This window comes from Sphaeramia orbicularis, chromosome 24 (assembly GCF_902148855.1).
Source record: "Sphaeramia orbicularis chromosome 24, fSphaOr1.1, whole genome shotgun sequence".
NCBI lineage: Eukaryota > Metazoa > Chordata > Actinopteri > Kurtiformes > Apogonidae > Sphaeramia > Sphaeramia orbicularis.
Genome location: NC_043979.1, coordinates 36,152,957 through 36,696,159, shown reverse-complemented (window position 1 = coordinate 36,696,159; position 543,203 = coordinate 36,152,957). Strand labels below are relative to the sequence as shown.

Genomic DNA, 543,203 nt, shown 5'->3' with positions numbered 1-543,203 from the left:
CAATGGTTATGCGATCAAGTACTAAATCTTGAGTGAATCACGTGACTAAAACAGACAGAAAAGCACTGTTTTTGTCAGCACAATGCCATAGATATTGATGTAAGAACTGAAGTGATTTTGGTTATTATCAAGAAAATCATGGAAAATGGATAGATATCAGCTCTGAAATTAAACTATTATGAGCTATTCTTATTGTTATCATTATATTTGTCCAAACAAATATACCTTTAGTTGTATCAGGCATTGAAATGAACAAGAAATTGACAAAAACAAGGGTTGTCTAATATTTTTTTTCCCACAACTGTATTAACCTGCTATAAATTATGCCAACTCCAAACTTTTCGCTTATTTTTCAGAATGAAAAAGTAAAAATACATTATGAAAATGTTTACACATACAAACAGTCCTGCAGAGAAACCTGATGAATATAAATAACCATGAACAACCTGAAATTTCTTTCAAGAAAAATAAACACAATTTCAACAATATTATACTTCATCATCTCATTTACATAAATACATTACAACTTATAGATCAAAGTCTATAAAAGACCGGCCTATTGTTATAATGGCTCTTACTTCTTTTAATGCATTTCAGGTTGTTCATATTTGTGCAAGTTATTCATATTTTTGCGAAAAGTTAGTTTGCAAATGTAGGCCTAATTTTACTTTTTACTCTTAAACAAAGAAAAAAATTGGAGTGTACATTATTTCTAGTTTATCATGATAGTATTTTACTGGTCTGATCCACCTGAGATCGAATTAGGCTGTATGTGACCCCTGAACTAAAATGATTTTGACACCCTTGACGGTTAATATCTTCAGTGTAAATTTTGCATTTCACAAATTCATCCCACAAACTGCATTGGACCTTTAAGATGGTCGTATGTTTGACAGCCCTGATCCAAATGGTTGCCACACACCTCTTGGTTTATGTAAAATGTTGAAACTGTAATCTTTGGGTTAGGGTTAGGTCCATTTAAGTAGCTGCATTTATGTCACTACTACTACTAGCACATTACTCTTTCTTTGTGCATCTGCCTTTATGCGTCTCCATATCAGATCATCTGCTTCCACCTGACCCTGTCTCTTGCATCTTCGACCTGCATGTACCTCTTCACCATTTCCATAAATCTCCTTTTTGCCTTCTAGCATTTCTGATATCCATTTTCTGCACATGTTCAAACCATCTTACTCTGACCTCTCTCACTTCGTCTCCAGAACGTTCAACCTGAGCTGTCCCTTCCATGCTTGTCACTTCCCGCTTCATTGTTCTATTTGTATTTATTAATGATATTTTTTTTGTTGTTGTTACTTTTGCATGGACTACAGATGTAAATTATCATTTTTGGTATAATTCGGTGTATTTGGATGCTGTCTTCTCAATCCAGATGCTCATTAATGTGCAATGTCCCCACCTAATTAACAAATAAATAAATAAGAATAAAAATATACTTAATGTGTGAGCTTTAAATAACTGAATAAATACTGACAAACGTGTAAAACATCCTCATTTCATGGTCTTATATACATAGACGTTTCATCAATCCATCTTTATTCCCACTAACCTTCCTGCTTTATGTATCAATAGTTGATTGCCCCTTTAATCCCAGAGCCAGATTGTCAATCACGGCTGTCAGAGCGAATAGGCCACGCCCCCTCCGCGCCTCTGTCCAAAATGACGTCATCCCGTTTATTAGCCACAGATAAGGAGAGAAATCCTAGATGGTCCACAACCCACATGTACACCTCCTCCACATCCTCTTCCTCCTCCTCCTCCTCCAGCTTGAGTGGATCAAAACATCCTCGTCCACGTCTTCTTTGTTCACCGAGACCCGGGTACCTTGCGAGGTGTGCGTGTGGGTGCGCGTGCTCGTGGGTCGTGTGCAGGAATGCGCGTTCACGGCAAAACACAACCGACCATCACTTCAATATTACTCACTATATCTGCTGTGGTATTCGATGACACAATCCAATGATATATAGGAATGATCAATTATGTAATATATATTTTGTGATGATATGGGAATTGTAATTCTGGTGAACAAATACTCACTAAAATATCAAAAATGAGGCTTTTAATATATATATGTATTAAATAGATTAATATTGCCCCTGTATTCTTTCTGGGATTTTCTATTCCTATGTTTAAATATTAGAAAGATGGTGCTTAAAAATAAGTTGATTTCTGTTATTTCACTGATGCTCATTGAATGAGGTGGATTGGAGCAGCAGACATTTTGGATTTGGAGTCTGTACTGTACAGGATTACAGGAGATAGTCAGTCTACACATAACACACATTGTGTGATGGTTTTTGTTCCCTTCACATCAAAGAGAATACCTGATGCAGCAGTTTACAGAGAGCTATAGAGTTAAAGGGATGTAAAGAGAGGTTAGGGTGTCTGGGTGTGTGTTTGTACGTGCAGAAATACTGTACATGGTGACACAAAAAGACAGTGATAATGCTTTTTAAGGTACTTAAATGATGGAAATCATATGGTTTTGCTTTTTCATTCGGATATATATACACATCATGCACTTGTTTTCTAAATACTATGCTAATATTTTGTCTTTTGGGTTATACTTATAAGTGGCATGAGTCTCCCTCAAATATCTCGCTGTAGTTTTGGCTGTGGTCCAGTTCATTCTGCACTAAGATGAGCAGCCTCACTCCACATACTTGAGTGCTGTGATAATATTGAATAGACACACAAACAAGCAAACACAGGAGCCCAAACCATTACTATGAGAATATCTTTTATTTCAAACAGCCACAAGTAAACACTTCATTATCTCTCTTCAGATGGAGCCTCCTGAAAAGAGGCCTTGATTACACAATGGTACAATTTAAGCATACCTCATCTGCCTGGTATTGTCTGAGTACAATGCATGGTTTCTGTCATGTTTACCAGATCCGATAGGAAAACGAGAGAATGAAAAGTGAACAGTCTTTCCTCCTCTACCAGTTCGCAGGGGGCATCGAGCCTGCAGTCCAGAGAGGATCGAGACCAAGACCACCCCTCTAAGGCAGCGTGAATCATCCAATTAAGACAATCACAAAGCATGGCAGCCATCTCTGTTTGTGTCTGATGTTTCCCCCAAACAACGTAATGCTCTGATTGGATTAAAGGCCTCAGAAAAGGCCCTGATGGATTTTTATTTAATTGACAGATACTGTGGGATAGACTTGCGGCCTACTCATGCACTTTTTAATGATACACATCACATGCATGCACACACCCACACACCTGCACATAGAGACTGGTCACTCAGACATTTTCTGTCTGTTGAGTCTAATTAGATTATCCATTTACTCTCGTTTCATGGTTCTGGCTGCTTGGACACTTGTTACATAAGCAGCATCTTACATAAAGCTCTTGGTTTAGATGCAGTAGGTGCTGCTTGCTGTTCCAACAGTCGGTGTGGGTTGGGCCATGCTGGGTAAGTCCAGGTTTCTGCGGTGCACTAGGATGACCTCATCCTTAGATGGATGTAATAACAAACCACGCACCAATAAATTGCCTTCTGCTGCCCCCCACAGGCCAATAAGGAGAGTTTCAAGAACCACACTATTGTAAAAAAAAATCTTTTAACAGTAACAGCATCTCAAATAATTGTATAATGCACAACATTTCTTGCATGGCTCCAGTGCTGACCTACATTGTTACATTTCCCACTGCTTTCACTAAAATAAACCAAATTCCTAAACTTCCAAAACTAAGTAGCATTTGAAGTGAAACCATAGCATTCATTGTAGGAAGAATTAGTATTTGTGGTGTAGAATCCACACCACAAATATAATGATATTAAGTAAATACTGTGCATAAATCACATGTGCATTGCAGGATGGTTGCACTGGTGAAAGCCTCAGACAAACTCTACAGCTTTTTTGTCCTTTTTATGTGAGTACCAGAAGGCTAATAACAGGTGTTTCAATGTTCAAAAGCCACTGGCTTTTGTCCAAATGAAAAATGAGATTGAAATGAATTTAATTTAATCTAAAGATACCCATAATAACCCTGAAAACTTAACTCTAACCTCATTAAAAAAAAACAACAGTATAATATCAGTCAGTATTTCATATTCACACCAGCGTTTGTAGACTTGAGGTTTAATTCGAAACTTCGTACAGTCTATTAAACATAAACGCCTTCAGATTATTTTACCCTTTTTACATTCACCCACTAGAGGGCGATAAATAACTGCTGTGGAAGACACACTCCTGTCTGTCTTTAAAGGGAGCACCTGCTGGGTCTGTGCTTCATACTGTGAAAAGCTTTGCATATACTTTTAAATCATTAAGACCACAAGGGGGAGAGAGTGGACCTCACAGGAGAAGACAAAACAGGCTGAAAGAGGAGGAAGGTATAAAACACACACATTATATGAACAAATGCCAGATCCAAAGGAAAGTATCAGCCATCAGAAGTTTCTAATTGTTCCGTTTATCATATGATCTGGGCTAAACTTTTGCTTTTTCTTCAACTTTTACATTACAAGTATTGTTCCCATGTGTACAAAGTAAGAGATTCCTCTCATATTAGCAGCTGTTGAGGTACTTAGTCGTGTGGAGTGGAGGTAAATGTTCATCTGCTTAATTGCAGATGTTTATTAAGTGTTCATGTCTTCCCTGCTACGATTGCGGTTTCCCTCAGTCCAGTACTCCTCAGTTTGCATCTCCATCAGCCTGGAGACGGTCCTCTGGAAGGCAAAGATCTCCTCTTCTGCTGTGAACAGAGTCAGACGCTCCGCTGCCTCCTGAAAAGTGGAGCCGATAAAAGCAGGGTTAGCAGATCTAATGTACACAATGGACAGAAAAAACACCCCACTGGTGTGTATTGGAGTAAAACTTGTGTCACATTTTAAAAATATTTTAGCAGTTCCATAGTATGCCTAGAGTTTTTTGCATGACGTGATATCTATTTAGATTTGTGGCTTATTCTACTGTCAGGTGTACATGTTCATATCAATCATTTGTAATAAAGGATTTGTTTAATACAGGGTTTGGTTGACCCAGATAAATGACTACAGTAAAAACAGGGATTACAAATAAACAAGCCAATTTTTTTAAACACTGCTTCCTTTTTTAAAAATAAAATTCTAACTGTAAGAGCCATAACATGACAGTAATAGGTTCGAACAAACATGTGATGTGACGTGCACTCCAGTCATACAGAGAGTTCACCAGGCAATGGGAGGATACAGTTTTTCTACTATGTCAATCAATACAATTAAGACCTTTTTCTGTTCATTAAAAATTCTTAGATCACGTGACATCTCCTGTCATTCGTGTCAAAATTACATTACCCTGCACACAGTTCACATGTTTTTTTTCAGATGAACAGAAGGAAGGCCAATACAGACTATTAGTTGTTGTGTTTTAAAGTTATAAACATTAGTAAGATGGGGGTCGACAGTTAATAGGGTTCCACTCATACTTCACACAGACCTCAATAGCTTTTCCAGTGGTGAGGAATATTATATCATTTGTTGCTTATTGAAGTGTTGCAGCTATTGTTTCAGTAACACTACAGGACGGTGCATGATGGAGGATATCAAATTCACGTATATGGTATAGTGTATTTTCTTGTATTAGAGGTTGCCTGTCTAATAATGATGATTTCTAATAAGGAAAACTGATACCTGATCAATCCCCAGTCAGAAATATATTGTTTTGGACTTTGTTAGAAATGCGATACAGTGAAATTAATATATACAGTCGCGGTTTGTGTGTTTTGTTAAAAGGACATGTCTGCTACTCCCTAAAGGACAAAGTAGGCTTATTTTATTCAACATGGCAACCGTTCATTGACTATTATATCAAAAATAACCCATCATAAATAGGTAAAAAAAAACAAAAACAAAAAACAGAGCATATGACATCCTTTGTGCATTTTTTTTTTTTCTCTCTCCTGTTGTTACCTTGTTTTGTCTTGTCTGGTTTGGTGCATTTGTTATGTGTGTATTTATTTATTCACTCATCTTACATTTCCCCTTTCAGGAACTTACAGTATATACATATGCATCTCATTGTACCTTGTTTAAAATGTACTTGTATTTGGAAGAAACCCTAATAAAAAAAAAAAAAAGGACAGATCTGCTATACAATAAGCTTCGTTACATAGAACATCATGTTGAGTTCATATGTGACGTGATCTCACCCCTCTGAGGCCCAGATCGTCCAGCAGCTGTCGGTCCCTCTCATCTTCACCCCCAGAGTGGACAAATAGCCGGTGTAAAGGGGCAGCGGCTGACAGGACCACTCTCACCTGGACATGGAAATGTGTGGTTTGTTTTGAGAACTTTTATCAAGTCTGTCTGTAGACACTGAAACGTACATGTTTATTACATGTTCAAGGTGCATTACTGCATGCGTGAGATGATTTCATTTGTGTGCTGTCAAATTTCTTGTTTGACACAATAAATAGGGAAAAAATAAAATAAAATTAGAGCACAGTGAGCTGTTGCAATGAAGTCAATGCTGAGTTGTAACAATATCAGAAACTTCATATAACATCTTTCATATAAGAATTGCTGAGCTCATCCAACCCCCACCCCCATCCCTCCTTAAAAAAGGGATAAAATGTCATAATTAGTCTAGCTTAAAATTCATAATAAAAGCTGTTTCCTAGGACAAAATCAAGACAAATTAGAAAATAAGATTTTAGGATACAAGACCTCATGTCAAAATGGACACAAATTTACCACCAATCTTGATAACACAGAGTAGTTCATTGTAGAAACCTGTTGCAGCATTTCTTCAACTTAGATTTGGTACAAAAATGCTTTAAAATACCAAGAGCTGCTGTAATTAATATGACCAAAATTAACATTGTTGTCAACTGGACCAAAGACACTGAGTTTCTTAAAGAATCTTAATCAAACTTTAGGGGCTGGTCATGGGAAGGGTAACATCTGGATCAAAAAATGAATTTAAAATCACCTTTTGAAGACATATATTTTGAAAGTACATTACTTCTAGTGTTCAGCACAAGTTAAATTTTTTAGAAAAATGTTTTAAAAATACTTAGATGGCATTATATTTAGCATAAATTTATATTTGCATTCTTTGTCCGTCAGTGCAATTCAAAGCATAACTTTGATCCTCTTCTATTGGACATATATTATACTTATGATAAGTTGGAAGGTCAATTTAAGAATCTTTTGCTACTATTTTTGGCGTGGTAACAAATATCTAATAAACTGAGCTAAATATATGTTTTAATGTATTTAATTAGTTTATTAAGGTATTTGACTTTATAGATATCATATATGCAATGTATAAACTAATAAATATGCTGAAAAAAACATTGAAACTTATAATTATTTTCCCTTGTCCATCCGTTACCCAAACACTTACCAAAACCAAAAGTTTTATGCACTTATATATTGGAAAAATACAAACTGTTTACTGTTTTGCAAAATAGACACCCTAGAGGATCAACAGTAAAGATTTTACAGTCTGATGAAAATTGGAACTACACTTTAATCCAGGTTTTATAAAATGGTCAAAAAACAGATGTTAATTTTCTGTCCATCCGTTACCAAGGTTTTTTTTTTTTTTAACTGTTTGTAAGCAAAAAAAATAGGTTAAAACATTTTTTTCAATCACAAATCTGAAAGTGCTCATTATTCACTGCAAAATGAGGTACCATTCATCTTTCTGCTATAAATAGTTGTGAAAGGCCAAACAAAAATGTAGTAAGGCTGTCCATCCGTTACCACTTGGCCGGCCCCTTTGGCAGTTTGTGGTCATTACAGTTCTAATACACCTACATACACAGATAAATAGCTCACAGTGCTGTTGTCATTTTGCACTTTTTGTCCATTGTATGAGTTTGTTTGTCCTTGTTGTTGTGTCTGTTTTCAATTGAATGAACAGTTTTTGAGAAAAGAGCATTTTGTTTATTTTTTTCCCCTTGTATTATCATCTTTTTTTCTTTGTTTTTCATTTTTAATTCATGGTGATAACTTTGATTATGAAAATTTCTTTATGAACTTGAGCAATCTATTATTTTCTTTACTTTGTTCTCAATGAAACATGAGCGTCAGAGGCGTATACACCCTTCTGACCTTTTGCACAGTGATAACAGCACCTTGAATCAGTCAACAACATAAATATAAACAAGACAGATGGACAGATAGGATGGCAAAAGACACCATTTATAAACCAGGGGTGCCAAACATCTGGCCTGAGGGCCAAAACCAGCTCGTCAAAGGGTCCAGTTCTGATCTCAAGTGGATCAGACCAGTAAAATACTATACTAATAATAACTTATAAATAATGACAATTTTTTCACTGTTTTTGTGTAAAAATAAAAAATTGCATAAAAATGTTCACATTTACAAACTATCCTTTCACAAAAAAATGTGAATAGCATGAAAAAATACAAATAGTCTGAAATGTCTTTGAGAAGTAAGTGCAATTATAATAACATTCTGCCTGTTACTAAATGTTTTGTGAATTTGTAGAGCCACTGTAAGTCTGTAAGTTGTAGTGTGTAAATTTTAAGCTGAGGCATACTACTGTTCAAATTTCACTTACTTTTCTTAAGAAATTTCAGGTTATTCGTGATTATGTTATGTCCTATTATTCACATTTTTTGAAAGGAGACTTTGTAGATGGGTACCAGCTTTTTAGACACAATAATAAAAGAGAAATTTAGACATACTTCCCCCCAGGATGTACCTAATGATGACCTCAGATAAATGCAAAAAAATCATACTCTTGCTCTGAGCCATCCCAAAATTAATGAATTTTTAATAAAATACTCGGGTCAAAAATAGGACCAAAATAAGGACTGGAAAAGCTGAAATGGTCTTATATATCACTATAAATAAAGACACTATGTTAAATTTTATGATCCTAGTGGTTTTTCTAATCCAGACATGTGGGTTTTTCATGAATCAGCAGTCTCATTCCAGGTTTCGTGCATAACCCATCGTGTCCACTGGTGTTACATGTGGAACCTGCCCATTTAAACACAAATAAATCATAAGTGATTTTGCAACAGCTGTCATTTTTGTGAAACACCCTCCCTTGTATAATTAGTTCAATTCCCAAAATGTACCTGTGAGAGAATAAAAAGACATTAAAAAAAAAAGTAGCACATAATTTTCGTGTCCTTTTTTATCGTGTTACATGCAGATCTTTGTATAAAAATAATATAAATATAATATAAAAAATGTGTTTTATCTGAAAAACAGTTTCTCTTTTATCTCAGTAAATATTTATCTTTTAAAACTCACCCAAAGTGCTTCCAAACTTGCTTCACAACATTAGTCTACATCTTTTTTTGAATTTTTAGCCCCTCTGTCCTCCTTTCAGGTGCCATTTTAATAGAAACATCCATATGTAAATATTTTCATAGTGTAATACTTTTTTCACTGATATCATTGTACAAGTCTGGCTCAGCTGAGATCATATTGGACTGTTTGTGGCTCTTGAACTAAATTTGAGTTTGACAAACTAAAGTAATTTTCAGGTAATGCTGCAGAAACAAAATTATTACTGTGTTCTAATTCCCTCTTATAAGTCACAAGTTGCTAAATAGCAGGAGGCACCACTTAAACACATTTGTCATGAAAAAATACTGAATAATTTTCCAGTTATGCTCTGGAAACAAAAAGATAAGGGACAGACAAATGGATAGCTGGAGGAAATAAAAAAACCATTGATCACCAAGAAATGGATAATTTGTAAATAAAAGAGCAAGGAGCAAGAAATAAATAATGAGTAAGAAGTTGGTAAGAAGCTCATTTCTGGTTTGTCTACTACATACCTTGTTGTCGTAGAAGTTGTCTATGAGGGTTATGAAGCGCCTGGCCTCGTTCTTCAGGGCCAGTGTCAGCATGGGAACATGGCGGATGAAGACAGTGTCAAATACCTGTGCCATCTCCAGGTAGTCCACGGCACCCATTGGCTGCAACAACACGGGAGATTACACACTGGAATAAAGTTATACACCAACTTCACTGAAGCACTGAACTTCTAAATTAAAACAGCACAAACCAATAAGTAAAACAGCTTCATTGTGGCAGGTGTGCACATCTGCCAAACAAAGATGTAAACATATGCAGTGTGCAAACTGTATTCTGTGCGTTTGTGCTGAAAAATGAAAACTGTACAATAAAGGCATCTTGCGTAAAAAAGCTCAGGCGGATGTCATTTTACTCTCTGTCCTTGGTTTGATGCCATTCAGGATTATTGCTCTCAAAATTAATGTGACTGTACCAACATACATCAAATGGAAGAAGAAGCCTTGAAGCTCAGATGCCTGCAAAAGCTCACTGCTGTCCATCAGGCTGGAGACTTTACACACACACACACACACACACACACGCACACGCACACGCACACGCACACGCACACACACACACACACACACACACACACACACACACACACACACACAGTCTCTAGATTACTGTACCAAGGTGCTTTATTTGAGGCACAACAAGCACAACTATTCACAAAATTGTCAATAGACTTGCTTTTTGACATTGAGCAGAAAATAGGACTGAGATGGAGGGACGGTGATTCAGTTTGAGAGCAAAGACTTGAACAATAAGTACATAGAGGAGGGAAGAAACAGACCACAGAGGCAATAAAGAGGCAAGAGAAGTGCTTCGAATTTGAGCATTTTTTGATTAGTGCTGAGTGGATTCTGTACGTAGGAGTGTATCTGTGTAAAGACCTATCTATGAGTGTCCTGGTTCTGAGGTGGTCTTAACTGAGATATCTGTGGTTTCATTCCTGCCTGAAGTCATTATCTGTATTTTTGTTGGTCTACTCTATGGGATCCATTAAAACAAAATGCTAGTAAATAATCCAAAGAACAGAGTCACTGGTGGTGGAGTTAAAACAGCTCAAAGCAAAGATGAGTGTAATTTAGCTGAAGAAAATTACAGTTATCTACTGTTGAAATCAATCATTAGCATTAGGAATGTGTATTTATTCATTTGTAACTCTTTGTAAAATGTGTACCATTCTTTAATGGTTACATGACTACTATCTAATTTAAATGGGATTCAAAGTAAACAACAAAGCATCTAAAAAAGTACAATCATTATAGAGAAAAATGGAAAACATTTCACAAATTTTACCATGGTATGTAAACTTGTAAGCACAATTTTAAGTCTTCCATTGGGCACTTATTATTGACTGATATCTCTGAGTTCCCCATAATTCATGAAATAAAAATAACTTCTAAACTAACAGATACCTGCTTGTAGCCAAGATTTAGATCATCCAGACAGTCCTGCTTTACTTCTATGTAGCATATTCTTTTGTATGTGTTTAGATATTTTAATGTTTTATATTCCACCACAAGTAACACTGGGTCTTTATGGGTTAATTGTCAGATGTAAGATTAAGCATCAAACTTACAAAACGTACAAAAACAGCAACAGACCATTCAGCTTTGCTCCTGGTACAATGGCAGTGCAAAGGTAATGTATTATGAGAGGATAGTCCCTATTTGTCTTTTATATTTATTGTTTTGTGCTACTGTAGAAACATGACAGTGGAACCCTGTGACCTGCTCTAAATAAAATCCAAACCCACCCTTTAAGCTGAGTTTACATACTTACTCTGCTACACAGCTCATCAAATGTACAGTCAGCGATGGAGCCACAGGTCTTTTCCAGAGTCACATCTCTGCCCAGCACTGTGAGCACCCGAGGACCTGTCACTATGGAAACACAACATTTTAAGCCAAAACTCAGGTCTGGTTGACGCCGTGATATGACATCCATTTACAGTATATTATGATATTAATCTTATTAGATCTTACATCACTTCTACAGCTGGCAGTTTTGAGATTTGACATTTTTGTGGGAAATTTTTTAACAACAGTGTTTTATGGAGGAAGTGAGCTGAATTAGGGAGCACCTTCACTGAAGATAATTACAAAATTAATTTATTTTACAGAAACAAAAGAACAACCTTCATTGGAAATGAGTGCAGCAGAACTTCACAAGCGTATGGAAAATGCCTCATAATTACTCGATATTGAGCTGATTATTACAGTAGATGAGCAGGATTTGGGCGACTTGCAAAGGTTAAATGTAACAGGTTACAAGTTATCCCATTAAATCTAATGTACCTATTTTAGCATTCATATTCATTTTTAGTTTACCATTCTGTGTTCCTTTTCATTTATTTACTTATTTATCATATTTACCTTATCAGTTATTTTAGTTACTTCTGTCTAACTGCTTGTGCTTTCCATTGATTCTATTAGTTTTTAGGTCCCTCCCTCCTTTTATTATTGCATTTTGTAATGTGTGACCACTTTAAATGGTTTTGTGATATGATGTCGTCTCTTTATATTTTAGTGCACTTTTCTTAAAACTGTGCATATATGTGTTGCCTAAAAGAATTTGGGATAATTTGGATCTAACCTGTTTTGTCATCATTAATATTTGTTGACCCCGCCCCCCCAAAGGGGAGGCAAAGCTGTTTTGTTTTTGGTTCTGTTGGCTTGTTTGTTAACACTCTAGCAGCAAAACTATTGGTTGAATTCATACCAAATTTGGTTTATAGATTGCCAGTGACCAAGAACATATCTGATTACATTTTGGGATCAGTAGGTCAAAGTTAAATTTTTTTAATGAATTTTTAAAAACTTTTTTTTTCCCCATTTACTCATAATGGGCAAAATTTCAAATGTCTGTAGCAACAAAACTACTGGATGAATTCATACCAAATTTGGTTTATAGATTCCCAGTGACCAAGAATATTTGTCATTACATTACATTCTTCCCCCCCTTTTACTTTTAAGGGCAATATTTCAAATGTATATAAAAACATCAATTTTGTTTAAATTTACTTCAAACTTGGCACATATATAGAGGCAACTGATATACAAGCATACACATGATGACATTAGCTGTATCAATACCAAAATAAGTTACAATATGTGCGAGGGGCGGGGTTTGTTGTACCTGGCACCACTTGTTAGTTATTGTAACTAATTATAAGCATACTTAAGCCCTATTTGCATAGCATTACCTGTCTCTAATAATTTTAGAGATCATCTGTGGATCCTAATTGCTTCAAAAAGCTGTCAAGAAAAACTATTTCAGCAAACACAGATGTCCTGTGATAATATTAGTTGATAATAAGAGCCATTGCAACATTTTTTGTTTCTATTGCAAATTTATTCAGCCTGTTTTAGAAGGGTTCTGGATGGAATACAGGATGAATATTCACTGAAACAGTAAACTTCAATTCTTCAGATGATGATGAGATGGATAGCAGTTACAGTAAGGAACATTTTTCTATCTTTGAATAGTAACCTGGATATCAGAAATGGGGAATGGTGTCAGTATTTTTGAGTAAAAACACTTTGTTTATCCCATGTGAATGTGTTGCAAGAAATAGAAATGTGCAAGGATTAATAAATTTACAATCACCACATGTAACACCAGTTCTAGGCAAATATGGTTTTATTTTCATTTAATTACATAACTCTGTACTAACCACCGCTTTTTCCATGCTATAAATCAACAATGTCCTAATGCTGTGCCTGAGTTATTTTCTTACTGTCTTCTTTTTGGGAGTCTTATTTAACAACCCAGTCTGTGTGCACACATCTTAAAAAGTGGTATTTTCCATTAACTTCCTTACCACTTCTTTGTTGTGAGGCCAGTTCGTCAAACAGTGCATCTAAGGCGGCCTCTGCACCAAGTTCCCCTGTGCTGCACAAGACACAGACATCCAGAGAGGCAATGAAATAGAGAATAAATGAAAGGATATGAAATTAATAAAGCTGAAGTGGCTACATCAAACGGTGGCGGCAAAGGGTGCATGAGAGGGAGGTGCTTAGCTTTTCACTCCATCAGTAAAAAACAGGATGTTAGGCTCTAAACACAAGCATTAGCCCATGAATGCACGTCAAAATGAGATTGTAAAGTGTGTGTTTGTGTCTGTACGTGTGCTTGTGTTTTAACTCCAGGTAAAAGGGTGTGATGCACTCTATTTACATACAGTGAAAAGACGAAAGCACTTGAAAGCTCCAATACAGCAATGAGCAACAGCAGTGTCATTCACACACTGTTGGTGCGTGTGTGTTGTGTGTGTGTTTCTAATAGCTTATATGTAATGAGGAAAATAGAAAACTAGCTTTTAAAGCTCTGCCATTTTCTCATATTCTATTGATTCCTCTTTCGCTTTTTTCATGTATCTCTCAAGGTAATGTAGGCCTTTGTAAATCTTCCACTCTGCTTCTCCCCATTTATCCATCTGTTTGCCTTCTCTTTCTGCCCTTTTAAAAAAACAGTGTAGCTGATGTGCACAAACATTTCCTGAGTGTGTGTATGTTTGCGAGTGTGTTGCGGGTGCAGGTTAATGTCTACTCTTTACCAGACCTCTGGACAACCACTAAGCTGAGTTGGACAACAAACAGAGGATCCAAATGTGTTCAGTACTGTGGTGTGTGTGATCTGGGCAGTTATTACATTATGGGGATGCAAATTTATTACAACATGCATATCATACACATGTATACATAATTTATTATAACATAAATATTAATATAGCAACAGTATTAATATTAACATAGTATGCAACAGTGCTTTACTTATTTTTCTTAATGTATCTTCAGTGTATCTCAAGTCATATTACTCCTCTTTTATACTACATATAGAGATTTGTGTTTATTTTTCTATTTTTTTATGACTTGTATTTTTTATTTCTTTTTTCCAAACATATCACATCATCACACATCAAATATTAACAATAGAGCATTGGTAAATTACCCACCTGTACCCAGAAGGGGTCTTCATATCGATATAGTGGCTTTTTATCCCGCACACAACTTTGAGTATCCACGTATATAATATATACATACACCATAAATATCAACACAGAGGTGTTCAGTCATAATATACACACATACGCACATAAGTGTGTATGTGATCATTGTCTTTTCAATGTGAATCCTCTTAGCCTTTAGTCTTTGAAATCTAAAGATTCCAGGTATTTGTTCCATTTCAAAAGATATTTTTCTGTCTTTCCTGCATCCTATGACATTCTTTCATATGCCTCTACTTTTCCCATTTATGTCATCCACTCCTGGAATGGATTTTTCTATTTTTTAATATCTCTTATCTCTGCTGTGGAATTCATAAAAGACTTTCTACAAAATCTCCATAGTGTAAGTTAATAATTATGAGGATTAAGACTCATTTTAATGCAGAGAACTGTATGTAATTTATGCCACTATAGGTTGGTCAAAACAATAAGAAAATACATAGTAGTCAATCATGTCTTGTAGTGGCATGGGAGTTTTTTGCCAGTGCTGATAAAAATCTATCTGACATGAGTCATGCAGAAATCATGTTTCCAAAGAAGGTCATGTATTTAAGTGCTATTCATATTAGAGGATGTATAAGTTGCAGTATAAATTATACACAGTTGCACATGAAGCTGAAATAAAATATTTTTACCTCTTCTCATGAAGTGATTGTGATAATGTGATTTATTCTTGACAGATAAAGTGGAACTGGGACTGTAACTGTGTATGTAATCATTGCATCTGGTCAAAGGTGATTACTGATATGTATAAATGGGGACAAAAAGTGCAAAATTATTCCAGCTTTATGGGCAACAGTGTATGATGCCATTAATAGGTAACCACACAACATATTTATATTGAATAAAATTAGAGATTTGTCTGAATTTTAACATTGGCAGAGACATTTGCTACAATCTAAGTACACAAAGCAACAACATACATAGACTCAGGCCCATAAGTATTTTTGTAGTTTTACCTCTGTGCACCACCACAGTGGATCTGAAATGAAGCACTCTAGATGTGACTGAAGTGTGGATTTACAGCTTTAATTCAAGGTGTTTAACAAAAATACTGCATTACTTTTTAAGGACTTAAAACCATAGGCCTAGTGATTTATACACATTTTAATATGGAAATGTTATATATCATATCTTAGGCATGTTGTTATGGGTAAGTCTTCAAGAAATTAATAAAAGTCAGTGTGACCTAAGACTTGGAATATGGCTGTATGTGTGTTCTCTTACAGGTAGTAGAGTTTCCCCGCTGCAGCCTTGTCCAACGTCCTGTAGTCAATCCCAGAGTCGAAGCAGATGGTGTGGCAGTATTCCTGTACATATGCAAGGACACACAAACACAAATATACAAAAAAATGTGAAAATAGTATACACACTGTTGCCCATAAAGTTAAAATAAAATATTTATACCTGTTCTCATGAAAGGATTGTGATTTACTATTGATAAAGTGTAACTGGGATTCAATATAAAATTACTGCACCTGGTCAAAGGTAATTACTGATGTGTATAAACAGGAATAAAAAGGAAATATGTCTTTAAACTAAATTATATATTAGCAATTAGAATTATAACACATATAAATATTACATATTCATACCCTGATGGAGAGTCTTCAGAGTTTGATTATGCAGAATTATTCAGAATTTTCATAATTAATAAACTGTGCATATGCCAGACTTTATTTATTTATTTTTTAATTTTGGAAAAGCAGTTTATGTTACAGAGCATAACATGTATAATATCAAGAGCAGTTTTGGACCCACTGCCATGCACGTACTGTATTTTATAAATTTCAGTAACTGTATACAAATTGAGAGAGAAAACATGTACAAATTGACAAAAAAAAGATCAGGGAGAAGGGATACGCCAGACTTCTAACCAACTTTCATTCTGATTTAATCAACCAGTCACTGTGCTATTAAAACTACGCCTGAGAACAAAGCTGATGAAACAGTCAGTCGTTATTGTCTGTATTTCTAATATTTCATAAACCATCAACATTTCATCTTCTAAAAATTTCCCAGATTCCACATTTCAGATTAGAACAGCGAAATGTGACTTAAAATGGGCAAAAGGAGCAGCATGAATGCATCAACTAAGAGCAGAAATGTTTAAGTTCATTCAAAAATTAATTATATGCAGGATTAAAGAGCAAGAAGGTTCAAGGTTCATTTATTGTCATTCATTCAATGTAGCACATGAAAAAACGAAATGTGTACTCAGGTCCCAAGAAAAGAGCTCCTAAAAGGTGCCATAGACAACATTCTCATTCTCTTTGAAACGGTTGAGTGGGCCTCCCTAATCCGAATGACAAATGGCATGGAATAACGAATGACCCAACCCTAACCCTAACCCTAACCCTAACCCTAGTGGTCATTCGTTATTCCATGCCATTTGTCATTCGGATTAGGGAAACCCCGGTTGAGTTGTTGAGGAGGACTTTGCTGTGTTTTTGACATGCTGCGTATGTGTCGTCATTATAAAACTGTTTCTGTTGATCTGGTTTTCTCTACCTTTCATGCTAAATTAAAAATGCACAATAAGAGCTTTGTGTCACTGCTTCGTTCACTGTATAAACAATAAAAAGGCCAGAGAGCAAATAAGAACAACGGGCCAACGCAGAAGGCAGCAGACATCTTACTCTCCTCTGACAGTTTGATGATTTTATGTCACTACTTCATGGTCTATTGCGCTGATCTATTGTTCCCGCAGCTATTCAAGTGTGTTACAGCAGGGGTGAACTTCTGATGCAGAGTTCAAACTTTTCCAGATAGTGTAAAACATCAACAGGATTCATGTCAGGGAGTACAGCACAAACTATAATCATCATCTCCACCATTCTATCAAAGAAAAGAAAGGAATTGCATATCATCCTATCCAAGCCATCGCTGGCTGACTGAGTATTCAACGACAGCTCTGGTAAATTATGAAATCAGTGAATTTCTGCTACTGGCCTCCTTAAGCTGCCGGATAATTAGTAATCATCACAAAGCAAGGGGACGGAAATACTCTATTCTTCTCCGCTGTCAACTTTTTATCTCCGTGTCCGCTCACACAAACGGGGTTCCCACTCTGAGCCAATTGGCTGAATCAGACTTAATAACAACCTGACAAACTCTCCCTCCCCCACGCACAAAAGGGAGGTGTCATTTCATCAACCTAGTGTGACCCCACCAACGGGTAAATAGTCCCTCCAAAATGGGAAAAAAAAAAGAAAAAAAAAACTTGTCACTATTGCGGGCGCATCATTAGAATCTTAGTCTGAGTCTTTTCTCCTGCCATCTTTTACTCCCTCCCTTTATGAACCGTCTCTACCTAACGTACAGACGTCTGAGCGTTTCTTGACGGAGGAGCGAGGTACAAATAAAAAAGAAGAAAGAGGGAGGAATGGAAACACAATCAGTGATGATGATTCCATTGGTTATTTATAATCAGATGAGGCTGAGGCCTTGCGGGTCATTACTTGATTATCCATCTTGAGGGGATTGTCAAGTTCTCACTCCTCCGAGATTTCATCCGCCTACACATTGTGGTCTTGTCTTACCCCCCCCACCCCCCCACCCTCCAACCCCCGCTCTTCTCACAGACTCCAGTCCTAGCCAGCCTACTTTGTAACTTACAGTCTCATCTCCTTGTCCTTCTTGCTTTTTCTTTGTAAGGTTGTATTATTCAGCTGTACAACAATCCAGCCTACAGTCAGACACACATTGCAGACCAGAAACATCTGTGCATTACATTTTTCAGGTACAGTCTTCAAATTATTGACTTCACATCCACTGATAAATTAATCAGTTTCTTTATAATGCATTAATGGCTGCAAACAAATCTTTAAGTTTGTCTGTTACACACTCACCTTTTCATGTTATAGACTAAATTATTGATGCATCCCTTACTTGTCACTGCTTTCCTTTAGTTTCTCCATTAATTTGTCAAAGATTTTAATAACTTCCACCACAACCAGTACAAGTTAAACCACAGATGGATTTGCAATGTTTCTATCTGACACCATCCTCTCCATGATATTGATATTATTATTACTTTTATTATTTTGGTCTTTTTTAATAAACCTTTCCTTTGCACTACTATAGCTGGAATCTTTATTATGTATAGATTTTTAGTTGTTCACTATGGACAAAGTCATACATAGGAATTTAGTCCTTATTGTGACAAATGCAATGTTACAGAATCCACCCTCATCCATGTTCCAGCCTTACAAATGATTGGACAGAGGTCTTTATTACCCTATCAGTGTTTGAAAGGTCAGACTGGAACCGAGTCCCTTGACTGCATTGTCTGGTGTGACTCAGGAGGAGGTACATCTAACTTTGGAAAAGCGTCAAATTGGGGCGTTTCCCTTCCTCTTGGCTCAGACAGGCTATTCTGCTCAGCTGGAGCAGAGGATACTGCCCCGCCCACTCACACACACTAGTTAATAGACATTATGTCTTATTTAAAACTTGAGAAAATAAGACACACCCATCAACATTCAAGAAGGAAGCTCCTGAAAATACAAGGCCATTTTTTGAAGCATATTCCAGAATTCTTAAAGGCAACATCTCTAACACAAGTTACAAAACATAAACCTCTATTATGGCAGATACTGCTTTTTTCCTTTTCCCTTTTCTGCCTTCTTGTCTTCCATTTTATCTCTTTCATTATCTCTGTTAGTGTTTATGTTATGCCTGAATATTCACATTTCACTATGGAAATGTTTAGATGAAAATTGCTGTTGATCTGAAGCCCAAGAGTTTTTTTTAATCTGTGTGAATTAAATTGTGTTGAATTTTATGGATACACCAATAGCAAAATTCTTACCTACACTGATGATATTTGGACTGATACTTATGATAATTTCTGCTTTTTTACTTGGTTTTTGCTGTTAGTTATCCCTCCCTTAACAAAGAAATTTTAATTAATAGCATAAAAACAGTATTTTACATTCTTTTAGTCATTCATCACAATATCTTTGAATGCACATTGATTCACCTTAAACATAATGCTACACATAAATAGCTTCCATTGCCATCAGTGAAAAGATATTTTAGATATTTTATATGTGTCTGTCCAATTTATCGGTGCACCTTTACTGTATATAATCGCTGGTGTGTAACTTCTCATTACAGTATTTAGTGCTGAAATTGTTAGGTAATAAATAATAAATAATCAAATGTAAGAACTCAGCACTTTATTTTACATAATTCAATAAAACAATCAATATGCAATGCATTGTTAATGTAACATTCTCCCTTTTTTCTGCTCCTAAAAATCACTATCTTCTCTTACCATGAGGATCATGGTACAATATAAGTTATTTGCTCTAGTCACATGTGTAGCTGACTCAAATTAAGAGTTTCACTACATGCACAGAAGCATTCAACAACTCACAGATACAAGACAAGGGTGGACAGACAGAAGAGAGATGACAGACATGAGAATCAGTGTCTCTTTAGAAGAAAGTCATCCAAACACATGTAGCTCCAATCATGTCATTGTCCGAGCTGTCCCCTGCTCTCTCTCTGGACAGCTGTTTAGCATAAAAATGGAGTGGTTTTTTTTTTGTCGCTGCCTTTACGCCATATCTTTCTCTATCCTTTGCTCCTCAAAAAGTTGCTTTTGAGTTTTTCAAAGAACGCGGTGCCATTGAGCTGCAACAAAAGCCAAGGATAGCTGACTATTGGGCCCTGATGAGGTCCACTCCCTCATTACCCAGCAGCAGAAAACATTTGATGCTTTTTTTGTTTGGCCCGGAGAATTGACCAGGCCTCAAAGAAATGCGGGGTGGGAAGGCTGAAAAAGAGACGAAGGGGGGAGAGAGGGGGAGAGAGAGCGTGCGAGGGAGGGGAGGAGGGGAAAGGTTGTCGTTCATTCAACCATGTGTGTCTTACAGCCTTGTGTGGAGGGAGAGAAGAAAAGAGAGAGGGAGGGATAGAGGGGTCGAGAGAGAGACGGAGAGAAAAGAGAGAAAGCTTAAAACACTGCCTTTATGCTGGCAAGTTCTGGACGACTCTTCTGACATCAAAGTGTTTTCACTAACTGGGGAGCTGCTGTGTGTGAGAGTGAGTTAGATGGGGGGTGTATCTGGTGATTTTATTCATTCTTGGGCAGCCAGGGGGGTACGTGACAATGTGAACACCCTAATTACACCTAATGATCTATTCCCTTAAAGTGTGACCGCCTTGGGCCAGCCGTGGTTTGTTCTGAGGGGTCGTTCTCACAACCTCCCCCTGCCTCGGCTGCTCCTCTTAGGGAAACATCTTTTGAGTTGGGGGCCCCACCTATCGTGATCCAGGACCCTACTGGACCCCCCACCCTCAACCCCTCTTGAGCACCAGTGAGACTCAAAACTGATCCAATCTGAAAATCAGGAGAAGATGAGCTACCTGCACCTGAGCTACAGAGGCTGCACTGCATTGTGGGTAGGAAGAGACTCAACACTCAAATCTCTGCAGTGATGTGCAGCGGGTCCTTGTCTAACAACGACTTTAAAGGTGAAATGTGTAACAAAATATACATGTATTTATACTTTTTTAAAATTTCTGTGTGGACTGTAATACACCTTAAAAAGTGACCAACTTCCTGACTACAGTGGTGGAAAAAAGTTTTTGAACACACCATGTATTTGTGATATATTGCATTAAGAATCACTCTTACAACAATAAACTCTGGCAAATATTGTTCCATTCTCAACACCCACATTGCTCCCTTCTGCATGTGCACTGTTCCATCCAAGTCAAAACTGGATGCTTCAGCAAAATAATGCCCCTTGAACCACATCCAGGGAATGACATAAAACTGTCAAGAATTTATAGTCATGGAAAAAATTATTAGACCACCCTTGTTTTCTTCAATTTCTTGTTCATTTTAATGCCTGGTACAAATAAAGATACATTTGTTTGGACAAATATAATGATAACAACAAAAATAGCTCATAAGAGTTTAATTTCAGAGCTGATATCTATCCATTTTCCATGGTTTTCTTGATAATAACCAACAAGACTTAAGTTCTTACATCAATAGCTATGGCATTGTACTGCTAAAACAGTGCTTTTAGGCATTCCATGTTTTCTTTTCTGTCTGTTTTAGTCACATGATACACATGGGAGTTAGTACTTGATTGCATAACCACTGTTTTTAATGACTTTTGATGGTCTAATAATCTTTTCCGCGACTGTAGTTTTAATATATATCATTAATGCATGGGGTGTCCAAAAACTTTTTTCCACCACTGTAGAACCAGCTGTGGTACATAGAGTACTGGAAGTATCACACCCCTGACTCTGATCACAAACAAGTTCACATGTATATAGGAAACAACAAGCCAAGGAAAATGGATCAACTGCAAGTCAGCTGACAAATATGGAGTTAAAAGTTCAGGATCAAAGGGGAAAAAAACTGCTATGTTGTTTTACTTGCTGGGTCGCTCAGAGGATAGACAGACCCTGATATGGGAGTTGTGAGATATGCCCTCGAGGCATACAATAAGTGCCCTGCCGTTAAATGCTCCAGAAGAAAATGACGGTCATCAAATATCAGCTTCTATTGGGTTTGCGCTGGCAGGCTGCCTGCTCTTCACAGGAAGCCCTTCTCACCAAGGTCTTCACTGGAGGACCACATCCCTCTCATTCCCTATTTTTTTCTTTCTCTACCATCATGTTTTTATTTTTATATTTCTCTTTCTACTCTCACTAACTGCACAGCACACAGCAATTATGAACAATGCCACAAAAAAAAAAGAAAAGGAGAAACGATCAAGAGAAGGGTCAAAACAGCTGGAAGCCCAGAGGTACTCCAGTTGCCTCAGGGTTGTTGTCATGCCCTCCTCTCCTCACAGCATTGTAGGCAACTGAAATCGAACAAGCGGAGTGAAAATAAAGTCACTATTCTACTACAAAAATACAGAGAGCTAACCTTGGGTGAGTAAAGCTAGTGAGTAGATCGGGACAGTGATAGAAGAAAGAGCGTGGACTGGCGGGTAGAGAGAGGATAGATGATGGAAAGTGGAGTGGCGAGAGAAAGTAGCTGGAACATCGGTGACTGGAAAGCTCTTAAACTCTCTATTGAATATGCCATAGTACAAAAAAGAAGGACATGGTGATGGAATCAGAGGGTATACTGTACATACTTACAGAGTATGGATGGTATGTAGTATTTCTACTTTCAAATATTAGAAAAATTTCTATAAATGTCATTGTTGTGATAGTATTGTGAACAAAGGACCCTTAAGATGCCAATAAATTGGATTGTTGAGATATGGACTCATATGCATTCATACCCTTGGTCTGATGACCACTAGAGGGAGTAGTGAGTCACTCTTCTGGTCTCCTATTTGACCAAAGCATCGGAAAGTAACCAGATGGGATGAGAACCACATATAAACAACTTTTAGAGTCAATGAAAGTGATAAAAGCTAGAAGCACTGTTGTTTTCACCACTGAGTACAGCTCTAAATGAAAAGAATGGAAGTTTTATGCCAAAATCACAGCATTTCTTCTTTGATTATGAGGCTTATGAAAGTATAAAGTTATTATGGGATGTTATTGTCTTTGCTAAGTTGTCATTTGTTGATCTTGGGCCAGGACTCCCTTGAAAAAGAGGTTCTTAACCTCAATGGGAACTTTTTCCTGGTTAAATAAAGGTTAAATAAAAAAAAAAAATAAAAAAAATCTACGGTTCAGACTAAACTGTGAGAGTTCTGAGCCTTTTCACGATTCCAAACAGATCTTTATTGCAGCTGTTGACAACACAAACTATACAGAAAACAGAGAAGATTTGTGGTCTAAAAACAGAGCTAAGCTAATAGAGCTACGATGTAAACTATCAGCTGATGCAACATGTGGAGATAATAAGACATAGTGTTATTTTGACTGATTGTCTCTGAGTTTTAGTTTGAAGAAGAAAACTTGATACTAGAAACAGATGTGTGTAAACAATGAGCTTTATATTTTATTCAGTGAGTGATACGTCTGTGGACACATTGCGTTGATTCATTAGTGGTTTTGGTAGTACTAAGTGTGTTCTAGTACCAGACTTGCTCCAGCTATTGAGAGTTTGGAATGTAAATACTACATAAACACATACCTCCCACTCGATTCATTTTCTGATTTGTAAAGTACTTCTAATGTGTAGTACTCTTGAACTCCTCCAGCCCATAGATCTTCTGCTGGGGATGTAAAAGTGTTTCACCACCGATAAACTTTTTTGTCATCAATCCATTTGTGCTGGAAATTTCAACCAAATTTTCAAAATACCAGCAGAATAAAATTTAACTTTATGCACATTGCAAAAATTAAGAGCTGGTTCATCATCATCATCATCATCACATTTTAAACTTTTTCAAGATATTGTAGTATTTTTACACCATACCTTTCAGTCCTCATATAGCTTTTGAGAGCTTTTAACATTTATTGTTTGTTTCTGATCTGTTTCTTCTCTCCCCTGTACTCACTGACTGCAGGAAATGAAGGGATAAAAGCTGAAATCCAGGGGCTCACTACTGAGTTGAGTGTTACTCTTTTGTTACTTTCACCAGGGCTCCCACAGAGACTTCCTTGTTTTGTTGAAATATTTTTCACACTGCAATTTGGTGTCGGCATCAGATGTGTTATGGTCTCTTTGAGCCTCTAGTTTGAGAATGTAACAAGTATATCATACAATAACATACTGCTTGAGCTGTCAACAGAGGAACTGTCGGATGTAAGAGGTATTTGGACAAAACACTTGAAGCTGAACTAAATCACTGGTCTTGATTATATAATGATTTCAATGGTTCCTCAAAGGCTTTGCTTATCATTGGTTTCATACATGTTGGTGTTTCATTTCTGATCTCCACTTCGTATACCATTTCTGATTGATTGTTGCGTTAAACAAAGGATTGTCATCGTCTCCTTATTGGTCCAAACTTAATTACACTGAAGGTTAAGGTTAAGTCACTTAAAGGGGGAACTGAAATTGGAACCTTCTAGCTGTGAGGTGGAAATGCTAACAATGATGCCATTACCCATATGCATTTCCTTGTAGCTGTAGCTCCTTTTTCTGTTAATGAGAAACACTATCACAATAAAAATCTTTGCGAGTCATTACCAATAAATATTACAATAAACATCAGATCAACATTTAATAATAATAATAAGTTTAAATCCTGACTGTCTGAATTTTCACGTTCAGAATGTGACAAATTTTTCAGGAATCTAGGAGTGTTTATTCTATAATAATAAAAAAAATAACTTTGAGTAAAATTAAATAAAACCAAACTCTAAAGCATTTTAGATAATATAAACAAAATTAACCCTACACTTTTGTCCATATCTAGCATGCTTCCATTGCACTTATTCACATTTACCTTCTATTGATGTGACTTTTTCACTTAAATGTAAAAAAAGAAATGTTTTTGAGATGTTCAAACATTTCTCAGATTTTCTGCTTCCATACAAATTTTCTATGCAAACCTAAAACGTGAATATAACTAGCTCAATGGAGAAGTGCCTATATTCAAGCAAGATACTGCTGTATAGGGGCTTGTAGCAGGAGACGTACCATATAAAAACACACTGAATTGGATTTCATGGGGACTTTAAGATTAAAACTTAGGTAATGATCAGGGGGATGGGATCCTACAGAAAAGGGGGTTCCATCTAATCAGAAGTCAATGGTTAAATAAAGACGTCAACCCGGGCGGACAGAGGGGATGGATTAACCTCCACTCCAGCTCAGGTGATAGGGAGGAGAGGTCAGAGGCTATTTTTACTTTTTAACATAGTCATTCACCCCCGTCAGCAGCTATAGAAACACACTGAGGCTTGTACTCACAAGGCAGAGCTGCATCAGGGAGGAGGACCCACACTGCTGCTCCCTGCAAGCATTAATTCAATCGATTAAGGGTCAGCTAGTTAGCAGCGTGACCCCGCTAAAACACGCTTTGACTTTACAGAAGGGGCTGCTATAGAGAATGCCTTGCACCCCCCAATAAAACCCCCGACCCTGAAAACCAGATGTCCTCACAAAGGGGAACATGGGACCCTGAAAGAGAGGAGGTAGTGCAAGGCAGACAGGGACAACAGGCATTCAAGACCGTGATGGGAGTGGATTAAAGAGGGCAAGGGTGCTGCTGGGAGAACGGCTGGGGAGCAGGGTGAGTCCAAGGCCTCCCTGATGGTGGAAGGACCACAAGTGTGGTACCATGTGTGGGTATTTGAGGATACAGTGGAGTTCCGATGATCCCGCTGCTACCTGTGGCCTCAAGACAATGATGTTATGGAGTCATATTCTAGAGTCATATTCTGATTTGCTATTGCATTTCTCTTACATTTTTTTGATGTAATGCGATCATTGTAATCTTAAAACAAAAGATAGACTTCATAATACATAGCTATATTATTAAAAGATTATTTAGAATCATTCATAACAAAATATAAGGCAAAAAAGATCATAAAACAAATCAGTTTACAGAATAAAACATTAATTGAAATTAGTTGTGGGTGATATGGACAAAAAACTTGGTAATATATAACATACATATCAATATTTTTTTAATGGGGTAATTTTCAGATGTAAAAATACAGACATAAGAGTGAGAGTGAATGTGTTAAACTGTGAAGAGTACCTCAGTGCTCTTAGATGGCATGATTCTAAAATATTTGTGACTATTATAAAGTGTTGAAAAACACTGAAAAGGACAGTATATCACCTCATCTAAGGTTAGCATTAGGTTAACACTAAAACATGTCTTCTTTATTAAATGTCCACTTCACTTCTTAGTGCTTCATTTTTCTTTCTTACCACTTGAACAAACTGCAGCTGTGAAGAACACGCAAACCAGGTGAAATTGGCTTTCTGTTATTATTTGGACTGAATACCAATAAAAGATGCAAGAATGCTGCCCTCCTCTGTTGCAAAATGCATGACAACAAATTATTATGCAATTATTTACGATCATGATCACTCCAAACGCATCAATGATCATCTGAGATGCAGGCAGGATAATGGTGCTACCTGCTTAAATTGCAAAGTAGATCTTTTTTTTTTGCTGCAAATGCTAACAGCCGCATCAGTCGTGTCCTCCATCACTCCTCCCCCCTTTACTTTTGAAATGCAAGCAGTCTGCTTCAGTCACTCAGCTCAGCCACACATCTCCCATTCATGTTACTTGTGCTCACTCACGCTCTTTCCATCTCTCCCTACCGTTCTCTCTCTGTGAGTCTTTTCACCACGCCCTTGTATGATCAAAGACAGCTTTGTGACACTGTGCGAGGCATCCAGGAAGCAGAAAACATCAAACCACCAAAGAGCAAGTTACAAACAGACAGACAGGGACAGAGGCGCACATGCAGCACAGTGTATGTGTGTATAAACAAATGAATAAATTAACAAAACAAAAGAGAGGGATGACTTTGTCTCTACCTTCAGCATGTCGATGAAAGGTAGGAAGGTGTCCCTCTGAAGTCCGTTTTTGTACAGATCTGAAAGAGGAGGGGAGGGCCTGTATTAGAGCTGCTGTTTAGCCTCCTAATAATGTCATTCCCCCGCCACAGATTGGCAGATAAAGTGCCTATTGATGAACTGAAGGATGGGTGGGGAGGCTTGACAAAAGGACTGGGACCAGGGGAGAAAAATGGATTTCTCTACCGGCAGCGGCAGCAACATAAAATTCATTACATTCCCAAACAATGGTGGCGAGAGAAAGGACTGTCCCCTTTTCAGCACGGACAATGTCCACGGCAGCTCGCTGAATAGAGGTTTCAATTAGCTCGGCTGGAACAAATTACATCTGAAGTAGCATCTCTGATAGACAGATAAAACAGATAGGGATTCACACACAAACACGGGACAAAGACACACAAATGCGCACAAACACACCAAGGCTTAAGCTTTCTCCAGCTGCGAATGCAAACAAGTGGTCATTGTTGATGTTTCAGCTTAAGCTGACTACAGTAGGACCTGACACACAACAACACTCACCTGATAACTTTTCTTTGCTAAAGGACTGGTCTGTGTAAAAGTTGCAACTGTTGGCAATGTTAAGGCAAGAAGACCACAGACTGAGGTGACTGATTTTGATCTTAAACAGCCCACTGCCATATGAACTAAAGAAAACATATTAAATGTATCTGAGTTAATCAAGGTAATAACTTTAAAATAAAGGATGGGATCACTTTTCTAAATCCTAAATGACGTTACATCAGTGTGAGTCACACAAATCAATCAAACAGCTTCTAAAGCCAAGTCTTTTTGGTACAAAATTCCTTCCTTTTGTTTCCATGGTCCCCGCTGAGCTTTAGACAAGGAACAGTAACGAAAAAAGAGGGAATTTTGTGCTAAAAGGATAACTTTGGAAGATAACCACTTGATATCTGTGAATTTCATCCCCCATCACTTAGATGGGAAGCACATTAGCAAGGGATCCCTCAACAGCTAATGTGAACATGAGGAGTTACTTCAAGTAAAAAGCCCTCATATGAGTACTTCATCACTGTTTAAAAACAGACTGCAAAACCTGTAGACCTGCCTTCAATGTAAGCACATGACCCAGTTTACATAAGTCGTTATTGTGCAAAAATAAACCACTCATCCTTCCTACCTCCATCAATCTCATTAAAATCCATCAGTATATAAAAACAACAAAACAGTACTTTAGCTGTATCTATAAATTTCCTCCGTTAGCACATCTCCACATCAATAAATATGCAAAATGTATGCCTTTCATGTCCAGTTGTCTCTTATGGCTTTCACGATTCCATTAACCATGTAATTAATACTAAGTAGGCTCTCTATCAAGTTTGCATGGCTTGGGGCTTTGTTCTTAAAAGCTAGTAAATATCAGAGACGTGTGTCTTTGTCCATGAGAACCATCTTTCTGCCATCCACTCTGTGCCCACTTGAGGCTTTGAGACTTCAACATCTTCACTGAGAAAGAAAGACATCAGATAGCACATCATGCATTTATCTCCACCTTGATCACATCTTACTCTCTTTTTTCCCTATGGCCTTGCTCTGCTGGCAGTAAATGCAACATCAAAGCTTGCTTAAAGCTTCTTGTCATGTCTTGAAAAGTGAAAAGTGTATCAAATGTTCTTCACCTTTTCTTAAATTAATTGCTGTCGGTGTGCTAGTGTAGGGCCTCATTTATCATTGGTGGGAACATACTTGTCTTAGAAAGCGCTTTTGGATAAAAGCATCCAGCATATAATGTAGGTGTATGTAAATGTACTGACACATGCTGACGTCACTCATGTCCACGCACAAGAAGCAAACAAAACACTATGATCAAGGAGTATTATTAGTCATATTGGTGCACTGCTGGCTGAAACTTTGAATGAACCTGTTGACATAAACCACTTTTTCAGCTATGTTAATTAGTCCCCCAGTGTTAATAGCTCAAATACTTGTTATTTAAGAGGGTAACAAAGGAATCATTTCAGCTTATCAAACAATCAAAATAAGTTAGTGGACCTAGGTGAATGTTATTCCCAGATGTGAAAATGGCCTTAGTGGTGCACATTTTCCACTACTGCAAAGCAATATTTTTGATTTGTTCTACTTTTTAATGACATTATTAATCAAATTGTCTAATTTAGCTCAAACATTTTTAGTGACTTTTCATCAGCTAATAATAGTATCTAATAGTTTTGTTGTTTTAATGCTTTCCTTTGTTTTGAACTTGACTTAATGTCATAATAAAAGAAGGTCCCCCTCACTGATCTATCAAGAATAACAAAGGTTTATTGATTATAGTTTGGATAAGGATAGTATTTTCTACTATGGAAAACAGTTGCCGCTTTAATAGTAGATCTTGTGTAAATTAAGCTTGATGAAGTTAAACTTGTCAGACTCCCTGCTTTAAAGCATTTTATTAAAAAAAGTCCAAAGATCATGTTTATTTCACTAGCTAATTTACACAGAACTTCCTATGCCTCTATTGAACATTGTGAGTCATATGTTTATGTTTACGCATTTGGCAGACGCTTTTTTCCAAAGCGACTTACAGGGGAAAACCATATATACCCATGGACTGGTTACAAATGAGAAGGAAAGATGTTGGTTCACTGTAAGTCACCAGCAACTTCAGTGAGTCTTTGCACTGGTTGTTTTCATTCTGGCCAAGATTTTAGGAGTTTCAGAATAAAGTTCTAGAATAAAGATTGTGTTTGTACCAGTGATTCAGCAGTTCCAACATTTGACTAGCAATTAGTTGAAGGTTATTGTGCAACAGTTGCTTTTTAGGTTTATTATCAATGAAGTATCAATAAAGTAAACATCCACTGGGGAATAGAAACTGTTCCTCCAAAATTAATGTCATTTGGTGTTTTGATGATGATTGTGAAGATGTATCAGTCTGATGTCTCCCATAGGTGTTCAGTTTGGTAGAGAGCTGGTGACTCTGAAGGCCATGACTCACATCTTTTTCATATTCATAAAATTTGTCACACTTCACGGATCATTTCATTACAATTCTGGTAGAGACTTCCATCGCAATCAGGGTTTTCCATTAATTTGTCACCTGTTTGTCATTAGCAAGCAGTTCCTAAAAATAAAACAGTCTTACCGTCAGGGGGTCTGTTTGAGGTAGCCACCACCACCACTCCAGTCTTGAACAATGTCTCAAACAGCTGTTTCAGAATCATGGCATCAGCGATGTCGGTCACCTGACAGAATCAGAGAAGAAGGACAAGAAGAAGAAGAAGAAGACGAAGAAAAGGAAGAAGAAGAAGAAGAAGAAGAAGAAGAAGAAGAAGAAGAAGAAGGAGAAGAAGAAGAAGAAGAAGAAGAAGAAGAAGAAGAAGAAAACACACACTCAGATACTGTATGATTCACCTTTCCCTGCTTCACCGTATGTGTGTCTGAGGTCAAACTATGCCATCAACACTCCATGTTGATTAGCGTCATTCAGGTGTGCTCATTCAATCCTTTGTGTCTGGTCATGGCCATTCACGCTCACACACATACACACACACCAAAAACCACTTGAACTGACTGCAAATGGTCACGAAACTGCTTTCTGCTGAGGACAAGTAGCGGTGGCAAGGCAGCGAATCCGACCTAATCAACAGAGCAGACGTGAGAATGACCGAGCGAGCCAGAAAACAAGAGGAATAAAAGAATAATGAAAATAAAGCACTGTGGATCCAGACTGGGGTCACAATGGCAGATCCTGCACACGATGGCCATATAAAGGCATATAAAAGGGCATGTGTGTCTTCTATGAACTAGAAACAAAGAAACAAGGTTATAATACATAAATATAATTCAACTGTTTGCTGCCTTTTTCATCCACATCATTTCCATGAGTCCACAATAAACAAAGGTCGATGACAACGTTGAAACAAGGACGTTTATGAGTCGCTGGCTGTTAAATGAAGAGCTCTGACCTTTATGTTAGTAATGCGGTGCTCTCACTTTTGTTCTTATTCTCTCATCTCTCTTTCACCTCTGTTGTTCTTTGAACATCCAGGAAGGGAGAAAGCCTCCTATCCTGTAATGAACTGTAGTCAAAGCAGCATGCATATGACATGAGTTATGTGTGTTAGACAGAAACCAAATTATTTCAAGCTTTCATACAAAGTCACATAAACAGTTTTTGAGTTCAGTAAAGTTTTCTTTATCTTGACTGAGTACGAATCATTTAAAAAAAGAAAACCCTTTTCTTACAAAATATTGTTATAAAGGAGGTGCAACGTTTCTATAATCAAAGTAGGATATATGTATTAGCAAGAGTTTGATGATATGGCATGAATCATGATACGGAGGTTATGATTTAATATAATGCAATGTAGTGTGATAAACAAGATAATATTATGAAATCTTTTTATTTAAAATATGCTATTTTTATTTATTTATTACAATTTACTAATTGTATGAAAAGGTTACTTTAATGGTGAGGGGTTCAAACATAATTCAAAAAAATTAACCACTATCTCCCACAATTCTTTGCATGTCAATCATTAAAAATATATCCACGTTTTTGTTTTTTTTTGTTTTTTTAAGAATCAGTACAGTATCATGTTTTATTACTCCCCTATTATGACAATATCTATGACTACTTTTTTGTTTTAGTAATAAAAGAGTTTGAGTCACTTTTTACATTTGGAAAAATAAGGTGACATTTGGGACCTTAAGGACTATGTCATCTTGAATACGAACCCGCCCAGCCCCCACCCCCTCCTCTTACTCCCTCTTACCTACTTTCTTGTACATAACAGCCACTTCTGATGGCCATACCCCCAGCATATGCCTCTTTTTATATTCTGGAGAGTCTTCTGCTTTTGCATATTAGCCCCACTGCCCTTGCCAATACTTGATTAACATTTGTGTTAAAGCCTTGATTTTGCTAAGGAGAGGTGACTAGGGGCATCAAATTAGGGCGAGTGTGTGAGTGTGTGTGATTGTGTGTGAACGTAATGAGAATCAACAGAAAGCCAAGGCTCTGCGTCTCTCTGAAGGGGCCCCCATTTCCTGCAACCACAGGATTTTATTTTCATTTCAAAAGAATCATTTAAAAATGACCTTTTATACAACCTGGTTTTGTTTATTCATGTGCCCTCAACATGGGCATAGTATGAGGGGCAATATTGATTGCTGAATGAGTAGGGGCATAGGAAAAGAGAATGGGTACCCAGAGAATGAGAAAGGTGGAGGGGACTGATGCAGCACTTGTGGAAGACAAAAATAATGGCGCAATCTCGGTCAGCCAATGCCGATATTTAAATGAGCATCCAATTACTCAAGCTGCTGTCAGTTTACAGCGAAGAGCACGGGTGCCAAATTAAACCTCTTTTGATGTTACACCTCTTTATGTACACAACCTATGAGCAATTTCACAGAGGCTGCACAGTCACTGAGGCCCTGAGACAATGACGCTCAAGCGTTTTCTTCTCACTCGTCTTCTTCCCTTCTCGCTCTTTTCCCATCTTTCCATCTCGGACCTCTCAATGGCGAGTATTCATTAGAGGAGCCGGGTGGGGGCCATAAAAGGAAGGAGGGGGGCTACAAATTACTGATAATGGCATGGCGCTAATGAAGAGAATGGAGAAATGTCATTAGCATTTAAGAGGATAAGATCCATCTGACCCGCCGCCGCCGCCAGTCGCTTTCTAGCTCCACTCACTTAAGGAAGCAGGAGAGTGCGACTGATACCCAGAGCCTCATTTACATGGCTGAGTGGAGGAGGATGCTGATTGGTATAGACCCCCTTCACCCCCAACTCCCCCTACCTCACAACCTCTTGTTTATGCATCACAAACAACGCGCACATGTCTGCTTGTTTCGACTCTATTCAGCAGTAGCAACAGTCGACAAGTGAAAACAGCAAAGCAGGCGACAGCAAACAAAACAAATCAATGAGAATGCACAAACAGCGCCGCAGTTTAAAATGTGAAAGACACACGGATGAAAGGAGCATCTCTTGATCCTTGCAGATGCATAGAGAGTGATTAGAGAGAGCAACTGCGCCTTCTGTGACCTTTGACCTGCTGGCATTAACAGTAATGATATCAATAAAAGGAACAACATTGTGCCACAACCAGATGTGCCTGTTTGACTAATGATAAAGACACAAGCACACATCCTTCACTGTAATGACTAACTACCTTACAGAGAATAGAAAGAGCCTCAATAGTGCCACTCTCCTTTGATACCAGAAGGAAAATGGTGTGAATTTCGGCAGCGTTAATGGCTCAAAGTGCCTTTCAGTTGTCTTTATACAGTGTGCAGTTAATAAGCACCTAAACCATTACAAACAAGGTATAAGGACTATGTGGGTGAAAAAAGAAGTGAAGGAGCAGATCACTGACTAAGACAGTATAGCACATGGAAAAAGTTTTATCTTAAAAAGACCAAATGTGAAATGTAACAGATTTGTACAAAGTTTAATGCACCAAGTCCTACTGGAAGTTTTTTTTCTGAGTGGTGCTATATTTCCAAATGGCCACTAGGTGTCCCCAGCCCTGTTTTTGTCATGACATCTAGTTGTCCAGAGAAGACTCTTAATTATAACTGCTGATACTGAAATAAGAATACTACAAAGCCTAATATTTAAAACTATCCCTTAATACTTATCAGGAAAAAAGCCATTACCTAATGCACTCTTCACAAATAAAATATTGTAAAATATAACTGTGTTTGTTTTCACCACTGAGATTTCAGGATCACTGCACTATGAGACACTAGATAATCAAATCTTTATGTCAGATAGATTTGGGCTGCTGTTGTCTTTACGTGTTTACACTCTTTACATGTCTTCTGTAATAAATACATACTGCATGCTGTCTCATGCCCTTGCGTCGTGAGCATTTTGGCCACAAACGAAAATGCATGCAGACTGGTTAAAATAATTACTCACATATATAAAGCATCCTGGAATGCTAAGAATGTAAGTTATGCATTTTTGCCAATATGCACCATTTTGTTATTGTTAATATCCCTTAAAAATGACGCAGATTATTATTATTATATTTTGTCCGGTAAAGATTGGTTCAGTATGACTGATTTATATGACTGTCTATACCAATTAAAAAAGTATTCATCTTCAAATATTATTCAGTGCTAAAGTAAATGAGCTCAAAACTATAAAACACATAACTGTAACCACAATTCTTACTGTTTGTGTTTTGACTAATATCCAGACAGAATTATGAACATGCAATCACATCCATTCCACACACAGCTTGTAACAGACTTGCTCACCTGAAACTCGTCAAAACATAAGAGGCAGGTTTCATTGCTGATCTCCATGGCAACCGGTGATATGGGGTCATAGGTGAACATTTTCCCTAGCCCCCGTTTTGGCAGGCTTTGTTTTCGCCGATGGATCCCTTTAAGCAGTAGACAAACGTCAGGCACATCTTAAAGCACACCTGCGTCGCTAACCAAAACCCACTGACAATACTGAATAAAGCACTAATTTCACCTGTATGCATAATGGTAGACAATTATCAGCAAGGCTTCAGGACCAACACTGAGATAAATATAGGATCTGCAGCGCATTACAAGTCAGAAACTTCCACAAAGTCACACACGCCAACCGTCTGCAGTTAATGCTGTGGGAGGAGGATACTCACTTTTGTGGATGTCCAACATAAACCCATTGAAGTGCACTCTCTTTTTATTTGTATTTTGCACATGGGAGAAAAACAAATCCATGAGCATAGTTTTTCCTGTACCTGTAAAAAACAGACATAGAAATCAACCTCCCAACTTATTTTCTTCTGCTCTTTTCAGTGCTAAAAGAAACTCCATATCAAAAGACTGAAAGTTAGAAAAATTATATTTAAGATCATAAAAAAAAAAAAACACTTTTTATATCATATCTTACCAACATCTCCATATATGTAGAAGCCTTTGGGTGGTGGTGGCGGTGGTGGAGGAGAAGCAGGTTCATCCTTTAGAGGCAAAAGAATGACATGAAAATGATTTTACAGTGACATATTTGTTTAATATCAAATCCTTTCTCAGTTGTTTGTCATCACAACAAACGATGACCATAAATAACCACACACCAGTCTGTTTTTCTGAAAATTTGCATAGATTAATTCCTTATTTAATATTGCAAGACGTTATAGCTGTTGACCTAAATAAACTTAGTTGTATTCATTATCATATAACACTGAATCATCGTTTGATAAACAAAGTATGCTGAGGCATTAAGCCACCACTACAGTGTGAAGTTTCACATTCTCCAGACTAGCCCACTGCAGGGGAGGAAGACAAAGGGGATCTAATCAACAAGACAAGCCAGGGTTCCCACGAAAGAAAAGCATCATCAGTGGAACAATGGGGGGATTTGTCAGACAAAACGGAGAGGACTGGATGAGGCTCCATACGAGATGGAGTGGACTTGTCTGTGCAGCCTGTTTAGCGCTGCTAATTGTGATACGGTACTGTTGCATTGAGGTGCTGCTGGAAGTCATTGTGCTGCCTGCCTCCTATCATCAAAAGGTCCTTGCTTCAAAAAAACGCCTTGTGTGTGACCAAGCTGAGAATAGCAAGTAAAGCCAAATATCTCTAAAGAGGGCCCAAACTGTGTAAACACATGCATCATTAGTTTCAGCATGACATGTACTGATAACTTGAAGCATATCTGTGGAGAAAAATTTAATTTCACTTGTTCTTTGCAGACTTTCAGTAATATGATCGAGGTTTATCCGTATAATATAACCGGGAAACATCAGATAGTTTTGTAATGAACTCAGTATTATATTTAAAGGACTGTCCTCTTCAAAATTGTATTGAGTAACTATTTCATGGAGGTAGCACTCAGCGTCCACAGCACTTAGTTTCTACTGCACAAGGAGCACTTGACTCTGGTAAATGCAGACAATGGTCGATTGAAAACTAAATGAAAAACAAACTTGTTACCCATCCTCTCTCTGTGCCCTCTCCCTGGTCCTCCACCCTGCTCACCCCCTTTCCCCCTCCATCTCTGCCTGTCCTGAGTTGGAGTGAAATACTGGAAGAGCAACAAGCCTTTCCCGTCTGCTCTGGCATAACAGTGTGTGACTTCTCCCTGACTTCCCAAGCTGCCCTATGGCATGGTGGGGTAATTGTCAGTGGTGGCTAGCAGCCATTTTGCCACGGCAGAGTGGAGAAGGACAAGGCTGTCCCTCAGCCACTCTGTCTAGCTGAGCTCTGTGGCCTTGTCTCACCTCCTGGTAGAGGATATAGACTGGCACATGAGTGGAAAGTTCACATGCAGGACATAGCCACTTTGGCTTTGAAATTACTGCTTTGGGACAAATGCACCTACAGCCAAAACTGCCACGTCGCTCATCAGCCTCGTTAATAGAGTCAGTAATCAAAGTTAGATTGAACTGGTACAACTGGAAACCTGCAGAGTGAAGGGAGACTCAATGATGCAGGTCTGACTTGAAGAGGGCGGCTCCCACCAAACAATGGACCATTGTTAGCCGACCATCCGCAAAACCACGCCACATTGGGTCAATATTAAGTCAAGTGTACCCTCCTCACAGACTTGGTCAGTTATTGAGGACAATGGCGGCACTTTCACAGAGAGAACAGACACCGAAAGGACAGTGTTGTGACCTGATTCAAACCAGAATAATTGCATAAGTTCTCAGTCAGTGTGTATGTGTATGTGAGAGACAGAGCAAGAAATAAGGTGCACAAAGAGGAGGGGGGTGGCGGTGTTGATAGCCTAACACCAAAGTATTTGTCAGAGTCCCGAATCAAAAGCAAAAAGAACAAGAATGGCACAGACAATAGGGATCCCCTCATTACTGCATGGGGACGGTGAGAGAGTGAGAGGGGTGCCGGGACGGGCCCAGCGGGAGGTCTGCCCTGCTGCCTTCCAAAATCTCTTCCTAACCCTATGTGTCTGTGCCAGCTAACCAACAAAAAAACTCCCACCATGACATGCTAGACAGTCAGCTCCCCTGACCTAAAAACAACAACAGCCCCCTGCATTACGCTGTTCCAAAACTCACATGCACAATACACTTCCCAGACCCCTACCCTCCCTTTGACCTGAGCCCCATGGTCACCAGCATTGATACAACTGGAGTACAGTGCAATGGACTCTGAAGCCCCTCCATATGCTAGACGTCAACAGGGCTTTATAATTGAATGAGTCCAGATGCTTTACTGTAAAAGGGCTTTAAAGAAATCCACGCCACTATGAAATTTTTGAACTGCATCTCTGACATCTCCCTTTTTTATTTTATTTTACCAGTACTTCATTTCTACCATTTGATATAAATTGATACCTTGAATTACAAAAATGATCACTATGATCACTACACTGTAATTCTCCTTTATTAAAACAATATGACAGAATAAGTTTGAATCAAATGGGTTACTCCGTATAATGCAAACTATTAAGGTTTTATAATATGGAGGAAAAAGGATGTATACATGAGGGAGTCATTTATAGAGACAGATGACATGGACAAACATCTGTCCAGGATGACAATATCACCAATGCCTCTTTTCTGAATGATGCTCCATCTTTTGTTCCGAGATTGTAGATTGAATGTCAAGAAGCACTGAAGCTGTTCTGGTGGTCCAATGACTCACAACATGTTGGTTTCTCCATTCAAGTGTCACTGATGTGTAGCTACAAAACACAGTACTTAAAGAGATAACCTTGGTGAAGGGAAACTTAAGATTGCTTTCTAAGTGAACTTAAACATTGAGTCTCTCACTAGCTTCAGGAACTAAACACTACATTTTAAAGGCTTTCTAGAATTAGCCTGAAGATGCATGGAACCTGGTTTAGGATTATGCGGTGACTATGTTTACACTGTAGGTCTTAATGCTCAATTATATATATATATATATATATATATATATATATATATATATATATATATATATATTTTATTTTTTTTTATTTTATTTTTTGGCTGAAATCCAATTTTTTTGCGTAGTTGTTCACATTATCATTTAAATGTGCCTGCCATCAGACTCATATATGAACAGTCTACAGCAGGGGTGTCCAGTCCTGGTCCTCGAGCGCCGCTATCTTGCACGCTTTAGATGTTTCCCTCTTCCAACACACCTGAAGGTCACAATCAAGCTTCTGTAGAGCTTGATCATGGGCTTATCATTTGAATCAGGTGTGTTGGAAGAGGGACACATTTAAAACATGAAGGATAGCAGCCCTTGAGGACCGGATCTGGACACCTTTGGTCTACGGTCTTGAAGTGACCTGTGTTTACAGTAGTAAATATAGATCTTACTGGATCCCTCCTCCTCCTGTCGTATTTCAATGATGTAAAAGTTTGATGAAATGTGACATGACTGTTCAAACTGAAGTCATGCTGCAAAAAATCTGATATGTATCTGATTCAGGCCCACATATGAAAGTGGCCTCGGTATGATTTCAAGAAAAACAAATGTATTTGTGCTGTTCAGACTAGATATGGGTAACATATGGGCAAAAAGTTGGATTTGGGCGACTGTTACCTGTAGTATGAATATAGCATTAGACACTGTATGTTGCTTTTTCCTTTTATTTGACACCCATCTGTCCATGCATACAAGTATAAATATGACAGATTATAAAGGCTAGGTAAGCTTTAGGTAATCATGTTGGGTGCAATTTTAATATGCATGTAAAATTCACTAATTGCCTTTACCTTGTCAAGAGCATCATTGTCATTGGGTTCAGCAGCTCTGGTAACTTTTTCTCTTTGAGGCTGTTTTTTACTCTCATGTGAGTGTAAAGGTGCTGGAGGTGACTTGAGGTAAATGCTGTTACTGTAGTTCTTCAGATTGTGCTGCAACAGGGCCAGATGTTGGAGAACATGCCTCTGCTGAGCGTCTCTCTGCAGGGAGCCGCACTGAACGAGACGGTCATAGTGTTTAATGGTTTCACTGGACTCACAAACCCATGATGCTGATGGTGAATCGGAGGATCCGGGAGAAGCAGATAAGCTCTCTGCCCTCCAGCTGATGTAACCTTGAATAAGAATATAAAAAGTCGTGCGCAGGTCATTCGTTTTCCAGTGTTTCATACAATGAACGCTTTCTTTTAACGTCAACAAGACTGTAATGTTAAGGAAAGAGATCACACACACCGTTCTGCATCACAGTTACTCAAAAACATGTTGTATGGAGCAAGATTATCCAAATTATACAGACTGTAGTGAAGGGAGCAGCTATTAATGTATTATAACGTACTGTAATATACTCTATAGCCGCGTCCGTTACATGACAAATAAACACTTACCTTTTAGAGTATTACTCGATGGAACACAACAGATTTGATTAGAATAGAGAGCGGTGCCTTTCAATAAAACATTCACTGAGGATCTGACAGCGGCAGGTATCGTGTAAGCCGCCATGATGATTCAAAATGCCAAAGCTTTATTGACAGTCACTGGAACATAGGTCGAATGTGAATATTGAGGTGCTGGGATACGTTTAAGCAAATTTTGTCTCTAAGAAGTATGTATTACTTAAAAAAAAGTGTTAGTTTTTATATAAATGGCGTGTTTTTTTAAATTCTTATGCAAAAATACAAAGGGTAATTTACTGATGTTAACTTTCATTAGGACAGTTTCACATCTTTAAAATAAAAATGTCTATATCAAACCCCATTTGAAGTTGTTTTGTAACTTAAAGTGAATATTTATTAAGTCTTTTAAATATTAACAAAACTATATAGGTTTTATAAATTAGAACTTGACATTGACGTACAGATGTTTGGCTGAGGAAGTCTGTCTCATTCCTTTGTTTATGTCAAATGAACATGCATGATTGAGCATTTGTACATTCTTTCTAACAATCTAAAGTAAGAAAAAAACTTACATCACAGTTTTCATCACACATCTTAAACATATGTATTGACGAATTATAATCACACGGAGGCCTATTGAAACTTGTTTTTTTATGCGATATATTTGTTTTTTTATCATATGTAATACTCCAATTGAACATTTGCAAACAGAGTTTCCATAGATAACATCATTTTAGGACCAAAATACAAGTCGTATCAGTTTGTTGAACACTGCAGCACATGAACATCTGATGCTTTTCACTGTGTAATTGATTATATACCGTCAAATAAGTGAATAAAAATCATGTAATCGGTCCAAAGACAGGGCAAGACCACCGACCCCGCTGGCGGATTGTAAACAAACCGAGCAGCAGGTGGTCGACGAGCGTCAGCTGAACCTCAGCTGATCGGAAGTGCCGTTCTCTTGGCATTTAAGGTAGCGACAGTGACAGAAAGAACAATACCAGAAGTTAGGTGACATGCCTTCAAAATAAAAAAATACAATGTATATTTTCTATATTGCTGGTTACTAGGCCATTCTTATAATCTAAAAAGAATTTAAGTATTAATAGTATGAATAAATATATGTAAAATATGGACAAAGTTTTGCATTATCTGGAGAAAACGTTTACCATATAATTTATTTTGAAAGACTATACCGGAACGTACATATTTGTTTGCTCTGAACTTGACAACTAATCGCTGCTACAAGGACAGGGGAGAAATGGCTAATACCATAGCTGATACAAGAAGGCTGTTCACCAAGCCCCAAAACCTAAATGACGCGTATGGGCCGCCGAGTAATTTCCTAGAGATTGATGTCAGCAACCCTGAAACAGTCGGGGTTGGCAGGGGCAGATACACCACCTATGAAGTCAGACTGAAGGTGAGCCTACATGAATAAATGCTAATGACGTTAGCTTTTAAGCTAGCAGTCTTGCAACGTCTTTAATGTGATCGAAGAAAGTTATTACGTCCTGACATCAGGGTGGTCACGGATGCCATTATATTCACAGAGCCGATATTTGAATACGTCAGTGACTGTCTGTTTACAGTAATTTGCTTTTTGGGAAACAAGATAACAAGCGCTACCAAGCTAGCATGCTATTAGCCGTTCGGAGAACAAACGTTACCTGACATCAAACTTATGTCGTACTGATTGTGCGGTTGAGTTGATGCTTATTGTCCCTAAATAAATAAATGACTGAACTGTATCATCTAGGGCTTTGATAGCATCACTACCATGACATCAGTGATTTTGGCATCAGTGATAGCAGACGTGTTGTAATCTCTTAGAGAGGGAAATTTGTTTACATCAACATCAAATGTTTTTTCCACTGTGGCTCGATAAGAAAGCTGTTTTTCCGTTTCACTCTAGAGTCGTATTTACTCATGAGCTGGCGTTACATAATCAAATACAATGTGGAAAAAAGATGGGGAACAAATAATCCCTCCAAAATAAGTTAAAGCCTTCTGGACAGTTAGGAGCTGAACTCCAGCCACACCCCACTTTCTGACCACAAATAGATAACAGCATTAGTTATACATACGGATAAACCTATCAGTTTGACAGGGAAGTATGGTTCCACATTCATTCATCCTCTGCTATGCACGTAAACACTATTCGTGCTTGGGTTAGAGCTGTGTTGATCTGACAGTTTGTAACTTTGCTGATATGACTAAACCAATATTCATACTCCAGTACCATACCAAAGGGGAACAAAACTAAGCAAGTCAGCTACCGTGGAAAAGCAGACAGGATGCAGCATGGTGCCTGATCCACCCCCGACAGCACATTTCCTTCCTCCTACTCAACAAAGGAAATAAAGTGATTTTTCTTTCAGAGATGTTCTTGTCAGTTACTGAATAAAACACTGTCTGTTATCCAAATGCTTAATGCATATAAACATCCAGATTTTTACCCTGTCTGGAGTGTGATATTTTAGCCCAATAGTTTATGCTCTATCAAAGCTTGACTTCATGAAGTGATCACTTAGGCGATGGAAAAAATGTTAGAGCAGCTCTTCCTGTTGATAATCGTGTGTGTTTGTAATAGCAGGCTTCTGTGCATTATTGCCTTTACACAAGATAATGATGGCTGTCACTTGTTTTGAGCTTTCAACATGGTCTTTACCGGATAGCTTTTGCTTTGTTGCTGTATTGTCTAATCCAAACCTATTCAGCTCAAGGCTGTAAAAATAAATTTAATATGTTGTGCCTTTTACTCAGGAAAATGTAATCTGTAAACTCAAAAACATCTGCTGATACAACAAACCCTCAAGTTAATTGTTTCAGTGATTTGAGGCTGTAAGTCTGTTATTCAGCCAACATTCCATATCAGCTTTTAAACCAATATGAATGATAGGATAGGTGTTCAGAATAATGAAGAATGCTAGGTTAAGAAAGGAATTTAAAATAAATCAGTATACTGTATATACATCTTTCAGATGTCTTTCCAATATGTTCATTGAATCAAAAGATAGTTTAAGTGAAGACGCCAAATACAAGTAGATTAAACAGGCTTAAACTGAGGTTTCTTTTTATTACTTACAACTTTTGGATCTGATAAATTGTTTTGTTAAAAGGGTTTTATTTTTATCATTGGTGTCTCCTCACAATTTTGCATGAATTGAATCATTTAAAGACTAAATTATATGCATTTTTAATCTACTGTTTCAGCAAAGTCTAACTGCAATTAGATTCATCTGATTGCCCTGTCACTTATTTCTCAATTGTCATTTCAATTGACTGACACCCCTGTAGTTAGTGGCCAGGGGTATTTGGATAGGTTATCAGCCCTTTAGTATTTATAGTTTTCCTATACCTTAAAGAAATGGGTTAGGGAAGAGAAGCCGTCTCCAGGCATTAGCGTTGAATATAAGGCTACTGTACTTGATTAGCGTGTAATAATTAGCATATGCGTGTAATCAGCATTATTGTGCACCTCATAGCCTTGTGTGACCCTGCTTTGCATAAGACCACAGAAGAAGCGGTGCATCCCTCACTTCTCAACAAATGTGGTGTCAACTTTGCTTTGCTTCTCTTCTCCTTTCTTTAGGTTTCTTTAGAAGCATTTTACTCCATCTCCAGCATGTTAAGAGCATTAGCCACAATGCCTGGGTCTGGAATAGAGAACATTTGGATCGTTGTGTTTGTTTTCCATATGCATATATTATTTTAGAATTAATTAAATTTCATTTAGCTAATTATGGAATACAGTTTCTGATTAGAACTCTTTGCCTTGTCTTCTGTTGTAACTGCTGTCCTGCACTAGAATCCACCTAAAATCAAGAGAGCCCTTGTGGCTGCACTGAGAGAGTCTGCTTAATCCCTTCATTGAGAGAAGAATGAAACAGGCCAGGGTGTGGGGGAGCTGGAGGTTATTCCCGCTTCTTACCCCCCACCCCCACCCATGGGAGGGCAGAAAGCCACCCCCTCACCAGCCTTCATCCTCTTGCCCACTTGTCCTGTTTCATTGCAGGCTATGTGCCCATCAGTTGCTTAGTTCATAGTGTAGTTTCCGTAGTCTCTCTATGTATATAGGCCTCCTAGTTTACTGTTTAGAGTAAACATTAGCACAAGAGCTTATTCCTCCTATGAAACTGCATAATGTTTGCCCCGACTCTCTTTAAATGCATGTATTCACTTGGCTTGTGACTCATCGGTAGTGTCTGAATGAGTGTTCGCAAAGTTAGCGGTGTCACAAATTGTACAAGGGTTGGATTATCATGTGAGAAGCTAACTGTTTGCACTGGCAGCGAGACAGGTTGCGCAGTCAATTGTTGACAGCCAGGCCTACATTTTGTATTTTGAATCAATGGGATCAATCTTCCCTCTTTCAGCCTGTGTTTTTTTAAGAGGTGGAAGTTCATAGTGAAAGGAGGCGGATATCTCATATTGCCTGAGCAGACTTGTAATGTTCACTGTCGTTTTGAAACAATAGATATTTGTTCTCATCAAAATAATTTGCACTGAGAATGATGGACACTGCTAGATTTTCTGCTAGACTTGTTTTTTGCTGCACTAATGGACAGACTTACTCAGCAGAGTCCTATCATGTCACCTTAATGTTTTTTTTGCTTGTTGTCGGTTTGAAATCAACCCCCCTCTTGCACACACACAAGTCTGGTATATTTGTTTGGACCATGGCAAACTGGATGTTGGAGTTGGGGGGGTGGTGGAGGGTATTATCAGAATTTCTTGTCTTTAGCTAGTTCCCATCTCATCCAGAGAGCACATTCAGGGAAGCGAACTTTGGGATCTCACTTTGTTTATGGATAGGAGTACATAAAAGGCCTCTTATAGCTCTGTCTCTCACTCAGTCTACTACCCCTCCTCTTCTCTACTCCCATAGCTTCTCCCTCTCTCTTTCTTTCTCCTTTCCATTTGGGCATTGGGGCGGGGGCCTTTGGTCATTAATAAAATGGGGAGAGATGGGGAGTGGGTGTGTATGTGGGGGGGCGCTTGTCAGACACAGTCAAGTGTAATCCAAAGTCTACAGCATCCTCTTCGACAACTATTTTAATGGAAATAGGGAACATATTGTATCAAGGCTACCATATCCTACTTGAAATGACAGTATCAAAAGTGGGAGTTGATACTATGGCAACAAAGCAGCTTTTTGCCAGCTAGGCGAGTCGGAGAGAGGGTAGGCTGTCAGGCCGCAGGGGCCGGCAAGCGAGGGAACGAGTGAGAGAGTACATGGAGAGGCGAGAGCAAAAGACCCGTAGCCCTAAAGCTTTTGTTCCCAGTCATTTTTACCCCATTTTGGAATATGATGCAATGAGATGGTATTATGTTGCCATTTTTAATGCTATTATTCTGAAAGGAGAGTATATGGGAGGGGTAAGAAGGGGCCATGGGGGAGGTTTAGGATGCACACTCTCAAACTTGACTTAATCCATCCTGCTAAAAGCTAATGCATGGTGGCCTTGAACTACTCTCTCAGGAGATGAGTGATCTTTGTCCCCTCTCCCATTTTTTTCCTGTCTCGCTGTTTTTAAGGGTTCTGCCTCTTTTCAACCCATTTTCAATGAGCCAAAGGTATTGTGTCCCACACATTATGAATCGAATGCTCTTCCTATAGAGTGTAGATTGCATCTCGTACATGTATAATGGAAAGTGAAAGTAGAATGTCTGCTACTAGAAAGACACATCTAGCTTTATGCACCTTTTAAAGATATAGCATCCTCTATTACTGGAAAAAAGGCCATACACCTGTTGAATGTTTCCCCCCATCTTCTCCATGGTTGATCATAATCTACAAATGTGAACTCAGAGTGCCCATGAAGGCAGTTGAGTGAGATGACGGCAGGACCTCAGACCAAAGTAAAGTCTTGATGTTTATCTCTTTTGTGTGAGCACTCATAAAAATGAGTCAGATGTTCTTTCTGGTTTATGTTAGACATGGTTTGTATTTTCCTAAGAGTAAATTTTGCAAGGTTGTTTTGCAGCTCTAAATAAATTATACACATATGTATAATTTTTATTTTGGTTTTCTCAGAGTTCTGAAAATGTGTTTTATTGTTTTTGTGAGCTTGGGTCTCCAGTCTGAGAGAGGCAAAGTGTGCCTTTTATATAATTAATGAAATGCTAAGACCAGGCCGAGTGTGGGCTGGTCCCATGTCCTAAACACTGCAAAGGGCCAGTAAGTTGAGAAACCTAGGTTCTAACCTCTAACCAGCCATAAAGAGAACAGAGGCCAGGGAAACCTGATCTTTGACTCGAGGAGCTCTCACGCACCGCCTCTCTCAGTCTGTGTGTTATAGAGTGAGAGAGAGCGAGTGAGTGAGAACTCTCATTTTTCACTTCTGTCGTTTGTGTTCCTCCCCTTGTCCTGCAAGGCCAATCTCTTAATCATAGGGTTTGAGAGTGAGAGAGGATTGAAAGACCAGGTGACTTTCTTTTTCTTACACTCTCTAGCAGCTCTATTGTCTGCAGAGGAGTGGTCTGAGTTCGACTGTGTGTGTACTAACAGGCTTGAATGCTGTGGGCTATTATGTTTACTTGTTAACGGTGTGACTGGTCAAACCTTTATACTAAATACCTGCGCTTGCATACTTCATCTTCATAAGTATGTGCTTGTGTGCGGTTAAATTCTATGTGCACATGATGGGATTAGAGTCACGGCGGTGGCAGATTACCTGTAACTGTGATCTGTTGTTGTGGGGATTAACTTTTGCGGCACTCCATGCTGTGAGGTAACATGAAGCAGCGGGGACAGACCATGGTGAGAGGAGAGTGGAGTTAATGCTAGAGCACTGGGGTGATAAAGCTAAGATAATCCACTTCTTCTGTGACCTGAGAAAGAGGAGGAGTGAGGGGCACGTTGACAACTTCACCTGGAGAGAACTTTCAATAAGTGGGATGGAGAAGTATTTTTAGAGGGTGTGTGTGGGAAGTCAACTAGAAACTGACAAATGCACTCAGTTCTTTATAATAAGAGTAAGGAAATACTCTTGAATTGAAGATAGGGATTTTTCTGGTCTGGTCAAGGTTAAATCTGACTAGATCCAACAGTACTTTATTATAAAATGTCATTTCCATACAGTGACTCTTATTTCTGTCCACGTGTTGATTTGGTGCAGGCACCACAAGGACCAGAATAAAAAAGGTATATAAATGTTCTTTGGTGAGAAAAAAGGGCAAATGGCATGGTTTTAGAGTGATGTAGCTTTCATTTTATAAGGGACACTGGGAATACATACTCATTTCACTAAAACAGAATATTCTGCAAAAACGTAGCTGTAGGGGAGTCATAGAAGTTGAGACCCAGTTCTAAATTCTCAGATCATTTGCCTGCATACTTATCCACCTCTTAGATTTATTCTTGCATATTTTCCTGACAGTTGCACATTGCAAAACAATGACGTCAAATTTGCATTACTCACCCACACTTTTGGGAACTTGTACCAAGGACATTATAAAGAAGAGGGTACAGTTTTATTTCACAAAGAAAAATGACAGCATTGTAATGTCTGCAAAATGATCTGTTAAATGAATGGTCACAACAACAGTTATATGTGAAAATGTATTTCTATGCCATACAGACTTAAATCTGAAGAGTGCCACTTTTTTTTCATTTTTAAAAGTTTGTTTTCCACAAAAAAAAAAAAAAAAAAATTTGGAATCAACAAGAGACTTGATAGAGAACTGGGCTGATCAGCAGAATCGACAGAGGCATTTGTATCAGTTGATTCCTTTCCTTCCATCATTGTAACTCATATTACAGTGTAGGAAACCACACACGGCCTCTGTCCAATATCATCACACATATGCAGCCAGCGCTTATGCTGTAATTGGCAACAACAGCCTTCAGTTTATGCAGCTTTTGCTACATGTGCATCTAACTTCCCCAGTATTTGATGGGTTGTTTCTCTACTTTTTTCCTCCTTGCAGTTAATATCTCTCATGTCATATGCCAGGTTCAAATACTTGCAAGATAAATTAGATTGAAATCTTGTCAAGTGACCCAGGAACGACAGGGCACAAAGCACAAAAAAATGGCACGTACAAAGAACTTAATAAATTCACATTTCTGAAATGGTAACATTCAGGAGAGGGAGTCACTGAGTGTTTTGGAACCATTATTATTAACCCACTGATAGTCAAATGTCATATTGTCAACTCTTTCTTCATTTAAAAAAGATCACTGTAAAATTTTGCTATATCCCATTAAATCTCAGCTAGAGAATGGCATTTGTTTCCTCTGAGAGGAACACATGCCTGTGTTTTCTCCAAGGAACAACCACACGAGGAGTCTCAAGGGCAGAAAATCTGACTTATTATCACATACTAAAGGAAATAAAGAGAAAGGAGACTGAAAGAGAGACCATGAGCACTAAAAGACGGCTCCTGTCCTCCCTCATCCTCAGATAGTCTTACATAGACCAGATGAAGCTTTCAGCCTCTCCACTGTTGTTCTGCTCTTCCTTTATGACCACATACACCCCCTGATTTTGCTTTTATTCAGATATTTACTCAGCCTTCTAGTTAACTTCCTTTATTGCACACAGTCACATTCGTCTGCTCATCGATCAATCTGCTGCTCACACTGTATTCATGCTGCATCTACTTGCTCAATTGCTGTGCTCTTGTGATTCCTTCTTCCATGAATTCTGACCTTCTCTGAATGTTGCCTGCCAATGAAATGCTCATTCACTCTCTTGTTTGTACATTGTCATGACATGGCCATGTGCTGTCAGGACAAGTGAAGAGCTTTGGCATTGTGCTGTAATGTGCTGTTTGCTTCAATGTTCTTTGTCAATGTCGAAACATCTTCCAGTTTTAATATGACATTCACTCTCAAGTGCTTGTCAACAGCAACTTGGAATTATGCACACATCTGTGCCTTGGTGCACATGAGCACACAAAAAATGGTGAAACATTTTTAGAGCAACAGACCTTGGTGAGCAAAACGTAAGTGAACTTTTAACCGGAGGCCAGTTTCAATTTTTCTATTCAGTTTAGTTCAATTAAAAGGAGTCTTTGTTTTCCCCTCTTTTTTTCCTTTTAATGAAGTCAGAGTACTAACACAAGGCTATGTACAAAATCTGCTGCAAAAAGGCTTTCACTCTCTTTTTGTTCAAGTTGGCACAGCCACTCCCTGCTGCTTCACTAATAAATGTGTTATTTACACTATTGCCAGAGGAAATGCTTTACTCTAATGGTTTGGTGGTTTTTCTGTTAAAAATGTATATTGTGACTTGTCAAGGGTTTAATTATTGCTTTAAATCTTTTAGGTTATGTTCATTTCTTTGAATTAGAAGAAATAAATGTTGCCTAAATTAAATAAAAACAGACAGGATTACCTCATTGAACATTATTAACATAAAAAGCCAACATGTATCACAAATAACATGCACTAATGTGCAACAAACCGTAAATACAGTGCTTGAAGTAAAGTAACAGAACTGAAACTGAGATTTTCTATTCCCGTATTTTAGGTACCCTAAGGAGGTAGTATAATGATGCACATCTGTCACTCTATCAGCAGGATGGTGCAAAATTTACTGCATTGATTTTCATGAAACTTATTGAATGGGTATTATACAGGCCATGGACGAACCCAGTACATTGTGGAGCAGATCAATAAAAAGGGGCTGGGGCTTGAGATTTTTTTTATTGTCTGTTTAGTTTTTGATTGAATTTCAGGACTGTGGGGCTGGTTTAGTTCTAGTGTAACAGATTTTTTTGACTAAGAGAAGTAAGCACTGTATAACTGTGGATTCACAGGATGTTATTTAAGCTGTTTCTACCCATTTTCCTTCCACTGCAAATGATTCCTGCGTGTAGTAACTGTAATGGTTTATAGACTGTTTCCATGTAAAACAAGATATTTGACCAATGGCAGCTTTACATTTATGTATGTATTTTATGTTCGCAGACAAACCTTCCCATCTTCAAACTGAAGGAGTCGTGTGTACGGAGGCGATACAGTGACTTTGAGTGGCTCAGAGCAGAGCTGGAGAGGGAGAGCAAGGTGAGTTTATTGAAATAAGGTAAATATCTCGGCTGGATTGAAGAAAGTTATTGAAATATCCATATTTTTATTCCTTGCCGTTGCTACAAAGAGATCACCTTGTGTGTTTATTTGTCCTGCTCTTAGTAGTTTTAATCAGAAACTGTCAGAAATTGCACATGAAATGTTTTATATTCTGTATTATTACAAAACAATTATTTCTGTTGTTTTTGTGTTTTTATATTCTAAAAGCATCAGCGCTTTAACCTGTGTCTTGTTTTATGGTTTTCTTTGGTTTCTGCATTTTTTCAGGTGGTTGTTCCACCTCTCCCAGGAAAAGCTTTTTTCCGGCAGCTTCCTTTCCGAGGGGATGACGGGATATTTGATGAAAATTTCATTGAAGAGAGGAGACAAGGTCTGGAGCAATTTCTCAACAAGTAAGGCTGTCTGCAGTTTCCCCGTCTTCTAGTGTTCTCCCGCTACTTAGTCAGGAGGTTAAAATGATTTATTCTTTCCAATTGTTTTTCATTGTAGCCTCAATCATATGCAGCTTCTGCCTTAGCAAGCTATTATTTTAACTCTCCTGAACAATGAAACACTTGTGTGCAGTAAGTAGATTCAACTTTTTCACTTCTCTTCACATTGTTAACAAGCTGAACTCACAGAGATGGTCAGGTCTTTTTCTCACTATCCTCCTTAATTCTCTTTTATAATTACCTTGCAAAGGACAAGAACAACCAAGAGGACTCAAGTGTGCACCCCCACAACATAATTTTTTCCACATTTGTTTTATTGTTGATGTGTAATTTATGATAATTGCAGCTCAAATTACAGCGCGTGGTTCCATGGGATGGTGTGTGCACCTCTGCTTATTTTTGATCCAGCATGTCCTCATTTTCAGCTGCAGAACAATAAAAGTTACAGTGTGATTGTAATTATTTGCTTTGATTGCAGACTTGCCCATTATCTTTGTTTCATGTGCAAATGCATCAATGTTTCCTGTTGGAATATTAAGTGCGCAAAGACAGTTGAGAAAATTAAAAACCATAAATATGTTTTTTAAAGAAGATGAGAATGTGTTGGCAATTAAGATTTTTTTTTCTCTTGCTTCCTATGAATGAAACACTGCTGTTGATCATGTCATTGTTCAGACTTAATACTGGGCGACGTGGCTAGCAGGATTGTTTAATCTGTGATTGAGAGCATTGTGAAGAGGAAATCTTTTCGAATGGTAAACATGATTGTCATCACAAAACAAGTGAGAAGGAGGAGAGGAGATAACATCAGTTTTTGATTAGGCTAGTTAACCATAATTCAGGCTTCAAATAAGAAAGAAGGTCTTACATTCTCACCTTCGTCTCGACTCAGAAAGCAAGCCAGGCCTTGAGATTTCATCGTACTTCTGCTGCGAAGTTGCTTTAGATATCCAAATTTTATGATTTTGCAAAGGGGTGCTTTTGATCTTTGCAGGTATTTCAATGGTATTTGACCTGTGAAGCCTTTCTGAGGCTGCTTAATTTGTCTGAAATATTTTTCATTAAGGCTTAAGGTAGGTGCATATGTACAATGTCATCACATTGTCATGTTCTAGGGAAAAAAATCATGTTTGAGAAATGTAATGTTCAAGGGTCTCAGGTGCACTGGCTGCTTCTCGTTAAGCTTTTCTGCGTCATCTCAGAGGACATTTGGAGAAGCCTAATGTCAAAGTGGCTTTAACAGAAGAAAACACAGCCCAAATGTATTTTCTACTTCTTCTGTTTGGATAACTAGTAATAGAGGTGATTGGGAAGTAGACTTTCCACCATACCAATTAGAACTGAGTAAAACATTTCAATACTTCTATGGCACTGAACAAATTGAGTAGTAAACATTTATCAAAAAATGTGTTCTTGCTAAGGGAGTAAAACTCATTTGCACTCATGAATGCAGCCCATACGTTGAGTTTTTATACATTTTTAAAGTTCAACTTGTGCTAAATAGATTCTTTTATTTATATTATTAAAGTGCTTTACATTGAAAATATTAGGCTGTGTAAAAATACATTTAAAAAGTTGAAATGGACAACTTAAGTTAAACCACAAATAAATAGTTGTATTTATTGAAGAATTGAGCAATAAAACTTGGATTCATTTTAAAATGTACACTCACAATGTGTAATGTCATTTTCTTTTTTTTTGGCATTAATGCTAGGGTATCAGGATTTGTACTCTTGTGCAACAAAACACAGAGACCAAACTTCACTATGGTACCCCAACTCATTTTCTACCCCTTTAACAGAACTCCCCAACCTGTGGCAAAAAGGTGTCATCTAATGTGCAGTCGCAGAAAAAATTATTAGACCATCAAAAGTCATCAGAAGCAGTGGTTATGCAATCAAGTACTAACTCCTGTGTGTATCATGTGACTAAAACAGACAGAAAAGAAAACATGGAATGCCTAAAAGCACTGTTTTTGGCAGCACAATGCCATAGCTATTGATGTAAGAACTGAAGTGATTTTGGTTATCAAGAAAACCATGGAAAATGGTTACATATCAGCTCTGAAATTAAACTATTATGGGCTATTTTTGTTATCATATTTGTCCAAACAAATGTGCCTTATAAAATATTACTGTACAGTCGTGGAAATAATTATTAGACCACCCTTGTTTTCTTCAGTTTCTTGTTCATTTTAATGCCTGGTACAATTAGAAGAAAACAAGGGTGGTCTAATAATTTTTTCCACGACTGTATAGTAATCTTTTCTATTTAGTGCTTATCCTTTGTGTCTGTTTTACTGTGTCTGAGTAACATCAGGCCTTGTCTTTGTGAAGTCACTCAGGTTTCATCCCTGCCTTTTGCGCTTGTACTCTGCAGAGTGGCTGGTCACCCTTTGGCCCAGAACGAGCGATGCCTGCACATGTTTCTACAGGAGGAGTCTGTGGACAAGAACTACACCCCATCCAAAGTCAGACAAGCCTGATAGAAGAAATTGGCTCTGCTTGGCCTGGCCTGGCCCGGCCCTGCTCAGCCCAGTTGGGCCCACATCCCAAAGCTCTCTTCACTGCTCCAGGTTTCTCTCAGACAATAAACGTTTCAATGACAACCCCCACCCCCCCATGCCCCAAAATAATATCATTCACTGCCTCTTTTTGTTTAATTAGTCACCCTGATCGGTGTTTGTTTTCACTTTCTAATTGGAGTCAAGAATGTTCGACACATAACTGTGGTTGAAAGTAATTTATAGTAATTTCTCTTTATGTCTGGAAATGCCACTAACATGGATATATTATGTATTTATCATTTAGCTATGTCATGAATATATTCATTTATATAGTAACATTAAATGAGAGTTCTATGTATGCTAAGCTCTTGTAAAGCTCCACAGTGTTTCCCATTGTATATCCTATATTGGCATGTTGCTCACCATACTAGCAACTGAACACACATTTAACGGACCTCAAGTCATCCTTAGTTGGTCCTATTTAAACGGAAGCATGTGTGTAAATCAACCAGCACCTGCCCAGTTACCACAATGATTTTCTAGTAAGGAACAAGTACTATACACAGAGGGAACTGCAGTATTTCTACTGGCTATATGCATTTTGAGATTTGTATACTGCTGTGCCATTTTTGTTTATTTTGAAAATTTTCCAATAAAATAGGTGAAATGTCCTCACGCTCAAGTACATTGTAGTTTTTTTTTTATTGCTATTGTGCGTTTTGCATATGATTGGCAGCAAGGTAATGCATCCACTTAACATCATAAATATATATATATATATATATATATATATATATATATATATATATATATATATATATATATATATATATAAACAAGTAAAAATATCTCGTGAGGAAATGTTAATTAATTTAATCAACAAATTAGAGTTGAGGAAAACATTCTCATTATTTGGAATGGTATGTAAAAGTAATTTTCTATCCGGACTATGTGGATACAGTTTAGTTCAGTGTTTTTTATTCCTTGGTTACAACTCTAAATAGTTATAATTCCAAGTAATCACAGCAAAATTAAAAAAAAAAAAAAAACATCACAGGCAACAAACACAGTTCCAAGTGCTGAATATTGTTTTATCCAGTGTTAGTGTCTAACTTTACAAAGTCGACCTAAACTTTTTTTTTTTTTTTTTGCTGTGCCTCAAACAGGACACACCAACACAAACAGGACGTTAACCACTTAAATACAAACACCATCAGATGAATGTAGTTGTACAGTCAGGAGGCAGTTCAGTCTCATCCTTTAAAAGTCTGTTTTTTCTTTTCGCCCCAATTATTCATAAAGTTGCACTTCTTCGTTTGCCCCGTGCGTTTGGTTTCAGCACCACATCGAGGGACAGCGACTCACTTCCCCCATTACGCATGCGTCTTCTTTTTGGTTTCCTCCATTGAGATTGAATACAGCAATAAAGATTGAATTGATCAAGATCATTGGTCTCACAGACACTCGAAAAATTTAATATATAACATTTCTTTGTCAAACATAGTCGGCGGGAGCCCTACAGAGTCTTTAGGCTATATTTAACATTGCAGGCTGTCTGCGCCTACATCAGAGATTGCATTTTTTTCAGTATCGTACAAGCAATTCTATACTGAAAGTTACAAGCTAATCTTCACTAGAGCGACTGTTAACAGGCTACTCGGTGAATTACAGCCGTCTTGCAGTCGTTTTTTCAATAGACCCTAAATAGGCTGTTTCCTTTAACCTTTAACGTAGCCTAAGAGATTCTGTGCTTAGCAAAATAAACCCACCCCAGCGGTCCAACTGCTATGATCTGACACTGTCCCCTGCAGGATGGGGTGGGGTGTCCGGGTCTCTTCAGCTCAAGTCTTTTTTCATTGGCTCAGGAAATGGCCAGGATTCATATATCGCTGGACTTGTACATGTCAGAGAGGAGTCTGGTGATGGGAACGTTGCCGATGGTCTTTTTGAAGAACACCTCCTCTATGGTGGACGGGGTGACGGAGCGGAGCGCCGGCAGGAGCAGGAGCAGCTTCCCGAAGCGACAGGGCTGGGTGGGGTACCTGGAACGCATCATTACAGTCAGTCTGTGTCCCCGACGCAAAGTAATATGCGTCTGAGTCACTCCAATTTACGCACACCTGGCATGAATAGCTGTTAATTAAAAGCCAAGTTCATCTATTGCACCTGTGCGGATCACAGAAGGCCCCGATGGCACATGGCTTCATTAACTTAATCAACTGTACTACCATCATTTGACGTTTAAGGCCATATATTCTAAGATTTTCCTCCATTTAACCCCCACTGTTAGAGGATGAAAATATGCGCCTATAGCTTGCATCACCTAATAGAAGCCAAGGTATGTAGGCATGTTTTACTGCTAAATCTTTTATTCTGTTTATGTATAAATCCTTCATGGTTTTCCAAGAAACCAAACATACCGTTGATACAAAAATAGAACAAGATTGGAGTCTCTTTCTTCCCCACTTCCATTAGACTCCTATACTTACCCGTTTCCATTTTCACATGCAGAGAATTGCACCATTACATTGCATTGTGTATTTTTTTACACTATTTTTTAAATCTATCTTGATCTATTTTTAATCTTTTTTTGTATCTTTTATCGATTTATATATATATATATATATATGTATATATATATATATATATATACATACATATATATATATATATATATATATATATATATATATATATACACATATATATATATATATATATATATATATATATATATATATATATTTGACATTCAATGAACAGCAAAGTATGACTTTCGTTAGGGAACATGTTTCCTCACTGTACATGACAACAACAAATCTTTAAATCTTGAATTTCTTTTTAGATTTGGTCTTCACTTTCAAGCTTGAAAAACAATTTCCTACCGAAAGATTGCCTTCCTGAAGCGCAGTGTAAGTTGATTTTTTCATTATCATACAGTCAGAGAAATTATAAGAAGTGGAGGACATTTTAGCAAAAAAAAAAAAACAAAACAAAAAACAAAAACCTAATGTCCTCCTCCTCCTCAAAAAAAAAAAAAAAAAAAAAAAAAAAAAAGTCTTTTTGGAGCGGCCCTAAAGGGGCCTTAATGTATCTGAACGGAACTTTGAGCATTTTGATTCTATTCTAAGACTAAGTCTCACCTTGTGTGTATGTAACTGTTGAGAGTCAGCTGCGCCTCGTCTTGTAGCGCAGCTATGGCGCTTGCGTTGCGGAAACTTCTTAACTCAGAGCCTCCATGCGTGGGAACTGTAAGACATTAGCAGGATTTAATAAGAGGAAACTAATTTATAAAAACACCTGATTAGTCAGCTAGCCGGTCCAGCTACAGTTTGCTTAGGGCCATTATGGTAGAAATCACACCCTTGTATTACCCAGTAAGACCAGAAAATACTAACCAGCCTTGAATGTCACGATGCATTTCAAACAGGCGAACTCTGTTGCGTCAAGACGCATCTGCCTGAATCGGGTGACCACCTCTTGCAGAGCTTGTATCTCTGACATGATCTTATTCATTCGCTGACTCTCTGTGTTTTCAGTGTTCATCCCTGTTAGGAAATGTTGGATTTAAAAATCGGAAAGCAGGACAACATTTTCCATTATAAATCAGTAGTTTATGAGGCCTGAGCTGGCCTTTATTCAGATACACCTACCAGAAACCGCCAGCAGTGTAGTGGAGTCCACAGGGATGGCCCACTGCGCAATGCCCAGAACAAAGAGTTCCCTCCAAGCGTCCTCCAACAGAATCAGCTGCAAGAAAGAATTAATTCGGTTACCTTGACATGGATCAAATCGGAGTTAGTAGCATGGTAATTGGTAAAACTGGAAGGATATAGTTTTTGTTTTCTATGTGCACATGACAAGGCGTTAAAAATAGCAATAGCAATAGCAATACCAATACCAATTCAGTCGTCTTCGTCACCTTTTCAACGAATGTCTTGAATTGATCTCGAAGGTGCACTGTTTAAACATTACATTTAATTTATTTGGTGTCCTCAGACAGCTTTTGAAGCCTAATGCCTCCAAATTCTTGGCTGCTTTTCTCAATAAAGCGGCTCGTACAAAATAACATTTGGACTCCCACAAAGCTTTTAACCTTGTTTATAACTCTCGTTGCCCACGTGTAAAGAATTCCCGCAGCCCTTCAGTCAAAAGTACCTGGTCAGATAAGGGGAGTGTGGAGAATGCGGGCACACTTTTTGCCCACTTGATGCTCATGAATAGGAGGCGCGCAGCTGACTCGCACACAGACTCCGTGGCGACCTCGTACAGGTACATGGGGGTGCCGCTGACCTCATGAGGATACTAGAGGACAAAGTTTAAGATGAAGGTTGTCGTCATTGTCATTTTATAATGAAACACATTTCATAGAGTGGTGCACAGAAGGTCAAATTCCAAGCCCCGGCACCTGGTTTTATAATTATTAGGCTTTGCTAGTGGTGGATTTACAGAGAGAAATCTAATTGGCGGATTTGTGGCTCTTATAGGATGTTAAATCGGGACAAGAATTTCAACTTCTAACCCTGACTGAAAAAATGTAATCCTCTAATAACATTTAGAATGCTACAAAAAATACAAATATAAGCGTGGAAATATCAGGCACAGAAAACCAACAAATACACCTATAAACATCGAAATCAGTTGTTCAATGCACTCCACAATAAACAACTTTACCTTAGGTGTGGGCTGTGCCAGACCCACTATGGCCTGTCTCTCTGGTGTCGTGGCCACGGTGCCCATCTCCAGGTTGTGTGGCTCCAGTTGCGTGACCGTGGTGAAAAAGGGCGGGCCAGGCAGAGAGGATCCCGGGAAATGGGTTGATGATCCATTCACCTCTTTGTGGCCTCGGAAATATAGGGCGACCTGTTTGCGGATGGTGGACGTCCGGGGCCCCCTCTCGTGCTGAACGGCTGTGAAACGTTACAGAGGTGACACGGAGTGAAGAGTGGTCTATGCTCGCGTGGGTGCCTGCTTTATGAAATGTGTTAATTGCGTTTTTGTGAAGCTTTGAGGTGATTCTTCTGATCACGACAGTAAAATATTCATAGAAGACAAATACAAAGTGAAAAGATAAAGCAACTGTAATGTGTCTGTTTTAGTCTGTTATCCATCAAAACAATTCAAATCTGCCGACTTTTTTGATACTTAATTAAAAAGCCTGTCCTTTCCAAATGCCCTCCCCTTAATTATTTGGTTACAACCCAGTAGATAATTCATTTAAGCTCATTTACCGTCTTTATTCATGTTCACTTCCAGACACTTTTTCAAACGACACGCTCGACACTGGTTTCTGTGAGTTTTGTCTACGGGACAGCCACCCTGTACAGAAGAGAAAAAAAAAGAGATAAAATGTTACAGGCTTCAATTAGATTTCTCTCCGCCTGCACAACACAATGCTTATGTTATTATCTTCCCGGGAGGCCAATCTCCAGGTGAAAGATCGTGCTATTATTGTGTAGTTATCGACCTGCTCCCCTGCAGCTCCAGTGCGGCCTCATCCCTGAGGATAAGAACTCTATCCCGCCCTCTGCTGCCTAAATCCTCGCCTTCCAGTCATCACATTAGATTGGATTACACCTGATATTTTACAGCAGCACGGTGTTTAGCTCGATACTTAATGGTGCAGGCATAACACAATTAGAGTCATCAAGAGAGACTTAACACAGCAGCTGAAGGGGAATATAAACAGAGGCTGTGCGTAAAATGCGCACTCTCTGCGTAAACTGTCATTTATTTAGCTTCAAAACAATTAAATTACTTTAATCCTGATTATTTGGGGAAAAAAAATCTTATAGTAAGCCAGATATAGTAGTTGCACAAATGTGATAAAGTATTGAGAATTATAATAAACAAACAAACAAACAAACAAACAAACAAACAAACAAATAAATAAATAAATAAATAAATAAATAATAACGTAACTGAAAAGGCTCCCAACTGTTGTGAGTGTAAAGCAGAAAAATAAAGGGGAAGAACTAAACATATGGCACCCAGGCCTCACCTGAGAGCCAGATTTACAGACGTAGGTTCTGTTTCTCCGGATGCTCCTTTTGAAGAATCCGGAGCAGCCGTCACAAGCGTAAACACCATAGTGCTTCCCTGAGCTGCGGTCCCCGCACACTTTGCAGGGGATGTCCAGAATCCGACCTATGAGAGGCCCACAATTCAGTTAGATAGCCTATTGAAACATCAGCAATTAAGAAAAGTCTGGGTTAAAGTCTGTGTTAAATTCTGAAAAGTCAATGGTCAGTTGTGATGTATGGCCTGAGCGAAGAACACTTGGTAAAGCTGACATAAAAGTTGAGAGAATTGTGTTTTAATTGCTATTAATGGCTTTGGTGGTGTCTGATCTAATCCAGTAAAGTGAGTTCACACTTATATGAACCTATAAGATTAAAATTATGATGTACCAAAAATGAATCATTTAGATATACTGAGGATATGTGGACAAATCAGTCATTAAATCACTTGTTTTGTCCTACAACCTCACAACACACACACACACACACACACACACACACACACACACACACACACACACACACACACACACACACACACACACACTGGACAGCGCCTCGTCCGACCATGGGAATTCACTGCGCACATTTGAAGAATAAAGTCCGGTGGGAAGCGTCATATCTGAGCTCTCTAAGACAATGACCCGAGGGCGCACAATGGAGACATTAGGGGAAAGTGTTAACTTAATGATTTTCCCCCATTGAACCTCGTCTGACTGCCTGGATCTCGACAAGCTGCCAACTCCCTTTCATAATGGGACTCGACAGCTGCTTTATCCCGCAGGTCTATAGGCCCCAGGATTAGGGAGTGACACTGCACCATGAGAATAATGCGCACCAACTCGTTTCACCAACTCAAATGAAGTGTATGTAAATCGACCCCGGTGTAGATGAAAAAATGTGATTTTTTTTGTGAAGATGTTGTATTCAAATCGATGAAAAAGAAGTATATTTGTATGCATATGAGGGAGTCTTTTTTATTCTGGAGGGAAAAGCCGTCTATGTAATTACACTGACGTTTTGCCACCTGCTCATTGATTCACCAGTGACCCGTCAAAAAGGGTAGCATGGGAATAACTACTCAGCAGCAAAAACAATGACTTCAGGAGAGAGTTAGAGCGCTTCAATTGGCAGATTATTAAGAATCAGAAGGCCCATGTAGGCTATTTAATTGTAGACTACAGCCGTGTAATTGCCAAAAGATAGGAAGAGTCAACTTTATATGTAGAGTGAATGTCTCTAAAGTTTCTTTATATGCATGGACTGGTCATCTTTTCATGAGAGTAATCTAAGATTTCCACCCACTGTATATTTAGTGATTGGTATATTAAAAGATGTCAAAAAATTAAGTGAAATATACGTAGTTCAAATAAAAATTCAAATAATTACTATTCTAATCAGAACCATGACTCGGTAAATGTTAAACCTTAAAATACGCAAGTCAAGTTCAACTGCGCACTGTTAGATTTTACGCAAAATTAAATTACACAGTAACAAAAGCGCACAGAATCTGACCAAGAAACCCCCGGACAAAATCAAAACTGTAGATTGTTGAGAGTCAATTAAATAAAATGACGTACAATTTTGTTGTGAATGGAGGAAATGTATTTAACTTCCCGCTGTAGGGGTCCAATTTGTCTCTATTGTGTGCAGTAATTGCTTGAAGATATATGGCATATTCTATTAACGTAATCACCATCAAGGCAAAAACCTGCTAAAAGAACTGGAAATTAAGTTTTACTGAATAGAGGGAAGGTTTTAGTGACCACCCATAAGGTGACTGCAGTGTTTGTAACGTGTGATTTTTATGAATGCGTTACACAATTTAAATATATTTGTATATCACATGAGGATAAAGAACAATCCAGTGTTTTGACCTAAATTAAAGGAACACACAGGAAAAGACTAATTTAACAGATATTTTCCTTTTTTTTTTTTGAGGCAGAACAATACCATACTTTAGGCCTGTACTTTATGATTTAAGTGTGATTTCAACTCAATGAATCCAGAAATAATTTGTATGTTACAAAAAATATGCCTTTTTAATTTAATCTAAAATAATGAGTAAAAATGAAATCTTCGGCCCTGCAAGAATCCAAGCCAATATAAAATCACTGAAAAAAATATGATTAGTCAAATGAATAATTTTGACATTATTTTACTGTTTGGAAACGACGCACGGACACATATTTACGCATTTTAAAACGATAAAATATTTGGCCACAATGACACGAGAATCTCTTGCATGTATTGTATTAACAATACATATACACATGTATATTATCGGATATCAAACATATTCGTTGGTTAATAGTTGTTCTAAAATTTTTCCGAATGAAATAATAGGCAACAAGTGGCATCTAAGTGAGAACAAATGGACAACTCTAAGAGGAACACACCAAACAAATGTGTAGTTTTCTTTACGCATCTATTTCGCAAAAATAAAAATACAAATCTAAAATACAAACTTTTCTGAAGATTTTTTTTTTATTTCCAATCAGGCGTAAACATGTTAAAGTATAATTCATGGAAGGACGTTTGGTCAAATACAGCACTCGGGAAAAGAAACGGACGAGGGAAACTGCCAACGATCACATTTTAGTGAAACCATGAAGGATGAAGTAACTTATTGCGGTAAAGTTCTGGTGACACAAGTAATGTCAGTAATCTCTGTCAGACTGTACAGAGGATTTGTGTTGATTTTTTAAAGACTAGAATACTTTTTCTGACACCTCTGGACTCTTTAGAGGCACTGGGAAAAAAGAAAAGCGACACTTACTGGATTTGACATTCAGAATATCCAAACAGCCACTTGTTGATCCTGCTGGTTTGCTCATCATGGATAGTCGACTTAATAATACAGTACAGAATCAAACAAAATCCCGTCTCTTCTGGCTCTTTCCCGCAAATCAACACAATTCGGGAAACGGCACCACTCTTCTTGATTTTTCACCAACAGCTTTGAGATCGACAAGTCAGCGTCCCGCGTTGCACACTTTGACAGCCTTCCCCGATCGACGACCACGAATCAAGACGCACGGTGATACATTATACAGAATAAACTTTTTCCTTCAGGACAGACGCAGGTTGAGTCCTGGTGCAGAGAGCAGGACCACAGCCCCGGGACACTGGGGACACAAACCGCTTAACGGCTCCAGCAGCCCTCCTGCTCGGGGCGCAACAGCCGGTGCATAAAGTTGGAGTTGGTGAAACGCAGCTGAGAGCGCATCCGATGGTGCCAAAGCAGTGAAGGAAAAGAAAAAGTCAAATTTCGGAAACGAAGACTGGTGAAAGCTTGTTAAAACCAGGACACGATGTGACTTTCTGGTGCGAGTTCCCCAAATAAGCCTTGGTAATATTTATGAGAAGTGTCAGGGGGAGGCTGGAGGGTGGAGATCTCCACTTCCTTCATCCACTTGGCTTTCTACTCCAAACTCCAGCCTGACGTCACTGGCTGTGTGTGTGTATGCGTGTGTGTGTGTGTGTGTGTGTAAAGTGATGTAAAGTGCCTTGCTCATGGATCCCGAAGCACCCCAAACAACTAACACGTGTGATATGTACCTTTATGCATATTTATGCAGATTTTTCAATAACTCTGCATTCGTTTACTTGATATGTTTTTATTATACTATATTAATTGCATCACCAGCTTAGAATTTGCTACAATATCATATAAATTCGGAGAGCTCTTTCCAGGAATAAAACCGCGAAAATAAAACAAAACAAAATAAAAGGAACATGACCTTTTTTGGCACTTATTTCAGGCTAAAGAGAAGCTCAGACAGTTGCTTTTGTCACACGTGAAGTGGGAAGAAATAAAAACAGAGTATAGAGAGGCTTTTGATGGTGCACATTTAGCCATGCTGAAACCTGAAATGTGAATTAAAAACGCACATTTTTGATGTTACCGGGTAGTAGCAGCTTTTTTACTTTAGCTGTGTGACATTTTAGATAGATAGATAGATAGATAGATAGATAGATAGATAGATAGATAGATAGATAGATAGATAGATAGATAGATAGATAGATAGATAGATAGATAGATAGATATTCCAAAAACATATAAAAAATGGGCTGTTATTGTATTTTTACATAAAGTTAGTATTTTTTTCCAAGCTTTAGATTCCCAGCTGTTGTCTCCAAAATAGCAAACAATAAAACAAGACATAAAAACATAGAAAAATATCAAAACAGGAAATGTTAAATATGCATTCTACTTTACCATTACGCATAATATATAATATAATACATAGGCCCTACATAATTCCACTGTTACTCCTTATAATAGCTTATAATAATAGTAACAACACCTTATTAACTCTCCTAAACAGGTGGGTAAACCTATTAGTGGTTTTTCCATCCTGTAGAACTGTACTCCCCACAGACCAGACCCTTTATAGTCCGTGATCCCACTCTGACACCGGGGTGCAAACCGGTTTGTCCGTGGGGTCGGGGTCGGGTTCCAGGGCCCGCTCACTGACACCCTGACCTTGACAGCTTGCTGTGCTTTCGCCGGGTAACTCCAGAAATCCATATTCTGTTTTTAATTGTGTTCATTCCCACGGTACACTGCGGGCCATATGGGCGCACAAAGTGTCGATTTAAGCGGACAGGGGCGAGGCGGAGAGGCGTAGTTAATTGCAATTAGCCATTGTTGTGTCTTTCAACCTGCCCTTTAGCTGAACGGATAAGGCTGGGGACTAACAAGCCAGAGGAGGAATCTCTATAATATTCCTTTGATTTTCCTGGAGGGACCCACAGAAAGCCCTCCTGTCCACAATAGAAAGTTTGTAGCCCCATATTGTGTTTTTCTTCTATAAATAGACTGCAATAAAACCAGTACACAGACTTCCATTGAACCTTTTAAGTGTTTTTTTTTAAATAACTGAAACAACTTAATGACCTTTTTTTTTTAATTTCTGTCAGTTTACTTATGCTAATGAAAAAGCAAAAGCATACACTGTGTAAAATTAACAGTGATTAATTTCGTGTTGCCACTCCCAGATATCAAATCTTGAGTTCTTTCTAAGTGTGTGTGGTGTGTGTGTGCATGTGTGTGGGTGGCTGGGGTGGGTGAATGGTGAATGTGTGACATAATCTCCTTAACTCGTCCTAATCCTCGTCATTCACTGATAGCCTTTACACAAATATAACCAACATCATGGTTGCCGGGGTTGCCTTCTTTCACTTTTTGTATTAGTGACTCTCTTCTCCTCTAACAGTCAATGAAATGACGTTAACAAAGGGGGCAGTGGATTGTGTATCTGTTTTTTAGGAGCTCAGCATCAGTATGCAACTACTTGACATACTAGGCCAGACTTTAACAACGAGGATTGAGGAAGAGTCCGACAAAAGTCACGACAAAAAGATATAGAGGAGCTGCTAGTGTGTGCAGAGTGTATTGACATGTATGTTTTCCAAAGCAAAGAGCAGTGAAGATACATGGGAGATATGCGGTTGAGTTTATACACCTGTTGATTTTCAGACATATTTCTAGATATTTTACTGATGAAATGAGAGTAACAACACTCCTTAAATGCAGCATACAGATGAGAATAAGTGTTTGCATTTACACTGTATTTGTGACTGTTTGTCTCTGAGTGGAGGCCGTCTTTTATCCATCTTTTTATTTACTGCTGCCATCGCTCTGCGCAGGCCCCTAACCGACCATGCGTAAACCAATTGGCTTTAAGAAGAAGTCACTAAGCTCCAGAGAACAAATAAAAGAGAAAGGCCCGTGCAGCTCCGCATCCTTTAAAACTGGCCGAAGAGATTATGGTCAGTTAACTTACCCACAGAGACTATTAGTCCTGGAGATGATGAGCTCAGCTGTGAAGAAGCGTCCCCTCACCTGAGAATTAAAAACCCAACCTAAATGGACTGACTGTAAATGAAAACGTAATGTAAATGACATTTGAAGCACATTTTTCGGACATCCTCTAGGTCTCAATATGTCATGATATAATTAAACATGATAAATAAGCTCGTAATGTGCATCCTGTTTTCAGCACCACGGACAGTTCAACAACAGGACGCAGGTTACCTGTCCTCCTGCCTTTCCAAAGGCCTTTAAGAGGCCCAATCCAGGCTTTATTTTACACTTTTTGAGGCAGATGCTTCTGTTTCAGGATGTGAGATGGATTTGGTTTAAGTCTACAGTTGCTTCACCATTCAGTTCAGTTATTTCTCATGTACAGCTTTACACGGTCTGACTCCATCAACCTGACAGTGATTTTTTAAATCCAGGAACTGATCTGATTTTGACAAACACAATAGGGGGAAATAGGATCTAATGTAGCCCACAAAGACTCTATAATCAGCTAAATATTACATGTACCTCTAACTGAATCTTATTTTATTGGTGCTACTTCCTCCTTCCTTGAATATTGAATATGTTTAATGGTGGAGTGGGTCTCTTTGCACACAAGACCAACTGAATGGATTTAATTCACTGATAGTCATCATAATTTAAGCAATTACATCTATATGATGCATCTATTAGTTGACTCATTGGGAGAACTTTATTCTCAAGTCTAAACAATTCAAATGCTTCATGTTGTGTCAAACCCATGGGAGGCAAACACCAGTCTGATCATCTGACAAGTTAATGTGTGAGCAATTACACGCTTCTTTTAATGAAAAGCAATTATCTGAAGCCAAGAAGTGACTCTACTACACCGGTGACACCAGTGTGTTAATTGGTTCATGTCTTCTAAGTACAATACCATCAGATATGTCATTTCTCTGTTACAGTTCCCACAATGCTTGATTCCATCATCACTGCCACACAAGTGTCTTCATTCGCTGTGTGAGTACAGTCTGATCATCTCCTCCACACGTAGGTAATCTGCATATAGACACACCTCTTCCTGCACACATGTGAGTCCGTCCAGCCTTACACGCATTTACACACACACCAAAGTGTCTCCATGGAAAAGTCCCCCAAAGACAGACCCAGGACCCACCAAACCCAGAAACACACAAGTCGGTGCAGTGCAGTTGGACGCTCTGACAAATCTATTTGGGGCAAATTGTCAGTGAGAAACTTCCGCTCGAACTGCCTTGGACAAAACTGGCTGTTGGGGAGAGCAAATCCCGCTGCATGAGGGTGGGGGACAATGGGGGGCGAATGTGTTGATGTGCGGCCGGTGGCTGGGGAGGGACAATGGACGGATTAGTCAGTCCCCTGGCTGACTGATTTGAGATGGCTCCTCTCAGCCTCTCACAGTGGGGAGTCCCATTGTCCCGTTTCTGATTCCCACTTCTCACAAACTCCAAACAAAAGTCAATCTCTTTCTCAAGGGGGGGAAAAATATCGACCCGTGTTTCAGCTGGGGAAAGTGACTCAAAAACTTATTTGCAAGAGATGGCTGACTCTCTAACTCCCCTTCCACTTTTAATGTCTTTTTTCTCCCCTCTGCCTTCATCCTCTTCATTTGCGGTCTTTATTGCTCAGTGGTTTGTGGATAGTGGGATGTTGAATGATCCCGGTTTTTCAGACTTGAGTGGGCTGGGGCACCTGTTGGAGGCTTAGAGGCGGCTTTGCGGCTGAGGTCATTAATATTAAAATATACAGAGATGCCATCACGGGCTGGTCTGAAATCGGTCTGATGTCGCCCCTGGGTTCCCTCTCTGGATGGACCTTTGCTTTCAGTCACTCGTGAAGAGCCTTCTTTTCTTTTTTCTGTCTTCTCTTTTTCTTTTTTCCCCCCTGAAAGGACTCGTTAACAAATTATGACAGCTGAGTAGAGGAGCTTAGTCTGTTCACACTGCAAAGACAAACATGTGAGAACCAAAGAGCCTGCAATGTGATCAATGTATCTACAGTTCATTTAATATTCCGCCGGTGGTGTGTGAAAGTATCTGGACTTGCCAGGGATGAAAAAAGGTTTTGAGTTAGACTAGAGGGCGACCAGACATGTAGACTACGTTTGAGAATGAAAAACATGCAAATAAGAGTTTGCAACACATCCACTAATACTCTTTATGCTTTTTCCTGTTACCAGATTTGGCAATATTATACAACAACATCAACTTTCCCAATTGGACTCGTCATTTTGTTCCATGTAATTCCTTTTCTTCCTACCATTGTTTCCTGTCTCCTCTTCACTTTGCCCTTACACAAAATAACCCAAAAAACAGCGAGTAGTCCAGCCACTGAATTAATTCAATGATTGTAACTCTGGCATTCAACCATACATTATGTTATTTGAATGTTTTTCTTATCTTATAACCTTGATTCGTTTGATAGGGATACATACAGTCACAGAAAAAATTATTAGACCATCAAAAGTCATCAAAAACAATGGTTATGCAATCAAGTACTAACTCCTGTGTGTATCATGTGACTAAAATAGACAGAAAAGAAAACATGGAGTGCCTAAAAGCACTATTTTGGGCAGTACAATGCCATAGATATTGATTTAAGAACTCAAGCGATTTTGGCTATTATCAAGAAAACCATGGAAAATGGATAGATATCAGCACTTAAATTAAACTCTTATGAGCTACTTTTGTTGTTATCATTATATTTGTCCAAAAAAATGTACCTTTAGTTTTACCAGGCATTAAACTGAACAAGAAATTGAAGAAAACAAGCGGTTGTCTAATAATTTTTTCCAAGACTGTATGAAGATTGTTGCATCTAAAAAGAATTTTGCCAAAACAGCATATACAGACCTCTATTGTAACTGACTGCAGACTTTATCCCAGGTCAGGATTTTAACAGTCAACATTAATACAATGAATGAGTCTAACAGTATTACAAACAGGCCTAAAGATTCATCATTAACAATCACACACTTTGACACAAACAAATAACCGATAGTGCAGGATAACAGCACATTAAACAACTAATACAAACTGCTGCACACAAAACTGAATAACAGTGAGGAACAATGACAGTGTTCAAATATTTGTGTGTGTTTTTAATATTTAATTTTGCACTGAACCATTTAAATGAGTCACTGATACTTATTTCTGATGGTAATCTAAATTTGTGGATCTTTATCTGTAAAAGAGGACTAATAGCAGTCTCCACTAGCTCCTTTACCATTATATTTTAAATTTGTCAAAATGTTCCTGATGTAAAAGCATTCTCAAACTTAAAGATCTATTCCATGATTGAGAAAATTTCTGCAAAGTTCCAACTGCATTAGATTTTACTATTTCTAAACTCATAATAATGTAATTTTCTTGGCTTCTGAACCAGTATTCTTAAAGTTTGTTTATTATTGGTTTAATTTCTGATCGGGTTGAACTCATTCACGTTTCCTCATTCTTTTTGATCAATAATTATAGTGAAGGCCTTACACTTTGTAAGTAAGTAAACTTTATTAGAGTTGTGGTTTGTGACTTATCTGGAAGCACAGCAGGATTTTTACTGACTAATTCCTTTTTCAGCTCCTCTGTAGCCTGTTTTTGTTCATACCTAAATAATAGTGGCATCAGTGTACATCTGTCACCCAACCTTTTAGCAACTCTGTGGTAGCTCCTTAATATATGAGGAAAAGAACAGAGCCTTGTGTTATGTCCATTTTGCAAACCAGATGTTACACTTTTAACCCACAAAGAAACATCCACCACCGCCCAAAATTATTTACTGATCTGAAATGTTTAATAATTGTTGAGCCACTAATTCTATCAATTCATGTAAATAACTGGTGTAAAATCCAGTTTTTCATCTTGATATGACCCATTTGGACGTTCAGAGGCTCTGTAGTTACCATGGAAACACCATCATCTTCTACAACATTGATTCACCAGTAAAACCCATGGAGTTTGATCAATGACGGTGGATGGAAACACTTGTTTTTACATTCAGTTATTGATATATTTTGCTGAAAAAGTAACTTTTTCTTCAATTTTTTTTGTTTCTGATATAAGAACCTCCAACTTTAATCTGAACTTTCATGAACATCTACATAAGCAGTGAATTAAATATGGGAAAATACCAGACTTTCACTGGAAAATAACATAAAAGACAGAGGATAATGTTATAATAAATGGTGATAAATCACTTTAGAATGGTTAAATACAGAGAAAAATTAATTTGGGAACTGACACAAAAGTAGTACTGGGTCTTTATGGGTTAATTTTAGCACAAGAATTCTTCTCCCACTGGTATCTTCATGTACTGATGTCTTAATAATTTTCAGACTGTAGCGTGTGGATGAAGACGCTTGTTTTTTTCAGTTTTTCTGCCACTAATCCAAATAACTTTTGAGAATTTATGAAGAACTGATTCATCCTTGTTTAAATATTTCAAGAAATTCCTCAGTGTTCATCAATAAATATATCCTACTGGGTCAAAACGCAGTAATGTCCCATCAGAGAGCAAACTTTAATTGATTGCCATTCCAACATTTATTTCAATATGAAGTAGCTCCTTGTTTTGGATAATCCCTTATGGTCCAACTACAGCAAAGTGAATTTAAAAGTAAAAATGTGGGTCATTTAGGAACACTAACCTGTTAAATTGTCTCCAAAATGTTCCATCAGAGAGATTTTGAATATCCTGTTTCGACCCTATTGCATGTTGTTAAAGGTCTCATCAGTATCAACATGTTTTCTTCTATCTGTTTATGGGTTTTTACCCCCCACAGTTTTTGCGATAATGTTTTCATGCTGTTTTGCATCTGGGTTCTCACCAGTTTTAGTCAGAATCTGTATGATTATTACGTTTGAGTAGTTTACATGTACTGTTTTGCTGCTAATCAAGAGTGTTTAATGTGACATCCATGCAGAAAAACAGTGTCGTAACAGTCTTTAAAAAGCAGCAGTGTGAACAGTGGTCGCGGCCGTCAGACAGATTAAGCACAGAATAGCAGTCATCGGCTCCTTCCACGGCACCAGTTCACCTGGAGTCACTCTGACAGTCATTCTGCTGTTTATCCAGCGCCGTTCAGCAGTCACTCTCGGTTCTGCCCTGCTTTTCCTGATGTTATCCTGCTGGCTCCACAGGTCAGGTTCAGCGGTCACGGTCTGAGGTCACAGTATCCACTCGTCATTAACCCCCAGGAGACCCCGTGGCACAGGCGCTGTCATCAGGACCCTCACACTCACCTCATGGGTCTTAATACACACCCAGATACACACACACAACTGGTGGTTCATTGATAGAAAGAGGGCATGTGACCTTTTCTGAATTTAGACTTGAACAAGAGGGTTCTGTCTTTTGATGTTGGATGTTTACTTGAACAATTAATTATATTTATAATATCCTGCATGTTGATTAGCAAAAATATTTTTAGGGAAACAGTCATGACCCAGTCCATACCATAAGAGCTAATTTGTCCATATCACCTTTTCTGACCAATTCTATTTTTGCCACATCACCTTGTAATATTATCTTGAACAGCTATACCTGCCATTTGGAAGACATATGCATTTAACTCAAAACATAACTATTAAATACTTACTCTACTCTCTTAATATCATTATTCAGGTCAAGCTGCAACTATGTGAATGATTTGTTTTACTTTCAACTGTGAAGGCATGATACCAATAATATAGCAAAAAAAACGAACCAAAAAAAAAGCATATATATATATATATATATATATATATATATATATATATATATATATATATATATATATATATATATATATATATATATACACACACATACACACACACATACATATATATGTATGTGTGTGTGTGTGTGTATATATATATATATATATATATATATATATATATATATATATATATATGTGTGTGTGTGTGTGTGTGTGTATATATATATATATATATATATATAAAATCAGATCAGATCATAGTTATTATCCAGATTCTACCCAGATCTTTTTATACTTAGAATTTATAATGTATAGTGTTTGCTCTTATGTTATATTTCTCTTTACTCATGTTTGCTGTGGTTTTACATTCTTATTGAATGTGTGTCATGCTGCTGCTACACTGTAATTAATAAAGCACATCTATCTATCAATCTATCTATCTATCAATCTATCAATCTATCTATCTATCTATCTATCTATCTATCTATCTATCTATCTATCTATCTATCTATCTATCTATCTATCTATCTATCTATCTATCTATCTATCTATCTATCTATCTATCTATCTATCTATCTATCTATCTATCTATCTATCTATCTATCTATCTATCTATCTATCTATCTATCTATCTATCTCATCTCATCTCATCTCATCTCATCTCATCTCATCTAATCTATCCTGGTGTCTTGTTTTGGCAGAACTTGTTTCATTTCACCTATTTTTAAGGTTTTAAGAGGATTTTTTCGTAATTCTCTCCATGCTGCTGTTGAAATTTAGATCTGAGTCTGTAATTACATGTCAGTTACAGCTTGATCTGCAGATTTCAGTCTCATAAATTCAAGGTACATTAATGTTTTTTGTTTGGGATCTGACACAGTTAGCGCTTTTACTTTTTCTGTGCTTCCTTGTTGTGTATACTGTACATGTTGATTTGGTAAAACCCTTAACGCATTTATTTTGTAGCTGCAAGGTTTATATCACTCACAGATCTTCCTCAAATTTACAATACGATACATAGCAATAGCAAAGACCTCTGTTCAGGAAAAATTATGCAGAAGTTTGTGGGAAAAGAGTAGGGACCTTGACTTGTTTTGTCTCGGATTATGAAGATATTTGTGTTCAGACCTCTGTATTATGGTAGTCACTTGCTGTTGTTTTTGTCTTTTTCACCGAATGAAATTTAAGACTTTGAGAAAATAGTGGTGTCTAATAATTTCAGAATTGTAAGAGAATCATTTTAAAGTTATTCATATGTTTAAACGTGGTTAAAAATGGATTTGTGTCGAGCTTTAAGGAACAATATAGAAATGTCAGTGGCAGACTGAAGACATTTTAAGGACCTTTTTTTAGCTTTGAAAGATAAAGATGAGGAGTGATGAAAGCAGTTGGGGGACATGGGGTCCTTTAGAAACACCAAAACAATGACAAGGGCACAGAAGAACTTATTTTTTTCTCATATTCACCACATTTTCGCAATCACCCTCCCCACCACCCGGCATTTCAGTGCTTTCCCATCCTCAAAATTCCCTCAAAGTTTCAGATGCTCACAATTCCACAATGCCCAGATGCTGCCCTTTACCCCCCTCAACCCAGAGCTATCATTCATAACCTTTCTGTGGAGCTGGGAGTGAAAGAGGTAGGATAAGCGAGAGAGAGGGGGAGCGGAGAGCAACATGGCAGCTTATTTAGAAGACTTCCTTTATTGGAACATGTGCAAGCAGTTCACTCACAAAGGACTTAAATAGGATATTTTCTGTTCCCTATAGTTGCTTTCCCCTTTTAAGTGCCGAGGCAAAAAAAGTAAGTTTACAACTCCCTCCTCAATGGGGGCTCTTCACTCTCAGGTTGCGGGGACCTGAGTGACCTAGGAAAGTTAATTAGGAGGCGAACAAAGAGCGAGCTGGAGCAGAATGCCTCGCCTCTCCTCCAGCCAAAGATGTCATCCATTAATTAGGAAAATCTTTAAGGTGGCCTTATTGAATTTACAGAAAGCCCTGTGGTTGGCGGGCAACAGTTTTTTGATCAAGCCCTGACTCAAACAATGCCTTTCTGGGGGTTAAAAAAGAAGAAGAAGGGAGGAGATTGGTAGTAGGAGAAGAGAGGGAGCAGGGGGGAGAAAAAGAAACGTATGGGTTTGCAGAGCAGTACAGTTTAATGGGGGGGAGCTGCCGATTGTGACAGCTCAGATTCACATGGGTATGGGGGGCATAGTTTGGGGATGATGTCATGCAAAGGCAACCTGGAGGCTTGGGAAGTAGCGAGGAGGGGGTACTGAGCTTGAGCCACAGGGGCCACTCAAAGTTAACATCGCTGCCTGCATCTGGGCCAAATCCTTTTCTTCTGGCCCAGGAGAGGCTTTCCTGAACGCCAAGCCCTCCAACACTCCTCCCATTCCCTCGTTCACAAATCAGGGCTTGCTTTAAAGCTAACTCCTTTGCTAACTGTCTAGCTCACTGTCTTTTCTTCCCACTCTAACTGCCTATTCATCCCTGGTCCGCTATGAATAATATGGACAAATAACATCAATGGGTAATGCTACTTCTAAGCATTTATTACTGGTGGGGAGAGTAACTGTATTAAAAACATGTGAACTTTTGACCAGATAACCATGCCATTAAATGCTTTAACTGTCCTAAAGCCTGTTCAGATACTTTTCTACTTTTTGTAGCTTTTCAATTTCTTCTTTATAAAACTAACAAACTTATCAGTAACGGTGGATTTGGTCATTTAACGACTAGTTACCACAAATATCTTTTTAATCACTAATCCTATCAATAAATTTAAACAGTTCAGGTAAAAAGCACTTCCTCAGCCTTTGAACAACATTAGATGTGTTTTATTTAACATCCATATATATAGTTTTTTTTTTTTTTTTTTACCATTTTGTGCAAACAGGCAAGGATGCTGATATTACAGTTTACAAAACACATAATTGCTACAATGTATTTAAGTATTAGCACTTATATTTAACAACATCCCAAGGCCGAATTATAAATTTATTGGATTTAATTTACAATATATGGTATTTGTTCATCATGGCCACCAACTGGCTGTAGACATGAGTCTTTTATATATACATTTCTACTTTTTGTGGCTTTTAAATTTCTTCTTTATAAAACTAAAAAAACTTATCAGTGATGGTGGATTTGATCATTTAACCCCCAGTTACCACAAATATCTTTTTAACCACTAATCCTATGCATACATCAATACAAAACACTTATATTTAACAAAATCCTAAGGGGAATTATACATTTATTGGATTTAATTTACAATATATGATATTTATTCATCACAGTCACCAACTGACTGTAGACATGAGCCTTTTATATATACATTTCTACTTTTTGTGGCTTTTATTGTTCTTGGCACTTCTTTATGAAACTAAAAAAACATATCAAAGACTAAATATTTTAACCATTAAAGACCTCCTCAGCACCATCAGATTCGTCTCATTTGGACATTCAGAGGCTCCACCTTGCATGTAGAAACACTGTCATTTTCTGCAACACTGATTTAATACCAGGCTAAACCTGTATGAGCCAGGAAACAAAAACAGTGTAAGTTAGATGGTTAAGGTCACACACATGGTCATGCATGTATGTCGGCATGCTGTCCTGTCCATGCATCTCCTGGGACATGAACCCCTCACCCCACCTCCTCCCGAGGGACTAATTTGAGGGGAGGGACGATGTGTTTTGTTGCTTGTCAGAAACAATCACTCCCGGCCCATTACATTTACAGCACGTCGTGCTTTCATTGCTGTAACGCGTCAAGCTCTGAGAGGGGGGAAGGTGGCTCTGAGAGGGCCAAAAAGTGGAAAAAGTGTTTACTCATCAGTAAAAATGCTGAAAATGCAAGTGTTTGTAAAAGAGGCAGAGTCCATCAAAGTGAAGTGTTGGGTGGCAAAGCTGGCTCAATGGAACTAGACAAACTGGTTTTCAAGTTTAGTTCCCTTGGTGTTTCTTCTTTCTGGATGTAAGATTTAAGTGAATAACAACTTTATTTAGTCTGCACTGTGCTGCCCCCACCCCTCTCTTGTTCTCTGTCCCAGCCCACCCGTCCTCTCTCTGTTCTGTTTGGGCACTGGAGGTTGTCAGTCGGGGTTTATGTCCAGTTCACTGGAGCTGAAAGAAGTCAGTTTCGTGTCTTGTTATGGAACAAGACGTCTCTGCCTCTCAGGAGTGATGAGAAGTGGTCTGGGTGAGTAGGGTGAGCAGGGAGTGGGACCATCCCCTAGAGGCGACCAGCAGTGAGGAAGTCAAAGCAGCTTTTGTGTTGCTACTGTCGGCTGCGTGTTTGGTAATTATCCCCTCTATATGAGCACAGACTGGGCTTTCCAGGAGAGATCCATCCCAACTGGCCCATGGAAGAGTGCACAACACACCGTCAACAAAGATTAACTCCTCGCTGCGCCACGGAGACGCCTGATTGGAGGAGACACGGGAAATACATAAAACCCTCTGTTGTGTGACGTGTCAGTGATGAGCAGAGTCAGACTGTTTTAAAGTGTTGAAATGCTCAGATAGTGACACCTGTAGACATGCATCAGTCAGCACCTTCATCCCTGTTTTCCTCTTATTTTCACTTTTATCATGTCAATTACTGCACAATTAGTTTTGCACAAAAGACATATTAATATCCCACTAGTAAAATGTAGCAATGTACTTTTACTTAGTTACATATTAGAGGTATTTGTATTTATATACCTGTTATTTTCATTCAAAATTCATAGTCCTGGTTAACACAGTCCAACGTTAGTGTTTTTATACCAAATGTGGACAGTGGAATGGAATCATGATGTATTTTTTCCTCTATATTTGTACATTAATATCTACATTTTATGCAGCTTTATACTTCTACTCCACTATATCCCAGAGGCAAATATTATACTTTTTACTCCACTACATTTATCTGAAATATCACAGATTGTCATTCCTTTCCCATCCAGTAAAAAACACATCTCCAAAAGGGTTGATTTTGAGTGTTTGTGATAAACTCTAGGCTTAAGTGTGTCATTATAGATTGAGAAAATTATCTTATACTTAGACTAAATACAGTTTAAGATGATAAAGTGATTAAAACTCAACTTTCATATCTACAGCAGCAAAATGCAGCATAAACATTAATGTGGCAGTAAAACAAATCCTGAAACATCAAATATAATCACACAACTCTGACAGGAATCATTTTACAGCACACTGACTTCTTTTCATTTTCATAAACTAAGCACATTTTTCCCAGAACACTTAACAGTACATAGTATGGAACTGTCCTTGCATTGAAATATTTTCACATTGTGGAATTGGTACTTTTTAAAAACTGATTTGATTACTTCTTCCATCACTAACTATTAAATGAAAATATACAAATATGTGCATACATATGTAAAATCCACAACCTAAACTGTAAATTACCAACAATATTAGATACACAGCGTTGACCACAAAGTTGGAATATTTTTTGTTTTTGAACACATTCCTCTTTTTATTCTTATTTAAACACATACATTATCATCTTTGACTGGGTGCAAAGTTTACACACTGAGTCCCAGTTGGACTTTACCTAAGAATAAATCACAGTGTCGCAATTATTTCATGAGAAGAGGAAAACACATTTAATTCCAACTATATGCCCTACAGTGTACTAAATAACTTTGACTCACATGACTGATATACAATGGATTTTGAGCCATTTTCATTTTATTTATTATTATTTTAACAACATCAGTTATTTAATAAATTGACCATTTACAGTATTATTTATATAGGATTATTATAAACTGAAAAAGCTGTTTCTAATCTAATCTTCACCATCTTCATCATCATCATCATCATCATCATATTCCTGATTCTTCTCATTTATCATCACCATCATTATCTTTTTTTTTTTCTTTTCTGGTCATGTGTCCACTTCATCTCAGCTCTGGTGATTTTAATCTATACCTTTAACCTTTTCTGCATCATCACTGCATGCCACTATCATACTATCACCATCATCATCATCTTTCTAAACCTAAGAACCCGATAATTTTCATCATCTTCTTCTGGATCAAACAGTCCATACTTATCACCTTTACCCTCACCCATGACACGATCAGCGGTCCTCTGTCCTGACATCATCATCATCACCACCATCATCATCATCATCATCATCAAGTTCACATGTGAGTGAAAATCTAGTGGAAATCTAATGTTTTTTATGTTAATTTTTTTGGTCAACACTATCTTCCCACAAACCCCCCAAAAACTGTAATCTAAAATTAACCAATTAATCTGTGGGAATCAAACTGAAGAGCATCCGTTTCTTCAATTAAAGCTCCTTCATTTAAGCTCCAACAGGCTTTTCAAAGGTACCGAATAGGCCTGCCTTGATCTGCATCAATTGTCATCCCGGGGCTCAGGGGCACTTCGGCGGCCAGTATAGCGGGCGAAGTCAGGGCTAATCCCTGGAAAAGAGGAGAATCACGGGAGAGGAGAAAAGCAACAATAACCAAGTCAAGCGTATAAAATGAAAGCGAAATCTCTATTATCACTCCCCGCAATTCCCAGCAAAGTGGTGAAAATCAGGGTTAGTTTGTGATTCGAGTCAGACGCGGAGGGAAGAATATGGGGGTCCCTGCGGGTTGGGAGACTCACACGACGAAAAGGGCAATATTCTGGAGAAAAGGGTAAGAAGAAAGCCCCTCTCCCATCCCGACATAACCATTAAATGCAGTCTGACTTTATGTTGTATAGAGAGGGGGGGACAAGAAAGGAGGCACAGTTCTCCGATGAAAGAATGAGGTTTTTGGCGGATTAGGGACGGCCCGAAGGATGAAGAATAACTTCTGCATAACTTTACAGCTATTTTCTCTCCCCACGCCAAGAGCCAAGTTTAAGACCGGACCGGTTTGAGTTAACCCCTTTGTGATTTGTCCAGTCGGAGGTTTTCACAGGGAGCGCGTAAAGTTAACCCGATGGTGCTTTTTACGCATTGGAGAAATACGCCTATAATGTGAGGAATTGTCAAATATTCAGGTGTTTATTCCTGGGGCCCACAGTCTGTCCTTTTTTCCCACAGTTTTTTTTTTTCCTTTTCATGGTTATATATCGTGCTTCAAATCAAGAGGATTTCCTTGGTCTGAGTATTGTCACTGCTCCTGAAGGGCTCTCATCATCACCATCATCTAATTTATGGGTCTAATTAGTGATTGGTTTCTCTAGGCTATCTATCACATGCTAATGAAGGCATTTTTCTGCCATGTGACTATAACGGTCATCTCAAATAATGATATGCCGATTTTTACTTGGTGCTTTGCTGATTAGCCCGCAAAGAAAGACGTCCAAAACTTAGTGAACAATCAGCTTCTTGCGCGCACTGTCTCAGACGCATGCATTAAATCATAACAACAACAACAACAATAATAATACTAAAACTAAAACTAAACTAATAATAATAATAATAATAATAATAATAATAATAATAATAAGCGTGACTTTCTTATTTAGCCTATAAGAAATGTAAAAATATGAGGACGATAAAAATTGCATAAAGTGGCAAAAAAAAACCCATAAAGGATGCATGTGTTGTAATCATTTCTTTTTTCTGACAGTCACACTAGAAAATGATAAAGGAATGGAGAACATCTGAACAATTAAGTGAACTCTGGTCAGGAGAAGAAGAGTTAATGAGCTGCCGGTGCCATGTGCTGGGAGAGAGGCATTAGGGGCCAGAATCCATATTTACCAGTGCGGAGGCATTAGAATAGGCTGCTAATGCTGCTCGCCCTCTCTCCCCCCTTATTTTCATTAGGCTCTGATGACTGCGGAATTGATGCGGCCTGCAAGTTATCAAGAGCCACTAATTTCACATTAAAGACCATTGACTGCGGTTGCTTGATTCGAGGGGGTTTTTGACAATTATCACAATCAGGATTGGAGCCCAAATCGTTTACCTTGACTCCGTGATTATTTGCTCTGAGCCGAGCGCACATTGCAAAATTGTATGGTGTCAAAAACCCCCGTAAATAATGAGGAGACCAGGCAGAACAGCTATCTCTTTCCCATGCGCACACGCACTTACACACTTACACACTTAACCCCCCCCCCCCACACACACACACAATAAGTGGTAGGCACTGACCTACACTTCAGAAAAATGACTAATACGTCTTTTGTACAAGATAGATAGATAGATAGATAGATAGATAGATAGATAGATAGATAGATAGCATAACATCACAGTTGTATTTCTGCAGAAAGTAATTATTTTTTCCAAGCTGTATATTTACTGCTGTTGTCTCCCGGATAATAATATGGTTCTATCTAACTAATATCACTGTAAACAATATGTAATAATATGCTTTTCTTATATTCACAAATGATCAAAATGTTATTCCATCTATAGTCATTTTAACCTGTACATTAAAATTTTTGCAATAGTAAATAAAATGAGCTTAGTGATAAGAGTGATTTTAAAGTAACAATCAAGACAGAATATTAAAGAAATTCTATAAATACGTACATATAGGCCTACACACACACACACACACACACACACACACACACACACACACACACACACACACACACACACACACACACACACACACACAGGTTTCACATTGTTGAGTCTGACTGTAATACTGAACTGACGCCGGAGATGCCAGTTCTCGCGAGATTCCCAGCTGTCACATGATCACGTTGGGAGAAAATAAGGAAATCACAGGTTGTTTGGAGTAAAAGAAGAAGTCGAGCGATTCAGTCTCCTTTTTCAAGAATGTTTCTCCACCAAAACGTCGCGTTTTTTGCTTTGTTATTCATGAGTGCATATATATTTGTGTCAGGCGACGTGGTAAACCTAACAGCTTCAGATTTAATCGACAAATCGGGACTAGTCCGGACTTCTAGCTCTGCTGCTGCTGCTGTGGTCAACTCGCCTGTGTTAAAGCCTGCTCCGGACCTTTTATTTTCCCTTAACCTGCTGTCTAATTTTCCTGAAGATTTGGAAATTAGCGAATACTGCAACGAGTTGCTTCACATATTTGGACAACGATATGTCACCTATGTGAACTGCTTGGTTCCTGCTGCACGTCCTGTCAAAGTGTGCCAGAACTGTTTCTCCAGTTTCGAAAGCCTCAATGACACCTATGAGAACATCTCATCAAATGACGTAAGTGTGAAATACAACCACTTTATCTTTTATTTGGTTTACAGGAAATGCACTGCAGTTTATTCTCAGGCCCAGAAGACAGGCCTTGTTCGTACGCCATCATCACATCAGTCACGAGTCTTGTGATGTGACTAACTGGTAGTAGCAAATTTGAGGAAACAACCCTTTATCTGCAGCATGACTGGGCTCACAGGGACAGGCTTGTTTCTCATTTGCACGCAGCCCATCATGGCTCAGAAATGCACGCAATCCATGCATAGGTAGAAAGCTATTGAGTGCGCTGTAATCTGTATCTGTGTGTCCTCAGGTGGGTCCAGGTAATGTGAGCTGCAGGGACAGCCTCCTGAGAAGTGACCGCCTGATGCTGGTGTTTCTGCTGTTCAACAACCTCAAAGACATATGGACCAAATCCAACTGTGATTGTAGGTCCTCTACTGGAGTTGAGACACATCTCTGCACTGGTCATTCCATTTTATGCAACTTTATGTTCTGACTTCATCACATCTTTTTTACTGCACTGCTGCACTACTGCACTGTCTGACAGATGTAGTTACTTTTCAGACTGATATCTTTCACACCCTTCCTGTTTGGTGAAAAACATCTATCTCAAAATGTGCTAATTTTCAATATTTGTGATAAACAAAAAGATTAAGTGCTCCTTAGGTGGAAAATGCATTGTCATAAAATAGGGTTTTTCTGAGCTTGCAAAAGTTGACTTTTTAGAGCTGTATGGTACTCACAACAGAGCAGACACTACAAACATATGATAATTTTATAGAATATGACACGTTGCTGATGAAATTACTAAGCATATATAAAGTCACTTAAACATCTGCAACAGTAAAAGGCAACATAAACATTAAGGAAGCAGTAAAATGAATCTCCATATATAATAGTGAAACACTGACAGTACATTTTGCTGATAACGCATACATACTTTTACCTAAGCCAAGTAATTTTATGTTGGAAAAATAATGTTCTTGAGTACTTTAATGATATGAGTACATCTACCGCTACAAGAAGGAAATCTTGTTTCTGATGTTTTTTGACAAATTTCTCTTGTGCATCTGATCTCATTGAATGATCTCATCGACACTTAACTGATGAAATTTTCACGTTTTGTTTACAGCTTGTATCATAAAGGTACCACACTTCAACTTAACCAGTGACACACTGTATTTCCTGGCCACTCTGAACCGTACTCTCAGCTGCTTTGAGAAGTATCAACAGGTAGGAGATTAAACAAGGTGATTCGGATATCTGTCGATCTTTTCATAGACATATACTGTAATAAATTTTCCCTAATTTTCCACTCAGGGCAACAGAACAGAGTTGTGCACAAACTGTAAGACTGCTTATAAAGGCCTGAATGATCTGTACAGTGGCATGGAGAAGAATCAAACTCTGTGCATCGACATAGAAGATGCGGTAAGTATGTCAGGAAGAACAGCTATTTATAGAAAACTCCCTCTTTGTGGTTGGAAGTGAGAAGTCTGCACCCTCTAGAGGAATCTGTAGATATTAGAAAAGATGCACGGACAGGTCTTAATAATGACTTTGAACTGTAATAATGTGTGCAATCTGAACTTCTGTTTGTCATGGCCATGTTAAAGTTTTGCAAAGTTATTGAATAAATGAATAAATAAATTCTAAACAAAAAAAATAAATGTATCAAACACAGGAAGTATGATGATCCCATCACATTCTTTACCATTATCTTTATTTTGAAACTGAATGTCCTTTTATTCCAGAGGATACAGTAATAAAAAGATAAGTAATAAAACTGAGGAAGAAAAATGGAATTCTGGTCTTGCTGCTTGATTCTGCAGAATGAACCAAAAATGTATGGAATTTAATTCAGCTTGGCACTAAATCTGATCTGTTTTTTGAAATTGCAAGATGTCGCTCCTTGCCAATCTGCAAATTATAAACTTTAATAATACCAAATGATCTTGTGCACAGTAACAAAGACTGTTGTATAAACTAAAGTTTATGTTCTGAACCTTTTTTTTTATTTTTTCAGATGAACATGACACGCAGACTGTGGAGTAAGAATTTCAATTGTTCCTCCCCCCGTGAGGAGACGGTGGCTGTCATCGCTGTGTCCAGCTTCATGCTCTTTCTGCCCATCATCTTCTACTTGAGCAGCTTCCTTCACTCGGAACAAAAGAAACGCAAGCTCATACACCGTGAGTAACCAGCTTAATTCGCCTATTGTCACACAGAGAGATTTTTTGACAGGGTTTTGAGGGGTTTGGGTCTTTGTAAAGGGGGGGCCTGACTGACTGTGATATTGGCGAGGAGGGTGTTTTAGGTTTTTCTAAAGCATAGTGGGGTTGCCTTCTGCAAACCTCTGGATCATAGACCAAGTTGAAGGATTTTGTTTTGTGTTGGTGGATGCCTTGAATGCGGAGAGGGTGTTTCCCAGGACAAAACATTTTTTTAATGGATTGTACAACAAATGGCTTGAAACGCTGAAGAACACTGATTTGGGTTTGATCCTTTTCGGATAACAGCAGCTTAAACTTTTTCCTCAAGATTAGCATCTGGGCTTTTCACTGACTCACAATAAGTGTACTTGAAAAAAAACTTATAAACATGCTCAAACTTAGAAAAAGTTGACAAATTGTATTTTTGTTGAAGTCTGTCAGTGACATGCACAGTAACATGAGTTCTCTCTCTCTCTCTCTTTTTTTTTTTTTTTTTAACAGCCAAGCGAGCAAAGTCGTACACCAGTTTGATGAACATTCAGGACAAAATGAGCTGAAGGACAAACAAGTGATGTGTAATAGGGAAAGAAGGTTTGGACACGTTTCCCTTATATTATTTAAAGTTTCAACCTGAGGGAAGAGTTGACGTCTGATTGTCTTTGACTGGCCTTCATGAATGCAGAGGACCTGACAACAGAAGCATTGCCTGTTGTTTTCTGCAGACTGTGATACTGATTAGTATTTAAAGGATTTAAACTGAAAATGCACTGCAATTGGCTCAAAACTGAGTCTGAGAAAACCCTAAAAGTTTGCTTTCATATCCTTGAAAATCTCCTACCACTGGTTTTTAAGCTTGCTCGTGTTTTGTCAGATTTGTCCAAGTTTATTTGCACTCTTTGTATCTGTCAGACAGGATCTGTGATAGAATCAAATTATAACTCAATACCAGCTAATGAGAGGGTTAATCATGTAACTGGGCTGCAGATCCTGGCCTTCCTTTCAGCCTCTTAACCATCTTCAGGTTGTTCAGCATCTTGACAACAGCTGTCACTAAAAAGAATGACTGATTTGAATGATGTGTGTGTCTGTAACTGAACTAATGTGTGTATGTGCTCTACTTATGGGTTGAGAAATGGGCTTTCTGTCTCTAATGTATGTCCAGAAGAGAACTGCAGAAAGGAACCACTTGATGTCCATTAGTGGTAACATGTATCTGCTGTGAGGAGGGGGGCACACATGAAGGAGCGGGGGGTTTGGGGAGTAAATAAAGACATTACACATATTGTTGAGAGCACTCCAAAGTACCGCACTGTGACGCTACCTGTTTTCCAGTCAGTCTTTTCTGTGGTCCATGAAGCTTTTTATGTGCTTAGCTGTTGTTTTTCACTGATGTTTAACTTAGTTTGTTAAGGGTTTCTGACAGAGAAGGCTCCTTTATTACTCATTTATGTAAAATTCCCAAATTTTGCCATTAGAGATGCATTAAAAAGCTGTGAAGACATGCAAATCTGAATTTTCAATGCATAAGCCAAATAAATGCTTTTGTCAGATACAACCACTAGATGCATGTGCTGTCATTCAACCCCAGTGCAGTGCCTCACAGGACATGTTTTATTGTGTTCCGGGCTGTGTCTTAGCACAGACCTGACCTCTGTTCTCAGGTTACGTGGCCTTGTGTTTCTTGCAATGAGGCTTTTTCTCCGTCATTAGCAGCTAATCTAAATGTGGGATAAAGATACTTGGCCGAATAATCGCAGCAACACATCCGTTAAACTCCTTTGGCTTTTTGGTCTTATGGAGCGCAGCCACTGCTGGCCATCAGCAGGTCTAAGAGCATTACACATATGCGCAGTCATATGATCCGGTTGCGGCCAGCAGAGCGGCTCAAAACACGGGCTTTTGTAAGTTGCGCTCCCGCACAGTGAAGTGTGTTGAGCGGCTCGTGTGCGGCGCAGTCCGGAGCTCAAGAATGACAGCTTTGATTCCAGTTAAGCCCCGTTGCTTTTCTCAGGCACACCGGGTCCTTAAGCGGGGCTGAAAGTCAAGATAAACTCCCGAGCTGCCCGCGGGGCCAAAGTGGACCAAGGGCCGACACGTGACGGAAAGGACCGACGGTAAATCTGACAAATCTATTTCTACGGAATTCAGTGATTCATTTCTCCCAGTCCCATCTCTGAACCTGACATCACGTTTCACTGCAATGGCCTCCAAGCCCTCAACACCTAGAGCTATTACTAACAAAATTAGAGATTTATGACCATTTATCATTTTAAATGTTTCAGGAGTCTTTTTTATAAATTATTATTTTTTTTATTTTTTTATTTAGACAGGGACAATGCACAATATACACTAACCTGAACCCTTTCATGTATATTGGTCAGTCCAGTGGACAGCTTTTCTACAGCTGTTCTCTTGTATATTCATGGATTTTGTTTTGTTTTGTTTTTTTTTTTGCACATATTTTTATTAAAGTTTTAACACATTACATATCTTTTCTGACATGGATTGGTAACATTGTGTAGATCTCCCCTGAGCGTAATAGTTATAGTTTTCACACAATTTCTCAGTAAATACATGTTTCTTTGCATCAAAAATTAAACGTGCAGTGTCCAGCTGTTGTGGACATTTTTGCAACTTCATGAAAAATAGGTTCATAAGAATTTTTTTTTTTTTTAATGTATTTTTAAACTTTTTTTTTTGTTTTTGTTTTTTATTTGTTTTATTTATTTTTCAAAAGAAAATTTTTAGTCACATTGTTTTTTTCATGCCTAAAGAGGAGTGAAAACACTCAGGAAAATATCTTGATTAAGGTTATCATAATTTGTGCATGAAAGGGTTAAAAAAGAGAGATGTAGTGTGCCAGGTTCTAGCACTAGTGCTAATTTCCACCAGTAGTCCCTGGGCCAGCTGATGTTATTAAAAAAACAGACAATTAAAACTAAAACAGTAAAAAAAAAAGAAGCATATTTATAACTCCATCTGCATATCATTAAAAAACAGACATTAATAAAAACTAAAACATTAAAGAACAGTAAAAATGCATATTTATAACTCCATCTATGTAAAATATTCATTCCCATCCAACCATTCACTCTTATGTCCCACTGCAGTCTGCCACACACACTCTAAACATGTTTACATCACATTACATTATATCTTATATTATATATTATATATTACATTATATATTATTATATCTACAGGTTTGGTTTGACAGTAGATGTTAAATATGTCTTCCTATATTTAACCCAGTGCTTCTTCTGTGGTAGCTCTTTCTATCTATTTAATCATTGTTATTTGATTTTTCGTCATTTATTATAGTATTATCCTCTGTATTTTGTGCTTTTTCGATGTAAATTGTGTATTTTCTGATCATGTAGATCACATGTGTCAAACATGTGGCCCGGGGGCCAAAACCAGCCCGCCAAAGGGTCTGATCCGGCCCCTGGGATGAATTTATGAAATGCACAAATTACACTGACGATATTGACAGTCAAGGATGTTAGAATCATTTTAGGTCAATTCAATCTCAAGTGGGTCAGACCAGTACAATACTGTCATAATAACTTAGAAATAATGAAAACTACAAATTTTTCTTTGTTAAAGTAAAATTACACAAAAATATTTACATTTACAGACTAGCCTTTTACAAAAAATGTGAATAACCTGAAATGTCTTAAGAGAAGTATGTAGAATTGTACCAATATTCTGCCTGTTACTGAATGTTGTGTGTATTTGTAGATCCACTGTGATCTGTAAGTTGTGATGCATATGTATAAATGATAAACTAAGGCATAATGTTCAAATTGCACTTCTGTTTCTTAAGAATTTTCAGGTTCATATTTGTTCATGTTATGTTCTAGTATGGTTCATAGATGTAAACATTTTCATTACAGAATTTGACTTTTTTTCACTCAAAAAAAGAGAAAAAAACTTTGGAGTTGACATTTATAAGTTCTTATCCTATTAATTATATTATTTTACTGGTCCAGCCCACTTTAGATCATATTAGGCTGAATGTGGCCCCTGAACTAAAATGAGTTTGACACCCCTGATGTAGATGTTCATAACAGCTCATATTAAAGGTGTGTTTTAATATCAAAAACAGATAAAACAAACAAACAAAAAAAAGACTTTTTCAGCAAAGTATATTTTTAATTGAACATAAAACAAGTGTCTCCATCCACTGTCATTAATCCAGCTCCATGGGTTTTACAGGATGATGGTGTTTCCACATTCGCTATGGAACCTCTGAACGTCCACATGGGTCATATCTGATGACCATGAATAGATGACAAACTATATTTTATACCAGTTATTTACCCGTATTGATAGGATTACTGGATCAACAGGTATTAAACTTTATAGATCAGTAGATGGTTTTGGTCGCCAGGGGATGTTTGGGTCTTTATAGGTTAATTTGTTGATTATCTAGATAAGGAATGTTAAACACGACCAGCCAACCAAATAGTCCAATTTGACCCATGGGATGAATTTATGAAATGCAAAAATTACACTGAGAATATAAGAGTCAAAGGAGTCAAACCCATTTAATTTCAGGGGCCACATACATACCAATGTGATCTCAAGTGGATCAGACAAGTCATATACTATCATAGTAGCCTTTAAATAATGACAATTCCAAAATATTCTCTTTTTTAGATTTAGGGTGAAAAAAGAAAAAAACAATATTGCATTTGTACTTTTTTTGCTCTGAAACTAAGAGAAAATTTTGGAGTTATTATGTATAGGTTTATTTGGAATTTGCCCTTGTGGGACTAATAAAGGTTTATCTTATCTTATCTTATCTTATCTTATGGAGTTATTATGTATAGGTTTATTTGGAATTTGCCCTTGTGGGACTAATAAAGGTTTATCTTATCTTATCTTATCTTATCTTATCTTATCTTATCTTATCTTATCTTATCTTATCTTATCTTATCTTATCTTATCTTATCTTATCTTATCTTATCTTATCTTATGCTATTACTTTACTGATCCCACTTGAGATCATATTGGACTGGATGTGGCCCCTGAAGTAACATGAGTTTGACACCCCTGATGTTCATAAAAACAGAGACTAGACAAAAACTTCTTCCAAACAAGTGTCTTCAACCACTGTCATTTGTCACCCTACAGGTGTTCTGTTGGTGACTCAATGTTCCATCATCATGTAAATGTTAAGAAAATCTGAATAAATTCAAGTGTTATTAAATCAGAACATAGAAATCTGAGGGCAAAAATTTTTTTTTTTTCAGCAAAATAATTAACTGAACATAAAAACAAGCATCTACAACCACCACCAGTTTCCTATTTTTGATAAACCTCAAAAATGGCATTGAATCGTGCACTGGCAGCATAAACAATGTAGGTGTTTTTCCTAAGATACAGGAGGCAGCTGCTGTGCCTTCTCAAGGAACAGACTGCAGTACAGTTAAATGAATAAATGTCATTCATGATTATTATACACCTAATCCACTCACAATGAGCTTTGGGAAAAAAATGACTGAGAATAAATCTATAATAAGTGTAACAATTTATGCGGCAGAAATTAATATGCTTTTGTAAAATGACTCATATCTTGATCTCTGCTGCTTGCCCCAGTTCTCTGCTGGATTAATGTGAAGAAAATATACTGAGGCCTGGGGTAAAGCCATGAAAAAAGTTATTACAAGATGACATAAGTGTGAAAAGAAAAAGAAAACAATGTATGTGTTATAGCTTTGTCTTCCTGCTAAAATAAAACAGTGTTTGGATTATAGTCACATAAAGGTGCCTTGTTTCAACTTCTTCTGTGAAAGACTTGAATAGTATAATTCTACCTTTATTAAAAGTAAATTTGTTCACATTTTAAGATGGTGCTGATTAAGATTTTACTTCAGTGACTAAATCTGCGCTTTGAATCCACTTTCCGCACCCATACAAAATTTTACTCTAAAGATTGTATTAAATCAAGAGACGGTCTCCATTTTTCTTTTGATAGTTCATTTATGATTTTATAAAATGAAACATTTTGTGCAAATATGTTTCCTAAGGTTCTGAATAATGTGTGAACATGTTAGATGACTTTTTGGAGATGAAATAAAGCAAAAATGTTGGAGTAGGAAGGTTAAATCTGAACTAAAAACGGTTGATATTGGAGTGGTTAAATAAGGGCACAGACCTTTTGACGACAGTCAATCTGTCATAAGTGGCCTCCACTGCTCAGACCTTGAGATGATTTTATTTATTTACAACAGTTACATAGCCAATTTATGAATAGCCCCCCTCATTCATCTATTCTCTTTCTTTGAAGATTTACATCTCCATGTGATTGCCAGTGTCCCTCACTCTCTCTTAGTATTTAAAGGTAAAAAAATGTGCAGCTGAAGATTTGGGGGTACAGGGTTACACTGAAAACTGGGCTTGTTTGCAATAGATGCCCTGGCAGATGACAAAAACAGAATTCTCTTTGTATAAGTTACCTTGAAACAAGGCCAGTACTTTATATAGTTGATAGGAGCAGATTTTCATCTGCCCTTCCCTTTCTGTTTATTAAATTTTTCTTAAGTGACCATTTTGCTGTTATTTGACAAGGTTACAAGTTTCTCTACACTAAATGCCTTTCCAATATGATTTATTTTCTGCTCATCTGTTTTGTGTACAGCACCCTCAATGTTATGAAGCAGTGGATTTCTCTTCCGTTATGCTGATATTAAGAAACTGTTAGGTCTTATTTTGTTATGCAACCCCCACCAAACCAACACTCTAAGCTGTCAGTTAGTTAACTGACTGAAGGTCAGTCTTAGATTATGCACCTCTCAACCCCTCAGCAATGAATATGATGCTTTGTTGAAAAGGGAGTAAACATATGCCCCTGGGGGCAGGAATTATCAGACACACACACACACACACACACACACACACACACACACATGGTCTCCATCTCACAGAGCATATGCAGAATGAATGGAGCTTATTATACACCTGCAAGTGGGGTCAAAGTCTGTCAATCCCTAGCTTATGGTATTATGATAGATTATAGAATCACTCTCTAATGGCAGTCATTCAGTTTGTAATCTCAGCAGCTTGATGCAGAAACACTCAACGTTCCAGCTAAGGGTTCATTGAAAATAAGGCCTTCTCCTTATTCATCCCTTACTGCCCCCCTTTCACAAAGGTCTTATGACAAGTCAGCTGTTGGTGACATCACAGACGCTGGATCATATGTCAAAAACCTTTGTGAGCTAACTTACATCCCTTGTGGCAAAGTGGCAAAGGAGGACACTTAAGGCCAAAAGAGCGACAGAGAGCCCCGGGAGGTGAGCCCCAGGTTGAAGGCTGCCAACAGGCTGAATGGTTGGGGGGCACTCTTTAGGGCAGGAACATCTGACCCTCTGTCAGTCTGTTATGTGTGCCCATCTTGCCATCAGCTTGAGAAGACATTTATCATTTCTGTGGGGTGTGTGAGACAGAAAAGCACAGGATTTACATTATAATGCATTTATCTGTTTGATTTGATGCTTGTCATTATTAGTTTGTGCAGCTGCAGAATTCAGTTTCAGGGGCCTGTAGCACCATCTAGAGTTGTGCACACTTCCAGTAACATACTGTAAATGGCACGGTTCAGAAGCATATGACCATTTTCACTCATAGGAATGACTGTGTGAAGATACAAACTCATATGGTAGTGGCCAGAAGAGCTTTTCAGGTTTCATTAATTATGACTTGATTCAATAAAGTGGAATCGGTAAAATATTATCAGTATTTTGATAAGGTTTTTCTAAACTAAGCAAACATTTTTTGCCAGAAAATGTTTACTTAGTTTATTAAACCATCTGTATTTTTTGTTAAGCCCACTATTTAAAACCCCTCTCCTGTAGATATTTAAAATTTGCTGTTTATTTTACATGTGTAAGTATTTGATGCAAAGACTCTCTCAATACAAAATAGGAATGTGCGTCATTGTACTGCCACTAGAGGGCAGCACTAAGCCATGTACAGTAAGACAAGGCCACATTATCAGCTTTGCAGCCTGCTCTTTTCATTAGAATCTGCAATGTAAGTCATTTTCATGTAAAAAAACAAAACAAAACAAAACAAAAACAAACAAACAAACAAACAAACAAAAAACCGAACACATTTTTCACATCTGTTAGACATATTTGTACTACGCCAAACCATATTTTATCATTAACATTTTGATGATTATGCAAATGCTAATTTTTCTTTGGATTTCTTTGTTGGTCATGTTTTGACTGAGAGATTAATGATCACCTGCGTTAAAATAAATCGGTTTTTATTTTTTCTTACTTTTTTTTTTTTTTTTTTTTTTTAACCCTTTCATGCATGAATTATGAGAACCTTAATCATGATTGTTTTTTTTCCTGAGTGTTTTTATTCCTCTTTAGGCATGAAAAAAAAGTGATTGAATTTTTTATTAACTTATTTTTCATGGAGTTACAAAAATGTCCACTCAGCTGGACATCATGCATTTAATTTTAGAAGCAAAGTAACATGAATTTGTTGACATACTGTGTGTGAACTATGAAATAAAAACATTTTTAGTGCTGCTAATCTGATGTTTTCTCACATTTTAACATACTCTAATACTAGTTATGACTCACTTCATGGAGATGATATGCAAAACCCCCCAAAAACTTAAAAAAACAAAAACAACCCATCAGCCATCGATAAGTACGATATATTGTACGTTATTTCATAATTTGTTAAAACTTTTGCAAATTTGAATACATTTTGTAAAAGTTTCAAAATAACTTTTTTCCCCACTTCGTCATTATGTAGTATTGTGTGTAGAATTTTAAAAAATAAAATGAATTTGTTTTTGAAAAGGCTGTAACACAAAAATATGAAAAAAAGTGTAATGCACTGTAAATTAGTTGCTTAGTAGATTTAAAATTGAACATGTAAATATTCACCAAAGCAGAATTTTTAGCTTGTCCCGTTTTTCGGTTATTACCACAGACTATTTATTTTTTATTTTTATTTTTATTTTTTTTTTACTTTGGATCATCAAACTTACGAGGGTCCTTAAAGGCATCACTCGCCTGTTTTCTGACTCTGTTTCCATAGCAACGTTTACCAAACAGACCGTGGGTATACCAAGCGGACACTCTGTTTACCTTATTTCCTATATTATTTACCTATTACTTAATATTCAAGTAAAAATACTTGTTATTACTCATACACCACTTATTCCCAAAATGGAAGAAGCTCATATGGATCCGGAAGGAGCCACTGAACCTTCAGATCTGACCGAAAATCATGAGGCAAAAGAAGGGTAACTCAGCTAAGCTAGTTTACAAGCATGCCAAGTATATTGGAAAAAAAATACAAACCAATAAATTTTACACTTTTCTTTCTGAAATAAATATATTATTGCTTAAATATCATTTACAATAATAATGATTTGTATGTATTTATGAGGATACACATTATAACTTTTATTTACGTTACACAGTAATAAGATTTGACTGATTTCAATATGAATTGCAAGTGCTGATCATACTTTGCACCTTTAGTGTCTCCACTCCAGAGGAAGAGCCCAGAGTTGAGGTCCCTGAGGGGTTTCAAGTGGAGGAGTGGGAAGAAGATTACAAGGTTGGTTAGCTTTCAAATTTTCTGTCAATTTATCCATATTTTATTGAAATTCTTCCTGAAAATAATCTCTTTAACCACTATGTTTAGATTATTTCTCCAAGCAAATGAGTCACAGTACATGTCAGTGACAGCTGATGATGTTCCGCAGTTCAAAACAGATGTACCATGTTTGGATCAAACATTTGTATTATGCCTTTATTAAATGTTTTCATTTGTCTGTCAGGCCAGTTGACCTAAGACAGCAGTGTGACTCATGCTAAAATAAAACAAATTCAATTAATGAAGTGAACAACTGTCTCTCTTATGTTAGATGGTTACACCTCAGAAAATAATAGACCTACGGAGAGATCACACAGCATTAGTGACAAACGTCCTAACTGCAGCTGAGGCCAAAGAGTCGATGCGAAGATCAAAGTTGGAAGAAGATCGCAGAAATAGGTAAAATTTAAGTGTATCAGTTTTTTTTCTGTGGTGCAGTGGATAGCACTCGTGCCTCACAGCAAGAAGGTCCTGGGTTCAATTCCAACATCAAGGACTTTTCTGTGTGGAGTTTGTATGTTCTCTCCGGGTACTCCAGCTTCCTCCCACCATCCAAACACATGCACTGATAGGCTAATCCAGTGGTTCTCAACCTTTTTTGGCTCATGACCCCATTTTAACTTCACAAATCTCTGGTGACCCCAGACATTTAAAACGGAGACTTTTTTTTTTGGCTAAAATTAATTTGTTTTTGATCATGTAATAGTTTGCTATACAATGTTGCAAATAAACATTAATTTTAGACAACATTTAATCTATATAATGTATATTATTTTGGACAGAGGCAGAAAAGCCAGGTGTAGATTACTGCACAAAGTGAGAATTTAATTTTCCTTGGTCAGAATATCTACAGTCAGTCCAACTTGGATTTACAAAGCTGACAATTAATACTGAACAAACAAGAACTCAGACTATGAATTATGAAAGAGCTGCAGCATCTGAAACTGACCACAATGAACATTTGAAAGATAAACAGTACCACAGTGCTTCAGTTTCAGCTTCAGAGTTTGTCATGTCTTTTACGTATTGGGATTGTCTCTGTCAACTCACCATACATTTTTTATTAGTAAGTTTTGTTTTTGTTTTTTTTTTTTTTTTAATAAATTACTAGAAATTTCAGATGACCCCATTTGAATTCCAGGTGACCCCATGTGGGGTCCTGACCCCAAGGTTGAAAAACACTGGGTTAATGGATTAATCTGAATTGCCCATGTGAGAGTGATTGGTTGTTTGTCTCTGTATGTCAGCCCAGCAATGAACTGGTGACATGTCCAGGGTGTACCCCACCTTCGCCCGTAAGTAGCTGGGATAGGCTCCAGTGACCCTAATGAGGATAAACAGGTTCAGATAATGAATGTTTTCTTCTGTCTGTGCCACTATAATTTGACTATACTGTAGAGGGCTTAGATTATTATTGTTATAACAGTGTTTAACCTCTTTAGACCCAGGAAAGTGAACATTTTTAGCATTTTTACATTGAACAATTGTCTTGACTGGAAAGTGCATAATGCAACAGTTTTTTCAGATACATTTTTAAAAAATTTTTCTTATTTATTTATTTATTTATTTAATTAATGGAATGTCCTTTGCAATGGACAGCATTTTTTAAGTAAAACTGTCGAACTTTTGTCCCCTACAGAGGACAAAAATGCATTGCTGGGTCTCAGGAGGATAACAGAGTTTATTCATTACTAAATAATCTCCTAACCGTTATTAGCCCTTTTTCTCTCATCCATTTCTGTTTGCCAACATGTTTGTCTTTGTTGTCCCAGACTGGAACGGCTAGAGAATAATGTGAAATCCAGCAAGGAAAAATTTGAGGAGATCACTAAAGGGTGGGAGACAGCTAATCTGAAGGTGGTTCCTCAGGAGCTGCAGAAAGCTGTGAACAGCCAGCAACAGTTATGTGCTGTGGTCATAGGAGAGAAGAAAAAACTCATAAGTGACCTGAAACAGGTACATCCTTATTTATGTTTCCATCTATCTTAACCCATAAGGACCCACTGAGACTTTTGTGACATTTTTCTCTCTATTTAACCTTTCCTAAGTGATTTATCACCATCTATTTTAATATTATCCTCTGAATTTAGCATTTTTTCCAGTGAAAATTATCTATTTTCCCATGTTTCACTGACTGATCATGTAGATGTTCATAAAAGCTCAGAGTAAAGTCAGAGGTTATTTTATCACAATAGAAAAAAAAAACTGAAGAAAAAGTGACTTTTTCCGTAAAATGTATCATTAACTGAACATAAACCCAGTGTCTTCATCCACTGTCATTGATCCAACTCCATGGGTTTTACTGGTGAATCAGTGTTGTAGAAGATAATGGTGTTTCCATGGTAACTACAGAGCCTCTGAATGTCCAAATGGGTCATATCTGATGACCATGAAAAGATGACAAACTGTATTTTACACCAATTATTGACATGAATTGATAGGATTAGTGGATCAACAGTTTAGATCAGTAGATGCTTTTGGTCAATGGTGGATGTTTGGGTCTATATGGGTTAATCTAATCTTTGTGTTGTCGCAACAGGAACTGAAGTTAAGTGATGAATACTATGTTAAAGACTTGAGAAAACAAGCAGAAGAGATCGACCTGATGATAGAAAGAATGGAGGACCAGATCCAAACACTGATAAAAGCCTACAGAGAGGAGCTGGCTGAGATTGAGGTAGAACCAGAAGCAGCTTTTAGGAGTCATAAATTGGTAGAGGGCATTTAACACATCACTATAAATAAGTGTTTTTGTTGTGACACTTTTGTTGTTCCTGCTAATGGTTGTGCTGGTGTTGGTAGAACGTTTATCAGCAGGAACACGAAGCCCTACTTACAAGTGACAAGACTGTATGGGAACGATGTATGAAGGAGCTTTTGGACAAAAACGTCAGTATGATTACAAAACCCCCCCCCAAAATCATCTTATTTTTGCAGGTAATTTACTCCAGCTCTGTATCTAATTATTTGTAGGTGGAGAGGCTGACATACAGAATGCAGAAAGTGGAGGAGTATGAAGCCACAATTCACAATCTCATGTTTGAAGTTAGTGACATTCACTATGCCATCAAGATGGAAGAGGATGCAAAGTTTCAGGTTTGCACAAACACCAGGAAACATCTCAGTTGTTTATTGGTTTTTCTGCTGTGCATCCTTTTATGTCCTCCTGAGACCGAGTTAACAAAAGTTTAGGCTTTAACACATTAAATAATTATTAAAAGTAAAGTTGTGAAACTCTCCTAGGACAATTGCTGGATTTCTGGAGGGTATAAAAGTATCTATAAACAACAACAGCAATTTATATTTTAATAATAATGAACAGGCTAAGAAACAATACAGTGTACAATACAGAATATAGTGGAAGTTATTGTAATCATGATTCTGTGAAAAAAACAGAATGACATGTAAACAAGTGGTGCCAGGCACAACAAACCCTGCCCCTCACACATATTTCACCCATTATAAGTAAATAAGAAGAGTTTTAAAATTCATAAAAAATTTGAACTTTTACCTACTGTTCCCAAAATGTAATGAGATCCATTCGGGGTCACTGACAATCTATAAACTTAATATGGAATGAATTCAACCAATAGTTTTGCTGCTACAGACATGTGAGATTTTGCCCTATTATAAATAAATGGGGAAAAAAATAATTTAAAAATTCATAAAAATTTGAAACTGTGACCTACTTTTCCCAAAATGTATTGGCATCTATTCTGGGTCACTGGTGATCTATAAATCAAATTTGGTATGAATTTAACCAAGAGTTTTGCTGCTAGAGTGTTGAGCCACAAACAATACCCCTTGTCTCCCCTTTGGGGGGGCAAAACATACCAATGTTGATGGACTCTCTTGTTCTTGCTTCTGTAGGCTCTGGAGGTGGAAGCTCAACAAATACAGGGTGAAAGCCTGTTTCTTAAAGAAAGAATAAAAAAGGAGCAGATATACCAACATGCACTTAATATTAATTTTACCCAGACAAAGAACAGGCTGTCAAGGTAATGCAGACAGAGTTTAACATAGACTGTTTATATTTACTGTGCTCACTCTTTGTCACTTGAATGAATTTGTGTCTCAGTTTGCAGGATGAGCTGAAAACCCTGATCAGCAGAGGAAAGATTCAACAACCACAGTTGGATAAGAAGAGGGAGAAGTTGTATCAGGACTACAAACGCAGCTTCCAACAATATAAACACATGCAGATGAAAATTAAGTGAGTCCTAATTTTATTATACATTGTACACTTAATATCTGATTTCTGAATATTTTTGCAGTTTCTTTTTTTTCTTTTCACCATCAACCCTCCTACACTCAACGCAGGAACTTTGCTGTTGCTGATGCCCAGAAATTTGAGAAAATGTGGATAACACTTGAAGAGGAGGTCAAGCAACTGCAAGAGAGGGCTTTGGTCATCGACTCAATGATCCACAAGCATATTCTAGATGTGCCCTGGGAGCAGCCTTCTCTGCCTTCCACTGAGCCTCAGAAACAGACCAAGATGGAGGCCGTCTCTCAGGCTTCACCGTACACCGACGACCTCAACCACAGGCACGACACCTCAGCCGGGTCAAAGTCCGGGACGAGCACAGACATGGAAATGTACCGGGTAGGGACAACGGTGCAAAGCGAGAGTGGAGCAGAGGTGACGAGGGAGCAGAGTAGAGCAGAGGGGGACAGGAAGGTGTCGGCCAACACGATGAAGAAACTGATGGAGCTGATGTATGATGAGATGGTGAGTAAAGTGGTTTAGACAGTCACAGATGGGCATGGGAAAGCGAGTAATGGACTGTGCAGCAATACTAATCATTCCATATCTGCTTTTAAAAATTAATTTAGCAGCAACCGTAGTCGCGCAAATTGTACGTCTAGGCAAGTACTTGAACATGCCATAAGGAATAATAACCAGATATTTAATAAAAACATTAATTTATCATCATTGACGAAGTAATGAAGCGAGGAAAAATATACAGCAGTTATTCAAGGTTTGGAAAAAATGCAAGAAAGTGCTGTTCCTCAAGGAAAGTGCAAATATTTAGCATACCACCCTTTTCTTAATATATGAGAATAGATTATATTAAAAGAAGAAACTGATATCATTTTAATTTTATTTTGAAAAGACATTAATTCATGGTAACAGAGTAAGAATCCAAAAAAGTAATGGAGTAAGGTGTTTGTTCAGTGTGATGCACCAGAATAATCAAAGATTTTATTAAGATACTGATAAAATTATCAGTCTTTAGCGACATAGTTTTCATTACTATATTTAATACACATCTTTCTGCTGTCTTTTATAATAAATAACATTCAAAATCATTATAGGATTTGATTATTATAAAATATAAGATTAGATACAGGCATATGTTTTGAAAATTTATTTACACATTGGTACTTACATTCTGAATTTATGCTATATACATTCATTGACAACCTTTAGTGTTCTTAATTTACACTGTATTCTCATATATTTTCTTATATTTCCAGTTGTAATTCCAGTACAAATTAACCCATAAACACCCAGTGCGACTTTTGTGGCAGTTCCCAGGTGAATTTTTCTCAAGATTTCGCCTTTCTAAACTGATTTATTACCATTTATTATAATATTATCCACTGTATTTTTTGCATTTTTTCAGTTTAAATAATGTATTTTCCTATATTTAATTTACTGATCATGTAGAGGTCTATAAAAGAGAGTAAAGTTGATGGTCATTATATCAAAAACAGAGAAACTGAAGAAAAAGTGACTTTTTTCAGCAAAATATATCATTAACTGAACATAAAAACAAGTGCGTCCATCTACTGTCATTGATCCAAGTCCATGGGTTTTACTGGTGAATCAGTGTTGTAGAAGATGGCGGTGTTTCCACGGTAACCACGAAGCCTTAGAGCGTTCAAATGGGTCATATCTGATGACCATGAAAAGACAACAAACTGTATTTTACACCAATTATTTACATGTATTAATAGAATTAGTAGATCAACAGGTATTAAACATTTCAGATCAGTAGATGGTTTTGGTCTCCAGTGGCTGTTTGGGTCTTTATGGGTTAAATAAGCACAGTTTTAGAAACTAGAGATATATGTCTTTCTCGCTGAGTAATCCAAAATATTGTTTAAGAGAAAAAAGAAATTGACCCTGATGTTCACTTTCACTTGGCCAGGCCCAGATACACTGTGAGAATATATTTGTCTTGTTGACACATTACACTGACTTGTAGATGTTTGTTTTTACACACTATATTTGTGCTAACTTGCCTTTAAATCAGTGGTATCCAACATACGGCCCACAGGTCAAAACTGTCCCGTCAAACAGTCCAATTCGGCCCATGGGATGAATTTGTGAAATGTAAAAATTACAGGGAGATATGACCAATCAAGGGTGTTAAAATCCTATTAGTTCAGGGGTCACAAACAGACCAATTTGATCTCAAGTGGTTCAGATCAGTAAAATACTATCATAACCTATAAATAATGACAACTCCAAATTTTCTTTTTGTTTCAGTATAAAAAAATTCAAATTGCATGACGTGTTTACGTTTACAAACTCAAACTATCTTTTCACAAAAACTGTGAATAACCTGAACAAATAATAACGTAGAATGTCTTTAGAGAAGCTACTGAATGAGGAATAAAACATATCCTTTGAAATAAGTTTATAAATGGATTTTTAAATTTAATCTACAGAAATCAGCCAATCATGCCACTATGGAGTGACAGAACCACTTTCCAAACTTCTCTGTGGAGCTGGAGACTAGAGCAGTGCAGTCACATGACACCAGTCCTTACATACAGCTTTGGATCTGTATTTAACGCTCCCTCTGTAAACACCTGTGAAATAGAAGCCTCGTTTTCTTTTATGCTACAGCTATTACAGTATATCGAACTGTAATTGACAGACAAAAATAATATGGGGCACTGAAGCTTTAAGTGTGTTGTTTTGTTTTTATTCATATGTTAATCTATTCCAATCACATGTGGTCATTTATAATTATGAAATGCATAGTTTTCTTGGCTTTCATCTCAGGGCTTCTTCAAGGAGGATAACATCGTAAAGTTGCTGGGTCCCCAGAGGAAGGATGGACAGACGTTTGTGAAGATAGAGTCTCTCCTCTTGGTGAGTTAATGTAATGTCAACATTTTCTTCTACAGCAATAATCTTTGTGTCACAGATGAGACAAAACCAAAACAAATCCTCAAAGACATCTGCATATCTTATGATAGGAAATGTCATTAGTGAATTCTTTGTTTTGTCTTCAGGCTCTTGGCATTGATGAAGACGACATGTACAAGTTGGTGGATTTTGTACTGAAATACAAACAGCAGGAGAATGAGCAGAGTGAGGTGAGGGAAGGTCTAAAACAAATAAGGTGATGGTTTATTAGACACTAACCGCTGTGTGTTTGGTTCTAGTTTCAGAAGGATGAGGCTGATGAACTGGAGGCCAGCTCTACAACTAAACTGCCCCATGACTTCATTCATCCCAATGACGCTCTGCCTGCTCTCAAATGCTTTGTTGAGAAACAAATGCAGCACAGGTAAGAAAATACTGAAAAATTTTGTCCTTATGTGTTCTTTATTCATTTTTGTACAATGAATTTCTCACCATTACGAAGAAAACCTGAAACAAGTGGTGCCAGGCACAACAAACCCCACCCCTCACATGTATTGTAGCTTATTTTGGCATCGATCCAGCTGATGTCATGATGTCTATGCGTGTGCTGATGTCAGCATATCAATAGCCTCTACATACAGGGTGGGGAAGCAAAATTTACTATGAACCTTTAGTTGTTTTTTCTCAGCAGGCACTACGTCAATTGTTTTGAAACCAAACATATATTGATGTCATAATGATACCTAACACTATTATCCATACCTTTTCAGAAACTTTTGCCCATATGAGTAATCAGGAAAGCAAACGTCAAAGAGTGTGTGATTTGCTGAATGCACTCGTCACCCCGAAGGAGATTTCAAAAATAGTTGGAGTGTCCATAAAGACTGTTTATAATGGAAAGAAGAGAATGACTATGAGCAAAACTATTACGAGAAAGTCTGGAAGATACTATTAAAGAAGAATGGGAGAAGTTGTCACCCGAATATTTGAGGAACACTTGCGCAAGTTTCAGGAAGCGTGTGAAGGCAGTTATTGAGAAAGGAGGAGGACACATAGAATAAAAACATTTTCTATTGTGTCAGTTTTCTTGTGGCAAATAAATTCTCATGACTTTCAATAAACCAATTGGTCATACACTGTCTTTCAATCCCTGCCTCAAAATATTGTAAATTTTGCTTCCCCACCCTGTATGTGCCAAGTCTGAAGTAAATTGAAACAAAATGGATGTTTTTTATCGACATTTGAAATTTTGCCCATTATAAGTAAATGAGAGAAAAAAAATTAACTTTGACCTACTTTTCCCAGAATGTAACCACATCTATTCTAGGTCACTGACATTCTATAAACCCAATTTAGCATGAATTCAACCATTTTTTGTGCTGCTACAGACATTTGAAATTTTGCCCATTATGAGTAAATGGGGAAAAAACGATTTTAAAAATAAATTTTTTTTTTTAACTTTGACCTACTTTTCCCAAAATGTAATGAGATCTATTTTGGGTCACTGGCAATATATAAACCCAATCTGGTATGAATTCAACCAACAGTTTTGCTGCTAGAGTGTGAAAAAACAATCAAAGAAACAAACAAACCGAACCAAAAACGATACCCCTTGAGTCCCTTTCGGGGGGGCGGGGTAATAACCTTTTGCTGAGCTGTTTGTACTTTTTCATCCCAACAAATGCAAGAGTATATTTGTTACTTTGGCTGTCACCTGAAGTGGCCATCATGGAATAGAAAAATTGAGATCACTCTATGTGGATAACTGACACAATGTCTCTGTTTATCTCTAAGGGAGAGTTTAGCTGCTGAAAGCGCAAAAGTCCGTGATGTATCAAAGGACGCAGCCTACTGGGAGAGTATGGGGAACATCATATCTGCAGACAAACGCCAAATCTGGGAAATGGCAGAGATCATTTTGAGGCAGTACATGTGAGTAATGCATACCTGTAAAGCACACACCCATGTAGACGGTTGAACTAGTGTTTAGTGCAGTGGTGTCAAACTCAGTTTAGTTCAGGTGCCACTAACAGCCCAGTTTGATGTGAAGTGGATGGTTCCAGTAAAATACTTTAAGAATAACTTGAGAATAATGACAACTCCAAATCTTTTTTTTTTTAACTGAAAGTAAAATTTAATTAAAATATTTACACATACAAACTCTCCTAAGTTGAATAACCTAAAATGTATTCAGGAAAACTAGAAAAGCATTCAGAGAGCACAGATCTCTATCAAGGCAGATCAGCCCCCCCCCCCCCCCCCCCCCCCCCCCCCCCCCCCACACACACACACACACACACACACCAAAATTTAATCATTTGTTCCTTGTGCCAGTATTAACATTTCCAGAAAATTTCATCAAAATCTGTAATAAGTGCAATTTTAACATTATGCAACTATTTTAAAATCCTCTCTTAATCCTATCTGTTCTTGTCTTTGGCTTTTAACTTTGTTTTTTATGGTTATAATATCATTTATTTATTTATTTGTTTGTTTTTACTGTTTTGCTTTAGTTTTGCATTTGGTTTTATGTATTTTACTTGTGTACAGCGCTTTGGCCAACTTTAAAGCGCTTCTCCAAAATGTTATTATGCCTATTATCTTATTATTTTATCGGTCCAGTCCACTTGAAATCACATTGGGATGTATGTGGCTGCTGAACTAAAATGACTTTGACATCCCAGACCGTTAATGTCTTCAGTGTAATTTTTGCACTTTTCAAACTCATCCTGGTCCAGATTGGACCTTTTGGTGGGCAGGTTTTGGCCCGCAGGCCACGTTTGCCACCCCTGGTTTAGTGAGCGTTTTTTCTGTCCAGTCCGGTTCTTACAGACATCTCAGAAATCCTCCCTGAGGTACAGAGTCTGGAACAGCAGAACACAGAGCTGAGGATGCTGCTGCAAAAATCTCTTAACACAAGGGTAAGTGTCTTATGTGTCATTTTATTCAGATATCGATTTGAACGTTGATTCTTTATGTAATAATTTAGTAAATTAAAAATTGAGTGTGTAATATTTTTGGATTCTGGTTATGAAGTTGTAGATTGCAACCAGTTGAATATTGACGGACTTCTTGAAAAGCTCGTGATGAAAATGCAACAAACTTTAATCCATATGTAGTTTGTAACGTTGTCCACCAGAGGGCGCACTTCCCAATTTGTGCCATGTGAAGTAAAGGCAGACATAGTAATTCCACACTAACATTTTCGGTTATTCCTATACAATAAAAGTTAAATAACGTCGTAAAATCTCATCTTCATATAAATATTACTCAGATTCTTCTTATTATCATCCAGGATATGCGCTGTCTTGTTTGTCTACAACCACAGGACAAGCAGGCCCATTTACTTTCTTTAATCAAATCTGAAATATACATAATAATAAAAAAAAACAGTTTATAAAAATAACTTCCAACTGTTAACAATTAAAAACTGGTACAGAACTTACACTCCATACCCAGACTGTAGGTATAAACCTGCCAATGCAAACTTGATCGGGTGGTTAAACAGTATTGAAAGTTATGATTATTTGCATACCTAACATATACTAGTAGTTTTTAGAATTCCTTACATTTCTTTATCAGGATAAATCTGACCACTTTAATTTTGTCACAGGTCAGCACAGAGCTGGAAATACCATAATCTACAACCAACAGACCTGGACCAGCCTGCATCTGGAATAAATGTCTGTGAAAGGCTTTATGTATTCAATATTTAAGGTATGTACAAATAAAGCTTCCATTAAAACCATGCAGGGTGGTTTATATTTATGCAGCTCTAAAAGAAAATAACAGCAGGACAATAAACTGCAACATCAATAACGACCCATAGAGATGATTTAACACATAGTGGTTTTTGTGGATACAGAGTGTGTGTGGGGGGGGCGTCATCAGTGGTTTATCCAGCTATGTTAAAGAGCTTGTGATTGAGCTCAGAGGGCAGAGAGAAGAAGAGCAGAGCCAGGAACAGTAGACCCAGCACAGCAACCAGCAGCACAGCACAGTGCAGCTTGTAATGCCTCCAGGCCAGGATACACACTGTCCTCAGCGGGTTCAGCAGCCACGACATGCTGGCACTGGGACGACTGCAAGACAAGTGAATTCAGTTTAAATAATTAACAAATACATCCAGATGAAAAGTTCTGACTTTCTAATCACAGGGTTCCTACAGGTTACATTTAAGACCTTTTAAGACAACTTACAATGGAATAATGCCCATTTCACCAACATATTGGCAAAAAATTTGTGACTCCTAGAATTGAGAAAAATGTATTTATTTACTCCAGTGCTTTGATTCCCACAGTTCCAAGTTATTTCTCACCAAGGGCTGCAGAGTTAGTGATAACTGGCTACTAGTTTAAATATAAATTGTCGGGTTGGAACAGGTGGAACTGAGTTGACTAATGTTACTTTCTTTGCAATTTGGACATTTAACAGACACATTTAAACACACAGTGAACTAGTTTATGGCAACAACTTAGGACCTACCATATCAAATTTAATACTTTTTCAAGACTTCTAAGACTTTTAAGACCCCGTGGGAACCCTGAATCAACGACACTCCTAGCTGCTCTCAAACATGTAATCCATGGAATTCAGTTTATTTCAAATGGTCAAAACAGACAAAACAAATATTGCACACATTTCAACAGATATATAAATACAGAAATTCATTGTAAAAACAGGCAAGTTTAGTGCAACCGCTGTAATCGGTGAAACACAATCACAACAAAGACTGCAACACAAATGAACAACAGGTCAAGCTCAGGCATTTAAAAAAAAAACAAAACAGGGGGGTAATGGACACTGCAAACAATGCCATCCGATATGAAGATACTGCAGGATCCTGTTTACTGAGCCAACCCAGCGCCTTTTTAACATAACACACAGCTCAAGTGCACTTTAATCATATTTCCATGAGTTAATTGTACATTATTTCCATTGTTAAAGACAACAAAGGTAGTGATTTGGTTTGTGTTGAGTTGGAAAGACAGTCATGCCAACACACATGACCTCTGTGGTCAGTTATCACAATGATGCATGCATATTGACATTTTAGCCTTATTTTTTTGCACAGACAGTAATAACAGTGAAGAATTTCTCACTTTTAAGTCAGACCTGGTCAAATTATGTTTGCAAACAATCTGTTTAAAGGCTGTGACAAGGCAATGAGGACCATTTTACACAATAAAACCATAATGGGATAGTAATTAAGCTTTAACTGTCAAGAAATCCTGATAGTCTGTACTTTACAAGAACAGTGATTACAACAGGGGGTAAAACATACGCCAGCATTATTTGCAAATACAGTTTGATACAAGTCAGGATTGGGAGTTTTGAGAAGTTTAAACATTGAACATAAAAGTGACTTAGGACGCTTGCTGCTGGAAGGGCAGAAAAAGAAAAACAGATTAATATCTAATGTAAGTTTATTATTATATTTTTCATGTTATAACCACATATTTTTTACTTTATAATGGAATGATTTCAAAGTAGATTTTCATAATTATACTGTTTATATTTCTACTTAATATATTTCTAACAAAGGGTTGCGTATTGTAAAAGATCAGTTAAATCTGCGTCTGCTATAACATAACTGTATGTTGTAATAAGGTTAAATATGTGGTAATAACACAAATCTTGTAAGAAATCAACCCTTTTTGTACTTTTTCTGGCTTAACAGCATCATGCTTCCGTAGTTACTAAACCCTGCAGAAAGCATATTTAATATTTACTTATTATTTTAAAGTCGTCTTGTTCTATCTCTCTTTGAATCCCTTTAGGAAAATAGTCATCTTCATTTCAGTGTATTCATCATTATTCTTTAAGTGTGCAAAGGCTGCAAGAGCAATAATTGTTAAAAATACTGTTCATTTGTTCCCTCTTAACCCAGTCGCAGACATATTATCTGTAATGGATGTTTTGCATCTTTACTTGGCATCTTTGAAATGAATATCCATGCAATCATCTGACGAACCCCAGCGCTTGGACTTGAATTAGCTTGATAAATATTTAAAAAGATGCAGAAACGGGTAAATAAAAGTGTGTTGTCATGTTACAGGTGTTTGGGGTCAGATCTGGGGTTACTCTCAGGCATTTGATTGCTGTGCAGTCAGTTCAAGGATGTCTGTTTGGTTGGACATCAGATACTGAGATTTGTTAGGTTTGCTGCGAATCGATAGAGAATTAGACAGTGTTTCTTGTGACTTAAGGAAAAGTCGTTTCGGCTGGTTTGTGCGCCTCTCCTCAGGGCTAAGGCGGAAGGTGGCGAGCTGTATAGATCAGAATGGATTACAGAGGAGAAAAGTGCAACCAGACATCCAGTGCTTGTTTTCCTCCCTCCTTACAGGGGAGGCACCAGGATTCCTTGCAATCTCTTTTTTGAGATGAGCCAGCTCCCACCTTCAACCCTCTGTAGCACCCACCCCCACAACCCCTTATCCATCCACTGATCAATCTGGCTTGCCACCACCCTCCCTGTCCTCCCAGCAGACGCTCAGGCCCCCAGCAGTTTCTTAACCAGGTAGCCCGGCATGCTGTAGAGGAAGAGGCCCAGCATGATGAGCAGCAGCAGGGCCAGCACGATCTTGATGATCAGCCACTTGTAGCGGTTGCAGATCAGGTAGCGGATGGCTTTCAGTGGGCTCAGGAACCACAGGAAGGTGGTGTCTGGGCGACTGTATGGATGTTTTACGAGAGAGAGAGGGAGAGAGAGAGAGAGAGAGAGTGGTAGAATTGGTTTCAGAAGGATAGATGGATGGGTGGTGAGAATGATGATGGAGAGAGAAAGATGAAACATGGGGAGGGTAAAGGAGAAGAAAGAGAAAGCCCGCATTAGTGGTTAGTAAGCGTTTGTGAGTAATGTCTAATTATTGTTCAAAGGTTCAGTGTGTAACATTTAGTGGCATCTAGCAGTGAAGTTGAAGAACGTAAACATATGAATATCTGTCATCTTCCACTATAGCATGTGCAAAAAAAATGCAACAAGCCCTCATTAAGGCTAGCATGTCTTTAGTCCATTTTGGGCTTTTAATGTAAGAGAATATTAACTATGGTCTGCACTTACACACAGTGACAGTAATGTATCTTAACACTGGGTGACTCCTGTCATAAAATGGAAACTGACAGATGGTTTACTCTGAGGATTATGTAAAGGTGGTTGCTTCCTCTGCAGATACAAAAGGCTAATTCAGTCATTTTTGTGATATAGAATATTGTAAACATTTATTAACACTGAAGTTCCTCCTAAATCCCACTAAATCCTACACACTGGACTTTTAAGACAACACACAAAGAGCATGTCTGACAACTTACAGACAGAAAATTCACACTGCAGAGTAAAAGCTTAACAATTAAAAACATATGCACAATGAATTTAGCGATAAAATGGATGAATGGATGACTGACCAACTTCTCTAAACAGTGACGTAGTTTCATAGTGCACAATTAGTTACTTGTGAGATGTGTCATGGCACTTGGTGGCAGATGGAGGTAAGATGTACATGATACAGACGAGACTATTGTACCGCTAAGACAGCAGAGGAGACAGGAGAGGAAGAGCCAGAACACGAACAAACTGAGTTTGTGTCACAGAGGAGGTGTTACAGTTAGGACAGGAGAAACCAGGAGACAAGGGGGCTAAAAAGCCAAAGACAGCAGAAGAAGAGGCGCAGAGGCTACCGGCGCATCAGGCCCCCAGCATCTTCTTGACCAGGTAGCCAGGGATTGAGTAGAGGAAGAGGCCCAGCATGAGGAGCAGCAGTATCAGCCCCAGGGCCTTGAGGATCAGCCAGCGGTAGTTGTGCCAGATGAAGTAACGAATGGACTTCAGAGGGCTCAGAAACCACACAAGACTGGTGTCCGGACGACTTCACAGAAGGAAGGGAAGAGGAGGGAATGTAGATGGAGGCAAAAACAGGGAGAAGGATAAGGAGGAAGAGTCACATACACAGAAAAGGGAAGGGGAGAGACAGAGGGAGACAGTTGAAGAGATGGTAGGAGGAGAAACGAGTGCGAAAGTGTAACAGTGGCTTTTTCATACTGCAAAAAGCAGCGCTCAGGCCAAATCTCATTTGTTCAGTTTTATTCACTGCTTTTTGCATTTGTGGGAATGATTTTCCTGATGAGGAAACTTAAAGGGACACCTGCTCCTTTTTGTGCTTTTTTTCTGCTCCAAACAACCTTCCTCAAATTTGAATGGTACAAAAAAGAACTGTGCAGCTTTATGAATGTTTGTGAGTCTACACATACTCTGAAAAACACATAACACAGGAGCACTTTGGTCACTTACTTTGGTTTTTCCAGTGGATCAGGCTCATTTCGTCCCAGTCCAACAGGACTTTTCTCAGCCTCTTCTGCCGTCACCAGATGAAGCTCAGCTTCAACTTTACCCTAGAATAACAATGTGGTCAACTGGTTATCCACAGTTCCTGTTGACAGTAATTAGTCAAATAATTAATGACAGACATGTTTCTATTGTTAACACTGAATTTATTTTTGATCCAGTACAACAGAAAAAATGTCAGTGTTTTAGGATAAAGCTTGGGGACTTCCTTCTGCTCCATATTATGAACACTTTGTCTCATTAAACATAGGACACCTGAACATTCCTGTCAGTCACATCACTCCTCTCTATTTAAGGTATCGATTTATAAACATATCACATGACAAATTAAGTGCACTTCCCATACAGTTCCCAAATCTTTATAGAAAATTAGGTTTAAACTTAGAAAGTGAAAATTATTGAAAATGTAAATCTTATTAAAATACATGCATTTCTGCATAAATTTGAGTATTGAAATACTTACAGGATGTACAAACAAAATCCTTTGAAAAATAAATGTCATCTTCCTCTACTTTATCTTAATGGTTTTTAACTTTATAATATCCTGTACTTGTCTTGTACTTTAAGGCTTTTACTTTACTCATATTCTTCTTTGTGCTGCTAACTATGGGTTACTTTGTGATATACTTGGATTCAGTATTTCTTGGCCATCTTACCGTGAGCTCCATTTCATCATTCTCATCACGGGCTACAAATGGCCACCAGCCCTTCACTCTCTTCTGTTTGAAGATGGAAATGGTAGGCAGCTCCTGCTCATTTCGGATCATGTCGAGGGAGCACTGTTTGGCCGTCTTAGCGCCGCGTGGGAATCGATTTAGGTCCAGCTCAATTGCACCTGGGGGTGGAATACGTAAAAACAGTTTGGCACTATTATTTCCATTTTCTGTGAGGAAACAGATGGGTATTTCTACTACAATCATAGTTTTTAGTCGACATTTAAGTTCAACTATTTATTCTTTTGAAGTCTGTTTTTTTTTCAACTTGGTTAATTGGGATAAATAGACTGTCCTCCTTCAGGTTCATTGGCTCAACAAAAGAAACACTGTGTACAGTAGATATATTATTATATGTTGAGCACCAAAGGCTTCTGGATGTTATTTTAAGAGTAATATATTATTCTTAAGATGAAAGCATTCTATTGTATTCTATCAATTGTCACTGTACTAGCTGCACAACCATAAAACCAATAAACACATAAAAAAGTACAAAATGTTACCAGTTTACAGTACTTGTACCACAATAATGTAATAAACCATTTATACATTTTAATTCCAATGCATTACGTTGCAAACACTTCATAATTCTTTAGCTTATGCCATCATGCTAGTGACCTATTGCTGTACTTTTACCATTAAGCTTCAGACCTCAGTTTCCCTCGTTTGTCTTTTTTAACCATTAGCTTAGAAATTTATAGTATTTTTTAATAAGTTATCAACGCATCTCAAAAATGCACATCAAATTAAGTGGTTCATACACTATGGTTTTAATGCTAACATTAAATGTATCTCAAGGCTCATTTTACCAGTTGTAACAGGTAGTAAACAGTCTGACTTGCTGACTGATATAGGACCAATGCAACTCAACGGAATAGATTAAATAAAAAGGGCAGCAGTAACTTGATTAATTGCAAATAGTGTATTTAGTGTTCTAGCGAATAATGTAATATTGAATTATTGATTAATACTTGTAACAGCCCACTTAATAACCTAATGAACATTTAGAATGGTAGTTAAATGAAGCTAAATGAGGCCTCACCCAGGAAGTCATCAGCAGAGAAGTGGTCGGCGTCCCAGACCTGCAAAGTGAGCCGAGGAGGGATCTTGTATTCAGTCTCGTCCCATGAGAACATGGACTCTTTCTTGGAGATGACGATCTTCTCTTCAGCCATGAGGTAATCGAAGGGGTAGACGAAGCGCCAGTTAAAGTTGCCCTCGCCGGTGAGGGAGTGGTAGTGAACGTCTGTGTCCTGCTTGTCCTCCTGCTGCCCTTTCAGCCACCTGAGAGGTGGAGAAGGAGAAGGTAAGATCAGCTGTAAGATCACACTACACCTGTTATTTTCTGACATGGAAAATTTCATTGTTGTCATGCACTTCTCGGTTAGAGCAGTGTTGGTTACTTTAGGTTAATTTAGTTGTGGCTGATTTTAGGAGTGTAGGACATGTTAAATGTATCAGTCTGCTAACAAGAGAGATGATGCTAAAAAGGTCAGTCAGAACACGTAATATGGCTCACCAAGATCAAATCAGAGCAGTGTATGGGTGTCTGGTGTCGTTAAAATGTTCTTGGATGACTCGATAGATCTGATTTCATCTTGGAGAGTCACTATTTCCAAAGCCATGCAGACACAAAGTCTTACATAATACTGATATTTAACCAAAACCTCTTTGTCCTGTGTCAGAATGCAGTGTGATATTTACAGGCAGAAGGTAAAAGTCTAAGTGGTAAATCTGTGCCGACTGGAGCTCTTCTACTAACAGCTGATCCAGGCTGGTTTCAGTAGTAGGGAGAGTAGAGTAGGAGGAATGATGTGCAGTATGTATCGATTAGGCAGTGTTGGGAAGGCGTAAGAGGGAACAGATCACTAGTTATGTCTATAGGTTTAAGCCTCATAACACTGTTAAAGCTTTACTAAAAGCTCTTCAGTGTGACTTGAACTCAGGCTGGAATTGTTTAACCTCCTGAGACCTTGTGTCTGCAGATGAGGATGCTTCATTTTGGGATTTCTGCACCTAATTCTTTATTCTTATTAACTGAAACATGTCCTCATTACACTGATCAGAGTAAAAATGGAGTCAAACTCAGACTAATTACTCTTTTTTTTTTTTTTTTTAGTATTGCAAAAATTTTGACATGTTTTAGTAGTAAAATAAAGGATAGAGTCAATTGGGAAGATCTGGCTTGAGGACAGTGGGTCTTAAATCGTTGGGAACATAGAATGAATATAGATATATACTTATCAGGCCCTATTGGTCCAAAATGCAAAGAAAAGTACGCTCAAAATACATATTCTTATCTTAGGTCTTAGGAGGTTAATATTAAATTGTTAAACAAATCTTAAGTACATAATAATTACAAACAGGCTCTGACTGAGTGTAGTAAACCGATCAACCATTACATTGTGACCACTGACAGTAGAAGTGGTAATATTGACTATTTCATTCCAACTGTACCTTTCACTGGGTTGAATATATTAAGCAGCAATTGAACATTTAGTCCTTGAGGGTGAATGTGTTGGAAGCAGCAAAATAAGCAACGTAAGGAACTGAGTGACTTTGCCTAGGTCCATATTGTCACGGTGATGACTGGGTCAGAGCACCTCCATAAGTGCAGGTAAATCTAATAAAATTTTATTTATATAGTGCCAAATCATAACTAAAATTATCTCATGACACTTTATATTTAGAGCTGGTCAAGGTCAGACTCTTAATACCTCCAGGACTTCAGGGATCTGCTGCTAACATCTTAGTCCAGATACCACAGCACACTTCCAGAGATCTGGTGGAGTCTAGGCCTTGGGTCAGAGCTGTTTTTGTGGAAAAAGGGGAACCTAAACAATATTAGACGGGTGGTAGAAATGCTCTGTTCCAATTGGTGCTCAACTGGTGGAGATCTGGTTGTTGTTTTTTTTTTTTTTTAGATACTTTTGGTACGTACCAACCACTTTACATTGGGAACAAACAAACAAGATCTGGAGGTGCTCTGACCCAGTGATTTGACCATCAAAATGTCTCTCGTCACAGTTGCTCAGGTCCCTACTCTTGCCATTTCTAACACATCAGCTTCTAGGTGTATACATTCACTTACTGCCTCATTTATCCCACCTACTAACAAGTCCCATTGAAATGAGATAATTCAAATTAATACCATTTTGCCTGTTGATGTTTCATAATGATATGTCTGATCGGTGTACATTTATATTCAGTATTACTGAAAATAATATATTTGGATCATGGCCTTTTGATTGACATTTTGATTAGTAACTGTATTTTCTTATTAACCATTTATTTTTTTTTTAAGTTTAGTTACTTAATGCCGTTACTCCCCAACACTGCTTTATGTGACCTGTAAGTTCTGTATCACAGCACTGGATCCATCTGAAACAGCCCTGTGTTTAATCTTCATATCTAACAGCTGACTTTAGGTGTTTTTTTTAGTTAATCAGCATAGACTAAAAGTATTAAAGTATTAAAAGTACTTCTCCTATAGTTATTTTAGGGTTGTTTTAGGATGGTGTCCTGCTTGTTACAGTAAACTCCTGAGGTGGCACATCCACAGGTGACACCAAGTCAGCAGTAACGGTGCAGGGAAAAGCAGTTACGGTCAAAAGATGCAAGAGTGAGGAGACTCCACAAAACACTGACAACAGTAACTTTAAGTAGGAATAAAACACCTGAAAGAGGAAGAACCTTCTTCACATCAGACATTTTGACAGCACAAAATTCGCACATGTAAATTTAATTAGAATTATGAATGCAACTCAGGACCTATTTCTGGTGTCGAGCCACTACCAGATATGGCTGAACTTAATACTCACCTTTAAATGAGTGTAAGAAACTATTTTAATTTACTATTTCTAGAAGTAGCTATTTTTTTTTTGAGAAGACATCCATAGACCACACTGTGATCCATTCACTAAATCTGTGCTGATTGGTTCTGTGTTACATTTTTTAGTTTTTCTGCAGCCTGATCAAAACAATTTCTTAAGTAATATTAATGTCCAAGTATCTTTTAAGACCTGTTATTAGACCTTCTAATGAAATGCATAAAGCCAATATTACACATGTTCTTTTGAAAATAATTAGTCAAAATGCCTGCTGTGTAAAACCACAGGACCTCCGTTGTACCAGCATGCATATTCTTTGCTTACAGTGTACATGTCCATGCAAGGGGCTTCAAATAACTTGGAAAATATTATGATAATTAATGTTTTGTAAAACAGATCCATTAACTGCTTCAGTATAAAACCAAACCATGGACTAAACTGTGCACCAAAAAATCCCTACAACTCTAGAATGATATAAAAGTTTATTCAGAAAGAGGAAAAGAGCTCTAAAGATTGATGGTGCATTCAAAACAATGTTTTTAATGTAAATTTACTGTGATGTATCTTGTCTGAATTTGATTTTCTGAACACAGCAAAAGCAAATTTTTGTATTTTAAAAGCAAAAAGTGGATAAATTATTTTTCAATAATTTTTTTCCCTATACATTTTGGTCTGTTTTATCTGAAGCTGTCTAAACAAACTCTAAAACAGCAGCTGCTCCAGAGTTTTTAATCATCCTTTCTCTATAGATGGAGTTACCCAGAAATGTAGAACTGTTCTTAAGGAATTTCCAGTCATCTAAGATTGAACTGGTTTTATGCCTTTTCCTCTGGGTAAGTGAACTGACATGGTTTGGTCCTTACTGGGTGCTGTTTTTTTCTTTGCATTACAGCGTGCTAAATAGAAGTTGTAAAAGGCAAGCGAGGCTGCGTGCTGAGTGGAGAGTGGAAATTGGAAGCAAAAAAGTGGCTAAAGGAATGAGATCAGGGCTTCAGGAGGAGGGGAGTTGTACGAGCCATGCGATGGGATCGTGTGTTTACCCCCTGACATAGATGTCAGACATCTTCTCTCCTGTCATGAAAGCATCGTCCTCTAGAATAACGTCATCAGTGTTCCAAATAATAACACGAAGCTCAAAGCTAGACATCAGCAGAGCATTGACCAGAGAAGAGAGAGAAGACGACAGACAGGAGACACACCACAAACACAAACAACACAAACACGCACACAGGAAAAATGGAAACAAAAACAAAAAAAAATGGTTAACTGCAAAAAAAAATCCACACACAGCTCACACCCACGGGATGAGGCTTGGTCACCGCACCCCGCCGTACCTACCCCCTGACAAATATGTCACTGGACTTTTCCCCAGTGAAGTAATCATCGTCCTCCAGTATTACTTCGTCTGTATTCCAAATAATCACCCTGAGCTCATATCTGGTAAGGGGGGGAGGAAGGAACACACAGTTGGACTTCTATTTGACATTAAATAAAGAACTAGCCAATTAGAAAGACTCACCATCATATAAACCTGTGGATAAAACTACAAAATCTGTGGATAAAATCTGTAACTTTAGACACTTTTTAATCCAGCCATCTTCCCCGTAACGTTTGTAGTCGATTTACATTTTCTTCATATTCTGAAACTAAATACATATTCATATCTATCTCATTCGCTCCCTCTTGGGTCTACCTTTTTGGTTTCCGTGGTGATATGTCAATCGCAGGCCCTGGAGCAGGCATATCCATAGGAAACATATCCACCCACATCTCAATACGGCCCTAAGGACAAACAAAGACTGTTAAAAGCTGTCAAAACAATTCAACTAGGACAAACTAGAATGAGGAGAAAAGGTTTTCGTTAGATGTATGTTTGTTTATCATGAACTTAAGGAGTAGAGTTTGGTGGTTCTCAGCAGGAAGATCACCACGGGAAGTGACTGTAGGAAGTGGGCGTTACAGTTATGGAGAGAAGTTCCTGGAGCCTGGACACTAGTGGTGGGATGAAGAGGGATGGAGTTGACGATGTGATGCCTTTTCAACATGAACAGTAAAACTACAGCCAGATACAGAACCGAGGTGGTGGAGGAGGTTTACAAAACAGAAATGACAGCGAGGGAACAGTTTGATAGCTCACAAATCAATTGTTAACAGAAAGTATGTCAGGTTATGACTAGATGAAGCATAGGGTGCATCTAAACTGCCATTTTTGTTAAGGAAGGTTTGTGATGGAGTGAAATAACTTGAAAGTGTCAATGTCAGCCATGATAAGAACTCTCTATATTCACTAAATGCAAAGGAAAGGAGCTTCGGTGCTTCCTTTAGCATAGGATACACTGGACCATCTTTTACCAAAGGAGATGAGAGTATCATCCCACAACTGGCAACAATGCTGTTTTCGGTTGCAAAAAATTACCATCCAGAGGTGTTTCAACCATTATTCTAATGGTCATCACAGCCTCCCAGTGGTCAAGTGGTAAGGTTATACTATACACTGCAAAAATGGCAATTTGGGAAAAGTGCCCAAATTAGCTAAAAAAAAAAAATGTTCCAGGTCATTGAAAATGGCTGTCCACAGGTGTTTCATGATTTTTTAATAATTATCAGCACCCCCCTGTGGTAAAGAGGTAAGGTTATACAACGTACTTCAAAAAATCATAATTTCAGAAAATACAATTTATTACAAAAGTAAACTGTAAATAGTGAACTGAAGTGGATCTTCAGCAGGAAGAGAAATGTAGTGAATCAGGTGGGCACAAGTTAATTTAAGAAAGAAAGATGTTACGTTGATTTACAACAGTGGTAAGATCGTGCTGATTCAAGGATCTACACTGACAAATAAGAATGAGGATCCATCAAAGTCAAGGAAAAGTAGTTAGGAAATGTATAATGTAAGTAGTTTATTGGCCTGTTCTGATGCACCCTTTTGAGTTGGTGACAGAAATTTCACTGAGCTTCATTTTAGTTCAAGTGTCCAGATAAGTGTGTGTTGTTCTTACTTGTTCAATGCCGGGTTTGTCAGGGTTGAGCAGCGGTCTGGTTTCCACGTGTTCAGGAACAAGTTTGCAGCCAACTCTGGGGATCTCCTCCCAGTGGTTCAGGACTGTCAGAGCCAAATGCTCCTCAGTTTGCTTCTTCAGGCCTGGAAGAACCACAAAAGATGAGAGAAGATGATAATGAAATCCTGACCAGATACTGACACTGTTGTATAGTTTGTTCCTTATTCTGTTAGGAAAATTAAAAAAGCTTCATTATTAAAATAACAGAACTGTCTAAAAGTCAATCAGCCCTTTATTCATTATCACATTATCTCTGAATGAGCACAAAACCTGATATTATTTTATCAACCTGAGTTTATATAACATTTAGTATTAAACAGTAGATAATAAAACAGTACATTTGCCAATAACAGATGACAGTAAACAACAAAAACTACAATATTAGACTATCTTTGAGACAAAAATGCTGCTGTAAGTAATAGCAACTGATAAGAATATGACTAATACAGCACACAGATTACTGATCATCATATATACTAATTGTACACAAAATAAGTTGATCTAATATATGAATCATTGTGGTTTTACTGTCTATTAAACATCCATTATAACAGGTCTTCAAACACTGTGATGGTGATTCATACCATTTTCATCTTCAATATCTGTTGGTCCCTGGAAGATTCGATTTGCCACTTTGACTTTGCCTCCTGGTCCATAATGAGGTCCATCAATCTTTCCGTCCTTGCACAGCTTAGTCAAGATCTGAGTGGGCTTCAGAGGGTCCCGCCAAACATTGTATCCATGGCTGATATTTGGGAAAACAAAAAGATTATTAAATCTCTCAAAATTTGTGATACATTATTCTCTAAAGACTTAAGATACAGAGGAAATGACCAGGGGTACTGCCAAAACAACACTAATGTGTAGGAAAAAATGTATTTATTAGTGCTTTGTGAAGCAAACCTCCTTTTATAGTGATAGGTCAACAATTTTTGTAAAAAACTGAGTAATGTTCACCGTTTCCTTGAGCCAGTGTCAGTCATGGGCCCTTCTGTCCCCTTTATAGTGTCCCTGGAAATGACAAACATTTACTTACAGTGAGTAGTTGGAAGAAATGCCACACGTCGCTCTGTATTTGCTGTAGAAACGATTCTCCAAGTCAATCTTTGTTTCTCCGATCAGGTCGTCGGTGCCAACCAAGTCCCAGTCATACACGGACACTGTCAGCATGGACTCCATGGGAAAAGTGGCCTCAATGTCAAAAGATCTGAGCACAAAGAAGTAGAAGGTTAACTTCTATTTATGTGTCTACTTTTAGTTCAATAAAGTTATTTCTTCCTTGTTAACTGACAGGTTATGTTCTTTAAGGCTAATGTAATGAATTGTTTTCTGTTTTAAATTTACACAAATGTTTTTTCTAGCTGACAATTGTGTTAGAGACATTTCTCCTGCACGGCAACATAAATACAACGAAGTGAAATAAACCCCTAAAAACAGGTGGAATATTCTTCTTCACTCACTTGCCAAAAACCGGATTAAGCTGTTTGGAGATGTAGTTCTCTTTGTCTTTGACCTCTGACTTGCCCAGTTTAATCACAACATAAGGATCAGCCTTCCCATTGATATCTGCAGGATGAAGATCAGTAGCCTGGGGTGGAATAAACAGACCAGGTCAGACAACATCATATTCATTCTTTTTTTTTTTAAACAAACTTTAACTCATAAAGATCCAAACATCCACTGCTGACAAAAAACATCTACTGATCTAAAATGTTCAACGTTAGAACCACTAATCCTGCAGTTTTTTGGCTTTTCATGGTCATCAGATATGACCCATTTGTACGTTTAGGGCCTCCTTTAGTGATTGTGGAAAGGCCGTCATCTTCTGCAACATTGATTCATCAATAAAACACATTTATAGTTTTACAAATGACAGTAGTTTTACATGCTAATTTTTCTATTCAGTTAATGATATATTTTGTTGAAAAAGTCACCTTTTCTCTGCTTTGATCTAATTCATTCATTCATCTTTGGAACCCTCTTTATCCTCACTAGGGTCGTGGGGAGTGCTGGAGCCTATCCCAGCTACCTATGGGCAAAGGTGAGGTACACCCTGGACGAGCTGCCAGTACATCGCAGGGCCGACATATAGAGATGAACAACCAATCACTCTCACATTCACACCTATGGGCAATTTTAGGTTAACCAATTAACCTATCAGTGCATGTCTTTGGATGGTGGGAGAAAGCTGGAGTACCCAGAGAGCACCCACACAAACACAGGGAGAACATGCAAACTCTACATAGAAAGATCCCTAGTTGGATGTTTTGATCTTTATGTTGATGTTTTGGCCTTTGTATTTACTCTGAGCTTTTATGAACATCTACATGATCATTGAGTTAAATATAGGAAAATACCAGATTTTCACTGAAACATGCAAAATGCAGAGGATAATATTATAATAAATGGTGGGAAAGAAAAAAAAAATAATTTGGAAGCTGTGACAAAAATAGTTGTGGGTCTTAAAGGCTTAATGTTGCACAACTAGCCCACAGATGACTCACCCTGACCACATAGACACGGACGAGGACGTTGATTGGATCGTTGTGTGGAATGCTCTGGAACATGCCCATATTAGGATCAAATCCCGCCTCTCTTGTGATCTCTTCAGACAGAGGTAGCTTGTACATACATAAGGATCCCTGCATCACAGAAGAACAGCATGTAACAAACAACATACTTGAATCTGTAAAACATGTACAAATAAAAAACTCGCTGCTGCACCTTGAATCTGCCAACGATTCTGTCATCATCCAGAGCATGCTCGTCATCGTCCCCGGCTTTTCCTCTGTAGAGGTTGAATGTATGAAGCCAGTCTTCAAACTTGCCATACTCACCCTCCAGCTCCTTGTTGTAGACCTGCATCAATGACCAGTCACATGTCTGAATGTACATGTATTACGCACAGACTCATGTCATTAGTGTGTAAACATATGAAGGTAATACACACCACCAGTTCATCCACTTTAGGTTTAACCGGCTGCTTCTCAGAGCCGTCGACAGCATGGCCTTTCTTCTTGTCCTTGGAGCTCTTCTTCTCTTTGCCCTTTTCCTTCATCTTTGACCCTTTTAGGAGAAGGTCATCTGGTTTGATGTCTGATCAGAGGGGTGAGTGGAGGTGGAGGTGGATAAAGACGGGCTGGAGTCATGAAGGTAGGGATGCACACAACGCTCCACATTTTGCTCAACATGAAAGCTGACAGGTGTTGTATTTACAGAAAACTGAAGTTGTTTCAAATGTTGTCAAATATTCTGGAAATAAACTCCAGGACATTGCAAAACACATTACAAGTTCAACAATTTGACTTATGGGGTAACACAAAATATGCTGTTAGTCATTAGTGTGTGGGTTGAATATGCTATTTTAGAACGGGAAACTTGATTTAGTGAGATATGTTTGATTAATTCAGTGAGCTTGTATCAGGCAACTTTCATGTCAGTGCAGAAAGTGGGGACTCATGCTGATGTATGAAATGGTCATGAATATGATAATGTTTTACAATATTCATGCACCGATGACGAAGAAACACAAATGACGCCTCTGTGCTTTGATCTAATTCCCAAAGAACACAGTTAAACTAAAGATAGTGCAGTTAGAATTGAATTCTTTATCAAAATCAACAACCTTTAAATAAATCTTACAATGGTGCTATATGAAGCATTAGTTAAAATGTAGTAAGACTTTACACTGAATATGTCCAAGGCCTATCCAGTACTTAAAAGGGTCTTATCATCCTGTAACTATAATGCTTATTACAAACATCTTAATACAAAATGCTATCAATTTTATCTACTCTAGGTCTACATAATGTTGGAAAAAATGACAACTATCTACAATACTGTGCAGTAATCTTATTGTTTTTACACGGTTGTAATGAGCATATCTATTTCTTAGTCTCCTTATTAAAATACAGTAATATAAATATTGTGCACAGCATTAAAGTCACAAAAAAAAGTACATGACCTCCACTTAGTGTGATCTCTGCTCCCATGACAAAAATTAGCCAAAAAAAGAACAAACACTGGACGTGTTGAATGAAACCTGCTGTAAAACACTAAATGATTAGTTCAGTAAATTTCGTAACGTCTGTGGAGAGGTACATGTTAAGTACAAAGGAAGATCACATTAAATACTGGATAATCCAGTCTTGTTTTTTTTCCTGAAATTCTTTTTTTTTTTTTCCATACTGTCCCATATTTTTCAGAAATGCATATATTTAAATTGATGTGTATGCACACTATACCATTATATTATTACACTCTTGCTTAAAACAACAAGCCTACTTGTGGCCTAAGTCTTTTGCACAGTGCTGTATATTATGAATTTATTAAACCTACTAGAATGATTGGGGTGATTTTGTAGTGAAGTGCATCTGTTCTGAATATAAAAATCATTTTTACTGTGAATATTGTATATATTTTGGAAGGTGTTTAGTCTAACACACCAGCTGTTTCATTATGAAGACACTAGACAAAGTATCTGTTTCATCCATTCTGTAGCTAAAATAAATCCATGCAATTGATGTTACTTTTCTTTTGCAACCATAACTTACTTTTCAGTTTTTCAGTGTTATTCTCCTGTAGCTTGCTCATTTTCAGTTTGTGGTTGAGTTCATTTGCCTTATTTGGCAGTTTATGTCACTGTGATGTGACTGATGTTAATGCATGCACTGCAGTTACGATGCTGCAACAACATATTGCGCAGCCTTTCTGCAGAATAACATCTTAAAACTCAATACCTGTGACATCTTCCTTTAAAGGAAATCAAAGCGAGTGGTTTCTGGGTGTGCTGGCAGGCAGCCCGGCTGATTTGTTGGAGTTCAATACCTGCAGTTTCTGCTGCTATCTCCAGGTCCTCCCTCTCCTCTGCCTCTGCTTGAGCTGCCTCCTGAGCCCTGAGGGTCTGGAAAATAAAGGGAAAAGAAAAGTTGGCCTAGTTTTTGGAGTGTGAGGGTAAAGCAGGATACACTGTAGACAAGACAAGAACAGTAGAAACAAACCTCCTTCAGCGTCTCTATCGAAGCAAAATACTTTGACCACCAGTCGAGCACACTCTCGTCTGTCTCTTCCTCCTCTTCCACTCCTCCTTTCTTTTTCTTCTTCTTCTTCTTTTTCTCTTTGTCACTTTCATCTTCATTCTGTTGAAACAGTTTAATATCTAAAATCATTCTCAGTAGCTTAATTTATTGCTCATTTTGCTCATGCACCGGTAAAGTGAAGCGGACATATTTTCATTGTAAAATTTCTACTGGAACAATTACTTACCATGTCAACTTTTACAACAGCATCAGATGTCTATTTTAGGGGGCGTCACATAAAACAACACAAGGATTAATACAAACAGTGGATGATGCAAGCAGGAGCGGCACATACAGCATACAAACTAAAGGCATGTCAAAAGGACTGGACTTAAAGCAGTGCTTATACACGCTCGCATTTCGCAGATGTAAACACACACAATATACTCCAGAATACTGTGAAAAAAACCACAAGGAAACCTTACAGCGTCTAACTTCACTATTGTGTCCATTTTTCGAATCCCCTCCGAGTCCATGTTGACCAGGACGTCACCTGCGGGGCGAGAGAAAGTGCGGGAGGAAAGGCTGGGTGAGGAGCGAGGCTGGGAGCCGCCATTGGCAAGGACCATGTAGCCATTCATTAGCTTAGCTGAGGTGAGGCCGAAGGGCAAAGACAGCAGGCGACAGGAGAGGCCGGCAGTGGATGAGGACAGGACAGCCAAGAACATGCAAAAGAGAGAGAAGAAAACAGATGGAGGGAGGACAGAGGCAGATGGTGAAGCCACAAAGCAAGCAGAGGTCACCAAAATTAGAGTGGATTTTTACTCTTTAGGGAGCGATAGGGAAGAATTAAAATTGAAACGGAACTTCCAAGTTTAACCTTTTTTGACTTGTGACTGTTTAAGTTTTCCAGAAATCTAGCAACAGATGGTACTGAAAAACAAGTTAAAACACAAAACTTTTTTTTTTTTTTTAAACAATCTCTTGAAATGAATAGAGATGTAATTCTGAAATAAGAAATCCAAGAAGTGGAAAAGAAATGAATGAAATACACACAGTTCATACAATACAACACTACAACATATGGAGAATACAAGTGTGGTATGTAAGAGAAAAATCCAAAAAGCCATATGGGTCCAATTCAATACAACTAAAAGTCTTGCACTGAAAACTTCAAAATGGACTCTAAGTATGAAAATAAAAAGTAGTTATGGTGCAAATAGTCCCTTCTGGTGTTTTACATATGATGTTTTTGGATTCATCAGTTTGTATTATGTTTTCCTGGTGTAGATATTTAAGTCTGAACTCAACTATTTAACATACTGTTATATAGTTTAATCTGTACCAATGCATCATATTCTGTGAGATCACCACATGTTGTCAGATGTCTTTAAAAGCTTTCATGAACTCAAAAACAGTCACGTTTCCATCTTTTGACAATACAGGTTGAAGGTACTTAGCCTTATCTTTCATTTTGTCATAATCATTCAGAATCAACACATTTGCATAGTTTTCACTGGATATGAAAGAGATGAAAAGCTGGAATCTGTACAGTAGCCAAAGGTGTTGGGGAAGTTGCATAAAATGAAAATACAGCACCTACAATCAGTCCTTCAGTGCAAAACCGAAATGCTAAAAACTAGATTCTTCGCTACTTAAACCACCTGGTCTGACTTTTATCAGTTACAACAGTTAAAAATGCAACAGGTCCCTCATTTATTACTGAATATAGGCACTCAGAGGACTGTAAGCACCTGCAGTGGCCCAGTTGTTCGAGGTTTTGTCTGGAGCACTGTAGATGAAGCGCCTCAGGCTGGAGACGGCATGAGACCCAACCAGGATGTAGCGGCCAAATGCACGGCAGTCAACTACTCGGATGTTGAGTGGAGGGTGGAGGAGCTCATTTTCTGGCAGGTCCTGAAGTTAAAAAACAACAGAGTTAATGAAATTAGTCAAAGTTCTGTATCAAACATCTGTTTCCTGTCACAGCACTGACTTCAGATTTTAATCAAAAAAAGTCAGACTAATTCATCTTTGCAGGGCACTGATAAGGATTCTGAATATACATTGGAGCTTTTAACAGTAAGAAACGTCGGACTGACTTACCACCTCAAACCATTTAACCAGGGTGCTGAAGTTGGGGTTCTTCTTATAATTTTGGATGAGAGCAGATTGCACTCCTTTACCCGCACACTCAATATCCACACGGGGTCGATCCACCTGGGCTAGGTTTACCCTCTTCAAGTCCCTTAATCCCCAAAACAAAACCTGAAGAAATAAAGAACAAAACAAACCAAAATACAGTAATTTACAGCGCAGAAACCACACCCCTTTGAATCGTCTTCTAAGACATTGACTGAGATCAAGGTGGGATTTCTGCAAAAAAAAACATTTTGGACCTTGTGACTGTTACTTGGTTTATATTAAAAACGGTTGATTACGCAAATCTGATTGTGTATGAGGTGACTAAAAAAAAGTGTATATGAATGGTTTGTATGGATGTTTTGTATGGAATTATATTTGTGCCAGTTTCGTGAGCGAGCAATGATAGATTCTGAGCACACAATTAGAGATTTTGAGCACATAAAAATATATTTTGCAAGCACATTAATTATATTTCAAAAAGAAATTATGCTTGAGCAAACAAAAATCGATATTGTGCTCCATAAATGCGTTTGCATGTTAGTTTTACTCATAACGTTCTCTCACAAATTCTTTCCACGGCGCACAAACAGACTGCTGCGCTCGCTCACTTTCCCCTTCCCTCTCTCGCTCAACCTCCCTCTCCCTGCGCGCTCAGGTTGTGTCCGCACGCTCAACTTGACACACACGTTACAATTGTGCCACAAAACCAACCAATCGGAGCTTACGGAAGTACACTCTGAGTGGCTGTTCACTCTCCAATTAGCTTGCTAGTTACATTTACCCGAAAAAAAAGCGCTCGATGAGACAGACACAGATCGGAAGAGGAGGAATTGATTCTACACAAACTTCGGTCAGTATTTATTATTATTATGATTGTATGGAGCACAATATTGATTTTTGTTTGCTCAAGCATAATTTCTTTTTGAAATATAATTGATGTGCTTGCAAAATATATTTTTATGTGCTCAAAATCTCTAATTGTGTGCTCAGAATCTATCATTGCTCGCTCAAGAAACTGGCACAAATATAATTCCATAGTTTTGTGCTATTGTAAAAAATATACAGAGGAAAATGTGTCAACAAAGCAAAGGATGCGGATCTAGTTTGATTATTAGTTTGTAAAAAGGGGAGGGAGTCAATAAGTTATACTTCTTCCCACTTCTTTTCGAGTGCAAAAAAATTGTATTTATTTATTTGTTTTGGCCATGTTGTATGATTCTTTATCTGATGATTCTATGTGCTCGAAATAAACTACTACTACTACTACTACTAAATTAATTTTGACTGACATTCTGCAGCTCATCCATTCATATGCCTCTAGCGTGGCTTCAACTAGTTGATCATAAAAGCTGAACTTTTTTGCAGCCCTTGCACAAATTACTGCCAAGCTGTTAAATTTTTAGAGCTGAGCTTTGAGAGGAATACAAGATCACAAGTGAGTTCTCCAATCTGGGGTCGAAAGAAAATTCCAAGTGTCAGCTTTGCATGACTTTGAACTGCACTAAAATTTTCTATCAGGTATCGAAAGTCATCTGGATTTTGATCACACAATTTATAGAAAGAAAACAAAGGCATGACATGCTGCTAATGATTATATATCGACTTTTGCACAAATCAAAATCCTGGAGTGCTGGAGGGAGTCGTTTCAGTTATGAAATCTCCTGGTACAAAAATCATTGTTAACCAGAATATGTACAGTCGCGGAAAAAATTATTAGACCATCAAATGTCATCAAAAACAATGGTCATGCAATCAAGGACTAACACCTGTATGTATCATGTGACTAAAACAGACAGAGAAGAAAACACAGAATGCCTAAAGCACTGTTTTTGGTGATACAATACCATAGCTATTGATGTAAGACCTGAAGTGATTTTGGTTACTGTCAAGAAAACCATGGAAAATGGCTAGATATCAGCTCTTAAATTAAACTCTTAGGAGCTATTTTTGTTGTTATCATTATATTTATTCAAACAAATGTACCTTTAGTTGTACTAGGCATTAAAATGAACAAGACACTGATGAAAACAAGGGTGGTCTAATAATTCTTTCCACAACTGTATCTTCTCCTGCATGGTCACTGTTATCTTTAAGTGTGCAAATATTGTTGATTTTCAAAGTTTTTCTACTGGCTTTTAGATGTATAGTGTTTCAATCAAAGTCTTCAAACACATTTGTAAACATCATATACTGCAATACACTATTGTCCTTGTATACTAGACTATTGGTTTTTATACTTGCATTATTGTTCTGTTTACTGTTTGGTCTCACACTGTTTGTACACTTTTATGAAAAATTTTAATTCATTCTATATCTTTTTATACATATATTTACTCTACAATGCATGAAAGCTAAGGCTAAGCCGGAGTCAAATTCCTTGCTTGTGTGCACAAACATGGCAAAAAAAAAGCTGAGTCTGTCTGAGACCGTATTAGATCATGGTTTGCTCTAAAATCCTTAAAACCCCTCAAATTCTGACTACTGGTGTGTACGGAGAGATTTTCTACTTTCAGCAGATCAATGATGGAAAAACAAGATGGTAATTTTGCAGAGAAAAAGTCAAACATTGCACTGAACAAACCCTGAAAGAGAATAGAAAAATATTTTTTAATCTCACCTCTATTCGGTAGCGACTGAGAACAGGCCTGATACCTAATGGCACAGGCAGAATGGGCCCTCGCTCGGAGTCTGTCGGCCCTTCGAGAGGAGGAAGTTCAGCTCGCCCTCCTTGACCGATCTATTTATAGAGAAAGAGGGCGTAAGTGTAAGAGTACCAACAGAGCTGCCACACTTCTGCGATATTTGTTTTGTGATACAGTGCAAGCACTATAGTAGGCTTCTTTCTAGCAGTCTAATATTTATATCAAATCCTGTTTTGGTTAATGTCATGTCAGACGAGAATAAAGACAGTTATTGCAATACAAACACTGATGAGTAAGACAAAGATGGGATGAAAAGAGAATGAAAAGAGCACCTTTATTTGAGGAACAGCAAAGTTATGGACAGCAATCAGAGCTCTCCTAATCTCCTCTGCATCATAAGGTATCTGGATTCGGCCCAGAGAGGCACAGAACGGAGACGCAGGAAAGAGCAAGAGACATAGGAAATGGATATTTCAACAGACAAAGAAGGAACAGTGATTGTTTAGCAGATGATTGTTTAGAAGATGGAATTTGTAGAGGAAATGAGAACGGGAGCGATGGGAGGGTGGAGGAGTAGAAGCCAAGTTGAAAATGTATTCAGTATAAATTATGTAAAGCGAAAAAATGAAATTGCAAAGAGGAGGGGATGGCATACAGGAATGTCAATAAGAAGACGGAGAAAGAGAAATAACTCATTTTTGGCAGTGACGGAGAGGTGGAATTCTAAAATGAGAAAACTAAGAAGTGGAAAGCACACAATGCACAGATCATATAAAAGGACACCGTTTCATGTTAAAGCAGATGAAATGAAATGTGAAATAAGAGAAAGAGAGGAGTCTTATATACATATGGGTGCTTCTATGAAACAGGGTTCATTTTGGTACCTGGTACTTTGCCAAGTTTTTTAGACCCAATAATAAAAGAGAAATTTAGATACATTTCCCTCCAGGATGTACCTAATGATGACCTCAGATAAATGCAAAAAAATTATACTCTTGCTCTGAGCCATCCCAAAATTAATAAATTTTTAGTAAAATATTGGGGCCAAAAATAGGACCAAAATTGGGACATGAAAAGCTATCTAGGCATCAGTGCATTTGATCTGGAAAAAATCACCTGAAGTAGTCTTATGTAGCACTATAAATAAAGACACTGTGTGTGGGTTTTTCATGAATCTCAGTCTCATTCCAGGTTTCGCGTGTAACCCATCGTGTCCTCACGTGTTACATGTGGAACCTGCCCATTTAAACACAAATAAATCGGGAGTGATTTTGCAACAGCTGTCATTTTTGTGAAACACTCTGCCTTGCATAATTAGTTTGATTCCCAAAATGTACCAGTAAGAGAATAAAAAGATATTTGAAAAAATAGTAGCGCAAAATTTTCGTGTCCTTTTTACCGTGTTACATGTACATTTTTGTATAAAAATAATATAAAAACGTGTTTTATCTGAAAAATAGTTTCTCTTTTATCTCAATAAATATTTATTTTTGAAATAGACCCAAAGTTCTTCCAAACTTACCTCATAACATTAGTCTACATCTGGTTTGAATTTTTAGCCCCTCTGTCCTGTTTTTGGGGACCAGTTTCATAGAAGCACCCAGATGTATACGAGGGCTGTTCAATAAGTTCATGGCCTCACCCAGAAATACTGGTTGTTATAATACAGGATGTTACATTCTTTCGTGATGGGATAGTGATGCTTGAACATCGATGGACCAAGTGCATTGCTGTAAATGGAGATTATGTTGAAAAATAAAATATAAATTATCAGTCTGTGTTGTTCTGTTCTGGGTGAGGCCATGAACTTATTGAACGGCCCTCGTAAATGTTGCAATGAGGGGAAGAAAAACTAACAATGAGCTCAATATGACTTTATCTGTGGTACAACTGTCATCTTCTGTGAATGTTTCTTTTAAATTCAACAGAATGACAGACTCTATGTTCGGTGGTGGCATGTTTGTGCATGCATATGTGAAATCATTCATTCATCTGCATGTTTATTTGTGTGCTCTTGCATATATTACCTGCAGCAGTTCAAAAGCAGCCAGCAGCTCTCCGGCAGTGCAGTTTCCTCTGTAAATCTGGTAATACTCCAGCTGAGGGGGGAACCTCGGGGGTCCGTAGTGCTCATCACACATTTTGATGGTGGGCTTAGCAAATGTCCGACCTATGAACTCTGCCTTACCCTGAACATCACATCATGGTAGCAGGCAGGGGTGTGAGTTAGACACAGGTGTGGGAGGTACATTTTCCACATCAGCCACTTGGTGTCAGTATTGAACAAAGTGGTTAAAGGGTAAAAAATGTGGGATTTACGGAGGCAGAGCTTGAGAACCAGCAAAAACACACTCTTACCATCACACTTTGTGACTTGAACTAAATTTACATGCAGTTTTTCTCTAGAGGAGCTTCATTAAACAAGGGATTCATGCTGCATTGATGATTATTAGCTTTAAGAACACATAAGCTGACATAGTTTGTGTACTCTATTAGGCAAGACAACAGGAGTAAGGCCAGTGTTCATGGACAGGAGTGAGACAAGAGAAAACAGACAGTAAAGGATGGAAAAACAAAACATCTTTAGTTTAGTGAGCACAAATTAAATCCTGTTAAACTAGTTTTGATGAGTATCAGTAAATTATTCATCTTGTGTTTTATCTGTATGTAGAGAATGATCATACCACAGTGTCCTGGTCATAAATTTCAACCACGATGATTGGTGGGTCGTCTCGCAGCTCGCTGGCCTCACCAAACAGCTCCACATTGTCAAACACCAGCAGCTGATCCCATGTAGGACACAGCGTCTCACTTAGGACCTGGAGCACATACACATCATTAGTACATCTCAAGAAAGCATTACAGCGTAGCACAGCACAGTCTGTCTAGTAGAACATAGACTATATTTTGTACTTTTTGCATTGTGCTCTGACATCATTACAGTCTATTCCATAAGCAGATATGTAACTTTAATGCAAACAGTGAGCACAGATCTATCTATAATAATAATAATGGATTACAGTAGATTTATATAACGCTTTTCATTTCATTTTCATTCACACTCACCTATCTATCTATCTATCTATCTATCTATCTATCTATCTATCTATCTATCTATCTATCTATCTATCTATCTATCTATCTATCTATCTATCTATCTATCCATCCATCCATCCATCCATCCATCCATCCATCCATCCATCCATCCATCCATCCATCCATCCATCCATCCATCCATCCATCCATCCATCCATCCATCCATCCATCCCTTTGTTCTGTTTCCCTGCATGCAAATATTCCAACACTTTTTGCAAAGGTGCCATTTCTCCCTAATTATTTTAATGCCAAAAATATGGTTGTGAAGGTCTCAAAGAAATATATAACTGTAGCTTTTTACCCTTGTTCCAAAATGATAATGTGTTCAGCCAGACTGATTTCCAGCTGTGGCAGTGCTAACACAGTGTGGAGATAACAGCCAAGTCAAACATTCATGTTTTTACCTCAGTGACCTGGCTGTGTGAGGAGAAAAAGACTCGTGCAAAGGGATCAGAAAGGCCACTGCTGTCAGCAGCAAACAGACTTCGGGCCTGGTACATGTGTGCTCTGAGCTGAAAAACCTGTTTCACTGGAGGACAGACACAGAAAAACATGTCGCTTTACATTAGCTGACCATCGATTCCTGTTGAGATCAATCTTCTACTGAATTTAGAGAAGTGAAACGAGAAAAAAGTGATCGATAAAAGTCAAAAGCTTGAATGAGTTTATCTGATTTTGATTTCAAACATCGTAAATTAACGGGAATTCTGATGTGAAACTTGATGGTGAGTCAAAAAATAGTTTTAACATTTGAAGTGAATAAGTGTTGACTGCTGCTGTTACTCTGTAGCCAAAGTGTTAAATTGTCATTTCTAGTGTGCACTCACTGTTATAGACGAGGCTAACAGGGGGAACAGACTGAAGACCAGGGCCCGTTTTAGCAGCTTTGATCTCTTCAAACCCATTAGGGAGACCACTGAGGAAATCCTTCCTCTGCTTGTTGAGGCCCAGCCACAGATAGAGCTCCAGCTTTGCCTGAACTGTCCAGCCTGCAGGACCAAAGCCCTTCTTACCAGGAAGCTGTGGACACAGATTACAGCCGAAATGAAATGAATAATTAAGAGTTTCATTTAACATTCCCAACACTGAGAGAAAGCTCAGCAGTATGCTCAGTGTGTATACTCTATTTGGTACTAACACTGTCAGTCATTACCTATTATTCAAACTATGTTGCAACTTGATCTAGTCAATGACTATTAAATAGCTGCCAATTGATTCCCTCTCTATAAGCAGTTTACATGCCAATTCACCATAAAAATTCATTACTGTATTGTGATTCCAAACTGATTATTTCACACAACATTTAGCAGCAACTTCACATTACAACATTCCTGGTTTCAATTTTAACCAGTGATGACAAGATACTGTGGATCTAAAATGCCTCATGCAGTTACTCAGTTTAAACATCATGGGAAAAATTACAGTTGATTAAAAATCAGCAAAGTGTCTATTAATGTGAAAATAACAAATCAAGAGTCAGTACAGAAATGAAGATGATCATACTTTGAGAAAGACAGCTTTGACTTTGCCACAGTCTTTTCCAGTTTCTTCATCGACTATCGAGAACAAAATGTCTTTAGAAGGAACTCGGGCGTATGCGATGCGTTTGTTGTTGCTCATCATCCAAATAAAAACATCTGGGATGCTGTGTTGTGGCTAGAGAAACAGAAACAATTGACAAGGAGCCAGTTAATCTCATTATTCTACGTAGCTATACAGTAAATCCTGCATTAACATAATGTAATTCACAATTCATACACTACAAACGTTCTAGGTCATTTCCTCCACAGTAGCAGAGTTATGAATAAAGTAACACAAAGCTAAAGTTGTACCTCGTCAGCAAGGAAACGAAGCCTCTGTAAGAAGTTCTGCACCAGCTTAAGTTTGTCTCTGACTGTGTTTTTCTTTACTTGAGTGCGAATCTGTTTAGCCTGTTGTCCCATGCTGTCCTGCAGGAGGAGAGGTGATAAAAGGTATGTATATACACATACTGGTATATGGGTCTATTTAATGCAACAAGTTATTCAAAATATAAAGCAATTTACAATCCAAATGACATCTTTATGCATACATTAGTTATACAAGGTGTACATTAGTTGCTAAATAAATAATGACCATTTCATAAGTGGTTCATTTATTATATGAGCATTTTTTTTCACTTTTTACAGCTGTCTTCTTCTGCCAGACATTTGCATTTCACTGCAATAAGATTTGAATTACCCCACAAACACTGCTTAGTTAGATACCAGCAAAACAAATACATTCAATATTATCACTATAACCCTAACAGATTTATTGCATAGCATTAATTTCCAACAGAACATTCAATACAAACATTGACTTAGAGCAGAATGTAAGCCAAACACAAGAAATATAGCAAATGTATGCAAATGTATTGCAGAGACATTATTATAAGATGAATGAAACAGCATTTCAGGAATTAATTTCCTTACTTGGACCCTCTCTGTTTATTTTCAGTGAAGCTGAGATAGTGACTAAATATAAGTTAAATTAATGTCATTTCTTACAGCTTTATCTTTATCAGTATCTGTCTTTATTTCTACCATGAGGAAAAATCATACCATCTCTCTCATACAGGACTTGAGGCGTTCTCGATCCAGTTTGGTTCTGCCTGCTTGGTTCACATCCTTATTTGCCAGAGTCACAAACCGACTAGAAATAAACAAAGTACAGTGGATAAATACAGAAGAAAATCACATATATTGTACAGTCAAGTCCATATGTACTGGGATAGTGACAGAGTATTTGCAATTTCATGAAAATGAAGCAACCAAGATGAGATTGAAGTGTGGACTTTCAGCTTTAATTTGAGGGGTTTGACAAAAATATTGGAGAATTACATACTGTGCATAAATTCCAACCATTTAATTTCAGTCCTTCCATTTTCAGAGGCTCAAAAGTACTTGAACAAACTAATATTGCTATAAATATGAGGATCATTTTTGACTCATGAATGAAATGCTTTGCCATCAATAACTGCCTGAAGTCTGAGCCCATGGACATCACCAAATGCTACGTTTCCTCCTGGGGATGTTTTACCAGGTCTTTACTACAGCTGCCTGCTGCTGCTTGTTTGTGGGTCTTCGTGTCTCCAGATTAGTCTTCAGTAACTGAGAAGCTGCTTTATTGCCTTGAAATCGGGTAATTGACTTGGCCAAGAACATTTGGAGGAACATCTCATTTCTTTACCATCAAAACCTCTTACGGTGTTTTGCAGTATATTTTGGGTGATTAAAATTTGTGCCACAGTCCAAATACTTGACTGTATACATACAGTTGCGGAAAAAAAATGATTAGACCACCCCTCGTTTTCATCAGTTTCTTGTTCATTTTAATGCCTGGTACAACTAAAGGTACATTTGTTTGGACTAATATAATGATAACAACAAAAATAGCTCATAAGAGTTTAATTTCAGAGCTGATATCTATCCATTTTCCATGGTTTTCTTGATAACCAAAATCACTTAAGTTTTTACATTAATATCTATGGCATTGTACTGACAAGAACAGTGCTTTTAGGCATTCCATGTTTTCTGTTCTGTCTGTTTTAGTCACATGATACACACAGGAGTTAGTACTTGATTGCGTAACCATTGTTTTTGATGACTTTTGATGGTCTAATAATTTTTTCCAACTGCAGAGTAAGTACACTGTATATATTGTAGTTTAAGTCTTTTGTAATATTCTTTTGTGAACTAAAGACATTTGCAATGAGTTGCAGTCACTAGAAGTGTTGCAAGAAATAAAGAAAACTACTGATTTCTGTTGCCATAACAACCATAGTGACTGGGTTTGTAATGATGGTTTAGGGCGGAACGGCTGTTGGCCTTGAGGATGGAGGAGGGCAGCACAAGACACTCTTACAATCTGTGTCAAAAAAATTAGTCTTAAAGTGCCCACATTGTTTTAGCTCCTCCAGTAGTTTTACATGTACAATAGAGTAGAAACAGGGGAATGAGAATCCAGTGTCAGCAGTGTGTAACGATGCCATAAAATGAGTATTCTTATGTATCTTGCCTGCAGCCAACGCTGAGCTCCTCCAGAACTCCCCGGAGTCTGCGCTCGGGAAAAGCCTTCTCTGTCTTAATGATCTCCTGAACATCATTCACACCCTCTTCCTGTTGGAAAAAAAACCCAGAACATACTGTGGTTTAGCACAAAGCACACTATTAGTAAACCATTACAAATGTCGGCAGGGTCTTTTTAGCACAAATAAGAAACAAATGGATCATAACTTTACTGTGGGTGATAATGATGATCAGTGTGATTAAAGATAACTGGTATCATCTTATTCCTACTTTCTAAACATTATTTGTGGAGCCCAAACCTTAATTTTCCACATTTTGACTTGTATTCGTATATGATTTACATTCTCAAGTCCAGTCATTCATTGAAGCTTCATTTCCATAACAAAAATTATATTCCCTTTGAGTTTCTGTAAAGGAATGTCTAAGATTCTTTAAGTTTATGTGATTCATTTCTTTGTCTTTCCTAGCGAACATGAGAAAAATGTACCAGCATCATTTCCCCTTATTTATCCCCTTAAGTAAATAAAATATTAAACATGAACAAATCATCAAAAAGTAATATCTATACACTTTATCTACCTAAATTTATTTTTTATGTTTTACATATTTTAACACGATAATGTGGGTCTTTCATTGGTATTGCTTAGTCCTTTAACAGATTTTTTCTTAATTTGCTGCTCCAGTGGTTCAGACTGTAAACCCATGAGCCTGTTGAACATAAACACTGGAAAGAAAAGCACACACTGACCAGTTTGTCAGCGATTTTATCCATCATGTTGGAGTTGTAGAGTCGTCTTCTCTGGTCCTGCCACCAGCTCTTGATGTAGACACATGGCTTCTTTTCAAAGTAGGGAAGATGGAAGTAGTTTCTGTAAATGGCAAAATCCAAAAAATGACTTCAGGCCTTAATCCTCGGAAGGTTTAAAGAAAAGGTTGATGGTGTAAAGCAGGGGTGTCAAATATATGGGATGAATTTGTGAAATACAAAAATTAGAGCAATATTAACAAAGGTGTCAAAATCATTTTAGTTCAGGGGCCACATACAGCCCAGTTCAATCTCAAGTGGGTCAGACCAGCAAAATACTATCAAAATAACCTATAAGTAATGATAACTCTAAATATTTCTTTGATTTTGTGTTAAGAAGTAGAATTACATGAGAATGTTTGCATGTACAAACTATCTTTTCACAAAAAATGGAATAACCTGAACAAATATGAACAACATGAAATGTCTTAAGAGAGGGAAGAGCAATTTAAACAACATGCCTGTTACTAAATGTTTTGTGCCTTTGTAGATTCGCTGTATCTGTAAATTGTAATACATATGTGTAAATGATATGCTGAGGCATAATATTGTTAAAATTACACCTAATTTTCTTAAGACATTTCAGGTTGTTCATAGATGTTCAAGTTTTTCAAAAAATTTTTAAGTATAGTTTGTAGATATGTACATTTTCATTATATAATTTTACTTTTTTCACTTTACAACATAAAGAAAAGTCTGGAATTGAGATTATTTATAGGTGGGCTGTATGGGGCCCCTGAACTAAGATTAATTTGACACCCTTACTGAAAAGGTTAATGTTTCTACTTTATTACTGCAGTTTAGCATTGGTAGTAGTACCCCCTTTGCTAATCTTTACATAATTCTAAACCACTGTAACAGAGGGCTGGATAGAGGTAGTTCAGGTTTTCATTCAGCTGCAGGCTAATCACTCCCTGACCCTTGACCCCTGACCTGTCCGTGATAACAGGCTTCATCAGCGGAGTCGAGGACACAGACACCAGGTCTCCCTCCTCATCAGCCTCGTCTTCACTGGAGTTCTGGATCAGCTCGTTCTCCTCCTCTTCATTCTCTCCATCCTTTTTCTTCTTCTTTGACGACGCTGTCCTGCTTACACCATCTATTTGGTTGCCATAGTTACCTGTCACAGGGGAGACATTGCAGGTTGTTGCAAAGTGCTCAAGGTTACAGCAGCTTTTGATTTGTGCATATTCACACTCCTCTGTTTTATGAGCAAGTTTTATGTGGCAGTTTTATTATATTTTATTTCATTCATTACCTTTGACTGTTGAATGTTAAATACTGGTAAGATGAAGTATGTGACCCCTTGAAAATGCATACTTTTCTACATAAATTGGTCAAAGGTAAAAAGGTAAAAAGTGAGCTGATTTATATCTGAATCACAAGCAGAAACAAACATTATATTCTTAATCTAATTCCAAACAAACATTTATTATTATTTTTGAGCACAGCTATTAAACACTCAGAGTGCTGCTGGAAAAAGTAAGCGAACCATGAGGCTACTGACTTGAAAATGAGCTAATCTGAGTCAAGAGTTTGCAAACCTGAAGTCAATCAATGTTATGAGATTTGATCCAGATGTGGAGCTGCTCTGACTTACAAAAAAACATTCAAAACCACCCAAAAAAACCCCCAAAACAATCCCTTAAGGTCTCTGAACTCTAAATGTGTGATGTAGATGCAGATAATATCACACTGCATGACCAATTCATGTAGGACTACAAGGAAAAGGTTCACATAGTTTTTTGTGCCACTGCAGATTAATAAAACAGTTTACTCACCTATTGTGATTTCAAATGTGATTGGTTTGTCGCCAATTTTCCTGTCAATCATGGTGGCCTCCAGAAACGAACCAAAGAGGAAGAACTCCTCTACTTTCCCGGTGGCGCTCTGCAAAAAAACAAGAAAACAAAAAAAAGACACCTTATTGGGCTTAAGTGTCTTCATTTTACTGCTGATTCTGTGGAAGAAATATTGCACGTCCTTCTTTATAATCCTCCATGCACACATAATATACCTGTCTTCTCTCTGCATTACTGCACTACTCATCTTATATGTTACATTTGTAAGAACATGAATCCACCATCTTCACCCTCCTGCACTCTGCCTGACATGTGATGTATTTTATTCATTACCTGTCTTGTCAGCATAAATTATTAATTGTCCATCGTAATTTTATTTGTAGCAGTTCATTACATTTCTTCTTAAGTAGCCAACACAGCTTTGGCCAAATAGCTGCACACAGCCAGTACATCTGGTTGTCTTAGTCTTACCAGACAAGATGTGAAAGACACACCAGCATGGTTGAGCCAATAAAGTGCCCTAAACATGATGCAAATGCTGTGTTATTGGCATTGATCCTCACCACATATCAGATTAGGGTCCCTGTCCAGAATCTAGACAAACTTGGCAACCATATGTGAACTGTAGGCATCTCATATCTGTGTAAATTGACACTCACTCATTTACTTAGGGCTTGACTGACACCATTATTCTCATCTGCATATTAAAAATATCTCTCCTCTTAATCACCACAGTATTCAATGTACTCACTTTACAAATAATGATTAAAATCTATGCCGTGTCTTCTTTTAAGCACACTATTTGATGACTGGCACAGGGTCGAGACATGATATTTGGCAAACACGAAGTAAACGAACACATCCGATGTGTCTGATTTCCCTGATGAGCAGTTAAGTACCCACAAGTCAATACAGTGATAGATGGAGGCATCATGCTGTTTATTGTGAGGTCAGGGGGTCAGCAGCAGTGACAAAGGTTATTGTTCTCCATATAACATCTTTTCTTTGGTTGTTTTGTCATAATTTTTAGTAGGGGGGTAAAAAGTTTATTTGTTGAAATTAGGATTAGCAATTAGTGCTTCATTGGTACTGCTGAAAGTGGAACATGATTGCAATTGCTTCTTCAGCTGTAGTGCAGTTTTAATTTTTAATTAACTGTTTTGTGGTGTTTTTGTTTGAGCTGATTCATTTCATGAACATTTTAACTGCATCAGTTATTCTTAAGGGTTTCATTGTCTTCATCATTTTTGGTGAGTTCTATAGTTTTCCATGAGTCTTTCGGTTTATTGCCTATAAATGTTTTTTTTTTTTTTTTGTTTTTGTTTTTTTTTACTGTTTTTACAACCACTGTATCTTATCATTCTGTTATTCTGTAAAGCAGGCCTCTGCTTCACTATATTACATGATTAAGGATCTACCCAACTACCTTTAACTACACAGTTCAACAAGAAATTCTAAGTCTCTTTTTCCATGTATTTTTCCTATATTTCTCATTACTTCACTTCCATGTTTTTCAAGAAATATAGAAGTGAAGGTGTTTCATTATTAGTGGGGGTCTTTTGCTTTCCTCTGTTTTTGGATAGGTTTATGAGTAAGTAAATGTAAATGGTTGTAATTTCTAAATCACATTATGTTTCATTTCAGATTGACTGTGTGTGTGACTGTGTGTACATAGGCAAAACTACAAAATTTCTGTCACTGTCCAAATATATATATATATATATATATGTGCCTGACTGTAAGTATATTACACAAACATGAAACTATGTCTTATCAGTCATCCTTTCTCACCTCAGAGATGTTAGAGACTGACTCCATTTGAACCTCAGTGGAGCTTATGATCTCAGGGGACGTTGTGTCCAGGATCTCCACAGCTATGGAGAGCAGGAGGCGGGCTCTGAAGGACACGCCTTCCCCAAGTCCATCGTTCAGGTCCTGGTGCTCGTCCATCAAAGTGTACTGACGAGTGGAACCGTACATGTTGACCCAGGCTGGACCAAAGATGGGCAAGAACCCTGAATGAGGATAAAAAGAGGAGAGCGATGAGGTGGGACTGCACAAGAATCAGGTTTTGTTTTAGTACTTGTTATCAGTACTCATTGTTGACCTGCAGTAAGACCAGGGTTAATGAAGTTCATATGAAAACTAAGACTAAGATTAAAACTAGTGGTGGAAAGTATAATTTTGTTGACCAAAAATGCCAAAATGATATATTATGAGGAACAGAATAGAAAATGTTTTCCTGCATTGTGGTTTAGGACACTTTTTTCATGAAAAGCATCAAAAAGACAATGGCATGGTAATGGATTATTCTGCAGAATATAGGACCCTTAATTAACAACAGTTTGTAAATAATATTACAGCCACATATGCTACATACTTTCATTCTCTATAAATCAAGGCATTCCACATAATATCTGAAATGATAGAAGCAGCTCTACTGACTAAGTAATATCTACACTAAAACCAGTTAATTCATTAAACTAAAATGACTACTTATTGCCTAAAACTAACAAAAACTAAAATGAAATTAAAAACAACTATAAAAAATTAAGCTCTATTTCCATTCACGTCTTTTTTAGTAAAGCTACTCAGTATTTCATTTCGGCTGAGATAAAGTGAACTTCTATGTATTTATTCCAAATTGGCAATGACATCTTTATTTCCATATAACCATTTTTAACTAAGAGGTGTGAGAAAATGATTAGTTTTTTTTATCTGATTCTTTTGCTATCAAGTGTCTTTAATCCTTTCTTATTATGCAACCCATTTGACAAATTCTTCATGATTAATCTGTAATGTGTAGTTCAATACATGCTAATTTATGTGCAGACAGACAGCCAATTAAGATGCCACACATTAAATTTACACAATTTTCACCACAGGGTCAAGAGGGTCATGTAGTTTGATCTACAAGGCAGCACAAATAATCACAGTATACATACTGGTCAGAGCAGGATAATTAAGGTAACAGACGGATAATCAATGCACTGAAATAAACTGCTCATCTACTGCTGTGCGCTCGTTCGTACCTTTATCGCCATCATTGGATATTTTGCGAAGATCAACGAAGTGCGTTCCTATGGCAACGTCGTTGACCTTATCAGAGTCCCTAATCTGGACCTTCATCCGCTTGCAGAGTGGAGGAAACAACTCTGTGAAGACAACTTGTTCGTTCCAGATGGGTTCATAGCTGCTCTTCTGGACTGAGGTCTTCCCCTAAATCACAGAGACATTTATAAGGATTGTGTTTTAATCTCACACAGTAAATCAAATAGTTTGGGTGCTGAGTGGCTAAAAAATATGAAACATGAATTAAATCCTGCTCTGGTTTTCCACACAGTTTCAATAATCTTTACTTCAGTTCCTCTAAACAGGGCTGTTGGCGAGCTTGGCTTAAATTAATAAGACACTGGCTCCCCTAAAAACATGATTTATAAGATTTTGGGTGTTCTTTAGAATATTGACTGTGTGCTATTTCTGCCCTGCTTTTCTATTTTTTTTTTACATTCATCATCATCATCCATGGATGAAATTAGCCTACTATTGATGTCCGATTCAAGTGCGAGGGTGATTCATCTGTATTTCACCTCAATAGACACTAGTTCATTGTTTCTAATAAGAGTTATAATACACCGTTGGCCATAAAGTTGGAATAATTCTGTTTTCAGAGAGACTCCACTTTAACTTTACTTTTTTGCTATTTATACACATCAGTAATCACCTTTAAACAAGTGATGATTACATACTGAGTCCCAGCTATAGTTTATCTATTAAGAATGAACCACATTGTCACTGTCATTTTATGAGAGGACGTAAAAGTATTGTATTCCAACTTTGTGGGCAACAGTGTAAATAACAGCTAAATCCAGGTATTTATGTGTGTATCTGTTGTTTCTGACTATACTTTCAAAAACATAAATTTGAGGATAAAACAAAACAGTCACTCCATTTTTATTCCAGCACCTGTTAAAAATGATATTTTTTGTGTTCCAGTTCAGAAAGGACAGATACACTGTTTCAAAAGATATATATTTTCCTTCTTTATTACAGAAATAAAAAAAAAAAACCTCCGCTCAAGGTTTCTGTGGAGGTTACAGGTGCACAGCAGCAGGTACTTTTCAACTGCTTTCTTATTTTTTTATTCACCCTCATATACTAATGGGAATGGCATACAAGCTCAATCAATAGATGTATCTTTCCTTTCTGACCATGAAAAACTGTAAAAAAAAAAAAAAAAAAAAAAAACTTCCATAAATGCTGTGGTATTGTTTGCACACTACTAAAAGCCTTATAGATCCATAATACAGAAAACTGTAGTTCTAATCTACAGAAATAGGAAGAGACAAAGTAAAATACAAGACATTTAGGGTGTGGAGGGAATTACTTTCTGCCCAGCAAACTGCACTTGAACATAGGGGTCCACCAAGTCCCTGTTCTCTCCTATGAAAGCCTTCTTCACATTTGCCATGATGCTGGTGTTCATTTTTGGAAGGCCCTCGGCTCGATAAATCTTCACATAAAACCTGGCCCACTGCCTCTCGGCTGGGATGCCCTCAGGAAGCAGGAGGTTTCTGTAACACAAACAATCAAAGACAGCACACAAAAAGAGTTTAAACTGTGTAAAAGAAGCCAAATACGGTGCATGTATTCCCCGATTATGTTACAAAAACAGGCATTCTACTTGACAGGATCTGAAATCATTATTACCCCTCTATTTCATCTTCATCAGTCTCATTGGCCTTGTGTGGGGTCTTGATGTTGTCGCCTTTTCCGACCACAGCGATGTCACACTTTACGTATCCTTTGCACCCGGCTGTGATATCATCAGGATCAGACAGTATGGCCCACTTGTGATAAAACTGGTGTTCTGGGGCAGGAAATGATTCATTAAACCAACTGACCAACATATGTAGAATATATGCATAGGTCTTACTAAGAGCTAATATACAACATGTAGTCTATATTTTACCAGGTTGAGAGTAAACAGTCCCGACGTCCATCTTGAAGGTTCCAACCAAGGTTCCACTCCGAAGAAGGTTTTTAGAGTGAATGACCTAATCAGACAAAATCAAAAATTAGGTTCAAAAAACATTACAGATTTGGTGGAATAATTCTGGTTCCATGTATCTTGACATGCTCAGTGTTTCACATCACTGGTGGTACTTTTATAATTTTATTTTTTCATGTGGGAAAATACTTTACAACAGAGTAAAGCAAAAAAAAAAAAAAAGCAAAACAAAACAACTAAGCACATTTGTATGACATGTCTGAAAAATCAACAATGTTAAAACATGAAATTTAACACAAACACATTCAATATAAGTTCTCTGTTTAGAAAAAACAAAAACAACTCTTCTTAAAATAAGTCTTCCTTTTCTTGTGTTACATTTTGTTAAATAACATACATTAGAACAAAAAGATGTCACATTTTCCCCCTTATTTTCACTATTGTTATTTCAAAATCCACACGAGTTTGAACTCCATTACATTCAACCAGTACAAATATAACTTGTCATTTCCAGTTAACTTAAATGTGGCCTCAATGGGGTAATATATACAGTCCATTTTGACCACATTTCCACAAATTTGTGGTGGTACGTTCAAATAACTCCTGATGCAAAACTCCAGCAGCTTGGCTTTGTTTCATAGTTTATGACCATCCACCTCCTTCTTGATCCCAGTTCAGAGGTTCAGATCTGAAACTTAACTCTCTCCAGAACTTTCATCTTTTTTAGCTGCAAGGTGCCTCAGGTGTTAATTCCTAACATTGTGTAGTGCAGCGTTGAAGGATGGTGAGTCACACTGCACCAGTTTGTTCAACACTACTGCAGGATGTAACTTTTGTGAGTAGAGATTACTCACGGAAAGTTTGATGATCTTGTCAAACATGACGTCAGGAGGGACGTGGAAGTCAAAGACAAAATACTGCAGAGAATGAAGAAAGAGCTCATTAATTAAAATGCACTGACTTACTCAGTGGGATTGTAGTTGGAATATGATTCGGAGGATAATTTTACACTGCGACACCCAAACACAACAGCGGCTCTGTATAAACTTAATTGTAATGTGAACATAAGCAGGGCACGTCTCTGCTAAGCTTCTTCAGACACAAACAGTACTGATAACCAGAACACTCAAAAATACACCAAGGAGTCAAAGCAATTAACTCAAGTAAACTGTGGGTTTATCGGTTATTTCTAACCCAAACAAAAGAATCTTCGCGTTTTACTCCATCCTTGACAATAATAGCAGTCCTCTATCGACCACAGAAGATCATATCTCTGCACAATGGTCAATTTCAGATTATTCTTCACACTTCTTATTCACATTGAACAAACTAGATCCAAAAGGGTCTGGACACAAGGACAGAAAGCTTAAAGAACTATTATCTCTGTCGGGCTAGTATCCAATTTATCTATTCACAAGAGATTTTCACACAGAGAGAATCAATAGCACACTAACTGTCACTTCCACTCACTGCAGGACAAAACCCACAGACTGAGCTCTGCATGATCCTCCCCACAGTGGACTTAGACTTCAGACCGTGAGGGATGATGTGCTGTTCAGGAACACTAACAACTGACAAGAAGTCTCTAGTTACTAAGGCTGAGTTATGCGTTTTATTATTACATCAGTAAATCAACTTGACATCCAATCATCAGTAAGGACTGACAGATTCTTTGCTTTGGATTTTACTACATTCACTTCATTTTCCTAGATGTGTCTGTAGTATAAAAAGAAATGAGGCCATTAGTTTGAGAAATGCACAAAAATTATACAAATATCATGTACGTATACTTACTGCATAACATCTGATATATAACTCATTATATGTACACATGCTGGAGGCTAGATGCTAGGATTTATTTTTAGTATCTAATACATTAATGATTATAACACTACCAAATGCATGCAGAGAGCATCAATACAGTATATAATATTTAATAGCAGCAGTGATCATTTCTAGATGTGTTATGGATGTCTTGGGTCAATTAAATCATATACAACTTAATATTTTACATAATCCATTTTTTGACAAACATACACCCTTAATGAAGGGTTGCATCAATATATTTTAAGGACTGATATCAACTAGTAGTAATCAAACAGAGTCTGAAAAAAGTAAATCTTCATGTTAGCTTTTGGAAAAACTCCAACACATGAAGTTGATGTAATACCTTTCAACTCTTCTCAAATGATGAACATTTATTTTACCATGTCACCTACACCTGGAAGGATTATACATAGTGCGAGTAATAAATTAATAAATGAAAGCAAAAAATATATATAAAATATAATGAATTGTAGTAATAAAGTGCAGTTACAAGTAAAAAAGCCTTCCATAAAAATGCTTTCACCATCATCTTACATTGTGAACGTTTGAAGCTAACGATGGGAACTCACCTCATTGTAGTAAGGGCAGTTGGTGGATTCTTTCATCGATGTGTACTTCCTATCATCCCCGATCTCCACACAAACCACCGGGTCCATGTTGAGGCCTATCAGCTGCCGGGCCTCAATGATTGTGATACTAATCTGAAGGGAGACAGTTACACATCAGATCTAAAATGTCTGTCTTAAAACAAGCCGAGTCTGCTCCAATAGAGTGAGTTAGTCTGCAGATACACCATTAGCATCAACCATGCAAGCACAGATTAATTACCCCGCAGACAATTCAAAGGAAAACAACCTGAATCGATCTTTCTATTCATCTATAATGATCCTGATTTCACCCAGCGAGGACTTCTGCCAGATTTAAGAGTGAGATTTTTATCTTGACGTCTCCCCAGGCCAAAGTAAAGTTGCATTTGACTGGATCCAACACCAATACCCCTCTGGTTTAATTAGTTTTTCAAAAAAAAAAAAGAGGACCACAGGAAGGAAATTAGCAAAAGAGAATAGAGGGTGAGTGTGCAAACATTAATAACAACTTCTCATTTGGGTGTATGAATGTATTCATGTTCTTAAAGTAAATAGGCCATATAAATAGGCCACTAGTCAGCATTGGAGAGTTTCTCTTATTTGTTTTCGTTGATGCTGCAACTAAACTCAGCTCTGCAGTCATGGTCAAATCCAACAATAAAGGGCATCCTCAAATCATTAGTGTCATATTGACATTGTTATATAGTTTTAGTTCTTATATTTCTGTTTTGTTAAACATACAAGGTATAATTTATTAACCACAGCAGGCTATGTGTTTACTCTGTTGCCTCTAGTGTTCGTACTGAATTCAGCCATTTGTCTCCTGGCTCCACAGTAGCTCCTCCAGCACAAACACATTCAGTACGTACACACACCTGATAATCCACCGGTCGCCCAGAGCTCGGCTCCATCTTGATGTCTGGCTTTGACCTAAAGGAAATCCAACACAGTCATAACTTTTTATGATAGAGTTTGTTTGTGGGTAAAATATGTGTCCATCCAAAGTTAATGTCCTAAATTTTACATCCTCTCATTTTTCAGTTGAATAACTTTATATTGGTTTTTTTTTTTTTTTTTTTATCAATATATGGCTCTGCAGTCAGATTTAAGTTATCCTATAGATTCAGCAAATTGAGATGCAACCTTCAAAGCTCCATGCTTTAACCTGTGAAAATTGAGTCCTCCCCTCTACATGTCTAGAGTATGTAGTGTTGGGAAGATTACTTTGAAACCTAATAGGTCAACATTACTTGTCACCACATTAAATATTTGAATTACAGTGTAGTGCAGCTATTTAAATAGGATTGCTTTTTCATGATCACAAGAAAGCTGAATAGTCCTAAAAACACTCAACAGTGATGTTAGACCCCTTTTCTGCTCAATTACATGGTCATCTACCTTACTGTGGTCAGGTGTTATTCAACAGTGCTTGGCCAAAATAAAAGTCACCACCTGGATTTAACTAAGCAAATAGTTTAGGTTCTTCCATTGGATAATCATTGCAGTGATTAATATGTTTCAGCTACAACAAGTTTTTTAACCCTAACTGATGCGGCGAGTAACTTCTCATTTCTTAAACAAACATCAGTTTATAGAGAGCATAATGTCTGGACTGTGTTTCAATGGAAAAAGGTCATGTGATGGACACATCAGGCAGAGGAAAGAGGCAGATGAAGTGATTACCCATCATGCCTTGCGGCTAGAGTACAAGACTGTGGGGGCAGTGTTATGATCTGAGGTTGTTTCAGTTGGTCAGGTTCAGTAAAATTATGTGTCCATTAAATGACTTTATCAGATTACATGAATATACTGAATGACTAGGTCTTGATATCAGTGGATTTTTTCTTTGCAGATGACACTGGTATATTCAAGCATGACAAAACCAGTATTCATCAGGCTCAGATTGTGAAAGAGTGACCATGAGGTATCAAATTTTCACACACAGATTGGCCACCAGAGTCCAATCCTGAACCACGTTTAGAATCTTTGGGATTTGCTGGAGAACATTTTACACAGCGGTCCAATTCTCCATCATCAATACAAGATTTTGGTGAAAACATTGTAACATTGGTGTCAAACCATCATTGTGATTATTAAGTGTAATTTACCTATATACTTTTTTGTCTCTCAGTAAGCAATTGATTATTAATCCATTTCCATTTATCTTGGAATTTCATGATGCAGTGTTGTTACATACATATATGGAGCTATGGGTGTAATTGGTTTAATTAAAACTGGCTACATCCCATTTAGCTGTCTTAGGTTCAGACATTGGAATTATGTGTCGTGAATCACTAGAATGATCTCCCAGGGCAATAAAACAGAACAGAGCCATCATTAATGTAATCAGTATATTGCCTGATTTTACAAGCCAAATTATCTGTTGTGAAAAGGGTCTGTTATGTCTAAACAAATGTAGACCTCTTATTGGAGACATTGGTGGTGACAGCGGTGACAGAGGCCAGAGAGATGGTGTCTGGGTCGAGGGTTCCTGCAATATGCATCGCTTTTCTGTCCAGGTCCTCCATGTCCAGGACTGCTGGCTCATCTGAAAGATATTTGTGAGTTTTTTAATGTAAGTTTTAAATTTAATTTATGAAAAAACACAATGCCCTGTGCTTTATTTCTCCACAAATGCACATTTATTCAGCTGTCCTTGTCCACACAGTCAGACTACACTACATATGAATAATAAAAGACATGTCTTACTTTTAATGTACTATAATAAAACATGTCAACAGGAGGTTAACTGCTCCATTTTTGGCCAAAAGCCATGTTGTGCTTAATGTGTTTTTGGTTGTTTACCTCCTTTCTTGTGGTCATCTTTCGAGCTCTTGATCTTGCTGAGCTTCATGGCTGAGAAAACTCCCTTCCCCGCTCTGGTGGAGAAGAAAGACAGCTGATTGGAGAAAGGAGAATTGATGTCATGGAAGAGGACATGCGTCTGATTAAATGCTGATCCGCTCTGCTCCGCACTTGTGTTAGTACGTTCACTTTTCAGGCTTATACTTTCAGAAGATAAGACACCGCTGCAGAAAACCCCATCGCTGAACTCATAGGCTTAATCAAAATGCAATCCAACACCATAACGTCCGCTATGTACCCCAGCTAGTCATTTAATTCCAGTTGATTTAGTCCCCCTCCCATCACCATATATTCTGGAGACCCTCAATCACAAAACAAAAGTATCCAGTTTCTTCACATTGATATTATCTGTATCAAATATCACCACGCCAACAAAGAGCTCATGATGTCAGCAGCAGGGCGACAAATGAGCAGCCTTAATAATTAAAAATGAGTGTGACCGTCCAATTTGCTGCGGATATAGATACATGTCAGGAAATTAATGAATAGGAGGTTTTCCTTTTGTTTACTGAAGCGTTCAGGGTGTATCGGAGTTCAGTTTCTCTGATCTTTCCCCAAGGGCAACATTCAACCCCGTTTCATGGATTATAAAAAAAAAACAAAAAACTGCATGGACTTTTTTTCTCTTTAAAAAGAAATGTACATGTCTTGAAGCACCTCATTTGATAGATGTGGGGGTGAACGCCAAGGGCTTTGGAGAAAGTAAAAGCATGATACCATTTGAAGAGGAATAAAAGTCAAGAAAGGCTCAAGAGCTGTTCATCCAACTGTCAAATTAAATCAAGGCCATTCACACAATACACTCATTGGATTTTCATCTCCATCTTGTCTGCAACCTGTTCATTTCATTGAACTGGTTAATTACTTATGTTAACCATCTGCGTACTCAAGGATCTGTACATGAATGCACTAAGACAAACCAGTTGATAAAATATCAACTAATTCTATGCTAAATAACATTGATTTGATCTGAAACAAGTATAAATATAATACTCAGTGGTAGTAGTTAGTTTTCTTAAAGTTTCTTATTCATTTGGCTATTCAAACATTTCTTTTCCTTTTGATGTATTATAAAACTATGAATTTAAAAAAGATACAAAATTAAAACGATATCCACCTTAATTCCATCGATTCAGGTCTCTCTCAACAAGTTACCACGAGTAAAAAACAAAACTGCTGTTTGTGAAAGAAAAAATGTTTTTCCATACATACCACATAAAACACCTCTGGTTCAACCCAGTTCAAGCAGCAGGTTGGATTAATATAAAACCACCCCAACAAGAAACTGCCCCGAGTTTCCTCCTATATTCCCATAGCTGTCAAGTACTGGCACTCCAGACAGATAATAGTTGGACAGATCAGCAGGTGATGCCAGGTTGAGAGGAAGGGAGAGAGGAAGAGGAGGACCATTTGCACAAAGAGGAGGAGTGAGGAGAGACAGAGAAGGCTGAGCTTCATACAAGACCAGAGAGCACTAGTCCAAACCTGTCCACACAGCCCCCAATTCACAACAAACTGACAAACTTCCCATAATACTGATATTTGGTAAGTATTTGACAAACAAAATATATTGATTGGGTAAAACATATAAAACTGCCATTTAAACACTGGACTGACCTTTAAATCCAATCAGCTGGGAACAAATCCTCTTAAAAACACATTGTTGCAGTGCTGAGCTTTTTATAATGAGTCACCTTTATGTTTAAAGGAGTTATATTTATATATAGTATTTGTCTAAAAGTATCACAAGAGTGTTTAGAAAAAAGAGCCCTTAAGTTATGCCAAAGTCACCAATATATTGGATTATGGAGATATGAACATACTGTATACACACCAATGGTCTGACAGATTTATGTGACCACTAGAGAGGGTAGTGAGTCACTATGCCTGTCTCCCATGGCATGTCTCCATCTTCTTACAACATGATTTCTACTCTGGTGGGTAGTCTTATGTTTTCTATTATTACCTCCATCAAGGAGGTTATGTTTTTGCCGGTGTTGGTTTGTCTGTCTGTCCGTGTGCAAGATAACTCAAAAAGTTATGGACGGATTTGGATGAAAATTTCAGGAAATGTTGATACTGGCACAAGGAGCAAATGATTAAATTTTGGTGGTGATTGGGGTGGGGCACTGATCTGCCTTGGTGGAGGTCTGCGCTCTCCGAGTGCTTTTCTAGTTATTATACTATACAGTATCTTCACTATTTTAAAACTATCTACAAAGGTTTGCTTGCATCTGTTCAACTTACATGTGCTTTAACTGCAATGAATTCTCACTGTACAAACTAATGTTCATATGAAAAGTGAAGCACATGCTGTCGGGGGCCAACAGCAAGGGTATATCCCCGAAATCCCCCCAATCCTCTGCTCCCCCAGCTGTGTCAAAATATGACATCATGTAAACTCAAGGTAGTGGCATGAAGAAAGATAATTATTAGACAATCGATATGAACTCAATTTGAGCTACATCGCCCTAATAGTGCCAGAATAATGGTCAGAGAACCAATTTTTACCCAAAAAACTCCACATAGTGAATAAAAATGAGACCATATGAACATTCGACGTTTACTATGAACGAAATTTTATCTCAATCGGCCCATTATTGCTTGATTTATGCCCAAAAAAAAAAGATTTTCAAATAAAGGACTCCCATTTGGATGACTTGTAATACTCATAGAGAAGCTGAAATGACAGGGTTCTTCCACTAGGGATCCCCTATGTTGCTTATCAAGGGATAAGAAATCCAACCAAATCTGTCCTAGTTATCATGTTCACACAAAGGATATCCAGCGGCGACAAACGATCTGGCAATGGCAGTCGGGGTAAAACCGTTATATCTCCGCAACTTGATTTCAGGGATATAAAAATGAGGAAGGAGGAAAAAATATAGCAATAGCAAGCAAGAGCTTAATGATATACAGTGTGCAGTCTGCCCTACGGCTCTGCTGAATAGATACTGTACCTCATACACCTCTGAACTGGTTGGAATGTGAGCCAAAAAAAACTGGAGATAAGTTCTCAGTAAATCAGCAGCCTGTGTCCTGAAACATGCCCAAAAACAGCCTTTCACTGTGATTGAACACAGAAAAGATACCAATGTTGAATTCAACACATTTTTAGGCTCCACACTACCCCAAGTAAAATTAATATTTTCAAAACAGTTAAACATTTCATGCATTTAGCTCTTCAACTCAAAAAACAGAGTTAAACCAACTCTAAAGGATTAGACAAATAACATTGCTCCGAGTTGTTTTGTTGTGTGTGTGTTGTTTTTTTTTAATATTTAAATGGTGTTAGTTTCACTCCCAAAATTGTTATGATTGTTCCACTAAAAAAAGTCTAAAGATTAATTAACAACAAAGACATTTATTTATGGCTTTCACCACTGAATTAAAACATATTGAATAAAGGTATAATGTACAAAATTTCATCTGAAGCAATGAATGAACTCTGAATATCAAACGGTGTATGAAATTTGAGAAAAGTTTGAAAAGTTCATCAGATGCCCCAATGGAGCAGTTTGCCTGGCATGGAATTAGATATTTATCCATGGTGATGTAGAATCTGTCCATCTTGGTCCTCAGAAACATCACAGTGAGGAGATATGGCTGCTGACCCTGCTGGCTACAGAGATGGTCCTCCAAACTGCAGAATGACAAGGGCTGTGATAAGAAAACTTGACATTAGACACAAGAATAATGTACAGATTTTTAACAATGTTCACTTTTTAACAATTCTCATTTACATGTGACCAGAATAAAGTAGCTAGATAAGTTATAATCAACTTGATATGCAATTACCTTGTGAATGACTTCAAGTCTCTCAACTACATCACAGCCACTAATTTTTAGAGACTTCAGAAAAATTTGTAAACTAATTTCATGTAATGGCAATGCAGTCATTTGGCACAAATAAAAAACACCCATGATTATCAGTCTTGTGAACCACCAGTACGTTAACCATGTGTCTTCTTATGGCATTAGAGTTTCTGTTGTTTGGTACTCCGACAAAACAATGTTGATAAGTTCACTCTATTAGGAAGTCGAGCGCTTGACATGGCTTAGCATCTCTCTGTTATCTGTGGAAATTGTAAACACTACATTGCCTTGTTTAACAAGGTCACTGAATATGTCTGCATCAACTTCATCTTTGAATATAACCTTTGTATCAGGTGGCAGGCAAAACCTCTCAATGACTGGGAATTCAATGATATTTTGGAAAAATAATAATTTAAAAAATACATTTGAGGTCAGCTCTGTTGCTTGCCTCACAGTGAAGGACAAATACATTTTTCTCCCATACTGATCATCATTTAATCCCACAAGTCCACATATTTAAGTATTAATGTGTCACAAGTCACACATTGTGAAGTTGAAAATGTTCAACAATCTACCCCATTAGTCACATACCGTTTATTGCATGTAATGTAAAACCAGCATTTCGAGCTTGCAGAATGATATTTGAAAAATTATGGGTGTCATTTTACAAAATTACATTACCTGCCTTGTTCATGTAATTGCACATAGTGGACTGCCCTTCAATCTCATTTAATTTTATGTACTTCTGCTGTCAATTGTTTCACATCAGCAACAGCATTTTACTGAGACATGGGAGAAAGTTTTGGTCATATAAAATAACATTTAAAGAAACTGCAGAAAAAAATACAGACAAGTTGTGGTCACATGGACAAGTGAAACAGCCAATCCGCATGTATGCATGTGGGTAGCTGCCATTTTGAAGTTCACATTACATACATATATATATATATATATATATATATATATATATATATATATATATATATATATATGTATATATATATATATATATATATATATATATATATATATATATATATACATACATACATACACACACACACACACATACATATATATATATATATATATATATATATATATATATATATATATATATATATATATATATTTATATATATATACACACACACACATATATATATATATATATATATATACACACACATATATATATATATATATATATATATATATATATATATATATATACACACACACACATATACAGTACAGGCCAAAAGTTTGGACACACCTTCTCATTCTTCGCATTTTCTTTATTTTCATTACTATTTTCATTGTAGATCCTCACTGAAGGCATCAAAACTATGAATGAACACATGCAGAATTATGTACTTAACAAAAAAGTGTGAAATAACTGAAAACATATCTTATATTCTAGTTTCTTCAAAGTAGCCACCCTTAGCTCTGATGACTGCTTTGCACACTCTTGGCATTCTCTTGATGAGCTTCCAGAGGTCGTCACCTGAAATGGTTTTCACTTCACAGGTGTGCCTTGTCAGGGTTACTTAGTGGACTTTCTTGCCTTATTCATGGGGTTGGGACCATCAGTTGTGTTGTGCAGAAGTCAGGTTGATGCAGAGCTGACAGCCCTACTGGACAACTTTTAGAATACATATTATGGCGAGAACCAATCAGCTAAGTAAAGAGAAACGAGTGGCCATCATTACTTTAAGAAATGAAGGTCAGTCAGTCTGGAAAATTGCAAAAACGTTGAATGTGTCCCCAAGTGCAGTCGCAAAAACCATCAAGCGCTCCAACGAAACTGGCTCACATGAGGACCGCCCCAGGAAAGGAAGACCAAGAGTCACCTCTGATGCTGAAGATAAGTTCATGCGAGTCACCAGCCTCAGAAATCGCAAATTAACAGCAGCTCAGATTAAAGACCAGATGAATGCCACACAGAGCTCTAGCAGCAGACACATCTCTACAACAACTGTTAAGAGGAGACTGCGCCAATCAGGCCTTCATGGTCAAATAGCTGCTAGGAAACCACTGCTAAGGAGAGGCAACAAACACAAGAGATTTATTTGGGCCAAGAAACACAAGGAATGGACATTAGACCAGTGGAAATCTGTGCTTTGGTCTGATGAGTCCAAATTTCAGATCTTTGGATCCAACCGCTGTGTCTTTGTGCGATGCAGAAAAGGTGAACGGATGGATGCTACATGCCTGGTTCCCACCATGAAGCATGGAGGAGGAGGTGTGATGGTGTGGGGGTGCTTTGCTGGTGACACTGTTGGGGATTTATTCAAGATTGAAGGCAACCTGAAGCAGCATGGCTACCACAGCATCCTGTAGCGACATGCCATTCCATCCGGTCTGCGTTTAGTTGGACCATCTTTTTTTTTTTCAACAGGACAGTGACCCCAAACACACCTCCAGGCTGTGTAAGGGATATCTGACCAAGAAGGAGAGTGATGGAGTGCTGCACCAGATGACCTGGCCTCCACAGTCACCGGACCTGAACCCAATCGAGATGGTTTGGGGTGAGCTGGACCGCAGAGTGAAGGCAAACGGACCAACAAGTGCTCTCTGGGAACTTCTTCAAGACTGTTGGGAAACCATTTCAGGTGACTACCTCTGGAAGTTCATCAAGAGAATGCCAAGAGTGTGCAAAGCAGTCATCAGAGCTAAGGGTGGCTACTTCGAAGAAACTAGAATATAAGATATGTTTTCAGTTATTTCACACTTTTTTGTTAAGTACATCATTCCACGTGTTCATTCATAGTTTTGATGCCTTCAGTGAGAATCTACAATGAAAATAGTCATGAAAATAAAGAAAATGTGAAGAATGAGAAGGTGTGTCCAAACTTTTGGCCTGTACTGTATATATATATATATATATATATATATATATATATAAATTATACATCTAGTTTCAAATGCCATTTTAAACAGTAAGAAGCATAAGGGGGCATTTTTATTGGTGGATCCTTGCAAATGACTAGGTGAATTGTAATTAATTCATTGTGAACTAAGTTTTACTCCATTAGCTAGCTACCAGTTAGCTAGGTACTACATACTGCTAGCTAGCTGACCTGTACAAATGTACTGTTCAGCACCGATAATAAACAGGGCTTAGAAAAGCACAAACTCTCTTTAAGTGTGAATGTATACCGCTGTTAGCCGCATAACTGTGTAAGTGTTTTAAGTACGCTTGAATGAAGGCCAATTGCACTTACCATGTAGGGGTCTGACTCCTCTGGAAACAGCCTGGAGTCCAATGAGGTGAAGAAAATCCTGGACCAATAGTCAAGGAAGATGGTCCCCAACCTCCTGCTAGTTTGTCCTCAAGTGGAGCTGAGTGTTCCTCCAGAAGCAGGAAGACCCACACCATGTCAAAGAAAAGTGTCATTCAACTGAACTGTGCTAAAATAAAATAAATAATATTAAAAAAAAAAAAATGCACAGGACTTGCTCCTTAGAAGTACATGGTCCACATTTAGCCTACTGTATATTCTACAGGGTGGGGAAGCAAAATTTACAGTGAACATTTAGTTGTTTTTTCTCAGCAGGCACTACGTCAATTGTTTTGAAACCAAACATATATTGATGTCATAATCATACCTAACACTATTATCCATACCTTTTCAGACACTTTTGCCCATATGAGTAATCAGGAAAGCAAACGTCAAAGAGTGTGTGATTTGCTGAATGCACTCGTCACACCAAAGGAGATTTCAAAAATAGTTGGAGTGTCCATAAAGACTGTTTATAATGCAAAGAAGAGAATGACTATGAGCAAAACTATTACGAGAAAGTCTGGAAGATACTATTAAAGAAGAATGGGAGAAGTTGTCATCCGAATATTTGAGGAACACTTGCGCAAGTTTCAGGAAGCGTGTGAAGGCAGTTATTGAGAAAGAAGGAGGACACATAGAATAAAAACATTTTCTATTATGTAAATTTTCTTGTGGCAAATAAATTCTCATGACTTTCAATAAACTAATTGGTCATACACTGTCTTTCAATCCCTGCCTCAAAATATTGTAAATTTTGCTTCCCCACCCTGTATAGTACTCATCATTTGGAAAAATCTAATGCTAAATGTGTCATGCACTGTGTGAAAATAAAATAAAAATACACGCAACTTACTTCTTAGTAGTACATGATTCAAATTTTACTGCATACTCTATAACCGCACATTCTCAGCTTGCCTCTTAAGCTTGGCTCATGAACAAACTAGAAGCACTCGGAGAGCGCAGACCTCCGCCAAGGCTGATCAGTGGCCCCCCCCGTGGGCCCCCCCACGCCAAGGAGGTTATGTTTTTGCCAGGGTTTGTTTGTCTGTTTGTTTGTTTGTCTGTCCGTTAGTGTGCAACATAACTCAAAAATTTATGGACAGATTTTGATGAAATTTTCTGGTCTGCGCCCCCCCCCCGTGGGCCCCCCCACCCCCGATCACCACCAAAATTTAATCATTTCTTCCTTATCCCATTTCCAACAAACCCTGAAAATTTCATCAAATCTGTCCATAACTTTTTGAGTTATGTTGCACACTAACGGACAGACAAACAAACAAACAGACAAACAAACCCTGGCAAAAACATAACCTCCTTGGCGGAGGTAAAAATAACATGTAACACAATAAGAAATGAACAGAAAATGAATAAAACTGAATGCAAAATGACTGTGGTTAACAAAATTAACATAAAATAATCAACAAATAAATAAAAGGGAATCAAAATATTTCTGCATTGACAAAAAAGATAATCTACTAAAAAATGAACAAAATGCACAAAAGATGAAGAAAAAAATCCACAAAATGATAAACATTAATACAAAATGCAGCACAATACAAAAACTCTGAATAAAATGATGAAAAAATATCATCATCATCATAACATTGCTGACCCTGGTGTTTACTGAGATTGTCTAAACACCAAACTGCAGAATGACTGTGGTTAAAATTATACGTTGGGGGATGAAATCAACTCTGAAATGTTTAACCTCAACATTTCAACATTGCAGTTTTTGCTGTGCAGTGATACCACTACTTTATATAACCGGAACATCTACAACAGAACATGCATATTATTTATTCCAGTCATAGGGAATTTACTCTTGACTGCTTTTGTGCAGACGCTTAAGTTTCCTAAGACTCATTGATTCAGTAATTGATACTCTTTTCCTGTGATCTCACCAGTGTTTGTACATAACTTCATCCTCATTAGTGTCACATACTTAGAATTCACATAGTTAGAAGCCTTTGCAAGTTTAATGACCTGTGTGTGTGGGTGCATTTATCTTTAGACTGAAAACACTTCACAGATTCACGAAAAATGAGCACAATCACCAACATTACACCACAATCTATTGTTTTTTCTATTAAATTCCTTTACTCTTTAAATTTTAATCCTACAACTCCAAATAGAACTCTTGCATTTTTTACCGTGCTATTGCATCAACTGGGATAGAAATAAAAACGCTTTCAGGCTGCCTTTCAGACTGAGACAGAATGTCCCATCACTGCAGCTCCAGACATTTTCTTTTATGTAATCACGACTATTATTATCTGTAATGAGAAGGTCACCTCCTCTAAATCATATCAGTAGTAATGTACAACTTCTAGGAGACAATACTGATGCTGAGACTGGGATTGTACCCCAAGAGGCATGTCTTCATATCATCATCATCTGCTCCCATATCAGGGCTTGAAACAGAGGAACAAAAAAAGTCAAATTCACACACTCTCATATCACACTACTGGGGAAAGCAGCACTGCAATACACAGCAAATATCAGATCAACACAACGCAATCCCAGGAGAGAATAGCACTACACAAGATGGAACAAAGAACTGAAAAGAAGGCGTCTGTGTCTGCAGAAGAAAAAAAGCAAAAGAAATAATACCTCCTTGAAATCATTTAAAACCACAAAAAAAAGAATGTTTTTTTTTGTTAGATTGTATCTTTAATAAAAAAAAAATCTTGCAAAATTTCTGTTTAAGGTGCTTAGTTCCACAGACCTGAAATGGGTTCTGTAAAGTCTTATCTGTGGTAGTGGTGTCAGCAATGTCTTGGTTCAGTGATCTTTGACTGATTTTTCATTTGCTGACAAGGACTTACTGCAAACAGGCTGACAGCTGGAAACATTGTACAGTAAATGTGCCTCCCAAGTATTTAATTTCTACAGTAACAACTTACCAGTAAAGTGACAAATGCTTAATTTGATGCCATCTATTTCAACCATCCATACACATGTTCCTATGGCCATAAAATGTATATTTATAATGTCCCATTCTGCTGTGCTACACTGTGAATGACATGTTTCTGTTGCAAAAAACATCTCTGTTGTTGTGAATATTTCAACAGGAGAGAGTACTGCAGTCTGCTGCCAGCGCAGTCCAGACCAGTCACATAAAAAAAACATTAACACCTTGTGGTACGATAATCCTCAACATGGGACCTGAACTGCCCATGAAGACAAAACTGCATTATAAAATATAATAAATCAGCATTTGCTTGTGTAAATTATCCTGTCAGCAACGACTTTATCCATGTTGGACTGTCTCCTGTGAGCGTAAATGTGATGTTCTGCAAATGGATAATGCATATTTAGATGGTCAGAATAAACATAATAACTGTTTAAAGCAATTTGTTTCAGGAGACTAATGAGGATTTATTTCCAAAGGGGGATATACACCCCGCTAGCCCTTTGCATATGTGTAATGCATGATTACTCCAAGGTTCAACATCATTTCAGCTCATCGTTTCATCTTCTACTTTATTTGATGTCTGCAGATCAAATAACAGCTGGAGCCTTAAATCCTTTCTCTTCATGTCCAGCCTATGCATGTGGTCGTCTGCATGCACTATTCAGCAGATCTGCTTCACTGGCAGTAAAATGATGCAGGAGGTGATTTATTTATTAGGAATAACAAAACCCCTGCAAAGCTGGCTTATTGTGCTGTTGCAGATAGCACAAACTGCTTTATGGGTGCAGCTATAAATCATCCTGCAGAGCCACAGAAGAGAAGGTACGGTCTGTTGCAAGAAGAGGAAGGAAGGAGAGGATGGAAGCAGAGGGATGGTCAACTTTGGATCCAATTATATTTGATTATGGGAAAAGAGAGAGACCAGTACGACTTAACAAGCCACCTACACTTCATTTCTGGTTCTGCTGCACAGTTATAATGAAATTGTGTGCCCACTGGCAACTGCCACGAGGGCAAACTTCCTTACAAACAGCATCCGCGACCTTTTGTCAAGGTGATATAACAGAAAGAGACAGAACCCTGCAGTGACTTGTAAGAGATTTCTTCTGTTTGTTCATCCAGTCCATCTGTGAATCATGTGTAAAGTCAGTTCTTGTATAATTTATGAGAAAAGTTTGTGTTTGCATTGCTCTTAAGTGCCTTGGAGATAAAAATACATAACATTTTCACAAAGTTTTTAGATAAGAGACTCAGAAAAACCTTTGGGATTTGAAGGCAATCCTCCACAAGTTCAAAGTTTTGGAAAATAATGTCTTGGAGGGACATGTAACTCAAGGGAAAAACTAAGAAATCACTTTTGTCACAGTAAAGTAATATGAGCATTTCCTCAAATTATTCAGACAATATTAATTAATGAATCAAAATAACAAACTAGAAGGGCAGTCAGGGGGCACAGATGTCTGCAAAGGCCAATAGTCCACTCTTCTTCCATAATATTGTTAAGCCAAAAAAAAAACAAAACAAAACATAAAATAAAATAAAAATAGACAAAAAAATAACCTTTTGTCATTTTTTTTTTTTAGAAATGACCTGTCACAGAGATTAACAATTTACTGTTAGATTAAGTAATATACAGCCATTTAGTTTAACTGATTATTGTCCCATTCCCTTGTTGTTAATGGTGTCCAGTAGCATCAAATACACTGGGACGAATCCTACTGACACTGCATGTCTGTCATTCAAGGTGTACATCAGATAATGTCAGGCATTCTTTTCAGAACTGCAGAGTTAACGTAAAGCAGAAGATGAACCTGTGAAGGTCACAGGTATAGCTCTTTCACAGTCTCTGCAGGAGTCAGTCACTGTTCACAGGCTTGTAGCTGCATCTGCTGCTCTAAGCACATGAAACACATCCGCTACTTGAATCCAGACAAATTCCCTGTGAAGCTGTGTTGTGTCTGTTTCTCGTCACACAGCTTTATTGTGAAAACAGTATAAAACAGCTGTTTACTTGTGACATAAAGACTGCGTGTTAGTAGTCATTTATAGACAATGATAAAAATAAATAACTGTCCTCTACCTCTAACATCAATCTTCAAATAAAAATCAATATGTGGTGGAATTACCCTGATTTTCATTCACGCTTTCAAACACCTTAGCGTGCTGTCCATCAGTCTTCCACATTGCTGTTGGCTGCTTTATGCCACTCCTGGCAGATAAATGCAGCAGCTTGTCTTTGTGTAATAGCTTGTAACCATCCATCTTCCTTTTGATCACATTCCAGGGATTTTCAATGGGGTTCAGATCTGAAATTTGGAGTGGTCTCATCATTTTTTTCAGAGCTGTATATCCCTCCTCAGCATTATCAAGTTTGACGGGAGGAAAACAATAGATTGAAATACTACATTTGCATACTACACAGAACCAGGAAGAACAGACACATAATAATGCACCAAAATGTTGAAAAATGTAAATGAGAAGAAAACAGCAAGCAGCAAGAAATGTACCTGGAGGCTAAACTGTTTAGGACATTTTCTCCCTCTTTATCCTCCTTATCCCTAGATGAACCAGACAGTCATTCCAGGTTATTGTGTCCTGTACATTCACTTTATTATCAGTGTAAGGACAATAACCACTGGCCATAGTGCATCACAATTCATGGCAGACTGAAAGATTTTCTGAAAGTTTTAATCCCAAAAACCTCTCAACCAGACACAAACTGAGCTGCAGGTAATTCAGGATATAAGAGGTATGGATGAGAAGTGGCAAGGCTATTAAAATTTTCCACAGACCCATCAGTCTGGCCAGCACTGGTGTGAGGAGGATTAGAGCTCCATGTGCTGTCGAGGCTCAGGTTTATTGGTATTTTCTAGGCAAGCCATTCACTTTTTTCCAGGACAAAGCCCCAAGGCAGATTTTCCCCAGTTTGACTGACAGCTCTAGACAGCAACTAGGTACCCTCATCAAACTGCAAGGACACGGGCTTTTCACCAGCACCAAGGTGAAGAAATGTAAATGAATATGGTAGGGATGCAATGTAATGCAACAGAGGGTAACCACTTTGAGCCATAGACTGTATATAAATAAGGTTGTTATTATTATAGCTTCTCAAAAGTTATGCCAAGACCTTTTAATCTCCCTCCGGTGGCTGGCTGCAGTATAGCTCATAAATCCCATCCATGTTTTCAATAGGCCAACTAAAATAACTACAAACTCAAACTATTCTCTAAAAAAATAGTCAGGGTTAGTGAGCAAAGCTTAAAATCAAGTCTCTTCACTTAGATATACATACATTTTGATTAAACATTTTCTTTTTAGCTCAACAATGTTAATTCATTAAGTTACTGCAACTATTTTTACAGCCATCTTTCCAAACCTTAACCTGTTGTAGTTGTATCTATTAGGTCTGTGATGTTATACACCATGAGTAAAGTACTTGGTAGTGTGGATGATGACCACCGTGCTGCCAACAAATAGTTCTGTGCAAAAATCTTAGCCTGCGTTCACCATGTTATAATAACCATTCTCAGTCTCCGTAATAAAGACAAAAGTTTAAGGAAAAATAGATCTTCCACTTTCTAAAGAGTGTTTAACTCTTCAACAGTAACTTAGCTTTACCTTTATAGAATAGAATAGAATAGAATAGAATAGAATAGAATAGAATCCATATTATAAAAGCCAAGTGGCCTCTTTGTGCGTGTGTGTGTGTGTCTCTGGATTCACACAAAATCCAGAAAGAGCTGACTGCTACAGTTTGGCATACTTAAGTATTTTTGGTCAAGGAACAGACTAGTGAAAACGACAAGTTGATAGGACCAATATTTCGGGAGACATTAGTAATTCTGGAATTCAATAGCCTTACAATCATGTTGCCATGGCCAGAATGTTTTGGCGCTGACTGCAGGGCAAATGCAGTACAGCATGTATGAATACATAACAGCATAAAAACTACTACATCTAGAACCCTTGGATCCCCACAGGTCAACGCGCTAGTAGAATAGAATAGAATAGAATAGAATAGAATAGATAGCAATTTATTGTCATTGTATGTACAATGAAATTAGGAGTGCTACTTGAGTCAGTGCAATACTATTAAAAAAAAAAAAACAACAAAAAAAAAACAATACTTAAGAAAATAAGAATAGAGTGAATACAAAATTACAAAAAGGAAAAATAAGCTAAGAAAATAGAATATGAAATTTTTACAAAAGTAAAATAAGAACATAGCTAAAAGTAAAGTAAAAAAGTTGAAATAGATATGAATAAACACAACATTAACAGTATGTAACATTATGTATATCTATGAAACCAGTATCTATAGCTCCCTGTTGATGGAGAGTGAAATCATCTCTATGTCACACTGTATTGTAGAATGCAAGAAGAAAATAAGGCTGTCCTGAATGCTCTACTGGAATTTCAGTGATCAACAGAGAGAGAATATTACCCCATAGCTTTGGCATTAGCATTATATACTACACCTTGAATTGCCTTGTTGCTGAAATGTGCTATACAAATAAACTTGCCTTGCCTTGCCTACAATATTCAGTTAATCAAACTATCAAAGTCTTGCCACAATTGCTTAATAATGGCTGAATTGGAATTAAAAAAAAAAAGATGATTTTGAACTGTTTAGCTATAGCCTATGTCAGGTAGACTTGGGTTGAAATCACCATTTTTCTGAACAGTGTGTTTTCAACAAGTTATCTGAGGCTACAAAAACAGGTGATTGACAGTTGGAATGGCCAATTATAGTCCTGAATCTGTCAGACACACTGTTGAAAACTAATCAGGTAACAGCTCCACGTCTGTTCTGTACAGACTGAGGCTCCTAAGGTCTTTCTCTTCATCGAGGATCCTTCCTGGGTTGTCACTTCATTCCAAGTCAGGTTGTTCATAGACCTTGCAAGACTCTCTGCTACTGATCAATACATCAATGAATGGAACAGTTTAGTGAATGTGCAGGTCGTTGAAAAGATCCCACCCTTATTTCCAGGGTTCAGTAACACGTATATTTGACACAATGATAAATGGATCAAATGGATGTGGTAAAAAACAAGCCCATTCATCCAGTCTACCTCACAAAGTGAAACTGACATGCCATTATGACAGTACTATTTTGTAGCTTACAGATAAAAACATTTTACAAGGACAATAATAAAGGTGAAGTGACAGTTATTTGTTCTGCTGCAAAGAATGGGGAACACTTATCTTAGATTTGCTGCATACACAGACATCGTTGTATCCAGGTTGGAAACATTTATCTTGTAATATACTAATGACTGAAATTAGAACTTACATTTTATTCTTAAATACTGTAAGTTGCAGTTTATTGAGATTGCAAGGTTTTATTTCTGTTACAAAATTCTGGAGTTCTGCATTTTTATTAATCACTATAATACTATAATAATTCTTAACTTATTACACTTTTATGTACACTATTTTATTTCCTTAATATTCATTTTATTATATAATGATCACAACTGCTGGATGATCCCTTTACTTATGCATAAACACACTGAATTGCACAATTAAATGTGCTCTAAACATGACTAATAAGTCTCCATGTGTTTAATGCATTTTTCTCAAGCAAAATGGTCAGCTCTTTTATATTCAGCGGCATTTTTAGAAGACTTGTGCATATGTTTGTGGGTGTTTAAGCAGCTTTGAGGATCCACAGAAACATCTTTGATAATCCTCTGAAAGACTGGTCTCTGTTGGTGGACCCTGTAACAGCCTTTGGGCAAAATCTGATGAACTAACCTCGTGTAAATGAAGCATTCATTGATCCTGCACTGACTTTGAGAAACACATCAAATACCATCACACAAGCAACATGGTATTCGTTTTTACACAGCAGGACAGGAGCAAACGGTACTTTAGGCTGTATCTCTATAAATGGGTCTATGCTTTCACCCCACCTTTTCCCGAACACTTTGATATTTTTCCTTCCCAGCAGTACTTGGATTTTTTCCTTTGTCAACCAAATATGAATACTGTATCTGTTATGTAAAACCCGTGGGATGCTCTAAAACTTACATTAGTCAACTTTCCTTGTTTACCTCAGGATGCCTCAGGTCTCATAACAGCAGACCCTGAAGATTTTTTAATTTTTTGACATAAAACAGTGTAGCTAAAAGATTCAGTGTGAACAAACAAAAACAAAAAAAAGTACATAAAGGCATTTAAGAATACACATACACAGTTTTTCACACACTGATACAATATGCAGCATAATGATGGATTCAGAGCTCTGGCTGTGCAGATAAGGAAATCAATTCCACCCACAGATTATTTCTCATAAAATTCAGCAAACACAGAAGAAGACCAACTTCGCATGCTAAGTGTAGACTGAAGGGGCATAAGTTCTGACAGTGTTTTATACTGAACTAAGACAAACCGAGTCTAAAGTTTAATAAAGTCTACTTCTATATCTATATTATTCTATATAACTTCTTTTTGTCATCATTCAGATGCAATTTTCAATGCAGTCTTTTTCTTTAGTTTACAAGAACTAGATTTAATTCAATACCAGACATCAAATATGTAAAGTATCCTTAATTTATTGTTAAATTACTATTGCTATTACTTATATATATATAGTATATGATTTTACTCATGCATTAATAATAGCTGCATTTCCATCACACACAAGGAGGTACATTGATTCAGTTTTTGGCTTCAGTTTGAACCTTTTTCAAACTTAAAATCATGACTGGCATTAGTGTCATCACATAAGAATAATCTTCATAATCCTCTCTCACATGTCACACATGTACAAACTGCAAGATTTGACAATAATGGACCACAGCATAAATTATTGAATATTATGAAGATTATTTTTGGCTCATTAACTATGTAATCTCACACACCCAGAGAGAAACAAAAGCTTGCAGTAATTATGTTTTACAGTAGAAAAAGAAGACTGAACGAGTCTGAGTCAGAAAAACACAGACACATTCTTCCAGACTCTCCATTTCAGTATCTGTCAAAAGTAGTATGCTAGCGATTATGCGCCTGTTTAGCCCCAGGTCCTGTTTGCTGTCTCACATGGTCATGTGGTTCTACTCAAAATGCAGTGACAGAATCATCCAGATTTGACCTCCTACACACCAAACTTAGGGCTGGGTGATCTGGACATAAAATAATGATGATCTATCGAGGTAGAAAATTGATCCACGATCTGAATCATGATTTTCTCACCTTGTAAACTGTAGGCGAGTTGCAACTCTGGTTTTCTCTGGAGACTAAAGCTGTGTGGTTTTGTCTTTGTTATCTGAGAGACTCTACATTTTTCCATCATTTTTGACCTACATTATAACAATACTGACAATATCTAGATGAAGCACACACTATTGACTATTTTCCTGTGCATTATTATTATTATTCTATTCTGTGATCCCTCTGAAAAGTAGATCATATGACCACTTAAGGTAACCTAATCAACAATTCCTATTTTTACCATATAGTGATAATTTTTTAAGCAGTTTAAGAAAGCTAAGATTCAAATTCTACACCGTTCACGTGAGCAGATTGGATAAATTTGGGCCAATCACCCTCAAACCTGACTGCTAGGAATAGGGCTGGGTAAAAAAATCGATTTAATCGATCTTAGATTGATCTCATTTTAATTTTGCGTTATCGATTAATAGTGGATGAGATCGATTTTTCAGAGCAGAACCGGGAATACGCAGAACCGCGGGCAGCTCCATCTTGCAAACCCCTGGGGAAGTCTTGGTCTTGCTCTGGCATGGAAAAGACACAGAGGAAGCATGGGGAAAACCCCTCCACTGCAGATCCTCCCAGCCTCAAACTCAAACCCCCAGAGTGAAGGAACTGACCGCCCGGCGAGTGGCAGAAGCCGGTCATTCTTTGAATAATAACTTGGATCCATCCTATCACCTATGGCTGAGTATGGAGTTAGAGGCGTAGTAAAGCGACAATGTCCGACCGCTACGCTACCCCCCCACGCTCCCCGACCAGCAATCAACAGAGCACCCCCCCAGTGAGTAGAAGCCTGTGGTACTCAAATAATCAGGTTACAACTCAAAATTGTACTTTGGTATGAGTAAATTACTCTGAATCAATCAATTAATACTGAATCGAATCAATATTGAATCGAATCGAATCGTGATTAATTGATTCAGAACCTTATGAATCGAAATCGAATCGATTATGGAAATTGGCCATGATACTCAGCCCTAGCAAGGAAGGCTAAATTTGGCAGAAAATTGGTGTAGTTTACTTTATTTTTCAAGAATTTGCAAGTTTTCTGAAGGGAGCCTTGATTTATAGAGGAAGAAAAGGTTTTAGTGTCATGCCATTATAGCCTTTATTGACTCTTACTCATTGACATTAAATGGTACTCCTATATGTTTCCTCCTTTAACAGCAACAGCTGGGCAGTTTCACTGTGTGAATGTAGAATCCATCTGTCAGCCTCATCACATTCAGGAGGCTTCTGCACCCTAAATGTGGTCCTGCGGAGCCATTATCTTCAATGATCTCCAGAAATTCAGTTTATTAATATAACTACTCATCTTGTTTTCTGTTGTGACCTAAACATAATTTCACAGCTGGTTTCATTGCAGAAAAAATAACCCTCTCATTACTGAGATATGAGATTTGTTTTATGTTCGACTCACTTTCTGAAGGTCGGTATGGATCCTTGTAAAGATCGTCCAGGTGATGTCCCCGATCCATGGCTTTGTCCTGACAGTAAACTGTCTGTCTCGAACGCAAAGAACCCATCACGGTCATCAGGAACATCCAGGAACTCACCGTCACTCCACACCCCTACTGTGCCATCCATCGGTTGGTATCTGATCTCTATGGTAACACTGGTCTGAAAACACAGGGAGCGAATTAAAAGGATCCAAAAGATATCTGACTTTATCAAAATTAATTCATGTAAAACAGTTTATGATATATTTTAACAATAAACAACAGTGTCACCAAGTCACCTGTCAGCAGATTTTATTCTCTGTATCTTATGTTATTTTTTTGTACTTTGTCAATAAGGTTTTCCAGTTTACATTCTACAAACAGCAACATTTATTCAAAATACTGAATTAAATACAGCCAAAAAACTTATCAGGAATCATTCTTCCATATATTACCCCATGTGTTGGGAGGGTGATATGGATTTGACTACAGATTTGACAAGAATGCATGACCTTAAATCTTATGCCAAACAAATTCTCTTACATAACAAATTCTAAAATGTATTTTTATTATTTCACTATAGTTTTTCATAGATTATTACCAGCAACAGTATCAATGAATGTGACATTCTCACACAAGTGTCCCCAGGACTCCCAGGAGTCACTCTGAATATATATTAACACTTGCTAAAAGACCTCATCCTGCATTGTCTTCTTATTTTTCACAGCATCAACATAGAGTGAAAGCCAGTAAACAAAAAAAATATATGTGAACTTACAGCTACGTCCTTGTACATTTTGTTTCACTTACTTCAGTCCTTATAAAAATTACATAAAAATGTGTTTTTCACTGCTTCTGTTTGTCCTCAGTGCGAAATGGGAGAAAAGGTGTATGGTTTATAGGTATGTGTGTTTTTATACATTTATATTTGATTTTAGTACACTTTTTTAGAGCCAATAAGCGATTTGGTAGGCTTTTTATAATAATTATACTTGTTTGCACTGATAGGACTGCATACCATTTTGTTGTGCATGTACAATGGCAATAAAGGCATTCAATCATTCATTCATTCATTCATTACCTCACCCATGACCTACCATGACCATATGCAAATCTGAAACTATTTGTTCCAAAAGTTCCTCCACCCACTTACTATATGCAGTCTATGCTCATTAACACAGGAATAATTGGAACCACCAGTTCACATTATGTAACACAAATAAAATGAATGTTGCCTGAATCTCTCTGGAAAGAAATTAGTAACTATTTTTATAGAGATATTCACATTATAGCTTTGTGTGTGAGGGCTTTTCAGGACCAGCTTCTAGTGGCCATCAGTGGTATTACACTTTAAACACATATAGTTAGTACTTCAATATCAGTCTCAATTACTGTGTAGATATGCTTTTTAATTCAGGGTTTTATGGGAAAATTAGAGACTCCTGTTGTAATTTAGACATGGTAATGGGCATTTAAGGAACTAAATCTCTTTAAAGGGGTCATGTTATGCTAAACCCACTTTTATTAGTCTTTGGTACATTTATTTGTGTATTTAGGGACCCTAATAGTTCTAAAAGTTTGAATTTGTATTGTTTATTCTAACTGACCACATGGTTCTAGTAGCTGAATGTAACAACATACTAATCATAGTTTACCCTGGGTGAGTGTGTAACAGCCCATTTAATTGCGCTTAGAAAAAGCTCTCAGTATAGCCAACAAACTTTAACATTACCATAAATCATCCCTACTTCTGGGTTGTTGCTGGGGGAATTTAGATTGACAGTACATTTTACTTTAATCCAGGTCAGAAACATGGGTGACAGTGTATTTTGTCTTTGGTGTCTTCTGGGGAGTCCTGTTTGGACAAATATGATCCCCCTGACGATGACCTGATCTTTATTACGGAGTAGCCAATTTATTCTTGTGACAAAGACAGATGAGTAGAGAATATACACCCAGCTCCCATTCCTGCTCTCCCTATATTTCTCTCTCTCTCATTCTTATATCCCCTAACTGTGGTCCATGAGGAGTTAGATTTGTTACTATGGCAACGACTAGTGCAGAGTTATGAGTAAAAGTGTTGCTCTCAGGTTTTGTTTCACCAGTTTCTCGCTACAGGCATGTGCTGTACTGAAATCCTCTCGCATGTGCTTTAATGTGTGTTCACGAGAAACCACTTGCACATGCATGTCGATGTATGTGTGGATGTGTTCATGTGTGCAAAGCCCTGAAGTACTCCTGTGGTGTGTGTCATCATCTAGGAAACATCACATCCTCAGCAATCCCTGCTTCAGTAACACACCGTGCACCTCAGGGTGTAGTAAAAGCCTCATATTAGGTTGTCTGTACTCCCCACTGCGCTGCTCTCATTTGCACATTTAAATTCACTCTTTCATTATAAATTCACTACCATCTTCACAGTCACCGCAGAGCTGAGGTCTATTCCAAACACAATTTACAATCAATAGAGAATATCAGGGCTAATGTTAATGGTGTGCGTCTTAATGTGCTGATGTTGCAGAGGCTGTTGAATTTCCATCAGACCCTTCTGGGTGTGTGGGTTGTAAACCCCAGTGCCTTTATGAACCGAATGATGGCTCTTACTTCCCCCACTGTCACTACTGTAGGAGCTTTGGATGATTGATTTCTTCAACCATGTGCTTGTGAAAATGGATTTCAATGGCTGATAAGATTCATTTTAATTCTGCAGTATGGTGAGGCATCATTTTTGACAACAATAAATTCTTTGCACTCCAGTTGTGTGTTCTAATATCCTCTTTATGAAGCTCCAAAAAATCCTCCTATTTGACTGTAAAAATATTTTGCATCCACTGCCCCAGCTGTTTCATGAAGATAGATAGCTATGGGGAAAAAAATAGGACAGAACTGACAACATTTCTCCCAAAACCATTCATTGGCTATGTTCAGACTGCAGGAAAAAGTGGCCCAAATCTGATTTTTTTGCCTATATGTGACCTGTATCCGATCTATTAAAGACACTTTGAAAGCACAAATCTGATTTTTTCAATTCTGACCCAGGCCACTTTCATATGTGGTCCTAAATCCAATATGTATCTGATATTTTGCAATGCGACTTCAGTCTGAATGGCCAGGTCGCATTTATCCAACCTTTACATGATTGAAATACGACAAACGTCATAATTCTGCATCCCAGGTGGAGGAGTGGCGGGAAAAACATATTTTCTTCCGTAAACACGGTACGTGCCTGCATGATTACGTATTATGTCAGGACCTCTTTTACGCATGCAGGTCACTTCAGGGTCACATTCAGTTTATACTCAAACCTGATAGAAAGTCGCATTTAATGTGTAATATGAACAAGCACACAAAAAAATTGTATTTTGCCAAAAATGTCCAAATTGTTCATTAAGACCTACTGTCTGAATGTAGTCATTGATTTTCTGCGTTTAGTCCTTCATAGGATTGCCAAAGGGTGAAGGCAGAAGGCAGGGTGAAACCCAGATGTGTTACTAGTTCATCACGGGACTGACATATACAGATGAAAAACCATTCACTCTCACATTTACACCTACAGGCGACTTAGACTGGCCAATTAATCTGTCATGGTGCATGTCTTGAGGTACCCAAGGTGAACCCACACAGACACAGGGAAAACGTGCATGAGGCACTGAGGTCAAACACAGGACCTTTTTGCTGCAACACAACTGCCAGCTGCTAACCACTGAACTACTGTACCACCCATTCCGCCCTAATTCTGAAATAAAATATTGTCAAAGATTTTCAGTAAATGACAACTACTCAGAAATACAAAAAGCTTTTTTTAAAAAAGAAAAAAAGAAGCTAAATCCGAGTCAATTAAGTTAAAATCTACTCTAAATCCCAAAAACACAATAATAATGTGGTTCCTTTGTGCTCTCCATCAGTCTTCATCATTGCTTTTGACTGTTTAATAGTTTTGAGGCGAGGTTCACGTCCTAATATTTTAACTTGTCTCTTAATATTTTCAGGAGCTGTATGAGGGTCAGGAAGAGGAAATTGTTGTCAGATGAATATTCTCTGGTGGTTTTTCACCATTATTAACCTGTGCTGCTTCAGTGCAAATTGATTGAGCTGCAACAGAAGCTAAATCCCAGTCCAGTGAGTCACATGGGACCTTAATACAAAAAGATTTTCTTTGTGCATCGAGCAATCAGTTGTGCATATCATGACTGTCAGTTTAAAAGAAAGATGTGTTAATTTTGCAAAGAAAATCACAGTTCGCTATAGGGCTTTTTAAATATGCAACCAAAAGTCATATAAATGGCATCATCCATTGTTTTCCTTCCCCTTATTTTTCCACCAGATGTTCAGAACATGTGAAGATGTCTGTGCAGTTCTAAGCATGTACAGATTTGTAGTGCTTTTCCTTTCCTTTAATACAGTATATTTTCACACAAGGTGAAACGAGGTGTCAGAGTTGAGAGATACAATCAACTAAGTCCAAACTGCAACTTTCCTCTCCTGTAAAATCAATATTTACATTGAAAACTATCTATAACATAATACTGGAAGGTCTCAGAGCATCAGTGTGTGTGTGTGTGTGTGTGTAGGTGTGTGTGTGTGTGTGTGTGTGTGTGTATGTGTGTGTATCTGCACGGTTCTGAGAAATTGAGAGATGTTTTTAATGGGACAATTTGGTACCTACAGTTGAGGAATAGTCTCATTTCCACATTAAATATATCGGCAAGTTGATAGGACCAATATTTTGGGAGACATTAGTCACTTTGGAATACGATAGCTTTACAGTCACGTTGCATGGTTGACTGGAGGCGCAGTACCACACTGCATGATGGGAAATGACGTTAAAAACAGGAGCGACATATTTACTAACTTCAGTCCCCAGATATCAGTGTTAATATGACCCGTGTTTCCCCAGGGGTCAACACGCTAGTCATACATAATGTGTAACTGAGGCATAATTGAAACCCAATGAAAAAAATAATTTGCTTCTAACTGTTGACTGCTGCACATATTTTACACATAGGTCTCATGGGCACAGTAGACTGAACATGAGTGAATTTAATTTGCCTATAAAGACACTGCAGATTTACCTCATAATTATAACAAAAGGCCTCATAATTATGGAACCCCATTTCCAATTTATGAGAAAAGCTAAGCCTAGTATTCAGTAATCATTGTATACAGTCGAAATTCTGGGAAAAAAATGCAGATTTCAAAACAAAGATTGATGTATAATAGAAGATGCATTAAAATGTATAAAAGGAAGAGTGTCTTAATTATCTAGTGTGATGCAAAAGTTCAGCATATATTTGTCACTCAGTCACATGACATGGAAGCTAATGAAAAAATACTGAGTTTTTCATAAAAATATTAACATAAAATATTACTTGAGTCAAAAAGTTTATTTGGTCATGCGGACATAATTATACGCGATAGTATTACTGCACTGGACAAATATGGTGCAACTGTTTATATTAGATTTTAATTTTTCATGTATTTTTTTCTTTCTTTTGTGTTTTTATTTGAATAGCTTTATTAAAAAGTACTCAGCAGCTAAGAGCAAGCCATTTGGCGCAAAAGAATATAAAAACTGTTTGTCCAATCACAGTATTTGCCAAATAAGCATAAATGATGCAAGTAATTAAGTCATCTTTCAAAGCCTGTGTGTTTTTAGTGAGCTTCGGGGGTGAAAAAGGCTCACAGAAGGCAAGTTGGCACCTTTGGTGGTGGTGTGCCAGGTTTTAGTTTCCCTTTTAGCTCCTCTAGTTGTTTAGAATCCATTTAATACAGGGCTGGTATTTACCCGGTTCATGATCCTTCACTACATCTGTTTTGTTCTCCATTATATTGATCATAAACAGAGCTGAGTTCCAGAAATGCCAACCTCATCTTTATATTAATGCCTTACCTTTATTGATGTGTTGTTATCATCAATAAGTGTGTCAGTCAGCTCCAGGTGTCCTTCTTCTGCCACCTTTTGCAGTACCATGGAGAAGGTACCCACCAGTCTGCAGCAAAGACCCAAAACAAAAATACAATACAATCAGTACACTGTGTTTTTTGTCATCTGCTTCTTTCTGCTGCCCATCTGTACCTAAATATACAGTGCATTTGTTATGGACATATTGCTACCTTCTCTATTTTTACAGCTGCATTGACAAAACCAGACAATAATGCTTTTTCCCCCATTCAACAAAAGTATCAGCTCTCCACCACTCAGTCCCATTTGTCACTGTTTGTAAGTGTCTGTCAGTAATGGAGTCATGAACAGACTGCTGTGCTGTGGGTGCTGATGGATGTGCTGTGACAGACACTGAAAAAGCACCGCTCAGCCATTGTCAACAGTTCACTACCATGTGTTGCACTTCAAAGCTTTTAAAGGATGTAGTTTACTAGTTAAAGACACAGAGACACACTGTCAATCATTTCTCTTGTTCTTTATTTCTGTCCTTGTTTTGTTCAAATAACCTATTGTACATAAAACTGACGCATATGTTTTGCAGCATTCACCCAGTTTTAATTTATACTGTTTTTGTTTTGTTTTTTGTTTTTTTGTTTTTTTTTTGTTTTTTGGCTTTTGCTCAAAGTATTTTTTATTGGTATATGTAAAAAATGTATATTCTAAATATGTTACAGACATAAATGAGTCACCACAAACAAGAACAATCCCCACCCGATGCTCCAACAGAGCCCCACCCCTATGAAAATATCACTGTACCATTTAGCATATTGGCTTTGATTCTGCATACAACCACTTACATTGTTTACATTGTTTGCTTGTTGAAAATGTATAATTTATACTGTTTTTAACCATTTTTTGATGTTAAGCTTACACAAAAACTTTTTGCATCCTAATTTTATCCTTTCCAGTGCATTTTTTCTATATAAATGGGCTATATGTAATACTTCTAGTTTCAAATACAAAAACAAAATCACTAAAATTATCATTAAAGTGTTTAGAATAAAGAGCTCTGAAGTTCTGCCAAAGATATGCACCGAATGTAATGACTCAACTGTCCATCAGTTTTATGTGACCATTAGAGGGAGTAGTGAGTCACTCTGCCTTTTCCCATGTTGAAGAAAATTAGTGTCACAGGGTCTTTGATCAAAGCATCAGAAAGTGACCACATGGGATGAGAACCACTAAGAAACAACTTTAACTCTTGTTGTTTTCACCACTGGGCACAGCTGTAAATGAAAAGAATGGAGTTTGATGCTAAAATTGCAGCGTTTCTTCTACACAGGTGAGTTTGATGCTGAGGCTTATGAAGGTATAAAGTTAACGTGATGTTATTGTCTTTGCTAAGTTACTGTTTGTTGATCCACGGTTCATGCTAAACTATGACAGCTCTGACCTTGTTTGGACGATTCCAAACAGATCTTTAGTGCAGATACTGACAACAAAAACTACAGAAAACAGGTGATTTGCGGTTTTACTGTGGCTGTAAAAACAGTACTAAGCTAACAGAGCTATAATCTAAACTATCAGCTGGTGCAACATGTGAAGATCATTAGACACAGTGTTATTTTGACCGACTGTCAAAAAAAGCAGCTATGAGTTTAGCTTGAAGATGAAAATTTGGCAATACCATAATACAGCATGCAGTATACAGTCTGTAGATACATAGCATTGATTTGTTGGTGGTTTTGGTAGGCATAAGTGTATACTGGTATGCAACTTCCCACTGCTGTTGAAAGTTTGGAATATCAATATTTCACAGAACTGCTTTAATGTCTAATTTTGTTCTTTCCAGAGATCTAGAGTAGATAATTTCTCCCCTGTGAAGAAAAAATAATACCATGCAGAGTCTACTGGACATCCTGGATGAAGTAAAAATAATAAAACAATTTAATTTCATTCATTTCCTCACTGATCATTCTGTGGAGGACCATAAGTCATATAGTACAGTTCATTTCTATATGGCCCAGCAGTACTCCACAGACCATAACAGTGGTAAGAAACCCAGTACAGTGCCCATTCAGCAAGCCAATTAGAGCAGATGAATAATTCAACGAGTCTCCCCCAAAACAGTTGTTATTCGCAGAGCAATCACTCACACAAAGAACATGCAGTGAAGCCCACACGGAACCACAAGCATTTGTCATTTTTACTATAATGGTTACGAGCACTATTTACACACATGCACACCTGTCACAATTGCTTAAATTTAGCATTCAGTGCTCACTTGGATACCTGATTCTGCATAAAACATATTCAAAGAGAGCAAAGAGAGGATTATTTGGATGAGCAGACACACAATCACCAGGCTGTACATGAGTCCACAGGGAAAGATAATATCAGTGGATATGCAATCAATAGCTTCACCACCCGACATGTACACACACTCACACACATACAGTGGTTTCACTATTCATGAGAGGACAGTCTGACATAATGTGTACCTGAGACCTTTACATTAACCATTACAGCTCATTGGTTAAGGTAAAGGGTCATATGCTTTCAGTTGTCTTTGTAATAAGGTTTGTATGACATTGGATCAATCCATCCCCATTAGCTTTCAATCAGTTCTCTCAGTTATCACCCTGCCCCCCCGAAGGGGAGGCAACGGGCAATGTTTTTGGTTCGGTTTGTTTCTTTGTTTGTTTAACACTCTAGCAGCAAAACTATTGGTTGAATTAATACCAAATTTGGTCTATAGATTGCCAGTGACCCAGAATAGATCTCATTACAGTCTAGGAAAAGTAGGCCAAAGTTACGATTTCTTATGAGTTTTTTTTTTATTTTTCTTCCCCCATTTACTTAAAATGGGCAAAATTTCATATGCCTGTAGCAGCAAAACTATTAGTTGAATTAATACCAAATTTGGTTTACAGATTGCCAGTGACCCAGAACAGATCTCATTACATTTTGGAAAAAGTAACTCAAAGTTTCAATTTTTTATGAATTTTTTAAAATCTTTTTTTCCCCATTTACTTATAAGGGGTGAAATTTCACATCTGTAGCAGCAAAACTATTGGTTGAATTCATACCAAATTGACTTTATAGATTGCCAGTGACCCAGAATGAATCTCATTACATGTTGGGAACAGTAGGTCAAAGGTCAATTTTTTATGAATTTTTCAAAATCTTCCCATTTACTTACAATGGGCAAAATATGTACGAGGGGCGGGGTTTGTTGTGCCTGGCACCACTTGTTTCAATATAGATTGATCTGACACTTGGCAGGTTGTTATAATTGAAACTCTGACTTTATTTTATGTATAATGGGCTAAAAATGTACACATTAACAGAGTTGATCTCTATCATGTTTTAATTCTTTTTTCTCAGTTGTTTCAATTTGGTGTAAAATTTGGCCATGATGTATAGTTCCAGTGCTGATGCTGCTTGCAGGAAATTTCTGAACATAGCAGAAGTAAACTGAAATAAAGTTCACTGTCACAGTCACAGCAGTGAAATTGATTCTCTGCATTTAGCCAGTCGTAGCATAATAGGAGCAGCCAGCTGTGTTGAGGTCTTTTTACATCCAGGTGTTTTTATTTACATGAGAATACCTGAATAGAAGCAGTGAAAATTCGGAAGAAAAAATATTGCAAAAAAAGGCTTAAAATGGGAAAATTCTGCACATCAGTAAAAAATAACAGAACAGAGACAGATTTAGGGAATATGTGGATGTGCATGTGTGGAGCAAGAGGGAAACAAGAACAGATGGTTGAATTAATATAAGAAACAGACATAAGCTACCATATGCTGTTGGATGGAAAACAACAACGAAATGCCACCTTGTATGAAGAGCTGCACAAAGAAATAAAAGATCTGGATCAACTGTGTAAGAGTTTGAAATGATGTTACATAATCTATGATCTTTTTGGCCACGTAAATGAAACTATTGTGCTGTTCTGTCTAAGATTGTCTTGATTGTTGATTTTTGTATTATTATTTATGTTTTGCTTGTTCATATATATTGTTAAATTTCATTGCATATTCGGAATAAATCACTAAAAACAATCAATTCAGTGTGGGGGCAGCACCTCTTAGCCTATTGGCTCCTCAGTCAGCCAATCATATGGGTTATATTAATGTATAAAGTACAAGTCTTCAAACTTTTAAATCATGATGAGGATGAATGGATACATCCGACTGTCATCAACAATATAAGACGTTAGCCAAAAATGTTTGCAACTATATATGTAAATAAATATGAAATTACATAAAATGACTGAAATGTTACCATGGCAAAAGAGTGCTGTAAGCCAAGCTAGTCGTTTTTGTGAAAAATTGTGTGTCTTTGTGACTTATGCCCGGGCAGTGTAGTAATGATGCAAGAGAAGTGGATGCTTTTTTGTTCTTTTTTTTTTTGTTAAATTCACTCATTGCCCAAAGCAATTCTTAACCCTCTGAGCCCTCACATTTTATTTCTCATATTTGTACTGGTGTAACAAAAACCGTCTGACTTGGTGGATTAAAATGCCAAACAAAATAGAGGAAAAATACTCTCACAAACACACATATATAGAAGAAATCCACAGGGACTCTGACTAATGATGTAAACTGCCCAATAGGAATATAAACTGACAGATAATGAATGAATGAGTACAGTTTGCTGACACATGCGAACACAGTGCACACAGCCTGTACCTCAGTATGATAAAGAATACAACGTTAGTGAATATACATCCAGTGAAATACAACAATGGCAGCAGGTTTTTTATCACTGAGCAAATAAACAGAGTGCACAGTTTATCACTGCAGCCTGTGTTTATTCTTCCCTCTTCCTGGTTTTATCTACCCCTAGGTTTATCTTTATGCTTATCTATCCTCACCTATACTTTTTCTTTCTTCAGCAATGATGAATTAAATTTCCAGTAAGAAGAGAGGCCACATTTCTCTGCAAAGCTTCAAAATGTAATAATGAGGTAAATTTAGACTTCCAGAATTTGACTTCCCTTAGAATCCTGGTTATGAAATAAAAAAAGAAGAAAGAAAAAAAAAATTCTGTGCTTCCCTCAGGCTCTGGCAGATGCTTTCACTGTGAAGGTATATATCTGCCAGGCTCCCTACTGTATAACTCCACGCTCTGCTTTACAGACCTGACATGAAGCAAGAAGAAAGCCTGCAAGGGTATGGTTATTCTAACGCAAAAAAAAAAAAAAAAAAAAAGATTTGCTTTGAAACTTTTGCACTAACAATATCAGCCGACCAGTATATTCATCACCAGACCAATGTGATCAATATGGGCTCCAAATGTTCTGTCATTTACTTTCAGCCATTGTAATATGTGTACTAGTGCTGAATAATTCAACCGAGCAGGGCCTATCATGTTCTGCCTCACTTTTTAACACTTCAAAAGGTGGCATTCATTATTGATTGAAGTTCTGCAAACAATTTACTTTCATCTGCTCCATAATTCAGAGCTCACATGCCTTTCATTTTGCAATAGTTTTATTTGAAAGCCTTGTGTTTCTTCAGCAAATTGAAGCATGACTATGAAAATTGTAAATCTCCAGCTCAGGTGAACCAAAGGGAGAAAATACTGCTAACTATTTTTTCCAAGTTGCTCTGGAGGCTGCAATAATCCACTACAGCTGCTGGTGCCTCTGCAGGAGAACAGTGTGAAATGGAAATGTAACAGCAGACAGGTGTGTGATGGAGCCTGTGATGGTAATGGAGAAGCCTCTGCCAAGCACTGCCCCCCATTGGTGGACACACACTGGTATAAAGATGAAGCTTCAGCAAACACATTGATCTTGTTAAATATTGACCTTTAAGACAAACACATAAGTATAGCACATGTTTTTATAACCACAAATAATAAGAAAACTGTTAAAGGTTGTTTTAGCTCTAAGTGTCCCCCCAAGTGTGAAGCAATTCTGAGTTAGTGGCAGTTGCTTTTGTTGCCTGAGGAAATTGTTCCAGCCTCACAATGCATGTAACACAAAACAAAACAAACTAAGAATAATATACAGACACAAATATAAATTAAAATAGCCTGTATAATATCCACTTTTCTAATATACAGCTTTGGAAATGAGATTCAATAGAAAACTACTTCAGTATGACCTTTTGGTATTCTGTTTATGGAAAGTTAATTAGCTCTGAAAAGCTGATTTATTTATTAGATTTGTAAAGTTTATATTTCACGTGGCTTCTGCCAGATTTTTTGTGCCTCAAAAGAAAACCCCAATGGCTTTCTCTCAGTCACATTTATGAAAAATTCTGGCCTATGCAGTGGTCCAGAAATTAGTTCAAAAGCTGGATGCAAATTTGCATAACAATGCCAGTATAAAAAAAATAAGAGTAGAGCTATTTTATAGTGACTTCCATATGAATTTTTCTCCACATTAAACCTTTCTTTAGTGATTTATCACCATTTATCTGCCCTTTGTATTTTCAAGGGAAATCAGGTATTTTCTGATATTTAATTTACTAATTTAAATGTACATAAAGGCTCAGAGTAAATTCAAAGGTTGTTATATCAAAGCCAAGAAAAATTAAGAAAAAGTGACTTTTTTAGCAAAACATATCATTAACTGAATGTAAAAACAAGTGTTTGCGACCAGTGTAATTTGTCAGGGGTTTCATTGTTGAACCAGTGTTGCAGAAGATGACAATGCTTCCATGTTCATTACAGAGCCTCTAAACATCCAAATCGGTCATTTCTGATGTTACTGAACAGTTGAGGATCTGCATTTTTCCTGAATTATTTAAAGGTCTATAGGATAGGATAGGTATGAAGCTCCTTTGGTGACATGTGAGGAAAAAAATGCATGACCACGAGCTACTAATGCCCCATACTAAAACCCCATGCCTTACCACAAGTGTTTGAAGTATATCATGGTAGTTAATACCAAGGTGAAAATAAAATGAAATCAAATCGAGGTGTTCCATGTTGGTAAGAGCATCAGACCGGTGTGCTGCACTATACAGCAATCATGTAGGTGAATGGTCTTGTGGTCACGCATTAGTACTAACTCGTGGCCACGCATAATTTTTTTTCTCACATGTCACTAAAGGGTCTCCATAGATAGGATAGGATAGGTTACTAAAGATTTTAGATCAGTACATGCTTTTGGTTGCCAGCAGCTGTTTAGGTCTTTGATCGGATTGAATACTCTGATTTTGTCTTAAATTTGTTCACATTTAAGCAGCTTACACCCAGTAAATAACCTCTAATTGTATAAATGCAAGCAGGATGCTGCCAAATATTTCAAACAAGTTCAACAAACCTGCAAAACGGTGCTATAAAAGAAATTTAAGTGATGAAATTAAATTAACTACAAGTGCACTCAGAGTCCACTCTTCCTTTTGTACCACTCATCTTTTTATAGGGCAGTCCACTCTACTGTTTCTATCGCAATGTTATTAAACCACAAACAAGCCACCAACTATGAGTTATATTCTCTTTGTTTTCATCACTTGGTGGTTATTACAAACAAAGGTCTCCGGCTTTAACAAAGAGGTGAAACTCGGGTGCTGTTTTGACAACAGCTTTCAGTCCAGAAAACCGGAACTGTAGCTCTACTGCTGAACAGTGAAGTTGCAAGGAAACAGGGGAAAAACTTATCTCTTCAGCGTACCAGGCCAGAAGTGTTCAATTTTATTTAACATTTATTTACCAAGGAAAGGACCCATTGAGAATAAAGACCTTAGTGTATCCAGGACAGGCAGCAGCACAGTTAACAAGGTTTAGACCAACAGGGATGCAGCCGTATTTACATAAAAACTAGGTTAATACAAGTTGTTTGACTGCGGCAAGACACATTATATGACTATCCCAATTGTGTTGCTCTTCAAGAACATTTTTCTAACTAAAATTTTGAGAACATAGCACTGTTGCTGCATGATTTTGTTGCAAAGGAAATAATAATTAACATTCAGTTCTTGTTAGTAGCAGTTGGTGGCTTCAGCAGACTTCAACAGTTGGTGCCTGTTGGTCATTAGCTTCTTTTTTTTTTTTTTTTAATATCACTGTTAAGGTTAAAAGGATCTTCTCCAACATTTAGGGGTTTCAGTCTTGTCAAAGAATGAGGAACAAAAAAAATTAAAGCTAAAAGTTGATTTTGTGGCAACATCAACTGCGCTATATTGAAAGGATCTGCTAAAACCTCACAGTTTGATTTTTTTTTCTCATCTTTTTGTTTGCACTCTTTCACTACTGTCAAAGAACTTACACTGTTTAAAGTAAAAACACATTTTTTGTTCCACAGAAAGATCAGAGCACAAGGGAGGAGCTGTACCTTCACCATGCCGGACTGAAAGCAGTTATCACTTCTTTATTCTTTGTCCTTGTCTCATGCGCTACACCTCCATGGTTTCATGAAAATATATGCAATAGTTTTTGCATCTGACCGACAGATAGGCAGTCATTACAAAACCTCCTTGGTGTAGCTAATAAGACACTTTTGGGGACAAATAAATGACCTCACAACCCTCAACTTTTCTGCAGTAATGAATGAAAATGAAGCTTTGAAAGCTGATGCAAACAATTCTTTGTGTCTCAGCTTTTTTTCAGGACTAGCAAATTATCTGTTTGTAAAAGAGCAGCATTGGAACAGACTGTTTTCTACACCTACTGAGGCAATATTGAGTTCATACATGAAATAATCAGGCAGGAATGTTTTGTGCTCTTGGCTAATTTAGTGGATTAAAGAGATGTTTCATCACTGAAAACAAAATAGTTGGCAACGTGTGAAATACTGCCCTAAAGAAGCTCAGCTCAGTGATTAAAAATACTTCATGATGGACACATTTAGAGACAGAAGACCTCCTCAGATGGACAACAATCCATATTTACTGCATTATTAGCTTATTGATCCTAGAATCTCTTCACTCTCACATCATGTAAAAATGCAGTTTAAAGCTTTGTGGGACCATAGTTTCAATAAACCATCACTGTATGCCAAATAAATACATAAATTTAACAATGAATAATGTGTTTATGCCTCTGGTGATATCCAAAATTAAAAAGAGACAAATCCACTCTGTTTACACCAATGCGTCTCCAGGTGTAAAACAGTTCATGTAAAATGAAACAGAGGAACAGCTTTATGTCTGCAGACTCGCATTGTTAGTCTTGGCGGTAAATTGTTGAGTGCAACACTGAGGAATGATATTATTTCAGAGCTGAATATTCTTTTTCTGGGTTGTATCCCTTTGTCTTGTTACAAAATGAAAACCAGAAAGCCAGTGTAAAGATAAAGACATCCACAAGAAGGGAATTAATGAAACAGCTAGAGGTTGATTTGATTTAGTGGTGAAATCAGAGAAAGTGAACACTAGAGGAAGATTCATCTAAGTGAAGAAGAGTGTCCATGTGACTTGTAAACAATCTAATCTAGAGGCAACTGACGGTAATAAAACCAAAGGTGATTTTCAAAATAGAAAAACCTAAGCATCTACAAAAGTGAAACTGTATCTCTTGAAACAACAAAAAAAAGATGTTGCAGATGCTGTTTTAGAGCTTGTATAATAGCACATATTGTTCTTCTCTGAATAATTAGGCTATGTTATTGACTTTGTATAGAGTGCGGAACAGAAAATATTCTGTATTCAAGGCTGACTTTCAGATAAAACCACTTAAAGGCACTCACACCTACTTTAATAACAATATGCAGATGTGTCCCTCACTCAGCAAGATGTAAAACCTACACATCATGCTGACACATCTTATTTCCTCTCAATTATAATAAAGTTGTGTAAAGAAAAGCAACTTGTGATTGCACAAAAGAATTTGACTTTATAATCAAAATACAGAGTATTTGTCTCAGTTGAAGCTGTCTCACTGTATTGCAAGAATTGCACAAGATTGCATAAGGGACTCAAAGATTTACATTTTTTAAAAATATTTTCTCAGTATGATAAAAGATACACCAGGCATTTGTGTACTTCTGTGGTAAATGCACAGGATAATGTCTTAAGTTATCAGTAGTGGCATCATATGTAAGACATTTTCACAAAAGAATAAATGTCATGTTTCTCCAAAAGCTGTCTTGTCTTTCTACAGAGAAAAATAACCTTGTAAAATATATTTTTTATTAGAAAAATAAGCTTACATTAAAAAGGAGCTATATGTAGTATTTCTACTTTTAAATATTAAAAAAATAAAGTATCATTAGAGTGTTTAAATCAGAGCCCTGAGGTTCTGTGAAAGATTCTGATGAATTAGATTGTAGTGATACGCTCTTAATTTGTTTACACCAACAGCTGACAGATTTATATGACCACTAGGGGGAGTAGTGAGTCCATGGTGAGGAAAATGAATGCCAAAGCATCAAAAAGTGACAAGATTTAGTGAGAAAAGCTAAGAAATAACTTTTAGAGTCAAAGGACATGATATTTCTTCAACATGGGTGACTTTGATTATGAAGTTAATTATTGTGATGTTACAATTTTTGCTAAATTGCCATTTGTTGATCCACAGTTCAGACTAAATTGTGACAGTTCTGGCCTTGTTTGGATGATTCCAAATAGATCTTTAGAGCAGCTACTGACAACACAAACTGTACAGAGGACAGAGGTGATTTGTGGTTTTACTGTGTCTGTGTTCTGTCTAAACACAGAGCTAAGCTAACAGAGCTATAATGTAAACTATCAGCCGACGCAGATTACCTTATAAGATTATAAGACAAAGTGTTATTTTTACTGGCTATCAAACTGACCAGTTATGGCGTTTGTATTTCAAGGAAAAAAACTTGAACATACCATTGTAAAGATAAGTGTAAACAATGGGCTTTATATTTTATTCAGTAAGTGATACGGTCTGTGGATACATGGAGTTGATTTATTGGTAGTTTTGGTGGTCCTAACAATGGTCTGGTAAATGACTTCCACCTACTATTGAGAGTTGGAAATATAAATTGTACATATTACCCCCTTTAAGAAAATATTTGTCTCATTCCAGTTAACACTGTGCTAGATGCAACTAGTGCAAAACTAAGATAATGGTTTGTATAGTATCCCAGCAGGGGAACAGGACTGTATTCCTTACTTTAAGAGTAAGATCACATGTACAACTGCTTGGTTTAACAATGCAAATCATACTTCAAATAACTGTATTTTCCAGTTATGCTCACAATATGTAAATATTCTTAAATATTGTCTCTTTTTAATTGATCTAAATGGGTCAGAATGTTTAGACTGAAAAACCAGCAGCCCCAGTTGAATAATTATTCTTATCTTTTAAAACACATTTCACACCATAGCTTTACATAAAAGTTTGGTGTGCTTGCGACTTACAAAACTGCACAGCAATACACCAAGAGAAAATAGCAGGATTTAGATATCTTTATTGCTGAGTTTGTGATTTTCTATTCAAGATTTGTCAAAAAAAAAAAAAAAAAAAGACTATTTTTCTTTGAGGCCAGATCTGGTTTTACAACCCCCTGTTTGCTCTGGTGCTCTGTAACTCACATACAGTATATTTCACAGAATATAAAAGCAGATCCTTCAGCCACAGGGGAATATAGATGATAAAACAAAGTCTATGTGTCACCACACCATGGGGACTATTATGCATCAGTGCTTTTGTTTAGTGTTGTGGAAATGTGATCGTTTTTGTGTAGCTGTGGGGTGCGATACACTGGCCTTACAGTATGCTGCTGCCTGCAGTGATGAAGCAGATCAGTTACACTGGCAAAGATGTAACCAGTTGACATATGGGGCAGGTGTGAGAACAACACAAACTGTAAGTCATCTTGAATTATTTAGCCACTTAACTGTCTGGTTGTGTTTGTGTGTGTACTTATACGTGCCATTGCATGCAAGAGTGGATCCACATCAGTCTAAGGTTATATGCATCAGCCTGCATATGGTGTTTATAACTGAGTGGATGAAAAGTGTCTCTATGGCATCTGCTTCACTTTTTTCTTCCTTTTGTTTATTTTCTTTTATATACTGTTGTCCATAAAGCTGGATAAAAATATTTTTACCTATAAAATGATTGTGACAATGTAATTTATTCTTGACAGATAAAATGTAACTGGAAATCATGGTGTAATCATGGCACCAGGTGTCAAAGGTGTTGATTTAGGTGTTGCAATGCTAATTCCATACTTGGTTTTAATGCAGTCTCATTGTTTTGTCCAAAGGGGGTGTGCCATGGAAGATGTCAGATTGTATGGTAGAGTTTCATGCTGTCGTCCACATACAATTATTGTAGATAATCTATTTATCAAGATAGTGGTAGTTGCTTGTTTACCAGCTTTACATCACAGCAACATCACTGTGACGCTTCTGACGAAGGCTACAGGAAGTAGCTGAAACTAGTAAAGCAGGTAAACAAACAACTATCCCTGTCTTGATAAATGAATTATCTACAATAATGTTAGGTTGTAGTCACAAACTGTTACAGCAGTGATGTTCTAACACTATGAGTAAAGTACTCTGCAGAGTTAATAATCCCTGCATCCCCAATATATGTATTTTTGCATGGGATAAAGGTGTGTCACCTCTTCAAACAATAACTTAGCTCTGCTTTTATGTAGCACAAGTTAGTTCAGCTCTCTGCTGATGAAGAGCTGGTTAGTTTAGCTCCCACCTGGTGGAGGACTAAGCAAGCTCTATGAGCAGCACCAGATGGTGTTGTAGGAAAGTGTTATAGAGTGAAAGATATTAATGGTGTCCTTGATGCTATATTGGGCTCTAGTGGTCAACAGGGAGAGTATGTCGCTACATATTGCAGCAGATCACTGCTTTACAGTAAGTTTACAAGCAGAGCAGGACATCTTTCAAACACTCTATTCCTCGCAGCTTCATGAATCACAGGACATATTTTGCATCCCACTTGGATCTTCATCAGCTCAAAATGTTGGATAAATAGGAAACATGCCCATACATATTTACACATTTTAAACAGGACACATCAGATTAGCCTTTGCCACAGAATAATACACATTTTAGTTTGCTCGAGCAATGCTCTGGAACAATCTGAGTAAGCATGACCATAAGCATACGCATCTAATCCCCTGGTTCAAAGCCTGAGATTTACAGTGTTTGAATATGTGAACATACATGAATGAAGAAAAGCATTTCGCCGACGCAGGCGGAGGTTGATGAAGTGGAGGAGATGATTTGTAGATCTGTTGTAGGCCGATGGGAGCGATAAGCACAGAGCATGGAATGAATGAATGCTGGCTCAGTTGTAAAGTGAACTAACTGAGGTGGGGAAGACTGAAGATGAGAGCGATTGAATATAGGTAATTTGTGCATAGATATATCTCCTGAAGCACCATTAAGTCGACCATAAGGCTGAAAGTCTGTGATGGCAGGTGTGGTTAACCATCCAAACCACCTGGATGATAAAACTCCAGATGCAATTAACAATTCATTACAGTACATAGAAGACAGTAAAAATGAATGCAAGAAGTTTACAATATCCATCATATATAGAAAGAGTATGTACATTCTTCTTTCAAAATACACATAGAGCACAATAATGATATTTCAAACATTTCACATTTTAGGGAAAATCTTCATAATCTGCATTAAGACTTCTAGGATTAAGAGTCTGCAGGATTTCCTGTGATTCTAGTAGACTTAATTGCTGCATTTACAGTTGGAAGTTGTGTGGTTATAGGGTTCTCAGGGATTTAATTTAGTGTTTTTTTGAGAAAAACTGTAGCAATATTTCTTTAAAAAATAATACACAAGTTATGCTTTTCATAACTTAAGAAAAAAAGCTTTCCATAACTTGTCAAAGTGGATTATCAAAAATAATGTCTCTAAGCCACGAGTGTCAAACATACAGCCTGTGGGCAAAAATTACACAAAAGATATTAACTGTCAAGGCTGTTACTGAGTCTTGAGAAGTTGTTTCCATCATAAAGTTAAATAATATATATTTCACTTCCAGATGCCTGTTACTCAATGCTTTGTGCATTTGTAGATCCATTGCAGTCTGTAATGTTGTTGTAACGCACATGTGTAAATGATAAGCTGAGGCACAATATTGTTAAAATTCACTTACTTTTCAGGTTGTTCATGGTTGTTCAGATTATTCACATTTTAATAATTACATTTTTATACTGCAATTTTACTTTTTCACACTAAAACAAAGACAAAACTTTAAACTTGTCATTATTTATAGGTTATTATGCTATTATCTTACTGATCCAGTCCACTTCAGATCATACCGGGCTATATATTGCCCCTGAACTAAAATGAATTTGACACCCCTGCTCTAAGATGAGTTTCAGACACATCACTTATCATATTTTCTACCGCCTTAAACTTTTATAAACTGTGGTGTTGCTGTGAAACTCTCCTGTTACTATTGCTTCCCCTTGGGACGCTGGAAAATCATGATGACAGGAAGGAGCTGCCTTGATGTAGAACTGATATAACATCTGTCTGCACACCTGCCACTGACTCTTTAGCTCACAGTCCTTTTTGTGAGTGGATGATAAATGTGTCACCGCCCACTCTCAACCATTTACACATAGACACCCAACTGCATGCACACATGACAGTGATGATAAGGTCAAAGAGATAAATAGAAAGAAAGAGACATAAAGTACCACCTACATACATACACACAGAGACATGTACTAAGTTCAAATGACTGCGTGGGCTTTGTATGTGTCGTCAGTCTGGTCACATCAGCCAGTCGAAGAGTCACACTCAGTGGCTGTAATGATCTGATTGGATTCGTTACAGACATGGTGGTCAGACAAGTATCCGGGCACCAAAAACCTGAATTTTGTTTTGAGCCTCAGGGGCTGTGGTGCCAAACACAATTCCAGGGAAACGAAGATGATGAAGAAGAGGAGGACATTTGCTTAATTAGCCCTTTTCCAGAAATAACCTCCTCATAAATGATTTGTTTGAAGTCAAGGCAGCGCTCTGCAGAAACTATTAAACCCTAAGAATATCAGTGCATTTCTCATGAGCTCTTTGGTAATGCATGAGGGCTGCAAATGCCTGACAACAGGAATACACCCTCCTAATACTGTTATGTAAGAGTTATCAACAGGTGGCAAAAATACACACATTCTGTTCTCAAGTACAAATACTTGTATAAGAAAAGTAGTTTGTAAGAATAAGTTCTCCTGCTACTTCTTTACTGAAGTAAAAAGTGAAGAACATTTCTACTGCTACTTCTTTGCCAAGTCAACTGAACCTTGCGCCATGTTAAACTGAACATGAATTGAAAGATGTTTAACTAAGGTTGCACAGATCCGATATAAGGATTGGATATCAGGCCCAATATCAACATTTTAGCTGGATCGAGGAGCTGTAAAGCCAACCTATCCCTAAGACCGATCCCCCTGTTGTGTATGGTCTAATATCTTTGGATACTGTTAGAAGTAACACTATCAGTTGCACATTTCCTGATGTTCTAATGCTGTTGAACACAAGACAGTTGCTCAACTTGGCTCCTAGGTGAGAACAACCCAGCAGATCAGCCAGAACCGGAACACCTGACAATCCCACACTTGTGTACAGCAAAGATTAGAAAAGTCAAAAACAATCCTCTGGTGTCCTGACAACACCCAAATCTTGGCTGAAATTCTTGTCACATAAGAACCACATGACCAACAGACTAGCTCCATTTTTGGTCATGACTTCGGTTTATTACGTGTATTAAAAGGATGGAATTAAAGGGGACTTGGAGACTTTTCCTCACACTGCAAGACTCCTGCATCCTTCTATTTTTTATTTCAATATTCCACAACACTTTCCCTTTAAATTTTTGCAACACGGGCCATGTCATGCATACCAAGAGTTGAGTGGAGTTGTTGCAAACAGACGGACAACATAGAGCGAACCAAGAGGTCTGTGACTTGGAGGTATTTCAACCTTATCACACCAACTACCTTGACAGCTGTTTGTAAGGCTTGTAAAGTGAATGTTGCCAGAGGTGGTGGTAGCAATGCCAAATACAACACAACAAATTTAATTAAGCAGCTGCAGAAGCACCACGCAAAGGAGCATGAGGAATCAACAATAATATCAGATCATTATCGGGAATCGACCAATAGGCAAGGCCCCGGCATCGGTATTGGCATTGGAATTGAAAAGGTCGAATTGGTGCATCCCTGTGTTGAACACAGGGATTTACTTCCTAACTTAGAAATAATGCTGACAATAATGGTTTTCTGGAGAATGTAACAATACTGGAAATATCATCAACACAAAAACAGTGTCAATTTTCTCTGATCAATCCATAGTCTGCAGAGTTGTCACATCACCTTTTTGTCTTTTTATTTCATTACATTACATTAATGGAAGTGCTACCAAAAAAGTAGCAGGTAACAGTTACTATTCATCATTTTTGCCTAAAGAAAGACGAATGGAATCAGATTTCTACCATGCAGTGGAAAAGGACCATTAGTTAGTTCAGTGTGCTTTTCTTGATTGGATTGTTTGGACAGACGCAAATGACAAATGTGCCCATTACAGAGGATGCTATTTCATTACCTTCACTCCCTCCTCCTAATTCTAAACTCATTCATAGTCTCTTTGGTGGTTTTCAGTCTGTTAGACTCAAAATTGAGTCAATTTAGAACAAGCTCTCAGGGAATACAAGCGTATTTTCCTTTAGCGGAATAACACGTACTGGGTGTCAGACTGAATTGGTCACCGGCAGCGACGGGAAGGGCACTTTAACCATGAACGGTTTCCTCTGAAATTCACTTTGTTGCGGTAAATGTTGTTTTAGGAGAGTACGAGGGGCTTACCTGTTGGAAAAGACCTTGCTGTAATTGTATACTTGGATCTCCAGCATCTCATTTCCATCCAACCTGCTGGCGATGGGCCATCGAAATACCTGAGGAAGGGCACAGACAGGATGTTGAGCCATAATCTCAACAAATTGGGTCTATAATCAATGCTAATTTCTACCATCATTTCATAAACAAAAACATGGTTCCAAGTTGCATTAATTATTTTCACTTAATCAGTAAACACAGACTGAGACATGAAATAGCATCACACATGAACATAACATCATGTGAGAAAACTGTTTGACAGAAAACCTAGCGGCTGACAGGAATGCTTCACGATGTTTTATTTATTACCCTAAACATATCTACAATGATTTAAAATAGAGACAAGGTTTTTTGCTATAAGGTAATTTGAAAAGACAGCAGTAGCAGCAAAGGAAAACTGCATAGTAATGAATACTGAATAATGAATATCTGGAATATCCTTGAGAAAAGCCCAAGATGTAAGCAGCAGCTTTGAAGGATAACTCTCCTACTGTCTGCATTTTCACTCTAATTAGCTCTAAGAAGCGCAGTTAAAAGAGATTTTACATGTCTCCTTTCGTGTAGGCTTGACATGAAAAGGGAAAGAACAATACACCGCTAAAGTGACATATTTATTAATTGGCTTTGTCAGACACTTAGTACAGTACTTTCACTGTTTCTCACACCAGTAAGCTTAAAACACGTCTCTTCAAAGACTAATTTATGAAGATTATGGAGCAAAGCTCAAAGAATACTAATGAGTTCATCAGAAATAAAATGAACAAACCATGAATTTTATTAATTAATTTTAGCTGCCAAGTACAGTTAAATACAGAATAAATTTGATCAAGGGGCATATATTCAACTCTTACAGTCGATAACACAAAAATTTCTTGCCAAAAGAGATAGTAATAGAACAACCTGTAACTCAAGGTTGTTTCAGTCTTGTAATGTTTTTTACTAACTTTTGAAGATGTGAATATTTCTCTTGCTGGAATAATTTCTGTTATATGTCAGTTCTTGGTAAGAATAAATAAATAAATAAACAAAAATTTTAAAAAATCTGCGCCTTGGGAGTAATACTCAACATTTTCTACATTATAGTGAAAAGCTCTGCAAAATATTTTATTTTTAAATATTTCACAGCTAAAAACAAACTGGGAGAGTTCTCTTATGCCTTATTAATTTTTAAGAAGACAGATGCAAATCCCCCTTCAGGTTTGTTGGTAATGACTAACAGAATTATTCATACAAGATGACTCAATAAAATTTCACTGCTACCATCAAGAACTGGTTTGAGATTTCTTTGTTTAAATAATATATGTCGTGGTAGTTTTACTACCTAATGACAAGAATAAAAGCTATTTCTTTTTCCAATTCTGATTACAGGGACTGACAAATATTAGTGAAGTTTAAATGAAATTGTGGAAGGATATGCTGCTCCCTGTATTGACTTACTATAGTAAGACTAAAAATGAAAGGTTCAGTTTATAATCTATGTGTGTGTTTGAGCAATTGCACGAAATTTTGTTGGACTCTTAGGAAATTAATTCCCCCATGTCTGTGCTTCATGTGTCACGTTTGCACAGTATAAGTCACTTTTACTCAAATTTACTGACATTGTCCCCTAGTTGTGATAACAAGACTCACCATTTATGACTGTTGAAAGTTAGAGGAATGTACAACTGCACATCCATCTCATCATGTTTTAACATGGTGCTCTTCTGAAGCATTTAAGTCTGCTCTTTTACTCTTTCAGTAAATATCCATCCTATATTATAGATATATATGGATAGATGCACGCAGGAAACACTGTACTGCAAAAGCTATAACAGTAGCAGTAGAAGAATATATAAATAAGTCAGTGTATCCAGATAAAATCCAGTCATTTTCCATGCATATTTTCTGAATTCATATTTCCAGTATGACATAGTTAAAATCATACCTTTTTCCACTGAATAAGACATCACATTTACCTTTAAAGGAGTGATATTTTGCTTTTTTCAAAAATGGAATTATGCATTTTAAAACATTTCCCTGTGATCTACATACACTGTAAATGCTGTGCTTGGGTTTGAATTCTTCATTAATTCAACTCCACAGGTCCATCTTCAACCCTACTTCTGAGTAATGACACCAGAAAGGTCGTTTTGAGTGCTGGCCCCTTAAATGTGCATGAGCCACTTCAGGCCCCACCCCCTCCAGGTTGTTGGCTGTGCTGCTCTGTCCCATTCAACCAACAACTGAACATTTTAGGTAATCGCCTCAAAGTTTGGACATATTTTCAGTTTTTACTACAACCATCGCTGCTGACAAACAATTATGGTGTATTCAGAGAAATGTTTGTTGGAAGTCTTGATCTTATATGTGCAAATGTCGTGATGTAACTAGCTATAGACGTAACAAATTAAGCAGGAATTAAAACAGGTTGTAGAAACCCACTCAATTTTTGCCAAAATGAATGTTAAGATAGCTTTGCAGTCCCTGGAGGGTTCAAATTCAAACTTTTTGAACTATTAGGGTCCAAATACACAAATAAATGTACCAAAGAAAAATAAAAGTGAGTTTAGCAAAATATGACCCCTTTAATAAAGTAAGAGACATGCACTGTGTTAATAGGCCTATCCCTAACAACCACATATGCCTCTACAGAAGTGTGTAAATGCTTTTCATTAATAAAACTTGCAAAAATCAAGATTTTTTTTTGCCTGTTCATGTAATGGGTGCAACACAAAACAAGCTTACTAATTTGCAGTGGAATTTTTATTTTACAAATTAGACAGGGAGATTTGTACAGGATTAAGATCACAGAAAACCTCTGGATTTATTATAAATCACCAGAGATCCTCAGGTAATACTAGCCCCATGCAAATAGGGTTTAAACTAACTGAAGCTGGTGTTGCATACTTTAGAGGAGCAAAACAGGCAGCAAAAAACTCAAAAACCATCTGTGTAGTTAATCAGATAGCTGAGACAGACATGAAGTCAGTTATGGTCAACAATAAACCGGCTCCAGCACAAACTTGACACATAGATGTGACGACCGTGACTTCAGGATGCTGTTTCAGTGTCTGTAAACACCTCCAACGTGTCTTCTCTGTACTGCAGCACCAATGGGAAGAGTTTGTACGAGGACAGAGCCATAAAGGTTGCACAGGTGATTTAAAACTCATTGGACCCCTACTGATATTAGCCTCTCATTCAGGAAAACACTGCAGGCTGCGAGACAAGCGATCCATCAGGTTGGTCCCATTACTGAATCCCGGGGTTCCCACCTGCTACTGTAATCCATAACAGCAGACCTGCCTCAAACGATCCACCAACGTGTGTGTAAACGCTCCCTCTTCTCCGACCGTGGTGGGGACTTTAACCTGAAAACGTACTGACCAATGGGGACTCGTGTCACTGCAGGGACAAAAATAGTGGGTCGTATTCAACTCCACTCTCCTCCCTAAGGCCCTGCAGTCTGTGATTTCTCTTCCCCATCTTCAGCCAGGCATGACCACTACTGCTGCCTCTTTCTTAGCTGTATTTCACTGGCAATGTAGGGCTGCAAAAACCCTCAGAGTAATGACTGTTGCCAAAGATTATGACTAAGACAGCTGTACAACATCTCATTTACAACTAAATTTCCTCCAGTTGGAACACCAGAGAGACAGAGAGAGAGGCCTCAGCATGATGTTAATGCTGTATGGATGACAGCACACAGTAATAACAGAGAAAATCATGGCAACTAATGGTAACATATATACTAGAGCATAACCCAAAACAGCAGCTCTAATTAAACACAAAAGAGAAAACTTTCTTATTTCTTGCTTATCTAACAAGGGGCCACCATGAAGTGATACGTACTTCCCCAGTGTAAAACCACCTTAATTTACATCTGGGTGGATGATGCATGAATGCATAACATTATGTTTTGGTGCAGGTGTACTCTTCCTTCTCTTAACCATAAACACTGGAGAAGTAAGTCTTGTTTTTTTCTTGCAGGCATGTTAACACCATTAAGTGCCTCTGACTTCTCAGTGTTTCTTCATTCTCGCCACAATGTTCAGAAACACTTATCTTTAAAGTAGCACACAGGGGAGACACTGCTGCATGATGGAGTAAGTCGTTTATGTTTCCTAATGCATTTACAGTCGACATGTGGGACAAAAGTGTTAACACAGGTTTAAGTACTCACACAGCGTAGACAAATAGCATACAAGCAGCACAACAGCAAATGCACTACTGGCTACTGGGTGACGTTTGAGAATCAGACAACAACATTTCAGGTGCAATATTAAAATAGTATGGTAAAATAACTTAAAATTACAACATAATTAAAGTGTTCAGAATAAAGAGCTCATAAAGTGATCCCAAAAAATGCCAATGGCCCCTTTTCCACCTCAGGAATTTTTATTAATTACCCTGGATTTTGAAAAATCTCAGTATGTTTCCATCAAAATTACCGGAAGAAAAAAACTTTAGAGTTTGTCCCATGTAGACTATTGGCCTATTTCAACGGCTCAGGTAACATGGTCCAACCTGGTCCAGCCTGAGGCCATTTTCTGCATGTCATTCCATACTCTCTTCTGTCCGATTTCCTGTCTCTCTCTACTTGTTCTATTAAATAAAGGCATTAAACCCTGAAATAAATCCATAAAAAGTCTTTTATTCCAAGGATAAAGCAATTCCAGAGAGTGCAATGCAACATTATGTAGCAAAATATTCACATTTATCAAAAAAGGCAGTTTTCCAATAAAACTATATATAACACAGCCAGTACAACTATAAAGGCTAATACTTTCTCATTATTTATTTGGGAAGAATTCTAATCATTTCATTCCCAAGGATATACTCACAAAAATTGTCTAATCCTTTTTTTGTGTCTTTCTTTGCTATAATCTGCAATCTCCAGGGAGCTTCATGTTAAAACAGAAACCACATATTCATACAGTTTTAATCTGCTACATGCAGGTACCCTGTGTCTATAAACTCAATCTGATTAATTTTATTGGCACATCTGCAAATGAATGTTTCATTATTACATTGTTAGGCAATTATAGCAATGCAGAAGCAGCCTTTGACAGAAACTATTAAAAAAATGTGTTTTAGAGGGTGGGAAACAGAAAAAATGCTGACTATAATTGAACAACCAATAGTTGACCTGAGCCATATAACATTTGCCATTTTTTAGTGCCTGTTTTGACCGTTGGACATCAGATGAAAGTGGAAAGAGTTTATGGAGCATGTTAGAAAAAAATGACACCATCCTGACAGCCTATATGTTCTGCAAATGAACGACAAAGCACAGTTTAATGGATAATTCTTTTCCTGAACATTTTCACTGCTGATGCCATCCACAGATTTAACCTTAATTTAAAAAGCCCTCTGTTCTGACGAAATTTTACATAAATAAATTTAAAGAGCATATTTTTTTTAAAATAATGTGTGATTTAGCCCCTGTTTTTTCCATGCTTGATAAATGTTTCTGTCTTTTAATATTCCATTTTATGACAGTTTGTAATAAAAAGTTTCTGTTAAAAATGTCCATAGGTTACAACTGGAGATAAAGCAACTGTTTATAGCAGTGTTTCTGCAGGCTCTACTACACTATTTTATTTCGATTTTGACATCAAAAACTGTGAAGCTCCCTTTTAAACGGTTGTAAAAAGCCCATAGGAGCTTTCACGGAAGAAATTTCTCTCCAGCCTCAATATAAATACATTGATCACCATTTATCCTAATACCGTAGTATCTTATGCATTTTAAGTGAAAAGCAGGTGTTTTCCTGTATTTGACATGTTGACCATGTAGAGCTTAAATTTTTTTAAATTTATATCAAAGCAGGGAAAACTGAAGCAAAAGTGAATTTATCTAGAAAAATATAAATTAACTGAACATAAAAACAAGTGTCTACAACCACTGTTTTACCCTTCACTGTGAAGCCTCTTCATCCAAATGCATTATATCTGATGTTACTGACAAGCAGAGAAACTGCCTTTTATCTTAAATTATTAAAATGTCTTAATAAAACTAGTGGCCCAAAAGTTATTAAACATTTTCTATCAGCTGGTGCTGTTGGTAGCTGGTGGCTGTTTAGGGTCTTTTGAGGACTGAAACAGTTACTGTCTCAAACACTGATGTAAAACTGCTGCAATGCACCTGCTCTCACTTTCAGTCTGACTTGATTAGAATGTAGCACAGATTTTGATTATAAAGCTGTGATCCAACACCACAATATCTGATTAAATAAAAAAAAAAAAAATGCTGTTATTTTCAGTCTTCATCTCTGTTTCTGAGTCTCGCTAAAGATTACATATCTATTCCCCGCTCCCCTCTGTAACCCCCTGTAACGTAGGATTTGCAGCCTAATTGCCAAAGTGAGGAGCCTCATTAAAAGTGACAGCTATGATCTCACAAACCGGAAGCCTCGAGGCCATCATGGATATCAGAGGGGCTAAACACTTAAATGAAGAACTGCTGTGATCCCACGCTGTAGCGCTGTGGCGAGCGTATGTATGACCGAGGAGTCATCACTTTCCTCCCTCACCATCCTCTGATGGATCATGACTGTTGCCATGGACACAGAGGACAAAAACACCTCTGTGATTAATTATGAACACACTGCATCCTTAACAATCATTCACTTAGAATAAATACAATACATTTACAGTAAGGAGCTTCTGCTGGGCTTAGTTTGAAGGCTAGGTTCAGTCTTCAGATAATGCAGTCCTTTCTACTTGGCCCCAACAGGCTTCCCTTAATTCTTAAAGGATAAAAGAGATGTGGGTAGACTGCTAAAAGCGGCAGAACAAGCATGCATTTATCTTCTTGGTATAGCAACCTTACTGCCCATGATGCTATTTAATACTTCAGATTATGGGAAAAGAGTCTCTATATTTCCTGCATTCGCTGTCATGTTGAGTACCACCTCCACTTCTGCAGCAGTAAATTATTAAACACTGGATCTTCACTCACCTACATACAGCTGCCATTTACCTTTTATTTTCTGCTTTATTTTTCAACATTTCTTTCTTTCCCCTTTGTGACTTGGGTTCGAGTTACATAAGAGTCTCATCCCAGCAGCACTTTCTGAACAATCAAGCGTAAATCTGACGATTGGTTTCTTTGGGAATCCTTTAATCATTTTTTTTTTTTTCCATTAAACCAAATTATGCAGTGAGTTGCTTATGTTTTCTCTCCAGCAGATAGACAGCATGTCTTTGTATGTGTGTCTGCTGAGAAATCCTGTCTTGTTCAATCCAGAGACACGTCTACATGACACCCCTCCCTCCACCTCCACCTCCAACAGCAGTCAGAATTCAATAATTGGACTGTCCGTCGCCGCTCTGCTTCACTCCTGTCAGTTTCTCTGCTTGATCCAATGTTTCTCCATTCATTGCAGACTCATTTACACTATATGTCAAATAAAATGCCATGGGTGTAGACATACTGACATGAATTCAATCTCCATCTCTCATTCCTACAGATTGAATTGCAAATTAAATTACAGTCATACCCCAAAAAACATTTGATTTAACAGCTTTCTACTTGATACACAATTTAACAAGAAAAACAGAAGTTGCAGACTCACCAAACTGTGTCAGTTTTGAGACAAGTGTGACTTAAACCAGCATATTTTGTACAAAACGGAACAACCTAAACCAGTGCAGACCAGCTGCAGACTTTTAAAGTGATGCATCCTCGTCACTTTTCTGACTGGACTTTAATGAAACTCTAATTAGTGCTCAACTTTCTGCTGTGCAAAACCAGATGGTGGCACAGATAATGAACAAAGCACTTGTCAAAAACTTCTCAACAAGACTGGAAACTAGAAAAAGCAGTGCTGGGAGATGGAGCTCATCCCTTTATGAAAACTTTTCTGCTGAGGTGGATTTTTTTTTTTTCTTCCTCCTATCCAACAGAACCTGTACCTTCTCCACATGTGGTGGCTAATTAACTGCATTTTAATTAAAAATTATAAATTCTTGGAAGATGTGGATTTACTTATCATTGGAGCTCAGCTGTTTTAACACAAATACAAATATTTCCACACAGCATCTTGCTCTAATCAGAACGCTATTAACATCATCACACAGTACAGTACAATCTAAAGAGGGGCTGTTAAACATATGGCCCGTGGACCAGAACGGGCCCACCAAAGGGTTCAATCCAGCCCGTGGAAAGAATTTGTGAAATGTTGCGATTACACTGAAGACATTAACAGACAAGGCCGCCACACTTAATTTAGTTCAGGGGCCACATACTGACCAATGTGATTTCAACTGGGTCGGAACAGCAAAATACTATAACAATAACCTAGAAATAATGACAAGTACAAATTCTTCTCTTTGTATTTGTGCAAAGAAAGTAAAATTACACAAAACTGTTAAATTTGCAAACTATCTTTTCAGACAAAAATGTGAATAACCTGAAAAAATATGAACATGAAATGTCTCAACAGAAGTAAGTTCAATTTTAACAATATTCTGCTTGTTATTAAATGTTTTGTACCTTTGTAGATCCACTGTGATCTGTAAGTTGTAATGCATATGATAAATGACATAAGTGAAATAAGATGAGGCATTATATTGTTAAAATTGCACTTATTTTTCTTAAGAAATTTCAACATGATATCATGATTTGCTTACTGATAACATGCCACTTTTAATTGGTGTGTTATCTGTACGCATTATAAGCTTTCCACGTATATGTTCAAGGCGTGTAAAATACCACATGATTAGCAGTTAGGGTTAGCGTTACGATTAGGGTTAGCGATTATGGCTATCTAAACCAGAGATCTTGGCGTACATTGACACGCGATCAAATGGCGTTGAATAACACCCGACAGGATGAAAATGCATATGTATAGCATACCAAATGCCATAAGAACTGGTGTGACGTACAATGCCATTTCATGAGATCAGTCTGGAAATTTCAGGTTATTCATAATTACCTCCACCAAGGAGGTTATGTTTTTGTCAGCGTTGGTTTGTCTATCTGTCTGTTTGTCTGTCTGTGTGCAAGATAACTCAAAAAGTTATGGACGGATTAGGTTGAAAATTTCAGGAAATGTTGATACTCATACAAGGAACAAATGATTAAATTTTGGGGGTGTTTGGGGGTGGGGGGGCCACTGATCTGCCTTGGCGGAGGTCTGTGCTCTATGAGTGCTTTTCTAGAAAAGAGAGCACAGACCTCCGCCAAGGCAGATCAGTAGCCCCCCCACCCCCGATCACCACCAAAATTTAATCATTTGTTCCTTGTGCAAGTATCAACATTTCCTGAAATTTTCATCCAAATCCATCCATAACTTTATGAGTTATCTTGCACACAGACAGACAGACAGACAGACAGACATGGGAGGGGGGGCACTGATCTGCCTTGGCGGAGATCTGCGCTCTCCGAGTGCTTCTGGTTGTCCCTGTTATTCACATTTTTTAAAGGATACTTTGTAGATGCAAACATTTTAATAATGTAATTTCATTTTTTTTCACTGTTATTTTACCTGAGATCAATATTGCGCTGTTTGTGGATCCTGAGCTAAAATGAGTTTGACACCCTTGCTCTAAAGGTATATATATATATATATATATATATATATATATATATATATATATATATGCACATTTGCCTGCTGCTGCTCAACAGAAACATGCAATTATATGCAAACCAAACCCTCCAATTGCTCACCATGATGGAAACGACCCAGTAAGTCAATATCAAGTACTGAAAAATGCTGACTTTTCCTTAATAATTGGGACCGTCAATTTGCATTTTGAGGATGATGTTTTCAGAAGGATATCCATACAATGAACGACAGTATTTACCAAACTCTGTCTCACTCTTCAGAGGGGATCCTTAAAGTAGAGGAGTTATGAACTGATGCACATGGGCAAACATGGACACAGAAATAGCAAATTAGAGATATGAGCTTACATAGTTTTCTCCTCGGGGCTCAAACTAATAAATGCTTACAAAGCTACAAAGTATTCCCTACTGAGACTATTTATGTGTTATTTCTGGATGTTGTTCAATTCTCTAGGTTTCTTCAGTTATTTGTGAATAAAAAATACTGAATTAAACTCTATACAGGAGCTTTGCACGTTGTAAATTCTACCATGCTCATTTAAGTTGAGCCAAATTTTCATCTTTCAGCTTCGATCTAACTGTAAGCAAGTAAGGAGAATATTCAGCTCTCGTCATCATTTATTCAATATACTCAGAGATGGGAAAGCACCTCCCTAGAGCTGCCCTGAATCTTGAAAACTACAGACGTTCTCAACTATTTTTAGTGCTGGCGTTATTCCAGCTTGTGTCTGCCACTGTTCTCCTGATTTGTGTCTCGCTGGTGGTCAAGTGGTCTGTAAAGAGGCTGAAATAGGAACTCAAGAAGAAGATCGCATAATGCTTGAGGTTAGAGGGTAAGAGTTGTTTTATTCTCTGGTGATTTACTGGATATCAAGCTCGTACTCCTTGCTGAGTTGTATATTAGTTTAAAAACCTCACCCCTAATACTGATACGTTCTCAAATGACAGGGAGGCCTTATTTGAGCCCACTAACTTCCTAAACCTGATTATAAAGACAGCCAGGGAAGTGGTTTGGAAGTGAGCTCACTGTGGTCTTTTTCTACTTGTTCAGTTACCATACACCCAAGTCCTGATCTGCCCTTAAGAGACAAAGTACTGATGTCGACAGGGTAAGAACCACTACCAGGGTGGGAACTACAGGGGGGGAATCAGCAGGAGTTTGTCTCAACTTAATGAGGCATGAGCTCCCCAGAAAAGGAAGTCCTATTGACAAAATATCGACAATATCCTGTTGTTTACATGCATTTCTATATTTCCACATTATCATCGCTGTGTGTAAAATTAGACTATTCATTACTAATATACTTTAGCAAAGATATTATCATCATCACACTGAAATGAGATGTCAAATTATCACAAACAACACCTGCTGAAACTCAAAAATCTGTCTGGATACCAAAAGCAGTAAAACAATACAAAGAAACAGTGATATTAAAGACTTTTCCTCTGTCGTTGTAAAACAGAAAATGTGTTTTACTGCACATATTTCCAATTAGCAATAAAGGGTACAACTGGTATTTATCCACACTTCTGCAGTGCTATATACAGTCGCGGAAAAAATTATTAGACCATCAAAAGTCACCAAAAACAATGGTTATGCAATCAAGTACTAACTCCTGTGTGTATCATGTGACTAAAACAGAAAGAAAAGAAAACATGGAATGCCTAAAAGCACTGTTTTTGGCGGTACAATGCCATAGCTATTGATATAAGAACTTAAGTGATTTTGGTTATTATCAAGAAAACCATGGAAAATGGATAGATATCAGCTCTGAAATTAAACCCTTATGAGCTATTTTTGTTGTTATCATTATATTTGTCCAAATAAATGTACCTTTAGTAGTACCAGGCATTAAAATGAACAAGAAATTGAAGAAAACAAGGGTGGTCTACTATTTTTTTCCGCGACAGTAGTTAAGACTCTTCTTAACTGTATGCCTATAATATTTATGTAAAATTTTTGATATAAGTCAGATACTAGCTGTACTTGCAACCCCTATATAATGATAATAATAATAATAATAATAATAATAATAATGCAGTCCAGTGGAAGAAACAAGGCACAGGACTGCAACCATTTATGATCAGCATATGTGTAATTTGCCACATTTTAAAATGGAACAGAATTCAGGGGTTAGTGAAGTAACTTCTGGTTCAACCCAGAATTTTCAGTAGTATGAAAGTGGTTTACTTTATACCAAAGTGAGTCTCTAAGGAAAGCTACCCTTCAAACAATGTGCAGCTCCAGAGCAGGTTATGTTTGGGATAAAAGATAAGGATAAAAATGTCTAAAAGCACATCTGTTTACCACTACTGATCCCAGGACTTTTGTGTATAAAATAAAAAACAAAGAAAGTGAAAAAACAAAAAAAAACTGCTGAAGTGGATAATGAGAGCGATTTCTTGACTTGTTAACAACACTGGGTCTTACTTTGCTTTATACGTTAAATTGTTTTTTTCTATTTCCTCTTCACACACTAACAACTGCAGAGTTGCAATGAAAAAATAATAAGGCTTAAATTGTCTTAGATGGCATGAAAAAACTTTAATTGAATAAACAATCATAATTATAGGAAGATGTATCCCTTGCTTAATGTTGATATTGGTGAGAATATTAAGTAACACTAACACAGTGGCCACAGCGGTTAGTTGTCAGCTATTTGTCAGGAGGTGTGCGTTATATTTTTAAGTTCTTCATATTTTTTTAAACTGTATTTTGTCTTTTTGCAAGAGATATGCTGCTGATCTCAACCTGGCAATGTTTGCATGTTTGTGATTGGTCACCTGGTGCCCACTCAACCCCTTTTTGTTAACATGGTCATAACCAGAGTGAGAAACCTTGAGCTGACAGGTTGACATGATGACACCTTTGTGATGCCACTTTGGTTTTGTCAGTCCCAGTAACAACGATGATCCTGTTTTTTTTGTTTTTGTTTTTTTTGGCCCTCTGATGAAGGCCAGCAGGCTGAAACGCATCAGGACTCAGTGAGGTCCATTGAGACATGCCGTAGTTAATAAAGGTTTTAAAATTATGTGAGAGTGCCTTGGTTTTTGTATTTTTCATGCATGATCCTGTGTGCATTGAACTTCCGCTGTGAAACAGACTGAGGGCAATAAGCATACAGTATCCTATACCACCTAAAAAAGTACTGGGATTCAGAACTTAATGTTACATAACGGGACTCATTATTATGTGAGACTTTTCGCTTACAGTACTGTAGTGCTGTAGCAGCTGGAGGCTGGTGCTGAAAGAATATTCTTGCACTCATTATGTTTGCATAATAATGTCCTGCACAGTTCAAATCTCTTGACATCCTGTTTGTAAACTACCCAAACACAAACACATATTCATAATAATCAAACTCTTGCAAATGCTTGTTCTCTCTTGTTCCTTCTCTTTGACAAACACACACATGCCCAGTGGCCACAGCTACAAGCTAAAGCCCAAAGAACCCTTTGGGTACCTACGATGCATGCAGGGCTTCACATTCTTTGCTCCAGTTATGTCTAACTACAGAGGGGGAAGCCCTGGTGTACTGCAGCTAAAAGCTAGGTCCCAATATGGCATGAATAATGAATACAGATTCTCCATCTAGTCTATCTGCATACTAGTTCAAAGGCATTCTGCTAGTCCATGCATAAAGCAACAAGATACACAACTCTATGCTAATGGCCCTCAACTCTAAGGGCTGGACTGAACTTACTGAGCCATGCAAATGTTCCAGTGCCAAAGAGGAAGACATCACATGAGGAAGACTGCACGAGGAATTGCTTCAGTGTCTGGGGCGGTGGCTAAAGAAATAGTACATGTACCAGCAGAACAAAACGCAGCCATGTGAGTACAGTTCACAAGTACACACAAGCTCAGGAGCAATGGATGCACAAGTCATCCCAAGGGAAGCATGGACATTTTATTGATGCTAAGTGATGCTAACGACCTCCGGAGCGCTGTGTCTGAGCAAGGCCAAGGCGAGAGCATTGGGTCAGGCTGCCACATGAGATCACATATCAGTGTAGCCACTCGGTTCCATACCAGTTACAGCAGAATAGAGCTCATCATAACATACCATTACAATAAATATTTATGACACATTTTTCCCTTTGGTTTGTATTCCTCCCTTTATTACAGTTTCCCCAGAAGCCATTTTTTTGCAGATACAGTACATGCTTGTGTGCGTCTGTGTGCCTATGTTGTTTACGCCATCTCAGGGTTTACATAAAACACCACAGTGTAAATCATAGGGTTAAGAATTGTCTTATTTTAGGGTTCAAAAACAGTAATAGAAGTCAAGGCATGGAAGTTGATAAAATCTATATCAATAAAGCTGACATGTGGATCTAGAAATTGTTGCAGTTTTGTTTTATTTCTGTGGTGTATTTTCTTACATTCACATACAAATTTTGCAAATATTGTTGCAGGGGTTTGCCTTCAGTCAGCTTCTGTGTGGACAGGTGGAACGGGTGAATCAAACTACCAACCTTTATAATCAGTGATGTATTTGTTTTGACAGTAGAGTTATATATAACCACCGTGACATGAGATGGCTATTACCCCTATTGTTTAACAGAATTTGTTGTAATATAACAAGAATTTGCTGTATCTGTCTGCTATAAAATCTATGAAATGTTTTGCAGATTCCAAGTGTTTAGGAAGTAAGACTTAGGGTTAAAAAGCCGAAATGACAACCAATATAACATCCCTGCAATGCTTATAAACCTAATAAGTGTGTGTCTGCCTGACTATGCAAGTTACCAAATGTGTACAGTCATTTAGCTATTTCCCTGATTAGGCTGAAAAACACAAACACGGGTTATCTACAGAGGAAGCAGCGCTCTGCTGGTGAGCCCATCAAAGGGAGACTGTTATTCCTTTGTTAAAACCCCCTAAAAAAAAAAGAGGGAATGCACCATTTTACATACACAAACACAACTTTCAAAGTATGAAAGTCGTGTGTGTGTAATACTCTGCCTTGTTTTTTTCCCTTTCATTCCTTTTGTTTATGCCCTGCCTCTGTTCTGTGTCCTTTCTTTCACTCTGTATGGATTTCACTCTCTTGATCCTTCAAACCTCATCACGTTCTTGTATGCCCCCTCTGTTCTCTTATATGACTCTGTGCATTTGATTTCATCCTAACACTGTCTTCTCAATGTGTCAGAAGCCTGCAGAGTTATTTCCCAGACTCCCACAGCAGTGAAAATAGATTGACCCACCACAAAAGGGGTTTGGCTCGAATCCTTTGGGCTCTAAAGGAATTCTGGGGCCTGTATTGCAGGTCAGAATTATGTACAGTAGTTTCAGGAGTTGAAATAAAAAGGTAAAGAGTTTGCAATCCTAAAACTTTCTTTTTCACTTGGAAGAACTCTAGACTTTCATCTCCCATACTATTTAAGGGAATGATTATTTCTTGCTAAAGCAGTGAAGTGTAAAGTGTCCACTTTAATTACAACAGAGCCAGTGTTTCATGTCACAGATGGTGGAGGCTGCTACCTTTGCCTCGCCTCTCAGACCTTGATAGGCCATAAGTGAACAGAAGAGGGCTATTAGGAGACATTCAAGTGGATACTGTCCATTTGCAAGATGTTTGATTCAAATTAATCTTTGGTTCAGTAACTATATGATATGAGGCTCAGGTGGCCCAGGTTAGAACTGTAGCCTTTAACAAGGTACTGGATTTGCATGTATTCCCTGGTGTTCCTTCATATGCTTTCTAAATAGGTCACAGACGTGATAGTAACTGCAAATCTATGGGTTTTTTTTTCATGTATTTTAACCTAGCAATGAACTGGAAAACTGCATGTAACTTCTTTTTTCATGCATTCCTATTTTTCATGCATTTTATAACATGCTGGGAATGGCTCAAACACTAAACTGTCGCCTCTGTGCATTGTTGCAAATCACACATATATATACTGTATAATCCCAAAGAAATTTGTCATTGAAGGATGAGCTTTTTTTGTCCCTCCTCAACTGGGAAGAGGCGGTTGGCGTGGATGGCGGATTTACAAAATCCACACCACTAGAGACTGGAGTTTGCATCTCAGCTCCTGTAGGTGTTTATCCAATAAAGCTTTTTGAGTAGGTTTAGTAAAATACCATAGTTTGGTTTGAATAATTACAGAAAGATTGTGAGTAATTTTTATACAAATCTTTGTTTGGATATAATAAACTAAACCCTGGTGTCATTCCCTAACTATAAAGAAGTGATTTCACTGCCTGCATCTACCCATCAAAAGCTGAAAAATAATGTTACTTTTGAGAGATATGTTGTTGTTATTATTGCCACATTCTGTTCCCTCAAAACAGTGAGAATGCCATGGGTTAGATCACATAATGCTCATCTACACAAAGACATGTACAGGCAGAACTCACTCTACAAGGAGTGCCTCAAGGGTTGGTCCTAGAATCACTTCTATTCATTCTCTACAAAAAAACATTGATCAAAATGTTTCTAATACTGATTTTTTACTATTATGCTGATGACACAGTAAAATATTTCCTAGCTCATGGTATTTCTATCAGAATCAAGTCTTGCCTTTCATTTGAGGCTAAAGCAAGCCTTGTTAATAAAACATTTATGTCTGTGCTGGCCTATAGTGATGTGGTACACTAAATGCATCCTCTCAAATCTTACATTCCCTGGACACTGTTCATCACGGAGCTCTGAGGTTTATTGCAAACTTTAAAGCCCTCACTCATTGTTTTTTGTTCTATACCAGTGTTGGATGGTTTGCTTTATCCACATACATGGTGTTACATTCTCTCTATAATTGAGTCTCTGTTCCAAAGTTCTGTACTGAACTGTGAATAAAGGCTTTTAAATCTTCTGCACCTGCTGCTTGGAATCATTGACAAAATGACCTGAAACTTCAGGAGCTGGTCTCATTGAACACCTTTAAATGGATTTTAAATGGAAGCAAAAACTTCTGGTTATGGATGTTTTGCCTAATTAATTCTAAACTTAAATTGCCTGGGCCAGGATGCTGCTTTAAAAGTAGATTTTTAACCTAAAGGAGTCTTTTCTGGTTCAACAACAGTTAAATAACTAGTGTTGACTTGACACATTTTTGGCTCACTGGCTCAAATGGAAGAAGGGATTGTTATATTACATCAGGCAGCTATTTTTGCAGTAGTTGCTCTGTTTTTGTTGTGTATTTCCTTGTATTCACATCCAATATGCAATTTGGGGTTCAGTGGTTTGCACTGCAGCCAGTTAGCTTTAACATGTAGACAGGTGAAGCGAGTGGATAATCAGTGGTGTATTTGTTCTGACAGCTGAGCTATATATAACCACTAGAAATATGAACATCAGCTGGGAATATGAGATGACTATTTAGTCTATTCCAATGAATTCAACAGAATTATTGTAAAAGACTGCAGCCCTTGCTACAGTACAGAATATTACAATAGAAAAGTGTTGTATTTGTTTGTTGTAAAACTTGCGCAAGCTTTCACAGATTCCAGGTGACAAATTGCATAGTGTTTAAGAGGTAAAGCATGGTAAACGACACTGTCTACATTAGTGTTACACAAAATCACTGGAATACAGTAAGATAACAGTAAAAATCAAAAGGGCAATCCCTAGAGGAGCATAAACATAATGTTGTTCTTCATCTTGATCAATACTCATCTTTTTCAATCTTGGTGTGAATGTATGACTGAACAGAGATTTCCATAGAGTCACGGAGTAAGAGCCAAATAAAGATTAGATAGAAACAGAATCCCATTTTGTTTCTGACTCACCCAATAAACAATGAGTCTGGAGTTAGAGTCTCTGCTGCAAGTGCAGGTGAGATGTTTTTACTTGTGTCTAAAATGCTTTAGATATAATGTGAGATCTTCAGGCAGTGGTAGTGCATTGAAGTATCTTCTTAAAACAAACAGAATAGACTGCACTGTGTTTTTAATTATTCTATGTGTTTTACTTGTTTTTGTCTGTTGTACTGTGTTTTTGATGTGCTGGGGTGTTTTTAATGCCTGAGGGTGTTTTTTAAACTTTGTCTTACAGCCGTGACAAAAGAGGAATTTCTCTTTTTACTTGGAACAGACAATAAAGTTATCTATCTATCTATCTATCTATCTATCTATCTATCTATCTATCTATCTATCTATCTATCTATCTATCTATCTATCTATCTATCTATCTATCTATCTATCTATCTATCTATCTATCACTTGAAAGCATAAATCTGGTTTTATTTGGGCTACCTGTTCATTTATTTGTTTTGTTGTTATCATTGTTAGAATTCTTTTTTATTCATCATTATTTTCTATTTTATCAGTTTGCATTGACTCAGTGTACTTTGGGGTGATTCATATATAATGATGATGATGATTATTACCTCCGCCAAGGAGGTTATGTTTTTGCCAGGGTTTGTTTGTTTGTTTGTCTGTCTGTCTGTCTGTTTGTCTGTCCGTTAGTGTGCAACATAACTCAAAAAGTTATGGACAGATTTTGATGAAATTTTCAGGGTTTGTTGGAAATGGGATAAGGAAGAAATGGTTAAATTTTAGTGGTGATCGGGGGTGGGGGGGCCCACGGGGGGGCCCATTTCCAACAAACCCTGAAAATTTCATCAAAATCTGTCCATAACTTTTTGAGTTATGTTGCACACTAACGGACAGACAAACAGACAGACAGACAAACAAACAAACAAACAAACAAACCCTGGCAAAAACATAACCTCCTTGGCGTGGGGGGGGCCCACAGGGGGGGCCACTGATCAGCCTTGGCGGAGGTCTGCACTCTCCGAGTGCTTCTAGTTTTTTTTTTGTTTTGTTTTGTTTTTTTCTCTTTTCTTTTATAGTAGCATTAGGACTGATGGTGGTGATAGTAATAGCAGTAATACAAGTAGTGGGGGGGGCATAAATAGTAATAGTAGCAATAGAAGTAGCAGTAGTAGTAGTGCAGCAGTTGTAATAGAAGTGGTGATGCTAGTAGTGGTAGTAGTAATAGAAGTAGGCTAATGAATGAATGACTGAATGAATGAATATTTTAAGTGTCATACACTTACGTGCCCAGCCCATATAGGCTTATAAGACACTATTGACTTCAAAACAAGAAGATGACCAACATAAAGCATACTCATCCCAATAGCAATTACATCAAACAAGGTCATTTTAGTTTGGATACAGAGTTCTTTGTCTGAGTTTAAAAAAATCTCTGAGAAAAATCTTGCCAGACTATATGTTCCATATTCAAATAACCAACTCAACATATCCCCATCAGGCATCCAAAAGAAATTAGGCTCCTACTACTATCAGTAGTAGTAGTAGTCTTTGTCATAGTATTAATGTCCTTATGGTCACAAGTCATTTCAGGCAGATAGCTGGTTCATACACCACTGTTATTCTTCACAAACCAAACACACTCAACCCAACTTCTATATTTAACCTGCAAAAATGTCCCATCTCTCACACTGACACATTTATGCAGATTAAGCCTCCTCCGCCACCCCAGTATCCACCTGTGGGGGGTCGTATACACCTGTATTCATTCGTCATTCATTCTCCAACAGCTACACATGGAGCAGAAGTGGCAAACCAGTTTAGCTTAAAGAGCCAAATTAAACCCAAGAGACAGGATATGGATTCCTACACACCAGCAGTGATTCATAGGTTAATTATATAGCGAGTTGCTTACTAAAACAGTTTTCACAAGTTCTTTTTCTTACCTTAGTGGGACACCTGGCAGTCTTTGTTTTCCATAATTATTTTTAGGTCTGGCTTGGGGAGCTAGGATAAGCATGTCTTCAGAAATCCCCAATCACTGTAGGGCTTCTAAGTACCATTAGTGTTCCGTGCTACCTGATATGACGCCAATAAGGGAAAAAATGGCCAAATTGCCTAGTTTTGGGGACATTCCTTGGCCGTGTTGGGATGGACAGAGGTCAAATGGCGCTCCAAGTTTGAGCCTAGTTTGAAGTGAGACAGGGACGTTTAGCAAAGCAGGCAAAACGGTCTCCTATATATTCAGAAAGTCTGTTTTCCTCCTCATATTTTCGCTTAGCATTTTAGGGCTAGCTTAGCTGGAGCACACACGCGCACCTGCACTCGTTGTGTTTACAATTGTGTTACCTTCAGTCAGTATGGGAAATTTCTCGATTGTCACAGAATCGTTATTATTATCCTATTCAGTGTTGTATATCTGTATCATGTCATATCCAAACGCATTTTAATACATTTCAAAAATATTTCTGAAATTTAAAAAAGAGAGAAAGAGCAGGCGCCACCCCTCACGTGGAATACCTGTGGGTGGTATTGTTCCCACAGACAAGATGTTGACATAACTTAAACATTAAAAATACATACTTGGGGTTCAATGTCTACATCCTGAAAACAGAGTCTAGACATTTTCTCTTGAATTACATTATCAGGGTTCCCACGTGTCCTGGAAAACCTGGAAAATGATTGACCAACTTTCCAGTCATGGAAAACATATGGAAAATGAGAAAAAAAAAAAAAAAAAAAAGGTCAAATGTCCTGGAAACTGTTAATTTATCCTGGAAAATGATTTATACTCCCCCTGCCTTGTGACCTTGTGTGCCTAAACTGGCAATTGAAATTGTTTTTCAGTGATTTATTAAAAATATACAAATATTTTTAGAGGAAGTGCAGAAGAGAAAGTAAGAGAGAAGACAAAGTTGAGTTGGGAACTGCCCAAATGAACATTGTAACTCCAGTTTGTTCATGCTGCTGAAATCCTACGCTGTAATTTGTAGGTGTGTTTGCATTATTCTATGATACATTCGTCATATTATTTTTCATAGATAAATTACAGCCATACACTGCACATCAAACGTCTGAGTAATAAACATAGAAACAATCTGGGTAAATGCAAGTTACAACTGTTGAAAAGAACACTTCCAAAGAATGAGGGAGACAGGGGAATTTATTAGTGTATGATGTGATAACTTGTCTCTGTAGCGGTTGAAAATGTCCTGGAAAAGTTCTGGAAAATAATTTCAGGGAAAGAGTGGGAACCCTGATTTTGCCTAAAGGTAATTATGGAATTTTTGCCTACTGATGCCAAAGCCTACTTCATTATTTTTCAACAAGTGATTGAATTTCCACCTCAGCTCCTTCACAAAACCAGCAAGTGGTGACATCAGCATGTTGTTATCAGCAAAACAAACTGGTTGGTTGTGGTTTCTATTAAGTGAAGCGATAATTCGTAAGTGTTCATTATCTAGCAGGGTTAGCATATGACAGATGAAGTAAACATACTGACCTCATTAAAGCTGGCAATGTCCTCACAGTTCTCTGCCACACGACTGTAGAACGGAAGACCTGAAAGATGAAATTTTAGAGGATAAAAATACTTTGATAATGGCATTTCAATTATAAAGCTCAAGGAAAAGATCAATGTTGCTGTTAAATGCACTCAGACAATGAGGTTACTTTAGAGCAACATGCTTCAATCAAATCTGAATAATCTTTAAAGACTTCCAATTAATTTTTCTCAACATTCAACATTTAATAAGTGATTTATCATCATTTACTACAAGATTATCCCCTGGATTTGCATTTTTCAGAGAAATTCAGGTATTTTATTCTTTCATTTACTGATCATCTAGATGTTCATTAAAGTTAAGAGTAAATTCAAAGGTTGTTGTATCAGAACAGTGAAATCCAAAGAAAAAGTGACATTTTGAGTAAAATATATCATGACCTGAATGGAAAAACAAGCATCTACAGGTGCTGTTATGTGGGTGTTGTTGGTAAATCAATTTTGCAGAAGATAATGGTGTTTCCATGTTGACTACAGTGCCTTTAAACATCCAAATGTGTTATATCTGATTCAATTCAAAAGCGGATAAATTGCATTTTACCTAATTATTTCAATGTATTAATAGGTTTTATGGTTCAAAGGTTATGAAACATTCTTGATCAGTGGAGGCTTTTACTTGCTGGTTGCTGCTTAGGTCTTTAAGGGTTAGTAAATAAATACAAAAAGCTGAGATAAAGTGAGACACAGGATTAAAATGTTCTGAACTCCCTAAAAATGTGTTTACATGTCCTATTAAAGACCACTGAAAAACTAATTAGTGCCATGAGTGGCTGAAAAACACACAAATGAGACAGGCTCTTTGGAGCAACAGGAGACGGGAAAGAAAAGCAGACAAATAAATGGCAACAAAATGACTCTCAATGCATCAGGATAGAGATAAACTCAGCAGAGATTGTGACAGAACTCCAAAAATACAAAACTGATAATATTTTTGTCCTGAAAGAAGAGAATTTCTGCATCATATCATATTACATTATAAAAGTAGGCACATGGGTGTTGTTAAAGTAATAAACATACAGGACAGTGAGATCCTTGGTGTAATCTCACTCATCCATGTATGTTATTGCCTGTGTTCACCTGGCTGCTTTGTGATGCTCATGAATAGTGTCGGCCTGCTGCTTTGTTGCTTTAGTTTGCTTTGTGTATCTAAGGCTTTGTGTGTGTTGATGTCGTGTACATAATTTGAACAGCTGACCAGGCTGTAATATATATATACATATATATATATACCTTCTTCAAAACAACCTCATTAGTCTAATTTTACCAACACAAGGTTCTAATAATTACTCTCTGCGCATTTATTGCAAGGTCTTCTGTCATTCCACATACACTTTGCAATATTTTTTTAGAAAACCATCCGCACTTAAAAGTCAAAGAGGCAGACAATATTCCTCCTACATTATTCAAAACAGAGGCTGTCATCGCAGGGTTTTCATCCACCGGGGGACGTGGGTTTACAAAAGTAGATCATGTGAAGCTTATATAAGGTGCTCTTCACAAACTAACATAACATTCTGTTAATCAGGTTGCTTTTTGGGCCTTGACAGCAACACAGAGAAATAAAGCAACAGAAAACGGTATGAAAGGAGGAACTGAAAGAATGCACGGTGGATTAAAGAAGCGAACGACGACTAAGGAGAAAGGATGGAGACGTGACAAACTCAAGCACTGAAGATTGGGCTCTTTTTACCTGGATTTAGAGGCGCTGTAAAACATTTTGTTAATCCGCTTCTGTGTTAGTGTTGTGTTTCTTGTTAACTATAATCAGTTTGTTTCTGTATGCCCCTGCTCTGCTCCTCACTGTGATAATCACCTATTTCTTGATCAGCTCATGAGCTGTAAGAGTGCAAACACAGCATCCTGCAGTGCATTTAAATATGCTACAGTCCAAACAAACAAACCCACTAAAATGCTATCTGCATCTGGAAATACATAAAAAAAAGAGTTTGGTCGAGCAGCAGTGTGGATATCAAGTCTGTGAAAGTTAGAAGCCGGGTTGATAAATGGCACAGCTGGGAATAGCTAATCAAGTAGCTGTATTAGAATATCTATGAAGTCAGTCTAACATTGTGGCACATTTCATTTTGTTCTGATCTGCGTTTCATCCTGCAGGCTACACTTCTTAGCTCAAGCAGAACTTGGAATGTCATTCTTCAATAAAGCCAAGAGCTACAGATAACACATGGGGTTAATTACAGACTTGTGGAAAAAAATCAATTAAGTTTTAATGTCTTGTCTTTGAAGAGGATTCGCTTCTTTTCATTGTCTCAAATGGCATCAAATAACCAGTTTTAGGCTGACTGGTCACAGATCCACATTTTCTTTATTGCTGTTTTTAGACACATCAGTTGGAACTGACACACTGATTTATGGCTTTTTATCTTCTGAAAATACTGGAGATGTTTCTGGATTTCTGGGTCATGTTCCCCACAAATGTTCCTGTCAGACAGGGTTTAACATCTCCCAGCCAGCCTCTCCGGGAGTCATGTACAGTTTGACATGCTCAGTGGGGGCTGGGGTCTTCCTGGCACACCTCTTCCTCTCTAGACAGGAAGGTATTTGAGCTGAAAGCACTCAGGAAACTTGACTGGCAAATAAGATTTGGGTTCAAGATACAAGCAGAATAATACCAGTTTTAGGAAATGCAGTGTTTTACTGAAAGTACTGCTGTTTTTAGTTGATAATACATAGAAAGTAGAGAAAAAGACAGCAATGATAAATAGTTTAGAAGGGAACTGATACTGACCCAATTTAAAATCTTTGGCAATTTGTGGATGTGTATCTGCAAAAACATATAATTAGTGAAATCAGACTCCTTAAAGCCTTTTTTTTTATGTTGTAGCATGACACTATACACAACCATTAAACAGCACTTTAAGATATTAAAGCAAAACAAGTTTAATACTTCTCAATAAATAGTAAAAATACAGCAACTGTAAACACCCAAATCTAATGAATTAATTTGCAGAAGACTAATAGGTTGAAATTTGATGATTATTATGACTTTAGGTTAAAATGTGTACAGTGTGTCTAATAGGCCACAACGTTATCTGAAGTAATACGCTGGAAAATATTTGGTTTGATGTTTTCATTTCATTTGTTTCATGCCTGAAAATTTAAAAAAAAAAAAAAAAAGTCTTTACCTATCTTGTACCTTCCTGTTTATTGATAACACATCATTTGGTATCATATCCAAAATATGACTCCTGTTTTGACCATTAACATGAATGAAACAGATGGACCATGCACCCATACAGCACCACTGTCAGGGCTATTTGCAGTTTTAAAAAAAGATGAACTGCAGCAACTGTGGGGGCATAAAGAGATCTAAACGGTGACTTGAAAAACAGAGGTCATGCGATATCAGTACCCTGGTGAGTTCACTGCAGCACAGAACAAAACACTGAAACTCATTCTTTCCCATACACTCACACAGAGCAGAAAAGAGAGACAGAGAGAAAAAAAAGGTGGGGGTTAGTTCTATCATCCTGCAGAATGGTGATACCCTCAGTAGATGCTAATCATGGATAAATTGGGATTGCACACTTGACAACTGTTACAGGGTGGACTGATTGCTGTCCAAGGTGCTGAAATAACCCTACTCCACTCCACTCCTCATTGTCTCTCCAACACTAGGATCCTTAAAACGTCAATGAAAGAATAAACTGGACCTCTTCCAACTATGCCTCCTTCTTGCCTCTGGCCATACGATTCACACACTCTGCAAAGATTCCCGTTTCATGACAGGAGGGAGCAGATGAAGCCAGAAAACTAGTGGATTGGCAATTATTCCTACCATAAGAGAAGGAGACCCCAATCTCTGCCTTACCCCACCCCCCTACACATAAACAAGTAATCAATGCAGTCTGAGTAACCCACTGGCCTCTTGACATTATAGCTTTATGGTGCGGAAGAGAAAGGAACTCCTAATTAGATATCTACAGGGAATCATAAAATAAAATATAACATAAAACCACTGTAATAGTAACATGTTGAATGTAAACAAATTCAGACCTGCTGATGCTGTTAATGTTAATGGTAAAAAGCCTTGTTAGGTCTTTAATCAATGACTGTTATTGATTTAAGACCTAACTGGGCATTTTTGCCACTTCAACCTGTTTTTCTTGTCTCTGTTTAAGATGACAGGCTGATTAAGGCTAGTTTCCAAGTTCTGCTTCATTGACGCTTAATGAAAAGCGCTGTCACATCATCAGATCTTCAGATTCACTCATCCGTGAGGGGTTTGACCAACTTTTGCGCAATCAGGACCGCCGGTTATCCCACATTCTGCGGTCTAACACAAATCAAGACAAATCAGATAAACCATGCGAAAGAGGTGAGAGTAAAGACACCTTACCCCTGAATGTAACTTTGGCGATCCTGTCACCTTTTCCTCGAAGGTGGGCAACCTTCTTGAGGTGAACCATTAGAGCCATCATTAGTCCACACTGATCGGGGGAGTAATTCTACTCCACACAAACTAAACTTAAACCGTGTCCACACAGCAAAATCTTAAGAAAACCTCTTCGTGCGTCTGGATTCGCAGGACACAAAAGATGTTTTCCATATAGGCAGCATCTAGAATACTTTGTATGTCTGTCTACCAGAGACAAACGTGTGTGTCACATACTCTCCTGGTGGTTGCTCTGTAGCTGCTGCTGGTTTTTTCGCGCATCCAAGGGCTGGCTCTGGGTTTTACTCCTCGCATCCTGCAGGAGGGGCGGGGGATGGGCTAGGGCTTCACTTCAGCATGGAGAGAAGAGATGCTCCTGCTGAAAGATACATACCAGCTCTTTCTTTCTTTCTTTCTTTCTTTCTTTCTTTCTTTCTTTCTTTCTTTCTTTCTTTCTTTCTTTCTTTTTATTTCGATTTGTTTATTTGTTTGTTTGTTTGTTTGTTTACACTCTAGCAGCAAAGCTATTGGTTGAATTCATAACAAATGGGGTTAATAGATTGCCAGTGATCCAGAATAGATGTCGTTACATTTTATGAAAAATAGGTCAAAGTTTACATTTTTTATGAATTTTAAAATTCTTTCTTTCCCCCATTTACTTATAATGGGCGAAATTTCACATGTCTGTAGCAGCAAAACTATTGGTTGAATTCATACCAAATTTGGTTAATAGACTGAGACAATGAAAACTGTGTAAATATATAAATACCATTTAAATATTATACTTTTAAGAATGCTTCCACCTGCCTTTTCTCCATGGTGGGATCAATAAAGTCTCATCTTATCTTATCTTATCTTATCTTATCTTATCTTATCTTATCTTATCTTATCTTATCTTATCTTATCTTATCTTATCTTATTGCCAGTGACCCAGAATAGATGTGATTATATTTTGGGAAAAGTAGGTCAAAGTTAAACTTTTTAAAATCTTTTTTCTTGTCCCATTTACTTATAATGGGCAAAATTTCACATCTATAAAAACATCAGTTTTGTTTAAATCTACTTCAAATTTGGCACTGAGATAGAGGTATTTGATATGCTGACATCAGCACATGCATAGATATAATGACATCAGCTGGATCCATGCCAAAATAAGCCACGATACCTGTGAGGGGCGGGGTTTGTTGTACCTGGCACCACTTGTTATATTTAGAAATAAAATGAATAAAACGAATAAAACTGTATAAATATTGCAATGAGAATGTTTTTTTTTTTTTTTTTTTCCAAAAGTCTCACCCTCAGATCCATAGAATACATAGCTAGAACTTTTTAGCACATTTTTACTCCCAAGGGCAGGAGTCTGTATGCTTTCAGAACTGATTAAAGCTTTATATCTTATAGTATGGGACATCTGCTGACGTTGCCAGGCAACTCTTTCCCCTATAGCATCCTCCTCAGTGAGGATGGATAAAATCAGGGGTAAAATGGTTTTTCAAGCTGTTTCTTAGTAGTGCCACTGCAGAGAAGTGGTCATTGTTTCCACACCGGTAACCTGGCCTGGAGATGACCCCCTACCTGACCCTACATCCCACCTGCTGTCTGCAGAGCTGTGATGCTTGTATCTGTTACAATAAAGGACAGGCTGGTAGCTGAGCCAAGGGGTCTCTAAACAAAGATCAGGGACCTGTCATGAGTAGTAATCCAATGGAAGCATGGGGGGTACATGTCTCTGTCCTAATACTTCAGTCTCCACTATTATCTGGACAGTTTGTTGGTCCAGATTAAATCAGACACCACTCAAATCATCTGCACTGATGGACAATATTAAGCTGTACATTCTGCATCTGTGCCACTTATGGTTTTTGCATTTCAGCCTGAACGTTTTGTAAAATGTCGAGTAATCCAATCTTCCCACTTATACAGTGATGGCATGCAATAAAACAGGTGCATGTGCAGTGTAACACTTGATTTGCTTACAAGACAATCCAATGAACTGAGCTGAGTCAAAGCTGACACAGTGAATCAACAGAGATGCCTTTTTTTTTTTTTTTTTTTTACCAAATGTGCCTTGAGAATTAAGACAGGAGTCAGGACTTGTCACAAATAACCTCAGGCATGTGTATAACAAGACAAGACACCTTGTGCTTAGTGTACTGCTTAAACATTGACTGCATCGGTGACAAGTGAATGAGAACGACAGTAGCAATGTTTGTGAAGGCTGCAGGTTCACCAAACAGAGACTAAAAGAGACAAGTATCTGCTTTAATGACATGTTTAGTCTAAAGATGAATTACATATTTTTGCTGACTCATGCATTCTAAAGATGCTGCAGTGCATGTGTCCCAAAAGTAGGAGTCAATTAATGCTGTTGGGTCTGATCTTCAGGCTGTATTTGAATGTGATATAACCACAAATGACTCACTGAGATTAGGGTTAGATTAATAGGTTATGATGAGAGTTGGATAAGTAATAGAAATAAAGATTTGTTGAGTAACTAGTACTGGCTACTACAGTCAATCAACATCAGTAATGATATTATGAAGGTAAAGTTGCAAAGAGAGAGAATATAAAAACTAACTAACTATTTTATTGTCCCCAGGGGGTAGAAAGATAACCAGCGGCTTGTGTATTTGGTTATGTGGTCACTCCAACCATTGATTTCAGATTTCAGAAGATTAAAACTAGAGAAATGACCTGAGGAGGTTTGTTTTTTCTTATAAAAGAGGCATCACTTTTATTGTTGTGTCATTTGGACTCTTCAGTCATTAAATCTTGATATAACATATTAGAATTACATATACAATGTCAGTACCTTTTCTTTTTAATGCCTTTCACTGTGTGTACAAATGTGTTTAAACCTTAACCCATAAGGACCCAATGTGACATTTGTGGCAGCTCCCAAATGAAATATTCTCTATATTTAACCATCCTTAAGTGGTTTACCACCATTTAATTTAACATTATCTTCTGTATTTTGTGTTTTTTTCTGTGAAAATAAGGTATTTTCCTACATTTAATTCACTGATCATGTAGATGTTCATTAAAACTCAGATTAAAGTTGAAGATTATTATATCAAAAATCAAGACAACTGCTGAAAAAGTTACTTTTTCAGCAAAATATATCATTATCTGGACATAAACCAAGTGTCTCTATACACTGTCATTGATCCAACTCCATGGGTTTTACTGGTGAATCAATGTTGTAGAAGATGACTGTGTTTCCACGTTCACTATGGAGCATCTGAACGTCCGAGTGGGTCATATTTGATGACCATGAAAAGATGACAAACTGTATTTTACATCAATTATTTACATGGATTAATCGATCAAGAGGGATTAAACAGTTTATATCAGCAGATGATTTTAGCAGACAGTGGATATTTGGATCTTTATGGGTTAATTTATGCTCATTACCTTAAAGCATCGCAGATGCTCATGAGTTCATTCATAAACACAGCATGATGTAAATGTTGTTACAGTGCAGATCTAGAGCGTAGCCAACAGAGGGAGGTGTTGGTCTGGATTAAAACCACCTACGGATTGGTAATTAAATCTGATATCATTCATGTTCCTCATTAACAGGACAGGCAGAATTTGATAATTGGCTTCATGTTGTTCTTCAGTGATTACAGTACGCCAGTAACTTCTCACAGATACTGACTAATCTGATTAAAACTAATTATTCTGGCCAAGAGTATTATATGTAGTTTAACTTGTGAACTATGAGAACTGAAAGAAATGTAGATTCATTAACTGGTCGGATGATAGATTTTGGTTAATCTTGCCAGATATTTACAGCAAAGAAAAGGCAGATGTAAACAACATAACACAAAAAAGAGGATTTCTGGGAAACTTGGAGGAATCACAAACAAAAATTGCAAGGAAAAGGCTGGAAAAAATCTCATCCTTGATGAAATTTTGGAAATTTGACTTGAGTGTGATACCTTCTATTTAGATTTATATATGACTAACTGTCTCTCTTTCTTGTTTTCTTTTTTTTTTAACCAATAAAGACCCAAACATCCATCGATGACCAAAAGCATCTACTGATCTAAAATGTTTAAAACTTGTTGATCCACTAATTCTATCAATACAAGTAAATAATTGGTGTGAAATGCAGTTTATCATCTTTTCATGGCCATCAGATATGACCCATTTGGATGTTCAGAGGCTCCATAGTGAACATGGAAACACCGTCATCTTCTACAACATTGATTCACCAGTAAAACTCATGCAGTTTTAATAAATGACAGTGGATGGACACACTTGTTTTATGTTCAATTAATGATATATTTTACTGAAAAAGTCACTTTTTCTGCAATTTTCTCTGTTTCTGATATAATAACCCTCAACTTTAATCTGAGCTTTTATGAACATCTACATGATCAGTGAATTAAATTTTTTGGAAAATACCTGATTTATACTGATAAATATACAAAATATAAAGGATAATATTATACATAAACGGTGATAAACCACTTAAGAAAGGTTAGATGTAGAGAAAATGTCATTTGGGAACTGACATGAAAGTAGCGCTGGGTCTAATACTGGGCACTTAATAGAGATGCAAACAAAATCTTGCTGCACTGTACTGTTTGTGCTCTGCAATGTCAATAAACCCTGTTGTATTGTATTGTATTGTATTGTATTGTATTGTATTTGAATTCTAAAAGACTCAAAAGATCCAAGTCAATGTGAAATGGATCTTTATCATTTTAAGTAACAAAACATTAAAACATTAACTCCGCTTATTTTATTTTATACCACAGGTTAACGTCAACCATCTCACCTTAACATTTAAATTTGCATTCACACCTTTTTCAGCTCTGAAAATAATATACATCTTAAAAACAGAGTTTCTTCCGCCATCTAGTGGTTAAAAAATATTTTAGCAAAGTTGATGTAATTACAAATTAGATCATTTATTGGCTTAGAGTCAGGCCTCTCACACCTGGGACAGTGTGTCATGGAAATGTTTAATCCTTAGATGGATCTGGGGTCTAAGAATAAAACCTGATCAGAGACACAATATAAAACCGGTGGGATTGGAATGCTTGTATAAGTGGCTGTTAATAGGCATCTGCTGCACCTCCCATTAGAATAACACTGTTTGATGGAAAATAAGTGCAAACATGATTACAGTTTGAAATACTGAGGTTAAAACTGAAAGGATACCCAAGTATGTGCAGATATGAATCACTTCTAACACCTCTAATGATCCTCCACCCCTTTGACCAGAAAGGCTCCTGAAGAGGGAGACATTTTGTCACCATTTTTTCCACTTAATTTTATAGATCCACATTCAATAAATCTGAGAGTGATATATTATTACAGAAATAGCATAAGAGTAGTTGTAAAATGGAGGTGAACTGTATTTCCTCATTGTTTCACACTGTTAAATCTCATTTATGACACAGTAAATAGAAATACAGTGTAATATCCCATACATTAAAGCAGAATGGACTAGAGAAGTTTATGGATGTACCGACTGAGATTCTTTTTTCTTTCTTTCTTTCTTTTTTCTTTTTTTTTTTTTTGAAACTGATGGTGAAAAACAGCATTCCCATATGCAGACGGGAGGGGTGGGTTGGTGTGTCCCAGCCCTTCGCATCCAGCTGGTGCGTCGCTCCGCAGCAGTCGTGCGCCACACTCACTATGGCTTTAGGAGTAAGCAGGACGCTCTTGGCGCTATTCGTCACGTTTTGCGCACCAGGATGCGGCTGGGCAGGTAAAAGATCTTAATTACTTATTTTCCCCCCCTTGAACAGGTGCGCATTTTCAATTTGTGCGTAAAATCAAGTCGATATCAATTTTCTGCTCCCTCCTGAACTTACTCAGTGTGCAAATAAGCGATTTTGGTGACTGACCAGTATACTTAAAGAGTCTGTGCAGTGAAAAAGTTTCACTCTTGACGGGAAGTTACCTGCAATATGTATGTGTTGCATGGAGTTTATGTTCCTCTGAAACGTCTAATGAGCCCATTTTAAGTGAATTACAATTTTACATTTGCAGTGCCAACTTTAACCCTTTCATGCATGAATTATGAGATTTTTTTTTTTTTCTGAGCGTTTTTATTCCTCTTTAGGCATGAAAAAAACAATGCAATTTTTAAAAAATTTATGACCCTATTTTTCATGGAGTTACAAAAATGTCCACTCAGCAGGACACCATGCGTTTAGTTTTTGAAGCAAAGAACCATAAATTTAAAACCCATCATCAGAAAGTGATATACTGTGTGAAAAGTATGAAATAAAAACATTTTTCATGCAGCTAATGTGATGTTTTCTCACATTTTAACATACCCTAATACTAGTTATTACTCACTTCATGGAGATAAAATGCAAAAAACAAACTTTTTTGATTAAGAAAACTGTTAATTACAGTCTAATAATAATTAGCAAATGATTTACACTGAAATATATTACTGCAGATCAGGCTTATCAAGAACAGCAAAGTTACAGTAATGGTATTAATTGCAGTGTATGGGATGATGCATAAGTGTCCACTGTGTTGGCTGATATGGAACTAAAACAACAAAACTCATGAATATACAAGAGAATAGCTGTAGAATAGCTGTCCACTGTAGTGAACAGTGTGCATGAAAGGGTTAATTCCTCATTAACACATGAGAAAGGATTAGTTTAAGTACGTAATTGCAGTTAAAATGTACTTTCATCGTTGATACTTTATAGGAGGAAAATATGATGCAGGACCCTAATTAGTCATAAGTCACATGATAAGTTGTGACCTCATACAGTAGGATCAGGCTGGAGCAACCGAAGATGATAAAAATCAGGCAGCATCATGAAATACTATAAAAGATACTTTTTCTTTTTCTGGTATGATGCCAAATGTGTGAGTAAATTGGCTGATGGTTGTGATAAACTGACTGCCTCTAAATGTTAGTTTCATGGGAGAATAGAAGTGGAAGGAGTTCCAGTTTTCTGTCTGTAACACTTCCTCTGGTGCTGTTCTCCTGCATGCCTTTGAAAGTTTATCAAGCATGATAATGGATAATAATATACGCCTGATTTTTACAGCATTGACTGAAAATGCTTTGAACCCATGTGAGATTTGTTTTATTTTTCTTACCAAAAAATAATCGTCCTCAGCTCAGTGATACATCATATTGATGTAGTATTTTTTTGACAGGCATGGGGGGCTGAGAGAGCCACAGCGCACATGTTTTTAAAGTTTCTTGAGTGCTGTTTGTAAAATCAATTTTCAAGGAAAGAACATCCCACATCCCCTAGACAGTAAAATATCCAAAATATCAAAAGTGCCATAAAGCCTTAGGACTTTTGGAGGCCACATTACATCTAGTCTTTTCTTTTCCTCCACTCTTTGCCAACTTATTCAGTTGACTGATTTTGTCAGTTGATCTGTATGTTTCTATATTGCTCCCTCTTACTGTAACTGTAAGCACTTAGAGTATGAGGTCATTGCTCTAAATGCAGTCAGCTGCTATTTGTTTTGCTCTTTTTCCATTTTTTAGGAAGCATTTTCAGTCATGTGCTTTATCTGCAACACTCTACTTGACATCCATTCACCTACGGTATATACATTCACATCTAGGGGCCACTTAGCTTAACCACAGTTCAGTGCAGCTGGCCATCGAGCTGTTCTGCTGGAGCAGTTTGCAGTTTAATGCCTTCCTCTTGGGCATTTTGACAGTAGTTGTTAAGATGAAGAGGAGAGTGTTACTCATTTACTTTCTCCACTCACTTGTCATCAACTTGTCAGTCGAAAATTCTCGATGAAATTGGGCTCAGGAGGATTTCTGGACACCTAGGCGGGAGCCGTGTAAATAGAGAGAACAGAAAAAGTGTGTATTTGGATAATAAATAATGTCAGCTTCTTCCATGCCGCCATAGTCCATCAACTCCTGCAAAGTGAGAATGTAGACAGTAATTGGGACAGAAAGTGGGGGGGGAGAAAGAGAGGATCATGTCTTTGCAGGCCAGAGGAATTTAATTTCTCTGCTCCACTTAACATGTTGGAATTCTGAGGAAAAAATTGTGTGACACAGAAAATCTTCAGGATGAGTAATTTCATAACTTCACCTTAGGAATGGATAATATAATGAATGCACTCATAGCTTATTTTTATTCGTATCTTTTTTTTTTTTCTTTTTTTCTTTTTTTAAAGCTGCCTGCATGACACTCATTTTGGTATTTCACTTTTGTAGCTCTCAGAAACACACATTAATTTAATCATATATAATACTAGGGTAAAGATGATGTTTATGGTTATGGGTTGTTTTTAGTTTTAGTTTTATTGGCTAGAGAGTTCATTTACATATGTTTACAATAATTCTTCTGAGTTTGCAGCACTAAGTGTTTGGCTAGTAGATGCAGAAGCTTGTGTCACATGTTTTCATTAACCCCTTATAGCCCAAATTAGTTTACAATTATATATATTAACCCTTTCATGCATGAATTATGAGAAGCTTAATCAAGATTTTTTCCCCTGAGTGTTTTTATTCCTCTTTAAGCATTAAAAAAGATAATGCAATTGAACATTTTTTTTATGAACCTATTTTTCATGGAGATGCACAAATGTACACTCAGCTGGACACCATACGCTTGATTTTTGAAGCAAAGAAACATGTATTTACTAATATACTGTGTGAAAAATATGAAATAAAAACATTTTTAATGCTGCTAATCTGATGTTTTTTCATATGAAAAAAAAAATGTAAAAAACAAAAAACTGTTAATTACAGTCTAATAATAATCAGCAATTGATTTACACTCATACATGTTGGTGCAGATCAGGTTTATCAAGAACAGCAGAGTGACAGTAATGGTATGAATGTCAGTGTATTATGGGATGGTGCATAAGTGTCCACTCTGTCGGCTGATATGGAACTAAAACAACAAAACCCATCAATATACAAGAGACCAGCTAGAGAATAACTGTCCACTGGAGTGACCAGTATACATGAAAGGGTTAAAAATGTTTGTGTCAAGCAGATTCTAAATTAAGTGGAAATTGTTCATTTAAATACAGCACATACAATAGCTATGTTGCCAAATGGTGACATTAGGTATAATTGGCATAATACAATTGCAGAAAAAATTATTAGACCACCTGTGTTTTCTTCAGTTTCTTGGTCATTTTAATGCCTGATACAACTAAAGGTACATTTGTTTGGATAAATATAATGATAGCAAAAAAAATAGCTCATAAGAGTTTAATTTAAGAGCTGATATCTATCCATTTTCCATGTTTTCTTGATAATAACCAAGATCACTTCAGTTCTTACATCAATATCTATGGCATTGTACTGTCAAAAACAGTGCTTTTAGGCATTCTGTGTTTTCTTTTCTGTTTGTTTTTTGTCACATGATACACATAGGAGTTAGTACTTGATTGTATAACCATTGTTTTTGATGACTTTTGATGGTCTAATAATTTTTTCCGTGACTGTAGTAATTAAACAAATTTCTCTTCTCAGGTATGTAGATTATTTAATTGATGCTACAATACCTAAAATTATGAAGAAATTTGATCCTAGATCCAGATCAATGAACGACAGGTCACCAGGTAACCAGGTAATATATGCACATGCAGAAGGACTGTGGAGCAGCACCTTATTAAAAAACAGTAATAGATTGGTGACAATGACCTACAAGGGGTTAACTCTCAAGCCAGTGTTTTTGTGACACTTAAATTTACCATACCATACCATACCATACCATACCATACCATACCAATTTTATTTATAAAGCACTTTAACCCTTTAACTGCCAGCTCAACCATATGGTTGAGTTACTCATCAGGTTCCTTATCAGGTTCCTCTTAGTCTGGTAGTTAAAGGGTTAAGAACTTTACAGCTGGCCAAAGTGCCATACACGAATCATAAAACAAGGAAATAAGTAAGTAAATAAGTAAAAACAGTGTGCAAAGGGGGCTCAGAACAACAAAATACAACCATCATCAAAACTAAGAGGAATTAAAATCTGATAAAAACAGCATAGGAAATATAAAAAACAAAAAAGAAACCGCTCACTTATTGATTAAAAGCCAACAGGAGAAAGTGTGTTTTTAGACGTGATTTAAAAACAGACAGACTGAGCCTGTCTAACATCTAAGGGCAACTGGTTCCACAGCTTTGGGGCAACAACAGAAAAGGCACTGTCCCCCATGAAGAATTTAATCCACTTCTGAAAAAAGATATCTATATTGTTTAACATTCAGGCAAAATATACTGAGGTATGATTTTTAGTGCACATCACCCAGTCCTTCTAAAACGTTCTGGGATTAGGAAAATATGAATCCAGTGGAGAAATGATGAAGCCTAGAGCTCCTGCGTCTAATATTTTCCACAACATGTTTGATCACCTGAAATGGGTTGACCTAGAAGTCCCCACCTAACCCACCTGAAACCTGACTGCCTGTCAGACCTGCCAGCATCGGCATGTATGGTGTCATGATGTAATTTAAGGTGCTTATCCTTTTGTTTAAACAAGTACCACCTGGGCCATGAGCACACCTGTCACAGCACTGTACATGTCAGCATAGTAAATGTGTTACAGGAAGATATAGCATAAACTAACACTACAACATGTCAGTCTCCATCAGGAGGTGAGAATGTGAATCAGATGGGAAAGGCAGCTGGTTAAAGTGAGCTTTTGACCACCAACACTGAAATGCAAAATATTTTCATAGACTGTAGTTCTAATTGACAGCTCCTTCTTTTACTGACACATATGTATGTGTGTAACTGTCCCAAGCAAAATAATTACTCACATAAAAATACATTCTTAGTCAGCTTGACCTCTTAAATAAGGCTTAACCAGCGATAATAAAATAGCAGCATCTACTTTGATGTTCTGGTGATTGATGTGCTCTATGTGAACGACTCCAGTCAGGGGCAACAACCCTATGGTACAGATGATTACTGGAGAGAGTTTACTGAAAGTCAGAGGTGAGAGGAATCTAAACCTGACAGAAGTTGCCTCTGGCCTCGCTTACACTAATTATCCATCATTGTGAACACTTTAAGGCAGATGTTCCCAACCTTTTTTGGCTCGTGACCCCATTTTAACTTCACACATCTCTGGTGACCCCAGACTTTCAAAACGGAGACTTTTTTTTTGTTGTTGCTAAAATTAATTTGTTTTTGATCGTGTAATAGTTTGCTATACTATGTTGCAAACAATCGTTAATTTTAGACAACATTTAGTCTATATAATGTATATTATTATGGAGGGAGGCAGAAAAGCCAGGTGTAGATTACTGCACAAAGTGAGAATTTTATTTTCCGTGGTCAGGATATGTACAGTCAGTCCAGCTTGTATTTACAAGGCTGACAATTAATACTGAACAAACAAGAACTCAAACTATAAATTATGAAAGAGCTGCAGCATCTGAAACCGACCACAATGAACATTTGAAAGATAAACAGAACCACAGTGCCTCAGTTTCAGCTTCACAGTTTGTCATGTCTTTTATGTACACTGCAAAAATCTAAATCTTACCAAGTGTATTTTTCTCATTTCTTGTCAAAATATCTCATCACATTTAAAATAAGACATAATCACCTAAAGAGTAACTTTTCAGTGAGATATAAGAACTTATTTTTAGACAATAGATCTCGAAAATCTTCTTTCAAGAAATCTTACCAAGGTAATTTTCACTAGTTCAATTGGTAGATTTTTTTTTTTTTTTGCTTAATTCAAGATTTTTTTTTTTTTTTTTTTTTTTTGTTTCAGATTTTTTTTTTCTTTGCTTAATTCACGCAAAAAAAAAAAAATAAAAAAAAAATCTGCCAATGGAACAAGTGAAAATTACCTTGGTAAGATTTCTTGAAATAAGATCTATTGTCTAAAAATAAGTTTTTACATCTCACTTACAAGTTACTCTTTAGGTGACTATATCTTATTTTAAGTGTGATGAGATATTTGGATACTTGGAAAGATTTAGATGTTTACAGCGTGTTAGGATTGTCTCTCTCAACTCACCATATATATTTTTTATTAATAAGTTGTTGGGTTTTTTTTTCTATCAATTACTAGAAATTTCATGCGACCCCATTTGAATTCCAGGTGACCCCAAGATTGAAAAACACTGCTTTAAGGTCATATTTTTCTAAAGTTTTAAACTACTAGTGACATCTGAACATCTGATCAAATGCTCTAGTTGGTTTTTACTTCACAAAATCATGTTGTTCATAGTGGAAATTTGCTCAGTTGTCAAGAAACTGCAGGAGAAAGAGTTCCATGACTCTAAGTAGCTTTAAGATGTAAGATATTTATTCATGTTGGCTTCAAAGACTTGACAGTGAATTCCTGTTCTCAGAAGCTGACAGTCTCAATATCTATGTATATATTTTCTTCTTCGTGTGACACTCTTGTAGGATCCACTCACTAAGACGTCACACTCAATCTGATGGCTCCTCTAAGGATATTAATCTCCCAAAACACTCATCCTCCTCCACCGACACAGACGCGCATTCACTGGCAGTCGCCTGGTTGATGATAGAAGATAAAAGAGGGGGACAGTTATTAGGGGTTAACACCAAACTCATTAGGGTGAATGGGAGGTCAGCATCTGTGGTTTTTGCGGCGAGGTGAGAAGGTGCTCCTGTAAAAGTGGAGCATATTGCAGGTGCATGAGCGCAAGTATTTTCTAGAACAGCTTTACAGGAGCCCTTTGACCTCAGGGCTTACCTGCATGTGGCGCTGATACTGAACTACACATGCACATACACGTGTGTGTCAGCCTGAGAATCTCTGTGTATCTCTCATGTCGGTCATACACCCATGTTCTATGACTCTCACTCTATCTCTTACTCTTGCTATTTCTCAATCACACATTCATCAACTAAAGACAGTGATGTAATAACCCTTAGGCCTTGCACTCATTCTTCAAATAGTTAATACTTTCCACTGTCTAACTCAATTTTACTCTATTTGTCTGTATTTCCATTTTCTATTCACAAACACTGCATTTAAAAAAAAAAGGAGCTATTGTCGTGGTTTCCTATGGTAACGCCCTGAAACTAAGTCTTGTTTCTGTAAGATTATGATGTTACAACCACTCAGTTACTTAACTGCTTCTCAAACTGTTTATTCTTGGACAGCAATCATGCATCTGCTGTGCTTGAAGGGGTCTTGATTTAATCAGAAATATCTGCTTTGCCCTTGGATCATACATGTACAAAGAGGCCAAATCACAGGATGATGTCTGGACAAAGGATCAGATCCCCTCCTACGTAATGCACAACCTTATTGAAAACAGGACACAAGGGACTGAAGTGTGTCCAGACTTGTGTCAGTGAAGTCTGCCACAAACAGCTGTTAAAACTGACCCTTCAGTAACTATGCATTAATGAGGAAATAACGAGTCAGGATTTGGTTTGTGCCTTAAGCCGGAATACAATTTCACACGCTTTCATGCATCTAGTTGTAAGCTGATGTGAGTCTGGAGGCCCTCTGCCAGAGTGGTGTTATCTACAGACATCAGAAAGAGCTATGAGATGGTCTTTCAGCACACACTAAAACCTCATGTTAAGCAGAGACGACATTGTAAGCCTCCGAAGAACTGTGACCATCTGTAAACAGCAGAACAAGAGGCCTGAGAGGCATTTGTCTCTGAAACAAATAAAATGCACAGATCCAGCTGGGAGCACACCTGCAGACAACACCGATTTAAAGTGATGGAGTGATTTTGTGACAATATTAAACTAAAGCCTCTGCTGTAAACCTCTAGGGAGCACATATACTCATAAGGACCAGCTGTTTATGAGACAAACAGACACTACTGACAATTATATATGACAGCAGTGTATGACCAGCATGCTAATAAACCTTCCACTTCTCTGCTCAAGTATTGCATATGCCTGCAATTTGCCCAGTTCTGCTGCTGATCAATATTTTGAAATGAACATGGCTCGACTGTGTAATACAGTTACAGAGAATTTTTGCCTAATAATTACAGCTCTTCACATTATCTATTAGTGTCCATCAAATTGTGGTGTTTTATGCTTTACTCTTGCAGTCTACTTGTATGCTCACATCAGCATTGTTTATATATATACAAATAAATACAAATATAATGTAAATGCTGAGTATTTAGCTGCTTAAGAGCAAGTTTGAGAGCAGAGCTAATAGGACTTGAGTCTATATTCTTTCCTTTATTTAGGATCCCCATTAGCTGTACCATAGCTACAGCTCTTCTTCCAGGGGTCCTTACAATAATCTTTACAACTTGTCAATGTGAATAACATATAATATAATCATACAAAACAATTTTCACATACTACATAACATACAAAAAAACAGACAAAAACACAGACATGACAGCTCCTTTAAGTCAGCAGCAGTATAGTATATACAGTACATATATTCAATTAACCCAGATATCAATCATTTTGGGTCAATAGATATTTCTTAACCGACTCCTTAAATTTCATTTTACAGTTTTCTTGTGTGATGTGTTCCGATAGTTTGTTCCATTCTTGCATAGCTCTGTATATTACCATTCTTTTCATTGCATTTGTTCTTGATTTGGATAGTGTAAAATATAAAGATGGAACTGGAAAAAAATCAAAATCTTACCAAGTGTATTTTTCTCATTTCTAGTCAAAATATCTCATCACACTTAAAATAAGACATAATCACCTAAAGAGTAATTTTTCAGTGAGATATAAGTACTTATTTTTAGACAATATATCTTGAAAATCTTATTTTAAGAAATCTTACCAAGATAATTTTCACTTGTTCCATTGGCAGATTTTTTTTTTTTTTTTTAGCTTAATTTAAGAAAGAATCTGCCAATAAAACCAGTGAAAATTATCTTGGTAAGATTTCTTGAAATAAGATTTTCAAGATCTATTGTCTAAAAATAAGTTCTTACATCTCACTGAAAAGTTCCTCTTTAGGTGTTTATGTCTTATTTTAAGTGTGATGAGATATTTTGACTAGAAATGAGAAAAATACACTTGGTAAGATTTTGATTTTTGCAGTGTAAGAGCGAGTTGGTGGAGAGCAGAGCTAAAAAGACTTGAGTCTTTACACCGGAAAAAATCTAAATCTTACTAAGTGTATTTTTCTCATTTCTAGTCAAAACATCTCATCACAATTAAAATAAGACATGATCACCTAAAGAGTAACATTTCAGTGAGATAGGAACTTATTTTTAGACAATAGATCTTGAAAATTGTATTTCAAGAAATCTTACCAAGGTAATTTTATTTGGTTCCATTGGCAGATTATTATTATTATTATTTTTTTTTTGCTTAATTCAAGCAAAAAAATCTGGAACAAGTGAAAATTATCTTGGTAAGAGTTCGTGAAATAAAAATAAGTTCTTATATCTCACTGAAAAGTTACTCTTTAGGTGATTATGTCTTATTTTAAGTGTGATGAGATATTTTGACTAGAAATGAGAAAAATACACTTGGTAAGTTTTAGATTTTTTCCAGTGTGTAATCTAACTTCACTTTGCTGGAGTCATGTGATACAATGCATGTAATGTTGATCTGCTGGATAATTCTGTTTCCTCGACATTACATGGTGTTAGCATCCAAACTACAGCAGGACTGAGCAAATAGACTGTTCCCATCCAAAACAGACTGATTACCGTTAACAATGTTTGAAGTACCTATAACTGGCCAAGAAGCTGAATGAAGACTGTTCATTGTCTTGAGCCTGTCGCATCCAATCAGATCCTCATTTATTTATTTAACCATTTGATTCGTTTGTATCTTTCAGTGCTGTTTATGCTTCAACAAAATCAGAGTAACTGTGAATGCCAAGTATAATAAATAGAGAGGATTTGTCCTGATGGCACTAAAGTGGAGGTGTGAACAGTAGGGTATAATGCTGTAATGTTCAACAGGCCTTAACGTTTCCTATAAAAGTCAATGCAAAGTGCACTATGGAAAAGATACTGTTAAAATAAACTTTTAACAGACAAATTATCCAGGCATTTATGTTTTGCAGCAGAGAAGCCCCTGCGGTCACACAATGGAAAACAGACATCTGTGGACAAGGGCCTGAGAGAGAGCTGGGAGCCTTCGATCCATCTGGATGGAAGACCTGTGGACCGGTTTGTAATCAGTTCCAACAAACCCATGAGAGCTCATCGCTTCACCAAAGAGGGCAAGGACAACCACTCTCATCCTCTGGAGGACGTAGGTAAGATGAAAACAGAACGTTCTGATAAAGAGAGGGCCGAGAGCGAGATCGAAGCGTGAAACGTATTAGATCACGTCGCTGAAAGTGTCTCTGGCACTGGGCGTGATTGAGGGGTATGAATGCATCAAGTGGGAACAAATGACTATGTGTGTCAGAGGGACCTGAGGAGGACTGGTAGCACTGTTAGACAAAAAAGTAATTCAGAAGAAAATAAATGGACAGAGTGTAAGAAAGAGACTTTTGGCTTTCACCATGGAGTGAGCTTTCAGATCCAGAGTTCTGCACTTTCTCAAGACAAGAGCCAAAAAAGAGGAGGGGATGAACAAATCTGTGTACAAAGCAGAGGCAGAAGGAGGTGAGGTGGATGCATGTGAGTGTGTGATGGATATTTATCAGTGGATTAGTTCATCATTGGATGTGCTGCTATCCAAATCGGCCAGAAAAAGAAAAAAAGAAAAAAGTGTAATGCTGTGGTGGTTTGCATGACCAGAGATCGTCAAACCAGCTTGGAAGGCAGGGGTTATTTTAGGATTTGGAAGTGGACACTATTTTTAGGTCTTAACAGCTTCTCTGGTAATTCCTAATCCCGCCTTGTAAAAGGAAAGACAGGTCTTTATGTTTCTATACACATGCAGTTTGCAGTGTTGACACAGTCTAGCCTGCTTTTGTCATTATTCCATTTTCCCTCTGTCCTTGGCATCTCAGGCCCATACTTCATCAGCGGTTCAAAGTCTGCAGCCAACCCGTCTTTTCCACATCCAAACCCAGCCCAGCTCCTATAACACAATCCCCTGTGTTGTGGTCACTTGTGTGTGTGCAACACTTGTGTGTTTGATGATGCTTGTTGTGGTGGAGGATAGGGCGGTGCCAAGTTGTGAAGTCATGTATTGTCTTGTATTGTGTCTAACTCAGCGTCAGCACATTTATTATGCATCCATGAATTTTTTATTTATTTATTTATTTTTTTTATGTTTGCTGTTTATATGTGTGTCTCACTTCTCTGTGGCGGCCTTGTGGTCTATCCAGCTCCGGTGCAGTTTGCCATAAATCTCTGGCAACTGAGCTGTGTCTCAGAGTTGCCTTTCCAGAAAATTCCTTGCAGATCGTGTGTTGTTCCCCCAGCAGCATGAGAGCAGCATCAGTCGTCATAAATAACACCATGCTGCTTGCCTCTGCATCATTAATGTGTCTGGCCAGCCTCTGTTGGAGTAAAAAAGCAAAAGATATGACTTATTAGAAGTGACAAGGAGTGAGATAGAGAGCAGAGGGAGAGCGAGAAGAAATGCCAGTTTTCCTACTGATAACAGTAAATTTTAACTGCGTAGATTAGTAAAACGTGAATACAGATGGGTGACAAATTAAAGGAAAAAAAACAATATGAAGTGACTTAGCAAGGTGTTGGACCACTGTGTGCTGCATATTCCCTTAGTTCAGTGGTTCCCAAACTCTTTTGGCTCGACACCCCATTTTAACATCACAAATTTCTAGCGACCCCAAACATTCAAAACTGAGAGTTTTTTAATGTGTTTTTGATCATGTAATTGTTTGCTATACTATGTTGCAAATAAATGTTAATTTTAGACAACATTTAGTCTATACAATGTATATTACTATGGACGAAGGCAGAAAAGCCAGGTGTAGATTACTGCACAAAGTGAGAATTTTATTTTCCTTGGTCAGGATATGTGCAGTCAGTCCAGCTTGGATTTACAAGGCTGACAATTAATACTGAACAAACAATAACTCAAACTATGAATTATGAAAGAGCTGCAGGATCTTAAACCGACCACAATGAACATTTGAAAGATAAACAGAACCACAGTGCTTCAGTTTCAGCTTCAAAGTTTTCCTTTATGTATTGTGACTGTCTCTCTCAACTCACCATATATTTTTTATTAGTAAGTTTTTATTTGCTATTTCTTATCAATTACTAGAAATTTCAGGCGACCCCATTTGAATCCCAGCCGACTCCAAGGTTGAAAAATACTGCCTTAGTTGGTGTTTTGATGGTGGCGGAGAACGCTGTCCAATGCATCGATAAAAAACCTCCCGTATTTATTTGGCTGGAGATCTTGTAACTGCAGACATCACATCATTTTTATACTGATCAAACCGTCCAGAGAACCCTCATACCCTAGAGATGAGGAAAAGAGCAGTGGTCAAATATGGCAAAGTATTTCTATTTTATGCAGATTTATACAGGGTTATTCAAAAAGAATGAACTGATTTCATTACACAATATTTTAATATGGAAGAGTCATAGAAAACTCCAGCCAAGTCACAAGTATTCTACTCACAATCAACTTTTATTTCCTGTCTTACAAGTGTTCAATGTGGCCACCACCTGCAGCACAGACAACATTAATGCAACAAGAAAAGCACTCAGAGAGCACAGACCTCCGCCAAGACAGATCTGCCCCCCCCCAATCACCACCAAAATTGAATCATTTCTTCCTTGCGCCAGTATCAACATTTTCTGAAAATTTCATGAAAATCTGTCCATAACTTTTTGAGTTATCTTGCTAACAAACAAACACGCACGCAAACACACACACGCAAACACATAAAGTAAAGTGATCCCAATACCTTCTGGCAGAGGTAATAAGAGAATTCCTTCCAAACACATATCAGCATATCACCATCCACTGAGTTGATCGCTGTTGTTATTCGATGTTTAAGGTCATCAAGGTTAGTGGGTAATGGTGATACATAAACATGATCTTTTTACCCATCCCACACGGTGAGGTCTTGGGCCCCTTTCTGACCAATCCATCATTGGGGCACTTTTTCATTTAAAAAAGCTCAAACTTAGAAAACTCCTCTCTCAAATGGTCACTGACTTGTTCCATGATGATGCTTGAGAGCTGAAGCAATGCATCATGAAATCAGTTCATTCTTTTTGAATAACTCTGTACTTCTAATTCATTTCAACTCAGAAACAAACATTGTACAGTCATGGAAAAAAATTATTAGACCATCGAAAGTCCTCAAAAACAATGGTTATGCAATCAAGTACTAACTCCTGTGTGTATCATGTGACTAAAACAGATAGAAAAGAAAACATGGAATGCCTAAAAGCACTGTTTTTCTCAGTACAATGCCATAGCTATTGATGTAAGAACTGAAGTGATTTTGGTTATCATCAAGAAAACATGGAAAATGCCTAGATATCAGCTCTGAAATTAAACTCTGATGTGCTATTTTTGTTGTTACCATTCTATTTGTCCAAACAAATGTACCTTTAGCTGTACCAGGCATTAAAATGAACAAGAAACTGAAGAAAACAAGGGTGGTCTAATAATTTTTTCCATGACTGTATGTTTTAATCCATGACAGTTTTAGTTACATTTCCCATCCCCTGCCTGTTCCTGCATGTCTGTCCTCTAAATATGTTGATTTTTTAATGTGTGTGAAACTGAAAGATTAAGTGTACATTTATGGATTGAGAAAATTCTCTTTCTTCTTAAGATAAATACAAAAACATTCTTGGATTAACTACAAAACGAATTGTCACACAGCTGAAGACAGAACTGTTTTTCATGAAAAGATACATGATTCTCAAAGGATGGAAACATTACAAACAATTCCATGATCCTGCAGAATATGATGCATTGCTGAAAAACTACACACCATTAAATCAGATAAGAATTAACCTTTTGATGCATGAATTATAAGGACCTTAGTCAAGATTTTTTTCCTTATTGTGTTTTTTTTCCTCTTTAGGCATGAAAAAAACAATGTGATTGAATTTTTTTTTTTATGAACCTGGTTTTTATGGAGTTACAAAAATGTCCGCTCAGCTGGACACCATGCGTTTAATTTTTGAGGAAAAGAAACATGTATATAAAATGTAATATCAGAAAGTGATATACAGTGTGAAAACTATAAATTTTTTTTAAAAAATGCAGCTAATATAGGCCCAATCCCGAGTCATCCCTTAGCCCTACCCCTTGGCTCTTGCACTTGCCACTACCCCTTGAAACGGAGCTGTAAGGGGTAGGGGTTGAAACATTCCCCTATGAAATGGGACAACCCTTTGTGACCTGTTACATCATCTGCAGTCATCGATGCCGCTATAAACAGATGCAAAAACTTTGTTTCCAAAAGTATTCATCATGTTGTCAGTAGCTGTAACCATTTCTGTTCCATGGGCTTTGATCATCTTTTTGCGGCTGCCAACTATAAACTGCAGAAATGCGATCTATGACACATTGAAACAGCATTAAATGGTCGATCAAATGATTCAGTTGTTTACGAAGAAAATACGTATATTTGTGTGTTTCTTTCATCACACTGCTGCACTTTTTTGGCTCTGTTTACCTCCATCTTGCCAATGATTCGAACAGAATTATGGGAAGTTTCTCCTACCCCTCCGTTCGTAGTGTGGTCCTGAAAAATCTCTGTTTCAAGGGTTTTACAGCCCTCGAAACCCCTCAGCCCTTCCCTTCTGTCTAATTGAGAATCTGGACAACACTACCCCTTCTCGTGTACGCGCAAAACAGAGGGGTAGGAGTAAGGGGGAGGGCTAAGGGGTGAATTGGGATTCAGCCATGATGTTTTCTCACATTTTAACATACTCTAATACTAGTTATTTCTCACTTCATGGAGATAATATGAAAAAAAAAAACCTTTTTGTTTAAGCCACAGGTGTCAAACATGCGGCCCGGGGGCCAAATCTGGCCCACCAAAGGGTCCAGTCCGGCCCTTGGGATGAATTTGTGAAATGCACAAATTACACTAAGATATTAACAGTCCTTTTAGTTCAGGTTGCACTTTCAGACTAATACAATCTCAAGTGGGTCAGACCAGTAAAATACTATCATGCTAACATATAAATAATGACAACTCCAATTTTTTCTCTTTGTAAATGTAAATATTTAAATGCATTTACACTAAAACAAAGTATAATTTCGCAAAAAATGTGAATAACCTGAACAAATATGAACAACCTGAAATGCCTTGAGTTTTTTTTTTCAATTTTAACAATATTCTGCCTGTTATTAAATGTTTTGTGTATTTGTAGATCCACTGTGATCTATAAGTTATAATGTACATGTGTAAATGATAAAATGAGGCAGAATATTATTAAAATTACACTTTTTTTTTTTCAATTTATTCATCATGTTATTCACATCTTTTGAAAGGATAGTTTGTAGATGTAAACCTTCTCATAATGTAAATTTACTTTTTCCGCTAGAGAAAAGTTTGGAGTTGACATTATTTATATATTATTATGTTATTATTTTACTGGTTCGGCCCACTTCAGATCAAATTTAGCTGAAAGTGGCCCCTGAACTAAAATGAGTTTGACACCCCTGGTTTAAGCAAACTGTTAATTACAGTCTAATAACAAATAGCAATTGATTTACTCTCAAACATGTTACTACAGATCAGGTTTATCAAGGACAGCAAAGTTGTCTGATATGCAACTAAAACAACAAAACCCATGAATATACAAGAGAATAGCTGTAGAATAACTTTCCACTGTAGGGACCACTATGCATGAAAGGGTTAAACATCTACAACAGGAAACACATCAATGTAGTAGTAATAGTTGACAGTGACCAAATTACTCCATTATGACTATGTTTGCTTTTCATATTTTAAGGATATTTGGCTGATTATACTTAAGAAATTTTAGTTAAGTGTGGTTTTTGTGCTGAATTTGCACTATTTTCAAGTGTGGTGTTAGCTGTTTTATTATGAGGAAAGAAATGCTGCTTCCAAAGAACACACAGATCATGTTTTTCTCTTAGTCTTTCACCCGTCATTGAATTTTTCACCACATAAAGGGTGTTTTGGTGAAGCTAATGTACTGCTCGGGTATATGTTAGTCTTAGCGGTAACCTGGACAATAACCAGAAATCCTTGTCTTTTTTTAGACCCTGAATGGGTTAACCTGGATGGCTTTGCTGTGCTGGGCGGTGCACCTGTCAGCAACTCAGCAGGTAAACCTGATCTCAAGGCATCTTTACCAACAACACATGGGAGAGGATACGTCTGCCTCAACAGATTTACATGTAAAACTCTCCAATCCTACAAAAGCGGTTCACTGAAATGATCTGCTGTCATCACGGATAGAAAATGAATCACCGATTTTAATGCGGTGATCATTCACACTTCTATGTCTTGGGGCGACAGTCTCTTTTTCCTTCATTCCCGCTCTTGTTCTGTTGGATCGGCAGGGAAAACACTCGCTTGTCTCTGACTCATAGATTCCCCTTCTGTTCAGCCAGGTATGTTTTTCTTGTGGGTGATCCAAATTTAACATGTTTTTAAGAACGCATACCATGTTAATTATTACATATTAGTCTGTCACTACTTTCAGCAGACTTTAAAATGAAAGGAAATTAGTCAGACATAGAGACCCAGGTGGAACTGCTTTCACCATTTTAGCTTTATTATAAATAGAAAGAGAATGGAGGCTGTTTATAATGGCTGACATGATTGGTTGTTAACAGAAAATAAATGTGACCAATTTTAACAGTCAAATTGCCCAGGTTAATCATAATCATTTATAAACAAGTGTCCAAAACCCCCCACTATTTAGAAAAATGCCTTAGATTTGGACAAACAAGAAATTATAAGTCTGACCCTGACTCTACAGATGTAAGAGTAATGTAAATACACTGAAAATGAAAGGATAGGTTTGATAAATTAGTCAACACAGACACTGGTCAACTGTTACTATTATTTTTTTTTTTTTAGAAATTGTCTGCCTGAGTGTTATTACATATATGTATTGATTTATGTACATTTAGACAATAGATTTAGAAAGAACCTGAAAAATTAATTCATTGTAATATGCAGACAGTGTTTTGAAATTAATCTGGTAACTCTGTTTTTTTCAAGTAAAACCCATTCTCTCATTAGTTCTCAGAATTTCACTTAAAAAAAAAAAAAAAAAAAATTAAAACAGTCTCACAACATATTACACAGGAAATCATTGATACAAAGTACACTGTTCTCTTTTTTTTTGGGAAAAAAAAAAAAAAAAAAAACGGTGTCAGTATTGCTCACAGAAAGAAAGAAAGAAAGAAAGAAAGAAAGAAAGAAAAGAAAGAGAAGTAATTTGCAAATCTTTTTTTGCATAAATATCGTCATGTAAATATAGACTTTCCAGTACAAAACATAACAGAGGAGTAATTTGTGAAAATCAATGCTTTTCATTGTCATCCTGCATTTGCAGAACAATAACATGAATAGTGACAAAGATTATACATGTAATCAAACATACTTACATTTACTTACACACACTCACATTTATCTACATGTATAAATGATTGTGGGCATGTCCATGAAACACACACATGCAAAACAAAAAAAGGAGTAATATAAATAAAGTAAATAAGTAAGTAAATTGCTTGTACACATAACCAACCACACCTCTAGAAAATAAGACAAGGAAAATTATATATATATATATATATATATATATATATATATATATATATATATATATATATATAAAGTATACACATATAATAATAATATTAATAATCATAATTAAAAAAAAAAAAAAAAAGGTTGAAAGAGCCTAACAGTGTACATGTACATTTAGTATTTGGGTAATCAAGTATAAAAGATAACTATGACCATAAGAGTAGCACAGTAAAAAAAAAAAAAAAAAAAAAAAAAAAAAACCTTGAGGAAAGAGAGTTAGCGCCATCTTCTATGAGAATTTCACATTTTAACCAACGACTGTACCTAACTACAGCCAGTCAGCACTTGTGACTCCATTTTTCTTTATGAGTGACTCAAACTACTTTTATTCTGGAGACATTTTCCTTGTAGACCAGTGTAATAATTTCCTAAATCTTTTGAGTGACAGTGAAAAGCAAATTGTAGGGTTTTGAAAAATACCAGACTTAACTTTTACATTATAATCCACACATGATGGGGTGTGTTGGCTTTCAAGCAGGTGAAAACCCCTGGGATCAATCACCTGTTTCTCTTCTTCATGTGTCTACCACATATAGACACACACATCTTCATACTGCTCTTCTGGATCTCTATCTCTTCTCTCCAAACCACTTGAATTATCATGGCTTTGCGTCGTGGCAGGAAAACTGGAGAAACCCATTTAAATTCCTCATAGAAAGGATCAGAACCAGCAGCTGAACTCAGGACCTGAGGCAGCGTTGTTAACCACTGAACCACCACGCTGCTCTGCAATTTCACTTGTAGGCTATTTGCTTAAGGCGAAACTGCTCTGGAGACACAACTAATCATATTTGTTGAGCTAAACCTCAAATAGTTAAGCCAGAAAACTGCTGTGTTTGTGGCCAAGTAATGTTAGATTACAGCTCGGAGAGAAGGAAGATGTAGCAAATGTTATGCCCAGCACACATCGCAGCGATGGAAAGATCGACTAAAAATCTTACTATCATAGTAATTCCCAGAGTGTGGGTCATAATGTGGGTTGAAAGTCCTCCAAATGGACTTGTTTACAGTCTAGTCTTATGAATCTTATTATACACAATCGAAACGTACATTAACTAAAATGAACCATAAAGACCCAAACATCCATCACCGACCAAAAGCATCTACTGATCTAAACTGTTTACTACCTGCTGATCCACTAATCCAATCAATAATAATTGGTGTAAAATACAGTTTTTCATCTTTTCATGGTCATCAGATATGACCCATTTGGATGTCAGAGGATCTGTAGTGAACGTGGAAACACCGTCATCTTCTACAACATTGATTCACCAGTAAAACCCATGGAGTTTGATAAATGATAGTGGATGGAGTTTTATGTTCAGTTAATGATAAATTTTGCTGAAAAAGTCACATTTTTCTCAGTTTTCTCTGTTTTTGTCATAATAACCCTCAACTTTAATCTGAGGCTTTTATGAACATCTACACGGTCAGTGAATTAAATACAGGAAAATACCAGATTTTCACTTAAAAATGCAAAATACAGAGTGTAATATTAGAAAAAGTTGTGATAAATCACTTAAGAATGGTCAAAAACAGAGAGAAAAACTAATTTCGGAACTGCCACAAAATTAACTCTGGGTCTTTATGGGTTAAAAATCAGTGTACCTGATTTAGACAAGATCAGATTTTTTTCTTCCAGTGGTCAGATATGACCCATTTGGACGTTCAGAGGCTCTGTAGTGAACGTGGAAACACCGTCATCTTCTACAACATTGATTCACCAGTAAAACGAATGGAGTTGGATCAATGACAGTGGATGGAGATGGTTGTTTTCTGCTCAACTAATGACATATTTTATTGAAAAAGTCACTTTTTTGTTCAGTTTCCTCTGTTTTTGATATAATAACCCTTAACTTTAATCTGAGCTTTTGTTAACATCTACATGATCAGTGAATTAAATATAACAAAATACAAGATTTTCACTGAAACAATGCAAAACACAGAGGATAATATTACAATGAATGGTGATAAATCACTTCAGGAAGGGTACATTTAGGGGAAAAAGTCATATGGGATCTGCCACAAAAGTAGCACTGGGTCTTTATGGGTTAAAATAGGTCAGCATCACAAGGGGAAAGCTTATGTCGAAATTATATTACCATAGTGTGAAATGTAGAGGAAGACACAAATTTATTTAAGAAGTCTGCAAAACATTAGATGACAAATGAGTTGTCTTTGTCGATAAAGCACCGCTTCGAATTTGTACTCATGACTTCATGTAATTTTTCACCTATTTGCTAATATTTATGTCATCACATTAATGTTAATGTTCCAATGAGGTGATTGTAGCTCATCCTGTTTATACCTATTATAAAGTCTTTTCTCATATTATCTGCTGACCTTAAACAGCAATAACACATTTGGTTTTGATCAGCCAACTTCTTATTTTCCTTATTTTCTTCTTCCTCTCCTTTTCTCTCTGGAAAACTGTCACAGTGCATAGTTTGGCCCAGGTCACCACGCCACGGACCACTAAACCATTGACTCCACAGTACTTACTGCCAGATCCTGTCTGTCTTTTCCTGGAAGCTCATAGTCCGAGGTGCTACGAGGCTGAGTTCCAAACAGACAGACAAACCACTGCTACAGCACTGAGACCCACCTCAGAGAATTCAGACTACACTGTAAGACCGGATGAGTTGAGTTTACTTAAAAAAAATTGAGAAAACCGGTTGCCTTAAAAAAATGTAAGTAATTAGTAATGAAAACTTGAGTGTATTAAACTTAAATGCTTGATTTGAATGGAATTGCTATTTTAAGTCCAACACACTAAATGCCAAGTTAATTTAACTTACAGTTTATTGCAATGCCAATCGTTTTGTATAATCATTAGACTTAATAGTTGTCAGTTCATTGTACTCAATTCTAACTTGACTTACACTGAAATCTTTTCCAATATAGATTGCTTTGTATAATTATTCAACAGAACATATTGTAGCATGGATGGAAGTTTAGCAGGGAGTTAGGTCAGAGTAAGTAGCCAGTACAGGAAGGGCTTTTGCTTTGGCAAGGCATTAAGATTTAAATTGGATAAAACTGATTGTACATGAATAGGAAACCCATTGTTCGGCCTATGGCTCTCACTCATGGTGCAGCTCTACGTAAATACAAAAACAAACACAAAAAGGCCAATAAACACTGCCATACACACATTAAGTCAAAATTAACACTAACTCCACAACCCCGCTGAACCCCTGCACATAAAAATAACACATTTTCAACAACATGCCCAATACCCACGATGCAACGCAGAGATTAAAAGGTGTAGTCATGACTAAAACTTAGTGATTTAAATCCATTCAGCTTAAACTTTTTTGTACTTTTGACTGTCTACAAATTAGTAGAAAATACCTAACATTTTGTAGTGATGTAAGAAAACTTAAATCATTGGAGTACATTGTAATTAAAGCATTTTAGTAAATACAAAGTCCGGGCTTACAGTGTATACGATGAACAAAGTCATTGCTGTCGGGTAATGCCTCCCTCCTCAAAACTGGATGTAAGAAACATGGCTTTAATCCACCTGCTTATACGCATATCCACATTTTAAATCCAATCAGCTAAATGTTGCATAAACATAAACTCATAGGTTTTGCCTTCCAGTAAGAAAATGCTCTCCCTCCAGCAATTTTATCTACAAACCAGTCTCAGTTGCAGGAAGCATTAACTGAACTAATTATTTAACTTAATCTGAACATTTCTGGAGCCTATAATCATAACACTGGAAAGTAAATGTTTTCCTATAATTTTCATTTCAATACAACAATTCTATCACTGTGAGTAGTCAGTGCAGATGAATAATATATCCACATTGGTAAAGCAACACATGTTATGAATTACGTCTTACAAGACTATTCATTCATTCATTCGTTTGTTTATTTCAGGCATTTACAGAATACATGCAAATTCAAAATTCCAAAATCCTTCATCTACACTCGAAAAGGAGTGGGAAGAAGAAAAACTTATTTAATCCCACCCCCATTCTCATCATCAAATAACAACATAATAACGTTTTAAATACTCACTCCTGTCCTTTGACTTAGAGCCAGAACAATGAACAAAATAAGCCTAATACCAAATTAGAATGAATGCATTTGACAGTATTTACATTATATAAACAAAATGTGTGTGAAAAATAGAAACAAAGTACATTCCTGGTGGTATTACCACGGGTAACAGTTTATTTATTTATTCAGTTTCAATTATTTATTTTTCTTCTGGCTGTTTTGCACTGACAATAAAATTCTGATGTGCCGTTAACTGTCACCACTCTATTATACAGTCACAGAAAAAAATATTAGACCACCCTTGTTTTCTTCATTTTGTTATTCATTTTAATGCCTGGAGCAACTAAACGTACATTTGTTTGGACAAAAATAATGATAACAACAAAAATAGCTCTTAAGAGTTTAATTTCAGAGCCATTTTCCATGTTTTTCTTGACAATAACCAAATTCACTTCAGTTCTTACATCAACATCTATGGCATTGTACTGACAAAAACAGTGCTTTTAGGCATTCCATGTTTTGTTTTCTGTCTGTTTTAGCCACATGATACACACAGGAGTTAGTTCTTGATTGCATAACCATTGTTTTTGATGACTTTTGATGGTCTAATAATTTTTTCCGCAACTGTAATTCTTCTCAATGTTAAGTTGTGGCATCACTTCCTACTTCCGGGTCCTAACCTGCTCATTTCTTTGTATTCAGTGTGCTGTAGTAAAGTGTCCCTGAGTCTATAAAACACATCCAGTTGTCATTCTACCACTTTCCATGTAATGATAAAGAGCAAAGGAAGTGGGTGAGGCTGATAAGTAAAGTTATAAGTCTTAATAAAAGGAGAAAAACGTGAAGTTTGGCACATTACTTCACTGACTTTAGTTCCCACTGAATCTGCCTAAGCAGCTCTTTATTTATTACCGTGATAAAAAAATGAGGATTTTACGAGGCGTTTCACATCCTCATACTTTGGCAGTGCTGTCCACATGAGGGGAAGGTGAATTAAGTTATGATTTCATAAAGTGACATCTGCTGTAAAACTGATAAGGAACCTGTTAAGCCCTGGACCTGTTGTTTCCAGGCAGAATCATTTCAATGTAACACAAAACAACAGAATAGCCAGTAGCAGAAGCTTCATTCATATAAATTATGATTAGAAAACAGCAATGGTAAGACACAATTTGTAATCATCTCTTCATAATGCGACCTTTGTTTTTACTCTTCTTTGTCTTGTTCAGTGAGTTTTATAAGTAGAGGAATAATCCTTGCACTGTTGGAATATTGAATGTTGTTCACAGGTTTTACTGGTGAATCAATGTTGTAGAACACAGGTGTCAAACATGCGGCCCGGGGGCCAAATCTGGCCTGCCAAAGGGTCCAATTTGGCCCCTGGGATGAATTTGTGAAATGCAAAAATTACACTGAAGATATGAACAATCAAGGATGTTAGAATCATTTTAGGTCAATTCAATCTCAAGTGGGTCAGACCAGCAAAATACTATCATAATAACCTATAAATAATAATGAAAACTACAAATTTTTCTCTTTGTTGTGTAAAAAAAAAAAAAGTAAAATTACACAAAAATGTTTACATTTACAGAGTAGCCTTTTACAAAAAATGTGAATAACCTGAAATTTCTTAAGGGAAGTCTGTGGAGTTTTAACAATATTCTGCCTGTTATTAAATGTTGTGTGTATTTGTAGATCCACTGTGATCTGTAAGTTGTGATGCACATGTATAAATGATAAACTAAGGCTTAATATTGTTAAAATTGCACTTATTTTTCTTAAGACTTTTCAGGTTCATATTTGTTCATGTTATATTCAAGGACAGTTCGTAGATGTAAACATTTTCATTATGGAATTTGACTTTTTTCACTCAAAAACAGAGAAGAAAACTTTGGAGTTGACATTATTTATAAGTTCTTATCCTATTATTTAAATTATTTTACTGGTCCGGCCCACTTTAGATCATATTAGGCTGAATGTGGCCCCTGAACTAAAATGAGTTTGACACCCCTGTTGTCGAAGATGATTCTACGGAACCTCTGGATGTCCAAATGGGTCATATCTGATGACCATGAAAAGATAAAGAAGTGTATTTTACACCAATTATTTACATAATTATGTATTGATAGGATTAGCGGATCAACAGGTATTAATCTATATTATTTAGATCAGTAGATGGTTTTGGACGCTGGTTGATGTTTGGGTCTTTGTAGGTTTATTAGTGTGACTAAAGTTTAGAAGAAACCTAAGGAGATGCTAGAAAGTGGGAGATGATGTATAAAACTTACAGAAACTAAAACAGTATCAACTAGAAAAGCACTCGGAGAGCGCAGACCTCTGTGGAGGCAGATCACCCCCCCACCCCCCTCCCCCATTTGTTCCTTGAGCCAGTATCAACATTTCCGGAAAATTTCATCCAAATCCATCCATAACTTTTTGAGTTTTCTTGCTAACAGACAAACAGACAAACAAACCCCGATGAAAACATTACCTCCGCCATTCCTTGGCAGAGGTAACTATCAATCCAAGAAGGATTACAGATGTGCAAACAGTAACGATGGGAATAAATGGAGAATAATCTAGAGAATTAAAGTCTGAACACTGTCAATGTTCCTTCCATCCAAAAGAATGAAATCCACTCAGCTGTGCTGGCAGGATGGACGTTGACAGACTTATAGACCACACTAATTGTTGCATTCCAAGTCTCCCTGAACATAAAAACACATTAATTTTCCTGTACACTTGCATCATCAGTGTTTTCCATTGCACAAACAGTGTTACAGTATAAGTTGGAGTGTGAAGGCCATTTAGTAGCACCAAAAATCTACATTTTTTAGGTGTGGTGTCCTCCCATAGAAGGTTACTTTTGCTTGGCCCACCTTGTCTGTTCAGTGCAAGAGGGGAAACTCTGGATCATGGTATTATTTTAACCTCAGTCACTGTAAATTTGGTTCAACCTCTCCAATATATCAGCTGCCTTGTCAGTTCTCACTCAGCTGTGGATGCGTCTATGGGAAACAGGGAAGAAACTTTTCATCTGACAGTGATTATGACAAATGAATGATTGAGGGATAGAAGGCGGAGAGGAAATAAAGAAAACCAAAGTATGGGAGGGACAGAAGGGTTTTTGTTAGATTGCCAGTGCTATCGCTCAGTGCTGCAGCCAGATGGGGAAGATGTGGGGGATTGTCTGGCTGTCTGAATCAGTGTCTGAGCTCTGGTCCAAGGAGTCAGCATTAGGGTGGGATTAAAGCAGGACGCAGGACAACAGAAGTTGAACAGATGACGGGACATGTTGTATTTCCATGGCATGTCTCTTTTGTGACAACTGGGCATGTTTACAGTCACTGCTGGATCAAAGTGACTTGTAATTATTTCTCACTGTGCGAACGTGTCACGAACAAAGCAATTAATGTTCAGTGATTTTCCATGGCAGTCAGATTGTCAACACAAGCCAAAACCCAGATCAGGATCAGGATAGAACACACAGAAATGAACTAATCACCTCGGAACACCTATTATTATTCAACAGTGGGGTCATAATGTTAAAATAAAATTCAGTGACTTCATGTTTTCTTTGTCATCCTGCCACAGGTCCAGCCAGGTCGCCACAAACATCAGTCAGAAATGAACCGTCTGTGCAAAGGGCCACCAGAGTAAACAGAACAGCTCATCCGTCAGGCGTGTCCAACACCAGGACACATCGGAGGCCACCTCAGTCCTCTTCGGGTCCCAGGCAGCCTGAGAAACTGGTGGCACGAACACCACGACTGGACAGAAGACGACAACACTATACTAAGCCTCAGTCGGACCAGAGGAACCGTCATAGTCCTAAACTAAGTAAGAGGACACAAGTTGTCACATTTGGACTCTAGATAACCTCCAGATTTCAGTCTATTATGATGCTGAGGAAGTTTTCTTTGTATTTTTGAGTGGAAACTGCTTATAGTGATCAAAAGACTCATTCTTACGCAAAAGCTGCATCAGTAATTCCAATATCGTAATCAAGTGGTGTCCTTACATTGTTAATTTTGGTCTTTTTATATCAAAAAATATAAGGAAAACTTGAAAATTTCCCTAGCTTTATTTTTGTTAAACTTAACTGATTTGATATTTAGCGACCTGAAGTTGGAGCAATAGACACATTGAAATAATAGAAGGGAAAAAGTTGTTTTCTCTTAATGACAGATAGTGAAACTGAGGCACTGACATGCAACAGGAAATCTTAAAGGTAGGGTAGGAGATCTTGGAAAAACGGTTTGAGCTAGCTACGTTTTGAAAATACACAATTCAAAAGTCCAAACCCCTTTCTTCAGACTTCCCCCCGAAGCCACACCTCCAGAGTACTGGATTGTATTCACAGAGAGGGGAGGGGGGAGGGACAAATGGCAGTTGAGTTTGATAGACATGTCACCATTCAATCATTTCGATGGGCTGATTAAAATGATTGGATGGTGTTCTTTCAGTCCTGCCCATTCCACAGGTGACTAAAATTTAGTATTTTTGTGTTAGAGCATTTAATTAACTGGTTGCAATCGGGGTGTGAAGGGGATTTTAAGCAATATAGTAAAAAAAAATGCTCCAGGAACACATCTCCTACCCTACCTTTAATGTTTTACATGGTGTCCATTGTTTTAGGGTTATTAAAAATTTGAAAATACAAAGACACCATTGCCAACCTCCAACATAGTATGTTATGGGCATTCCTGATGTTATTGTACTTGTAAACAGCACAATATTGACTTAGGCCAGGGGTGTCAAACTCATTTTAGTTCAGGGGTTACATTCAGCCCAATTTGATCTCAAGCAGGCCAGACCAGTAAAATAATAACAGTGAAAAAAGTAAAATTCAATAACATCTACAAAGTTTCCTTAAAAATTTGAATAACATGAACAACTTGAATTGTCTTGAGAAAAACAAGTGCAATTTTAACAATATTATGCCTCGGTTTATCAGTTTATCATTCACACATGTACATTACCATTACATAAAACATTTAGTAACAGGCAGAATTTTGATAAAATTGCATTTACTTTTCTTAAGACATTTCCGTTTGTTCATATTTCTTCAAGTTACTCACATTTTTTGTACAAGTATAGTTTGGTAATGTAAACATTTTCATGTAATTGTACTTTTTTACACCAACAAAAACACAAAGAGAGAATTTGGGGTTGTCATTATTTATAGGTTATTATGAGAATATTTTACTGGTCTGACCCACCAGAAATCTAATTAGACTGTATGTGTATGTGGAACCTGAATTAAAATGATTTTGACACCATTGATTGTTAATATTTTCAGTGTAATTTTTGCATTTCATAAATTCACCCCGTGGGCCGGAATGGATCCTTTGGCGGGCCGGATTTGGTCCCCGGGCCACATGTTTGACACCTGTGACTTAGGCTATAATGTAGTTATTCAGTTATTAGTGCTGTAATGTTATATAATATAATTAAACTATGCACAATGCAGTTATTTGATATCAATAGGCGACACGGTGGTGCAGTGGATAGCACTCATGCCTCACAGCAAGAAGGTCTTGGGTTTGATTCTAAACCCCAACCCCATTTTGTGTGGAGTGCATGTTCTCGTGGGATCTGTCCAGGTGCTCCGGCTTCCTCCCACCATCCAAAAACATGCACTGATAGGTTAATCGGTAAATCTAATTTGCCCATAGGTGTGAATGTGAGAGTGGTTGTTTGTCTCTATATGTTCAGCCCTACGATGAACTGGCGACATGTCCAGGGTGTACCCCGCCTTTGCCCCTATGGAGCTGGGATAGGCTCCAAATGACCCCCGTGACCCCAGTGAGGATGAAGCGGGTTCAGAAAATGAATGAATGAATATCAATAGCATAGTAATAGCTGTGCTTTTTCAATAAATAACAAGTCTGTCCCTTTTATTCTATGTATTCCTTATTTATTACATCTATTACCATTGATTGGGACTTGCATGAGAAATACACTGAGAGATTAATGATCATTTTGACTTGGAGAGACATGATCAATATAAGCATTTTCCACTATACTGAAGTTGGATTTACAAGAATCATAATGACTACTGTAGAACAGTGCAGAAATAATAAAAGAACTGCAACCTTACAACATTACTTTGCGATATCATCTGACCTGCTTCTCATATTCAATACATGTATAAATGTACAGATGTTGTTTGTGCTATGGTTAGTATCCGTAGTGTAAAACCCCGTGCCTGGTATCCCTTTCTGTTCATAGCATCTGAGTCCGTTCATGTGGTGTCACTGCAGGCACAGAAAGCCCTGGGCCAGAGTACACCACACAGTAGAGCCGCTGCAGCCAAAACCACCATACCAGGTACCCTCTACACTAAGTCCTGTATTTATGACCACATGAAGGTTCTTATAGTTGGTCTCATGGTCCAGTATTCACAAATCAGTCAATATTGCAGGTTTTTCACAGTGTTTTTAATTGAGAAAACCATGCTAGATGTATTTGTTTGTCTTTGTTTCTGCTTATGGTCCAGAACCACCAGAGTATGAGGCTCGGGACATCAGTGTGAGGGTCATGTCTCCGCAGTCAGTCCTCATTTCCTGGATTGACCCCGCTGTTGAGATGGGGAAAGTTGAACCCGCCGCCACTGCATCCAGGTGAGAACATAAACCTGTATAATAAGAGAAAGAAGGAACGCTACTATCATCCTAGCATGACTTTTCATCATCACTGGGAATTTTTCTGCTCTGAACTCAGATCCTACACCGTGAAGTACAGGGAGAAGGGTGAGTCTGCACGATGGGAGTACAAGGACAGCACCCAGAGAAGGATGATGATTGACAGCCTGTCTGCTGACGGCATGTATGAGTTCTCTGTCAGAATCTCTCAGGGAGAAAATCATGGGAAATGGAGTGTTTCTGTCTTTCAGAGGACCCCTGAGTCAGGTATGTGTTGCCAATGCCTGCTGAGAATTTTTTTTATAAGAATGTGCTTTCATAGATCCCTAGATATCCTAGGTATGAGCATAGTAGAAGATTTAAAGAACCAGAGATTCCACTGCAAAAACAGCCCTGCTAGAAAGACATCAAATATTCTTAAATAAAACCAAATTGTCTTGTATTAGGCAAAAAAAAAAAAAAAATGGTGTGGCTGGATTTCTCTGAAATACCATAATGGGCCTGGAGAAAAATAAGTAAATTTAAGCAATTTAAGTAAGTGGGACTTATCAGCAACAAAATCTCAGTTATATAAGACAGACTTAATATTCCTTAAGTGAGAAGTCTGGAAATACTCTTAAAATAAGGAAAGCAATCTTGTTCCTCTGAGTAGACATCACATAGACCTTTGTTTTTCCTTGTTTCTGGTTAAATTTAGCCTGATATTTACTGGAATATTGTATTGAGACAAAGTTAGATGTATTTTCTTAAACTTAGATTCATCCATTAAAGCCTGATCAGCTGTCAGCCACCAGCAACAAAGTATCTACTGATCTAAAATGTTCAATAGCTTTTGAATGACTAATCCTGTTGTTATATCAAAATACTCCAGGTAAAATGCAATTTTCCAACATTTCAGTGACATCAGATATGACCCATTTGGACGTTCAGAGGCTCCATTGTGAAGACGGAAACACTGTGATGTTCTGCTTTTATGAACATGTACAAAGTCAATAAATTAAACAAAAATAAAATATCAGATTTTTCATCAAACCAAGAGGATGGAAAAGAAAACAATGATAAATCTCTGAGGCAAAATTAGATGCAGAGAAATTCTAACTACTTCTAGGTTCTTAAAGGTTAAGGAAAGATAAACTTGACAAGATTAATTTTCCTTTTTAGAAAAAAATTGACAAATTTCCTAGACAGCGTTTTTTAGTTCCCTCAAATTCCTTTTGTTCGGGGTAAATTTTACAAAATACATTTAGATTTTTAATGAGTCAGTGCAACTGAGATGTGACTAATAAGTAATTATGAAGTAGTTTTAATTTGTGAGCATCTTTTAATAATGCTGAATGAAAACTGGTGATATATAATACAGAGAATCGGATTTTCCATTACAAATATTTTTGCAGAATGGAATTCAGTCTTGCATAATCCTTTCTCTGAGCTCCTTCCTTTCCTTCATACCATACTGATCACATTTGGTGCCTATTACTCCCTGATATTTGATTCTAGTTTTGGCCGCAGCTCCGTCATGATTGCAGCTTTTATACTGTGTCACAGTCGCTCCTGAGCTGTGGTTCACTGGAATGTCTGCATTTACTGCCTGGCTCACAGCTCCTATCTCCATCTGAACTTCCATAGAAGATCTCAAGGGGAGATTCCTGAAAATGTATGGCAGCAGGATTTTCCTCAGTTGAAGTCTTCTGGCACAAACGTCTTCAGTGTTTTTACATGCTCTAAGCAGCAATTTCCTCACCCTGTTCTCTCTTTTAGCTGCTTCTGGTTTCTTTCCTGCCACTCCTCTTTTCACTCCTGCCTTTCAACTCACTTGAGCTTTCCGTTTTTTTTCTAGCACCATCTGGGCCGCCAGAAAACTTTGAGGTCAAGCCGCTGCGAGGAAAAGGAACTGCCGTCATAGCAACATGGGATGAACCTGAAGAGCCAAATGGAAGGATAAGAGGTCAGATCCAGATGATTTAAATCTTGAACCAGTGCCTTGGTTTGACGGCAGAATGACTGGTGGATATTTTTTTTAGAAATCATACAGTATTAAATAACCCTCAGATGACAATCAGGTCGGTGTGAATGTACAAAATCTTCACTACAGTTGTGTTTTTCTTTGCCTTTTACAGAGTACATTCTATCTTATGCTCCTGCTATGAAGCCATTTGGAATGAAAACTGTGACATATCGTGGGAGCATCACATCGGCCACAATAGATGGCCTCACACCTGGAGACCGGTATATTTTTAAGATCAGAGCCACCAACAGGAGGGGACAGGGACCACAGAGCAAGGCCTTCAGCGTGGCCATGCCAGGATGTAAGTCCATCTGACTTTGTATCAGTGAATGACTTCTCAGCATTTCTGATGGCTGGAAATGACCTGTTTTTCTCTAGTAAAATGTATTTAACCCAGCGTGACCTTTGTGATAGATCCCAAATGATTTCTTTTCTCCCTATTTAGCCTGTTTTAAGTGATTTATCATTATTTATTGCAGTGTTTTTCAACCTTGGGGTCGAGATCCCACATGGGGTCACCTGGAATTTAAATGGGGTCGCCTGAAATGTCTAGTAATTGATGAATTTTTTTTTTTTTTTTAATTAAAAAAAACTTACTAATAAAAAATATATGGTGAGTTGAGAGAGACAGTCACAATACATAAAAGACATGACAAACTGTGAAGCTGAAACTGAAGCACTGTGGTACTGTTTATCTTTCAAATGTTCATTGTGGTCAGTTTCAGATGCTGCCGCTCTTTCATAATTCATAGTTTGAGTTATTGTTTGTTCAGTATTAATTGTCAGCCTTGTAAATCCAAGCCTGACTGACTGCACATATCCTGACCGAGGAAAATAAAATTCTCACTTTGTGCAGTAATCTACACCTGGCTTTTCTGCCTCTGTCCAAAATAATATTCATTATATAGACTAAATTTCATCTAAAATGAACATTTATTTGCAACATTGTATAGCAAACTATTACATGATCAAAAACAAATTAATTTTAGCAAAAAAAAAAGTCTGTTTTGAATGTCTGGGGTCTCCAGAAATTTGTGAAGTTAAAATGGGGTCACAAGCCAAAAAAATTTAGGAACCACTGATTTATTGTAATAAAAGGTATTTTGTATTTTAGTGAATTGCAGTGAAAATCATGTGTTTTCTTATATTTGATTTACTGATCATGTAGATGGTAATAAAAACTCAGGTTAAAGTTGGGGGTTGTTATATCCAAAACAGGGAAAACTGAAGAAAAACAGACTTTTTCAACAAACTCTATCATTATCTGAATATAAACCTAGTGTGTCCATCTACTGTCATTGATCCCGCTCCATGGGTTTTACTGGTGAATCAATGTTGTAGAAGATGACGGTGTTTCCACATTCACTACGGAGCCTCTGAATGTCCAAATAGGTCAAATCTGATGACCGTGAAAAGATGAAAAACTGCATTTTACACCAATTATTTACACGGATTGACAGGATTAGAGGATCAACAGGTGTTAAACCGTTTATATCTATGATGGTTTTGGTCAACAGTGGATGTTTGGGTCTTTATGGGTTAAAAACGCTTGACAAAATAAAAAAAAAAAAAAAAAAAAAAAAAAAGCAAACATAAAAAAAATTCTTGTTCAAAATGTGCTGGAGGAATGTTCATACATATCAAAGGTCCAAACGTACATGTAGTGACTCAACAGCTGCACCTCTCATTGATGCTGAGGGTTAGCAATGTTTAATTGTTATTAACCTTTTTCACTATGTCTCACCCTCAGTGGCTTCTGGTACAAATCAAACTTGGGTGGAGTGGAAAAAGACAATATCAACACTGCAACAGCGCATTGTAAATTCATCTGCGCCGCCAAACTTTGATGTGTCAATCAGTTGATATTCTCCATCCATTGACATCCGCCATCTGGTTTTGCTCTTTGACAAATCTCTGCCTGCTGTTTTAGTGTTTGCAGTATTTAGTTTAATGCTCATATAAGCTATGCAGTGTCAGAGTGAAATCCCTGCACAGCTGCTGTCATTAACAGCAGTCTATGTTTATTATGTCAAGTGACTTTGTGACGTAGATTTTTATCACTAGAGCGCAGCAGCTTGAAAAAGGCTTCGAAGTAACACCTAGTTAACATGTAGTCCTCATATCCCCGTGTAGACTTATGTTGCAAATTCGCCTCAATATTCCACTGTTGTAATGATTCACCGCTCAAAACTCTACGTGAATGTACATATGTTATCTGGTTATGTATGATCACTGACATTCATGGATTAACCCATAAAGACCCAAACAGCCACCGACGACCAAAACCATCTGCTTGTCTAAAATGTTTAATACCTGTTGATCCATTAATCCTATCAATACATGTAAATAATTGGTGTAAAAAATGCAGTTTGTCGTCTTTTCATGGTCAACAGATATGACCCATTTGGACATTCACAGGCTCCGTAGTTACCGTGGAAACACCGTCATCTTCTACAACATTGACTCACCTGTAAAACCCATGAAGTTGGATCAATGACAGTGGATGGAGACACTGGGTTTACATTCAGTTAATGATATATTTTGCTGAAAAAGTCACACTTTCTTCATCTTCATCAACTTTAATCTGAGCTTTTATAAACATCTACATGATCAGTCAATTCAATTTTGGGAAAATACCTGATTTTCATTGAAAAAATTTAAAATACAGAGGATCATATTGTAATAAACAGTGATATATCCCTTAAGAAAAGTCAAATATAGAGAAAAATTCATTTGGGAACTGCCGCAAAATTAGCGCTGGGTCTTTATGGGTTAATTTCAACACCCTGTTTCTGTAAAGGTGTTATTAATTTCATGACATTCTACAGATTTTTGGATCATTTTTGTTTTGTTTGGATTGTTAACTGGAATAACTGCAGCATCAATAAAATAATCTACGTACCTGAGGCTGGAAAAATAGTTCAATTACTATTATGTCAATTATGCCAAATGTCCCCAGTTTGCGTCAATCTTACTGTAGGTGCTATATTCAAATTAACAATCTTCACTTTATTTAGATTTTTTTTTTCTACAATTATAAATAAATTTAGACAGTAAGTAAAAAGTAAGTAAATTACTATTTCATAATCAATCTGTTGACAACAGAGACCTGAAAATATCTACATGAAATAGAACAGTATTGTTGTGAATTCAGCTGTATTAAAGGGGTCATATTTTGCTCACCCCACTTTTATTAGTCTTTATTACATTTATTTGAGTATTTCAGGACCCTAGTAGTTCAAAATGTTTGAATTTGAACCCTCCAGGTGCTGCAAAGCTATCTTTACATTCATTTTGGCAAAAATCAAGTGGATTTTTATAACCCGTTTTAATTCCTGCTTAATTGTTGCGTCTATAACTAGTTGTGTCACGTCACTTGGACATATAAGGTCAAGACTTCTGACGAACATTTCTCAGAGAAACGGCACAGAGCACGGTCAACAACCTGGAGGGGGTGGGCTGTGAAGTGGCTCATTTGCATTTAAAGGGCCAGCGCTCAAAACAACCTTTCTGGTGTCATTACTCAGAAATAGGGTTGAAGATGGACCTGTGGAGTTGAATTAATGAAGAATTCAGACCCAAGCATAGCATTTACAGTTTATGTAGACCACAGGGAAATGTTTTAAAATGCATAATTCCATTTAAAAAAGCAAAATATGACCACTTTAAAACACAAACCCTGGTCATTGTATATTTCATTTAGAACATTTTTCTCTCCTGCCAGCCAGCAGAGGTGCCTCATCGTTCTCAAAAAACACAGACAGCAGCAGAAGTTCTCAGACTCCTTCCAAACAAGATACTGACCATGAGGAATCTGACCTCGAGCTGACAGAAGTACCAACAGAACCAACTACAACTACTCCACGACCTCCGTCCCACCCCGTCAACAGGCGGGTGCGCCCACTTTCCCAGTCACGCTCATATCATAGCATCTTCTCATCAGTCAGGGGTTCGGTCAGGAATGGAGGCGGCAGAAGTTCATTCAGAGACAGAGAAAAAGATAAGGAAGAGGAAGAGGAGGAAAAGCCACCACCGACTACACCACCGACTACGCCAGCTCCAGTGGAAGAGACGACGACTATGGAGGTGATAATAGAAGCAAAAGAGCCCGACAACGATGTCTCGCCTGAGTTTGATGAGGAGGAATTCAGGCCCCTGACGACTGAAACCCCGAGCCTCAAAGTTGTGACTCCTTCTCCAACAAAACCTGCTAGTCGTCCCAAACCACCACCAAGAAGGCCTGTCAAGATCAGGATTCACCAAAGACCAGGATCTAAGACTTCCTCTGATTCTTCATCTTCTGCCTCTTCTAATCCATCCACTTCTTCTGATTCCTCATCTTCTTCTAATCCATCCACTTCTTCTGGTTCCTCTTCTTCTAATCCATCCATGTCTTCTGGTTCCTCCTCTTCCTCTAATCCATCTCGTTCTTCTGGTTCCTCCTCTTCCTCTAATCCATCTTCTTCTTCTGGTTCCTCATTTTCCTCTAATCCATCTTCTTCTTCTGGTTCCTCCTCTTCTTCAAATCCGTCCACTTCTTCTCACTCTTCTTCTTCTAATCCATCAACTTCTTCTGGTTCCTCTTCTTCCTCTAATCCATCCACTTCTTCTCATTCGTCCTCTTCTTCTAATCCATCTAGTTCTTCTCGTTCCTCCTCTTCATCTAATCCATCTACTTCTTCTCGTTCCTCCTCTTCTTTTAATCCATCTAGTTCTTCTGGTTCCTCATCATCCTCTAATCCATCCACTTCTTCCTCTTCATCTTCTTCTTCTTCATCTTCTACAAACCCATCATCCTCTTCACGTATTCAAGAGTCAGCAGCTAAGAGAATAGACTACACAGCTTCCACATACCCAGAGAGTAAAAACACGTATGATACACTGGGTACAACACATAACAAGCCAGTTTTAGAGACCAACGCCACTTCAGTTGGTAGAGGTTCTGGTACAGCAGGGCGCTTAGGTGGCTCAAGAAATGGCTATGGTCGCAGAAATTCTGGAATATTGTTTAGAGGGAATTCAACCCGGAATGGATATAAACCTGGATCAACCTCAGCTGGCACCTCCCATCTAAATTTCCCAAGCAGAAGTCAGAACCACGCGACAGCGAACACACATAGTTCAGCTACAACATCACAATCCACATACCCAAGCAGGACTCAAAACCACGAGACATCAAATATCTTCAACTCTGCAACATCTAGGTCAACCTCAGCAGATGGTTCTAATAGTCAAGTCACATCAGATGCACATTTAGATAAATCGCAGTCTGGGTCACAAAGCCATGCAACTTCAAATACGCACAGTTCAGACACCGACCCGTTCACTTCACAAAGCAGCTCAAAACACCCATCTACTATAAACACATCCGGATCCTCTCAATCAACTTCACATAGAGGATCTCACATCCCAGTGACATCAGAAAACACACAAAATTCACACACATCCCCTGGACAAGATACAGTGTACAAAGAGGGAAACGATGGTAGTAATTACAAAGAAACAGACACAGAGGAAAGTAAAGCTGAGTCTACTTCAAGTTCTCAGCCTTCAGAAAGTGAGAGGAGGGAGGAAAGCAGGTCTGAAAAACCTGCTGCTCCTTCTCGAACCAGAATCAGCTCATCATTAGTTGAGCGATATCCTTGGTTAGCTACTCGCTACCCAGGCAGGTTTGGTCCAGGAAGTAGAGCATCATCTTCCAGACCAGAAGGCAGGACTCCTGTTACTAGGACTTCGTCTTCTATGGGGGCTAGTAGACCCATTTTAAGGGGGACACCAACTAGAGTCTCCGGGGCAACAGGTGCCACCGGACTGTCCACAATACAGGAGACAAATGAAGACTCTAAACCCCTTTCCACAGATGACTCATTAAAAAATGGAGTGGGGGCAGAGTCATTAAAGCCGTCTTTGACTAATCAAAATGTAGCATCTAGTGACACTAGGAAACCAACTACCTCATCTTCTTCTTCTTCTTCTTCTTCAAACTCTGATTCTCATCATTCCAGTGGACACCGAGACTCAGATGAGCCCATCCATACGGGAACAGTTACTGACAATAATAAAAATCATAATAAGAATTATTTTGATGTGGCAAACAGTGGAAAAAATGAGCCCACAGATGCACAGACAAATCCTGTTTTAACGTCAGGTGACTCACACAGAAGCACAGAGGACAATGAAAGTGTGGATACAAGGGAAACTCCATCCAGAACCAGGCCCGGTTCATCTCCTGGAGTCATTCCAATACACCGTCGCCCTAATGGAGGGGTAAACGGGAGGGTGCGCTCCCCTGTACTGGCTAACAGGCAGTTTGGTGGATCTAGGTTTCCCATCAGACCTCAGCCAGCGCAAAACTCAAGACTGGGTTCTTCAGCATCTGAGTACTCTTCTTCCTCATCATCTGACTCCTATGCTTCATCCAGTGTTGCCAATCCAGCGTTGACATCAAATCATGAAACTAGCAATGTCCCTGGTGTGACAAGGACAGGTGGATTAAATGGAGGCAGTTCCCAGCCGACTTCATCATCATCTTCATCATCATCCAGAGACAGCTTAAGAGGCCAAGGAGGTAGGTCTCGCTATCCCATCGTCAGAGGGAAACCCAACAATGGAGGAGGACTAAAGCCTTCAAATGGAAATGGTAACGGTAAAGTACATTGGATAAAACAAAAGTTCTGCCACTTTTACTCAAAAGGTACATTTTACTCACATTGGCTTTGCTTTGATTTTTAGGTAAAAATGGACGACCCAACCTGACAGTAACAAATGATAAAGAGTCTTCTTCCTCTCATGGGGCCAGTAAATCTAATGGCCAGAGGTTCATCACTGGACCAGATGGAACAAAATGGGTAAACTAACTTTAACTAACACTTTGCAGTATATTATTCTCTGCAATACTTGTCAGTTGTAATAAAGAAAGTTATCAACGTTCTAAAATTCAATCTAAAATTAGGCCTTAAAATACTTTAGATCAGGGGTGTTAAATTCGTTTTACTTCAGGGTTCACAATATGATCTCAAGGGGGCGGAGCAGTAAAATAATAGCATCATAACATAAATTATGACAGCTCCAAATTTCTCTTTGTTTTACTGCAAAAAAGTCAAATAAAGTAATGAAAATGTTTACATTTACAAAGTGTCCTCATAGAAAAATGCAAATATCTTGAACAACCATAAACAACCTGAAATTCCTTCTGAAAAGTGCAATTTTAACCTTATTATGCCTCATCTTATCCCTTACACATCTGCAGTACAGTGTAGTGTAGTGGATCTACAAAGGCACAAAAGATTTTGTAACAGGCACAACATTGTCAAAATTTTGGAGTTTGGAATTCAGAGTTGTCATTATTTACAGGACAGTATGCTATTATTTTACTTTAACAATCCCCTTGTGATTATGTTGGGTTGTATGTGGCCCCAGAACTAAAACAAGTTTGACACCCTTGACTGTAAACATCTTAAGTGTCATTTTTGAACCTCACAAATCCATCCCACAGGCTGGATTGGAACCCTTTGTGGGCCGGTGTTGGCCCAGGGGCTGTATATTTGACACCCCTGTTTTACATAAAATTGATTGGATTTAGTCTGCCCAATGCTATACATTAGATTTGTAAAGTCAAATTGCAGGTCATAAACAGATCTCTGAAATAATGCCGCATTTGGATTTGCATCACCATTGTCTGGCTCCATTGCAGTGGAATCTGAAAAAATTATAAGTCCCATTTATAATGGTCTTAAAAAGTCTAAAATCTGACTTTTTGTAACTGAAGAAACCCTGGACTTGTTAAAAATGAGACACTATTTTAAAGCAAAGACTAAGGAACAGCAATGATTTATAACTGCTTATATTTTATCCCTGTTGGACCTACAGTATCTCAGTAATTAGTTTGAAAAGCAAAACATTATTGCAACTTGTAGAACTGATGGCCAAAGATATTAAAATACAGTCTGATTTATGTTGATGTACCTGTTTAAATCAGCTGTTCCCATTCTAAAGTCTGACAGTGAAATAGTAATGAAAGGGAGTATGACTGTACTAAATCTCAGAGGCAACAGAGCTTATCCAAATATAAGATCTATTAGGGTTTCTGTAAAGTTTGTGCACATCTTTCTGTCTCTCCAGCTTGTAGATTTGCAGAGAGGGGTTCTCATGAACTCAGAGGGACAAATTCTCCAGGATTCCCAAGGAAAACCCAAGAGAGTGGTTCTTGGAGAAGATGGGCGAACAATTTTTGGTGATATATTTCAGTCTCTCTAACATACAGATTTCTCATAGACATGACTATATTTACTTTAATATATTCTGATCTTTTGGGTGTGATTCCATCCAGTTGCTCTTATTTGCATTTGCAATCAATAAAGCCAAAAGGAAGCACATGAAATTCAGACCTTTGAACATCACAAAAAGTTTTTATGCTTGGAAGAGATGGAAAAGTTGGCATATTGATAAAAGTTCAACTCTATTAGGTGTAATGGAAAGAGATTTAGCAAATAGTCGCATATATCTACATGTCTCCAATAAACAGAAATAACATATTGGATGTAAAACAGCAATGAAACACCATGGAGTATGAAGAGCTGCAGAGATAAATATTAGACAAGTTTTGGCAAACCATGGAAAAATGTCAAAAACAATGTTATATGATTCAGAGGAGGATTTAGGTGCAGTTTGAGGTTTTACAGTTTGCAACATTTGGATGGAAACCTGCCTATTGTCACACAAATACAGCACAGCTTTGCAATACCTTCCATGTAAATCAGTAAATGCTGAGATCATCGAATGCTAATAATTACCTACAACCTGGGGCACTGTAAAGGGTGGGCTTAACATGACAAATTCATGGAGCCCAGCATTTCCAGGGGGCCCAGTAGATATAGGTTAGAAGTTGTGAAAATTTGGTGTAAGCTCCGCAGTAAAATAGAGGCATAGAAGCTGGGAAGTAGCACATCCAAAGTTAAGTTTTACTTTCGTTTTCACTCCAGTTGCGGTTGTTACAACACTTACGAAATGCACCCCTATATTTGTGGTCCTTATACTATGTACATAACCCCCCACGGTGACATATTTACTGATAATTTATGGTCTGAAGGGCCCGCAATATTCACCTTCCATGGGGTCCCCATGTTGTTGCAGCGCCCCAGCCTACAACTGTATTTATGAAGTTGAACATTATATGCAAATTTTACCATCCTTCTTTTTAGTAACAACTATTACATTATACATTTGGAGGCAAAAGCTCAGAGGTTCACTATGTTAGATGAGTACAATATCAATGTGCATATGTGAAGATTGTGCATCAGTCTGCACTGGACAGGGAGCCAACTGTTTGCAGATGATAACTGAATCTATATTTACGCTAAACTTAGCGTCTTATATTGTTTTCACAGTTAATATACACGGAAGAGCTCAGAAGTGAGTATGTAGACTTATGGAGGGTATAGACCAAGGGTGTCCAACTTATTTTTGTTTAGGGGCCAAATACGGCCCAAAATGATCTCAAAAGGGCCAGACCAGTATAATAAGAATAAAATAACCTATAAACAATGACAAGTCAAAAATTTTCTTTGTGTTAAGAGTGAAAAAAGTAAAATTACACTATGAAATTTGTTTACATGCACAAACTATCCATAAAAAAATTTGAAAAATATGAATAACCTGAAATTTCTCAAGAAAAATAAGTGCAATTTTAAGAATATTATGCCTCACCTTGTGCATTGCAACTTACAGATAACAGTGGATCTACAAATGCATAAAACATTTAGTAGCAAGCATAAAATGGTTAAAATTGCTCTTATTTTTCTGAAGACATTTCAGCTTGTAGACGGTTATCTGACTGGACCCTTTGATGGGCCAGTTTTGAATATGTTTCACACCCTTGGTATAGACTGTTCATGCTACCACTACAATGGATGTAAGAAACCAGGAGAGTTATCTGCTGAGAAAAGGAGTCAGCAAACATCCCTAAATGACTGGCTCCAAGCTCAAAACAGAATCCACACAAACTTCACATAATCACCTGAACATGGACTTATCTTGCATGTTGATACTCACCAATGTTTCTCCACTCCTCCTTGTTTCATGTCTCTGCTAACCACCAGACCACATGGGCAGCCCCCTGGTCAGTCAGGACGGTGTGGCTCTCTTTGGCCATGGCCGAGATAGCCGTCCTGTGGTCAACCCCAAAGACAAAGTCATCATGGTTGGAGGGAAACCTGTACTTGGCTTAGACCTGCCTCGCCGCAGAACCACCACCACCACAACCTGGGCTCCCACCACCACAACTGAACTCACCACCCCTGACTGGTACTTAGAGGAGTCCACCACTGCCATGCCATTTCCAACATGTCCACCTGGAACTTACTCCAAAATAGATGAATATGGGTATCCAGTCCTGGATCCAGAGGGAATATTGGACTGTTATCCTGAAGGTGAGTTATTCTGCAAGAAAATATTGATGAAGTAGTATTGACTTGATTTGATTTAGTGAGTTATTCCGAACACGCACTGAAATTTAACATATATGTGAACAAGCAAAACATGCATAATAATACAAATATCAACAATCTTAACAGTCTTAGACAGAAGAACAGCACAATAGTTTTATTTACATACCCGAAAAGGGGTGGGAAGAAGTGCAACTTAGTAAGATATGAAATATTGGGAACATCCTATTTTTAAGTTTCTTTTACATGTAAAGACTGTTACAGCCAAAAAACATCCAAACACGATCTATGCTCACATAATCCTAAATTCATCAGACATTAATTTTATTTATTTATTTTATTTTCCACATCACCAAGTACATGGTATGGAGCACAAACATTATGTCATAACAACAAAAAAAAAGTACATTTAATAATAATAAAATTCATTGAAAAAGAGGTAAAACCCTTTTCAAAAAGGTGCCTAATTTATTTATGATTGGTTTTTGGTTGTTTGGACTGAAGAAGCATTACAAGTTACAACATCGACGGTTGCTGTGAGTAGTATTTTTACAAATACTTTGGCAAGTACAACCTATTGAAACTAAATAGTCATTGTTATCTTTCATCTGTACAGTCATGGAAAAAAATATTAGACCATCAAAAGTAATCAAAAACAATGGTTATGCAATTAAGTACTAACTCCTGTGTGTATCATGTGACTAAAACAGACAGAAAAGAAAATATGGAATGCCTAAAAGCACTGTTTTTGTCAGTACAATGCCATAGATATTGATGTAAGAACTGAAGTGATTTTGGTTATTATCAAGAAAACATGGAAAATGCTCTTAAATTAAACTATTATGAGCTATTTTTGTTGTTATCATTATATTTGTCCAAACAAATGTACCTTTAGTTGTACCAGGCATTAAAATGAACAAGATACTGAGGAAAACAAGGGTGATCTAATAATTTTTTCCATGACTGTATGTATATGTTTGTAAATGGGTAGTTTATGTTGTTTCTTTACCACAGTAATCATTCATTTGATACTGTATTCTTCATATTGTGACAGTTTTCTTACAATTAGATCCTAAAAATGCATAACATTCACTTACTGTCAGCAACATAATATATCAGAGTAAATCGAATCGTAATCCCTGTTTTATGATTCATATTGCCAGAGTGCTTCATATAGAGCTCTACTATTGTGTCAGATACTCAGACACAACAATAGGGCTGAAGGTGTTTGATAAAATGTAAATCAAAATCCATTTGTGTTATAGTGAAACAAAAGGCTTCACTAATTCCAGTATTTTCCATATAGATCGGTAAATAACTTTTGTATAGAGCTGAGGTCAGGATATTAAAACTTATGAAAGCCAAAATGGTGAACATAAATAAGAATGACTTCACTAAATCTCTTCGCTTTATTGTTTGTCACATTCATCTCGGCCATGGCTATGAGTGTTTCCTGCCTGTAGCCTCAGAGTCCCATAACTCTTTAACTTTGTGTATGACTGAGTGAGCCGGTCAGTGTGTAGACATGTGTGTCTACATGAGACCACATGAACCACATGTAAGTCTCCACATCTGGAGTGTAGCTGTGGGCAGAGGGTTGCTGGTTTAAATGCACTGCGAGCTGTCATTCGCATGCCGCCATTAGTGTCGTCTCACAAAGGCAGTAAAACGCAAACGCCGAGAAGCTGGAAAAAATGATTTACAGATTTTCAATAAACAGAAAAAAAATTATATAAAATTGCATAATTGCCTTTGTTAGCAAACTTTTCATTTTTATTATTAATGTTGCAATAAAAGAAATGCTGTGTCACAATTATTTTGCACAATTGTTAAAAAGTTTCTGGTTTTATCAGGAAAATAATCATATTGACATTGTTGGAAGGACAACAGGATTCCAGAAACTATGATGCATGTACAAATTAAAACATATTGTAGGAGTTTTTCCTCTCTGGCTGCTCTTGTGTTTCAGTTCCATAGAGTTTTCATTATGACCATAGTGGGGGCATGTGTAATCTCAAAAACACCCAGCAAACCCAGACATCTGGAAAGATGTTACCTTGTAAAGACCTAAATAAAGAGCAGATAGAGATGTTAAAACACTTTCTCACTCACTGTACAGTTTTCCTTATGGTACAGTGTTCACTGAGTCCAACCCCTGTTTCATTTGTATCAAACTATGACTTATACCTACAATGCATTTGAATGTGTGGGTGTAAATGTTGATGTTTATCCATATATCAGTGCAGAAATGTACATGCAGTGATATAAAACTGACGCTCCAGCTTGTTCTGCTTCTCTGACAGAGGAATCCTCAGGGATGGAAATGGACAACATGGTTACAGTGATCATGGTGCCTGATGCTTTAGCTCTTGAGAAAGGTATTGGCTGAGTATGGCTTGGGACCGACCTACCGCCACTGTGCTAGGACAGAGTAAAGTGCACTGTTGACTGTTTACCGCACCGTTCACTGCCTGTTTACCAGTCACTTTGTCTGTTTTCTCCTGTCTCATCCACTTTGCTTTGCCTGTGGTCTTCATGTTGTTCTCCTCTTGTACATTTGTTTGACTAGGTTTTGGTTCATTGCTTGGGTTTTGGATATTTTCCATTGTGGGCTGTTTTTAATCACTTTTATTCCAAAAATTGGACCCATTCTGTGTGAGAACTGCATTACTAAGCTGAAGAGAATGCCCTGGCTTATGATTTAATGCAATGTATTTACTCTTCTTAACATTTCTTTGTAGTCTAATAGATAAACTCTGTCTTATGCTAAACACTAGCTGAACAGAAAACTGCAGCTTTTGGATTCTGATGTCAGCTGTTTTTTCACAACAGGTGTTCGATGTGTCAAAGTCTGCATGCAAACTGCATATGATAAATCTGTTTTTATAAGTTTTAGCATCACAGTGTTTTCTTAGCTCTCTGCCATAGCTCACGCTGGCTGCATGTGTGTGGACCATGATGTAATGCCAAGGTCCACTGATGCAGCGTGACAAAAAACAGTGATGAAAGAGGAAGGAACTAATTGAATTTTACCCACTGAATTGCTTCACATTTGTCAGCCTTGGAGACATTTAAGCTGTGAAATCCCCCCCCCTTCACATGGAAAATATGGGTAGCAAAACATTACATAAGAATTCAACTTTTAAGGGGAAAAAAAGACTTTTCAAAGTGAGCTCACACATCTGCATACGATTAATTAAATCTATCTGACACTCTAATTCCTAAGGTCATGATGGCATTCACAAAGGATTAATCAAACACAACATGGTGTTTTTGAGACAGGATGTTACTGACTTTTTTTAAATCAAAAGCTCACTGACACGTGTGTTGTTCTTAGATGAGTTTCTACTCCAGACCACCCTGCCGCCGCCGACCACCACAACAACAACCACCACCACCTCTGAAATCCAGACCACAGACCCGGTCACTGGGCCCTTCAGCAAAGGCCCTTCATCAGAGTTCGACCTCAGCGGGAAGAAACGATTCACAGGTACACTGGGAGACACACACATCTACAGTACTATGCAAATGTCTACCAGTAGGTTTGTGGTTTTAACAAGATTTAAATGGCGCATTATAGTGTTCATATGCATTTCTAAGTCTCTGCAACAACACTGAAATATATGGGAAATATGAGACCAGCAATAAAAGTAGGAATTTCAGAAAAAAAGAAATAAAAACAGACCCAAGTGTACGCTGTTTAGTTTACCCTTTGTACTTAACATGTCTTCTGGGCAGACGATATGAGATTTACTGCATTAATCTACTGGTGTTTTACTGCAAGCTTCATTCATCACATGTCATATGTTGCTCATTGTTGGGGTTACTTTTGGCTTTGGGAACAGTGGTTGCACTTAATACTGACTATATGGCCTGCAAAAGCCATTTAGGTCATATTTATTGTACATTTGAATTCTGTTCACTGTTCCCTTTCCCTGTGTATTCTTGTTTCTAGATATTTTGCGTATTACAGCCCTGTTTGTACAGCAGTATATCTGCTCTTTTGTAACAGATAGTGTGCTTAAATGCACACTTATATTCAGCTTCAGTGCAAATATTACAATATTCTTTGAATGAATTATTTTATGATTGAAATGAGATGTGCTGATTTGGGGTTATTACCACCATTTATCTGCTCTATCTGTTGCACCCAGTTTTCAAGGCTATAAAAAAAAGCCCTGTTACTGTTCAGCAGGAATATGTAGTTTTATATATTACTAGCACATTGACCCATGTGGATCTACAGGTTCTAGATGTGGTAGTTTTTATGCTGTTGTGTATTCATGCATGATGTCCATGCACGAATATACATGTCTGCGCATTTGTCCAACAGCCACCGCCATAGCGTTCTGGCCATAGCAACGTGATTTTAAGGCTATTTTATTCCAAAATTACTAATATCACCCAAAATTTTGGTCCAATCAACTTGCCGTTTTCGCTAGTCTCTTGCTTGACCAAAAATACGTAAATATGTCAAACTGCAGCAGTCAGCTCTTTCCAGATTTTGTGTGAATCCTCAAACACACACACGCATGTACGCGCACAGAGACCACTTGTCTTTTATAATATAGACGACAGGCTCGAATATCAACTTGTTTTTCCAACTTTATTTATTTATTCATTTATTTTATTGGTTTAGTTAATAGGGACCATGCACATTCATGAACATTGCTGTATAAAAAATACACCCATGTAAATATGCCAGAATTAGTAAAAATAACTACTTTTCATCTGCAGTCCCTAGGCAGGTGACAGAAACAAAACATAAAACAGCTAACATTAATACATCACTCGTTCACTATAAGTAAAAAAAAAAAAAAAAATTACAAATAATGATGACATAGGTATCATCAAAACAAACAAACAAATAAACAAAAAAACAAATAGACATAGTATGATCACAGGGGCATTAGCCTATACATTCACCTCTATACTTCCATACAACTAAACAGAGAAAGTGCAAATACAGTGCTGCTCATCTTTTTAGAAAGGTAGGTGAAGGAATAAAACATGAATAAATATTAAGATGCTTCAGCCATAGGACATTATAGGAATAATATTTATAGAATTGAGATACTTATTTTCATTAGCCTTGTGAACAGTGTAGTAGGAATATTATCTTCTTCAGAATAAGCAGAAAAACTAATGTTTTCTTCATGTAAATTTATTCAGTGTCTTGTTTGCTTATTGACAGTGGCTAAATATTATGTCTGATCTATAACTTACTGTGACCTCTCCCTGTGTTTAGTCTTGGTTTAAGCTCTTGATTCAGAATACAGAAGAAAAGTAATATTTTGCATGAAGCATCTCTTTGAAAACAAACTTAGTCTTGTTGTAGATTTTTTTTTTTTCATTTATTTCGTTCATGGTTGTGCATTTCATCAGCAAACATTCAATAATCATCAAGTAAACAAACATGTCGAAAAGAAGCAGGATGAAGAAAATCTTATATTTCCTGCCCCCTTCTAAATAATAATAGCCTTAATGGTTAGCTATACACAACTAGCTATAAAATCCTACTGTATAACGTCAGACAAACCAAACTAAATACATTTAAATAATACAAAATTAATACAAAACCAAGTGCAAAACTACATGTCCAGAAAGTACAAAATATATACCTGACAAAATGATGCAAAAACATTATACCAGACCAAAATAAGTAAAATAAATATGTCACAAGATTCAGTACAAATATGAACCAAAATGTAAAAACTTATAACTGTTCATATAATCTCATTGTTCTGTCTTTATACACTTTTTTCAGTTGAAATGTGTTTTTACAGTTCTTCAGCTCATTATAAAGAGAATTCCAGAGTTTAACACCCACCACTGATATACACACCTGCTTCAAAGTTGTCTGCCCAATATAAGAAACAAAAAAGGATCTCATCTCTAATACTTTTCCCAAAGAGGCACTTTTTAGTTCCGATTCTATAGTATTGTCAGTATATGTCTTAAAAATCACAAGAATAACGTAATATCTTCACCTGGAGATATAGTAAATAGAAAACAAATTGAAAGAGCATGACTGATTTCCGTGAATATGACATGTTTTTGGGAGTGTGTGCTTTTGCAGGAAGGTCTCACGGAGCTGTAAATAATAAGGCTGATAGGGTTATTTTTTGTTTTGTTCCACAAAGGCATCATAAATTTGAACCCATATCTTGGCATTCTCTGTAATTCCTCATAAATATGTAACTGTCTCATAGTCCTTACAGAAACATTGGGCCAAGAAAAGAAAACAGGTTTTTTTTTTTTTTTTGCACTTTAAGTCATCCGTAACACAGCGTAGGTATCATTACAGCTACGTTACAGCTCTGTGCAAAGTCTGCAAAGTGCCAAACAGTAAAGCCTTCAAGCATTCATTTCTGACATCTGTTTATATAAGCACTGTAGCTATATACTGTATATTATTGTGCAGAAAATAGGAATAATTATAACAGTCAGTTCAAATCGGATTCCAATTGGATCATAATAACTAAGGTCAGTGAGTTTTCTAAAGCGCTTGGTCTCCCAGTAAACTCCAGCCCCCTGCTTTCTTTTTTACTGTTCCTATGTGCTTATTTTGGCCTCTCATACAACATCACCTCATCTGGTTACATAAACAGACTGAAAATCCACTTGATGGGAATAAAAACGGTATCTATTTGACTCCAAATGTCATGGAGTCTGAGGTGCTTTTAATATTACTTGTTTTATGAGGGTGATTTGCGTCACATAACAGATTTCAAATGATACTAATAGACACTAAAAAAGGCAAACTTAATAAATTATTGCTCAGATATTTAGAGAACAGTAACAGTGATTATGTGGAACTTCTCTGGAGGATTTTGTAATGATCGTGGAATTATTTTTGTTCCGTATGAGCAGCGGTGAGTACAATGTGGAGGCAATAAACTGAACATTTCATTGATTTATTCATTGTTTTACAGTGGATATTTTGAGTCATTATATGCACATTATATGAAGTCAGGGTTTAAATGCTGAGGCAAAACAATCGCACTACAAGAGCGAAAAAAAAAAAAAGTAATTTCCGACAGGTGTTTTAGTTAGATCCAAACAGCTGCTGGCTGTTCACTGATCCAAATTGTTTAATACTTTTTAGCCATTAATCCTGTCAATATATTTAGATAATTCAGGTAAAATGCAGTTTCTCAGCTTTTCAGTGGCATCAGATAAAATGCATTTGGACGTTCAGAGGCTCAATAAGAACATGGACACATTGATTCCCCATTAACCCATAAAGACCCAAACATCCACCAGTGACCAAAGCCATCAACTGATCAAAAATGTTTAACACCTGTTGATCCATTAACCCTTTCACGCCAAACATATCATATTTGATACATGAGTTTTGAAGCCCTCTATATGATCAGTGTGATATTTTTTTCTTGAAAAACCTGATGTATACAATTAGATACATGCAATACAAAGATAATCCATCAAGGGGGAGTAATTTATTCACCAGAGGCCTATCCAGTGATGCTACAAGATTGTTATTAATGAGGAAGGAGGCAGAACTTTGCCAATTTTGAAAAAGAATGACCAATTTGTTAGACATGTTTGTGTTATATTATGTTTTTATTTGTTCTAAAATAATAATATTTGAGCATTGAGACCCGATGTATCAATATTATACAAATTGAAACTCATACATGGAAATTGATATTTGAAAAAAAAACAAAAACAAAAAAAAACTTGGGTTGTTCAAAAGGACCAATAAAGGCTTCCGTTTCAAAGAACTGGAATTTGCTGTCAATGATTTAAAGGTCCTGGCTTTACAGGGTTAATACTTTTTAGCCATTAAGCCATTAATCCTGTCAATACATTTAGATAATTCAGGTAAAATAGCAGTTTCTCAGCTTTTCAGTGGCATCAGATATGATGCATTTGGACGTTCAAAGGCTCCATAAGAACATGGAAACATTGATTCCCCATTAACCCATAAAGACCCAAACATCCACCGGTGACCAAAGCCATCAACTGATCAAAAATGTTTAATACCTGTTGATCCATTAATCCTATCAATACATGTAAATAATTGGTGTAAAATACAGTTTGTCATCTTTTCATAGTCATCAGATATGACCCATTTGGACGTTCAGAGGCTCCATAGTTACCATGGAAACACTGTCATCATCTGCAACATTGATTCACCAGTAAAACCTATGGAGTTGGATCAATGACAGTGGATGGACACACTGGGTTTATGTTCACTTATTGATATCTTTGCTGAAAAGTCACTATTGCTTGAGTTTTCTCTGTTTTTGATATAAAACCCTGCAACTTTACTCTGATCTTCAATGAACATCTACATAATCAGTAAATTAAAATGTATGAAAATGCATGATTTACACTGGGAAAAAAAGCTAAATAAGGAAGATAACATTACAATCAATGGTAATAAATCACTTAAGAAAGGTTTAATATAGAGAAAAATTAATTTGGGAATTGCCACAAAAGTAGTGCTGAGTCTTTATTGGTTAAAATCAATGGAATATGACAGGAGGACAGTAGTTTTAGAAGCTTGTTTTCACAACAGTTAATGATATATTTTGCTGAAAAAGTCACTTTTGCTTTAGATTTCTCAATTTTGTCATAATAATCTTTGAATTTACTCCGAGTTTTTATCAACAGCTACGTGATCAGTAAATTACATGCAGGAAAATACTTGAAATTCACTGAAAATGCAGAAGGTAAAATAATAAATGGTGAAAAATCCCAAAATTAGGAAAAGTTAGATATACAGAAAATAAAATACATTAGCAGTTGTAGTTATTTAAGGGTTAAAAGAGCAATGTGTTAAAGTTACAATGGAAAAAAATTACTTAAAATGAATGCAGTATTGACAGACTCATTATCTTTAAGATGGATCAAGTCCAATAAGTGAGTTCTGGTCTCTCTGTAATGCAACTTAGTAAGTGTCATTTAATACTCCCACATTTTGCATCTTTCTAACTTCATACTGACAGTTTGTTATAAACCAGTGACATCTGCTCATCTGGTCATTTTCTGCTCCATTAAAATAACAGGAGACATTGTACAGTAGTTGTCGTATACTGATTTGTGTTCTCCATAAGAAGTAAATTTAGCTTAATACGTAAAATTGAGAGCTTTTATTTGTTCTTTAACATGGTGATGAGGGCGATATTTCAAGGCTTTTACAGTTATTGGAAAATGTCACACAGTCTCTGGCCAGTCAGATAGATGGGCCCTCCATGGAAATAAAATAAATGACCATATTTATCATTTTGGATGTGAGTGAACGTCAGTTGCATTAGTTATGATGTGATGTTGCCAGTTTACCAGTTGCGGATGAATCATGATGGATTTGCTGATGTGATAATTGTAATCTGTCATTGTCACTTACGTTGATCCTTGTTGGAAGTGTTTTAATTTACGGCTGTGTTTATCGGCATGGTGTTAAAGCTCTCAGTCCCGTCAGCTCCAGAAGCAGCACGGAAACAATAATAAGGTTTATTCTGGATTCAATCTATCTTGGTAAACAACCACTATCTTGTGATCACACGTCTCACTTTGAGCCAGCTGAAAGCCATTACTCTTTCAAATCCTCCAGATAAAACCAGGCATGAGCAGAAAAAGCAGTGGAAATCATAAAAAAGTTAGGGGTGCTGACCTCAGCTCACAGAGAGAGAAAGAAGGCTGCTGGCTCAACATGGAGACATCCTCTTTCCCATTTATTAGTTTAATATATCTTAGGTCCGGTTCTGCAGCCTGCCAGTCCACTGACATGCTTTGAGACTTCCTTTTGCTTTCTTTATCTGTCCAGTCTAGGTTTTAGCTCCAAGTCAGCCCAGGGCGCACATGCGACGAAAAGTATTAACTAATAATTCTTAGCAGTTGCGTGAATCCTCCTACAGTAAGTTCCAGATGGCGAGAGATTGCCACATTGGACAAGAAAATGAGTACCAGCATGTTTGGACGATTAGAATGGAAATCTATGCCTTACTAGACTGATATTAGAGTTAACATTATGTGAATTATTATCCTAATACAGTTTCTCTGTGATATTTGATCTATGTGAGGCTCATTATTGCCGATTTTCATCAGTGTTTAAAGCAAGGTTATAATAGTTTTGGATTTTTCATTATAGCTTAGTTTTATTTAGTTTTGACTTTTTTTTTCTCTAATTCCATTAGTTTTAATTCATTTTTAGAACAGGTTTGCTAGTTTTTATTAGTTTTCATTTTTTCTAAATGCTTAGTTTTAGTTTAGTTTTTTTCATATCTTTTATCTTCCTTGCTGTCGTATTCACATAAATCCCAGACAGGACTCTGCTGCTTTAGTCTCCATGTTTCCCTGTAAAGTGGGGACCAGAAGACCACTCTAAACCACAATTGACCAGATGTGACAGACCATGAAGTACCGTATGGTGCCACCAGGTAAAATGGCTTGAGTGAAATAAATCAATTTCATATCAATCTGACACTGACAAAGATGAAAACAAATGGAATTTTATCCATAATTTTGATACGTTTTAGTTATTTTTGTAAATGCACAATATAGTTTCAGTTAGTTATTGGTTTTTTTCTTTTAATTGTAGTTTTTATTTATTTCAGTTAACAAAAAAAAATGTTCAATTGTAGTTTTTGTCATTTCGTTAGTTTCGGTAGTTTTCGTTAGTTTTCATTAACGATAATAACCTTGGTTTAAAGTAGTAGTAGTAGTAGTAGTAGTAGTGTAGTTTTATTTCAAACACATAGAATCATCAGATAACAAAGAACCATACAACATTTTCAAACAAAATTATTCTGCGCTCGAAAAGGAGTGGGAGAAGTATAACTTATAGACTCCCACCCCTTTTTTACAAACTAATAATTAAATTAAATTTGCTTCCTTTGCTTTGATAACACACCTTTACTTCTGTATATTTTTTACAATAACACAAAACATCTATACAAACCATTCACATACACTTTTTTAGTCACCTCACACACAATCAGATTTGCATAATCAACCGTTTTTTAATATAAACTATAATATTTATATGCACTTTAAATATTTACTGCAAATACAATGATCAATAAATGTGATAATACCTTCTTATCATGATAATTAATTATTACAATACTATCTTATTTTATGCGTACTTCTATGTTATAACTAGATGTTCACTTATTCAGATAATGTTCTATATTTTGGTATTATAGTGGATTTATGCATCCTTTTAAATGCACAAACTGAAGAAGACATTTTTAAGTTTTGCTACAGATTAGCTCAGGTAGAAGCACAGGAACACTTCTGTCCTCGGGGGAGTTTTTATGTCTTTATGTTTCTATGCTTTTATGTTTTTATGTGATAGGTAGAAAACACATTTTGTCTTTTAATTCTACTTTCTTTTTAATCTAACTTATTCTTAGCTACTTACACTCTATATTTATTTATTTGGTGATTGCTGAGGTGGTATGACTGTTTTTGTGGAGCGGTGACCGCATCATTCTGTATTCTGAATTTCCCCTATCTATCTATCTATCTAATCTATCTATCTATTACTTGAAAGCACAAATCTGGTTTTATTTGGGCTACCTGTTCATTTATTTGTTTTGTTGTTATCAGTTAGAATTCTTTTTTATTCATCATTATTTTCTATTTTATCAGTTTGCATTGACTCAGAGTAGTTTGCAGTGATTCATATATAATGATGATGATGATTTTTTTTTTTTTTTTTTCTTTTATAGTAGCATTAGGACTGATGGTCTATCTATCTACAGATGTACCCCTCTAACAGAGATACACTGGCTTTTTATGTTTATTCTACACTTCATTTTCTTGTTCTTGTAAACAAGCAGAAGACAGTGTGTCTTTGTAGGGAGGTGCCTTCAGACTATGAAAATGAACACATGAACTAAACAAAACATCTGGATCTTCTGAGTGCACAAGTCTGCACAGACCCCGGACATGTGGACGCTGGACAGAAACACAACCATGTGTATAGATGGACATAAATCAGCTCACTGTGACACCATATCATGTATTTCAACACATGAATGCGTAATACATAAGCCATACGACTGTATATACACATACAGTAGGAGCTCGTAATGTTTAAACCCACACTCTCACACAGCTTCATGGACGTTGTGCTGATGTGAAGATACTGACACGTGTTAAACTCTTGGCCTGAGCAGAGAGCCAATCATCTGGGGAGGTGGGAGCAACTCCAGGCTCCAGTGGTTCTCTCCAAATCCTAGTCAGACTATTAGGAATTGTGGGATATCACAAGTATTCACAGCTGTAGGTCCAGCTGGCATTTTCAGAGCCATAGAAAACAAATGCGAAGGGACATCGAAGGAAAGAGCAAAGGTAGAGGAAGGTTCAGATATGGGAGATATTTATTTATTACCTCTGCTAAGGAACGATGGAGGTTATGTTTTTCATTGGGGTTTGTTTGTCTGTTTGTTTGTTTGTTTGTTAGCAAGATAACTCAAAAAGTTATGGAAGGATTTTGATGAAATTTTCAAAAAATCTTGATACTGGCACAAGAAACAAATGATTCCATTTTGGTGGTGATGGTGGTGGTGGTGGGGGTTCATTTGTCTGTCTGTTAGCAAGATAACTCAAAAGTTATAGAAGGATTTTGATGAAATTTTCAGGAAATGTTGATACTGGCACAAGGAACAAATGATAAAAATTTTTGGGGTGATGGGGGGGGGGGGGGTGAAATTTTCAAGAAATGTTTATACTGGCACAAGGAACAAATGATTACATTTTGGTGGTGATGGGGGGGTTACTGATCTGCCTTGGCGGAGCGCTCTCAGAGTGCTTTTCTAGTTCAACTTAAAACCATAAAATTGCAGGATATTGTACGTATTAGAATATTAGAGATTATTTATATAAAAAGAGGGAAAAGAGAGAGAAAAGGCTGTTACTATTATTGTATTTGGGATCATTGATTTTACTGATTTTGTGTCTTTTTTTTCCCCCCTAAACTTCTTTCTATACTATTATTGAAAACCGATTTCTGATTTCTGTATACTCATATCCTTTAACCCTTTTACTTTCTAAACTGGCAATTTTGTTCCCATTCTCTCCCCTGTTTCCACCTGGATATGCACCACTCGCACTAATATTAATATTCCTAAATTTCCCTAGATATTATGATTATAAATTTTGAATCCATGTTGTTCAAAATAATCTAAATGAGTGATATTGATCTCGATTAAATATGTAAAGTCCTCATCAAGTGTTAGTTCATTCAGCTGCTCCTTCTGTCCCTGACTGAGAAAATGAAAAGCAGTTTTTTCTATGGAATAATTTGAACTTTCCTTATTAGGCGGGATACAGATAATAAATATGAATATAACCCCCAAGTTTTTATACTTGTTTAGATAATTACTTTTTTTTTTTTAATTTGTAGATAAGGCTGCTTTGAATTTTATCTGGGAAGGAGAGAGCAAAGGTAGAGGAAGGTTCAGATATGGGAGATATTTTTTTATTCAACTTGAAACCTTAAAATTGCAGGCTATTGTATATATTAAAATATTAGAGCTGATTTATAAAAAAAAAAAAAAAAAAGAGGGAAAAAAAAGAGAGAAAAGACTATCACTATTATTGTATTTGGGATTATTGATTTTATTGATTTTGTGTCTTTTTTTTTTTTTTTCCTTTTTCCCCTAAACTTCTTTCTATACTATAATTTAAAATCCTCTTCTGATTTCTCCCTTCTGTATACTCATATCCTTTAACCCTATTACTTATTAAACTGGCAATTTTGTTCCCATTCTCTCTTCTGTTTCCACCTGCATATGCACCATCTGCACTAATATTAATATTCCTTAGTTTTCCTAGATATTATGATTATAAATTTTTAATCCATGTTGTTCAAAGTCATGAAAATGAAAAGCATTGTTTTTATTTATGGAATAATTTGAACTTTCATTATTAGGCAGGATATGGACAATAAATATGAATATAACCCCCACGTTTTTGTACTTGTTTAGATAATTGCTTTCTTTTTTTTTTTAAATTTGTAGATAAGGCTGCTTTGAATTTTATCTGGGCAGGAAAAAACCCCAGAGGAAGCAAATATTTTCTACAATTCCCTCAGGATGTCGGTGGTTTAGGCCGTACTGAACTTACCTATTATGAATTGGTGTATTTATGCAACTATGTATCCTCCCTTTCTACCTTGGTGTGCTTTTTTTGTTTCCAATATCCTCCCGAGATGTGGGAAAGTGAAAATTTTAGCTTTTTTACATTAAACAATTGTCTTGATTGGAAACTACATAATACAAGTTTTATTTTTTTCAGATACATTTTTTAAATAATTTTTATTTATTTTTTAATGGCATGTCCTTTGCAATGGACAGCATTTTTGAAGGAAAACTGTTAAACTTTTGTCCCCTACAAAAGACAAAAATGCATTGTTGGGTCTCAGTAGGATATGACCACCCTGTTAATCCTACGACCCAACTGTTCTCATCACTCTTAAATTTTGGATTAAATTTTGTTTTCATCTTAAATTTTATGCCATTGCCTCTCTGTTTCCTCCATTTCTAGTGGACAAAGGACTCCGTTTTTTTTTTTTTTTTTTTTTACAGGCTTTTATGATACAGATCACTTTTCCAGTTTTGACACCTTATGTAAAAAACATGAAAACTAAAAAAATATAATTAATTAAATGTGTTTTCCTCTGTCTCCAGCTCCGTATGTGAACTACATACAGAAGGATCCCAGTGCTCCTTGCTCCTTGACAGAAGCTCTGGAGTATCTTCAGGTTGACGTGTTGGAAAACCTCATGGAGAAGGACAGTTTGGCAGCCAATCAGAGCCAACCTCCTAAAAATAAACCCCATAACCTCACCGTGGTTGCCATGGAGGGCTGTCATTCATTTATTATACTGGACTGGGGCCGCCCCATAAAGGATGACATGGTTTCAGGTAAGACCATCTTTTTTCCCTCAGACACTTTTTTTTGTTGTTGTTTTGTTACACTAACAACAAAACAAACACTAAAAACTTGGTGTGTTCACATTCTGCTGTGGTTTGTTTATTCGTCTGCTGTGGTTTAGCAGATTCACAACACCATACCACCATCCTCCCCCTAACTGAGTTTTACAAACTCACTCCAGCAGTTTATTGTGAATAAATCATAAAATAACAGACTGTACTGAACACATGGACTAGGGCTCCTCAGCTCCCACAGGAATTTTCATAGGAAAAAAAATCAAAGCTTGAATGACCTATAAAGTGACACATGGAAAAAAAAAAAAAGAAGGGAGAGACTGAAGATAAGAGTATATTCTGTGGGGATGTGGTGGACTATCAGTGGGAGCAGTCTGTCTGCTACAGGGGGAGTGTGCTTTCTTTGGCTGGAGTCCATGAGCTCCTGGTCAATCTGATGGCCCGTTCATTCTCTGATGTGTAAAATAGATCCTGTAGGTGGTCTGCACTGTCTCTGCTGTTTTCTTCTTCTCTATCCTTCTGGGGCTTCCCTAATCTGAATGACAAATGGCATGGAATAACGAATGACCACTAGGGTTAGGATTAGGGTTAGGGTTAGGGGTTAGGGGTTAAGGTTAGGGTTCGGTCATTAATTATTCCATGCCATTTGTCATTCGGATTAAGGAACCCCATCCTTCTGTGCCTTCTCCATTCCTCTGTGCATGCACATTATCTAGACACTAGTTGCTTTTCCATTGGACATCTGTGCCAAACTTTACCGATATTTACTAAATGTCGACAAAACAGAAGTGCATAATGTCGGTTTTTCCATTAAATCACAAATGCCATGATTTGTTTATTTATTATTGCGAGATGACACGAGGAGTCATTCCAAAAACATGGCGACGAATGTAAATATGGTGTTGATTTACAGATATATTCATTATTATATATTACCCCGCTATCTCGAACTAAATTAAAAAATGACTGGGTTTCCTGGTGTGTTCACACATACCACGACATGTTTCTTCTTCTTTGTCGCTTGTTGTAATGTCCGTCAACATCCGGTTTTTTTTTTTATTTCACTTGACTCTAGTTGCAAAAAAAGGTCTTTCCATTGCAGTTTTGCGTGATATACCATTTGTGCTACGCCCGAAAAACCACCTCTTACCAGCGCAAAAACTTTTAATTGAAAAATGAGACTTTTTGCAAAATTGTTGTTTTTCCATTAGGTCAATTTTTATGCGCAAGTTATATTTGCACAAATTGAGGGTCAATGGAAAAGCGACTACTTTCTGTGTCATTACAACACAGTTATAACTGTGGGTTGTATTCTCCTCTTGTGTTGAATTTCACAGACAGTGGTTGACCGGTTTTTTTACATAAAGTTTGACATGAAGCTGTGGTACTGTCCAGTGTCTCTCAGTATGTATGATAACCATAGTTACAGTAATAGCATCCCATTATTAAATTTACAAAATAGATCTAATTATAAGTAATTACAGATACTGAGGGAAAAAATATGTGATAAAAATGTCAGTGTTTTAAATGTTTTGGGTTTTTTTATTCATGTTTTGGCTGATCTTCAATTTCTTGTTCATTTTAATGCCTGGTACAACTAAAGGTACATTTGTTTGGACAAATATAATGATAACAACAAAAATAGCTCATAAGAGTTTAATTTCAGAGCTGGTATCTATCCATTTTCCATGGTTTTCTTGATAATAACCAAAATCCCTTCAGTTCTTAAATCAGTATCTATGGCATTGTACTGACAAAAACAGTGCTTTCAGGCATTCCATGTTTTCTTTTCTGTCTGTTTTAGTCACATGATACACACAGGCGTTAGTACTTGATTGCATAACCATTGTTTTTGATGACTTTTGATGGTTTGATAATTTTTTCCGCGACTGTTTAGTTGGTGATTTAAGTGATATTTATAAAAGCTCCAATTTAATCAGTTAATGGAATAATAGCACTTCAACAGTAGTTACATATTTTTAACAGCAACTAATTATCTGTAACCTATTAAATTGCATAAGTAATTGTTTTTATTATGTGATTATATTACATTGACTTCCTATGTAAATTATGTAAATTCAGTAGTGTAACTATGAATCAGTATTTAGTAACGTTGCAGAGAACTGAAGACAAAATCCTGTAAATCCAGCAGACGTTTTCTGACATCCACACATGTTAAGCTACAGCACACACATGCAGATACCATCAGACGGCGCTGTTTTAGTTATTAGGGCGTGTTTGCACAACCATGTCTTACGAGTTATGGGTCACGGCTTTCAAAACAAGTGGATGGAAACAGCTGTTCGCATGTGGATCCAAGAGATGAGGGATGGGGGTTTTCTGAAGAATTCTTACCTGAAACCAACTTCTGGTTCCATTTAGTTTGATGTTTTAAGAACCTTTTCTTTAAGTGCTTTTTAGCCAACACATGCAATGATTAGCTGTGCATCAGGAGTGAGTCCCTGTGACGCATTTGATTAAATCATTGGCAAAGCAAGGGAAAGGTTAAAGAACAGCGTCAAACTGCAAATGCAAGAGTCAAAATACTCTACTACTTAAACACTCAAACCTCAGCTGAACAATGTAGAATGGAAATGGAATGGCAGTCAGAAGGAAAACAAAGTAGCTAGTATTTCCCTTCTTTCCTGTCAGCAGCCAGCTGTGTTGGTGTGGCTCCAGTAAAAATAGAAACCCCTCAAAAGTCCAATAGAAACAGTTGGTAGTTTGATGTGCGGCTGATCTGCTTTCCATAGATTTAAAGTGAGTGATCGAGGGATGCGTGGCCTCAGGTTGCTCACCGGATTCTAAGGATTTGTCTGCGTGACTGAGAAAAAGAGGAAACCAGACAGGCGGGTTGGAGGACAGTCAGCATGAGTTGCACAAAATGCCAGGCTGTAGTTTTTTTTTCTCCAAATGTAGAGTGAATAGGAGACCACCTACTCTCATAAAACAATTGACAGCATGTGATTTAAAAAAAAAAAAAAAGTTATGGTATTTTTTTTTTTATCCTGCACATGTCTTTTACTGATTTTCCACATATTTTAATGATACGCAGTGAATTGTTTTAGAGGACTAGGTGGTCTCCAGCTGCAGCAGTAAGAGAATCTACTACCTTTAATGCATCTCAAACAATGGCTTAAGAGGAACCAGATCTGTGATCATTAGTTTTATGACAATATGTGCAATTTCTAATGTTGTATGTCTGAAATTTATAGTAACTGATAAAAAAACAACAACTTACTAATAAGAAATATATGGTGAGTTGAGAGAGACAATCACAAAACATAAAAGACAAACTCTGAAGCTGAAACTGAAGCACTGTGGTACTGTTTATCTTTCAAATGTTCATTGTGGTCGGTTTCAGATGCTGCAGCTCTTTCATAATTCATAGTTTGAGTTCTTGTTTGTTCAGTATTAATTGTCAGCCTTGTAAATTCAAGCTGGACTGACTGTACATATCCTGACCAAGGAAAATAAAATTCTCACTTTGTGCAGTAATCTACACCTGACTTTTCTGCCTCTGCCCATAATAATATACATTATATAGACTAAATGTCGTCTAAAATTAATGTTTATTTGCAACATGGTATATCAAACTATTACATGATCAAAAACAAATTAATTTTAGCAACAAAAAAAAAAAATCTCCATTTTGAATATCTGGGGTCACCAGAAATTTGTGATGTTAAAATGGGGCCACAAGCCAAAAAAGGTTGGGAATCACTGTGATATGTTATTCTATTCATTTGTTGTCCTGTCTTTTCTTATTGTGTGTTATGTGTTGTTTTGCTGTGCAGTGTCTTTTTTCAACTATGTTGTTGTTTTATCTGAAATGCTGAGGACTGCAGATGTAAACTAAACTTTTCGCTAATTCTGGCATATTTACAATGTTAGGTTCATCAATATACACTGCAAAAATCTAAATCTTATCAAGTGTATTTTTCTCATTTCTAGTCAAAATATCTCATCACACTTAAAATAAGACATAATCACCTAAAGAGTAACTTTTCAGTGAGATATAAGAACTTAATTTTAGACAACAGATCTTGAAAATCTTATTTCAAGAAATCTTACCAAGATAATTTTCACTTGTTCCATTGGCGGATTTTTTTTGCTTAATTCAAGCAAAAATAAATGAATGAAGGCAGTGATTTGTGTGACTCCCTCCCTGCTGGCCAGACAATGGCTCGGCTAAATGTGGCACAATAGCTGTTCAGTTCAGTCAAGTCAAATGCTCAGATGTCTGCCTAGGGAACCACAGGCTTTGGCTGTTGACATCTCCCAAAACCAGAAGTAGATCTGAGTGGGTCACAGTCACCTGAGGAAATGCAAGATTTAAATGAACATACAACACAAAAAAACTTATGAGAAACTGTTTGGTATGTGAAGCATTTTTAGGATATTGCTTTGTATCATGAAGCGCAACGTAGGTGATGATGATATGCAAAGTTAATGGATTATACACTGAAAAAAATCAAAATCTCACTAAGTTTATTTTTCTCATTTCTAGTCAAAATATCTCATCACATGTAAAATAAGACATAATCACCTAAAGAGTAAATTTTCAGTGAGATATATGAACTTATTTTTAGATAATAGATCTCAAAAATCTTATTTCAAGAAATCGTACCAAGATCATTTTCACTTGTTCCATTGGTAGATTTTTGCTTAATTCAAGATTTTTTTGCTTAATTCAATGGAACAAGTGAAAATTATGTTGGTAAGATTTCTTGAAATAAGATTTTCGAGATCTTTTGTGTAAAAATACATTTTATATCTCACTTACAAGTTACTCTTTAGGTGATTGTCTTATTTTAAGTGTGATGACATATTTTGACTAGAAATGAGAAAAATACACTTGGTAAGATTTAGATTTTTTCCGGTGTGTAATCTCCCCTTTTCAATAATTAGAATTAAAACTAAATATTGCTCCTTTTTAAGAAAAATTGATGCCTGACTTTATGCAACCAATCACTGTGGCTAACCTGGTTTTGTGGTTAGGGCTTTTTTTTTTTTTTTCAAAGTGTTTTTATTACATATTGCATCATCCACAAAAGTATAATACACTTTTATACTCAAACCCATCAACACTTTCACCCTGTTGCACCATAAAAAAGAAGATAATTAATTAAGAATAACAACAATAGTAAATAGATAAATAAAAAGAGACTCAGATATTAGTCACAGACTAGTATTAATAAAACTACTCTGGAATAAGTGATGGATCTACCTCTTTTATGTGATTCAGAACAGGTTGCCAGGTACTGAAAAACTTGGCACATCCTCTTATACAATATCTAATTTTTTCCAATGTTAAATGATGTAAAAGATCCCAAAACCAAGATGTAAATGTTGTTTATCTTTCTATTTAACTAGTATTAGTCTACAAGCTAGAAGAGTGGTAAAGGCAATCAAATTTTTATATTTTTGATTAAAATGAGAAGAGTGTGATGTAATGCCAAATATCGCAATTGTTGCCTCAGGTTCAACATGAGACCCTGATACATCAGACAGAAATGAAAATATAGACTGCCAAAAGTTTTTCAGTTTTGAACAAAACCAAAACATATGAGACTTTACAACAATCACAAGTGGGATTCAAATCCGATTTAATTTTTGCCAACTTCCCTTTAGACCAATGCAGTCTGTGAACCACCTGGAATTGAATTACTCAATGTCTTAAAGAGATTGAGAATGAATAAATGTTGTTTAGTATAGATTGATATACATCTTCAGAAAACCCTGTGGCCAGTTGTGGTTCAGGCTTTTTGACTTTCTTTAAAGGAGTGATATTTAGCTTTTTTAAAAAAATGGAATTATGCATTTTCAAACATTTCCCTGTGGTCTACATAAACTGTAAATGCTATGCTTGGGTCTGAATTCTTCATTAATTCAACTCCACAGGTCCATCTTCAACCATATTTCTGACAAATGACATGAGAAAGGCCATTTTGAGCGCTGGCCCTTTAAATGCAAATGAGCCACTTCATACCTGACCCCCTCCAGGTTGTTGACTGCACTTTCTGTCCCGTTCAGCCACTTGTCTTTGTTAATACAACCAACAACTGAATATTTGAGGTAGTCAGCTCGAAGTTTGGACATATTTTCAGTTTTTACTACAACCGCTGCTGCTGATAAACAATTATGGTGTACTCGGAGAAATGTTCTTCGGAAGTTTTGACTTTATATGTGCAAATATCATGACTTAACTAGCTATAAAACACAACAAATTAAGCACAAATTGAAATGGGTTGTAGAAATCCAATTGATTTTTTGCCAAAATGAATATAAAGATAGCTTTGCAGCACCTGGAGGGTTCAAATTCAAACTTTATGAACTATTAGGGTCCAAATACACAAATAAATGTACCAAAGACTAATAAAAGTGGGTTTAGCAAAATATGACTGTAATAATTAGAACACAGAATGGAGTCAATATATGGAGAAGTTGTTAGTCATTATTGGGAGCACTGTACCTCATAGAATAAAATGTAACCATTGCAAGGAATGACTTTTCTGAAAACGGGGGCCATCCACTATTTTTGTCCAGAACAGATTATTTTTTAAGACAGTCACCATAATTTAACAAATGCAGGTTTTGTTTTTTGTTTTTTTTTTGGTCTAATTAGCCTATTGTTAGTGTCTGAAATAAACTTTTCATACCAACCAAGGGATCTGGTAGGTAACAAATGCAATGTGAAGGATATTAGGATTGATTTTAGTATCTAATTATTAAAAATACAGCTGTAAAAAAAACTTGAATGTTAACAGAACAACAAGAGGAGCAGTGGAGTCACATGAAACATGGAAAGTATGTGTATTATTCTGTTTAAGGTACAAAAAGTGTTGTGTTATTTATAATATATGGCATCTTTAGAAGAAATTTACTAAAATAATGTGCTTTGCAGGTGTACATTGATCCCTAGGCCTTCTCGCAGAATGTTCATTGAATAGAGCAGCCCAGTGTGCAACTCATGCTACATAAGAATATATAATATTTTTCTTTTTCTAAGCTGTGAAATGTTATTATGTTTTGTGTTGCTTTTGGCAGGATACATGGTCTACAGTGCTTCATATGATGACGTCCTCAACAATAGATGGTCTTCTAAAACCTCCAGTGGGACACATCTGGCCGTGGAGAATCTCAAACCCAACTCTAGGTAACAAATATGTCATTTCTGTGTATGTATGCAGTCAGAAAGAGGATGAAGTGTGCACATGCAGAAATAATTAGAGTTCAGTGGTTCAAAGTATCATCTCACACATGAAAATTATACAAAACATGAACCTGATCTTACAAAGATCTGCTTTGTTGCATGATTTTCCCATGACCTTGTTTATAGTGAAGTCATCGCTTCTTCAGGTGCTCAGCTTTGGCTTGGTTGTTTATTTTTGTGGAGAGTATTTATCCCATTTCTCATCAGCACATAATGCATAAAGTATGTATGTGTGTTTGTGTCATCTTGTGTGAGTTTATGCTTGGATCTCTATATTGCATTTCTGTTGGATGTCTCTGTTTACTATGTGTATGAATATATCTCCATCTGTGATATGGAATATTTCATGGCAATTCACCTGCCAGTTCATGTCATGGATGTTTGTTAAAAATAATTATGGGAATTCCTATATTAACTACAGGTGTTCCTGCAAAAATCCTAAAGCTCTACTCTATGCTTATTACCCCCCCCCCCCCCAAAGGGGAGGCAAGGAGTATTGTTTTTGCTTCAGTTTGTGTGTTTGTTTGTTAACACTCTAGCAGGAAAACTACAGGTTAAATTCATACCAAATTGGGTTTATAGATTGCCAGTGACCTAGAATAGATCTCATTACATTTTGGGAAAAGTAGGTCAAAGTTCCAATTTTTAATTAACTTTTAAAATCTTTTTTTCCCCCCACTTACTTGAAATGCTCAAAATTTCAAATGTCTGTAGTAGAAAAACAATTACTTGAATTCATACCAAATTGGGTTTATAGATTGCCAGTGACCCAGAATAGATGTCATTACATTTTGGGAAAAATAGGTCAAAGTTTAATTTTTTTTTAAATTAATTTTTACAATCTTTTTTTTCCCATTTACTTATAATGGGTGACATTTCACATGTCTATAGCAGCAAAATTATTAGTTGAATTCATACCAAAAACTGGGTTTATAGATTGCCAGTGACCCAGAGAAAATCTGATTACATTTTGGGAACAGTAGGTCAAAGTTACAATTTTTTTTAATGAGCATTTAACCCCCCCCCATTTACTTGTAAGGGCCAAAATTTCAGATGTCTGTAGCAGCAAAACAGTTGGTCGAATTCATACCAAATTGAGTTTATAGATTGCCAATGACCCAGAATAGATGTCATTGTATTTTGGGAAAAGTAGGTCAAAGTTTCAGTTTTTTATGAATTTCTTAAATCTTTTTTTTTCCCCATTTACTTATACTGGGTGACATTTCACATGTCTATAGCAGCAAAACTATCGGTTTAATTCATACCAAATTGGGTGTATAGATTGCCAGTGACCCAGACTAGATGTGATTACATTTTGGGAAAAGTAGGTCAAATTTCAACTTTTATGAATTTTTAGAAAAAAATTTTTCCCCATTTATTCGTAATGGGCGAAATTTCAAGTGTCTGTAGCAGCAAAACTATTGATTAAATTCAAACCAAATTGAGTTTATAGATTGCCAATGACCCACAATAGATCTCAATACATTTTGAGAAAATTAGGTCAAAGTTTAAATTTTTTATGAATTTTTTAAATCTTTTTTTTTTCCCCATTTACTTGTAATGGATGACCTTTCAGATGTCTGTTGCAGCAAAACTATTGGTTGAATTCATACCAAATTGGGTTTATAGATTGCCAGTGACCCAGAATAGATGTGGTTACATTCTGGGAAATGTAGGTCAAAGTTCAAATTTGTAATGAATTTTTAAAATCTTTTTTCTTCTCCCATTTACTTACAATGGGCAAAATTTGAAATATCTATGAAAACATACATTTTGTTTCAATTTAGTTCAAATTTAGCACTTATACAGAGGCAGTTGATATGCTGACATCAGCTCACACATAGACATGATGACATCAGGTGGATCGATGCCAAAATAAGCTACACTACGTGCGAGGGGCAGGGTTTGTTGTGCCTGGCACCACTTGTTATCTGTGGGTTTATTGGACTGGCTCATAATTTCTGTTGCACAATCAGGAAACCCTAAGTACAATTTGCAACATGTATTGACATAAATAGTAATTGCTTAAGTCAAATTAATGAATGTAATTTGTCATATAAGTGGAAAAAAATGTAATTATCTACTACTTTTCAGTATCTTGCGGCTGATCATATTTGTATCCTTCATTTAGTTCTATCTTACCTGTAAGAGCTTTAGTTTTACATAAAAAGATCTTACTAAATATAACTTTGTAACTGAAAAGCCCACATTTTGACTGTATATTTTCCCAAATTTCAGGCTGGCACTGATCAGAGCCAAGTGTGAGCTGTATGCTTCCACAAAGCTTGTAGAAGAAAACTTCTGAATGAAGTACATCAATTTAGCCAAAGGCACGTTATGAACCATAACTGAATCTGGATTTGACATGTTTAAACCCCTGCAGAGATCCTGAGTAATTCAGCGTAACGTAAATACGGCACACGTGGCCTGACATTAAGACACAGATACGCTCACCTCCGTCGGTTTTACTTATTAAAGTGTGTTTCCACAACACTGTTTTAAGAAATATGGGCTACGGTTTTAGAAATAAATGAATAGAACAGCTTGTGTCGGATCCATCCATGACTTCACATGTTCAAATCAGAAAACTGTTCTTGTTCTGTGTTTGAAATTTGTTAACAGCTAATTTTTAACTCTAACCTAAGATGACTATTATTTCCATTTACTGTGCAAGTGCTGCTCTGATTGTCGTGTGCACTCCTTTAGTCATTACATAATGCAAATTAGATAATGGAGTTTCCAAAACATATCAACATAAACAGGAGACACAAACGCTTTACAAGCTCTGTGGAACATTACAAGGAGTAAACCGAGCATATCGTAATAACTTACATATAATGTCCTTCAAACCATCTGTTTTTCTGGACTGTGTGAAGTGAGTGGAACACAAACATTATAGTTAAATGTGCCATAGTCAGTCATTGTGCTTTGTTGCACGACTCAAGCTCTATATAAAAAAAATCCAAAGCACAAAAAGGTTTCCAAGTTAAATTTTTTACAGCTTAGAAGAACAATGTTTGAGGTTCTCACTCCTCAAATAGCATCTTTTTGTAATTACGTAATGCTGTACTCCTTTCAAACTACTATTACTACTACTACCATGACTACTACTACTACTATTATTATTACTACTACCATGACTATTACTACTACTACTACTATTACCATGATTACTACTACTACTATTACTACCACCATGATTATTACTACTACTACTACTATTACTACCACCATGACTATTACTACTACTACTATTGCTATTACTACTACCATGATTATTACTACTGTTACTACTACTACCATGACTATTACTACTACTACTACGATAATTATTACTACTACTATTACTACTACTACTACTTCTACTACTACTCAGGTCATACTTCACATTTAATTTTTTGGATTCTGTAAAATAAAAAAGAATATCTATCTATCTATCTATCTATCTATCTATCTATCTATCTATCTATCTATCTATCTATCTATCTGTCTATAATTCTACTTTCTTTTTAATCTAACTTTTTCTTAGCTACTTATACTCTGCATTTATTTATTTGTTAATTGCTGATGTGGTATGACTGTTTTTGTGGAGCGGCGACTGCATCATTCTGTATTTTGAATTTCCCCTTGTGGATTAATAAAGTAAATCAATGAATCAATGAATCAATGAATCAATCTATCTATCTATCTATCTATCTTTGGAGCTGCATCTGTTATGTATCCGAGTGTCAGTGTTTGCATTTGTGCTGCTTTTTGATGATCTCCTCCTTATGAAGGTGAATTGGGTCTCTGTTACTCATTGTTCAGATCTTGGTTAGAGGCTTCATGTATCTGTCCCATCAAATAGACCGTAAATATCTCAGCCAGCCTATCACAAAATAATATTTCACCTCTGTCCTTGAGTTTGTATTGTATGGAAAATCAAGTTGCAAATAAGGGGAAATGTCAAAAACTGAAGTAAAATTGTGTAATAGAAGTAGAAATTCTCTGAGGTATTTAAGATAGGTGTGTCATCTGTGGAAGTTAAAAGACCAAACACCTGCTGCTGAATACAAGCAGTAGAGCTGTGAGTGAGGCTAAGGTTTTCCAAAAGTCTGCAAAGAGCGTTCCCTTCCCTGGCAACCAGTTTGTTTCTAACATTGTGTCTCCTGTAGTAACAGTTTGATCATGGTGTGGTTTATGGGACACTGTTGGCATTTCCCATGCTTGGAGCTCCTGCTTGTTGCTAGAGCTGCTGAGCTACCATAGCGCTAAACACACACATATGTTATGTATCCTCACATGGGGATGGACCCACAAAGGTACCAGACATAAGACTGACTCCTGTATGCACAAATAAAATGAAAACTGTAAATCTGAAACCTCTTTGTTTGTAGTTTTTATCTCTGTTCAAGCATGCATCAGCGTTATTAAAAGTCATTAGTCAGTTTATAATGAGCTGTCGAGCGTGTCAAGCTGGATCTGCCCTTAAAAAGTCCTACAACCAAATGTTTTGGAGCAGTGTTTTTTAGACAGTGGAGGTCATTTTAAATTGTAAAATTCCAGTGGACCCACAGACTATCTACCAGGGTCTAATACCTGACGATGTAATTAAAAGACAAGACGCTTACTTATGGGTCAAAACACAGTAATGTCCCGTCAGAGAGTGAACTTTAATTGACTGCCATTCCAACATTTATTTCAATATAAAGTAGCTCCTTATTTTGGATAATCCCTTATGGTCCAACTAAAGCAAAAATTTATTTAAAAGTAACAATGTGGGTGATTTAGCAACACTAATCTGTCAAATTGTCTCTAAAATGTCCTGAGAGAGATTTCGAATTCCTTGTTTTGACCCTTATTTAAAATATTATAATTAGGAATGCACCGATACCGATAGCAGTATCAGGTATCGGGTCCAATACTCAGCATGTGTACTTGTACTCGTACTCATAAAAGTACTCCGATACAACCGCACCAATACCACTTATGGCAGCGTGACATTCACAGTTAAGTGCAGCAAGTACATGGCAGAAGAGTAATGTCAGTAGTGTGTAGATTTTTCAAAATAAATGACAGTGACAAAAGTAACACTGTCTGGAAGTAACGTTAAAGACACAGACGGATACAGACGGGGCATTCTGTCCATCCTCTGCGTACATTCCATCCGTTTTCCAGGTGTACCCAGACGGAGAACACCACCAGGAACAGTGGAGGTAGCGGATCTTTTCATAGAGCGACCGTGTGAGTTAGAGAAAAATTCCTGACATATTTATGACAACTACTCTCATGAATATCAACATTAGTATCCACATTAGTGTTACCTCTGTTGTCTTTCTGTTTATTATTACTGACTTTCTTCTTCTCAAAAAACTTTACTTTTCTTCGTGGTTTTTGTCCAGTATGGTTAATTAAGAGCGGTGCCCCCTGGTGGATTAATTGAGAAACACTCATTCCAGCGCATTAAATGTTAGTAGCAGCACTTTGTTCCAGTCAGACTAATGACAACAACAATAAAGCACATTTTACTGTAATGGTATTATTAAGTACTCCTATCGGTACTCAGTACTGGCAAGTACTCAAATGCAAATACTTGTACTTGTACTCTGAAAAAAAGCGGCATCGGTGCATCTCTAATTATAATTCTTGCCTGCAAAAAGGTTGTCCCAAGGAGCTGGTTAAAAAGTGACCCTCTTCAACCACAGCAATGGCTGGATTTTGTAGAGGAAATATATACCGTGGAAAAATTAACGTTGCATCTGAGGATTAATGTGGGAACTTTTAATTGAAGATGGGAGAAATGGACTACATTTGAGGACACTAATTGTTGGTAAGAGATCAGATGCAGAAATGTGAACGAGTGCATATGGAACAGCACCCCCCCCCCCCCCCCCTTGTTGTTTTGTGCTCTGTTTTTGTTGTTACTGCGGTGCAAAAAATTAATTAAAAAAGTTCTACAACATGTTGAAACAAACGTCAAGTCTATTCTCCTGTATGGATGCGAAACTTGGGGTCTTTCAAAGATGAACATCAAAAAGCTCCAGACATTTGCCAACAAAAGATTACGATACATCTTAGGGATTTGGTGGCCAAACAAGATCAGCAATCAGGCCTTGCTGGAGAGAACAACTCAAGAGCCAGTTGAGACTACAATAAGATGAAGGAAGTGGCGATGGATAGGTCACACTTTCCGAAAAGCCACATACCTCCATCACCAGAAGAGCACTTGACTGGAACCCCCAGGGGAAAAGAAAAAGAAGAAGGCCACGAGTGTCTTGGAGAAGAGGTGTCACAAAAGATCTAACCCACACCAACACCTCATGGCAAGAGGCAAAGAAGACTGCTTGTGACCGCAGGAGATGGAGATCCTTCACCGAGGCCCTAAGCTCCAGAGTGGGCGAAGAGGATTACGTCAAATAAGACAACATGTTATATTCTACATTCTTTCTCATCATAGTAGAGAAGAAGAGTAACTCTACGAGGTCTCTCTGGTGGAAGTGATGTGATATTCTGCGGTCTTTTATCTGCGTTTATAAGCTGCCTCACATTTTCCTTTTTTTTCTCTACCTTCTACAATTTCTTCTCCGATTTCTTCTTTCATTACATCATCTCTGCGCAGCTGTTTTGCTTTCTTCTCTCTTTTTCTCTCCCTCTCTCTCCAGTAATATATATTTTGGTCAGCGTCGTCACGTGGCTGCACTGATTGGATCCAGGCCTCGTGGCTCTATGTGGTGAAAGTTTTTGGCCAGAAATTGACAGACCATGAACTTACTGTATGTGACCTTGCAGACTGGAAAAAAAAAGGCACATAAGCTGATTTAATACACATTTCTTAAAATCACATCCTATGTGTGGAGTGGAAACATTCGCCAAGCATCACCTGTGGTGTTGTTTTTAATCTGATAGGATTTTATAATTCTTCCAGCTCACTGCTCTGTTCTGTTGTTTGTCAAAAAAGCTTGTGTCATATGTTAAAGTGCTCACAGATTTTTCACTTCACTTCCTGTCTTTTAACCTTCAGTTTATCCATTTTCATTCATCATTCGTTTATCCCCATGCCGTACTTTTTCCACAACTCTTCTTTTTTCTCTCTCTCACTCTTATCCTCACCTCTTATCTGGTAATCTCCACTTGTCTACATATCTCTTTTCCCCCTCTTACCCTCTACTTTCTACCAGCATGAGCCAAATACACATTTTATTAAGCTGCACTCACTTTGGATTGAAACAAATATAAAACAGACTACTCTTAAATCAGCACACCCAGCCATCTGCTATGGTCATTAACTTTTTCATCACTTTCACCTTGTCACAACAGAGCTGGCAAAATGACACTTTAAGTACTAAATCTCTCATTAAATCCTTATATTGTCGTTTGTTTTCATTCAGGTATTACTTCAAAGTGCAGGCCAAGAATGTGTTTGGTTTGGGACCAGTCAGCGATATGCTCACCTATGTCACTGAATCAGGTGTGTATCCTGTCAACGCCTGCACAGATAAACTCAAAGATGCACCACGAGTTCAAGTTCAAACCTGAGTCAAAGAGGCGTACTTTCAAAAAACACAGTATAAAAATGTGTGTGCTCAACAAAAATGTCACGGTTATGTTCATTTTATTACAATTCAAGATATTCATATAAAACAAAAAAAGGCAGTGGAAGCAGGCTACCAGATGTACACTGCATTATCTGTATTATGGCTTTTGCATTCCCGTCATCAGGTGAAGACATCAGACTTGTAGTTCTGTCTGTGTATTTTGCCTCCCTTGTGAAATGATTGCATTCTTTCGTTCTTTCAGATGATCCTCTTCTCATTGAAAGACCGCCTGGTAAGTCCATACACTGACTCGACTTCTCTAATGTAGGTCAACAAGCCATGTCCTCTCAAAGTTACGCTGAAGAAAGAGCCATCATACTGACAAAACTGACAAAACCTCCTCTGTCACTGCTTTACAGTTTATACACACAACAGCTGGTTAACATGAGAGCTGTGTCTTGTAACAAACAAAACAGTATGAAGAAAATGATTAACATAATAGTAAGGTGGTCTAGAAACGGTGTTTTGATTACATAAGTACGGAGGCCCAGAGGAGCAACAGCCCAAAAAATTATCCACAATAAGAAAAAAAAAAGAGAACAGCTCAAAAAATTATCCACTAACCCAAAAAATTATCTACTATAAAAAAAAAGAGAACAGCGCTAAAAATTATCCACTAGCCCAAAAAATTATCCACTATAAGAAAAAAAAGAGAACAGCTCAAAAAATTATCCACTAACCCAAAAAATTATCCACTATAAGAAAAAAAAGAGAACAGCGCTAAAAATTATCCACTAGCCCATAAAATTATCCACTATAAGAAAAAAAAGAGAACAGCTCAAAAAATTATCCACTAACCCAAAAAATTATCCACTATAAGAAAAAAAGAGAACAGTCCAAAAAATTATCCACTATAAGAAAAAAAAGAGAACAGTCCAAAAAATTATCCACTATAAGAAAAAAAAGAGGAAAGCCAAAAAAATTATCCACTATAAGAAAAAAAAAAAAAAAATAATCCATCCACCTTTTCAATTAAGGGGGTGCTGTTTACCCAAAAGGTCTCTTGCTTTAATATTAAGGCCTCCACAAAAAATAAAAGCATAGGCTGAAAATTTTTAAGGCCTTCAGCTAATGTGGCTAATGCTCAGGAAGTAACCACTGGAAGTGGGGGTTGGTGCGCTAAAAATAAAGTTATTTTAAAAATATTTACATTAATATAGTTTGCAAAGTGGTTAAACAAATAAGATTCCTGTGTCTGCTTCAGGTTAGGCCTGGGTGTTAAATGGTTATGGTTAGAGTTAGGGTATAGTTGGGGTTAGTTTTCATTGGTAAATGGCCCTTGTGTGCACTGTGTGAAGGTTTGTTGCTAAGCTAATGCTAACGCGAAAAGTTGACTGCAACTTTGTGAACTACCAGTGCTTTGTATTAATTAAACAATCGGCTTGAATTAAGCAAAAAAAATCTTGAATTAAGAAAAAAAAATCTTGAATTAAGTAAAAAAAAAAAACAATCTGCCAATGAAATAAATGAAAATTATCTTGGTAAGATTTCTTGAAATAAGATTTCCAAGATCTATTGTCTAAAAATAAGTTCTTATATCTCACTGAAAAGTTACTCTTCAGGTGATTATGCCTTATTTTAAGTGTGATGAGATATTTTGACTAGAAATGAGAAAAATACACTTAGTAAGATTTTGATTTTAGCAGTATTAACTCTTTGATGCATGAATTATGAGAACCTTAGTCAAGATTTTTTTTTCCTGAGTGTTTTTAATCCTCTTTAGGCATGAAAAAACAATGTGATTGAAATTTAATGAACCTATTTTTATGGAGTTACAAATATGTCCACTCAGCTGGACACCATGCATTTAATGTTTAATTTTTTTAATTTTTAAAGCAAAGAAACATGTCTTTAAAATGCAATAACAGAAAGTGATATACTGTATGAAAACTATGAAATAAAAACATTTTTAATGCAGCTAATCGGATGTTTTCTCACCTTTTAACATACTCTAACACTAGTTATTACTCACTTGATGGAGATAATACGCAAAAAAAATTGTTTAAGAAAACTGTTAATTACAGTCTAATAACAACTGGCAATTGATTTACACTCAAACATGTTACTGCAGATCGGGTTTATCAAGAACAGCAAAGCTACAGTAATTGTATGAATTGCAGTGTATGAGATGTTGCATAAGTGTCCACTGTGTTGTCTGATATGCACATAAATCAACAAAACCCATGAATATACAGGAGAACAGCTGTAGAATAGCTGTCCTCTTTAGTGACCACTATGCATGAATGGGTTAAATGTATAATTTTCTGCTTAGTATCATATTAGACAGCCTAATTTTGGGAGGGACTACACTACAAACAAAAAGTTAAGGTTATTTTTAATTTTGGGGCTGTTTTTTTCAGTTGGGATTCTAGCACAGCGCTTTTTACTTTTTTGTGTGAACTGAATTGAAACACATTTTTTTAAATGACCCGACAGTTTTATTTACAAATGCAAAAATGACAAAAAAAAAAAAAAAAAAAAGACAGGAAAAAAAGAAATATACTTAACTTTTTGTTTGCAGTGTACATGAAAGATATCACATAACGTCCTGGACAACAGTAATAACACCAACTATAAAACTTGTCATCTGCTACTGGAAGAAAAAAAAATCTGACCTTGACTAAATCAGGTGCACTGATTTTAACCCATAAAGACCCAGAGTTAATTCTGTGGCAGTTCCAAAACTAAAATTAAGATAATCTAATTTTTTTTTTACCTTCATCTGTTGTATTTGCTGATTCTCCCCTATGTTAAAAGAGCCCTACATTTATGAACTAAAAAATATTAAAATAATACTGTGCATTATGTAGATAACATTTTCATTTCTTCTCTTTTGATCTTAACTGTTGTATTTTTAAAGTAGCCTTCTGTGCCTCGAGGGAACTTTATATGTGTATAATTTAAGCAATTCAGACTCTAATATTCTAAACCCACATCCTTTAAAAGTATGAAATCCAATCCAATGAAGTTTGTGCTTGAGTACGATTCAGTCTTTTTTGCCTGATTTGATTTTGATGCTACAGTTACTTTTATAAGTTCTATCAAATTTAGTTATGCTTTTTTTGGGGGGGGGATTTTTGCATTGATCATAGAGTAACAAAACTGTGAAATTGAACCAAGATGAAGCCAATAACCACAAATGCAAACTGTGCAGCCAGAGCACAATGCGGTGAGTGGAATAATGTGGCCTCTTCTCTCCTCAGATCTAAATATTCTCATCTAATAGTACGTTTAGTACTAGATTTAACCCATAAAGACCCAAACATTCAAAAGTATCTACCAGTGTAAAATGTTTAATATCTGTTGATCCATTAATCTTATCAATACATGTAAATAATTGGTGTAAAATACAGTTTGTCGTCTTTTCATGGTCATCAGATATGACCCATTTGGACTTTCAGAGGCTCCGTAGTTACCGTGGAAACACCGTCATCTTCTAAAACATTGATTCACCAGTAAAACACATGAAGTATGATCAATGACAGTAGATGGACACATTTGTTTTATGCTCAGTTAATGATAGACTTTCCTGAAAAAGTCACTTTTTCCTCAATTTTCTCTGTTTTTGATATAATAACCCTCAACTTTAATCTGAGCTTTTATGAACATTTGCATAATCAGTGAATTAAATATAGGAATTATACTGATAAAATGCAAAATACAGAGGATAATATTATAAATGGTGATAAGTCACTTAAGAAGACCCAAACATCCATCACCGACCAAAACCATCTACTAATCTAAAATGTTTAATACCTGTTGATCCACTAATCCTATCAATACATGTAAATAATGGGTGTAAAATACAGTTTGACATCTTTTCATGGTCATCAGATATGACCCATTAAGACATACGACCCATATAATAACTATACTGTAATCTGAGCTTTTATGAACATCTGTACGATCAGTACATTAAATATCGGGAAATTGGGGATTTTCATTACAAAATACAGAGCATAATATTACAATAAATGGTAAAGAATCACTTAAGAGAGGTTAAAATAAAGAAGAATTCTTTTGGGATCTGCCACAAAAACTACCAAAAGTAGAACTGGGTCTTTATGGGTTAAGCCTATTAAAAATAAGAAAGTTTAAGCTTGAACAAAAAAAAAAAAAAATGGAAATGGATGGCAAATAGGTCTTACATTGTATGAAACATGCTGTAAAAGCTAAACTTATCTTTTACTTCCTAACATTATTCTTGCTGCATCTCTTTCTCCTCTGTCTCTTTCTGCTGCTCAGGTGGAGAACCCATCTGGATCCCCTTCACCTTCAAATATAACCCGATCCACAGCTCCTGTAAAGGCAGCCAGTATGTGAAGCGAACGTGGTACAGGAAGTTCGTGGGTGTAGTTCTTTGTAACTCTCTGCGATACAAGATCTTTATGGGAGATGGCCTGAGAGGTAAATTATTTGATTAAGTTGATTAGTTTTAAGACTAAATCCATTTATTTGTTTCCCTCTGAATGAGCACAAGACTCAGATAATTACTCATAAATGTTTTAACCATTTAACTTCTTCCCAGGCATGTAAATTAAACTGTTGTGCTATTCTTCTAAGATTGTCTTGATTGTTGATTTTTGTATCATTATTTATGTTTTGCTTGTTCACATATATGCTAAATTTCAATACATGATTGGAAGAAATCATCAAAATCAAATCAATCAACAGCATTCAAATTACTGTAACCCCTCAACCGTTTGAGCTATCAACAAAATTCAAAAGATTCTGAGCTTTCCGACACTATACAACACTTTGCGGCAGCAATGTGGAACTCTATTACATGTAAAACTGTTTTAGAGACTTGCACACAGGCTGAAAAATGCCTGGAAATAACAAGAAATATGAAGCCATAATATGGATACTAAATGTTCAAGACCAAAAAGCATGTTTGAGCAGATAAAATAGTTGAAAGTTTATTTTTGCAATCTAAAAAGTTTCATTATAGACATTTACAGTTGTTTCTGATGATAAATATGCTACAAACCTCAAGTCTGTTTTTTTCTTTTTTACTAAAACACACTGTTTTAAGCATTTATTACTTATAATAATGATAGTTAATGGCAAGTAGAAATGTAACGATGTGAAAATTTCATATGGTTATTGTGACCAAAATTATCACGGTTATCATTATTATCGCGGTATTGTTGAAATGTGCTTGAAATGTTCAAAAAGTACTTATACACAAGCTGAAATAATTTAACTAATTTAATTTTTTTTTTTTTTTTTGAAAAAAAAGAAGAAAAAAAAACAAACAAATAAAATAATAGGCATAATGTACTTTCCGTTGCAGAAACATTCAAATATTAACATGTAAACATCAAACATATAAATGTGCATTAAAGATGGCACCTTATAGCCATTGTTTCACCATTTTCCATATCAAGTTTGTGTTGAAAGTGCGGTAATCAAACACGGTTACCATAATTAGAATTTAAATGGTAATACAAACCGTTGGGAATTTTACCGCGGTTTATCGCTATACCAGTAATCGTTACATCCCTGATGGCCAGATACTGAAAGTTAAGTTAAACAAAGGTGCAAAAAAATTGGCAAAAAATGCATTTTCTGATACTCTAATTGCAAAGAAAACATGAAGACATCTAGGCGGCCTCTTATAACGGCAGTCTTAATACTACCTTTCCATAATTGTGACCCCTGCTTCCTCTGCAGAACCCTTCTACAGTATAGGAGACACATTTGGTCAGGGTGAGGACCACTGCCAGTTCGTAGACTCGTACAGGGACGGAAGGACCGGCCCGGCGTACCTCTCGAATAATCTGCCCTCAGCACAAGGTAAACAAGATCAGCTTGTGCACACATTGCATATTTGTGACCCTTAATGTTTTCCATGTGATCAGACTTTTTGGCTCTGGAGGTGTGCAGCTGCATTGATCTTATCTGTGCAGAAGACAGATGCAGACTGATGTCCTGATGGCGCTATTTAACAGGCCGACAAGTGGTTTGAATACTTTTTAACAAATCTAATGTGCTTTTTGTTACTGCTGACAATTTTCCCGAATTATGCCATAAATTCCTCGACCCTGGATGCTATTAGTTTCAGATCCTTTTGATACAGAGTGAAAATATGAAGTTCCTTAAGATAAGTGATGCATCACATTGAACATTTATTTCTTGTTAGCTGTATTTTTTCCTCAGTCACGTTAGCCTCCTGTGGGTTATCTGTCTCCAAGCAGGGGGTGTTGAAAACAGTCTGGTAACTGGTTTGTGGTCAAAGCAAATTTGATTCAGATGGTAAACAGAAACCTTTTGAAAATGAGAAATGACCACAATTGTTTTTTTTTTTGTTACTTCCAGTGTTTGCTTACTTTTTACCTTCTGGGTTTGATTTCCCAATAACATACATACACTGCAAATTCCTCCGAAAAAACAAACCATTGAAAATTGCAACTGTTAACAAGTACCATCAAAAAACCAAAATGATTATCCATGCATGCTCACTCCTTAATGCATTTGATTGTGCTTGTCATTTTTGTGAATGGCTATAAAGGGCATTTTTTCTCCGTTTTTTTGTCTTGTGGCAGGATATTATCGTGCATACCGACAGGAGCCAGTTTCATTTGGAGTTATTGGCCGACGTACACCCCACCCATTTGTGGGCTGGTATGAATGCGGCGTGCCCATCCCTGGGAAGTGGTAACCCAGGAAGAAGAGGAGACATTGTTACCAAGGGCAACAATTCTGCATTGTGCTGCAGGCTTTTCCCGTCATTGCCCGTATCAAACAGACTTTTGCCTGCAACCAAAAAGACACCACTACAAATTTACTACAGCTTCACAGAAAGAGAATATAGTACTTTAAAACAACTTAATGTATATCATTACAATGCACTTTTTATATAAAGCAGTCTGTATATGAGGGAAAAAGAAGCATGTGTGTTTTTGCCTATTTCAACTCTTGTCAAACAGTGCTCCAGTGCTATCCCAAAGACAGGTCAAAACCCAGAGTTATTTATCTCATCAAAATGCACACACAGTCAAAGCAGTCACATTGGACCAAAGCACAAGCTGAAAAGCAAACTGTAAGAATGGGCACTTAATGTGTGTATAGGTCTGTTAATTTTTTGATCATGAAATTTGTATTTCATAACGTAATGGCTTCTGACAACTATGTCTTTTGTTATTTGTGATTGTGTAACTTTATACTGTTTTTACATCCTTTTTCTATTCACAAGATTTCATTACAATTTACGGTGTATAAGTTTTGTATGTATACAGACAAAGAATAAAAGACAGAATATTGGCTCAGGAACTGTGAGAGAGATTGAATAAAGGTGTTATTGAAACCACAGCAATCCATAAACATGAATCATATGATACTGTCCCACTGCCACATTCTTTTCTAGCTAAAAAAAAAAATTCCACACGTGATCCAAGCTACTTAATCAACCGAATGGAAGATTTGAGAAACAGATGAGGTGTGGAACCAGTTGGAACGACAACTGATAAAGTTAAAATCTAATAAAAACAACATTTATTAGAATGAAGCAGGTGAGAGGAAAAAAGGAAATGCCAACTCAGGTGTTTGGCACTCAAGCAAGACGAACAAAACTATCAGTGGAGTGAAGAAACACAAAATAAATACCTAAATTGGATTTGTTGCACACACACTCAGTTTTATTGAACTTGAAATAAGACACAGATCTGCTGTTAGATTTGGAGAGGCCTGTAGTAGAAATTTGCAGAACCAATTATCACTGGTATATTCTGGACCGTTATAAAACTGATGAATATTAACTAGTGCTGTCAAATGATTAAAATGTTTAATCAGATTAATCACAGGGTTGCTGTGGATTAATTTTGATAAATCACGATTAAATATCATTAATTTTTAATCTATATTAATTGTGTTTCATTTTGCATGAGACAGACACAAGAAAGAAGGGAATATATGCACGTAAAGTGTTTGTCGCAAGCTGGGTGACGCATTAGTGCTAGCAGAATCCCTGACTATGCTTTGAATTAATGTGGAAATTTAAGTTGGAAGTGCTTTACAGAAAAGAAAAGTCCTTCCTGCAGAGTGTACATAATACCTTATGTCGGTTGACTGTTTCATCTCTTTTTTTTTTTTTTTTTTTTTTTTTAACTCAAATTCCCCATCCAGAGGGCCAACGTGTTGTTAAGCTTCTTCCATCTTTATGGGTTGGTTCTACTGTCCGTCACTGCTGGATCAACTGCCCATTTGTTCATGCGTGACGCTAACACTACTTGGACAAACTGCCTGAAATGTGTTGGCAGAGATGTTTGGAGTCATTCTGTGCTGCAGATGACTTAATTATGTTAAAATTTTTAACCAGATTAATCATGATGATGGATTAATCTGCATTAACGCATTCATTTTGACAGCCCTAATACTGACCCTTCACAGGGCGCTTATTCAAATACTCTGAAATTAAAAATTTCAGCCTTTCAAGATTAAAGTCTTGTGTTTATGAGAGAAAAACCTTGAATATCCTCTAAGAATAAAGTGGTAAATTACAAGAAAAAACTCATAAATTTATGAAAAGAAGGTGAATATTCTCTCAGATTTAATGTCTTCTGGTTGAGTGTGTTGGCAAAGTAACAAACCAAACTTTCCGTTATTAAACAGAGCACACAGTTTGTTTTGGTGGGCTAGCACTTATCACTTATCTAGAGGCCACATATTAATGAAACAGTTCACAGATAAACACCAGAGGCTGCGGAACAAACCACAATCCTTTCCTAAACCTAAGCAAATAATTATGATGCCAAAAGCCAACAGCAAAACAGCCAAACTGAAGATCTATATACAGAACATAATAATAATTAACTATCTACTGTATAAGCCTTCCCTTGAAGACAATTTCATCTGGGAGGCTTTTATTTTTCTATTTTTCAGACATTTAGACATCTAAATGGTATTTTTAGATATCTGTTTCTTTTTCCTGTAAATTTGCCATGTTGTTTTAAGAGAATATCCAAGTTTCATTTTTTGTTCATTTATAACTTTTTTTTAGTTGTTGCTTGAAATATTAGTCCAACCTCCCGCTTTGAAAAAAAAAAAAAAAAAATCTGTCATGGCCGCAAATTAATTAAATGCTTGTCTTATTAAAATATGGAATTCTGATGACCTTTTTACCACACACAAATGTTTCAAAGTCCTAATTTTTACACATTGTATAAATACTATATTTAATGCTTTTGTCTCCTTTGTTTAATTTGGTTTTCTTTAGTTAGTTATGAAATTTGCGTGAATGTCCAGAAAGTTGAGACGTTTTATGCAGGAAAAAGAACCAAATTTACAGGGTTCATAAACCTTTTCTGCAACTATAGCCTACAATTTGTATAATAAGTATGATAGAAAGGAAAAAGTACTACTGCCAGAATCACAATAAACCAGTTGGAAAATATTTCTTCACTAATAATAGAAATAAAAAGGTCTATTCTGTATTCTGTATTTGCTGTCCTTTAGTCATTACTCTATTTGTGCAATTTTAAGATTGCCTCTCAGCTGAGAATGGTAAGTCTTTGTGCAAAGTGCCAGAGCAGAGCCAACACTTTCATAAAACTGATTACGAGCTTTTTTCTATTCAGTAACAAGTACTGGTGGCATTCAGCCTCCAGACAATGTTCAACACATGCTGAGTAAAGTCTCTTTTTAGAATCAAGTAGAAGCTTCATGTGAATCAACAGACTTTAGCTTTATGTCATCCATCTTCCACTCAGACCTACAGGATAATAACACATCTGCCCTGGTGGTTTTAACCCATAAAGACCCAAACAACCACTGGCGACCAAAATCATTTACCACTATAGAATGTTTAATAACTTCTGATCCATTAAACCTATCAATCCATATGAGTAGTTGATGAAAAATACAGTTTGTAATTTTTTCATGGTCATCAGATATGACCCATTTGGACGTTCAGAGGCTCTGTAGTTAACATGGAAACACCCTCATCTTCTACAGCATTAATTCACCAGTAAAACCCATGGAGTTGGATCAATGATAGTGGATGGACACACTGGCTTTATGTTCTGTTAATGATTAATTTTGTTGAAAAAGTAACTTTTTCTTCATTTTTCTCTGTTTCTGATATTATGATAATGAACTTTAATCTGAGTTTTTATGAACATCTACATGATCAGTAAATTAAATATGGGAAAATACCTGATTTTCACTGAAAAAACACAAAGTAAAGAAGATAATATTACAGTAAATGATGATAAATGAGTGAAGAAAGGTTAAATACAGAGAAATAATAATTTGGGAACTGTCACCAACATCGCACTGGGTCTTTATATCAAACTGATAACAAAATTTAATCCAAGTGGTGAGAACAGTTGGGTTGAAGAAGTAACAGGGCGATCATATTGGAAGAGAAATGTACACCAAGGTGGAAAGGGAGGACACATAGGTTGATAAATACAACAATTCTGTTTCAGGATCATTGACCCAGAATGATATTTTTCAAAAACAATATGAAGAAACACATAATACAGAGGATAATATTATAATAAATGGTGATAAATCACTTAAAAAAGGTTACATACAGAGAAAAGTTTATTTTGGAACTACCACAAAAGTAACACTGGGTCTTTATGGGTTAAAGCCATGGATGTGATCCAAATCTGACTCATGTTTGTGCAGGAGAGGAAATTTCCAAGAAAATAATATTTTTACACATTGCGCTTTTTTTCCTCGCATCTTAACCTCTGCTTATTATTAAAGGACTGAACTGCAACCCCTTATCTGTGGTGCACAGGAAGTAGTTTTGTTAAATTTGGCTCCAATGCACAAAAACAGTCGGACTTAAAAACATTAAATTGAGAGAGACTTCTGAGAGGGCATAAAATATTTCCTGTGGGCAACGGTAGGAAGATAATGATTGTTTTTATAGCGATAGCAGACCAATTTGTCACCACTGTGGAGGACTGTTGTCAGGATTTCAAACATATTTTCCAGGTACACTGTGTATGGATGAAAGCTTCTCCTAGCATGTGTTTTCAGTGAGTGATGAGCCTCTTTTGATTTCTAAATATTTTCATTGGCTATTAATGCAACCTGTACAGAGAATAGTGATATTTAATTCAATGTGCAACAGGGAACCCCTCCTGCTCTGGGACAGATGGATACTGGAACCAGGAAATAGAGAATAGATTTATAAATCCTCCAAAGTTTTCATATGCATGAGAGGCAAAACAGAGAAGCAGAGGAAGAAGAGAAAAGAAAGAAGAAACAAGACGACAAACATGCTTCATAAACACGTGTACATGAAGGCTTCCACATCTGCAACAGATGTTAGCGGGGATAAAGTAATTGCTCGAGTGCAGTGTGTGCGTGTGTGTCCCGGTCAGAAATGATGAGTTCTGTCAGGGAGAAGAAGAAAAATAGATAAACCATAACCAGTACAATGGGACAATAAAGCGGGAAAACAAGACGCTGTCCAAAACTAAATCCTACACCGTTTCTTCCCCAAAGGCAGAGCTTGTTGGAGAGACTTAGCGTGTAGAGTGTGATGTTACAACTCCTAATTGGGGTATTTTAAAAAGTCTCTTCATCACAAGAAAATAAAATCCTTATATAAAGATTGTGACTTCACAGAATTAAAACCATCCTTTGTAAAAGCTTTTCAAGCATTTCTGCTTCACAGCTGCTTCTATCAACAGACATATGTTTCACCTAAGTGGCATAAATGTCATGTTAGCAAGATTAAAATAAAGTTCACAGCAAGGTCATGGAGTGGTGGATGTAACTGCTGTAGTAATTTTACAAATAATACAAATACTACATAAGCACATGTTTTAGATACTTGTACTTGACTTTAGTATTTCTACTGAATACAACTTTATAAATATTTAAATATGTATATAGTCTATTGAGTTTTAACACTTATTGGGTTTTTTTTATTGTTTGTTGCACTATCTTTATGCATGCAAATTTTTTTCTTGCACTTTAATCTGTTGCTGCCTTTACCCGTGAATTTCCCCAAAGTGGGATCAAAAAAAGTCTAATCTAATCTAATCTAATCTAATCCAACCCAGTTCTAATGTAATGTAATCTAATCCAGTTCTAATGTAATGTAATGTAATGTAATCTAATCCGATCTAGTCTAATCTAATCCAATCCAATCAAAATCGAATCTAATCGAATCCCTTTAGTCCACTTAATCTCAGAAGTATTATTTATTTATTTCCAATTTTATTTGCATGACAGCTTTAGGTACTGTTGTCACATACTTTCTCTCTGATGAAAATCATATATCTGCAATTATGTTGATATTTAATGTTTGTGATAAACTGAAGGATGGTGTGTTCTCAATCTCAGACAGTCGGTTAAAATAACACTGTCTTATAATCATTGCATGCTGGATCAACTCATAGTTAACATTATGGCTCTGTTATCTTAGCTCTGTATTTAGGTAGAAAATAGTCACGGTAAAATCACTGCCATTTTCTGTACGGTTTGTGTTGTCAGTGGCTGCACTATAGATCTGTCTGAAATCGTCCAAACAAGGTCAGAACTGTCATAGTTTAGTTTGAACCGTGGATCAACACACAGCAACTCAGCAAAAATAATAACATCATATAATAACTTAATACCCTCATAGGCCTCAGAATCAAACTCATTTGTGTAGAAGAAACACTGCCATTTTAGCATCAAACTCCATTCTTTTCATTTAGAGCTGTGTCCAGTGGAGTTTGTCACTTTGTCATTTTTTATGATCATTTTGTTTTGTTTTGCTTTGTTTTGTTTTTTGATCAATTTCAGCTAGGACCTTGGCATTAGTTCACCACTGGAAACTGCCAAACTGACTCACTAGTCCCTCTAGTGGTCACATATATTCACATTGAGACAGCTGTCATTTCTCTGCAAAACAACACACTGACATATTTGACATAATGTTGGAATCCTTTATTCTCTATACTCTAATGACGCTATTAGGTAATTTTTAAATATTTTAAAGTACTTACAGCTTCTGTAATGCAGTAGTATTACCATCCGTAAATACCACATAGAATGGTAAAACACAGACAGTGACAGTATTACTGGACAATAACTACTTGTATTCAATATTTTCACAGTGTGGTATATGGATTTTGACTTAACTGCAGGATTTGTCCATCACAGGTAAGAATATATGATCACAGAGCAATAAATCAGTTTTTTTTTTTGTTCTATGAGCGCTTTGCTATTTTTTTATTACTATTAGAGTATGTTATGTAGTACCAGGAGTGGGAGGGTGAGGGGGTGGGAAGAAGGGGACATGCTTAATGCCTCTGAAATTGAATATTGAAATGTTCAATGTAACTTAAATCTACGCCAAAAAATGATAAATAAATATGTTTAAAAAAACTAGATTATTTGCATTGATTTCAATTAATATGGTTCATGGTGACCTCTGTTACTTTGTACCAGCTGAACACATGCAGGATGAATGTTGTAGTTTTCTCTTCTAATTAAGAAAAGTGTTTTTAGCCTTTCTCCATTCAAGTTGAGGCTTTGGATTTTGAATTGGTTTGGGATTTGTTGCATCTGTTTTACTCTGTAAGCGTGGCCAAGAAGTGACATCAGAAGACAGATGAAATGGTGGTCGCCACCTACCTCAGTCCCATGTGCATGTACACAAGTACACAAGGACAGACACATACAAACACAATCTTTTAAATTTGTTCAGAAATGTTGAAATTGAGCTCATTTGATGCAGCCAAGTTAACACCATGACATCCATCTATAATGACACGCCACTAAAACATTATATGTCAGCTATTTTCCAGTGTCTGTCAGATCCTCTGTAATAGTTTTCATGCACTGAAGCGAAAGTCAAGGTCTGTGCACTGAGCAAACGACAGATCCTTTATATAAAAAAAGGCTAAAAGGCCATGCTCGCCTGATTGAGTCCAGGCCCAGCTGAATTTCCACACATGGTGATTACATTATAATTTAGCCACTCTTCAAACTAGCTCCTCAGCGCCAGTAAAGTCCTTTTCACATTAATGATAATGGAAGACCTCATTTCCATATATTTGAATATATCACAAAATTATGCTTAATTACAGGAAATTTAAAATCCCTGAGGAACAAAACTGTGGTTGTGAAAGAATGGAGGTCTTCTTACTGTTTTCCACATGCTGTTTTTTTTTTTTTTGTTTCTTTTTGATGGAAGTGGGTCACTCGCTATTTGGGCAGGAAAAAGTTAGACTTCATTCTAGAGAGCTTAAATCATCGCTAAAAGATTTGGTTGAAAGCTGAAGAAAAAAAGGGAAAAAAGAAGTGAAAGGGTGAGAATTAAATACTTAAAGACTAAGAATTTTACAAGCTATGTCATGTTTTATTTGATCATTTGTGTGAGGAACACATTCAGGTAAATGATATTTATTGAAGTGTTTCAGCAGTGGTTCAGGTCTGTGTGGTATTCACATGTATTTGGACACTTCCAGTCAGTCTGATTCCACTACTTCTACTTAAGTTAGTGACTTCCTACAGATGGGAAATGAGGGCTTTATACATATTGGATCTTGTCACATCAAAGCTGACTTTACTCAAAATATCATAACTTTTTTTCCTTAAAATAATCAAAAGAACACAACATTGAGGCAAAGGATATGTTTACTTATTACTGACGTGCAAATATCACACCTGTGGATGTGCACTTCGAGGACAAGGACCTCCGCTTCAACATGACGCCAATGTGGAAGTATCTTAAAGTTGTAATACCACTGACTGCCACTAGGGTTGGCTGCAAAAAGCCCTGGCTCCCATAGACCTATGCTGCATTCCAGGCAACCCGTAACCCGTGTTTTTCCAACCATCTACCAGTGAAAATGCACTGGAATGGCAGTCAAACACGTGACTTCCCACCTGTGAACTCATACAAGATCCATGTACTCCTAGATCTGCGCTCTGACGTCACATAGCCCATGAAACAACAATGGCAGTCCCCATGGATGCAGTGTTTATGCAAATTGTTTATTAAAACAAGGTATTGCTCTAACGTTATTTATCTGCAAATGTTCTGCATAATCAGCGGCTACTCTAGTTTTCAGTCCATTGAGTGCAAGAATAAATTAATACATATGTCACAGTAGAGATTGAAATCCAGTAGGATTCGTAATCCTACTAGGACAGATAGGAATTTTAGTTTGTCCTAGGACAAACTGAAATCCTACAAGAAATTAGGATCTGAAGATTAACCCTAACCCTAACCCCCCCCAACTCCCCCTAACCCTAACCCCCTAACCCTAACCCCTAACCCTAACCCTAGGACAGATAGGATTTCAGTTTGTCCTAGGACAAACTAAAATTCCTATCTGTCCTAGTAGGATTACAAATCCTACTGGATTTCAATCTCTACTGTGATACATATACAAATAACATAACATAAAGGACATGACAGCTTCTCTTGCCTAATGTGCCGTTTTTCCTCCTGTTACCCTCAAATAAGCTAAGTATGCTGCCCCTGCAGTGCGTTCACTTGTGCAAAGCTCGACAGCTAGTTAACAGTTAAAAGTCCTCCACTAAGCACACAAGGTTTGTCTTTTCTTGTCTTTTACTGAAGGCTTTTGTGATTATTTTGTATTGTAAAACTGTAACACAGAAATACAAACATATATCAGTGTATATACAGATGTAGAAATTATGTCAAACGCACAAATTAGCGGTCGTAACTAACACTGTATGCCACATGTGCTAGCTTATTCAAAACGGCTACAAGCTAAAACGGTTAGCGATTGTTAGCTAGCAGGACCATTAAACAGAAACATATACCAATAAACCACACTGCGGTCTACAACATGACGTTTCTCTCAACGTAAAATATGAAACCTTAATGATTATCACTGCATATTACTCACAGACACATAGTCTCCAAGGCCGAAGCATATCACACAGCATTCAGCAACAACCGGTATAGTGAAGTCTCTGTCTCATACTGCGCATCTGCGCTTGACTGAACTGCGTGATTAAGTGGATAATTACTGTGGCCAGTAGGTGGCAGCAGAACATCAATTATTTCAGAGCAGCTACTACTTTAATGTTTTAAAACTGACATTCACTTTTTGACCCTTTTTTAACTTTTAACTTAATTACATTATGAACTTAACTTAGAGACAGCACACAAAGAGCAAGCACCTCTGGCAAAAGAAATGATTGTAAATGAGCATAAATCCTGTACGGTCCGCCATGCTGGTTTGTTAGCTAGCTACCACAATTCCTTACCTTCAGGCAGTTTGATGTGACTTGTCTAGAACGCTACAAAGTCGTGAGTCGCAGCTTGAAATGACTTACAATCTCAAAAACCTGCCTGGAACGCAGCATTACAATTGACATTTAACCCAAATTAAAAAAAAAAAAAAAAAAAAAAAAAAAAAAGTAAAATAATATGAAATAAAATAAATATTTTTCCCCCCCCAATCTCATCCATTTTATTTTGACACAAATTAATAATTTGGTGTCTGTCTTCTAAATTTTCCTTTGATTGACAGCATGTTTGCCTGATTTTCTAAATTTCAGTTTATGTAGGCTAATGAAACAGTTTTCCTGACATACAACTCCACTGTAGTTGAGGTTAAAAAGTTCCACTAACATGACTGTAAAATAACTTTGTTTCACAATACTACATAAAATTTACTGTTTTAGCGAGTCAGTAAACTAGCATTTAGTATGAGCTGACCTCTGACCCTTCAGGCTCCTGTTGTTCCACCCTATTTTCTTAATATGATCACCTATGGCTTTGATAAGCAAATATACTTACGGGCAAATTGGAAACTGCTGTCTTCGCTGGGCAGCCTGGTGGCATAGTGGTTAGTATTTCCACCTCACAGCTAGGATTTAGGTCCACTTCTTAGTCTCTTCTTTGCCCCTGACTACAGTGTTGATGAAGATCCAGAGTCCTAATGTGTGTGCTGTATGCTAATGCTAATTGCTAATGCTAGGTGACTGTGTGCGTATTAGGATGTTTAGTAAGTAATTTGCAGTCAGGGAAAAAATTATTAGACCATCAAAAGTCATCAAAAACAATGATTATACAATCAAGTACTAACTCCTGTGTGTATCATGAGACTAAAACAGACAGAAAAGAAAACATGGAATGCCTAAAAGCACTGTTTTTGTCAGTACAATGCCATAGATATTGATGTAAGAACTGAAGTGATTTTGGTTATTATCAAGAAAACCATGGGAACTGGCTAGATATCAGCTCTTAAATTAAACTATTGTGTGCTATTTTTATTGTTATCATTATATTTGTCCAAACAAATGCACCAGGCATGAAAATGAACAAGAAATTGAAGAAAACAAGGGTGGTCTAATCATTTTTTCCACGACTGATTAGCACAGTAAGTCAACCATTTAAAACAGCAGTTCAGAAACCAATGGGTAATGTTACGTTTCCATTTTGGCCACCATGATATCAGCCTTTTGGAGTCATAAGTGATTATATTTGGACAAAAAGATGATGGCCAAATTGTAAACTACTGGCTTTAAAAGAGAAGTAAAGAAACCAATTTGGGTAATGTCACATTTCCTCCATCCTCAAATTATGTACAGTCCTAATCCTCATCCACTCCATTTATTTATTTGCTCGACATATCTGATTTCAATATAATTCAATTGGTTTTGTCGTCTCACATATGTCTGCGCAGACCGGTTAAAAATACCCCTGACACAGTGAATATTTTCAGTAAAGTCATAATCCATGTGTCCAAAAGCCTTCACATTTCCAGTTGTGCTTCAGTATGGGCTGTTAAAGAGTTCAATATTTAAAGGTATATTTCTAAAAGGTATTATTATATTTGAGTCTAAAGTGCAGATGTTGAAACTGAAGCTGTTTTTGTCTGTTGCTGTTTTGGTTTAAGGAAAAACTACACCTGATGGACAAAGAAAGTAGAGAGGAGCTTAAAGTTTTAACTCTGTAGGCCTGTATAAAAAATGTTACATGTACTGGAAGTGAAACTACACTGGCAGGAGAGAATATTCATCGTAACTATGGGAATACTGAGTATCTTTAGCAGTGTATGTTGAAATGACAGGACTGGATTGCACAAACAGGAGCCATAAACAGCAGAGAAACAGAAAAAAAAGGCCTACAACTCCAAACAAGCATTTCCTGAAAAACAAAGGCGTCGTGAAAGTAAAAGATCTGGGAATTGTCAAATGCTCAGAGACATAATATTTACTGAACTCCAAGATGACATAACAGTCAGGCTACATTGACAGAGGCTCGGTTGTTTTGCTCGCTGCTTGCCGCTTTTTTAATGGGGGTTGGATGAGAGTCGGGGCTCTTTTTGTTCGACAGTCTGAGCTCATTGTAAAAGCTCGTTTTGAACTCAAGTCTGCTGAGACTCGCAATTATATCATTTTTTTGGCACATGAATGGGTCACGCTAAATCCTAGAACCAAAGCTCTAGGGGGGCAGGATTGAAAGGTCAGTGTAAAGAAGCCAAAAAAAAAACCCCATTTTTATCTTTTATCTTTTCAGGTTTTTCTTATCTGCGTAGGAGGTTTAGGGTTACACATACTGTTAAAAGTCTGAAACGTGAGCTTTAATGTCCCAATGTCTCATTTCCTATTGCGGAAGAAGCAGTAGGAAAAAGGGCAGACACAATGTAGTGACGGGGGACTTAGAAAACAGACTACTCATGTCATGAAACACTGTGGAAGTCTTTAAACTCAGCTCCTGTTACCTAGAAAAGATTTCCAACATCCATTCAACTTGCCTTAAAAAGTAAGCACACTATAACCCTATAAAACACACTAAAAAAAAAACACTATAAAAACCCAGTGTTACTTTTGTGACTGTTGCCAAATGAATTTTTCTCTATTTTTAACCTTTCTTAAGTGGTTTATCACCATTTATTCCAATATTATCATCTGTATTTTGCAAGTAAAAATCAGGCATTTTCCTATATTTAATTCACTGATCATGTAAATGTTTATAAAAGCTCATACTGAAGTTGAGGGTTATTATATCAAAAACAGAGAAAACTCAAGAAACAGATCCATTTTGCTGCAAAATATATCAAATAAGTATGTCCATCCACTGTCACTGATCCAACTCCATGGGTTTTACTGGTGAATCAATGTTGTAGAGGATGACAGTGTTTCCATGGTAACTATGGAGCCTCTGAATATCCAAATGGGTCATATCTGATGACCGTGAAAAGATGAAAAACTGCATTTTACTCCAATTGTTTACATGTATTGATAGGATTAGTGGATCAACAGGTATTAAACATTTTAGATCCTTAGATGGTTTTGGTCGGTGATGGATGTTTGGGTTTTCTTAAGTGACTTATCACCATTTATTTACAATATTATCCTCTGTATTTTGTATTTTATCAGTAGAAATCTAGGATTTTCCAAAATTTAATTCACTGATCATGCAAATGTTCATAAAAGCTCAGATTAAAGTTGAGGGTTATTATATCAAAAACAGAGAAAATTGAGTAAAAAGTGACTTTTTCAGTAAAATCTATCATGAACTGAACATAAAACAAGTGTCTCCATTTACACTCGTTTATTAAAACTCCATGGGTTTTACTGGTGAATCAATGTTGTAGAAGATGACGGTGTTTCCACAGTAACTACGGAGCCTCTGAAAGTCCAAATGGGTCATATCTGGTGACCATGAAAAAATGACAAACTGCATTATACACCAATTGTTTACATGTATTGATAGGATGAATGGATCAACAGATATTAAACATTTTATATCAGTGAACGATTTTAGCCGCAGGTGGATGTTTGGGTCTTTATGGGTTAATAAAGACCTGTTGTTATATGTCCAGAGTGCACACACACACACACACACACACACACACACACACACACACACACACACACACACACACACACACACACACACACACACACCTCAGTCTAAAGGCAGTCAAATAAGTAAATCTTTTTCCAGGTAATTAGGTCAGGCTAAAAGAAAGTGCTGCCCCATATCCCAGTTCTGTCAACAGCTAAATTCATTTCATGACATGGGTATCTAAAATTACTTTATGTGATGGGAACAAAGCTGCAAAAGCAAAAGGAGAGCGAGGTATTTTCTTACACTCTAGGACCAACAATGATCGCTACTGACCTTCCGTTACGACTGCGTGTGAGGTCTAAAAAGTGCATTTAACATCTCCCATGAGTCATTACATGCAACAGCAGAGGCGCACGCACATAAACAAATGCACATGTGTAAATATACTGCACACCTGCACACCTTTATTACACTCCAGTTTATCCTATTACTTTGGGCAAATCTTGCTTAATCCACTGACTTTGAAATAATAGAGTCCTTTATTGGTTCATAAAACACAAAGATAGGGTTAAGGATTATGGGTAATTGTTCCCTAGGCTTTTCTTAGTTGGCCAACAAATCCACAATGTCATCCTATCTTACACAGATCTGATAAAGAGGCAGTGAAAGGACTTGACTGAGTAATGGTGTCTTTATGGTCCCTGTTAAACCCATAATGAAGTCAGTTTTAGACACTGTGATCGATTAATGAGTCTCCAAACCTCCAGCCTGCCAAGAAGGGGAGGGGCTGATTCTGTCTCTTTGAAGGTTTTCTCATCATGAACTTTTCTCTGTTTTCTATTTTAGGTTAGTTATTCTGCTGCATATGCACAATTAACTGTTTTTAATAAGAGTCTCAGTGATGATGATGACTTTGGAAAATATTTAATTGACTATTGACTTGTTTTTAAAGAATATATGCATGTTAAACAAACTGTGAACTAAACAGTAACGCTTTCTTCCTCTGCTCTGGAGGTTGTGCAATCCTTCCCATTTGTTTGTGATGCAGGGATTTTTATGAGACTTGGATAGAGAACGGGCCATGGGTGAACCCCTTAGATTTTAGAGCTGATGCATAATAAGGGGTGGAGAGTTTTTGGTAGAGTGGAGAACCCCAATCCACAATAAAAAAAAAAAGAGTATTTTTCTAAACAGGCATTTCCCATTTTAAGAAAAAAATCTGTCCCTATGACCTTTATTTTACAAAATATCTGTTCACACAATGACACAAAACAACTACAAATTAGCACAAATACTTAGACAATCCATTGTGTTTTTTTAGTGGACTTAAAGGGGTCATATTTTGCTAATCCCACTTTTATTTGTCTTTGGTACATTTATTTGTGTATTTGGACCTGAATAGTTCGAGAAGTTTGAATTTGAACCCAAAGTTATCTTTATATTCATTTTGGAAAAAACCGAGTGGATTTCTACAACCCGTTTTAATTCCTGCTTAATTTGTTACGTTTTATAACTAGTTACGTCACGACATTTGCACATATAAGGTCAAGACTTCCGACTAACATTTCTCAGAATATGCCATGATTATTTGTCAGCAGCAGCGGTTGCAGTAAAAACTGAAAATATGTCCAAATTTCAAGCTGATTACCTCAGATGTTCAGTTGTTGGTTGAACGGGACAGAGCAGCACAGCCAACAACCTGGAGGGGGTGGGACATGAAGTGGCTCATGTGCATTTAAAGGGCCAGCGTTCAAAAGAACCTTTCTGGTGTCATTACTCAGAAATAGGGTTGAAGATGGACCTGTGGAGTTGAATTAATGAAGAATTCAGACCCAAGCATAGCATGTACAGTTTATGTAGACCACAGGGAAATGTTTTAAAATGCATAATTCCATTTTTTTTTAAAAAGTAAAATATCACTCCTTTAAGCCCGGTTTGCAGCCACAGCCTTATGTTTGATGTTTCAGGTGGACAATAGGCCTGCACGAATTGGACTGTGCTGCTATATTTAGTTTTCAAACCTCTTCATTTTCTTCATGCATACACACAGACCAGCATTTTTAACAATCTTTTCGTATTGATTTGAGGCTCAAAGGGCATTAGGGATCTGTCTGCAGACATAATATTCATAATTATGTTTATATAATCACATAAAAATAAGAATTGTTGTGTTCTTGTTATATTAAAATGAGGTGTTTACTATATCTACAGAGGAAGCAGGTCACATCCACAGAGTTACACAACCATTTTTCTGCAATAGCTCAAAACAAACTCATTTTCCTCCTTTTTCTGCTTCATATTTGGTCATTCAGAGTTAAGGTGCATCACTTATGTAATGTTTTTGTCCTTCCTCTGCTATCTAAAGCCCTCCTCCCAAGAAAGAACCACTTAACTGTAACTTCACCATGAAAATGGCAAGTTTTGACAGGGAGACACATCTTTTTTGTTCTTTTGTTGGGATTTAGTCATTTTACAGCCACAATGGTCAGTGTATCTTTTGGTAATTGGGTTTTCTTTTCAGAAACAAAACAAAAACTAGTGGTTAATTGATTTTCGTTTTAAAATGGAAGAATTGAAATAGAATTTCAAGGCGTTTTTCTTTTTCAGTGTCAAAACAGATAAACCAAGTTTAAAAAACGGATTGATTTTTGTTCTCTTCCGAATAACAAAAAACAAAGTTACTACCTGACAGAAATGGAAAAATGGACCAAAAACACCTGATTTTTCATTTTCTGGGACCAGATGTTGTTGTTTTCATGGAAAGAGCACTAAGGCGGTCAGTGTATCTTTTGGTAATTGGATTTTCTTTTCAGAAACAAAAGAAAAATTTGTGGTTAATTGATTTTCATTTTAAAACAGAAGAATTAAAATTGAATTTCAAGGCATTTTTCTTTTTCAGTGTCAAAACAGATGAACTAAGTTTAAAAAATGGATTGATTTTCGTTCTCTTCCAAATAACAAAAAAGAAAGTTACTACCTGACAGAAATGGAAAAACGGACCAAAAACAGAAAATGAAAAAAAAAACAAAAAAAAACAGGCGTTTTTGGTCCATTTTTCCATTCCTGTCAGGTAGTAACTTTCTTTTTTGTTATTAGGAAGAGAAAACAAAAATCAATCCGTTTTTTAAATTTGGTTTATCTGTTTTGACAGTGAAAAAGAAAATTTCAATTGTAATTCTTCTATTTTAAAGTGAAAATCAATTAACCACTAGTTTTTGTTTTGTTTCTGAAAAAAAAATCCAACTACCAAAAGATACACTGACCCACAAAGCAGTTCCATCTGTACTTACTATATATTCCACCAAAATGACTTCTCTCTTGACACCATTTTGCAAATGTGGTGTTGCAGCATCATGTGCCTGAGAACTAGCCAAACAACCCTAAGAACTTTTACCCCCATTCCAGATTGATATTGGACAGTACCAGGCCTTTCTACAGCACTGGCACAGAGCTGACAAAGTGTGGAGATGGGTCTGACTGTAGAAGACTATAAGAGTTATTATCCATTTAACCAAAGTGCCCCGAACAGACAAAACTAATGCAGAGCAACTTAACCATCTGGTTTTAAAACAGGTCAGTGCAGCAAACAGCAGTCAATTACCTCAGTGCCAAAAGGGTTCGGCAGAAAGTATGGATTTGACAGTGTACTTTTCAGTCATTAACCACTGGACTAAAGTCAGAATGTGCACCTTTCTAACTGTGAGCTGATCTGACACTCTATTTCAAACTCTTTGGATTAAAGCTCATTAAACCACCTCCAGTGCTCTTGTCATATGCCAAGTTACTCAAAAGTTCTATTACTTCATTATTATTATCCTCTACCTCTGTAGCAGATACAAATACGTCATTGGAAAAGTCCATGCCAGTGGAAGCCAAGGCCAGGAGCAGCTTTTCTAGACAATCAAAACACAACGCTGGCAGGGGGATCTACCTTTGACACGTTTATTGTTTTGGAAGTCACTTTTCTCCATGTTAACTTTCCAACACAGTGGCCTCCATTGTGTAGTTCAAGTATATTAGTCCATCGTAATCTTTAGAGGCAGTATAATATTTGCACTGCTCTGATATGACCACGTCCTTCCAAAACACTATCACCATAAAGGCCTGTGCCTGTGAACTCAACATGAACCGCAATAAATTACTCTCACTATGTTTGGTATTACTTTCGCTGTACCCTTGCACTTCAGAAATGGCTTGTATTCACTAACATCCAAAGAATAAATGCTTAGAAAATTGGTTGTTTTGTAATAACAAAATTCGTATCTGTTTTTTATAGTGTTATGAAATAAATCTATAGACCATGAAGCCCAGACAGTCCATCAGATCATGTCCTGAAGGCCAAATAAAATGCATAACATGATTTTTATGTGTTTCTACAAGTACCAAAGAAGATCAATTATGAAGCAGGAAATCCAATTTGGAGCCTTATCAGAGGTCAAATAAATCCACAACAGTCTGTACTCTTTTGAAGCAAGACCTTGCAAAATTGTGAAGTTATCAGACGGCCATTGATTGTCGTCCCTGTCTGAACTGAGGTAAAAAGAATTAAGCACAAATCTTCATAGTACAAGCTCCATAGTGTTGAACATATTTAATTTAACAGTGAAGAATCAATAAAACTGGATAGCAGCGTGGAAGGATCTATTTTACAGACCAAAAAAACATGGTCTGTTCATTCTTTCACACAAAGATAAAATGTCATTGACTTTTTATTATTATTAATTTTTTACAAGACACACAAAATAACAACCAAGGAAGAAAAAGAGACCTGTTTACAACCAAATACACAATATTGCTTACAGCAGCCAATTTGTTATATGATATTTCCACACAAACATTTTTATTTTTTTTGGTTAATAGATTAATATCAGAATCACCAAGGGGTTGCTATAAACCTAAAAACACCCAAAAGTACAAAAAGTAAAAGTACTCTCTCACTGTATTAAATACCTTTCTCAATAAAGGTAAGAGTCAAGTTATAGTTTATTGATCACCTTTTTTCGGTTGCCTAGTTGTGTAATGAAAGTATCTTTTAAGAGCAGTGGTTGTTTTGGATGGCCCTCAGTACAAATGAGTCTAAAATGACACTGAAATAGGAAATGGAAGAATTTTTTTTACATACAGTCGTGGAAAAAATGATCCGATCACCCTTGTTTTCTTCAATTTCTTGCTCATTTTCATGCCTTGTACAACTAAAGGTACATTTGTTTGGACAAATATAATGATAACAACAAAAATAGCTCATAAGAGTTTAATTTCAGAGCTGATATCTACCATTTTCCATGTTTTCTTGATAATAACCAAAATCACTTCAGTTCTTACATCAATAGCTATGGCATTGTACTGACAAAAACAGTGCTTTTAGGTATCCCATGTTTTCTTTTCTGTCTGTTTTAGTCACATGATACACATAAGAGTTAGTACTTGATTGCATAACCGTTGTTTTTGATGACTTTTGATGGTCTAAGAATTTTTTCCATGTCAATTTGCGAGGCTTCAGAATCTCTGCAAGATTGGACAAGTTTTCAGATCAAACACTAACAAATGCTATTTCCAAGCACATAATAAACACAAAAGGTCAGAAAAACAAAAACCAAAAATTTCTATTGGTTAATTTTAGTTGATAGATGAGATATTTTGACTAGAAATGAGAAAAATACACTCGGTAAGATTTCGATTTTTTTTCCAGTTTTCAGAGATCAACCCGCCTCCATTGGAAATAAGCGACTGAATTAGAGACAATGACTTTAATAATGATCTGAATAAAGACCACAGGCCCCAATGTCCCCTGTCCAAATTTTGTGTTTTTTTGTCACTTGTGGTCCATGTCCTGGAGTTGATTCTTTAAACTGAAATAGTTGGGTTTCCTCACTTTTTTTTTTTTTTTTTTTTTTTGTTACAAGTAAAGTGTCATCTTCTCTTGATAAGTTGGTGTCACTGAAATGAATCAGGAGGCTTTTTATTTTTTATTTGTTTATTTAACCTTTATTTACCCAGGCAAGCAATTAAGAACAGATTCTTATTTCCAAATGATCCAGTAGTAGTGTTGATTGTCTGCTAAAATATGATGTTATTTGCTAATTTGATAGGATACTACAGACCATTAAATAATATGGATACCGGATGATGTAGTCTGAAAAGTCATTGTAAACGCAATGAAATGCAAGGCAAGCAGTTGAAAAACATAAAACAGACATGCCTCTGCGTGCAAGCATAGTATGGAAACTGTTTTACTTTATTATGTCTCTTTTTTCTCAACTCATTTATAGACCTAAGAGAAGCTGACAAGTTGACTTATTTCTCTTTGCCATGTGTTAGATGAAGGTGGAATATGTGAGTTACTCTACTGGAATTTACCCCCATATGTCTCTGGGCTATTGAGTAGTGTTTCTCATCTGCTGCAATCCTTCAAAGTCAATCAGACTTGGCCCATTTTTGGTGAAAACAGTTGATGCAAATAATTATTATCATTTGTTTGAATCTATATAAGAGCCACAGGTAGAACAGTACAGTCAGTGTCGTTTAAGTCAGCTTCCAAAAAGCATAAACCGCCTTGTTTTACGTTTTATTGTCTGACACGTCAGAACAGATCTACAAATCTACACGCAACTTAAAACAAATGCGACAACATGTTTGCAGTTGCTGTTTGACCACCTCTTGCCTGTGGCTTTTTGAATATAATATTTCTTCTTCATTTTTTCTCAGTTACTAGCCTTTATTTCCATCTGTGTTTTATAGTTCTTCCCTTTCTGTGTCTTGGTTTTGAGGTTGTAAATGTTACACCCTTCGCCAGTGGCTGAGGAAACAGACAGACAGACAGACAACACAACAAAAACAAAGAAGCAAGCTGGATTTACAGGCTGTAGTTTTGCACAAAGACGTCATTGACCGTGTCCTCTTACACATGTCAGACATTGTTACTTATCATTTAACTGCCATTTGAAAACACTTCAGGGACCAGTTTTATTTATAAACAGAGAATAATAGCAGATGTGGAATAAAGAGAAACACAAGTACTTCCGTGTGCATGCATACGCTTCCCCATACGCCTGTGTACGGATCACACGCTAACAACACAGATGCGAAAATAATGGCGCATAAAGACTCCACTCATTGACTCTATAAATGGAAGTGATGCTAAATCCAGACCCCAGTGCGTTCCAATATCTTATAAACATGAAACTGGAGGGGGGGGTTAAAATGCACCTTCTTGGCAACTGTATTACACTGTTAAATCTGAATAAAAGAAAATAACAAATAAAAGTCACATCATGAAAATCCATCTCATACCAAAGGGAAGTTATACATGGAAAAGTCAGAATGCAGTTTCCCGTAGTGGCTTCCAAGGCAATATTTCACATAATGACTTATTAATCACTGCATTAAAAAACATCCTCAGCTGTGGAGCCAGGAGATGTTGTGAAAGAGAAGGTTGATCTGTTCTGGCTGATTGGCTAAGTCCCACCACTGTGGATGGAAAAGTCACATCACAACAGGAGCTGCCTGGGCTGGCTGGCTGGCCGACGCATGACGACGGCCAACAAACGGAAGCACAAGGACAAAGGGAGCACAACGTAAGATGTTTATGGACTCCATGAGCAGATTTACAGCGACAAGGCATCTGCTGCATGTACGTATGAATGTAGGATCACTGGATGAAGAAGCAATGGGGAGGACATGCACATCCTACTATCCAACAGAATGGGAACTGGATCAAAAAACATCTAAAGGATTAAACAGAGGAAGAGGCTTGTGCTAGAAATGTTACAGAGCAAATAAAATCCGTCAACAGGAGCTATTTATTCATGTACTGATCAGTGGAAAAGATATCAAAGTTTGGCCGATGTGACTTTATAAATTGAAAACAACATGAAATGAATATTTTTATATCAAAGCTGACCACCTACAGAGAGTATAGACCAGGGGTGTCAAACTCATTTTAGGTCAGGGGCCACATGCAGACCAATATGATATTAAATAAAATAGTAACCTAATAAGATCAACTCCAAGTTTTCTCCATGTTTTAGAGTGAAAACAAGTGTAATTACATCATGAAAATCACATCCACAAATTATACTTTTATTAAATGTGAATAAAAATGAAAAACCATGAACAATCAAGTGCAGTTTTAATAGTAATAATAATATGTCTCAGCTTACCATTTACTCATGTTTGCTGTGGTTTTATATTATTATTGAATGTGTGTCATGCTGCCGCTACACTGTAATTTCCCATTTTGGGATAAATAAAGTCTATCTATCTATCTATCTATCTATCTATCTATCTATCTATCTATCTATCTATCTATCTATCTATCTATCTATCTATCTATCTATCTATCTATCTATCTATCTATCTATCTATCTATCTATCTATCTATCTATCTATCTATCTATCTATCTATCTATCTATCTATCTATCTATCTATCTATCTATCTATCTATCTATCTATCTATCTATCTATCTACAGATGACAGTGGATGTACAAAGGCACAAAACATTTAATAACAGGCAGAATTTTGTTAAATTTACACATATTTCTCTTCAGACATTTCAGGTTGCTCATATTTGTTCATGCAATTCACATTATTTTGAAAGGATAGTTTGTAAATGTAAAAATTTTCATGAATTTAATTTTTTTAACGCTCAAAGAAAAATCTAGAGTTTTCCTTATATATACAGTAGGTTACTATGATAGTATTTTACTGGTCCGACCCACTTGAGGTCTTTATGTGGCCCCTGAACTAAACATATTTTGACATCCTTGACTGTTAATATCTCAGTATAATTTTTTCACCTCACAAGTTCATCCCATGGGCCGGATTGGACCCTTTCGTAGGCTAGTTTTGGCCATGAGCCATATACAGTCACAGAAAAAATTATTAGACCATCAAAAGTCATCAAAAACAATGGTTATGCAATCAAGTACTAACTCCTGTGTGTATCATGTGACTAAAACAGACAGAAGCAAAAACATGGAATGCCCAAAAGCACTGTTTTTGTCAGTAAAATGCCATAGCTATTGATGTAAGAACTGAAGTGATTTTTGGTTATTATCAAGAAAATTATGGCAAATGGCTAGATATCAGCTCTGAAATTAAACTCTTATGAGCTATTTTTGTTGTTACCTTTCTATTTGTCCAAACAAATGTACCTTTAGTTGTACCAGGCATTAAAACGAACATGAAATGGAAGAAAACAAGGGTGGTCTAACAATTTTTTCCACAACTGTAATTAACACCCTTGGCATAGACTTTAAAGGTGCTGATGCTACTTTGCTCTATTGCCGTGCTCAGTATACTTATTGCTAACAGGCACGGTGACATGGATGTTCTTTCTTCTGGGTCATGCAGTTTCCGCTGCTATCAAAAACATGTACTCTGGACTAGATTAATGCTCCTGTCAGTTCCTCTGGCCAAGGTACCGGCCTAGATCTGGACTTGGTCCCAGCGGAGACCTTCAGTGGCAGCCCACAGGTCTCTGTGTTTAATGTATGATGGATGAAATACTGAGGTTGAATTTCCCTACAGGGAAATAAAAAATGAACTTTATTTTCTGTTTTGATAACAGTATTTGAACATAATATTGGAGGAAAATGGCCTTTTTGTGAATATGGTCGATTATCTGTCACCGTAATTCATGCTCCCTGGTAAACAGACATCAATTTTTAGTAAAATGTCCCATGAACCCACTTCAGGCAGCCTGAACGGTTAAAAGTAAATTTTGTTTACAGCCAGACATTTCCCATAGTGGTTTTTACAGACCAAAACACAGCCTGAAGGAGACAGAATAACTCATAAGGCGGCCAGAAACAAGAGTCCAAATAAATGCTACTGTCGCTTCCTGTCTGATGTGCAAACAGGCAAATGCTTTACAGCCAAACTCTCACACATCCGTAATCACACTTTTTATAAGGTGATAATAGGTTAATATTGTGTTTACACCTTCACTTGTTCAGCTGCCCCCAAATGACCAAGAAACTTCAGTTTTAAATTTGAGAAAACTGGCTCTTTAAAAGTGGCTGCATGAAAATTCAGGCAAATTAAAGGTTAACAAATGTCTGGCTCTATTAGCTCAGTGTAAACACAAATATTTGATGTTCCTATGCATACCCATTGTTTTTTGTCCATAGATTGAATTATCTTTTACAGTTTAATTGTTTAATCATTGCCATAGTTAACACTTACTCACACATACATGCACTTGTACTGTTTGAAGTGGAATTTTGTCCATAACAAGTTCTGCAAGTGTTTCTCTGCTAATTAGGCGTTAAAAAGCTGATGTAATGTTGATTATGAGCCCATCCTCCACAACTGTGATTCTTCTTGTGTGGGTGTTTATACAAAACCTTCTTCAACATCTAGTGTAAGTGGGAGTAATTACTTGTGTGTTCTGTCAGACTCTGCGCACATATACAAGTGTACTTTGTGTGTGCATGTGTTGATCATAAGTGGAGCAGGCTCCTGAAGCCCTTCATGGTACCCTGGATGGTAAAAGACTGTGGCAGATGTGTGAGGATGAGGTCACTCACGTGCTGTGTTAAAGACTTACACTGATGCTGAATCACCTCACATGGACACAGAGCAGCAGAGGGAGGGCTGAGAGGAATAGTGAGAGAAACAGACTGCATAATGTTGGAAAGCTGACAGAGAAAAATATTTATTAGTTAAATCTGTCCTAATGTAATGAAGAATTATCATCGAAAATGGAAGATTTTAACTGGCAGGAAATGAACGAGGTGCAACAAATTTGTCTCCGAGATACAGAATCAGTCATATTAATCAGTCTGTTTGTTTTGACACGAGCCACTGCAATGGAGAAGAAGCTTAAAGCCAGAATCTTCACAGGAAAAAAGTGAGAGTAAGAAGAGAAACAGGCCCAGAAGACATTGTAAGATAGAGTGGCAGGAGTTAAATGAACAAGAGGAATCAGTATGGAGGAAGCAGTGAGAAAGGGAATGTGAAATTAGCTGGGACAGCAGGAAGAATGCTTTGAGGGCTTAGATTTTGAAGCCTTTCTCCCCGACTACTAGTTCGACTGCCAATATTGCATCTGTTTCTGAACACTGCAGTGACTATGGAAAATCCCCTGGCAGTGGGAATCTCTATTGCACACAGACACACAAACACATGACCACATGAACACAAACATGGGCACCAGACCTGCGGGTGTACCCTCTTCCATATCTACGCTTCGATCTCATATGTAACTCACGCCAACACTGACCTTTGCCACAGGCTTGGACGTTCTTGCCACTTAAGTTTATCCAGATTCCATCTCCTGCCACATCCTCTCATGTTTTGCTCATCTAATTTCCCCCGCAAGCAAATACCACTTCATGCCACATTCACGAGTTTCAAATTGATAGACAATCAGTGGTTGGTTCTTGCTATAGAGCAGCAGTCTAGACTTTCTTCATCATTTCTTTTCAGTTTTCTCTATTTCAGATTTGTGAATTAAGGGCCATGGCAGGTGAGTGTGAACAAGAAGAACACCTCTGAAGTTCTGAAAGTATTTGTGGGAACTTTTTTTCATACTCTTTGAATGTTGACCTCAGTGTCTTTTTTTTCTTCTCTTTTTCAAAATACCTTCTGTTGTGACACAGTCATTTTTTCCATGCTGGTTTCTGCTCCTACTTTTCCATGTGGAGATGTGTTTAGACAGACAATGAAATATAGCAGAGCAAAATGATGAATGGATTTTGATGGATTCTTGCAAAAATACAGACAACAGTCTCTTCTGTCCAGCATGATCTCATTATGTACAGTATGACATATGAAGTCAACAGAGAGCAGTTTTTCCAAATTAAAATAGCTTACAATAGTCACTTTTCCATTGACCCTCAAATTGCGCAAATATAACTAAAAATTTACCTAATGGAAAAACGACAATTCGCCAAAAGTCTCATTTTTCGATTAAAAGTTTTTGCGCTGGCAAGAGATGGTTTTTCGGACGTAGTGCAAATGGTATATCACGCTGAACTGGAATGGAAAGACCTTTTTTTTGCAACTAAAGTCAGGTGAATTAAAAAAACGGATGTTGATGGATGTTACAACAAGCAAAGAAGAAGAAACATGTCGCGGTATGTGTGGACACACCAGGAAAACCCAATCATTTTTTAATTTAGTACAAGATAGAGGGGTAAAATATGATAATAACAAATATATCTGTAAATCAACACCATATTTACATTCATCGCTGTGTTTATGGAATGACTTCTCGTGTCATCTCGTGATAATAAATAAACAAATTGTCGCATTTGTGATTTAATAGAAAAACCGACATTAAGCACTTCTGTATTTTTGACATTTAGTAAATATCAGCAAAGTTTTGCGCAGATGTCCAATGGAAAAGTGAATTATGAGCATTCAATCCCACTGTAAACCAGGTTTCAGGAATTGGCTGGTGGGGGGTAAAACCTCCTCATGATGCCTCTTGGGTAATGCTAACAACAAGAGTGAAGCTGTGATCGGTCTACAGAGCCAGCAGAGGATTTCTCAAATGCTCAAGAAACACGCCGACTGCCTCTAATCAGATGGACCTTATGGAATAAATCAAGATAGAAGTGCATGGGGAGGACTGATTTGGAGGCTGTCAACTCACAGGCCATAACCAGCAGACAGGCATCCCATGATAAGAGTTGGTGGTATTCTGCTTTCTAAATGTTTTCAATCATCCAGGTCTCTGGAGATCACAGATAACTCCAACTGCTCTTTGACAGTGACCATGTTTCACCTGAAAGATATGTTTTTACTTTGACCCACCCTTTTCTGAACATATAGAGAGATTGTACTTGTTATTTTCTGTGTGTTTTGTTTCTTTTTTTATTTATTAATTGATTGAGGCCTTGAGTTCTTATTCTTTCTGCATCTTCCAAATACAGTATACTGTTGCTAATAAAGTTGGATGGAAATATTTTTACCTTTCTCATGAAATGATTATGACATTAGTCACTTTTCCATTGGACATCTGCGCAAAACTTTACTGATATTTACTAAATGTCAAAAAAACAGAAGTGCGTAATGTTGGTTTTTCCATTAAATCACAAATACCTTGATTTGTTTATTATCGCGAGATGACACGAGAAGTCATTCCATAAACATGGCAATGAATGTAATTATGGTGTTGATTTACAGATATATTCATTATTATTATATATTACCCCTCTGTCTCGTACTAAATTAAAAAATGATTGGATTTCCTGGTGTGTCCACACATACTGCAACATGTTTTTTCTTCTTCTTTGATTGTTGTAACGTACGTCACCATCCTGTTATTTAATTCACCTGACTTTAGTTGCAAACAAAGGTCTTTCCATTGCAGTTTTGCGTGATATAGCATTTGTGCTATGTCCGAAAAACCACCTCTTACGGGCACAAAACTTTTAATCGAATAATGAGACTTTTGGCGAAATTGTCGATTTTCCATTACGAAAATTTTTATGCACAAGTTATATTTACGCAATTTGAGTGTCAATGGAAAAGCGACTAATGTGATGTATTATTTTACTGTGACTCAGTATGTAACCATTGTACCAGGTAAAAGGTGACTACTGATGTGTATAAATAGGAATAAAAAGAGGAATGTGTCTGAAAACAAAATGTGTCCCACTTAATGGGCAACAGTGTAAATGACTAAATTACAAAAAAGCTAATGGGACGTTCAAGGTCTGACACTTGAGCAAATTCTGTTTTCTTCCATATACAGTATTATTTCCCCAGCTGGTTCACAACCACCAGTGTTGCGTGTAACGAGTTACAAATTAACGCTTTACATTAACTTATCTACTTTTTTCGGGTAAAAAGTAGTGTAACGCATTACTATTGACAATTTGGTAATGAAACGTAATCCCTTTTTCAGTTCAGCACGTTACTTTTCTTAGGGACAGATTTGACAAGTGTCACGCACAAATTTTTTCCCCTCAATTTTTTTTACACCCTAAGAATTATGTGCATTCTCCAAACTGGAATCCATCTGGAATCCTAGAACATCACCAAATGTTTCCTCACTGTTCAAGTATTTATGGACCTGACTGTATTCGAGGTAGATGTTCACACTTTAAGAGACACAGTGACCTGCACCAGTTAGGATTCAGACATTTTCAGACAACCTCAATGTTGTAGATATTTCAAGAGTCTCCGGTGTCACATTGCAACAAGTTTTCACCAAGCAAGGCTGGTGTAATTACATTTTAAGTCAAGAGACGTCTGCTTACTGACAGCAAAGATCTTGTTATTTTATTTCTCCTGCATGCACATCTGTCAAATATGCTCTTTTCAAGCCAATGTGCTTGAAGGAGATTCTCCATCATTCCACCACCAACCCAGAAAAAAGGTCTTCAAGTGCTCCTGCTGACAGAGCCAGCTTTCCATAGTGCATTGGTAAAGGTTAAGAGGGAAAAACTGCAGACACACACACAACATGCTGGCCTATAAGAAATTACTAATAGAATTTATGTCTTGTTCCACCTCATATGCACTCATGAACATGCAAGTTTGATCAACATACCGAAGCTGAAATGTCACCTTGTTTGATCTCAACATCAGCATTTGTAAAAGGTGTTTCTGTTTAACTGCTTTGATCCGTTTTTTTTTTTTTTTTCTCTTTTGTTTATAGGCTCGCCACCGGGATTTGTTCCTTGGTTTTGTTTCCTGTGCCATGTTATTTAGAACTGGACCAAAGATTTTACTGTGTGGAAACGGGGATATTCGTATGCTAATATTACATACTGTTGATGTCACAAAAACAGGAGGCACACACTTTTTATTTGGTTCAGACTCCTTTTATTGCAAGTTGGAGGTTTCCTTTATGTTTTATGTTGTATGTACTGCACTATGAGTTGTGCAGTTTATTCAGTATCTGTCTTTAAACCAGGGAAGTAGACATTTCTGGATTTATCAAGAACCACATGTCACAATTAGAATTATCTTCAGTTGAGTCCCCAAAGGTTTATGTCTGGAGTGTTTTGTCCATAAATTGTCAAATGTGTTACTCACACCCTTTTAAAGACAACTTGACAACAATAAATCATGCCATGTGTTTTTCTTAAAACCTTGCCAGCTTGCAGACATCCCATCTGTCAGTCTGGTACTGCTGATATACTGCAGCCAAAACTGAAACAGAGAGGAGATAGGTAAAAACATTTAAACATAATTCTGTCCAGCTTTGTGAATGTGCACCCTATTTGTTTTTGAGTAACTCACACTGCAAAAATCAAAAATCTTACCAAGCGTATTTTTTTTTTCCATTTCTAGTCAAAATATCTCATCGCACTTGGTCTCGGACCACAGTGGGAGGAGAAGGACTCGTAATGTCAGAGTCCTCTTAACCAAGAGATTTTTTAAAAGGTTAATGTTAAGAAATCCAATTATCCATCATTACAAATAAATTGAAATAATAATAAAAAAAAAAAAAACGTTTGGAATGTTGACAGGCATTATTTGAAAAGTACATCTCATGGTGCTATGCAAAGATTCTGCATTCAGTGAGTCTCAGTGACTGCTCCTAAAAACAATTCCCAGTCTAGCTTAGTCTGTAGGCCGAACTGTTGATTATTACCTCAGGTGATATTAAATCATGGTTTTGAAAACTGACTTGTTTTATGGTGTTGGTCTCGACTCCTGAAAGACTCGGTCTTGACTTGATCTTGCTTCTTCAAAGATTTGGTCTCGACATACTGTACACTGGAAAAAATCGAAATCTTACCAAGTGTATTTTTCTCATTTCTAGTCAAAATGTCTCATCACACTTAAAATAAGACATAATCACCCGAAGAGTAACTTTTCAGTGAGATATGTGAACATATTTTTAGACAATAGATCTTGAAAATCATATTTCAAGAAATCTTACTAAAATGATTTTCATTTGTTCCATTGGCAGATTTTTTTTGCTTGAATTAAGCAAAAAAAAAACTCGAATTAAACAAAAAAAAAATAATCTGCCAATGGAACAAGTGAAAATCATCTTAGTAAGATTTCTTAAAATATGATTTTCAAGATCTACTGTCTAAAAATAAGTTCATATATCTCACTGAAAAGTTTCTCTATAGGTGATTATGTCTTATTTTAAGCGTGATGAGATATTTTGACTAGAAATGAGAAAAATACACTTGATAAGATTTGGATTTTTGCATTGCAGCATTGAATTCAAGCCTAGAGAAACTGCTTCTACTGCTACTGTCTGCCACCTGTGCCAGTTGTGAATACCTGGAGATGATGGTGGAAAAATGTGTTTTACGCGTTCATGTGCATGGATTTAAAGTCTTGGAAGGCCACCCAGAGAGACTGGGATATAGTTTTCAATACAGCCAGTGAGGAGTAGCTTGTTTTTTTTTTCAGCTCATCATTTTAAGAAAACTCCATCCAACACAGAAAAGGTCACGCTACACATGAAGGCACCTTATTGCATTATAATACTCAGTCTTTGGGCATCCTCCAGTTTCTCTCCACTTCTTTTTAGCCTCTTCCCCTCTGACATCCTGAATACCCAGCCAAAGAGGATCTGCCGAATGCTGACTCTCGCTAAATGACGGGAGAAGACGGCCAAATTTTGACAGAAAAAAATTATCCGTTCTCTTGATTAAATCCAGTGGGATTATTGAATCAAAATCCAACAGGCTTAATTGCCAAGATGAATAATATAGAAATTGAGAAAGCAGCTTTAGAAACGTTGGCCAAGACTAGATGGAGAAAATGAATGTTGGCACAGAAATAATTTCCAAACAAAGAGGTGTCTGGGTTATATAGATTTTCATTTCAAGCTTCAAAGGCTACTCTAACATCACTGCTCTTAAACCGAATACAAAGCCTCAGAGGTGAACCTTAATGAGTATGAATCTCTGTTGTTATGGTTCATTTTTGCATAAAAGACAGTGTTGTATGTTTCCTTGTATGAGCCATCTTTGGCAGCGAGAAAAGCAATTCATTTTTAAAGAAAAAGTCAGTGATCTCCATGTGGATTTGACAAACCTGGATCAATCCCACATAAACTCAAATGACCTCAGGCCTGCGGTGATTTATTGCACACCGCTGCCTAAATGATGTCTACAAGCCTTTAGATTCTGTTTCACTGGTGCAAGTGACTCTTACATAACCAGACCCAGTCACGCCCTCTTGCTAAAACAATCTGTTCCTCTCTTTCCTTTAGTACCTACTTATTCTCAGACTGAGTTCAGGTGTAGAGATGTTAAAGTTTACTACAAAAGTCACACAGAGCTGATGAAATACCCTGTACACACCTATAGTCCTTTCAAGCCCTTAAGGATGCGTTTCTGTCTGGATTTTTCAGCAGCCATAATGGATCTATCACCCTGTCATGCTGAGGTACCAAAAGCTTCCCACAAAACCCTGCCTCAGACCCACTGAAATGTTTGGTTCCTGGCTCAGAACAGCCTGGTGGAGAGCTCCTTCTCCAAAGCACTCAGACTCAGGCACAAACCCAAACGGGTGCCCTGAATTTAGTTCTGTCACCTTCTCTGCCAGGAACAACGGACGGCGACTGCTGGAAAGGTTTACCTCCTTAATGTTGACACTTTTTAAAGCGGCTTTCCAGACCAAATGGGACAATGACAGCCTGTGTAGGGGAAACAGCACAGGCAATTCACATCAATGTACAAAGTGGGAAAGCTTTGCAGAGTAGAAGAGAGACTGTAGTTTAGAAATGTGATGACAAAGCTGTCAGAAATGGGGTTAACCTTCATTCAGGATAGCCTGGAAATTAGATTCTCTTGGAATCTTGGATCTTTAACAAATGAGCTTACGGCAGCAGAGCAACAGGACCACCAATTCCCAGTCTATTATCCATCCAACCATTTAGACCTTACACCGTCAGCAGATTTCTCTGGCAAATTGTGGCACAAAATTAACAATCTTATGCAAGAAAAGAAAAATATCAATGTGTGGTAATGCTGGTCCACATTTGAATTAGTAGAATCTGATGGATCCTGACTTCTTATGCCTTGCAAATCAGGATGTGAAATAGAGCCAGTGCATGCTTGTGCGTCTACAAGGAGAAACCACACCAAGAGCAACAGTTCATTTTTTCTATTCACTGTTTGGAAGAAACTGATCCAAGATGAACCAAGCTCTCTTCAAAAAACCTTTTCTCTAAAACATCTATTTCCCAGTGGTGCCATTGGTTTAGCATTCCATCAACAAGCCAAAATGTTGTTTGTATCTATAGATTTTACTTTTGGATTTGTTAATTAAGTTAGTTTTTAGTTAATACAGATAAGATTTAGCACAACACAGAAAAGTAAAGGATTACACCGAGAAATAAACTCTGTGACTGAGACATTTTTTCAATATTTTCCTCTATTCCTATCCAGAGGTTAAAGAAACTCAATCCTGACTGAGTTCCATCTTTTTTATGAGTTGAGGAAGAGGGAAACAATTTCTGGCGCACTCTAACTTTACAGAGCAAAAGTAGGCCACATCTAGAAAGGCAGTTGACTTTTCAGAGGTTGGCATTGCCTCCTAAGTGAAAATCCGCCTTTGTGTGACTTGTTGCTGAGGTACTGATAAACTGCATCAATATTTTGACATCCTTCCTAAAAACAGCCTAAAGTCAGTTGTCATCAGTTTATCTACACCTCCACTGCCTTTCAGCTGCAGCTGCTTTCTGTTGTATCAATAGCATTTGGATTTTTATAAGACCCATATCTAATTTGATTCAAAATCATTATCCTTGAAGCAATAGAATTATCATTGGTTTTATACACTAACTGTTTTCAATTTCCATTCCCTTAGGTAAGTAATATCGGGAAGCCAATGATCTCACTGGTAAATAATTTAATCAAATCCTTTAATCAAGGGTGTTAATTTAATTCCCCAAACTGGAATCTGGTCACCATGTGCTTCACTGTGTCTGAACTGAAAAATGGTCCATCTCTATATATCATGACACGGCCTCCAGGAAAAGGAAGAGATCTGAGAAACATGAACCACTGTCAGTCCTAATCACAGACAGGAAGAGAAGAGACGCTTGGATGACAAGAGACAAACCAGCTGGAAGCCATTTGTATATGATGCGCACACACTTCATTTAATTTTCTGTATAAACACCTTAACTGACTACACATTGATGTTGGAAGTCACACACAGAGTTCAGCACTGGCTTTTTGAAACTATGTAAAGGTGGAAGGAGGATTACAGATTACATGCACCTATAAATGTAGAAAATGTGTGACGGTCAATGTTTTGAATTCACAATACCATACATTCACCCCTTAAATACACTCGATGACAGTTTCTTACATATTAAAAAGTGAGCATCATTACTGAACTTAAAGACGTCGTCAGTACAAATTATTGGACAACACCGCCACCTTCTGGTTGCAATGCAAACAAGCACAACTTGTGGCTGAAGACATTTCCACATTTAACACTGACATTAAAATTAACCTCATAAATATGAGGTGAGATGATGTTCAAGTGATCTACTGGACATACAGATGTTATTTATTCGGTTGTTTGTAGGTAAGGCACTGATTCTCAGTAAAAACAACTTTTCAACTGAGTATTACAGCATTTGAGAGGACTGAAAACACAATGCACCGTGCTTCAGAAGAAAAGCAAAAACCCTTAATCTAAAGCAGCAGAAAACTGTGATAGCCATCATGTAATTTCATTAGATAAAAATCAGAGAATTACAGCCAAACAAAACCATTTGAAGTGGATTTGGAGAACAGACATCTAACTCAACTCTCCAAATATGGTAATAATGTGTACTACTGTGACCAGTTTACTCAATAAATAACTTCAGGTTTTATCTGTGACCTCCAGCCGCAGTCATTGAGATAATTTTTTCCTACCACACTTCTCAGATGTTTCTGTCCTTAGTTTTAAAATCTGCTAATTGAACTTAAAGTATTAACCACAAATGAACTGAGAAATAAAACACCAACAATCAGTCTTATACAATTGAAACTTTATTATAACTATTATTATACATGAAAAACATCACAGCAATGACTGACTTTAGTGTGACTTACAATATTCTGACATACAGCTCACGGAATATGCACTCTGGTTATATGATTCCTGGTACCATGACAGCTGTTAGCTTGACCCTCTGTGTTTTTGGGTTGATTTATTAGATAAAAGGTTGTGCGCTTTGAAAAATATTCTGTAATTGAGAACAGACCTAAGATAAAAAGCATTTGCAAACAACTTTTACATTTTTACCAGTCTGCATACATGCATGGATGGCAAATTGGCAATAAAGGTGTCTGCAGCATGGTGGAAAGTATTCAAGTTAATCTGATTTAAATCATGTGGACATCTAAATTATTTTAAATCTGAATACAAATAAATGCCACTACTGAAAATACTTCACGGAAGGTAAAAGTGAAAATTATTTGCAAAGACTTTTTGCTCCATGGTCAAGTGCATACTTTAGAGATTTGATTTACTTCTTGGCTGTTTGGAGACGCTCAGTCACATCTTCCCAGTTAATGACATTCCAGATGGCTTTCACATAATCTGGTCGCACATTCTTGTACTGAAGATAGTAGGCATGCTCCCAAACATCAATACCAAGCAGAGGGATGAGACCTGAGAGACACAGGACAAAAAAATCCCTCTCAACTGACTGTGTTGAGTGTGAAGATAAAATACTGTACATACTGATATAGTACTGACCTGTGGTTCCCTGCAGAGGATCCTGATTAGCACAAGCAGCGATGCGAAGCCTTCCACTCTCCTTGTCGTAGCCTAACCAGCCCCAACCTGAGCCCTGAACTGCTACGGTAGCAGCAGACATCTTCTCCTTCATCTTCTGGAAGGAGCCAAAGTCCCGCTTGATGGCCTCCATCAGCTCCCCTAGAACAAATTATAGACAGATACTGTTTTAAAGCAAGTTTTACGCATTTTAAGAAAATACAAGATTTTAACTTACATTTCAGTCTTTCAGTATTTAGTTAATTTTAACTACAACATTTGGAAAAGATGAGTGTGTGTGTTCACCTTACACCAACTCAAGATTCAGTTTGTCATTCAAACACATTACCAATATGGATACAGTGCAGAACAAATTACGTTTCATTGCCTTTTTTGCATAGACACAAGAAATATAAAAACACCTTAGCAGCCAAAAATATATAAGACAATAAAGCATAAAAGGGCAATAGATTAAAACCACAATATTGAAAATTATTACACATTTCTTTTTCTACATTACACAATAATATTGGACATTTTACACTGGTTGCACAATTTGCATTGAAATGTGCCTCTGCACTACATTTAAAACAACTGTATTTATATATTATGAACATAATAATATTACAGTGCTGGTAATAGTATGGTGGCTGCATTTGGATAGCCTTTACTTATTTTGGAATTTATTAGTTTCACCAAGATGTTCAGCTGAACATTTGAAGGCAGGTATTGGTTTATCCAAACTTCTGCTACGATATTAGACTTTTAAAATCCACTACTGGTCACTCTCTCAAGTGGGTCATCCAGTCCCACCACAGAATCATCTATGTTTAGTTCATAAAATTACTTAAGGCTTGTATCTCATAAACAAAACAGTTTAGGTGAAATGAGCGATGCACAATACCAGGGGTGGGCACCTCCAGTCCTTGAGGACCGGTATCCTGCATGTTTTAGATATTTTCCTCTTCCAGCACACCTGGTTCAATTAATGATCAACTCACCATCAAGCTCTGCAGAAGCCTGATAACGATGTAATGGTTTCCAGGTGTGCTGGAAGAGGGAAATATCTAAAACCTGCAAGATACTGGCCCTCGAGGACTGGAGTTGCCCACCCCTGCACTATACGAATATTTTGCGTGTATTACGGTCTTACCCTGCGGTTCTCCTCCTCCATTTGGAGAGAGGTTTGTCCAGAAGATACTGTGGTTGATATGACCTCCGCCATTAAACTTCAATGCAGGCTGGAGGGCAACCTGTGCTGTCACATCTCCTACGATACAAAATTGAAGAAAATCAAACTTGTGGCACATACATACAAATGGGTTTACAAAAAAATCCATAATCACACATTAAATATTAGTAATGTGCAGTCCTTTACATTAGAGCTTGATGTACTTATGACTCTGCCATTGTTTTATTAAGTCTATTTTTACATCTGCAATTACAGGTTGCTTTGTTTTCTGTAAGTTTGCGTTTGTACCCTTTGCCAGTGCCTCCTGATATTTCTCCTCTGTAATGTTGAGGTTGTTAACATATGTGGCATGGTGCTTGCTGTGATGCAGCTGCATTATCTCTGCACAGATGTGAGGCTCCAGGGCACCATAGTCGTAGGTCAGATCAGGGAGGGTGTGCTTCTGCCTTGATGCAGTTACCTGGCTAATGGTGTGGCTGAGGCTTGCTGCACACCTGAAAACAAAGAATACTCTAAATTACCTATCAATAATAAAAACGAGATTATTGTCATGTTTGTGAGGGCTCTAAAACAGATAGTACAATTGTAGCAGAAAAGTTATTTAATATTTAGTTTACAAACCATGATAAATACTAACTCAGCCACCTGTGATGTAATTGTGCAATATTAACCAGGGATAGCCTGGGAAATGTTTATCAAAGTTTGAACAGCTTCAACTGTGCTGAGCAACTTCCATGAATTAACCCAAATTTAGAGACTAAGCTACAGTAGTAAGATATGAGCCAAATGAGATCCTAGCCAAAAGCTAGCTTAGTAAAAGGGAGTATATCTACATTCAACAATCAATTTAAAATTTACACTTAAGTCTGAGGATGCATGGATACTCAGTGATTAAAACTATGTATGGTGCGCCACAGGCTAACCTAAGCTAGCTGAGCTACTGACCAAGTTAGCATCCTGGCTAGCTAATTGTTAGCCTCAGAATGACAGCTGTCTCAAGTTCATGAACAAGCACTGCTAACACGAGTCGTCTGTCCGCATTTCTGGTGAAACAGTGACAGAGTAATGGCACTTGATATGAACTTTACCTCCGTATTTGACCGGCTCTGCAAAGCATGTTCATGATAGTGCTCACGGGGTAGACCGGATAGAGTAGACACTGGTAACTGCCCTTGAAAATGTGCAATTTCAACATGACAGAGCAATGGACCGTACCATTATACACATCCAGGGGGGATGTTCAAGGTGTGCAAGACATGAATAAACCACCTCACAGAAGTTTAAGAGAATACCCCTTTCATTAATATAGATGTCTTCTGTGTAATGAAATTTTCATGGAAACCCCAAACTACTTTCGAAATTATTTCGACATATTAGAGTAATTATTTTGCCCCACCTCCCTATATTCAGTGAGTTTCTTTGTAAATTTTCTTGATGAAAGTGCATCGTACATTAGCATTTTTATTTTATTTTTTTAATTTATGTTCATTTTACAATAATATATTTACCTCTGGTTTTCTGTCTGCATATGTACATGCTATATTATGAAAAACTGAAGCATGAGCAACAACATAATATTCATTTCCATCAGGGCATCATACCGGGTTTTGCATGTATGGAAATAATGATGGTAAATTTTCCTACTTTGGCACTGGACAACATTTTTACTTATAACTAATATGGAGTTATGGTAAAAGATAAATAAGTGTATTTAGAAATTAGCGTCTTTAAGAAAACTGACACAAAGTAATCACATGACCATCTCTACCCTTTCAGAAGCTAACCAAAGATCGTCTATTGTAGAAGGAGTAAAATAAAAAATAATTAGGCCTTATATTTGTTTATTTCTATTTGTTGGATTTCTTGTATTTTTCTAAATACATGAACATTAGCACTTACACAAGCAACTTATCATGACAATAGGCTTAAAAATAAGATACCAAATTTAGACACACACGTAACATTATGCAACTATTGTGACACATGTATCTTAATCTGTGAGATTTTTTTTGTATGAGTTTTGATGTCATAATCTGCATGTCACTTTAGACACATACAGATACATGAATATTAACTCTTAAACAAACAAACAAACAAACAAACAAACAAACAATACGTACACAACACAGAAAAAAAGTCACATTATTGATCATTTTAAAACAGATCCATACACATCCATAACTTTTCAGCAGACTAGTGTTAGTTTCCTAACATTTCGGCAGAGTGAGAGGTCTTCTTTTCTTTCTCGTCTGTGGTTGTATTCCGCAGCAAGGCGAGTGCGGTGCGGCCAGAGCCATTCTGCTCAGCCTTCGGTGAGAAAGATGACGATTACCCTGCGCCCAGACTACAGTACATAGATTCACAGATAATTTTAACGTTGTGGCGTTTTCTCCCGTCCTCTTTCGCCTAATTACGACCTGTTGAAGCCGTGCGGTTCTGGAAGCACCGAGATAAACGAGTCGGGTAAGTGTTTTTGACGGTTATAGGCCTGTTATCTGCAGCCAAGAGCCCGCTAGTGTCAGGAAAAGGAGCGCAAGGGAGGGAATCGTTTCCTTCACCGCCATTTTGTGATAACAAGAAGCTGAAAACAGAGCCAAGGATCGCATGCTGTTCGGACTATCATAAATAAGGCCTTGGGCACTCCACTATCCTTAACTGATTGCCCCAGCGGAGTCTTAAATGGTACTAGCAGCCGAGAGTTAACCTTTGTTAGCTTATTTTCTATTCGGTGCTATCCATCGCCGCTGCTGCCACACCAGCTAACATTAGGCTCGATAGCGCTCATTGACTTGCAATGTTAACCTAATTGTGGTCATTCTTTTGGTTAACTTCACCATTGTATCCCTTTTTCTAACTGGACATTAACGATGTTTGTCCCGTTAGCCATTTAGCATAGTTAATATGTCATATCAGTGTTTAACAGCGGGTGCAGTAGCGCCTTTAGCAGAAGATGTTTCAGTCTTTTTAACACGCGTCACCAATGCTTGAATAATCCTGTTTATTTCACATCTGCTTTTAGAGTTTCACAATGACCAACGAGGAGCCCCTACCCAAGAAGGTGAGTGCATTCGGGTCTTAAGAGGCTGTTTGCATCTGCTTGCGATTTAATCAGACCTCATCATCTAACCAAAACATGTTTTCTTTTTTACAGGTTCGCCTCAGTGAATCTGACATGAAGACGCTGACCAGAGAAGAGCTGTGCACAAGGTAGATATAATCCCTCAAATGGAAATGAGTACATTTGAGGAAAAAACCTGGTCTTCTTGTGGTTCTACAATTAATGTTTGTACTTGCTTTCTTCGTAGGTGGAAACAGCATGATGCTTATGTCCAGGTCCTAGAGTCAAAATATGCAGAGCTATGTTGTAAGTACATCTGCTGTTATATATTGAAATCTAGTGCATTGTTTTTGTAAATAAATGTGGCAGTTTTGCTGCTTGTGAGAGAGGTTTTGAGCTGATGTTGTTTGCTTTTCATCCTCTCTTGACTGACGTAGCCAATGATGTAACGGGGTTGAAGGAGTCGGAAGAGAAGCTCAAACAGCAGCAGCAGGAATCTGCACGCAGGGAGAACATCTTGGTCATGCGGCTTGCCACCAAGGAGCAGGAAATGCAAGAGTGCACAGTATGTATTTATTCGTCTAATTACCATGCTTTTGACAGGATCTGGAGGGTTGTTTATCTCAAAGAAGCAGTGTCTGATGCACCAGTTATATTCATGTCAAGTGCCCCTGTTTTAATGGTTAGTACATTTAGTACCCCGGAGCTGTCATGTTATTGATGCATAGTGACACTCTAACAGTAATGTGCATGTTGTACTACGTACGTGCAATTATTGCACAAGTCCAACCATTTTGGGGCTGTAGCTTTTAGTTATACTTCAAATCAATAATAATCAAGGGTTGTTTACCTCATAAGAATGTAATAAATACTATTCAGACTGGATGTCTTGCTCCTCTGAATTACTCTGAAACTGCTTATTTAGAGCGTCAAAATACCAACCAATATGCACACTGTGTTTTAATGAGAAATATCTAACCAGTAAATGTGTAGGGTGTATGTTATAAATAGAAGATATAATTGTCATTGTTATAGGTCTGTGCCAAACACTGTAGCCTAGTGCTGTCTAGCAATATAGGCTAAAGGTAAAGCTTCTCAGTAACTGTATCCTTGTTCTTATCAGATTGACAGCACAGTAGATCACCTACTGGCTTTATTGAAGCACATGCCATTCTTATAGGGCGACCAAGGTGAAGCCAGTGAACACTGTTGGTTAAAGGGGTAGCAGAAGTTTTAAACCCATAGACTAACTTTGATTTGCATTCCCTTAATTTCCTAACCTCACAGAGGTTATCTAGGTTTTCTTCTTGTGATGACATATTTCAGTTGTTCTGTCCCTAGACATATGATTTACAACTGCTTGTAGTGTAAAATTTTAATTGGTGTTTAATTTTGATATCTTGCCTCTGGCAGGTGAGTTTTTGTTGTGAGATTTTCCTGAGCTACCTCAAAGAAAACATTTGTCTTGTCCATGAAGACAACTTGCAACATCTAACACCTTTTTATGGATTTCATTTGCTCTTGATAGCTTATTACCTGTCTGTTTAGAAATTATAATGTTCTAAAACTTTAAGCAGGGTAGTGTTAAAAATAACTTATTTCACAAGTGAAAATGCAACATGCAGGAATTATTTTCATGCCACATGCTATAAATAATAGAACTATTACTAACTATTTCTGGTGTTGATTAGCAATTTTCAAGCATACACTTTGGTACAAATTCCAATGAACTCTTGATTTTATATTTTGTTAGACTTAACTGATGACTAACACCTGTTTGCTTTATTCTGCAGACCCAGATCCAGTATCTCAAGCAAGTCCAGCAGCCCAGTGCAGCCCAATTGCGGTCATCTATGGTGGACCCAGCCATCAACTTGTTTTTCCTCAAAATGAAGGCTGAACTGGAACAGACTAAAGACAAACTGGAGCAGGCCCAAAATGAACTGAGTGCCTGGAAATTTACACCTGATAGGTAAAGACAATCAAAATAACCCCCACCCCCCCAAAAAAGTCAAGACTTTCTCACGTCCCCCTACCCTCACTCTCACTGCAGGCATGCAGGAACAATGGTGAGGGGGAAGGCTGACAAATGCTGTACTCACCACGAGACTCAGACTTTACAGAAAGACAGTCACTGCAAAACAAAACCGCCATGTTTTTGTACTCTTGCACTTTGCCAGCTACATATCACATAACATAAACTGAAAAGACAGTATGGTCAGGTGACACTTGTGTTTCAGCTCTCCCCTCGTATCCCCTCACCATCCAAGGGCCTGAAGGAGTGCGGACTGTTCCTGAAGAGGTGGTCACTCACTTCCCGACATGGATATGCCCTCCCCGCCCCCGCAGCTCAAACCAGACAGTTCATATACTAAATAGGGGGTTAAGGTGGAGGTTGAGTCAGGCAGGGAGCATCCCTAGCCTAAAACATCAATTGAACATTTCAAAGACAATTTCCTAAACTTGATTTATAAAGACATTTAACTGTGGATTACCACCACACACATACCTGCTAGTCTGCCTGAGAAATGTAAAGACTTTTGGGACAGTCTAGATACTTTGCAGTAACATGAGGAAGGTTCTAGGATTTAAAATTTAAGACTTCGGGGGGGAAGAGTCACTAGAAATGATGCTAAGACTGTGGGTGGAGTCAGATCCACCGTCCACAAAGGACTATGGTTCAGGCACGAGGGTCCAGGCGCCTTTTTCTTTGAACATGGGCCCACTCACGGTAGAGTGTATTTACATGTTTTATTTTGTGACTTGTTTCGTTTTATTGGCATTTCATTTGCTCTTTCTCTTGTTTCTCTGAAACGAACACTTACCGCAGTGTGTGAACCAAGAAGCACAATTGGCTTTGATTGCATTTACAAAATTATATATGTAATGTTATGATGAGTTCAGTTTTTTTGCTTAACTCCTCTAACACATGTTTAAACACACTGCTGTAGGTGCACTGAGTCCTGTTTTCAAGTTGTGAATGCAAATGTCTTTAACAAGTCATGTTATAAGTTGATGAGAATGTATTTATTGTATTTCTGTGTATTTTTGTCATTGACCTCACAATCTCTCCCTCAGCCGTTTAGACTAAGAGCAGATTAGACTTTGAATCTCCTATGTGCAGCACAAATCTTTAGCAATTGTGTTCTTAAAACAGCTTTTTTATTTTTTATGTGTGTCTTAACACAAATTCACCCTTTCAGGTTTCTCACAAGTATGTGAGGAGTGATATTTTAATTAGTAGGATATACAAAGATTTGGAGAGCTTAAACATAATGCTTTTCAGTGCTTGAGAACAGTTGATGGTTATCATTATTCCTGAGAAAAAAATGCAGTAAATGTACTTAACTGATACTGTGCATAATTGCATTTTTGTGACAAGTAGATATAATATGGTTTTGATTAGCTTTTGAATGACAGGAACAGCCACCACTTTGTCATGATTTCTGCTTTTAGAAAGTACAGTTACCGAATAATTTACTCACTCAAAAAAGGTTTAGCACTTGTTGACTACGTAGATGACTGCTAATGTTAAGAGGTATGCTGGACTGTTGCATCATTGATCTGTAATGTTGAGAAGCAGCCTTTAAATATTTTTTTTTTATTGTTGTTGAAACACTTTTCTCTCACCTGCACGTACCTGGTTCAGCCATGTGCTTTAATATTTTTTCTCATGGATTAGAGTTTTAATATTTTGGCTCATGATTTACTGTTAATATTTAAATGTAGGTTTCTTGCAGCTCACTGCAATACTACCTTACATTTAAGGGATTTCATTTTTTTCCTTTCATCGCTTTTTGCACTTGCTGAAGTGTGAGTGCAAATCTACATTTGGGAGTTGTGTAACAGAATGCTATTTATGTATAGTTGTCTTTTGAAGGTACTACTGGCATCGTTTCTATATCGTAATGACAGTTGCTACAATTCTATGGTAATATGTGGATACATCTGAGTTTGGGTAGGTTTAGGCAACAGCAAAGCCCACGGATTATTAATGATACATAAGGACCAACTGAGTTTGGTTTTCAGAAAGGAAGTAATGGTCATTGGTTTATACTTTTTAATTTAACCTAATTAACTTTACTTTAATATTGCAGATCTGTCAATGGTTTCATACTTTTTTTTGTCCAACTTTGATAGATTAAGTGAAAATCTTGTGATTAACTAGAGAAGCATTTGACAAGTTTGAAAGTTTGCTGTTGACTGGTGTTGGAACAGTTAAATGGCATCTCTGTGCCTGTTATGTTTGTCTCCTGGTTCACTATGTGATGTGAGGCTTATTTCCCTTACAGCCAAACGGGGAAGAAACTGATGGCCAAGTGTCGAATGCTGATTCAGGAAAACCAGGAGTTGGGTAGGCAGCTGTCCCAGGGACGCATTGCCCAGTTGGAGGCAGAGTTGGCCTTGCAGAAGAAGTACAGCGAGGAGCTGAAGAGCAGCCAAGACCGTGAGAACATGAGCAACATCCACATCACACAGACTGTTTTCTTTTGTTTAAAGATGTGTTCTACATTTTACTTTTGTTTGATCTGTTTTCTGATTTGTCCCCCCAGAACTGAATGACTTCATCATCCAGCTTGATGAGGAGGTTGAGGGGATGCAGAGCACCATCCTTGTCCTTCAGCAGCAGTTAAAGGAAAGCCGCCAGCAGCTCTCCCAAACTCAGGGGGCTTTGGCTGGGGCTGGACCCAGCAGGACTTCACCGACTACCTCTGCTGAACCATCCACTCTGCCCGAACAGGCCAGTGCACCTTCTGAACCGATGGGCAAAGACTACGGGAGGGTCTCCAATGGACCAAGCAATGGCAACTCTTCCCAGAGGAGTGAGACCACTACACCCAGCCTGTACCGAGAGGTCAGCAGCACGGAGGAAGACTTTCCCATGTCCCCCATGGTTTCAAGCCCTGGTGAAGGTGAGACCAAACTGTCCAACCACTCGGAGGAGGCTTCAGGAAGTCAGACTGGTGCTGTGAGAGCTGGAGGACCTGTGGGTTTTGGGAGCCAGCTGAGCGCAGGGTACGAGAGTGTGGACTCTCCAACAGGCAGTGAGACCTCATTGACTCAGCACTCGAATGACACAGACTCCACCACCGACCCCCATGAGGACAAGGCTGCCCTGGTGACCAAGGGCACCAGGACTGCAGGGTCACGGCATGCTCAAAATGGCCTGGACTCCAACACAGGCGATAGTGCGGTTTTGTAATGTACTCTGACATGTACTGTCTTTTCTTTTTTATACAATATACAAACAAGGCAACAAATGCATAGTCTGTAACACAGCACTGTTGTCCAACACATTTTGTTCTCACTCTCTTCCCTTGCCTATTGTGATGCCTCTGTCACATTTGTGTTGCTAAATGGGGATATTCTAAGAATGGGTTAATGTTAGATTTGACATGAGTGGATGTATGATTTAAAACTAGGATGTTTCATTCTGCCGTTTATCTAAGCACGTCTATGCTGTTCTTGTTTGAGCTCGACACTGAATTCAGGCATCATCTGGTGTTGTAACTCATCAGTCAGTAAAATCACTGAATTACAGTAGCTTCGCAATATTCAAGGTCATTTTTAGATGTTGGCCATTTTTTTTCAATGCAATTTTAATTTTTTCCATCGACAAACAAGAAACTGTTCGGAAGATTCTGTTGAATTGTGAGTAGTTTATATGCGATGTTCATATTCTGACTTCAGTCCTTTTCATGTACTGACCAAATACCAATAAAGATTTTTAATACTATGAAGTAAACATTTATTGCTCAGCCGTACATTAGCATTAGAACTCTGCTCCTATATAAAGTATCAGCTACAATAAATACTGTGATCAGAGGTTAACCATCCCAGTGAGTGTTTGAGAAATTAGGTTCTAATATAATGAACAGTCTTTTAAAGCTACTGTATTTATTAAATCTATAATCCTAAGTATGCATACTGCTTTCAAGCTGCAGCTATCTATAGAGTGAAATAAAAATGCACACTTCAGCTGGTGTATTTACTGTAGTGTGCCAATTTATTAGGTCAGAGCTTTATCCAACGTTTTCATGAACAAGTGTTTGACCTCCGAGGCTCTTGGTGGCGCTGTTGTACATTTTGCCACTATTTGCCGGTGAATGTATCCTGGTCTGTGAGGCTCACATTCAGTATCAACAGTACACCGTGGACACAGCAGCAGCAGCACCTTGAATCACTGACTCCAGCCTTCATTAAAATGAACTCCGAGCCTGTTGTCATCGTCTCTGCTGCGCGGACACCAATTGGTAAAGTTCAGCATTTATTTGTACAATTAACCGGGAAAGAGAAAAGCTTAAATACTGTTAGCTACTTTAGCGTCTCTTTACTGCTCATCGGGTTTTGAGTTGGTGCTTTGGTCAAACTAATAGTGCAATAAACGAATTCATATTAAGTGTTAAAATAATTTTCTGTAATGTGTACATGTAGTCAAAGATGTTTATGTCACAGACGGGTTTTTTATTTGCTATTTGTCGTAATTAATTTGGTAAAGTGTTTTGGACGGCTGTAACTCAATTAACATTAAATACGTAGAGCTTTGCGGAGCTCTGATTGGCCGCCTCATGTGTCCGGAGTATTCCCAGAGCTGTGATTGGCTGACTGCTCATAGTGCCACGGAATGGCGGTGTCTCCCATTGGCTACTTAAAACATGCATAGTGCGGGGTCAAGGTGGGCGTGATATCCTATATTTAAGTTATTATAAATAATAATGATAGATAGACAGATAGAAAAAGTTTATTACAGACTCATGGTCCAAATTAAAAAGCAAAAAGATAAATACAAACACAGTAAAAAAAAAAATTAAAAAATTAAAAACCAAAAAAACCCAAAAACCTCTATACGTTCAAGAGGCAGTCACACCAGTGTTTCCAGAACTGAGATGATTCAGGCAACACATAAACTTAAACAAGCCAATACACAGTTTTTTCAATGTGTCGTTACTTATAATGTGAAAATATTTTTGCAGTATTGTATGTCATGTGGAGATGTGGAAACTTCATGTTGCTTCGGTGAAGAGAAGAAAAAATAATTTGTTGCTGAGAAAATGATGTGTATGTGACGGACTGTGTGGACGAAGGTGTATCTCCCGTTTTAAAGACTGAGTTTTATCTGTGTTGTGACTCCCTCTGGGCCCCAGAGTCTGGGGGATTGTCTTGGTGATCAGCCAGTAGGTACTTTGTGCATAGTTCATATCATGCCATATTCAGTGGTGTAGACAATAATGATCAGTAGCTTATAGGTTAATAGAAAAAGGAAATTTTCCATTACAGACAAAAAATAAAAATACATTGATGCTCCTAAAACTAACTAGCATTGGAACTTTCACTGTCACATCTTCTAGACTGCCTTCCATACACTTGAATTGTCTATATCAATCTGAGAGCCTCTTCATGTTTATTTGATCCATTTTTACCAAAGGGTCCTTGAATGGTGCTCTGTCCACGGTGCCTCTGCATGACCTGGGTTCAGTGGTGATCAAGGACATCCTGAAGCGGGCTGAAATAAAGCCAGAAGAGGTCTCTGAGGTTATCATGGGACACGTCCTAACAGCAGGTAAAGGTTCAGAAATGTATGACATAAGGCTGCATATATGTAGCAGTCAGTGATGGTATATTTATAAGGTATTTCTAAATAGGCTTTGTTTGACGTTATTATCTTCTGCTCTGTCCTTGAGGTCAGGGACAAAATCCAGCACGTCAGGCCAGTGTTGGGGCAGGTATCCCATACTCTGTCCCTGCTTGGAGCTGCCAGATGGTGTGTGGCTCCGGGCTGAAGGCTGTGTGTCTGGGAGCTCAATCCATTCAGACTGGAGAGACCACTGTGGTAGTTGCAGGGGGCATGGAGAGTATGAGCAGGGTAGGTATTTACATGGGGGGGGTACCAGAACACAAGGGATTTTGAATTAGTTAGAAGCATGGTGCAAATGCTATAGCAATATATTTTTATCCTCTGTAGGGGACAAGAATTTCACAGCATAAATTTAAAAAAAACCCTGTCCACTTTAATCATTAGCACATTCAGCCTTAGGATCAATATTTTATCAGTGGATTGGATCTAAGTGTGTACTTGACATCCAAAAAACTGTAGGGATAATTTGCAGTAGGAACTCTCCAACTATAAATATTTGTTTAACTCAAATGATTACATATAACTCATTGCCTGAAAAAATATGTGTGCATTTCCAAAGTGAACATCCATGTATTGACTTTTCTGAAACAAATAAATATAGGTTAGGGCCTGAAAAATACAAAAATTTTTAAATTATTATTATTATTTTTTACTGGAGGAGAATTTTTTTTAAAGTAATTGCAATATTTCATGGGCAATTGTTAATATTCATAGCCAATAATATAACATAATTTCATAGAATGTGAACAAAAATATTTTAGGATGTTCTACATATGACCTCCAAAGAAGGACTAAGGTCATGCTCTTTGTATTTTTCAAGAACAGAGATCTATAGTGTCTATGGCTGGCATTTGACATGTTTGCTTCCTCTTTGTTGTCCCAGGCTCCTCATACAGTACAAATGAGAGCAGGAGTGAAAATGGGTGATGCCTCCTTGCAGGACTCAATGGTGGCTGACGGTCTGACAGATGCCTTTCATGGCTACCACATGGGCATCACAGGTAAGGATGGCCAAAAAAAAAAAATACATGGCTATACTGCTCTATGAAGGATATTTTGTCATAAATATAATAAATGTATTTGTGTTAGCTGAGAATGTGGCAAAGCAGTGGGGTATAACGCGAGAGGACCAAGACCTGTTTGCTGTTCAGTCCCAAAATAAAACCGAGGCTGCTCAGAAAGCAGGACACTTTGATCAAGAGATTGTCCCGGTCATCGTGCCATCCAGGAAAGGCAAGGACTTCCTCAGAGATTTATTATCTAACTTGGCTCATCCCTCTTGTACATTTACTGTAATATTTTCTGCTGTTTTTCAGGTCCAGTGGAGGTGAAGGTGGATGAGTTTCCTCGCCATGGCAGCAACATGGACAGCATGTCCAAACTCAAACCCTGCTTCATCAAAGACGGCACTGGCACTGTCACTGCTGGAAATGCCTCAGGTTCATTGGTTTATTATCTATTCCATAGTGGTGTTTATCTTACAAGCCAGTCTCATGCCTGCCAACAGACAAGTGTGGTTTATATTGTTGGGATTTCAGTCACTGTAAATGTAGAATAGAGATGAATATGCTTTTTAATGCTGCTATTTCAATTGTATTGTAGGTATTAATGATGGGGCAGCAGCAGTTGTCCTAATGAGCCAATCAGATGCTGTGAGACGTGGATTGAAACCCATGGCCAGAATTGTATCATGGGCCCAAGCTGGTCTTGAACCCTCCGTCATGGGAACTGGGCCGATACCAGCCATCAGGAAAGCAGTAAGAAACCAGAGGGTGCTAACTGTAACATTATTAGAGGAAGTTGTTGTAGTTCAGTTTTCTCTGCTTCTGCAGATAGATAGATAGATAGATAGATAGATAGATAGACTTCTTTTCAAACACCGACATTACTATCCTGGATTAAACTTCTTTAAAATTTGTATTTTATAAATTTGTAAATTATATCCCCCAATCTCTCTCTGAAAACAATTTCTGTGTTTTATTTGGAAGTAAATTATGTCTTGTTTTACATATTACATATTATAATTAATTAAATCTGGAAATTTTAGAGCTTGTATTTCAAAAAGTCGTCATTTGTATGGGCTCTATTTTCTGTGTTATTTATCTGCCTAATGGCCTTTTTCTGCATTGTCTATAGTTTGTGTATTGTCTCATATGTATTTATATATGCCTTCTTTTAGGTTGAGAAGGCAAGCTGGCAGCTAGATCAGGTCGACTTATTTGAGATCAACGAAGCATTTGCAGCTCAGTCTGTTGCTGTGGTCAGAGAACTTGGCCTGAATGTAGACAAGGTAAGTCCCACTAACAAAATACATGGTGCAGTTTTATTTTTTTTATTTAGTTATTTTTCATCTTAACAGAGAACCAAAGTGGGTTAATAGTTATGACCTATAATGCACAGTAACTAGATTGATAGGCAGGAGAATAATATAGAAAAGTGTAATTAAAAACAAGAGAATTGGCATCCTGTTTTTGTAGTTATGACCAGAAATGGCTACGCGTTTCAGATATTCCAGATTTTTTTTTTTTTTGTCAATTCCTCTAGTTGAACAGGATATACAGTTATGGAAAAAACTATTACACCATCCTTGTTTTCTTCAGTTTCTTATTCATTTTAATGCCTGGTACAACTAAAGGTACATTTGTTTGGACAAATATAATGATAACAACAAAAATAGCTCATAAGAGTTTAATTTCAGAGCTGATATCTAGACATTTTCCATGGTTTTCTTAATAACCAAAATCACTTCAGTTCTTACATCAATATCTATGGCATTGTACTGACAAAAACAGCGCTTTTAGGCATTCCATGTTTTCTTTTCTGTTTTAGTCACATGATACACACAGGAGTTAGTAATTGATTGCATAACCTTTGTTTTTGATGACTTGATGGTCTAATAATTTTTTCCACAACTGTACAGTATAAATGCCATGCTATTTCAAAAAGAGGCAAAAAGAATAAGTGGCATAAAAGATACAAATCAAATCTATTTACAGTAGCAGTGGTAATGCAATACAGCAGCGGTATGACGTGAGGAGGTGCATAATGGAAAAAACAGTAGCAGATGACAGTAGTGCAATATCTAATAACATGTAGAGGACAGTCAGCAACAGATGTGAGAAAATCAGATTGTAAGTCTGAGTCATATGTGCAAGTATTTCTATAAATGTCAGCAATTTTGTGTTAGATTTACATCCTTTGTGCTATCAGAGGAAATTTCTATATAGAATTGAACCCTAAACGCAAAACTGATCCTGTTATTGTCCACTTCTCAGGTGAATGTAAGTGGCGGAGCTATTTCATTGGGCCATCCTATCGGCATGTCCGGCTGCAGAGTGCTGGTGACCCTGTTGCATGCCCTTCAGAGGACTGGAGGACGTAAAGGTGTGGCGTCACTCTGTATCGGAGGAGGGATGGGCATTGCTTTGTGTGTGGAGCGAGTCTGAGATGACGCAATTGTGCTCTACAGATTGCACTTAATCTTAAATGTAAGGGATACTGAAAAACCTTGTTTACAAAGCTACGTGATTTAATTTAAAATGTAAGTTTACGTGATGCTGTCACTGTATAATTTAGGGTGTGGAGATCATATGTCCTTAGCCTCATGGCGTAATTACCTAAATCACATTTTTTTTCAGGGCATGTGATGATGCGAAATGAAGTAGTGTTAGGAGAGTAACATTACGCAGATATCACAATTTGACCAAAAATATGACTTTGGCAATTATGCTATGAAGGTAATACTGTTATAATTACTGGACCTTAACCAATAACTAGCCATGCTCACTGTGATAACTTTAATCCAGCCTTTCTCAGGTTTTTTCTGCAAACCATGACTGTTTTTAAGAAGTCTGATGTTGGCAGTGGTGGAGAATCCCAGCTCCATAAAGTATCAACATTTCCTGAAATTTTCATCCAAATCCGTCCATAACTTTTTGAGTTATCTTGCTAACAAACAAACACACAAAGCAAAGTGATCACAATACCTCCTGGCAGAGGTAATTAAGCAAGAATTGAAACAACTTGTAGAAATCCACTCAACTTTTGCAAAAATGAATATAAAGACAGCTTTGCAGCACCTGGAGGGTTCAAATTCAAACTTTATGAACTATTAGGGTCCTAAATATACCAAAGACTAATAAAAGTAGGTTTAGCAAAATATGACTCCTTTAAGTGAACCGGTAGAACCAGTACATGACAGGACTTTTACTTTATGGAGCTGGGATTCTCCACAACTGGATGTTGGTACCAGTGATGTATATTTAGTCATTACTCACACAATATCTAAACACTGTAATAGCTTAATTGTTTAAGTAGCTTTAAATGTGCTCAAGTGAAACAGCATAGTGCACTTGGAAAGACTTAGCTTTCAGTTAACATGTTACCAATAACACTAAAACTGTCCAGTTGACATGCTTCTTTCTGTGTATGCGTAAATGTTAACCAGTGTAATTAATGAGAATTGTATAGGTACTAATCTTTAGCTTTGCACAGGAATTCTGATGCTAACATTCCTTATCCATTACCCATGTGCAATTGATGGACCTTCACACTTCATTATTTTGCGCAAACAGAAGCATTGAAACAGCTAAGTGCCATAAGGTTAAGTCTGCCAGCCTTCTCTTACCTAGTGCTTCCTGTACATGTTAAAATGTTTCCTATAATCTGAATTAACATATCAATAAAGAACCAAGTCTTTGAATCAAGTACTTTAAATTGTGTAGTAAAGCCTGTAGAATAACCACAGCAAGCCATGTTGAATTACCAAATCAACGGTCATTTACAACCATTGGAGCTTTATTAAGTGTCCAAAAAAACAAATGACTTACGGTTCCACTGGAAGGAGTGGGAGAACAGTAAACAGGCAAAGTGCACAGCCTACACTAGAGCGACAGCCATGGAGAGCTCCGGATGTATAAATACAGACATTGAACTTAACAGGACCTAGGACAGCCTTTAACCCTCCAGAGATCCTGATTGGACAGCATCCCTGTATGACTGCCCGCCTTCTTTCGGTTCTGGGAACAGTTTGATGAGGTCGTCAATGCGAAGAATGGTGATGGCAGCCTCAGTGGCGAATTTGAGGCTCTTTGTCTTAACCATGGTGGGCTCGTAGACACCAGCCTGACGGTTGTCTCTGGGCTTGCCGTTGACCAGATCCAAACCAATCCTACAGGACGAAAAGGTCATCAAGTTATTAATTTTTTTTTTTAATACACAGAATGAGTGAAATTTTGTCTTAAGCAGATCACATTTTTAGGATGCATAATATATTTTTTGTACAGTGCCTGTTTTTTATCCTGACCCATAGTTTTAAGTTTCAACAAGGTAAGTCCACTGACTGAGACTTTAGCTCTATATCGTGTCCTATTGCAATGACAGACTTCACTGCCTAATATCTTCACTCTCCCCAAATTTCTAATTGTTTTGTGGCAAAAACAGTTTTAGCACATCTAAATCCATCTGAAACACATCTAAATCCAATTAAGTTTAAGACTCTTCTTCATGCAAGAGAAGTATGAAGGCATTGATGTTTACACCATTTGAAACAAATCTACCTATGCCCATTTAGGAGTGTGTGCTTCTCTAACAGGACACTATTATACCCCATTTAAAGCTGCCTGTGACTATCACCAATTTTTCTTCAAATTTGTAAAACCCAAGTCATAGCCTCAGTATCATGAATCCGTAAGTGTTTCTGTGATTATGCAATGACTCTCTTCCTTTGTGGTGAACAATTTCTAAGTGTACTCCACCATAAACAATCCATTTGTTTACAAACAGAGCCAGTAGGTCACTTGGGCAGTTTCGGATACTTGTTGCGATGTGTATTGTGGGAAGCGGAGCTCCACGCAGCTGCATTATGGCGGCAGTGGCAACAAACACAAACGGCTTCATTGCCTCTTGCTACTGCAGATGCATGGAGCTCTGCTTCCCACAATGCACATTGCAACAAGTTTTCAAACATGCCCGAGTGACCTACCAGCACCTGAAGAGATTCAGGTGAGTAATCATAGAAAGATTTACAGAGTCGTGATACTTAGGCTATGACTCAGGTTTTACAGATTAGATGGAAAAACTGGTGACGAAAGTCATACGCAGCTGTAAGTATTTAGAAAAGGCTATTGGAAGCAAGACAAAAAGATCTATGGTAATATGACTGATATAAGGAAAAACTTACCACTTGAGATTCTTGCGTTCGGGATTAACCTGAGCCTCGTTGTGGAAGGCTCGAAGCTTTGCTACCAAATCGGTGGAGTCCTGTGCTGCATTCACAGCCAGGGTCTTGGGGATGACGAGAAGTGAACGAGCAAATTCAGCAATAGCCAGCTGCTCCCTGGAACCCTGGGGAAACAGAAGTGCTTAGTTCAGTCTCTAATGATTTAAGTGTCTTGAACTGATGCATTTTTGACTGACACTTTCTCCTGTGGCTCACCATGCTGGTAGCATAGTTCTCCAGGTAGATTGACAGAGCTGCCTCCACAGCACCTCCTCCTGGTACAACAGACTTTGACTCCAGAACCCTCTTAACCACACACAGAGCATCATGCAGTGAACGCTCCATCTCGTCACACATGAAGTCATTGGCCCCACGCAAAATGATAGAGGCTGATGTGCGTGCTTTGGTACTGATGAGAAAACAAAGGTACCATTAACAGCTGTGACCCCAGACTGTGCGGTTCAAATACTTTACTTCCAGACTGTTTGCTGGAGTAGTTTATCACAATTACTGACATAAGAGGAAAAAATATCGCATGCACTTTAATCCATTAGTAAATATTATTACATATGGTTCAAGTTCTTACTTCTTGACCAGGATGAGCTCATCATCACAGATGCGTTCCTGCACCACCTCCTCAGCCTGGCCCAGCATAGTGGGCTCAAAGCTCTCCTCTCCCTCCAGATTGGTCAGAGAAGGACAGACGATGGCTGAGAACAGAAGCAACTAGTCAAAATCTAACACAGCGCAGTGATAAATATTTTAGCCTTGTCCAACAATGTGCACACTGGTAAACTAATAATACTACAGCATGCCTCCCTCTTACCTCCTGTTGCCTTAGCGATACGTTTAAGGTCCCTCTTAAGGACCCTTCTCACTGCCATGGCTCCTGCATCAACAAAGTACTTCAGGCACATGTCATCGATGCCACCAGTGGTCAACACAACGTTGGCACCAGATGCCAGGATCTTCTGAATTCTCTCCTTGGTGATGTCAGATTCTCTGTAGCAGCAAAAGAATTTAAGTTTCATCAGTAATGATCAATACCAACAGTGAAGATGTCACTTGTAAGATTTCATTGTGTATATATTCTCAAAGAATGGTAAGACAAATGCATCTTATGCTTTTCATAGAGGGGCGTTTAAAATATTGTCCAGTTCAAAGTAATCGTCCAACAGCTCAGGCAACAGCTGTGGCCTTGACTTGGAACTGCTTATCCTTTCTCCCACGCGTATCACTGTGAAAACTATAGATCGAGTATCACAGCAAATTTAAATGGGATGTTTCTAAAGTGTGTTAACATCAAGCAGTAAAATAAAGAAAAGCTTCAATTAACCTTTGTCTGATCTGGTCGAGTTTTTCTGGGTCGTTGATGATGACTTGGACTCCCATCTTCATTTTGGTCTTTTGCAGGCTGAAGTCCAGGCAAGCAATCTTGGCATTGACAATGCGCTTTACCATGCCTTTGGAAAAAACAAAAAACTTTTATAAAGGAAGGATATATTTTAACTAGGCTGGTGATGTGTTACAATTTGCCAGTGTGTTGACTGACACATACAAGATCTACCACAATGTATGTCTGACTATAAAAGATGTGCCACAGTTTACAAATGACTGTGCCTGAATTCCTTTCAAAGCCAGTGTACTGTCTCCCACGCGTATAACTGCATATAACATCAGGAGGAATAGCAGCAAAATTAATGGGAGTTCATCAGATGGAATTACAGTCTGATAGAGTATTCTTTTTAATATTGCTGTCCTTTACCAAGTAAAAGGAAAAAGTACAAGCCTTCAGAATTTACTCACCTTGTGAGCCAACTGTGCAGTTCAGTGCATATCCGTTAACCAGGAAGCTCTCCTTCTGGCTACGGCCATGGGCTTTCAGAACATTGACAGAGTTGATTGGATATTTGGCCACACCCTTGCTGTCAACAAACTTAACAGCCATAGCAGCATCCACAACCATGTTGGCAAAGAAGTCTGCATCACTGAGGGCTCAGTGGTCAAGGAGGAACAGACCATCCATGCGCATTAACTGCAAACAAACCTTTACTTCCAATGAACATAAAAATGACTCATTATAAACAAAGGAATCAACGGTGATGCACAGATAATAAAGTAATAGGAAGAAATTCCAGGAGCTTAACAAGCTGCTCCAAGATTCTTTCCCTTTTATGCCACAAAGGATACACTCCAATAATTTTGGAGGACATGGAGGTCTTTGCTGCGTTAATTAGGCATTCCCTTCCCAGATCATCTGTCCCAATTGTAAGATTCTCATTAATGTAGCGCACTGCCTCCCTGGAAGATTAAAATGACAAGTGTGGATATCAGACAATCTATAGCAAAGAACATTCCATTTTTGAATAAACTGAATCCTCCATATCTAACAAGAATTTGTGATGCAGAAGGAAAAGGTGCATTCACAGTCGCCTTACTTGCAAGCCAGACGATATCCACTGATAACTGATGTGGGGTGAATCTTCTGTTTCACCAACTCATCTGCACTCTTTAGCAACTCTGCAGCAAGAATTACCTAAAAGAAAGTCCCATAACCATCATTAGAAAAGAAACAGTCTTACATTTGCAACATACTACACTTCATCTACGACAAAGGTTTTCACATTGTCCCATCATTTCTTTGGGGGTGACAGATTTAACCGTTAAACCCCTTCAGACTGAAGGACTGTTTATCTCTCCTGTCAGCATAGCCATGCATCTGTATAAAAGGGCAGATGCATGGTACTAAAACAGGACATTTATTCAACAAGTCAACTTTTTGATCAATATAAAAAATAACCAATTTACTTAACATGTATTTGCAATGTGGCATCAACACAAAGGCTAAATAATAAAAATATCTTTTGGACCTCAATTTTAATATGGTATTCTGTGACCCCTTTTTGGTCAACTGTGCCACGAAACACCATTCAATTGCAATTTTCCTGAATCTAAACTTTAGTTCAGTTGTTATTTCACATGGACCCTTACTGTGATGCCAAGATCGGCACAAACCATTTCAGCTCTACATCACAGTGGTTGTTTTCTGCAGCAAGATACATTATTTCAAAGCGCAGGGCAAGCCTCAGACCCACGCATGTTGATATGCTCACTCCTCTCCTTTGTAACCATCAGCTACTCCTATAAACTTTTATGCTGTCAGAGAAACATTACAAATATTTGGCTTTTTTTTTTTTTTGAAGTTCTGTTACATGTTAAGATGTATACCTATTTGTTGAAGACTGCAGTGCAGATATTGTTTGTTGATGTCATTTGACTTGTACACACAAACACTTTTACACGATTATTGTTATATCTACATAGACATTTTTATATAACCTTTTGCTTTATACTTTTTCTAGTTTTAGATGGTTCTGGAATAAAGGACAAGTTGTTTTACATTTTCAGACATGTCTTTCACATTTTTACCTAACCCTACTGTAATACTTGTTTAATCGAATCAACGAAAATAATCTATAGATTAATTCATTACACAAATAACTGATGGCAGCAGCTCTACCTCAGAGACAGATGACAGAAACCACATCATTTTTGCATGTATCATTGAATATGTCATGCCAAAACCACACTTCTCACCAACGATCAAAATAATTTGCGTTGCATTTAGAATTCCAAAATTCCACACCGTAGACATGACACCATCTCAGAGCAGCTTACCACAGAGGTGGTCCCATCTCCAACCTCCTTGTCCTGCAGGTCAGCCAGTTCACACAGGACCTTAGCAGCTGGATGCTCCACTTCCAGCAACTTCAGGATGGTTGCTCCGTCGTTGGTGATGGTCACGTCCTGCAAAAATGACAAAGGTGTTTAGCACATTAAGCATCTGTCTGTGCCGTCATGTACACAGTAGGATAAAGATCGATGATAGTCGAAAATGGCACACACCCCGATGTCATCCACCAACATCTTGTCGAGGCCAACTGGTCCGAGGGAGCTTTTGACGATGTTGGCAATGGATGCTGCGGCCATAACTGAGAAAAAAGTTATACTTACGTAAGACAATCAGATTTGTCTGTTTATTCATTAGAATCAGTGTCACTATTAACGACCCAAAGATACAAGACTATTTGAGTAAGTAAACATATATTTTCGTTGTTCTGTCATTCTATTTAGTGTGGTGCACAGAATGCTAGCCACACCTTCAGACCATGACAGTGTTTAATCTATCCCATTAGCATAACCATCCATTCATGACAGAGTGAATGGAAGGGACTAAAATGGGACAACACAACCAACAAAATTACGGCTGGAAATGAGGTACAAGCTGAACAGACTCAGACTTGTCAGACAGGACTTGACTGTGCCTGAGTGAGAAAAAGAGCTCAGCGAACATCCAACTTAGTTAGCATTAGCATTAGCCACACGTGTGTTACATGCAGAAACTGAACCCGTTTGTTAACAATCCCAGAAGTGAATAAATACGCCACTAGGTTCAATCAAAACGCTGCGAAAAATAGTAAAACCACTTACCATTTTGCGTGCGGACAGACTCGCCAGATGTTCTCTGGCCGAGCACGTTTAACGGACCATCTAATAGCGACATTTTGGACCACCACACAACCGAGAAGAAAGGGAAGCGGCGCGGTGCACTATGGGTAAACCGGTCTTAACCAGAAGGTTCGAGAAGAAAATTAGTAAAAAGCACTGGGATACAAAGTCTAAATTATGTCAGCTACACTGACAAATTTAACTTCAATTGTACAGATAAAGATTATGTATAATTAATCCTCCCATGAATTCAGAAAATTACAGTTTTACGGTTAATACTAAAGTGAACAACATTTCCCAGCATCCTCTAACATCTTCGCACCGCCTTCTTCTTCTTGGTTTTTTTAAACTTTGATATCTTGGTTGTTAGTGAGCTCACCTGCGCCCTCTGCTGTTTATTTTGTGATATGTAACGTAGGGGATTATTTATATATATATATATATATATATATATATATATATATATATATATATATATATATATATAATTTTTTTTTTTTTTTTTTTTAAAATTTATTTATTTATAATATTTCCCATTTAGAACTTGTGTGCATACAGCGGTAGCTAAAATTATTAAACATGTGACAGATCTGATATGGCCATATATACAAACTCCTGTAACATCTATTATGTAAATGTATGATGCATATATAGCCTATATGTTTAAAAATCATGCAGATATTTTTGATATTCAATAACTTACGTAACTTATTTGACTGTGTGTGATTATGAGATAGAACGGTATACCATCTTATATGGAATTTATTATAACTGTGGACATATTATGCACATCTATGTCATATACTGGATTTCCATATAATTACTGGATATAATGTTTTTCAGTATTTTGTTTAAGATATAGATTTTTGTCATTCAATTATTAATGATTTCATAGTTTTCCGCCCTTTTCTTCCATTTTTAAAAATGAGATAACTATATGAGTGGATCACCATTTTTCTTACTTAGGTGTAATAGTGGACATCACCTACTGAATCAGATTTTAAGGAAAGTTATTTTGTATTATTTGTTGTTTGCAAAATTTCTTGATCAGATGAAACTGTAATAAGATGCACTAATATTAATATATATTGATAAATAACAGACTCAGGATCTTACGTTCTGACAATTAATATGACAAACACAAAAACACAAAGATTAGTTTAATCTGAATTTATTATCTCCAGTACAGTTTTGTTGAGCAATAACAACTAAGCAGTTAAAAAAATACAGTACACTTAACTTAAACATTAAAGCATTATAAAGCATACCTATGGCATACAAGAATAATGTTCCTAAAATGTACATCTTTACAAAGTGTTTACAAGTAAAATGTAAAAAAAGACAGAAAAGTGCAAAAAAGAGTCAATGATGACTGACAATCCCCACCAGTGAAACAGAGACTCGAAAGTACAATGAAACAACCAAAAAAAAATACATACTTCATATTCGTAACGTGTTTTGATGCACATTTCCTCAAATGAACAGATTTCAAATGAACAGCAGGCCATGATATTGTTGCTTTTTCATGTTATTGTAATCTGAACTTGAATTAAGTAATGCGTCATAGAGAACTACTATTTTCTGATAATGTTCACAGTATTTGAGTCAAATTTGTGAGTGCCCCTTAAGCCTTTAAATAAATAAGATTCACTTTCATTTACATCGTGTTTGTGGACTGAAGTTAAGTGATAAGGGACAATATCACGGAGATGCTTTCAAATAAATAGGGCACATAAAGTGAGTTTTACAAAGAAATAAAAAAGTGTGTAGAACAGGGTTTGCTTCAGACGGACCAAAAATAACTGTGCTGTTGGAACTTTATTGTTGTGTTTTCTTTGTGTTTGTCTTTTAACATCTTTTCGTGAGAGTGATTGCAACGTCAGTAGTGCGGCAGTTGGGAGAGTCCCATAAACGTAAACAAAGTAAACAAAAAACAGTTGACCAACCAAATAAAAAAAAAAAAAAATACACAAAATTTACATTAAATACAGTACTGTAGTGTTTTAACTAAACTCTCCATAATGCTCTCCTTCGTGGTCCCTCTTATAAACAAAAAAAAGTTAAAATTAGTAAGATAAAAAAAAAAAAAAAACAATCATCCACTTGCAGAGACACATTTCACAAAATGGATGCTTCCAGACCATAGTAAGATTTGCTCACAGATTAAAAATAAATATGGATTCTAGTTTCTTATAGATCGTCTATAATATCAGCATCTTCTCTTGGTTTTAAAGCATGATACCCTATTATTGAAAAAGGTGGTTTGAAGGCTGAATCACAATAAGACTTCAGATAGACTTACACGTCAAAGTCTAGTCTAATTACACTTAACCTATTGGCTCTCACACTAGCCAAAATGTTTCTTTAGTGTTGCATCCTTTGTTCATTACAATTACTGCTAAAAAAAGCTGTTAAAAGTGACACTCTAGCCTGAGCAGCGAATCTGAAGATTGCAAATTTCAACAGCGAATTCATAAAGCTGCGTATTGAGAACTGTTTCATAGAGTAAGCACGATTAAAAACACTAACCACCACTGGAAACATTGGAAAACATCTCACGTGGTCTGGCACGCCTTTACAGGTTAAGATTTCCTACTGCTGGAAGTTAAAATAACCTTAACAGCAAAATTAAAAGAAAAGAGATCGAAGTAGCGCTCCTGACATGGAGAGATCAAATCCACCAAAAATCTTCACATCTTTAATGCTTATACTTTTGGATGTTTATCGGCATAAATCCTTCGTTTTTACTGAAAGTCATTCTGTAGAAGCCTGAAACGGAAAGCAGCGGGAAACTCCTTTGAATATTAAAATCTAATACTGTCACACTTCTTGTTAGCGCCGCCCCTCACCAGATCATCGCTTCTTAAAATGTACTTGAGAAGATTTTTTTGAAGTGCTAAGGCAACTCACATGCAGGACTGGATGTGGCGTTAACAGTAACCTATTGTGTTTTACTTTGAAGCCCTGTAACAGAAAGTATAGGTATTCACATAAAAATATGGCTGCAGTCAAAGAAATAGCTCCTGACCTATGCAGAAAGATGGGATATAATTGAGTTGTTGGTGTTCTATGATGTTGATACAGATGAGGGTCATTAAAGACAAAGCAGCAGTGTCCCCTGTGTTGCTATATGCTGTATATTAATATATATTTGGCTTTCGTGTTGTCATATAGACTCAGGCGAAGCTGCTGGAGCTCAGACACTGGAACTTCTCCCTCAGAGACTGGACGATGTTGGGTTGGTTCTGCTGTGGCTCGCTCCACAGGTATTTCTCCAGGTGTTCACGCTCCAGAGATCTGAGTGGATCACAGGAGTGCATCGGTGTGCAGGGCAGACTCTGGGACTGGACCAGACCACGGTTCTGTTTGGAAAGTATCACTGAGCTGCCGCTGCCGCTGCCGCTGCCGCCGCTGTTTCGTTGTGCCGACCGCTCATGCTCGTGTTCACTCTCGTCCTCAGAGCGGATCTCCACATAGTCGTCGTCATCCTCCCCATTGTCCTTGAAGTTAGCCAGATAGTTCTGAGTGGCGTTGAGTATGCTCAGTGCAGAGGCCCGATTCAGGACCACCACCTGCTGACCGTCGTGTAAGGTGAGGTCCGACTGCCCCTGGGAAGACCGTTCTGGGAGGCTACTCTGCCGACCGATGCGACCCAGACTGGGGCCGTGGAGTCGGTCCAAGGCGGGTCCGTTACTTTTGAGTCCAGACTGGTTGTTCTTCTCCTGCTGCTGACTGTCCAGGCAGCTAACCGACTGACTGGAAGCGTTGGACGAGGGCATAGACGGCGCATTAAAGGAAGGATGTCTCTTAATTGAGCTGTACACGTGCTCCTCTTTGTCGCTTGGCGCCGACATGCATGAGCTCCACCTCTGAGGTGGTGGCGGGGTTGTTGGTGACGAAGGGAAAGTCTTGAGAGCAGGGATGGAGCAGGCGGAGGTAAGTCTGCGCTGCGGGGTGGACGATGCACGAGCATCTCCCACGTCACCGGTAGAGGAGACGAAGCTGGCCAGCTCTCCATTGCTGTAGGTTGAGTGGAGCCAGTCGTCGTCCAGCGAGGTCTCGGGCATGGACGGAGAGGTTAGCAGTCCTGGATGGGAGTGATGTGGAGCAGCAGTGGCCTGACCCGCTGAACCAGGAGTGTCCCTAAACATGACCTGATCGTACAGCTGGGAGTATTCGGCTATCCTGGCACCTGAAAGGGAACACAGGTGTAAAGAAGGTGTTCAGTGGTTGTTGGTGTATTTCAGTCCGATTCTTAAATGCGAAAAATGTTCCAAGAGAGCCTCATCAGTAATGAGAGAGCACTGATATTTCCACACAAAGATACGCTATAATACTACTACTTCGAGCAAAAGTTCTGTAGGAAATAAAAACACTACTTTAATATAAAAACACTTCTTCAATCCCCCTGAAGGACATACCACTATATACACAACCTGGCCAAAAGAAGTCCCATATTTAGTCGATTTCAACACATTATGTTGCTGCACCTACACCTAAGAAACTGAAGCGACCCCAGAGGCACTAGTGCATTATGGGTATTCACCTCATCTTCCTCTGTTCTCACCCTGATTCTCCATCGAAACACAGTCCAGTCTTAATGCTCTGTATCAAACTGATGGTTGTTCAAGAAATAAAAAGCTACTCACCACAACAACTAGGGTTAAAGAACTTGTTGCAGCTAAAACATATGAATTACTGCAATAATTATTCAATGGAAGGATTTTATGTATTTCCCAAATTAAATCCAAGTGGAGACCTTTTTTGGCCCGGTAGTGTATATTACATCACTGCATTATTATAAATACTGAAGCATTAATGTTTCATGCACAGGAAGAAGATGTAAATATGACCGCTGATGGGGTGATTAATGAGAGAGGAAACAAGCATTAAAAAAGTTTTTGAAAGTTGTCAGAGGCCAAAAAGGTTGCAAACTTTTCTGATGGGTTTTATTTTAAATTATCATCAGTGTAAAATCTTCATGTGAAATAGCTAATAACTAATTGTAGATGCAGTGAAGTAGAAGTAAACAGTAATGCCAAGTGGAAATACTTGAAAATAAAGTATAAAATTGCGGTTTCGATATTTGAAACAAAAACCCACGGTCACTCTAAACAACAGAACACCGTTACACACTGACACTAAATATTTGGCTTTACCTATGGCTGCACCTCCTTGCTTCTTCTCCTCCAAAATGGCCGCCAGGTCTTTCTGTTTCTTCTCAGCTCTGGCCCGACTACAAGAATCTCCAGGGTCCATGCTCCTCATGCGCAGTAGCTGGTTGGCTTTCTTGATCTTCTGACTGTACTGCCGTGCCATCAGAAACACCCGGCTCTTGTTTTTGTCCATCAGCTCCAAGGGGAAGTCCACAGACTCACCCAGCAGGAGTGAGGAGGAGGCTAGTGGTGAGTCTAGACCTGCCAGCTCTCCTGGAAATAAACTATGGAGGTCTTTGAGTGGATGATCCCTCTGATGGGCATTTCGTGGAGGAAGCTCTACCAGGTCATCGTCCTCAAGGCGGAAACTGCCGCTGCTGAGTCGAGCCAGACGGTTCCGAATGCTCTTTACTGTTCCTGGAGCAGGTTCTGGTGTGACAGGAAGGGGTTGTGGGGTGGGAACAGGGGAGTGGGTTTCTTCTTCATTAGGACCTTCATTTTGAGGTTCAGGGAGGTTAATGACAGGGATGGTGAAGGATGGTGTGGAGGATATGGGTGGGGGTCTAGGCTGATGGGATGGGGGACTTCTGGTAGGGGGGCTGGCTGCCTGGGGGCTCACTACAGGGGGGCTCTTTGTCGGGCTGTTCTTAACTGAGGGGGTCCTCTTCGGCGACTCACTGGCACTAACAGGAAACGCCGCTGGAAGCCGGTCTGTTTTCTTCTCATTGTTCTTGATGTAGTTTTCCAGGTCGTTCCAGATCTCATCGACCTGCTCTGACATCTTATCACCTTTCTGTGAGCGCTGTGGAAAGGTTTCTGAAGCAGATGATGATGAATAATCTGGTTCTGAACAACACGGGGCAGGATGGGAGGCATCTGGACCTTCATCCTCTCCGAAGTGGAGGCTCTCCTCAGATACAAACCCTCCAAGGCTTTCAGTCAGGTCCTGCTCAGAAGCCAGCAGACTGTCCCTGTCTTGTTGTATTTTATTGCCTTCATTCGTTGCCTTAGTCTCTATTGATGGAGGATCCCTGAAACAGATCGTGTCATAGATGTTTTCCTCAACTATCTTGAGCTCACATGACCCAAATGGTCTCCCGTCCTGCGTGGAGGACCGGTTGCTTTCAGAGGAACTGTCCGGTTCGATCCTAGACTCTGTCCGAGCAGGGACTTCTGGAGCATTTAGTACCCTTGCTGCCTGAGCATCTGAAGACGTCTCCTTCCGTGATTCCTCTGGGTCTCTCCTGATAAGCCCCATGCTCTTCAGGTCCTCGTAGCTGATATTGTCATATACGTTTTCAATATCATCTATAGTCAGCTGCTCAGCGGAGGACGAACCGGATATGTCGTTGCTAGAAGACTCGGTGTGGATCACTTCTAGGTTACTGTGTCCAGACTGGTCATCATCAGGACTTTCTTTGGCCTCGGTCGCCTTCTCCCCTGCGCTGCTCGCCCTCCGCAGGACTCGGCCCCCATTGGGTGGGGGGTCGATCTGCACCGTGGGCACTTGTTCCACGTGCCAGCTGCAGGGTCGGGCTGTCCTGGGTGACGACGGGGCCTCTGGCCTCTCTGTGGGGGTCTCCGGTTCCGGTCCACTTGGTTCTGTGGGAACAAACATCTGGTAGATATCCTCATCCTCATCGTCGGGCTGCATCGTTCGCTGACGGGTGGGGAACATCGCCCTGCGAGCTCGGTGGTCTGCCCAGATGTTTCTGACTGAGTGGTCACTTTCTGTGACGATGACTGAGGGAATAGGGGAGTCTGGGGGTTCCTCTGTAACATGAGGGGTCCTGACCAGGGGTGGGTGGTGACTTCCTTCTCTTACGAGTGATTCTCTGGCTCTCTGAAGGAAAAATAGCAAAAAAAAAAAAAAAACCACATCACAATCTGATTCAACATCATTCAGTTCTAGTATAAGTTGATTCCATGGGTCTATCATCCATAACCAGCTTAAAATGAACACAGTACCTGTAGGTCAGAGGGGCTCATGTTGAAGGATTTCCACTGTTCTATACTGTCGACAGACGCCTGAGGGTTCAACCTCTTCCTGCTGTTTTTTCCAGGGACTCTCAGCCTCTTTCCACCTCCCTGAACACAGATTTTCAATGTTTAATTAAACAAACTGATTAACTGATTGAAAGATATAATCGTTAATGAGAACAAAGATTAAAACTAAAAACAACAATGGAAAAATTTTAATTTTACTGAATAAAACTAAATAAAAACTACAAAAATAGTGCAAAACAAACAAAAATGAAATACGATTGCAGGTAAAGCTAACAGCTGTTGTTTCTCCTTAAGGTTAATGGTTTATGTTCAAGAATAAAAAGGTTTGCACAGCATTGGACCTTATACTAAAAAACCGTCTTGTAAATTGTGTCATTCTGCCTTTTCACTTTTTATATTTCAAGACTATGATATCAAAACTAATAGAAGTCAGTTTCTAAAAACTAAAATTAAAAATATTTATACATTTACACATATTTTAAAAAAACAAGCCAAAAGTTATTATACATTTGTTCTTTAAATAATAATAAAACGGAGGACTGTTCTGAGCAGTTTAAACATACAAGGCCACTGTCATCCTCATCATCGGCATCCTGTTGATGAGGCTCCTCCCCTTCTTCTCTGTCGCTGTGGTCGTAGTGATCGCCGGGGTCCAGCGACTCCTGTGATTGGTTGATGAGGCTGCGACTTCGACCGATGGTGCCCAGAGCCAGCTGGGACACTGGAGAGAGCAGGGTGGCACCCAGACTCGTTCTCTGGAGAGGAGAAACATTACAAGAGTCTGATTAGATCATGCCTGGAGGTGTTTGTGTATGTGTATTTATTCATTGTTGTGATTGTTTACCTTTTCTCCATCAGCGTTGGCTGCGTTCTGCTTAGCATTCTTCAATAATTTAGATAAAGGCTCTATGGAAACAAATCATTAAAAGGTTAATTCTTAAAACTCAAATGACCAAAGTTTCGTAGTGTTTCTGAAATTTAGATTTCTCACCTTTTCTGCGTCCTCTACGAGGAGTAGGGCCCTCCTTAGTTTGAGGGGAGTCCTTCTTGTCACCATCAGGACTATAGTGAAACCCGGGGTGATCTGCAGAAATAATAGTATTAGTATTGCACTGATCCGAAACTGTTAAACATCCATACTGATTTATAAATGTTCTAATGTTGGGAAATAGTTAATATAATGATGTGATAAATAGAAATCCACTTACGCATTGCATCCATCTCCAAGATGGCTTGTTTGGCCTGGAAAAAAAAAATAAATAAGAGAGTTAAAAGAGTTGAACAGTGTAGGGCAAGGGTGTCAAATATGTGGACCAGGGACCAAAACCAGCCCACCAAAGGGTCCAATCCAGTCCAGGGGATGAATATGTAAAGTTTAAAAATTACACTGAAGATATTTACAGTCAAGGTCAAACAGCTCAATCTAAAGTGGGTCAGATCAATAAAATAAAAGCATAATAACCTATAAATTTCTCTTTTTTTTCATTTTGCTGAGAAAAAGTAAAATTAAATGATAAAAATATTTACATGTACAAACTATCCTTTAAAAAAATATATTAATAATCTGAAGAACCATGAACAACCTGAAATTTCTTAAGAAAAATAAGTGGAATTTCAACATTATGCCTGTTATTAAATGTTTTGTGCCTTTATAGATCCATTATGATCTGTAAAGTGTAATGCACATGTGTTAATGAGAAGCTGAGACATAATATTGTTAAAATTTCACTTTTATTTTTTGCACTTAAACAAAAAGAAAAACTGAGTTATTATTTGCAGGTTATTATTATGTTATAATAGTACTGATCTAGCCCAAATTGGGCTGTATGAGGCCCCTGAATTAAAATGAATTTGAGACCTCTGATGTAGTGTTTGACTTGCCACTAGGGGGCACTACATCACAGTTTTGACTCAACAGGTTTGCTGAACAAGAAGGCCTTAACATGTAAAACAAAATGAGGTTTTTTTTTCATTGACCCTCACTTAAACATGGCCACAGCAAAGAGAACAAATGTATGTAATAAAATAAAGCACATGAAAGAAGAGCTGGAGAAAAGGGAGGGTTTTGGGAAGATGGATGAAAGTAAAAAGGAAGTGACATTTCAAACACATCCCACTCAGTGTCTGTGTTTATGTCATCAGCGAACAAAGAGAAAGCCATCAGGAGATTATGCGTTCTTACCTTGGCAGGAATTTTGGCAGGATGGTTTTCAAGTATGAGTCTTTTGAGGTGTAAGATCCACATGCGCTTGTCTTGCTGTGATTTAGCCTGAAGTGAAAAACATCACAGGGGAGATAATATCAGGCATAAAAGGTAGCTGACAAGGTTGGGGTAAACCTTTAAAAATTTGTAACATGGCTTTCTTATGTAACGCAGATCACTTTGTTCTTTTCGCAGTGCTTGTCCCAAACACAGTGGTTAGGTAACAATGGCTGCTATTAGACACTAAACACTCAACATGTCTGTGCAACTCGACGAGCTGAGCCTGGATGTTCTACGAAACAATCAGACACCTGCAAATAATGGTCACACTTCTGATTCTTGCTCAACACTGCTGGTAGCTGTAGAGCTTCAGCAAAACATGCACACTGCAAAAATCTAAATCTTCCCAAGTGTATTTTTCTTATTTCTAGTCAAAATATCTCATCACACTTAAAATGAGACATAATCACCTAAAGAGTAACTTTTTTAGTGAGATATAAGAACTTATTTTAAGACAATAGATCTTAAAAATCTTATTTCCAGAAATCTTACTAAGAGAATTTTCACTTGTTCCGTTGAAAGATTTTCTTTTTTGCCTAATTCAAGATTTTTTGCTTAATTCAAGCAAAATGGAAGAAGTGAAAATTATCTTGGTAAGGTTTCTTGAAATATGATTTTCAAGATCTATTGTCTAAAAATGAGTTCTTATATCTCACTGACAAGTTACTCATTAGGTGATTATGTCTTATTTTAAGTGTGATGAGATATTTTGACTAGAAATGAGAAAAATACACTTGGGAAGATTTAGATTTTTGCAGTGTGGGTTAACATTTATTTCATTAGTCAGTTTATGTAGAAAATTGTTCCTAAAGAGCTTCTAAACTGCTCATAAATCCTAAGGCCCAAAGTAGTTCGGTGTTTGTAATTTCAGAGGTTTTATGAAATTTAATTACATGATTAAGTTTTCTCTTTTGTTGCTGAAGGCTTGCAGAATCAGTGACATCTTTTAAATCACTTCTTAAAACACATTTTTATAGACTTGCCTTTGTGTGATGTTGTCTTTTTTAATGTTTGAGTATTTAATTTTACCCTGTTTTTGGTTATTCATTTATATTGACATACATGATGTTGTTTTATTCCATCCCGTCATTTTTTCATTGATTTGACAGCATCATGTTATGCAATCTCTGCCCCTTCTACTTTGATACATTTAAATTTATTCGGAGTGTTATGTTGTAAGACTTTGCTGTACATATCTCTTTTATTATGTTTTGTTGTTTTCTTTTTTTTTCCCAATTCTCTTTTTATCGGTATTTTCCATGGTTCACATATTTATTCACATAGCAATTCACCATTCTCATCCATTCATCTGAAAATTACAACTGAACCTCACAGCGATACTTCCATGACTTCTGTATTTTTTTATTATGTGGCTTTACCTGGACTGTGTGCTGCAGTTTGGGGTTCTTGTAGTGAAACACACTGAAACTCAATGGTTCTTTAGGAATAACTTCCACCAGCATGAGGTTACAGCACTGCAAAGACACAGGAAGTCATGTTAAAAACTCTGCTACCACACGGACATGTTTGTATGCATAGTGTCTCTTTGGGACGTGTTATGCTCAGAGTAGCATGACTGACCAGAATGTGAGCCTTGTACGTGTAGGTTTCCTCTCGTTTCTTGGTAATCAGTAGAAGCTTGTCAAACAGGAACAGAGTTCTTTCGTTTTTGGCCCTCTGCAGACGAAACGTGCCCTCAAGAACCAGCTCCCCATAGCCGATCAGGTCAGGGCCTTTCCAGTTCGTTAGCAGACTCTGGATTTCCTGCAGCAGGGAAAGAAAAACAGAATAAACAAAGCTGAATGACTGTATGATTATTATTTCTTTTTTTGCTTGAAAGTGAGGCCATTTTTGGAAAAAACATCATGCAATTGTAAAAAGAACTGTCGCACTGATCAGAATATGACAAAATTAAGTGAAATTCAGATATTTTCCTACATTTAATTTACTGATCATGTAGATGTTGATAAAAGCTCAGGGTAAATTCAAAGGTTATTATATTAAAACTGAAAAAAACTGAGGAAAGACAGGCTTTTGCAGCAAAATATAAACTAAACGGAACAAAAAACAAGAACAGAACAAAAAACAGGCATCTACAACCACTGTCAAACTACATGTTTTGAATTAATGTTGCAGAAGATTGTGTTTCCATGTTCACTTTGGAGCCTCTGAATGTCATAAATGATGCTGCTGAAAAGCTGAGAAACTGCATTTCACTTGAATTATTTCAATGTATTAATAAGATTAGTGCAGTGTTCTTAACCGTGGGGTCGTCTGGAATTCAAATGAGGTCACCTGAAATTTCTAGCAACTGATAAAAATAAAAACTTACTATTAAAAATATATGGTGAGTTGACAGAGACAATCCCAATCCATAAAAGACATTACAAACTGTGAAGCTGAAACTGAAGCACTGTGGTACTGTTTATCTTTCAAATGTTCATTGTGGTCAGTTTCAGATGCTGCAGCTCTTTCATAATTCATAGTTTGAGTTCTTGTTTGTTCAGTATTAATTGTCAGCCTTGTAAATCCAAGCTGGACTGACTGTACATATCGTGACCAAGGAAAATCAAATTCTCCCTTTGTGCAGTAATCTACACCTGGCTATTCTACCTCTGTACATAATAATATACATTATATAGACTAAATGTCATCTAAAATTAAAGTTTGTTTGCAACATAGTATAAGGTCAAAACAGTAATATCCTGTCAGAGAGCACATTTTAATTGATTGCCATTCCAACATTTATTTCAATATAAAGTAGCTCCTTGTTTGGGATAATCCCTTATGGTCCAACTAAAGCAAACATTTATTTAAAAGTAAAAATGTGGGTCATTTAGCAACACTAATCTGTCAAATTGTCTCTAAAATGTCCCATCAGAGAGATTTCGAATACCGTGTTTTGACCCTATAGCAAACTATTACATGATCAAAAACGAATTCATTTTAGCAAAAAAGAAAAAAAAAAAAAAAAAAAGCATCCATTTTGAATTTCTGGGGTCTGGGGGTTAGATCAGTAGATGCTTTTGGTCATTGAAGGTCTTTGAAGGTTAAAGAGGGAAGCCTTAGAATGTGTCATGGACAAGGTTATTATCGTTAACGAAAACTAATGAAATGACGAAAACTAGAATTGAAAAAACATTTTCGTTAACTGAAATAAATAAAAACTATAATTAAAGAAAAAAATCATAACTTAAACTGTATTGTGTGCTTACAAAACTAACTAAAACGTATAAAAATTATGGATATAATTCCCTTAGTTTTCATCTTTGTCAATGTCGGATTGATACAAAATCGATTTATTTCGCTCCAGCAATTTTAGCTAGCGGCACCATACAACACTTCACGGTCCGTCACTTGTCGTCACTTGTCATTTATAATCGTCTTCTCGTCCCCACTCTACCTGGAAACATGGAGACTAAAGTTGGGAGAAAGCAGCAGAATCCTGTCTGGGATTTATTTGAATACGATGGTGAAGAAGAGAAAAGATATGAAAAAACTAAAACTAAACTAAAACTAAGGATTTAGAAAAAAATGAAAACTAATAAAAACGGGCAAACCTGCTCTAAAAACAAATTAAAACTAACTGAATTACAGAAAAAAAAGTCAAAACTAAATAAAACTAAACTATGATGAAAAATCCAAAACTATTATAACCTTGGTCATGGATGTGTGCGGTGCAGCTGGACTGAAGGAGAAAATGGGGCAAAAGGTGAATAAAAGGGAAAACAGGAAAATATTTGCAAGCATAACAAAAATATGTTTCTATGCATCCCAATCCTTTGCAGACTCTAAGAGTAAAGGCTCCCACACACATCACTGCCTCCATCTGACCATTCCGGCTCCCAACTGATAAAAGAAACAAGCTTCTCTTTTATGTGTCCTCCTTATGCAAGGCCATCATTAGCTCAGTGGAAAATGCACTGACTTGCGTAAGACGTGGGGAGGATCAGAGACTTGGCTTTTTCAAAGCGATAGTTCACATAACTGTTCTGCAGACAATAAAAGAATTGGCACCCCAAAGGTTTGAAACTACACCGTCTGTTTCGGTGATGGGAATGTGAGAGCATGAAGAATAGGCTGGAAAGAAGAGGGGGAGCCAATGGGACATCTACAGCACTTAAACACTGAGATCTCCACATGGACCGACACACATTTAAGGAACTATATGTAATATTTCTACTTAAAATATTCAAATATGACCGAAAAGTATATCAGAATAAAGTATAGTTCAGAATAAAGAGTCAAAAAGTAAGAAATGCCAGTGTATTGGATTATAGGTATATGAACTGAATATACAGTCACGGAAAAAATTATTAGATCACCCTTCTTTTCTTCAATTTCTTGTTCATTTTAATGCATGGTACAACTAAAGGTACATTTGTTTGGACAAATATAATGATAAAAACAAAAATAGCTCATAAAATTTTAATTTCAGAGCTGATATCTATCCATTTTCCATGGCTTTCTTGATAATAACCAAGATCACTTCAGTTCCTCCATCAATATCTATGGCATTGGACTGACAAAAACAGTGCTTTTAGGCATTCCGTGTTTTCTTTTCTGTCTGTTTAAGTCACATGGTACACACAAGAGTTAGGACTTGATTGCATAACCATTGTTTTTGATGACTTTTGATGGTCTAAGAATTTTTTCAGTGACTGTATTTATACCGATGGGCTAAGGCATTTATGTGACCACTAGAGGGAGTAGTGAGTCACTCTGTCAGCCTCTCATGGTGAGGAAAAACTATCACCACATGGCCTTTGACTAAAGCATCAGAAAGTGACCAGATAGGATGAGAACCATTAAGAAACAACTTTTAGAACGTAACAAAGTAGTAAAAGCTAAAAGCAGTGTTGTTGTTTTCACCACTGAACACAGATGTAAATGAAAAGAATGGAGTTTGATGCTAAAATCACAGCGTGTCTTCTACACAGCTGAGTTTAATTATAAGGCTCATGAAGGTTAAAGTTATTATGGGATGTTATTATCTTTGCTAAGCTGCTGTTTGTTGATCCACGGTTCAGACTAAACTGTGACAGCTCTGACCGTGTTTGTTGGATTCTAAACAGATCTTTAAAGCAACTACTGAGAACACAAACGGTACAGAAAACGGAAGTGATTTGAGGTTTTACTGTGGCTGTTTTCTGCCTAAAAACAGAGCAAAGCTAACAGAGCTATAATGCAAACTATCAGCTGATACAACACTTGATTTGTTGGTGGTTTTGGCAGCCATATGTGCAGAGTGTCCTCTGCTGTTGATAGATTGGATTATCAATTCTACATCTAACTTAACCCTAAAATACCAGATTTTTAACCCATAAAGACCCAAACATCCACTGGCAACCAAAATCATTTACTGATGTAAAAAGTTAAATGCCTGTTGATCTGCTAATCCTATCAATGCAAGTAAATAATTTAATAATTTTCATCATCTTTTCATGGTTATCAGATACAGTATGACCATTTGGACGTACAGAGGCTCCATAGTGAATGCGAAAACACCGTCATCATCTACAAAATTGATTCACCAGTAAAACCCATGGAGTTTAATAAATGATAGTGGATGGACACACTGGGTTTATGTTCAGTTAATGATATATTTTACTGTAAAAGTCACTTTTCTCTGTTTTTGATATAATAACCCTCAACTTTAATTTAAGCTTTTATGAACATCTACTCGATCAATGAATTAAATATAGTGAAAATACCTGATTGCCAATGAAAAATGCAAAATACAGAGCATAATATTAGAGTAAATGTTGATAAATCACTTAAGAAAGGCTAAAAATAGAGAAAAAATTTATTTGGGAACTGCCACAAAAGCATCACTAGGTCCTTATGGGTTAATAAGCATATATTTAATGTGTACTATTCATACCTGCAACCTCACAGCGTGCTCGTGTTTCCTCTTCATGTCGTTGATGTGCCAGGCCACTCTCTGCATGGTGTCTATAGCTTCCTGGACAACCTCATAGATCTCGGTGTCCTTCTCCATGTGGTTGGCTATCTCCTGCACATCACAAAAACACACAAGACTGAGTAAAGGCACACAGACACCAATTCAACCACTGCGTGTGTATATCTGAACCTAAACACCCCTACATGCACTCTGTCGGACAAGCACCCTCAAGCTATGAATATACAGGCAAACACAGGAACATACATACTGAGCACCATATGTCTAAACATTTGGCTTCTCCAGTGGAAATTGTCAACAGGACCACAGTCAATGGTGCTTTTTAACCGTGCACATTCACTTGCATTCACATAGGTTAAGATTATTAAATGTTTGGGTGCCTGTGTTTGCATTTTTGTGAATAATTCTAGAATTGTGTGACTGTGTGTGTGTATAAGTGTGTATCTGAGATGCAGAGACAAACAGACAGAAACAGACAGACAGACGTACATGCAGCAGAAGATGGTACTTGAGGATCCTCTGCACTGGCTTGAGCAGGTAGGAGCCCAAGGGCAAGGAGTGCCTCAGAGATTCCTGACGCTCGCGGAAAAACTTGGCCAACGCCTTATTCCTCATACACTCTGTTAGCACAGCCACCGACCTGTGGAGACAAAACACAAAGAAAAAGATGTCAAGGATAATTGGACATCGATAAAAACCTAGGTGTAATATATGACCTAATATGACAACACTATCATTCGATTTTTTTCCGTCTTCATAGCCTGTGTGGAATTCAATTTCTTTTTTCTTTTTACTGTGAAGAATTTGTCTTTGCAACGATAATGATTTAAAGCAAACTGTAATAAAACAGGTGTTGTCAAAATGTGTGTTTTTTTTTTTTTTTATTAAATACTTATACATATACACGTATACACAGTCCTTTAAGGCAATGCAAAAACAAGGCATCCATCCATCTTTAAGTACACAGAATATAATTTTTGCAAGAAGTTTTTTCACTTAAAACTGTAATAAAAGTCTAAGGAGGAGATAACATGGTCAAGTACCTTACCTTCTGGAATTTTTTTTTTTACCATTCTTTACCATTTGTGGTATTGTAGTTTTATTCTTACAATTGTTGGTATGTAATTATTATAATGTAAGTTGACGGTTAACTGTTACCCATGGTAACACCACCATGAATGTACTTTCTTTCTATTTTTCACACACATTTTGGTTATATAATGTAAATACTACTGAGTGAGTTTATTCTAATTTGGTATAGGCCTATTTTGTTCATTGTTCTGGCTTGAAGTCTAACAGGAGTGGATATTTAAAACATTATATGTTGAGTTATTTGATGATGAGAATGTGGGTGGGATAAAATAAGTTTTCTTCTTCCCACTCCTGTTTGAGAGTAAATTAATGATTTTGGAATTTTGAACTTGCATGTACTGTGTAAATGCTCAAAATAAATAAATAAATGAATGAATGAAAATGAATGAAGTATCATTGCACATCACTAATGACAATGAAAATCCTGGCAGAAGTCATGTTTACAGATGAGGAAATGTATTAGAAATTTAACTTCTATGAGGGTTAGTAATATATCTTCATGTTTTCTAATTTTACTCAAATGAAATAGTGCAAAAATGTTAAATGGTAAGGTTTAATGAGTCGATATAATCCAATTAACAAGGTTATTACCAAGTTAAAATAACATATTTGCCTGAATATACAGTATTGAAAATACTTGGCAGTCATTTTCAGACATTTTAATGAGAAGACGTCACATATTAGTGCTTTAAACATCATTTTCATAATCAAGCATATGAGCCAATATCTTTTACTAGAACAACAGCACTGTAAACATATGTAACCGTTAAATTTTCTGGTCAGTGAGCTGCTGTACTGGGTGACCTACTCGCGAAGAAAGAGCCTTTTTCACCGACGAGTGGAGGCTGCATGTATGTGTATGTGTGTGTGCATGCAAGTGGAAAAAGACAGAGAAAGACAGTCGTTAGTTGCCCAAAACTTGTCTCTTTCTTCTGTGTTTCTGTGTGTGTGCGTGCATGCATGTGCATGTCTGCATGTCTAAATTCCAGTGCCGCTCCAAACAGGCCTCACATTGTTCTGGAGGAAACTCGACCTTAGAGCTCAGCATGACCATGATACATCTGCAGCCTGTGTGCGCGCGTGTGTGTGTCTGTGTATGTGTGTGTTTCTGTCGTGTGTGACCTTGGTTGGGGTCACCAGCTGTGGTGTGGATGTGGGATAGGGTCTATTTCAAACAGCTGACAATAACCCCTTTACACACACACAAACACAATCAGCGTTCAATTAGTCATCACTGGCTGGAAGGATTTTCTTCTCCACGTGCCTTATCAAATAATGTGGAAGGAAAACAGTAGCCAGGGGATAAGGTGTGTTTCATAGGTGCAGTATATCTTAGCATCAAGAATAGCCTCCCGTTTCAACCTATTTAATCTCTCACAATATACACAGCGACACAAAAAACCCATACAGACTCGGCATTATTCCACCCAAGATACCCTCAGAGGTGTCCTATAGCAACGCAGCACTCACACAAAGCAGAATAAAACATTACCAGCATCAGGTATGATAAGATGACAACTATAATACACCGTCTGTCAGTGTGTTAGCAGTAACTCTGTCAATAGGCTGTGAATAAAAGAAAAAAAATGGAGCAAGAAGAAGGGAGGGAAGCAGAAAAGACCCTGAGGCGTAACTGCTGGTAGACACTTTGACTCCTGCTGAGGTGGCTTTTCTATAGAACGTGTCAGTTTGTCAGTGAGGGAGAAAAAAAGGTGAATGCATTGATCAACAAGCACAATGGAGCTATACGAGACGCTGGGAAGAAGGTATGTAGAGGTGAGATTGGGATAGGATGACAGCCACGATGGGAGTACAGTAGACAGCGAGCAATCTGGAAATGGGGACAAAAAAAAAACCACAGTCGAGGGTTGTAGTCTTACCGTGGATAGTTGGTGCAGTACTGGGTATAAATGTGGAATTCTTCACTCTGGAAAAACACAAAGAGGACAAATTAGGTAACAGTAAGACTATTGTATGTGAGGATGAGTGAAGAATGATGCCGTTTAATGTTTCATGCAGCAATTTAGGTTAAATAAATGTTTTATATTTGGAAATTTGGAAAAACATTAACCCTATAACGCCAAATGCATCATATTTGATACATGGGTTTTGAAGCCCTCTACATGATCAGTGTGATATTTCTTTTCTTGAAAATCCTGATGTATACAATTAGATACATGCAATACACAGAAAATCCACCAGGGGGGAGGAATTTGTTCACCAAGGGAAGGAAGGTTTATTTCTGTAGCACTTTTCATGGACAAGACAATTCAAAGTGCTTTACATAAAACATTAAAAGCATTACAGCAGGGAAGCAATAGGCATGAGAGAAAAAAAAAAAGATAAATAGATAAAACAGACAAACAGATAAAAACTTTAAGCTTAAAAGAGACAGTGCAGATCGAAACTGATGAATCAAAACCCCCACCAGAGGCCTTTCCAGTAACACTACAAGATTGTCATTAATGAGGAAGGAGGCAGAACTTTGACAATTTTAAAAAAGAATTACCAATTTGTTAGACATGTTTATGTTATATTATGTTTTTGTTTGTTCAAAAATAATATTTGAACATTGAGGCCTGATGTATCAAATAGGATACAAAATTGAAAATCATACTTGGATATTGATATTTGGAAAAAAAAAAAAAAAAAAAAAAAAGACTGTTCAGAAGGACCAATAAAGGCTCCGGTTTCAAAGAACTGGAATTTTCTGTCAATGATTTAATGGTTCAGGCTTTACAGGGTTAAAACATGCATCACTGATGATACTTTGCTTTAATTTTCAGTGTTTTTTCATCCTATGTAATTACACCAACACTAATTAAAGACCCGTACAAGTGTGTTTGCAAATTTTTATTTTTTTTAAATATTTGCAAATGTATGAAATCATTTTCATATGCATGCTGTAAAATATCATCACAGATGTTTGGTTTCCATTTCCTGCTGTTATAAAACTATTTTTGCTGACTTGTGACTGGCAGCATGAACTGTATGTCTGTTTTTATTTTTGTTGGTGACGCTATTGTTGCATTCTAATGGATTCAGATGGGATACTGATCTGTAAAGTCTGCACTTTGTTCACTTTTCACAATAGTCTGATTTTTATTGTCATTGGACATTGCAACAAAGAGTTTGAGAGTCTGAGAAGATATTTTCCTATCATAAGGGATTCATTACAAACCAATAAAAGCCTGGGACAGCAGAAAAAAAAGCTGTGTAGTTTACAGAAAGATTAACTGAAAGAAAATGCTGCGTAACTGTCTTCTGGTAAATAGTCTCATATATTACTTATTGCCTGTTCATTCCTGGTTTTACTGTGTCTGCAGTTTTGATGTCTGGCCAGATATTTCATGTTTACTGCTCTACACACTCTGAAACCAAAGACAAGGCATCGTCTCTCATCCACTCAGTACTAATTGAAAGTAAGCTCTGTAACTTATGATTAGCCTCCGTCCCGGCCTTTAAGTCTGTTGATCTCAACAGCCAGAAGCACTTCGATTAAATATCCCCTCATACTTCATCACCGCCCCTTTAATTGAGACGTTTCCCACCTTGCATACTTCTCTGAACATCAAACACATCAGAGGCAGCATGACTTATCAAAGCTATGACGGTCCGCCTCTTTGTTTCTGCTTCCTCCATGCCATTTGTGCTCATTTCTTTTTTGGCATTGCATATTCTGTGTCATCTTTTCAATCTTATAAAGCACTACTTGGCTTTTTTTTATCGTTATAAATGCTGTTTGAAGACTGATGTTAGAAAAAAGCTTGCACAAACTACATTTCTAAGTGTGTTGGATTATGGGGACGTCATTTACAGGTATGCAGCTGCAACAACTCTCCACTGTCTGGACACAGTTTATCACAGTGCTTTACATTTCATTACAAATGCTGCATTCAGGACCCATCACTGTGAGCTGTATGCTGGGGTCTCATGGCCTTCACTAAGGTTCAGGAGGCAGCGGCATTGGCTTAGCTTTATCTACAAGTCTGTATTGGGCAAACTACCCCCATATCTCTGTCGCCTCCAGTCTCCATCCACCAGTGGATATAACTCCCGCTCATCACATTGGCTCCTCCTTAGAGTCCCCAGAATCCAGTCAGAACTTGGTAAAACAGCTTTTTCCTGTGATGGATCTTGGTCATGGAATAATTTGCAAAACTCACTTCAGCTTCAGCATTTCAGTACCTTGGGTGAATTCAAATCTGTTCTGTCAAACTGCCTAATAGAAGTGTGTAACTGCTATCCTAAAACTGGTTTTCAGCTTTTTATGTTTTTAGCCATTTTATTTCATTTCATTTCATTTATTTCGTTCATGGGTGTTGCATTTCATCAGCAAACATTCAATAATCATCCAGAAAACAAACATGTACACACCCATGCTCAAAAAGGAGCAGGATGAAGAATATGTTATATTTCCTGCCCCCTTCTAAATAATAATAACCTTAATGGTTATCCATACACAACTAGCTATGAAATCATACTGTATAAAGTCAGACAAACCAAACTAAATACATAGAAAGATGGTACAAAATCAATACAAAACCAAGTGCAAAACCACATGTCCAGAAAGTACAAAACATAGGTAAATATATACCTGACGAAATGATGCAAAAACATTATACCAGACCAAAATAAGCAAATAAATGTCACAAGATGCAATACAAATACAAAGCAAGATGTAAAACTTATAACTGTTCATATAATCTCATTGTTCTTTCTTTATACACTTTCTTTTTTTTGCTGTCTTAATTGTATGTAAGTTTTATACTCTGTTAGTTCATTTGTTTTGTACTGATGTGCCTCTTGGTCAGGTATCCCTTAAAAGAGATTTAGTCTCAAAGGACTTCCTGGTTAAATAAAGGTTAAACAAAAATAAAATACATTTTTATGGAAATTCCCGATTTTCTTCACTGTTCTTCATTTTTTCACACTCGTTTTGCTCCCTTGAAGGCCTCAAAATGAACTTGTTGCTGTTGCGTAACATGGGAATCTAAATGAACTCTGTTTCGGTCTGTAAACACCAGGGGGTCGCAGGATGCAGAACAGCGATCAGGAAACAGCATCATAAACATACAGAGATGACACAAGTCCATCCTGGATCATAATGTTCACACACACGATACAAAACTGGAGCTATTTTTGTGTAGGTTGAATGTGTGTGATTGTTATGTTTCTTGCTGTAGGTAAATATACATTTCTATTCAAGCCACATCAGCAAAACAGTTTAACCAAACCCACAGTGGAGGAAAAACCGTATATGCGTACATCCCTCCCAAATATACTAAAACTAAGAACACACACACACGCACAAGCTAATGCGCTCAGACTGCCTCTCATAATTCGGTAGCCTGAGGTGCTCCGTGGGAACTGTTCTAAATTGAAGAGCAGAGTTCTCCTCAATGTCTCCAGTAGTCTGCCGCCACAGACCAGGCCTAAACACAACCAGATGTGCCACCATCGATTTCTGATGATACACTCCAACACACACTCCTAATACACACTCCTAATATCTCTTGGCACCATGAACACGAAACCACAAGATGGATAAATGCTTCTATGGATACAAATTTGTGCAGAGCATGTATACGGGTGCATGCAGGCATACACAAACACAAGTCTGTACACACACTTTGAACCCAGCCAAGAAACCAGCAGACCCTAAAATAACTAAAATCTATCATATAGTTTCCTGTAAGAAATATACCCGCTCTGAAAAATCATATAATCACCGCAACTACTTTATGACAGAGTTTTGGACTGAGTGTTACCATGAAATAAAAAAATATCCCTTTCTTTAGTATCAAGATACAAATTACATGGAAGGTTTGAGCTGCAATGCAACAGAATGAAAACTCCAGTTGCATGAAAAAAAAAACACACACATGAAGACAAAGCGATAAAGCAGGAGTTGCACAGATTTGTCGAGACCGGACCAGTCACAGTGAGTCATCAGGTAAATGCTGAACTCAGTCGATCACTAAGGGTAAAAAAAAAAAAAAAAAGCTTTAACGTTGTTGCAGTTGTGTTGCCTGTGCTTCAGTCAGCATGTAGCGACCCATAAAAAAACTTTAAAGGCTTACTCAACACATTGCACTGTTAGGATTTAGTCAAACAGAGAAGAACATGGGGACAGATAGCCAATTATCTGAGAGAGATTTACAACTAGATTTGTCTCCTCTTCAAACACTTCACTGGGTTGTGATTTTTGGCTCTGCAAACAAGAAAACTTACAACCTGAAAAAGTGTGTGTGTGTGTGTGTGTGTCTGTGTATGTGTGTGAGTGCACCTTTCACTGCTGATAGTGAAAGAGAGTTTTTGTGGTGTTCCGGGCCTTAGCAACCATGACTAACCTTCAACAATACAAAAGACTCTAGTTACTGATCTGGTTACAACCTTTTTACCAGAAGCCAGTTTGTGAAATGATGAGGCCACACATGCACACAAACATGAAAATGAGTCCATAAATTTGTCAGTGTTAAGGGGAAGTGATGGTTAGTGGTGACTAACACTTGTTGGTAATTAAGATTTGTTGGCGTGGCTCTATGTAAATCATAAGATTAAAAAAAGAAAAAAAATTAAGGCAGATAAACATAGAAGAGACTTAGACTATCTGTTGTCTCTCCCCTGCATTCCACCTCTTTAGCTTTTGTGAATAAAATTATAGCTTTTGCAGCTCCATAAAAGACACACATACATATAAATCATATAACTATGCACTATACAATACAGTTTGAGTTCAACATGTGTTCAGGTTCATTCCAACGCCCCCTTGTGGTTGATGCATTGCTGTTTTTGCCCTTAAGGCGAATGTTCAGGTCGTATAGTCTCTATTCAAAGTGCACCTCTTCAATGCCTTCAGTTTTGTCTACAACTGGTTTCATTGTTAGAGTAATAATAATAATAGGGACGATGAAGATGAAGACAAAGACTATAAAGAAGAGGAAGAAGGAGGATGAGAATGAGAGCAAGAACTAGTAAAAGGACAAGGACACAAACAATTAAAAGAACATGAACAAAGTAAAAGAATAAGGACATGAACAAGAAGAAGAAAAGCAAGAATGAGTAAAAGAACACAAACCCAAACGAGTAAAAGAATAAGAACAAGTAAAAGACAAAGGACGTAGACAAGAAAATGAACAAGAACCCGAACTCCTAAAGGAAACAGAAGAAAAACAAGTAAAAGAATAAGGACACACAAGTAAAGGAACATGAACAAAGTAAAAGAATCAGGACAAGAAGAACAAGAGCAAGAATGAGTAAAGGAGCAAGGACAAAAACAAGAGTGAGAACAAGAATGAGTAAAAGAATAAGAGCAAGTAATAGACCGAGGACATGAACAAAAAAATGAACAAGAACTAGAACTAATAAAGGAATGAGAAGAAAAACAAGTAAAAGACCAAGGACACAAACAAGCAAGAATGAGTAAAGGAACAAGGATAAAAACAAGAGTGAGAACAAGAATGAGTAAAAGAATAAGAGCAAGTAGAAGATCAAGGACATGAACAAGAAGAAGAACAATAACAAGAACAAGTAAATGAAGAAGAACCTGAACTAGTAAAGGAAAAAGAAGAAAAACAAGTAAAAGAATAAGGACATGAACAAGAAGAACAGGAGCAAGAATGAGTAAAGGAGAAAGGATAAAAACAAGAGTGAAAACAAGAACGAGTAAAAGAACCCAAACCTGAACAAATAAAAGACCAAGGACATGAACAAGAACCTGAACTAGTAAAGGAATAAGAAGAAAAAGTAGTAAAAGAACAAGAACACGAACATGAACAAGAAATAGAACAAGAACAAAAAAAAAAAAAAAAAAAAAAACTGGAGCAAAAACTAATTGTTTCCAACACTGAAACATTAGTGTTTATCCCACTCATATCACTTAAATGAATGTATGATACCAGTTACATGAAAATAAAAAATGAATGAGACATCACACAACTTCCTAAAAATACTGTATTTATATTGTCATATACTGGTTTATTGTTCTTATTTTTTGGTTTTAATTGTACCGCTTTTAATGTTTTTTTAATCTATTCTTGTATTTTATTATTTTATTTAGGTTTTAATTATTCTTCTGTACAGCACTGGGTTTTCTTTTTGTGCAGTTGTTCTATGTCTTTTAATCCATTCTTGTATTTTGGTTTTTATTTATCCTTCTGTACAGCACTTAGGTCCACTGTGGTTGTTTTAAAGTGCTTTGCAAATAAAGTTGGATTGGATTGGACATATTGACTAATGGTATTTAATCATGTCAACACAGGCAGAAAGAAAAGGCTATAAAACAACTAAACAATCCCTGTTTTTTTATCTTAAATGTTGCCCTTGCTCATAAAAACTTGTCAACATAAAAGCCTGTCGGTACAATATGTGGGTTGCAGATCTGACTCAAAACGAGAGCAGCTTCTTTCCACGCAGCTGACATTTTCTATGGTGGCTCTTTTTGTATCGCTAATGTTAATCAGTCAGTAACAGGATGTCAGCACATTGGGTTGTTTATGAGTCTTGCCTAATTATGCAGAAGGGTGGTGGGAGCCACTATATAACTGGTTTTGTCAACAACAATTGCTGTATTTAGCGAGTCACCGACTTGTTTTTTTTCATGTATGGTCAGACAGTTGCTCTGTGGTATTGGGTGTAATTGCAGTAAGGGTAGGGAAGGGAATGTCAAGTGTTTTAGAGGAAGTGCAGGAATGCGGCACATTATCATGAGACATACTCGCACGACGGCAAAGACTGATGAGGAGCAGAAACATAATATAAGCTGGAACGCAGACAGGAGCTAGTGATGCTTCGACTAGAGTTGCTGAGTGTAGTTTTTCATGATGAAGCGCTGCTATTATCCTGTCTTGCTTCTCCAGTAGAAAAGGTGATTACATATTTGCACGGACCATAAAATTCCTGCCCTTCTGCTCTCCTGTTGCACTTCAACACTGACACTTGACCAGAAACGAAAATGCTACCAGTCTTAAGCGAGCAGGTTCTGGAGTTCATTCTATTTCTATCTTTACACTGTTCCTTTCTTTGTCCTCCTGCTTATCCACAGTCTGCTTCTGTCAGACTTTTATCCATCTGTAAAAGACATTTTTCCTCCACATTGTCCCTTTGGGCTTGGTCCTGGAGGATTTTTTTTGGGTTTTCGCTCCATACAGTCTTTATAAGGCTGAATTTGTGAAGCGCACTGAGATAATCATGTCTACTTTTGTCCATAAAGCTGGAATAACCTACTTATTCTGGAATAATTTACTTGATTCCTGATGCGTAGCAATTAGAATAAAAAGAGGAATGTGTCTGAAAACAAAATTATTCCAACTTTATGTGCAACAGTAGGTTATGATTGGCTACTATATAAATAAAACTGAACTGAACTGCATAAAAACAATGACAAAATGAGTAATCCGATGACACTGTCACACAGGAAGCGTGGGATTCTGGGAGTTGTTGTTTTCGCTACCTTTGCAGACAAAACTATTTGATGCAACTCAGTCAGGAAACATGTTTACAGACAATTCAAAATCTATACTTGTGTTATATTCATGCTACCAGTAACAATAACAGTTAGATATTCACATTACTGCACATAGTGTAGTGTTACATAGTGTAGTCATTAGCTTGATACTAAAATTAGTGCTATCAAACAATTAAAATTTTTAAATCAGATTAATCACAGGGTTGATTAATTTCAATTAATCATGATTAAATATCATTCATTTTTAAACTACCATACTTTCCGGTCTATAAGCTGCTACTTTTTTCCTTTTTTTGTGAACCCGCAGCTCAAAAATGATGCAGCTAATTTATGTTTTCCAGGCTAACGATCGATCCGGCTATCGAAGAAAGAAATAGAGCTGCTGCACATAAGCTTGGCATCAATGAATTGATGGTGAGACGTTGGAGATGGGGTGGGTGTGGCTTATAGTCAGGTGTGGCCAAAAGTCTGGGAACTATGGTATATATATCGTGTTTTATCTTGTATGAGCAAACAGACATAAGAAAGAAGGGAATATATATGCACTTAATGTGTTTGTGAAAAGCTGGGCAATGTGTTAGCCGAAGTGCTAGCAGAATCCCAGACTTACGTATTCTTCGTGTTAATGTGATAGTTCAAGCTGGAAGTGCTTTGGTGAAAAGAAAACTCTTTCCTGCAGAGTGTGTATAATACTTTATGTCAGTTGAGTGTTCCATCTTGGGTTTTTTTTGTATTCATATTTCCATCCAGAAGGCCAATGTGTTGTTGAGCGTCTTCCATCTTTATGGGTTGGTTCTGCTGCCTGTCACAACCGGATCAACTGCCCATTTGTTCATGCACAACGCTAACTCTACTTAGACAAACTGACCCAAATGTGTTGGCAGAGACATTCATTCTGCGCTGTACATGGATTAATTGCATTAAAAACTTTAATCAGATTAATCATGGTGATGGATTAATCTGCATTAACGCGTTAATTTTGACAGCCGTAATAAAAATACAATAATAAATCAACTTTCTGCAGGCATATGTTACAAATTTGTATGCAGTAATAATAAGCTGCTGAAGTTCTGCGATATTACTGTTATCACTTATAATGACATGACATTTATTCAGGTTTATCATTTTTCCTTTAAAGGTGATGTGACACCATTGACATGTGACAAAATGAACTAAAATTGGATTTCTTTTAATTTAAACATTATTGTAAACATTTCATATAGTCAACAAACCCAACAAACTTAGATTTAGTTATTTTAAGATACTTGGAAATGTAAGATATTGCAGCTTTGATGTGTTTAAGTGGATTCATGGTGCATCTTTTTTCACTCTTCATCTGATTTTTGGTAACATAATACATAAGGACAGCGCCTGTTTCACATTACTGTCCTGTGCGTGCATGTTTGTGTCCGTTCGTGTGTCTAAACCAGCTGTTTGGACAGGCTGCAACAAGCAGGACGAGGAGTACGCATGTAGGCAGAACGACAGACTTCGGGGAAAAGATGGAGGAAAAATACGGGAGGTCAGAGAGGTGAAACGTCTTTACCTTGGACACGAAGCACTCCGCTATGGCGACGGGGTCGGCATTGCACTTTTCAAGATCGTGAAGGAGGTCCCTGAAATTAACACACAAAGGAAATATAAAAAAAAAAAATAGACAATGAAGAAATGCTGCATCCACACTTTTCTCTTTCCTTGTCTTTAATCACACAGATGCATGAATATAAACTACTCTCCCATGATTCATCGCTTAAAACAATTGCCGTGGATATTAGGACAAGAGTCACTGAAATGAGGTCTAAGGGCATTTGGCTCAAAACAAATGAGAAACTTCCACGAATTCAATCAGCTCCTGTGTGATTGTGTTTATGTGTCTAAAAGCGCGCACACACACTGTCCCTGTATGGAAAGAAATGGCCATTGGTGAATTTATTGTTTCATGGTTGAAGCATGAGGTCATTGTGACTGCGTTAAACTGCTTTTATGCTTCCTTTTACTGGCCAGTTTGTCTGTGCGCGACAGCTGAGAAATGAATAGGTGGGAAGAAAAATGCGCATGTTTGTGGCTCCAGACCACCAGCGCTGATGCTCAGCTAACCAATTCATCGGTGCCAGAGAACACAAATATGCAGACAATTACACACACACCTGATTGTCACAACTACGCCCTTCCCCGAAATCAACAGGTGGGTCAGCCCAGTTTCACTACCAGCAGGACATTGTGTGTTTGGGCCTGAGAGAGATGGGCTATTTCTGTATTTATGTGCAGGCAGAGTCATGTGAGGTCAAGTCCAAGTTAAACTTCAGCTCAAGTCAAATCTACAGTCGTGGAAAAAATTATTAGACCATCAAAAGTCATCAAAAACAATGGTTATGTTTAGAAATAACAGGAAATGTGGAACACAATATGGAAAACACAAATCTCCTCCACAAACTCACTAATTTGGAGAGACTTCTGCTGGAAAAACATAATTTGATATTATATATATGGTCTTGTCCCTCTATCAGGCTGTTCTGGGAGGAAGTGTCCAAAAAAATCTCTAAAGCTCTTGAGGTTAATATGTCTTTTCCCACATTATATCTTGGACTTCCCCCAGGGGAATAAAATAAGACTGATTCTTATTTTCTAAAGATTTTTATGACAGCCAGTAGTAAAGCTATCATGAGATGCTGGCTTAAAAAAAAAAGGCCCATCTGTGGACACCTTTATAAATATTATGAATCAGTTACATCAAATGGTGCAGATCACCTATAATCTGAGGCTAGAAAAGAATGTAGAAGGACGTTGGAAAAATGTGGACCCTCTTCTTAGCTCAGTAACTTCAAAAATACCACCTGCTTAAACCTGTTTAAGCTGGTGTAACTTATATACACATTTACACTGTGTGAGAATGTATATTTATTTATGTGCTCATTTATTATTGTTCCTATGTAAGTTGTGACTCCCTGGTCCTGCTGTTTGTGTTATGTATGTTTAACCATGTTTGTAGTAAAAGAAGAAAAATAAAGTAAAAAAAAACAAAAAAAACAATGGTTGTGCAATCAAGTACTAACTCCTGTGTGTATCATGTGACTAAAACAGACAGAAAACATGGAGTGCCTAAAAGCACTGTTTTTGTCTGTACAATGCCATAGATACTGATGTAAGAACTGAAGTGATTTTGGTTATGATCAAGAAAACCATGGAAAATGGTTAGATAGCTCTGAAATTAAACTCTTATTAGCTATTTTTGTTGTTATTTTTATATTTGTCCAAACAAATGTACCTTTAGTTATACCAGGCATTAAAATGAACATGAAATTGAAGAAAACAAGGGGTGGTCTAATAATTTTTTCCACGACTATATGTAAAACTATGCAATGCATTAAAAACAGTGTCACTCTGGAAATGCATTAATAGTATTTTTTAATATTATTATTTTTATTCTATATATATGTACACACAATACCACAGATTCACTTGTTTTTGCTTTTGTTGTTTTTGGTAGAAATTGTGCTTGAACTGTTCAAAAAATGCATGCAAAGGAATGCTGCTAGGACCAAAAAAAGAGTTTGTTGGAGGTGCTTTTTGGAAAAAGGGAGTCATAAAGTAGATGCCCAACTGGAAGAAAAATCTAGTGCACTCTCTTTAAACATTAAAATGCCTTTATTACCATGGCATGGTCATATCTAGGTCTTAAAAAACACTTCTACGCGTTTCGGCTTCAAGCCTTCATCTTGTGCTTGAACTGTGTCGTGTTTATGAAATCACTGTTACTGTGCATGTATAAGTCACTGATGGAGCTTATTTTTAAGGTGCATTATGATCCCTTAACACATTGTAAATAAAAAAAAAAGTATTGATACGGTACATGTAAATTTATTGACTTGTACACCGTTGCCCATAAAGGTAAAGCAAAATATTTTTACCTCTTCTCTTGACATGATAGTGACAGTTATTTATTCTTGATAGTTAAAGTGTAACTGGGACTCATTATCACCATCTGGTCAAAGGTGGTTACTGATGTGTATAAATAGGAATAAAAAGAGGAATGTGTCCGAAAACAAATTTATTCCAACTTTATGGGCCACAGTCTATTTGTATTCTCCCACAATTACACAAAGTTAAGCTTGTAATAGCCATCTGGATGCAGGATTTCACCTGTTAAAGCGGTAGATGTCCTGGATGTTGCCAAATAGAGAGCCTTTATCCTCTGGGCTCAGAGCCAGGCGAGACTGGTTGCTGATACACTCCAAGTAATCCTGCAGAGAAACGAGAGAAACAGTGACAGAGAAAGAGAGAGAGCGGTCAAGTGAGAAAAAACTACTGTATTGTTACAGCGTTTTGACTGGCACTGATTTCAGCACACACTCAAATACACCCACACCAGTCTGAAAGGTCACTCACATACTCTCAATCCACTTCACTCTGTTTTACTACACTTTAGCAGGATCATTTTGTTAGCAAATAAAAATACTAAAATGGAAAAATGGAGGACTGGATACAGGTTACAGATGACAACTATAGGATGGAGAAGTTGGCTTTTCTGTCAGACTTCATCTAGACAAATTCACCAACTATTGAAAAACTGGGTTGATTTTGTAACACCATTAAGAGCTGATTTTACTTTATAAGAGTAACGTGCATATAGACCCATGCACACCCTTAGTTCATGCTACACACTTTAAATGTTTGGTGTAAATCTTATACAGGGGAAAAGGGTTTCTGGAAGGAAAGAATGGAATGGGAAAAAACACTTGTTATTTCCCATTAACTCTATTTTAGGTTACTGTGTATATTTTTGCTATTTCTGTTATTTCTCCCCTGTATGAGTATGTTTTTGCTTGTTTTTCTTTTCATGTATAGAAGTTATATGCATGTTGTAAAATGCTGATAAGATAATGCCTGAAAAAAAAAAAAAGATAATAAAAAAAATACCAAAATGGAATATGATTGGATTCTTTGAGCATTATCTGCAAAGCAGTAACTGATCCATGTGCAAAAGCCTTTTAGAGATTATTTTCTAACATTGTTTTTGCATATTCTATGTAAAAAGACAGTTCTGTGCTCTTGTCATTGTTTTTTATCCTTATCTAAGACATTATAATGACTTGAACTGAACAGATAAAAACACTGATATGCAACAAACGCCATCAGATTTGATGCAAATGTTCTCCACATTCACTGGAGTCAAGCTCTGCAGCACAGTCTGCAAACCAGACCACAGTCTGCTACTGGGCAGGACAGACATTACAACACCAAGAAAAGTACCACTCTGTACTGAACATGCACAAACACACACCCTCAGATCATTTAAGCGCAAACTTGTGTGTTTTTATGAGTAGAGGAGGAGGAGGCGGAGTGAGATTCATGGTGCTCACTCCCTTTAGTCCGTTTGACTAATTCCAGTCTGCTGCTGCGGTCTGTGTTTCTGGTAATACTTTAATTTCTTAGCCATCATTATTAGGGCAGTTAAATATAATGTGCCTTAGCCAGAAAAAACAGTGCATGACATTGTGTTTACAAAGAAAACAGACTGACATGAAGAATGAGCAACGTGAGTAATATGAGATAGACAAAACAAAATAATTAATTCAGATTTGGACCTGAATGACAACCATCTCACGGCATTTTACGCAAGAGCTTCAGGCCAATATTTTGGTTCAGGGATTAAAGACTATGAGATTTAAGTCCTGCTGACGAGCAAGTTGGTGATTATGCTGGGGGTCACATCGGGGGGCATGTTTAGATTTTGGTGACTATCGGAGGTAGTGTGTAAGGTGATGCTTTATTAGCCATGGGGTCACGGATCTGACCTGGCTTGACCCCATCACTCATCAGCCAAAGCCTTCCTGAGCTCAACAATGGGCATCGTTCAGCCATAAACACACACACACAAACACACACTGACTTCTCAAGGTACACACCCTTCTACGCATCAGACAGAACATGTACAAACTTGATACTTTCTCATGTTAACTATTAACCTCCTCAAATACACGCTCTTCCAACTGACAAAACATATCCTGCAGCAGAGAAGCAGGGCAGTTATTCCACATGACAAAACAGCGTGTAAACATCCAAATCTCATCAGATTCGATGTTTCTGCGGTGATGGTATTTCAAGTTTATTTCTAAACTATGGTCAATTTCGGTCGGATGATGTTTTCCAAGTGTCAGAGTGGAAAAGAAGAAGACGAGGGAGAAAAACAAGAGCTTTGGCTTTGTTTATTTGTGGATAACTGATGGGCCTCATTGACTGACCAAGCACAGATGAAAGCTGCAGGAGCTTCAATCCCGAGTAAAAACCAGCAGGATTGGAAAATAAACACTTCCTTCTGCAGCTCTCCCCTCTTTGTCCACATCAAATTATTAAATGTAAATACAGATGAACCTGATGCCGTTTCATGCCGTTATGGAAAAGTGAAGCCACTGTCGCACATGTATTTAACCCTTCAATCCCTGACGTGTCTGAAGTGAGCGTTCTGAATGTACGATGCATTTTAAATATTCATAAAAATTCAACCGTTTGCTCAGTTGGAAACATTTCAAAACATGCTGATAGAATAGATCTTGTTCTTTCCACAAACATCTGAGCATGCTCAGTGTGCCACCTGTCACATGTGTAATGGGGGGTAAAACACAGAGCAGTGAGTGAGACCGACTCACTATAAAAATAGATGGTTTGGGCCTTTTTTTTTTTTTTTTTTACACCATTTTCTTTGTCGTTTTTTGTTTTTACAGTAGCTTCCAGTGTTGTGATGATTTTCCTTTTTTTTCTGTGTTTTTACCTAGTTTTGACCGTGTAACTGCTTTTTGGAGTTCATCCAGGTGCCAAAAAGCAGCTCAACTCATTTAGAAAAAAAGAGACTGAAAACAAAAACTACAGGGCCAAAATTCAAATACTTGTAATGTAAGGTAATTTAATAAACATAATAAATAATGTAATGTAATAAATTTCAAATTCTATAAAAAGATCAATTTTGTTTCAATTTACTTCAAACTTGGCACATACTGTATATAGAGGCAATTGATATGCTGACATCAGCACACACATAGACATGATAACACCAGCTGGATCGATGCCAAAATAAGCCACAATAGGTGCGAGGGGCGGGGTTTGTTGTGCCTGGCACCACTTGTTATTTTTTGCTTTTATTCCTTTGGCCACGTGTTAACGATGACATCATGACTACTGAACAAATGGACTCAAACTGGCTTGATTTCCTGACCTTCTAAAGTGATTCAAATGCCCATCCCTGATTAATGTCATATTACCAAATTATACCACAATAGTCGTCATTGTTTAATAGTCCAGTCTTACTATTTACAATGGAGGACTAACGATTACATTTTCATCAACATCATAAAATGTAAATGCACAAAAAACACATTGAAGGAGACTATATGAAACACTATGATCAAGAAAAAAAAACATTTGCTCACACGTGCATGTCATTCACACTCAGCATGCAAACACTTGACCAATCAAATGAAGAGCTTCTTTTATTCATTGCAAATCAAATCATCATCGCAGTACTACCGAACAATGATGTCTCTTAGTGCAGATTTTCCTCATCCTATGACAGGCCATGTGACAGCTGGACATGTAAGAACTCTAAATCCACACCTACGGTTCTCACAACAGGAGGTCGGGTCTGAGTGGACCACATAACTGCTGACAGACAGAACACAGGTGATCCCAGGGGAGTCTGGGTAAATATTTGTGTTAAGGCTGTCACACCCTCTTCCCTTGCAGGAAGTAGCACGGGCAAAAGGGATTATTGTCCTGGTTGCAACTAGAGCTGGATGTGAATCTGTGTCTGAATGTGATAATGGATGGATCTGTGTTGTGTTGTTCCTTCCAGTCACTGGACTTTTCTCCTCATTTTGGACAAACTGTCAGAGTTAAAAGCTCTATTCATAGACATACAATCAGAGCAATCCATTCACAGTGTTAAGTATCATTAAAGCGAAAATGAAGACGGCTCAAATGGATGTGTCTTTTCTAAAGTACCGGTGACGAAATAGCTGTCTTGGCATTTAAAGTGTGGTCCGGGACTGGGTGGTCTGTTTTACTAATGGTGGTCTCCAGAGCAGACACTGTAGAGGCTTATTAAGTGCAGCTCTGTTCAGTGTTTTCCTAACCTACTTTGAACAAGGTTATCTGAGAGTTAAATCCTTCCTACCTTCCTCTTGATCCCCTTTCCCCACCTTCATGTCCTGAAGAAGGGAGGAAAGGAAGGAAGGAGGAGCCAGAGGGGGGTGGGACATTGATGAGGGGTGACAGGCCAAAACCTAACCGTCATTCCCAACACTTATTCCGTCTCTTGGGAATCTGAGTTTCCTGCTATTTTTTTGACTATAGCCATTTCCCTTAAAAGAGAAACATATACATCTACAGGGTGGGGAAGCAAAATTTACAATATTTTGAGGCAGGGATTGAAAGACAGTGTATGACCAGTTAGTTTATTGAAAGTCAAGAGAATTTATTTGCCACAAGAAAATTTACATAATAGAAAATGTTTTTATTCTATGTGTCCTCCTTTCTCAATAACTGCCTTCACACGCTTCCTGAAACTTGCGCAAGTGTTCCTCAAATATTCGGGTGACAACTTCTCCCATTCTTCTTTAATAGTATCTTCCAGACTTTCTCATAATAGTTTTGCTCATAGTCATTCTCTTCTTTACATTATAAACAGTCTTTATGGACACTCCAACTATTTTTGAAATCTCCTTTGGTGTGACGAGTGCATTCAGCAAATCACACACTCTTTGACGTTTGCTTTCCTGATTACTCATATGGGCAAAAGTTTCTTAAAGGGTATGGATAATAGTGTTAGGTATGATTATGACATCAATATATGTTTGGTTTCAAAATAATTGACGTAGTGCCTGCTGAGAAAAAACAACTAAATGTTCATTGTAAATTTTGCTTTCCCACCCTGTATGCATATGCTACTGCAAACTAGGAGTGTATACTGGCAAGAATCATCTGGTGATACGATACAAATCACAATACTAGGATCACAATACGATATATCACGATACAAAAAGTTAAAAGGGCATTTTTTTTTATTGGTTTTGCTTCTTTTTTAAAAGATTATTTCCTGGAAGAAAGGAATTACACCAGAAATATGCACAAATACTAAACCCATTTTTATTTGATCACAACAGGATCTAATGGTATATCACAAAATTTTCCTGTGTTAAAACTTAAATTAGGTTTGAGAGACATTACAGTTTAAGATCCTGCTCAAATGTTCATATTTTATTAGTTCATAACTAACATTATAGTATTATTTTTGTGCAATCCCAACAAAGGAACTACCATTATTTAATAAAAGAATGTTAAATAATAATAAATAAAACATAAACAAAAAAGAAAAACAAAAAACCCCAAAACTGAACCTCCACACTATCTGCATTTGAATAAACACCTAAAAATATTGATGCACCACTTTTTAATATCGATACAGTATTGCGAAATGAAATATTGCGATATATTGCAGAACTGATATTTTCTTACATCCCTACTTCAAACATGACTAAAATGAAAGAAAAGGGAAAAGACAACACATGTGAAAATGAAACACTCATGCACACATGCAAAACAGAAAAATTCCAGCCAAACATTCTGTCATTTCACACCGCAATCAATTTCAACGAAGCTGCAAAACACACATCCCATCTGTGCAGCACATTTAAGCAGGCACAAAATAAATTTCAAGGCTTGCAGAAAATCAAACAGAGGCAAATAAACAAACAAAAGCAAAAGCAGTAAAAAAGAGAGGCCACCTTTGATGCAAACCACGGTGCCCGATCCTTAACAAAGCCTTTAAGCAGCGACTAGAGGCCATGTGTATCTTTGTACTTCAAAGCCAGCTCGACAAAAAGAATATATTTGCTAAAGTGAGTGCATACTGTATGTGTGCAAGCGTTTGTGTGTGTGCTCATGTCTAAAGTTTTGACTGAGCAGGCACAAAGAAACTGGTGTTGTGTACCTTGGCTAAACCCTCCCTGCCAGCCCGGGTGACCTTATTGTACCGTTTCCCTGCAAGCAACGAGCTGTGTGTGTCACGTGGCCGAGAAAAACCACAACGACCTAAAGGATGTGTGTTATCTGGTGATTTAAAGCCCTGTATTCCTGAAAAGATCAAGGTCAAGCAGCCACTGAACTGAAATATATTTATGACGTGTAACTGCTACTTGGCCTTTAAGGGGGTCATTTGGTCAAAGTGAATGTATCCAACTAAACCAATGTGAGATAAATCAGAATTTTTTTGCAACATTTTAATAACTACAAACTTTAAGTAATGTAATATGGTTGGTTTTCATATGTAGTTATTATCATATTTCCACGTAGTTTCAGATGACATCCATTTAAAGTCTTTAACCCATAAAGACCCAAACATCCATCACCGACCAAAACCATTTAATACCTGTTGATCCACTAATTCCATCAATACCTGTAAATTATTGGCGTAAAATGCAATTTGTCATCTTTTCATGGTCATCAGATTTGACCCTTTTGGATGTTCAGAGGCTCCGTAGTGAATGTGGAAACACAGTCATCTTCTACAACATTGTTTCATCAGTAAAACCCATGGAGTTGAATCAATGACAGTGGATGGAGACACTGGGTTTATGTTCAGTTAATGATATATTTTACTGAAAAAGTCACTTTTTTCAGTTTTCTCTGTTTTTGATACAATAACTATCGACTGTACTATGAACATCTATATGATCAGTAAATTAAATGTAGGAAAATACCTGAATTTCACTGAAAAAAAAACACAAATTACAGCTGATGATATTACAATAAATGGTGATAAATCACTTAGGGAAAGTTAAATATAGAGAAAAATTCATTTGGGAACTGACGCAAAAGTAACACTGGGTCTTTATGGGTTAAATTGTGAAACTGCATCGGTAGCAGTTGTTTTCTGGATGAAGGGAATAAGCCTTAAAGGAAAAAAGCTGTTCATGATTTGGTGATTTAAGTTTATACTTCTTCCTACTCCTTTTCAACCATGCAAAATTCAGACTTGCATGTACTTGAAGATAGATTCTGTTCATTTAAATGTTATTTTGTTTTTGTCTTAATTTGCTTCGTTTTTTTTTTTTTACCTCCACCAAGGAGGTGATGTTTTTGCTGGCGTCGGTTTGTCTGTCTGTCTGTGTGCAAGACAACTCAAAAAGTTATGGACGGATTTGGATGAAAATTTCAGGAAATGTTGATACTAGCACAAGGAACAAATGATTAAATTTTGGTGATGATCGGGGGGGGGGGCACTTATCTGCCTTGGCGGAGGTCTGCGTTCTCTGAGTGCTTTTCTAGTCTAGTTTTATTTTGTTTCTTTGCATGTTCCAAATAAATAAATAAATAAAATACACGAAAATGAAAATGGATTCAAGAAGAAAAATTCAGAAAAACAATAAAGTTCTCAGTTTTCAATATTTTAAATTTTGCCTAATAAGTGATTTTGGTGAGTTATTGGATTATTTGACCATGTGGGAAGTTTAGAGGGAAACATTTAATGTATTATACATTGTATGTTTCTACGTATAAAAATTTAATTTCAGAAGTAAATAAGAGCTGACACTACAGTGGAATACAACAGTATCTGCATATGAAGTATGGGTGATAGTATAGATTACATAAAGTATACAGACACAGAAAATGGAAATACTCAAGTAGAGTAAAACTACAGCATTATACTTGAGTGAATATATTTAGTTACTTTCTCTAAGTGTATTGAATGTCCAGCCGGCTGCTGTAATGCTTCCGTTTCTACTTTCTAGCTGCATTCTCTTTCTTGTTCCTTACCTGAACTATACTGTGCAGGTCCTGTACATATGTTCTCTCCGTGTCCAGTATCTCCTGCACCACCCTGTCCACATACGTCCTGGGTCCCTGTACCTGCCCCGTCCGATCTCCTCCATCTGGACTCATCTCCGGCTCCGAGTGTTCTGTCGGAGTCTGTCCACTCCTCTGTCTGCCCATCCCTCCATCATTCCTGTCATCCTCATCCCCGCATCCGAGTTGCCGGGCCGGGACCAGTTCCAACCGAATGGCCCCGGAGTCCCGGTCTGGGGTCGCTGGGTTGCAGTGGGGAGTGGGCACGAGTGTGGAGCGGCTGCCCAGCGAGCAGTGACTGTCCCTGGAGGAGGCGGAGGAGGAGGTGGAGCTGTAGCTGATCGGCCTTTCTGTGCTGTCGGGTGAGGAGTCCATGCTGTGGGCGGAGCAGTAACGCGAGGAGGCGTGGCGGAAGGCCGGGTTGCGGAGGCAGCGAGCCGGGATGTCAACGGAGCTCAGGACCGAGCCGGAGTCCGGGACTTCAGGAAGAGGAGGCAAAGCATCAGGTAGGTAGTTATAGTCGTCTGGGGAAGAAAAAGGCAAAAAAAATTAGAGAATCTTGTTAATAGGTTTTGTTTCACATTTCAATATATGTACCTGAGCCCTGTTTTGTTCAGGGTCAAATTCTCTTCAGACCAGAAACACCAGAAAACACAGACTTCCCTATGCATTTAAAGATTGAACATGCAAGATTTTCATGTACTTGTGCACTTAGTTGTTTTCGAATTGTTGCTATTGACATTAACTATATTTCTAAGCTAACGATAGCTTGTGCTGCACACTGTTGCCACTGTAACGGATGCTATCATGGATATAACAGTTGTTTGCTTTGGAACAGAGATGGCTAATTTCGACGAACAAACAGCTCCCAACACAAGAAATCAATAGTTCAATCACTTCAATCAAGCACAAATCTTATATATCGAACCTTTAAACTTGCAGTGCAGATAACAACAGAGAGCAAATTACACAATCTAATGAAAATGTCATTTGATTTTTTAACTGCAACACCACTAAACAACTGCCACTCAAACGGTGAATGCCTGCAAGCCTAGACTATTGTATTGTAATGTTTAGTCTCAATGTTAAATAAACCTTCAAACTATACTTCTTGGCTCACATTTCATCTTCTCTTTGTTGAAGCTGACCTGTAGGAAACAATCCCACACTCGTGCAATCCCTTCACTTGTTGTGCCATCATGAAATACTATAGCTGGTCTGAGTGCAGCCTAAACAAAGGGTATTGCAATGTTAAATACGCAGTTGACATATTGTCTCGGCCAAATTACTGTGGAAAAAATGTTAAAGATGATGTGATCTTTACAATTAATGTCTTTAATGTATGCCAAGGAAATGTTGTTCAATGATGTTGCCACTTTTGCAAGGAATGTTGGAAGGAAATAGGAGAATTTCAGTGCCTGTAGTTTCTCTAAATGTGCATTAACTGTAAAACACAACAATCTCAATGTTAGACTGCTCAGACATGAAGGCAATATCTGCTAAAAGTGTTAGAGACCATAAACAAATGTGTACCAAAACGTTGGAGTTTAAGGTAAAGGGAACACTCTAATGTGTTTATAGTGTTTAAACAAGTTGTGATTTATTATTCCTCTTATATATGATTAGATTGATAGTAAAAACTTGCAGATAGAGTCGTTAAAAATCCAAATTAAAGTCAACTACTGGACAAGGGCGACACTGTACTTTCCACTTTCAAACTAAGTTCTAAAAAGATGCAGTGTTTGTAACTTCTACCAGCTACAAAACCACTTTCATATTCTTACAACCTCCATTTGTTTAACAGCCCAATTCCTGAAATACCAGTTGACCACAGTCTAACTGACCACCCGCCGTACGAGGACCACTCGCTCAAATTTGTCCTCACGGAAGAGGCCTGCAGCAATGGCCGCACAGTCAGAAAACGTACACCAGAACAAGAAACAAACGCATGATTTATAATTTATTTGTCCAAGTGATAAATGTGTTTGTGAGAGCATTTTTTTTTTGCAAGCGAGACAGGGAAAGTGATTAAGTTTAATGACAAGATTAACAGTGTAATGCTGAGAACACTCCTCTATGTGGCAATGAATGAAAGTCCTATTTCCATGGAGAAGAGACAAGTTTGTGTTTGTGTGTGTGCAACTACAGGAGCGTATTTGGCTTCAAGCTAGTGCCAAACTGGCTCGCAACCATGTCTGTGGAGAGATCCATTGAGATTACCCGAGGCCCCACAAACAGGCCAGCCGAAATTAAACCACACATGCTGCGTATCGGATGGAAAGCTTCCAAGTTTCCTCCAATGGCTTCCAAGGACTTGTCATAAAAAAGGCCAGCATTGACGAGGAAAAACAGGGAACGCAAACAGGGAAAGGAAGGACGAGATGAGGGAGTTTGACACCGGTCTTTATCATCAAAGCTCGCTTCACCAGTGACCCGGCAGCTCCCCTGTTGTGGCAACACTGGGATCTAATGCCCTATAGGAGAGTGCTGCTCTCTCCCTGCCAGCAGCACCGGCTCGGCCTAAACCCTTCTCACATCAAAGCATCACAGATCACAGACTCCTGTTCCCAAACATGAAACGTGAAACTAAGGACACGCTCAAAGAATCGTGGTACATACCCACTCTCTCACCTTTCAAATAGGTACCTTGGAGGTCTTTTTGCTATGGTGACACCTCTTTTGACGACACTTGAGCAGCAGGCCTGATTGTTAGTCTGTGACCGAAAGATCACAGGTTTGACTCTGGCAAATGCGACAGCACTGATAACCACAGGAAGAAACGAAACCTTTATGCGGCTAAATTTGGGTTGTATTATCCAAAGAATGGGTGCAGCAAGCGATTATTTTCTGAATATTCCACAAATTAGTTTAGTGATTCCTCAGCTGATTCTTTAGCCTGCACAGTCAGGAAGGTCTGTGAACATCTACCAAATGCAAATTCAACATTTGGATTTGACTCCAGACCTTTTATCTGCTTCATTTGGCAAAGGATAAGTAGAAAACAGGACACATCTGGACATGAATCTGCCTGCCAGTCAAATGTCCAATTACCAATAAAAACAGTTTTTTTTCCTTCTTGTAATATGTAATACTAGCATGTTGACCCGTGGGGAACCGCTAGTCATATTAATACCGATATCTAGGGATTCAGTCCCTAAAAACTGGTATTTATAAAAATATGTCGTTCCTGTTTTTAACTTATTTTCCCATCATGCAGCGTGGTACTGTGCATCTGGTCAACCAAGCTTCTTGATTGTAAGGCTATCATATTCCAAAATGACTAATATCCCCCAAAATATTGGTCCTATCAACTTGCCGAGATATTTAATATGGAGATGGGACTATTCCTCAATTGTTGGTACCAAATTGACCAGTTAAAAACATCTACATTTCTCAGAACTGTGCAGATACATACACACACAGATGCTCTGAGACCTTCCAGTATTATGATAAAGATTTTTGTTAAACCCTATGAATTCAAGCTGGAAATCTGCACTTCAATCACTGAAAATCCACTGTGCACAACATAAAAAGGCAAAATTACAACATTTGTGTCACTGTCCAAGAGATGCAGAATAGAATATGCTGAAATTCCCAAAGTCCCAGGTGTAACAAAAAAAAAGAAAAATTGACACAGCCAATGATTCAAAAACCGGAAACCAGCTTATTATAATATAGATGTAGCAAAGAAAGCTTGCTTTTTTTGTCCTTTTTCTGCTAATTTTCGCTGCATGTGGAAACACTGATGACAGCCCAAAAGTCAAAACAGACTTGTAATTTCCAAAATCTGTGGGTAAGAGCAGACGCTGGTAATGTTTTGCATCATTTGATACACTGCAGATATCACAACTATTTATCATTTTACTTCTAACAGGTTGACAAGTGTCCCTTTCGCCTGAACCACCATGTTTGTTCTCCGAGGAATATCAAGTGCAGTCGATTCCTGGCAACATTCTCCCTAACAAGGAAACTGAAGTGTTTTGAAATCCACCTCTCAAAAATAACAATGAAGGGAGAGTTCGGTGTGCTGAATCACAGCTTTCTCAAGTTTTAATTTTGCTCCACAGCCATGCCAAGAAAAGCTAAAAGGAACTGGAGCGTCCCAAAGTGAAGTGGCATGAAACTGTATTTTTCTTCAGACAAGTTTGGAACTGATTCACCGTGCATGTGTGTGTGTGTCCATGTAAAAGTTTGCACACCCATAGCTGACCCAGTTTTTAACAATTACAGAATTCTGAATGAGAAATAATCTAGTTACTTAAAAAACAACATACACAACATGAACCAACAGCCTTGGCTTTTGGATAAGGAGTGTATCGCTTTCAAGATGTTACACAAACAACACAAAGGGTTATGGTATTTTACACACCATGCCATTAATAGGTAACTGACCATTTTCTTTGCCCTTTAACAAATCTATGATATGTCCTTCCTTATCGGAACAGAAATGTATGTAAAACGTTGGTGTGTGTGTGTAATTCACAGAAAATGCATTAGGTGTATCACTCCAAAGATAAGACTAACTGAGCTAATAACTTAATGGTCTGCACACCAGCTAAAGGTGGTTACGGGTGAGCTCAGTGTGCACACGTGCAACCCGCACACACACAGACGGACACACAAACAGACAAAGAAAGTAAATACAAAGAAACCATGTGTTTCCGTTGGCAGTGAAACCCAAACATCAGAGGAAGATTGCTCCATCTCATGTTTGCCAGCCCCTCCTTCCCACCTTCCAGCGATGTTGTACATGTTTGGGGCACACCCTGGTCGTTTCCTGGGTGAACTGGCTTTTGTATACACAGACAACCTGCACCCCCTCCTCAACACACACAGACAGAGAGCGAAGATGGCAAAGGTTTTAGTTACCTCCTGTCCAGATTATGCTCAACCTGATCCTTGTAAATGATCTGTAATTATGGTCCTAAGCATACAGACCGGGACTGTTTCTCTTCTGTGTCTGTGTGTTTGTGTGTCATATGTCCGTGCATGCAAGGATTAGGATAGTGTGTAAAGGCTGAGCTTCCAGCCAGACTAGAGAGTGAATGAATCAGTGAGTGCCTGCACAACCTGGACTCAATCTATGGTTTTCATTACACTTGAAAAGACAAAGAGCCAGGACGCTTTGCTAGTCTGCCAAGTTTAATATGCTTAACATCAGGCCTGTCTGGATGGCAAATGGCAAGAACCAGGAGGAGATCGAGACTGAGGGCAGAACAACCAGCATACACACAAAACACTGCCAAAATGAGTCACATGTTTTGCTTTACTCCAGATCAGCATGGTGGTTATTACTAGTAAACACAATCATACTGTTTTAGTTCAAGAATGTGCACATCTGTGATCCTTGTATTTCTAATCTGGTGAGCTAGAAGACTTCAACTTTGACCTGGATATAGATTTCATGGGACGTCAGTGGCAAAAGTTGAGGTCCTCATGGGAAAAGGTGACTTGTTTTTAGATGTAGGGTTAAGCATTCAGCTGCGATCATCGCCAGTGATTCAGTTTGTTAAATTACCATAAACAGCTGTGCTCCAGGTACAATGCTATCTTCTTTCTGTGCTTATTAGAACATACACCAACTCCTCTTAACATCAGAACTGCTTTAGAAATTGCAGTTTTATCAATACCAGAAATGCAGTAAGTCAGTATAAGTATTTTCATTCATTTTTCAGAATGCATCTCTCCCAAAAACAACTTTAAAACCCAGAAGTTATGCTGCATTCCAGAGTCTTGGGAGATGGGAAGTTTCCAACGTCCAACTCGGTAAAATGCATTGGAACGCCTGTCCAAGCTGGAGGTCCTTGTTGCAAAGTGAGGCCAGTTCGAAGTACCCCGACCTCACTGCAAACTACAATGTGACATCAACACAACAATGGCAGCACACAGTGTGCAAGTTTGCAATGAAAAAAAACTTCACAATGTATAATTAGCTCATCCATCATTTCGCTTCTTCCATCTCGTTTGCATATATGAGAACACTGTGGTGTCGACAGTCAAAATGCCCCTTCACTAACTCTGGAATGCAGCATTAGAGTGGAAGCAAAGAGTCATTGCTAATCAATACAATACATCTTCTCATCTCATTGGTGTCAACTGGCAGACTTTCAGATTGATGCAGGCTGGAGTTCTGCAAGTATCTGCAAGTTTTCACATTACAGACTTTTGTTCTCAGCTGGGCTTTAGGGTAAGGGGCTAGATAATGCATTATGTTTATGAGTGTCCTTATCACAGGCAAATCAGAGTCGTGAATCAATATCTGTGTTTATCATGATCATTAATGAATGACAAGCTAGAATGGAACACATATACTTCCACTAGGACAATGGATGTCCTTGACTCATGCCCTATTCTTGCGCCAACTTCCACAAAAACCTGTACAAACACATTAAGAAGACAGACAAATGTTATAAATTACATAGTTGGCAGAAGTCAGGATTAGATAAACTGGATTCTAGTAGAACTATGCAGCACAAACACTCATACCTTGAGGGACATTGGTGCAGATTTATCCAATCATCTGGATTAAATCTACAGTTTTATATTCACTTTCATCTTGAACTTGAGCTTTACTCACCAACCAGATCATTTACTGTAAACTGTAGTGATGTCCAGAAACAATAAACACCAGCCTTTAGATAAACACCCAAGTGAAACAGTGAGTGAAACATTACTCAAGGTTCATTTTTGACCTTTGAGACAGACAAAACAATGTCAGCAAACAATCCATAAGCTGTATAGTAACTGGAAAATCGAGCTTCAGCTTAGACAAGTCTGATTCTTATAAAAATGCTAATGCAGATGCAAGTAATGGTAATATTTATAATTTAACATATGGGTGCTTCTATGAAACTGGGTTCCTTTTGGTACCTGGCACCTGGCACTTTGCCAGCTTTTTAGACCCAATAATAAAAGAGAAATTTAGACATATTTCCCCCTAGGATGTACCTAATGATGACCTCAGATAAATGCAAAAAAAATTATACACTTGCTCTGAGCCATCCCAAAATTAATGAATTTTTAATAAAATATTGGAGCCAAAAATTTGACCAAAATTGGGACATGAAAAACTACCTAGGTGTCAGTGCATTTGATCTGGAAAACATGGCTTGAAATGGTCTTAAATAGTGCTATAAAGACACTCTGTTAACAGGTTTTGTATGTAACCCATCGTGTCCATTCGCGTTACATGCAGAACGTGCCCAGTTAAACGCATATAAATTGTGAATGATTTTGCAACAGTGTTTATTTTTGTGAAACAGTCTGCCTTGCATAATTAGTTAAATTCCCAAAATGTACCTGTTAGAGAATAAAGAGATATTCAAAAAAATAGTAGTGCGTAATTTTCACGTCCTTTTGACCATGTTACATGCAGATTTTTGTATTAAATATAATGTAAAATAATATAAAAATATATTTTATCTGAAAAATAGTTTTTCTTTTATCCCAGTAACTATTTATTTTTAAAACAGACCCACAGTGCTTCCAAACTTGCTTCATAACATTAGTCTATATCTGGTTTGAATTTTTAGCCCCCGTGTCCTGTTTTTAGGGACCAGTTTCATAGAAGCACCCATTAATGGAGAATATACTCTGACGATATGGGGCCTCGAAATCTTTAATAATGGTGAAAAATACATGCTATAAGTTAATTTTACCACTGGCTCTCTCATCTTAGTGCCACTAGATGTCAAGTCCCCTTTGTCTTGTCTATATATGTTTGTGTATCTGTATGTTTTCTGTGTTCATGTGTGTATTTTTGTAGATTATACATGCATTTTTATTTTATTTTATTTTTTTCAGTGTGTAATTAACCTTGCTTTTTTTTTTTCTTTTATTATCATCATACTATCACGGTGTTCTGTGGTATCCCATGACATGTTCTTATGTCTTGGGCCCACTGTTGGTATTCTTGTTCCGAGACTCCATTCAAGTAATATTGTATCCCCTGAAATACCTCTGTTGAACTTCATTTGTTAAATGATACGAAAATGAAAATAAAAATTTGAGCGCAAAAAAAAAAAAAAAGGTGAAAAATACAAACAGCACATTATCTCTTTAGCATTAAATGTGCTTCATGATGACCTGTTGTAACTGAAGCATGATGACATTTAATCAGTGGAGTGGAGTCCAACCTTACCAGTAAAAACTCACCCACCAGTCCACCCAGTTTCAGTGACTCATGGTACACTTAACCTGTCCACTCAGACAAACACTTTATGGTCACCTGGAGTGCTCTTTATGCTGGAGTGGTCAGCAAACAGCTGTGAGAACCCTCTTTACAGCCCTGATGATCCTCACAAGTAGCACAAACAGCTCTGTGAGTGCTTTGTGATGGGCATGTACACAACCTACGCAGACGTTACAACTTCGACATATTTCAGACTGTTATGTCATATGCAGATGCTGGATACAGTGCAGCTGCAAAAGAATCTCTACATTTATTTTAAGTTATGTGGTATCTGTAATCATCGGGTTCAAATAGGAGTAATAAACTGACAATGTGCAGGATGCCAATTCAAGCAACAAAGCCTACACGCAAAGTTTCGGGAGTATCCCTCAGCTATAAAACACATTTCCAGGAAATTAGAGGGAATCTCTCTCTAAAAGGACTAACTCTGGAAAATACCCACTTGGTTTGGTCAAAAGCCCACATATGAACATTGTAAGACTTTTTTTTTTGCAACAAAACAAGGACTCTGTCATAAAAGACTGGAAAATTTACTACAGTGGGCAGCAGATTTGTACTTGGAAAATCGTCTGAATCTACACATGAATTTCACTAGAACTAGTCTGGATTTAATAACCTCTTCAAATCCTCACAGTATCCTCCTGAAACTTTCAACCTGGGGTCAACTGTGAAAGATCTGAGGCCAGTCTAAGGAAAGATGTGGTGGAATTCAGTTTTACACACTAAACAGCTTTCACAGTCATTCCTATGCTGATCATAGTATTGATATATTTTTAACATGTTGTGGTGTTTGGTGAATGGCAACAAGGATTACACTAGGGCTGCATGATATTGGAAAAAACTGACATTGCAATTTTTTTTAACCCTGTGATATATATTGCGATATGAAAAAATACTCAGGAGGATATAATAGCTGAATGGTGCCAACGTAAATGGTCAAACTAATTATTATCGACACAGAACACATGTTTCAGTATCATCCTTCTTGTAGTCGAAATAATTCCAGATAACTGACATTGCTTTTCTTTTTAGCACCAAGTTGTCATTTACGATGATTTTCTCTTGTTTGTCGCTCATTTTTCAATGTTGTTACCAGTGACTCACTCCAAAATGATTAAGAATGATTGTGACTGGTGGATCGCTGTGGGCAGTGTGTGTCAGGTACCCAGGTTGAAATTAAATGAGAATACATGGAGCTCTTTTGCCTCCTACCTCCGGACTTGCGATGTGACTATTGCCTACATGTACATCATGATGATGATGCTTAAACGATATTATTGTGCAGCTCTAGATCACACATTAAGAGAAATTACACCAGGAGTAATTTTGACAACCCTCTAAATTTTAACATGAAAAATTATGCAGCACTCAATCATTCTCATTGACGTCTCATTAAAAACTGATATCCAGAAGAAGTTTACAACCCAAGTTGATTGTGCACTGATTTGCTATGAAAAAACAGAATAAAAGTATAAAATCTGCCCTCCTTTGCTGCTCTTACCAACTGTACGTAGGTCATTGTTGCAGTCATTTGATGCTACAGGGTTTGAACCCACAGATAGGCCCAGATATTTAATGTCCGTCATGTATCTCAGATGTCTGACACATTGGCTTATTTGTCATCTAAACACAGATTTGTCTCCAATCTACGTTTTTTCTCATGTGAAAGTGAAAAATCAAGGCTTTATCTTTTTTTCTCTTTTCTCTTTATTGATTTATCTTGTCTCTTAGTTGTCTTAATTCTCTTTTTAATTAATATGCTGTAATATATTGTTTTTTTTAGGGTGCCTATTGTCATCAGGCCAGAGACTACAGCAGGATACTAGCCATGTTCAATCCAATGCAATCCAACTTTATTTGTAAAGCACTTTAAAACAACCACAGTGGACCAAAGTGCTGTACAGAAGACTAAATAAACCAAAATAGAAGAATAAAATACAGAATAGATTAAAACGCATAGAACTGTACAAAAAAGAAAACAGGGCTGTACAGAAGAATAAAACCCAAATAAAAGAATAAAATACAAGAATAGATTAAAAAACATAAAAAGCCATGCAATTAAAAACAACAAAAAAATAAGAACAATAAACCAGTACCAAATAATAACAATAGAATAAAAATTAATAATATATGTTGGCTAAAGCTGCCCTTTTTACTGTTATTGATACAGTTAATTAATTGGGATTGTCCACAATATAATATAAACTAATAAACTAAACTAAACTAAAGCCGAGTGGTGTAACCTCAGCCTTCCCAAACCAACTGACAGTCATCGGATACTTAAATAATTATGATGCTAATGTAACTTCTGTTGAGCAATTTTCTGGTATTATCCTCAGTACAAAAAGGATGCAATTAAGAGCTGGCAATGGCGACATCTTCATTAATTTCAACGTGACATCAGTGAGGAGTGGCCACTTTGTCAGCTTGAATAGTTTCCCTTTTCTGTCTTACACTCGTCTTTCCTCTTCCTCCTTTCATTCATTTGCCTTTTGTTCCATTTTCATTCTTCCTCTCCCACTTGCTCGCTCACGTTGTTTCATTATTGTTTTACATTTGTTACACTTACGTTGTTTTAATTCCTGCCATTTTCTTGCTGCCTTCCTGCCATTCTTTTTGTCCTCCTCCTGCATCCTTCACTCTCATGTTGGGCAGGTCGTAAAGTAACATGTTCACTATGTCCATATGAGCTGTACAGGACATTCCTATGGGCTAAGACCATGCCTCTCCAAGCGTATACTTTACTATGTAAAAATACACATAGGCCGGCCTGTGTGTATGCCTACAGACCACCAAGGCTCATATTTGCATTTGGAGCACATGTGTTCATAACACTCCCTATCCTCACTCAAATTACTGAGTCTCATCTGAGCGCAGCTTTCAACCCACACAATTCAACATCATGAATATTATACTACAGTTTTAAATGAAACACTCACTATTAATAATCATCCACTGAAGCATGAGTAATAATGTTATGATATCTGATATGATTTATCTAGAAACAAAAACTGTAGGTTATTAAGCCTCAGCCCCTCTGTGCAGAACCATCATATGCACAATGGTGTTTTTGGGACTCTTATAAATCAGGAACTATCCCTCATTTCAAGGCGTGGCCAATGGAACTCACGAGTGTATTGCATATGGACAAATTCCATAATACTGTCTAACAAATTCTATAATATTTGGTATGCATTTTCAGATCATCTTGCCCAACCCTAACCCTTCACAAAGATCCAAGTCACTAACATAGTCCACAGTGAACCACCCACCCCTTTCTTGAGCATGTGTTGGACTTGCTCTAATGATGCAACAGTATATTTCACTGTCCTGTAATGTTCTGCCTTTGTTTTTGCTTATTTATTTATTCATTTATTTTCATTATTATAAGTTTTTATATCAATATGAAAAAAAAAAAACAGGTTTTGTGAAGTCACTCCAACTTGGATTTTGGATCCTAGGGCATCACAGCTAATATTTATGTAATAGCTGCAAAAAAAAACCAAAACAAAACTCAAGATAATCCTGACATGGCGTTCTCTCGCTGACCTCTGACCTTTCATATAGAAACTGTCATCACACTAGTATTTTATGGTATTACACAGGATTTTAGTGGGATTTACTTCCTGAAATGGCACATAAAGTCTTGGATTATGGGGTTTATTCTTGAGTCAATGTGAATGTTTTTGCCAAACTGTGAGACACTGTAAAGTTGTTCCTGAAATACGATGTTTTTAAACGTAACAAAGGCCAGTAGACAAACCTTCATATGGAAATGTGTTGACGCATACAAAAATTGGAGGTTCAAGACTGCAACTTGTCTCCCAAGCAGGACTTGATGTAGATATATACTCTACACAGCTCATGGAGCCTTTAATCAAAGTTGTTTGTAATTTTTCTTGTTGTGCTGCAACATGCATTTGAAACTTCTGCATGAGATTAAGACTTCAGAAGTGTTAATGTTATGCAGACCATGCAGTTTGTAGATGACTTCACAGTTTTAAGAGTCCAAGACTACGTTCAGACAGCAGGTCTTAATGCACAACTCAGATTTTTTTGTGAAATCCGATTTTTTTTGTGTGCTCGTTCACATTACAAATTAAATGCGACTTCTCTCAGTTCTCAGTCTGAACTGAACGTGACCCTGAAGTGACCCACATGCGCAAAAGAGGTCCTGACATAATACATGACCACGCAACACGCACTGTTTACAGAAGTAAATATGGAGGCATCTTGTATCGGTGTGTGTGTGGCACTGATAAAGTTTCTCTACACCCTCCATTGCCCACTTTCCATTCCATCCTCCACCATGGCTGTTGTTTTTTGCGCTGCTGCTCCTCCTGGGACGCAGAATCATGATGTTTGTCACATTTCAATGACATAAAGATCGGATAAATGCGACCTGGCTGTTCAGACTGATGTCGCATTGCAAAATATCCAATATGTATCGGATTTAGGACCGCATATGAAAGTGGCCTGAGTGGGATTTGAAAAAATCGGATTTGTGCCGTTCAAAGTGTCTTTAACAGGTCAGATACAGGTCAAACATTGGCAAAAAAAAATGGATCTGGGGTACATTTGGCTGCAGTCTGAACATAGCCATAGAGAACTGAAAATATGAATGAATAACTCCATTCAGGGGGTGATGAGGCTTAAATTCTTTAGTGGATTGCCATTATTAAGCAGAAACTACAGGTAAAGATTTTTAAATAAATTGGTGTTTGTGTCTGTCCTTTTGCCATAACGTAATAGGCAAACATGAGTAGAAGAGGATTTGGAGAATGAGAAATGAGGAGGAGAGGACCCAAAGGAATGAAAGTAGGAAGAAAAGATGAGAGGAAAGGCCAAAGGTCAAACACCACCCACTCCTTTGCTTTCTCTCTTTTCCATTCCCCACTCAGTCCGTCTCATTTTGAATCCTCCCCTTTGTAGTACTTTAACCCTTAAAATCTCTAACCTATCCACTATATCCACTAAGCAAACTGTTTAGTTACAGCATTACATCTTCTGTCGTATCTGCTTAAAGTCAGTCTCTGTTTCTGATAGAGACGCAGGCTTGATCCCAACTGACGCTAAGAACCTTAAAGTGTCACTCAGGATTTCACACCACGGCCAAATGACCACAGAGGAGCAGAGACAGAAGAAGAGCGAGGGCAGAGGTGGGGAACACGGAGAGGGCAGAGGATGCGAGCGAACACAGGGGGCTTATCACTGGATCAACAAAGAACTGCACTGACACAGACATACGTTACAATGCAGATGTTAAGGAGGACAGATGGAGAAAATCAAGATGAGGCAGAAGGAAAACATTCCCTCTTTCATTGTGCTTGTGCAGAGCAACATGCACATTGTCTGTCAAAATTAAGCCAAAACATTTTAACACATGTCATGGCTGGTTAAAAAAAAAAAAAAAGAAAAAAAAAAAGTGAGGTTTAAACTTGATAAGCTACTTAATAGACTCCTGTGGGTTTTATTGCCCTACAAAACATGGTTAGAGTAAACACACATACAGATGTCAGACTAATTAGCACCAAATGGCTTTTTCTCATGATAAAGTAAAACCCTTACAGATGCAGATGTGTAATCACACACTGCATGTAAGGACATTAACACCATTTGTTTGCAGATTGTGTTTATGAGATATAAGTAGCTGTGTTCATGTAGAGATTAAGATTCAGAAAACTTTATTTATCTCATACGAGCAATTCCTTTGCAGCTTACCACAGACATCAGCCCACATCCAAAGTGCAATGTGACAAACATAAATAAATCAGTGTACAAATACAAGACCATTGGAAGCAACTACGAATAAATGTATTTAAATAATCAACAATAAAAAATCAATAAATACCAATGTAAACTAAAAGACTAAAAGACACTATTGGTTCTGCTAACATAAAAAAAAAAAATCTCATATAAAATGACTAAAATGGCTGCTGTCAGAGTTTAAAAGTGTGATAGTTGAGGGAATAAAAGATTGACACTGCAGACATGAGCTCGGAATGTGCAGCATAATTTAGAAGCTGTTAGATGACAGCACCGGTGTTTAGCCCCTGTGGGAAAATGTCCACCCACTAACTTACAACACCCTATTTTCAGATACACCCACCCTTTGGAGACCCATGCAAACCCTTGCTCTCCCTCTGAGTCTGACACACTAGCCCCGTTCTACGACCTGGTTGGGTTTCAGCCCAGGGAAAAACTTTGCCACCGGACTTTCTGCTTCCACCTCATCACCCAGCGAATCGCCCCTGAAGCTCAAATAACTGTGCCCCCCCACATGCAAACATTCACCGAGAGGCACAGTGAAGCATGCACAAGAATGAGATACAGAACTATTGATTTGTTTCGGATATTACACAGATTACTCCAAAGAGACCTGCCCCCACCCTGCTTTGCCCCCCATGCATGTGAGTCCTCAAGATGGGGGGCAGATGTCCACCCAGAGGAATGGACTCACAGGGTGGGAGGAGGAGGAGGAGGATGGAAGGGTCCATTGTCTCTAGCACCTCTAAACCTCTAAACCAAAGAGTTCGCTCTAAACAGTAATTATTCCCCCCCTCCTCTATATGCTCTATTCCCATTTGTAGCCACCCCCCAACTGCTACCCTCAAGGCCCTAATTTGGGTCACAGGCTGCAGAATGGCATCTCAACACTCAGTCAAACCTACACCCAGCAGGAATAAACTGACACATGTGTTTGCTTTCAGAGATATAAGGAGCTTAAAATCATAGGAAAACCACAATGGGCTTTATATTAAGTTACTCACCATTAACTGGTTGCTTAGCAGAATATCTACTCTTTATTATATATTATAAAGCATTTATTAATGCCTATCCCATGGAGAATGCAGTGAAGGAGGAATGTCACTGTTTTTCTTGATGTCATTATGGTTGAATAGTTGTTATTGTGTTTTATTGTTAATTGTGTATCATGTCTGTGTTCTTTGTATGGCTACTACCTTGGCCAGGTCTCCCATGCAAAAGAGATTCTTAATCTCAATGGGACTTCCTGGTTAAATAAAGGTAAAATAAATAAATAAATAAAAAAAATTCTACATCTAAAAGGCTATTTTTTGTCTGGTTTCTTCAATCACCTCTGACATACATCTGACTGATAGTAAATAAGGAAACTGTTGCACATGGATTATGATCTTAATATGTCTTGCTGTATATGAGTTTTATAAGTTTGTCATTCTAACATAATAAATATGGTGTACTCTAATGTTTATAGTGATCATTGTGTCCAAATTTAAATCAAAATCAGAATATGTTCCACTATGTAAAATTAAGCATTAATAAGTGGCTTACAGAGAATAATAAAGAACTAATATTAGGTGTTATGGAATAACAATCATAAAAATCTGCCTTAATGTTTTGCAATGTGAGCTATACATGCATTTCTATTTCATAGTGATATAAAATAACATATAATCATGTACAATGTTAAGTTTTGATCTACCGCAGCGCAAAGTAACAGCAGAGGCAGTGTACACCATCTCAGCATCCTTTGGGAATTTAACCCACCAAGCCTGCGAGAAAGTAAACATGCCCCCATTCAACACCAGCAGTGAGAAAACAACCAGAAGGTGCTGTCCATACAACAGCCCTGCCGAGAGACGAACACTGCAGAGACACTTCACACGGCGCTGTCAGCTGACGAGAAAATATCACACACGCCACAGCAAAGAGCCGATACAGCAGTCAAAACATCAGAGACTAAAGAGACCCTGCTGTTGTCTAAAGTTAGGTCAGATTCTGTTGCAAAAGAATCACTTTTATATGATATCGGATTTTAAAAAAGATACAGAAAAAGAGGTTTTAATTTCACCAAAAACACATCTGAACACAGGAAACCGGTAGTTTAAAGCCCTTTGATGAGGTTTGCAGCACCTTAAAGCAAGCAAAATCCAGTCCCACCACATCATAGAATCATTTCACCTCTGGAAAAAAAAAACCTCATATAAGCGTCTATAATTTGGACATGCTCATTGAAAATATAATCATTTTAACAGATGCTGCTTACCGGTAGGCATTGTGGTTTGGCTCTCCTTCAACAGAAATTAAAGTACCGAGACTGAGTTTTATATATGTGAAGCACAGGTCTGAAGAAAAATAGGATTTCCTGATCAGGTCACATATCCAAAAGTATTCCAAAGAATATTCCCCGGCACTGACTGACGAAAAAATCCGTCACGTTCTTCCAGTCATTGTGAATCCCTTTCTCCTGGGAGCAAACGTGCAGCCTTTTCCAATAAACTCTACACAGAAGCACACACACTCTGAGGCTGTGTTTTCTCCTGGACACACACTCTTAATACACACACTGATCTTTCTTTTCGTTCTCTCACTAAGTTTGTTTCTCCTCTGTCTGCTTCTCTTTCACACTGATACACTCCCTCCCTCTCTCCTGTGCCAATACATCCACTGTGTGCATGTGTGTGCGTCTAAAAGTGTTCATGTGTATGTTTGCATGTGTGTGTGTCAGAGTGAATGGCCTCTGCTCTCCACTGCTCCCTCCCTGCTGGGTATTCCCCTCCCCCTGACTCCTCCCCCCTCTCTCCCCCAGCAAATTACAAGGAGCTGGGAGTTCCACATTAAGTGCCTCCTCTCCACTTTTCTCCTTTTCCTTCCCTTCTTTTATCTTCCTCCTGTTTCATTTCTGTATCTCCTCTCGTTCCAAACTTTTCGCTCCGTCTAAAAAGGTGTGTGCAGTAACAACCCAGCGGGCAGCTCAACCACTGCTGCTAGTGCACAACTCTGGAGATCACACATGTACACACACTTTACAAAGAATAGAGGAGGAGGAGGAGGAGAGGGGGGGGGTTTTGCGGCTGATCAATGGGAGCCAGCTCAAACAAAAGCGACTCGTCCACTGTGAGACACTGCACCGCTCATTGTCAACCAGATCAGAGAAAAGCCAGACAGAATGAGTGCACAAAAATGTCCGAGGGGTGAGAACGTAGGCATGGGATGCTATTTTTAACTGGAAGGGTTCAAACTTTTGCCAAGGCCACTTTCACGCCACAAAACTGTTAAAACACACGCCATGACCTGCTTTTTGTCAAGTAGTTATTAAAACTGACTAGTACCTGTTTGACAACCTACTACGAAGTTTTAAGCAAATATCTTACACCATGTCCATTAAAAAAAATCTCATTTTACAAAATATCTCACAATCAACACAAAAACAACTACAGACCAGATGTGTCATTTGACAGATGGATAATATTGAATGAAGCAGATGCAGAGGATTTAATCTATCATGAAGTTGAGCAAATATTACAAGTTGAGTCATACACTGCTTTGGTTTGTGTGCTCTTGACATTATGAAGACTTCACCACAACACTGCATCTACTGTAGGTCTTACTCCTATACATATGGGTGCTTCTATGAAACTGGGTACATTTTGCTATTTGACACTTTGTCAGCTTTTTAGACCCAATAATAAAAGAGAAATTTAGACATTTTCCATCCAGGATGTACCTAATGATGACCTCAGATAAATGCAAAAATATTATACTCTTACTCTGAGCCATCCCAAACTTAATGAATTTTTAATAAAATATTGCCGTAAAAAATAGGACCAAAATTGGGACAGGAAAAGCTACCAACGTGTCTGTTCATTTTATCTAGAATACATGGCTTGAAATGGTCTTATATACTGCTATAAATAAAGACACTATGTTACATTTGATGATCCTAGTGGTTTTTCTAATCCAGACATGCAGGTTTTTCATGAATCTCATTCTCATTCCAGGTTTTGTGTGTAACCCATCGTGTCCACTTGCATTACATACAGAACCTGCCCATTTAAACACAGATAAATCACAAATAATTTTGCAACAGCGGTCATTTTTGTGAAACACTCTGCCTTGCATAATTAGTTCATTTCCCAAAATGTACCTATGAGAGAATAAAAAGATATTCAAAAAAATGGTAGCGTGTAATTTTCATGTCCTTTTGACCATGTTACATGTGGATTTTTGTATTAAATATAATGTAAAATAATATAGAAATGTGTTTGGTCTGAAAAATAGTTTCTTTTTTATCCCAGTTAATATTTATTTTTTAAAAAAGACCCAAAGTGCTTCCAAACTTGCTTCATAACATTAGTCTACATCTAGTTTGAATTTTTAGCCCCCACGTCCTGTTTTTAGGGACCAGTTTCATAGACACACCCATCTACAATCACCTATATTTAATGTTATATGTGCGTGTTTATTACATAAAGCAACAACAGATGTGCACAAATTGAGTGATGACCATAATGATTTTTCAATCTCTCCCTAAAACATTCTTTATTTGTGGATAAGAGCCCGATTTCAGCTTCAATGACAAAGCTAACTTACTGTTCAGCGACTTAAATTTCATTCACATCTCTCTCTGTGAATAAATAGTACCTTACCAGGTCTTTGATGTTACCCATAATTCTCCTATTGCTGACATTCATGATATGCTAGTTGAGTTTTGGTACTTTGGTTTTGATAATATAAAAAAGAAAATAAAAGTGGAAGTGTGGTCGGCTTCTTGACAAACTGTTGAGTCACCTCGTACTGTCATTTATACATTTTAGATCTGGAAGCCTTTTTACTGGTTAGTCTATGGATAAGACGTTAAGGATCAACACAGAGATAAAGGATTGTTATGACCAGAGCCCCCAGTCTCCCAGACCCCAAGGCCAGACATGTTTACACCTAAAGATTACAATCACTTATCCTCCCAATAGGTTTAAAGACAATGTGTACAGGTAGTTTGTTGCAGAGTGTGAATAACAGACAGACAAACGGGAGTGGAGAGATCTGTAAGTACGGTTTATTAGCAAATTAGTTAAATTAAATGTACTCAAAGTGGGCAGATCCTAAAAGTTTTGCTTATGAAACCTTTAAATGCAATGGGGTCAAAACACGGTATTTGAAATCTCTCTGACGGGACATTTTAGAGACAATTTGACAGATTAGTGTTGCTAAATGACCCACATTTTTACTTTTAAATTCATTTTTCCTTTAGTTGGGCCATAAGGGATTATCCAAAACAGGGAGCTACCTTATATTGAAATAAATATTGGAATGGCAGTCAATTAAAGTTTGCTCTCTGACAGGATATTATTGTGTTTTGACTCAATAATAAAAACGTAGTTGAGAATCATTTCACATATTTAGATGTTGATGAGTTTCAGTCCATCAACCAGAAGATGCAATGTTTTAATTTTGCTTCTTATAAGTTACATTTTAGGTACATCCTAAATACACTTTTCATATAAATCATAGCTTTTTCAAATCCTTGTTCAATCATATTCCTTCTAACAGTCTAATACTGTAGAGCACAGGCGTCAAACATGCGGCTCGGGGGCCAAATCCGGCCCACCAAAGGGTCCAGTCTGGCCCTTGGGATGAATTTATGAAATGCAAAAATTACACTAAGATATTAACAATCCTTTTAGTTCGGGTTCCACATTCAGACTAATTTAATCTCAAGTGGGTCAGACCAGTAAAATACTATCATAATAACATAGAAATAATGACAACTCCTAATTTTTCTCTTTGTAAATGTGAATATTCTCATGTATTTACACTAAAACAAAGTATAATTTTGCAAAAAATGTGAATAACCTGAACAAATATGAACAACCTGAAATGTCTAAAAGAGAAGTAAGTACCATTTTAATAATATTTCACCTGTTACTAAATATTTTGTGTATCTGTAGATCCACTGTGATCTATAAGTTATAATGTACATGTGGAAATGATAAACTGAGGCAGAATATTGTTAAAATTACACTTATTTTTTCAGTTTGTTCATGTTATTCACATCTTTTGAAAGGGTAGTTTGTTGATGTAAACCTTTTCATAATGTAAATTTACTTTTTTTTGCTCTAAAACAGAGAAAAGTTTGGAGTTGGCATTATTTATATATTATTATGTTATTATTTTACTGGTTCGGCCCACTTCAGATCAAATTTAGCTGAATGTGGTCCCTGAACTAAAATGAGTTTGACACCCCTGCTGTGGAGTCACAAAATTGGTAGATCTTTGTTCAAAGTTATTTAGTCTTTCAAGATATTGTACCTTGTTGGGGTCTTGGCCTCCATGTCGGGGTCGTCATTCTAAACGATGCTATGTATAATTTCTTGAAACAGTTCTAGTTCTAGACAGGTCTTGTGTTACATGAGGACGACACACGTGACACAATAGACCCTCAGTCTCACTCACTAAAGCAAATGTGTCGGCTATTTGTCGTCCCTCTTTCAAGACAGAGACTGGTCCCAGCAGCATGGGGTCCCACTGACAACCCCCTCTTCTTCATGCCAATACAATAATAGAGACCCCCTGGACTATCCTCACACTCACACATACAGACCAGGTCCTAAGAGGCATGCCCCCTCTCCCTCTATGGTCTGAGGGTCCGTTGACCCACGAAGCCCCTAAACTCTGAATCCAAACACCGTCCACCTCCCCCCTTCTTTCCCCAATCCCTCCCTCGCTCACAGACCATCCATAATGAGCACCTCTAATTCTGCAGACACACAGAGGGACCCTCTAAACTCCTCGGTTCAGCCAAGCACGACCTGTTGATGACAGAAACCTTACAGCAACAGCTTTGGCTTATCTGATGCCCTCCCTGTGGTTACAGCCTCCACCCAACTGCCACTCCCACTCCCACTTCACAGTATCGACCAAGACAGCGAAACGCGACTGTTCTTCATTTGCTGAATATGACAAAATGAGCTCTAACACTTGTAGACACATGCTTTGAAAAGGGAATTAAAGCGCGACGATGAGGGTGTGGATATCTCTACAATCAAGGATTAGCCTTATGTTTTGGCTACAAGTTTCATACAGCACGCAAAAACTTCCATTAGAAACTTTCATTTTAGATGTGTTTTTCCTTTAAGAATGACAGATTAATGTAAATATGTTCATTAATCATGCTGTCCAAATGCCATCAACAGTCCAAAACTTAAAGCCATACATTCTGTGGTTATACAAAATGGGGAAAAATCTACAATTTTTAATATTTGGGAAGTCAGGTAAAGGTCTTAAAAGGGGCAATACTGATAATATACATGTAAAAGTCAGTTTACTAGTACATATCCCATGAAAATAGTTGTCTGAAAGTGTTTAATCCAAATTCTTCAAGCAATATCACCCTGATTTTTAAGTTTGGATTTCAACTCTTAAAAAAAAAAAAAAAAAAAAAAAAAAAAAAAAAAGTAAGTAAAAACAACAACAGCCAATAAACAACATATGAAATAAAATGATCCTCTGTGATGAAGGCTGCATCATTGTGACGGGTTATGTTAACTTAACATTTTCCCTACACTAAAACACACTATATAGGCATTATATTGTGTATGCTGGTGGCGTATTTACATACAGGCACACAACCCTCTACTTTAACAGTCACTGTGTGGGTACATTTGACCTTAATCTTCAAGAGGGAGGTGAAAAGTATTAAAAGGGGTTAAAATCAATATGTATAAAGTTACTAAAATTTATAAAATATGTGCATGGCAGTGGGTCCAAAACTGCTCCTGATATTATACATGCTATGCTTTGTAATATAAACTGTTATTCCAAAATAAAATAAATTATAAAAAAAAAAAAATAAATAAAAAAAAGGGGGGGGGGGGGGGGCGGGGGGTTAAAAATCACTACACTCTTGTCATGTTGCAGCTGCAGACATCTTCAGACTCTGGACTCTAGTTCAGTAATTATATCACAAACTGCCATTTTCTCGACTAGTAAAATTACCTGTGAAATTGACAAATATGTGTAAATGACGCATAATTTAAAGAGAATCAAAAAATGTCTTGTCTCTCACCTTTAACTGCAATGCAATTTTTAAAAAAATAATCCAAAATAAGGGTCCAATAAGGCACAACCAGAAGAGGCGGGATGTCAGCTCTTTATACACAATCTGCCGTTGTTTAGATGCATGTCTTCAGCCCAGCAGCTCCTTTAACTCACATTACTGTGGCTAAGCTAGCATGTCTCTTAAAGTTTGTTCATAACGAGTCTATAAGCACTAAAGTGTTCTTTCACTTAAACCTGCAGAACTTTGTGTCTCGATGCCATTGTAATGTCATGATGTGAGACTTGAAACATGTTCAGATCACAGATACCCATGCATAACTTTCAAAAGTGCAGCGAGTCTGGATCCCTATCAGCATGTTGTGAATATCCCAGATTATCTGCCACCACTTTATTATGTTATATATTATTCGTTGGAAGCCTGCTGCTGCAAGAGAGAGAGACAGCTTTAGTTGTATATTGGATCTGGGTGATTCTATGAAACTGGTCCCTAAAAACAGGACAGAGGGGCTAAAAATTCAAACCAGATGTAGACTAATGTTATGAAGCAAGTTTGGAAGAACTTTGGCTCTATTTTAAAAGTAAATACTTACTGAGATAAAAAAGAAACTATTTTTCAGACAAAACACATTTTTAAATTATTTTACAGTATATTTAATACAGAAATCCACATGTAACACGGTCAAAAGGACACGAAAATTACACGCCACTATTTTTCTTTAATATCTCTTTTTTCTCTCACGGGTTCCTTTTGAGGAATTGAACTAATTATGCAAGGCAGAGTGTTTCACAAAAATGGCCACTGTTGCAAAATCATTTGCGATTTACATGTGTTTAACTGGGCAGGTTCTGCCTGTAATGCAAGTGGACAATGGATTACATACAAAATCTGGAATGAGACTGAGATTCATGAAAAACCCGCAAGTCTGGGTTAGAAAAACCACTAGGATTGACAAATTTAACAATGTCTTTATTTATAGCGCTATATAAGACCATTTACAGCCATGTTTTCAGATCAAATGCACTGACACCTAGGTAGCTTTTCCTGTCCCAATTTTGGTCATATTTTTGACCCCAATATTTTACTAAAAATTAATTAATTTTGGGATGGCTCAGAGCAAGGGTAGAATTTTTTTGCATTTAACTGAGGTCATCATTAGGTACATCCTGGGGGGAAATATGTCTAAATTTCTCTTTTATTGTTGGGTCTAAAAAGCTGGTAAAGTGCCAGATACCAAAATGTACCCAGTTGCATAGAAGCACCCATCTAGAACATTCCCATAAAGTTTTGCAATGGAGTGGATGTGTTTATTTCTGTTTTTAGAATATACCCACTGTGACAGAATCAGGAAATAATACTTAATTTTTTCTATTTCATAGGTTTTTTTCTCACTATGCTGCTCACTCTCGCCATTCAGCCAATTGCTCGCTCGACCACTGCTTTCATTCCTGCGTTCTCTGAGTGGAAAGGAAAAGCCAAATGTTACATACTCTGCGTTTAACCCTCATGACAGCTGAAACCAAATGATGGCAAATGGACAAGAAGGGTTTACAACACACACAATAGTCCACTACAGTACCACTGCAACTCAGAACTGGTCCAATTGTACTAAGTTTCCTGGGAAAATACTGGATGTTTTTCAAGTTCTACTCCAGAAACAAATTGATGACAGATATATGGATGGATTATAAACCGAGGGGGTAGAGAAAAAAAGAAAAGAGTGAAAACATATCACAGGTCATTTCAGTTCTATTGGACCATTTTAATTTGTCTCTGAACACTTCTCGCTGTCAAGATAGTCATTTAATTTCCATTTTTCCCTCAAATAAGTGCAGCAAAGGGTCCCCACTTTCCTCCTCATCACCTCTTCAGGGTCATTTCTTGGCATGTCATCTCTCTTCACACAGAAAACACTTTTCCCAGCAGCCCCCCCCCCCTCCCCCCTTTGTATGATCACAACACTCTATAACAAGGCAGTAAGAGTTTAAGACCCTTCATGCAGACAAACAGACTCTTGAACTCCTTCATACGTGTACCCACAGTTTAGAATTGATGGTGGAGCATTTGTCGGGTTGCCAGGATGATGGGGGTCGTGGTGGTGTGGTGGTAACTATGGCGATAACTAAGCATTCATCACCAAGGCGAAGTGGCATGTGGAAAGACAGTGAGAGAGAAAAAAGAAGAGGGAGGGAGAGAGGGAAGAAAATGCTTATTGTCAATAAACCACTCCATTCCTCATAACACTCAGGCAGTGCAAACACTGGAGCAGGGCACAGGGTTCAAACACACTCCATTCAGCGTTTACTGGTGCACACATACATACACACACAATCATTTGTTTTCTAACAGCATTGTAAACTCCAACTTTAAAGCCCACAGCCTCTTGAAAATGTTTTAGTGTGTGAGTGTGTGAGCAATCAGAAATAAAAACTGTCCCAAACCACTTCAGCACGTCTAAGAGGGAGGAGGGAAGAGGTGGAGGACTAATTTGATGGTTGTTATTGCAATATATGGAGAGGTTTGTGTGTGTGTGTGTGTGTGTGTGTGTGTGGTCCGGGTATTCATTATGTAATGGAGACATAAATCTGCTTCTACGGTCACTTGTGGGAATAAAAACGAAGTCCCCATACTATAAATCAAGAGTGTTGACAGTTATTTTAAGGTTTGACTTATGTGTCTCTCAATAAAAAGAATAACAAAAGACGTATGTGCGGCAGGTGCATATCCACTTCAATATTAATAAACATTAAATTTTTTTACCGCAGAAAAGTTTTAGGCCACCTCTAGCTTTGTTTTTGCTGGGTTGAAATGAGCGTACATATTTCTTTTTCATTCTCTTTTCTTTACATACAACAAGAAAATACAGGAAATATGTGCACAGCCTTAAAACACACACAAAAAAACTAAAACTAAATGTGTTCTAAATATTTAGTGTGACTCTTGTCTTCATGGCAAGAAGCAGCATAAATAATTTGAATTATTTGACATATGTATATTGAATGAAACCTGGTCCAGGTTGCTGTGGAGATAAAAGTCTAAATGTTTTACGGTTTATGTGTTGAGATGAAATGTTTAGCTGGCTGATGATAACAATGAATTGCAAATTTGTTTTTATTTATGTATGTATTTTGTAACCGCATCTGTATTGTAACAGACCCCAGGAAGAGTAGCAACCACTATAGTGGAAGCTAATGGGGATCTGTATAAACAATAAACATCAGAAAATTAAATGCAGTAAATCTCATATTGACTGAAACTTGTGTTTTTACTACTATACAGTCGCAAAAAAAAATATTAGACCATCAAAAGTCATCAAAAACAATGGTTATGCAACAAAGTACTAACTCCTGTGTGTATCATGTGACTATAACAGACAGAAAAGAAAACATGGAATGCCTAAAAGCACTGTTTTTGTCACTACAATGCCATAGTTATTGATGTAAGAACTGAAGTGATTTTGGTTATTGTCAAGAAAACTATGGAAAATGGATAGATATCAGCTCTGAAATTAAACTCCTATGAGCTATTTTTATTGTTATCATTATATTTGTCCAAACAAATGTACCTTTAGTTGTACCAGGCATTAAAATGAACAAGAAATTGAAGAAAACAAGGGGTGGTCTAATAATTTTTTCTGCAACTGTACATACTTCACAGATATCCACACTGTAATACAGAGACTGAGAAATGTATATGTGGTCATTAGATATTTACTACACCAAGCACTGTAGTGACAAACAATAACGTAATCCTGCAGAAATCCCCACCACTTTATAATTACTTAATAGTGGTGCATCTTGTCACATAAAACCTATCTTGATTAAGATGTAAGGTCCATCCTCAGCCTGTTAGTTACCCTGCAGTGTGTGTAATATACTGTCTATGCATTAGTGTGCTAAGCTGGCAGGTTTATTTCAGTTTGTTTCCAGTAATTCTTCAGAATCAGTCAGCACTAATCGTGTCCGGTACATTCACATTAACCTGCTGAACTCTGTGTGAAGTCTTTGCTGACGCTTTAAAGTCATAATGTTGGACTTAACCATATTTTTGGAAAGCATTCGGCTGCAGATGCCCCTGAATGACTGTTTGACCTGCGGAGAGTCTGGATCATTAGTGAGACTGTTACGCTCATTTTGCCATATTTCATTGCTCTACAGTATGTTCTGTTGTATCATTTTTATCTTTATCGTGTTATCTCGGGTCGTCAACACTGTGACACCTATAGTTGCGGAAAAAATTATTAGACCACCCCTTGTTTTCTTCAATTTCTTGTTCATTTTAATGCCTGGTACGACTAAAGGTACATTTGTTTGGACAAATATAATGATAACAACAAAAATAGCTCATAAGAGTTTAATTTCAGAGCTGATATCAATTCGTTTTCTATGGTTTTCTTGATAATAACCAAAATCACTTCAGTTCTTACATCAGTAACTATGAGATTGTACTGACAAAACAGTGCTTTTAGGTATTCCTTGTCATCTTTTCTGTTTGTTTTAGTCACATGATACACACAGGAGTTAGTACGTAATTATATAACCACTGTTTTTGATGACTTTTCATGGTCTAATAATTTTTTTTGCGACGGTATAGTCGTAAAAAGACAAGTTTCAGACAATATGAGATTTATTGCATTTAATTTTCTGATGGTTTAGACCAGGTGTCATTCAACATGTGTCAAATGTTTCTAATTATTTGTGCTGCTTCTTGCCATTGAGACGTGAGTTGCACTAAACATTTAGAACACATTTAGTTTTAGTTTTTAGCGGGTTGTACGCCATGTGATGCTTTGAATATTTGCTGTCAATAACTGTTAAAGCACTAGTGTCCAAAAAAAAAAAAAAAAAAACGCATTCAGGCCTGTCCTACTTTGTATCAAATCCTGACATGCAGTCGTGTGGGATCATGGGAGTTAGAGTTTTTACCATTATTGCTGATGAAAATCTATGCAGTGTACAGTTTACAGTTGACATAATGCACTAAGGTTTTCTTCACATTAAGTCCCCCCCCCCTCCCCCCCAACTTATTTTGTTGATTTTTTTACAGTCACAGGTTACATATATACACACAACATGCCTTCATATATGAAAAGATACAAAGTCAGTAACCTAGACGGCAGCAATATATAAAAACAAAAAAACCTCAACAAAGAACAAAACAAACAGTACCTCGACATTAAATGATACAATTATATGGTTCTATGCAAGCCAGTCAGTGTAAGTAACATGGTCCATCTCAGCATGTAATGCGTGTAATCTCAGGTTCATATATGATCAGGAGTAAAGTAGGTTTAGCTCATTCCAGTCTTCACATTATATTTAGTGACGTACATTCAGATTGTAAACAATAATAATACATCACACCTATATAACGCATTTTTAGGACACTCAAAGATGCTTCACAAACAAAAAAAAAGAACAAAGGGGCTCAAGAAAATGCAAGTTTGAACAGGTGAGTTTTGAGAAGTGATCTGAAGTTATGTATTGAGTCCGAGTTCCTGATGTTTTGTTGGAGCGAGTTCCATAGGGTGGGGGTGGCTGCAGTGAAGATTGTCATTTCATTCCAATGAAATATCCACAAGTAATGTGAAGTTAAGTAATGACATTAGTGATAGACAAATGAATAGTGGCATTTACTCTGAGTGGGTTGAGACTCAGCTGTCCTTTTAGTCAGGCAATCTGTTGATGCTCATCACAATATGTCCTTTTCAAAGTTGCTCAGATTCTTGCACTGACCATTTGGTTACTTCACACACATCAATCAAAATAGAGAATAAATATTCACTTCCCACCCACTCAAAGGTGTCAATGTAAGGAGATAATTACATCATATCATCTGGCATAATATCTTACACAAGTTAAATATAACTTTTTTATATAACTTTTTTGAAAGATTATCATACAGACTGTTAAATACAGTAGATGATTACAATGACAAATGGGCCCGTGACTTTTCCTACACAGGTTAATGACGTATCCAGTTCAAGAATTTGACTCAGTGATCAGTAATGACTGCTGTAACCGTACAGACAGCGTGCGATTTGTTGGGGGGGATTGGGGGGCAACCACCCCTTTGGTTTTTACATACCTACTTCTGCTCAATGAATTTCATCCTCAGGGAGACAGCCAACCAATGTAAATAACAGGCAGGTTGTGACAGTTTTCATACACCTATATCCTACATCACTGGCACTAACGTTCACCTGAACTGAACTGTCGGCAGTCTCAGAATTCCCGAATATCCCCATGCACTGGGGCGCCGTAAAGGTGGGAGTAAACGTGAAAAAATTCATGGGGCCCAGCATTTGTGTGTCCAGTGGATACAGGTTAGAAGTTGTGAAAATTTCATGTAAGATCTGCTGTATAATAGAGGAACAGAACCCAGGAGTTGGACGTTGAAAGTATGTAAAATTTCACTTTTTCACACCCACATAAGTTACATTAGTTATAGACCGCTTGACTATAGGCTGCTGCTCGAGTCCTGACTAGAACCAGGAAGTACGACCATATCAGTCCTGTGCTCAGATCTCTGCACTGGCTTCCTGTGGCTCAGAGAATAGACTTTAAAACAGCTCTGCTCGTTTATAAGTCTCTCCATGGTCTAGCACCAAAATATATCTGTGACATGTTGGTCCTATATGAACCATCTCAGACCCTGAGAACCTCAGGGACTGGTCTTCTGCTGGTGCCCAGAGTCAGGACTAAACAGGGTGAAGCTGCGTTTCAGTTCTATGCAGCTGAACTCTGGAACGGTCTTCCTGATGATGCGAGACAGGCCTCTACTGTGACAATGTTTAAGTCCAGGCTGAAAACAGCTCTGTTCAACTGTTCTATCTGCACTCTGACCTTTTACTTTGTTTTAATTGATTATTATTTATGTTTTATTGATTATGTTTTAATTATAATTGTGTTTTTAATATGTCTCTTTTCTATTTTTGTAAAGCACTATGAATTGCCCTGTGTATGAATTGTGCTATACAAATAAATGTGCCTTGCCTAGACCGCACCTCCATGTATATAACTGCCCCTCCGACAAAAAACAAAACAAAACAAAACAAAAAAAACGCAGCCAACCCTCAGTTTTTTTGACAAATCACACCCTGTGTGTATATGTGTATTGTTGGTGTCACCTTTATTGTTTTATGTTTTGTTTTGTTTGAGATTGTCCACATATTTTCAGTGTACTTGTATTGATAACTGGCTAAAAGTGTGGAATTTTATATTTTGTATGGCCTAATTTTTTTTCTTAAAAAAAAAAAGTTAATCAAGTTCAATTTTTAAATATATACAGATATAAAACTTTTATGATGGTTTATTACCCCCACAGAGAAATTCAGTCTCTGCATTTCACCCATCCGAATACATATACAGTAACTAGCATTAGCATTAGCACAGAGCACTCCTAATTATCACATATACATACATACATATGACACATATTAATGTATATATACCCATTTTTAATGGCAGGGGAAACCAGAAGACCCGGAACAAACCCGTGTAAACAGGTAACAAGTAAACTCAACATAAATAGGCTGAGAATCAAAACCAGAATCCGTAAGACTAACGTGCTAACCACCGTGCCACCGCACCGCCATAATGTACAAAAGCATCTCTCTGAATTTGTTGGGAAGTATTCATATAATGTAAGTATCCAAGTAAATGCAACATATAACATGCACCATTTTAGATATTTCAATAGCGAAAAGGTATATATTATAGCTTTAAGGTTTAGGGGTATGGATAGACATGTGAGGGTGGGGGGGTCTCCAGGAAATGAATGTGAATCAATGTAATACCCCCTGGACACACACAAACCAACTGTGTGCCTTTTTTTATATTTATATTTGTGGAGTTTCCAAATCAGGAGCTTTGTCATGATGTGGGGTTATTGTGGAGACCGAAACGCTGGACCCCAGATCACCACATTTTTGGAAGAAGACTAGGGTTAAGGTTAGGGTAAGTCTCCAGGAAATGAATGTAATTGTCAGTAACGTCCTCACATGTGAAGTCTGCGTCTGTGTCAAACTGCCTGACAGCGTCTTCATTTTCTCAGCTGTCCCCTGTTAAAAGAGAGGCCTGCGTTTCTGTGGAAACGTCTAGAGCTCATGGAGGAGTAAACTGAGAAAACCCAGAGAGAAGCGGATTTGGAAAATGAGAAAGACTGTGACTAATGACAGGGAGTTTGTGGGTGGAGGGGTCATTCATATACAGTTTCCCCCTCCCTCTGTGACCCTGTCTTTCTCTGTCATTGCTGAGATGGATCATCTGCAGACACACACACACACACACACACTCGTGCATATCACACAAAGACACACATTGATTCTTTAAGTGTCACTAAGTCCTCAAGTCTTTGTTCTTGAAGCCTGAGCTCTCCATTAACTACTTGATGTAAAGTTCCCCCTTTTTCTGTTTCTTAAAAGCTTCCCTGCAGAGCGGTCTTTGTAAATAAATCGGTTTTATGCTCAGGTTTCTCAACATAATGCACTGTGCGTTTAACTTTAAGGTTTTATTCATTTACACGTATCTTTTTTTGCTTGGCATATACTTAAAGGCTATTAATGACAAATCACTGTTGCCAATTTTCAATCGGAACAGAGGTGTGAAACCAGCTACAGGATGTTAATCATGTATCTCACATCCTCACACACCTAGATATTCATCCTCCGCCTTCTGTACAACACATTATAAAACTTTGCACTTTTATCTAGTGAGCAATAAAACACTCTGCACTCATAGTGAAAAGAAAATTTCGTGATGTTTTGCTTTTTTTAAAAGTAATTATGCATTTTGAAACATTCCCCTGTGGTCTACATAAACCGTAAATGCTATATTTGGGTCTGAATTCTTCAGTAATTCAACTCCACAGGTCCATCTTCAACAATATTTCTGAATAATGACACCAGAAAGGTTGTTTGGAGTGCTGGCCCTTTAAATGCACATGAGCCACTTCAGGCCCCACCCCCTCAAGGTTGTTGGCTGGGTTGCTCTGTCCCGTTCAGCCAACAACTGAACATTTTAGCCATTTGGCTTGAAGTTTTGACATATTTTCAGTTTTTACTACAACCGCGGCTGCTGACAAACAATTATGTCATACTTGGAGAAAAGTTCGCTGGAAGTCTTGACCTTATATGTGCAAATGTTGTGACCTAACTAGTTCCAGATGCAACAAATTAAGCAGGAATAAAAACGGGTTGTAGAAATCCACTTGATTTTTGCCAAAATGAATATAAAGATAGCTTTGCAGCACCTGGAGGGTTCAAATTCAAACTATTTTAAACTTTTAGGCTTAACAAATACTCAAATAAATGTACCAATGACTAAAAAAGCTAATTGTGGGTTTGGCAAAATATGACCCCTTTTAATACTAATCCAATGCATCCATTTTACAGATAGGTGATCAGTCTATCTAGCCGATTAACTGTGGCTTTCATGATATTTTAGACATCAGATAGTTGCTCAAGTTTCATATAAAAAGTTCTTGATGGGACTTCAGTCTTTACGCTGCATGCCCAGTGTTCTACCCTGACTAGTGAATTCCCCCGTTATGGGATCAATAAAGTTTCATCTTATCTTAGATTAAAAATGAAATGTGTGTGTATTTAATTTAATGGTCAGCGATTAATTTTGTAGATATTTGTTCTGGTATACAGGGTAGGGAAGCAAAATTTACAATATTTTGAGGCAGGGATTGAAAGACAGTGTATGACCAATTAGTTTATTGAAAGTCATGAGAATTTATTTGCCACAAGAAAATTGACATAATAGAAAATGTTTTTATTCTATGTGTCCTCCTTCTTTCTCAATAACTGCCTTCACATGCTTTCTGAAACTTGCGCAAGTGTTCCTCAAATATTTGGGTAACAACTTCTCCCATTCTTCTTTAATAGTATCTTCCAGACTTTCTCGTAATAGTTTTGCTCATAGTCATTCTCTTCTTTACATTATAAACAGTCTTTATGGACACTCCAACTATTTTTGAAATTTCCTTTGGTGTGACGAGTGCATTCAGCAAATCACACACTCTTTGACGTTTGCTTTCCTGATTATTCATATGGGCAAAAGTTTCTGAAAAGGTATGGATAATAGTGTTAGGTATGATTATGACATCAATATATGTTTGGTTTCAAAACAATTGACGTAGTGCCTGCTGAGAAAAAACAACTAAATGTTCATTGTAAATTTTGCTTCCCCACCCTGTATATGTCGACCAGTCTCCAGTCAGAGTAGAAATGTCTGATCGTGTTTGATTTTTGGGACAAAAAAGGCTCATAAATGTACTTTAATAATATAATATAAATACATTTTCCAGTCATGCTATAATCTATATTCATTTTCTTCCATGTGAGGATACATTCCTAGTCTTTTCTCATCCAGTAAAAATGGTTAAATAAATATTTTTGATGTTCCATTCTGATCTCAGATGCAGATACTTTTAAGTATATCCAATCAGTCGTATTGAATCATATAATATCACAGCGATCATCATTTGTGGATAGATAGTTTTACTCGGAACACAGATCCACAAACCACAAGAGGACGTGTGCGTTTGGATTTCAGCTGCAAATACTGGACCTTTCCAGAAAAAATCTGATTTATTCATTTACTGACTTGTTTAGCAAAAAAGAGGAACACACTGTTTTATTTGGGGAATATGTCCCATGATTGGACATTAAGGTTGGAAAACATGCTTTTTAGACTACTGATTTAGTACATTAACAATCAAATATTATATTAAAATAGTCGCAGAAAAAATTATTAGACCATCAAAAGTCATCAAAAATAATGGTTATTCAATCCTGTACTAGCTCCTCTGTGTAAGAACTTACCAGATTTTTGTTATTATTAAAAAAAAACCCATGGAAAATGACTAGATATCAGCTCTTAAATTAAACTCTTATGAGCTATTTTTGCTGTTATCATTACATTTGTCCAAACACATGTACCTTTAGTTGTACCAGGCATTAAAATGAAAAGGAAATTTAAGAAAACAAGGGTGGTCCTATGATTTTTTCCACAGCTGTATACTGCATGTATTGTGAATAATTTTGTATATATTTCTTAAACTTTCATTCATATCATGCACAGATCTGTTTGTTTTTGTGATGACTATTCCACCTGGGAGTCACCAAGAACCTCTTAGGTGTTAATTCTCTTTCTGAGTGATGAGTTCACTTCAGACCTAACTTTGAACAGGCTTCATATTAGTAAGTAAAGCCAGATGGTGTTTGCAGTGCAGCACCTTTACTTTGCTTGTCTTTTCAGATCATCACAGGCCATAAATCATGAACACATACCTGGGAAATAACTACCAGTGAAAAAAGTCTTACATTGCATGTCCTGACATTCATTTCATTTGAGTAGAAATAACAATCCTGATTGAATCTGTAAACCCTGTAGTGATTTTCGTTTTTCCAGATTTATTTTACACGATTTCCAGATTCCCTGGAGCCAGGAGCAGTCTGTTCACAGTGCCAGGACAGCTCCAGGAATTTCCAGCACTGGCCGGGCCAGAAATCTGACCGAAGCAAAAGGTTAGAGCTTATATAAGAGCGGAGATCTCGCAAAATTGGCCGGTGAGGCAGAGGTATCATCCAGGAAGACAAGGAGCGTCTTCGCCATTCCAGCAGACTAAACAATAACAGCGACAGAGCAAAAAAAAAAAAAAAAAAAAAAAAACTGCTTTTCCTACGTCAACAACAACAACAAGGTCAATGATGATAGCAGGAACTAATTATAGAGCAGGGTGGCACCCAGTGAGGGCAAAGTATTTACAATAGGAAATGTCAGGTTTCAACAATGCAGAGGTTTGGTCTGTACATTAACAGATGCAGATAAACAGTAGTCATCAGGAGGAGGAGATGAAGACTAGCAAAGGAACCGAGAAAAACAGGTGGCTCAGGAATGACGATTGTCAAACCCTAGAACTGAATATTCATAGGCATGTGAGCTGCGAAGAATTTTGGGATTACATGAAATAAGATGCAAAGTGACCAGTTATTTTCCTTGTGTGAAAAGAGAGCATACAGCAGACATTACTGGTCATCTATCAGTGTGTACGTGCATGTGTGTATGTGTGTGTGTGTGTGTGTGTGTGTGTGTGTGAGACTACAGAGTTATTGTGTTGAGTGAGTACATGAGCATGTGGGGCGGAAATACGGAGGAAGCTGTGTTTGGCCTCAGATTAAAATGCAGGACGAGGGTCTCGCTCCAGGAAAGGAGACCAGCAGAGTGGAGAGAGAGGGACTTTTTCCCATTAGGGAAACATGACCGCTATTAATATAGTATCTACATGGTATTAATGCAGGTTTACAAAATGTGTCTAAAATACTGCATCAGATTTAATGAATCTCCATAATACAGCAGATGCACTAATTAATATGCATGCTTGGATTATATCCCACAGCAAAAGGCTTTTTATGCAATCAAAATATTAATTAAAACTGGAAAATATGCACTTTATATTTCCAAGCTTTTGCAGTACCCTCTAAGCACATACAAACCATGTATGGATAGAAATAGTAAATCAGTTTGTCTCCAATTGTGATCACATCCTCCTGAGATCCAGGAAAGTGAAAATGTTAGTTTTTTACGTTAAACAATTGCCTTGATTGGAAACTGCATAATGTAACACTTTTTTCAGATACATTTTTAAAATTTTTATTGATTTATTTATTTATTTTTTTTAATGGAATGTCCTTTGCAATAGACAGCATTTGTTATGTAAAACTGTCTAACTTTTGTCCCCTACAGAGGACAAAAATGCATTGCTGGGTCTCAGGAGGATATACATAGCATTTATCGAGCAAAGATACTCCAATTCCAGCCCACTGATACATATCAAAAATGTTTGCGTAGTTGCTCATTATAATAAACTACTTTCATGTCATGAGAATATGTCTGAAGACAAACTAAGACCAGAAGAATATTTACAAGCTGATCCGCAACCAGCTATAAGACTGTGACCATATTAAGTTCGGCCACTGATTGTGTCACAAATCTAAAGTCAAACAGGACAACAACAAATTAGTTCATCCATTTCTGTTCGCCTCAGAAGCCTGGTGCTCCATTTAGAGATCTCAGAATGAGGACACACCACAAAGGAGATGATGTGTGTGCACATACACCAACACTAAAGTAGACATATCAGGTTATAATATATATCATATACGATAAAATGACTTTGTAATCCTGATTTTGTTGATTCTAATGTTCATTATCACACCTTTTTTGCTAAAAACATGGTGCATCTCTACATTACAAACAAAAAATAAAACTTCTTCTTATAAATTGGATCGAGACGTAAATAAACAAGGCAGGTTGATCCCCTCATGTGAAGAAAGGTCAAAGTACTATTATTGTGGTCTTCCACTGTCTCAGCATTACCGTTAAGGTACAGTCGTCAGTGACTACAGCACCTAAACACACACTGATCTAATTACAACAGTCTGCCATGCTGTGTAATTAAATCAGTGGGCAAAGGTGCCATCAAAGTTACACTAAATTGAGACTCTGGACTGAGTAATTGAAGGTCAGACTGGGTTTGGTGGAATCAGCCTCTGCAATTATGATTAAATAAAGACCTGGATTTTTAAAAGGGGAGAAACCTCTGTCCAATGACGTTTGAGTGTGTGGTGAGAGCCAGACTAGTAATATAACATCCCATTTACTACAAATTAAACCTGTCAACAAACAGAGGCAACACTTTGTTTTGTAACACAAACACAGTGACAACCTGCCACTCACCTCACAGAGACCATTCCCACGATTAGCCTTTCCTCAGACGCTGGTATCCCAGTATCCTTTCACAGGTTAGTTCCATGTCCAGGCTCAGAAAAAAGTTTTTTACACTTGAAAACACACACACAGTGTAAGAAACAGTGACAGGTCTGATAGATTGGGGTTGTGTCAAGGCAGCCCGGTCCGTGGTCCACACCTCCGCGAGGTCAGTTCACAGAGAAAGAAAGACACAGAGAAAAAAGGAGAGAGAGGGGGAACAGATGGAAGCAAAATGCAACAGAACTGACTGCCCACTGGGAGAAGAGGGGGGGGGGGGAGTAAGGGAGAGAAGAGCTTGCACATCCAAGCAGCCCACTTCCTGACCAATTACTGCTGCAAGACTAGTCTCTCTCACTCCTTCCAACTGGGCCTTGCTCTTTCCTCCCTCACTCTGCAGTGTGGGACGCCACAAGAGCTGGAGAGCATTCAGCGCTGCAGGTGACGCAAATGACAGAAATTAGACGGAAAACAGAGGGAGTTGAAAAGAAACGGTGACAAGACGCTCGGAAACTCATGGTAGACAATGATTAAGTGCGATAACATGAGGTCGGTGTTTGGTACAGGAGTGTGTAGGTGGGAGAGACAGACAAGCCGATGCAGAGGAGGGAAGGAAAAATGAGGGCAGCACCAGGAGAGGACGAACCATCTCATCTAACCCCCCATAAAAAAAACCAAAGACAAGTGGGGCACATCGCATTCATTGTATTCGCACAGCATCAGATCAGAGAGACTCTTTTGCTTCTTTCTTAGCTTTAATCCCCCCTGTGTCACTCTCAATATCAGACCTTCTTGGATGCAGAAGGTAGAGGTCGAGGGTTACGCTACCCGAAAACAGCTCGGGAGCAGAGATCACAGGGCTCGGAGCTCAAAGTGCAACCTGCTGAGAGCACACACCAAATATCTGAGCCAGTAGTCATTGTATGTGTGAGTAATTTGGTCATTGTTCTGCATCCTAACAGAGCAGGATGGAGGAAAGTCCCCTCTCTCTGAGCCAGTGGCTGTTGTTCCTGCCTCCTGGAGCAAGGCTTCCTGGGATTGATAAAGCAGCTCCTGGCCCTGTCAGCACACACACTTTCTCACTTCCATGTTTTCACTGGTCTTAGGTTTTTCCAGGGAAAACAAAACTGCACGTGGTTCTGTGTAATCTCAGACCGAAACTAATGCTGACCTTTGATAAGTAACCAAATAAAAACAGACTTACTTTTACAATCTCTAAACCTGTACTACCCTAAAGCAGAATGACTTTCAGCATGTGTCAATCACTGTGTGACCTACTGAAGCAGTGACACATAAACCAATGTTTTTCAACCTTGGGGTTGGGACACCATGTGGAATCGCCTGGAATTCAAATGGGGTCCACCTAAAATTTCTAGTAATTAATTAAAAACAACAACAACAACAACAACAACTTACTATTAAAAAATATATGGTGAGTTGACAGAGACAATCCCAATCCATAAAAGACATGACAAACTGTGAGTCTGAAACTGAAGCACTGTGGTACTGTTTATCTTCTTTCAAATGTTCATTGTGGTCAGTTTAAGATGCTGCAGCTCTTTCATAATTCATAGTTTGAGTAATTGTTTGTTCAGTATTAATTGTCAGCCTTGTAAATCCAAGCTGGACTGACTGTACATATCCTGACCAAGGAAAATAAAATTCTCACTTTGTGCAGTAAAGTGGCTTTTCTGCCACTTTTCTGCCACCTGGCTTTTCTGCTTCCTGTTGTTTTCATAATAATATACATTATATAGACTGAATGTCGTCTAAAATTAATGTTTATTTACAATAGAGTATAGCATCCATTGCATAATCAAAAATAAATTAATTTCAGCAAAAAAAAAAAAAAAAGTGTCCATTTTGAATGTTTGGGGTCACCAGAAATTTGTGATGTTAAAATGAGGTCATGAGCCCAAAAAGGTTGGGAACCACTGACATAAACAGACCTGATGCGGGTCAGTGACCGGCCGTTGTCCAAACCTAAACAAGCCCTGAAACGCCTTTGTAACTGAACACCACACCTCACACTTTAAAACAAGCAGACACAATGACACATGATAACAGCATCTCTGAGGAAAAACAAACAGATAACCTACAACCAGCTGGTCATTCTTATCACTGCTTTTATTCTGCTTTGAGGATAAGATGGGTGGAGTTCGAGAAAAAAGTGTTGCGTAGCTTGTTAAGCACAGAAAGGTATACTGACTTTACAGTGCTTTCCTGTCATTATCAAAGATCTGATAATATACAGCTGTGACAACAGTTTATATCTAAGCAGCTGATTTATTACTTGCTATGTTGTTTATCTACAGCAAAGTAATGATTTATATGGAAAATTAATGGTAAGTGGTCAGTGTATCTTTTGGTAATAGGACTTGTTTTTTCCAGACACAAAAGAAAAACTAGTCCTCAAGTTTGTTTTTAAAATAAAAGAATTAAAATTGAATTTCAAGGCCTTTTTCTTTTTCAGTGTCAAAACAGATAAACCAAATTCAAAAAACAGATTGATTTTCATTTTCTCTTTCTAACAAAAAAGAAAGTTACTACCTGACAAAAATGGAAAAACAGACCAAAAACACTTGTTTTTTTCATTTTCTGAGACCGGATGTTGTCATTTTCAAGGAAAGAGCGCTAATGCCTAGGTCACAAAGATTCTTATGAACAGTGGGTTTGTACGAAATCTGGACATCGTAGACATGCTCCCTTCACGAATGTCTACGAACTCCAGATTTTGTACGAACAGGAAGATTTGTACAAACCCATAATTCAATCTCAGAAAATGAAAAAAACAGGCGTTTTTGGTCCATTTTTCCATTTCCATCAGGTACTAACTTTCTCTTTTGTTATTAGGAAGAGAAACAGAAAATTAACCCATTTTTTAAATTTGGTTTATCTGTTTTGACGCCGAAAAATAAAAACACCTTGAAATTAAATTTAAATTATTCTACTTTAAAACAAAAATCAAATTAGCCACTAGTTTTTCTTTTGTTTCTGAAAAGAAAATCCAATTAACAAAAGATACACTGACCGAATTTCAAGGCATTTTTCTTTTTCAGTATCCAAACAGATAAACCAAATATATCAAAAAAAAAAAAAAAAAAAAAAAAAGGGATTGATTTTCGGTTTCCCTTTCTAATAACAAAAAACTACCTGATGGAAATGGTAAAACTGACTGAAAATGCCCATTTTTTTTATTTTCTGAGACCGGATGTTGTCATGTTCAAGGAATGAGCGCTAATGCCTAGGTCACAACGATTCTTACGAATGACGGGTTTGTACGAATCTTCCAGTTCATATGACATCTGAAGTTTGTGGTCATTCATGGAGGGAGTATGTCTACCATGTCCAGATTTTGTACAAACGAGAAGATTTATACAAACATTCATTTTTTACATTTGGTTGATCTGTTTTGACACTGAAAAACACCTTGAAATTCAATTTTAATTCTTCTTTTTAAAAACAAAAATCAATTAACCAGTAGCTTTTAATTTGTTTCTGAAAAGCCCAATCACCAAAAGATACACTGACTGTAAGTGATACTTATTTGACCATTTAGTTTTCAGTAGTTCTCTGGTTTTCACCAAAGTGTGGCTTCTGAAAAAGTACAGCAATGGGATTAATAAAAAAGGAGAACAGTTTATTATTTCTAACAGCTTCAATAAGTAGGTGAAAAGTAGTGCCCACTGATGTCATGAGCCACATGAAGTGTGTGATCACATACAGGAAACCAGTCATATCCCATTAAAAACAAAAGGAGCCATCTTTCTAAAAAAAAAAAAAAAAAAGTGTAACACTGACACTAAAACAGCTGTATGTAATGGAAAAGAGAAATATATTTCTGTCTGTGGTGACTTCTGGATATTAAAGGCTCGTGTTTAACAGGAAAACAGAAATGCCTGTACAGGATAAAAGCAGAAATGGGATTTAGATGACAGAGTGAGACCTCCCCAATTAACAACAGGATGAAACCCATCGCCGCTTCCTGCCTGTGTCGAGCTGCTTGTTTACAGATGAAGAAGTCAAACAGGATGTGACATCATGAGGCAGGTGAATCACGCTCATGTGAGGGCTTTGTCACACCGCCGTCATCAATAATTAGGCCACGCTACTGTTTTTATCTCTATGTACAGCGATTTCCTGGTGTCATCTAAGTGAAGCGGAGGAAATGTTAACAAGTCTAAGTTTGTTCTCTGTCAGAGCACTTCTTGTTTGCTCTGATTTGGGCACCAAAGTGTCTCTACATACAATCAACACTTGTGTGACTATGCTAAGAGATGAGAAAGTTGTCAGTCTTTATGTAGTATTACTGAATTAACATCACAGACCATGCTCATCTAATAATCAGTATTAGGGATGTAACGGTACAGAAGAATTTCAGTTCAGTACGTTTGCGGTACAGGGGTCTTCGGTTCGATACATTTTCGGTACGGTGAAGGAGACCAATTTCATTAAAAAAAACCTCTAAATATAACTGATCTTCATAAAACAATGCCGGCACACCACTCTTGCTTTGTGGACTTGTCCCTCTCCAATGGCATAACTGACAGGGAATCCGAAATGTTCCCAAATCGTAGACCTTAGACAAGACGGAGGGTCTTCCAACTCTGGCTTTGTACCTCTGACACTGCTCTGAGTTGCCATACTGGTTCACTTTCAGCATGTGTATGGTGCATGTACCACTTAGACGCCTGTCTAGGACAATGCTTTTCAACCTTGGGCTCGGAACCCCACATGGGGTCACCTGAAATTCAAATGGGGTCACCTGAAATTTCTAGCAATTGATAAAAAATAAAAATGTACTAATGAAAATATATGGTGAGTTGAGAGAGACAATCATACGAGGCATGACAAAGTCTGAAGCTGAAGCTGAAACGCTGTGGTACTGTTTATCTTTTGACCCTTTCATGCATAGTGGTCACTACAGTGGACGGCTGTTCAAAGCTGTTCTCTTACATATTTATGGATTTTGATGTTTTAGTTCCATATCAGCCAACACAGTGGATATGCTTATGCATCATCCCATACACTGTAATCCACACCATTATTGTAAATTTGCTGATCTAGATAAACCTGATCTGCAGAAACATGTTTGAATGTAAAAAAAAAAAAAAAAAAAAAAAAAGCTAATTGTTATTAGACTGTGATTAACTGTTTTGTTTTTTAAACAAAAAGGTTGGGGTTTTTTTTGGCAAATTATCTTCATGCAGGTATGTTAAAATGTGAAAAAAGAGATTAGCAGCATTAAAAATGTTTTTTATTTCATAGTTTTCATGCAGTATATCAGCAAATACATGTTTCTTTGCTTCTTCAGCTGAGTGGACATTTTTGCAACTCCATAAAAAATAAGCTCATAAAAATTTTCTTTTTTTTTTTCATGCCTAAAGAGGAATAAAATCACTCAGGAAAAATATCTTGATTAAGGTTCTCATAATTAATGCATGAAAGGGTTAAATGTTCATTGTGGTCGGTTTCAGATGATGCAGCTCTTTCATAATTCATAGTTTGAGTTATTGTTTGTTCAGTATTAATTGTCAACCTTGTAAATCCAAGCTGGACTGACTGTACATATCCTGACCAAGGAAAATAAAATTCTCACTTTGTGCAGTAATCTACACCTGGCTTTTCTGCCTCTGTCTATAATAATATACATTATATAGACTAAATGTCATCTAAAATTAACATTTATTTGCAACATAGTAGAGCAAACTATTACATGATCAAAAACAAATGAGTTTCAGCAAAAAAAAAAAAAAAAAAAGTCTCAGTTTTGAATGTCTGGGGTCGCCAGAAATTTGTGATGTTAAAACAGGGTCACAAGCCAAAAAAGGCTGGGAACCACTGGTCTAGGATATCAAATATTGCACATGGGTTCCGCTTGAAGCCACCCTGCTCATACTGTGTGCGTTCTGCTTCAAGGTTCATGTGGAAACTTAAGGCGAGTGTGTGTGTTCTTCACATAGGCTACATGTACAAATGAGTGCACCATTACACCCCTAATCAGTAAATAATAACAACCCCAATGTAGAAAAAGTGTATTTGTGATGGAAATGATTTCTGAAGGTACTCTGACTGCATTTTTCTGGTTATTTTCATTTTTAAAAAAATATATATATCACTTCCTATGACTCAGGTATGAATCTGACAAAAAGGGAAAGTGGCAAGGTAGTGAAGTAAAAAATAAATAATCATCAGCTGATGACAGGAGATCTTGGATGATTTGGAACAAAAGCAGCATCCACGGCACATTGAGTCCTTCTGCAGCAAAGATTTCTAATTTATCCACAAATAAATACCTACTGTAGGACTCCATGAGGTTTACAGAAGTAATTCTTGGCCCCAGTGGCTACATGTCCATAGGGGGTGTATATTATTAAAGTTAATTTTTGCAAAAATGTCCCTGAAATTCCTCAAAACACTTCAACTGGTCACTCTGTATCACCTGTAGAAGTGAATGGTTATTTGTTTTCATATATCCCTACAGCCAAACAGAATTACATTTTCCTGTCCTCATGAGATTGGATGATTTTCATTGGGTTGTCAAGTGGCCTTAAAAGATACAGTTTCACTTTCAGACTCAAAAATGAACATACACCAATTAATTAACCTGCTCCAAATGTCACAGACTGCTAAATTTCATCCTGCCCAGCCTGTTGACTCCTCCACTTCTGTGTTTTATAGGTGGGATTTAAATCTACCAGTATTAGTATTAGTACTAGTATTAGTATCAGTATCAGTATTAGTATTGGTATGACAGCTGGTGCTTTGTGGTGAAGATGTTTAATGGTGGGGTTTGCCCTTCGGTGATGGGAGTTTTAGTCATTTGGAGTGAATCTGTTAAAAAAAAAACAAAAAAAAAACCATTAAAATATGTGTGGACTTTTCAAGTGCTGATCACTCATTTTCTGAACACGTACAAAATTGAAGTATTTCTGGGAAAGGCTTTTTGAAATGATTGAGGGCATTATGACTTTCACATTTCCTAAGGACCCCATGTTTTGTTTTTTTTTCCTGGGACTGCTACCTCGAGATGTATTAGAGAAAGAAGACAAATACCTCTTTAAAATTCCTATAATTGCTTCCAAAAAGGCCATTACAAGGAACTGGCTCAAAACTGATGCACCCCGTGAGGATCAGTGGCTATAATAGAGGAAATCTACTCTATGGAAAGATTGACTTATTACCTACGGCTCAAGGAACATGTTTTCATAAAACAAGAAAATGGCTGGACTACAAACAAAACAATGCATAATTACTACCGTATGTCATTTAAATATTTTGCATTCAACCAGTGACCCCTAGTTTCTGTGTTGTATTGTCTGTTGATAAAAGAAATAAAAATAAAGTATATAAAAAAAATGTGTGGACTTTTGCCAAACATTAACCCTTAAAGGTCCACGGTCACAGCCCCGTGACTGAATCACATGACATGAATCAACACGTCTGTGTTGCACGATGTATCCTGTGTTACACAGGATAATTGCATTTCAAAGTGCGGACTTGAAACACTCTCCCACTTTTTATTTGATGTTGATAGAGCAAATACAACTGGAGATATGACAGTTTGAACCTGGAGCAAACAAATGCGAATAAAAGTATGAAAATGAAGTGGGGGGGGGGGGGGGGGGGGGGGGCATTATATTTCTGACCATATCTTCGTCATTTTTTGTCCTTTTCCAAAATGGAAAAGACTGGCCGAATTTGTGTATTCTAATCCACAGACTGCATTAGCATTACAGGTAAGGGTGAGACTGACCCCCACCTGAACTGGACGCGGAAACTGGGAGGACTGGGGGTGGTGAGAAAAAACCAGAGAAAATGCCTATGTAAAGATATGCTTTTATGTCAAATATTTAAGTATAGTTTTAATTTATTACAATTTTAATTTTATGTACCTAATATTTGGAACAAATATTCACTTTTAAAGCCTTTGAAAAGGTTTTTTTTAAGTATCTTTATGTTATTTATGCAATAAATTATATACATTTTTCAAATTGGATTTTATATTTTTTGGTTGTTTTTTGTCCTTTTGTGTTCATATAGTAGGTTAAAGGGAAAAAATAATAGGCAGATGAGATAGATGAAATTGTGCTGAAAAAAAAGATACCAAACATGGGTATAATAAACATTTCTTTATATAGTATATAAAGGCAAAATCAAAAGTACTCAAAAATGGCCAAAATAGGCTCAGACCCCCAAGGGTTAAAATCTTATCACATTAGCATACATTTTTAGCCGAGTGACGCATTAAAATTTGGTCATCATGGGTATTCATCTTATGCTTACTTTCTTGCCTCTCATAAACAGACACACCTCTGGAACATAGTTTTTGTGACTTTTCATTCATTACATTCCCATGCATTTGAGGGTCAATTAATTATCCTCAGTCTATCTTTGCACCTGAATGACTACACCTTTCCTGCATACTGCATTTTTCCATATAATGATCTACAATCCTCAAAGAAATTGGATGTTTAAAAACACAAAATTTTATCCAACTGCTGCTTTTTTTTTGGAATGCATGTCTGAAACACAGGAATGAATGTGCATTTGCAAATAAAAAGACAAAACTTAAACATGTTCTCTTTGTCTGCAATGAATTACATGTCAAACTAAAATTAAGAAATCACTGCTTATTTTCCATTCCCTTCAAACTCGTGTGTGAAAATGACGTGCTGACATTTTACTTTTAACAAACACAGCGAACGTGTAAAATTCTTGACATCATCATCCACATGAAAGTGACTTTTTGAATGAGTCATCATTAATTCATGTTGGCAGCTGTGAAATACGTGCAAACACTTAGATTAAAACAATATTTCTAGATGTGGTTTGCAGAGTGTAACTGATATTACCTCCTTTTCTATAAATATGAATGGGACATCTCAGAGACTGCATGTGTTTGACGTTAAGATTAAAAGCTTTACATTAAAGTTAGAAATAGAGAAGAGGCCACAACTCAACCACTGGGCTGCTCCTTTCAGAAGAACGAGCCAAAACACATTATTGCCCAGACTCAGATAAAGCAGGGGTGAGTGAAGCCATCTGCATTGGACTGCGGTAGTGAGGAAATGCTGGTGTGTGTGTGTGTAGGCGCCAGTGTCTGTGCATGGTTGTGTATGTGTGCTAATATGCCTGCATGTCTGCTGATGTGGGTTTGAGCAGGATAAAGAGCCAGGAGTGCATGTTGGCAGGTTCCCTTTGACCTGTGGAGACTTTATTTTCCCTCATATTCATATTGGGCTAATACTCGGCCTTTCCCATGCCAGTGAAAACCCTGGAAGCCGAACCCTCTCCGGCCCTCGCCTCTCTTTAGGGAACCTAAGATGTCACTGCACACAAAAGGAGCCGTGAAAGCCGTCCAACTCAAGCAGGGGCTATTATTTACAGTACCAAAAGAAAATCGCTCTTCTCCCAAACAGTAACCCTCCCCTCCTCCTCCTCCTCGTTCTCCAAGCGTCAGCCGTCTGTCTCCTTGTAATTCTTCCCCTTTTAGCCCTTTTCCAATCCCTTTCTTTCATTTTTCAAACTCTTTTCTCTGCCTTCACTTCCCTCCAATAATGTCTCCCTGTCTTTCTAACCCTCTGTCCCCTCACCATAATAAAGTAAATAGTGGGTTTTGTGACCAGTAAGCCCAAAATTAGGAGGGAGTCTAAACCAAGGATTTGCTGATCTTCATTCAAAACAGGCTGAAAAATCCCGGCTGATCATATAAACCCACTGAAGAGGAGAAACTCAACCAAAGTAAATAAAAACTACTTTGTGTTTCTGATGTTTGAATAATTATTTTTAGCACATCTACAGATGCAGACGTGGACCATCACAAATCTGGAAAATTACCAGTTGTGAAACTCAAGTCAGGAGAAGATTAGGCAGATTCCAAACTTCAAAGTATAATGTTTCTTCTCAAAGTTTCTCTGCAGGAACAATGCAGGTGTTGCATTCATTATAGATCTGCCTTATCCTGCCTCCACAAAAGCAAATGTTTCTATGCAGAGCTTTATTCTAGGAGTCTTTTGATAGTTCGTGTGATGAATACATTTTCATAATGAATCAAATTACAAAGGGAACCTGTGTTGAAAGCCTACAATTGAAAACATACAGTGCATTTAAGCCCTGGCATATGAGCATTCAAATGGAAATGTGTAGTAAATGTTTTACATATGAAGTCTGATTCACTTATGCATGATTTAAAAGATTAAACTGCAAAGATATTTCAAGAATTAACATGGCAGGTTTTTAATAGTTGCTTAGCAACATGATCTGCAATCTCAGTTTGTTCAGGAATCTGTTTGCTGGATGGACACAAGCAGTAGCCCAAACTGTGGTCCAGCTGATGGCTTATGTTACTGTTGGTGAGCAAAAAAAAAAAAAGAAAAAAGAAAAAGAAAAAGATTTGAGGTCACATGTCATGCTAATAAAAGCTAGACACCACAGCTAGAAATATGTCCACAGTCCATCTGAACACAGTCGTTAAAAAGAGCTGCCACTAGAAAAAGTTCTCCTGTTTACGGTAAATACAGATGTTAGTGACAGGTCTTAACTGGATCCAGATGTGACCAGGAGGAAGATGGGCCCCATAAACACTTCAACACCCGGAGACACCCTGACACAGCATTTTCGACACCCTGGAGAAAAAGACCGGACGGAACTATGCTATGCATCCCATCATCTAAACTTAATGGTGAAAATGCGGAGGTTAAACAAGTGTGTGGTTTTGGAGAACTTTAACTGCAGTAAAATACAGTGTGTCATTTAAAGTATGTGGATGCACAACAAGTCAGTGGTTTCTAGATTCCATTTGCAAAAGAGGTTCAGTGACCAGACTTGGACAGTACATCATTATTATCGAGGTATTGTAGCACTATGAAACAGTATTGGAGTGCAGTGATTCTAAACTATGGTCTAAACCAGGGGTGTCAAATTCAGTTTAGTTCAGGGGCCACATAAAACCCAATTCGATCCAGTAAAGAAATAGCATAATGTCATATGAATAACATGAACTCCAAATTTTCTCTGTTTTAGTGCAAAGAGTCAAATTAAATTATGAAAATGTTTACATTTAGAAATTATCCTTTAAAAATTGTGAATAACAAACACCTGAAATTTCTCAAGAAAAATAAGTGCAATTTTAACAACATAATACCTCAACTTATCATTTATCATGTGCATTACTACTTACAGATCACAGTGGATCTACAAAAACACATAAACATAGTAACAAGTAAAATTCATAATACAATTAGTGCTGTCAAACAATTACATTTTTTCAGATTAATCACAGGGTTGCTGTGGATTAATTTTGATTAATCACGATTAAATATCATTCATTCTTAATCTATATTAATGTTTCATTTTGCATGAGCAAACAGACTCAAGAAAGAAGGGAATATATATGCACTTAACGTGTTTGTTGCAAGCTGGGCGACGCGTTAGCCGAAGTGCTAGCAGAATCTCAGACTAACGTATGCATCGTGTTAGTGTGGTATTTTAAGATGGAAGTGCTTTGGTGAAAACAAAAGTCCTTTAAGTCCTTCCTGCAGAGTGTGCATAATACTTTATGTCAGTCGACTGTTCCATCTTGGGTTTTTTTGACTCAAATTTCCATCCAGAGGGCCAACATGCTCTTTAGTGTATGGGTTGGTTAATGCATTAATTTTGACAGCCCAAAATATTACACAAAATTTTGGAGTTTGGGACTAAAAATCATCCTACGGACCACATTTGAACCTTTGGTGGACTGATTTTGGCCCACGGGTCATATGTTTGACCTCCCAGGTCTGAACTGTAATGACTGCAGTACTGGGCTACAAAAAAGTTGACTCCAGCTGAAGCTGTTGTAATAAAATGTATATCAGGCCTTGAACTGATTAACACCAGGTCTGCAATAACATGTAAAGCTCTCTGAAGAGAAGAATCCAGATCTATATCTTTACATTAAACCTGAAACACTGTCATCTTCTTCTCAGTTGTGTGCTGTCATCCTACCTCTCTTTATCTCCCTCCCCTGTTGTTCCCCGTCTTTAGGTTCAGTGCAGTGTTCACCACCTGTATTATGTTTCAGCTGAAGTGTGCTGCTAATATAGGGCATCAGTGACTTCAATGACAACACCCAGCTGCCTGAGCCCAGCCCAGACCCTTAACAGCAACACACACACACATACACACACAGACACACACTCAGATACACACTGGTCCCACTGGAGCTGTAACAGAACTCAGGATCTAGGCCGAGAGAGAGTCAAAGAGAGGAAGAAAGACAGAGAGAATGGATTTTCTTATGTTTATTAGTCACTGTTTGAAATGACTGATTGGTAAATAAGCAGAAGAAATTCTATAAAGATATAATTACTATGTTGCTGTTTAACAGACCACTGCATTGGTAATATTACTGACTAACCTTTCATTTTCAGTCAATCACATCAAAACTTTGCGGCGTAAAAATTTGCAGATCCTCCCATAATCGGCTTGTTTGAATGGAGAGAAAAGCAACACATTCTCACATCTCAGACTGATGTTTTGGCCTTTTTGCCAGTCTGATGAGTCATATATCCAAATTACTGCTCATTAACCTTTTAACAGACGTACTGGGATCAGGCAGAGGAAAGCGTTTACACAGTACAAAACACTATGGACCTGAACTGGTTCACTGCAAACTCCTGTCCAATAGAAAAAGCCTTGATTAAGAGTGTGACTGAGCATTCAAGCTAAGGCATTAACATGTAAGAGTGTGTGTCGGTGCTTAATGATGTGCATTTGTTCTGTGTGAACTGGTGAGAATGTATAGCGTTGGTCTATAAGTGGCCTGGATACAAGAGAACCACGGAGGGAGCTGGATGGAGGAGGGAGGAGGCTCCTTTATTTTTAGCATTGTTCCTGCTGTGCACTTATCACCAGGATGTGATTTACAGACGGGTTTCAAACTGAAAACCACTGTTCAGAAAGACCTGCAGCAGTTTTTATAAAGGACTCTAAAGATATTATATTGCACTGATGGTGTATCCACAGAGTCAACCGTTCCCTGAGATGTTAAGACGCATTATGTGAAACACAAATAAATAAATAAATAAATAAATAAATAAATAAATAAATATTTATATTTATTTATTTTTATTATTATTATTATTATTATTGAACAATGAATATTTGAACATTATATATACATAATAACATTACATCAAAGTAAGATTTAAAAAAAAATTGACACACTTCACAAAATATTTTATATTTCCAATATATAGAAGGGTCAAAACACAGTATTCAAAATCTCTCTGATGGGACATTTTAGAGACAATAAAACACATGAAAAATATAAAGTCCGATTTGAAAAATGTATATAATTAATTGCATAAATAACACAAAGATACTTAAACTTTTTCAAAGACTTTAAAAGTGAATATTGGTTCCAAATATTAGGTGTATAAAATCAAAATTGCAATAAATTAAAACTATACTCAAATATTTGACATAAAAACGTATCTTTACAAAGGTGTTTTCTGTGGTTTTCTCTTCCCCCCACTGCCCCCACTGCCCCACCCCTGGTCCTCCTGGTTTCCACATCTGGTTCAGGTGGGGGTCATTCTCACCCTTACCTGTAATGCTAATGCAATCTGTGGAATAGAATCCGCAGATTCTGATGTTTTTTTTTGTTTTGAAAAAGGACAAAAAATGCCGAAGATATGGTCAAAAATACAACACCCCCCACCCCACCTCATTTTCATACTTTTCTCACGTTTGTTTGCTCCAGGTTCAATACGTCATATCTTCGGTTGTATTTGTTCTATCAACATCAATTAAAGAGTGGGAGACTGTTTCCAGTCCGCGCTTTCAAATGCAATTGTCCCCAGTGGTCTACGTGACCAACTTCCAATGCTATGACGTGTTGAATATATCATGTGATTCAGTCACGGGGCCGTGACCATGGACCCCAAAGGGTTAATTAAGAATTAAGACCCAAGCATAGCATGTACAGTTTATGTAGACCAAAGGGAAATGTTTTAAAATGCATAATTCCAATTAAAAAAGCTAAATATCACTCCTTTAATCGAAAACTGCACCTGTGTTGTGCTCGGTACAGTGGAACTTCCTAAAGTACAATCCATTCACATCAAACAGGATCACACACACACACACGAATACACACAGAGCACAAGAACTTCACTCATGGAGACGTAAGAGGCTATTTTTACACCACTTCCTTTTATTTACCCAGCTCATTGTTCAGGCCACATCTGCTGAGGGCCAAGGGCACAATGGCCAGTCCATATAGCTGACCACACACACACACACACATACACACACATGGTGTAACCCTGCAGCACAATGAGGAAGGAGGCAGCCAGACACAAGCCAGCATTCAGAAATATCCACGGCTTTTGTCTGCGCTCTGAGTGACAATATCCAAACGCTGATACCACCTGTTACACTGACTGACATTCTTGCACATACATTCATGCACGCCCTAAAAACACACACATACAAACACACACAGGCTTGACACTAACAAAGCAACACAGACGACCGTCCAAACATGCATTAATTTACACATGGCCTCACACAATCCCTCGCAGATGCAGTGTGTTAGTTCTATTGGCACAGATGGACATTTGGCAAAGTGCTGGAGATGACAGCTCATTACAGACTGTCTGTTTCATGTCAGCTTTAATACAACAGGAAGTCGGTTAAATGCTTTAAAAAGCCACTGGACAGCTCATAACTTTCATGGCCCAGAGGCTGTTGGCTCACAATAACAACAAATGAAGACCCAATAGTTCAGCAGACCACATGCACAGAGTCACATCTACAAAACAGAAGATCAATTAGAGACTTAGACAGCAACTCCTGATCTGAACACCCCCCCCCACACACACACACACACACACACACACAAGCCCTCAGACCCCTATAACTCTAAAAACACATCCATCGCTCTCAGCCATTTACTCTGAGTTATTTCCTATGAGGACAGGAGGTGCCTAAAATGGCCCCTACAGGGTAAACAGCCCAAATCATTATCTTCCCAAGTCTCCACCAGAAGTAAGCCACAGTGTTGGGACACATTCGAGGTACAGGAAACCATCCAACCTCCAACAGATCTTAAGAAAAAAAAAAGAAAGAGTTATAGAGCAGGCAACCATAAAGTAAATCCAGGAATCAGAAACCAAGCTTGTTATGAATGAAAAGAGAAAAATGTAAAAGCAAACCAACAGAGGCTACAAATCCAAATACGCAATAATGTGGCGGTCTGAGCTGGGCAATAAAGCAATATCTTACTTTATACTCATTATCTTTATGGTGATGTTCATTTTCTTTCAATGCAGTACGCTACAAAATCTTGCCATGTCTTGTTGTTTACTTAAATATGAGAAATTTTCTACTTCTTTTATTTGTTAAGTGTTCTGTTGTTTGTTAAGTGTTAGTCATGTCTGGATACAGATTATAATCACCAATGACTGTCATGTGTCTTTCAGGTGTTCACCTCTAGGGCTTAAAGGAGTGATATTTTGCTTTTTTTAAATGGATATATGCATTTTCAAACATTTCCCTGTGGTCTACATAAACTGTAACTGCTATGCTTGGGTCTGAATTCTTCATTAATTCAACTCCACAGGTCCATCTTCAACCCTATTTCTGATTAATGGCACCAGAAAGGTTGTTTTGAGCGCTGGCCCTTTAAATGGAAATGAGCCATTTCATGCCCCACCTCTTACAGGTTGTTGACTGTGCTTTCTGACCCGAGCAGCCACTTGTGTTTGTTAATACAACGAACAACTGAACATTTTATGCAGTTGACTCAAAGTTTGGACATATTTTCGTTTATAACTACAACCGCTGCAACTGATAAACAATTATGGGTAGCTTAGAGAAATGTTTGTTGTAAGTCTTGACTGTATATGTGCAAATATCAAGACATAATTTGTTATAAACAATAACAAATTAAGAAGGAATTGAAACTGGTTTGATTTTTGCCAAAATGAATATAAAGATAGCCTGGAGGGTTCAAATTCTAACTTTTGGAACCATTAGCATCTAAATATACAAATAAATGAACCAAAGACTAATAAAAGCGGGTTTAGCAAAATATGACTCCTTGAAAAATAATGCCAATGCACTGTCAAAATCTGCAGGAAATCAAATGGCCACTGGAGGATGAATCCAAAAGTGGGTAAATTCCCACAGAGTCCCAGGTTAAAGAAGTAACAGCCAGGTACAAAAGAAAACATAGTTCTTTGTTTAGGGGTGAATTTTTATGGAACTCATCAGTTTAGATTATCCAAACCTCTGCATCATTCAGCGAGTAGCCACAGTGATTGACAGGTGAGTGTTGTCAGTGCCTCTCATGTGCTTTACTAGCGTTAGCTCAGCTGCTGAGTTGTATATTCTGTTGGGGGCGTGTCTATAGGGTGGGGAAGCAAAATTTACAATATTTTGAGGCAGGGATTGAAAGACAGTGTATGACCAATTAGTTTATTGAAAGTCATGAGAATTTATTTGCCACAAGAAAATTTACATAATAGAAAATGTTTTTATTCTATGTGTCCTCCTTCTTTCTCAATAACTGCCTTCACACGCTTCCTGAAACTTGCGCAAGTGTTCCTCAAATATTCGGGTGACAACTTCTCCCATTCTTCTTTAATAGTATCTTCCAGACTTTCTTGTAATAGTTTTGCTCATAGTCATTCTCTTCTTTACATTATGAACAGTCTTTATGGACACTCCAACTATTTTTGAAATCTCCTTTGGTGTGACGAGTGCATTCAGCAAATCACACACTCTTTGACGTTTGCTTTCCTGATTACTCATATGGGCAAAAGTTTCTGAAAAGGTATGGATAATAGTGTTAGGTATGATTATGACATCAATATATGTTTGGTTTCAAAACAATTGACGTAGTGCCTGCTGAGAAAAAACAACTAAATGTTCATTGTAAATTTTGCTTCCCCACCCTGTATGTTCCCACATTATTATTGTTTTTCAATCAAATCAATCAAGTATACTTTATTGTCCTCAAGGGGGAAATTTGTTGAGGTCAATGTGTTGAACAGCTGCAGACTAATATTGACAAACAGTACAGGGACATTAACCCCTTTTCCACAGCACCTCTGTTCCAGGAATATTTCACCTTTATTCCAGAACAACATCTGTGTAAACGAAATGGTGGGATCATTTGGTCCCACCTCTGTCACGGCTCTGTAACACCTCTGGAGGTAGTAACAGAGCCATGATAAAAGTGGAAGCATGATTCCGGAACTCTATGTAAAAGGAACACCGCAACCAAGGTATGACGTTTTGATGACTTATTGTGTGTGCGACCCCCACACTGGGGGGAATTTAAAAATGAGCGTAGTAAACAATCATATCAACGCAACCAGAAACACGTCGAACTGGGGAGACGCCGAGACCCGCGAGCTGTTGTCACTTGTGGCAGAGGACTCTATCCATGCTAGCATTTGTGGAATGGTGAAAGACTCTGGAGAGGTTAGCAACACTGCTATGCTTGGGGCATTTCCGACACACAAGGTATACGTCACACTATATGCTGCGCTGCATCACCGCCCCTTTGATTTCAGAATGCAGGTCCGCTGTGTAAAAGTCCAGCCTGTCTCACCTCCGTTACTCCTTTGGCTTGGCTGTGGAAATTGGTCAATAGTGGAAAAAAGGTGGGATCACCATCTCACCTTTTTTCCAGGATCTCTGTGTAAAAGTGGTGATTGATTCTTATTATTATTATTTTTATCAGCATCAAGGTCGAAATCAAACATTGTGGGGATCTTTTCCACACTACACCTCCATAATTATTATTATCATACTACTAGTCAGTGTGGTTGGTGTTTTGAGTAAGTTCCAGTTTCTTTTCCACCCACTTGTTTCCGACATGGAATCGGCCACATCGTGCATCTCAAGGCTTCTAATCGGCCGCTCACAAACCAAAGAGCAACGTCACAGATGGTTCGTCCACCATTTATGTCTATGGCTTCCCTCAAATTTTACTTTGAGTTTTTAGGCATGAGAGAAATAATGATTTGGCATTTACTGTGATAGGTATCGGCTTACATTTTCACTATTTTAACAGTTTTGGCTATATCATCTAGCTCTATTTAACTGAAAAAAAGGGCAAATCTAATGCTAATTCCCAGACCATAAATAAATATACTGAAAATTACTGACATACTGTAAGACTAAAGAATGTTATGGCTTCTCTATAATCTTAAATAAGGTCAGCAAATAAAAATAAGCATATCCAGACAAAAACAGGCCATGCTATAGTGTAGACTTTTCCATAGTAAACACAAATAGACCCTGGGGCTCTTTCTATCTCCCAACACCGTATTCAGTCTGATTGGTGGTTTGAGGATAAACACACATCCTTCAAATGTTTTCATGAGGGTGCTTTGCTTTTTGGCTGGCACTGCAGGAATAAAGTCTGGTCCTGATCCTCTCTCTACATATTTTCATCTCTGTACAGGAAATAGCCGTTTGTCAACACCGCAAATAAATGCTGTTTGTTTCCTGTCCTTGACTGGGGATTTTTTGGCTCATTTGGAAACAACATGACAGATTGTGGACTTGAGTGTAGAGCTGACATTCGATACGTGTTTCCTAAGCTGAGTTAACCATAAAAATATGGGTTGGAGCTGATATTTATGGAATATATACAGTGAGCTTACAAGAGAGGCGTCTATTAATGCTGGAGCACACAGGTCTTGGTAATAACTAGGTGTGAAAAATGCTAACTTTACATTTTACTGACAAAGCAAAACAAAGAAAAGACTAATTTGGTGTAATTTAACCGTGGGAAGAGAGAAACACATTTTCAATCCTGCTTTACAAAAAAAAAAAAAACAGGTGTAAAAAAAACACTGTGGGCCAAGACTAGCTGCTAAAAAACTTGACGAGACTCATTTAGGACCCAAAAGTCCAAATGTCTACTTTAATCCTCTGCTTATCTGGGCATCCACACTGCTGCACACCAGCTTTGGGAGGGAGTCGGACCCCTGTCCCAATCCAGACGGGGGTTTCCCTGCCAAACGCTGCACAACAATAAAACAAAGCCATCACACTGAGGCTGGGCGGGGGAGGTGGGTGAACACACAGGGTGGGAGGGAGGGCGGAAAGTGAGAGGAACAGCTGCTGAGTGGGAGAGCTGAATGAGGAGGGGGACACGGGAGAAAAAGAAAGCTAAAGGAAAGAGGGGGGACTCTCTTTTCTCTGTCAGTGAAATAAATTACTTTTATGTTTGCGGCCTGTTCGGGCTATGCTATCGTTAGGGTGAGACCCCCTACCCCGCTCCACCTCGCAACCCCCTCTGGTCTCTTTGGGCAAATTGACAAGCATACAAAGAGTCCAACATCGCTTATAGATATATTGTTCTCACCAAAATATGAAAAAAACAAAAAAAAAATACAGTATATTCCAACATCTGCAAACATGATAGATAGATAGATAGATAGATAGATAGATAGATAGATAGATAGATAGATAGATAGATAGATAGATAGATAGATAGATAGATAGATAGATAGATAGATAGATAGATAGATAGATAGATAGATAGATAGATAGATAGATAGATAGATAGATAGATAGATAGATAGATAGATACTTTGCAGGAAATTATTGGGTTACGACAGCAGTAAAAACACAGACCCATCCCAACAGAAAAAAAAAAATAATTTTTTTGACTCATAAACACTCGTATCCATCTGTCTTTGAGGAATTCCCATTATTAAAATCAGTGGGTGTTGACAGATCGCCTGAAGTCAGGAATGGAGATGAAAACTAGGAGTTGCAGTAAGGTTAAGAGCTGGAGACTGGCCAGGTGTGTGTGTGTGTGTGTGTTTGTGCATGCACAGCGATGCTCTCCAGGTCAGGACTCTCACCTTTACCCTTGTGTTATATCCAGGTTTTATTACTGAAGATAATTATGCTGAGGGGAAGTTTTTTTTTTTTTTTTTTTTTGTTTTTTTGTTTAATCCCTTTGTTCGTGTCTGCTGTTCTGCTGGCATCAGCATTAGAAAGCACATCTGCAGGACACGGACTAAAATAAAACACTCTTACGTCAATGAATTAATGCTGCTGCACACGGATATTGCCCTTTAAAACAATAAACATATACACCAGCAAAAATTAGCTAAGAGGTAGGAATGTACTACATAGAAAACATGGCAAACATATTTAGTTTGTTAATTTTTCTTTAAAATATATAGAGTAGATAACACATTGATTGCGTGCCTCTACATGAATCATATTTTATTTTATTTTAGCAGTGACAATAAATTCCACAGCATGAATTTATGTCGTAAACGTCATATCAGATCATTATAAGCTTTGGACTTTACACTTCTCGTCATCAGACTCATTTCATGCTCAGCAGCAATTCCCATAAACGAGCTACCTTATAACATCAATACATCTTGTGAGTATTGTTTTATTACTTTGAATATTTGTAATAAAATGCCATCTGTTCATTCTGGAGCATTAAAAAAGTTGACAATAGATCTGTACATCTTTATCTGTTCTTTTTTTCCCCTTTGTTTTTTTTTTTTTTTTTACCCATAAAGAATCAAACATCCACTGGCGACAAAACTATCTATTGATATAAACTGTTTAATACCTGTTGATCCACTAATCCTATCAATACATGTAAATAATTGGTGTAAAATACAGTTTGTCATCTTTTCATGGTCATCAGATATGACCCATTTGGACGTTCAGAGGCACTGTAGTTACCATGGAAACACAGTCATCTTCTACAACATTGATTCACCTGTAAAACCCATGGAGTTGGATCAATGACAGCGGATGGACATATGTGGTTTTATGTTCAGTTAATGATATATTTAGTGAAAAAGTCACTTTATCCTCCAAATTTTCTCTGTTTTGATATAATAACCTTTGAAAATGCTGAGTTTTCATGAACATCTAAATTAAATATAGGAAATAAAATATCAGAAAATGCATGATCTACAGTGAAAAATGCAAAATACAGATGATAATATTATAATAATTGGTGATAAATCATTTAAGAATGGTTAAATTAATTTGGGAACTGACTCAAGAGTAGCACTGGGCCTTTATGGGTTAATGTTTTGAGTTATTTGTGACATTTTCTTTCTTTTTGAGGGACAACAGATGAAAATTTGCCTTGTTGTCTAACTCTGGCTTTACAGTTTTTTATGTTTCTGTTGATTACAAAGCACTGTCCCTGTCAAATAAAGCAATAAATATGAGAAACAAGTCAATGAAGTACACATCTGCTAAGTGCTTCAGACCAAGGTACATTTCACTTTCAACCATCCTGCGTGGACGTTCGGGTTGACACTCAGGTCACATGTGATGTTTGAGTCTGGTAACGCCTGTGGCAACGTCCAAATACAGCTGGTCGTTCCACTCTGAACTGCTGCTGGAAAACACCAGTCAACAAATAAAAAGAGCAGGAACCGATTTAAAACTGGAGACCAGAAACAGTCTCTAATTTAATACAAGCTGAAAAAAAGCATCTGTTGGGTGCAATATGCCAACTTCCTCACCACTTGGCTTTATATAGTTAGTGTTTAATAGACTTACGCTCTGCCACATGAACTGTGTGTTAAAATGAACTGATGCCAGAAATAGTGCAATGTATTCGAGGGGAACCGTAGACATAACAAAATTAGGGAGGAAAGAAGCCAGCCATATATACAGGACCTTGGGGAGAACACTGAGGAGGAGGGAGGGAGGCACTGAGGCCAACAATGGCACACATTCACATTCTGGTTCAACCTACACGTTTCTGGTGGCCTCATTATTTACTGGACCTAAGTGGAACACTATTCAGTGTAAAAGAAAAATAACATCTGTTACTTGAATTATCAAACAAAAGGAAACTACAGATGAAATAGACAAAGAAAAAGGAGCCATGACAGTAAATTATCTGTACACAGTTAAACATAGAGTGCTAATTTGACTCTTAGAGAGTTGAATTTAACATTTGGTCCCACTCATAATTAGAGTAAAATGTACTCTATGGCCGGTGTAAAATTTTCAGAGTTAATTCTACTCAATTTAGGGTCAAAATTAACAATGAAATGTGTAAAAATATTTAACACCGTGGTGGTTTCACACTGTTAAGAGTAACAAGATTACACTTTATTGAGCTATTTTTACTCCAGATTTAGTTTAAAAATGACCCTATAATGTGTTAATATTCATTTCTCTGTAGTGTAGTGGCCTGCTCAAGGAGATAAGGCTTGCGGAATCAGTAACATATTTTAAATCACTTCTTAAAACGCATTTTGATAGACTTGTCTTTATGTGATGTCTCTTTTTAATGTTGAATACTTAATTTTACCCTGTTTTGGTTATTCGTTTATATTGACATACATGATGCTGTTCTATTCCATTCCTTCATTTTGCATTGATGTGACAGCATCATGTTGTGTTATTTCTGCCTTCTCCATTACGATACATTCAAAGTTAGTCAAGTTTTCGTTTTTGCTGTATTTATCTCTTTTATTGTGTTGTTTTCTATGTTTTTATTCTGCTGTTGTACCCTTTTGATTTGACTGTCAAAGCACTTTGTAAACTCAGTCTTTAAAGGTGCTCTAGAAATTAAGTTACTATTTACTATTATTATTATCATCATCATCATCATTATTATCATTATTATTATTATTATTATATATTTTCAACACCAGTTTGCACTCTACACTAACATTGGCACAATGTAGAATTGCAGGGATTTCAAGGTTGGAATTGTGATGGGCAAAAGTTTGCTCTTAAAGTTTTACTCACCCTGAGACATGCTTTTCCCTTAATAGAGCAAAGCCCTCCCCACTTTTAATATAATTATATCTTCACAGCGACAATCAGATAAGACATTGTTCTGCCTACAGGTTTTACTAATGGTGTCACATTAATTAAAATAAACATAAAAAGGCCAATAAATGTTGTAAAACAGACACATTAACCTAAATAAACATCAACACAAAACCCCCGCACATAAAGTAGAACACAATGAGTAAAATGTCCAGTACCCACAATGCAATGCAGCACACTGCCACTAATCATCACTCTATAGAGTTGAATTTTAAACTGCATCTGTGCAGAACTTTACACTGACTTTTAACTCTACTGTTAGAGCTGGTTTACTCTCCATAGAGCTATAAATACTCTATCTAGGTTAAAATAGCTTGACTCTGAAATATTGACACTTCATTTTTTACTGTGTACCAGGAGCTTACTTGTAAACACAGTGCAGTTAACCAGTCCAAAGTTACACCTTCTACAAATATTCCTCTAAAACAAACAGCTTCTAACGGTCGTTAATAAACCAAACTGGATAATGTTTCTATTTGTGGGCAACGCCAAAAACCAGCAGCACCTTTATCAGCTCTGACTCACTGAAAAGGTTTGTAAGCTCACCAGAAAATCCCCCTTGTAATTCCCACAGTTCCATCTTCAGTCATCAGACTTTAATCTTTTGCAACTTATTACCTGATGACATCTCAGGTTCTAGGTTAACCAGTGACTAAGCTGAAACACGATGCAGTAAAATGAGGGGAGTTCACGGATAATTTAGAATTCTAACAAAAATAGCAGCTAAATGGAGGGAGCATGACACTGCAAATGAAACATTGGTAAGATTCGGAAAAATATTTAAAACCCTTTACTGATTTCTCATTTTTGTATGCTCACATCCTTTGACCCTTTTACTTAATAGACTGTTAATTTTGTTTTATGTCCACCTGAATATTCCCAACTCGTACAAAAGTATCTCACTATAAGTCATGCAAACCCAAGCAGATTTGATTTACATTCACGAACCTCAATCCTCTATTGAACAAACAAAAAAAGCCAGTGTATCTCTGTTAGAGGGGTACATCTGTGGAATTATCTGGAGCAAAACTTAAAAATGTCTTCTTCAATTTATGCATTTAAAAGGATGTATAAATCCACTATAATAACAAAATATAGAACATTATCTGAATAAGTGGATATCTAGTTAGAACATAGAAGTATGCACAAATAAAGATATTATTGTAATTAATTATGATAAGAAGATATTATCACATTTATTGATCATTATATTTGCGGTAAATATTTAAAGGGCATATAAATATTATAATTTATATAAAAAAAAACAACAGTTGATTATGCAAATCTGATTGTGTGTGAGGTGACCAAAAAAGTGTATGTGAATGGTTTGTACTGATGTTTTGTGTTATTGTAAAAGTATACAGAAGAAAAGATGTGTTAACAAAGCAAAGGAAGCAGATTTTATTTAATTATTAGTTTGTAAAAAGGGGTGGGAGTCTATAAATTATACTTCCCACTCCTTTCGAGGGCAGAAAATTTTTTGTTTGACCATGCTGTATGGTTCTTTGTTATCTGATGATTTTGTGTGTTCGAAATAAAACTACACTACTACTACTACTACTACTAATACTAATACTACTAATACTACTACTACTACTAGAATAACTATAAATATTCTCACATATATACACACACAAACACATGCACATGCCAAGGTTATTATCGTTAACAAAAACTAACAAAATGACGAAAACTAGAATTGAAAAAACATTTTTGTTAACTGAAATAAATAAAAACTATAATTAAAAGAAAAAAAAACGATAACTAACTGAAACTGTATTGTGTGCTTATAAAACTAACTAAAATGTATGAAAATTATGGATAAAATAAAAGATATGAAAAAACTAAAATAAAACTAAGCATTTAGAAAAAAAACTAAAACTAATAAAAACTAGCAAACCTGCACTAAAAACTAATTACAACTAACTGAATTAGAGAAAAAAAAGTCAAAAGTAAATAAAACTAAACTACAATGAAAAATCCAAAACTATTACAACCTTGGCACACAAACGCACCCGTAAATAGCCCTCTGTTTGTACCCGTTTTTGTTTTGCTTGATGTCTATGTCTTACGAATTTTTTTTGGTCTGTTCATTTGTTTGTTTGACCCCTGTCACAATATTTGTCTAGCACTAAATAAATAAATAAGACCAAAAAATAAATAAATAAATAAAATCACCAATTAAAAGATATAAATCCTGTTTTAACATGCTGCTCATTTTAATCTTGGACTGTAGCATTTACGCATTATTTATTATTAGGTTTCACTGTTATTATCAGGTTTTATTGTTATTTTTAATACAGGATTCATTTTATAGGATTTTTACTATGTACATTGCCAGTCCTGAGTGCTGATTTTGTTTCATGTATATACTACATGTAATAACAATAAAGTGAACCTTGAAAAGATAAAACAATTATCAGATTTCTGCATAAAGCTGATTGGCTGGCTGCAAAGGGTCATGCTTCCAAACCTCATTCACCAACAAATTCCCATTCCCAAAGGGAGCTGGGAGATTTTTAAATAAAACTAATGGAATTTATTTTCCGCCACAACATTCAGCTCCACATAGTTTCCCACTTCAGCGTTGACCAACCTGATAAACTTAGCATGGAATCCGCCCGACTGGCATAAAAAAAGTCACTGGTTGTCATGGGACGATCCCTGACTATGGTGACCTGCTGACCTCCTGGCCTCTCCCACTTGTGTTTTACTCCCACAGTGGGTAATATCTGATGGATCGTTAAAGAACCGTTCCACTGAATATAGAACATAAGGGTCAGTTGAACTTTGGAGTTTGAGAATGTGGCATTTATGATTTAACTTCAACAAAAACCTTAACATGGCAGGTCAGACTCAGTTCTAATGCACTCACGACAGATGGAATATCCTGGAAATTAGAGTGTAGAACATGACATATCCTACAGCAATTTACTCCTAATGTGTAGTATTTGTTTCCACACACACCCTTTACTCAATCAGTAGTGCAGGTTTAACCCATAAAGACCCAAAAATCTACCATCTACCAAAATCATCTACTGATATCAACTGTTTAATCCCTGTTGATCCCCTAATACATGTAAATAATTGGTGTAAAATGCAGTTTGTCATCTTTTCATGGTCATCAGATATGACCCATTTAGACGTTCAGAGGTTCCATAGTGAACATGGAAACACCGTCATCTTCTACAACATTGATTCACCAGTAAAACCCATGGAGTTGGATCAGTGACAGTGGATGGAGACACTTGTCTTACATCCAGTTATTGATATCTTTGCTGAAAAGGTCATTTTTTTCCTTCAGTGTTCTCTGTTTTGATATAATTACCCGCAACTTTAATCTGAGCTTCTATGAACATCTACACGATTGGTGAATTAAATTTGGGAAAATACATGATCTTCACTTTCACAGGGGATAATTTTTTAATAAATAGTGATGAAACACTTAGAAAAAAGTTAAATAGAGAAAAAAATTCATTTTTGTAATTGTGACCAAAGTAGCATTGGGTCTTTATGGGTTAAATGGTTTTCCACTAATACTACTGATACATGTAAATAATCGGTGTAAATGCATTTTGTCATCTTTTCATGGTCATCAGATATGACTCATTTGGACGTTCAGAGGCTCTGTAGTTACCATGGAAACACCGTCATCTTCAACAACATTGATTCACCAGTAAAACCCATAAAGTTGGATCAATGACAGTGGATGGAGACACTGGGTTTATGTTCAGTTAAGGATAGATTTTGCTGAAAAAGTCACTTTTTCTTCAATCTTCTCTAGTTTTGATATAATAACCCTCAACCTTGCTGTAAGCTTTTATGGACATCTACATGATTAGCAAATTAAATGTAGGAAAATACCTGATTTCACTGAAAAAACACAAAATACAGAAGATAATATTACGGCTAAAGACGTTCATTTTGTCTTCTGTTTATGTAAATATAGTTTTTTCTTTTGTTCAGACAAGGAATAGTTTTTAGTTTTTAGATGTTCCCTGCTTGACAGTTTCGACTGTGACTCCAGTCTTCCTCAGAAACGTCATCCAACGCGCTGCTGATGTGTCATTTATCAGCTGGTCGGCTCGACGGACCAATCAGAGCCCGTCGAGCCCGTGGAGTCACAGTCGAAACTGTCAAGCAGGTAACATCTAAAAACTAAAAACTATTCCTTGTCTGAACAAAAGAAAAAACTATATTTAGAAGATAATATTACAATAAACAGTGATTAATCACTTAAGGATGGATAAATATACTTATAATGGGGGAAATTTTTCACATGTCGATAGCAGCAAAACTACTGGTTGAATTCATACCAAATTGGGTTTATAGATTGCTAGTGACCTAGAAGAAATGTGATTACATTTTGGGAAAAGTAGGTCAAAGTTAAAAATTTTTATGATTTTTTAAAATCTTTTTTCTTCTACCATTTACTTATAGTGGGCGAAATTTCAAATGTCTGTAAAAACATCAACTTTGTTTCAATTTACTTCAAACTTGGCACATATATAGAGGCAGTTGATAGGCTGACATCAGCACACACATAGACATGATGACATCAGCTGGAGTGATGCTAAAATAAGCTACAATACATGCGAGGGGCGGGGTTTGTTGTGCCTGGCACCACTTGTTTTGTTTTATCTTTACTTTTTAAGTGTTGTATAGTCTGTATTTGTCGAGTAAGATTGGACTTCTGACATACCTGTCTCATAGAGCAGTAAATTGACCATGAACTACCTGCAGGTCGGATCAGACAAAGTAATTACACACACACAAACACACGCACACACACACACACACACACACACAAACACACAAAAGACAAAGTACCACATTTAGCCACATGATAAGCAGGTATGTTTACATGCCCTCATTATACAGAATTAGCTCTGTTACTACATTGTGAGTCCAGAGCCGAGCCCAGACAGGGGTTGACAGACGCTGAGCAAAAAACACACAAAGCACCACATTCAGTCCTTCATAATGTTTACAGACCTTTTAATGGGCAGCGATAGCGTCCGCAGCCACTGTACACTAAATAAGTGTGTCAACAGAGCCGCACTCCCGTATATAGTCACTACTGTTAAAATTCCTGCCATACAATCTGGAATTAGCCTGCTGAATTCAAAGCATGAGTATTTCAGTCTCACCCTGCCCGTGACCCCCAACCTTTTAGCCTTTAGTTTACGTGGCCACCACCTGTAGGAAGCACTGGGCTGGGGAGACAAGTGCACATGAAAAATGTTCTCAAAGTTGCTACGAACTGGTGCCTTCTATTAAAAACACTGTTTATCAAATTATCACTAGGGCTGTCACGATAATGACTGCAAATTCAAGTAATTGTGGATAGTAAATTAATTGTCTTTTTCTTTCCATCTTACGCCACTAGAATAATATAAGGCTAAAAATATTTATTTGTACACACCCATTGAAGGACAAAACCTATTTACTGGTATTAAAGCAGGGCAATAAAAGTATACCTAACATTACAGCAATATAATTTATGTTGTAAAAATTATATTTATGTCTATTTACTTTGAATTAGCGTGTAATTGGTTCACATTCTCATTTATAACACTTACAGTTCACTCATGTATATTTTGATGCTAAAATTTTTATCATTATAATACACTGTTGCCAATAAAGTTGGATTAAAATATGTTTATCTCTTCTCATGAAATGATTGTGACGACAGTCGCTTTTCCATTGGACATTGCGCAAAACTTTACTGATATTTACTAAATGTCGAAAAAACAGAAGTGCGTAATGTCGGTTTTTCCGTTAAATCACAAATGCGATGATTTGTTTATTTATTATCGCGAGATGACACGAGAAGTCATTCCATAAACATGGCGACGAACGTAAATATGGTGTTGATTTACAGATATAACTGGGACTCAGTATGTAATCATTGCACCTGTTAAAGCTGATACCAATAGAATAGAATAGAATAGAATAGAATAGAATAGAATAGAATATATTTATTGTCGTTATACATACGTATAATGAAATTAAAAAGGATAAATAGGAATAAAAAGAGGAATGTGTCTAAAAACAAAACTGTTCCAACTTTATGGGCAACAGTGTAGTACTGAATGTTCCAGCCCTCCGTGGACATGTTTAGACAATAAAGAAGAGTTTAAAACCACACATTATCATCTTGTGTCTTGTTGAATAAAAACTCCAATTACACTCAAAATAAACGTTAAACAAGAGAGTAGAATTGATTTCATTGTGTTGTGAATGCCTCAAATACAGTTGCAGAATAAATTATTAGACCATTAAAAGTCATCAAAAACAATGGTTATGCAATCACGTACTAACTCCTGTGTGTATCCTGTGACTAAAACCGACAGAAGAGAAAACATGGAATGCCTAAAAGCACTGTTTTTGTCAGTACAATGCCACTGATGTAAGAACTTCAGAGATTTTGGTTATTATCAAGAAAACCATGGAAAAGGGATAGATATCAGCTCTGAAATTAAACTCTTATGAGCTATTTTTTGTTGTTATCATTATATTTGTCCAAACAAATGTACCTTTAGTTGTACCAGGCATTAAAATGAACAAGAAATTGAAGAAAAAAGGGTGGTCTAATAATTTTTGTCCACAACTGTAACTGCCTGGTTTCTTCAATTTACACTGAGAAAAAAAATCCTTGATATCAACTGAAGAAAAAATGTTTATCCTGATAATGTTTCTGAATGTAGTGTCCAGCTCTGCTTGGAATTAAACACTGGGTCACATACTGCACATAAAAACTGCATTTCTATTTTTCTTTTAGTCTTTACAACCAAAAACAGATTTATTTTATTTGTGCATTGTGTGTTACTGTGAGCTTGTCCTAGAGTATTTTGCTGATTTTTACCTCCGCCAAGGAGGTTATGATTTTGCCAGCGTCCGTCCGTCCATCCGTCCATGTGCAAGATAACTCAAAAAGTTATGGACGGATTTGGATGAAAATTTCAGGAAATGTTGATACTGGCACAAGGAACAAATTATTAAATTTTGGTGGTGATGGGGGGGGCACTGATCTGCCTTGGCGGAGGTCTGCACTCTCCGAATGCTTTTCTAGTTATGTATTTTTTAAGCCCAGATAGAGACACACATTGAAAAATAGCTTAGGGTATAAATGTGTGGTTTGTTTGAGCAATTATAAATAAGCTTATTTCTGAAAAACACAAAGAAATGAATAATAATATTAGGTATTAAAAGACCTTAAATGCCTTCAGACAATGTCAGTAAAAGAGAAAAATTTTATATTGGCAAGTGGAGTCGATCATCACAATAAGTAACTATGACCAGCTCAAACAGTTGTTAAACACTTATCTATTTATTTATTTACCTATGTATTTAGTGTTTCTATTACAACTACTATAATGCATTATCATTATTATTCATTTATTTTTTACTCCTTATGTTACTGAAAGAAATGATGGTTATAGAGATATAACCATCATTTCTTTGACTTTTATGTCATTTTCATTTATCCCTCTACTTTATGGAAGGTACACAAATTATATTCTTTTATTTTGTTTAAAATACAGCTAGGTCAAAGTGAAGTCATTCTATAAGCCTTTCGGGTTTCCGACCTCAGCTGCACATTTTCGTACCCTCCTTTCTACCAAGAGAACAGCACACCAAACAGGTCACAAAAACTTCCTTCTTTCACCTAAAAAAACATAGCCCGTCTCCGACCATCTCTCACCCTCCCTGCAGCTGAAACACTTATTCACGCTTTTATCACCTCCAGCCTCCTCTATGGTTTACCCTCTAAACTCCTCAACAAACTCCAACTCATTCAGAACTCTGCCACTTGTCTCCTCACCCACACCCAATCACATCACCCCCATCCTCCAACATCTCCACTGTCAAACACCAAATAACACCAAGATCCTCTTCCTCACCCACAAAGCCCTCCAACACCAGCCCTCCCCCCCAATTCATCGACCTACTTCAGCCTCATGCCCCCTCCCGCACCCTCCGATCCTCCTCTACTCACCTCCTCGCCCCACCATTAAAAACCAAGCATAGAACCTGGGGGGACAGAGCTTTTTCTATTGGTGCTCCAACTAGGAATGGGAATCGATAAGAATTTAACAATTCCGATTCCATTATCAATTTTGCTTATCGATCCGATTCCTTATCGATTCTCTTATCGATTCTCATTGGGTGAGGGAATAAAAGAGTACAAACGAGTGTGTTTGCATTAACAGTCTTTTATATTTCCATCTCTGCACAGAAAATATAACATATTCAGTACGTACAAATAATAATAACAGATGACGCCGGGCCCAGTTCGGGGGGTGCGGTGAAAGTGAAACTGAAGTCGCTTTACTTATTCCTCTATTGCCACATTGCCAGAACCAGTTCGACTCGGCCCGGCTCGTCTCCCGTTGTTGTGCATCTCATTTCCTTTCCCCTACCTTCGGAAACTTGTATTTGAGGGGGTACGATGTTTGTAGCCCACACTGGAACCGAAACTGGGCCCGGCATTCACTCTGCGGCTACATTCACAAGCGTCGCTAAGTAGCAAATCAAATATGTGACATTCCTGTAAATGAATCACATGCTGTGGACAAATGTTTGAGCATACTGGAGGGATTCCACCCTTTTGAAGACATGGAAGCTTTGCAAGTGTTCCAAGTAAGTGGACCTGGTGTCGACTTTTTAGGTCGTTTCTGCCTCAACACCATGTTGGCTACATTCTGACCAAAACAATGCAGCATATGCGTGACGTCATCGCGCATGTGCAGCGAAGGCGGAATCGATAAGCAGAATCGTTAAGCAGGCAGGCAAACGATTCCAAGGAATCGAGCTACTGGGATCCAGTTCATTCTCGATTCCCATCCCTAGCTCCAACCCTCTGGAACTCCCTCCCACCTCCCATCCGACACTGCTCCGACCTCAACACCTTCAAATCCCTTTTAAAAACTCATTTATTTAAGATTGCTTTAATCTTTAATATTCATATTCATCTTCACTGGAATCAAGTTTTCTTTGTTTTGCACTGCATGACCACCTGCCCATGCACCAATGTCTCTCCAGGTGTTTTACTAATACTTAAAGGTTAACTGTGTACACTGTGGATGTGAACTAATGCTATGCAATGTGTGGGTGTAGCCTTAATTTTTAAAATGTTTCTAATTTTATGAATGCTGGTATTTCACATCTTAACCCGGGGACAAAAGTTGAAAAATAGCTTTTTTGCTAATACTGGCACATTTACAGAAATGTTCATTCATGTGTACTGTCCCTGCTAAATACACAAATAAATAAATAAATAAATAGTTTAATATTCATATACCTGCCTTTTGTACCTGCTTTTATCTGTTTTTAATGTGTTTGGTTTCTGTTTTTAACTGCTTTATGTAGTGTCTATGAGTTCCATGAAAAGCGCTATACAAATAAAATGTATTATTATTATTATTATTATTATTATTATTATTATGAGAGATATGTACATGTATTGTTTTATTTTATATTTGTATGTGCAAATAAATAAATAAAGCGCATAGATAAATTCAAGTAAAGCAATTACAACAACAATAGAGCAACAAATAAACACAAATAAAAACCCCATACAACAGGTGTATACAGTACAAGATATAAATTATATTCTAATCCCTGTACACACTGACACTGTGTTTTACATGCATGAGTGGACGGTAATATAACCGTCCACTGTGAGTATTGTTATTTATGCAAATATAAATCTTTGCAGAGCAGCACTTGAACTAATCCAACTAAATAACTCGACAGTCTTGACAATCTTTCACTAGAGGTGCGTTCAACCAGGTGGGTATGAAAGGTATTCTGCAGGCTCCCATTAAAATACTTTCTAAGGATACCACTTTCAATGTTACAGTCAGAGGACCAAACTTTCCCTCTCCCACACAAAACCATGTAATTAGAAGGAACATGTTTTTACAGTAGATCTCTAAAGCCTGATAAGTGGCGGTTTAGTACAGAGGCAGAAAAAAAGCTTACACGCACTTAAATTGCAGCCTATAGGTATGTCTGTTGGAATGCTATCCCAGCTGAACAAACGCAGCCGTATGCACAGAATGGGTTTTGACACACACTGCATTTGCACAAATATGTCCACGCACGCTTCATTTAACATATGAAGAGTGTAGTTGTGCGCTGAACAGGCATATGTCACATCAGTGGGTTTTATATGTGTTCCTTTGACAGCTCAGGTCAAGTCCGCCGTGCCCTCGGTATTCCAAACGTCTCATCTCATCTGAGCTGTTTTTACTGATTTAAACCAGAGCAGTCAAGACACAGAGATGCATATATACACCAGCGCCGACCTCAAAACCTGGGATGACCTGTGTCATTTCAGAGCTGAGCCAGATAATGACGTCAAATGCCAACACCGCCAGCTGCACGGAATTTTATTTACTTTTACCATGGACTGAAATTTTTCTAGCCCATAAAGACCCAGAGCTACTTTTGTGGCACTCCCCAAACAAAATTCTCTCTATATTTAAGCTTTCTTAAGTGATTTATCACCATTTATCATAATATTATCCTCTATATTTTACATTTTTGTCAGTGAAAATCAGGTATTTTCCTATATTTCATTTAATGATAATATAGATGTTCATAAAAGCTCAGTCTAAGGTTGAGGGATATTATATCTAAAGTGGAGAAAACTGATAAAATGTGACTTTTTCAGCAAAAATATCAATAAATGACTGTAAAACAAGCATCTCCACCCACCGTCATTAATCAAATTACATGGGTTTTACTAGGGAATTAATGTTGTAGAAGATGACGGTGTTTCCACCTTCACTACGGAGCCTCTGAGCGTCCACATGGCTCATATTTGATGACCATGAAAAGATAAAAACCTACATTTTACACCAATTATTTAACAATATTACTTGGTGTTGTGGTTCAGAAGTTATTAAACATATTAGATTAGTAGATGATTTTGGTTGCCAGTGGCTGTTTGTGTCTTTATGGTCTCGACACTTTGATATAAATTATTACATATATAAAACTAGAAGCACTCGGAGAGCGCAGACCTCCGCCAAGGCTGATCAGTGGCCCCCCCCGTGGGCCCCCCCCCCCCCGTGGGCCCCCCCACCCCCGATCACCACCAAAATTTAATCATTTCTTCCTTATCCCATTTCCAACAAACCCTTAAAATTTCATCCAAATCTGTCCATAACTTTTTGAGTTATGTTGCACACTAACGGACAGACAGACAAACAAACAAACAAACCCTGGCAAAAACATAACCTCCTTGGTGGAGGTAATCATTGGACCTGTAGGTCAGTCTGGAAACACCTATATGATAAAATATATCAGGGACAACAGATACTGTGTTAGATTGTGTTTCTGTTATTTCTTTTATATTTTACATATCATGCAGTGGCGGTGTTTGCTATGCACCTCTAAGCATAATAATTTCCTTCAGTATGAATAAATCATCCTAAATATTATATATATTCTGCTGCATAAATTCACGTTTAGTCAACAACACTTGACAAAAACAATTACAACAGTCACCTCAGGATGTAATTCTCCAATTTCACTTTGGGGTTTTATGTTTATGAGTTTCTCTGTACCAATCATGTCAAGGTTACCTATTTGGGTGATCTGTATTTAGACTCAAGGTAAGGAGGTCAGGTCAGTTTTCTATGCAGATTTTGACAGAGGAGAGTCCGAACTTCTAAAGAATGTTTCATCCACTAAACATAAGTCTATTTTCTAGCAGGTGTGGATTGTAAACAATTAGTCATTTTGTCTCTGTCAGCATGTATTACTGATACATAATCTGAAGTAATGCAATATAAACAGAATAGGGATGCACTGATACCGTTAACAGTATCGGGTTTCGGGTCCGATACTAAGGGTGTGTACTTGTACTCCGATACAACCACACTGATACCACTTATGGCGTGTGACATTCACAGTTAAGTGCAGCAGTTACGCAGCAGACGAGTAATAATAATAATAATAATAATAATAATAATAATAATGGACTGGATTTAAATAGCACTTTTCTAGACACTCAAAGCGCTTTACATTATTGACCCATTATTCATTCGCTCTCACATTCTCCCTCTGGTGGTGGTAAACTACATCTGTAGCCACAGTTGCCCTGGGGCAGACTGACAGAAGCGTGGCTGCCAATTTGCGCCTACGGCCCCTCCGACCACCACCAAACATTCATACACCAGTGTGGGCGGCACTGGAGGCAGGGAGGGTGAAGTGTCTTGCCCAAGGACACAACAGACCGACTAGGACAGAGCGGGATTCGAACCGCCAACCCTTCGGTTATTGGACGACCCGCTCTACCACCTGAGCCAAAATGTCAGCAGTGTGGAGATTTTTCAAAATAAATGACGGTGACAAAAGTAACGCTGACTGAAAGTAACGTTAAAGACACAGACTGATACGGACGGCGCATTCTGTCCATCCTCTGCCTACATTCCATCCATTTTCCAGGTGCTCATGGATGCGTACCCAGACAGAGAATACCACCGGGAACCGTGGAGGTAGTGGACCTGTTCAAAGAGTGACTGTGTGAGTTAGTGAAAAACAACAACAACCCTCATCAATATCAACCTTAGTATCCACATTAGTGTTACCTCTGTCGTCTCCATGTTTATTACTCACTTTCTTCTTCTCAGAAAACTTTACTTTTCTTTGCGGTATTCGGCCATTATGGTTAATTAAGAGTGGCGCCCCCTGGTGGATTGATTGATAACCATCCATTCTAACACACAGGTGTCAAACATGCAGCCTGGGGGCCAAAACCGGCCCACCAAAGGTTCCAATCTGGCCAACGAGATGAATTTACAAAAGTGCAAAATGCAAAAATCACCCTGAAGATATTAACAGTCAAGGGCATCAAACTCAAAAATAACAGCATAATAACCAAGAAATAATGACTCCAAATGTTCTTCTTGGTTTAATGTGAGAAAAATAATATGATTTTATGCCTCTAAATAATGGCAACACCAATTTTTTGTCTTTGATTTATTGCAAAGAACATTAAATTCTGATATACTTTAACAATAAAATGTCAATAACCTGAACAAATATGAACAACCTGGAATGTCTACAGAAAAATAAGAGCAATTTTAACAATATTTTGCCTGTTTTGTGCCTTGGTAGATCTGATCCGTAATGTAGAAATCATAAGTTGAGGCATTATATTGATAAAATTGTACTTATTTTTCTTCAGAAATTTCAGTTTTTTCCACTTATTCACATCTTTTTTGTTTTGGATAGAAATAGTTATTTTTTGCACTAAAAAATTTGGAGTTGTCATTATTTATACGCTATTATGCTATTATATGACTGGTCCGGCCCGCTGGAGATCAAATTGGGCTGAATACGGCCCCTGAAAGAACATGAGTTTGACACGCCTGTTCTAACACATTAAATGTCAGCAGCAGCACCTTGTTACAGTCAGAGTAATGACAACGACAATTAAGCACATTTTCAAAAGTAACTAAGAACTGTAATGGTATTATTAAGTACTCATATCGGTACTCGGTATTAGCAAGTACTCAAATGTAAGTACTTGGTCTGGAAAAAAGTGGTATTGGTGCATCCCTAAAATAGAACTTCAGTAACCTGTTGCTAGTTAGACAAACTGGCTCTAAGGTTCCGGGAAAAATCATTTGGTTTTAAAAAGGAAAACTCCCCCAGCAGTCCGTCTCACAGTAACACAACAGTCCAAAAATATCCCTGCAGTGTGGAGCAGGTCTCTGCATGTCTGCCTGCAGCTTTAGTTTGGCCTGTGGAAATATGGGTTGGACGTGAAGACACACAAGCCACTGCAAACACCTGAGTGAAACAGGAAACATGGTGATAGCCATCAACCTCTCCACTTAAATCTGTGCACATACTAGGGATTCACTGATACCACTTTTTTCCAGACTGAGTACAAGTACAAGTATTTACATTTGAATACTTACTGATACCGAGTACCGATATGAGTACTTACTAATACCCTTACAGTTCTTAGTTACTTTTAAAAATATACTTTATTGTCATTGCCATTAGTCTGACTGGAACAAAATGCTGCTACTGACATTTAATGCATTGGAATGAGCGTTTCTTTATCAATCCAACAGAGGGCACCACTCTTAATTAACCATACTGGACAAATACCACAAAGAAAAGTAAAGTTTTTTTAAGAAGAAGAAAGTCAGTACTAATAAACATGGAGATGACAGAGGTACACTAATGTGGATACTAAAGTTGATATTGATATTGATAGGGTAGTTGTCATAAATATGTCAGTAGTTTTTTACTAACTCACACAGAACAGATCCTCTACCTCCGCGGTTCCCAGTGGTATTCTCCATCTGGGTACGCATCCATGAGCACCTGGAAAATGGATGGAATGTACACAGAGGATGGACAGAACGATCCGTCTGTATCCGTCTGCGTCTTTAACGTTACTTCCAGTCAGCGTTACTTTTATCACCGTCGTTTATTTTGAAAAATCTCCACGCTGCAGACATTACTCCGCTGTGTACCTGCTGCACTTAATTGCAAATATCACACTGCCACAAGTGGTATCGGTGCAGTTGTATCAAAGTACTTTTACGAGTACAAGTACAAATACACACGTTGAGTATCGGACACAATACCTGATACTAGTATCCGTATCGGTGCATCCCTAGCAAATACAGATTGGAAACACCAGGGTATTCTAATCCACTGAAGCAACAGACCTACAATACCCACATAATCACTGAGCTAAATTAACCATGCCTCATTCTGACCAAAAATGCCCATGTGTGTTTCTGTATATTATACTTCTTTGACTAAATGTTTTTTCCTGGCGTCCACATTGATGCTCATCTCTACTGTACCAGACTCCACCCTGTGTGCCAAGAACACAGCTTTGCATGTTGGAAAGGGCATACTTTGCATGTCAGCCTGGGCCTGCGGCGTTGTTTGCATCGCTACTCACGGCAGGTAGCATAAAATGACAGGTGTTCTATTGTCTGACAGGAGTGGTACTACATATCTGTACACTGACAATTCCATCTAAACCAGCTTAGATGAAAAGCTTTTAATAGAGGGGTTATGGCAACAACTCCACCTACAAAGAAATCCTTTATGCCTCAGAACACAAAGATTTTCTATTAACCTGTAACATTTAAAGCAGTACTCCCTGTTTTGTTATCACAGCTCCCTTCCTTTTTCTGTATGACAAGCAGGGAAGGTCATTCACTTGTGGAGGTGGATCTGTGTTTATCTAAATGAGAAAATCCAAGGTGATGATTGATGTGCAGTGATATGAAGTCTCCTCATGGCTGCAAGGACGTCATGTGATATTCTGTGTAATATATGCTGACATACTTTATAGGAACCACTCCCAATGACTATGTGCCCAGGTGGGTCACAAGAGATTACATTTGGGTCAACGAAGACATGCTGTCTTATAACCTAGATCTGTAGAATGTGTGTGTGGACTTTGCATTGAACTCAAAGTAACCAAAGCTACGTTCAGACAGCAGGTCTTAATACATAATTCAGATTTTTTGGAATAATCCAATTTTTTGCGTGTTCGTTCATATTACACATTAAAAGCAACTTCTACCAGTTTTGAGTATGAACTGAATGTGACCCTGAAGCGACCCGCACGCGCAAAAGAGGTCGCACTAGGTTAATGGAAGTAAATGTGTTTTTCCTGCTGCTTCTCCTCCTGTGATGCAGATTTGTGATGTTTGTCACATTTCAATGACATATAGATCGGATAAACGCAACCTGGCCGTTCGGACTGAAGTCGCATTGCAGAATATTGGAAACGTATCGGATTTAGGGCCACATATGAAAGTGTCCTGGGTCGGCTTTGAAAAAAATCAGATTTGTGCTGTTCAAACTGTCTTTAACAGATCGGATACAGGTCACATATGGGCAAAAAAAAAAAAAAAAAATCGGATTTGGGCCAATTTTACCTGCAGTCTGAACGTAGCCTTAGTGTATGAAAAACTGGTGAGAGAAAAAAATGGAGCCTGTTACATCCACTTCAATGCACCTAATTACTCTCATTTAAAAAGAGTTAAAAAATGTGTGTTTCCAATAATGTGTAAAAAAAAAAAAAAAAGTATAAATAGAGCTACACAATATATCATTTGAGCATTGCCATCGCGATGTACATGTGTGCAATAGTCATATTGCAGGTTCTGGAATGTAGGAGGCAAATGATCTCAGTGTGTTCTCATCTAATTTTGACCTGGGTACCTGACACACACTGCGCACAGTGATCCACCAATCACAATTGTTCTTAATTAGTTTGCCAAAGCAGACCACGCCCCTGCACATGGAGTGAGTCACTGGTAACAACATTGAAAAATGAGCAACGGACAAGAGAAAATCACCGAAAATGAAGACTTGGTGCCAAAAAGAAAAGCAACGTCAGTTATCTGATATTATTTCAGCTACAAGAAGGATGATACTGAAACGTGTGTTCTGTGTTGATAGTGTCTTACACCTGTTGCCACAACGAGAGCTAACACAACTAATTAGTTTGACCATTTACATCGGGACCACACAGCTATTATATCCTCCTGAGTATTTTTTCATATCGTAATATATATCGCCGGGTTAGAAAAAAAAATTCCAATGGCAGTTTTTTCCAATATCGTGCAGCCCTTTGTATAAAACACTGGAGGGATTATGTTTCTTGGCTGGCCTGGAAAGCTCTCAGTGTCTCCCCAGAGGAGCTGGAGGAAACCAGGATAAGCAGAAGAAGATGGATGGATATGTTTCTTTGTAATGTCTAATGGGCTCTATGCACAGCCCCACTACTTCCTGAACTTAAGGCAGCTCCTTTATTTCCTGTCTTTCATTATTGGACACACTGATTAACCCAGGTTTGTCTGACCACAGTAGTCACGACAAGAAGTAGCAGGAACACCTGGATTAATCAGTGTGTCCAATAATGAAAGACAGAAAATAAAGGAGCTGTCTTAAGTTCAGGAAGTAGTGGGGCTGTGCATAAGAGCCCATTTGCCATTTCATAATGTTATATGGTTATGCAGAACTGGCAATAAAAAATGTGTGGAACAGTCATTTATGCACATGATAAATGTAACTACAAACCAGCAAAACCACACTTGGTCAGCCTTCTTTCTATGAAGATTTAGTTTTCTTTTTTGTCAGACAGAAGGAAAAAAGTTAATTTTTTTTACCTTGACATGTTTCGGCTACAACCTGTAGCCTTACTCAGAAGGGTCACTTTATGTTACTGTGACGTGTCATTGTCACCTGTTTTATCCAGGTTTATCCAGGAGCCTTCTTTCTAATGTAAAAGTTTTTAACCATAAAACAAAACGGTGGCTCAAACAACAAATCTGTGAGCATTGAATCACATCCAGTATTGATCTAATCTGTCATTAAGCTCTCGTTGTTTTACTTTAATTTTGTTTTCTCAACTTGGAGTTGTGTTTAGCTGTTTCTAGACCCGTGCTGACATGTATGTATTTTGTGAAATGTTTAGTCTTTGTTGATTTTAATGTTGTTTTGTCATACTGGTTTTTATTGTGTTTCTTAAAAGCCTAGCCAGGGCCACAGTCTGCAAATTAGCTACAATGTCCTATATACATTGAATCAGTTACATTTTTCTAAATGTAACAATGGTTAAATGTATTGTTCCTGCCAAATAAAATAAAATGATTTATGGATAAGTCATGTCATCTTTAAAAAGTAAATTAGGACATAAAGATTCAGGAAACACTGCAACATTCTGCTTGCAATCTATAAACTATCGCATAAATGTTTGTCTTCTCAGTGATACCAGGTCGATGAAGAGCATGATATGATCAGGAACAAAAGCACCATTACTCATTGTCCTTCACAACCTCCATCTTTCTCCCTCCTCCTCGACTCCTTCATGCCTCAGCTCCTACATGTGACCTCTCAGCAGGGGAGGCTGCAGCAGCAGGTGAAAGATCGCGACCCCCGACACAAAGACTTGCTGCCATCTCGAAGGTAGACAGAGGCCATCTTTAGCCTCAAGCAGAGATTAAGAAAACTGAGGGATGTCACGTTTCTCAACACTAGTCGCTTTTCCATTGACCCTCAAATTGCGCAAATATAACTTGCGCATAAAAATTTACCTAATGGAAAAACGACAATTTCGCCAAAAGTCTCATTTTTTGATTAACAGTTTTTGTGCTGGCAAGAGGTGGTTTTTCGGGCGTAGCGCAAATGATATATCATGTAAAACTGCAGTGGAAAGACCTTTTTTCACAACGAGAGTCAGGTGAATTAAAATAAACGGATGTTGACGTACGCTACAACAAGCGAAGAAGAAGAAGATACATGTCACTGTATGTGTGGACACACCAAAAAAAACAATTTTTTAAATTTAACACGAGATAGAAGGGTAATATATAATAATAATAAATATATCTGTAAATCAACACCAAATTTATGTTCGTCGCCATGTTTATGGAATGACTTCTCATATCGTCGCTAGGGGTGTGTATTGGCAAGAATCTGGTGATACGATACAAATCACAATACTAGGATCACAATACAATATATCACAATATATTACGATACTGTTAAAAAGGCAATTTTTTTGTTTGTTTCTTTTAAATGATTATTTCCTTGAAGAATTGCATTACACCAGAAATGTGCACAAATACTAAACACATTTTTATTTGATCAGAACAGGATCTGATGCTATATCACAAAATGTTCCTCTGTTAAAACTTAAATTATGTTTTACAGACATTACAGTTTAAGATCCTGTTCAAATTCTATGAGTTCATAACGAACATCATAACATTATTTTTGTGCAATCCCAACAAAGGAACTAACATTATTTAATAAAAGAGTGTTAAGTAATAATAAATAAAATATAAAGAAAAACAAAAAACAAAAATGAACCTCCACAATATCTGCATTTGAATAAATACCTAAAATATCGAAACAGTAGTTTTTAATATCGATACTGTATTGTGAAAAGAAATATCGCAATATATTGCAGAACAGATATTTTCTTACACTCCTAGTCATCTTGTGATAATAAATAAACAAATCATAGCATTTGTGATTTAATAGAAAAACCAACATGACACACTTCTGTTTTTTAGACATTTAGTAAACATCGGTAAAAATTTTCCGCAGATGTCCAATGGAAAAGCGACTACTAACTGTATTTGGGAAAACAACAATGCGGTCCCCGAAAATACCCGTGCAGTATAAGCAACAGAGGAAACTTTTGACTCTAGTATGTTTTCCTAAAATAAATCTCACCATTAATTCTACTCTTATCAGCTCCTATTTCAGCCCATTGTTACTGTAGTCTGCTCCAAAGTGCTGTAACGGCTCTTGTCATCAAAAAGACTGCCTCCTATGGAAACACAGTTGGGTTTCTTCCGCCTGCAGAGCGTTTGAACTCCACATGCAATCTGGAAGTGCTTTAGGCAGAACAGAGATAAAAGTGTTGGATTACACTGGACGTCAGGATGGCAGGTATATCATCAAACACAGCCACGTACACTTACATTTACGCACATAGAACTGGTATTTCTATAAACTACTGCCATCAAACACACTGGCATACACAAACACCTGGACCTGGGTATAAATAGGGAAGGTTGTAGAGTGATTTAAGATAATCTTCAAGGGACAGAAACGTGATACTGCACGGGACTAAAGACATCCTGTGGAGTCACCCTTCTGAAAGTCCTCCAGTAAAAACATCAATCAGGACATGCACAGAGGAAGCTACTTGACAGCTGCAGTGCATCATAAACTTGACCAGCCATCTCTATATTATGTTTTAACGTGACAAAACACTGAAGAGACAAGTCTTATAGACCAAGCAGTGACTTTGATTTGATAAAGTAATCTTGTTATTCCACTAAAAGACCTTCTCAAACCATTCGACCTACAACTCCACTCTAATTGTCTTTTCTTCAGACCACATAGACCACAGGTGTCAAACATGCAGCCTGGGGGCCAAAACCGGCCCACCAAAGGTTCCAATCCGGCCCGCGGGATGAATTTGCAAAGCGCAATTCAGGGCATCAAACTCTAAAATAATATCATAATAACCTATAAATAATGACAACACCATTTTTTTCCTCTTTGATTTAGTGCCAAAAATATTAAATCATGAAAATGCTCACATTAACAAACTATCCTTTAATAATAAAATATGAATAATCTGAACAAATATGAACAACCTGAGATTTCTAAAGAAAATTAAGCACAATTTTAACAATATTCTGCCTGTTTCTAAAAGTTTTGTGCCTTTGTAGATCTGATTTGTAATGCACATGTATAAATGATAAATCGAGGCATAATATTGATAAAATTGTACTTATATTTCTTAACAAGTTTCATTTTATTCAGGTTATTCACATCCTTTTTGTTTGGATAGTTTGTAAACGTAAATATTGGTATAATCGAATGTCATTTTTTGCACTAAAACAATTTGGGGTTGTCATTACTTATTGCCTATCATTTTATTATTTTACTGGTCCGGCCCACTTAAGATTAAATTGGACTGAATGTGGCCCCTGGAAGAAAATGAGTTTGACGCCCCTGACATAGACCATCTCATTCAATTACACACACACACACACACACACACACACCCCAACCCCCCCAAACTGGCCATGTCTTTGTCAAAAATGTAGCTGTCTTTGTATGATCTATGCATTTTCTACGTCGTCATATGTTCAATAATCTTTGTATATGTTACATGTTATGTGTTGTCAGCTATTGTTGTGTTAATATGTGTATGTGTCACCTTTTGCAAATAAATTTTAAAAAAGACCTTCTCATGTATCATCTTATCCAGCAATAGTTCACACAGACAAAGAGATTTTAGATTAAACGTCATTTACAGCAGCTTTTACTTCAAAACACAAATGCCGACAGCCTCGTGCTATATAAACCCAAGTCCCAGTGTCATTAAAAGACAAGTGTAAAACCGTAAATCACTGCAGTGACAGATAAGAGGGTCCGGTCTATCTTAGGTTTAACATTACAGGGTGACACACACTGGGGCTGCTAAGGTGCTGAGGTCATCCGATCTCAGTTTACATTCTCACGAGATTTAGGAGAACACCTGCCATCCTTCTCTAACTGTGAGGGAGAAAACGGACCGCTAACATGGATGAAGAGGTCGTGTGTGTGTGTGTGTGGAAGGGTGATGGTATGCTTGGCTCCACCCCCCCAAGCCATATTAATTTAAATGAATTAATATAAACTCAAACTGATAGGAATTGATATAAATTATTGTAAATATTTAATTATTTAACCCATTTTTGCTGTGATTTTGGCTGCCTCCGCCGCTACAACAATACTAGCAAGTTAGACTTAGTATTATTACTATATATTGTTGTGTTGTTGTTATTATCATTATCATTATTACATTAATTAGCCTTTTCCCTCTCACTCCCCTTCTCACTTTCATTCACTCTCCCCTCTTCCCCTTTTCCCTTTCACCCCTCATCAGTTGCTCTTTACATTTATTATCTTTTTCATTGTAATATGATGTTGTCATTAGTTGCTTTTCCATTGGACATCTGCGCAAAACTTTACCGATATTTACTAAATGTCGAAAAAACAAACGTGCATAATGTCAGTTTTTCCATTAAATCACAAATGCGATGATTTGTTTATTTATTATCGCGAGATGACATGAGAAGTCTTTCCATAAACATGGCGACGAACATAAATATGGTGTTGATTTACAGATATATTCATTATTATTATTATATATTACCCCTCTATCTCGTACTAAATTAAAAAACGACTGGGTTTCCTGGTGTGTCCACACATACCGCGACATGTTTCTCCTTCGCTTGTTGTAACGTCCATCACCGTTTTTTTAATTCACCTGAGTCTAGTTGCAAGAAAAGGTCTTTCCATTGCAGTTTTGCATGATATACCATTTGCGCTACGCCCGAAAAACCACCTCTTGCCAGCGTAAAAATTTTTAATCAAAAAATGAGACTTTTGGCGAAATTGATGCTTCTCCATTAGGCAAATTTTTAATGCGCAAGTTAAAATTGTGCAATTTGAGGGTCAATGGAAAAACGACTAGTGTTGTTGTTTGTGTATTTGCTTGATATTTCTTTTGTTTATTTGTTGTTGTTGTTGTTTTTCTATCCTCTATATCTTAACTGTATCATTAATAAAATAAAATAAAATAAAATAAAATGGATGAAGTGGAGTTAACATAAACAGCTCAGAAGGTGATCTCACACTTATCTTATAAAATACTTCATAGATATTATTCATCACATGTGGGATGCCAGCAGTGGTGGTTCAAAGGTCATCTACCATACCTGTCAATCAGACATGAACCTAATGTGTTATTTCTCACCCATATTAATCATCACTTACGAAGGAAATGAGTTTGAGCACAAACCCATCTGCTGTTGTTGCATAACTGCTTGAATTTTCTCCAAGTGAAAAAGTCAAACCTGGTTTCGTTAAAACTGTCACATGTGATGGACTACCCCATCCACAGAACAGCATCAATCTTATAGGCTGTACAGTATTTTGGTAAAAGGATGCCCCAGTTATGCAAGATCAGGGTCAGACATCAGAGACAGAATCCATCATGTCTCATCAGGGGATCATAACTCTATAGAGGGAGAACCCAGTGTTCCTCTGTCCATCACACACACTGGACCCCCTAATCAACTCTGAATGTCACTGCCTCATGATCTGCGTTATTGTTCCTGTTCCCTCTTATGCAACTGTTCCACCATCAGTCTCTATTATCCTGTGTCTTCATTTGTCTGTCATGCTTTTACATTTTGCATCTTGTGACATACTTATTTACTTATTTTGGTCTGGTTACCTCCGCCAAGGAGGTTATGTTTTTGCCAGGGTTTGTCTGTTTGTTTGTTTGTTTGTCTGTCTGTCCGTTAGTGTGCAACATAACTCAAAAAGTTATGGACAGATTTGGATGAAATTTTCAGGGTTTGTTGGAAATGGAATAAGGAAGAAATGATTAAATTTTGGTGGTGATCGGGGGCGGGGGGGCCCACGGGGGGGGCCACGTTTGTCTGTCCGTTACTGTGCAACATAACTCAAAAAGTTATGGACAAATTTGGATGAAATTTTCAGGGTTTGCTGGAAATGGAATAAGGAAGAAATGATTAAATTTTGGTGGTGATCGGGGGTGGGGGGGCCCACGGGGGGGGCCACTGATCAGCCTTGGCGGAGGTCTGCGCTCTCCGAGTGCTTCTAGTATTGTAATTGTTTTGCATCTTTTCGTCAGGTATATATTTAAGGTAAATATATTGTGATTGCATTGCTTTGTGTGTTTGTTTGTTTGTTTGTTAGTAGGATAACTCAAAAAGTTATGGATGGATTTTCATGAAATTTTCAGGAAATGTTGATACTGGCACAAGGCAGAAATGATTCAATTTTGGTGGTGATCGGGGGCTGGGGGGTGGGGGGCAGATCTGTCTTGGCGGAGGTCTGTGCTCTCTGAGTGCTTTTCTTGTTACCTATGTTTTGTTTGTTTTGTACTTCCTGGACATGTAGTTTTGCACTTGGTTTTGTATTCATTTTGTATAAGTAGCTCTGCCAACGAATGGCCGAGGTTATGTTTTCATCAGGGTTTGTCTGTAAGTTTGTCTGTTAGCAAGATAACTCAAAAATCTATGGAAGGATTTTGATGAAATTTTCAGGAAATGTTGATACTGGCACAAGGAACAAATGATGACATTTTGGTGATCGGGGGGGGGGAGGTCTACCTTGGCGGAGGTCTGCGGTGTCCAAGTGCTTTTCTAGTTTCTTTGTTTTACATCTGCGCATGTGCAAAAAACATTAAACCATAGAAAATTATGAAATTTTGGTGGTGATTGGGGGGGGGAGTGTGGATTTTTTGTTAGTTCATCTGTCTGTTAGCAAGATAACTTATGGACAGATTTGGATGACATTTTCAGGAAATGTTGATACTGGCACAAGGAACAAATGATTCAATTTTGGTGGTGATTGGGGGGCGGGGGGGACTGATCTGCCTTGGTGGAGGTCTGCGCTCTCTGAGTGCTTTTCTAGTTACGTATGTTTTGTGTTTTGTACTTCCTGGACATGTAGTTTTGCACTTTGTTTTGTATTAATTTTGTATTATTACCTCTGCCAAGGAACGGCGGAGGTTACGTTTTCATCTGGGTTTGTCTGTCTGTCTGTTTGTCTGTTAGCAAGATAACTCAAAAAGTTATGGATGGATTTGGATGAAATTTTCAGGAAATGTTGATACTGGCACAAGGAGCAAATGATTCAATTTTGGTGGTGATGGGGGGTGGATTTTTTATTTGTTTGTCTGTCTGTTAGCAAGATAACTCAAACAGTTAAGGATGGATTTGGATGAAGTTTTCAGGAAATGTTGATACTGGCAAAAGGAACAAATGATTAAATTTTGGTGGTGATTGGGGGGGGGGGGGGGACTGATCTGCCTTGGTGGAGGTATGCGCTCTCTGACTGCTTTTCTAGTTACGTATGTTTTGTTTGTTTTGTACTTCCTGGACATGTAGTTTTGCACTTGGTTTTGTATTCATTTTGTATTATTAAGTGTTGATACTGACACATGGAACAAATGATTAAATTTTGGTAGTGATGGAGGGGTAGATTTTTTATTTGTTTGTCTGTCTGTTAGCAAGATAACTCAAACAGTTATGGACGGATTTGGATGAAGTTTTCAGGAAATGTTGATACTGGAACATAGAACAAATGATTAAATTTCGGTGGTGATGGGGGGGCAGATTTTTTATTATTTGTCTGACTGTTACAAAGATTATTCAAACAGTTATGGACAGATTCGGATGACATTTTCAAGAAAATGTCACTGGCACAAGGAACAAATGATTAGATGTTGGTGCTTTAGTGCTTTTCTAGTCTTTGGATGTGTTTAGTTTGGTTTATCTGACTTTATACAGTATGATTTTACAGCTAGTTGAGTATAGCTAACCATTAAGGCTATTATTATTTTGTAGGGGGCAGGAAATATAAGATTTTTTTCATCCTGCTCCTAGCATGTGGGTGTGTACATGTTTATTCACCTGATGATTATTGAATGTCTGCTGATGAAATGCACAACCATGAACGAAATAAATAAAATGAAATGTAATGAAATGAAATGACATGTTTTACCCATAGCTGCAGCAGACACGTTCTATACCTTCACAACACAACACACACCTGTCTCCAAGACGCCTGGAGCCAAAACATCACCACACACTGGAAAGGGTCGGCCCTGCTCCTCCATATGTAGAGTTAGATCATTTCACTCACTGGTGTTTTTTGAAGATGTTTTAGGAGTGCGCAGATGAACAGCTCCTCTGTCCTCTGAGGGCGCATGACGCGCAGCTGCAGCCGCTGAAAACGGGTGGTTCTTCATTAGACGCGGCTAAAAGCTTTCCCTTCACACTTCACTAAACTGCTTTCACGTTGACCCACTTGGCAACTTGACTGGTGTAAACAGTGTCCTTGTTTGTCCGGTGATAAAACCTCAATGACATTACATACTGTAGGTCCGTGTTGCGTTGCGTCATTAGTGAGTCAAGGGTCACCTGAGGTTAAATCCGCACCAGGGCTTTTCCAGACTCATCACAGGCCTAGTGGTCCAGTCCGGTACATGCAAAGGGCACATCTTCACCCAGGTTAACATGTCATACTAGTTTTCCCTGAAAGATGTTATATGTTATTATAAAAATAAGAACAATTGTCTGCAGTATTTATTTATATTTTTTCATTTTATTGGGAAAATATTTCATTCCTAAGTAAAAATTTTCAGCCTCCAAACCAACTTTTCCTCATTTTTTAATTGAATTTAACTCACTTTATAAATCATTAGCCCTTGTTAACAATAATAATTTAAAAAAAAAAAAAATTAAAATTTTTTTTATAGCTATGATAACATAATTAATATATCATCTGGCATTTAATTAAATTTTGGATGAGAAATTATTATTTATGTATTTATATATTTTATTTTTTGTATATTAATTATTGAAAATGTATTCTGTACATATACTCATTCTATGATTGTATTCTATTTTTTTTTTTTAATCTATATTACCTCTCATGTTTTGTGTGTATTGTTTTATGTTAAGTATTTGACAATATCTGTAAATTGATCTATATAAATCTAAATAAAGTTTAAAAAAAAAAAAAAAAGAAAAGAAAAAAGAAAATATGCAAAGTGCACCCAGAGGTCCTCAAATCCAACAGTTCACCTTCACATATAGCCCCCCCCCCCCCCCCCCCCCAAAAAAAAAGGGGAAGCAAGAGAAGAGGTATTGTTCTTGGTTTGGTTTGGTTTGGTTTGTCTGTTTGTTTGTTTGTTTGTTTGTTTGTTTGTTTGTTTGTTTGTTTTCTTTGTTTCCTTGTTTGTTTGCTAACACTCTAGCAGCAAAACTATTGGTTCAATTAATCCAAAACTGGGTTTGTAGATTGCCAGTGATGCAGAATAGATCTGATTACATTTAGGGAACAGTAGGTCAAAGTTCGCATTTTTTATGATTTTTAATTTAATTTCTTTTTTTTTTTCCCATTTACTTATAATGGGCAAAATTTCAAATGTCTGTAGCAGCAAAACTATTGGTTGAATTCATACCAAATTGGGTTTATAGATTGCCAGTGACCCAGAATAGATCTGATTACATTTTGGGAAAAGTAGGTCAAAGTTCAACTTTTTAATTCATTTTTAAAATCTTTTTTTTTCCTCCCATTTACTTATAATTTTTAAATTTCAAATGTCTATACAAACATCAATTGTGTTACAATTTACTTCAAACTTGGCACATATATAGAGGCAATTGATATGATGACATCAGCTGGATCAATGCCAAAATAAGCTACAATAGGTGTGAAGGGCTGGGTTTGTTGTGCCTGGCCCCACCTGTTATATTTTATATTTTTTACAATGTTGTCAAAATGCAGAATTTAGTTGTGCTGATGACTAAGCAGGCAATATTTGCATATCATAATTATGCAATTTGATTGTTTTAATGCAAAATTCATCTTTTTTTAACCTTCATCAGATAGATAGATAGATAGATAGATAGATAGATAGACAGACAGACAGACAGACAGACAGACAGACAGACAGACAGACAGACAGACAGACAGATGTGGGGGCTCCAGGTTGATGTAACATAAACAGTTAATGAAACCATTTGACTCTATATCAAATCCAGATTGCTGTGGACCTGGTTTGACCTGATCTGTGTGGAGCAGTTTTTCCATTTATCTGTGACTTTAAAATATTGTGGACTCACGAAAACCAAACTGCACTTCCAGATGTGATCTCTTTGGATGCACACAGTACCTTGTGCTTTGTCAAAAAAAAAAAAAAAAAAATGCTATTGCTTTTTCCATAGCAAATTTTATGAGTGTATTTTATGTGTTTTATGAGTTTTTCTTATTATCAGTGGAAAAGGATAGTTCAGAGATAGTTCAGAGATGCTGGAAATATGGTGAATTTACAAAAATCAATGAGATAGATTAGAAATAATTGCACTTGGTCACATTTTGGCAAGTGACAATATAGTGCTAAATTGCTTTAAATGTGTGATTTTCTTTTTGGACAATCAGAATCAGAATAATTTATTAATTAGCAAACATAAGTTGCTGAAATTTACTTTCAGTGCATGTTACAACTCACATCATGTGTAAACAAAACACACACGCAAAAAAAAAATAAAATACAGCCATGCAGTCAATTCAGACAATACACAAGAGCCAAAATGTACAGTACATTACAACAAAGCATGTTGTTTCAATTGGTTTAGTGACTTTATGGCACAAGATATTAAGCTGTAAATTAGTCCACTTGATCTTTTAATTTATCTTTTCACCTGAGAAGCAACTAACAAACCAAACATGATAGTGCAGACATCTGTGGTGTTTTGTTGCTGTGAATGCCATCTAACAGCTTGGATGCGTCTGTTGAATACAGTGACATTTAGCCGTAAATGATTCCTGTAACCTTCTGAGAAACCCAAAACCAGATAAATCCTTTCCCCTTTATTAATAGCCCATCATTAGGGCACAAAAAACACAGTGTAGGGGTAGGAGGTGTGGGTGATCGCTGAATGGAAAATAGGTCATAGTGAACCACCCATGGGGATGGACGGAACAGTTCGTTACTTCATTCGTTCATATACCGACCACTCCTTCCTATTCTCTTTTCTTTCACATTTGAAATAGGGTTTTGTGGATGAATTGTTTTTTTTTTTCCTAAGGAGGTACTGAAATGAATATGGTTTTTTTTTTTTACGCTTTTCAGCATATTTTGTGGTGAAAAAGAACAATATCACACTGTCTGGGGGGTGTATTTTTTAAATTAAATGATATTTCCTTTACATTATTTATTGGTCTCATGACAAATGGTGAGTAATCCTCTTGACACCGCTGAAGTTGCGGCCTAAATGACGGTCCCACGGGGGCACAGACATGCCATACAATATCATCTTTCCCACACCAAGATGACTTCATTGTCAACTGAAACCGCTATAATCCTGAAAGTGATAAGGATTTCCCCTCAGGTAGCAGCTGAATAGACAAACAATGCCTAAGCTGTCTATTAACATCGCTGTCCTCTCAGCATGTCACTGTCTAGTCTTCCAGTTAGAGAAATTATAGCCAGCTAATAACTGTTTTTCTCCATGCGTGTGAAGGCATGTCTGGCTGTTTTCAGTTGAGCAGAAGTGCCATAGTCCAAATAGTTTCGAGTTCAAGTTAGAAATTTGCGGTCATGAACCACGCTTCAAAGGTACTCTGAGAAAAAAAAAAAAAAAAGATTTATACAGTATGTTCAGTTGTCTTAAAAACAGGAGCTGCTGTTGTGCTTATGTATTGTCTATTTTGATCAGTTTGATGTTTTTTATTTGTTTTTACTTTTTGAGATTTTACAACACAAACATTTAGAACCTAGTGTCAGTTGTTGTCCTGTATATTGTCCACTTTTTCCAACGATCTTCGCATGTTGCTCGCTGTAGTCTTATGATATAAGTAAGTCTCTCCATGTTGTGAATTTCCTCCACAATATCGTGGGAATTATTTAGGGTAGGGGGTGGTTTGATGTTTTTAACACATTTCCAACACAACCAATGTAAACCAAAGCCTCCTGGGTGATATGTGGACGGTAGTCAATAAACCAGATTTTATTGAAATTGCAAATGTAACAGTAAATAAGTGCTAGGTGGATTAATTAGTTTGGTTTAGTTTAGTTTAGTTTAGTTTAGTTTAGTTTAGTTTAGTTTAGTTTAGTTTAGTTTAGTTTAGTTTAGTTTAGTTTAATTTAGAATGGTAAATAAGTGCTAGGTGGAGTAATGAATTGGTTTAGTTTAGTTTAGTTTACATTACTTTATTTTACTTTACTTTACTTTAGAACAGTAAATAAGTGCTTGGTCAAGTAATGGATTAGTTTAGTTTACTTTACTTTACTTTACTTTACTTTAGAACAGTAAATAAGAGCTAAGCAGAGTAATGAATTAGTTTAGTTTAGTTCAGTTTAGTTTAGTTTAATTTCATTTCATTTTGTTTCGTTTATTTCAAATATGCAACAAAACAAAGTAATCCTAACTAATTACCATAGGTAAATGAGTAAGTAGTAAGTAAATTTTATTCCTTGAGTCCTTTTCACAGAGTCACAAAGTGCTTTACAGTGCAAAATCCATGGTACAATACAACAGTTATGCGTATTTGTATGAATATATATGTATATAATTTTATGTAATTATGAATGATTGATAACTTATGGAGTAGGTGTATGGGGTGAATGGGGGGTGGGCTTGTGTGAAAAGTCTGTTGGGGGACGTCGGGGTTTGCATACTGTAAACATATTTTTGTATATTGTTGGTATTAGATAATGTTGGTAAAAATAAATTTCTGAATAATTTCCATTACATTACCACTTTAATACATCAAAATGCAGTTGGATCATGTGACTCTGCACTAGGAAGTTGTGTGCTGTTAAAAACAAGCATTTATCTGAGATGGCTTGGGCTGTGGGACACACGAAATTACTTCCTGGCCTCAAGATAAATATTTCCTGCATTTAATGAATGTTTTGCACGTCTGATAAGTTGCACACATGAGTAGGGTTATTTTTGCTTTGACATCATTTCCAGCCATTGTCGTCCACTTGTATTTACTGTCTTCCCAACAAACGGCTGTTTCTTTTCAAACATTAGGAGAGTTTTTCAGGCAACATGTGGTGATATTAACCCATAAAGACCCAAACATCCACTCTCAACCAAAATATAAACTGTTTAATACCTGCTGATCCACTAATTGTACTAGTTAGTGATATATTTACTGAAAAAGTTACTTTATCCTCCAAATTTTCTCTGTTTTGATATAATGACCAATGAAAACACTGAGTTTTCATGAACATCTAAATTAAATATAGGAAACAGAATATCAGAAAATGCAAATACGGTGAAAAATGCAAAATACAGATGATAATATTATAATAATTGGTGATAAATCCTTTAAAAATGGTTAAACAAAGAGAAATTAATTTGGGAACTGACACAAGAGTACCACTGGGCCTTTATGGGTTGATGTTTTTGAGTCATTTGGTTTATGTTCAATTATTTATATCTTTGCTGAAAAAGTCACTTTTTATTTCTAATGTAATTGCCCTCAACTTAAATCTGAGAATTTATGAACACTAACATAATCAGTGAATTAAATGTAGGAAAATACTTGATTTTCACTGGAAAATCATGAATAAAGAGGATCATATTACAATAAATGGTGATAAATCACACAAGAAAGGTTAAATATAGAGAAAAATTCATTTGGGGACTGCCACAAAAGTAGCTCTGGGTCTTTATGGGTTGATTAGAATAGAATAGAATAGAATAGAATAGAATAGAATAGAATAGAATAGAATAGAATAGAATAGAATAGCCTTTTATTATCGCCATTGTGCAACTGTGTATAACCCTGTATGTTAAAAAAAAAAAAAAAAAGCAAACAAACATAAGAATAATACAGTAATTAGTTACATTTAAAATAATACCAGCAGAAACAGGTAATGATTGATGCTTATTACATTTGGTTACGTTTATCAGCTACAGACTGTGGAGGAGACACAGCAGGGAGCACTGGTTGAACTGAGTCATGCAAAGAGATAAATGGTGTCTTGTGTTTATAGTGTCAAAGGGCAGAGTGACAGATGAAAAGCCAAAAATAGGCTCAGTGATGTGGAGCAACAAAGAAAAAAAAATATGAGGGCAGTCATAATAAAAATATCACAGCCTTGATTGAGTTTATGCATAATAGTCATTAAATTGTGCAGACACAACATTACAGCTCAGTGACTTAACTCATGACCTCATGTCTTTAACCTTGTTCATCCATATGGATTATCACTGTTTTACAGACGTTTTTGACGTTGTGTGCAACAGGACAGGTTCCCAGACTGTTTTCCCTTGGGCCAGGCTGTACATACTCAGTTTTTTTTCCTACATGTTAGCATACATGCGAGCGCCTCTACGAGACAGCTTATCTCCACCATCAGCAGGGAAATACTGGCAGCCTCAGTCTGCTGCTTTCAGCCTGTGTGACAGAAAGAGAGAAAGCCTTTGTGATATCAGAACCCGAGACAGAAAGAGCTGTCGGGAGTTTGCCAGGATTAATAGACATTAGCACATGAAGTCATAAAGAAAGCAGGAAACGCCAGAGGAAATGCCTAAGAGGGTGTGTAATGCCATCTCTGATCGCTGCCCATGTGGCACCACATTATGTATGCTGATGCGGTGGGAAAATAGTTTTAGGCCTCTGAATATTCAGTGTATGAATGAATGAGTTGTAGACAGTAAATCTGCAGCAGCTTTTATGAGATTAGATTTGAAAAGTTCTTTGTATGTCAGTGTGGTTTATGTCAATAAATGATATATTTATAGTCACGGAAAAAAATTATCAGACCATCAAAAGTCATCAAAAACAATGGTTATGCAATCAAGTACTAACTCCTGTGTGTATCATGTATAAAATATGAAAAATGTTATACCTCTTTTATATGTGAAGTGTTCTGTTTTGGTTTTTTTTTTTTTACTTAAACTTTAATATGTTTTTCAACTAACAAAAAAAAAAAAAGAAAAAAAAAAAAAGGAGGCCAGTGCTTTGACTAACATATTGATTTAGATACCTGTACAAAGTGCATAGAAAAAAGAAATAATAATAATAAAATAAGAGAAGAAAAAATAATATATATATATATTTTTTAGTTTAGTGTATTTCGGATATGCAACAAGACAAAGTAATCTTACTTAGTCCTTAGAAATAAAACAGGTAGTAAGAAGTCACAGAAGAAAGCAAAAAGCAAAAACAAAATTTATACGTGTACGTGACTTCATTTGCAAGGTTGAAAAGGAGGGGGAAGAAGTAAAACTTATTTAATCCCACCTCTTCTCCACACATCAGTCTGTCCTTTAGTTTCCCATCAGTAGAATATATGAAAAGTCAAATCCCTTAGATAAGTAAGTAAGTAAGTAAGTAATTAACCTCAATTATCAATTGAATGAATAATGGGTCAATAATGTAAAGCGCTTTGAGTGGCCAAAAAAGTGCTATAGAAATCTAATCCATTATTATCATTACTCTTATTATCCACACATACATACACACCCATACTGACGTACCAGAAAAGTAAATAAATAAATGAGTACATACATGCATAAATCCTCAAAGGCAACACAAATGAATACTCAATAAAGTAAACAATAAGACAACGTAAACAACAGCAATCAAACAAAACATAACAATCAACAAACACACAAAAAACAAGAAACAAACAAAATAAGACAAGACAGAAAACTAATATAACAAATAATTTAAATAATAAATCTTCAATATAGTGGTAAATCCAAAAACAAATGTGAAAAAATGAAAAAAAGGTGCCACAAAATGTGTCAGATTTCCAATTTCATTTCAAATTTCACTTATTTATTTGGCCTACATTATACAGAGCATATAAATTAATGTTATTTTCTTATTCTATGTATTACAAACTATTCGTTGTTTAAATCCAAACTCAAATCCTGGGATGATCGGGCCTTTTCCACTGCTGCTCCCGTCCTCTGGAACTCCTAAAATCCATCAAAGCCTCCTCTTCACAAGCTATATTTTAAAAAATCACACAGGACTCACCTGTTTAACTCAAATACTGACAGTCCCATTTGTTCTTGCAATATATTCTCTTGTAAAGCGTCTTTGTGCATCTGAAAAAGCGGTGTATCGGTACAATGTGTTAAATATAATTACATACATTTACAGTCTCAGGCCCAGTCTTGCCCATTATGTGTATTTCACTGTCATTGAAACATAAAGTCAGCAAACTGTTATCTAATCAGCAGGAAGAAACTACTGTGGGTCTGTCACCACCACCACTCAACTCATACCAAATCTGTACGAAAAACTAAGTGTAACTTTTGTTATTTTACAGAGTTCACTGATTAACAATGAGGTTTTTCTGAATTCAACTCAACAGCTGTAAAAGCTGGAAGTAGAGGTTAACCGGTGCCAGCATTTCACAGGACCTGTTATGGCATCAGGAGGTTTATCAGATAATGCACAAAACTGGGTACTTTTAATCCCCATCAGATTATTCTTCCAGATGGGAAAGAGCTTCCATTACATTTAAATACACAGGGTGTTATTTCAGATGCTTGGTGAAAGCCCATCAAAATGAGACTGTTTTTTTTTTTTGCCACTGTTACCCCAAAAAAACATGTTACATGATTCGGGTAAAGTTGTGTTTATAGACAAGATAAAGTACTCACACTGTGTTTGGTCACATGATTTTATTCCCTTCATAACAGTAGTCTATAATGCAGTTTAATAGACTGTTATGTGACATTGACAATAACAACGAAAACTCCGATTTGAGTTTAATGTGTTGTCACCCTGGGGAGGCAAGGGGTATTGTTTTTGGTTCAATTTGTTTCTTTTTTGTTTGTTAACACTTAAGCAACAAAACTATTGGTTGAATTTATGCCAAATTTGGTTTATAGATTGCCAGTGACCCAGCATAGATGTTGTTGCATTTTGGGGAAAGTAGGTTCAAGTTCGATTTTTCTATGAATTTTTAAAATCTTTTTTTCCCCATTCCACTATAAAAACATCAATTTTGTTTCAAATTACTTCAGACTTAGCACATATATAGAAGCAATTAATATGCTGACATTAGCACATGCATAGAAATGATGACATCAGCTGGATCGATGCCATAATTAGCTATAATACATGTGAGGGGCGGGGTTTGTTGTGCCTGGCATCCCTTGTTTGTTTCTTTGTTTGTTTGTTAACACAGTAGCAGCAGAACTGTTTGCTGAATTCATATCAAATTGGGTTTATAGACTGCCAGTGACCCAGAATAGATGTGGTTACATTTTGGGAAAAACAGGTCAAAGAAAAAATTTTTAATGATTTTTTTAAAATCTTTTTTCTCCCATTTACGTATAATGGGCAAAATTTCAAATATCTGTAAAAACATAGATTTTGTTTCAATTTACTGTTTGTTTCAAACTTGGCACATATATAGAGACAACTGATATGCTGACATCACCACATACATAGACATGATGACATCAGCTGGACCGATGCCAAAATAAGCTACAATACATGCGAAGGGTGGGGTTTGTTGTGCCTGAAACCACTTGTCTGGTTTGGTTTGTTTTCTCTTCTTTATTCCTTAGTTCTGGATCACATTTTTATTGAGAATATGTATAGTGATGTAAGATTTAAAGAAAAAAAAGACAATCAGTTTTTTACATTGTTGGTAACATTTGATATCCTATAGTCCAGGGGTTGGCTACCTGTGGCTCTAGGGTCACATACGGCCCCTTGGCCCTTCTCCAGGGGCTTCCTGTGACTTCACTGTAGGAAAAAAAAAAGAGTCTACATACTTGGACCCAAACAGACCTAAACCAATTTGAATCAGGCAAAGGTTTTGAAGCTTGAACATGAAGTCAATCATTGGATCAACTCAACTTCAAGTCCAAGAAAGGTAAGTTTCTGTGGATTGGATTGGAGTGGGTTGGACTTAAGCCCAAACATATAGAGAAGCCTGCAACAGTACAGGCAAACTTAAAATGTTTTCCTGTGAAAATGTGCATTATTTATCATCTGACCCACATTTCCAGTGCTCACATTTTTTTGTGTCTCAGTTTTGTTTGTCTCATTCTGGCCAGAAATAACTCTTCAGACAGTAAAGGTTGACGACCTCTGCTACAGACCACAGAAGACCATAAAATATAAAACATAGGCCCAGACATTTTTATATAAATACAGAAATATCACACATTACACTTTTAAATTCCACTGAAAATGCATCTATTTTCTCTCATGATCCCTGTGGTGAAAAATAACACATGTGAGTAGGAGCATAGACACACCTGCAGATCTTCAGCCCCTTTAGCGTTTGACCTTCAACAGAGAACATTAGCCTTTCTCTCGTCATTGCAATCAGTTCATAGGGTTCAATGAGCCATGTCTGCACATATCTCTTACTTCTATTTTTAACATATTTCTTTTACCTGGTGTCTTTTGTCCAGAGGTGATGATGTCATGTGAGTAACGTTGACTCCAAAACGATTATCTAGGGATCCTGGTCATAGAGGTGTTACTTAAGGTAAAGCTCTCAAGCAAAGAAACTGATACTGTGACACCAAGACTGATTTATCTAATTTCATCATAACAAACAAACAGCGTTCTCAGTTTACTCTCCTCTCTCTCTACATGTTCTTAATTGTGATCTCACATTATTCGTGTAAAGAGCATGTCACTTTGCACCTGGTACGGGCCTCTTTAAACAGGGTGCTACTATGCCATCTCCTGTGACTGATACTTTTCCATGCATACGACAATAAGTAACTTAGACATTAACTCCCACTGTGCTCCATCTCTTCCGTTGCCACCCTCCTATGACCCGCTCCAGTGTTTCCCAGAAACATGATCCACCACTACCTTTAAACCTTGACTTTAAATCCATCCCATATAATCTTTGCTTCATCCCTCTCTCTTGTGTCATGTGTTGACTTCTGTTTGAATGGCATATCAAATTTATGTCAAGAAGAGGAACCTCCATCCGGCATTTCAACCTCTACACACACACTCAAGCTGTCATGACCCCCTTCGGCCGCAGGAAGACGGGCGGCAGGTGGGGGGTTTGTCTGTTTTCTGCATCAGCACCAGCCTTGAGAGACTGATCAGGCAAAGTCTAGGTCATCAAACCCCAAGAGCCTCTCTCTCACCTTAGACAAACTTTGGTTTCGTGAGCCACAAAGGAGCAGTGTTTAAAGCTTTAAACAAGGGCCTTTATTATGAAGCTGGGAAAATGAGAAAGTGTGTGAAAGCTGTTCAGTCAGAGGGTTCAGCATCAGTATCTATTTTTCTGATTTGCATGGATCAGTATTCAATATGAGTGGGAGATTCTAGTTTAGAGCTGAAAAATCATATTACAAATGTTGTTTCTCATCTCTCATAGCATAAAGTTAAGCTGGCAGTTTTTGCTTGCATTATGGTTCTTGAGATCAGTCTCTGAGTTACAATATCCGTCTTTACCTCACCAGTATAAACAGTCGACAGGAACAGAAACATGTTAACATGACCATTCAAGTCAGATCCCTGGGAGTCATCAGATAATGGTAATTCCATTTACGTTTTCTATGATTTAATGTTTTTTTGCACATGCGCAGATGTAAAACAAAGAAACTAGAAAAGCACTTGGAGACTGTAGACCTCCACCAAGACAGATCAGTCCACCCCCCCCATCACCACCAAAATTTAATCATTTGTTCCTTGTGCCAATATCAACATTTCCTGAAAATTTCATCAAAATCCTTCCATAACTTTGTGAGTTATCTTGCCAGCAGACAGACAAATAAACAAAAAATCCATACCCCCGTCCCATCCCGTCCCCTGCGATCACCACCAAAATTTAATCATTTGTTCCTTGGGCCAGTATCAGCATTTCCTGAAAATTTCAAATTTCATCCAAATCCATCCATAACTTTTTTTTTTTTTTTTTTAATCCATCCATAACTTTTTGAGTTATCTTGCTAACAGACAGACAAACATACAAACAAACAAACCCAATGAAAACATAGCCTCCTTGGCCAAGGTCATAAATCAGATTAACAGGTATACATGTACAAAGACATGGAGTATTGGGGTTAAATCCAGGTGTGTTAATCTGATTTCTCATAATCACATTGCTGCTGTTGCCTGATGCTGTTTCCATGATCACTTGAATAATCTGATGACTCCAGAAATCAGATGATAATTAGCGTATTCCAATCATCACCTGATTTCTGTGTGCATGTAAATGGACTCAGTGATGCAGAGATCTATCAGGTGTAAGGCGTCTTATTAGTCGCTTTTCCATTGACCCTCAATGACCTGTAAATATAACTTGCGCATAAAAATTTACCTAATGGAAAAAGGACAATTTCGCCAAAACTCATTTTTCAATTAAAAGTTTTTTTGCTGGCAAGAGGTGGTTTTTCGGTCACAGCGCAAATGGTATATCTCACAAAACTGCAATGGGAAGACCTTTTTCTGCAACTAGAGGCACGTGAATAAAAAAAAAAAAAAAAAAAAAAAAAGGATGTTGACGGACGTTACAACAAGTGAAGAAGACGAGCATGGCAGAAGTATGGCATAGAGGGGTAATATATAATAATAATAATGAATATATCTGTAAATTATCACAATATTTATGTTCATCGCCATATTTATGGAATGACATCTCATGTCGTCTCGCAATAATAAATAAACAAATCATTGCATTTGTGATTTCATGGAAAAACTGACATTACGCACTTTTTTTTCGACATTTAGTAAATATCGGTCAAGTTTTGAGCAAATGTCCGATGGAAAAGCGACTACTGTGGCAAAAAAGTGATCCCATAGAAAACCCTTCACAGCAATGCATGAGTGTTATCCAGAGCAGGAGGGAGAGCCATTCTGGAAAAAATCATTTTAATCTTCCAAATGTATTTTTCCAAAATTGTGAGAACATGAGTAAATCAGTCGGATATTTAAACAAACACTGAGGTGGAGACTGAACACTCAGACACAAATATACATAAACCAAAACTGTGTATCTTTGGACTGTAAGACAGACCGTTTTTAGTTGACAAAAGGACAATTTAAGGTGTCACACTACACAACAGTAACAATGCACACAATACAATATGCAACACACAGTCATGTCAGTTTGATGAATGTGCAGAGAAACCATACTGGCTTTTCAAAGGATTTAGTCTGTTTATACTCCAAGACACAACACCATGTTTGGAAACTTGATGCAGAGTCCTGGTGAACCAGATACATAACTCTGACCAAAGCAAAAGGTCTTGATCTCCTTTAGTGTCTTGCCAAACTGACAGAAAACCATTTGGACCAGCTTACAGGCTTCTAAAGTAAAAGTTCTTGCTAGAATATTCGAAAAGGAGGTACGGTGTCAGGCTCTCCTCCATCTCCCTGCCTACTTTATAAAGAGCGGACAGATGGAACTAGGCTGTTGCTTTGCTAAAGTTAGACACGCAATTAGTTCACACACTAATTAGCTATGAGAGGAGCAGAGGAACACCAGATTTCCCCTGTGTCTAAAACCCATTTCCCAGCCTGAATAAGAGTAAATGAGGTCCGGGCAGAGGAAGCAGGAAATGTCAGAAAAGGAAGAAGAAACATTATACCATCTATGATACAACAAGGTTTATTCAGTACGGATTTGTTATAATTCATAAATCACATTTATTCAGCTGTGAACACAACATTCTTTGTCTTAAAGGAGTGATATTTTGCTTTTTTTAAATGGAATTATGCATTTTAAAACATTTCCCTGTGGTCTACATAAACTGTAAATCCTATGCTTGGGTCTGAATTCTTCATTAATTCAACTCCACAGGTCCATCTTCAACAATATTTCTGAGTAATGACACCAGAAAGGTCATTTTGAGCGCTGGCCCTTTAAATGCAAATGAGCCACTTCACGCCCCACCCCCTCCAGGTTGTTGACCAATGCTTGCTGTCCTGTTCAGCCACTTGTGTTCATTAACACAACCAACGACTGAACATTTGAGATAATCGGCTTGCAGTTTGGACATATTTTCAGTATGGACTACAACCGCTGCCGCTGATAAACAATTATGGTGTTCTCTGGGATATGTTCGTTGGAAGTCTTGACCTTATATGTGCAAATGTCATGACGTAACTAGTTATAGATATAACAAATTGAGAAGGAATTATAACAAGTTGTAGAAATCCACTCAATTTTTGCCAAAATGAATATAAAGATAGCTTTGCAGCACCTTGAGGGTTCAAATTCAAACTTTATGAACTATTAGGGTCCAAATACACAAATAAATGTACCAAAGACTAATAAAAGTGGGTTTAGCAAAATATGACCCCTTTAATTCTCTGATCATAAGTCTTTGGCAGTATTACAATACCTTATTTTAGCATCAAAATGTTTCCTGTAAAAGAAAATCTGATCACAGATAATAGACCAACTCAGGAGAAACTCATCATCAGTCGATCATCTACATCAGGGGTCAGCAATCCTGGTCCTCAAGAGCCACTATCCTGCATGTTTTAGATGTTTCCCTCTTCCAGCACACCTGACGGTCATTATCAGGCCTCTGCAGAGCTTGTTGATGGGCTTATCATTTGAATCAGGTGCGTTGGAAGAGGGATACATCTAAAACATGCAGGATACCGGCTCTCGAGGAGCGGAGTTGCTGACCCCTGATCTATATCATAATACTGGAAGATCTCCCAGCGTGTGTGTGTGTGTGTGTGTATGTATATGTGTATCTCCACAGTTCTAAGAAATTAAGATGTTTTTAACTGGCCAATTTGGTACCTACAGTTGAGGAATAGTCCCGTCTCCACTTTAAATATCTCAGTAAGTTGATAGGACCAATATTTTGGGAGTTATTAGTCATTTTGGAATACAATAGCTTTACAGTCATGTTGCTCAGTTGACTGGAAGCGCAGTACCACACTGCATGACAGGAAAGTCAAAAACAGGAACGATGCATTTGCAAACTTCAGTCTCTTGATATCGGTATTAAAATGACCCGTGGTTCCCCAGGGGTCAACGCACTAGTACTATCATAATAATGTACTGAGGCTGGCCGATAACACTGTCTCAGACCAGTGAATATAAGTTGTTACCAATGCTTTCACTCAGTGGTTCCCAACCTTTTTTGGCTCGTGACCCCATTTTAACAACACAAATTTCTGGCAACCTCAGACATTCAAAACAGCGACTTTTTTTGCTAAAATTAATTTGTTTTTGATCATGTAATAGTTTGCTATACTATGTTGCAAATAAACATTAATTTTAGATGACATTTAGTCTATATAATGTATTTTATTATGGACGGAGTCAGAAAAGCCAGGTGTAGATTACTGCACGAAGTGAGAATTTTATTTTCCTTGGTCAGGATATGTCCAGTCAGTCCAGTTTATATTTACAAGGCTGACAATTAATACTGAACAAACAACAACTCAAACTATGAATTATAAAAGAGCTGCAGCATCTGATACCAACCACAAAGAACATTTGAAAGATAAACAGTACCACAGTGCTTCAGTTTCAGCTCTAGTTTGTCATGTCTTTTATGTATTGGGATTGTCTCGCTTAACTCACCATATATTTTTTATTAGGTTGAGTTGTTTTTTTATCTTTTTTTTCTATCAATTACTAGCAATTTCAGGCGACCCCAATTAAATTCCAGGCGACCCCACGTGGGGTCCCGACTCCAAGGTTGAAAAACACTGCTTTAACTTATCCAATATATCACCGCAGTTGGGCAGAAACCTCATAAGTCCATTTTTGGTCTTTTTTTTTTTTGGTCAGAAAATGATTCTATTGATCAGTCTTTATGTTGGTCTGACGGTTTTAGTAATATGTAACCAATGAGAAGTGTTGAAAACTGCTAGTGACTACATCTCTTAACTCCATTCATTTATTTAGAGTACATATTGTTTTTCCAGTTTCCTTAAAAATAACCATTTTGGACATAAGAGGTTTCCACCCAACAGCAATGACATACTTGCCTGTATATATACATGTGTACAGGTGTATTTATTGTATAAATACACCTTAATCTCAGATCATATGTTTGCTGAGAGGCAACCTTCTATTTCCGTCATTCTAGGTTAAGTATGAAAATGAATCATCATCATCATCATCATCATCATCATCATCATCATCATCATCATCATCATCATCATCATCATCATCATCATCATTATTCAATACTTTGCAGGCTAATGCCAAACCATCATGTAAAGCACATTAACTCACTACTTATAAGGCAGAATTTTTTAAAGAAGTCAAATATGTATTGTTTAGATGAACTATAGTTTTATGTGGATCCATCACACTTTTTTGCTCCACTCTGTTTGGATTGAATGTGGTTTCATTTTGGGGCCGTGGTTCACACAAAAGGCCACATTCCCACGTGCTTGTGTTTGTTAGTGCTGCCGGCCGAGCGTATCACTTCATCGGAAAGGAAAAAAATAATATCCGATGAGCGTTCCCTCAGTCTGTGTGTTTGTCTGCATGAGGTGAAACGGCAAACCCAAGAATGCAGAAGGGATATAAAACAATTAATGCTCTGTTAAGGGAGTGCAGGACTGGCATTCAGCTCACATCAGGTGCAGCGGAGCCTCGACAATAGAGCGCTCTGGGTTGGTGAGCAGATCAATGTCATATGTATCGCTTATCATGAACAGGGCCAAATGTTTCACTTGACAGACACTCTGGACACATTAGACATTTATAATGGATACAAGTCATGAGAAGGTCAACCTGATGCATTCCACCTTAAATTGCATCCCTGTAATTTGAAAAGGATACTCTGCTTATCTTTCAAGGCCTTCGATCTGGATCACTACAGTTTGCACTGACTCTTCTGGCCCCGACCACTGATCAGGTCACATAGTGAAAGACAGTTTTACAGGCTCGACTTATGTTAAAGCATCCAACCAGTGCAACCAATACCATTCCAGTAAGATGAGTCATTTTCAGTTTCTTTCAACAGAAGCCAACAGAAACAGAAAAAAACAAAAAAAAAACAAAAACACCTTTTTCCACAACCGGGGCCTGTATTTCGAGACAAACCAGAACTCAGATATGGCTCATGAGGAAAATATTTTAAGATCCCACTTGACTTAAACAACTACTTTCAGAAGAATTAAGTTTCTGCCCAGTACACAGTCGAGACTTCACATTGTTGTTTCACTGACAGCTGAGAAGAAATTCTCTGGCATCAAACGAAAGCGGGGGAGTTCTCCTTGGAACATTAGCTATTCATGCACTTTTATTCCCCTGGAGGGATGGGATCAGGAATCCCACCCATTTACCAGAAAAAGGCAACGTCTCAAGGAAACTGATCCAGATCTAAAGGCTCAGGGTGGAGCGCTGCTTGGCTGTTTTGTCTTTTTGTTTTTAAACTAATCTTTCTATTCTATAACTGAATCATCTCAAGGACCATGCTGTTTCATTTCAGGGATTTAAAGGACATGTGTGTCAAGAGATATTGACATTTGAATGAAACAGTAAAAGGCGAATTAGTCTTCAAGGAAAAAGTGGCCCCATCCCGAAGGAAAACTTGTTTTTGTTGCATCACAAAAATGTCTAACATTGTGGCACACTGAATATTTATCATTCTTTAAATAGAGGAGCTTTGTCCTTGAGGTTAGACCATGAAACAGTCTGTGAAGACCTGAACATACTGTAGTCATGGTACCATGACCCTGCAGAAAGATAGATATAGGATATGGAATTTATTTTTACAACTTTGCTTATTGATTTTTTAAGTGATGAACATAGATACATACAAATGACCAACCAAGGTGAGCAAACACAAGTAAACAAACATATTTAACAAGGAATGGTTGTACAAAAAAAAAAAAAAAAAAAAAAAAAAAAAAAAATTATATATATATATATATATATATATATATATATATATATATATATATATATATATATATATATATATATATATATATATATATATATAAAGAATAAAATTAAGAAAAAGGAACAGAAGAGTCTTGTCAGGAAATTTTCATAGTGGCAATATGAAAACATAGAATACATATATGGATGCATGGATGTAGTTACATGTATCATCTGATTCATTCTAATCTACTTGAATACATAGATATAAAAATACAGTCGTGGAAAAAATTGTTAGACCATCCCTTCTTTTTTTCAATTTCTTGTTCATTTTAATGCCTGGTACAACTAAAGGTACATTTGTTTAGACAAATATAATGATAACAGCAAAAATAGCTCGTAAGAGTTTAATTTAAGAGCTGATATCTATCAATTTTCCATATTTTCTTGATAATAACCAAAATCACTTCAGTTCTTACATCAATACCTATGGCATTGTACTGACAAAAATAGTGCTTTTAGGCATTCCATATTTTCTTTTCTGTCTGTTTTAGTCACATGATACACACAGGAGTTAGTACTTGATTGCATAACCATTGTTTTTGATGACTTTCGATGGTCTAATATTTTTTTCCACGACCGTAAGTGCAAATTTTAAATTGATGTGTCTTATTAAGGCAATGTCAGAATATGTAGCACAAGGGTGTCAAACATTTGGCCTGGGGGCCAAATGCAACCCACCAAAGGGTTCAGTCTATGGGCCCATGGGATGAATTTGTGGAATGCAAAAATATTAAGATATTAACAATCATATTAGTTCAGGTTCCACATATAGACCAATTCAATCTCGAATGGGTTGGATCAGTAAAATACTATCTTAATAACCTATAAATACTTTACACACATTTTTCCCTTGGTAACTGTAAACATTTTCATGTAATTTTCCTGTATTTACACTAAAACAAACTAACATTTCACAGCAAACATGAATATCCTGAACAAATACAAACAACCTCAAATGTCTTAATATAAATCAGTGTAACTGTAACTAAATGTGTGTATTTGTAGATCCACTGTGATCTGTAAGTTATAATGTACATGTAGAAATGATAAACTGAGGCAAAATATTGTTAAAATTGGACTTTTTTCTCTTAAGATATTTTAGGTTGTTTATGTTATTCACATTGTTGTAAAGGACAGTTTGTAGATGTAAACATTTTCATCATGTGAGGAAAGTTTGGATTTGACATTATTTATTATTATGGTATTATTTTACTGATCCGGCCCACTTCAGACCAAATTCAGCTGAATGTGGCCCCTGAACTAAAATGAGTTTGACACCCATGATGTAGCAGGTATTTAGTAATGACATTTTCTCCATCATCTGTTGAACTTTCCCCTCTGCTGAAAGTCCATTTCCCTTCATGATGATCGCTTCAGGTCCCTACTTGTAAAATTTCCTCTCTTGATGATTGGCCCCACAATATTTATGATACTCCTGCTTGTGAGAACAGTTTGAGTTAGATTTAAGGTTAGGAAGGGCAAAGTTCCCCCCTTCAGCGTGAAGATATAACACCATGACAGTGTCAAACTCTGCATAGACATCATTCTGTACAAAAGGTCAACAGTTATAGTGAAAGAACAAGGGGCCTGGTTTGCTTTTGAGTTTCGAAGAAACTATGTATGCAGTGTTTTCAACGGATTTTACATGAAATACAGTAAATTATATATCAGCAATGTACAGTATACAGTATGTCAAGAGCATATCTTGTGTTCAGAAGTCACATCACTGTCTATGTCAGTGGTTCCCAACCCCATACATTAAAAACGGAGACATTTTTTTGCTAAAATTAATTTGTTTTTGATCATGTAATAGTTTGCTATACTATGCTGCAAATAAACATTAATTTTAGATGACAATTAGGCTATATAATGTATATTATTATGGACGGAGGCAGAAAAGCCAGGTGTAGATTACTGCATAAAGTGAGAATTTTATTTTCCTTGGTCAGGATATGTACAGTCAGTCCAGTTTATATTTGCAAGGCTGACAATTAATACTGAACAAACAACAACTCAAACTGTGAATTATGAAAGAGCTGCAGCATCTGAAACTGACCACAATGAACATTTAAAAGATAAACAGTACCACAGTGCTTCAGTTTCAGCTTCACAGTTTGTCATGTCTGTTATGGATTGGGATTGTCTCTGTCAACTCACCATATATTTTTTATCAGAATTTTTTTTTTTTCTCAATTACTGGCAATTTCAGGTGACCCCAATTAAATTCCAGGTGACCCCACATGGCATTCCGACCCCAAGGTTGAAAAACACTGCTGTAACTTGTCCAATATATCATCGCTGTTGGGCAGAAACCTCTTAAGTCCATTTTTGATCCTTTTTTTTTGTCAGAAAATGATTCTATTGATCAGTCTTCATGTTGGCCTGACAGCTGTAGAAATATGTAACTGATGAGAAGTGTTGAAAACTGCTTGTGATTTTATCTCTTAATTCCAGTCATTTATTTAGAATATACATTGTTTTTCCAGTTTCCTGAAAAATAATCCTTTTGGACATAGGAGGTGTCCACCCAACAACGATAATCAGTAAGTTTTTCTTTTTATTTTTCTAAATTACTAGAAATTTCAGGTGACCCCATTTGAATTCCAAGCGACCCCACATAGGATCCCGACCCCAAGGTTGAAAAATACTGGTCTATGTCCTTTATAAATGTAAACATGCTTAGAGTGTGTGTGACAGACTGCAGTGGGATGGATAAGAGTGAAAGGTTGGATGTGAATGAATATTTTATATAGATCGAGTCATAGAAATGCATTTTTTACTGTTTTTTAATGTTTTAGTGTTTATTGATGTCTGTTTTTTACTGATAACATCAGCCTGCCCAGGGATTAGAGGTGAAAATTAGCACTAGTGCTACAACCTGGCACACTAGATCTTTCCTTTTTAAGGTTAATGTATATTGTGCATTGTCCCTGTTTAAAAAAATGAATAAAATTAAAATGAAAAAATAAACGTCAGCCTTGAATTTCAGTGTTTCAGCTTCCTGTCATATAATTTGTTTTATCATCCAAGCGCTTCAGTCAAATCCCACCCACATGGGCGCTACCCTCTTCGATCCCATGGTCCCACCCGTGATTGTCACAGCACCAGAGACTCCATTCTTAACTTCACATTCTAAGTATCCATAACAATGCCTTCACAGCACCAGATGGAGAGCCATCAATCACAGAAGGGACATGTACACCCAGGAGAGTCCATAAATAGTGTAACTTCAGTTCTGAGGGTAAAGACATTGCGTTAAACCCCCAAGTCCCCCAAGGGTCCAGAGGGCTGTGCTAACATGCGAGCCACTAGCCCATAACTCTGCCATTCCTTTAGTGATGGAAAGCTTTTTATGTTCTCATTTAGTTGTGAGTAAATCATAGAGGGGAAACGCTGCTATGCACTTTTTGTACCTTTACGGTAATGTTAAAGCATTCTGCAGAAAAAAAACAGATGTCTGGGTGGAAAGGAAGACAAAGACAGATGGGGAAACAGACAAAGGGAGTAACATGATGAAATTTCCAAAGACCTGTTTTATATTATTGCCAGGTATTTCACAGAATAGTTTTACACATACTAAACACCAGATGACGTGTTTTTCAACACAGCATGAGGGGAAAATTGCCAGTGATAACATTTAGACAATCTTAACTGCTGTTTGAGTGTGATATTATTGTATCCAAGCCACCTGACAAACCTAAACCACCCGATGGTTCAAATAAACAAATACAGAACCAAAGAATTTTTTGTGTAAATGTATTTCTAATCCAATCCAATCCAACTTTATTTGTAATGCACTTTAAAACAACCACAGTGGACCAAAGTGCTGTGCAGAAGAATAAATAAAATCAAAATAAAAGAATAAAGTACAAGAATAGATTAAAAACATAGAACTGTAGAAAGAAAACCTAAATAAAAGAATAAAATACAAGAATAGATTAAAAAACATAAAAAGCTGTACAATTTATAAACAACAAAAAATGAGAACAATAAACCAATACCAAATAAAACAACAGATATAAAATATGAGTTTTAAGAAGGGATTTAAAAACAGACGGAGACGCAGATCGTTCCATAGTTTAGGAGTTTAGGATTTGCACCTAAATACACCTGCAAATATGCTTAACTTATGACTTGCTTTCTATAACACTCTAGCAAACTTTGGTAATCATGTCATTTATAAAGCTATACAAATGCCAGACCATGTGAATTGATACATTTAATCCCTTCAATATTATAATACGGATTGGGGCATGGCCATAGTCTGAGGGTCAGGTGGTTGTTGCAAGTGTGTTTCTGTTAAACCCCCATGAGTGAATCTATTTTCTGAGGCACCTCTGACACTCATCTGGACCACAACAATGGTCCCTTTCTCTTCTCCACCTCACGCTTGGCTGGCCTCTCTGAATACGAACCAGGGCGAAATAATCCATACCCCTGAACCCCCACACAGCATTCACATACACAGAAACACACACATGAATACGCATGTTGGCACTTAAATGGTCACACGTGTTGGAGCTCACTCCAGCATATAGACGTTGTAGAAGCTCACATTTGTAACTGTAAGGCCTGTGCAAACACACCATGCATTCAGGTCCATGTAGGAATGCAGACAAAGCACACACACACGACAGACAAGAGGAAGATGAAATATCTAAAAACATGTGAGAACTTTGAAGCAGAAACATCTGCTGCAAGAGTGCACCATCAGAATTACAACAGTGCCCCTGTGTGGACAGACTGCAGAAATACACAAACTGAAAAAGTGTAAAAAGACTGAATGAACAGAACAACCAAATAGTACATTAATGTATTTATTACCCTGCTCCCAGTAAGAGAAGCAAGGAATATTGTTTTTGGTTTTGTTTGGTTTTGTTTGGTTTTGTTTGGTTTTGTTTGTTTGTTTGTTTGTTTGTTTGTTTGTTTGTTTGTTTGTTAACACTCTGGCAGCAAAACTATTGGTTGAATTCATACCAAATTGGGTTATAGATTGCCAGTGACCCAGAATAGATGTGGTTACATTTGGGAACAGTAGGTCAAATTTCAATTTTTCTGTGAATTTCTAAAATCCTTTTTCCCCCCATTTACTTATAATAGACAAAATTTCAAATGTCTGTAGCAGTAAAACTAATGGCTGAATTCATACCAAATTGGGTTTACAGATTGCCAGTGACCCAGAATAGATCTCATTACATTTTGGGAAAATTAGGTCTAATTTCAAATTTTTTATGAATTTTTAAAATCTCTTTTTTTTCCCCATTTACTTATGATGGGCCAAATTTCCCATGTTTGTACCAGCAAAACTATTGGTTGAATTCATACCAAATTGGGTTTATGGATTGCCAGTGACCAAGAATACATCTGATTACGCTTTGGAAACAGTAGGTCAAAGTAAAAATTTTTTATGAATTTAAAAAAAAAAAAATTCCCATTTATTTATAATGGGCAAAATTTCAAATGTCTGTAGCAACAAAACTATTGGTTGAATTCATACCAAATTGGGTTTATAGATTGGCAGTGACCCAGAATAGATGTGGTCACACTTTGAGACAAGTAGGTCAAAGCTCAAATTTTTAATGAATTTTTAAACTATTTTTTCTTCTCCCATTTACTTATAATGGGCAAAATTTCAAATGTCTATAAAAACATCAATGTTGTTTCAGTTTACTTCAAACTTGGCACATATATAGAGGCAACTTGTATGCTGACATCAGCACACACGTAGACATGATGACATCAGCTGGATCGATGCCAAAATGAGCTACAATACGTGCAAGGGGCGGGGTTTGTTGTGCCTGAAACCACTTGCTTGCTCAGATATTGTGATTTTTGTAAGAATAAACAATTATAGAACTGGAATCAGACACACGGATGATTATTGTAGGCTAAAGTTAAAATATAATTTCACTGCATGACCTTAAACATAAGGGTAATCACACTGGGTTTTTATTTCATACAGGTTACTATTTAGTTCTGATGCTTAACATTTGTGTTTTCAAATAATGTGTGTCTACCTTCGCAATCCATGGAGAGTCAAAATAAAAGAGATCAGCTGTATGGAATTAAATCTCTAAAGAATTAATATACAAACCCTCAAAGAAGCAAAAACTATGAAATAAACGCCTTTTTGGTCATTTGAGGCATTCTTATAAACACAGAGACAGAAAAAGCAGAAGGTGGAGAGGAAAAATAATATTAATTCTACGAGGTGATCAATGAGGAATCTCAAAATAATAAATTTTTATTCAGGTGAGAGAATGATGGTGTTTAGAGTCCAAGTGCAACAATATAACTTGCAAGTTTTATTATGAGGTGATCATGGTTTGCAAAAGTAATTTATAAGACCGTTATTATTTACATGGATTATATTACCATTATTATTATTGCTGTAAACTAATCAGTAAAACACTGGGATACTGATTGAACTTCGTTTCATTCCTGATAAGCAGCTCTCACTTTTCACTCAAATATAGAAACGTGCTCGTGTGTCGTCACAGTGTGAATATCAGCTGTAGGGGGCAGATCCACTCTGTTCTGGACAGGATTCACACCTCACACATAATTTACCTTATCTTCAGCCTGCATGTTCAGACATCCTATATGCTCACGGTAAATAAACACAGGAGCAAGTAAGAGTAAATTTTCTATGTTTTGTGCTTATAGACTAACATTTGCTAATATCTGTGCTTTTGGTGGGTAGGTTATCAATGAGACTAACATATGTAAGGAATATTTATTGATGTATTACCTATAGGCTGTCTCTTCACAGTTTGTGTTAAAATGCAAACTGTGCTGTGTGGCTGAAATTATGAGTTTACATTATAATTTTGTTGTCAGATTGTTTATGCTCTTACATTTTGTACATGTATTTGTATAATTTTGCTAAGTTTAAGTTTTGGTGTACCAGATTATTCTTCCCATTCAATCATTTTGATATTAAAGCCATTGTTTTTTCTGTTTTATAGCTGATACAACAGTTTTCTCTGATGTGTATGTGCATAGTCTTTCCATTATTTTAAGTTACACAACCTGAGCTTTTTCATGCTTATTGTCTTGGTTGTGTAATACCTGGCTTTGTTATTGTCCATACCCATGTTTACATCATATCCACATATTTTCTTCGAGAATTTACCATTTTTAGGCGTATTCTAAGGGCTATTGTTCATCACAAATTGATAATGTGCCATAGTATGTTTTTTTTTTTTTTTTTTGTACAGCTGTGTTTACCACTTTATTAAGAAAAAGGATATACTTCCTTGAGCACCAGCCTCCCAGCAGTTTGGTGGGTTTTGATAAGAGCTTGGGGGTGGTGAGGTCATCATGTAGACTCCTTATCTTAAAGGCCATTTAAAGGGTAGGTGCTTTCCCCGGCTCTTTAACATGTTTGCAAACACGTGTGTTCTTTTTTCTGTTTCAGAGGAAACTAAATGAGTAGTGATAAAATGCACCCCTGCTGTTTGTGACAGAGAACACCCAACTGACTCACTGAATCATTAAAATGTAGAGTTTTCATCCTTTACATAGAGATTTTTAATGGAAATTTTATAGCATATTCATAAAGTGCCCCTGGAATAAGGAATCCAAGCATTTTATACATTTTTTTTTTTTTACAAATTCAAATTTAAAAATAGTGTAATAACATAATAGTCTATTTTGTATCATTGTCCACAACAATTTACATAAATCTTTAAAACTGACAACAACAAAAAAAGTTAAAAACATCATTTGTCTACTAGCTGTACATTGTTCCTTGTTTTACACATTGTCTAAAAACATTTACTGTTTGACCTGCTTTAATCAAGTTTAATAGAAACATAACTTCTTATTAAATATAAATTACTTTTTTTCTTATTTTTAAAAGATATGGTCTTAACCTATAAAGACTCAGTGCTACTTTTGTGGCAGTTCTAGCATAGTTTTTTAATCTATATTTGACTTTTCTTAAGTGATGAATCACCATTGATTACAATATTATCCTCTGTATTTTGTGTTCCTTCAGTGAAAATCAGCTATTTTCCTATATTTAATTAATTGATTATGTAGATATTCATTAAAGCTCAGATTAAAGTTGATGATTATTGTGTCAGAAATGGAGAAAACTGAACAAAAAGTGCTTTTTTTTTTTTTTTTTTTTTTTAGCAAATCTACCATTAATTGAACATAAACTCAGTGTGTCCATACACTGTCATTGATCCAACTCCATTGATTTTACTGGTGAATCAATGTTGTAGAAGATGACAGTGTTTCCACGGTAAAGATGGAGCCTCTGAACATCCTAATGGGTCATATCTGATGACCATGAAAAGACGACAAACTGTATTTTACATCAAACATTTACATGTATTGATAGGATTAGTGGATCAACAGGTATTAAACAGTTTAAATCAGTAGATGATTTCGGTTGATGTGGGTCTTTATGGGTTAAGCACCATGAAACTTTTATACATTTTTCATTTTTTAAGTGAACCATCAGGGGGCATCATCTCTCTTCTCAAGAAATTGTTAATATTATGTCTTTGACTTGATATTTCTGTAATGCAGTCATATATGAGATTTTGGTTTTACTTCAAATAGTAAAAAGCCAGTGTGTCTGGTTTGGCTAAATATCATTCATTTCATTTATTTTATTCATATATCTATTAAAAAATCCAAGTGTAAAAACATTACATTTTGCTTTTACATTATATGAAATGGGACACTCTGGGAAGCTGAAGAGCTTTTTGAGATGGGCCCAGGCACAAAGAATAAATAACACATTTAAAAATATTGCAACACAACCATTCATTTCATTTATTTGTTTATTTTCAAGCATTTACAGAATATGTGCAAGTTTAAAATTCCAAAAACTGTCATTTACACTCGAAAAGGAGTGGGAAGAAGAAAAACATATTTAATCCCACCCTCATTCTCATCGTGAAATAACTTAACATGATCACATTTTAAATGACTTTCACGTTGGATTGTCACTATAATTATATGACAATTAAGACTGATTTGAAACTGAAAAATTGCACACAGACTTTCCTTTACATGTATGACTTAGAACAGACTTAAGAAAAGAGCTCACCCAAATAAATGTAAAATCAAGAAATCAAAAATAATTTAAAAAAAAAAAAACAAAAAAAAAAACATCTTAAATTCTCACTTCTGTCCTTAGACTTCATGTCTGTATTGTGGTGTTGTAAATGTCAAACATTGTCCAAAATATTGAGTATTCCTACATTTACTTGATTGATTGAGTCAGTGCAAAAATATATACTGTGCGGAATCAATTTGTCTTTAATAGCTGAATTTTAGATTAGCTGGTCTTACTACAACTCAACAAGATGTTCATATCGTCTTGAGATCCAGCAATGCATTTTTGTCCTTTTTAGGGTACAAGAGTTTCACAGCTTTTTCTTTAAAAACAACCCAAAACAAACAAAAAAATAACACTGTCTACTCCAAAGGTGATTTCATAAATAAATAAATGTATCTGAAAAAAGCTGTTGCATTCTGCTGTCTCCAATCAAGACAATTATTTAATGTAAAAAAAAAGCCAAAATTTTCACTTTCCTGGGTCTCAGGAGGATATTATTAGCACAAAGAAAGAGCATATACATGAACAGAGCATGTCAGAGCAAAGGAAGTGTATAGGAGTTCAAGAGAATAGAGGAGATTATTGTCTGTGTATGTCCAGGTCTATGTTAGTGTCAAGGCCACACACAGATGAGATGAGGACAGGGTTAATCTGTCTCCTCAGACAGCCGTGACGGTGGAGTGTTTGGGAGGAGTAAAGAACCCACGTAATCTGATGTCCCGCCTGCCGCTCACCAGAGCCAGGGTTGGTTTGGACTGGGTGGGGTGGTGCTTGGGATAGATGTCTTAACTGGATTACAGGACGGCACATGTCAGTGAAAGGGCACCTGGACACACATTTACACACATCTATGCACACACACACACTGTATACGCAGGTGCACAAGCAGAGAAGATTAGGCCGAAGTGAGTTTTCACCCCCTGCCAGGAGCTTAAACTCCTCACCACCTGGGGCTGAGAAGGTGTTGGACCAACTCTGTCTTTGATATTTCTCAGCCTCTTTGATTATTATTGATAAATTAACTTTAACACTCAATGGTTGCCGAATAGATTCCTCCTTTTTCTTTTTTTTTTTCTTTATTGAGGTTTGATTTGATTATTAGGTGCCTGAGAGAACAAGATGATGGCATCTGACCCCAAAGCAGACGCAGACCGTGACACTCAGCTTCCAGATAACTCCCAAACTGGAAGTCTGGACGCATCCGGGTTTGAGGTCACTGCAGACCGTCTGGAACAGCTGATGAAGAGCATGGAGGTGCTGCTGTCAGACGTGGAGCAGCTGAGGAGCCACTGCAGCCACCAAGCCACGGAGCTGATGCGAGCGGCGGTGGAGCTGAGGCAGCAGCAGGAGGATCTGAAGGAGAGTTACTCAGAGCTGTCCAGGGAAATGCAGGAGATCATGGATACAGTGGACGACCTGTTCAGCACCAAGAGTGCCTTTGACGCCAAAGAAAAGCAAGCACAGAAATTGAACCGGCAGCTCTGAGGCTCAGAGAGTGACTGACTGTTTCTCAATTTGGAGAAAACCAAAACTGTGGGGGTGGGGTTTTGGGACTTGTGGGTAGACATTTGGAAGGGGTGGGAATGGAGGTAGGGTAAGATGCAAACATATCCATGGCTTTGAATTACTTTAGAGAGATATTTTAATGGCTATTTACTTATATAGACTTATACTATATACATCTTGTTGTGCAAATTGTAATATATAGATCTATTCTGGACCACATGGAGTTTGAAAAAATGAGTTTGTAGAACAGTCACTGAAAATAAGTTTGTAAGAGTCTGTATCACAACCTTTAGTGCAATTAAACTAATATACTGCACAATGTCACAAAATACAGTCTCCAAAATAAAAAAAAGACTTGAATTAAGGAGGTTTATGTTCATTTTCAGCTTTTACATCAGACACTATCGGCTTACCATAAAGATCAAATTATTGCCAAAGTTAATCTTCAACATTAAGGGCTTACAAAAACAGAAGATCCAATATATGTCTGTGCTTTTAAAGTGGATTTCATTGTGCAGCTGCGTTCAATGCAATCAACACGGGCAAGACCATACAGAACTCGTGCTGCGTGTCAACAAATGATTTACCATCTCTTCTGCTGTCATCAAAATGTTTTTCCTGCCCACTCACTAGCGTACACTCAGGCACCACACATATCTTTTTCCATCACTCAGGCATTTTGTGTTGATCGCTAAAACTCTATATTTTACCCTCATCGTTGGCTGTCTGCCAGCTCAGATGGATCCTCCAGCTCGATCGTCTGAATTTCTGGCGCAGGAATGTTACTCTTTGCTGACTCCCCGTGGTGTGTCTACCACCTTTTTTTCTTATCTAGACAACTTTCTTCTGTGGTTTCTCACAAAAGTATAGCTATAAATATACCTAAATAGAAGCTTGTGGCAATATCTCTCCCACAGGCTCCTCTGCTGAGACCTCACGCTCTGTATTTAGTGGTTATGGGACGTGTGACAATGTGACAATGTGGTCGGTGAGCTGAGGAAAAATTGATCAACAGGAAACTCATTCACCCCAATCGAAGTTAAGCAGATTTAACAGATCTGCAATGACAAAATAGTATTGTTTGGTTTTAAAAATCCCTGAGCTATTGAATATTGTGTTATTTGCTTTATTTATTATGTAATGGAAAATAAGGACATGCCACTTTTTTTACACACAAGCACTACATTTACTATCACTTCAACCAAAACACGTGGCTACTATTTTAAAATCTGGAAACCATAACATCAAACATCCTGCACTAAACAGAACAAATTAAGAACTAAAAAAAAAAGTATTTAAAGATCTTTTCAGTGACACAAATATGTGTCTATGTATCTGAGTGGTTGAAACCTGACACCTTATGGGCTGTGGCGAGATGGCGAGAAGATAGAAAACTGGGTGTCACTGCCTACCTTCACTTGAGAGGTGTGCTTCCCTCCGGACTGGTATCTGGATTTCATCCTCTGGGCATTTCCTTGGAGAAGGTAAGATAGAATCAACTCTGAATAAACATGCAACTTGCTACTGATTTTTTTGGAAACTATGACAAGTTTCATCTGTCCAAAATTACCTAAAAATTTGGGGAACTGGTTAAAAATGATTAAATAATGTTGATTTTTCAGTATTAAATATAATACTCTAAGTGTGCAGAGTTGTATGACTGCATTTACATGATGCATATAAAAAGATGTTCTTGCATTTCCAAAGGTTTATGTGTTTTGTTTTGTTTTTTTCTACTATTATTATTTAGTTTTCCAGTGGATGCTGAACAACATGAATATCCTACAGGTTCTGGGTTTCCTTCATCTGCTGGTTTTGCCCGCTTTGGCAGTGAGTCATATTTCCACAAATTCTTTAAAGATTTCAGCGTGTATTTAACTTGTTACGTACTGAAATCTTTGAACAAAATGTCCAAAATCTCACCATACTGAATGTGCAAACAATGATACTGTTTATGCCACAGAGTTGGGTTTTACGCTAGTTATGTAATATGTAGGATATGGTTTGTGGCTGAATGTTCCAGGTTCTATTTTAGCATGTCTCTAGCATGTGTGTGTTAGTGGTTCGTGGTAGGCTACAATATGATGTGTGAGGACTGCATGTTCCAGCCGCTGAGTGTGTGGGAGTTTTCAGGTCAAGCCCATTTTATGTAGCAATGCATCACATGTGCAAATTTGCCTCAAAGGGCTTTAAAATGTTTATAGCATAAAACAGTCTGTCCTTCAACCCTTAGTTCAAGTAAGGAAATCTCACCCGCTAAAGGAAAACAAATGCAAGAATCTGCAGGCGATGCCACAAAGGACAGATGCCTCTTCAGAACAGAGAATGCAATAGAAGTTGTGTACTTAAATTATTACATAATTATACACATTGTGTGCAGATTCTGCAGAATATAATCCACTAGGTAACAGGTAGCTTCCAGGCATGAGCAGTGGACATGACCTGAGAAATATTCATCCATCATGGAGACCAGAAAGAGGGGAAGGATGAATATCTTCACTAGAGCCGGTCATAATCAGATCCTTCCAAGTCATGATACATAAGTTACACTTTAACAATAAATCGCAACTCAATAAATTGATCGTTTTCATAACCTTGGACTCATTACTCAGAGGTCAGATGCTGAACACATTCCTGTGACTTTATTGTTGTTGTTTATAAGGATGCATTCAGTCCTGTCCCTCTACTGCTCCTCTACTCTTAACCCTTTATAGGGCCCTCATTGAAATACTGTGAAATTCATAAATTTCAACTTTAGTGTGTTATTGGACATAGTCATCTACCTCCTCATCGATTGCCGTGGCAACAGTCTCCCTCCTTGTGCAATAAAACAACTGTTATAAGGTCATAAACTGATTAAAATCACTCATATTCACTATTTACAGCTTCAAAATGTCAGAAAAAAGTCTCTTAATCAGTGTATAGAATAAATAAAAGCTTCTTGACCTCAGTGAGGCCCAGAATTGGCCCCATATTTAATGTTTGTGGAAATTACCAAAAATAGTCACTTGCCCGATAAAAGGTTAAAGGAATTCCATTTAGCCACATGCATCACTATAAAAAAGCCTGACTTCAGTAAATATAGACAAGCATTCATGAAAAATAGATGATTACTGACTACAAAGCATACCATTCACACAAAGACAGAGACAAAGACAACATCTATGTAGGGAGGGAGAGAGAGAGAGAGAGAGAGAGAGAGAGAGAGAGAGAGAGAGAGAGAGAGTAAAAAGAGACAAAAAGAGAAACACAGCTGAATCTAGTCCAACATCTGGGAGGAGGAGCCAACAGGTCCCAGGAGAGGCTGAGGACAGCGATGATCCAGCCCAGAGTGTCACAAGTAAAGGAGTGAACTGAGTTTGACTGGCAGGGAGGGAGAATGGCAAGTAGGTTGGAGAGCAAAAGTAGAAGGTTACAATAAAACACTGGACTTGAAAGATCATAGCGTACGGTCACGGAAAAAAATATTAAACCACCCATATTTTCTTCAGTTTCTTGGTCATTTTAATGCCTGGTACAACTAAAGGTACATTTGTTTGGACAAATATCATGATAACAACAAAAATAACTCATGATAGTTTAATTTCAGAGCTGCTATATATCCATTTTCTATGGTTTTCTTGATAATAACCAAAATCACTTCAGTTCTTCCACCAATGTCTATGGCATTGTACTGACAAAAACAGTGCTTTTAGGCATTCCACGTTTTCTTTTCTGTCTGTTTTAGTCACATGATACACACAGGAGTTAGTACTTGATTGCATAACTATTGTTTTTGATGACTTTTGATGGTCTAATAAGTTTTTCCACGACTGTATAAGTGTTTTGTGTCTTAATGACAGAGCATACTGCTCCGTTAGTACCAATAAAGTACTAATAAACACAGACTGAGATGTGCTCACTGTTGGGATAAAATCAGTGTGGCACTTATGATCATGGCAAACAAATGAGTTTTAATTTTTTTTTTCAGCTGACAGAGCCTATCCCAGACTACTGGGGAGAGTTTGGACCCTATGGGCCATGCAGTCGCTCCTGTGGAACAGGAGTGTCAATGAGAACCAGGAAATGTATTACTGCCAGGTAACATGAATCTGGTACAGCCGATTAGATTAGTGTCACTGAAGCAATATATATATCATCATTACATAAATGTAATGGTTATTTTCAACTCTTCACAAACTGAAGACAAATAAATTGTTTCATAAGTTTAACATGAGGTTAAATGCATTAAATGTCAATTGAATCAAGATATCTGGTTTGACTCAATCTTTTATTTCTCCTACAGGACAGATGGAGGACATAACTGCCTGGGATCATCCAAGTCCTACCGTACCTGTAATACACAAGTAATTATCCTCCACTAAAATTCTCTTATTTTTTAAGTTCAAAAAGCTACAATAAAGCACTTATGCTACTTTTTTAATTCAAATTTTTATTCAAAACAGTCTCACAACATATTACACAGGACATCACTGATACAAAGTACATTGTTCTCTCTTTTTTTTCTTAAGAAAAAAGGGTGTCAATGTTGCTCACAGGAAGAAAGAAAAACAAGTAATTTGTGAATCTTTGTTGCATGAATATCGTCATATAAATATAGACTTTCCTGTGCAATACATAACAAGAGTAATTTGTGAAAATCAATGCTTTTCATGTTCATTCTACTTTGATAGAACAATAACATGAATAGTGCAAATATGCTTTTTTTTGTTGTTTAAATATAATTAGTTTAGTATCTCTATCAGTGTTGCCTTTGCTAACAACTTTACCTTTTCTACCACCGTAGGCATGTCCAGCCAGTGCAAGGGACTTCAGGGAGGAGCAGTGTTCAGAATTTGACAGAATGGACTTTCAGGGAAAACGCCATACATGGGTGCCTTACTATGGAGGTACAATAAAAGTACTCCATATACATAACTGTTTACATCCACAAAATCTAAACTATTTGAAAGTGTTGATGAATGACCCCTCATAACTTCAAATAATCCCTGTGAAAATGTGTTCATTCTATAGCAAGCAATCCATGTGAGCTGAACTGTGTCCCCAGAGGAGAAAACTTCTTCTACCGACATAGACCTGCAGTGGTGGATGGGACAAAATGCTACACGGGCCGCACTGATATCTGTGTGGATGGAACCTGCAGGGTGAGACCACCACTCAGTATCAGATCAAAATTTTGATAATTGGTCATGTTTCTACAGGTATTAATCATTGTCTTTCCACAGGTCCTAACCCATGGAGACTTTATGGGCTTGGATGAAGACCCTAACTCAGTGCACATTGCTGCTCCAGTTGCTGTTGCCCCTCACCCACGGGAGACCTACACTTACACCTACAAGACAGGCGTCTATGGTGCATGCTCCGCCACCTGCAACGGGGGGATGCAATACCGCACAGTAGAGTGTTGGATTCAGGACCCACACAACCCCCGTGTGGTGGAGGAGTCTTACTGCATTACCCAGCGCTTGCAGAGGCCACAAAGCCAGCAGGCCTGTAACATGCAGCCATGTTCTGCAGAGTGGAGCGTCTCCAGCTTCAGCGTGGTTTGTATTATACATCAGAAGGTTTAACTGAACAGAAATAGACACTGGCACATTCTTTCCAGCAATGTCACATGCAAATAATCACTCTTTGTATTAGTTTATAGAGTAGTTATCTGTTAAAAGTCATATATCTTTATATTAAATTAAATTCAAACCCCTACTATAAATTTTGTTTAAGGCTTCCATAATGTTTAACAATGTTTAATAATTTGATTTTACTTTATTTGTCTCGACCACATACAGTCTCAGTTTGCTGTTAAGTTAAAATAACTGCAAAAAACAACAAACACGCTGATTGAATAGCCACAGATCAATTCGTGAGGTGATCTGGAATCAGATTTAGACCGAAAACTATGGAAACAGCTATGGCAGGTACAAGTATAGTATACAAATGATTAGACCACCCTTGTTTTTTTTTTTTTTCAATTTCTTGCTCATCTTAATGCCTGGTACAACTAAAGGTACATTTGTTTGGACAAATATAATGATAACAACAAAAATAACTCATAAGAGTTTAATTTCAGAGCTGATATCTATCCATTTTCTATGGTTTTCTTGGTAATAACCAAAATCACTGAAGTTCTTACATCAAAATTTACGGCATTGTACTGACAAAAACAATGCTTTTAGGCATTTCATGTTGTCTTTTCTGTCTGTTTTAGTCACATGATACACACAGAAGTTAGTACTTGATTGCATAACCATTGTTTTTGAAGACTTTGATGATCTAATAATTTTTTCCACCACTGTATGTATAGTAGTATAAGTATATCATAGTATGTAGAGTAATAAATAATTTCATACTTTCAAAGCTTTTATTTTATACATTCATTCATCGGTGAATTTTCACAACATGAAACCTTTAAAATGTAGTGTGCTGGAAAGAAAACAGCTTAGACTGAATGGATTGTAACCTCTTGTATGGTTATTATTTCAGTGTATCAGCTCTGATTTAATAATGACATTTAACTGGCTGTAAAATATTCAACATTTCGATTCCACTTTGTTCCACTTTTTCGTTCTCCTTGATCAGTGTTCGGTGACATGTGGTGAGGGCCAGCAGACCAGAGAGGTGCACTGTGTGGGGACAAGAGGTGAACGTCTGGGTGACCATGCCTGCAGGGGAGTGGCACGACCTGCATCTGTCCAGGCCTGCCGCAGACCTGCCTGTCATACACGCATTTCTTGGCATGTGACTGACTATGGCCTGGTAGGTTACAGGGTGCAGAATGGGAAAAGCAATAGAAATCTAAAAGATAAATATGCCAGACCTGCCACATTGGAAGATTTCGGATAAATACTCTGAATTGCCATCTTAAGTATCTTCAATCCATATTAAAAAAACAAACTAGCAATACGACATATCATCTGTTGTAGAATCAGCAAGCAATGTAAATCTGTGAAGCTGAGCATATAGGTGCTTCTATGAAACTGGTCCTAAAAACAGGACATGGGGGCTAAAAATTCAAACCAGATGTAGACTAATGTTATGAAGGAAATTTGGAAGCACTTTGGGTCTATTTTAAAAATAAATACTTATTGAGATAAAAGAGAAACTATTTTTCAGATAAAACACATTTTATATTATTTTACATTACATTTAATACAAAAATCCACATGTAACACGGTCAAAAGGATGCGAAAACTATGCGCTAGTATTTTTTTAAATATCTTTTTATTCTCTCATAGGTACATTTTGGGAATTGAACTAATTGTGCAAAGCAGAGTGTTTCACAAAAATGACCGCTGTAACAAAATCATTCACAATTTATTTTTGTTTAAATGGGCAGGTTCTGCATGTAACACAAGTGGACACAATGGGTTACACACAAAACCTGGAATGAGACTGACAATTAATGAAAACCCTGCATGTCTGGATTAGAAAAACCACAAGGATCATCAAATTTAACACAGTGTCTTTATTTATAGCGCTATATAAGACCATTTCAAGCCATGTTTTCCAGATAAAATGCACTGACACCAAGGTAGTTTTTCATGTCCAAATTTTGGTCCTATTTTTGGCCCTAATATTTTATTAAAAATGTGTTAATTTTGGGATGTCTCAGAGTAAGAGTATAATTTTTTTTCATTTATCTGAGGTCATCATTAGGTACATCCTGGAGGGAAATATGTCTAAACTTCTCTTATAATTGGCTCTAAAAAGCTGGCAAAATGTACCCAGTTTCATAGAAGCACCCATATACAAAGATCAATATATTGACTTCTGCTACAAGGCACATAAAGAGAAATCATAATACATAAAAAGACAACACAAAAAGTCTTGTTATAATCATTCATGAACATTAAACAGCTGTCTGTAATTTCCATTTGAGGCTGATTTAGGTATTAATGTAGATAAAGTAGCACCATAAATAAAGTGACAAGTGAAACCTGGAAAGCACAACATCAAAAGTAAGTGTTATAACTGTAAATCTGATAAACAACATTAACACATATGAACGTCAAAATCCTCCTATGGTTTTGATCTAACACTTGTTGGATTAATCTTCCTCAATATTTCTATTATTTTCTTTTTTTCTGCTGTAATATTTTGCAAACATATTCTATTCCCTCTGCAGTGTACTAGAAACTGTGGTGGTGGTGTGAGAGAAAGAAGAGTGGGCTGCTTTGACACAGATCTGAACCCCTACCCAGAGACCAGATGTGGACCAGCCAGCAGACCTGTTAGTGTGGAGGCATGCAACACGCAACCTTGCACTGAAGGACAAAGTGAGGCAAATATGTACAGGTCACACACAATTTTGACACTTGGCTTTGTGCTTTACATTTTCACTCATTTTGTCAGCCTTGTTTTTCTCTAGTGGTCCCAAGTGTGCAGGATCCAAGGACACATGAATCCACCATGAGAGGATTTGTGCCCCATGTTCCAGGAGATCATTCAGGTGAGTAAAATATGTGAAGGATGGTGGGGGTTTTTTTTTTGGGTTTTTTTTTTGCAATTTTTAGTTATTTCTCATTTTTATCAGCATAATACAATCCAAACAAAAGAACAGAAAACAAAACAAATGAAAAGACCAGCCTGTGTTTGTGTCAGAATATGTTTAGACCCTTTAATAAACACATTTTTCCCTGAATTTCAGCCATTTTCCCCAGTTTTTTATAAAGAGATTTTCTTTCAACTTAAGTTTATATGTGAGATGTTCCTTGAAAAGTATATCATCTATGATTGAAAGCCGTTGTTTGTAAGACAGAGCATCAGTCTTAACCCTATAACACCAAAAGTATCATATTTGATACATGAGTTTTGAAGCCCTCCACATAATCAATGTGATTTTTTTTTCTTGAAAAACCTGATATATACATTTAGATACATGCAATACAGAGATAATCCCCCAGGAGGGAGGGATGTGTTCACCAGAGGCCTTTCCAGTGACACTACAAGACTGTCATTAATGAGGAAGGAGGCAGAACTTTGCCAATTTTGAAAAGGAATCACCAATTTGTTAGACATGTTTGTGTTACACTTTGTTTGTGTTTGTTCAAAAATAATAATATATGAGCATTGAGACCCGATGTATCAAATATGATACAAAATTGAAACGCATACATGGAAATTGATGTTTGAAAAAAAAAGTTTTTGGTTGTTCAGGAGGACCAATAAAGCCTCCAGTTTCAAAGAACTGGAATTTTCTGTCAGTGTTTTAATGGTTCAGGCTTTACAGGGTTAAGCCCGTTCTTTGCTATGGCCTTCTTCCCGGCCACCAGGACTATCTTGACAAAATATCTGTCTCCTTTATCCACCGTTTCTTCCAAATGTCCGAGGTAAAGAACAAGACAAGAATTTGGGATTGCATATTCCAACACATCACAGAGAGCTGAGTGAACCTTCCCCCAGAACGGCTGGAGGATGTTTTATTTAATTGATATTTCTTTTTTTGCATGATTTATTCAGCAGTAAAGCCAGTATATAAGACAGTGAAATATGAATGTACATCCAGTTAGTTTTATTGGACACAAGAAGAACAGAAAGCCACATTATCACGGAAAAATTAACTTTGTCTAAATATATTCCCTCAAGCATAAAAAGATTATACATACACTATATCGTACATACATTTGCATTTATTTTAAGCCTATCGGGTTTATATAGTCACATCTATATCGAGTAGCACCATGTTTGTTTGGCTGTGTCTGTGTCTGTATTTACTTGTCTGACTTTCAAAGCCACATATAAACATTGCAGATCCGTACCCACCAGTGATCGGTCCCCACTGTTCTCAGTCATACTACGGTTGCTGTTCTGATGGTTATACCAGTGCTACAGGGCCCAGAAATGAAGGCTGCTACCAAGATGATTGTGTTCGTTCCAGGTAATCCTCCTCAACTATCTACTTGTAAGCAGCAATTAACTAAGATCACATAAAATAAGACCTTCGTGGCTAATCAGAAACATGTCTTTTAAAGATACGGATGTTGTTTGGATGGTGTGACTGCAGCGCAAGGATTTGGAAGACTTGGATGTCCTGAGTACCAGGTGACAGTGATAGGAATGAATCATGAAACACGGGGCATGATGGTAAACTGTCCATTGTGCCAGTAGATGGTATGCACATGAGGTTTGCCTTGATGTTGAGAGGGGGGTGGGAGCTGTATCTCAGACATGGGAAGGATGTAAATTTCGGGACACATCATCAGTTGTGCACCAATTTGTTTTATAGGATATACATGGTTCATTGTCATATGGACTATTAAACAAGTTGTTAATCAGTGAAACACATTAATACAATGAAAGTTTTAGCTTTATTTCTCTCTGTACTGTGTGAAAGTATTCTACAAACTAGGACGTTTAGATAACACTAAACATATGCATACACACCCAGTACATACTTCCATTCGCAAACGTACCTCCCTACTTACATACAGCCATTTGCATATTAAAATACATGTCAATATCTTGTGGGGGTATTTATCGTTGCTGAAAAATTTCCTTCACTAGAGAGTTTATTACTAATATGATGTACAATGTTATTTTATTAATTAATTAAAGGCATAAAATTTAAGCAACTGTAGCAAATTGATTATATTTTAGATTATAAATGTGTTCCTCTTCTTCTCACTAATCAGCAACCACCAGTCCAGACTCCAACATCTGACGTGTGCTCCCTGCCCCGCGATGACGGCCCCTGTGATACCTGGGCAGTCCGGTTCTACTACGACTCAGGCACTGGCAAATGTACCGAGTTCTGGTTCGGAGGCTGCCATGGCAACGGCAATAACTTTGTCACCATGGATGCATGCCAGAGACGGTGTGGGGGTAGGACAGTTGACCCCCCACCTGCCCCTCGCAGAGCATCACCCAGGGTTACTCTGAGGTCAAGGGCATAACTTAATACCCAAATCATAGGAGAACGATTTGCCATCCTAAGGCAACTCACGTCATATCTATACAGAAACAGAAGAATCCATACCAACGTGTATTGCAAAACAATCTGTATCACTCATTTGGACATCTGACTTCATATTAAATGGCCTAGGCTTACATTATCATTTCCCCTGCTCTGTGTTTGGACTTTATTACCTTTTATCAATGATTTTGTTGAGCTTTTCCTTATATTCATATTATTGGTGTATTCAATTCAGGAGCCTAAACTAAAATACATTAATATCTGTTACTTTGCATCTGAAGTAAATCTAATAAATAAACTGTCAGTTTTAAATGAAGGGGTTAGTGTGTGAAGAAAACTTGATCTAAAAAAGAAAAGGTGTGGTTTCTTTTTTTCCTCCAATTGGTTTTGACACACATATATGTAGTATATATTCAAGAATTCACTTTACTTCAGTTTGACACTGGTTTTTAGTAAAAGACTTCTATAATTGTATTTAATATAGGTGTACTACTGCACTTCAATAAGTACTGTACGTTATCTGATACATTCATTACTTTGCAGGTTAACACCTCTGCAGAAACCTCAAAATGATCTCTATCTTAGTCAGTGTTAATTTTTTTTTTTTTTTTTTTTGAAATTACACTGTTTTGCTTTTATTTTTTAATTGCAGATTTAGTATAATTATTTATATACTTTAAAAACATTCTACTTTGTAGTAATTAAGAGCCTGTTTTATTTTGAAACTCAAACTTTATTTTGAAGGCGAAGCTTTTTTTTTTCAACCGGAAATCACTTATTTCATTTCCCCTGAATATATTTGGTCGAACAGCTGCATCTCACGGGGTATTAGGAGGAAATAAACAACGAATTTCAGCAGTTTTGCATTCCCTATATACAGCCAGGGTCTGCAGCCAGCACGAACATGGTAAGAGTGTTTAACTTTTTATATGTAAAGAAGTAAAAACTCGTAGCAGTGGCTATATTAGCTCCTGGTAAGTCATCAAAGCTAAGCTAACTAGCGACGAGGCTAACGTTTACTACGTTGCTGTGTCAAGAAAAATTAGCTGTTGTATCCTGTTTCTTGTGTTGATATAACCATGTAGCTATAAGCTCAGCTGATATGTTGTTATTACTATCTGATAAATATGCATTTTGCATGGAAATATTAGCAGTGATCAGTGTGTAGGTTGACTAACAAATAACGCTGCCTCTGTATTTACCTGTATTTGTTGGTGAATCAGACCAAACCACTAATGGTATTAAAATACAATGGATGTTGTGGATTATAAATGATTTGCATTACTAAATGTATTAATTGTTGTATGATTTTTTTTTTTCAGTCGCACACAATTTTGCTTGTCCAACCAACCAAGAGACCAGAGGGCCGCACATATGCTGACTATGAGTCGGTAAATGAATGCATGGAAGGTGAGACTTCAGTTGAAAAATTGTGTTCAGAAGATTTAACAAGTCAAACTATTTTGCTGTTAATGTGTTTACAACAGGTAGACAGTATGCGCATCAGCACATACAGTACATTTATTTACATTTGACATCCAAACCCTGTCAGAATCATAGCTATCAAATTAACAATGTTTCATATTAATCACTCTGCTCAGATCTTGACTTGGTTTTTTGCCTCTACATAATTCAATACAAATGTTGGATGTATGTTGTCATTTTCAGTTTACATATCATTTTTACATCCTTTTAATGTTAAGTGTTTTGTACTAGCTCATTACACACCACAAATACACATTAAATTATAGCTAATCATAATACTTCAACTGCAACTACACATAAATGAGTTGTAGTGTAGTTTTACAGTTGCCTCTTGTCTGTTAATGCAACTCTACCAACTATTATCCGACTTAAGTGCTTTTTGAGTAGCTTAATAATGTTGTTCATGTTGTACATTTATCCTTAATAATGTTGTTGTTATGATTTACATTAAATGATCTGAAATTAATTAAATGGAGCTATTCAGTATATCCTAAACATCTCCTGCAGGTGTTTGCAAAATGTATGAAGAACATTTGAAGAGGATGAACCCCAACAGTCCATCCATCACTTATGATATTAGTCAGTTGTTTGACTTTATTGATGACTTGGCAGATCTGAGCTGTCTTGTGTGAGTATGGCAATGCTCTGATTGACTTAAACCTTACAATAGTATATTGGTCATTTTGAATAAATATGTCATTTGACTTTTTCTACAGGTACAGAGCTGATACTCAAACTTACCAGCCATACAACAAAGACTGGATCAAGGAGAAGATATATGTCCTGCTGCGACGTCAAGCTCAGCAGGCAGCAAAGTAAAAGCCAGAGCAACAGATTGCCCTGCTACACACACCAGGGAGGAATTTATGCTGCACTACATTTCAATAGCATTTTATATGGCATATTGTGAATAGGGACAACACAGTCAGTTTCTTTAGGGAAGGGTGTACATATTCTACTGTACAATGGATAAAGGAAGTGGCTTGTAAAATTAGTTCAGAAATGTTGGTTTTTAGGTGGAAAGTAAATTGTACATGGCAGCATAGATATTTGTGTTACAGCATGGTGAGAGTGGGGCTTTAAGGCTGCAGTAGTTTACTGGTGAAAAGGATCTCTGTTGAGAGAAGTGCTCCACAACCTAGAGATGTTTTTTGTTCATATTTCCATTTGTTATTTTTCTAAAAAGTAATGTGACACATTTTAATTTACTCTATATCGTTCCTGGACAGCTGAATAAATTAGACTTCTTTTTTTTTTTTTTTATCATCCTATTAGATTTGTCATTTTCTGTCTTTATGGTTATTATAGCTTACAATCATGATGTGAATTGTTTTTTCAACCCTGTTTTGTAGTATTTGCTTTAAATTATCCCTCTTGCTGTGTTCTTTTGATTTAAAAGAAATAAAATGTTGTTTTCAAACTGATGTCGACTTGTAAATGTGTTCACAGATTAAACAAATCATTGGAATATGGTTCAGTGAAATTGTTAATATTTTACCAGGATCCAACAGTGGAAGAGAATGGTAAGAATGCAACTGAGAGGGAATATAATGTGTGTGTTTTTTTTTATTTTTTTATTTTTTTTTGTTTTTTTAAAGTAAGCTTATCCTTAGCAGAGCTTGACATGTTTTCGTACTTATTAAGTACTGTCTCTTTAAATGTGTCGGGCTGCCCTGTTGTTGCTGTGCTGGAAACCCCGTACAGACTCTGAAGGGACCCAAGATGGCTGAATACTCACGGGGGGACAGTTAGCAATTATCTGAGCAAGACATCGAGAATGAATGGCAAATAGCATTATAATGTAAAGCGGAACCTTGACGTAATTACACGACTAAAGCTGGTTGGTTTGCATTATTTTTGGAATGCATGAATACCAGTAGGGAGAGAGTAGTCTCTCCGCGGCCCCGAGCCAGAACATGGCGGAACACTTGGGGGAGAAAGCAGCTAACGCTAACTAGCTGGCGTATTATTTAGACAGATAGAAATACTGGGTCTGGGTAAACACAGTGCTTGCTGTTCGCTACTGTGAAATAATGTTATCGGCGCGCAGCTCTGGTCATTTTGCTTCCAATAGTTGTACATTGAGTATGTGGAGCGTAGGCAGCGTACTTGCTAGCTAGTCAACTCGTTAGGTTTGCTAGCTAACGCGACTGGCTAACGCTGCCCGCAAGCGTACAAACTGTACTAATAAGTAGGCGGCAGTGTTTTGGGAAATAGTGACCGTAACGGGATCTTTTTCTGAATACGCATTTGTCAAGTATCTGATAAGGCTATGTTATGTCTGTCAGATCTTGCTTTGACGATTAACGCGACAGCTAATGCAAATGCCCTCCGCACTATAAATTAGTCGATCGTTAGCTTGCCACAATGGTCTGTAAGCTGATTTTGTGTGACGCGTTGCTCATATCCTTGTCAAGATAAGGTGTAGGGCAGCTTTCCGAAATACTCAGATATTTAGTTGATCGGTAAATCTCTCGAAACGACCATTTAAGTGTCTCACTCTCACGCTGCTACAAAGAGCTGTTATCTTGATTGACCCTTGACACAAGTTTAGCCAGTAGTGGATTGTAGTGATTGAGTGTAGACAGTGAATAAAAGTTTTGGTGTTACTAAGTGAGGTACAGCCAAGGGGCCTGGGAGGGGGAAACAAGCGACAACCACCTGCCAGGATGACGGACACTCGTCGACGAGTCAAAGTCTATACCCTCAACGAGGACAGACAGTGGGATGACCGTGGGACCGGACACGTCTCCTCGGGTTATGTGGAGCGATTGAAAGGCACATCTCTACTGGTGCGAGCAGAGAGTGATGGTAAGTTAACAAGTTAAGGCCAGATGAATAAAACATCACTGTCATCATATTAGGCATATGTTTTTGGAGATTAATCGATATTTCACTAAAATTGAGATCCAAAACGCAAGGGGGTTGATAACTGTCCAAACCTACACCGTTGCTTAACTTCTGTTTAATCTGTGTGTGTTTCCGTTCCATTTGTTTTCTGCTTGTGTAATAACTGGAGCCCAACGTCCATTTAACCATTGTGTGCAATTTGTGTGTCATCTGACAGGTTCGCTACTTTTGGAGTCTAAAATCAATCCAAACACAGCCTACCAGAAACAGCAGGTCAGTATGTTGTGTGTTATAGAATGTGTGTGGGGAAAAAAAAAAAATTGCACCTTCTTGTATTCTGACACAGTTTTGTTTTTTGAAAAAGGATACATTGATAGTATGGTCAGAAGCTGAAAATTATGATCTGGCACTGAGCTTCCAGGAGAAGGCCGGCTGTGATGAAATTTGGGAGAAAATATGCCAGGTAATTGTCCGTGCTTTTGTGTGGGTGTGTGTTTATCTGCTCCATCTGGTGATGCATTTTCTGCTGAGTGAATCGGGGGTTCCTCATTGCAGTGTCATACTATATTGCTCATACCATTGTTTATTTATCTGTTAAGGTGCAAGGGAAGGACCCATCAGTGGACATCACCCAGGATGTGGTGGATGAATCTGAGGAGGAACGTTTTGATGACATGTCATCACCAGGTCTGGAGTTACCACCATGTGAATTGAACCGCTTGGAGGACCTGGCTGAGCTGGTGGCCTCCTCATTACCATCGCCATTGCGGCGTGAGAAACTTGCACTGGCTGTAGAGAATGAGGGTTACATTCGTAAGCTTCTGGAGCTGTTCAGGGTGTGTGAAGATTTGGAGAACAGAGAAGGACTGCATCATCTGTATGAAATCATAAAAGGCATCTTTCTGCTCAATCGTACTGCACTCTTTGAGGTTATGTTCTCTGATGAGTGTATCATGGACGTCATTGGTTGTCTGGAGTTTGACCCAGCCCTACCGCAGCCACGGCGGCACCGGGAGTTTCTCACTAAGACGGCTCGCTTTAAGGAGGTGATCCCCATCTCTGATCCAGAACTGCGCCAGAAAATACACCAGACGTATAGGGTGCAGTATATTCAGGACATGGTGCTGCCCACACCCTCTGTTTTTGAGGAAAACATGCTGTCCACCCTGCACTCCTTCATCTTCTTCAACAAGGTGGAGATAGTGGGCATGCTACAGGTGAGGTTGTTAGACAGTTGTAAGGATTGCAAGTGAAGATTATTATTGCGTTTGTTAAAAATTATGTGTACAAGCACTGCAATTTCCCCTTAAAATTTACTCATCATGTGCAAATCTTAACTAAATATCTTTTCAAATGATTTTAAAGAGGATGTTATGAAATTGTCTTTCTATATTGGCTAGAAATGATTTGCAAACTATATTTAGCTGATTGTGCTTTAACCAGTCCCAGTTTTGACTGCAAGTCTTTTATGGTCATGTGACCTTTGTTTTTGTACTGTGTCAACTCAGCAATGTTTATGTATGGCTGTCTCCATAGAGATAGAGAAGTGTTGTGTAAATCAGTTATGCTGTGTTAGAGGAAAACAGAAACTGGTGTACTGTTGACTCTGCTACTTTCCTGTGTGAATTTCTGAATTTAAATATTATTGATAAAAGTCAGTTTCCCTCTCACTAACTTAAAGACACCCTTGTCAACCTAACAATAAAATGACTGCCTTTTGGTCATTTTAAGTTGGGCTGTCACAAACTGTTGTTTTCATTATCAATCTGCTTGTTTTCTTGATCAGTCATTTACTCCATTAAAAAGTTGGATGAAAGTTCTTTGAAGTGACAAATTTTAGAGACATTTTTTAATAAACCCAATAGTCTAAAACTTAAAGCTGCTTCAATGATTGTGTGTAAGATAAAAAGGGCAGTGAATTATCAAGTTTGATAAGCAGATGTCTGAGAGGATTAATTTTTCTTTGCTTGATATCCTTATCCCTTCATCATAAGGTATTAAATTTAATATTTAATTTTGTGGTCATTTTGTACCTGGACCTTTTGTAAAAAGCAGGTCTCCCTTAATTGGAGTTGTCTCTAAATATCAACAAGCTAAATGTGATTTTCAATAAATCTGACGTATTTGTACTGTCCGGTTAGTTGAATTGGTAACCATACAACATGAATTTTACCCTGGATAAATATGAAAATTGGGCTTGATTGTTCCATATCAATTTTCTCTACGTGATCTTCACCTGTCACCTCATCTCTCTTTTTTGGTGTCAGGACGATGAGAAGTTTTTGACAGACCTCTTTGCACAGCTAACTGATGAGGCTACAGATGACGACAAAAGACATGAACTGGTATGCCAGACACTTTTCAGAGATTATTTTTTAGACTGCAACCATTTTAATGTTGCCCCTGATTAAATCTTTGTTCATTCTTTACAGGTGAACTTCCTAAAAGAGTTCTGTGCATTCTCACAAACGTTACAACCTCAAAACAGAGACGCCTTCTTCAAGACATTGTCAAACATGGGTATTCTACCTGCACTAGAGGTCATACTGGTGAGCGCAACTACATTTTCACTACAGAATCAAGCCTGTTTGTTAAGGTGTCTAGCCAAAAATATGATCATGTGTGTTGGTCCTTTTGTAGTCTGTTCTATACATGTTTTATCGCATTGCTTATTAATCTAATGTTGACCCGTGGCAAGTTCAAACAGCAGGTCATGTTGTATGTTACAAGAATATCTGGCTGAGTGTTAACAATAAATCTGTCATCTCAAGAAGTGATTCATATTATTTGCTCACATCTGTTGTAAATGAATTAGAATGTTTTAGTCAGTAATGTTTCTGTAATTCCCTCAATTTGGCTTTTAGTGTGTGACATGAATGAGTCAGCGGTTCTTCAGCTTTTCAAGTGAACCAAAACCACTGTGAAAACAAACAGATACTGTTCTTGTCTGTGCTGTGTCAACACCTTGAGGTTTCTGATAAAATAGATGTGCTTAGTTGAGTACACAAACCTAAACAAAGTCATCACTTTGACTACTACTGTTGGTGTGATGGTTTTATTTGCCCTGAGAGAAAAAAAACAACGTGGAGTTTGAACTTGTTGTGGCACAGTTAAGCTTTTATTTGTTTTTGTTTTTTTCACTGAAATTTTATAAGCACATGGTCACTAAAAATGAAAAAAAATGAACAAACAAACCTTGCTTGGGTACACTACATGACTCTCAATTCACATTATTCAGTCCTTCCACCATTCTGGGTTCTGTAATCAGTGCATTTATTCAAGTTTTTTCCATTTGAGCTTCTTGTAGTCGCAGTTTGTGAGTTATTTTTTCTATTGTGTATATTACAGTTAAGCTCTTCTTACCTTTTTGCATGATCTTTTCACTTGGTTCTGTTATCCTTCAGAAAAGCATTGTTCATTTTACTTTACTGCACATGAAAAACTGATCTGTCACAGATTATTAGGTTTTAAAATCCATCAACAGGTTTTGTTCTGCTAAAAACCTAACAGCCTTAAATATTTTTGTGCAAGTTTAGTTCCTTCAGGAAAACACCTTTAGATTCCAATGCATCACTACTGCTAAAATTGAAATTTTCCAGAAATGCTGCCACTGCCCTTGGAGGCTACATATCATATTCAAATAAGATATTTATGAAGACATTTTCTGCACCAGTTTTTCTTGTTTGTAGCACCTGTTTCCCTGTTTTTTCTATCATGCAAGTGTCTGCAAGAGAATAAATAAATAAGAGCACTGATGAATAGTAGATTAACCAGCTAAAAATGGGTTATTCTTCAATGACAACCATGTGTCCTTGCACTTACGTGTGAATTTAGTCTTTTTAATATTGTACATAATGTAGTAATGAACCCTTTTTTAAATTATTTTTACCTTTTGTATTTTGATGTAATCCGCTGACAAACTATACGTTTACATAATAGGGAATGGATGATGTTCAGGTGCGTGGGGCAGCTACAGATATTTTCTCCTATCTGGTGGAGTACAACCCCTCCATGGTACGAGAATTTGTAATGCAGGAGTCTCAACAGAATGATGATGTGAGTAAGAAAGTCTGACATCACTTTTTGCCTAAATTCTAGAGCTCTTCTTTTATTCAGTGAAAAAATAAATATTACTCTCATGCTTTCCGTAGTATCGGATTGAAATATTGACCTTTGACAAAAATGACAGTGCTGATGTGACGTTCATTCGTTGGCCTTGCAGGATATCCTCCTCATCAACCTGATCATCGAACACATGATCTGTGATACAGACCCAGAGTTAGGTGGAGCTGTGCAGCTAATGGGTCTGTTAAGGACGTTGGTAGACCCAGAGAACATGCTGGCCACTGCAAATGTGAGTTTCATCTCTACATACAATTTGACAGTAAAGCAAGTAAACGGGGTCTTAAAAAGTCCTGAACTTCCAAATCTGCATTTAATACCTTAAAAAGTCTTTAGAAGGTATTAGATTTAATGTGGTAGGTCTTAAATTATGTTGCCATCAACTTGTTTGCTGTATTGTGTTTAAATGTGTCTGTTAAATGTCCAAACTGCAAAGAAAGTAACATTTGTCGACTCAGTTCCAACCCGACAATTTATATTGAAATTAGAAATGAATTATCACTGACTTTGCAGCCCCCGATGAGAAATGACTCTGAACAGTGGGAATCAATGCATTGGAGTAAATAAATGCATTTTCCTAAATTCGAGGTGTCACAAATTTTTGCCAGTATGGCTGTGAAATGGGCATTAAATTCTGTTATAAGCACTCCTAAAAAGTCTTAAATTTAACTTGTAGAAACCTGTAGGAACCCGAATTACATACCAGGGGTTTTTTTGGTCACTGTACAGCATGAATTTTTGCGGAAATTAATTCATTTCAAGCTCGCAGTATTGACATTACCTGGGCACAATGAAAAAGGGTGTTAAATAGTTGTTAAATTGCATTCGTAATGGTGTTAAAATGTCTTTTAAAAGTAATTTGTTAAAACCCGCTAACATCCTATGTTTATATTTAATTGTCTACAAACTGTACAGCAGCATTTGGAAAGGATTCATTGTGTGAAGAATACTTTTTGTTACATGCTTGACTCAGAGATCAAACAAAAAATATCTCTATGGTCCTGTATTTTCAGTATAAATTATGCAAAAGAAAAGGATAAAAACTATGTTCACCAAGGAGCAGAAAAGTTTGACATTAGAAAAAGCCATATTGCCCTCTATGTACGTAATGGAGAAGAAATACAACCCATTAGTGGATATTTATAGTAGAACAATTATGAGTACGCACACAGTAGTTGCATAAGAAAAACAAAAGGGACAAGAATACCCCACCCTGATAGACCATTAAAAGCATTCGTTGCATTCTATTGTGGTCATGAATATTCAGTAAAATGTGTTTTTTCTGTATGTATGTGACTTTTTTTTTTTTTTTTTTTAGAAAACGGAAAAGACAGAGTTCCTGAGCTTCTTCTATAAGCACTGTATGCATGTCCTCTCAGCTCCATTACTGGCCAACACCACAGAAGAAAAACCTAGTAAAGGTAAATATCTATGCCGTTTGAATCGATGTGTGTGTTGGTACAGTGAATGTAGGGTTTAAAGTTCTGCAAAGTTTCACGTTGTTGTTTCTATCTGCTGTTTCCCTGTAGATGATTTTCAAACATCACAGTTGTTAGCCTTGATTTTGGAGTTGCTTACGTTCTGTGTCGAGCATCACACCTATCACATCAAGAACTACATCATCAATAAGGACATTCTCAGGAGGGTACTGGTGCTCACTGCTTCTCAGCACGCCTTCCTGGCACTATGTAAGTCAAATGGAATTGCACCTAAAGGGGTGATATTTTGCTTTTTTAAATGGAATTATGCATTTTAAAACATTTACCTGTGGTCTACATAAACTGTAAATGCTATGCTTGGGTCTGAATTCTTCATTAATTCAACTTCACAGGTCCATCTTCAACCCTATTTCTGAGTAATGACACAAGAAAGGTTGTTTTGAGCGCTGGCCCTTTAAATGCAAATGAGCCACTTCACACCCCACCCCCTCCAGGTTGTTGACCGTGCTTTCTGTCCCTTTCAGCCACTTGTGTCCGTTAATACAACCAACAGCTGAACATTTTAGGGAATCTGCTCGAAGTTTGGACATATTTTCAGTTTTTCCTACAACCGCTGCTGCTGATAAACCATTATGTCGTACTTGGAGAAGTATTTGTCAGAAATCTTGACCTTATATGTGCAAATGTCGTGACGTAACTAGTTACAGAACATAACAAATTAAGCAGGAATCAAAACGGGTTGTAGAAATCCACTTTTTCCAATCCAATTTTTTTGCCGGAATGAATATAAAGACTAGAAGTACTCGGACAGCGCAGACATCCGCCAAGGCAGATCAGTGGGCCCCCGTGGCCCCTCCACCCCCACCCCCGATCACCACCAAAATTTAATCATTTGTTCCTTGTGCCATTATCAACATTTCCTGAAATTTTAATCCAAATCCGTCCACAACTTTTTGAGTTATCTTGCACACGGACAGAAAAACAGACAGACAAACCAACGCCGGCAAAAACATAACCTCCTTGGCGGAAGTAATAACTTTGCAGCACCTGGAGGGTTCAAATTCAAACTTTTTGAACTATTAGGGTCCCCAAATACACAAATAAATGTGCCAAAGACTAATAAAAGTGGGTTTACTAAAATATGACCCCTTTAAATTTGTAATCCTTCTTGTCTGTGAACATGTACGGGTGCCATCTTGTATTTACGCTCTGTTTCTCCAATGTGCACAGGTGCCCTACGCTTCATGCGGAGGATCATTGGTCTAAAGGATGAATTCTACAATCGCTACATAATGAGAAACTTTCTCTTTGAGCCTGTCATCAAGGCCTTCCTCAACAATGGCTCACGCTACAATCTCATGAATTCTGCCATCATTGAGATGTTTGAGTATGTCCGTGTGGTGAGTATAGACTCCTTAGTCTTGCTTTTGTTTCACTATTCAGCTACTCCTCTGTCCTAGGCATAAAACAAATATATAGATGACACAGTGCAGTTTCATAGCACTGTGGACAAGTGAGGATAGAAATTCTCGGGTACAATCTGCTCTGTTGCTTCAGAGACAAGCTATAGAGCCCTCCTCTCAGTTCTCAAGTTGTAGCTCCTCAGGTCCTTGGCGACTCATCCCTCAACCACAGATCTGAGCAAAGGAGTCAAGGCGAGGACCTGAGGAGAGAGGAGCCAAGTCAAATGGCAATTAAAAAGTTAATCAGAAATTTAGATGAACACTCAAATGTCAGTGATCATGAGAAAAGCAATATATTGAAACTAAGTGTTGGAGATGTTCCAACCATCATATTTAACCAAGTTCTATTTAAAATGGCAGCTTTGAGGTGACGGTATCTCATGTTGTTATATGAGCTGTGAGCGAGGATACACCTGTGTCCTTGGTCATAGCTCCTCCAGTCATCCTCCTTGGTCTTTGACCCTCAGTCCTTGTTGTGCATTGTAGAGAACTTAGACATAAAGATGGTGCACTAAAATCGTTCTCCAGGGTCACAGTTTAGCATTGAGGAATTGAAGTGTGGAGGTGGTTTAAAAAAAAAAAAAAAAAGAAGAAAACAACGGAGAAGAGTCTAGAATCTGTGCAAGAAACTCACATTTGACAGTTTCTTGACAATAATAGGTCATTAGCGCTGTCAGTCACCCGTTTTCATATCCACCTGAAAGGATCTGTGAGTGGCTGTATTCTGTCATAAGTTTGATAAAGGCAAACAGCAGAGCCTAGAGGAGCCGCAGAAGTCTTGTGTCCTCAGACCACTGGAGCTTTAACTGTTTTATTTAAAAGCAAAGATTTTTTTTTATACCCCCGCCCACCCAGAGGGGTTTATGGATTTACCAACAATTCTGGTTGTCTGTCCGTCTGTTCAAGATTTTTGTCCAACCCATTTCCCGGACACTATTCACCCTGGGTGGGTTCTTTTCAAATTTCACACACAATATTTACATGTGCCTTCTCCAACTTTTTAAATTTTTTACAACTTTACAAAAAATTGAAAGTGAAGACTTAAAAGGAACCTTGAATAGGCAGGGTATCAGTGAGCAGGAGGGGCAAAGTGTTGTGTGACCGGGTCGTATTAATAAGCTCTGTTTACTTTTTCACTTGTCTTTCTGTTTCTGTGCATTGTTGTGTGTGTATGTTTTGTTTTTTTCTCTCTCATTTTTTTTTTGTTTGGTTTTGTGTCACTTGAAAGTTTAGTCGAGGAGCTTAAAAAACTAAACATTTATGCCAGTCTCAACCAACATACATTTAGCTTTACACAATGGGGAAAAAGCTGGTTGTGTTATGGAATTAAACTGTATATATATATATTTTTTTTTAACTAATACCTTTTTCCCACACTTTGACAAATTTAAAGACTGATTTGATTCATTTCATTGCACTTAAGGAACATCAACACTGCTGTATTGACAAAATGTGGATGTGAGTTTTTTTTAAATGCAGTACTGATAAAATTTCTTGTTATCTATTACAGGCAGACTGTCAAACTTGAACTTGTCTGATGTGGAGTTTAATGTTTTATTAATTGGTTTGGTTTGATCTCCCCCTTTCTTTTTCTTACTTTGTTTGTACTTGGCTCATCCTCTTCTACTTACCCTTTATCCTCCACACTATGCTATATACACTACATTACTCCTCCTCTCCTCTGTCCTTTTCTTCCATCCTCCCTTTCCTTCGATTCTTCTGTTCCCCCCATCTCTCCCCTCTCTATCCTTCCATTGCTCCTAGGAGGATGTGAAGTCTCTCACAGCTCACATAGTAGAGAACTACTGGAAAGCTCTAGAGGATGTCGATTATGTTCAGACATTCAAGGGACTCAAGTTGCGGTATGAACAGCAGCGGGAGAGGCAGGACAACCCCAAACTGGATAGGTGAGAAAATTACTGTCACCAAAGATGATGAAAAAGCTTTAGGCAATTCTTTGTGTCTCAAAATAAATGGGGGAATGCGACTTCCTGTGTTGTTACCTTTAACTGTAAGCCATTAATTGGTCAGTATTTTGTTCCACAATGGTGTACACAATAATGCTATTTTTATATGATTAACATATGGCACATTTAATAGAAAGCTTGTCAAATACTGTTCCTCTGGTTTGGCAGCTAAACACACTGAGTGTTTGCAGTAAGTACTCCTTGTGTAATGTACAACTTAATCATCTGATGGTTGCTAATGTACAGACAAGACGAGTACTGAAGAGAATAAGACTGTAAATCTATGCAGAAAATGTCAATTTAGTCAGTTATTAAGGCTGAACACACCAAATCATTGTAACACTCAGTGCAGCCATTCTTAAATCTTAACAGAAAAAAGATTTCTTATGGTTTTTCTTTGAGCAAGTCTCACAGTGCCATTGACTAGAGATCAGACTTACTGAAGATCTTGTCCAAGTTCAGTATTGGCAATGTTTAAAAGTATTATCTCATGTCTAACTAATAGCAAATGGAATCAAAGTCCACATTTCCGCACTACTAAAATTTGACTTGCTTGTACAAACTTAATCTACAGCCGCGGAAAAAATTATTAGACCATCAAACGTCATCAAAAACAATGGTTATGCAATCAAGTACTAACTCCTGTGTGTATCATGGGACTAAAACAGACGGAAAAGAAAACATGGAATGCCTAAAAGCACTGTTTTTGGCAGTACAATGCCATAGATATTGATGTAAGAACGAAAGTTATTTTGGTTATTATCAAGAAAACCATGGAAAATGGCTAGATATCAGCTCTGAAATGAAACTCATGAGCTGTTTTGGTTGTTATCATTATATTTGTCCAAACAAATGTACCTTTAGTTGTACCAGGTGTTAAAATGAACAAGAAACTGAAGAAAACAAGGGATGGTGTAATAATTTTTTCCAGAACTATATCATTTCACCAGGCTGAAGCTACATTTTTCAAGTATCGCTTTATTTAACACTGAACATTCTCCTCTCCAGCATGCGATCCATCCTACGGAACCACCGCTTCCGTCGTGATGCACGGACGCTGGAGGATGAAGAGGAGATGTGGTTCAACACAGATGAGGATGACCTTGAGGATGGCGAGGCTGTGGTTCCTCCTTCTGATAAAATGAAGACTGAGGAAGACCTTATGGAACCTATAAGCAAATTCATGGAGAGAAAGAAATGTACGTATGTCAGCCAGTTGTTTTCCTTTGCTCATGCAGAGCTTAAACTACATCTGTTTTTAAACAAATTTTATTGGCAAAAAAAGGAAACGTTCCTGTTTTACTGTAGCATAAATGAACAGTTTCTGTACAGTGAATATAAGCAGCACACAAAATTAAAGATATAAAACGTAATTCATGACTACCTTTGTTCAAACTGGTTTTAAATATATTTGGATGATTCTTGAAAAACAGCAATTTAATTGAACAAAATGGAAATGTGATGTGTGAATTCATGTCCTGGAGAACCTGAATTGGGATAAAATGACATTTCCTTTTCCGTCTTTTTCTTCCCAGTAGTAAAAGACACAGAGGACAAAGAAGTATTGGGGAAGTCCAGCTTATCAGGCCGACAGAACCCCAGCTTCAAGCTCTCCTTCTCTGGCTCAACCAAAACCAGCCTGTCCAGCCCTCCTTCATCTGCCTCATTGAACCCAGGGTCTCCAGGATCACCGGGGTCTCCAGGCTCAGGGGCACGTAGCTCGCCCTCCACCACAACAGTAACAACAAAGGTACCAGTCAGCAAATGAATTCTTCATATACCATTGTCCGTTTTTGTCAAACATGAAACGAGACATTAAAAGGATCCTGATTCCTTGGGAAAAACGGGTTTCTAACAAGATTTGTCTTTTCCTTTAAAATATCTTGTTAAAATAGGATAAATCTTTGTACATTGGTTATTATTTCATGGAAGGAAACTAAATTTTGATGTAAATTGAGCCTCAACAATTAATATTCACACTTAAGACTGTCAGTTTTCTCACAGCTCCCACTGTCTGCATCAGTATATCCATCGATAAATCAGAGTTATTGGACTTGTTAGGATTATTTAGACAATAGAAAATTAGAATGACATATAATCGTTTTGCAACTGAGGCTAAATGTTTTCTGTATGTCTCGTCTGCTTCAGGGAGGTTTGGTGGGACTGGTGGACTACCCCGACGATGACGACGAGGAAGAAGATGAGGAAGATGACGGGGAGAGTAAAGACGAGCCTATGCCACCTTCGAAGAAATCCAAACTGAGCTCTTAAAACGTCTGCGTCTCAGCTCGTGCTCCGCTCGGACAGTTTCAGTGCATAGACTTTACACAGAAATGATCAAACTTGTAAACAAATTGAATGAATGAACGCCACCCGTCGTTGTCGTCAGTGGGTAGCCAAATGAGGAGTGGACTGTGAATGGATACGAAGCCTCCTCACACTAGCCCAATCCATACAAGTGCCAATCAGGAGACCAGGAGTGACAAACCGCCTGAAAAAAAAAACGAACGGATGAGTAAAAGCTGGGGGAGACGAGATCGGACTAAAAGATCGTCTTGGGCTCAGACTCTGTGAGACCGGTGGGAGTTCAGTGATTTAGCAACTGGAGGACAAGACCACATACAAAACAACCACATGTACACAGACTGAAACCCCAGTGAGCTTGCAGGCTCGGACCATAACCCACTGCCCCCACCCCCCCACTCAGGGAAGGACATCACAGCGACCCCAAACGGGTCAGCCAATTCAGACCCAGAACCACCACTCGCACCCCCATCCCCCTTTTCAGAATCCACCTTCCTCCTCGTTCCTTTTCTTCTTGTTTCCTCTGCTCTTTCCACCCTCTCTGTCTGTTGCTTTTTGTCCCCTTTTTTAAGTTAGTATATAGGACCAGACGAGAGGCAGCATGAGGCAAAGAGCTGTCCTTGTTGTCGTATGATGATGTCATCAGTGTCGTCGTTCCTTCGGCGGACGTTGTTCTCTGACGAGAAAAAAAGCCAGCAGTTTCTTCATGATTTTCTTTTTGTTCTCTGTTTGTCTCGATCTTTCTCCTGTTTTTGTAAATGACAACAAAAAAGACCTGCCTTTAAATGTTCAGGACGTTTTCAGTCACACTTGAACAGGTTTTTAAAGACCTCAGTAGGTGAGCTAGTTTTACCCTTTTTGCCCTTTGAAACTGCAGATTTTTTGGAGAATTTGTAATCCCGTCTTGATTAAAGATTGAGTGGAATTCTAGATGTGATGATTTTTGTCATATCTTATTTTTTTTCCTTTTACATGAGTGTACACTTAGTTGTTCAGAATATTTGGGACCATTAAAATGATCTTTGCTGTAAGATGTCCTACTACCCTTTGTCCGAATAACTGAAGTGTGTTTCCTTGCAGCGTTTCACATTTACTTATTACACAGACCAGTAAACTGAAAACTGAAGAGTGGCATTACTTTAATATCCTGATCTGTAATGTACAAAATATCCAGGCCCAACACTTACTACTCATTCAAGTTTTTATCTCAAACCATTTTTCATTACATTCTTCTCAAATCCAGGCAAGATAATTACAGTAATTACACAGAAAAACGTAGAACAGTGTCATTAACTTCATTTTTGATCCACTAGGTGGCATCATTGTCCCACTACTACAGAGTGATCCTAGTTGCTGAGGAGAAGAAAACTGCCTGTCCTCATTTATCAACTAGTTTACACTTTGTAGTTCTTACCAAAGTAGGCTGGTGTGTGGATTTGTTAAAGAATTGCTTAAGTTTACACTGACACCGCTGTCGAAAACACTGTTTCTCACCAAAGAAGGATGATGAGGTAGACCAGTTGATGCGCCTCATTTAGCATGATTACAAGACAAGTATTCTAAATTAAGTGTGTATATAACAATCAAGACCATAGTTTATAAGGAATAGTAAACAAAAACAAACTATTTTTATGATGCACCAGAACTGAAGTCACTTTTATACACAATGTTTATGTTTTTTGTTATTACATGCGAGTATAGTTCATCTACTTCTGTATAATTACTGCTTTTCAACAGATATTCTACTGATATTAATGCCACTGGTAAACCTGAAGATGTTTTTCACATGGGGTGAAAAATGTCAGCACCTCTCAGCATATGTGGTCACCTCAGTGGGAGTTTGCAGATCAGCTCCAAAGTAAACAGCATCAAGGCCACCAAGGAGTCACTGTGTTGTCCCTCCAACTGCATTGTGGCCTTCAAAGATTGTTTATTAATTAAAAACCAACAGAAGAGGATCACTCGGCGCTCAGCGTGCAGCGAGAGCCGTCACACAACGCCTATTAAGGCCCCCATTCACATGAAAGCCATCTCCAGACAACGGCAGCTTTTCAAGAGCAACCCTCCCTGCCAGCCTCCGTTTGCTCCTCAGCAGGAGCGTGGCAGTGTGTGTGATCTCCTTCTTTGCCACTGGAGAGGCTGGTCGGCTCCTGGTGCCAGCCTCTGCTCCAACAGAACGCTGGCTCCACTTCCACTGCCAAGACGCTTACCCAGCTCTGCCCGCCTGTATGTCTGCCAGGCCGAAGAGTCCCCATCAGGGACACTGCTGTCCAGCTTCCTGCGGGGCCAATGAAAAGCCCCTTTGACAGCTCTCTTGATTGGTTCTGCTGCCAAAGTATCCAGTCTGCTGCTCATCAACTTTCTCCAAATTGATCACATTACTACCGTTGTAAATATGACATTCATACAGCAGCGCAGGCACTTCAGAGCTGAGTTGCATGCACATTTCCATGACCTACTTGTGTTCTCCTGCTGGAGCTTCCAGGCAGGGAGGACTGTGACCCTAATGTGGTGGCATTTCCACATAGATTTAACATCCAACCTATTTTCCTCTTTCTCCCAGGCTCCACACCTGCAGATTTTAATTCAGTTCTCTACATCTCACATCCTATGTCGACTGTAATCTCACTTTAAATAAATTTAAAAAAAAAAACACTTTAAAGCCAATATAACTGGTGTTTTCTCTAATCTCCTTGTCACTTGCTTTGAGCTGGCTTGTTGAGAACCCTTTTCCGCAACAGACAACAGATTGGTCACATCACTGGTGACTGTGGAATGTAGATGCACTATTACTAAGAAATATTCATCCAAATGAAACAGTCTTTGTTAAGGATATCAGTATGTTTTCTGACATAAATGGTCTATATATCTACTGTGAAAAAGCGCCATTAAACTGAATTCCACAACACTACAGATAATAAAGCTCATTCTAGTTTGCTTTATAAATTTGGCACATATTCTATTTGTATATTACATTTTAACCAACCAGTGTCTTGAGAATCAAAAAAATCCACGGTGGTTTTATGGATTAATCCTCCTGAGACACAGAAATGCATTTTTGTCCTGTCTTTTGTCTCTAATTTCCCAGTTTGGGATAAACCAAGTACATCAATAAGGTCAAGTACAACACAATTAAGTACATCACAGCTTTAGTTAAAGAAAACAAAAACAAAGATGATGTCCACTGCACCACTGTAAAGGACTTATGTAAAAAAAAAAAAAAAAAAAAAATCCAAGAGTAGCAGTCTTTTTTGCAGCAGACAATGAATTTATCACATCAGTAAAATCACAGGTTTTCCACAACAGCTGGTATAGATAATAAAGGTCATTCTAGTTTGCATTAGAATTTTGGCACATATTGTATTTATATATGACATTTTAACCAACCAGTGTCTTGAGAATAAATAAATAAAAAAAATCCTATGTGGCTTTTTATGGATTAATCCTCCTGAGACCAAAAATGCATTTTAGTCCTCTATGGCGGACAAGTTTCACAGCTTTACTCAAAGAAAACAAAAAAAGAAAACAAAACAAAAACAAAGATAATGTCCACTGCGAAGGATGTATGTAAAAAAAAAACAAAACAAAACAAAACAGTCAGAATAGCAGCCCTTTTCTTGCAGTGGACAATTAAGCTGGTATAGATAATAAAGCTCATCCTAGTTTGCATTAGAATTTTGGCACATATTCTATTTATATATTACATTTTAACCAGCAAGTGTCTTAAGAATTAAAAAAACAACAATTGTGGCTTTTATGGATTTATCCTCCTGAGACCCAGAAATGCATTTTTGTCCTATATAGTGGACAAGTTTCACAGCTTTACTTAAAGAAAGCAAAAACAAAGATGATGTCAACTGCAAAGGATATTTGTAAAAAACAAACAAACAAACAAACAAACAAAAAAGCAGAATAGCAGCCCTTTTTAACTGATTGATCACATCAGTAAAATGACTGGTGTTCCACAACAGCTAGTATAGATTATAAAACTCATTTACATGATAAATTTGACACATTTTCTATTATTTGTTACATTTTAACCAACTTATGTCCTGTGAATCAATAAAAAACACTGCGACCTTTATGTATTTATAGATGTTTTTTTAATGCATCTTCCACAACACCTGGTACAGATAATAAAGCTCATTCTAGTTTGCATTACAATTTTGGCACATATTCTATTTATATATTACATTTTAACCAACCAGTGTCTTAAAAATAAAAAAATCCACTGTGGCCTTTATGGATTCATCCTCCTGAGACCCAGAAATGCATTTTTGTCCTCTATAGTGGACTAGTTCCACAGAAGAAAAAAAAAACAAAACAAAAATAAAGATAATGTCCATTGCAAAGGATGTATGTTAAAAAAAAAAAAAAAAAAAAAAAAAAAAGCCAGAAAAGCAACCCTTTTTTGTAGTGTGTTCCACAACAGCTGGTATAGATAATAAAACTCATTTACATCAGAAATTTGGCACATATTTTAATTATTTGTTACATTTTAACCAACTTATGTCTTGAGAATCAATAAAAACCACTGCGACCTTTATATATTTATTTATAGAAGTTTTTATTTCACCTCCGCATCGAATATAAGATCCTCCTTCACACCCATCACTGTCTCCACGGTGAAGCCCCCACTTACCTCACTGAACTCCTCACCCCCCACCCCACCTCCAGAACCGGGTCAGGCCAGTCGCGACGTCTGTGCCCACCCCAGGACAAAACTTAAAACTATGGGTGACAGGGCTTTTGCTGCTGCTGCTCCCCGTCTATGGAATGCCCTACCTGATCACCTCTGGGCCCCAGAGACTGAGAACACTTCTAAAAAACGTCTAAAGACCTTTTTATTCAGGAAAGCATTTCCATGATCTTTTAACATCTGTGCATGCTTCTCCTGTTTTAACCCTTTCATGCATAGTGGTCACTACAGTGGACAGTTACTCTACAGCTTTAATCTTGTATATTCATGGGTTTTGTTGTTTTAGTTCCATATCAACCAACACAGTGGACACTTATGCATCATCTCATAAACTGCAATTCATACCATTATTGTAACTTTGCTGTTCTTGGTTGGTTCTTGAGTGGAAATCAATTGTTAATATTTATTTTTTGCATATTATCTCCATGAAGTGAGTAATAACTAGTATTAGAATATGTTAAAATGTGAGAAAACATCAGATTAGCTGCATTAAACATGGTTTCATTTCACTGTTTTCATATCACTTTATGATATTGGGTTTTAAATACATGTTTCTTTGCTTTAAGCATAAAATTCATGGTGTAGCTGAGTGGACATTTTTGTAACTCCATGAAAAACAGGTTGATTAAAAAAAAAAAAAAAAAAAAAAAAAATCAATCACATTGTTTTTTTTTTCATGCCTAAAGAGGAATAAAAACACTCAGGAAAAAAAATCTTGATTAAAGTTCTAATAATTCATGCATGAAAGGGTTAATTGTCTTCATTTTTAACTGTTGTTCTTTTTATTTTTAAACAGTTTTTATCTGGCTTACTTATTTTCCATTTTTATTCTCTATTATTTATTACCTGTAGCACTTTGAGATTTTTCGATAAAAATGTAAAGTGCATCACAAATAAAATGTATTATTATATTATTATTTTTTCATGCATCGTTCTCATTACAGAGCAGAGGTCTTTTACGTCACCGGCCTCTAGGGGGCGATAGAGACCATTGATAGAGATTAGACGCACTAAATAAATGGGCGTAGAAGATGATTAATTAATTAATAGGCGACAGTAAAGTTTGTGCCAATACTTTGTCTGTTGCTGTTTATCAATTGGACATATCAAAGAATAAGTAAAACCAAAACCCTGATCTAGTATTTTAATCCTCTGTAATCCTGATGTGGAAGCCAGGATATGAAATAGGAAATATGGCACACATGCGGTTTTTGGGAAATCCAGCCGAGGTTGTGAAAACACGCACACAAAGTGCACCTTCATGTGGCAGACAATGACCTGTGTTTCCTCGGCACAAAGTGTTCTCTGTATCGGCTCTGCTCCCCCCGCTTTAATGGAGGTGATCGGCCCGTGTTGAGCACAGCACGGCGGCCGAACCTCCATGATTAATCACCGGGGTCCAGGCTGGAGCTGCCCGGGCCGACAGGGACCCCGGGCAGCCGTGACGCCCCGGGTCAGCATCCGAATGAAAGACTGAAGAAAAGTCATCATCCGTCACATCTGGATGACATTAAAGCAGAGGTGAGATACAGTCACGAACACAACCCTGCACTGCTTCTCATGAGCTTCTGCACTTAGGTGGTTTATGGCTGACAGATACATTAAGGAGCCATTAGATTTTTTTATTTATTTATTTATTTATTTTTAAGTTTAGTTCATTTCAAATATGCAACAAGACAAAGTAATCTTATTTAGTCCTTGATGTAACAATATGAAAATTTCATATCACGTTATTGTGACCAAAATTATCACGGTTATCATTATTATCACGGTATTGTTGAAATTGTGCTCAAAATGTTCAAAAAGTACACACATTGAAATAATTTAACCAAGTTGTATTTTGGGGAATAAATAAAATAAAATAAAATAAAATAAAATAAAATAATAGGCATAATGCACTTTCTGTTGACAGAAACATTCAAATATTAACCCTTAGGGGTCTGAGCCTATTTAGGCCGTTTTTCAGTCCTTTTGATTTTGCCTTTATACAGGGTGGGGAAGCAAAATTTACAATATTTTGAGGCAGGGATTGAAAGACAGTGTATGACCAATTAGTTTATTGAAAGTCATGAGAATTTATTTGCCACAAGAAAATGTGCATAATAGAAAATGTTTTTATTCTATGTGTCCTTCTTTCTCAATAACTGCCTTCACACGCTTCCTGAAACTTGCACAAGTGTTCCTCAAATATTTGGGTGACAACTTCTCCCATTCTTCTTTAATAGTATCTTTAAGAAAGTCGACATTGCTGTGTGATGTTCTATCGGTAGCATGTTCTAAAACGCCCCAAATAGCATAATCCAGAGGGTTTAGATCTGGGCTAGAAGGCGGCCATAAACATGATTCCCAAAAATCGCTAAAGTTGGATTTGTTGCTGTTGTCAACAAGTGTTTTGGTGTTCTTGTGTAAGATTTTAACTTCAAATCATGTTTTACTGCATTTCTAACGGTCTTGTTGTCTACCTCAAGTTCAATTGCCATTTTTCTCATGGATTTGCTTGGATCCTTTAGGATTTTGGATTTGAGAGCTTTAATAAAAGCTTTGGTACGTTTTTTGTTGCTTCCTCCATTTCCAGACTTTCTCGTAATAGTTTTGCTCATAGTCATTCTCTTCTTTCCATTATAAACAGTCTTTATGGACACTCCAACTATTTTTGAAATCTCCTTTGGTGTGACGAGTGCATTCAGCAAATCACACACTCTTTGACGTTTGCTTTCCTGATTACTCATATGGGCAAAAGTTTCTGAAAAGGTATGGATAATAGTGTTAGGTATGATTATGACATCAATATATGTTTGGTTTCAAAACAACTGACGTAGTGCCTGCTGAGAAAAAACAACTAAATGTTCAGTGTAAATTTTGCTTCCCCACCCTGTATACTATATAAACAAATGTTTACTATACTCATGTTTGGTATCTTTTTTTCAGCACAACTTCATCTATCTCATCTGCCTATTATTTTTTCACTTTGACCCACTATATCAACACAAAAGGCCAGAAAACACACAAAAAATATATAAAATCCGAATTTATGTTTATGTTTATGCATTTGGCAGATGCTTTTTTCCAAAGCGACTTACAGGGGAAAACCAATCAAATCACTCAATCAATCAGATTTTATTTATATAGCGCCAGATCACAACAAAAAAGTTATCTCATGACGCTTAATATATAGAGTTGGTCAAAACCAGACTCTAAGCCAATTTACAGAAACCCAACAGAATCCATTTGAAAAATATATATAATTTATTGCATAAATAACACAAAGATGCTTAATGAACCTTTTCAAAGACTTTAAAAGTTAATATTGGTTCCAAATATTAAGTAAATAAAATTAAAATTGTAATAAATTAAAACTATACTCAAATATTTGACATAAAACCATATATTACATGGGATTTTTTCCCCTAAAAGTGTGGTAATCAAACACGGTTATCATGACAATTAGAATTTAAACGTTAATACTAACCATCTGCAATTTTACCGCAGTTTATCGTTATACCAGTAATCGTTACATCCCTAGTCCTTACCCAGCCAGCAAGTCCATGTGGGCCCCAGAAGGGTTCCATTTGGGCTGCATATAAGGGTCCCATTTGGGTTTGTCTGCAGTTTCTATGGTGGCCCCACATGTGTTTGCCCATATCAGAATCAGAGATCTGAATATCTCATATTATTTATTCTTCACGCTATTTTATACCACGATATTTATCCCAGATAGCAAAATCATTATGGCTTAAATCTGGCCCAAAACTGGCATACCATTTTGGCAAAGTTCTGGGCAGATGTATGGACCCTAAATGGCCCAAAATAGACAAGCTGAAATCAAACCAGAAAGAAGCCAAAATTCACCCCAAACTAATTGCGAACTTCCAAAATATAGCCATAATTGTCCCAGAAAAGCCCCAAATCCCCATAATCCAGTCAAAAAGTAGCCAAAACTGACCCAAAGAGAGGCCAAAAGGAGGCCAAAATTCACCCCAAATTTGTGCTGATCACGCTTTTAAAATGAAGTGGGCTTTTCTTCTGGGTAGAAATTCCCCGCTCTTTGTGCAGTGTTTTAGCTTTACAGAAATATGCCAAAACACAACCAAAAAACATCCATATATGGAATAAGATGTTGCCGCTCTTTAGTCAATGTTCTGGTTTGCCATAAACATGCCATACCATTCCTATACTTGATCCTGCTCTTTGCCCAGTCTTTTGGTTAACCACACATATGCCATAACTCAGTCATATATTGCTGGTGCCTCCATATTTATTATGGATAACCTGAATCATACCACAGTTAAGCCTAAAGGTTTTCATAATGCCAAAAGAAAGCCAAAATGCCAAATGTATGCCATAATACTGCCAAAATATTTGCTATCTGGGTACTTAGTCCTTACCCAGCCAGCATGTCCATGTGGGCTCCTGAAGGGTTCCATTTGGGGTGCATACAAGGGTCCCATGTGGATTTGTCCACAGTTTCCATGGTGGCCCCACATGTTTTTGCCCAAATCAGAATCAGAATCAGAGATCTGAATATCTCATATTATTTATTCTTCACACTATTTATCCAACAATATTTATCTTTCATGTCATTTGTACTACTTCTCATGTTATTTGCACTACTTTTTACAAATATCTTAGTTTGCAATACTTTTTTATTTTTTAATGTAAATAACTGTGCCTTTAAGTGATATTTGTTGTTGTTTTACCTGATATTTTTTGTCTGTCTGTAAATTCTTGCACTGAACCTCAGAGCTTTACCTCAGTTTCATCGTACTTGGTACGATGACAATAAAGATATTCTGATTCTGATTTTGATTCTGATATGGGTGAACACACGTGGGGCCACCGTGGAAACTGCGGACAAACCCAAATGGAACCCTTCTGGGGCCCACATGGACACGCTGGCTGGGTAGAAATAAAACAGGTATTAAGAAGTCATGGAAAAAACCAAAAACAAAACTTAAACACATACACTGGTGTGCAAAAATGTTAGAGCACTTGTCATATCTTAAGAAACTGGTGGTTTATTTGTTCCCAGAGCCTGATTTTCACTTTTTTTGTCATTGCAAAAGGTAAAGGCAAAGGTACTGAGAATATTTCACCTACAAATTTATAAGTCCAGTGCTTTTTTTACATTTTACTCTAATATTTAGTGAAAATACATCGACACAATGCCAGAAAGATGTGCTGCTGTGATTGTTGCCAAGGGGGCCACAATAAATATTAGAGTAAAATGTAAAAAAAAAAGGACTGGACTGATAAATTTGTAGGTGAACTATTCTCAGTACCTTTGCCTTTACAATGCAATGACAAAAAAAGTGAAATTCAGGCTCTGGGAACAAATGAACCACCAATTTCTTAAGATTTAACAAGTACTCTAATATTTTTCCACATCACTGTACATGACTTCATTTGCACATTGGAAAAGGAGTGGGAGGAAGTCAAACTTAATTAATCCCACCCCTTCTCCACACAACAGTCTATCCCTTAGCTTCCTATCAGCAGAATATATGAAAAGTCAAATCCCTTAGGTCTTGTGTAAGTAATTAACCTCACTTATCATCCTCATATACACATACATACACATCCATACTGACAAACCAGAAAAGTAAGTAAGTAAATAAATAAGTAAGTAAGTAAATAAGTACATACATACAGTACAAACCGAAAGTTGAGGATATTTCAGTTTTCACACACAAAAAAGTAAAAAAAACGCTGTGCAAGAATCTCAAATGAAAAAAATAGCCCAAAAATTAAAAATATCCTTAACTTTTTGTTTGTAGTGTACATACATAAATCCTCGAAGGCAACACAAATGAATACACAATAAAGTAAACAATAAGACAAAGTAAACAACAACAGCAATCAAACAAAATTTAACAATCAACAAACACACAAAAAACAAGGAACAAACAAAATCCTTCTTCAACATATGGGTAACATCCTACCTGTCAGGCCTCACATTTCTCTCCATCTGCAACCAAAGAAGGCCTGAAATGTGCATGTGCATGTGAAATTCTCACCTTGGTCAAACACAGTCTATTTTTATCTCCATCTATGAAAGGATGAGGCTGGATCATAACCTTAATGCCTAAATCATAACTTTGAGCTTAAAGCTTAAATTCCTTTCCATATAGAAAGAATTATGTGTTTTAGTGAAAATGTGCCCCCTCTGTGAAGTAATTTTTATCTTAAATTAAGTCCACTGAAGATCATTCCCTTATGCACTTTTTACCTTATGACCCCCTTTACTGAAATCAGTGTCAACATGAGGCCACAGATAAGAGATGGCATCAGAAAATTTATCTTGTGAACTGGGAATACAGTGGATGAAAGTGTTGCCTGAACATGTTTGGAGTCTTTAAAGGCTCTGGAAATGCTGTCTCAGATTTCACAGTATAAGCATTTATCTAGTATCTATGATTTGTTATGAAGTAGAATGGAGCACTGTTTCACAAAATTAGAGAAGATCTTCAAAAACAGATACATTATGGTGTTACAACAATGTGTTTTAGCCTCATAAATTCAGAAATAATCAGCTAATAATCCTCTTGTATCCTCAAAGACCCACAAAACAACTGGCGACTGAAAGTATCTACTGCTAAAAAGAATGTTCAATAACTTCTGAGCCATTAAGACTATCAATATATTATATAATCTGAGTTAAATACATCTTTTTTGGACATTCAAAAGCTCTGAAGTGAACATGAAAACACAATCATCTTCTAAAACATTGATTAACTAGTAAAACCCATGTAGTTTGACAAATGACAGAGGTTGTAGATACTTATTTTTATGTTCAGTTTATATGTTTTTTTCTGAAAAAAGTCCCATTTTCCACTGTTTTGGTTAGATAGATGTACTTTATTTATCTCAAACTGGGAAATTACAGTGTAGCAGCAGCATGACACACATTCAATAACAATATAAGACCATGGAAATATAACATAAGAGCAAACACTATACACTGTACACTATGAATTAGAGGTATAAAAATTGTTATAATGTTTGAATTTACTCTGAGCTTTTATGAACATTTCCATGATCAGTGAATTAAATATAGGAAAATACATGATTTTTCAAAAATACTGAGTATAATATGATGGTAAATCACTTGGGAAAGGTTAGATGTAGAGGGAAATTCATCTGGAAGTCTCCACAAGAATAGTTCAGTCTACTGCTAAAAAGAATATTCAATAACTTCTGATCCATTAAAACTATCAATACATTTATATAATTTGAGTAAAATGCATCTTCTTTGGACATTCAGAAGCTCCGAGTGAACGTAAAAACACAATCATCTTCTAAAACATTGATTAAGTTGTAAAAGCCATGTAGTTTGATAAATGACAGGTTGTAGATACTTATTTTTAATGTTCAGCTTATATGTTTTTCTGAAAAAAAGTCCCATTTTCCACTGTTTTGGTTAGACAGATGTGCTTTATTTATCCCAAACTGGGAAATTAGTGTAGCAGCAGCATGACACACATTCAATAACAATATAAAACCACAGCAAACATGAGTAAGAGAAATATAACATAAGAGCAAACACTATACACTGTACACTATAAATTAGAAATATGAAAATTGTTAGAATAATTTTTATTTTTTTAAAGTTGTTTTGTCCAGCATCATAACAGCAGAATGGTAGTCTGGCTGCCTTTTGGTGCTGAACAAATTTGCTTTACCAAGGGAAACTTCATAAAGTATATGAGGCTTCCCTTGATATTCTGCTATCTTTATTTTGAGTTTTGTTGAACCACATTTTGATGCCAGACCTGACATGAAGTAACAGGAGGAAGGAGAAGAACGGGGGAGCAGAGAAGGAAAGAGTGGAGGGGGGAGAAAATGAAGAAGAAGATGGCGAAGACCCTCACAAGAAAATAACAACAATACTAACAATAACAGCCATGGTGATAATTATAATGGTAATAATAACTAGAACCAGACCTGAATAAACTGGGCAGAAAAAAAAGAAGAAATTACAATGAAATAAAATAAATAATACCTATAAAATTAGAGATTTAAGAAAGGAAAACGTGAACAAAACAACATAAATTTATAATGAAAAATTGTTATAATAATCTTTGAATTTACTCTGAGCTTTTATGAACATCTCCATGATCAGTAAATTAAATATAGGAAAATACATGATTTTTCAAAAATACTGCGTATAATATGATGCTAAATCACTTGGGAAAGGTTAGATATAGTGGAACATTCATCTGGAAGTCTCCACATGAATAGTTGTATGTCTTTAAGGTCTATTCACTGCAGCTCTAAAGTTAGTTAAGCACTGTTTCTAAGTGTGCACCATAAACTATAGCGGCAAGCCCATGATTCCTTTGTTTCTTCGAAGCAGGCTGTGGTCCCTTCATAACTCTTGTCACTCTAAATCAAAGGTAAATAATGAGCTTTCCCATGGCAGTGCTGGGAAGTGGAAGAATTTGGGGCTGATCTGCCATTGCTAAATGTTAAGTGGTGGGTATTGTGCCTCAGCATGGGGGACAGGAAACATGGATGTGAATGTAAGAGCTCTAAGGGCTGCATGTTAAATGGAAATGTCACAGTGATAAAGAGCGCACCTTTCATACCACATGTGTGTGTGAGCGCGTGTGCGTAGTAGTCGCGCGGATGTGTGTGTGTGTGATGGGTCGGAAGTGTACTCTGGAGGCACGCTGTAAATCCACACCATGAGCTGCAGATAGCCGGTCACACTGGCTTTCACACACACATACACACACATTTGGATCTTTTCCTAGTAGCAGCCAGAATACTTTCCAGGAATTTACATTTACACATGCAGATAAAAACCCAGCCACGTATCATTTCTGCACCTATTAAAAGCGTGTAAAACTCACACTGAATAAAATAAAACCAACTTCACCAGCCCTCGGGGCGTGTATACGGCCCGAGCTGGAGGCGCTGTCGAAAAATGAGGCTGTGCAGCAGCAAGGTTATTATTAACGAGAACTAATGAAATGACAAAAACTAGAATTGAAAAAACATTTTCATTAACTGAAATAAATAAAAACTGTAATTAAAAGAAAAAATAGGACCAATGGCCCTGTAGCTTACGAGCCAAATTAAAAGCTTTGGGAAATGTATCCAGATGCCATTTATTATGACCCAGTTCTGTGTATTTATTATATTACAGAAATAGCCCATGTTTTGGTCATATTCCAATCAGATCTGTAAAAAATTCAAATTCCAACTTGATATCATTGATACTTACTGATTTGTTGGATCAATCCACTTCCTATCTGTTATAATGGGAAAATGTTTCACTGTGGCACCAAATCCAGAATCAGATCCGGATCCAAATAATTTCAATAGCTTGTGTTGACATCCTCATACAGAAGCTGTATACCAAGTTTGAAGTCAATAAGAACTGTAGTTTTGGAGAAGAAGATGATTGAAATTTTTTCCCCATAAGAGCCCAAGTTAAATTTTTCGTAAGTTCCCGGATCCAGAAGAAGATCCTTATCAGCATGTGGACATTATGTTTTGGTCATCTCCCCATCAGGGCTGGACTGTAGAAATTTCCACTTGATATCATTTATATTTACTGAGTTATTGCATCGATCTACTTCCTATCTCTTATAATGGGGAAATTTTTCAAAGTCACACCAAATCCAGAATCAGATCCGGATCCAAATAATTTCACTAACTTTTGTTGACATCATCATAAAGAAGCTGTATACCAAGTTTGAAGTCAATCGGAATTGTAGTTTCGGAGAAGAAGACGATTGAAATTTTTGTAATGGACGACAGATGACGACGATGATGGACGCCGCATGACGACAGTAGTTTACGGACTGTTGGCATGTAAGCTAAAAAACGATAACTAATTGAAACTGTATTGTGTGCTTACAAAACTAACTAAAACAGATAAAAATTATGGATAAAATTCCCTTCGTTTTCGTCTTTGTCAATGTCAGATTGATACGAAAACGATTTATTTCGCTCTAGCAGTTTTAGCTAGCGGCACCATACGGCACTTCACGGTCCGTCACTTGTGGTTTCCAGTCGTCTTCTGGTCTCCACTCTACCTGGAAGCATAGAGACTAAAGTTGGGAGAAAGCAGCAGAGTCCTGTCTGGGATTTATTTGAATACAACAGAGAGGAAGAGAAAAGATACAACAAAACTAAAATTAATACTAAAACTAAACTAAAACTAAGCATTTAGACAAAAATAAAAACTGATAAAAACTAGCAAACCTGCTCTAAAAACGAATTAAAACTAACTGAATTAGAGAAATAAAAGTCAAAACTAAATAAAACTAAACTATAATGAAAAATCAAAAACTATTAGAACCTTGTGCAGCAGAGAATGCTGGGAAATACTACGGCTTCTGTGAAAGAACCAGACATCCAACATGTAAAAATCACCCAGGGCAAGAAGGTGAATGACCCAAGCATGATGCGTGGGCTATTGAATTTACCTCATGTAATGTAGCATGAATGAAGCCCTTAAAGGTATCGGTTTCCAGTCAATAAACATGGGAATCGGACTCACGGTTCAGCAGGAGTTAAACATGTGGGACCAGTCACACACACACACACACACACATACACACATACACACATACACACTGACTCAGGATACTACTGTGTACATTAAACGCAGCATTCAACGTACAAATCAAACCTCTAGCTATATGTTAATGTCTCTGCAGGCTCCAGGTCTTGGCCCGTAATAAAAAACTAACCAAACACCACTTTTCCAAATACAGTAGCAGTCAAGATGGTGTTTGACATTCGCAATTTGTGTCGACTTTGCCTGTGTCTAATCAAAACTGTTTGATTTTTTTCTTTTTTCGTCTTCTTCTTCTTCTTCAGTCCAGCCAGGCCTGAAGGCTCCTGCTGCTGGAGTGTCTGAGGCTTTGACGGCAGGTCTGCGAGTCATGTGGCGTTGGCGTCCACGCTCTGCCAGTTGCATCGCGAGGGTCCGCCGGCGTGTGTGGTCAACAGGCGACTGGGAAGCCGTGGGGAAGCCTGAGGGCGACGGGTCAAAGCAAGAAGCCCTTTTGGTTGAAGTCAGTGCCTTATGGTGTATCTGTCCACTTCTATTCACTTCTTTATTTTTCTGGATGACCTTGAATAACTCGTACCTACGCTACATATGGCATGTGTCTGTTTTTTATGATTTCCTGCAAAGGCTATAGTGTAATCGACCCCCCAACCCCTGTTACACACATACACCTCATCTTTCTTCCCTCCTCCCTCTGTGGCCTGGGGACATATGGTTTGACTGGGCAAGAGATAAGAGGGATGTGTCAGTCTGTGGTACTGAACAAACACATCTTTCATTTCTCCTTTTCTTCTCGCTCTTCTTTTACTCTTCTCTTTGCTTGATGGTTGGAAGAAAAAAGGTCGCCATTGTGTTTTTCTGCAAAACATGAATAACTTGAGTCTCGGTCTCATTTGTCAAAAAAAAAAAAAAAAAGGGAAAAAAGAAGGTGGTATTGTATGTGAGTGAAAATGACGTATAAGTGTAATTTGTCAGTGATGAATCTGTTTGCTTTGACCTCATTCAGCCAGGAGGTAGATGGTGCATTCATGAAACCCAAGATATTTTCACCATAGACAAGAGTTTATACTAGGTTGTATGATTCTGGATTAGGGAATGACAGTGGTTTGGTTAGAGTTAGGAAAAGTTTATGGTGTGGTTGAAATCACTATTATTATTTCTTATTATTTCTCTCCTCTCCTCTCCTCTCCTCTCCTCTCCTCTCCTCTCCTCTCCTCTCCTCTCCTCTCCTCTCCTCTCCTCTCCTCTCCTCTCCTCTCCTCTCCTCTCCTCTCCTCTCCTCTCCTCTCCTCTCCTCTCCTCCTTCCTCCTTCCTTCACCTCTTCTCTGTGATGTCTGGCTACAATTAGGACCTTAAAGCCTTTCGTCTTGTCGTGGAGGGACGGTGTTATATTTGCGGGTGATGGAGAGGGGAGGAGAGGGAGAGAATGGGCTTCAGATGCCCTTCAGGAGCGAAGTAGGGGGGGAAACGAGGGGCTAAAAGAGAAGAGACAGATCTCCTCATGCTGAATGAAAGGCCCTCTTTCCTCTCTTTCCTCTCTGGAAGGGCACATCAGAGACATGCAC

The 543,203-nt window shown here is 37.3% G+C and overlaps 15 protein-coding genes and 1 non-coding gene across 36 annotated transcripts; 9 read left to right on the top strand and 7 right to left on the bottom strand.

Moving 5' to 3' along the window:
* Window positions 1-2,754: 2,754 nt before the first annotated feature.
* On the bottom strand, window positions 2,755-39,650 carry afg1lb (AFG1 like ATPase b). Its single transcript, XM_030129098.1, has 13 exons — window positions 39,494-39,650; window positions 38,901-39,223; window positions 35,120-35,186; window positions 34,866-34,967; window positions 34,492-34,619; window positions 30,356-30,455; window positions 27,214-27,272; window positions 16,047-16,129; window positions 13,635-13,705; window positions 11,594-11,694; window positions 9,784-9,924; window positions 6,163-6,270; window positions 2,755-4,759 (listed from the first exon to the last, which is right to left on the bottom strand). Exons 1-13 carry the CDS (start codon window positions 39,606-39,608, stop codon window positions 4,613-4,615), a joined length of 1,545 nt encoding a protein of 514 aa, XP_029984958.1. The 5' UTR covers window positions 39,609-39,650; the 3' UTR covers window positions 2,755-4,612.
* A 1,075-nt stretch (window positions 39,651-40,725) lies between these two features.
* On the top strand, window positions 40,726-53,159 carry snx3 (sorting nexin 3). Its single transcript, XM_030128659.1, has 4 exons — window positions 40,726-40,928; window positions 49,428-49,523; window positions 49,815-49,939; window positions 52,358-53,159. The coding sequence occupies exons 1-4, from the start codon at window positions 40,767-40,769 to the stop codon at window positions 52,461-52,463; spliced, it is 489 nt and encodes a 162-aa protein (XP_029984519.1). The 5' UTR covers window positions 40,726-40,766; the 3' UTR covers window positions 52,464-53,159.
* A 183-nt stretch (window positions 53,160-53,342) lies between these two features.
* On the bottom strand, window positions 53,343-61,915 carry nr2e1 (nuclear receptor subfamily 2, group E, member 1). Its single transcript, XM_030128658.1, has 9 exons — window positions 61,284-61,915; window positions 58,486-58,631; window positions 57,716-57,803; window positions 57,159-57,394; window positions 56,643-56,789; window positions 56,138-56,234; window positions 55,883-56,032; window positions 55,628-55,733; window positions 53,343-54,526 (listed from the first exon to the last, which is right to left on the bottom strand). The coding sequence occupies exons 1-9, from the start codon at window positions 61,342-61,344 to the stop codon at window positions 54,364-54,366; spliced, it is 1,194 nt and encodes a 397-aa protein (XP_029984518.1). The 5' UTR covers window positions 61,345-61,915; the 3' UTR covers window positions 53,343-54,363.
* A 16,797-nt stretch (window positions 61,916-78,712) lies between these two features.
* Window positions 78,713-82,953, top strand: ostm1 (osteoclastogenesis associated transmembrane protein 1). The gene is made up of 6 exons (XM_030129006.1): window positions 78,713-79,185; window positions 79,493-79,607; window positions 80,315-80,415; window positions 80,503-80,613; window positions 81,209-81,374; window positions 81,897-82,953. The coding sequence occupies exons 1-6, from the start codon at window positions 78,793-78,795 to the stop codon at window positions 81,950-81,952; spliced, it is 942 nt and encodes a 313-aa protein (XP_029984866.1). The 5' UTR covers window positions 78,713-78,792; the 3' UTR covers window positions 81,953-82,953.
* Window positions 82,954-91,313: 8,360 nt separating this feature from the next.
* Window positions 91,314-101,827, top strand: drc1 (dynein regulatory complex subunit 1 homolog (Chlamydomonas)). Its single transcript, XM_030128201.1, has 14 exons — window positions 91,314-91,433; window positions 92,807-92,990; window positions 93,574-93,711; window positions 93,837-93,923; window positions 94,008-94,130; window positions 94,905-95,032; window positions 95,113-95,247; window positions 95,355-95,766; window positions 98,056-98,145; window positions 98,289-98,372; window positions 98,442-98,566; window positions 99,937-100,074; window positions 100,961-101,063; window positions 101,756-101,827. Exons 1-14 carry the CDS (start codon window positions 91,396-91,398, stop codon window positions 101,780-101,782), a joined length of 1,812 nt encoding a protein of 603 aa, XP_029984061.1. The 5' UTR covers window positions 91,314-91,395; the 3' UTR covers window positions 101,783-101,827.
* otofa (otoferlin a) lies at window positions 100,921-210,765 on the bottom strand. 13 transcript variants are annotated; one of them, XM_030128192.1, is made up of 48 exons: window positions 210,457-210,765; window positions 206,040-206,098; window positions 185,227-185,315; window positions 168,500-168,599; window positions 162,591-162,790; window positions 143,873-143,946; window positions 143,489-143,615; window positions 141,943-141,997; window positions 141,050-141,181; window positions 139,508-139,570; window positions 138,615-138,699; window positions 138,353-138,512; window positions 138,030-138,216; window positions 136,675-136,861; window positions 135,434-135,657; window positions 133,622-133,730; window positions 132,774-132,960; window positions 131,784-131,904; window positions 131,025-131,125; window positions 129,569-129,659; window positions 128,819-128,935; window positions 128,490-128,642; window positions 127,814-128,006; window positions 127,391-127,515; window positions 126,575-126,709; window positions 125,918-126,079; window positions 124,223-124,294; window positions 123,866-123,985; window positions 121,210-121,371; window positions 120,858-121,020; window positions 119,589-119,752; window positions 119,351-119,380; window positions 119,086-119,223; window positions 118,913-118,988; window positions 117,036-117,181; window positions 116,810-116,944; window positions 116,590-116,727; window positions 115,546-115,673; window positions 115,122-115,292; window positions 114,670-114,830; window positions 114,026-114,168; window positions 112,720-112,808; window positions 112,067-112,165; window positions 108,239-108,480; window positions 107,140-107,318; window positions 106,430-106,530; window positions 105,820-106,007; window positions 104,703-104,816 (listed from the first exon to the last, which is right to left on the bottom strand). In XM_030128192.1, exons 1-47 carry the CDS (start codon window positions 210,536-210,538, stop codon window positions 105,827-105,829), a joined length of 6,156 nt encoding a protein of 2,051 aa, XP_029984052.1. In that variant the 5' UTR covers window positions 210,539-210,765; the 3' UTR covers window positions 104,703-104,816; window positions 105,820-105,826. The 13 variants fall into 13 exon arrangements, with proteins under 13 accessions (XP_029984047.1, XP_029984049.1, XP_029984055.1 ...); XM_030128187.1 differs by lacking the exons at window positions 104,703-104,816; window positions 105,820-106,007 and adding an exon at window positions 100,921-102,224; XM_030128189.1 differs by lacking the exons at window positions 104,703-104,816; window positions 105,820-106,007 and adding an exon at window positions 100,921-102,224 and having other exon boundaries at window positions 126,578-126,709.
* A 5,324-nt stretch (window positions 210,766-216,089) lies between these two features.
* On the top strand, window positions 216,090-294,693 carry fndc1 (fibronectin type III domain containing 1). Of its 4 annotated transcripts, none has more exons than XM_030129213.1 (22): window positions 216,090-216,220; window positions 226,446-226,640; window positions 232,523-232,588; window positions 241,688-241,933; window positions 244,328-244,426; window positions 244,596-244,719; window positions 244,820-245,007; window positions 246,578-246,685; window positions 246,858-247,046; window positions 250,470-253,385; window positions 253,478-253,593; window positions 254,867-254,978; window positions 256,843-257,172; window positions 259,491-259,565; window positions 260,525-260,677; window positions 271,854-272,090; window positions 279,165-279,273; window positions 286,698-286,777; window positions 287,107-287,136; window positions 291,150-291,311; window positions 292,581-292,703; window positions 293,453-294,693. In XM_030129213.1, exons 1-22 carry the CDS (start codon window positions 216,148-216,150, stop codon window positions 293,566-293,568), a joined length of 5,847 nt encoding a protein of 1,948 aa, XP_029985073.1. In that variant the 5' UTR covers window positions 216,090-216,147; the 3' UTR covers window positions 293,569-294,693. The 4 variants fall into 4 exon arrangements, with proteins under 4 accessions (XP_029985073.1, XP_029985072.1, XP_029985074.1 ...); XM_030129212.1 differs by having other exon boundaries at window positions 250,470-253,391; XM_030129214.1 differs by lacking the exon at window positions 232,523-232,588 and having other exon boundaries at window positions 250,470-253,391.
* A 31,866-nt stretch (window positions 294,694-326,559) lies between these two features.
* sod2 (superoxide dismutase 2, mitochondrial) lies at window positions 326,560-329,705 on the bottom strand. Its single transcript, XM_030128125.1, has 5 exons — window positions 329,583-329,705; window positions 328,783-328,988; window positions 328,456-328,572; window positions 327,285-327,464; window positions 326,560-327,197 (listed from the first exon to the last, which is right to left on the bottom strand). Exons 1-5 carry the CDS (start codon window positions 329,687-329,689, stop codon window positions 327,052-327,054), a joined length of 756 nt encoding a protein of 251 aa, XP_029983985.1. The 5' UTR covers window positions 329,690-329,705; the 3' UTR covers window positions 326,560-327,051.
* Window positions 329,706-330,755: 1,050 nt separating this feature from the next.
* wtap (WT1 associated protein) lies at window positions 330,756-337,289 on the top strand. 2 transcript variants are annotated; one of them, XM_030128124.1, is made up of 8 exons: window positions 330,756-330,957; window positions 331,514-331,552; window positions 331,646-331,701; window positions 331,800-331,858; window positions 331,990-332,117; window positions 333,346-333,524; window positions 335,845-335,999; window positions 336,106-337,289. In XM_030128124.1, the coding sequence occupies exons 2-8, from the start codon at window positions 331,523-331,525 to the stop codon at window positions 336,753-336,755; spliced, it is 1,257 nt and encodes a 418-aa protein (XP_029983984.1). In that variant the 5' UTR covers window positions 330,756-330,957; window positions 331,514-331,522; the 3' UTR covers window positions 336,756-337,289. The 2 variants fall into 2 exon arrangements, with proteins under 2 accessions (XP_029983984.1, XP_029983983.1); XM_030128123.1 differs by lacking the exon at window positions 330,756-330,957 and adding an exon at window positions 331,077-331,176.
* A 385-nt stretch (window positions 337,290-337,674) lies between these two features.
* acat2 (acetyl-CoA acetyltransferase 2) lies at window positions 337,675-342,837 on the top strand. The gene is made up of 9 exons (XM_030129208.1): window positions 337,675-337,806; window positions 338,979-339,113; window positions 339,235-339,416; window positions 340,072-340,189; window positions 340,278-340,421; window positions 340,505-340,627; window positions 340,791-340,945; window positions 341,368-341,478; window positions 342,464-342,837. Exons 1-9 carry the CDS (start codon window positions 337,758-337,760, stop codon window positions 342,632-342,634), a joined length of 1,188 nt encoding a protein of 395 aa, XP_029985068.1. The 5' UTR covers window positions 337,675-337,757; the 3' UTR covers window positions 342,635-342,837.
* A 1,107-nt stretch (window positions 342,838-343,944) lies between these two features.
* On the bottom strand, window positions 343,945-350,043 carry tcp1 (t-complex 1). Its single transcript, XM_030128723.1, has 12 exons — window positions 349,900-350,043; window positions 349,315-349,400; window positions 349,087-349,215; window positions 347,847-347,944; window positions 347,599-347,709; window positions 347,215-347,396; window positions 346,745-346,871; window positions 346,235-346,410; window positions 345,995-346,118; window positions 345,625-345,817; window positions 345,370-345,533; window positions 343,945-344,358 (listed from the first exon to the last, which is right to left on the bottom strand). The coding sequence occupies exons 1-12, from the start codon at window positions 349,970-349,972 to the stop codon at window positions 344,145-344,147; spliced, it is 1,677 nt and encodes a 558-aa protein (XP_029984583.1). The 5' UTR covers window positions 349,973-350,043; the 3' UTR covers window positions 343,945-344,144.
* Window positions 349,516-349,654, bottom strand: LOC115415680 (small nucleolar RNA SNORA29). The gene has a single exon (XR_003934856.1). It is a non-coding gene; the product is annotated as a small nucleolar RNA SNORA29 (small nucleolar RNA).
* Window positions 350,044-351,072: 1,029 nt separating the features above from the next.
* LOC115415333 (pleckstrin homology domain-containing family G member 1) lies at window positions 351,073-423,674 on the bottom strand. 2 transcript variants are annotated; one of them, XM_030128865.1, is made up of 17 exons: window positions 423,421-423,674; window positions 387,636-388,189; window positions 379,968-380,068; window positions 377,374-377,443; window positions 368,239-368,285; window positions 365,756-365,906; window positions 365,228-365,359; window positions 360,925-361,107; window positions 360,723-360,818; window positions 359,263-359,349; window positions 358,289-358,322; window positions 358,072-358,164; window positions 357,925-357,986; window positions 357,644-357,835; window positions 357,042-357,161; window positions 355,077-356,916; window positions 351,073-354,109 (listed from the first exon to the last, which is right to left on the bottom strand). In XM_030128865.1, the coding sequence occupies exons 2-17, from the start codon at window positions 388,038-388,040 to the stop codon at window positions 353,094-353,096; spliced, it is 4,629 nt and encodes a 1,542-aa protein (XP_029984725.1). In that variant the 5' UTR covers window positions 388,041-388,189; window positions 423,421-423,674; the 3' UTR covers window positions 351,073-353,093. The 2 variants fall into 2 exon arrangements, with proteins under 2 accessions (XP_029984725.1, XP_029984723.1); XM_030128863.1 differs by lacking the exon at window positions 423,421-423,674 and adding an exon at window positions 403,883-404,330.
* Window positions 423,675-500,373: 76,699 nt separating this feature from the next.
* paplnb (papilin b, proteoglycan-like sulfated glycoprotein) lies at window positions 500,374-511,133 on the top strand. Of its 2 annotated transcripts, none has more exons than XM_030128407.1 (13): window positions 500,374-501,358; window positions 501,625-501,704; window positions 503,845-503,954; window positions 504,160-504,220; window positions 504,661-504,763; window positions 504,888-505,018; window positions 505,100-505,417; window positions 506,451-506,627; window positions 507,997-508,147; window positions 508,240-508,320; window positions 509,622-509,748; window positions 509,843-509,912; window positions 510,506-511,133. In XM_030128407.1, the coding sequence occupies exons 2-13, from the start codon at window positions 501,636-501,638 to the stop codon at window positions 510,761-510,763; spliced, it is 1,656 nt and encodes a 551-aa protein (XP_029984267.1). In that variant the 5' UTR covers window positions 500,374-501,358; window positions 501,625-501,635; the 3' UTR covers window positions 510,764-511,133. The 2 variants fall into 2 exon arrangements, with proteins under 2 accessions (XP_029984267.1, XP_029984266.1); XM_030128406.1 differs by having other exon boundaries at window positions 510,503-511,133.
* Window positions 511,134-511,504: 371 nt separating this feature from the next.
* erh (ERH mRNA splicing and mitosis factor) lies at window positions 511,505-513,691 on the top strand. The gene is made up of 4 exons (XM_030128408.1): window positions 511,505-511,690; window positions 512,106-512,193; window positions 512,776-512,896; window positions 512,985-513,691. Exons 1-4 carry the CDS (start codon window positions 511,688-511,690, stop codon window positions 513,085-513,087), a joined length of 315 nt encoding a protein of 104 aa, XP_029984268.1. The 5' UTR covers window positions 511,505-511,687; the 3' UTR covers window positions 513,088-513,691.
* A 274-nt stretch (window positions 513,692-513,965) lies between these two features.
* Window positions 513,966-527,345, top strand: smek1 (SMEK homolog 1, suppressor of mek1 (Dictyostelium)). Of its 3 annotated transcripts, none has more exons than XM_030128294.1 (15): window positions 513,966-515,079; window positions 515,336-515,391; window positions 515,483-515,581; window positions 515,718-516,335; window positions 517,386-517,463; window positions 517,551-517,667; window positions 519,058-519,174; window positions 519,341-519,472; window positions 520,559-520,661; window positions 520,770-520,928; window positions 521,910-522,079; window positions 523,910-524,049; window positions 525,118-525,308; window positions 525,645-525,859; window positions 526,258-527,345. In XM_030128294.1, exons 1-15 carry the CDS (start codon window positions 514,938-514,940, stop codon window positions 526,378-526,380), a joined length of 2,460 nt encoding a protein of 819 aa, XP_029984154.1. In that variant the 5' UTR covers window positions 513,966-514,937; the 3' UTR covers window positions 526,381-527,345. The 3 variants fall into 3 exon arrangements, with proteins under 3 accessions (XP_029984154.1, XP_029984155.1, XP_029984153.1); XM_030128295.1 differs by having other exon boundaries at window positions 523,907-524,049; window positions 525,648-525,859; XM_030128293.1 differs by having other exon boundaries at window positions 523,907-524,049.
* The last annotated feature ends 15,858 nt before the right edge of the window (window positions 527,346-543,203 follow it).

Excerpts from the sequence above, each read along its gene's own strand:
- afg1lb (XM_030129098.1), bottom strand. The coding sequence starts at position 39,608 with ATGGCGGCTTACACGATACCTGCCGCTGTCAGATCCTCAGTGAATGTT. Across the intron at positions 35,187-38,900 it reads ACAATGATGCTCTTGACAAG|GATGAACCTGCTTCTCCTCC; the intron begins GTAAAGGCAATT and ends TTGCCTCTAAAG. Across the intron at positions 6,271-9,783 it reads ACAACTTCTACGACAACAAG|GTGAGAGTGGTCCTGTCAGC; the intron begins GTATGTAGTAGA and ends TTCCATGTCCAG.
- snx3 (XM_030128659.1), top strand. The coding sequence starts at position 40,767 with ATGGCTAATACCATAGCTGATACAAGAAGGCTGTTCACCAAGCCCCAA. Across the intron at positions 49,524-49,814 it reads AGCTGGAGAGGGAGAGCAAG|GTGGTTGTTCCACCTCTCCC; the intron begins GTGAGTTTATTG and ends GCATTTTTTCAG. Across the intron at positions 49,940-52,357 it reads CTGGAGCAATTTCTCAACAA|AGTGGCTGGTCACCCTTTGG; the intron begins GTAAGGCTGTCT and ends TGTACTCTGCAG.
- nr2e1 (XM_030128658.1), bottom strand. The coding sequence starts at position 61,344 with ATGATGAGCAAACCAGCAGGATCAACAAGTGGCTGTTTGGATATTCTG. Across the intron at positions 57,395-57,715 it reads AGTGAACATGAATAAAGACG|CCGTTCAGCACGAGAGGGGG; the intron begins GTAAATGAGCTT and ends AACGTTTCACAG. Across the intron at positions 56,790-57,158 it reads TGGCACAGCCCACACCTAAG|TATCCTCATGAGGTCAGCGG; the intron begins GTAAAGTTGTTT and ends TTTGTCCTCTAG.
- ostm1 (XM_030129006.1), top strand. The coding sequence starts at position 78,793 with ATGTTTCTCCACCAAAACGTCGCGTTTTTTGCTTTGTTATTCATGAGT. Across the intron at positions 80,416-80,502 it reads GCTTTGAGAAGTATCAACAG|GGCAACAGAACAGAGTTGTG; the intron begins GTAGGAGATTAA and ends TTTTCCACTCAG. Across the intron at positions 81,375-81,896 it reads GAAACGCAAGCTCATACACC|CCAAGCGAGCAAAGTCGTAC; the intron begins GTGAGTAACCAG and ends TTTTTTTAACAG.
- drc1 (XM_030128201.1), top strand. The coding sequence starts at position 91,396 with ATGCGAAGATCAAAGTTGGAAGAAGATCGCAGAAATAG. Across the intron at positions 95,767-98,055 it reads AGCTGATGTATGATGAGATG|GGCTTCTTCAAGGAGGATAA; the intron begins GTGAGTAAAGTG and ends CTTTCATCTCAG. Across the intron at positions 98,567-99,936 it reads GAGAAACAAATGCAGCACAG|GGAGAGTTTAGCTGCTGAAA; the intron begins GTAAGAAAATAC and ends TTTATCTCTAAG.
- otofa (XM_030128187.1), bottom strand. The coding sequence starts at position 210,538 with ATGATGGCTCTAATGGTTCACCTCAAGAAGGTTGCCCACCTTCGAGGA. Across the intron at positions 112,809-114,025 it reads ACAAACCCGGCATTGAACAA|GGCCGTATTGAGATGTGGGT; the intron begins GTAAGAACAACA and ends GTTTGTCCTTAG. Across the intron at positions 106,531-107,139 it reads ATGATGAAATGGAGCTCACG|GGTAAAGTTGAAGCTGAGCT; the intron begins GTAAGATGGCCA and ends TTGTTATTCTAG.
- fndc1 (XM_030129212.1), top strand. The coding sequence starts at position 216,148 with ATGGCTTTAGGAGTAAGCAGGACGCTCTTGGCGCTATTCGTCACGTTT. Across the intron at positions 253,392-253,477 it reads TTCAAATGGAAATGGTAACG|GTAAAAATGGACGACCCAAC; the intron begins GTAAAGTACATT and ends TTTGATTTTTAG. Across the intron at positions 292,704-293,452 it reads TAATCTGCCCTCAGCACAAG|GATATTATCGTGCATACCGA; the intron begins GTAAACAAGATC and ends GTCTTGTGGCAG.
- sod2 (XM_030128125.1), bottom strand. The coding sequence starts at position 329,689 with ATGTTGAAATTGCACATTTTCAAGGGCAGTTACCAGTGTCTACTCTAT. Across the intron at positions 327,465-328,455 it reads TGGAGGAGGAGAACCGCAGG|GGGAGCTGATGGAGGCCATC; the intron begins GTAAGACCGTAA and ends AATTTGTTCTAG. Across the intron at positions 327,198-327,284 it reads TCCTCTGCAGGGAACCACAG|GTCTCATCCCTCTGCTTGGT; the intron begins GTCAGTACTATA and ends TGTGTCTCTCAG.
- wtap (XM_030128123.1), top strand. Across the intron at positions 331,859-331,989 it reads AAAATATGCAGAGCTATGTT|CCAATGATGTAACGGGGTTG; the intron begins GTAAGTACATCT and ends TGACTGACGTAG. Across the intron at positions 332,118-333,345 it reads AGGAAATGCAAGAGTGCACA|ACCCAGATCCAGTATCTCAA; the intron begins GTATGTATTTAT and ends TTTATTCTGCAG.
- acat2 (XM_030129208.1), top strand. The coding sequence starts at position 337,758 with ATGAACTCCGAGCCTGTTGTCATCGTCTCTGCTGCGCGGACACCAATT. Across the intron at positions 340,190-340,277 it reads CTACCACATGGGCATCACAG|CTGAGAATGTGGCAAAGCAG; the intron begins GTAAGGATGGCC and ends TATTTGTGTTAG. Across the intron at positions 340,628-340,790 it reads CACTGCTGGAAATGCCTCAG|GTATTAATGATGGGGCAGCA; the intron begins GTTCATTGGTTT and ends ATTGTATTGTAG.
- tcp1 (XM_030128723.1), bottom strand. The coding sequence starts at position 349,972 with ATGTCGCTATTAGATGGTCCGTTAAACGTGCTCGGCCAGAGAACATCT. Across the intron at positions 346,872-347,214 it reads CTGCACAGTTGGCTCACAAG|GCATGGTAAAGCGCATTGTC; the intron begins GTGAGTAAATTC and ends TTTTTTCCAAAG. Across the intron at positions 345,818-345,994 it reads GAGCTCATCCTGGTCAAGAA|TACCAAAGCACGCACATCAG; the intron begins GTAAGAACTTGA and ends TTTTCTCATCAG.
- LOC115415333 (XM_030128863.1), bottom strand. Across the intron at positions 360,819-360,924 it reads CGTACAAGGCTCACATTCTG|TGCTGTAACCTCATGCTGGT; the intron begins GTCAGTCATGCT and ends GTGTCTTTGCAG. Across the intron at positions 357,162-357,643 it reads ATGAGGATGACAGTGGCCTT|GGAGGTGGAAAGAGGCTGAG; the intron begins GTATGTTTAAAC and ends ATCTGTGTTCAG.
- paplnb (XM_030128406.1), top strand. The coding sequence starts at position 501,636 with ATGCTGAACAACATGAATATCCTACAGGTTCTGGGTTTCCTTCATCTG. Across the intron at positions 504,221-504,660 it reads ACCGTACCTGTAATACACAA|GCATGTCCAGCCAGTGCAAG; the intron begins GTAATTATCCTC and ends CTACCACCGTAG. Across the intron at positions 509,913-510,502 it reads TTGGATGTCCTGAGTACCAG|CAACCACCAGTCCAGACTCC; the intron begins GTGACAGTGATA and ends CTCACTAATCAG.
- erh (XM_030128408.1), top strand. Across the intron at positions 512,194-512,775 it reads GGTAAATGAATGCATGGAAG|GTGTTTGCAAAATGTATGAA; the intron begins GTGAGACTTCAG and ends CATCTCCTGCAG. Across the intron at positions 512,897-512,984 it reads GCAGATCTGAGCTGTCTTGT|GTACAGAGCTGATACTCAAA; the intron begins GTGAGTATGGCA and ends CTTTTTCTACAG.
- smek1 (XM_030128293.1), top strand. The coding sequence starts at position 514,938 with ATGACGGACACTCGTCGACGAGTCAAAGTCTATACCCTCAACGAGGAC. Across the intron at positions 515,392-515,482 it reads CAGCCTACCAGAAACAGCAG|GATACATTGATAGTATGGTC; the intron begins GTCAGTATGTTG and ends TTTTTGAAAAAG. Across the intron at positions 517,668-519,057 it reads CTGCACTAGAGGTCATACTG|GGAATGGATGATGTTCAGGT; the intron begins GTGAGCGCAACT and ends TTTACATAATAG.